Genomic DNA, 555,370 nt, shown 5'->3' with positions numbered 1-555,370 from the left:
GCGTATTTCATTAGAAAAATTGGTACCCGCCTGCGGGATTCGAACACCGGCGCATCGCTACATAAGAATGCACCGGACATCTTATCTTTTTGGCTACGACGACTTACAAAATTAATGTAGTCCCTAAGAATAGTGCAGTATTTTTAATCTATTCTATTAAATAAACCTACAGTGGTTTTTACGGATGTTCCGTTATAACTACTGAACCGTGCATCCGATTAACTTGAAACTTGGTATCCATGTAGAAAATACATGCACTTAATGGAGAGGCTAATATTTATATGAGTGTTGGACTCCCTATACCAGTTGCGGAGGCGTTAATGATGAAAATCTTTGTGGGGATGAGAAACAATAATGTTAATTTTAAATGTCCAGCGAAGCGGACGGGTACAACTAGTATATATATATATATATATTAAGCACGAAGCAGAGTGTTTTAATTAGCCCCTCACCTCCAGAAGTCGGTACCCTCAAAAATAACTGTCCAACACACCCTGTACATAAATTAGCATAACTTGCAATAAACACAGTCCACGTTCAAAACAAGCGGCGTCTCATTTTCTCGGCGGCATGTAATCCGAGCTTCACATACCGTTGTTAGGGCACGTTTATCAACATATGACGCGCTACGGATCCCGCGGCAAACACATTAAGCTCTTAGCTCTATTAAATACCGCGGCTTCTCTTCTAACTAAATTGGTAATAAGGTATATAGGCTTAGTTGACGACTTTTGTGACAGAACTAAGGTATGCGGTACCTATTCTGGTATTCACTTTGAGAAGGCGGCACGACATGTGAACCCTCTTGTCGTGGCTGCTGGAAACTACGTACCCGATCCTGTAGACCGAATGGTAAACAGTCGACGTCGCCCAAAAAACGTCATTTCGGATCCTCCCGATCCATTAACGGTGCTTTTAGGTACCTCAAGCACCGGTCACCGTCCTCGTCGAACCCGTCGCTTGCGACGAAGGACTCGACGAGCGAATTGACACACAGACACAGCCCACTGAGTTTCTCGCCGGATCTTCTCAGCGGGTCGCGTTTCCGATCCGGTGGTAGATTCTGCGAAGCATTGCTCTTGCTAGGGCCAGTGTTAGCAACATTCCGGTTTGTGCCCCGTGAGCTCACCTATCCGACCGCGCGTAGTTAGAACAGCCCCTTATGCTAACAGAGAATAGGTAGGGAAAAAAACAAAAAACTCAAGCCGTGTGGCACGTCACAAAAACTTCATGAAAAACAAATGAATATACGGAATCATGAATAATTCTAAATAGACTGACGTTGTCCTACGCAACAGAGATAATACACATAAATTAGTTATAGATAAGCAACTCAAGCACTCAACAAAAATGTTTGCGGGCGTCGGCCACTAGATGGCTTCGCTTCGATTAGTTTCTCATTGCTCCTATAGATGGCAGTAACATTTTACCTATCCTATATTTTATTTTTAATGAATGATTTTGTATCTTTTCAGAGAGCACAAATTGATAAAATTTAATCAATTTATCTATAACAAATAAAATCTTGCATGAATTATAATGTTTTGATTTTCTGTGTTTCATTGTACAATAATTAAATGCCTTAACTTTAATAGCATATAAGTTTAGGGGCATCCGCTACAAGATGTCGCTAGTTTCCATACAAAAAATATTTGTCTTAAGGTATTGCAGTTTCAGGGCCCTACTACTCAGTACGGACTTTTTTAAATAATACTCCTTAATAATTTTGTGATAAAATTATATTTATTAAAAAAAAACTCGTAAAATTTTCAGATAATTGTCTATAGGTACCTACCACACAAACGTCTGACATTATAAGATGAATTTATAATTATTTTACACATTAAAATACAATTATCTTATATGTATATTTTTAAGTACAATTATTAGGTTATACCTAGTACTTAATTACAATATGAAGTCATCTTTCACAGTATAAGCTAGCGCCCTCTGTGAATTCATATTATATTAACTTCACCAACCGTCCTAAATTAAAACTCAGCTCAACTTAAACATGAGGTTTAACAGAAGCTAGTAATAAAAAAATCGCATAGATGGCGCTGTTTTAAAAACTAATAAACGCTTTTCAATTTTAAAAATTCTTATTCTTGTTTTGTACTCCTCGGGCACAGCTAATGTAGGTGTGCTCCAATCACACATGCGCCGCAATTACTTATTGTAAGTGTAAAGAAAAAAAACATCAAAATAAAACAACATCTTCATTTTCTTACAAAAATTGTCATTTATTTACAATAATAATAATAATAATACTTTTACAAAACTATTTTTCTCATCATTTAGTCTCTACATACGAGTATTTAGAAGGACGCACACTCAGCTAATTATTACTAAGGCGTGATTCTTACAAAACAATATTGCAAATACACATAAGTTTACATATTTTAGAATTTCATTTTCACAACTTGAACACACGTTATATACAATTAAGGTGACCTACAATTTCAATTTTGAAAAAAATAACACGCAACACATTTTATTTGCAATAGAAAATTTTATTTGTTTGTTTTCTGAAAAGTGTTCGAATTGCCCGCCATGACGCGCGACGCTTACGCGTAAGCCGTAATGGCGTCGAAAAACAAAAGCGTTGTTTGGATTACACAATGTCTTCCACTCACTATTTTTTCTAATCATTGAATTTAAATAACGTTTATATGACTCCTATTCAAAGTTTATAGGTGTACAATAATAATAAAATACAACAATTTTGGTTGATATAATTTGTTAAGAGAACGATATAATTTGTTAATATTAACAGAAATATATATATACGTGTAAAGAATTATAAAAAAAAAGAACCGAAATTCGGTAAGAAAATTGTATAATTATGTGAGTTAGACGTATATTTTTGGGTTTTTTTCTCCATGATTTTACTTTAAAATTTCATGCGGGTCCATATTTCGATGAAAGGCGTTGTGTTATTAAAAAAATTGTCACACCGGAAGTTTCTAGATTTGCATGCAATTTTCTACGAATCTTTTGCTAATTTCCGAAGTGACTACTTCTAAATGAAGCCGCTTCAAGAGTCCATGCTAACTTACTAATCATTTAAAAAAAAAACTGACATTTAATCATTTGCAACACAAATTACATTAATATGCTGTATATTTATGATAAAAACAAAAAAATATGGCTTCCTAATTTTTATTTTTGATTTCGTTAACCGACCGGCTTTATTTGTGGTAAATTTTTTGATATTAAATTTAAATTACTGACTCGGATTCACTAGTTTTTTTTTCTTTCTAAACAGTAAAAAAACCTCAGAAGAATAGATATATGTGTTTTTGTAAGAAAATACATTATCGCCTTTTATAGTCCGGCCATTGTTTGAGTGTTTGTGACAAATGAGTGATCTGTCATGACATGCTCTGAAATTCATTTTTAATTTATATTAACATGTTGAGCGCCACATGAAAAATCGAGTATGTATTTTCATTCGGGCCATGAGAGTCACCCGTGAGCCTTTTAAATTATCTAAGCAAGACGTGAGATTCGCTAATCATTATCTTCCGTGTAAATTATCGCGTTTTATAAATTTTAGAATGAAAATCTCGAGTTGATAAAAAATACTGATTTTCCTGATATCAGCTTGGCCCGAATGGTATAGTACTGTGACGCCGGTAAGATCAACGCCATCTATTGTCGTATAGCAGAAACGAATATCAAAATCGCTAGTAAAATCGAGAACGCTCGCGAAATACAACGCCATCTATTATCAAATAACGGAAACAAATATTTACTCGACTGGTCAAGAATGTTCTCGATAATTCTAGGGATGTCGTATCGACTGTAAAAGCTTTGCAGATATGACACGAAGGCAGTTAGTAATTATTTCTACTCGAGGCGAAACAGCGAACGGATCACCTGAAGCGAAGCGGAAGAAGCGAATTACGTATTGTAAAGAGCTCTGTAAGTGCTCTAAGTGTTAAATAGAGTTTTAATGTGTACTTTGGTGGAAGTTTTATTTATCCCGAACCCCAGCGCGTAACAATACGCTGGACCACGGATAGGTCCAGAAGCATTCAGCATGTTAATTGTGTTAAATGTTTTTTTTACATTCGCTCATACATTACGAGTAGGGTTGCCACCTTTTTTTTGCAAATAATGTACATTGGTTATTATAGGTAGGAAAAAAAGTAGATGGTATTAAAATAAAGTACAATTTTGTTTTAAATTATTATTATGTTTAAATATGTACATAATATGTTTAATTATAATTGAATAAATTAAACTAGAAATTGTGACAATTAATGACAGTGACACTGTTGACAATTGAGGTTAAGTTGCGTTCAGAAATATTTATTATAAAAACGAATGCTTAGGCGACATCGATTGAGCAATCGATGTAAGTCGCTTAAGGAAAAAAAAATACATATAAATCTCTCAAAATCTCACAGAAACCAAATCATGCCGAATAAAGTATTTTCATATACTTTATTTTTCACATAAAGTATAGAGTACAATTACCTAAAATAACTTAAAATACTTTATTATAAAGTACGGGTGGCAACCCTGATTAATAGTCACATCAAGATAATCTTTATTTTTCATCGCCTTTGTTGGCCGGACTATAATTTCTTTATTCTTATAGTTCCTATAAACATTTCAATTGCATTGGGCAATCTGAATAAAAATCGAATATGATTTATTTATTTATTGCACAGATGGTTGGACGAGTTCACAGCCCACCTGGTGTTAGGTGGTTACCGGAGCCCATAGACATCTACAATGGCTGCCCCGCGCTTCAAAGCGAAACGAATTACTGCTTAGCATCAGAAATACGTAGGGTGCTGGTACCTACCCGTGCGGACTCATAAGACGTCCTAAAACTATGAATACCCACACTGAATTGTTAAATAATTTTAATAAGTTTCAATATTAATGTGGGAAACATTGTGTATTACTATTTTCGGATGCGATAAACCTTCAAACAATCAAGGCTTACCCTCAATTTTTTACAAAAAAAAACGCATTAACATCGACAGCGCAATGTATTTGATCGTAGTATCATACGCATTACATTGCGCGTTCAAAAATATTTCTCCAAAAAAAAAGAACCAATTTGATTCTCTATTTTAACGCTAAAGTCAATTTCTTTAAACAAAATATTATTATTTTTAAATTATTTATGTGTATATAGAACCTTAAATATATCTTAGAAATAAAATGTTATGTGCTAAATAATTAGTTTAATATATTTACAGTCTTAACGAATTTACCCGTTTGTTTTTGTGTATATTAAAATAATGAGAATGAAGCTATAATGTAGCATTTAAAACGAGTAGCATTTAGAACAAATTAAGTGAAGCGCGTAAAAGGAGGACAAAAAAAAAAAAAATTTTAAGGTTTTTTTTCTTCTGACCAATGCTGGTTACCTTGCGGGTTATGCCGTCGTCATCGGGCGACTAGGTGAGCTCACGGGGCTCTGACCTGAAGATGTGGTTAACACTAGCCCTAGCAAGAGCAGTGCTTTGCAGAATCTACCACCGGAAATCGCGACCCGATTACGATTCCGATGCCACTAAGCGATGTCTGTAAGATCGTCTAGGATCTAGCTTTTCCTCCCTATCTATTCGCTGGTAGCTTATGAGGCTATTACAGCTACTGACGGGTAGGTGAGCTCACAGACTCAACCTGAGAGAGTTTGGTGACACTGGCCCTAGCAAGAGCAGTGCTTTGCTGAATCAACTACCGGATCGGAAACGCGACTCACTGAAAAAAAACGGCGAGAAACTCAGTGGCTTATTTTTTAGTATCATTCGCGACTCTACAGTTCTCTCATTGTTCTTTATAAGGCATTTTTTTAATTCGATACCGTTTGAATGTTTAGGAATTTGGTCCCTGATTATTTTCAAATCAAACAAAACCCCCCTCCATTTGTTTTTATAAATAAATATATATATAAATTATATAATATTTCGTTTATTTTTATGTTTACGTTACATTATTTTTTATTGCTTAGTTGGGTGGACGAGCTCACGGCCTGCCCGGTGTTAAGTGGTTACCGGAGCCCATAGACGTTTACAACGTAAATGCCGCCACCCACCTTGAGATACCACCTTTTTACAATACAACGGCTGCCTCACCCTTCAAACCGAAACACATTACTGCTTCAATTGCATAAGTTGATAAAAAATTCTATGCAATAGCTTTACCGCGGCAGTCCCCGAGTGCCACATACTGTTTTTTTTTTCTATATTCATGTACGTATTCATATGAAATTAATTCAATTATTACGAACGTGGAAAATTTTGTTTTAATAATTTTAATTCAACCATTTATTATTTATATCTCACGTATTTCTTTAACAGGTGATATTCTTATATTATGTATAATGCATGAAAACAAAACAAAAAAAAAAGATTTTTGGGTGCTTCACTTTTATCCACCGAACGCTACGTTGCGTTATCCTCGTTAGTCGGCCGCTTAGTACATACACAATATCATTTTGCGAATAGATTCTCCATTATTAAAACTTCAAGAACGCATTAAATATAAAATATGTGATGTAAAAAACAACAAATTAATGATTTTGTTCAAAAAAATATTTTCCCAGCGAAAACTTTCAGAGATTTATAAGCTTTTTATTCATTCGAAGCTCACACAGGTTTGGGATGGTGACCGGGGCGACTTAGACGGTGACGTCATCGCTCCCGTCTCACCCCCCACAGATCAGTGTGCTTCGAGCGAGTTTTTTAACGTCCTCGATAGCGTAAAAGTTAACTCACTACATATTTGTATGAAGTTGGAACGTTTGCCTACGTTTGCCGCTCTAGGGGCGCTGTTCCAACTCCATACAAATTTGAGTTAACTTTTACGCTATCGATAACGTTAAAAAACACGTACTAAGCACACAGAAAGCATGTGCTTTACTACCGCATTCAGTACAGCGCCTCCGACGATGGTAAGCTCAAAAAAGCTCCTCGATATAAGCAAATTGGTCGTTATACAAATATTTCGATCTAGACATATTGAGGATTGAAAGGCACAGTTTAGTTTAGGCGGCATTTTTGCAATTTTACAACAGAAGAGCCAGCCAATTGAAGTTTAAAGTTAACAAAAAATAAATAATAGTTCAAAAAAAAACTAACAAAATACGCTTTCATAGAAAATCCAACTAAAAAATAGAAAATAAATTTGAATTAAAAATAGTATAAGGAAATATGATTTTATTGTAAAAAAAAGCGTGGGGTGCTTTTCAGGATATTATCAAGATAACCCTTCTACTCATATCTGTTCATAAAATATTTATAACTACTGCTAAACCATGCAGCCCACGCTTTTTTTAGTTGGATAATTTTCTATAAAAGCGTATTTTGTTCGTTTTTTTAAACTATTATTTATTTTTCATTTTTTTAGTTGAATTTCAATTTTTTCAATTTTTTTTTAATATTGAATTGTCATCGGTCCTTAATAAGTTTACCAAATGTCGAGTTAATCCTACGTTTTGAAGGGGGTCAAAATCATGTTCAAAGATTCCGTTACATACTAACATACATACGTCTGAAGCTAATAAAAACGTATTAAAATATATATCATAACAAAGAAAACTTCTTCAGCTATTTTCAAATGAAGTAAACTTAATTGAATTTCAATTAAAAACTTTGAACTATAGATGCTAATCACTACATAGTATAAAACAAAGTCGCTTTCTCTGTCCCTATATCTGTCTGTCCCTATGTATGCTTAAATCTTTAAAACTACGCAACGGATTTTGATGCGGCTTTTTTTAATAGATAGAGTGATTGAAGAGGAAGGTTTATATGTATAATAACATCCAATAAATAGTGGAGAAATCAATAATAAATTACAGTTTCCGAAGCGAAGCGAGGGCGGGTCGCTAGTACCAAATAAAACGGACCTTTAATTACAAAGATAAAAAATATCGCGTGTTAAGCAAAATGTCACTTAAACCAAATACTCTTTCATCTGTCGATATGATAGTACTACTCATTGCGCGTAGTATAATATAGCTATCTCGCTCGCACCTCAGCGTTTTAAACTACCCTACACGCTCTTTCAGGTACAATATCACACATCCTTTCAAACGAAATAACAGTAGAGTCAGAGTTTTGGGCGTGCCCCTCTGGCATTTGCTGTGGTCCATGGGCGACCGCGGATAAGGCATGCCGACATGCGATAGCGTCATACGATTCGATATTACCGCCAAAAAAATCGCCATGTTTGCTATTAAAACAAAACAAACACGGAATCCTAAGCCTTAAGCTACCAATCATTACGGTCGTATTTCGAACGACGCATCAAACATTGTTATTAATAATTACAGATTCTAATTAATTTTAAGACTTATCTATATATATATATTAATACTGGTTGTTTTGGTCATCCGTTTATACCAAGTATAATATGTTCTGGTCTTTTTTTTTATTGCTTAGATGGGTGGACGAGCTCACAGCCCACCTGCTGTTAAGTGGTTACCGGAGCCCATAGACATCTACAACGCAACTGCTGCCACCCACGTTGAGATATGAGTTCTTAGATCTCAGTATAGTTACAATGAGTTATATATAGTACATACGCTATGGACATGGTGCTAATTACAATATTACTGGTGGTAGGGCGTCTTGTGAGTCCGCACGGGTAGGTACCAACACCCTGCCTATTTCTGCCGTGAAGCAGTAACGCGTTTCGGTTTGAAGGGTGGGGCAGCCGTTGTAACTATACTGAGACCCTAGAACTCGTGTCTGGGTAGCGGCATTTATGTTGTAGATGTCTATGGGCTCCGGTAACTACTCAACACCAGGTGTGCTGTGAGCTTGTCCACATATATATGCAATAAAAAAATAAATTTTTTTTTGGATCAAGTTACATACTTCTTCACACTATATTATATTTAATTATTTTTCAGTGTAAATTTTTATATGTAAATAGATGCGAGAAGCATTCACTACTTATATACTGAAGCTAATATCTTTTTATAATAGCCAACAACTAGCATTGAGTGTACGTCTCGCCCGATCATAAGCGTTTCACTGAATACACATTTTACCCGTCACTAAACACTATTAAATGCAATTTTTAATGTGACATACAAAAATATTTACACTCTCTTTCTGATTATGATTCTTAACAGCGATTATTAGTGCAGAGTGAAGATAGAAAATACTGAGTAGGTTGAAAAAAAAAAAAAAAAAACTCAGTCCAAATCTATAGACGCATTCGCAACGTTGTTGTCAATTAACAATGTCAGTCAATTCTGATAAAACATATCGAGGGTTGAATCATTAAGCGACATTTTTGTAACACTATAGGAGAGCCGTTTAAAGATTAAAATTTGGAAAAAAAGATCATAAGAAAAAAAAATTTCTTCACCTATTTCAATGGAGTAAACTTAATTGAAGTTCAATTAAAAACGTCGGACTGTTGATGCTGATACCAAATAAAACGGACCTTTATGTCGCGTGTTAAATAAAATGTCGCTTGACTCGAAAAGCCTTTTTTTACATTCGACCCGATTTGGATCCGATCCCATTACGATTCCGATGCCACTAAGCGATGTCTGTAAGAACGTCTAGGATCTAGCTTTCCCCCCCTATCTATTCGCTGGTAGCTTCAGAGCCTTTTTTTTGTTGCTTTGATGGATAGACGAGCTCACAGCCCACCTTTTACTGGTGGTAGGACCTCTTGTGAGTCCGCACGGGTAGGTACCACCGCCCCGCCTATTTCTGCCGTGAAGCAGTAATGCGTTTCGGTTTGAAGGGTGGGGCAGCCGTTGTGACTATACTGAGACCTTAGAACTATATCTCAAGGTGTGTGGCGCGTTTACGTTGTAGATGTCTATGGGCTCCAGTGGCCACTTAGCACCAGGTGGGCTGTGAGCTCGTCCACACATCTAAGCCATAAAAAAAAAAAAAAAAAAAAAAAACCTGGTATTAAGTGGTTATTGGAGCCCATAGACATCTACAACGTAAATGCGAAACCCACCTTGAGACATAAGTTCTAAGGTCTCAGGTAAAGTTACAACGGCTGCCCCGCCCTTCAAACCGAAACGCATTACTGCTTCACGGCAGAAATAAGCAGGGTGGTGGCACCTACCCGCGCGGACTTACAAGAGGTCCTACCACCAGTAAAAGGCTATTCCAGTTACGCGCGGACGGGTAGGTGAGCTCACGGACTCAACCTGAGAGAGATTGCTAACACTGGCCCTAGCAAGAGCAGTGCTTGGCTGAATCTACCACCGGATCGGAATCGCGACCTACTGAGAAGATCCGACGAGAAACTCAGTGCGCTGTGTCTATGGGTGGATCTACCTCCTTTCAAATGCTGTCCACAGTCCTCTGCGAACTGTACAACATTGACAAACTATACGACCGTGTAGACGGTCCATATAAATAAAAACTTGCAATTAGAAACATTGAAATGTCCTAAGAACAATAATCCTTGGTATCGTTAAAAAAAAGAAACAAAAAAAAAACCTTAACACGAAACGCTATCATTAAAAATCATCTCTATTACAACGAACGACACCATAAATCGTCGCATCCCAAATTCACATCGCTGTACCCGTAACGATAAATCGTGCCGTTGATATACTGGTGGTAGGACCTCTTGTGAGTCCGCACGGGTAGGTACCACCACCCCGCCTATTTCTGCCGTGAAGCAGTAATGCGTTTCGGTTTGAAGGGTGGGGCAGCCGTTGTGACTATACTGAGACCTTAGAACTATATCTCAAGGTGTGTGGCGCATTTACGTTGTAGATGTCTATGGGCTCCAGTAACCACTTAACACCAGGTGGGCTGTGAGCTCGTCCACACATCTAAGCAATAAAAAAAAAAAAAAAAAAAGATTGTAAAGCGCATTACATTAATTCGTGCCGAATTCGATTTTAAAGGCACATTTTTTTCATTATTAAAACGTTTATAAAATATAATTTCATTATTGATACGTCACATCGGACTGCGCGTGAATCCAACGCGTCAGTACCAAAGACTGTCAGAAAAATGGAGGGTAGATACAAGAAGCACCATCTAAGTGTATTTAAAAGTGTCCGCTTAAATGGCCAATGAAGATGGCGCCACGGTAGCAAGTGGAGAGATTTTAAATACAGCGCTATAAACTATTAGAGTAGAATATTAAATTAATAAGGAAAGAAACACTTCCTGCGTAAATAGTAATCTCTATATTAATACGTGAAGCAAAAACTTTGTACCCCTTTTTACGAAAATTGCGCGGATGGAGGATTAGGAAATTTCCCACACTTATAGAGAATACAGAGAAGGAGTGCATAATGTTAATATTTTTTTTAAATTATGCATAAATATTACATTAAATCAATAAAAAAAAACATTACACACACACGCATATATACTCTTTTGTTTATAAGTCTGTGGTCTAATTGAGAATAGATTAATATTGTTTGTCTTTATTAATATTTGTCTATGGTGTAGTCTTGGCGAAATCTGTGATTATAGAAGTATAGTTAGTCTTTGACAATAGAACTTTAATAATATTCAAACTTATAATTTCAATTAATTATGGTCGAATTTCGCCTACTGTGCGACCACTAGTAAAAATAAATAGTTGATATTTTAAATAGAGCATATTTTTCAATTACACGAGTCACGAAAAATATTTAATTTTTTAATCCAGCATGCTTCACTCTGCTTAAAACTGCTATATTCATATCATTTCCACTTACTACACTAGCGCTATGTCGGTGAGTCTTCCAAAAACAACTAGCTGTTAACACACTGTTAAGCCGGTAAGAGTAACGCCATCTGTTGACAGATAGCGGAAACTACTACTAGAGATGCGTGGAATATTCTCGATAATTCTAGGGATGAGGTATCGACTATAAAAGCGTTGCAGGGATCACTCGAATAGTAAGCGGAACCACTCGAAGCGAAACAGCGAACGGATCACCTGAAGCGAAGCGGAACAAGCGATTTTTTTTTCTATTGCTTAGATGGATGGACGAGCTCACAGCGCACACCTGGCGTTAAGTGGTTACTGGAGCCCATGGACATCTACAACGTAAATGCGCCACTCACCTTGAGATATAAGTTCTAAGATCTCAGTATAGTTACAACACAGTAGAATTGAGAGTTTTAAAGTATTTGTTGAGTGTTTGTGAAGTTTTTAAGTGTTTTAAGTGTTGGATACTGTTTTTAAGTTGTACTTTGGTGAAATTTTATTTATCCCGAGCCCCAGCGCGTAACAATACGGACACTTCTTCAATTTGTCCCCTATATACAAGATGGCGCTCTTTACATCTACCCTCCATACTAATTATTATAATAATAAATAAATCATTATAACACACGCGTACGATTACAGAATCAATTGTTTGTTTTCTTTAAATTTTTTACACCCTTCAGAAATGATGTTTAGAATTTAAGTTCCTTAAGGGCTGGTCTACACGTGTTTAGTTGAAGTACCTATTTCTGCCGTGAAGCAGTAATGCGTTTCTATTTGAAGGGTGGGGCAGCCGTTGTAACTATACTTGAGACCTTAGAACTTATATCTCAAGGTGGGTGACGCATTTACGTTATAGATGTCTATGGGCTCCAGTAACCACTTAACACCAGGTGGGCTGTGAGCTCGTCCACACATCTAAGCAATAAAAAAATCAACAATTCGATGTTTTTAATTGAACTTCAATTAAGTTTACTACATTCAAATAGTTGAAGAAGTTTTCTTTGTTATGATATTTTTTCCTAATTTCAAACTTTAAATGGCTCTCCTGTAAAATTACAAAAATACACAAAATAGCCGTCGCGATATGTTGAAAATATAAAAAATCGATGCGAGCCGCGAATATCTCGGAGAATGTTTACTGGAGACCATGGACATCATGCCGAACGCCTTGAACTATCAGGTTGAAAGTTCCAATGCGATCCAGCAATTTTACCTTACAGACAATAAGGCACTGACGCTTCTTGATAAAAATAGGTGGGGGTTCTTAGTATACCACAAGGTCACTAATAGTTAATAAGCTAAAATAATTCCTTTTCGTTATTACTATATCTTACAAAAAAATGAATTTCCTAGTTTCTAAAGAAAAAATAATCTATAAAATCATCTAAGAAATTTAATACTAAAATCTTAACTTAACAAGTGTAGACCGGCCCGTAATATATTTTGATTCTGCATTTTCATTTTCCCGCCACAAATTGACATCTGTCAATTTTGACACACGTCACATAAAAAAAAAAAAAACTACAAATTCGTTAATATGCGATCCAATTGTGAATTAAATTATAATAATATTATTATTATTTTAATTATTCATAATTTTAAAACGTATCCATTAATTCATATAATTAATTATAAAAACTATCTCAAACGAGAAAGGGTTATTCTTTGATTTCATTACAAAATTCAGATGCCATTGATTTAATAAAAACTAATAATTCAAAAGTATATTTTATGTACAAAAAAAAAACGTATAAAATGATGCGTCTCTAAAATAAAATAATACTAATTTGATTTGTTACTTTAAATTTAAAAAAAAAAAAAAACTTACTGGCCTAATTATTTTTTTGTGTTGGCAGCATTGGTCATGTTTTAATAATACATATTATAATGTTGCCGGTCGTGTCAATTTATACTTAACTTTGACAAACACTGTATCTTCTTAACAACGTTTACAAGCCTCAATAGACTTCAGCGAGCAATACTGATAGGCCTTACAAAAAAAAAAACAAAAAAATTGCCAGCCTCGAAAAATTCCACTAAAATGTTGCCAGCTTAAAAACTAAAAATCCTACCGTACATCACAATGTTGCCAGTGCAATTAAAGCTGTCCTTCCTATTAGCTGTTCGGCGCGTTCTCGCCCCACGTACAGTACCAGTTGTAGTTGAACATCGCCGCGTACGGATGTTTCCGCTTCTTGTGCAGCCTCAACGACTCCTCGGAGGCGTACCAGTATTGAGGGTGGGTGTCGAATGGATACTTCGTGTTCTCCTTGACGTGAGGCTCGCCGGGATCCGCTGTGTGTGTAAGAGAGAAAGAAGATACAATGAGAGAGAGAGAGAGAGAGAGAGATATTTTTTTTTACTGATTATACTTAAGTATACTTAAATACTGGTGGTAGGACCTCTGGTGAGTCCGCGCGGATGGGTACCACCACCCTGCCTATTTCTGCCGTGAAGCAGTAATGCGTTTCGGTTTGAAGGGCGGGGCAGCCGTTGTAACTATACTGAGATCTTAGAACTTATATCTCAAGGTGGGTGGCGCATTTACGTTGTGGATGTCTATGGGCTCCAGTAACCACTTAACACCAGGTGGGTTGTGAGCTCGTCCACCCATCTAAGCAATAAAAAAAAAACCTAAATAGCTTGGAGTAAAAAAAATTGTTTTTTCCTATTTTTCATCAACATTTTGAGAACTGTCAAAACATTCTGTGGAATCGTTTGTTGGGACTTTTTGGCGGGAACGCGAGGAGTGAAGTTGTGTGATTTATTTTTTGTCTATTTAGTGTTTCTTCAGGTTTAAATGTGTAATAACGGTGGTTTATTAACTGTTTGCTGTACCTGTGAAAGTGCACAAATGTGGGAAAATCAAACAAAGCCGCTGAACGTAACTTTTCGGGATCCTCCAAAAAGTCCACTGAAAAAGTCTCAGTAAATGGCCACTATTTTACTGAGATTATAATTCATCGCCATATCATCTCATCTCATTTCATTTCACTTCATATTATCATTTTTCATAAATTTAAATTAAAATAAGACATGACCTAAAGGTCTTTGTTACCGGGTCACAAAAAAATCCTTAAAAAAAAAACTGTTTTTGCAGATCTCGGTGTAACCTTTCACCATTAGGCTAGACCCTAATCGTCGAGTTTCCGAACTCACCTGGCGGGAGGCAGTACATGCAAAATATCCTATGCTTCCTTCCGTGGTGCGTCTCCAGATGTTTCTTGTGCTGCTTCCGGCGGAGGGACACGTGCGGGCAGCACGGGCACGGCACGCACAGCGCGCGCGGGCAGGCGCCGTGCCGCGAGCCGCAGTGCGACACCAGGGTCGACGCCACGCGGTACCCCTGCAAGACAGACGCACGAGATGACCACCGGGGGTCAGGGGGGGCAGAGCAAGGGGTCCTCTTGGTGGTCCGACCGACGGGTCGTCTTTTTTTTTTCATACCTAAGCTGAGAGCTTTGAGAGACTATTTCAGCGTAACCTTAACTAGTAGGTGAGCTCACGGGGCTCAAATCAGAGTGTTGCTAACACTGACCCTAGCAAGAGCAGTGCTTCGCAGAATCTACTACCGGATCGGAATCGCGACCCACTGAGAAGATCCGGTAAGGGAAACTCAGTGGGCTGTACGGGTCGTCGAGGCACGGACGAGCTGACCACTACCATTTCCGACCGGGGGTCCAGGGGGGTCAAAACAGGGGGGTCCCCTTGGGGATCCGACCAACGGGTCGACTTTTTTTTCCCTTTTCCTAACTAAGCTGAGAGCCTTGAGAGGCTATTTCAGCGTAACCGTACGTTGTAATTGTCTATGGACTCCAGTGACCACTTAACATAAGGTGGGCTGTGAGCTCGTTCACCCTACTAAGCAATAAAAAAAATGCGGCAAAAGCAGCATCAGTTCTGATATTCACACTTTTTTGGTATTTGAAAATCTTAATATTTTTTTTAAAGTAGCTGAACCCTGTTTAAGTAGTTGTTGCCCGCGGTTATAGTCGTAACGCGGCTAACGCTGCGGGGCGGAGTTAGTCTCGTTCTCGGGATCCTCCGAAAAGTCCACTGAAAAGTCTCAGTACTAAATAACCACCATTTTACTGATATTATATTTCATCCCGTATCATCTTATCTCATTTAATTTCATTTCACTCCATATCATTTTGCATAAAAATTAGAATTTAAATTAAAATAACACTTGACCTAAAGATCTTAGTTACTAGGCCAGAAAATGTCTTAAAAAAAAATAATTACATGTGTGCAATTCACACGTGGTAGAAGTGAAACCTTCCAAAATTAAAATACAATTATCCTAAACGTCTTAAGTATATGTAAAATTTTGTCATTAGTAAATAATTGTAAGGTAGCGCCCTCTGTGAATTGATATTTTAATTTCACGTATAATCCTAAATTAAAATTCACTACAAGAGCTTTCATACACACGTTAGTATTAAAAAATCTCACAGATGGCGCTGTATTAAATAGTATGTATATTTCTGTCTCATTCTTTGCTGGCTTCTTCCTACACATTTTTGTATTTGTGTCTCTTACCTGTCGTTTTTTCCGTTGCATCCGGTTTGAAATCACAACGATTCTAAAGAAGTTTTCACTTCAAAAATTACAGCTTCAATAACTTGGGTCACATCGTTTACCTTAAAACAAAACTCGCATATGTAAGGAAAGTTCTTCCATTTAGGGTTCTTTTTCCTGCTGAACACCATCTTGTAGGGCTCGTCCGGAAACCAGTCTTGAGGGTCCAGGAGTAGTTCCACCAGTTCGACTCCTGAGGTATAAAAAATATACTTTTAGCGTTTCCGCCCGGTTTTTACTGGTGGCAGGACCTCTTGTGAGTCCGCGCGGGTAGGTACCAGCACCCTGCCTATTTCTGCCGTGAAGCAGTAATGCGTTTCGGTTTTAAGGGTGGCGTAGCCGTTGTAACTATACTGAGACCTTAGAACTCATATCTCAACGGGGGTGGCGGCGTTTACGTTGTAGATGTCTATGGGCTGGTGGGCTGTGAGCTCGTCCACCCATCTAAGCAACAAAAAAAAAGCGATGTCAATTTTTTTTTTATTACCACAAGGTACCACAACTAACAGTGGACGGTCACCGTCGTCTACGACTGGTTAATGCAAACAGAAAATATTGCCGAACTATGTGCTTACTTAGTGCGAGATTTTTAACGTTCTCGATAGCGTAAAAGTTAACTCAAATTTGTATGGAGTTGGAACAGCGCCCCTAGCGGCAAACGTAGGAAAGCTGTACCAAACTCTAAGCAAATCAAAGCTCCAAAATATACCCCTCGAAATTACACGGGTGGACGAGCTCACAGCCCACCTGGTGTTAGTGGTTACTGGAGCCCATAGACATCTACAACGTAAATGCGCCACCCACCTTGAGATATCAGTTCTAAGGTCTCAGTATAGTTACAACGGCTGCCCCACCCTTCAAACATAAACGCATTACTGCTTCACGGCAGAAATAGGCAGGGCGGTGGTACCTACCCGTGCGGACTCACAAGTGATCCACCAGTAATCTAGTACCAAGAACCAAGAGTAAGTCAATTGTACTTATCAGACTCAGGAGTTGACTGAACGATTTCAAATCCACCAACCTTCAGGTACCTTAACCGGCTCCGAGACGACTCTGACGGGCTCCTCCACAGGCGGAGGCGGAAGCGACAAACTTAACGTCGTATTGTTGGCTGCCAATAAACTTGTCAATATCACATTTTGAGCCTGAAATAAGAAATAGATTTTTTTAATGCCACTGTAAGCCAACAAGGAGGCTGGTCAAGGAAGAGTAAGCTAATGAGCATAACGGCCACCTGATGGTGAGTGGGACCCGTACAAATATTGTTCATAAGACATTACATTCATCGGCAAGATTTACTTTCAATTATGGAGGGTAGAGGTAAGGAGAACCGTCTCATATGGGAGAAGCTTGAATAAGTGTCCCATTTTCAGCACTAAATAACAGTTCAAAAATCCCCCAGAATGGCGCTAGCATAGGCACAGGGTATGATATGAATTGAGCAGTTGTTAACTGATTGAAGTATGCTGAGTTAGGAAATTTAATATATTTCATGACTAGAGTAGTTAGTGACAGTGTAATATACAAGACCTCACATGTTTACGTAGTCCAAACTAATTTCGTCAATATAACCTAAAATTATTGCTGTGGTAAAACGTGGAGACATCGATTGCATTTTCTTATCGGCTTTAAATAGAATACTTTTTCTGATTTTGTAGTGCTTACAGTTCTTTCGTTCGTCCTTTTTTATTTCTCTATCTTATTTTAAAACCTTTCAGCGCCTTTTTTAAAATTTACCCGGTTGCTACTGTAGCGCCATCTTTATTTAGCAGATTTTAACGGACACTTTCACACAGAGACGGTTCTCCTTGCCTCTACCCTCCATACTTTCAATATAAAACTTTTCTAAATTTTTTTCTATATAACGGCAACATTTGGTTCTATGTTTATATAAATTTTACACAATAAATAAATAGCAAGTGACTTCTTGTTCCATACACTGTCACATGCCCTCCTGGTGGATACATCAGGATCCCCTATATCATGAGAAAGACTGACAATACATACTTGTATACACTTTTTTAAGGGGTTTTTTGACGTGGCAACTAAGATCTTTAGGTCAAGTCTTATTTTAATTTGAATGAATAATGAAATTATGAATGAAATGAAGTGAGAGAAGATGATATGTGATGAAAATATAATCTCAGTAAAACGGTGGTCATTTACTGAGACTTTATCTGTGGACTTTTTGAAGGATCCCGAGAAGCTTCGTTCAGCGGCTTTGTTTCATTTTCCCACATTAGAGCACTTTCACAGTTATACTAAACAATTAATAAACCACCGTTATTATACATTTACAAGTGAAGTAACACTAAATAGACAAAATAAAACAAATCACACAACTTCACTCCTCGCGTTACTGCCGAAGAGTTTGTATACACTTAAATATATACATAACACATACATAGATAATAAACACCCAGACATAAGAGCAAACAAACATGTTCATCACCAAAATGTATGGCTAATGTGGGAATAGAACGAATTGTTCCCCCCTCCCCCGCCCCAAACATGGCCCCTAACTAATGCGAACCTTATTTTTAAAGACAATGAATCTTTTCTTCTTCGTCTCCACCTTATCCAACTAGGTGGGGTCGGCACAGCTAATTTTTCTCTTCCATTCTCTTCTATCAGCCGTCATCTCAACACTCACTCCTCTCTCTCTCATATCGTCATTCACACACTCCATCCATGTCTTCTTTGATCGACATCTTCTCCCTCTACCTTGCACTACCATTTCCATACATCTCCTAGTCACATGCATCTCCTCTCTACGCATCACATGTCCATACCAACGCTAACCGTCCGCTCTTTAATTTGTAATTACCGGGGTTACTTTCAGACTTCCTCTCATACTCATTGTCTTGTCCATTCTTGTCACTCCACACATCCATCTCAACATTCGCATCTCAGCCGCGTGCACGCCTCTCAATGACAATGACAGAGACAATGAATGACAGTTAACACTTCAAGGTGCTCTTTCAGTAATTTTGGTCTGAGAACATTGTTTTTTTTTTCTCCTACCTATGTTGATAGCCTTGAGAGGCTATTTCAGCTTCACCCTAACGTTTGTAGGTGAGCTCACGGGGCTCAAACCGGAGAGTTGCTAACACTGACCCTAGCAAGAGCAATGCTTCGCAGAATCTACCACCGGATCGGAAACGCGACCCACTGAGAAGATCCGGCGAGAAACTCAGTGGGCTGTGTCTGTGGGTTAATTCGCTCGTCGAGCCCTTCGTCGCAAGCGAGGGGTTCGACGAGGACGGTGACCGGTGCTTGTGGTGCCTAAAAGCACCGTTAATGGATCAGGAGGATCCGTAATGACGTGCTTTGGGCGACGTCGACGGTTTACCATTCGGTCTACTGGGTCGGGTATGTAGTTTCCAGCGGCCACGATGAGAGGGTTCTCATGTCGTGCCGCCTTCTCAAAATGGCGCAGAACATTGGTACGTGTGTATATGGAATGAGGGTCCTCGGTATGTTAATATGGACGAGCGACTCCGTCAATAGCAGCAGCAGTAATGCGGCAGTGAAGCAGTAATGCGTTTCGGCTTGAAGAGTGGGGTAGCCGTTGTAACTATACTGAGACCTTAGAACTGATATCTCAAGGTGGGTGGCGTATTTACGTTGTAGATGTCTATGGACTCCAGTGACCACTTAACACTAGGTGGGCTGTGAGCTCGTCCACAAATCTAGGTTATAATTTTTTTTTTTTTAAATCATAAAGAAGGGATACGATATTGGGGCTGTTGAAGAAAATGTGATTCCAGGGTACCCTCATCTAATCCACACTCAATTAAAAGAATATGTGTGCTCACCTGTAGCGCCCCATTGTTCAAGCTCTGCGAGAGGTCTACCTTCGGTTTCCTCTTGTAGCCCTTCGGAGGTCCCCTCTTCTTAGCCACCTCTCCGTTCTTCTTATACCTCACGATTTGACCGTTCTCACATTTAGGGCTTTGGGGGACCGGTGTGATGGTCAATTTTGCAGGCAGGGAGTATCTGTAAAAAATACACCACACATGTTATTGTAAGCAAAATACAATTTGCCTATTATTCATTCCTGAGTAGTACAACATAGTAGACAATGATCCCAGTCGGGACAGTGTCTTGGTAAAAGTAATTTCAAGAACTTTTCTACTTTTTTTTTGCGCATGGGTGCATACTATCATTTTTTGGACATGTCTACCGGCAAAGGAATGACTCCATAGAACGCCTTATCGTTCAGGGCAAAGTAGAAGGCACCAGATCGCGTGGAAGGCCGCCCATGCGATGGGCCAACCAAGTCAAGTGGGCAGTTGGCGGTTGTTTGCATGAGCGTACCAGACCCATCACAAACCGGGGGAAGTGGCGATTGCCCGTGAGGTGCCTAACATCTGCCCACAGCAATGATACTGAATGACGACCACGACCGCTGTGACAAGACTGATACAACAAAGAAGATAAGGTGTTGCTGATGGCTCTGGTGTCTTACAGTTATTGGGAAGCCATATGGACGGCGACACTTAAAGCTGTTTTGATAATGACTGTACCATAGTTTTTTATAGTTTGGGTGTATTTACATTTGTCTTGTAACAGTGTTGTTGCAGTATGCATGTGAAAAATATAGCTTTTTTTATTGCTTAAATGACTGGACGACTTGACGGTCTACCCGGTGTTAAGTGATTACCGGATTCCATAGATGTTAACAACGTAAAAGTATCCCAGTACAATGGTTGCCACTGCCTTCAAACGAATTACTGTTTCACAGCAGAAATAGTGAGTGCTGGTACTTAGCTGTGTGGATTCAGGCTGTTCAATGTGGAACATTCCCAAAACCAGTATAAAAACAGTAGCAACTTACCGACTATGTAAATTCTTGACTACATTATCGACCTGAACCGTTGTGTTCAGAGCCAGTGGGTTGGCCAGATTTAAAGGATTATTGACGAATATAGGTAACTGCGGTGCCGTTGGATATATCGATAGTGACTTTGAAGCGTTGTAGGCAGGTATCTGATACACTTTGAGGTTCAGAGATGGAGAATCATAGGTTTTCAGGCGTTTGGAGGCCGGTTCATCGTCGCTGGATTCCGAAGGGCCTTCCAGAGGATCTTGGTCCGATGAGAACGGATCTTTGTGATCTGACTCTTGGATGCAGAACATCTGCGGATGGTATTTAATAATAATGAGCTTTCTCTTCTCTGTTGGCTTAATCAGGAGATTGTTAGTGCTCTTGTCACACCCTGCCTACGAGCAGGCAAGCGATGTGTGATGAAAAACTTCGTTTTTTCTTCGTCTGGGTGTTTATTATGTATATATATGTATATATTTAAACATATACAAGTGTGTTTATTAGTATCTGGTACCCAAAACATACGGAACCTTAAATTGGGGCCCCATGACTGTGGGTGATTTGTTCCTAATTATTAATAAATGCGGTACCATATTGGCTTAGATAGAGACACATTCTTGTCTCCTTTGAGGTTAAATATTTATCAAGCGATAGCTTATACGATTTGGCTATTAATGGTTTCCCATTTTGTTGGTATAGTGGTATACTTAATATATAATCTATATATATCTTACTGGTGATAGGACCTCTTGTGAGTCCGCACAGGTATGTACCACCACCCTGCCTATTTCTGCCATGAAGCAGTAATGCGTTTCGGTTTGAAGAGTGGAGCAGCCGTTGCGACTATACTTGAGATCTTAGAACTTATATCTCAAGGTGGGTGGCGCACTTACGTTGTAGATATCTATGGGCTCCAGTAACCCCTTAACACCAGATGGGATGTGAGCTCAACCACCCATTTAAGCAATAAAAAAAAAGGTAAGTAATCAGTCTGTGGTGTAGAGAAAGAGCTGCTGCATTATTGAAAACAAATTGAAAGTTGAAAGCCCTAATTATTGGTGAATAAACAAACAATACTATTATGATATAGGATCCCCTGATCCAGATATATAAAAAAAATATATGGATACTCTGTAATTAGAAGGTTGTAAAGTGATAAATTAATTTTTTTAAAGAAATACAATCCAATCTCTTGATTATTTTCTAATTAAAACCCATCTAAAATCAATGAAGACAATATAATAGAGATAATATTCAAAATGGTTGTTTTTGTTTGTTGCTTAATGTTTCGTTAATTGAATATCTAGATTTTTAAAGAAAATTCGAGTCATTTATTTTAAAAACTGATCAATCGGATTGTAGTACCAAATTTAATTAGGTTCCCAGAAAATTAATTATTAGGCGAATGATTCATCATTACGGTACGTATTCATATTATTTTGAAATAATAACGGGTAATAAAATAAATGAAGGCGTTATGTTCCCAAATATAGGTACGAATTATAACTAAACAATAAACCCTTTGCAAGGAAAGCCGATAAAAAAAAAGCAAAACGAAAATTAACTCACCGTTTCTATTTTCAAATTAAAATCTTTCGTAATTCTTTAATGTACATTAAAATATAGATTATTTAAAGAAAACGTATTAAATAAAATTCATATTCAACTTCTGATATCAAAATGGCGTTATAATACATTTAACAACTAAACAATAGAAGCCGATCTCATGAAATAACTGCACATGCCACTAAAAACGTAGCGTACGTAGTAACACTAATTATGTTTGGAAAACATCATATTCTTGAATGAAAAACGTACCTTTCGCTTTAATTATGGTCGCACATGTGTTTAAATTGCCTCAATTTGTTTTAATAATGCTGTTTCGTTTTTGTTTTTTTCATTAAAATCGTATTAAAATTAAAAAGAAACATGAAATAAAAGGTTATGTACACTCGTTTAATAATAACAAGTTCACGAAAATAGTGTTTGGGATGAGTTGGAAACATAAGTTTGAGTGCGATTCAAAAATCGATTTTTTTATCGATTTCATTATTAAAATTCTGAATTCATTTTTAGTTTCACGACACTGTGTATAATCTGTTTTAACACATTTTAATGATAGTTTCATTTAAAACTTCTTATCAAATAATATTGTTGACAATTCACAATGGCAATAAAAAAAAAATTACAAGCTGTTTGACTGAAGATACTATATTTTACTTAAACAGGGCTGTCTTTTGTTGTTGAATTTATTGTTTCAAAAGTTTAAGAAATTTTATAAGCAGTACTAAATATTTGGTTCTCTGACGTTGTAACTAAAATACAGCTTTTATTGAGTAATTTTAATTACTTGGATATCGATTTAACTTTCATTCGTCATTTCGTTCATCTTTAATGGTTCCTTACTACTCACTTGGTGTCGTACCTACCTACTTAACCCTCATTCGAATTTCCATACTTCAAGTACAGAGAAAATAAAACTTTATGTCATTGCAAGAAAGTCTAAATTAATAAATACGGCTTTGCGTTGTTACTTTTCGGCATTCGAATTTACAAACGTCACTTTTCAACGATTTGACGAATGGTGAAATACGTTCCATTTTACGTACATATTTGATTTGACCCTTTTGTTATGTATTACATAATAATATCATTTCGAGTTATTACTATATTTATTAAGAGAAAAATCTCATTTTAGCATTGAGGTGGTGATATTTTGATTATTTCTGTCAACGTAACCTGATTTAGACGTCAGACGAGCAATTTAAAGTTGCTTTGAACACTTTAAGTACTATTATTGATGATCAACCAGGTCTAGTCTTGTAAAGAGTCCGTTCAGCGTTTTGTAAGAAGTAATCGACAATCTATTTCACCCTGCCACCATCCATACTAGGACCTTTACCTAGGACATTTACCTTTTGCTTCGAAGACTTAGAAAGTAAATTTTAAAAGCCGCGACTCACCTTTAGATATGAAATCCCGTTTTTAACGGAGTTTAAATATGTAACTAGTGATCCCGCAGTAGTCGAAATTCGACTATAATTCATTGAAATTGTAAGTTTGTATACTATTATGATTCTATTTTCAAAGACTTTTCGGTTCGAAGGGTGGGGTAGCCGTTGTAACTATACTGAGATCTTACAACTTATATCTCGAGGTGGGTGGCGCATTTACGATGTAGATGTCTATGGGCCCAGTAACCACTTAACACCAGGTGGGCTGTGAGCTCGTCCATCCATCTAAGCAATAAAAAAAAAAGACTATTATACTTCTATAATCACAAATTTCGCCAAGACTACACTATAGAAAAATATTAATAAAGACAAACAATATTTAATTTATTCTCAATTTGACCACAGACGTCAAGAACAAAAGTTTGACAATAAATAAATAGTATGCATGCGTGTGTGCGTCAAATACATGGTAATGTGTGTAATGTTTTTTGTATTGATTTAATGTATTTTTTAAGGGATAATTTAAAAACATATTAACTTTCTGCACTCCTTCTCTATATTCTCTATCATCATCATCATCATCATTTCAGCCTATCGCCGTCCACTGCTGAACATAGGCCTCTCCAATAGATTTCCAGTGCGACCGGTCCATTGCCACCTGCATCCAACGAGACCCAGCGCTTTTACTAGGTCGTCGATCCATCTAGTAGGTGGCCGTCCCACACTGCGCTTGCCAGTACGTGGTTGCCACTCCAGGATCTTTATAAGTTTTTTTTATCTCTATAAGTGTGGGAAATTTCATACTCCGCCGTCCGCGCAATTTTCGTAAAAAGGGATACAAAGTTTTCCTTCGCGTATTAATATATAGAGTAGTGACCACGATGAGGGTTACCGTGTCGAAGTAGCGTTCTGACGCTTCCTTTAGATACTTATGTATCGGTCCTAAATTTTGTTCGTCGTGAAGATCGAAGCGGTCCCAGTCTCAATTGTATACTATAACGGTCGTTCCACTCTGCAAATGTTAATTCTCGTTATCATTCTTCAATGATTCATTCTAAATAAGGTTTGAAAACTCATTGTTTGTTCGCGAAAGAAATAGGCTGAATGGTAGTAATTACCTGTGCGCATAATCTTACCGCGAAAATTTAAAATTGTTTTATCGCTTGTATGTAAGTAGGTAATCTTTGAAAGAATTCAATTATTGTTGGCAATTATTCTTGGCTTTTTTTATTGCTTAGGAGGGTGGACGAGTGCACAGCCCACCTGGTGTTAATTGGTTAGTGAAGCCCATAGACATCTACGACGTAAATGCGCCACCCACCTTGAGATATAAGTTCTAAGGTCTCAAGTATAGTTACAACGGCTGCCCCACCCTTCGTAACGCCATCTATCGCCGAATAGCCGAATATCAAAGGATCTAGTAACATCTAGAAATCTCGAGAAGTACAACGTCATCTATTGTCAGATAGCGGAAACACACATCGAAAATACTCGACTTGTGAGGAATGTTCTCGATAATTGTAGAGATGTCGTATCGACTATAAAAGCGTTGTAGAGATAACATGAAGGCAGTTAGTAATCGGTTCTACTTGAAGCGAAACAGCGAATAGATCACCTGAAGCGAAGCGGAAGAAGTGAATTACGAATTGTAAGGTGTTCTAAATGTTAAATAGAGTTTTAATTTGTGCTTCGTTGGAAGTTTTATTTATTCCGAACTCAGCGCGTAACAGTATTAAAAAAATAATACGAAAAACATATATATTTCATTTATTTTATTCAAAAATTTAACTTAACGTAACAGTAATGGTTAGTATCTTATAATTATTTACAAACGATGTCGTATATCTTATAATTAATTAATATGTTTATTAGCGATTTAATTTTTAGTAGGTACTTTGTAGAATAAGTTACTTAAGGCATTATAAATAAAGGCTATATTTGTTATTGCATAGCCGAGATGCGAGAGAGACGCTCCGTCCCTTTCACGCAACGGTGTTCGTGAGTTTGCATCGCACTCTTGCACTATGACGTCATTGTACACAAAACGCGCCCTCCGTTAAAATGAAGGTTCTGTTTTAAGAAGTCGTCATTTTGGCGGCTGCTGCGGCGGCGACTGCAGCTGCCTTCTTCTTGACGGCGAGGGCGGTCCGCTGCTTCGCTTGTATCTTCAGCTTTTGACTTTTGGAGAGCTTTCGTTTCTTGTTGGCTTCGTTGGCCGCTGAAAGATATAAGCCGCGATGTTAAGACGGTTTGTAGCTTTGGGTGTGATGACGCGCCTTGGGGCTCAAATCATGCTATAGTTATCTAGTAAAAAAATAAAATAATAGTTAAAGTAAAAAAAAATGCGTGGGGTGCATGTTATCAGTAGTTATAAATATTTTATGAACAGATATGTGGAAGGGTTATTTTGATAATATCCTGAAAAGCACCCCGCGCTTTTTTACATTAACATAATTTTTTCTTACACTATTTTTGATTCAAATTTATTAAAATTTATTTTGTATCTTTTTGTTGGATTTTCTATAAAAGCGTATTTTGGTAGTTTTTTTTGAAAGTTTTTCAATGTTTGCGGTCCTTAATAAGTATACCAAATTTCGAGTTATCCGACCTTTTGAAGGGGGTCAAAATCATCAAAAAGGTCAAAAGAATAACTCCAGTTGTTAGCGGATCTCTTGGCAATCGTTAAGACCTTGGCAGCGGCAAGTAATATCATAAACCTTCTTCTGGCGCGGCAGTGGGCCGAAATACGCCCCCAGTGATATTTCCACCATGGGTGGTGGTGGTTCCATAACTACGTAACTGAGACCTTTAGAACCCATATCTCATTTACGTTGTATATGTCTATGGGCTCCGGTAACCACCTAACAGCAGGTGGGCTGTGAGCTCGTCCACCCATCAAAGCAATAAAAAAAAAGACTTAAGATCCCTCGTGATCGTCATAGTCGTAGTCGTAGTCGTAGTCGTAGTCGTAGTCGTAGTCGTAGTCGTAGTCGTAGTCGTAGTCGTAGTCATCGTCATCGTCATCGTCTACGTCATCGTCATCGTCATCGTCATCGTCATCGTCATCGTCATCGTCATCGTCATCGTCATCGTCATCGTCATCGTCATCGTCATCATCATTAGCCCACAGTCGTCCACTGCTGGACATAGACCTTTCCCAATCCACACCACGGAGCCCGGATCTCGGCTCTCCTCATATCTTCCCTACCACCGTTCGAAGGTCATCGCACCACCAGTAAGATTCGCTTGCAGCAATATCTCCCTCAACTCACCGGCTGCCAGGACTTGTCTGCTTGATGCCGTGCGCGCTAAATCACCGAGGACATTCACCAGGGACGTGGCAAGCCTCGAGCAGTCTGTCCTAGAAGCTGTGTGAGCGCGGAGAGCCAGCGTAGCGAATCTGCGGAGCAAGGGTTTGGTAAAATTTCGTATACCAACCAAGCCATTGTAACTATACTGAGACCTTACTGGTGGTAGGACCTATTGTGAATCTGCATGGGTAGGTACCACCACCCTGCCTATTTCTGCCGTGAAGCAGTAATGCATTTCGGTTTGAGGGGTCAGGCAGCCGTTGTAACTATAATGAGACCTTAGAACTTATATCTCAAGGTGGGTAGCCGCATTTACGTTGTAGTTGTCTACGGGCTCCTGCACCTCTAATATATTGAAATTGTTTAATTTGAGAAAAGCTTAGGTTGTTAATTAAATTTTATGTGTATTAATATGATAATGTAAGGAAAATTGTAACGTAAATTTAAAAAGATATATAAATAGTTAAGAGCTACATACGTTTTTAATACCACTGCCGTATGCGTGAGAGAAAGGGACGCTAAACCGAAACGCATTACTGCTTCACGGCAGAAATAGGCAGGGTGGTGGTACGTACACGCGCGGACTCACAAGAGGTCCTACCGCCAGTAAAACGTTCTTTTCGAGGTCGGTGAAGAAGAGATTGAGAATGAGGTGGAACACATGAGATTGTCCACTGTTTACCTTCCAGCCAGGTCTTGCTGCTCATCGTCCAGGTCGCAGGCGGGCATCGTTGCATTCTTGCCCTTGGCGGCGGACATCTGTAACCAACGAGACTGTTCACAGATTATACGAACGGTTACGTGTGAGAGCGAGAGAGAAAGATAGATGGGTGACGATGCTTCTTGCTCTTGTGGTGGGAATTCGACAGACTTTTCCTGTACGCAAGCCTTAAATCCGAAATTACTGACTGGTGGTGGGAGGTCTTGTGAGTCCGCACGGGTACCATCGCCCTGCCTGCTTCTGCTGTGAAGCAGTAATGCGTTTCGAATCGAAGGGCCAGGCGGCTTAGAGAGAGAGAGAGAGGGACGGAGAGACAGAAGAGGAAGAGAGAGAGAGAGAGGGAGACGCAGAAACGAACTTACGACCCACCTAATGGCCAGTGGTCATCGTCGCTTATGAAGGCTTGCAATAACAGAGGCGGAACCAAGCCGCTGTCTACCGCAAATTTTTACTCTCTATTCATCTTACTTCTATATCTTCGTTATAAATCTCTACGTATTAAGTTTATTTCCGTTTTGATGTTCAAATATTCCTTTACACAGACATATCGATACGGAATCTATATATTAATAATACGTGAAGCAAAAACTTTGTACCCCTTTTTATGAAAATTGCGCGGACGGAGGTGTACGAAATTTCCCACACTTAGGTATAGAGAATATAGAGAAGGAGTGCAGAATGTTTTTTTTTTTAAATTATGTATAATAAAAACATTAAATTAATAAAAAAATTATTATACACACTACCGTTTATTTGACACTCACACTAGGAGTGGGTGATATAAATCGTATATAGATTCAATATCTATATATCGCAGCAATATCGTTGAATCCGATATCGCCCCGCACGAAATCTATATATCGATATCAGCCGATACACGATATTGCTCGATGTGATGCGCATCGCCATATCGGACCGATTCGTGAATCGAAATCTATATTTCGATATCAGCCGATACACGATATTGCTCGATGTGATGCGCATCGGCATATCGTACCGATTCGTTAATATCAGCAATATTCGTTTGGTTCGTATCGAATCGGCCAGAGTGAGTGAGCGCACGATAGGGATATCATGTGATGAATGAAACAGAAACAGGCATTATCCATACAATTGTAAACCTTATATTTAAGTCCATATGTCTGTAGATTATTCTTAGCGTATCACCAAGATACAATTAAGGAAAGAAGTTTCAACTTTCGACCCTAACTTGAATGCAGTATAGCCTATTTGCATCGTTTAATTTAATTTCACGCGCTTTGACCTTGAACTAGACTTTTTGGACAAGTGTTTATAAATACTTAAAAGTTTTTTGTGTTTGATTTTTAAAGTACAAATTTTTCTATTTTTAGTTGAATCCAAATAATTGAGTTTATTTCTTGTGTGTTGTATTAAACTTTTGAAATCTACACTCTTTTGGTATATTTTGTAATTTTAAATTAAGACACAAAATACTAAAAACTGAAAATAATGTAGCCAGTCCTAAGCCTGGTAAAAGCATGAAGGAAAGTTTTTTTGATATTTTTATTTTCATGTTCTTTTTATTACTTTAAGATCATATTATAAATTGATATCAGAAAACCAACCGTATAACGTTGACTTAAATCTATATCTACTACGATATTATATCAGCGTATCGTTTCAAATCTCAAATATCATGAATCGAGAAAATCTACTAGCATCCATCAATATATAGATTCAGAAAATATATAGATTCAATATCCGATATTGATCCTCGATATATAGATACGATTCGATACGCGGCAAAACCGATATTACCCACTCCTAACTCACACGCATATCTTTTTTGTTTATTGTCAAACTTTTATTATTTAAAGTCTGTGGTAAAATTGAGAATAGATAAGTATGTATTGTTTGTCTTTAATATTATTTGTCTATAGTGTAGTCTTGGCGAAATCTGTGAATAAATAAGTTTAAGTCTTTGAGAATAGAACCATAATAATGTTCAAATTTATAATTTCAATTAATTATAGTCGAATTTCGACTACTCCGGGACCACTAGTGAGTTATTAAAAGCGCATTAAAAGACGTGGGAGATTTAAAACAAAACAAGTGAAAATCGGTTGGTTTAGCTTCATGCCGGAAACACGTTTTTAGCATCAAAGGGAGAAGTGCCTTTTGTTTCTGTGGAAATAAATAGTTTCAAGGCTTTCTGTTCTCTTGCGAACGATAATGTTTTCGAAGTGTAGTGATTGTTGTGAAACAACATCCGGTCAAGAGAATTCTGGTGCAGAACGAAATGTAATAATAGCCCTATACGCAAGGGCGGATCCAGCTTTGGCGCCAGGAGGGGGTCACATAGTCGTGGGCAAGTTAAGAACTTATAATTTAATTTTGATAACAATAGATAATAAATAAATCATGATGTTCTTCAATTAGTCCAAGTTAGTTCAAGTCCTGGAATTAGCTCAGGGGGAGGGTCATGACCCCCATGACCCCCCCCCTGGATCCGCCGTTGCCTATACGTCGGTGATAGCGAAGGTTTTTGTAATCCTCTCATAACACAGTCAACGGGCAGGTAGAATTGTTTTTTTTTTATGATTGAAGGATTACTGATGGCCCGGAGGCCTTTCCAGTTTCACCAGGACGGGTGGGATTTGCTAACAGCTACCCGAGCGCTTCCGAAGGAGGCCTAACAACTCAAGAGCAGCTGCTTCGCGATTGAATCTACTACCGGGTCGGAATCGCGACCCGCTGAGAAGATCCGGCGAGAGACTCAGCGAGCTGATGCATGGGAGGTAGAATTGTACAATAGGTGGTCTTACCAGTCAGACAACCGTTTTATCTACAGAAATTCTGGAAAAGATGCATCAGGTATGCTGCGATGTACTATTAGCAATATCTAGAGTGGTCTATCATTTAGATATACTAGATACTATCTAGATATACTATGAAGTCGTGGCCTAAAGAATAAGACGTCTGGTGCATTCGTATGTAGCGATGCACCGATGTTCGAATCCCGCAGGCGGGTACCAATGTTTCTAATGAAATACGTACTCAACAAATGTTCACGATTGATTTTCAAAGTGAAGGAATAACATCGTATGGTAAAAATCAAACCCGCAAAATTATAATTTGCGTAATTACTGGTGGTAGGACCTCTTGGGAGTCCGTACGGGTAGGTACCACCCACCTGCTTATTTCTGCTGTGAAGCAGTAATGCGTTTCGGTTTGAAGGGTGGGGCAGCCGTTGTAAGTAAACTGAAACCTTAGAACTCATATCTCAAGGTGGGTGGCGCATTTACGTTGCAGATGTCTATAGGCTCCAGTAACACCAGGTGGGCCGGGAGCTCGTCCACCCACCTAATCAATAAAAATTAAATTTTAATTTAACATTTTATTTTATAAATTTAACATTTTTGTCTTTTTGTCTATTATAGACATAAGCCTCCTCCAAATGTCCATACCATAATCGATTGCTAATTAATAATAGCAGTATGCACTTGGAACTGTAATAAATAGTCAAATAGTTATGTGCTAGGTTTTTAAGCTACTAACATAGATTATAAGTAATACTTGCAAACAAAATGTTATAGTTTAATTATAGAAAAAATAAATATATAATTACGATTGATTAAAAAAGAAAGCAAAAGAATTACCTTGTAAGTCTGTGGACATATCCCAAATAGATACTTCTCGAGTGTTTGTTTGAGTTCGTCCGCGAATAATAATGCCGCACCGTCGGTCATCTGTAACAGAAATAATCTATTTAATTGTAAGTATATTAAGGAAGCGTCAAAACGCTACTCCGATAAAGCGGCGCGACACGAAAACCCTCTTATCGTGGCCGCCACTCATAACATAACCGACCGCGACGGGGCAACACAACGCCGCTGTCGCCGGGAACATTTCTTGTCGGATCCTCCGGATTCACTCTCGGTGCTTTGAGACTCTTCAAGCACCGGTCACCGTCCTTGTCGAACTCGACGTGCGAACTAGCTCATAGACACAGCCCACTGAGTTTCTCGCCGGATCTTCTCAGTGGGTCGTGTTTCCAATCCGGTGGTAGATTCAGCGAAGCACTGCTCTTGCTAGGGTCAGTGTTAGTAACTCTCTCAGGTTGAGCCCGTGAGCTCACCTACCTGTCCGCATGAAGTTGCAATAGCCCTCTTAAGCTACCAACGGTTAGGTAGAGAAAAAAGTGGGGGGGAGATTATGCACGACGTATCAGGTATGTTGATATAACACCCACTGAGTTTCTCGCCGGATCTCCTCTGTGGGTCGCGATTCCGAGCCGGTAGTAGATTCAGCGAAGCACTGCTCTTGCTAGGGCCAGTTTTAGCAAACTCTCTCAGATTGAGCCCGTGAGCTCGTCCTCAACCAGAATATCTCGTCGAAGCCACTGATATATAGAGACAGTCATTCGCGAAGCAGCTACTCTTGAGTAGTTATGTCTCCTTTGGAAGCGCTCGGGCAGCTGTTAGCAAATCCCACCCCTCCTGGCTGAGCCCTTGCTCGCCCACCTGCCCTGGTAAAACTGGAAAGGCCTCCGGGCCACCAGTAATCTCTCAAACATAAAAATAGAAAAACAAAAAAACAAAAAACACGCATAAAATATATTGGGTATTTGATGAAAACAATTTGAAATTTCTCTATGGATTGCGTAAATATTAATTCACAACACTACATCATAGTGATCTACAGTAAGATAATGCAATAACAGTTTTATATTATTTCAAGGTACACTTTGAATTTTGTTTGTGCAATTTCTAAAAAGATAATTCATCCTCAAATTGCTCATTGAAAGTGATTAATGTTACGGATTAGTATATATTTTTTCTAGCGTCTTAGTTATGACGATGTATGTGTTCATGGCAACATTATTATGATGAAAAGATATAAAAACTAAAATGTATTTCGAATTTGTTTAGCCCAATGATTTTCTCGCTGGATCTTCTCTGTGGGTCGCGTTTCCGATCCGGTGGTAGATTCTGCGATGCAGCGGCTCTTGCTAGGGTTTGTGTTAGCAACATCGTCAGGTTTGAGCCCCGTGAGCTCACCTACTAGTTAAGATTACCTGATATGGTCTTTCTAGACCATCAGCTCAGGTAGGAAAAAATAATGGCAGCCGGGGGACTGCCGCGGTAAAGCTATTGCATAGCATTTTTTATCAACTTATGCATTTATAATTAAACAATAATAATTTAATATTAAAACAATAATAAAATAAGACCATGCTTTATTTATAAACATGTAGCGTGCAACACTCGGTCGCACTCGGGCGTCATCGGATGCGATCGGAGTTCCCGAACGTGCAGGTGTCCCGTGACGTCATGCTACGAGATTCGCGCGACGCGCGCGTCGATTTAAGTTGATTGTAAAACGTATTATAATTTTAGTTTTATTTTGTGCCTTGTAGTGCCTAGCGACTTGTTTACTCTTTTTACTTTTTATAATAGAACATTGTACACATATTACATTATATATATTGTTTAATTGGTGTGTTTGACTTTTATGTGTTCGGAGCATAATATCCCGAGAATACGAATAACAAACCACAAACATTAACAAAAGCAAAACATTAACTGTCCCCTTCACACTCATAAGCTAGACCGCGCGAGAGAGAGATGGGCAGACTTTTCATGGTGCACATCCAGTGCGACGTCACGCCACGCGCTTATTCACAAACACTACACAAGCGCAACGTGTGAATGTGTTGAACGCGAGCTACATGGTAGGCAGTGGGGGTATTAGGTTTTATTTTCGTTACGGAATTTCTTGATTAGGTCTCCGCGCTCAAAGCCCGCGATAAAAGCTATGCATTAGCTTAAAAAAAAGAATTTGTTTATTGTATCATGAATAATTTCTTAGTGGTTGCGTTAAATAATGAAATCATGAAATTAGAAATTTTTATCGCGCGCTAGACGGAAAAAATTATTACGAAAAGTTGTCACGACACTTTTTGCTATAAATTCTTACGAAAAGTTGTCACGACACTTTTTGCTATAGTAAGCTATTGTAAACTGTGCGGCGTCGCATGTTTCTCTGTCTGTCTCTCTCTCTGTCTCTCTCTCTCTTTCTTCATACCTCGAATAGAACTTTAAATTAATATTTTTATAATTGGGAACTTCGTTCCTATCCGGTCCCACGACACCACACATCTTTTTTATATTTCTTAGACGGTTTTACTAGCTCATAGCCCGCTTCATCTTAAGTTGTTATCGGACCGCTTAAACATCAATAAGGTAAATACCACCACCCACCTTGAAACATGAGTTTTAAGTCCCAATTTTACAGTACAACGGCCGCCCCACCCTTCAAACTGGAAAGGATTGTTGCTTGACAACAGATATATGCAGAGTTGTGGTACCTACCCGTGCGGGCTTACAGTAAATTTTTGAAGGACCGCTCTTTTGCTTATGAATGTTGGAGCTAAAAACTATATACATAATAATCTATAATATATATCTATATATATAATACTATATAGTAAATTAAATGTCAATTAATAGACTTTTTAATCATTTACCTACAGAGTTTTGTATGAAAACCGCAATAAATGAGCTAGCAAAATGAACGATGTTATTGCAAGCCGGATATTCGATAGGCGGGTTCATAGATAATACACATAAATTAGTTATAGATAAACAACTCGAGCACTCAACAAAAATGTTTACGGGCTTCGGCCACTAGATGGCTTCGCTTCGATTAGTCTATCATTGCTCCTGTAGATGGCATTTATTTTTAATGAAGGATTTTGTAAATCTTCAGAAACCACAAATTGATAAAATTTAATCTATGTGTCTATAACAAATAAAGACTTGTATGATTTATTAAATTTTTTTTCTGTGTTTCGTTATACAATAATTAAATGCCTTAGATTTAACAAGGTATAAGTTTAGGGGCATCCGCTACAAGATGTCGCTAGTTTCCATACAAAAAAATATTTGCCTTAAAGTATCGCAGTTTTAGGGCTCTGGCTGGATTATCCGTAACAGAGGGGATCGATTGATTTTGACGTCGACGGACGCCGGTTAAACATCCCTTCTGGGATGCAGTTGCGAGGAGTAATTAGCTCTACACGAGACGCGTCATTTTCCTCCTCAGACTCAGCTGAGTTCTGACTCATCCGAAGCTAAGAGAACAGCGACATGCTCCCCCCTACCTCGCTCAAAACGTAGGCGGTTGTAATGCAAACACCGGCGATTTCCTTTTGACTAAAAAAAAAGTTAGCGTCGATGTTGCCAGCTGTGTTGCATAAATAAAAGCGTTGCATTTTTTTTTTAAATACACGTTTATCGTATCGCGTGTGCGTGCGTTGAAATGTCTATTTATATTTGCGTAAATACATAATTATTAAAGACTAGAGGTCCCGCAGTAGTTGAAATTCGACTATAATTAATTGAAATTATAAGTTTCAACATTATTATGGTGCTATTGTTACAGATTTTGCCAAGACTACACACAATAGACAAATACTCGTAATATTAAAGATAAACAATACTAACCTATTCTCAATTTGACTGCAGACTTTAAGCAATAACAACAGTTTGACAATAAACAAAGAGTATATGTGTGTGTGTCAAATCAATGGACGTGTGTGTAATGTTTTCTTTATTGATTTAATGTATCTTTTATGCATTATTTTAAAAAAAATATTAGCATTGTGCACTTCTTCTCTATATTCTCTATAAGTGTGGAAAATTTCATACTCCTCCGTCCGCGCAATTTTCATAAAAAGGGATACAAAGTTTTTGCTTCACGTATTAATATATAGATGATATTTTGATAAACGTTTTAATGTTCGGTGTTAAAAAGTTTTGTGTTGTGAGCGAGTCGAAACATGATGGCGGTAGGTATTCATTTAAACGAATTACGAAGATTGTATATGTAGGTTCTTCGGTGGTTACCCTAAAAGACTGCGGCGATTGATACATTATCATGGTGCGTAAACGGTGCCGGATTAAGCAAGCGCGGGGCCCGTAGCAAATTATTTCAAAGAGCCCTTGATCTAATATGGGTTCCTAAGTATAAAGTGGTAAAAAAACAAATCAATAGTCTATACGTTTATTTGCCATCTATACAGGGACGTCTTAAACTAGGATGGGGCCCTTGGGCACACAAGAATTTGAGGCCCTTTTTGAAAGTAAAAAAAGCGAATTATAATTAAAAAAAATTACTGAGTATGACCATTTATTATAGGTAATCAAATACAGTATGATATAATATGTCATTAATGATATTAGAATGCTGCTGGTTTTTTTGGTTACGATTTCGATAACGGTTTCTTTCGGGATTTCTGTTGAGCAAAATCTTCTAATATAGGCATAATATATGCCTTGTAAATACCTTCTGATTAGTGATTTGTGAAAAAAGTGTAATGTGCCCGAAAAAATGTTTTGAGAATAAACGTGTGAGAGAAATTGTCGGTCTTTCGGGGCCCCCTGAGGATGGGGGCCCTGGGCACGGGCCCCGTGTGCCCTTATGGTAAAGACGGTATTGCATCTATAGGTTACAATTTTGTGGGTATTTAGTAAATTACTATTGGCGCTGTTAGGCTCTGACAAGTACAAGTTCTTAATAAGTCACTCAAAAAATTAAGCTCGGGCAGAGATGAGTGGGTTTAAATATGCGGGGCCCCCGTTCGCGCGGGGCCCGTAGCAATTGCTACTCTTGCTACATGGTTAATCCGGCACTGTGCGTAACACAAATGATCTACGCCTTAAACATTTTAAAATGATATCGCTCGGCAACCGTCGCAGAATAATTAATATCATGTTCCTAAAAAAACTAATTTCCGGAAGCATAGATTGTAGCCACTTACTTCAGAAAATCAACTTTAGCGTTCCATACCACTCACTACCCACGCCGTCCTATTACTGAAATTTTCCATATTCCCGCAAGTAGAACAAACCTCCTTAGATATTCCCCTTTATCAAAGATTTGTAGTGAATATAACCAAATATGTGCATTAATTGACGGCATCGACATTTTTAACGACACGTGTCCTGGTTTCAAAAACCAACTAGTATCCAAGTTCCTTTGTTTATAATTGATGAGAGAATGTTAAGTAGTTAACTCTTGTTTTCATGTTATTTTCAAATATACTTTTTTTTGTCGTACTGTTAACATTTAAATTTAGCCTATTTTTCCGATGTTTGTAAAGTTGCTGTAACATGTCATAGTGTGTTATAAGAGATTGCTGTACATGCCTGTAACTGGCTTACATACCAGTACTTAATTTTATACATGTTAATTTTAAGCTTGAATGTTTTGTGTGTATTGCTGTTGGTGTGTCTAAATAAATAAATAAATGATGTTTTTAATCTAGGCTGTGTGTTCTCCATTTTACAATGTACAATGCTTTTTGTTAAAAAATGGCGGTAATCATGACCTCCTAGATTTCTTCGGTCGCGCATGCGTTGAGTTGCAATTTGAGTTGACTTTTACGCTATCGCAAACGTTAACACGTTGACTGCCGTGTAGATCTCAATGTTCTACGCGGCGCACAGAAGTAATTACGTCGATTTATCTCTTCCACCTTCTTTCTATGGCGCCGGAATATCTAGTAAGCTCAGGGAGAGACGAATCCGGAGATACTGAGAATGAATCTATTTCTAAGACTTGCAAAGACATTTAAATTTTTATTTATTTACGCGGAAGACTTCTTAGTGCCTCAATCGATAAATAAAAGACGTAAAAGGAATCCATCCGACGGAAAATATCAAATTGTTATTTTTATTTAATTCCGAGCATTTTCATATCTATCTACATTTTAAATCTTCTCTGGACTTCCACAAATAATTCAAGACCAAAATTAGCCAAATCTGTCCAGCCGTTCTCGGCTTTTAGCAAAACTGACGAACAGTAATTCATTTTTATATATATAGATTTCTCTCTTAAAGGTATAGTACAAATACAAATAGAAATTATTCTTTTAGTTTATGTTGTAAGCCTTTGAAAGAGCTGAACTAGTCTGTACTAGGTTCAAAGATCTGTATTACTGATCGCCAGGCTCCCTCCGTCTTGAGATAGATTAAGTTAGGTTAAGTCGTGAACAGATGCTGCGGACTAGTGCTGAGAGATCATTAGGTGTTATAAGACTATGTTATGTTATAAGATTAAAACACACATTAAAAACAAAGGAAGGAGAAGTTAGGCAATCGAGATGCATAATAACATTAACTTGTGGTCCCCCGGCAGTCGAAATTAGACTATGATTAATTGAAATTGTAAGTTTGTCCACTATTATGATTGTATTTTTAAAGACTATTTATTATACATACTTCTATAATCACATATTTCGCCAAGACTACACTATAGAAAAATATTAATTAATAAAGACAAACAATATTTAATCTATTCTCAATTTGACCACAGACGTCAAAGTTTGACAATAAATAAATAGTATGTGTGTAATGTTTTTTTATTGATTTAATGTATTTTTAAGGTATAATTTAAAAAAATATTAACATTCTCACTCATTCTCTATATTCTCTATAAGAAATTTCATACTCCTCCGTCTGCGCAATTTTCGTAAAAAGGGGTACAAAGTTTTTCCTTCGCGTATTAATATATAGATTAGAGAAATCGATATAATTCATTCAGTGCACCGCGTAGGACACCGGCCACCTACGTACAGTCAACGTGTTAAAAAACACGCACTATGCACACGAAATGTTTTTTACGCATCCTACCCATGGGGGCGGTTCTGCTTTTCCTCTGCTGATCCTGACGTCTGTGCGGACCGTCTTAAAGACGTGGTGCTCCAGGGGATGGAATTGTTTATTCCCTCCTCTGAAGTGCCCGTTGGGGGTCGCAGCAGACCCTGGTATAACAATGCCAGCAGGGATGCTGCACACCTCAAGCGGTCCGCATACGTGGCATGGGATAATGCCAGGAGACGTCAGGACCCTAACATCTCAGAGAAAAGGCGGAAATATAACGCCGCTTCCAGGTCCTACAAGAAGGTTATTGCCAAGGCGAAGTCGGAGCACGTTGCTAGAGTTGGCGAGCGACTAAAGAGCTATCCCTCTGGGAGCCGTGCTTTTTGGTCGCTTGCCAAAGCCGCAGAAGGAAACTTTTGCAGGTCTAGTCTCCCACCACTGCGAAAGTCCGATGACAGTCTGGCCCATAGTGCGAAAGAGAAGGCTGACCTTCTGGTCAAACTCTTCGCCTCGAACTCGACCGTGGACGACGGGGGTGCCACACCACCGAACATCCCCCGGTGTGATAGTTCCCTGCCGGAGATCTGCTTTACACAGTGTGCAGTCAGGCGGGAACTCCGACTCCTGGACGTCCATAAGTCGAGTGGGCCAGACGGCATCCCCGCAGTGGTTCTGAAAACGTGCGCCCCTGAGCTGACGCCTGCGCTAACGCGTCTGTATCGCCTCTCTTATTGCGCTAACAGGGTTCCGTCTTCATGGAAGACCGCCCACGTCCACCCTATCCCCAAGAAGGGTGACCGGTCGGACCCATCGAGCTATAGGCCTATCGCGATAACTTCCTTGCTTTCCAAGGTGATGGAGCGAATAATAAATATACAACTCCTGAAGTATCTTGAAGATCGCCAGCTGATCAGTGACCGACAGTACGGTTTCCGTCACGGTCGCTCAGCTGGCGATCTTCTCGTATACCTTACTCACAGGTGGGCTGAAGCCTTGGAGAGCAAGGGCGAGGCTCTGGCTGTGAGCCTTGATATCGCGAAGGCCTTCGACAGGGTCTGGCATAGGGCACTTCTGTCGAAGCTACCATCTTACGGAATCCCCGAGGGTCTCTGCAAGTGGATCGCTAGCTTTTTGGATGGGCGGAGCATCACGGTCGTTGTAGACGGTGACTGCTCTGATACCATGACCATTAACGCTGGCGTTCCACAAGGTTCGGTGCTCTCCCCCACGCTTTTCATCCTGTATATCAATGACATGCTGTCTATTGATGGCATGCATTGCTATGCGGATGACAGCACGGGGGATGCGCGATATATCGGCCATCAGAGTCTCTCTCGGAGCGCGGTGCAAGAGAGACGATCTAAACTTGTGTCTGAAGTGGAGAACTCTCTGGGGCGAGTCTCCGAATGGGGTGAATTGAACTTGGTTCAATTCAACCCGATAAAGACACAAGTTTGCGCGTTCACTGCGAAGAAGGACCCCTTTGTCATGGCGCCGCAATTCCAAGGAGTATCCCTGCAACCTTCCGAGAGTATTGGGATACTTGGGGTCGAGATTTCGAGCGATGTCCAGTTTCGGAGTCATCTGGAAGGCAAAGCCAAGTTGGCGTCCAAAATGCTGGGAGTCCTCAACAGAGCGAAGCGGTACTTCACGCCTGGACAAAGGCTTTTGCTTTATAAAGCACAAGTCCGGCCTCGCGTGGAGTACTGCTCCCATCTCTGGGCCGGGGCTCCCAAATACCAGCTTCTTCCATTTGACTCCATACAGAGGAGGGCCGTTCGGATTGTCGATAATCCCATTCTCACGGATCGTTTGGAGCCTCTGGGTCTGCGGAGGGACTTCGGTTCCCTCTGCATTTTGTACCGTATGTTCCATGGGGAGTGCTCTGAGGAATTGTTCGAGATGATACCGGCATCTCGTTTTTACCATCGCACCGCCCGCCACCGGAGTAGAGTTCATCCATACTACCTGGAGCCACTGCGGTCATCCACAGTGCGTTTCCAGAGGTCTTTTTTGCCACGTACCATCCGGCTATGGAATGAGCTCCCCTCCACGGTGTTTCCCGAGCGCTATGACATGTCCTTCTTCAAACGAGGCTTGTGGAGAGTATTAAACGGTAGGCAGCGGCTTGGCTCTGCCCCTGGCATTGCTGAAGTCCATGGGCGACGGTAACCACTCACCATCAGGTGGGCCGTATGCTCGTCTGCCTACAAGGGCAATAAAAAAAAAAAAAAAAAAAATGTCTCGAGCCCACTGAGTTACTCGCCGGATCTTCTCAGTGGGTCGCGTTTCCGATCCGGTGGTAGATTCTGCGAAGCACTGCTCTTGCTAGGGCCAGTATTAGCAACACTCCGGCTTGAGCCCCAAGAGCTCACCTACACGTTAGGGCGAAGCTGAAATAGCATCTCAAGCAACCTTTCGAAGTCTGCAAGAATTACATTCAAAGATTGCGTTTTACATACGAATCAACACACGCACACCGAGCTAACAAAAGTGTTCTAACAAAACGCCTTGCTTCTTGTAAAACAAAAAAATATATAAAAAAAACACAGCATCTGTCGAGTACATATCAAATGTGTAATCTTACAATAATAAATGTATTATAAAAAGTATTTTCGTAGCGCGTATAACGTTATAATAATATAATATTCATGAAGTTCAGTTAATATTGGAGTTGAGCCAATTACGCGGTCAACGCTGGAGAAGCGGGTTGCCAGATCGGAATCAAAATAAAACAGAACTATGTATATAAGTATTTATATATATACTAGCTGGCCCGGCAGAATTCGTAGTGCCTCAATCGATAAACAAAAGAACTAAACTTTTGTATAAAATAAACTTAAAACAAACAATAGGAAATAATTCAAGACCAAAATTAGCCAAATCGGTCCAGCCGTTCTCGAGTTTTAGCGAGACTAACGAACAGCAATTTATTGTTATATATATAGATATTTATAGCTTAGATAGGTGGATGAGTTTACGGCCTACCTCGTGTTAAGTGGTTACTAGAGCCCGTAGACATCACAAATGCCGCCACCCACCTTGAGATATGAGTTGTAAGGCATCAGTTTTAACAGTACAACGGCTGCTCCACCCTTCAAATCGAAACACATTACTGCTTCACGGCAGAAATAGGCAGGGTGGTGGTACCTACCCGTGCGGACTCTCAACACGTCCTACCAACAATGTCAATACATTTGATAGTACCATTATTTAACCATTACTTAATAAATAAAAAAATTTGCACAATTTTCTACTACTTAATAGCTTACTAAAACTACAAGGCACCCTGGTCGTTTTTTTTTTATTTTCTTTAACGTCAAAGTCATCTTCTGACTTCGTAAAAATAAAACAAAAAAATGTTATGTACATAATACGCAAAAAAAAAATGGTGAAAAAAAAAGACTTTTTGGCGGGAAGGCGAGGAGTGAAGTTGTGTGATTTGTTTTATTTTATCTATTTAGTGTTTACTCTTTAGGTTTAAATGTGTAATAACGGTGGTTTATTAACTGTTTAGTATCAGCTGTGAAAGTGCACAAATGTGGGAAAATGAAACAAAGTCGCTGGATGTAGCTTCTCGGAACCCTCTAAAAAATCCACTGAAAAATCTCAGTAAATGACCACCATTTTACTGAGATTATATTTCATCCCATATCATCTCATTTGATTTTATTTCATGCCATGTTTCATATCAATTAATTTCATTGCAATTAATTTCACTTCATATTAGCATTTTTCATATAAAAATTAAAATAAGACTTGACCTAAAATCTTAGTTACAAGATCATGAAATCTCTTAAAAAAAAAAAGTTTACTTAAAATTTAATATGACATCTGGCAACATTATCGTGACCGTGGCTTATCGATGTAACGCTTTTACCTGTTATAATATCCATTTAAAACATTATTTATAGTAACATCTCGAGTACATTTCGGAACACGTTTCATTCGGTTACAGAATTAGCGATGCGAAGGTTATAGAATATCAAGACCTATACTCCTCCTTCCATCGTGTCCCTCTGTGCTGAGGGTCGTGACCTACTCTGTAGACCACTACTGTAGACACAGTCCCCTGCAGCTCTGTACTGATCCCGAGCTCTTCTCGTACACAAACAGACACAGATCCGACCTACATCTAGCCGAGAGTCCTATACTACACTACTGTAGACACAGTCCTCTGCAGCTCTGTACTGATCCCGAGCTCTTCTCGTACACAAAATGACACAGATCCGACCTACATCTAGCCGAGAGTCCTATACTACACTACTGTAGACACAGTCCTCTGCAGCTCTGTACTGATCCCGAGCTCTTCTCGTACACAAACAGACACAGATCCGACCTACATCTAGCCGAGAGTCCTATACTACACTGCTATAGACACAGTCCCCTGCAGCTCTGTACTGATCCTGAGCTCTTCTCGTACACACACAGACACAGATCCGACCTACATCTAGCCGAGAGTCCTATACCACGCTACTGTAGACACAGTTCCCTGCAGCTCTGTACTGATCCCGAGCTCTTCTCGTACACAAACAGACACAGATCCGACCTACATCCAGCCGAGAGTCCTATACTACACTACTGTAGACACACACAGTCCTCTGCAGCTCTGTACTGATCCCGAGCTCTTCTCGTACACAAACAGACACAGATCCGACCTACATCTAGCCGAGAGTCCTATACTACACTACTGTAGACACAGTCCTCTGCAGCTCTGTACTGATCCCGAGCTCTTCTCGTACACAAAATGACACAGATCCGACCTACATCTAGCCGAGAGTCCTATACTACACTACTGTAGACACAGTCCCCTGCAGCTCTGTACTGATCCCGAGCTCTTCTCGTACACAAACAGACACAGATCCGACCTACATCTAGCCGAGAGTCCTATACTACACTACTGTAGACACAGTCCTCTGCAGCTCTGTACTGATCCCGAGCTCTTCTCGTACACAAAATGACACAGATCCGACCTACATCTAGCCGAGAGTCCTATACTACACTACTGTAGACACAGTCCTCTGCAGCTCTGTACTGATCCCGAGCTCTTCTCGTACACAAACAGACACAGATCCGACCTACATCTAGCCGAGAGTCCTATACTACACTGCTATAGACACAGTCCCCTGCAGCTCTGTACTGATCCCGAGCTCTTCTCGTACACACACAGACACAGATCCGACCTACATCTAGCCGAGAGTCCTATACCACGCTACTGTAGACACAGTTCCCTGCAGCTCTGTACTGATCCCGAGCTCTTCTCGTACACAAACAGACACAGATCCGACCTACATCCAGCCGAGAGTCCTATACTACACTACTGTAGACACACACAGTCCTCTGCAGCTCTGTACTGATCCCGAGCTCTTCTCGTACACAAACAGACACAGATCCGACCTACATCTAGCCTCTATTCCTATACTACACTACTGTAGACACAGTCCCCTGCAGCTCTGTACTGATCCCGAGCTCTTCTCGTACACAAACAGACACAGATCCGACCTACATCTAGGCGAGAGTCCAATACTACAATTTTATTGACAAGCAGAAACGGATCCGACCTAAATGCCTTTAGTCTCTTTCATCTGTGATCCTTTAGAGATCAAAGCTGCAGTTGACAAATTTTTACGATCAATAAACTAGCTCTTTTAACTCAGCACGTATATATTTTAGTTCAGTGCATCTTAATTTAGCGCGCAAACAAGATGGCCGCTGTAAATGTAAGCGTTGATACCTTGAATGGTTTGTTTATTGCAACACTTAAAGTTGCTCAATTTTGACGGTCATTTTGGCGGGAACCTGCAGAGTGATGGCGCTTTCGTATTGTCAATACAGTGATCATCGCCTAATCATGATACTAATATGATACTAGTAAATTTGTTTCACGCATAAATACGAAAAAAAAAAATACAACAAAAACGGTGCGCGTACAAATTGGTGCACGCGAATGAAGTGAAACTTCTTTTTCGATGTGTTAGTATTGTGGTTTTCTTCATTTTTCATCGTTAAATCTTAACATTTGTTTCTAATTAAAATTTGTTTATGAACTTTTAGCATCGTGTAATAAAAATCAAACCAGCAAAAAAAAAATTGCGTTATTACTGGCTCTAGCAATAGCAGTGCTTCGCAGAATCTACCACCGGATCGGAATCACGACCCACTGAGAAGAACCGGTGAGAAACTCAGTGGGCTGTGTCTATGGGTTAATTCACTCGTCGAGCCCTTGACGATGACCGGTGCTTGAGGTACCTAAAAGCACCGTTAATGGATCGGGATGATCGGTAATGACATGTTTAGGGCGACGTCGACTGTTTACCATTCGGTCCACAGGATCGGGTATGACATAAACCTTCCTTGAATCACTTTATCTACCTAATAAAAACTGCATTAAAATCCGTTGAATAGTGTCAAACATCTAAGCGAACAGACAAAGCAAGCGATTTCATTTTATACTATGTAACGTTAAAAAAGTTGTAGAACGTAACTTCTGTCCAATTACAATTGTGATATCCAATTACAAACAATATTAATTTTTTTTTTTTTTTTTTTCTTTATCTTGCAATCAGTCAGCTAGACTATGAGCAGATATGTTGAGAGCTGTTAGACGGTCAGAGCAAAATCTCCATCGAGACTGCTCCACTCTGTCAACCGTGTCTATCAAGACTTAGGATTTGTCGCCTTTTAAGCCTATTTATTAGGTCCGGTGTGGTTAGTTGCGTGGCAAGCTTATTAGGATGCATTTCTAGCCTTTTTCTGTATTTCATACTCCAGGTCTTGATTTCCTGTTTAACAGTCCTGATTTTGAGGTGTTCATGAATCTCCGATGTTTTTATAAACCACGGACAGTTCGATATTTGTTTCAGGATGTAATTTTGAACCCTCTGTATGATATTTATGTTAGAGTCACACGCCGAACCCCATAGTTGAATCCCGTATGTCCAAATTGGTTTCAAGAGCATTTCGTAGATGAGTAGCTTATTATCTACTGACAGCTTGGAATTTCTGCCAAGCAGCCAGTAGAGTCCTCTGTATTTCAGGTTGATTTCTTCTCTCTTCTTCTGTATGTGTTGTTTCCATACGAGTCTCCTATCAAGGTGTATTCCCAAGTATTTTACGCAGTGTTCTTGCGGGAGTTGTTGATTGCACAGAGTTACTGGCGGACAGTCTCCTCTACGGAGGGTGAAGGTTACATGAACGGATTTTGTCACACTAGTTTTTATTCTCCACTTTGAAAGCCAAGTTTCAATTTCTTGCAATCCAGTCTGTAGGAAGTCTGAAGCTTCGTTTGGGCTATTGCTACACGCCAGTACAGCGGTATCGTCTGCGAATGTTGCTAATGTAACATGTTCGCTTTGTGGTAAATCACATGTGTAAATGGTATACAAGACTGGACCCAGGACAGACCCCTGCGGTACACCAGCTTTGATTGAGTGAAATGGCGATGTACACTCTTCTTCTCTTATTTGAAATATTCTTTCTGTTAGATAAGATTTTATGATGGGGAAGAATGTACAGGGTAGAAGAGTTTTTACTTTATACAAGAGACCTTTGTGCCATACTCTATCAAACGCTTGCTGCACGTCTAGGAAGGCAGAGGAGCAGTACTCCTTTCTCTCTAGTGCCTTCCTTATCACAGAGCAGATTCTATGGACTTGTTCCACAGTGCCATGTTGCTGGCGAAAGCCAAACTGGTGGTCCAGGATTATGGCTCTTTGATGAATCTCCTCCAATAATCTGTGCAGCAGGATTGACTCAAAAAGTTTTGACGTTACGGTTAGTAGACTAATCGGCCTGTATGAGCTAAGTTCGTTCACTGGCTTCCCTACTTTAGGTATCATAATTACTTGTGAAACTCTCCACAGTGATGGAAAGTGTCCAGTTCTTAGTATGCCATTAAATAAGATGGTTAGAAAAACTATGGCTTTTTTGGGCAAGTTCCTTCAATACTTTTTTGTCTATTAAATCAAACCCGGGGGCTTTTTTGTCCTCCAATTTTGAGATTGTTGCCACGACTTCTTTCGGAGACAAACAAACAATATTAATTAAAAAAATTATGTTTTCAAACTGAATCTCTATTTTTAGAATTTTAAATTTACTTTAATATTATAGAATTTAATTTAGTATAGTTCTCTCGTAAATCCTTTTGCTTCTTATGTCTAAAACTAATCGGGTCAATGGCGTATGTACCTTTTTTGTTTAACTCAATGCTTTAGGCTGTTAAATTTTAATGACATTCCACTTGTTAGTCAAATGCTATTTCTAGGATCGTGAAACAAATGTTTTTTCTAAAATTAAACAGCGAATTTATTACAACAGAACACAAAGCTTGGTATTGTTTTGCGTTAAACAAACAATTATCGGTGGCGGCGATACGTTTTCGGTAGGTAATTCAAAGAGTGACGCGCGGCCATGTTTGTTTGTTTACGCGCCAACGTGTGAAACTTTAATTTAGTGAAACCGTAAATTTTAGCTTGTTTCTGTTTAACGGTGGTCAAAATATATTTTATTGGTGTTAGGGCGCTTTGTGCTCGGACGGGAAAAATTACTATCAGCGATATTTAAATGTCGGCTGCAATTTTTCTGTTGCGATTCCAATGAACGATGAATAAAACTGTGTGGCGTTTAAGAACGCACCTTTTTATGATGCGTAAGCCGGAACGCACGAGAGGTGGGAAAAAGAATATAGTCTGTAACACGGGACCTTTTTACCGTCGAAAATTTAAAACGTAAAATAATTTATAATGTGTTAAATAACTAATGTAATATAATTATTTAGAATTGTTTATGCCGCTACAACAATAAAATGTTTATTGTTTCAACTGTGGTATTAATTACATAAAACACGACTTTTCGGCGAAATAAAGAAGGGACTCTATATATAGGGAGCTCCCTCAACTGTTTTATTGATACAATACAGTTGAGAATTCGTCCTTAATAACCTGTTTTTATTAACTCGGTATGTATGTACGTTTGTTTGTATGTAAAGGAATCTTTTAACGTAATTATCATAGACTGCGAGACGTAGACAATTCACACGCGCGTCAAGAATCGATGACGATACAATAATTCTATAACTTCGCTCTAATATCGAAAAATCGAGTTTTTTAACTTTCTCAATAGGTAGCGTAAAGTTTAATTCAAATTTGTATGGAATTGGAATGTTTGCTTAGGTTTGCCGCTAGGGGCGCTGTTCCAACTCCATACAAAATTGAGTTAACTTTTACGCGATCGAGAACGTTAAAAAACTCGCACTAAGCACTCGGATCGTTTCTATCCGATGGTTTGCAAGCGAAGTAAATTGTCCCTTAGAAATAATGTGACGCTCTACAAAACTTGCATACGCCCCGTCATGATCTATGCAAGCGTAGTGTTCGCTCACGCGGCCCGCACTAACTTAAAACCCCTTCAATTATTCAATCCCGTTTTTGCAGGATAGCTGTCGGAGAGCCGTGGTGGACGACCTGGACCTAGAGCCCATTAGTATGTATCTACAGTCGGCATCAGTGCACCATTTCGAGAATACGGCCCGACACGAGAACCCGCTCATCGTGGCCGCCGGTAACTACATTCCCGATCCTGCGGACAGATTGGAAAGCAGTCGACGTCGCCCAAAACACGTCATTACGGATCCTCCCGATCCACTGACGGTGCTATTAGCGCTTTTAGCACCGGTCATCGTCCTCGTCGAACCCCTGGTTTTACCCCTGCACCATTCCCACCCCGCGGAACCCCATGGCTATGAAGATATTCACGATGGTTATGAATATATCCACGGTTAATTTTTTTTATAAAAATTGCATTATTTAGTCAAACTCGAAGGGAGTTTAAGTTTGAATCCGCCTTATCTCCGGCGCTGCGGGAAGAGCAGCCCTTCCACCCTTGCGTGCCGAAGCACGGTCACTCGTGCTCCGCTTCGCCGAAAATTGCGCGGACGGAGGTGTATGAAATTTCTCACATTTATAGAGAATATAGAGGTGGAGCTCACAATGCTATATTATTTTAAAATAATGCATAAAAGATACTTTAGATCAATAAAGAAAACATTACACACACTACCATGTATTTGACACAACACATACATTAAAATATACTCTTTCTTTACTGTCAATTGGAAAACTTTTGTTACTGTTTAAAATCTGTGGTCGAATTGAAAATAGATTAATATTGTTTATCTTTAAAATTATTTATCTATAGTGCAGTTTTGGCGAATACTGTGATTATATTATCGAAATATAATAATAGTGTTTGACAATAGAACCATAATAATGTTTAAACTTATAATTTCAATTGATTATAGTCGAATCTCGACTACTGCGCGGTCACTAGTCTACGGTAATATTTGAGTCGACTATTATCAAAGCCGGCAATGTGACTTTTGGACAATTATTGGTAAATCAGAAAAACGAATTATTGACTTTGTATTCAATTGGCAGTCACAAAACTCTTCTTAACGACATCTTAGATAAATAACAGGTTAAGTATTAACCTTTATTTAATGCAGGTTTTGAACCGTATTCTTTGAAGGAGACGATTATATTCAAATCAATCTGTATTGACATATCAATAACATTTTTTTGTCCGAATGCACAGATTGCCACCTTTGATAATAGACGACTCATTTACGTTATTACCAAATCTTCGAACATGTCACGATCGGCCGCGATGACTACGCTAACCCAGAGAAACTAAAAATATATCTACTTATTAATAAACATAAAAAAATATTGTACCCGTTTTAAATTCTAGAATTTTTTTTATCATCGCACAAGCGTCACCTTTTATTGTGGACTCCGAATTAGTGTTAGAATTTATTGTCGCGATATTTCCTGTGAGTTCGTTTTTTTTTTCTGCTTTGAAGTTTTGGCCAAGGCATATTGAGATGTGCGGGCTAGGTTATTTAAATTTTTGCGACTTATTTTGTGTTTTCGCAGTGTCTTCGTCTAGTGTAAGGGTAATTTGTTAGAAATAATGAAAAGTCTCGAAATATTTAAATTTGCTGTTGAAGAAACACGTCTTAATTATAAAGTTGTATTTATATTATGACTAACTGAGACAAAAAATGTTGAATATCAATCATGAAAATTGTGAGGTAAAATATAATATATTAAAAAAAAACTTTAAAAACATACCTTCCTCGGAGATTTGACTTCAGCGGAACTATCAAAGGTTTTATTGTCCGTTATCTTTGCACTGTCCTGATTTACAAATAATATCAAAAATACCAACACTGATATTCTAAAACCGAACTTCTTTTCCATTTTCGAAATAAAGAGAAAAAAAACACAACTTTAACTAAGAATTATTAAAAAAAAAAAAAAACATTCCCTAAAACGCGGGAAAAGAAAAATTAAAGATGGTGATTTAACTGTTTATAACGTTACTTTATTTTCTATTTGTCCAGCTGTGGCCAGTGCAACGTCGTCCACGCGACTGTTAGCAAGGAATAAGTTAAACTAGACTATTTTTAGCATAATCCATGGGGCGTAATATCGCGTGCGTCGCGTGGCTCCCACGGCCCGCCAATATTTTGTGTATTATCTATGGCCGCCAATGTCAACTCCATGGAGTTAATAAGTACCTAAGTAACTCTATGGTCAACTCATATATTATTATTTAAGTTATGTTCCGATATGTACTGTGGGCACTGTAAGATGTGACCTCATTTTAGTATTTTTATTTATTTATTTTTTATTGCTTAGATGAATGGACGAGCTCACGGCCCATCTGGTGTAAAGTGGTTACCGGAGCCCATAGACATCTACAACGTAAATGCCACCACAAAACAATTATACAATATATAACAAAAATTAGAAATTTAAGTTGACCAAAAAAAAACAAAAAAGAAAAGCAACACAATACGCACATATATACATCCACCTCTTATGCATATCAGAACTAAATCACCTTAAAAACATTCAAAAATAGCATTTCTATACGCTACGAGTGATAAACAAAAGATGTCAGCATTGAAGAACTTAGTATCATACAAATATTTTCGGACGCGAATGAATTTCGCGTGCAAATCGGAACGTAGCCTTAATGTATTATTTCTCTCTCTCTCTCTCTCTCTCTCTCTCTCTCCGATTCCGATGAAATAAGTACTTAACAAGTGTTTTTTTTTATGATTGAAAGATTACTGGTGGCCCGAAGGCCTTTTCATTTTCACCAGGACAGGTGGGTGAGCAAAGGCTCAGCCAGGAGGGGTGGGATTAGCTAACAACTGCCCGAGCGCCTCCGAAGGAGACCTAACAACTCAAGAGCAATTGTTTCGCGAATGAATCTACTACCGGATCGGAATCTTTTTTTTTTTTTTTTTTTTTTTATGATTGAAACATTACTGGTGGCCCGGAGGCCTTTCCAGCTTCACCAGGACAGGTGGGCGAGCAAAGGCTCAGCCAGGAGGGGGGGAATTTGCTAACAACTGCCCGAGCGCCTCCGAAGGAGACCTAACAACTCAAGAGCAATTGCTTCGCGAATGAATCTACTACCGGATCGGAATCGCGACCCACTGAGAAGATCCGGCGAGAAACTCAGCGGGCTGATGCATGGGTTAGGTTGCACGTCGACCTCTTTGTCGAGTTCGACGAGTACGGTTACCGGGGTTCCTCAGCCTGCTCCTAGTGTTAGAGCTGAAGGTATCTAATGCAAGAGTTATTGGATCTGATGGATCCGTAAGGACGTGTCTAGGGCGACGACGGTGACTTGCTCCTGCGTGATCAGGATTCGGGGAGTAATCAGCGGCGGCAACGATAAGGCGATTATCATGACGCATAGCCTTATCGAAGTAACGTTCCGACACTAACTTCATATGTTTGCGGATCGATTCGAGGCCCAGGTCGTCGTGAAGGTCGACGTTCCTCACGAACCACGGAGCCCCGACGGCTAACCTGCAAAAGCGGGATTGTAGGGATTGGAGGGTGTCTATGTGTGTGCGGGCCGCGTGAGCGAACACCACACTCGCGTAAGTCATGACGGGCCTTATGCAAGTTTTGTAAAGTGTCACCTTGTTCCGAAGGGACATTTTACTCCGCTTACAGATCATGGGATAGAGTCTACCGAGAATAAATGCGGCACGGTCACGGACTGTTTTTATATGCGGACGGAATGTCATGGGTGCATCCAGGGTTACTCCCAGGTACTTGACCTTCCTGGTCCAGGGTATAGGTTGGCCGAAGAGGGTGATCGGGGGTGTGATATTTCTCCTCCTAATGCGGGAGGAAATAAGCGGAGAGTTTCCCCTTTGAAATAACACTGCTGTGCTTTTCGCTGGGTTGATGTCTATGCGCCATTTTCGAAACCACTGTCCGAGGGTTAACGCTGCACTCTGGAGCTTACTCGCGATTAGGGACTTGTTTCTACTTGAGTAGTAAACGGTTGTGTCGTCAGCGAATAAGGCTAGCTGGGTCGGCGGCGACTGGGGAATATCATTGACAAATAAACTAAATAGGAGCGGAGAAAGAACGGAGCCTTGCGGGACTCCAGCCGTGAGTGGTCGCGGGGAGGAGCGGGTTCCCTCTACTCGATATCGAAAAGAGCGGTTAGACAAGAAGTCCCGTATGATGAGCACGAGACTATCCGGTACGCCCATGTTGAAAAGTTTGAAAATCAAACCGTTGTGCCAGACTTTGTCGAACGCTTTTGCGACGTCGAAGAAGAGGGCTCCCGTGTAGATCGGTTTTGGTCGGTTAAGTCCCACGAGAATGTGCTCCGTGAGGCGGTGCACCTGTTGTACGCATGAGTGATTTGCACGGAATCCGAATTGTTCATCGATGAGAATGCCCTTTGATGAGACGAAGTCTCTGAGGCGTTTGTAGAGCAGACGCTCATACAGTTTGCCTAGAGACATGAGGAGGCTAATCGGGCGGTAGCTCGTCGGATGATTTTTTGGTTTACCGGGTTTATGTATGCCGATAACGTCCGCTTCTTTCCACACCGCGGGAAAGATACAGTTAGCCATAGCGGCATTAAAAATAGATGCCAACATCACGATGAGTTGGACGGGTAAAAGTTTAATAACACGGTTAGATATACCGTCAGAACCGGGAGCTTTGCGAGGACGTAGGTCTTTGATCAAGTCTTTAACTTCCATCGGGGTGACGGGTTGTAACGCATCCAAGGGTGGCAAGGAGGCTCTGCGTTCTACCTCACTGTCTACTAATTCTACATGAACAGGGTCCACGGATTGAGTGCTGGGCGTGCACTGGGTTTGCAATGTATCGGCCAGCAGCTCTGCTTTTTCGTCATCATCGAACGCCGCGAGTCGGCCCGAGGGGCCTACGAGGGGGGGCATAGCTACTACCGTATCCGATTTGAGAGTACGAGCTAGGCGGTAGTAAGACCTTTGAGAGGGCGCGAGTCCTTCTAAGAAATCAGACCATCTGGCATCTCGGACTTCGGCGATGCGAGACTTTACGTCGCGTTGTAGGGCACGCATTCGAGTACGATTTTCCACGGTAGGATACCTATCGTAGGCGCGGATCGAGGCGTTCTTAGCTCTAAGGAGTTCCCTAATATCGTCGGGCAATTTGAAGCGGTGAAGGAAGTCCTCCGCTACAACTTGCTTCGATGACCTATCTAATGTCGAGGTGATGTGTGACGTTAAGATGTCTATGGCTTCAGCGGTATCCTGAGGAGACGGGGTAGAGTCCGGGCTAAACGGGAGCGATGGTGGATCAGATTCAGCCAGGCTAATGCCCAGCGTGTGCCAATCCACCACTGTCCTCGTGACGGGAACGGAATCGGGAGCGCGACCGAGCTTCAAAATGACGGGACGGTGGTCTGAATCTAACTCTGAAACTACTTCGATCGAGTGTAAGCGCAGAGTAACGTTTTTTAATAACGCTATGTCGAGTATATCCGGGCGATGCGCGATATTTAGCGGGTAGTGAGTCGGGGTTAGCGGAGCGATGATATCGAAGGCGAGATCATCGACTAACGCGTCGAGCCGCCTGCCATTAGGGGTTGTGGTATGTGAGTTCCACCTGATGTGTTTACAATTTAGGTCGCCCGCCAGAATGACAGAGCTTCCCATGCCAAGTAGCGCCTCGATATCACTGCTTAGAACGATCTTATCCGGTGGAAGATAAACGGACGCGATAACGATCGGCGCGTGACCCGTCAGTGAGATTCGGCACACTGATGCTTCGATGTTAGCGAGCGCGGGAGGATCGAGCGGGACGCAATGCAGGGCTCTTCTATAGTAAATGACGGTACCACCACCACGAGCAGTGAGCCTATCGTTCCTAACCATGTTATAGTTCGCGATTTTAGGGTCGCGACGCGCGGGCTTGAGTAGGGTCTCCTGCACTAAGAAAATGTCAATTTGATGGTCACGCAAAAAATCACAAACCTGATCACGTTGATTTGCGAGACCGTAAGCGTTAAAAAATCCTATCGTTACGGATAAGGGCTTTATTCTACTAATGTACGCCATTGATTACCGGCGGAGTGAGGGGAGGACGTACGTATTTAACGACGCGTATACGTCAGCGTATTCCTGCACAACAGCGATGAAGTGTTGTGCAGTGGAGGCGGCGCGAATGGCGTCACCCAAGGCGTTAACACGCTCAAAGTTGATCGACTGAAAAAAGTCGATCGCTAGAGCGAGATTATCGGACGCGGTCGGGGTGCTGATCGCGGGGGAGGGACGAATCGCGGGGGCGGGACGAATCGCGGAGGGAGGAGCTGCAGCCGTGTTCGTGTACGGCAACGGTTTAGCCCAGGCCGAGCCGCTGGGCACCGGCGCCGGCACGAAGGCAGGCTTAGCCTTCGGCACAGAGGGTGCTGAGACTTTGATGTCTGGGCGGGAAGCTCGGAGGCGGTTTTGGCGGGCGACGCGGCGATTTATTTTTGGAGCTCGGGGGCATCCACGGTAGTTCGCGGGGTGACCCTGTGTTCGGCACAGGACGCAGCTAGGTGGTTCGGTGGCGGTTTTCTGGTCGCGAGTACAGAGGGCCGTGGCGTGATCGCCCAAACACTTAACACATCGGGGGCGCGCGTGACAGTTACGGGAAGAGTGCCCGTACAGTTGGCAGTTATGGCACTGACTAGGAGTGCCTTTTTTATGGGGGACTTCGACGGCGATACCGGAGAGCTTACAGACGGTCCGTATGTTAAAAATGTGCTTACCCTCGGGGGTAGGCTGGAGGGCGACTAGAACCATATTGTATGGCTCCCTACCGCGGCCGGTGTGCATGCGGTGCACGGAATTTACTGGTAGGCCTTGTTCTATCAGATCAGCCTTGACGAGATCAGCATCTAGCTCCTTCGGGATTCCACGTATGACAACGCGGAGTTCGCGCTCCTCCTGGAGCGTATAAGTGTGGAAGCTTATACGCTCCTTTCGGAGGTAACTTGAGAGGGCCCTATGGTCGTCGGGTGACGTTACTTTTATTTGAATCCCGTTAGCGAGATTACGGGCGCTGACAAAATTAATATTTTTGGCCTTAAGGGCCAGGGAAACTCGGTCCCAAGCTGTCTTCTCTTGAAGGATTATCGGGGGAGGGGTCTGAGTTTTAGATTGTGCCACTGGACGCGGCGACGGTGTTGCACGGACAGCGGGAGCGACGGGGGTTGGAGGGCGGGGACGCGACGCGTTCGCGGCTTTGCTTACTTTAGCGGCCGCGGAAGCTCGGGCCTCCGCAGCGCGCTTTTTACCTTTTTGGACTACTGTGAATCCATCAGTCGTGGCGGCGGGGGAAGGGTCGACCTCCATGTCCGACTCTGAATCGGATGAGGAGGGCGCGGGCGACCTGCGGGTGGGTGTTTTAGCGGGCGCAGTGGACGACGCAGGCACGACGGAGGCCGTGGACGAACGCACGGAAGCAACGTAGGTCGCCGACGAACGCACGGTTGAGGCGGAAGCTGCAACGGTCGACGCAGAAGTTTTGGGCGCGAGTATCGGGGACACGGGATCGGCAGGCGTGATGGAGGCCGCGATGGACGACGCAGGAGCGACGGGAGCGACAGAGACCGCCGGCGAGTTCGCTGCGTGATGGGTCTTGAATTCTAAAAATTCTGCCGATAGCGTTGGGTACCTAAGGCGAAGAAATTCTGCAAACAGATCGACCGTGGACTCCATTATAATAGACGAGTGCCCAGGGGGGGCTGCCCCGGGACTTTAAAAACACACTCGCCTTACGGCGAGGCCCCAAAAATTGTAATAATCGCAATTAATTACGGCACACAGCCGTCCGCTTGCAAACGGGCCACTAAGTTACCGAACGAATTCCTGGAATTTAGGGGTCCGCCCGCTCACAGATGGCGATGCGACGCAATTAGCACAGGTAGTCACTTCCGAGAAAAACACTTGGACGCCAGATGTGCCCCGAACCGAGGTTGGGCAATCGAACGGTCGATGAGCACGTCAGCACGCGACGGGTGCCTGAATCGGAATGGATCGGAATCGCGACCCGCTGAGAAGATCCGGCGAGAAGCTCAGCGAGCTGATTCATGGGTTAGGTTGCACGGCGAACTCTTTGTCGAGTTCGACGAGTACGGTTACCGAGGTCCCTAAGCCTGCTCCTTGTGTTAGAGCTGAAGGCGTCTAATGCAAAGGTTATTGGATCTGATGGATCTGTAAGGACGTGAACAAATGTTCACGATTGACTTCCACGGTGAAGGAATAACATCGCAACAACACGCGAAATTTGTAATTAAAGGTCCGTTTTATTTGTATCGACATCATTATATTTTATTTGTATCAGCATCGACAGTTCGATTTTTTTTATTGAACTTCAATTAAGTTTACTCCATTCGAATAGCTGAGGAAGTTTGTTGTGTTATGATATTTTTTCAAAATTTTAAACTTTTACATAAATTATTTTAAACGCCAAAAATTTATTTGAAGAATTCTCTTTTCAGTTTAGATTTTAACACTTTAAGCTCTAAAGCGCATACCATAAGCTTTATAATATGCGCTTGATTTAAAAGAGACGGAAAGTGTACTTTGTCTCTTTCCAGACTAAAATTAATTTAAATTTTATAAAAAGATAGAATATGTACAAGTTTTTAAGTCGTTCGAAGTATGAAACACATTTAAAAAAATATTATAATTCGTTCGAAGTACTTTACTGGTGGTAGGACCTCTTGAGAGACCGCGCGGGTAGGTACTATCACCCTGCCTATTTCTGGCGTGAAGCAGTAATGCGTTTCGGTTTGAAGGGTGGGGCAGCCGTTATAACTATACTTGAGACCTTAGAACTTATATCTCAAGATATCTATGGGCTCCAGTAACCATTTAACACCAGGTGGGCTGTAAGCTCGTTCAACAATCTAAGCAATAAACGAAAAAATTATCTAAATAATAAACATCTTCAATGCGCCCATGAAATTTGACGACGATGTGTCACGCTCTCTTGCGTCAAACAGAGTAATATAACTTAAGAAAAAAAACTGAACATTTCTTAAAAATAGTATAAAGATGATTTTAAATACATATTTTACGACTCTATTGTTGAAACGATAGAGATTCAAGTGTAATTTAGCAGCGCAGGAATTTCAACTTTAAATCGTGAGGATTCAGCTCGAATTATCGTTTTTATAGCTACATTTAATGTGACATTGTAAGTCTGATGTAGTAAGTTCGGATTGGAACGTTGTTTTTTTTTTTAAATTTAATAAAAGACCTTTCTCACATACAGCCAGTAATAGTGTGTTTGTTTTTTTTTTTTTATTGCCCTTGTAGGCAGACGAGCATACGGCCCACCTGATGGTGAGTGGTTACCGTCGCCCATGGACTTCAGCAATGTCAGGGGCAGAGCCAATTTATAGAGATGCTTTTCTACATCTAATTATTAATAACCGGTTTCGACTAAGCGGTACTCACCGCAATAAAAGCATTTTAAATTCATATTTTACGACTGGATTGTTGAAACGATAGAGACGCAAGTGTAAGGGCCTGTGCACACCACGTTTTTTAAACTATCCTAACTATTTTTTATCCTACAGAGCAGTTTGTTGTCGTTTGTTTATTTATTTATTTTTATTGCTTAGATGGATGGACGTGCTCACAGCCCACCTGGTGTTAAGTGGTTGCTGGAGCCCATAGACATCTACAACGTAAATGCGCCACCCACCTTGAGATATAAGTTCTAAGATCTCAGTATAGTTACAACGGTTGCCCCGCCCTTCAAACCGAAACGCATTACTGCTTCACGGCAGAAATAGACAGGGTGGTGCTACCTACCCGCGCGGACTCACAAGAGGTCCTGCCACCAGTAAGAAGATTTTAAATAATTTTGCCATCTAAATAGGATTGATCATTCTAGTTGTACCTTTTGTTGCTGTACCCATTCGTTGATAGTCTAAGAGGCTATTCCAGTTTCGCGTGGACGGGTAGGTCAGCTCACGGTCTCAACCTGAGAGAGTTTGCTAACACTGGCCCTAGCAAGAGCAGTGCTTCGCTGAATCTACCACCGGAATCGATCATTGAGGAGATCCGCCGAAAGGTTCCGCGGGCCGATGCCTTAGGTTAGCTTGCATGTCGGATTCTTTGCCGAGTTCGACGAGTACGGTTACCGGGGTCGCGCACTTACTTAATGCAAATTTAAGACTTATATGGTTTTCTCGTAGATACCATTATTAAAACCGGACCAAATTGGGACCACACAGGAAGCTTCAGCTTTCTAATAAAAAAAAGAATCATCAAAATCGATTCACCCAGGCATAAAGCTATGAGGTAACAAGCATAAAAAAAAACATACAGTCGAATTGAAAACCTCCTCCTTTTTTGACGTTGTTTAAAAAATTTTTTTTTTATAGATTTTATGAACTGGTAACTGAGGCCTTTAAGTCATGTCTTATTTTAATTTATATTCATATTTTTATGAAAAAATGATATTATGGAGTGAAATGAAATGAAGATGATTAATTTGAGACATTAATCAACTGGGATGAAACAAATGAAATGAAATGAGATGATATGGAATGAAATATAATCTCAGTAAAATGGTGGTCATTTACTAAGATTTTTTCAGTGGACTTTTTGGAGGATCCCGAGAAGTTACGTCCAGCGGCTTTGTTACATTTTCCCACATTTGTACACTTTCACAGATATTAAACAGTTAATAAACCACCGTTATTACTCATTTAAACCTGAAGAAACACTAAATAGACACTAAATGACGACGCTTGCAGCTGAAAGTAAGTATTGTACTTTTTGACGAAGCATGTTGCTGATAATAACATGTACTTTTAGGCTAGGAATATTGTGTTCTTTTTTTTATAACAAATAAATTAATTATGAATAAATTAAAAAAAAAAAATATATATATAAAGACAAAATAAAACAAATCACACAACTTCACTCCTCGCGTTCCCGCCAAAAAGTCCGGTTAAAAATTAACTAATATTTCTGTTACAGATGACCTATTATTTGCGGACGAACTCAAACAAACACTCGAGAATTATCTTTTCGGGGATATGTCCACAGACTTACAAGGTAATTTTTTTTGCTTTCTTTTTTAATCAATCGTATTTATGTTTAAGATTTTTTCTAATTTTTTTTATCAGTAAATAAACCATAACATTTTCTTAGTAAGTATTACTTATAATCTATGTTAGTAACTTAAAAATCTATTAAAAACTAGCTGGCCCGGCAGACTTCGTAGTGCCTCATTCGATAAATAAAATACCTAAACTTTTGTATAAAATAAACTTCAAACAAACAAAAGGAATCCGACGGGGGATACATCATAATTAGCAGGACCTCTCGGCTTTCTGGTTTTATAAATAGGCAAATGAAAATATTCAAGCAACCTAGCTTAACTATTCTTATTTATAATACGATTGTACGAAGCATTTTAGAATATTGTTGTACAGTCTGGAGCCCTGGCTATCAAGTACATGCAAACAGGATAGAAAGAATCCAAAAACGGTTCCTTTATCATCTCGCTTTTAATGATAATAAGTATCACCAACTGAAATCATATAAGGAACGCCTTTCGTTCTATCCAGTCCAGTCGATCCAGTCATTAAGCACCCGACGTAAAGCAGCTGATATTGTGTTCCTTTACAAGCTTATACACAGCATAATAGACTCACCAGAAATACTTGAACGTATTCACTTAAGCGTACCGCGCTTGGGCAGCCGCTTATGTAATCGGAAAACTTTCCACCTACCAAAAATCAAAAGTAATCTTGGCCAGCACTCTCCTGTCTATCGTATGACTTCCCTGGCAAATAGTATACGTGATGAAATTGACATATTTGTTTGCCATGCTTCTCTAGCCTCACTTAAAATAAATTTAAGTTCCGTGATCCACACCGAGCTGTAGACCAACCACATTTATTTTTATTTCTATAGAACATTAATTTCCCTCTTTTAATTTTTTATTTTCATGGTTTTTTTTATTTATTTTTGTAAGTTTGTATATTATGCAGTTTTTTGTTTTCTTTGTCTTAATTTAATATTAGTTAACGATATTTTTATCGATATATTTATTAAGCACAAACGCTCTTAAGCAAGATGTGTTCACACCCAAAAGGGTGGATTCTATAATGTATTAATTTATGTAAATAAGTTCAATGTTTATGTGTGCAGTTTTCATCCAGTTGTGTGAAACAAATTAAAAAAAAAAAAAAAAAAAAATCAAAGGAATTGCTGCGTAGACCGAGCTTTATGACCTGGCGTAGAGTCTTGCTGGAAGGCCCATTCTTGATTATTGAACATGGTGTTGTTAAGGAGCTTCACTACCTTCTGAAGAATGGTATCTTGATACACTTGTGCCGATGTTTTGATACCTTTTTCACAAAAGTATGGCTCAGTCACTCCTTCATAGCTAATACCCCACCAAACCATCACTGAAGTCGGATAGTGCCCACGTTGCACTCTGTCGACTAACTGGGAAGCTTCCTTAGAGCTTTGAGCATAAATACGGTCATTTTGTTTGTTAAAATGTTGCTCAATTGTAAAAATTTTCTCATCCGTAAACATAATTTTTCTATGACCTCCCTTTGGTTTCGCTTCAGTAGTTGTTTCGATTTTAGCACCCTATTCTCTTTTAAATTGTCAGTTAAGAAATGACCGGTACGTCTCTTATAGGCTGCAAGTCCTAAGTCATCTTTTAAAATACGCGACATGGTTCTAGGTGCTATCTTCATCTCCCGAGATAAAATCTTTTGCTTTCGGGCAGGATTTCTTCGAATTCTTTCCCTTACTGCTTTGACCACCTTTTTCGTACGAACACTACGTGGACGGCCAGATCTTTTGCTGTCACAAACAGAGGAAGTCTCATTGCACCTATTAATAGCCCGGTACACAAACATTTTACTAATACCAAGCGTATGGAGAGTTTTAAAAATTGCATTTGGCTCCATACCTACTTTGTGTAATGCAATCACAGCGATTCGGTTCTCTTTATCACCCCACTCCATTTTAGTATCTTAAAATATTGTACAATGTATTGGCGCCAAAATGAGAAAACTCAATGAGCAATCATATAAAAATGACAGATTCCAAATTCAAATGTAATATTTTGTTTATTTTTAATTGTAACAGTATTTATGGCCAGACTAAGTATAGATAGAAGAAAACTATTTGATCAACAATAAAACACAAAAATTGAAAAACAATAATAGTTTTATTTTACCGTTCTCGAAATTGCCATTTAAAAAAAGATTTGGCATGTGTCTGTTATACACTGTGGTTGAGGAAAACTGCTTGTTTTGTTGAGAACTAAAACGTTGTCGATGCTTAACGACACCGCCGCCGCGATGTTTATCGAATCAGCATCTAAAACTATGTAACGATGTGTGCGCACCGGTTTTTGTATTGTGTTATTTTGTATTTTAAGTCCACATCGATTTTATTTATAGGCGGCTACGTTTGCCTTAGCATAAAAAAAAGATAATAGTTTTAAAAAAAAAAAAAAAAAAAACGCTTTTAGTAGAAAATCTAACGTGGGGTGCTTTTCAGGATATTAACAAAATAACCCTTTTACTCATATCTGTTCATAAAATATTGATAATTATTGATATATATCATGCACCCCACGTTTTTTTTTACAATAAAATATATTTTTTGTAAGCTATTTTTAATTCAAATTTATTAAAGCTTATTTTCTATTTTTTAGTTGGATTTAAATTTTTTCAATATAACTATTTTTAAATATTGAATTGTCATCGGTCCTTTGTAAGTATGCCAAATTTCGAGTTAATCCGACGCTTTGAAGGGGGTCAAAATCATGTTCAAAGATTCCGTTACATACTAACATACATACGTCTGAAGCTAATAAAAGCGGATTAAAAAGAGAATACAGATGGTTTTTTTTTATGGTTTTTTTGCCTCTGTCTGCCATGACCTAAGGAACTATTCTAATTACGCGCCGACGGGTATGTAAGCTCACAGGCTCAACCTGATAGTCTTAGCTAACACTGGCTCTAGCAAGAGCATTGCTTTGCTGAATCTACCATCAGATCAGAATCGCGACCTACTGAGAAGATCCGGCGAGGAACTCAGCGGGCTGTGTTAGTTAGTTCGCTCATCAAACTCTTCGTCATAATCGACGAGTCTGACGAGGATGGTAACCAGTGTTTGAGCTACCTAAAAACAGCGTTAGTGGATTGGTAGGATCCGAAATGACGTATTCATGGATTCAGGCTTTTATGCCTAAATTAAAAAAAAAAGGCTGTATGGTTCGTTACCGTTGTCTTTCCTGTTTAGAAAAAATTAAGCTATCAAATTCCTATAACCTCAATTTATTTTGACATTATTCGATTTTATGATTCAAAGGGGAATATTAATGAAGTCTCGTTTGCAAATCAATTAATCTGTTAACACAGATCCCACGTTAGAACTGGCGCTCGTCCAACTTCATAACGCGCTAGATAGGTACAGCTTAAGCTAATTCCGCGCGAAATGTAATTCCGTTCATTTTGATTTATTAATATGAGTCGTTGAGTTTGTTATTATTTCGAGATTTCTATTTCGAAAACTTTTCCTTAAGACATTTATACAGTAGCAAAAGCAATTTTTGCATATTAAAAGTATTTAATACAAAATACTAATAGTAGGTATTTATGTTACGGTAAAACAATGATATTTTATCTATATATTAATACGTGAAGCAAAAACTTTGTATCCCTTTTTACGAAAATTGCGCGGACGGAGGAGTATGAAATTTTCCACACTTATAGAGAATATAGAGAAGGAGTGCACAATGTTAATATTTTTTTAAAATAATGCATTAAAGATACATTAAATCAATGAAGAAAACGTTACACACACTACATACCATGTATTTGACGCACACACGCATGCATACTATTTATTGTCAAACTTTTGTTCTTGACGTCTGTTGTCAAATTGAGAATAGATTAAATATTGTTTGTCTTCATTGATATTTTTTTATAGTGTAGTCTTGGCGAAATTTGTGATTAAAGAAGTTTAATAGTCTTTGAAAATATGTACAATCATAATAGTGTACAAACTTACAATTTCAATTAATTATAGTCGAATTTCGACTACCGGGCGACCACTAGTATTTTTTGAAGTTATACTTCTTTAGGCGCGTTATGAAAAATGGATGAGAGTGAAATTTTACGATGCGCGCGCACCGTGACACAAAATTAACAGAAATGAAGTTGCCCACTAAATCGCTCATTACAATACGACCGACGTAACTTGGCGAATCAGAATATAGCCGCAGGTGAACTTTCGCGCATGTACACTTGTAAAAAAAAGTGATATTAGCCTTCATTTTTTAGTAATATAAATGACAAAATTATTATTTAATATAATTCATACTAAATATTATTAAATTATAATGTTAAATATTTATTATTAATTATTTAATATTTAAAAAAAAAGAAATAAATTTAATAAAAATGTATAACTTCTTACGCGCGTACATGACACGCACCCTTTTTTTATATTAATACGTGAAGTAAAAGCTTTGTTCCCTTTTTTTACGAAAATTTCGCGGACGGAGGAACATGAAATTTTCCACACTTATAGAGAATACAGAGGAGTGCAGAATGCATTTTTTTTATTATGCTTTTATGTATGTAACAAAATGGCCACGTAGCACAACTCGGGGATGGGAGATCGACATCTAAAGTAACTACATGGGACTGTCCACAGGGCAAGCGGCGCGTCGGTAGACAGTACACGCTTTGGCAGGACGACATTAGAAAAGTTGCTGGACCACACTGGATTTATGTCGCCAGAGACAAAACCAAATGGAAATCTTTGGAGGAGGCCTTTACCTGAGAGACCCCTCTCATATATAAGCATATAATATATTTATATACTAAAAAAAGAAAAGCAAAATGTAATTGCATGGAATAAAGGGCTTTTTAATTTTTATTTATTTATTACTAGTGACCCGCCCTCGCTTCGCTTCGGAAACTGTAATTTATTATTGATTTCTCCACTATTTAATGGATGAATGCTATTATACATATAAACCTTCCTCTTCAATCACTATCTATTAAAAAAACCGCATCAAAATCCGTTGCGTAGTTTTAAAGATTTAAGCTTACATAGGGATATAGGGACAGAGAAAGCGACTTTGTTTTATACTATGTAGTGATGTAACAAAATACATTAAATCAATAAGAAAAAACATTACGCACACTACCATCTATTTGACACACACTGTGATCATAGAAGTCTTGCCTTTGAAAATTGAACCTTAATACGTTGACTGACGTGTAGGTCACCGGTGACCTATGCGGCGCACTGAAGTAATCATGTCGATTTCTCTCTTCGATCTTTTACTAAGGCGCTATCTATACTTAAGAGTATTAATTATATAGGTACCACCACCCCGCCTATTTCTGCCGTGAAGCAGTAATGCGTTTCGGTTTGAAGGGCGGGGCAGCCGTTGTAACTATACTGAGACCTTAGAACTTATATCTCAAGGTGGGTGGCGCATTTACGTTGTAGATGTCTATGAGGTTTAGTAACCACTTAACACCAGGTCGGCTATGAGCTCGTCCACACACCTAAGCAATAAAAAAAAAAAAAACGTCGACGAAGGGCTCGACGAGTAAATTAACCCTCAGACACAGCCCACTGAGTTTCTCGCCGGATCTTCTCAGTGGGTCGCGTTTCCGATCCGGTGGTAGATTCTGCGAAGCACTGCCCTTTCTAGGGCTGATGTTAGCAAACTCTCTCAGTTTGAGCCCGTGAGCTGGCTTACACATTCGGTGAATCTAGTATGACCCCTCGAGGTCACTTGTATTCGAAATAAATAAGGAGCAATAAAACTCGGACTGACGTTTTAATGTGTGCGCTGCCAAAAAATCGATCTTGAATCACCAATAAATCCCGATGATGTGATTCGGTGAATTAACAACAGAGAAGAAGACAACAGACAGCGTCCAGACGCGCGTTCGTGTTGAGAAAACAACTCGAGAGCGTCTGACTAGCTTCACGAATGTGACTTATTACGTATCGACATAGCGATCGCGCCGGTCATCGTTCTGGTTCCGGCTCGATGACGACGAGTAAATTAACCCACAGACACAGCCCACTGAGTTTCTCGCCGGATCTTGTCAGCGGGTCGCGTTTCCGATCCGGTGGTAGATTCTGTGAAGCACGGCTCTGGCTAGGGTTCGTGTTAGCAACGTCGCGGCGTCGTCAGGTTTAAGCCCCGTGAGCTCACCTACTAGTTAAGGTTACGCTGAAATAGCCTCTTAAGGCTATCAGCTTAGGTTTACTTGTTGGCGCCGGGGATGGCTCAGTGGCTGTTACGTCATCGTTCGTATTCGATGGAACTTAGTTCATTGGAATAAAAGTCAATAAAACATTTCGGATAATAATAATATTTTTTTATTGTTTATATAGGTCATGCTTTTCTTCTTTATCGTTCCCCCATGTGACCCGGTCATCGTACTCGTCGAATCCGTCGCACGCGACGAAGGGCTCGGCGAGTAAATTAACCCACAGGTACAGCCCACTGAGTTTGTCGCCCGATATTCTCAGTGGATCGTGTTTCAGATCCGGTGGCAGATTCTGCGAAGCACTGCTCTTCCTAGGGTTTGTGTTAGCAGCGACGTCAGGTTTGAGCCCCGTGAGCTCACCTACTAGTTATTCTAGTACTATTTAGTTACTAGTTAGTTATGAATTTCAGCGTAACCTTATTTAACCTTAAATCAGCTTAGGTAGAAAAAAAACATGTGAATTTCCTCCGTAGTGGTCGACCACGGACGGCAAATTTGAATTAACTTTTACGCTATCGAGAACGTTAAAAAACTCGCACTAAGCACATTGATTGCGAGCGACTGACGTTTGTCACACTCACACCTACAATCAAAGGAATTATGTGTGTAAATCACCATAGTACGTTAGGCGAAATTGCTAAGCAGTTTCATAATTGAAGAATATCATCTAAAAATGTTAGGTACAACGTTGGCTGTGTGAATCTGACATCTGTTACACGTCAATAGTGCATCGGCGGCTGTCACATTAAAATCATTTGCACGACTCACAAGATGTCTGCGGGTAAAATGGCGCGTTGGTTTTTTAGCGGGAACGCGCCGCGCGTGTTCTGGTGAATTGTTTTTATGTTATCGAGCGAAGAAACAATATTTACTTTACGCGATATCTTTGCAAATTTACAGGAGAGCCATTTAAAGCTTAAATATTTGGAAAAAATGTCATATTACAAAAAAAAACTTCTTCAGCTATTTCAGTGGAGTTAAACATAATTCAATTTATTACTGGTGGTAGGACCTCTTGTGAGTCCGCGCGGGTAGGTACCACCACCCAACCTATTTCTGCCGTGAAGCAGTAATGCGTTTCGGTTTGAAGGGTGAGGTAGCCGTTGTAACTATACTTGAGACCTCATAACTTATATCTCAAGGTGGGTGGCGCATTTACGTTGTAGACGTCTACGAGCTCCGGTAACCACTTAACACCAGGTGGACTTTGAGTTCGTCCACCCATCTAAGAAATAAAAAAATTAAATAAGATAGTATGAATTACCTAAAATATAACGATAAGTGTCAAGTGAGTAGCAAAAAAATATGCCATGTCCTTTTCATAATTAATAATAAATTACAGCTTCGGGAGGCGAGTTTACGAGTTTTATATAATTTTCAAGGAAATATCGTTAGTACTGTTATGCGCTGGGGTTCGGAATAAGTAAAATTCCACCAAAGTACAATTAAAAACTGTATTCAACACTTAAAACACTTAAACACTACACATACACTTTAAAATTCTCAATTCGCTTGTTCCGCTTCGCTTCAGGCGATCCGTTCGCTGTTTCGCTTCGAGTAGTTCCGATTACTGACTGACTGCGTGTTTTTTTTTTTTTTTTCCTACCTAAGCTGATAGCCCTAGCGGCTATGTCAGCGTAACCCTAACTTTAGTAGGTGAGCTCACGGGGCTCAAACCTGACGATGTTGCTAACACGAACCCTAGCAAGAGCCGTGCTTCGCAGAATCTACCACCGGATCGGAAACGCGACCCACTGAGAAGGTCCGGCGAGAAACTCAGTGGGCTGTGTCTGAGAGTTAATTTACTCGTCGAGCCCTTCGTCGCAAGCGACGGGTTCGACGAGAACGGTGACCGGTGCTTGAAGTACCTAAAAGCACCGTTAGTGGATCGGGAGGATCCGAGATGACGTGTTTTGGGCGACGTCGACTGCTTTCCATTCTTTCCGCAGGATCGGGAATGTAGTTACCGGCGGCCACGATGAGAGGGTTCTCGTGTCGTGCCGCTTTATCGAAGTGGAGACTGCGTGCCGTCTCTGCAACGCTTTTATAGTCGAGACAAAATCCCTAGAATTATCGAGAATATTCCACCCAAGTCGACTATTGTGTTTCGGCTATCTAACAATAGATGGCGTTGTACTTCTCGAGCTTTATAGATTCTACTAGATCCTTCGATATTCGTTCGACTAATCGGCGATAGATTGCGTTACTCTTACCAACATAACAGTACTTAAATAAAGAAGAATAATGTTTGCTCAAATTCCCACTAATAGTGGTTGTCGTAAGTAGTACATTGAAATACATTATCTGCGCTATTCGTTCCATCGCGTTACCATACCTACCTCTCTCGTAAACACATATAAGTTTATTTACACGCAAATAGATTAACATTTCCGTTCGCTTTTTATAGGTTTTCTTTCAAAACAGTTTTAAACTTGTAGTTTCTAGTCGGCTTGTGTAAATAGTGCACAACCCAATAAAAAATATATAACGACTTTTTTTTTAAACAACATAAATAATTCTATATTCTTCTATTCATACACATACACAAAAACATATATTCTATTTTTTTTTGTTGGATTATCTATAAAAACGTGTTTGTTAGTTGTTTTTTTTAAACTATTATTTGTTTTTTAGTTTAAATAGCATTATGTGTCATAAATTATTCATTAATATGTACATTCACGCAAATACAACAGTTTCCAGTTTGCTATGTGAAAAAAAGAAGGCGCTCAAATGAATTTGTTGTCGTTGTTATTTAAATTAAATTTAGTTTAGTGAACGGGTCTGTTTCAAATATTGAATTGTCATCATTCTTTGATAGTTACGCCAAATTTCGGGTCGGAGCCATAGACCTTTAAAGTAGGGACACGACATATTGTTCTATACGTACAATTGCTTGTATAAATAGCACCCATAAATAAACATATATTTATCTCGTTCTTACTCAGCACTGTAACTCGCAGGAAAACAATATAACAGTATTTCAGTGCGTACATAAAATGAAACATGAATAAACACGTAAATGTATAATGTGGCCGAAAATCCGCCATGTTTAGCGCCCCAAATTTCATTGTCACGTCAGTTCAGCCGTCTGTTTTGGGTTGTAGACTTCGTCGCACGAAAGAAGTCTCGCAGACGCGGCGCTGCGAGCATGCGATGAAATGTTACCAGCGTTTGCTATTGAATTCCGAAAAATCCCCTAGTTAGAGGACGGAGTGCTAGTGGCAGATAGTAAATAAAATTGAACAATTCGCTATTTTATGTATACATAACAGAAAGAAAACACTGTAAATAAAATATAATTTTAATTATATTTTAACAACATAATTATGGTCACCGATCGGGTTTATTCCAGACATACAACAGTCACTACCTGAATCATAGTCCATATTACTTTCGTCATCCGACTCTGTTTCACTATCACTTGCTGTTGATATAATAATCCGGTCCATTTCTCCATCCATCAGTCCATCATTCCTAAAATATTCATCCTCCAAATTATCCACATTTTTGCACTGAACAAACTGGCACTTTGTTGGCACACTGTTGGCAAAGTGCTACTTTTCCTTCTTGTGTTATCCTCGAAACTGTTTTCTCAGACACATCTGGAATTTTTTTAATAGATATAAAACAAAATAGGCACTTCAGAATTTTCAATAGTGTTGATAAACTTTAATGAAATGTTTAAATCTTAAACAATAATAAAATACTTTAATCTAACAATAAGTACGAAACCATAAAAAAGTTCCAAATAAAATGGTAAAAATCACATAACTGGTATCCCCAACTAAGTACCTGTCATGACGGCTACTCTCTTACGAACATTGTTTATTGGTATCAAAACCCCCTGATTCTTCTGTTCTGCTTCACAAAACTCCTTCACCTTCAATATTATTTCTCGACCAGCACTTTTTACAACTTTAGGCATCGTAAATAATAGTTTAAATACGACAAATGAATAAAAAACGCAATGGAAACGAACACAACAACAACACTTGACAGCACCTGATACCGACAAACATGGCCGACCTGTCATATTAGTTCCATTTATCGCCGTGAGACTTCTTTCGTGAGACGAAGTCTACATTGTTTAATGACTTTGATATCGATTTAATATGATTGCTTATTTAATTTCTTATTTTATCATGCTACCCCGCTTAAAACATACAAAAATAATAATTAAAACATATTTTTTAGGATTTCAAGAAGGTCGATGCCCCAAAACTATTATCTATATAATAATATATTGAAACTCATTATGGAGCACACATTCGAAAAATCGGACACCATTTTTCGGTCGGAATCTATTGATCACTAATCATAAATACCTCTTAACAATGATTTTTTATACAACAGATATGTTATCTTCATAGTAACTGACTCTTCAAATCTGATCGCGCCATATATATCTACATACCTACCGATATAGTGCACACACATATTGACAAGTAGCATTAATGAAAAGTAAAAAAGATGGGATAAACGCGTGAGTAAAAAAGATAGCTATAATTGGAACGATTGCACTTGATAAATTATTATTGCATTTGTTTAGTCGCGACTAAAGACGAAACGTCCCAATTGGCCTGTTTTCGAGTCTTCACTTGACGTGCGCTTGAAACATAACTGCTTCTTTTTACATATAAAATATCATTGCCTCTTAGTAAAATAATATGTCATCAAAACATATTTAGACATTCTGTTTAGATATTTCGGGAAAAAGGTTACCGACAAAATCTCTCTTCGGAACTATTTAAATAAAATAGTTTTATTCCGTAACGAGTATAAAACTATTGTAAATTCGTTAAATTTGTAATAATTAAGTGATTTTAGAGAGGGAGTCACAAGGAATGACGTTTGTAATTAAATAAATGTTAATTCAAAATTATTGCGTAAATACTGGCGGTAAGACCTCTTGAGAATCCGCACGGGTAGTTACCACCGCCCTGCCTATTTCTGCCGTGAAGCAGTAATGCGTTTCGGTTTGAAGGGCGGGGAAGCCGTTGTAACTATACTTGAGACCTTAGAACTTATATCTCAAGGTGGGTGGCGGATTTACGTCGCACATGTCTATGGGCTCCAATAACCACTTAGATGGGCTTTATAATAATAATAGATACAATACACTGTAACATTAATAATAAAACAACCAAATATTTATTTTCACCTATATTTTCATTAAATAAATTGATAACAACGGAGTTTGCGATTTTGATTGAAATGTGGAAAAAAATATCGGCAGATTTCACTATTAACTTATAACTATTTTATCTTTTCACTTCTTAGCTGTTCCACTAGCCATTTCTTCCAATGCTTTTATTTCAACTGAAAAAATAAAATGAAAATGTTATTTTTCTGTTGGTAAAGGAATATTTTCCGATAGAAAGCAGAACTTACTTAGGAGTGACATATATTTGAGTCGACTATTATCAAAGCCGGCAATGTGACTTTTGGACAATTATTGGTAAATCAGAAAAACTAATTATTAACTTTGTATTCCATTGGCAGTCACAAAACTCTTCTGAACGACATCTTAGATAAATAACAGGTTAAGTATTAACCTTTATTTAATGCAGGTTTTGAACCGTATTGTTTGAAAGAGATGATTATATTCAAATCAATCTGTATTGACATATCAATAACATTTTTTTGTCCAAATGCACAGATTGCCACCTTTGATAATAGACGACTCATTTATTACGTGATATATCTATAAATTGATATATTAAGTTTGAAATAAAAAAAAAACAACATTTAATTGGATCACATTGTCTCTTCAGACATTAGCGTTCTATCCTATCTGTTAGTTATCTAATCTCAGCAATATTTGGCCACGACTAACACACAAAAATGAGGCATCGCGGTTCAGGCTAGTAGATATAAAACATTAATATTATTTTGTACAGGTAGGTACATACCTACATACCTACTTTACACATCTAAAAGCATAGTTTACAAAAGGAAACACTCGCTTGCACATGTTGTTTCACATCAAAAATATGTTTAAAAGTCAATGCTATAATAGACAGTCGTTTGTAATTACCCTGGCATTCTCAATGTCCATGGGCTTGAGTGACTACATTCCATTAGAACTTTCATAATCTACTACCATTATTAACAGAAGTGTATAAATAAAATTAATATCTTGAAGCTGGTTGCATGACACAAATTATGTATTTATAATGTTATACCAGATACCTGTGAGTTGACCACAATAAGTATCAGCTGTATTAGTGAAATGAAGCATTCATTACTAAACAATAATTTTTTTGTAAAGTCTGTTTATTTAAGATAAAAACTAGTTTAAGCTTTTGTGGCTATCTATATTATACACACTATTGAAGTTAATGGGTTCTTACAAACATTCGCAAATTCTGGTGAGTTCTCAATGATATTTGAGTGCTGATACAATCCCTATGATGAAGGGTAGACAATTTATAGCTCTTCATGAACTTATAAAATGCGAAGATCATCACATTTTAGACGTAAAGAATGTGTTCTGGATTCTGGACTAGGGTTGCTTCGGTGTTGGAACGATCACTACATCATGTTTTTTTTATCCTACCTAAGCTGAGAGCCTTCAGAAGCTATTTCAGCGTAACCCTTAACTAGTACGTGAGCTCACGGGGCTCAAACTTACGACATTGCTAACACGAACCCGAGCAAGAACCGTGCTTCGCAGAATCTACCACCGGATAGGAAACGCGACCCACTGAGAAGATCCGGCGAGAAACTCAGTAGGCTGTGTCTATGGGTTAATTTACTCGCCGAGCCCTTCGTCGCAAGCGACGGGTTCGGCGAGGACGGTGACCGGTGCTTTAGGTACCTAAAAGCACCGTAAGTGGATCGGGAGGATCCGAAATGACGTGTTTGGGGTGACGTCGACTGCTTTCCATTCTGTCAACAGAATCGGGAATACATCATGCTTTAGTACTTGACTCAAGAGTAAGTAACACAATTAAAGACAGCGATTGTTAAGATGACACACCGACTTATAGCCGGTAACCAACTTCACACCAGGAGACCCGGACTCGTCCTGGCGCCGAGAGTCAGTCGGAGCGCTCGACATACTAAACTTCCTTATGACTTTTCACATGGTGTTTTTCTTGGGAAAAATAGTAACGGTAGCTTCCCATTCCTTTCCGTCCCAGAACTTTTAAAAGGGGATTTAGTCCCGGGCGCCATTAAGCAGGCCGAAAGCAGGCAACATTGGAGGAAGCTGGTGCAAAAACTGGACCAAGGTGGCCACGACCCTCAGTAATGAGGAAACGACAAAGAAGATGAAGAAAAAGAAAGAAGATTGTTAAGATTCTGTATTCATCATAATTTGTTGTACTCACGCGCCGAGGCTCTTTCTTTCTCCTCCTTCAGCTTGGCATCGCGGATGACCTTCTCTTTGGCTTCAATCTCTCGTAGTTTCGCTTCTTTCTTTGATAGCCTGTTCTGGTGGAAGGCGCCGTATAGAACTCCTACGGTGAGGAAGGACCAACGTCCAAACTGAAATTGCATTTTTTTTTATTGCTTTGATGGGTGGACGAGCTCACAGCCCACCTGGTGTTAAGTGGTTACCGGAGCCCATAGAAATCTACGACGTAATGCGCCACCCACCTTGAGATATAAGTTCTAAGGTCTCAGTATAGTTACGACGGCTGCCCCGCCCTTCAAACCGAAACGCATTACTGCTTCACGGCAGAAATAGGCGGGGTGGTGGTACCTACCCGCGCGGACTCACAAGAGGTCCTACCACCAGTAAATGTGAGGGTATGTAATGTAATTTGTATAATGTGTGCATGTTATCATTATACAATCACTATGTATAGTGCATTCTGAATGGGGTAGACAGGACGAACATGTCTTGTAAAACATGAATTTATATGTTAATAATGGATTTTACTGTTACTATCGCGTGTTCATTTCACATTAAAACGCAAATGAAGCTTTTGTTTTAAGCATTTCATCTATTCACACCAGTTTTACGTTTAATTATACTAAACAAACTTGTTACATAATTCGTATTAATATTTTTGATTTTTATTATAACAATTCAATTACCTTGATTAGAGGCGATATACGCACAGGTGCTCCGTATGGTAAATCTGACATTTTGTTATAAAATTGCTGTACTGTAAAACAATTATTGTACGATACTTTTTGGAAAAATCCAATTCAGTATCCAGAAATGAGGTTATTTTAATGTTGCCAGGTGCTTGTTAAATCTTTCTATTTATTTTCGATTCGATATTATTTAAGGCTGATCTAGTTTAAAACAAATTGAACATTTCATACATTTGCTTGAAACAAATAACCGGTAACCAATAGTGCATGTTTTTCAACAACAGCGTTCTCCTTTTGCAGAAATGCATTTTTAATAAAACGTAGTCTTAAATTATCCACTTCGGAGTAATCCATATTAAATAACAAAAAACAAAATCTAATTTGTTTTCTTCGCAATTGGGCAGGCGTTCATATTTCATCGATTTATTTTGTAAAGTGTAAACCAATTTTAGTAACACAACAGTTTAACTACATCTACGTCTACTAACTACATCTGTAATTTTATTCTATTGTGCTAAAAAATCAGTTCACCAAATTATTTTCTTTATTTATTTTTCGTAAAATCTACCACCGACACAAAAATTGTTCAATAGCTTGGCAGCATTATCCTAATTTCAAAAGATTTTGACAGTTCTTGACATAACCTTTTGACATTTAAGTCCAAGGTTGCATTTTTTTTAGCTCTCTCTCACTCTGCCTAATTGTCTGTATCTATCTCGCTTTGCCATCAAACAAATTAACTCCCGGGACACATATGTACGGAACGCAGTCAAAATGTATCGTAGAAATTGACAAATGGCCGGCTGATATTACAATACGAAACGCAAATCAATCAGCGCAGTCAGTAATCTAATCAGTGTTGAAAATGGCGTTGTTATCGCCGTTCGTGTCGGTCGCGATATCAATACTTTACACGCCGTTTTTACTTTTAATATTGTGTGTGATATTCTTGGCTTCAATAGGTAAATCATTAGGTGTTCGGAGGCTCTATGTCAACATACTCCTGAAGCTGTTTGAGGTGCGTACTTACGAATCCCTTTATTAACTCTTCATAAAAAAAAAACATTACAGAAAAACATAATAACATAAACATCAACTCAAATAAATCCATTAGCCATGAAAAATTCGAGGAAATAATTAAAATCTGAATGTTTCATCAACATTTCTTGTCTTTATCTAAAATTGTAAAATTAACTTCTGAAACAAAGGAAATTATTTCTTTGTGTTTCCGTAATTATTCATCATAAGAATCTAACTGACTTACTTAAATGACAAAGAAAAACAATTCAAATTGTTCAATCATATTGAGTTTTAGACCTCATACCTCAAACTGTGTGGTGACATTCAACCTGTGCTTTGGTTAGCTCCGATAACCACTTAGCCCTATGATGGCCATGAGCTAGTTAATAAACCTCTACTGGATTAAAATAAAATGATATACGTCTTAGTAAACTTCAAAATCTCTATTAATATAGATAATTTATTGATATCATAACTGGATTTACTGGTGGTAGCACGTCTTGTGAGTCCGCACGGGTAGGTACCACTGCCCTGCCTATTTCTGCTGTGTAGCAGTAATGCATTTCAGTTTGAAGGGTGGGGCAGTCGTTGTACTGTAAAAATTGAGACCTTAGAACTCATGTTTTAGGGCAGGTGGTGGCATTTACGTTGTTAAGTTACGTCTATGGGCTCCAGTGACCACTTAACATCAGGTGGGCTGTGAGCTCGTCCAGTCCCATAAGCAACAATTTTTTTTTTATTATGAGTAGACAATACATGTACCATTTTCGAGATATCTGATTTGAATTCTTCAATTATCCGAATATACATACTACTTCCATACATTTGTCATTAAACTGTTATGCATTCCGGTTTGAAGGGTTCGTAGCTGTGTTTGCAACGCAATCGCGACCTGGACCTTTTATACATCAAGGCCGCGTTGTTATGTCTAAGTACTATGGAGCTAAATCAAATCAGGAAATGTAATAATGAATACAAAGTTCAAACTTCAATGTGTTTATGAGATCACGTTCATTATAAATAATGATTGGCAGATAGTCTCCCGTTTTTGTCTTCTTTATTCCATTCATGAAAAGTAAACGATTAAACTAAATATGGGAATTTAATTAGAATCAAAATAACATATTTTTTTTTTGTTATTGCTTGTTGGTGAATTATCTTTTAAGTGGTTATCAGAGCCTATAAAGATCAACAATGTAAATTCTGCTATCCAGCTCGATATAGAAGTTCTATGTCTCGGTTTTACAGTACAACCTCTGCCTCCACTCCTCAAACCAAAACACATTAGTGCTTCACGCCAGAAATAGGCAGGATGGTGCTACCTATCCGGGTGAGCACACAATATCATATACCATGGGGTAATCACGTTAATTATAATGTTTTTTTCTGAATTTTATTACACAACTAGCTGACCCGGCAGACTTCGTAGTGCCTCAATCGATAAATATAATATAATATAAGATAATCTTAAAACAAACAAAAGAAATCCGTCCAACGGGGGACACATCAAAGGAAAAACAAAATGGTTTTTTTTTATTTAATTCTTAGCATTTTCATATTTATCTACCCTTTAAACCTTCTCTGGACTTCCACAAATAATTCAAGACCAAAATTTGCCAAATCAGTTCAGCCGTTCTCGAGTTTTAGCGAGCGAGACTAACACCGGTCACTCACATGCGCACGAATACGCAAACCCGCAAGTGTAGGACGACATTTGCAAATGATTATGCAAAGTTTTCGCTGCATTCGTGGTTTTCCAAGCTGTGTCGGTTTTTTAACAGACATCAAAGCGCGCGAACCTCGAACCTTCTCGTGGTCTGCCACACATTCGCTTGCCCAGTTGCGCCGACGATTGCGAAGGTAACGGACGTATACTATACGCCATTTTCATAGTTCGTGACGTCTACTGTGTAGCGTATCTTCATCAAAAGAAATCCCATAAAAACAGCATGGCTGTTAAAGATGTCTGGGAAAGAATTAAAAACTCTTTTTCTCTTCAATGTTCTATTGACGAATTAAAAAGGAGGAGAAATTCGTGAGACATTCGTAAACAAGTGTAGGAGGAAGCGCAAACGGGTTCGCAAATTGAGTATGCGAACCCATTTGCACAGCCGCTAGGTTTGTGAATGAATGTTTGACGGCCCTTCACATGCGCGCAAATATTCGTACATTGTACAATGGCCGGCATAACGAACAGCAATTCATTTTTTTATATATCTTAGATCTATAGACTATAGATGTTATTCCTTCACTGAAAAAGTCATTGGTAAACATTTGCTAATTGCGTATTTCATTCGAAAAATTGGTAGCTGTCTGCGGGATTCGAACTTCGGCATAAGCGCGTCACTCGATAAAAGTACCCTAACTATTTTTTATTCTTTAGGTCACATTGACTTCTCATAACGTTCAAGTTTGTTTTTTAATTATATAATATATTTTTCTCAGTTCTCAGCTCAGTTCAACAACCTGCCAGACTATAACATACCGTTCTCTCTATCTCGATCCAAAGAATTTTAACTGTTAACAAATAAAAATAAAAATTGTCAGCCATTAGTACAATATTGACATGAAAGCTTTAAGAGATTGCTATGATAAAAATAAAAGAAAATGAGATGTTTTAACCTTCGCCTAATACTATCATTTGAATTAAAAAACATGTCAATCCGTTGTTTTGTTTCAGTAAGGACAAAAAAGCGAGCAAATAAACAAACACTTTCACATTTATAATAATATCAAACAAATAAAAAAGTATGGATGAATATGAATAGATAATTATGTCTGCAATAATTGAAATAAATGGTATTACTTAATTGTTTATCTGTGTCGATTTACAGATAACGTACCTATTATTATAATTTATAATCGAACATTAAAATTTGATAAGGATATTGTGTAGTCCGAGATCCGGTTCACTAGTTTTAGATAAACGGATTTGACATTTACACGAAACCGGATATCCCGATTGTGTTCGTCCGGAATTTGTAGGTCGGACGTGTGTAGACACGAGTAGCGCCATCTGTTATCAAATAGCAAAAAAACTGATATGAAAACAACTAGTATTAGCGGGAAAGTTCGAGAAGGGTTATATGAGTCGACTATTATCAAAGCCGGCAATGTGACTTTTGGACAATTATTGGTAAATCAGAAAAACGAATTATTGACTTTGTATTCCATTGGCAGTCATAAAACTCTTCTGAACGACATCTTAGATAAATAACAGGTTAAGTATTAACCTTTATTTAATGCAGGTTTTGAACCGTATTCTTTGAAGGAGACGATTATATTCAAATCAATCTGTATTGACATATCAATAACATTTTTTGTCCAAATGCACAGATTGCCACCTTTGATAATAGACGACTCATATCTTACTAGTGGCAGGACCTCTTGTGAGTCCGCGCGGGTAGGTACCACCACCCTGACTATTTCTGTCGTGAAGCAGTAATTGCGTTTCGGTTTGAAGGGTGGGGCAGACGTTGTAACTAAACTTGAGACCTTAGAACTTATATTTCAAGATGGGTGGCGCATCTACGTCGAATTTGTCTATGGGCTCCAGTAACCACCTAACACCAGATGGGCTGTGAGCTCGTCCACCCATCTAAGCAATACAAAGAAAGGTGAACACACAACGTACGGCTTATGAAAGATAACACGGATCAACGCCAAATTTGACTTTGATTGTAAAGCATCATCATCGTCATCATCATCATCAGCCTTTATCTGCCCACTGCTGGACATAGGCCTTCCCCAATGCCTTCCACATAATGCGGTCCTCCGCCTTCCGCATCCAACGACTTCCCGCCGTGCGCACTAAGTCGTCAGTCCGCCTGGTTGGAGGACGCCCCACGCTCCTTGTACCCATCCGTGGCCTCCATTCGAGGACTTTCTTCCCCCACCTGGCGTCGCTGGCTCGACAGATGTGACCGGCCCATTGTAAAGCATAAAATTTCGATATTCTAGATCGTAATTTGACGAAAAAAAAACACATGACATGAAACAGTTTGCTTTTGAACTTTAATAAATTGTCCACATATGAAACAAAATGCATCAGCATCGTATTTACACTTTCGTGACATTTTAAGTTTTTTCTGGGCATAAACAAAACACCTGATCGTTGTTTATGACTCGAGCGCCATCTAGTGGCACTGTGTAAACGTAAACACCCCGCTTTCATGGCGCGGCTTTTTTGAAAGTATTAAAATTAATTAAAATTTATAAAAAAAAAGTGCGTGCGTACAAAGTACACATGTCAGAAGTGAAACATTTTTGGCGAACTAATTTATAAGTCTTGCTTATATTTATACAAATCTAAAACTTTAGATTTCCGAGACTTAGAGGAAGGGAAAAAGGAAGATATGTTCCCGCCAAAAGTCTGTCAAATGTCAATCTCAAACCTCAGTGTTGACAGTCACATTATGTTTAGATTTCTAAATTGTAAATGACTAATATTTTGCCAATTGAATTGACTAATTTAATGTCATGCTATTTGATTAATGTTCCAAATTCTTTTTATTTCATTTCAATTCCTATTAACATTTTTCACAAAAAAATATATAAAATATTAGGCAGTATGGTATGATACATTTGCCTTTCCAGTTGGAAAAATACAACAACTACTACTACTGACATTTGACAAGTACTTAATTTCAATAGTAGTTTGATGTCACTTCCGTTGCATACCTGCGTGACGTTCTGTGAAAATTTTACCCTCATGCGCCTAAAGAAGTTTCACATCAAAAAATGTCAAATGAGTTTTATTACTATAACAATCACTTAAAAGCAAACTTTATACCAAAAAAAAGGTATTTTATTTTCGTTTTTGTGTACCGGAAAAGCCTAGTATGAACGTTAGGACAAAGAACGAGCTTACAGTCCACCTGGTGTTAAGTGGTTACCGGAGCCCATAGACATTCACAACGTAAATGCGCCACCCACCTTGAAATATAAGTTCTAAGGTCTCAAGTAAGTTACAACGGCTGCCCCACCCTTCAAACCGAAACGCATTACTGCTTCACGGCAGAAATAGGCAGGGTGGTGGTACCCACCCGCGCGGACTCACAAGAGGTCCTACCACCAGTAATGTTAATTGTATGTAATTAAATGTAATTGTGTAATGCTAAAAATTATCAGATTATTCACTCGTCACAAGAAGGTCGGGCACTTGTCTTCATGTCAATGAGGTCAACGAACTCTCATTGTGTTCAATTACGCTACTAAATTTTCTGTTTGTTCTAATTAATTTAATTCGATTTGTTTTTTGTTCGTGTCAAACGCGAGCTCAGCTTCCTCCAGCATTAGGAGTTAGGTACTCGCCAGCTGTGTCCGAGTGACGAGAATGATTCAAAAGGAACTTTGGTCGAAGAACTCGTGGCTCGAAAGTCGTCGTGGCCTATAGGATAAGACGTCCGGTGCATTCGTATGTAGCGATGCACCGGTGTTCGAATCCCGCAGGCGGGTACCAATTTTTCTAATGAAATACGCACTCAACAAATGTTCACGATTGACTTTCACGGTGAAGGAATAACATCGTGTAATAAAAATCAAAACCCGCAAAATTATTAATTTGCTTAATTACAGGTAGTTGAAAAAAAAAAACACTCTTTGAATGCGACAAAAGTTCGACGTGCACCCAATCTCTAGCCCATAGACCAGTGATTCTCAACCACTGTTCCGCGGCAATTTTGTGTGCCGCGAAATTTCAAAAGTGTGCCGCCAAATTTTGCCAATATATAATGATGTTAATATTATTAAATTATATCAAATATATATATTTTTTTAATTATTTGCTTGTAATTAATCCCTTTTTAAACGTTTAAATATTATTAAAGCATATATTAGTTTATTTCGTATATTTAATGGTTTTTTATAAACGTTTTATGCAGTGTCTTAGAAAGTAAATAGTTTAAATCTTTTTCTTTGTGTGCCGCCAAATTTTAAAATCGTTTAATGTGTGCCGCCAAATTTTAAAATCGTTAAATATGTGCCGCAACAAATAAAAGGTTGAGAATCACTGCCATAGACACAACCCCGCTGAGTTTCTCGCCGGATCCTCTCAGCGGGTCACGATTCCGATCCGGCGGTAGATTCAGCGCTGCTCTTACTAGGATCAGTGTTAGCAAATTCTGTCTTCTTGAGCCCGTGAGCTCACCTCTTGGATGACCTCTCAAAAGGCGAACCCTTCTACCGTCATAGTATACGAACTCTGCCAGAATTATGGGAAAAGTTGATGCCACTAATAGGCGTTTGTTAACAATAAAATTTTATATTCATTCGTAAAAAAAGCAGCGAAAACTTAGTTGCGAGATGCTTAAAAATCTATATATTAATACGTGAAGCAAAAACTTTGTATCCCTTTTTACGAAAATTGCGCGTACGGAGGAGTATGAAATTTTCCACACTTATAGAGAATATAGAGAAGAAGTGCACAATGCTAATATTTTTTTAAAATAATACATAAAAGATACATTAAATCAATAAAGAAAACATTACACACACTACATACCATGTATTTGACGCACACACGCATTCATACTATTTATTGTCAAACTTTTGTTCTTGACGTCTGTTGTCAAATTGAGAATAGATTAAATATTGTTTGTCTTTATTAATATTTTTCTATAGTGTAGTCTTCGCGAAATTTGTCTTTGAAAATAGAATCTTAGTAGTGTACAAACTTATAATTTCATTTAATTATAGTCGAATTTCGGCTACCGGGCTGCCACTAGTAAATAAAAAAAAAACACATCGTACTGTGATCATCGATAAAGAAGAAAGCAGATTAATGAAGCAAGATATTTAATTCTTTATCGAAGATTAATTTATCAACGGATCATAAACTGTGACTTATTTTGGTACGTGTTCGAATACCTGTTATGGGCTTGTGGAAAGCATTCAGAGAGGCCCATGGGCATCGCCACGATCGATTCGGCACAACATAAAATTAAAACTCGGGACGAATCCTGGGCACTACGATACGAGGACATGCTGCCCAGGACACACGGTCTCCCACAGAAGGACGAGAAGATAGCGGTGACAATGATGTGATTAAATAAGAGATCAAATAGAAAGAGACTAACCCACAGACACAGCGCACTGAGTTTCTCGCCGGATCTTCTCAGTGGGTCGCGTTTCCGATCCGGTGGTAGATTCTGCGAAGCACTGCTCTTGCTAGGGTTCGTGTTAGCAACGTCGTCAGGTTTGAGCCCCGTGATCTCACCTACTAGTTAGGGTTACACTGAAATAGCCTCTCAAGGCTGTCAGCTTAGGTAGGAAAAAAAAGAAAGATATGCTGATACTCTTACTGTCATTATTATGATACTAAACGAGCTTAGTTGATGAATATTTTTCCACTAAGTTTCTCGCCGGATCCTCTCAGTGGGTCGCGGTTCCGATCCGGCGGTAGAGCCAGTGCTCTTGCTAGAGCCAGTGTTGGCTAGTTCAGTCTGGTTGAACCCGTGAGCTCACCGGTCCGCGCGAAGTTTGAATAGCCCCTTAGGCTAACCACAATACCTCCTCCTCCTCGCGTCGTTTTCCTCATTACTGAGGGTCGTGACTCCACGCTGCATCCGTTTCCCTCCATCTGCGGCGATCCTTAGCTTCATGAAGGGCATTGTGGAAGTTGATGTTTAAAGAAGATAGTATTTGGTCCGACAATCTCGCGGGACTGCGTCCTCTGGGACGTTTGCCATCTACCTTTCCTGTCACCATCAGCTGTTCTAGATTGTGACCCTCTTTACGAGCAATATGTCTGGTGGTAGGACCTCTTGTGAATCCGCACGGGTAGGTGCCACCACCCCGCCTATTTCTGCCGTGAAGCAGTAATGCGTTTCGGTTTGAAGGGTGGGGTAGCCGTTGTAACTATACTGAGACCTTAGAACTTATATCTCAAGGTGGGTGGCGCATTTACATAGTAGATGTCTATGGGCTCCAGTAACCACTTAACACCAGGTGGGCTCTGAGCTCGTCCACCGATCTAAGCAATAAAAATAAAAATAAAAGAATTCCAGCACCCTACGAAGGCATATAACCACAATTAGGTAGAGAAAAATATATCCGTGGAACGTCTTATTATTTGTGTTCATATCGTGTTTTGATTTACGGCTACTTTCACGGTGTTAACCCGTGGTCAATAGATAAGCAGCGATTAGAATTTAATTCGCACACTTGTTTTTGTTTTGCGGCAATGAAACGACAGGACACGTGGGTTATCGCGTTGGGTCGATCGCGCCATACGCTGTTTGATAACGAATAGATCGCCAGGCTTATTTGGAACTGCCTGGATTTTTAGTGGTTTTTTTTAATTGCCCTTGTAGGCAGACGAGCATACGGCCCACCTGATGGTGAGTGGTTACCGTCGCCCATGGACTTCAGCGATGCCAGGGGCAAAGCAAAGCCACTGCCTACCGCTTAATACTCTCCACAAGCCTCGTTTGAAGAAGGACATGTCATAGCGCTCGGGAAACACCGTGGAGGGGTGCTCATTCCAAAGCCGGATGGTACGTGGCAAAAAAGACCTCTGGAATCGCACTGTGGATGACCGCAGTGGCTCCAGGTAGTATGGATGAACTCTACTCCGGTGGCGGGCGGTGCGATGGTAAAAACGAGATGCCGGTATCATCTCGAACAATTCCTCAGAGCACTCCCCATGGAACATACGGTACAAAATACAGAGGGAACCGAAGTCCCTCCGCAGACCCAGAGGTTCCAAAAATTGGTATTGCCTACTACGGGCGTGTTGAGCCTCTGGAACCTGTCACCGTTCACTTCGAACTTGTCGCTTGCGACGAAGGGCTCGACGAGTAAATTAACCCACAGACACAGCCCACTGAGTTTATCGTTGTTACATTAGTTTTTTTTTTAATTTTAGGTCTTGAGTTCTCGCTGGCTTTGTTATTATGTATATACAAAATGGACATATATATATTTATATAGATAACGAGGATTATCGTCCAATACTTTTAAATTTCAATGAAAATCACCCTTGTATATTTGATGCAAAGAGCTCAATTCTGAATCATGCACAAAGTCGTTCGACTTTCCTTATTAATGTGATAATATATAAGTGGGATATCGGTACTTTTTGGTTAATTCACACTGGCACACGAGTTTTATTTTTAAAAGAAGAAAATATAAATGACAGATATAAGTTTGACATAACGATGTTACGAAGATGTATGTAGTATTTTTTTGAAAGAATAAAAGATTTTGTTGTTAAACTAAATATCCACTAGATTTCGCCATACCATCCCACATCTTTTTGGGGGCTCGTCCGGGATGGACACCGTTCAGGATGTCGTTCGGTGATAAATTACAGTGGATTGACGAATTTCTACAGAGATAAGTTGAGTGCATTTTCGTTGTGCATCCAAGACTTCGAGACGTGTAAAAATAACGCTATTGATGAAGTTTTTTGTAACGTTATTTTATGCAAACTTATGAAGATTACTTAAGATTATTTACTGAAGATTGTTTAAGAAGAATACTTATTCTGAAAATTATAATAACGACTACGACGACTATTTTCGAGTTCAACGAGACGATTATTATTATTTTTTTGCATAAAAATCTATACACTATTTCTAAAGTAAAAAATGCCTCCTAAGAAGAATAATGATAATGACGAAAGAGAAGACGTTGAGGTGCATATCTCGTTTCGTGATTTGGAGCAGTCCATGACACCTTTCACCGGAGATGATACTTACCCGATTTCGGAGTTTTTTGATGAATTTGAAGATGTTGCTGATTTGATGAAGTGGACCAAAGTGGAAAGATTGATCTATGCAAAGAAACTTTTGGGTGGAACAGCAAAGTTATTTTTAAGATCTATTGGTAGAGTTAAAGACTATCCTACTTTGAAGGAAGCCCTTATTGAAGAATTTGGCCCTAAGGTTAATAGTGCTAAGATTCACAAGAAGCTTATTTCACGAAAGATAAAAAATGATGAAACTATACAACAATACTTTTTAGTTATGAAAGAAATAGCACTGCATGGAAGAGTAGATGATGCTGCTTTAATGGAATACGTCATAGATGGTATCAATGATCCTGAATCTAACAAAGCAATTTTATATGGAGCTACAGACTTGAAAGATTTTCGAAAGAAGCTAGACATCTACAGTGATTTTCGAAAGAAGCTGGACGATTACAGTGATATTCGGAAGAAAATGAGTACACAATCATATCACCAGGCAGTTCCGCGAGTAAATGCAGATGCAGGCACATCGCCATCAAGAAAACCGCATTTTAAAAGATGCTATAACTGTGGTGATTTAGACCATCAATCCTCCTGTTGTACAAAGGGCATTAAATGCTTTAAGTGTAATGAATTCGGTCACAAGGGAAACGAATGTAAGAATGAAGTTAAGAAGTCTTTAATTATTCAGAAGAAAAACGAAGAAGAAAAAATCCCTTACAAGAAAGTGTTATTGAATGGAACAGAGATGGTGGCTTTTATCGATACAGGTAGTGACGCGAACCTTATTATACAATCAGAATTTGAAAAAATTGAAAATAATATCCAAAATTATGACAATAATTCAGAAGTTCGTCTTACGGGCATTGCTAACAAAGAACTACTTATCAAAGGTGTTTTTACTACTCAGCTACAGATTGATAATGCTGTTACGGATATCAAATTTTACATTGTAGAAGATGATATAATACCTGTAAAGCTGATCATTGGCAACCCCATACTGCGTGAATTCGAAGTAAAGTTTACAAGAAATGGTATTTTAATGGAGAAGATTCCACTTTGTGCTATTGTTGTTGAGAAGGACGAGGTCAAAGAAGACTACAAGAAATTAAAAAAAGGAGATTACAAGAAGTTAGAGAAAGAAGATTACAAGAAGTTAGAAAAAGAAGACTGCAAGAAGTTGGATAAAGTACCTTGCCAGAATCATTTGACACAAAATAGAATACTGTACAAAGAGAAGAATGGAAGTAGTTTTATCGCTGTACCAAAGAAGATGGATAAAGAAATTAGAAGACAGAATTATAGGAGAGGTCGACTAAAAGTTGAAGATTGGGAATGGAGGAGGTCCGATACATACGACTAATCTTGCTAATTTTATCAAATTATGGATTGATTCGTCTGAGGCAGACGAATGGGTAGGAATGGCCGAGTGGGATATCGGTACTTTTTGGTTAATTCACACTGGCACACGAGTTTTATTTTTAAAAGAAGAAAATATAAATGACAGATATAAGTTTGACATAACGATGTTACGAAGATGTATGTAGTATTTTTTTGAAAGAATAAAAGATTTTGTTGTTAAACTAAATATCCACTAGATTTCGCCATACCATCCCACATATATGTATGTATACGTAAAAAATTCAGATAAAGAAATTAATTTTTATCGGTCACTACGTGAACAAGGTTAAGGCTTTATGCCAATCTTTCTCGGTCATTATCACGCAAGGACTTTGTTAAGACTTTGACTGCCGCGTAGGTCACCGGTGCCCTACGCCGGTGTCCGGAGTTGTAAGTTCTCAGTATGGTTATAACGACTGCCCCGCCCTTCGAACCGAAACGCGTTACTGCTTCACGGGAGAACTAGGCAGGGTGGTGGTACCTACCCGCGCGGACTCACAAGAGGTCCTACCACCAGTAATTACACAAATTAAAATTTGCGTGTTTTGATTTTTATTACACGACGTTATTCCTTCACCGTGGAAGTCAATCGTGAACGTTTGTTGAGTACGTATTTCATTAGAAAAATTGGTACCCGCCTGCGGGATTCGAGCACCGGTGCATCGCTACATACGAATGCACCGGACGTCTTATCCTTTAGGCCACGACGACTTCAAAAGAGATGTTTCAATGTTGCGCGCTACAATATCATTGTTGATCATTCTGTCCGCAGTATGGGCGTCAACACATCGAGGTCGCGAAGAAGGTCAGCAGGAGTGACAGCTCAGATGACGAGGACGCTATTCCCGCACCAGACGACAAACCACCGTCGGCTGTCGTCAAAGAAAATGGCGTTAACGGTAAGCTCATTAAGCTTATTGACTTTGAACTAGAGGTCCCGCAGTAATCGAATTTCGACTATAATTAATTGGAATTGTAAGTTTGTACACTATTATGATTGTATTTTATACTTCTATTATCACTAATTTCGCCAAGACTACACTATAAAAATATTAACAAAGACAAACAATATTTAATCTATTCTCAATTTGACAGCAGACGTCAAGAACAAAAGTTTGACAATAAATAGTATGCATGCGTGTGTGCGTCAAATACATGGTATGTAGTGTGTGTAATGTTTTCTTTATTGATTTAATGTGTCTTACATGCATTATTTAAAAAAAAAATATTAGCATTGTGCACTTCTTCTCTATATTCTCTATAAGTGTGGGAAATTTCATACTCCTCCGTCCGCGCAATTTTCGTAAAAAGGGATACAAAGTTTTTGCTTCACGTATTAATATATAGATGCTGATGAACATACAGTCGGATTAACGGCCCGCGGACATCTACAGTGACCGTGACACGGTGTTTTTTTTTCTATTTTTTTTATTACACTGGTGAGTGGACGAGCTCACGGCCCACCTCGAGTTAACGCTCTAATGGCTCTCCTGTAAAATTGTAAAAGTGACGCTTAGATTGCGGCTTACGCCCCTCGATATGCAATAGTGTTTTGATAATGTCGTTAACAAGATTCAGGCGTCTGTCAGATATCTTGTTTTTCTGTGAGGGATACCGCCACAGTATCTACTTATACGGGCTCACAATACTCAGAATGCTCTTGTCCATTCTCCGGTGATTCCACTAGTCGCTTACGACCCGCCGGAAAGAGATTGGGGGGGGGGGCTACTCTAGAACATAAAACAACCTAATCTCGTGTGTTAATAATGTGTATAAGCACGCAAGTATAAGCTTTACTGGTGGTAGGAGGTGAGTCCGCACGGGTAGGTACCACTACCCTGCCTATTTCTGCCGTGAAGCAGTAACGCGTTTCGGTTTGAAAGGCAGGGCAGCCGTTGTAATGTTAAAAACCTTGAAACCTTGAAACTTGCGTCTCAAGGTGGGCATCGGCATTTGTAGATGTCTATGGGCTCCGGTAACCACTTAACGAAACGTGGACCATCAGCTCGTCCGCCCATCTAAGCGATAAATAAAACATCTATCTATATATTAATACGTGAAGCAAAAACTTTGTATCCCTTTCTACGAAAATTGCGCGGACGGAGGAGTATGAAATTTTCCACACTTGTAGAGAATGTAGAGAAGGAGTGCACAATAATGGTAATATTTTTTTTAAATAATGCATAAAAGATACATTAAATCAATAAAGATATCGTTACACACACTGCCATGTACCTATTTGAGACACATACATATACTCTTTGTTTATTGTCAAACTTTTGTTATTGCTTAAGGTCTGTAGTCAAATTGAGAATAGGTTAGTATTGTTTATCTTTAATATTACGAGTATTTATCTATAGTGTGTAGTCTTGGCGAAATCTGTAACAATAGGACCATAATAATGTTGAAACTTATAATTTCAATTAATTATAGTCGAATTTCGACTACTGCGGGATCACTAGTATAAATAGTTTTGTATAATATCAGCAATCAATTCGTGCTACTCTTGTAGGTACGAAGAATACTGTGATAGAAAGAGCAGAAATATTAGGACCTTCGCCAGAGTTGAACTACAAGAGAAGCTCCAGCCAGGAGAGGATGCAGAATGGGCACAGAACGGAAACCGGGAGTAAAGAGGTGAGCCAATGTGATTGATATAAATTACATGATTGAATTTGAAATTTACAAAATTGGATATGTTGTTTATAAAATTGGATATGATGTTTATAAAATTGAATTAGATATTTACAGAATTGAATTTGGTATTTATAAAATTAAGTTTGATGCTTATAAAATTGAATTTTATATTTACAAAATTGAATTTGATGCTTAATAAATTGAATTTGATGCTTATAAAACTGAATTTGATGTTTATAAAATTGAATTTTATATTTACAGAATTGAATTTGATGCTTAATAAATTGAATTTGATGCTTATAAAACTGAATTTGATGTTTATAAAATTGAATTTTATATTTACAGAATTGAATTTGATGCTTAATAAATTGAATTTGATGCTTATAAAACTGAATTTGATGTTTATAAAATTGAATTTTATATTTACAGAATTGAATTTGATGCTTAATAAATTGAATTTGATGCTTATAAAACTGAATTTGATGTTTATAAAATTAAATGTGATATTTAAAAAAAATTAATTTCATATGTATAAAACTGAATTTTATGCTTATAAAATTGAATTTGATGATTATAAAATTGAATTTGATATTTACAAAATTTAATTTGAAGTTAAAAACCTTGTATACGCCGATTCAAGGTAATACAATGTAATTTAGTCTTCGACCTCACGTCTCAAGGTAGGCATCTATCTTGTCCATTGGGTCCTGAGACCCCAGAGTTTTGATTTCCCCTTAAATTTATCGATCTATTAGTCGTATTTATACAAATTGCAGACGAATCTGGATTTCCACCTGTCCCACTGCCTCGACTTGGTGAAGGCCGGCATGGAGTCCATAATCGAAGACCAGGTCACCTCGGTCTTCGAGGCGGAGGAACTCAGGAGTTGGAACTTGTTGACGAGAACCAACCGGTATGAGTAATGTTAATGATGTGTGATTGTGGATGTGAAGGTTTGAAGGTTTGCGTCATAGTACCGTCTGTAAGGTTTATGTCATCATATAGTTATTTACTAAGTGAATTTATTATTACTAGTGGTCCTTCACTAGTCGAAATTCGACTATAATTAATTGAAATTATAAGTTTGAACATTATTATGCTTTTATTATTAAAGACTTCTTCAAATTATACTTCTATAAGGACAGTTCTCGCCAAGACTTCTTCATTCAAGACGACATCCCCTTAGAATTATCGAGAACATTCTTCACAAGTCGAGTATTTTCGATGTGTTTCCACTATCTGGCAATAGATGGCGTTGTACTTCTCGAGCCTTTTAGGTGTTACCAGATCCTTTGATATTCGTTTCGGCTATACGGCGATAGATGGCGCTACTCTTGCCTTTGTAAATACTACTATTATATATATGTGTGTATGATATATGTATTTGTGAAGAAGAACTCTTATCTCAAGGTGGATGGCGGCATTTACGTTGTAGATGCCTATGGGCTCCTGTAGCCACTTAACACCATGTTAGGCCGTGCGCTCGTCCATCCATCCAAGCAATAAAAAAGAAAGAAAAAAAAAACACCAGTCAATGCGCTTAAAAATATATCGGATGTTTTTGCAGACAGTACGAGTTCCTGACTTGGAGACTCACGATCATCTGGATGATGGGTTTCGTCGTCAGATACATGTTTCTGCTCCCGTTGAGGATACTGATCTTCGTTTGCGGGGTGCGTATGCTTTATCGACGCCATAATACTGTAATAATATCGAGGGATGAAAGAAAGGCTAATTGGTTAAAGCAACATTTTTGCAAAGTCACAAGAGAGCTAATTAATTGACTGGATTCACTGGTGGTAGGACCTCTTGTGAGTCCGCGCGGGTAGGTACCACCGCCCTGCCTATTTCTGCCGTGAAGCAGTAATGCGTTTCGGTTTGAAGGGTGGGGGCAGCCGTTGTACAGCACATTTACATCAGATATGTCTATGGGCTGTGAGCTCGTCCACCCATATAAATAATAAATAAAAAATTCAAGTTAAATTAGAAACATCGGACTGTCGATGCTGATATCAAATAAAGCGGACCTTTAATTACAAAGATAAATGTTGCTTAAACCAAATAACCTTTCACCCTCCAATATAATATACCTTTTGGGTAGGGTCGACATAAAAACTGTTTTTTTTGAATAGGTGAATTTTTTTTTTGTCAAGCATTAATGCGTTCCAGTATTCTATATAAATGACATTACGACTTCATGTCTCAAAGTGTGCGGCGGAATTCAAGTTTTGAGGTAACCGCTTAACGCTAGATGGGTCTAGCAGGATCAAGTCCGATCTGGTTATTCAACAATTGTAGTGATGTTATTCAATGATAGTATAGTCAGGTTAAGCAATTATATTAATCAGGTTAGTCAATGATAGGGTTTAAGTTAGGTAATGATCGCAATCAATTGATTCAATGATAGTAATCCGATTAGGTAATTATATTAATCAGGCTAGTCAATTGTTGGGTTTAAATTAGGTAATGATCGGAATCAATTGATTCAATGATAGTTGTCAGTTAGGTTATTACATTAATCAGGTTAGTCAATGATTGGGTTTAAATTAGGTAAAGATCGGAATCAATTGATTTAATGATATTAGTAAGATTAGGTAATTATATTAATTAATTATTTACTGGTGGTAGGACCTCTTGTGAGTCCGCGCGGGTGGGTACCACCACCCTGCCTATTTCTGCCGTGAAGCAGTAATGCGTTTCGGTTTGAAGGGTGGGGCAGCCGTCGTTACTATACTTGAGACTTTAGAACTTGTATCTCAAGGTGGGTGGCGCATTTACGTTGTGGATGTCTATGGGCTCCAGTAACCACTTAACATCAGGTGGGCTGTGAGCTCGTCCACCCATCTAAGCAATAAAAAAAAAAAAAAAAAAAATAATCAGGTTAGTCAATGATTGGGTTTAAATTAGGTAATACCGGAGTCAATTGATTCAATGATAGTAGTCAGGTTAGGTAATTATATTAATCAGGTTAGTCAATGATGGGGTTTAAGTTAGATAATGATCGGAGTCAATTGATTGAATGATAGTAGCCAGATTAGGTAATCACATTAATCAGGTTAGTCAATGATTGGGTTTAAATTAGGTAATAATCGGAGTCAATTGATTCAATGATAGTAGTCAGATTAGGCAGTTATATTAATAAGGTTAGTCAATGATTGGGTTTAAATTAGGTAATGATCAGAGTCAATTCATTCAGGCAATGATTGCGGTCAGTTTATTAAATCGTTTTAATGATTGTGTAAGCGTGACGACAGGTATTCACAATGATAATCACAACGACGCTGGTCAGCACGCTACCGTCTGGTAGGGTGAGGCGTTACCTCGGCGCTGTCTCCTACAAAATCTCCATCCGCGTACTGATAAGGAGTCTGTCGTGCGTGATAACGTTCCACGACCAGCAGCACATGCCGAAATCGAACGGCTTCTGTGTCGCCAATCACACGAGCCCGATCGATGTGGCCATCGTCAGCGTGAACACGTGCTTCTCATTGGTAGGAGGATCCGTCTGGAGTTTTTATCTTATTGGTCTTATTTTAGAGGGTGGTTTCATGTCCGTGCACGCTTTTATGTTGTCGGTATGTTGAGGGGCGCTACCTTTGATCCCGTTCACACAGGGCTGTGTTCACACGGGGTGTTTCGACGAAGCGTTTACGCTCAGTACCTCACGCGTGATACGTGTGTGAGTTAATTCGTTTGTGCCACATGCGTTCATGAGGTTTTTAACTGGCGTCAAAAAAAAAAATTAAGTCGAGTAATGACAGAAGATAATAAAATTTCCTGTTGCAGTTAAAAATATTATTGGCAACACTTTCGTTTCGATGTAATCTTTGAGTCATTACCCGATTGGGATGCATGTTAAATGAATAATGAATTTACGAGGGAAATTTTAAACTGGCAAACAACTGTTTATTAACGGGCGATATATAATATAAGATATATTTCTCCCATTCGCACTTAATAGAGTTTTATAGGTGCGAATAGGACAGATGATCGACTAATAATAATAGTTGAGCGACGTAATAATTCGAACGTCGATAATTCGTTTGGGTCGCTAACGGGGCAAATTGGGCAGGTCTGGTGGTTGGTACTATGCACCGCTCTCGTTGGCTGCGTACCGGAAGGAAGCCTCAAGAAACGTCTCAATAGGACGGTGGCATTAATGTGCTTCAGCTTCCTGGCCAGGAGTATATCGGCGGTGATAACTTACCACGACGCGAGGCACAGGCCGGCCGAGGGCGGAATCTGCGTAGCGAATCACACTAGCCCCATAGACGCTCTGGTATTGATGTGTGATAACTGCTATTCACTGGTGAGTACCAACAGAACGTACTACACAAGGTGAGCCTCTGACCGTTCCCAGTCATTAGGCTAGCGGTGGATTAGAAAGTATTACTAACGCCATCTAGGAAGCGAGGCACGTCACTAACGTCGTTACTGTTGCCGACGACGCCATCTAGGAAGCGAGGTAGGTTACTAACTGCCAACAACGCCATCTAGTTTGTCTTTATTAAACCCGTCCGTACGATGTATGTGCGGCAGTGATCGAAGTGCTGGCGCCCTCTGCATTCAGAACGGTAAGGTATAAATGTATGGTTTAGTTTTTGAAGTGAAACTTCTTTAAGTGCATTGAGAGAAATTTAACTCACGACAGATTCGTTACGGCTAGAAAGAAAAGTTACAATTTTGGAGGAGCGAGAGTGAGATAATAGATAGAGCGTCTCGCGAACCACTGTGGGGAGAGCGAGCTAGGATGTTATTTAGCTTAGCGACATCTATTGGATTTCATATAAGCTAAATTTCAAGGTTAACAGTTTAAACAGTTTAGTTCCCTAAAATATTTACAGAAATACCGATCATTTTAAATATTATGAAAGTAATATCTTAAATTATCACTAAAAATATTATTAAGGACAACCGAAGGATTCGTTCGGTATTCATCGAATACCGGCATCAACTTTTTTCTATGTTTTATTTCTCGGGGTATGTTGAAGTTTCACTTCTCTCAGAGGTGCGTTGAAGTTTCACTTCTCTCAGAGGTACGTTGAAGTTTCACTTCTTCCACGCGCACAAAGTTGCACGCATAGTTTTTTTTTCTTTAATTTAATTTGAATAACTCAGTTGTCGGCGCCCGGTTTGCCTTCGTGATTTGTCCTACTAACCTGAACTGACAGTTCACGGGAAAACTAGTCCGATCTAACTAATATAGTATATATGTATATGTATGTAAATATCATTAACCCGCATTGTGTATGGCACGGCACGTATGTAAATAACAGACATTTTAACCTCTTCAATGACGAATTTTTAATGTACACAATAAATACATATTTTTTAATTAAATTTGTTCATTTTATATTGCGAAACAAATAAATGAGTCAATAAATAATTAAAAAACAAAATTATGCATAATATAACAAATGTCTTTGAAGAGGTTAATTAAAATATGACGATTAATATTAACATTTATGAATGTGATATGATGTTTTTTTGTTGCCAAGTGTATTAGCGAATTACATATATTCAAACGCATGTTCTGATATCTGTTTGTAAACGATGCGTATCGATGTATTTTGTGTAAAATAGTGAAATAAGATGTTATTTATTTGATTTTTAATCACATTATTGATTAAACTACACGAGGTATGTATAAATATTTATGTATATGACCTGTCGTAATATTGTTTAAATATACAATGCATGTCGTTTTGCCAAATACGTTTTTGATAATCGATCGAACACTGAATTCTCGAAAATTAGAGCCAAAAGGTCGTTTTTATTATGAAAAAAAATATGATTGGTTGTCTGTAAAGTTGGTTTACGGACGATAGCTCTGACGTCACGCTAGAAGAGAGATAAACGTGTCACAAGCCAACGCTTGGGACGATCGTGCCTCTCTATCGCTTGTTCCGCGCTCTCCCTCGCACGATCACGCTTAGGCGAAACGTGACACTTTTTAACCGACTTCAACAAGGAGGAGGTTCTCAATTCGACTGTATGTTTTTTTTTTAATGTTTGTCAGCTCATAACTTTTGACTGAGTGAATCGATTTTGATGATTCTTTTTTTATTAGAAAGCTGACGCTTCTCGTGTGGTCCCGTTTCAATTTAGCCCAGTTCTGATAATGTTATCCATGAGACAACCATTTAAGTCTTAAATTTGCATTAAGTACGTGCGCGACAAATAAATGAATAACTCAATAACACGCCAACCGATTTCGATGATTATTGTTTTTAGTGTATATTAATTTGTTTTGGAATATCTTTTTTTTTTCTATTTGCAGTCGGTTTTTGTTAAAGCATGTCTATTTACAATTATTCGTTCGCGCAGCCGGTGATCATCGATTCATGAGACGTTGTCACATCAAAAAAAAAGTCCTGTAATCTTATACTTATCTTTGGATGTTCTTATCTGTATAATCGTTTTAAATCAGGGGTTCCCAAACTTATTTTGTCGACTGCCCACTTTGAGGAGAATAAATTCATTTTTATCGCCCCCTATTTTTCATCTACTGAAAAACCACTATAGCAAGAGCTCAGTTAAGAGTAAGAGTTCTCCTAAATGACATTACAAATCGCCTCCCAAGCCTCTAGACAATGCCCTCATTATTTTTCTGGGTCTCTTACCGCCCCCCTTTAGGCCTGCAACGCCCACAAGGAGGCGTAATCGCCCACTTTGGGAAAGACTGGTTTAAATAAATAAAAGTTAACGCCGGAAATGGTCGTCGCTAAAATAAAATTTAAGTTACGTCACCTTCAGGTTTCGGTGACCACTTAACATCAACCATAACCGACAGTAACTGTACAACAATAAACATTACAATTGGATGATGACTTTTTGGTTTTAATTTTACGAGATATTCAGTTTCATGATGTGTACATACAAATAAGGGAGGTTCATAATTTTATTATTAATGTCTGTTTGTCTGTTTGCGTTTTAATTATGGGTAAACGTTTGTAAATATTTGGTATAGTTTTTTTTTTTAAGTCTATTTATTATTGAACGAAATAAATTCGATTCATTATCGATTTTTAACTGATTTCGCTTTTTATGATATAAAAATTTTTCTATGACCTCCCTGTGCGTACCGCTTCAGTAGTTGTTTCGATTTTACCACCCTATTCTCTTTTAAATTATCAGTTAAGAAATGACCAGCACGTCTCTTATAGGCTATTGAACGTGGTGTTGTTAAGGGGCTTCAATACCTTCTGAAGAATGGTATCTTGATACACTTTTGCCGATGTTTTGATACCTTTTTCACAAAAGTATGGCTCAGTCACTCCTTCATAGCTAATCCCCACCAAACCATCACTGAAGTCGGATAGTGCCCACGTTGCACTCTGTCGACTAATTGGGAAGCTTCCTTAGAGCTTTGAGCATAAATACGATCATTTTGTTTGTTAAAAATTGCTCAATTGTAAAAAAATTCTCATCCGTAAACATAATTTTTCTATGACCTCCATTTGCGTACCGCTTCAGTAGTTGTTTCGATTTTACCACCCTATTCTCTTTTAAATTATCAGTTAAGAAATGACCAGTACGTCTCTTATAGGCTGCAAGTCCTAAGTCATCTTTTAAAATACGCGACCTGGTTCTAGGTGCTATCTTCATCCCCCGAGATAAAATCTTTTGCTTTCGGACAGGTTTTCTCCGAATTATTTCCCTTACTGCTTTTATCACCTTTTTCGTACGACCACTACGTGGACGGCCAGATCTTTTTCTGTCACAAACAGAGGAGGTCTCATTGCACCTATTAATAGCCCGGTACACAAACATTTAACTAATATCAAGCGTATGGAGAGTTTTAAAAATTGCATTTGGCTCCATACGTACTTTTTGTAATGCAATCACAGCGATTCGGTTCTCTTTATCACCCCACTCCATTTTAATATCGCAAAATATTGTACAATGTGTTGGCGCCAAAATGAGAAAACTCAATGGGCAATCATATAAAAATGACAGATTCCAAATTCAAATGTAATATTTTGTTTATTTTTAATTGTAACAGTATTTACGGCCAGACTAAGTATATGTAAAGAAATGATGCAATGAGGAAAAATTGCGTTTTTTGTACAAATATTAAGAGAAAACAAAATGTAAAACTTTTATTTTCCACAAATTATTATTTTACACAGTATGATTGAATTAAGTCCTCTTTTTTTTTCTCAATGACAGAGTTCAATCAATCTATACAAATAAGAAAAAAATTTTTTTTTAAACTAAATTGTTTCAAAGGTTTTACATAAAAATTACATAAAAAAGGTTTTTCTTCACATATACATATTTGTGTGTAGATTGGACAGAGGCACGGAGGATTCCTCGGTCTCCTACAGAGGGCTCTCGCGAGGGCGTCCCCTCACATTTGGTTCGAGAGGTCGGAGGTTAAAGACAGGCACGCCGTCGCGAGGAGGTGAGTTTGAAATCGTAATGAGCAGTGTCCTAATGTTTGTGACGGGTTCGAACGGATTTCGACCATAATAACCATAGCTCAAGACTCTTTTTTGTTTTTATTGCTTAGGTGGATGGACGAGCTCACAGACTACCTGGTTTTAAGTGGTTATCGGAGCTTGTAGACATCTACAACGTAAATGCGCCACCCACCTTGAGATATAAGTTCTAACGTCTCAGTATAGTTACAACGGCTACCCCACCCTTCGAACCGAAACGCATTACTACTTCACAGCAGGGTGATATGGCAAAAACCTCCACCAGCTTAATCTTTGTCTGGGTGTTCAATATATCGACTTCAAAGAAAGCGGTATTGTCGTAACTTGAGAACCCCAACTTTACACCAGAACTTTTACTGGTGGTGTGAGTCCGCACGGGTAGGTACCACCACTCTGCCTATTTCTGCCGTGAAGCAGTAATGCGTTTCGGTTTGAAGGGTGGGGCAGCCGTTGTAACTACACTGAGACCTTAGAACTTATATCTCAAGGTGGGTAGCGCATTTACGTTGTAGATGTCTATGGGCTACTGTAACCACTTAACAACCAGGTGGGCTCTGAGCTCGTCCACCCAACTAAGCAATAAAAAAAAAGCCTGATCCAAATGATTTGTTTTGTTTTTTTGCTCTCAGACTAAAAGAACACATATCGGTTGCCGACAATCCTCCTATACTGATATTTCCCGAAGGCACCTGCATAAATAACACGTCGGTGATGCAGTTCAAGAAGGGCAGCTTCGAAGTCGGCGGCACTGTCTACCCAGTGGCAATCAAGTGAGTTCACCCTCAGACACAGCCCACTGAGTTTTTCGCCGGATCTTTTCAGTGGGTCGCGTTTCCGATCCGGTGGTAGATTCTGCGAAGCAGGGCTCTTGCTAGAGTTCGTGTTAGCAACGTCGTCAGGTTTGAGCCCCGCGAGCTCACCTACTAGTTAAGGCGACGCTGATATAGCCTCTCAGGGCTATCAGCTTAGGTAGGAAAAAAAATCAAGTGATTTGAGCTTAATTAGGTCTGCGAGCTTCACGTATGAGTCACTACAGTCGACCGTTCTCGAAGGATATCCGCTCCAAGCAATGGGCTTATACTAATATATACTACTAGCGACCCGCCCTCACTTCGCCTCGGAAACTGTAATTTATTATTGATTTCTCCACTATTTAACGGATGTTATTATACATATAAACCTTCCTCTTCAATCACTCTATCTATTAAAAAAAACCGCATCAAAATCCGTTGCGTAGTTTTAAAGATTTAAGCATACATAGGGACAGACAGATATAGGGGCAGAGAAAGCGACTTTGTTTTATACTATGTAGTGATTTTTAATACGCTTTCATTAGCTTCAGACGTATGTATGTTAGTATGTAACGAGATCTTTGAACATGATTATGACCCCCTTCAAAACGTCGGATTAACTCGAAATTTGGTATACTTATTATTAAGGACCGATGACAATTCAATAATAAAAAAAACAAAATTGAAAAAAATGAAATTCAACTAAAAAATGAAAAATTAATAATAGTTTTAAAAAACCAACAAAATACGCCTTTATAGAAAATCCAACTAAAAAATAGAAAATAAATGTGTAACGTCTCGTCAGCACGATTCAGGAATTGTTGAATTTACGTGCAGCGACATCTGTTGATAACAAACTAAATAGGAATAATTGTAAATCATCTTTTATAGTATGAGGTGGCGCCCTCTGTGAATTGATGAATGAACTTCACGTTTCATTTTTTTTCGTTTCATCGAGTTTGAAATCACATCACAACGATTCTAAAGAAGTTTCACTTCGAAAAACACATATTTATCAGTACCGGATAACTTCACACCGCGATTCCGCCCCTCCAGGTACGACCCTCGTTTCGGGGACGCATTCTGGAACAGCTCTCGTTACGGGATGCTCCACTACCTGCTGAACATGATGAGCTCGTGGGCGATAGTCTGCGACGTGTGGTACCTGCCGGCGATGTCCCGGCGCCCGGACGAGACCGCGGTCGACTTCGCGAACCGGGTCAAGTCGGTGATCGCCAGGCAGGGCGGCCTCATCGACCTGCAATGGTGAGTCTATTAGCCCCAACGCCAAACTGGAGTAGAGTTCATCCATACTACCTGGAGCCACTGCGGTCATCCACAGTGCGTTTCCAGAGGTCTTTTTTGCCACGTACCATCCGGCTATGGAATGAGCTCCCCTCCACGGTGTTTCCCGAACGCTATGACATGTCCTTTCCTCAAACGAGGCTTGTGGAGAGTATTAAGCAGTAGGCAGCGGCTAGCTCTGCTTCTGGCATTGCTGTAGTCCATGGGCGACGGTAACCACTTACCATCAGGTGGGCCGTACGCTCGTCTGCCTACAAAGGCAATAAAAAAAAATCGTTGGAACGATGCATCCTTTGAAACGTCATAACATAGCTATGGCGGGATTCTGCGAGACTGGTAACGCCATCTAGCGGACGAGGGTAATTATAACTAGATGAAATAAAGACAAAATAGGGACCTCTTGTGAGTCCGGACGGGTAGGTACCACCGGCTTGAAGGGCGGGGCAGCCGTTGTGACTATACTGAGACCTTAGAACTCATGTCTCAAGGTGGGTGGCTGCATTTACGTTGTAGATGTCTATGGGCTCCGGTACCCACTTAATATCAGGTGGGCCGTGAGCTCGTCCACCCATCTAAGCAATAAAAAAAAAATGTTTATTTATATATTTGGCCGTAGCTTATTAGTCTCATTAATGTTGATACATTTTTTTTTGGTATGTTCTTCTAGGGACGGACAGTTAAAGAGAACGAAAGCGAAGAAGGAGTGGAGGGAGCTCCAGCAAGAGGAGTTCAGTAAGAGGTTAAAAGTGGAATAGTGGATGTGGGGGGGGACGGTTGCGGTGTTGGGTCCCCCCGGGGATCGACATAGGGGATCCTTCGAATGAACTGTTCTCGTGCGGGCTTCGAGTGAAGGTGTTTTGATGTGCTGATCGTTTGGGGTGGGGCTCGTGTGCGCGGAGCCGTGGGTTCGAGTTTGGTTATAGCGCGTATCCGAATTCTGTAATGGCGACATAATTCGCACATACGGTGCTATGATACTATATATCGACGCTTGAAAGGCAAACGTGACTGAGCGACAATGCGTGAACTTTACAGTAGACTAATTTAAAGTTGAAATACCTGAAAAAAATTATATTTCAACGAATCTGAAGCTGTAGGATTGAAATGATTTTAATAGACCTAGAAATAAATTTTTTTTGCGCATCGAATACTGTTATTGCCTATCATTTATGTACAAAGCAGTTATTGTCGCTTAGTCACGTTTGCCTTTCAAGCGTCGATATATAATATACAGGGTGTTAGGAGATCGCTTCTGAAAACGAAGACAGATGATAGTACTAATGACACCTTTGATGATGGGATGAAAAAAATCGATGATGATTTAAAAAAAAACATCTTTAAAACGTTTTATTAGCATTATTTACGCTCCATCGCATTAGTACAGGTAAATAAAAACGATAGTTTCATAAAAAATACATTACTTTACTAATAAAAAAAAAGTGCGTGCGTACAAAGTACACATGTCAGAAGTGAAACTTTTTTGGCGAACTAATTTATAAGTCTTGCTTATATTTATACAAATCTAAAACTTTAGATTTCCGAGACTTAGAGGAAGGGAAAAAGGAAGATATGTTCCCGCCAAAAGTCTGTCAAATGTCAATCTCAAACATCAGTGTTGACATTATGTTTAGATTTCTAAATTGTAAATGACTAATATTTTGCCAATTGAATTGACTAATTTAATTTCATGCTATTTGATTAATGTTCCAAATTCTTTTCATTTCATTTCAATCCCTATTAACATTTTTCACAAAAAAATTATAAAATATTAGGCTGTATGGTATGATACATTTGCGTTTCCAGTTGGAAAAATACAACAACTACTACTACTGACATTTGACTAGTACTTAATTTCAATAGTAGCTTGATGTCACTTCCGTTGCATACCTGCGTGACGTTCTGTAAAAATTTTACCCTCATGCGCCTAAAGAAGTTTCACTTCAAAAATCAGCAATGAAACACAAAATTAAAAACAGCTGATCCTCGGGTCAACGAACGCCCGGACTCGCGCGATCACACAAATACTTATTTACAACATTTGTCTAAATAACTATCATTAGTACTACTAGTTTTTACTGGTGGTAGGACCTCTTGTGAGTCCGCGCGGGTAGGTACCACCGCCCTGCATATTTCTGCCGTGAAGCAGTAACGCGTTTCGGTTTGAAGGATGGGGTGGCTGTTGTAACTATACTGAGACCTTAGAACTCATATCTCAAGGTGGGTGGCGCATTTACGTTGTAGATGTCTATGGGCTGCGGTAACCGCTTAACACCAGGTGGGCTGTGAGTTCGTCCAAGCAATAAAATAAAAATCCTCTGTCCTCGTTTTTGGAAGCGGTCTCCCAATATATAACACTATATGGCATTATAATGTCTCTTATATAGTTTTTGTTAAAATTGAGCTAAGTTTGTATGAGAAAATAGGTTTTTTAATATGCAGTTAGTTATTAGTGAAATGTTTTTGCTTTTACTCATGAAGTTTAAAGTTGTAGTTTGATAATATAGTATTATCAATTTATTTCTTTAGTGGAGATGAATTTATATAATTGTAATTTAAGAATGTTGAATTTTCAAACGTGTTTACTCCTGAAAAATTACATAATTTGCATAAATGTTATAATAATAATAATTTCTTTATTTATCTATTTATCAGATAATAATTCATGAATGAATAGAAAATAAAAGAAAATAGGCAATTCGGTAGGCAGCGGCTTGGCTCTGCCCCAGGCATTGCTGAAGTCCATGGGCGACGATAACCACCGCCCTCAGGTGGGCCGTAAGCTTTTTTTTTTAATTTTTTTTTTTTAAAATAATAATTTTTTTTTTTTTGTTGCTTAGATGGGTGGACGAGCTCACAGCTCACCTGGTGTTAAGTGGTTACTGGAGTCCACAGACATCTACGACGCAAGGAAATGCGCGACCCACCTTGAGAGACAAGTTCTAAAGTCTCAGTATAGTTACAATACATATTTATAATTACTTTTTTTTAAATGCACCTTTTTTTGAAGTGAAACTTCTTTAAGCGCAATAAGGGTAAAATTTTACTCGTGACAGATTCGTTACGGCTAGAGAGAAAAGATACAATTTAGGACAAGCGAGAGTGAGAGAACAGACAGAGCGTCTCGCGAACCACTCGACCGTGGAGAGGGAGAGAGCGTGTTGGTTGTCTCTCTCATACGCATTCTGTTTACGGGCGTCGGCCACTAGAGGGCTCGTTATTAGCTTCCCATTGCTCTTGTAGATGACAGTGACATATTAGCTTATATTCTATTTGTAATGAAATATTTTTAAAAAAAGGTTTATTTTTCTAAATATAATTTAAAATAATTGGTGAAGAGGTCGTTTCTCTCATGCATAGCTTTCTCTATTACAAGAGAAATTTGATTCAAGGATGACAAATGAAGAAAACCACAATACACACTACATACCGCAAAAGAAGTTTAACTTCTTCCACGCGAACAATTTTTTATGATTTTTTTATTTGAAGGTAGTCAAAACATCTCGGTCATCGGCGGACACGAAAACTGTGGAGTGTTCGTTACGTTGAAAATTTATTCACGAGAATAAAATCGTAAAAGTTATTTTAATTAATTATTTATTTATTTATTAACGGTAATACGATTAAGTCGCTTTTGCTGTAGCTTACTTCACAAATGAATGGATGTCAATTTAAATACAACACATTTATTTATTTATTTATACTTTATGCACAAAACAAAACTTGTACACAGGCGGACTTAATGCCATGGGCATTCTCTTCCAGTAATACATATACCAGTAATTATTAATTAAATTCGTGAATCGCTATAGGCGAATAATGATGATGAATTAAATTCAAATTCTTTTGTAACACATCAAGTGATTTATAGTTTAAAAAGGTCAAATAAAAAAAGTGTTTTTGTTTTTAATAACACCGTATGACGTCATAAGTGGGTAAGCGTTAGTGAATTTATTATTATTATTATTATGCAGATAGTTGAACGAGCGCACGGCCCGCTTGTTGTTAAGTGTGTTACTGGAGTCCACTGACGTTCTAATGCGAATTTCGTCGCCTTTTTAACTGAAACGTGCGGAATAACTTACCGCCACTACTAAACGCGGATGGTCGATCGCAATAAATAATACTCAGAGAATGCTGCTGTCCATTCTCCGCTGGATCCCTTAGTCGCTTCCGACAACCCGGGTAGAGGGAAGGGGGGGTTATCTTAGGACGCCACACAGATAATACATTCCTCCTTCATCTTGGCCCCAAATGACGTCACGCTACGAGAATCCAGTCAAACGAAGAGTCCATCAATGTTTGGTTCGCGCGAGAAGTCACCGGTCCCCATTGATATTGTGATGATCAGTGATCAGGAACTAAGTTTGTTTTTTATATATATATGTGTATATGTAAAGAGAGCGTTGTGATTTATTTAATTTATTAATGAAAAACTGACGTGTTAGCTGCCATGTCTATGTGTCGTGGCCAGTGATAGGACGCGGGTAGTTTCGTTTTTGTAATAACCTTTTTGAATGGATGTTTGATGGTGTATAGTGGTATGGTAAAATATAGAGTGTCGACCTGACCGGTAGATCTCGTTATGTGGTCATTTCAACCCAGCGCCACCTGTTGGGTCCAGTATCAAATGTAAATCATACGACCGGAGTAAGCTTCAGGGTAGAAATAAAGAGTACTGACTCAGTGTATTAAAAAGTGTTTGCTGAATTTTTTTTATGACATGTCATAAATTTTTGCTATGACATGTCCTTCTTCAAACGAGGCTTGTGGAGAGTATTAAGCGGTAGGCAGCGGCTTGGCTCTGCCCCTGGCATTGCTGAAGTCCATGGGCGACGGCAACCACTCACCATCAGGTAGGCCGTATGCCCGTCTGCCTACAAAGGCAATAAAAAAAAAAAAAAAAAAAAAAAAAAAAAGAATGAGAGCCAATGAAGGTGGCGCCACTGTAGCAAGAGGAGAGATTTTAAAAACAGCGCCAACAACTATTAGGATATTGAATTAAGAAGGAAATAAATACTTACTACGTTTAAATAGTAATAGATATAAATAGTTGTGATTTTAAATACGGCATGTTTTTTTAACTACACAAGTTACAGAAGCTTTTTTTTAATACGCTTTTATTAGCTTCAGACGTATGTATGTATGCATGTATGTTTGTAACGGAATCTTTGAACATGATTTTGACCCCCTTCAAAACGTCGGACTAACTCGAAATTTGGTATACTTATTAAGGAGCGATGACAATTCAATATTTAAAAAATAAAAGAAAAAAGTTGAAATTCAATTAAAAAATTACAACAACAAAATACGCTTTTATAGAAAATGTAAATAAAAAATAGAAAATAAATTTTAATACATTTGAGTTAAAAATAGTGTAAGAAAAAAAAAAATTGTAAAAGAAGCGTGGGGTGCTTTTCAGGATATTATCAAAATAACTTCTACTCATATTTGTTCATAAAATATTTATCACTACTGATACCATGCACCCCACGCTTTTTTACAATAAAATTTTTTTTCTTACACTATTTTTATTTCTAATTTGTTTTCGATTTTTTAATTGGATTTTCTATAAAAGCATATTAAAAGCGTAGTTTTTTTAAACTAAACTGCTATATTTATATAATTTCCACTTACTACACTAGCGCTATGTCGGTGAGTCTTTCAACAATAGCTCGGTGGTTACAGAAGGACACTTTTTCAACTTGTCCCCTATACAAGATAGCGCTCCTGATTTCTCTCTAAAATTATTCCAGCCGTTTCTAATTGTCATCGAATACACGGACAGAAGAATTGTATATAAATAGATTAGAGACAATAATTTAATGATTTGAAGTCACGTCAACACTAGGCTGCCAGACATGACAGTTAACATGGCAATAAATAAAATTAATTTTGTTTTTTTTTTTATTTAATTATATTTTGTAATCTTGTAGACATAATCGGTGTAATAATAAATAGTATTATTAAATATTTTTACGAGTAATTTGTGGGTGTTTTATTGTTTTTTTTTATTTATTTATTAGTATTGACTCTTTCAAATACTTTTTTCTTGATTTGTCCAGTAGTGGATGTATGTGGGCTAATAGAATAGAATAAAATAGAACTCTGACTGCCACATATATTTCTTCATTGCATAGATGGGTGGACGAGCCCACGGCCCTCCTGGTGTTAAGTGGTCACCGGAGCCCATAGACATATACAACATAAATGCCGCCACCCACCTTGAGATACGAATTCTAAGGTCTTAGTTTTTACAGTACAACGGTTGCCCCACCCTTCAAACCGAAACGCATTACTGCTTCACGGCAGAAATAGGTGGGGCGGTGGTACCTACCCGTGCGGACTCGCAACACGTCCTACCATCAGGAAATCTATCTATGTATATTTTTAAACTTATTTAAGTATGTATATCAGTCACCGGCACAGGGACCCCTTAAATTGGGGCCATTGCGACATGACCTAGTGCGACTTGTTCCTTATTGTTACGCCGGTAAGAGTTGCGCCGTCTATCGCCGAATAGTCGAACGAATATCGAATGATCTAGTACCACTTAGAATACTAGAGAAGTACAACGCCATCTATTGTCAGATAGCGGAAACATAATACTCGACATGTGTGGAATATTCTCGATAATTCTAGGGATGTGGTATCGACTATAAAGCGTTGTAGAGATGGCACGCCGTCAGTGATCGGAACTACTCGAAGCGAAACAGCGAACGGATCACCTGAAGCGAAGCGGAACAAGCGAATTGAGAATTTTAGTGTTTGGGAAGTGTTTTGTGTTCTAAGTGCTAATAAAGTGTTAGTTTACACTTCGGTGGAATTTTATTTATCCCGAACCCCAGCGCGTAACATTATTATAATCGGAACGAAGTTCCTTATCGCGCGTTGTGAAAGGGAGCTACACGGAAAAAATTCTTACGAAAAGTTGTCACGACACTTTAGATCCGTCATTCTGACCAATCAACATGTAGGCGCTTATCGCGTGACATTGCTCGTATCCGATTGGTCCGCGTAATGAGTACAGATTCTCGAGATAGCGTTTCAACAATAGTAATTTAGTTCATAGTATTGTCTTTTTCTTCTTCATAATGCCGTAATTTATTATTATATCTTTAAAAAAAAATTACAATTCCTTCACTAATTAATCGAAAGGAACTTCGTTCCATCCGGGTGTCCCTTGACACCTCTGAAGTTTTTATTTTTTTTATTGCCCTTGTAGGCAGACGAGCGCACGGCCCACCTGATGGTGAGTGGCTACCGTCGCCCATGAACTTCAGCAATGCCAGAGACAGAGCCAAGCCGCTGCCTACCGCTTAATACTGTCCACAAGCCTCGTTTGAAGAAGGACATGTCATATGATACTTGACAATAAACTCTTCACTTCCGAATATTCCTTGCTGCTTTTCTTAGTTGTTGGAATTCATTGAGCGTTTGTGAGGTTCGCTCTCACATCTCACATCACCACACAAACTTAGGCCGCAGCATAAAAATTAAACACCAATCATCAAAAATGTCTTTATTTAACGTAAATTCGTTCGTTAATCGCATCTAAAATTACAAATATTCAACATTATTACGAATGTTTCAATTAAAATTCTTCATTTTCGAACGGGTGATGCTTGTGCCCGAGGGAACTGGAAAATAAAAAAAAATGAACTTGTATTGAAACGACTTGAGTCACGTAACGAAAAAGCATTACGGAAACGTTATCCGATTGAGCATATATAAAAATGTTTATGTCGTATGGCTATACTTGAGACCTTAGAACTTATATCTCGAGGTGGTTGGCGCATTTACGTCGTAGATGTCTATGGGCTCCGGTAACCATTTAACACCAGGCGGGCTGCGAGTTCGTCCACCCATCTAAGCATATAAAAGTCTATAGTCTTTCTATTTTTAGTCTATTATTAGTCTATAGTCGTCTAAGCTATAAAAAAAAAATGGCTATTAAAATTTATAAGCGTTTAACTGATATTTTTAGGGGTAAAAGGAATCGACATTTCAAAAATGATGTAAAATTTTTTTAGAGGAAATGTTATGATAATGAAGTGATGAAGTTATACCCTTTTTATGAAAATTGCGCGGACGGAAGAGCATGAAATATCACAAACTTATAGAGAATATAGAGAAGGAAGACACAAGACTAAATTTTTTTTTTAATTTTACTTAAAATTAAAAATTTAATTAAATATATAAATAAAATAAAATAAAAATAATAAATTAAATTTTACTTAAAATCTTGTACACTGGTGGTAGGACCTCTTGTGAGTCCGCACGGGTAGGTACCACCACCCCGCCTATTTCTGCCGTGAAGCAGTAATGCGTTTCGGTTTGAAGGGTGGGGTAGCCGCTGTAACTATACTGAGACTTTAGAACTTATATCTCAAGGTGGGTGGCGCATTTACATTGTAGATGTCTATGGGCTCCAGTAACCACTTAACACCAGGTGGGCTGTAATTTTTTTTATTGCTTAGATGGATGGACGAGCTCACAGCCCACCTGATGTTAAGTGGTTACTGGAGCCCATAGACATCTACAACGTAAATGCGCCACCCACCTTGAGATATAAGTTCTAAGGTCTCAGTATAGTCACAACGGCTACCCCGCCCTTCGAACCGAAACGCATTACTGCTTCACGGCAGAAATAGGCGGGGTGGTGGTACCTACCCGTGCGGACTCACAAGAGGTCCTACCACCAGTAATTACGCGAATTATAATTATGCGGGTTTGATTTTTATTACACGATGTTATTCCTTCACCGTGGAAGTCAATCGTGAACATTTGTCAAGTACGTATTTCATTAGAAAAATTGGTACCCGCCTGCGGGATTCGAACACCGGTGCATCGCTACATACGAATGCACCGGACGTCTTATCCTTTAGGCCGCGACGACATCAAAATATCTTAAAGTGGATAAGTAACCTCCAGTAACCACTAACACTAGGTGGGCTGTGAGTTCGTCCACCCATATAAGCTATAAAAAAAATGGCCATTAAAATTTATAACCGTTTACCTGATATTATCAAGGTTAAAATTCAACAAACGAGGAAGATTATTTTTTTGAGGAAATGCTAATATGAAGTTGTGAAGTTATGGTGAAACAAAAACTTTGTATCCCTTTTTACGAAAATTGCGCGGACGGAGGAGTATGAAAATTCCCACACTTATACAGAATATAGAGAAGGAGTGCTGATAGCTAATATTATTTTAAAAATTACGCTTAAAAAATACATTAAATAAATAAGTATAAAAAACATTAAACACGCTACGCTGTATTTGACAGGACACATATAAATCGAAAGATCGGTACTTATTGGCCAATTCATACTGGCACACTAATTTTAATTTAACATAAAAAAACGTAAAACACAGTCTTAAATTGACATAACGATGTGATGAATATTTTTTTTTTTGGAAAAATTAAAGTGTTTGTTGTTAAACTAAATATCCACTAGATTTCGCCGTACCATCCCACATATCTCTTTGTTTATTGTCAAGCTTTTGTTAATTGTTTAAAGTCTGTGATCAAATTGAAAATAGGTTAATATTAATATCTTTAATATTATTTGTCTATAGTTGTAGTATTGACGAAATCTGTGATTACAGAAGTATAATAAATAGTCTTTGACTATAGAATCATAATAATATTCAAACTTATAGTTTCAATTAATTATAGTCGAATCTCGACTATTGGGAGACCACTAGTTATTATTATTGCGCCTACCCGCGCGCACTAATCAAACCCCACTTACGCTGTCATGGGCACCAGCCGACCGCCGCAGTCGAACGAGTCGATGAGGGCGACGTCCTCCCGGGAGAGCTTGAAGTCGAGCACGTCAAAGTTGCTCGCGATCCGACTCCTCGTCACGGACTTCGGGATCACGATGTTCCCGCTGTCGATCTGGTATCTGTATTAAAAAAAAAATATTGACCTGAGTTATGTCGGCGTAACCTACAGGACCTCCATAAACAACGTCACATGAACCATCCATTGTTTTAGGAAACCATAAGCTCCATTACTAACACACCATTGTTTAGCTTAAGAGTATATATAAGCATTATTTGTAACAATAAAGTCAGTCTAGAACCATCCTCCGTGTCGTTCACATGCTTTTTAAAAACCCTCTCGCCCCTGCCCGCTCCCTGACTTGTGAGAACGTCTTATAATTCGATGGAGCCGGCTGCACGCACGAAAAAAAAGGGTGCGTGTACTTAGGTACGCGCGTAAGTAGTTATACTTTATTTTTATTAAATTTGTTTCTTTTTTTAATATTAAATAATTAATAACAAATATTTAACGTTCATAATTTAATAATATTAAGTATGAATTATATTAAATAATAATTTTGTCATTTATATTACTAAAAAATGAATGCTAATAACACTTTTTACGAGTGTAACACACACAATTTACAAGTGTACATGCGCGAAAGTTCACCCGCGGCTATATTCAGACTCGCCAAGTTACGTCGGTTGTATGGTAATGAGCGATTTAGTGAGCAACTTCATTCTGTTAGTTTTGTGTCACGGTGCGCGCGCATCGTATAATTGTCCCTCTCATCAATTTTTCATAACGCGCCTAAAGAAGTATAACTTCAAAAAACATGACTCGTGCGGCGTTACCTCGCTCTGAGGCGTTCCACGATCACGTGGCCAAACTGGCAATAAATTTCTCCAATTATTTGACGACAACAAAGACGCGATCATGGAACGCCCTAGTCAATTCGAGTCTAATTTGAACATTGAAAATGTCATGAGAGAAATTGAGGCGTCACGATCAATTCAATAGTGATTTCCATTTACCTCTTTCTCAATATCCATACAAAATATCTATCAAACAAATAAAATTAAAATTTTGCTTTTGAAAAATGAAACCATTCCATCAGTATTTTCTTATGACGTTGTCACGTTCAACTATCGTCAGTAAACTGAATTTTTTATTTATTTATTGCATAGATGGGTGGACGAGCTCACAGCCCCCCTGGTGTTAAATGGTTACCGGAGCCCATAGACGCCATCATCATTCTCCTGCCCTTCTCCCAGTCACCTGGGGTCGGCGCAACATGTTTTTTCCTTCCCTACTCCTCTATCATATACCATTTCTTCGCTCACTCCCCTCTTACACATATCGCCTTTCACGCAATCCATCCATTTCTTCTTAAGTCTACTTCTCCTTCTAAAGCCTTCCACATTCATAGTTCGATCTCTTTTATCAACCTCATTTTCATTTCGTCTCATCATATGTCCATGCCATCTCAAAGGCGCTCTCAACTTCTATGTCACAGGTGCCACTTTTAGACTTCCTCTAACATATTCGGAGCCCATGGACATCAACAACGTAAATGCCGCCGCCCACCTTGAGACGTGAGTTCTAAAGTCTCAGTATAGTTACAACGAAAAGAAGAAGAGAACAGAGAAGTCAAGGTTCATTATTAATGCGTGTCGACTGATGGATTCTTCTATTGGCACCTCTTCATCTCTTACCTGATGAGGACCTGGGCGACAGTCTTCCCGAGTCTGTCAGCGATGGCCTTCAGTTTGGGGTCCTCCATGAGCTGGGGGTCGTCGGGCTTGGCCCAGGGTCTGTCCGGCGAGCCGAGGGGAGAGTACGCTGTGATCTTCACGCCGCGAGCCTCACAGAACTCCTTGAGGCGTTTCTGGTTGAGGTAAGGATGACATTCCACCTGGAAATTCATATACGGATAAATCGTCTTCGATATTTTGTTCCTAGATTGTGTGACGCGGCGCGGATATCCTAAGGCAATGTTAATGCTGGTAGGAAGAATTCATGAGGTCTCGACCTCAAGCCTCAAAGTGGCGTCCGAGTAATGGTCTACGTCAGCTCCAGTAACCACTTTAACTCAAATGAGCCGTATGCTCGTCAATTTACGCAAAATAATACAAACAAAAGTACCAGTGTACTATGAAACATAAGGAGGTGTATGTATAACTTAGGATAGCTTTGTTCAGAAGTAAAACCATCCTTCATATATCTGCTAGGCACCAATCATGAGTTCGAATTGTATTTATTTTTTGAAGTGAAAACTTCTTTAGAATCGTTGTGATTTCAAACCGGATGCAACGGAAAAAACGACAGGTAAGAGACACAAATACAAAAATGTGTAGGATGAAGCCAGCAAAGAATGAGACAGAAATATACATACTATTTAATACAGCGCCATCTGTGAGATTTTTTAATACTAACGTGTTTATGAAAGCTCTTGTAGTGAATTTTAATTTAGGATTATACGTGAAATTAAAATATCAATTCACAGAGGGCGCTACCTTACTAATGACAAAATTTTACATATACTTAAGACGTTTAGGATAATTGTATTTTAATTTTGGAAGGTTTCACTTCTACCACGTGTGAATTGCAGACATTTTGTTTTTTTATTTCCTACCTAAGCTGATAGCCTTGAGAGGCTATTTCAGGTTCACCCTAACGTGTGTAGGTGAGCTCATGGGGCTCAAACCGGAAGTGTTGCTAACACTGGCCCTAGCTAGAGCCGTGCTTCGCAGAATCTACCACCGGATCGGAAACGCGACCCACTGAGAACATCCGGCGAGAAACTCAATGGGCTGTGTCTGAGGGTTAATTCGCTCGCCGAGCCCTTCGCCGCAAGCGACGGGTTCGACGAGGACGGTGACCGGGTCCTTGTGGTACCTAAAAGCACCGTTAATGGATCGGAAGGATCCGTAATAGGGTCACTTATATAACTGAAAATTCGACCTCATGTCTCAAGGTGGGTCTCGGAATTCATGTAGTAATTTCGCTGTAGCAAATTTCGTTGTAATTTTGATTTAAGGATGAAAAATTAAGAAAACAACTACTAATACTACAGACCGCAAAAGAAGTTTCACTTCTGTCACATACCAAGTTGCATACGTACCATTTATTTATTTTTTAAAATGAGCTCTAGCTCATTTAGTTTTAAATGATCACTACAGCTATAGGTGTTACGTGAATAGCGTCCTGAAACTATGCAGCCACTTAACACCAGATAGGCCATGAACTTGAACATGAAATAATAGAAACAAAAGTACCAGGATACTATGACATGTAAGGAAGTGTAACATAGGAACTTGAAACGAACCTCTTTGTACAAAAGACAGGTTTAATGAATTTTGGGTTGATTTTTCTGATGGCCCATCTGGTTTTAAGTGGTTAGCAAATGCACATACGCCACAACGTAGATGCCGTCACCGACTTATCACAGGATAGACCTTCAACTCATTCAAAAGTACCAGGGTACTATGACATGTAAGGAAGTCTATATATAACTTGAACGAACCTCTTGGTACAAGATAGGTTTAATGAATTTTGGGTTGATTTTTCTGATAGCCCATCTGGTTTTAAGTGGTTACCAAATGCAAATACGTAACAACGTGGATGCCGTCACCGACTTATCACAGGATAGACTTTCAACTCATTCAAAAGTACCAGAGTACTATGACATGTAAGGAAGTCTATATAGAAACTTGAACGAACCTCTTGGTACAAGATAGGTTTAATGAATTTTGGGTTGATTTTTCTGATAGCCCATCTGGTTTTAAGTGGTTACCAAATGCAAATACGTAACAACGTGGATGCCGTTATCGACTTAACACCGGATAGACCTTCTAACTCATCAACTTATGTAAAACAGTAAAATCAAAAGTACCAGGATCCTAGGACATGTAAAGAAGTGTATGATATATTATTAGCTTAAACGAAATTCTTTGTACAAAAGACAGGTTAAAGAATTTTGGGTTGATTTTTCTGATGGCCCATCTGGTTTTAAGTGGTTACCAAATGCACATACGCCACAACGTAGATGCCGTCACCGACTTATCACCGGATAGACCTTCAACTCATCGTCACCGACTTATCACCGGATAGACCTTCAACTCATTCAAAAGTACCAGGGTACTATGACATGCGAGGAAGTTTAATATAGGAACTAGAACGAACCTCTTTGTACAAGATAGGTTTAATGAATTTTGAGTTGATTTTGCTGATGGCCCACCTGATTTTAAGTGGTTACCAAACGCACATACGTCATAACGTAGATGCCGTCACCGACTTAACATCGGCTAGGCCTTCACCTCATCAACTTACGTAAAACAGTAAAATCAAAAGTACCAGGGTGCTATGAGTTACAAAGAAGTGTATTGACATTAACCAAGTGCCGCAGCGGTCTACCTGATTGACGACCGGCTTGACAGTCGCGTGCTGCAGCAACCTCTCCAGCTGCTTCGAGTTGAAGTTGGAGACTCCGATGCTCTTGACCAGACCCTCTTTGACGAGCGGCTCCATAGCCTTCCAGGTGTCCACGTAATCGACGTCCGAGAACTGGATTTTACCTGATTGGTCGGTCGGGAAGAGAGAGCCGTCTTCCTGCGGAGATTATTATGTGTCATTTGTCACTAATCTATCCCAAAACCCTAAAGTGTCAGACACTAAAACACTAATTATTTCCATGCAATTTTGTATTGTTTTTGACCGGAACGCACGCCACCGAAATAGGCAATTTTTTAATGATTAGATTGATTTGATCTCACCGCTCACTTAGTGTCAAGTGCTCACCGAAGCTCACAAAACCAAGTCTCCATCACTTTTAAAACTGCTAAAAACTTAAAACTGTGCGAACTTAGAACTCATGTCTCAAGCTGAGTGGCGGAATTTGCGTTGTAGATGTCTATGGGCTCCGGTAACCACTTAACACCAGTGAGCTCGTCCACCCATCTAAGCAATAGAAAAGAGCTGTGTGATGGCTTTCCTTTCATGAAATTGGCTACTGGTACCATTGTGGGCTCACAAAGCATGGATAGTGATCCTCGTCTTCTCATTCACCACTCCCTCACCTTGTAGGCCTGGGGCCAGTGTATCAGGTACAGATCCAAGTACTGAACGTTCAGATTGTCCAGGGTCTCCTGCAGGGCACCGCGCACCAAGTCCGGGCGATGAAACGTGTTCCACAGTTTCGAAGTTATGAACAGATCTTCCCTGAATCGAATAAGAACTTACATGAGCACTCGCGAACTATTATTATTAGATTTTTGAAGTGAAAACTTCTTTAGAATCGTTGTGATTTCAAACCGGATGCAACGGAAAAACGACAGGTAAGAGACACAAATACAAAAATGTGTAGGATGAATGAGACAGAAATATACATGCTATTTAATACAGCGCCATCTGTGAGATTTTTTAATACTAACGTGTGTATGAAAGATCTTGTAGTGAATTTTAATTTAGGATTATACGTGAAATTAAAATATCAATTCACAGAGGGCGCTACCTTACAATTATTTACTAATGACAAAATTTGTATTTTAATTTTGGAAGGTTTCACTTCTACCACGTGTGAATTGCACACATTTTGTTTTTTTATAGAGTAGTTTATATTATTTTAGTTTTAGTAGTTTAGTTTATTATTTTATAGATTAGATTAGTTTATTGATTAAAATTATACAGGCAGCGGCAGAATAGCAGCGATAGTTTCACCTATCACATAGCTGAGCCGCGGCCTTTTTATCTCCACTGTCAGTGTAATTAATGTATTTTAATATTGTTTAGATATAATTTTTTTTTAGGTGGTAGGACCTCTTGTGAGTCCGCACGGGTCCGCACCCTGCCTATTTCTACCGTGAAGCAGTAATGCGTTTCGGTTTGAAGGGTGGGACAGCCGTTGTAACTATACCGAGACTTTAGAACTTATAACTCAAGGTGGGTGGCGCATTTACGTTGTAGATGTCTATGGGCTCCAGTTACCACTTAACACCAGGTGGGCTGTGAGCTCGTCCACCCATATAAGCAATAAAAAAAAAATAACAGTGGAAGTCTGTGGCTGATGATGATGATGATGATGATGAAGGCTTCGATTGAATAAACAGTACCTCGTTACGACTCCTTCCTTAATTTTGCTGGTTATAGCTTCTCCGACTTCCTTCTCGTTTCCGTAAACATAGGCACAGTCGATGTGTCGGTAGCCAATGTCAATGGCATCCTTGACTGCCTGCGTCACCTCGCCTGGCTTCGACTGGAACGCAAGGCATTAGCAGAATGAAAACACCTTTGCCATAATTTATTGATTTATTTACTAGCTGACCCGGCAGACTTCGTAGTGCCTCAATCGATAAATAAAAGACCTAAACTTTTGTATAAAATAAACTTAAAACAAACAAAAGGAATCCGTCCGATACACATCAAAGAATTTTTTTTTGTTTAATTCCGAACATTTTCATATTTGAGTCGTCTATTATCAAAGGTGGCAATCTGTGCATTTGGACAAAAAAAAATTATTGATATGTCAATACAGATTGATTTGAATATAATCGTCTCCTTCAAAGAATACGGTTCAAAACCTGCATTAAATAAAGGTTAATAGTTAACCTGTTATTTATCTAAGATGTCGTTCCGAAGAGTTTTGTGACTGCCAATGGAATACAAAGTCAATAATTCGTTTTTCTGATTTACCAATCATTGTCCAAAAGTCAGATTGCCGGCTTTGATAATAGTCGACTCATTTGTCTAACTTTTAAACCTTCTCTGGACTTCCACGAATAATTCAAGACCAAAATTAGTCAAATCGGTCCAGCCGTTCTCGAGTTTTAGCGAGACTAACGAACAGTAATTCATTTATATATATATATATATAGATAGAAAATAGATTTATTACGCTTCATGTAAAATTTACATTGGCGGACTTGATGCCTAAGGCATTCTCGACCAGTCAACCAAAGGTAGTGCAGAGTAGATAATGTTAGGTGCAATGAAATTTATATTAAGTTACAAAAAGTATACACATACATACATACATACATACATATAATAGTCTATACAGTATTAAAAGACACAATTATTGCCATTAATGTTTCAATGAAACGACAAAGCGACACTAAAAGTGAGACAAACATACTATCGCAACCTTTAGAATTTAAGCGGATCAATCCAAAGTTCTTGGATTTGTTTGGAAATGGGGCCAAAAACGTAATTTAAGAATTGAAATTTTTCAGTTTTAATTTTAACTAGAGGTCCCGCAGTAGTCGAAATTCGACTATAATTAAGTGGAATTGTAAGTTTGTACACTATTATGATTGTATTTTATACCTCTATAATCACAAATTTCGCCAAGACTACACTATAAAAAATATTAACAAAGACAAACAATATTTAATCTATTCTCAATTTGACAACAGACGTCAAGAACAAAAGTTTGACAATAAATCGTATGCATGCGTGTGTGCGTCAAATACATTGTATGTAGTGTGTGTAATGTTTTCTTTATTGATTTAATGTATAGTATCTTTTATGCATTATTTTAAAAAAATATTAGCATTGTGCATTTCTTCTCTATACTCTATATAAGTGTGGAAAATTTCATACTCCTCCGTACGCGCAATTTTCGTAAAAAGGGATACAAAGTTTTTGCTTCTCATATTAATATATGGATATTTTAAGCCTCAAAGTGTCTAATTTAAACTTTAAGGTGCATGATTTAAAAGACACGGAAATTGATTTGAAAACTTTTCTAGACATTAATTCATAAGTCGTTCAAACGTTATTGAAGATTTGCAAAATTTTGCAATTGAATGATTTTAATACTTTAAGCCTTAAAGCTTAAGGTGCATGATTCAAAAGACACGCAAAATGTATTTGTTACTTTTCTAGACCAAAAGAGACTGTTTACTTTTTTCTTATTATAGAAATTAATTTATAAACCCTTAAAAATATAAAACCATTTTCTTAATTTTTTTGAGTTATGCCACTTCAATTCTAAAGGTGCGATATATGTTTAAATTTGCCTGCGAAAGATTGATAACAACAAACAAATCCTTTGTCTTATTTATTGCCTTTATGTAAATTTTAAGTAATTTATTTGATTTATTTTTGTTCACTATTAACGTATTAACTCATGTATCGTAATAATGTTGGAAATTTGTTTAGTATTTTTTTTTACCTACGGTAGGTACTTAAAGGTAGGCAGCGTATTAACTCTGCCCCTAACATTGCTGAAGTCCATGGGCGACGGTAACCGCTCACCATCAGGTGGGCCGTATGCTCGTCTGTCTACAAGAGCTATAAAAAAAACCTTGAAATTACTATAGGCGCGTATTTTACTGTTAGTTTCCCATTCACAGGTCACCGTCCTTATCAAACTCGCCGACTACAACGAAGAGTTTGAGGCGCTGGCTAGCTTATAGACACAGCCCACTGAGTTTCTCGCCGGATCTTCTCAGTGGGTCGCGTTTCCGATCCGGTGGTAGATTCTGCGAAGCACTGCTCTTGCTACGGTTCGTGTTAGCGACGTCGTCAGGTTTGAGCCCCGTGAGCTCACCTATTCGTTCTGTGAATTTAGTTAACCCCTCAAGATTACTAGAATAAGCAGGAAAAAAATAAAAACTCAATATATTGTCCTCTCTCTCTGGCATGATGTTCAAAGCGATCGCGAAACGCCAAGCAACTCAACATTAATCAACTGTATTTATTTATAAGACAATAAAAAAATATATGGTAATGCGTGTTTATACAATAATTGATAAATTTTAATTTGAGGTCAGTGACTATAGATAATTTTAAGTGATTTTTTTTTTAAATATATTTCCGGCTGAGTTGTTGTAGACCAGTGGTGGGCAAACGTTTTTAACGGCGGGCCACAAAGTTTAAGGAATTCTAGACGAGGGCTAGAATTATAGAAAAAATGCATTTTGTATGTATTAAACCTTTTTAATAAACAAAATACCTTTTACTTTTACGCCTTATTAGGCGTAAAAGTAAAAGGTTAGGTGTGTGACGTGAGGCGTGTAATAGATAGTTGAAAAGAATCGTCATGAACTTATTAAGATGAAGTTATTTGTTAAGGAAATTTATTAATATATTCCTCTTAATACTGTATAGTTTTATATGTATGTATGTATTTGTGTATGTATGTATGTATGTATATGTGATTGTGTATATATGTATGTATATACTTTTATTTTTTTGTGTTTGTAAATTAATATAAATTTCATTGCACCTACCACTATTCACTCTGCACTTCCTTTGGTTGACTGGTAGAGAATGCCTTAGGCATTAAGTCCGCCAATGTAAATTTTACATGAAGTGTAATAAATAAATAAATAAATAAACAAAGAATGCTTTTTTATTCCAATAAATAAACTAATACCTGTGACAGACTGCCGAGATAATTATAATGATGGCAAGTTAATTATGAGATAATGAAAGCTCAAAACACACCTGACGAGTTGGAGCTATCATTAAAAATTCGAAAATTTTCAATTATAATTATAAACGTCAGATTTTATTTTACGCGCCAAAATGCTGACTAGAACATTTAGGAGGGATGGAGTCTCGGCGGGCCGGATTAAATAATTCCGCGGGTCCTACTTTGCCCACCACTGTTGTAGACAATGCTGTGAGCCTCCACGAGTCAATATTCTCTGTGTCGGCAAAGCGGTATTGTGCTCTGACCCTCAGACACAGCCCACTGAGTTTCTCGCCGGATCTTATCAGTGGGTCGCGTTTCCGATCCGGTGGTAGATTCTGCAAAGCACGGCTCTTGCTAGGGTTCGTGTTAGCAGCGTCGTCAGGTTTCAGCCCCGTGAGCTCACCTACTAGTTAAGGTTACGCTGATATAGCCTCTCAAGGCTATCAGCCACTACAGCTAATAAAATAAGGTACTTCAACTTCATGTGTATGTAACCATTTAACATCAGATGAGCTCACCGTTTCATACAAGATTACTCTATTATGGGTTGCTAGAAAAAAAAAAAAATCAACAGTCTTTTGCATTTATATCAATCTGCATTCTGTTTATTCTTGATTTGAGAATGTCTCGGATGAGACAACTGTAACTATACTGATACCTTAGAACTCATATCTCAAGGTAGTGGTATTTACGTTGTAAATGTCTATGGGCTCTGGTAACCACTTAACATCAGGTGAGCCGTGAGCTCGTCCACCCATCTGTGAAATAAAAAAATAAAAAATCTTGATTGATTGTTTCTTTAAATTAAATATTCTAAATTTTGTGATTTTCAAGGAAAGTGTATCTTCAATAAATTTCCAAAAAACAATTTTTAATCTCAAACCTATTACAGATAATATCACAGATCAGTTTTTATTGTGTGAATGGCAAAAAAATTTAGAGGTAATGGACAAAGAGACGATCTTCCACCAAATGGGTGAAGTAATTGCTCGGTTAACCAACGGTCCACATGCTATTGTTTGGAATTTGTAGGCTTGCAAATTTATGCAAACTTATCTTGGAAATGACATTAGTAAGATTGAGGTGTATATCAGATATCTTCTGTTCTACGATAACTTCCATATCAATTTGATGGGCAATAAACTTAAATCTTATTTAACTAAAATGGCTCTTATCTATAGTCATATTTGGTTTGTTTGTGTTATCAGTTACTACATGAAATAGATAGTAAAATTTGTAAGATAGGTTTGTGCTGTCAACTTTGAAATCTCTATATGTCAATGAGCTTATTAAATATCAAAATAAATCCATAGGATGAAACCAGCTCAGTGGCATGTCAAATCTTTTATATGAAGTCGTGCCCTAAACGATAAGACGTCCGGTGCATTTGTGTTGAGCGATGCACCGGTGTTCGAATCCCGCAGGCGGGTACCAATTTTTCTAATGAAATACGTACTTAACAAATATTCACGATTGATTTCTATGGTGAAGGAACAACATTGTTCTACTAATGTAGGCGGCTGCTCACCTGTGCCCCTGACATTGTTGATGTCAATGACAGTAACTACTTACCATCAGGTGGATCATAAGCTCGTTTGTCAAGGCAAACACTTTTTTTTTTATGAAAACCAGGCATAGGTTTATGTCTACCACTCAAATTAAGAAGATAACGCTTTTAGGAGACTTTATGTAGCCTCCTTCTTCATCACCTAATTAACATCGTTCAATTATTCAGAGCTCATTATTAATTGGTCATTGCTTTCACAAGAAAGACTAGTGTGTATAATATAAGAGATGGAAAAAATGTTATAATAGTCGTCTCTATGATTTGTACCACTGTGTTATTGCTCCGAAGTGTGTTTTAATCACCGAACCGCATGTCTAAGGTGCATATTTTCAGTCTTTATTCGTGTAATTATAAAAACCGCTACATACATACCGCTTTCATTATTTTCCCAACATTACGACATACCTATTGACTTTTTTATATAAACTTTGAAAAGAATGCTTATAGGGTTAGTGACGTCGACGATAAAAGCTTAACATCGAGTGGGCCGTAAGCCGTTTTGCCTTCGTTGGGCAAAAGGTAAATAAATAAATAATTTACCTTCCAGGTTCCCAATCCTAATATCGGACATTTCAATTCGTTGTTGAATTCAACAAAAGGCACACTTGACATTTTCACAGTTTAAATTAGTTTAGTATTTCTAAAACTTAGATAACCGGCTACAAAAAAGATTCAATTGAAATTTTAATTTAAAAAACACAGAGTACCCACACACACAACAGAAAATGTTTTAATGTTGCCTGGCGTTATTAGAAAAAAGCCATACATTTGACGTAGAAATCTAACTTGTTAGTCGCTTGTTATATAATAACTGAAACATACTGTGGAAGAACGCATTGGTTCCAGTTGATAGAGTTTAGGCGATACTTAAACAGTCATTCAAATCAAATTCACAGTTAAATAGTCATCTTATCTATTGCAACTGTGAGCTCTTGTTCAAATCATAAGCTGCACAGTGTTAAAACTGCTGGATCTACGAACTTTCAAATCGATCGAAACTATCGTCTTCAACCACAAATCAATCTTCAGCTTAGATTCAGTAATACATCTAAGTTTGTGAAGTTTTATTTATTCTATCGCATTAGAAATATTTGAGATATAGATAATACTTTAAGAATTAATAAGTTAAAAATTATGGTAATAGTTAACTATTACCATAATTTTACTGATTTTGAAGAAAAAACGACCATTTAAAACAAATACATAAAAACGTTGATGCCATACATTTAAATAAAATAAAATGAATGAAAGTAATTAAATTCGGTTGCACCCAAAGAAATAAGATATCTAAAAAATAAAATAGATCACAATATAAAATATTAAAATTTAAAATACATTATAAAATTAAATTCGGAAATAAATGGATTTTTTTTTTAAACAGCACAAGTTTTTCTAATAAATATTCAAATTATACTAAATATTAATATATTATCCAAATAAGCAACGCCTTTTCAACAAATTCAGAAGAATCAAGGAACAAAATCGAGAAGTGATCAAAGTGGAAAAAGATTTAACATGGCAATACTCGTGTTATGTCAAACTGACAAAAAGAATTATAGATACGAACGTAGCGGTATCAACTTAGCTATCAACTAATCTTGATTTGTCAACATCTGATTGGCTAACGCAAGGCCAACAAAAGTGTAATGGAAACAGCCGCATAATACCTATTATTTATTAACGCTATTTTATTAAGTCGATACGTATGTACCTATGTTTGTTTGTACGTAACGGCATCTTTAAGCGTTGTTTTCACGGACTTCAAAGCGTTCGATTAACATAAAAGTTTGATCACGCATCAAGGACCGATGATGAAACAATCATTTTATAATTTTTCTCTAATATACCAACTAGTATCAGCGGGATAAAATTTATTGAACCGAATTGTTAGTTCAGTTGGCTATTTAAGCTTGTTTTTTTTAAGTTTTTGAAATATATTTATTTTTATTGACTAATTAGCGCAAAGGATAGACGGCACAAACGCGTGATAAGTCTCCCAAGCAGTAGGCGAACCACATCAAGCCTGTAGTGGGAGATTCTTTAAATGAGTGGAGCAGAGTAGCTTCGAGCAACTGGAGATGGTGGGGAAGAAGGGATCTTAAAATTCATCAAATCTGCCCCATTCAATAGTAAATTACATTAAAACAATTAATCATAACCATTCCGCCAAGAGCGCAACAACTAAGAATAAAGACGCTGTGGCTACGTAGAATAGCACCGCGCAATAATGTAGAGTGTATTAAAAATTAAGCTTGCAAAAAATATAATTAACGTGACTTTGTCAGCCTCTTGTCATTTGTCCCGCATGGGTAGGTACCACCGCCCTGCCTATTTTTGCCGTGAAACATTAATGCATTCCGGCTTAAAGATTGGGGCAGCCGTTACACTGTGAAACTGGAACCTAATACTCGTGTCTTAAAGTGTGTGGGAGAATTTACGTTGTTAACGTTTATGATCTACGATAATCACTTAACACCAGATAGACCATGCGCTCGTCTACCAATCTAGGTAATAAAATAAATAAATACTTTCTCTCACTTGAAACCAAAGCCAAAGTTGTAGCACCGACACGTGCGAGCTAGTAATTTGCCCTAATCTTAAATTTTGCGGGTCGGACAAGCCACTCATCCCGTCGGATATTTAGTGCCAGTGCACTACCACTATTAATTATTACACATATCTAGCATAATCTTTAAATGTTAATGAATAACACCTCAGGCATCTGTGACCAAAACTGTAATGTATTCTTTCGTCGGAAACAATTTAATTATAATAAAAAGGCGTGATTAAACCGGAAAAGTAATTTTAAAACTCTAAAACTCCAGAAAAGCGAAGAAAATACTTGCCATCCCACTACCATGCTATCCCATCATAGTGGAAGTCATTTGTGAACACATTTTTTTTTTATAACAACTAAGAGGCAAACGAGCAAGACGGGACATCTAGATACATCCTGAAAATATTGAAGCCTGCCAGATTTGCTCACCGAAATAGTAACATACCTAACTCTTTAAAGGAAATATATTTTCTACTTGAACTATTACATATATGATTTTATATTTCACAACTAAATAATACTCTATCAGCAACATGATCATAGTTGGTTCCTCTTGGCAGAGTACTTATATAGAGTATTTTTTATTATAGCCTTGAGCTCTGTTCACCATAATTCACGAACTGAGTCTTGGCTAATTATAATAATAATGCTATATTCGGTTAATTTAAAATATATACATATATATCTTACCTTCCACGTTCCTAATCCAAATACGGGAATAGTTTCTCCATTGTTGAACGTCACTACAGGAATTTTAGGCGCCATTTTACTAATTATTTTCGCGGCCGCCTGGGAGCTTCGGAGATCGTGAATGACCAAAAAAACACAGAAACGAGATAACGTTCATATCAAAAACTTTCAAGTATAGGATTTATTGATTAAAATATTTTATTGCTTGTACTTTTGACATCCGTTATCAAAGTTTACGTTTGGACGTCAATCAAGTATTAATGAAATTTTTTTTGTAAATTATTCGCCGCTCTAGTTCGTGTTTTAAAAATTTTGTTAGCGTCAATCAAGTAAACAATCTCTAATGTATCTAACCCATACAGATTTTTAACGTAATAATTTGAATTCAAATCATCCGCATTGAAATTTTATGGCGGTTTTAAAATCGGTAAGATATCCCATTACTACATTGATAGCACAAACTCACGCGTTCCATATTTAGTCCATATCTAATTTTCTGATGCTCACAAATACGTAAATTGTTTTAATGTAATTTGCGTGACTATATAGATACAGAGTTCTTAATCTATCTAGATGTGCTAGGATCGTTTTGTTATCTGTTTTTTTTGTTACTTATTCGCTGATAGCTTAAGCTATATCAGCTTTTCGCGGACGGATAGGTGAGCTCACGGGCTCAACCTGAGAGAAATTGCTTCTTTTTTTTCCCTACCTATGCTGATAGCCTTGAGAGGCTATTCAGTTTCACTCTAACAAGTAGGTGAGCTCACGGGGCTCAAATCAGAAATGTTGCTAACACTGGCCCTAGCAAGAGCTGTGCTTCGAAAAATCTACCACCGGATCGGAAACGCGACCCACTGAGAAGATCCAGCGAGAAACTCAGTGGGCTGTGTCTGTGGGTTAATTCGCTCGTCGAGCCCTTCGTCGCCATAGACCGGTTTGGCGAGGACGGTGACCGGTGCTTGTGGTACCTAAAAACACCGTTAATGGATCGGGAGGATCTATAATGACGTGATTAGAAATTGCTAACACTAGCCCTAGGAATAGCAGTGCTGCGCTGAATCTACCACCGGATCGGGATCGCGACCCGCTGAGGAGGTCCGGCGAGAAACTCAGCGAGCTTATTTTTTTATTTATTGTTAACATAGAAGTCGAAACACAATCATAATTTGCATCTGCGCTTGAACTAGCTGATAAAACCTATATCTCAAGCAGCAGTGCTCCTTGTACAAAGAATACAACAGCTTCACCTCAGATACACAAAAATATAAAAATATTAGACAAAAATTAAACTGAAATTCATGGATGGCATAAAAGCGACAATACGTGAGCTTGAAATATTACAATTAACAAAAAATATTGAAATGAGTGTATTAATGTACATTCTGTGAATCTATGTACTATTTTTTATTTATTGCCCGAGCAGGCAGACTAGGATACGGCCCACCTGATGGTAAGTGGTTACCGTCGTTCATGGACATCAGCAATGCAAGGGTAGAGCCAAGCCGCTGCCTACCGTTTAATACTCTCCACAAGCCTCGTTTGAAGAAGGACATGTAATATCTGTAACAGTTGTGATTTGATCTTACCTCCGGACTTGACGGTGTGCTGCGGTCGTTGCTGTTGGAGAGTGGACCAGGATTCGAATGGTGATAAGGCAATAAAAGTATAATAAAGAATTTAAAGTATTTTAATATTTTGTTTTCAAAACGATCGGTTGCGGATTTAAACCCCCTACCCCCTACTCCGAGCTAAACATCCGAAGGATCTCTGCCATCTTTTTTTTATTTTTATTTTTTTATTGCTTAGATGGATGGACGAGCTCACAGCCCACCTGATGTTAAGTGGTTACTGGAGCCCATAGACATCTACAACGTAAATGCGCCACCCATCTCGAGATATAAGTTCTAAGGGTTCAGTATAGTTACAACGGCTACCCTACCCTTCGAACCGAAACGCATTACTGCTTCACGGCGGAAATAGGCGGGGTGGTGGTACCTACCCGTGTGGGCTCCCAAGAGGTCCTACCACCAGTGATTACGCAAATTATAATTTTGCAGGTTTGATTTTTATTACACGATGTTATTCCTTCACCGTGGAAGTCAATCGTGAGCATTTGATAAGTATGTATTTCATTAGAAAAATTGGTACCCGCCTGCGGGATTCGAACACCGGTGCATCGCTACATACGAATGCACCGGACGTCTTATCATTTAGGCCACGACGACTTCTAAATACTATGTATTTAAATACTAGGGTTGTAACAGTACGATCTCCACCCGTGGTCAGAGTAGAGGGTATATCTATATCGTTCCCTCACTGCTGATGATCGCGACCACAACGTTCCCCCACAGTGTTTGGTCAAGGGTGGCATGGATTGCACGGTACAGACTACCACCTAGTGCTTCCCTTACTAGATCTGACCATCTGGCTTGTGTTCTGGCCACGGCGCGGTTGGCTTCTAGGATTCCGCAATTATGAGTCTCTCTAATTCATGTTTTTATTTATTTTATGATTGAAGGATTACTAGTGACCTGGAGGCCTTTTCAGTAACCACTTAACATCAGGTGGGCTGTGAGCTCGTCCATCCATCTAAGCAATAAAAAAAAAAAAATGAAGGCTATTTGGCTGATAGCCCTAACCAAGCAGCACGATCAGCATTCCCGAGCTCTCCTGTTCCGTCCGCCCCGCAAACGGACAGTCTTCTACAATCCCTCGACCTGAGCGGTCAAGTCTTCTCCTATCCTCCTAAATCAGTGCGCGTGACTGTCGTCGGACCTCCATTATTTCGTATTTCATTTTTTTAAATCTACGTAGCGAAACCCGCTATAACAGTACGTCGGGTAAGGGGGCTAAGGGAAGTCGTTTGATGGGTAGAATCTTCAAAACATCTTTGAGCCTGGAGTCTGCCCCCAACATTTGCAAACCGTCTTTACTGGTGGTAGGACCTCTTGTGAGTTCGCACGAGTAGGTACCACCACCCCGCCTATTTCTGCCATGAAGCAGTAATGCGTTTCGGTTTGAAGGGTTCTCAGGCAGGTTCTGACCTCTGAGGGGATGTTCGTCGGGTGTAAGAGTGCAGGGGAGTCGTTTAGTGGGTGGGCCCTAAAATTCTTGGGCCCGCGGTCTGCTCAAAACACCATGCAGATCGTTGAGTCTCACATTCCCCGCGCGCCCCTTTTGCGCGGGGACCTCGTAGGAGGTTCGGCCCTCTACCAGAAAAAGAAAAAAAAAGCAGCCGTTGTAACTATACTGAGACCTTAGAACTCATATCTCAAGGTGGGTGGTGCATTTACGTTGTAGATGTCTATGGGCTCCAGTAACCACTTAACACCAGGTGGGCTGTGAACTCGTCCACCCATCTAAGCAATAAGACAAATAGTATACTTTTACTTTCCTTTTTTATTTTTCCCTACCTAAGCTGATGGTCTTGAGAGACCATTTCAGCGTAGCCTTGACTAGTAGGTGAACTCACGGGGCACACCCTGACCTCGTTGATAACACTAGTCCTAGCAAGAGCAGTGCTTCGCAGAATCTACCACCAAATCGGAAACGCGACCCACTGAGAAGATCCGGCGAGAAACTCAGTGGACTGCGTCTTAGGGTTTTCGGGAATCGATAAATACTAGCGTCTATCGGTTATCGTGCGAATACTAGTATAGTAGATATTTAACAAAAAAAAACAACTGTACCAAAGAGAAATAATTTATTTATAAATTACACAAAAAGGAAACGATCTCTTAAAAACTAAATATAAGCATAATATTATTAAATATGGGAGCTTTTTCTAGACGAGAAATACAATGCCACACTGCTGTTTTTAATTACCGAATATATCTATATATATACTAGCTGACCCGGCAGGCTTCGCAGTGCCTCAATCGATAAATAAAAGACCTAAGCTTTTGTATAAAATAAACTTAAAACAAACAAAAGGAATCCGTCCGACGGGGGACACATCAAAAGAAAAACAAAATTGTTATTTTTATTTATTTCCGAGCATTTTCATATTTATCTACCTTTTAAACCTTCTCTGGACTTCCACAAATAATTCAAGACCAAAATTAGCCAAATCGGTACAGCCATTCTCGAGTTTTAGCGAGACTAACGAACAGCAATTCATTTTTATTTATACTTACTGTATAGTAACCGGCAAACTTCGTGAGCAAATGACCTTGACTGCGCAGAACCGAATTTTAGATCACTTTGGTGGTGAGGGTGAGGCGCGACGGCAGGGGAAATCGTATCGAGCGCGTTATTGGTAGATCAATCGAACCTTGCGTCCCGCACCGCGCCCTCATTCCGCTTGCTCCCAAAAGTACGCTTGCGTACAGTGAAAAGTCTATCGTTATTAATCGTTAAGTTATTTGTTATAATTGTTTGTTGACTTTGTTGCCATTGCTATTTGTTGAGTGTTTGTTGATTTTTTATAAAAAATACACTATGCCGCGACAAACTGGTGTAGTATTCAAAAGAAAGGGTAGAAAAATTGTGTACGACGTATATTGCTTCATTATAAAACAGGGGAAGAATGATATGGAAAAAGTAAAACAGACTTCGGAAGCAACAAAAACATCCGTGAGTACTGTTAGGTGCATTATTAACGAAGCTAAAGGCTCTGGCTTGCTTGCCGTGTTTCGGACTCCGGGTAAGAAAAGATTAGGGAAAAATAAATTTACCAGAATGGATAGTTTCGTTCAATCTGTAATAAAAAGTTGTAATCATAATAACTACATAACAAGCAGCGAAACTCCGTACCGTAGAAAGGCTTCGAAAAATTTAAAGAAGATATAAATTTTAATGGCTCGGTATGAAGTTTACGACGAATTATGAAAGAGCTAGGCTTCAGATGGAAAAAAAAAAACAGAAAATAATCGGAAGCTGGTAATTGAAAAAAGTTACATTCGATTACTACGAATCGAATATCTTCAAAAATAATTAATTATAGACAAAAAAGTAGACCGAACCGACCGAGTTGTAAACTACACCGATGATCTCTATGTCGACTCATCACGATGATAGCAACTCGGGTGATAAAAACAGTGATGATGATGGTCAAGATTATGATAACGAAAAAAATAATTACAAATACCAGCTTCGCTTCAACTGAACCAAGACCTGGCAACAGCTCTAGTTTTGACTTAATAGAAGGGATATCTATTTTACCCCAAGATTAAATTTTTAATCTTATAGTGAGGGGTAGATCTCAGGGGTATTTAAAACTATGGGTTAGTCACCAATATCGAATTTCGAATTTTAATCTTCCTTTATCACAAACAATTTTCAATTTTAAACAATAATTACATTTAGACGCGGGCGCACGCTATTCACACTCAAAACGGAAGCGCCCGGAACATAGATTATACACTGTTGAAAAGATCGACATAGATGCTAACTATGTATAGCGAGCGGGCATACGGCCGCGAGAGTGACGTACCGGTCGGTTTGCTACATACTCCCCCTCTAGTCCTGGAGGACGCCCTCGCTCCTGGACTAGCATCTCATTACTACTGGGCTGAGGGACAGGCGCAAGACCAACCATACCACCAGCTGCGGGAGAAAGACGTGGAGCTTCAGCACATGGTTCAGCATGCCGTGTCGTCATATGCCCTGGAACTCGAGAATCTGTTTTAACATTATTTGGGGGACGACCACGTTTCTTTTTAGGCATCACCGGCCGCGGAAGAGCATCACTCTGATTCTCACGGTATAGAGTGAGATCGTTCACATGATATTTCCCTAAAACTTCATCAGGTTTGTCAACATGCGCGACGTGGTAAGTAGTAGGGCTGACCTTTTTAACGATGCGATACGGACCATCGCGTTTTGGAACAAACTTAGAAGTAAGGCCATTAGCGCTCTTACTGAGGACATGTGATTTGATGAGAACCATGTCACCTTCGTTGAATGTTTCAATGGGCCGTCTCGAACGATCAGCATACCCTTTAGCTTTATCTTGAAGCGTCTCTACACGTTCGCGCACCGCTGAAAAGGAGTTAACAAATTTCCTGAGATAGGGAGTTATTTGGGGAACAAAGTTATCTTTGTCTAGAACAGCACGAAGGTCATGGGCGACTTCTGTGGGGGACCTCATCTCTCTGCCAAATGACAAGTAAGCAGGTGACATACCTGTGGTGCGACATTTAGCGTTATTAAGAGCGAATCGAATCACTGGTAACATGTTTGGCCAGGAAGTGTGGTCACATTCCACGAGTTGTGCTAATAAAGTCTTAAGATCTCTGTTTTTACGTTCGGCGGGGTTTGCTTCTGGGTGATAGAGAGGGATAAGGTTTTGCTTTATCCCCAGGATGGACATGCATTGACGCATGACTGCCGAAATAAATTGTACGCCATTATCAGAAACTAGTCGGCGTGGAAGACCGAACCTCATAAAATACTCCTCTATGAGGACATGTGCACACGCCTCAGCAGTAGCTTCCTTCAATGGGAAAAGTTCTGTCCACCTCGTAGCAGTATCTTCTATTAGCAAGATCCAACGCTCCCCCTGTTTTCCAGGTGGTAACGGGCCGAAAAGATCAACTGCCAAGACCTCGTTGCGCTGGTTCATCACCGGCGTCTGCAATAGACCTGGAGGCTTGGTATTAGCAGCCTTATAGCGTTGACAATGGATACATGCCTTTACATAGTCGGTTATGATTCTTCTCATTCCTGTGAAGTAGAACAGACGTGAGACTTGTTGGTAAGTCCGGTCAATTCCTGCATGTCCAGCGGTAGGGGCATCGTGAAGCTCTTTGAGAATGTCGGTCACTTGATGGGCAGGAATGACTAATTGAGGGGCCTCGGCATCAGAATCCGGATTAAATCGATATAAAACACCTTGTTCCATTAGAAATCCTCTTTCTGACCATCTTTTAGCAGCAAGTTCATCCACTCCTTCCAGTTCTGTGACGATCTTCTGTATTTCCGGATCAGTAAACTGGTCTTGACGTAACTGGGTAGGTGACTTGGTGGGCAGGTCGCAAATGACAGAACAGATGCCGCAGTTATTTTGTGTTTCGTTGGAACAGATCGGTCTACTTAACGTGTCAGCGACAACGTTAGCTTTTCCTGGGGTGTACTCGAATCTAATGTCAAATTCTTGGAGTTTAAGCGCCCAACGGACCAACCTACCAGCAGGAGACTTTAAAGAAAGCAACCAACGCAAGGGTTGGTGGTCACTGCCTATAATAATTGGTTGGCCGTCGAGGTATGGCCTGAAACGCTCCACGGCCCAGACTACAGCAAGCGCTTCCCGTTCTGTAGTAGAGTAGTTGCGCTCCGCTGCGGTGAGTAGGCGGCTAGCATACTCGATAGGCCTTTCGTCCTTGCCTTCCCCTTGAGCTAAAACTGCGCCAAGTGCATAGTTGCTCGCGTCGGTACGCAGTACTAAGGGTTGTTTAAAATTCGCTTGAACAAGTACGGGCGCCGTGGTCAGCAGACGCTTCAATTCTTTGAATGCCTGTGTTTGTTCAGGTCCCCAGCTCCATGTGTAATTCTTCTTGGTCAGTCGAGTAAGCGGTTCTGCTATCTTTGAAAAGTTTGGAATAAACTTCCTGAACCAAGAGCATGTTTGGAGAAAAGTTTTTAAATGTTTTAGGTTAGATGGTTCCAGCATATTAAGGACAGCACTGACCTTCTCAGGGTCAGGAGACACACCGTCTGGAGTGATGACGTGGCCCAGATAACGGACCCTTTCTTTGGCAAAAGTGCACTTCTCTCTGTTTACGTGAAGTTTAAATTCAGACAAACGTCCAAAAACAGCTTCCAGATCTTGTAGGTGTTGCTGGAATCCTTCTGAAATAATTAACAAATCGTCTAGATAAGCAAGTACTGTAACATCCTTCAAAGCTTCCACAGGAGCGTAGACGATCAATAAGCCTTTGGAAAGTCGCCGGCGCATTCTTCAAGCCGAACGGCATTCTTTTAAAACGGTAAGTGCCTAGGGGGCAGACAAAAGCTGTTTTGTCTCTGTCTGCTTCTCGGACCATAACTTGCCAATATGAAGAACGAAGGTCTATTGTGGTCATGTAACAATTCTTCTTCGTACTCTGGAGAAGATCATCAATGCGTGGGAGTGGGTAAGTATCCGATTTGGTTACTTCATTTAAGCGCCTGTAATCCACGCAGAATCTTACATTACCATTGGACTTCGGTATCATCAATGCAGGAGAGCACCAGGCGGATTCGCACTCTTCAATGATGTCATCTGCCAGCATCTTCTCTATTTCATTCTTCATCGTCTCCTTCTTGGAAGGGTTAAGGCGATAGGGCGGCACAGCTATCGGGGGGTGATCTCCGATGTCTATGCAATGTTCTATGAATGGTGTCGGACCTCCCCCTGCTGTAAAAATACTTTCATGCCGAATAAGGAACTCAGATAATGCTTGGCGCTCAGCTGATTGCAAGTGCATGCCTTCATCATCCCGAAGCATGTTAGCAGAAGCTATGCACACACCACGAGACATAGGTTCAAAAAGTAATTTATAATGCACCTTAGCATCAGTACATTCTCGCTCACGACTCGGTCGTGCGCGGACGTGCTTTCCGATCCGTGGCCCGCTTGCGAGCCGCGTCTCTGAACTCACAGTTGTGCTCGACAGTGTAGTGACCGTGAATACATCGTGCGTACAATTCGGTAGTGCGGACGTGCCGATCCGTTGGTCGCTTGCGATCTGCGTATCGAGGTCCATTTTTGTGCGCTAAAGTTTTGTAACCGCGAACCCACCCTTACCAACTGTCTTTTTCAAGGCAACCAATCGCTACGTTCAGCTTCCTGTGGCACTCACAGGCTAGCGATTTCCTAACCCTTCCCAAAAACAACAGTCTTTTTCAAGACTAGACCCCCGCTCGCGATTCTGCCTGCTGTAGCACTATACAGCCCGAGCGGGTTCCTTTCCTTTTCCCCGCCGATTGCCGTTTTCACGGCATAGGCATTCCCCCCCCCTGCTCCTTGCTGTCCTGCAGCACAGGGGGGTTACAAATCCTATCCTATCCGGGGCCTCGCCTTTCGGCGAGTTCAACAAAAGTCCCGGGGCCGCCCCCCCCGGGCAAGAAGACCGAAGCATGGAAGAACTCAGTGAGAGTGTTATTAGTGACAGTGATTTTGTCGGGTTCCTCCGGGAAAGGTACCCGACAATTAGGGCCGAGTATGTTAGGTATAGGGCCTCTCGTGGCAATCCCTCTCCCCCCGCGTCCGTCGCCGCGTTTCTCAACCGTGCCTCGGAGGCACGCCGCGCGCCCCCCGTCGCCGCGTCAAGTTCGAGCGCACGTTCCCACGATGCGGCTCACGTAGCGCCTAACGCTACCCCCACCCCCGCGCCCGCGTCGAATACGTCATCTCGCGCTTCGTCCGTCGCGACCTCGATTGTTTCGAGTTCAGGCTCCGATACCGAATCGGAGATGGATTTCGAATCCGCGTCAAGCCCTCAGCCTGGAACTTCGGATGGGTTCCAAACCGTAACGCGCGGTAAAAAGCGTACTCGCGCCGTGGAGTCCCGGAGCTCCACGACGAAGCAGACAAAATCCGCGACCGCCTCCCGCCCGCAGGTAGTCGTGACACCGGAGTCGGACTCCGCTCGCCGCGTAACCCCGCCGCCGCGTCCCAAGCCCGCGCCCGCTCCTAAAGCAGCTGCCCCGCCCCCGCTGATTCTCCAGGAAAAAACTGCGTGGAACCGCGTTTCCCAGGCCCTTCAGGCAAATAAAATTAATTATACCCATGCGCGTAACGTCGCGCATGGGATTCAGATAAAGGTCGCAACGCCGGGCGACCATAGGGCCCTCTCAGCATACCTCCGAAAGGAGAACATAGGTTTCCACACCTATGCTCTTCAGGAGGACCGCGAGCTCCGCGTAGTGATACGCGGAGTCCCTAAAGAACTCGACATCGACTACATAAAGGAGGATCTGACCGCTCAGGCCCTCCCGATAGTTAGTGTGCACCGGATGCACAGCGGGCGGGGCAAACAGCCCTATAATATGATACTCGTGGCGTTAGAACCCACCCCGGAGGCCAAAAAGAAGATCGCATGTCTCACGACAATTTGCGGCCTATCCGGGATCTCAATCGAAGCCCCCCACAAGCGTGGCACTCCCGGGCAGTGCTACAGATGTCAGCTTTACGGCCACTCGGCTCGTAATTGCCACGCGCGCCCCCGCTGCGTAAAGTGCCTCGGCGACCACGCCACACTAGATTGCTCGCGTGTTAGGGAAACCGCGACCGAACCCCCAAGCTGTGTCCTATGCCTTAAGCAAGGGCACCCCGCGAACTACCGTGGATGTCCTAGGGCTCCGCGCTAGCGTTCAACCCTCCCAGCTCCGCGAACCGTCGGCCCAAAGACTTCGGCACCCTCAGTGCCGAAACCTGCCTTCGTGCCGGCTGCAGTTCCCACGGTTTCAGCGTGGAAAAAGCCGCTGCCGTATACGAAGGCGGGAACGCAAACCGCACCCCCGCCCCCGCTCGCGACACGCCCCGCGCCTCAGCCCCTGCTCGCACCTCGCCCCGCGCCCGCGTTCCGTCCCCCGCAACCCTCTGCCGCCAACGACTTCGCGCTCGTGCGCGACTTCGTCACCGCGGTGAACTTCGACCGTCTGCGATCGTTCGCTGACGCTATCCGTAGGTCGACAACCCCCGAACAGCGGCTCGCGGCCGCGTTCGATCACATGGACGTTTACGAGTCCGTGTCGCGTACGTTATAAAATCTTTACCGGTAATCAATGGCGCAAAAAGGTAGAGAAAAACCGTATTCCCTTACGTTAGCATTCTACAATGCTAACGGACTCGCGCGGCAACGCGATCAAATTTTCGAATTCCTCCGCGACAATCTTATAGATATCTTGTTAGTGCAGGAGACCTGTCTGAAGCCCTCGCGTCGCGACCCGAAAGTCGCGAATTACGTCATGGTTAGGAATGACAGACTCACCGCCTCCAAAGGCGGGACTGCCATTTACTATAGGCGGGCCCTGCACGTTGTCCCTCTCGATACTCCCTCGCTCACACATATCGAGGCGTCAGTGTGCCGCATCTCGCTGACGGGACACCAGCCGATCGTCATCGCATCCGTTTATCTCCCCCCGGACAAGCCCCTTCTGAGCAGTGACATCGAGTCACTGTTCGGCATGGGAGACTCTGTCATCCTGGCAGGCGATTTAAATTGCCACCACACTAGGTGGAACTGCCATCGTACAAACGTTAACGGTAGGCGTCTCGACGCGTTTATAGACGACCTCACCTTTGAAATAGTCGGTCCCCCAACTCCAACATGTTATCCGTATAACATCGCGCTCCGTCCGAGCACTATAGACCTGGCATTGCTTAGGAACGTAACTCTGCGCTTGCGTTCCATCGAAGCAAGGTCAGAGCTCGACTCAGACCACCGACCTGTCGTTATGCAGCTCGGTCGCCCCCACAACCCAGTCACTGTTACGAGGACCATGGTGGATTGGAATAAGCTGGGCACGTGCCTAGCCGACACCGCTCCGCCAATCCTCCCTTACGGCCCGGATTCGAATCTATCCCCCGAGGACACCGTCGAATCCATAAACATCATTACCGATCACATATCTTCCGCGATCATTAGATCTTCAAAAGAAGTCGATGTGGAGGACAGCTTCCACCGCATCAGACTGTCCCCCGATCTTAGGAATCTCTTAAGAGTTAGGAACGCGGCAATCCGGGCCTACGATCGTCTTCCCACGCCTTCAAACCGGATTCAGATGCGTCGTCTACAACGCGAAGTCCACTCCCGCTTAAGCGACGCGCGTAACGATAATTGGCATAGTTATTTAGAACAACTCGCGCCCTCCCACCAAGCATACTGGCGACTAGCTAGGACTCTCAAATCCGAAACTACCGCTACTATGCCTCCCCTCGTACGCCCTTCAGGCCAACCACCGGCATTCGATGACGATGACAAGGCTGAGCTGCTGGCCGATGCACTGCAAGAGCAGTGCACCACCAGCACTCAACACGCGGACCCCGAACACACCGAGTTAGTCGACAGGGAGGTCGAGCGCAGAGCTTCCCTGCCGCCCTCGGACGCGTTACCCCCCATTACCACTGACGAAGTTAGAGACGCGATCCACAACCTACAACCTAGGAAGGCACCCGGCTCCGACGGCATCCACAACCGCGCGCTTAAACTCTTGCCAGTCCAACTGATAGCAATGTTGGCTACAATTTTAAATGCCGCTATGACGCACTGCATCTTTCCCGCGGTGTGGAAAGAAGCGGACGTTATCGGTATACATAAGCCGGGCAAACCGAGAAACGAAACTTCTAGTTACCGTCCGATTAGTCTCCTCTCGACGATAGGAAAAATTTACGAACGTCTCCTTAGAAAACGCCTCTGGGATTTTGTTACCGCGAACAAAATACTCATAGACGAACAGTTCGGATTCCGCTCAAAACACTCGTGCGTACAACAAGTGCACCGCCTCACGGAGCACATTCTGATAGGGCTAAATAGGCGTAAACAAATCCCGACCGGCGCCCTCTTCTTCGACATCGCGAAGGCGTTCGACAAAGTCTGGCACAACGGTTTAATTTACAAACTGTACAACATGGGAGTGCCAGACAGACTCGTGCTCATCATACGAGACTTCTTGTCGAACCGTTCGTTTCGATATCGAGTAGAGGGAACTCGTGCTCGTCCCCGTCAACTGACCGCCGGAGTCCCGCAAGGCTCCGCGCTCTCCCCGTTATTATTTAGTTTGTATATCAATGATATACCCCGGTCTCCGGAGACCCATCTAGCGCTCTTCGCCGATGACACGGCTATCTACTACTCGTGTAGGAAGATGTCGCTGCTTCATCGGCGACTCCAGATCGCAGTAGCCACCCTGGGACAGTGGTTCCGGAAGTGGCGAATAGACATCAACCCCACGAAAAGCGCAGCGGTGCTCTTCAAAAGGGGTCGCCCTCCGAACATCACTTCGAGCATCCCACTCCGTAGTAGGCGCGCAAACACCTCCGCCGTTAGTCCCATCACTCTCTTTGGCCAGCCCATTCCGTGGGTCTCGAAGGTCAAATATCTAGGCGTCACCCTCGACAGAGGGATGACATTCCGTCCCCATATAAAAACGGTACGCGACCGCGCCGCGTTTATTCTAGGACGACTCTATCCAATGCTTTGTAGTCGAAGCAAACTGTCCCTCCGTAATAAGGTAACTCTCTACAAAACTTGTATACGCCCCGTCATGACGTATGCAAGCGTAGTGTTCGCTCACGCAGCCCGCACCAACTTGAAATCCCTTCAGGTTATTCAATCACGATTCTGCAGGATAGCCGTCGGAGCGCCTTGGTTCCTTAGGAATGTGGATCTCCACGACGACCTGGAGCTCGACTCTTTTAGTAAGTATCTACAGTCGGCATCGCTGCGCCATTTTGAGAAGGCGGCACGACATGAGAACCCTCTCATCGTAGCCGCTGGAAATTACATACCCGACCCAGTAGACCGAATGGTAAACCGTCGACGTCGCCCAAAGCACGTCATTACGGATCCTCCTGATCCATTAACGGTGCTTTTAGGCACCACAAGCACCGGTCACCGTCCTCGTCGAACCCGTCGCTTGCGACGAAGGGCTCGACGAGCGAACTAACCCATAGACACAGCCCACTGAGTTTCTCGCCGGATCTTCTCAGTGGGTCGCGTTTCCGATCCGGTGGTAGATTCTGCGAAGCACTGCTCTTGCTAGGGTCAGTGTTAGCAACTCTCCGGTTGAGCCCCGCGAGCTCACCTACTAACGTTAGGGTGAAGCTGAAATAGCCTCTCAAGGCTATCAGCATAGGTAGGGAAAAAAAAAGCATCAGTACTAAAATACCATTCATGACGATGAAAATCAATAATAACTTTGGCAGCATTAATAAAATCAATACCCAGTAAAGTTTCATTATCATTAGAATCAGGGAAGATTATAAATGGAATATTAATCACTATGTGTTCTAACCTCACTGGTAATATGGTTGTCAATACATCCATATTCCGAACATGCCCATCAGCAAGTTTGACTCGCCTAGTGGAGGGAGTAAGAGGGTGACCCTTTTGTAGAAGGAGAGCATACAGCGTGTGACCAGCAATACAATGCTTAGCTGCTGTATCTATAAGTGCAGTACCCTGTTTACCGAGAACTTGAATTTTGAAAATAGGCCGTAAATGCAAATACCTATCATCACTCTCACGGTCGTACACGGACGCTACAACACTTCCCTCACATGTACAATAATTAAAATTCAAACAATTATCAATTTCCACACATTCGTTAATTTTTCCAAAATTACACTTACTGCCTTTTGTGTCACAGTCATGGTTAGTTGAAAATTTTAAATTATTACAATTTGGTTCAATTATTTGATTATAAGGTAAAATTGAATTCTTACATTTAGGTCTAATTCCCTGGTTAAAACAAATATTTAAATTTTTACACTTTGTCCGAACATCCTGATTATATAAAACATGAGAATCACAAAAGGTTGGCATCTCATTATTACTAGTGCAATTACAGTTAATATTCTTTGACACAGAATTATTACAGTCATGAAAATAAGATTTTCTGGAAGTAGGGCCTCTATTAATGGTAGCATAATTAATATTTGCATCCCGGTTACAAAAATTTTGACATTCAAAATTACTCAGAAAATTATTTTTGTCATGCTGCTTAACATCATACATTGCATTCTGAACAGGTAAATTAGAACTAATTGTGTTAGTATTATTAACATTACACTGAACACTGTAAAACGCATTATTGTCATTTTGCACACCCTCAGAAAAGTTAGATTGAGATTGCTCACCTCGGTTGTTTAACTTACGGCACTGTTCCCGTACATGTCCAAACCGTTTGCAGTAGGAGCACACTGGACGCTGTTTCTTCGTGGTCACGAATTGCTCTGCAGAACCTGGCACAGCAGCAGCAGGCGTGGCAACGGTAGGCTGGGCGACAGCGGCAGGCACAGCGGTGGCGGGCACGACGGCCGCGGCGGAGTTAGAAAAGCGCGCGCGCGGCGCCGGCGCACTCGCACGAGCGGCGCACGGTTCAGGCCGACTCGCAGCCGGGGCCGGCTGGGCACGGATCGAACGCACACCACTAGTGGACGACACTGGTCTCGATTGAGTCTCCTCTATCGAATCTTCTATATTCCGAGCATGGTTTAATAATGAATTGAAAGATGTGATTTCTTCACGGCGCAATCTTGTGCGTATTCTATTATGAAGCAACCCGTATATCATATCAAGTTGTACTTTTTCAGTAATATCATCCCGCGGTAGCTTTGCCATAAGCGCACGAATACGAGCAACAAACTTGTCTGTGTTTTCGTTATCCTGCGGGGAAGCAAATATTTCCAAATATATTCTATGTGGTGGAAGGCGGGTGCCATATGCATATATTAAATTTTCTTTGGCTTCGTTCCAAGTGGAGATGTGATGCTTTAATCCTAGCCACCACGTAGCTGCGTCAGCAGACAAAAGCATGGCTAGGCCTCGTATGATGTTAGCGTCAGATACTTGAACGCATTCTGTATAACTTTCAATTGCATCTATAAAGGCCTCAACAGATTCACCAGGTGCACCGCTGAAAGAAGCTCTGCAACGTGCCAAAGTACCATCTACGTTCACTGGGGGCATCGGCGGAGGTGCCGGAGTCGACGATCTTTGTTCCATCACGTACGACATAATGTTCTTAAATGTTTCGGCCTGCGAACGTTGCAGCGAGGCCATCAACGCTGAAACATCATCCAAGTTGAACGTAGAATTGTTGCTACGTGATTCGGCGTGGGGGCGATCATGGGGGCTATCATGCTCCTCGTGATTTTCGTTGGCATTTGCATCTGCAGCAGGAATAACGTCGTCTTCGCGACGTTGCTGGCGATCTTGATTTCTAGTTAAAGGCATTCTTTACAATTAAGCACCAACAGCATACAATAGTTAGCAAATTTTTCACAAAAGCGTGCGCGCCATTTTGTTAGTCCAAGCAAGAAAAAAATTAGGAAACGTTGGGCAGCCAGATATAGTGAGGGGTAGATCTCAGGGGTATTTAAAACTATGGGTTAGTCACCAATATCGAATTTCGAATTTTAATCTTCCTTTATCACAAACAATTTTCAATTTTAAACAATAATTACATTTAGACGCGGGCGCACGCTATTCACACTCAAAACGGAAGCGCCCGGAACATAGATTATACACTGTTGAAAAGATCGACATAGATGCTAACTATGTATAGCGAGCGGGCATACGGCCGCGAGAGTGACGTACCGGTCGGTTTGCTACAATCTATATTTTTTGTTGATGTTCTCATAAATATATAAATAAATACATATGTTGATTTTAATAATTTAATTGCATTATGACGCAGAGTAAATAATGTTTTTGCACGTGAGTGTACCATGCGCAAACTTACCCCCACTACGTCGACAAATGCTCAAGAAGTTTGCCGGCTATTATACGTGTGTATGTCACTGAGTTCCTAAACAGCTGGACCGATTTGATTGATTTTTTTTGTATGCGTTTGGCTGGCGCCCTAAATGGTTTAGATTCACAAATCAGTTCGGCAGATGGCGCTGCAGTCGGTATCTAGGTTATTTATCAGATACTACAACTAAACGGCTGGATCGACTTCAATTAATTTTTACAAGACAACGTCTGTCGGGTCCGCTAGTATTTAAATATAAAAAAAGACGTGTGGCACTCGGGGAGTGCCGCGGTAAAGCTATTGCATAGCATTTTTTATCAACTTATGCAATTATATACGCTATATTAATAAACATTAACAAAAGCAAAACATTAACTGTCCCCCTCACACTCATAAGCTAGACCGTGCGAGAGAGAGATCGGCAGAGTTTTCATGATGCGCATGCAGTGCGACGTCACGCCGCGCGCTTATTCACAAACACTACACAAGCGCAACGTGTGAACGTGTTGAACGCGAGCTACATGGTAGGCGGAGTGGGAGGCGTTAGGTTTTATTTTCGTTACGGAATTTCTTGATTCGGTCGCCGCGCTTAAAGCCCGAGATAAAAGCTATGCAATAGCTTAAAAACGTTTTATTTTTTATTTTTATTAAGTAAAACTGTGATCACACTGTTACAGAAACGACCGCAATCGTTTAGTCTGGCGATATATTACCACAACACACTGTCACATGTTTTTTTTTTTCATTTACCATGTCTTCAAATTTTCCAGTCGTTGTCAACATAATTAGTATGGAGGGTAGATGCAAGGAGCATCATCTTGTATAGGGGACAATTTGAAAAAGTGTCCTTCTGTAATCAGCGAGCTATTGTTGGAAGACTCACCGACATAGCGCTAGTGTAGTAAGTGGAAATTATATGAATATAGCAGTTTTAAGCAGAGTGAAGCGTTATGTACTGACAAAAAAAAACTTCTGACTTGTGTAATTAAATAAAATACAACATTTAAAATCGCAACTATTTATTTTTACTAGTGGTCGCACAGTAGTCGAAACTCGACAATAATTAATTTAAATTATTAGTTGGAACACTATTATGCTTCTATTGTCAAAGACTATAATAATTCTCTAATCACAGATTTCGCCAAGACTACACTTTAGTCAAATATCAATAAAGACAAACAATATTACGAGTAATCTATTCTCAATTAGATCACCGACTTTTTTATTGATTTAATCTATTTTGATTGCGTAATTTTAAAAAGATATTCGCATTCTGCACTCCTTCTCTATATTCTCTATAAGTGTAGGAAATTTCATACTCCTCCCGTCCGCGCAATTTTCGTAAAAAGGGGTACATAGTTTTTGCTTCACGTATTAATGTACAGGGTGTTACAAAACTACCCGTAAAGCTGAATATTTAAGAACCGTAGTAACGCTGTATAATAAACATACCACAAAAAAATTAAAATATATAGATTACTATTTACGCAGGAAGTGTTTCTTTGCTTCTGAATTTAATATCCTACTTTAATAGTTTATGGCGCTATTTTTAAAATCTCTTTACTTGCTACAGTGGCGCCATCTTCATTGGCTTCCTTTCAGCGGACACTTTTTAATAAATTTTGAGGGTGCTCCATACTTCTATCCTCCTTAATAATTAGCATATATATGTATGTATATTAATTTTTTTCGCCCCGTGAGAATCGGGTACTTTTGTCCCGTGTGCCAGGGACTAAAAGCGAACTTTTCAACCCGGTTGAAAAAATATATTGTATAAGCACACAATTCGCGGGCGTGAATTTCCTACTTCTTATTGGAATTTGGCAGTATTTCAATAAAACTCTAATCAGATTTCTTATAAAGGACACATTGAAAATATATTTGCTCTCAAGCCACATCAGAATACATTAGCACAGGTTGCAGAGATAACACACATCAATTTGAATAATCTGTATTAAAACGTTTACAAATACTTTTATGATCTACTATTTATATTTATTTATTCAACACTTTTCTCCCTCCGTGCGTAATATACTATTTCGGTAAGTAAAAACTTTTAGTGTAGCTCACATAAAGCATAGAGGTGCCCTCAATTTTTAATATTCAATTATAATTTCATTATAATTCTCTTCATAGCTACTGAATATGTATTTTGCGATTCCAACGGTCTGCTATAAACAAGACAAACTAATTATTATTTATAGGTGCCATTAATTATATGAAAGTGATCTTTAAAAGCATTTTTCTCGTGAAACACTAGTGATTTTTGCGTTTTAAATAACTTAATAGATATTTTTTTATTCCGCGTCAAACTAAACACTGAACGCCTTATACGTCATATGTGGGCAATTGTTATGCACGTAAGTTATTTAATTTGTTTGGCCCCAAATGACGTCACACGATGAGGTCACCCTCGAATGTTCGAAATAACAAGTCCCATCCAGCAAGATTCAACTTTGAGGGCACTTAAAAAACCATAATGCGTATTTTATTGTAACACTAGCGACCCGCCCTCGCTTCGCTTCGTAAACTGTAATTTATTATTAATTTCTCCACTATTTAATGGATGTTATTATACATATAAACCTTCCTCTTCAATCACTCTATACATTAAAAAAAACCGCATCAAAATCCGTTGCGTAGTTTTAAAGATTTAAGCATACATAGGGATATAGGGACAGAGATAGCGACTTTGTTTTATACTATGTAGTGAAACACTAAATTATTTATTGTATAGGTCTCTCAACCCACAGAATCCGATGTCATTGCAAGAAATTACGAACAGGAAAGAAGGTTAAATTCATCTAGAAACTTTAAGCTGAGCTTTCGTAGAGCTAGATTTAGATTAACTTTGATAGCCGCCGATAGCTGTGAATGAATTTAGCTTAGTTCATCAAACTCAAACGACTTCTACTAAGCCAATCATCTGCTGCCACGGAAACCATAAGCTGAAGGGAATTGTCGACAATAATATAATGTAACAATAGAAAACGCCAGATTAAAAAAAAGGTAAAAATAAATAAATAATATTTAACAAAAAAACTAACAATATACGCTTTTATAGAAAATCCAACTAAAAATAGAAAAACAAATTTTAATAAATTTGAATTAAAAATGGTGTAAGAGAAAATGATTTTATTGTAAAAAAGCGTGGGTCGCTTTTCAGGATATTATCAGAATAATCCTTCTACTCACATCTGTTCATAAAATATTTATAACTACTGATACCATGCACCCCGCGCTTTTTTTTCAACGAAACATTAAATTTTATTATTGACAGCTGAGTCCCGCGATGCTATCCGCGGTTATTGTAGTACCGCGGGTGAAGCCGCGGGGCGAAGCTAGTCTAAAAAAAGTAGCCAAAGTTACTCCTTATATCATCAGCTACCTATCAGTGAAAGTCTCGTCAAAATCGGTCCTGTCGTTCCAAAGATTAGCCGGAACAAACAGACAGACAGACAAAAATTGTAAAAAATGTTATTTTGGCGTATGTACCGTATATATATTCATATGCATGTAGTGAAAAGCGGTTATTTCAATATTACAAACAGACACTCCAATTTTATTTATATGTATCGATTGTCCAATAATGAGGACTCCCGATATGGGGAACTCTGCTTTGTCGAGACAATGTTTCGCCATGCAACGCATTAGCTTAGATTACTTTTCATTTTAAAAATAAATTGGAAAGTTAGGAAATTTCTGGAATTTGAAGAAAAAAAAAACATAAGATTCTTCTAGAATTAATGTTTAATGAAATATGTTGAGCGATTTATCGTTACGAGAAGATCCTTCAGCGCGTTTACGATTTAAGCAGCCATTCGCATCGAGAACGTACTAGATAACTAAGCGTGATCTAGAAACATCTCGGACATTATAGGGTAAGGTCGGTTGATTCGGATAACGTCCGAGCGAGATCAAGCGAACAGGAAAATTTGCTTCTAGAAACTTCCGTTGCATAATAAATAGAGCATTAATTTTTATAATATTTTAGATACATAGTTTATTATTATTTTTTAGCGTTTATTTGATGTTGAAACGCCGTTCACAAAACTTAAGAGCATTTCGGATGAGAATCTAGAGGTCTTTGTGGAACGTTCTAGAACGTCTTTCTGTGGACGGCCCTGTGGCCCTCCTCGTCATACTCTCTCTTGGAGACCCACATCTTGCGGAAAGTGTCCAGAGACGCGAGGATCGAGCCTCCGATCCACGTGGAGTACAGGCGCTCCTGGGGGGCCGAGATCTGGACAAGAGAATACCTTGTTGAATACTCCTGGTTCTGGATACGTTTTGTGTCGCTGCGGTCCATGGGCGAATTGTGAATGGGTCAGCGCATTATGGCACAAGGCCACGTTTGTAACTTACTGTTTGTGATGGAGCTTGTGATAGCTTCACGGTTGTAACAGGCAGGTAGTACCAATCCGTGCTTACTACACAATACTGCTTATTACAATCACGGGTAGGTACCGTGCTGCTTGTTACTGCCGCGAAGCCGTTGTTTCAGTTCGAAGAGTGCTACCGTTGAGACAGACAATTGAGACTTCTTTGCCTCAAGTTGGGTGGCATTGAGGTTGGGATGTCTATGACCTCCATTGACCACTTAACATCAAATGGGTCCTGATTTTGTCAATTTACGTAGAGCAATAGGAAGGTATGTACTAGGATACTATGACGTGCAAAGAGGTGCAGGAGGTATGAGTGAGAGCTTGTTTGTTAGCTACGTCAATCAATCTACGTAAAGTGTAGCAACAAAAGTACCAGGGCACTATGATATCAAAGAGGTGGTTTTATAACTTAGGATAACTCTGTTCCGAGGTGCAACCATTCTTCATCTATTCTGCTGGGAACCAGTCATGGCTTCAAATTGAAGTGAGGGTCACGTAAATAACTGAGACTTGGACCTCATGTCTCAAGGTGGGTCACGGAATTCATGTTGTAACGTCACTGACCTCAAGTAACCTAGTTAACATGAGGTAGACTTGGATATTGTCAATTACGTTAAATAATGGAAAGAAAAGTACCAGGCTACTATGACACGCAAAGAGGTTTATGTGTTAATGTAATAATACAATTTCGAAGCACAGCCTTATTCTGAGATTTGTGAGGTTTGGATTCCAACTTGAGAAATTGACCTCACGTCTGAAGATGGGTGACGGAAAGCATTCTAATTTCAATAACCTCAGGTAGGCCACTTAAGCATCACGTGGACCGTGCTATTATTATTAATGACGTAAAATATTAGGAAAAAAGTACCAGGGTACTATGGCATGCAAAGAAGTAGATATCGAGGGGTGAAAGGCTATTTGGCTTAAGTGACATTTCGCCTAATGCGCGACATTTATCTTTGTAACTAAAGGTCCCTTTTATTTGGTATCAGTATCAACAGTTCGATGTTTTTAATTGAACTTCAGTTAAGTTTACTCCAATAAAATAGCTAAAATAAGTTTTTTGTTATGATAAAATTATAATCAAATAGCTCTCCTGTAAAGTTGCAAAAATGTCACTCAAACCTCAAACCTGCACCCCTCGATATATAAATTAGACTTCGACGTCCAAACATCACATTTCCGCTGTGAGCCAGTCATGCACTCCGCTTTGAACGGTGCAACAGGTATATAAGTTTCAGACTTCGACCTCATGTCTCAAGGTGGGTCACGTAATTCGAGTTACGATTTTTGTAGGTTCCAAAAAACCACTTAACATCGACTGGCCGCTAATGTTGCCTTTTTACGAAAAACATATTAGAAAGAAAAGTACCAGGGTACTATGACATACAAAGAGGTGTATATGTACTTTAGTATACCTTTAGTATATTTGTTGTGAACCAGTCCAGGGTTCCTAATTAAAGAGTGGGGGGAAAAGGTACACAATAGAGAATTTGACGCTATGCATCAAGGTAGAAGTGGTATCCACCTCGTCAGCATTTCTGCCAAGCCAATGACCAAGTTTCCCAGACGACAACCCTCACTCACCCTGATCTTCATATCCTTAGGCGCTAGTCTCCGGATCTCGTGCAGGAGCCTGTCCCCGAACCCCCGGAACAGCGTGGAGCCCCCGCTGAGGACTATGTTCTGGTAGAGGACCTTCCTTAGGTCCATGTCCGACTTGTGGATTGAAAACATTAACACCTCGTGAAGACCTGGAACATATAGACATTCTATTTTAGTGGTTAAATATCATAAAGCCTTATTTCATCAGTTTTACCGGATGTTGGGCATTGGCAACATTGGGCAGTTGGACAGCATTGGGTAGGACTTTTTGGCGGGAACGCGAGGAGTGAAGTTGTGTGATTTGTTTTATTTTGTCTATTTAGTGTTACTTCAGGTTTAAATGTGTAATAGCGGTGGTTTATTAACTGTTTAGTATTTGTGAAGGTGCACAAATGTGGGAAAATGAAACAAAGCCGCTGGACGTAACTTCTCGGGATCCTCAAAAAAGTCCACTGAAAAATTCATAAAATCAAGAATATAAATTAAAATAAGACATGACTTAAGGGTCTTAGTTACATACAAGGTCATAAAATCCCTTTAAAAAAACAGCATTGGATAATTGGACATTGGCAGCATTGGCAGATCCCTATTGGTAGTAGTAGGGAGTGTTGGTGAGACCACACGGATAGGCAACACCATACAATCCATTTCTGCCGCGGAACAGTCTAGGGTTTCGATTTGAAGAATGGGACAGTCCAATGATAAAATTCGAAGTCAGGCCTCAACGTGGATTAAGGCATTATAGCTTTGTTGATGTTCATCGGCTCCGGCGACTACTTAAAATCAAGGTACACCCCAGCTCAGGGCCCAGATGTCTAGGCATTCCAGTAAATAACAGCTGATGCAAGAAAACCATACGTACCTTCGCACTCCTCACCGATCAGGTCCGGTCTGAAGAGCACTTCGGGAGCTCGGAACCGGGCCGGGCCAATCTGCGGGAGGGGGTACACAACTTCAGCACGCCATGGCGCAATTTCTGTCGTGCAACAGTCCTGAGCTCCAATTGTGAGGAACCAACAACATTTATACAATCAGCATTCTCCCAGTCACCTGGGGCCGACGTAACATGGTTTTTTCTTCCCTACTCCTCTATCATATTCCTCTACCATTTCTTCGCTCACTCCCCCCCTCTTACACCTACCATCTACCACCTCCATATTCATAGTTAATAGACAACCTTCATACAATAACAACTAGAATTTCAAGACTTCAAGATCGACGTTGGCATTCGCGTAGTGTAGTGATGTCTAGAGGCTCCATTAAAACATTAGGCATTTGAAAAAAAATCCTGTCTTAAAATGCTCACTAACACTCATAAAAGTTAAAGATAGTCCAAAAATAAATAAGCAGTGAGACGATCTTTGAAACTGAAGCATCAGCCCTCAATAAGTCTAACAATTCACCTCAAGTTGTGTTCCATCAGGGAGAACGTATTGGGCCCTTTCATTCTCCAAGGTCTCTTCCTTCAGAGGGTTCGGAGACAGGTAGCACGCCCGCTCCTTGATAGACTTGACGATCTCCAGCTCGGCGGACGTCCTGAGGTTCACTCCCTCTTTGCGGAGTAGAAGTCTGGGGATCCGATGCGATTTTATACAGAAAGTCTCCAACAGGAGAGATCAGAGTATACGGTGTGCAGCCATGAGGTGGAGGCTTCTAAACCATGAACTGCCATACTCCTACCTCCTGCGAGGTCCCCGCGTTTAGGAGGCGCGCTGGGTATGTGGGACTTAACGATCTGTAGATATTGGGATCAGACCGCGGGTCCAAGGGGTTTAGGGCTTTACCGCACTAAATGATTTCCCTGCTCTCTCACACGACGTCCCATCTCCGCCCGGGGTCAGAACCCAGTCAGAGTGGAGGGTTTGCCGCGGTCAACATTACAACCAGACACGCGGCGCCACCCCGAGGACGCCCGATCGACGGGTCGACAAAGCGATAGTCTAAAAGTTGTGTAACATTCCCCGACTTGTACTACCAATTTTTTGTTGGAAGTAACAATTTTGTACTTTCACATTTATTTACTGAATTTTATGCCAATTTATTTGTTAAATTTTGTAGAGATAATGATCTTACGTTTACTCACATAATAAAACCGTAACGTTTTTAAATTGGTAAGCATTTTATATCGAAAGAAAAATAAAAAAAAACACGTGTGGCACTCGGGGACTGCCGCGGTAAAGCTATTGCATAGCATTTTATGCTATTATCAACTTATGCTAATTATAATCAGACAATAATAATTTAATATTAAAACAATAATAACATAAGACCACGCTATATTTATAAACGTTAACAAAAGCAAAACATTAACTGTCCCCTTCACACTCAGAAGCTAAACCGCGCGAGAGAGAGACGGGCAGACTTTTCATGATACGCAAGCAGTGGTGTTAGGATTTATTTTCGTTACGGAATTTCTTGATTCGGTCGCCGCGCTCAAAGCCCGCAATAAAATCTATGCAATAGCTTAAAAAAATAGAGAGATAAGACTTTCTAAATAGTTTGGGTATGGGCTTTCAGGTATCGGTTCATTTTGGAAAAGAGGTTTATTGCACAAAATTGGTTGGGAATTCCTGAACCTAAGAATACACAAATCAAAAAACGTAACTACACAATTGATAATTTAATTACCATTCAACTATTAATGGAGGCCGGATGGTGGCTCTTTAGTCTTAGAAGCGTCACATACCTAAGGTACTTGGTGACGTCACGCCCGGCCACGTCGACTCTCATGATGCTGTGCGGCATCGCGAACCCCTCGTATATGGGGACGGCGTGCGTCACTCCATCGCCGGAGTCCAGTACAGCACCCGTGGTACGACCTGTTGCATACCTGAACGAAGAGACAAATGTGGTCATGAGAATCTGTACCTAAATTTCCTCAGTCCAAAGTTACCTCACCTAAAGTTAAGTGGTGGAAGACATTTTATTGCTATGATGGGTGGAGGAGCTCAAAGTCCACCTGGCGTTAAGTGGTAACGGGAGCCCATAGACATCTATAACGTAAATGCGCCACCCACCTTGAGATATAAGTTCTAAGATCTCAGTATAGTTACAACGGCTGCCCCACCCTTAACGCATTCCTGTTTCACGGCAGAATAGGCGGGGTGGTGGTACCTACCCGCACGGACTCACAAGAGATCCTACCACCAGTAATTACGTAAATTATAATTTTGCAGGTTTTGTTGCAATAATGTTATTCCTTTTCCTAGGAAGTCAATCGTGAACATTTGTCAGTACGTATTTCATTAGAAAAATTGGTACCCGCCTGCGGGATTCGAACACCGGTGCATCGCTACATACGAATGCACCGGACGTCTTATCCTTTAGGCCACGACGACTTCTACTAGCTACTACACCTACCTAGGCAAGCAAACTTTGACCAAAACACACAATTGTAGTATCTTGGTATAATCAAGATACTACAATACATCTGCCATTCTCCGATGAATCCCACTTGATATACTCTCCAATGGACACAAAGTTCTATAAGCTTTGGTGTTCCATGCATTTTTAAGTGGTTCTTGGCTCCTATTGTTTGACCATAAGCCAAACTTTACTCTAATGAATTAGTGTTACTAAGCTAGCTATTGCCGATTGCTTCCTAATAATCCTTACCCACATCTTATTACACTATTATTTATCGACATTGTCAAACCTTTAGACGCGAGATAAGCAAAACTACGAAATATTTGAAATTTGGTCGTTGCAAATGAAGGACACAGACTGCGGGAAGAAACGATAAGAAGCGGCAGTTCTGCGTTAAAGGAAGGATGCACAATACCTTTATGTAGTCCTTACTGCAGACTCGTACCACTTCGCGATGAGAAACACCAACGATTTCACTTATTTACTTATTTAACATAACAAAGACACGAAGCGCGCGCGCGGTTGTTCAGCCATATTTTTTCGTCTCGATGTCACCACACGATCTCGCTCGCACGCGTCCGTAGGTAAAGTGCCGGAGAGGGATGGGACAGGATTTGCAAAACCAAATTAAAAATGTTGCTATTTTTCGAAACCTAAAACTAACTAAGTTTTAAACCAGCGCAACCAAAACCAAAATCTGCTATGTGTACTTTTTGAGATTTTTACTTTTTGACCTTTTCGTATAGTTCACAGACCTATCTACCGTATAAAAAAATAATTGTTATATGTCTATAGCTTTAATATTTATCTATAGCTTTCGTTTGATAGCTATAGTTCTTAAAAATTCACCTTCATATAAAAATTTTATACGAAAATGTTTTTACTTGTTAATTCGAAATAGAATTTTTGCACATAGCAGATTTTGGTTTGACATTGACAATATTACTTATTACTTACTTACTCATTATATTTTCTTTAAGTCAATTTTAGCACAAAGCCTTTTCTGTATACTTTTATTTAATTTTTATCTATTGTTGTTGTTATTATCGATAATAGGAGATAGATATGTAAACTCACAAACTGAGAACGGCCTGCATTGAAAGAAATAATGCCGGTACATTGAATGTCTCAAAGAATATTTCGGCGGACTTTTCTCTATTCCTGCGAGGGTTCAGAGGTGCTTCTGTCAACAGCACTGGGTGTTCTTCTGAGAAAGTAGATAGCTGGTCCTGTAGAGAGATGGTGTATTGAATAATAATGACTATATTAAAAATTAAATTTAATAAAAAATCAATTATTTGATTAAAGTAAATAAAAATTTAAAAACCGCTCAGAAGTAAGCAAGTTTTTGAGTATTCAATTTAAGTACCAAGCAAAGAGGGTATTCAATTGAGCAATGGTTCATAAATTAATGTTGAAATAAAAAATGTATACTATTATATTACTATTATATTAAAATTAAATATTTTTCGAATTTATTTAATCAATAATTTTGTTTTTTTTATTGCTTAGATGGGTGGACGAGCGCACAGCCCACCTGGTGTTAAGTGGTTACTGGAGCCCATAGATATTTACAACGTAAATGCGCCACCCACCTTGAGACATAAGTTCGAAGGTCTCAGGTGTAGTTACAACGGCTACCCCACCCTTCAAGCCGAAACGCATTACTGCTTCAAAGCAGAAATAAGCAGGGTGGTGGTAGCTACCCGCGCGGACTCTCTAGAGGTCCTACCACCAGTAATCAGTCATCATCTATGTGACAAGCCACAAAATTAATACGGTACTTAACCTTACTTTAAGCCTTACTAGCATACCTTACTGTAAATATAATTCCAAATCTTTTCCATGTCGTTCCAGTCTGTAACTATTCCGTGTTCCATTGGGTATTTGATGCTGAGAAGGCCGCGATGCTCTTCTGCACGAGGACCAACGAAGATCTCGCCTTCTAGCGCTCCTGCCATCACTCTTGTGTGCTTCGGACGACCAATACTACAAAGTAGGATGCTCAATTTTTTTATTTGTTCATGGTAGCAGATTGCTTTCATATCACAAACACAATAGGTAGTATCTACTATCCGTGACCTCTTATAAATTTCTAATTGATTAAATAAAGGTTTTAATGTGAAAAATTAATTAGTTTGTAATAAATCTTTAGTGTCCACAAGCAAATCTACTATCAATCTATCTTAGTAAATTGAAAAATACCTTAAGCAGAAAATAATATGAATTATTTACAAAGTAGGATGCTCAATTTTTGTATCTGTTCATGGTAGCAGATTGCTTTCATATCACAAACACAATATGCAGTATTTTCCACTGTCCGTGACCTCTTATACATTTCTAATAGATTTTTTAATAAGGGTTTTAATGGAAAAATTAATTAGTTTGTAATAAATCTTTAGTGTCCACAAGAAAATCTACTATTAACCTATAGTTAATTGAAAAATATCTTAAGCAGAAATGTGCATGTTTTCTTCTCAATGCAGGCAATGTATGCATCCAAGTCATTGTGCAGTATGCAGTGAGGATGTATAACTTACTAGTTCGGGAAACGACATTTCGGTATCTGATCACCAGCGAAGCCCGCCTTTATTACGCCGGAGCCCTAGAACAACGGGAAATTATAATCATATGCAAAACATTGCTGAGCTCCACGCACGGAACAATGAGTCATAACTCAACAATTATGCATTAAAGACAATTCGTAATTAATTTGTAACGTTTTAATAGTCCTTTGTGCGTTTATATTTGTTTAAATTTATTAAATATCATTCGTAAATAATAAAAGAAAATTAATTTTAAAACACGGTTTTTTTTGGGTCATTATAATTCCAAATGTAACACATATTTACGTTGTCTATTACGACGGGCTGATTCACTATAACATCACTCAACTCCATTTTAATTATTATTTTATTTCCGTTCCGTAATAATTGGCTTTTTTACTAAAATCAATCTAAATCGCTACACATTGATGCAGGCATGAAACCATATTCCAGTAACACTATGTTAGAAAGAAGCTGCAGAAATATAATAGTATCTTCCGTCCTTGTTGTACTCCGACTTTTGAATGGTGAAAACTTTGAAGCCTTTAGACATCTCTCTTGATAATGCTAATGAAATAAATATGAACTTAAATTGAAACTGGAATATGAAAAATGACATAATTTGTGAAATTATTCAAAGGAATAATGTATTATTGTAGCCAAATATGCTTTTATTTTGATGATTGTATATTTGGTTGAGAAATATAAATTGGAGTGGAATGAGATGGATTGATTGTAGAAGTAATGTGAAAAGATGAAATAATAATAATAATGTTTTTATTGCAAGTAACCATGACTCATATAAATTGTTAATAAGACTTAGACCTATATTAGTAGTTATATTTACATCACAATGAATTACTGTCGTAACATCCCATGGGAGTTGGCACCACAGCGACCCATGTATACACAGTCCAGCCTGCTTGCGATCATGCTCAGGATACTGTTGGAGCTGGCCCTTACTCTGCTTACCAGAGATGCACACCTCTTACGCATGGTAGCGTAAAAACAATTTAAGTGCGCGTCTGCAAGCATCCCTGATGCGCTACAAAAGCGGGGCAGATGAAATGAGATAATCTCAGTAAAATGGTGGGAAATAACTGAGCCTATAATGTACTTTATGGAGAAAACTCGAGAAGCCCCCTACAATTTCTTTTACTTTAATTGCTTATTTTGTTTCATTTCCCTATTTTGGTGCACTTTCAGTATCTAATGATAAAAAGTTAATATGCTATGATAGGGTTTCTGTGGTATGATACCTTCGCCTTTCATAAATTACAAACATGAAACTATTTTACGTTTGACAGTTTGACAGCTGCCTAAACCATAGATAGCACACATAATACTTCTGCTGACTGAGCTTATGGTGGCTTATATAAAAAAAGAGTAAACATACTTAGATAAACTTATTTACAAATTGATTCGATTTAATTTTTTGTACATTGTATAAAAAATGAAACTAATTTCCACAATATTTTTTAATTTAATACTGATAAACGCTGCAATTAATACTGAAAATGGTTACTGTGTATCAAAGGACTCTTGTGCGGAAACAAAAAATACATCTTCCGACAAAAAATGGTTATTCTACGACGTTAATCCACCCGAAGGGTTTAATTTGCGACGAGACGTGTACATGAGATTCGCTATATTACTCTCCAACGAACAGAAACGAGGTAAACTGAAAGAGTTCGGATTAGTTCTACCGCCTTGGTATAAGCTGTACCATTGGAAAACCACAAAAAAGAGAGAACCAATTCCCTGGGGAAATTTTTTCGATATAGAAAGCTTAAAATCATTCGCGCCTGTCGTTGAGTTGTACGAGATATTCGAAAAATCTCTACAAAAGCAATTGATAATAGATACGATTTACGTGTTGCAAAACTACGACAATCCCTTCGAAAATGGCCTTTTCGAAGACAAATGGGAGGTACAGGAGGAATGTCCGTACGTGCCACAGTACTGGGGCTACGGAAACATAACGGCCAACGAGATAATCTGTGTTAAATTTCAAGGAAAAATTTCCATGCTACCGGAACTTTTTCAATTACACCGTAATGACAAATTCATAATGGTGGCCCACGGTGAAATACCTCTACACGATAATTATGGCGACCGAAAATACTGGAAATGCAGGAAAAGTATGAAATTCAATAAGAAACTAACAGAAATTGCTTTTAATTACATTAAAGAAAAATTAAATTGTGATACAGAGCTGTGCAAAAACTATTTAGGCGTGCACTGGAGGAGACAGGATTTTGCTAAATACAGGAGCAAAGACGTACCAACAACGTCTGGAACGGTCAAGCAAATCCAAAACATAATGCAAAACAAACTTCCTCATGTGCAAACAGTTTTCATAGCTACAGACGCATCGGCCAAAGAAAGAGAAATACTCCAGAATAATCTAGAAACTTTAGGTTATAACGTACATTATTATGTACCTAATATAGCTGAAGTTACCGAATTTGATGATGGTACTATTGCGATATTAGAACAAATAATTTGTTCACATGCTGCCTTCTTTGTGGGCACACATGAAAGTACCTTTACATTCCGAATACAAGAGGAAAGGGAGTTATTAGGGTTTCCTAGTGATACTACGTTCAATAGGCTGTGCCCCGACAAAGGCAATTGCGAAAAGCCATCCCGTTGGACTGTAGTGAATTAAATAATGTGATCAGGATTCATAGATGATAGTAAAACTTAAAAACTATGTTAGAGTAAACAAAGCTTCTACATAAATATATGTAAAAAAAATGAAATATGATTCTCACTATTATAGATACATTATATTTTAAATTCAGATAAGTTAAAAAAACAAAAATGTACAAGGCAAGAATGAGTACAGCTGGACTTTAAATTCTCTGAATATACTTGTAAATCAACCCTGACTACTGGTGACAAGGTATATAGTTAGTCCGTACAAGTATATACCACCATCCAGTTTAATTCTGTAGCCAAACAGTCATCTGGTCTATTTTGAAGTAGGATATTATCATAATACAATACAATAGAACTTTGATTTAATATTGTGACACTGACTTTTCGTTGTTAGGTCTTTAATTTTTATACATAACACTACACCGGGTAGGTTGTGAGCTCGTTCACCCATATAGGCAATAAAACAAGTATATTATGCAGTTTTGAATTCATTATTATAAATTAGAATAGAACAAAGACCTATGTTAGATTATTTAATGATGCATCAACCGTCACTTCTATAATGTATCGGTGCACAGTTCAATGGTGTACCGTTTCAAGGAATATCTCTAGATTCCATGTGGTGACTTGCTTGATAGATAACCCTGGAGGCAGTGTACTTTATATTCTGTTTCATAAAAATGTTACTTCAATTGTTTTTAAGACAGATGTAATGTTTGAGACGCTAAAAAATGTTTCATGTGATATTTATGTAATTAATACCAAAGATTAAATTATCAACTTTTTTATTAGTTTTATTTTCTGTTTTGCTATTGATAGTACTTATATACGAAGGTCGTCCACCATCTCCTATATACATCAGCAATTCCAGAAGCAAGATAACACTCTTGCTTATCCGTCGGACTCTTAATCAAACCTCTTTTAAATAATATACAGAAATTTCATAGCACTCTGAACGTGGGGCCCTAAAGAGTTTAGAAATGAGTTGATTTTTATAAACTTAATAGTGAAATAAATGTAATGTTCTACATATGCACATTTTATTTTAATTTAGGACCCAAGGTAAAACTGCTATATTGGCATGATAGTGTAGTTACGTTAGGTAAAATAGATCGTGTGGCGCCGCGTGTTGTAGTGTTGACCGCGGGAACCCCCCTACTCTGACCGGGTTTTGACCCCGGATGGAGATCGGACGTCGGGTGTAAGAGTGCAGGGGAGTTGTTTAGTGGGTGGGCACTAAAGTTCCTTGGGCCTGTCTGCTCTCAACACCTGCAGATCGTTGAGTCTCACCTACCCCGCGCGGCACCTAGGCGCGGGGACCTCATAGGAGGTACGGCCCTAGGCTCGAAAAAAAATAATGTAAAATACGATCTATTTTACTTTTTTTTTTTGGCGCAGGACCGATTAGAGTGCGGAGGCTTCAATCTCAGCGGTCCTTGCTGGAGGCGTAGTCTACTGAACCCGTCCGCCGGTCTTCGGACAGTGGAGGCGGTGCACCCAGTCCTCGCGAACTGGTTAAACGGCGACCGAAGGTTTCTCACCTTCCGCTTGACAAAAGTGCTCATCGGTCAGTGGTGTTCCGGCCGGTACCTGCACCGCGTCGCCCTGAGAGAACCAACGATGGAGTGCCTCTACTGTGGCTACAACAATCGAGCACACACGCACTGCCCCGCGTGGCTGGGGCAGTGCCGTATCCTCGTTTCGCAAATAAAACCAGACTTATCGCAGCAGACGATCATAGCTACGATACACGGCACCGGCGAGTCCTGAAAAGCGATGCTCGGCTTCTGCGAGTCCACTATCTCGCAGAAGGAAGCACCGGAACGACAGAGGAAGAGCTCTCCGCACCAGTTCGTTGCCGCCGAGCCAGGGCCTCGAGAAGGCAATTCGCCCGGCTCCGGCCCCGCTAGGAGGCAACCCCGTTCTTTCCGTGAAGGACTTCAGGGGTTAAGACCGCATGGTCTGCTACATGCACTCTTCTAGCGCGCCGCATGACAGCAATTCTACGGTTCTATGGAAGTGCTGCGGAAGATCAAGCGATTTACGGTGTATGGTCTTCCGACCCAGCAGGTTGGTTCAGGTCCAGCAGGGTGTGTCGGCGGCCTGCAGGACTGCCTTATCGAGACGACCGATGTAGAGTCGTCGACTAGCGCCTGGACGGTCCGTCGGTCGGACTCCCTACTTTTCAGTGTGGCAATTGGCTTCTGGCTGTACAGTTTGCTGTGGAGGCTATTTTTGAAAAAATATTATTTTTTTATAAAAAGTAGAAAACCGGAGCGGAATTAGGTGAACTTGGTTTATTTTAAATCGTAATAATTCAGGGTGAAATTAAATAGAATAGAATGAAATGAGACGAAATGAAAGAAATAATTTCTCAATAAAATGACACACTTATGCGCTTTTACAGATGTAAAACTTTTAATAAATTACCTTTATAATTTTATTAAACTTGAAGTTATGCAAAATTAACAACATTAAACTATTTACACAACTGTGACTATAATATATTATATTCCCGCCAAAAAGCTGCGAAATTCCTCTAACCTGACTGTCGTCGTAATGTAGGTAGGTCGGAAATTCTATGATCCAAAACTATCTTTTTAAATATTCGTTCTGCCGTTTTATAGCAATTAATTTATAATAACAAATACAAAAATGTATTTAATCTTTTAAAAATCGGTAAAATATTTTATTAGAAAATAAACGGACTATATAAAATAAGTTTCTGAACGAAAGTAAACATTGATTTTTTTGAATTTTCAAAATGATTTGTTTACATACATACAAAATCGAAAATCGGGTTTTTAATAAATTTTAATTGAGACATAACATAACTATTGTTTATTTCGACAACAAAGTACAAAATTATGTAATACTTATTACAATAGAACGCTTAAAGAGTCCAGATAATTCCAGAATAATGTATAAGCCAATAGATTTCACGAGCAACGGTAAGTTTTTTTATATAAAGATAACTTAAAAAATATTAAATTAAATTAGTGAGAATCATATTAATATTTCGTTTGTTGGGTTTGTCAGAATTTCTTAAGTTAAAAGGCATAACCTCTACTTTTTCCTTTTTATGAATACAATATGCAATTCGATTAAATATGTTCTCAATTTTCAATAACAATTCCATTATATTCCTAGAAGTATGTACCTGTAAAAGTTATTACACGATGAGTTGTTGAAATTAAAATAATGTTTTATATTCGAGCACTAATGATCAATGCAAAATTAAATTTTCAGATGTATTTGATGTTTGGGTAAGTTTTTAAATTAAAAAAAAACAAGTTAAGCCAAAGAACCAAAGACGTAATATCCACGTTTTTATATTTCTCAATATATAATGGTTATCATATCAGATCCTACTAAAATGAAATTTGATTATATTTATTTTGATTACAAACTAAAAAAATTTATTTTTTATTTTTCAAACACAAGTATTTTCATTTGCTATATTGTTTGTCCATGTTTCTGTTAATATTTACTCTTAATGTAAATTCTATCAATGAATCATAAATAACTAAAGTATTTAAAATTGATGATGACGTATGAGTTTGCAAGAAAATCTGTATAATGCAATTTGGTGTACTCCTCATTTATGGACATATCACCTTTTATCATAGTCAGCTTGGTCCACCAGATTTTAAGTAACTCTTTACTACTAAAGCTACTAGTACCATAAAAATGTTAACTGCTCGAATGAACGAGGTAAATCAAAGTAAATCGTTGAAGCTTTGAACTGAAAACAATAGAAGAAAATGCTGTGCGAACTTAGTCGGATATAATAAGTAATTATGAGTTTACTACGGCTTGCTACTACTCAAGGATTTCAGTTGCCATCTTCTACAGTGAGAATATTTTGTAGGTAATTTAGATTAAAAAAAAAAACTGAATTTGTTACACAAAAACATGAACCTGTCAAATAATAACAATAATAAACATTTTTTTCCGAGCATAAATTACAAAAATTAAAGCAACAAAAAATAAATATACATATAAATGGAAAAGATTACTACCGGCTGGGATATGCATAAGAGCAGCTACTCAATTACTAATGCAGTGCCGAGCGTCCGCCGGCAGCACCGGAGTGACATGCCTATCAACATCAGACCGAACGACCATTTATTGCAGTATATCAATAGTTTTCTTGCTTCAAATATCTATAATTATTGTATCAATGCTCAACGGAATAAAAAAAACTACTGATAAGCCTCCTATGACTTAGTAGATACATTCCGACAAGTTTGGGGTTGTGCATAACCAATAATCATATGAGAGAGACTAGAAGCCAGTACAAAAAGGAGGGTAATTTTTCTGAATGAAATATCTCAACTATGCCTGTATGTATTTTGTTTACCTATCTTTATATATCGTCCTTTCGCATTAAATGTGTACAATTTCCAAAAATATTCGAAATTGAGTTAATATGCGGAATCATTTGGCATCACCAGTATTTTTCTCATAAATACTGTCAAAAGAGCGTAGTTTAGTTATTTTTTATTTATTTTTAGTTTACCTATATTTAGACTACCATTAACAAAATTAATACATAATTTTATGTTACTTTAAAAGGCAGATAATGTAACTGTTAAAAAATAAATGTTGCAAAGATGATTAATATTAAAAATATCACATGTTAAACCTTTAAAACACTCTCCTGTAAAATTTGTAAGTTTTGAGATTTGAGATACAGTTGGCTATGACCTTCACGAGAGATGGAAAGTCATCGATCATGTGGCCAGGGGACAACCCTTTAAAATCTAAAAGAAGCTAAGTTTGTGAGGATAGCCCACGTCATTACGGATCCTCCCGATCCATTAACGGTGCTTTTAAGTACCACAAGCACCGTTCACCGTTCCCGTCGAACCCGTCGCTTGCAACGAAGGGCTCGACGAGTGAATTAACCCATAGACACTGCCCACTGAGTTTCTCACCGGATTTTCTCAGTGGGTTGGGTTTCCGATCCGGTGGTAGATTCTGCGAAGCACTGCTCTTGCTACACTCCCGGTTAAAGCCCCGTGAGCACACCTACACGTCAAGCAGAAGCTGAAGTAGCCTCTCAAGGCTGTCAGCATAGGTAGGAAAAAAAGATGATAGTTGTTAATTCAAAAACTATGAATACATTTCTTCGATCAATAATACTACTAGATTCGCGATTAGCGCTTCAAAAGCGGCCCGAAAAATAAGACCACAAATAAATTTGTGGTCTTATTTCAAATTAGTATGGTCCAATCATAGCCAACACTAAGACGTCAAAACGCTGCAATGCGCGTTCAAAAACTGAGTAAAAAACCACCGTAACACCAAGGTTTTGGAAGGAATATCTTTTTTTGGTAAATTTATATTATTAAGTGTTTTTCATAAAATAATAAACACAATTATATTGTAAATAAAACACAATTTACGAATATTGTAATTGTTTGGCCAATGTTTGCAACAAGGCACCAACTATTGTAACAAACATCACCTATTCTTGGACAGGGAATGCATAGAGTAGTTTTGTTATTTTATAATGTTATTTTTGTTTGTAGATTTCCTAGTAGCCCCTTGTCGCTGTGCACAATGGATATATATTGTCGCGAAAGAAAGAGGAGAAGAAATATAGAACTCTTATAAAAATTCTAGAATTGTTCAATGGTGGTGGCAAATCAATGCAAAAAAGTATTAAAAAAACTTTATATGTATGTGTAAATATTTTAAGCGTATATGCTGAAAAGGATTTGTTTTCTGGGGGAAACGAACACAGCCATAAAATAAGCCTAAATTAAACTGATTATAGAAAAATTCATTGATATAAGATTACATTATATTTGTAAAAAAGAAACCGCTCATATAAAAATGACTTCTAAAAGACAGCTTTATAACAAACTGAATCTGTTTAAAGTTAATTAAACCTACATTATTGTTTTAATTACTTCTGTATAAAGAATACGTGGAAAACATGTTTCGTGTTTCCTTTCATATTTTTTTTACTTTATTCAATTTTATTTTTTATCACCTATTTGTTGTAATAGCGGCAATGTAAAATATTATCTACTACTTTTTTGAATCGGTCAAAAATAGTTGCGACCATACAAAACAAACCTAAAACAAATATGTATATTCTGCAACTCTATGTCTTTCAATACTTACTGTGTTCTGAGCATTGAAATGTAATACCAAGAACTACATCTAGTTTCACAATACAATAAGCACGAAATTTTAAACAAATATTTTTAACCTTATAAATTAGGCTTTAAGTATCATTTTAGAATAAATATTTTTGTACTGATGACTTTTTATGTTCAAGTGACATTTTAAATTTATTCCATAATATTCTTTTTCTGACGAAAGGACCTAAATACATATATTTTGCAATGGTAATTAAACTTTATGTTTAAGTATTAAGGTTTATAATAAACTGAAGTCGTTAACATTATTAAACTTTTTTCTAAGAAATGAAGATGTTTTCGTGTCTGCAAACGTGGCCACGGGAGCGTCTTATTTTTGTTCCTGATCCGTAATCTAGTACTATTATTGATCGAAGATACATTTTGACGAAACTTCACAAATGTTTATTCCTGTCAAATGCCTGTTTAACAGGCTATAATGTAGTATGATAGTTGTTCGATAGATGGCGCGCGAATAGTTTTACCAAATCGATGTTTATCACACAATCGGTGATGGTTGGTGATGGATGCTGGACAGTGACTGGGTTATACTGGTGTCAGGATGAGCTTCCTTCGGTCGCTAAGTCCATTTCACTTGTATCTTGATTCTCCCACTAATCCCTATAAGCAGCAGGACATTGTGAGCGGGCGCATAAATGTACTACAACAGAGTTGAACCAGAACAACTTGGCGTTGCTGTGGAGCGGGAGCTAGGTGTCTTGGGCGTGACGTGGGAGGAGCTAGAACAGACTGCCCAAGACCGATGTAAATGGAAGGATTTGATTCGAGCCCTACACCCCAGCAGAGAGTAATAGGAAAGAATGATGATGATGAACAGAGTTCTTTTAGGCCAATTTTATCCAAAGTTGATCTAGGCAAAATCAGTTTTTATAATATTTTAATTAAATATAAAATTGGCCAACACATCCCTAAAAGTGAACAAAAGTAACAAATGCACAACCCTAATCACTGTTCCTAGTGCATACCTACTTATTTATGGCTATTACTATTATTAATGAATTATTTTAATTAAATATCATTATGAAACCCAATTATCGAAATCATTCACGATGTATGAGTATGAATGATCTAAGGAAAACCATAAATTGGGAAATATTGTTTTTTTCCAACACAAACTATTTTCGGTTATTCCCCGAAACTTTTGACCAAGGACGAAAGAATGAACGACGATCGAAAGGGACAGATAAATTCAAAAGTGGCGTGTTAGAAGAAGACGAAATGAGATAAGAAGTCTGTCAAAATTTTACTAGTGTTGTCAGATTATAAAATAGAATTTGCTATGATTATTTTTTGGATATTTGAAAGACAATAAAATATGTACGTAAACTCTCAGGTTAAAAGTAACACTAGTTTTAATATTTCAAACAGATCTTCATGTCCTTTCAAACGTCGTTACATGTGGGCATATCACGGAAATAGTTACGGGTAATAGGCATGATTTAGCTATTAGGGAAAGTCGTCAGCTTCTGAGTTTGGGTTATAAACATGAGACTATATTACGTGGAAAATTTTCGAGACCTATATCAATGGGTCAATTTATTTATTTATTAAATCTCTGCGACTGTCGTTAAGAAGATGTCGATATGTTTGTGCAATTTACTCCACTGAGCACTTAAACAGAAATAGTATCATCAATCAGATTTTTGTACCTAAAGTCAGTTTTAGCTGACAAACTACTCGTAATTTTTACCTCCATTTCACAACTCATGAGAGCGGTGTTCGCAAATAAAGACTTTAAAGTAGGGCTGCTGATTTATAACATGACATTGGGTAATTAAATATGAAAATGGTTTAGTGACTACTACATTGTGTTCATGGATTTTTTTTTATTGCCCCTGTAGGCAGACAAGCATACGGCCCACTTGATGGTGGGTGGTTACCGTCGCCCATGGACTTTAGCAATGCTAGGAATGCTTTTGACTAGGAACCTTGATCTCTTGTTCGTACAAGAGATATTCACATCTTTCTGACCGGTAGAAGCGGTAGTCGTTGGTGTTTAGTAATTCAGAACACCGAACCGTAATGAATATTACTTTTCAGACTTCGGTGTGCGATATAACGTCGACATCGGACTTTGTGAGTCCTCGAAGTAAGATGATCAAGCAGAAACGGAAACGCGAGTTTCCGTGTACAGGTGAGCTTAGGTTCATGTGAAGCTGTGTGAAACGAGTGATTTCCTAATACTATACCGATAAACGACTAACACAACATAATGGAGGCAAAACTCAGGGAGATTTTATTATTATTATTGTTCTTGTAAGCAGACAAGCATAGAGCCCAACTGATGTGAGCGGTTACCGTGGCTCGTACGAGCCGACCTTTCGTTTGAAGAAAGACTTGTCATAATTTGTGCTTTGTGAAGTAAATGTCTTTCGCTTATTTTTTGTGTGATGTGCTTTTTTTTTCACCTCATAGACTGCCTTTTCCGCACATAAGCCTCCCCTAAGGTTCGCTGCTATACCAGGTTCTACGCAGTCTGCATCCAGCGGATTCTCGCGACCTTTGGCAGGTTATCAGTCTGCCTCGTGGAAGGCCACCCAAGCGGCGCTTTTTCGATGTACCGTCGCTACTTAGAACTTCAGCGGTCATCTGTTATGGCAGTTGCCTTGATTTTACTGTGAAACTCCTCCTTGCTGATTCGATTTCACATTTCAACCTTAACGCCATAGAAATATGGCTAGTCTATTCTCCAAATCAGTTCGTACAATTGGGACTTTCTAGAAATAAATGTGAAGATTTTTTTATGTGTTTAGATATATTAATAAAACAAAATACTTTCCGGGAATTCCCCCAATAATGGTAAAAGATAGCTTTCATTTTTAATGATGTCATAGGCCTGGAATGTTACAAGAATAAAAATAAATTATACCAAATATTGCTTATAATTTTTTTTTTTTTTTTTTATTGCCCTTGTAGGCAGACGAGCATACGGCCCACCTGATGGTGAGTGGTTACCGTCGCCCATGGACTTCAGCAATGCCAGGGGCAGAGCCAAGCCGCTGCCTACAAATGTTTTGACAAAGAATTTTATTATTAAAACTATAATGTTTATATCCAAAACTATTTTCTGATAAAAACGCGCGGTACGGGTCGTTGTCTAGAAAGCCCTGCACTAGACTACGATGAATTAGAGAGTGAAATACATACATATATATTTATATACATTTAAATAAATACATATACATATTCCCGAGCGCTATCACATGTCCTTCTTCAAACGAGGCTTGTGGAGAGTACTTAAGGGTAGGCAGCGGCTTGACTCTGCCCCTGGCATAGCTGAAATCCATTTGCGACGATGACCACTCGCCATCAGGTGAGCCGTGCGTTCGTCTGCCTGCTAGGGCAATAAAAATTAATATTAAATAATTGTTAACACCATCGTCAGACATCATAGGGGCGAACAGGTGATCGAGTTAAGAAAAATATTGAGTACACAAAACACGTTTGTTGTCTTAGAACAATTTAGAAATCTTCTCTTGACGTTAGTAAACGAAAACGAATGACAGTTCATAGGACGGGGGCACCGTTCTTCAAGAAGGCTGGTTGGTAAGTGTGATGGCGTCTACGCGTCTCCATCGGCTAGGCTCTGTCGTAGCACAAAGTTAGCCAAGTCCGGACCACATCGCAATCGTGCTGTCACATCTCGCGAAATGGGCCACTTTTCGTTTTGCTACCGAACGAATGACCGTCTCCGACATGTAGGTATATAAACATAAAAAAATTAGACTAAAAGCAAACAAATTTGTTCATCGCACGAATGTTTGCCCGTCGTGGAGACCCAAGACTTGGTCTAGCAATCAGGGCCGCCAAATACTTTATGACCATACTTATTTACGTAGGAAAGTATAGTATTGTTACGCGCTTGGGTTCGGGATAAATAAAAATCTTACCGAAGTACAGATTAAAACTGTATTAACACTTAAAACACAACGAACACTTAAAAATTCTCAATTTATTTCTTCCGCTTCGCTTCAGTTGATCCGTTCCATGTTTGGCTTCGAATAGTTCCGATTACTAACTGTCTCCGGATCATTACTGCAACGCTTTTACAGTTGATACGAAATCCCCAAAATAATGGAGAACATTCCGCTCAAGTCGAGTATTTTAGATATGCGTTTTCCCCATTTGACAATAGATGGCGTTGTAGTTCTCAAGTGTTTTAGATTTAGTGGTTACCGGCGTAACAGTATCTCGCAGAGGTTTTGAATACCAGCACAGTCGCATCGTTGTGAATACTCCAGGCGACTTAATCATTGGGTCACAGATGCCTCAAAGAAGGAATTGAATTCGTAGATACGCTCATTAAAATATAGCTATGAACATATTCCTGCCGTTATAATTTTTTCAAAAATAAATTAATATGTCAATATCGGAGACATTAAGACTCCCCGTGCACTAAGCAGCCAGACGAATATATGGCGTTGTATGGGAGCCCGCGCACATAAGCAGTACGGAGCCCTTGGCTGCGGCAGCCAATACAACGCGCCTGTCGCACGGCAGCCAGAGCGAGTGTTGGCGAATGTTTGTGGCTGCTGTCAGTCCCCGCGCACTTGCTGTAGCAGCCAATGCATATTCATTTTGCTAAATGTTAGTTATATGACACAGCATGCTTGCACAATCTCTTGTATTAAAAAAAAACCGATATAGATAGATATAGATTATAGAATAAGCCTTTTGAATGCCGTTCTAGAAAAAGAGGATGAATCCAATGTCTTTTATTTGCTTTGCGTTTTTTACGAGATAAAGTCCAAATTGCTCGACGAAAATATCATATATTGGCGTCGATTAGCTGCTGTAACTGGCTGCTCAAATGTTCAACCTGGCTGCCTAGTGCGCAGGGAGCCTTAGATTCTCCGGTAACAAATTAAACATAGTTTGTAATTACAATTCTCAGAAATTCGTAAAAGATAAGACGCAAGGTCCATACAATGGGCGCTTTGTTTTCATAAAGACAACCCAAAACTAAAATAACGTCACAACAAACAATACTAACCGTTGTCCCAAGGCAGTGGACGTACTTGTTTCGTAGGCGACATTCCGAAAAGGCGATGTCTTTGTTGTTCCATTTAATGCCATACGTAATAAAAATGTTTTAGCAATGAACTAGAACGAGAATGCTACTTAAAAAGGTTTGTAAAATACGCATGTACATACAAGTAAGCATGAATGAGCTATTATTTTTTACTTATCGAATGAGTTCACATATAAACGAACGCTTGTTATGTAAGTTTTTGCGTATTTACTAGTGCTAGGACGTCTTGTGCGCCCGTGCAGGTAGGTACCACCGCTCTGCCAATTTCTGCCGTGCCAGTTATGCGGTTTGAAGGATGGGGCAGCCATTGTACTGTATAACTGAGACTTAATCATATCTCGAGGTGAGTGGCGGTAGTTACGTTGTTGCCTATGGACTCCGGTAATCATTTAACATCAGGAGGGCCGTGAACTCACCCACCTATCCAAGTGATAAAAAAATAAATAACTGGAAACGCACAAAATCACGCACGGTCACCCAGTCTCCAATTAGGATTCCCTGTGTTACGGGTACCAAAGACTGACATACACACTTCTATACGTTTAAATATAAACACTCATAGATAGTAAACATTTAGACAAAGAGCAACCTCAGCGCCACAGTCAAGGCCGCTAACTACTGCACCATTGCGTCAGTTAATAAAAAGTCGCTGCTTAGGATAAAAATAAACACTATGGTCCGGGACGTTATGTGTGACGTTTTGCGTCTGGACAGTAGAAGCTACGAATACGGTTATCGTGGTATGTTGGTTCTTTCCACTTTGAGACATGAGTTCCAAGTCTTAATTGTATTATATCCAATAGGTCTATCTCATTTCTTAGACCGGAATGTATAACTGCTTCGTGGCAGGATTTCTCGTCAATGTGACCGCATTAATAGGACTTCAGATAGTCATAGCAACTTATCATTGTATGTATTTGTAATAATAGGACATAGCATGAAAGGTTTTGCGTTATATTTCCCTCTGCCTAACACATTCGAAGACTTGCAAAATGAAAGGCGGGTAGTCAAGAAAAAAATAAAACGTCGAAAAAACAAAAAAAAAGAAGTAGTACATAGTAAAAAAGATTTTTTAATTCATGTGTTTGTTCCCCTTGCATAAAATTTGTTAATTTTAATGAAAATAATTCAAAATAATAGTTGATTAGTTAAATTAATATTATTGAAAAGTGCAAATATCCGTTTAATATTTTGAATTCGTTTTCGGAAAGTTTTTACAAATGTGCGAGCCCGGGGACATTACATTACATTGCGAAGGTATGTAATAATATAATTATTTAACATACAAAATACATTTATCATATAAAAACAATATCGATGATTGTGCCAGACATCCTAGTGCTCATCGTACGAGATTTCCTGTCGAACCGTTCATTTCGGTATCCCGCGACCTATGTCGGCCGAAGTCCCGCAAGACTGCGCTCTCTCCCCGCTACTATTTAGCCTGTTTATTAACGCTAAATCTCGATATACCAGTTAGCCCTTTTCAACCTACTACTCGATTAGGAAGATGTCGTTCAAGTAAACTCCAGATCGCGGCCACCAATTTACGATAATTGTTTCGGAAGTGGCGCATTGACATCAACCCCACGAAAAGCACAGCCGTGCTCTTCAAATGGGTTCCTCCCGACGCTACTGCTAGTATCTCGTCACCAATTAGGCGCGGTAACTCCATTTCCGCCATTAAAATCTTTGGTCAGTCCATACCGTGGGCTTCGAAGGCTAAGTACCTAGGCGTCATCTTCGACAGAGGGATGATATTCGGCCCTACATTAAGTCAGTACGCGACCGAACCGCGTTAATACTCAGTCGACTCTACGACGCTATAAATATATTTCATTATTTCCAAAATGAAATCGGATAAAACGCAATAGCGGTTTGGTTTAATCATTATTGTTCTCTTATCGTGTTGACAGCACGCGTTTTAATTGATATTTGCAAGTATGTACTTGGTTCGTGAAAGGTCTTGCAAGTAGCTTATTATCGAGCTATGTTAAATAATAGTCACGGCAAAGTAAGAATTTTTTTTATTGCATTTGTAGGCAGACAAGCATACGGCCCACCTGACGGTAAGTGGTCACCGTCGCTCATGGACGTCAGCGATGCCAGGGGCAGAGCCAAGCTGCTGCCTACCATAGTACTTGAGTGATGTCCTAACGCTCCTATAGGCTCCTAAGGCTATAACTTTGTATTGCCCTGTGTCCCATTTTATGCAAAGAATAATTACTATATAATAACATGCTTCTGTGTGCTTTTTGAGCAAACTTAAAAGTAAACTTCAATAAACGCACGCTTAAATAACACGTTTAATTTTAACAGTCTGGGAGTTGTATAGTAAGCATGTGATCGTTTTTTTTTTCCTGTACTGATATTCTTGAGAGGCTATTTCAGCTTTACCCTAGCGTGTAGTTCTCGGGGCTCAAACCGGAGGTGTTGCTAACACTGGCTCTAGCAGGAGCAGTGCTCCGTAGAATCTACCACCGGTGATCGTTTTCGAGCCACTGTCGTAGTAACAAAAGTCTTCATGTTACAGATGTGCAACCTGCAATCAAGAGGCCCGCGCCATCGATACGTGTCGGCTCCGGATTCAAATGGAACCTACAGGTATAGTTCATAGTGTTAGTCTAGTTCCATCTAGAAATAAACAACGGTCATCATTATTATCATCATCAGCCCACAGTCGTCCACTCCCAATCCACACCCCTTCGCGCGATCTTCGACTCGCCTTATCCAACTCTTGACGACCACCGTTCGGATCTCATCGCACCACCTATCCAGGGGGCGTCCCACGCTACGTTTTCCGTTGCGCGGTCTCTGTCACGTGTCCAAAATAACTGTGTGACATCATCGATAATTGTAGATTTTCAAAATCCGTCCATCAATTGTTGCAGAAGGCTACGAAGGAAGTAGTATATAAATTTAATTAAAGGCGCGGCTCAAGTCCACTCCATAATTTCACTTTGTTAAATTCTGTCTGATCAACAGGCGTTGGCGCATGCGGCCGACGCGGTGCAGTCTGGCGGAAAATCACCTGTCTCCGCCCTCAACGAGCTGGGCGTTCGCGTCACCTACACCGTGCTGAGCCAGGGCGGCCCAGCGCATTGTCCCAGCTTCACCGTGGCAGTCAATGTAAGTATAATAGTAAAAAGTGTATCTCAGCGAATTGTACAAGTCAATTAGATTGAATTATTAAGGTTAAATAATAACTACGAGCTAGAACTTAGAGGAATTAAGATGGGACCATGTCACGAATAAAAACATTGAAAGAAAAAATCTAAAAAAGATTTTTATTCGGTTAAAATTTTATGATGATGATGATGATGATGACGATGATAGGTTTGAAGTTGAATCAAATAGTTAATGTCAAAGACATTACCCTGTGTAACCTTGGTTTGACATCACATATGTTAATAAAGCCGTGTGTGTATAATACGAGTGAATACTTTTTTTAATTTATTATTTTTGTTTATAAAATTCTCACAGAAAATTGAAAATTCATAGAATTTTTAAAACGGTCGTGTTTACGCGAGTTTCACAATCAGTAACATGTGTACACAACAAAAAAATATATTCAAAAAGTCTATAAAGACTTACGATTGCGTGACCGATGAGTCTGTCGTAGGAAAAATCAAAATTGAAAATTAAAAAATTCCATTTAGAAAAAATAATTAAATCCAAAATCCCGCAATTTTTTTTCATTGACAACACTATATACTTTCTGACAGTTGCCTGTACGAATATTTTTGCGAATTGCGATTATTATTTTGCACAGTTCACAGAAATGGTTATTTCTAACCGAGAACGTATTCGGAGTGAGAAGTTGCGGTGAAAACAATTGAAAACTTTAAAAGTTTCATTAATTTAAAGTTCAATTTCACATATAAAACGTCACTTTTAAAAGTTCTTTTAGTTTGAAACTTTTTCAGAGTTATCCTTTTCGGACATAATATTTTGCTGTTTTTTTTTATTATTATTGTTTATTTCTTACGTATTTGAAAACTTACTTGTGTGTGTGGTGAACAGTGTAATGAACCTTTCATGAAATTCAAGTTTAATATCGATGAATAAAAATAAAAAAAACATTTTAGAAGTACGAAAATTGCCGAAAATTCGTTGCGCTTTTTTCGCAATAATCCTTGTGTGACTTATTCGGGTTGTATAATTCGCATTTGTAAAATTATTTGAATTCTGTGATTATAGTTTTAAATTGCGAGTTTTTAATGTTTACATCTACGATTTCCCTCTAAATTAAAAACAGCAGAGTGACCAATCTATGGTCTAAGATGAATTAACACTATTGTGGTAAAGTTGAGACTTCCACTCAGCACGGACTGGCCTAGTCACGGTCTCTTATATATCATAAGAGTATGAAGAGATTAGTATAGGGTTACTAATACAAAAGAAACCGTTGATAGCTAATGTTGATAGTTGTAAGGCAATTAATAGGTTCATTACCTTGTACTGTATGATACTTACAACACATCCTGAGTAACAACTTACCGCAAGGTTGGCTGTAAGCTCGCCCATGGGTGGACTAAGTCTTAAAAAATTTAGCACTCTCAATTAAAAACTGATTAATAGTGATTGATAAAGTGCTAAGGAGAGCTCATAGCAATCATACTGAAAAAGTTTTTAATGCATTTAACGAATTTGATTTAATCGACAACAGACAAAATGCCAAATAAAATGAAAAAGCTTACCAAGAAGAAAAATAAGAGAACAATAAGTAAGATCTGTAAGGATTTAAATAAAAAGAATCCAGTGATGATATTGAATGAAACGCCACACGGATTTCGATGCAAGGAAATAGGAACCTTCAGTACTCCCAATAAGACGGTCTTTGGAGTTGCTATGACTGTAAGTTTTTCAGAAATGCAAAACGATACTTCAATCGGTTGCCTTAATGATCACTGGCTTAAATATTTCTTATATGATTTATTATCGACTTTATTTTAAACAACTTTATAACAAAAAAAAAATGTTTAATCATCTAAATAAAAACACTTCAAGCAATAGAACTCGATTAAAAAAAAATTTTTTTTTCTCAGGTCGCCGATATGACCTTTGAAGGTTGGGGTCACAGTAAGCGTGAGGCACGCGCGTCCGCAGCCAGGGTTTGTCTCGCGGCTCTGCTCGCCCGAGCTGGCCACGTGCTGCCAGACCAGACCCGCGCCAAGGACTTCACTGTTGACGACACAACACCTTATCCCGGTAATGGAAGCTTACATATTTTTTTTCTTTTTATTTTATTATTGCTTAGGTGGATGGACGAGCACACAGCCCACCTGATGTGGGATGTTAAGTGGTTACCGGAGCGCCACCCATCTTGAGATAAGTTCTAAGGTCTCAGTATAGTTACAATGGATAGATTTTGTTGAACATGTTCACGGCTCAATTTGATCCGCATTGAGAATTTCAAGTCAACCTTCCTGAGGAGTTTTTACACGCTTTATATTCACTTGTATGTATGTTTGTAACTGACTCCTTTAGATGCGACTTTAACCCACTTTAAACGGCCAGATTTCATTCAAACCTTGTAGATTTATCGAGGACCAATGACAATACACTAATTTGATAAGTATATTACATTATTCAATTTGCAAAATAAGATTTTTGACAGTTTATATAATTTTTATCTATAGTCGATAAGGCAGGAATAGATGTTAAAGTACTTAATAGTTTTAAAAATACGCTTTTATAGATTATTTAACTAAAAAATGAAAAATAAATAAGAGTTTAAAAATCTAAAAAAATAGAAAATAAATTTTAATAAATTTAAATTGAAAATAGTGTAAAATATATTTTATTTAAAAAAAAACGTGGGGTGCTTTTTAAGATAATTCATTTTTAAATATGTAGATAGATTGTGTAGGTAATTTGTGATGGTTCTGTGTTTTTTTTTATTAATGCCGTTGTAGGCAGACGAGCATACAGCCGACGTGATGGTGAGCGGTTACCGTCGCCCATGGACTTCAGCAATGCCAGGGGTAGAGCCAAGCCGCTGCATACCAAAGCGTGACGCCAGATGACGTCACTCCTACCGTCACAACAGTGACGTAACTAACGAATCTCATTTCAGTCTCCGAATTCCAATGTCTCGAGAGCAAATCGAAGATTGAAGAGCAGACGAAGCAAAACGCTGTCACGGAAACAGGTGAGGGTCGCTGCTTGGTCACGAGAATCTAAGTCCACTTGCCAATTAAAGGGTATCTTACCCTAATGTCCCGGTTCTCTTTCTTACTTTTTTTTGTATTGCTTGGATGGGCAGACGAGCTCACAGCCCACCTGGTGTTAAGTGGTTACTGGAGCCTATAGACATCTACAACGTAGACGTGCCACCCACCTTGAAATATCAGTTCTAAGGTCTCACTATAGTTACAACGGCTGCCCCACCCTTCAAACCGAAACGCTTTACTGCTTCACAGCAGAAATAGGCGCGGTGATGGCACCTACCCGTGCGGACTCATAAGAGGTCCTACTACCAGTAATTACGAAAATTATATTGAAGAAAATATCCTCCTGGTCCTATCTTTCATCGGAGCCTATAGGCCGTCTTGTTCTCGACATTATTTTTTTTTGTTTTTTTTATTGCTTAGATTGGTGGACGACCTCACAGCCCACCCGGGCCTAAGTTGTTACTGGAGCCCACAGACATCTACAACGTAAATGCGCCACCAACTTTAAGACATAAGTTCTAAGGTCTCAGTTACGATCTTAATATTGAAATTCTCTGGTGAACCCCAGCCCAGAGTCAGATTGAGAGGAATCTGCCCACGTCGTCGCTGTTCGGCGCCACCGCCCCCACCCCGGCCTCCAAGAGCCCCATCAATGTCCTCTACGAGAACCACCCGGGGCTGCTGTTCATCTGTACCTATGGGGACGGAACACCCTTGGATTCTGCTCAGGGTAAGTCGAGTGATCGTGTAGCCAGCACCATGACCACCGTCGGCTATTTAGACGGTAATTTGTTTTTATTTACCGTGTAAGCAGCATACGGCCGACCTGATGATGGTTACTGTGGCCCATGGACATCAGCAAAGCCAGGGGTAGAGCCAAGCTACTCGTGTAGGCACATAAACATACGGCCCACCTGATGATGGTTACTGTGGCCCATGGACATCAGCAAAGACATGGACAGACCCAAGCCGCTGTCTACCGTTAGGTACACTCCACAAGCCTCGTTTGAAGAAGGTCATATCATGTCACGTTCCATGCGATGGCTGAAAATGTTCACGTAACCCCAAATGTATATCCTCTTATGGTGTTTCCTCGACAGTTCCGCTACAGCTGGCCCACAGCATGAGGTTCAAGGTTGTCTGCCAGATCAAGGAACAGAAGTTCGAGGGTTATGGTGAGTATGGGTCTTCGTTAGGGAGGCTAAACGGTGACGTCATCACCGAACTCGTCGCGGCGTGAGGTATTTTTGTTCATAAGAAAGAAAAATTATTAGCATTGTGCACTTCTTCTCTATATTCTCTATAAGTGTGGGAAATTTCATACTCCTCCGTCCGCGCAATTTTCGTGAAAAGGTGTACAAAGTTTTTGCGTCACGTATTAATGTACAGGGTGTTACAAAACTACCCGTTAAGTCGAATATTTAAGAACCGTAGTAGCGCTGTATAATAAACATACCCAAAAAAAAAAAAAAAAATATTTTCACTGACGTCTTCGACAAAGCGGCACGACACGAGAACCCTCTCATCGTGGCCGCCGGTAACTACATTCCCGATCCTGCGGACAGAATGGAAAGCAGTCGACGTCGCCCAAAACACGTCATCTCGGATCCTCCCGATCCACTAACGGTGCTTTTAGGTACTTCAAGCACCGGTCACCGTTCTCGTCGAACCCGTCGCTTGCGACGAAGGGCTCGACGAGTAAATTAACCCACAGACACAGCCCACTGAGTTTCTCGCCGGATCTTGTCAGTGGGTCGCGTTTCCGATCCGGTGGTAGATTCTGCGAAGCACTGCTCTTGCTAGGGTTCGTGTTAGCAACGTCATTAGGTTTGAGGCCCGTGAGCCCACCTACTAGTTAAGGTTACGCTGATATAGCCTCTCAAGGCTATCAGCTTAGGTAGGAAAAAAAAGGTGATTACGTTGCGAAGTCTGTTCTATGTATTTATATTTTTTGTCTTGCCACGATCGACCGGTCGATCGCGATTTACCGGTTGCCCACCCCTGATATAGAGCGTGTCAGTGGAGCTACTAACATGTCCAGGTTCGAGCAAGAAGCTGGCGAAGTTGGCGGCGGCCCGCAGCGCGCTGGCCGTGCTGGAGGAGGGCCGCGCCGACATCGCGGACAGCCTGCTGCCCTCCGGCTACCTCTCGCAGACCCTCGCCGACCACATAGCCAAGTTCAGTGCCACTCTAATACAGCTATTACCATTACTTTTATTTATTTTTACTGATGGTAGGACCTCTTGTGACTCCGCACGGGTAGGTACCACCGCCCCGTCTATTTCTGCCGTGAAGCAGTAATGCGTTTCGGTTTGTAGGGTGGGGCAGCCGTTGTAACTATACTGAGACCTTAGAATTTATATCTCAAGGTCGGTGGCGCATTTACGTTGTAGATGTCTATAGGCTCCAGTAACCACTTAACACCAGGTGGGCTGTGAGCTCGTCCACACATCTAAGCAATATATAAATAAAAACATTAACCAGTGTAAATTGGTCTCTTGGTCTCATAACGCGACTATGTACGCCAGGGCTCCTCTTTTTATCCATCCTCAGAAATCTTATACGACTGTTTGAACTATTACAGTCTCGTGAACAGCAAATTCAGTGAGATGATGAAGAATGACGTCATACATTCGAAGAGGAAGGTCCTGGCCGGGATCGTGATGACGACCGACAGCAAGGTGGACGGTGCCAAGGTGATGTAGTACACGAGCTTTTGTTTTTTTTTTTTTAATTTCTTCTTCTTTAGTTTTTGCCTCCGGTACGGTCTGTGCATTAGCCAATGTCAAGTAATAAGATTTTTATAATTAGTTTTTTTAATTATTTACAGTTAATGAATAATAATAAACGAAGGAACCTAATTGGGAATGAGATGAGATGAAATGAAATATAATCTCAGTTAATTGGTGTAATTTTTTTTCCCCACATTTGTGCACTTTCACAGATATACTAAACAGTTTTAATAAACCACCGTTATTACACATTTAAACCTGAAGAAACACTAAATAGACAAAATAAAAGAAATCACACAGCTTCACTCCTCGCGTTTTCGCCAAAAAGTCTTTTTTAATTTCATTGTGTTTGTTTGCTGGTCCCCCCGCGTGGTCCCCCATGGGGGGCGGGCTGTCGTCACTGACCCTCGAGTGCTGCAGGTGATAGCGGTGGCGACGGGCACCAAGTGCGTCTCCGGCGAGCACATGTCGGTGCGCGGCCGGGCCGTCAACGACTGCCACGCGGAGGTGGGTATCTCTTTCTCTTTCATATGATTGAAGGATTGCTGGTAGGCCTGGCTTCAGCGAAGCACTGCTCTTGCTAGGGCTAGTGTTGGCAACGTCGTCAGGTTAGAGCCCCGTGAGCTCAACTAATCGTTCTGCGAATCTAGCATAACCCCTCTAAGATTACTAGAATAAGTAGGAAAAAAAGTTGGTCTGGAGACCTTTCCAGTTTCATCAGACAGAAGGGGTGTGATTTGCTAATAGCTACCCAAGCGCCTCCGAAGGAGATCTAACAACTAAAAAGCAGCTGCAAATGAATCTACTATCGGATCGGAATCGCGATCCATTGAGAAGTTCCGGCGAGAAACTTATAGCTGTCAATTTATAACAGTGTCGCGTACTTAGCGCGCAATGGAACGACCTCGCGTCTTGAATATGGACTTACTGAGCGACATAGGTACTTGAGTACATTCGAATTTACATACTAAGGCAACTACGGTAAAAACATTATGAGGCCGTCAGTGCAAAAGTGGCCTATTTTTTTCTGCCTATTCGCTGGTAGCCTATGAGGCTATCCCAGCTTGTCGGATGGGTAGTTGAGCTCACGGACTCAACCTGAAAGAGTTTCCTAACACTAGCCCTAGCAAGAACAGTGCTTCGCTGAATCTACCATCAGATCAGAATCGCGACCCACTGAGAAGATCCGACGAGAAACTCAGTGGGCTGTGTCTGTGGGTTCATTAGGACTATGACCGATCTTTGTTCATTAATGGCTGTATGTTGTGAAGCATGGTTTCGGATTTGAGAAATCGACCTCATGTCGTGGACCATCCTTATTGTTATTACGTAAAATAATAGGAAGAAAAGTACCAGGGTATTATGATATCAAAGAGATATATTATTATAACTCTGCTTTGACGTACAGCTTTGATTATTAATTAATGGTTGTTTGTTCTGAAGTGTGGAAGCGGATTTGAGAAATCGACCTCATGTCTCAAGGTGGATTACGGAATTCATTTTTTAATTTCAATAATCTCAGGGACCCCACTTAACACCACGTGGATCGTGCTATTATTGTTCATTTATAGGAAGAAAAGTACCAGGGTATTATGATATCAAAGAGATATATTATTATAAATCTGCTCTGACGTACAGCTTTCTTTATTAATTAACGGCTGTATGTTCTGAAGTATGGTTTCAGATTTGAGAAATTGACCTCATGTCTCAAGGTGGATTACGGAAGTCATTTTGTAATTTCAATAATCTCAGGGATCCCACTTAACATCACATGGACCGTGCTATTCTTAAATAATAGCAAGAAAAGTACCAGGGTATTATGATAGCAAAGAGATTTATTAATAATTAATGGCGGTATGTTCTGAAGCATGGTTTCGGATTTGAGAAATCGACCTCATGTCTCAAGGTGGGTCAAACTTCACGAACCTCAGGAACCCCACTTAACACCACGTGGACCGTGCTATTATTATTGATTTATAGGAATAAAAGTACCAGGGTATTATGATATCAAAGAGATGTATTATTATAACTCTTCTCCGACGTTACAGCCTTCTTTATTAATTATATTCTGGAGTCGGATTTGAGAAATCGACCTCATGTCCTCAAGGTGGGTCACGGAATTCGCATCGATTTACTTACTACGCACTTACCATCGCATGTATAGGTGGCGGCCCGGCGCTGCCTCCAACGCCACCTGTACACCCAGCTGCTGCTTTACGCCTCACAAAAAGGTCGGTACGCTGGCGCCATCTGTCGACAAATACTTTCCAACTCAAACATGTTTCCTGTACAGATGTAGTGAGAAATTAATGACCTTCAGGAAAACTCGGATCTTTATCGAAATACGATGACACCTGAACTGTCAATTAGTGACATTTTCATATACATTAATATGGAACTTTATTGTTTAGTGTCAAATGTCAACATGAATAATGTCATTGGTACTGACACTATTTGAGAGAGCACACGATAAATATGAACTTTTCTGAAAAATTACGAGCAAAAATCTTTTCTCACTATATCTATAACTCATAAATACAGTAAAACCACCACCCCGCCTATTTCTGCCGTGAAGCAGTAATGCGTTTCGGCTTGAAGGGCGGAGCAGCCGTTGTAACTATACTGAGACCTTAGAACTTATATCTCAAGGTGGGTAGCGCAGTACGTTGCAGATGTCTATGGTCTCCAGTAACCACTTAACACCAGGTGGACTGTGAGCTCGTCCATCCATCTTCAAACCGAAACGCATTACAGTGGTGGTACCTATCCGTGCGAACTCGCAAGAGGTCCTACCACCAGTAAGTTTTACTTAAGGATGGGTAGTTATGAGACCACAGTACAAGACTCCAGTCTCAACTATAAGGGTACATATATAAATAAATAATTAGGAAAAAATCTCACCTGGTCACCTGATTCCAAATTAGGATCCCCTATATTAAGAGGACCGAAGACCCGACATATAACCCGTCAGAAATATCTGTGAAGTTGGCTCAATGACGTCATGCAGACCAGAGAGATTGCAAAAAAGATCAAGATGTTGGAAAAAAATACCAGATGTAAAATTATTATCTATTTTTAGTATCTATTTTTTTTAATACGCTTTTATTAGCTTTAGTCGTGTATTCTTTTTTTTTTTATTGCCCTTGTATGCAGACAAGCATACGGCCCACCTGACGGTGAGTGGTTACCGTCGCCCATGGACTTCAGCAATGCCAGGGGCAGAGCCAAGTCGCTGCCTACCGCTTAATACTCTCCACAAGTCTCGTTTGAAGAAGGACATGTCATAGCGTTAGGGAAACATCCTGGAGGGGAGCTCATTCCAAAGCCGGATGGTGCGTGGCAAAAAAGACTTCTGGAAACGCACTGTGGATGAACGCAGTGGCTCCAGGTGGTATGGATGAACTTTACTCCGGCGGCAGACGGTGCGATGGTAAAAACGAGATGCCGGTATCATCTCGAACAATTCCTCAGAGCACTCCCCACGGAACATACACAACATACATGTATGTTAGTATGTACCGGAATCTTTGAACATGATTTTGACCCCCTTCAAAACGTCGAATTAACTCGAAATTTGGCATACTTATTAAGGACCGATGACAATTCAATACTTAAAAAAAAATTTGAAAAAATTGAAATTCAACTAAAAAATTAAAAATCTATACTAATATTATAAAGAGGAAAGATTTGTTTGTTTGTTTGTTTCGAATAGGCTCCGAGACTACTGGACCGATTTGAAAAATTCTTTTTCCATTAGCAGCCGACATTGTCCCTGATGAACATAGGCTACTTTTTTTTATTTATTTTTTATTTTTATTTTTTGGTTTCATGTGCGTTTTAATGTTTCCGAAGCGAAGCGAGGGCGGGTCGCTAGTAAATAATAGTTTAAGAAAACTAAAAAAATACGTTTTTATAGAAAAAATCCAACTAAAAAACAAGAAACTAAATTTTAATAAAGGACAAACCCGAAATCCATACAAACTTGGGCCTGGCGTTACATTGCTAGAATTTGGGCATAAGTTACAATACCTAAGAAGGTTTCATGAGCCCAATTTTCAGGTCTCCCAGCAATGGCCAAATTGGTAAAATCAGACAATGTTTACATTTTAGGTTATGTTTATTGTTCGAGATATTTTAATAAAAACGATATTTTTGAGGCTGTTTCCTACTAAAGATGAGTAATTTTTTACGAAACCTGTTGCAGCAACAGGTTGCTTTAAAATAAAAATGGAACCTGTTACGAGAAATCGCGCGTTAGGTTGTTTACGAAAACGAACGAAAGCCAAAAATTAAAAACAACGTAATGCGAAACGCGCTGCGCACGAAATGATTTTTTTAAGGGATTTTATGACCTGGTAACTAAGACCTTTAGGTCAGTCTTATTTTAATTTTAATGAAAACTTTTTTATATGAAAAACTATATTTAACTGATAACTTTTTTATATAAAATATAAATCATTACGTGCTCCCATAATATTATCTCATCACATTTCATTTCATTTTATTTCATGCCTTTTTTATTTTTATTTTTTATTGCTTAGATACCCATCGACGAGCTCACAGCCCACCTGATGTTAAGTGGTTACTGGAGCTCATAGACATGTACGACGTAAATGCGCCACCCACCTTGAGATATAAGTTCTAAGGTCTCAGTATAGTTACAACGGCTGCCCCGCCCTTCAAACTGAAACGCATTACTGCTTTACGGCAAAATCCAAAAATCTTCAGTTGGCAACATTAAAGATAACATAACACGATTTGATACATTTGTGTTTTTCTATGGCATAGTCACATTAATATAAAAATGCAAAACTACCCTTTCATGCTATATTTAATGTTGTCGGTTGTAGATATTTTGAATTGCCGCCATTGTAAGTAGTTGTGTCACGATTCGATGGCCATACTCTATTTACATTGATTAAAATACCTATAAAAACAGTCATTTATCCTTAAGCAAAAGAGTATTAATTATTTTTTACACTTGATTTCCACTAAATCGATCCTATTTTATGGATGTTCTAATTCTAATCCGCACGTTTGTGGAGCTAGTTACGTATATTGAAATAAGTGTTGCAGATGTTTACAAAGATTGTTTAAAACAAAAAATTGAATTCAACTTATTTTCTACACTTGGCCATTGTCAATGAAGCTAAGATTTTAATAGGTTAATCAAGCAAAATAGACGAATTTTTTGGTACATATCCCATTCGTGTAACGCTTAGGCCCAAAATGGGGTTTCTCCTTTGAATTGAAAATAGTGTAAAATATATTTTATTTTAAAAAAAGCGTGGGGTGCTTTTTGAGATATTTGCGGTAGACAGCGGCCTGGCTCTGCCCCTGGCATTGCTGAGGTCCATGGGCGACGGTAACCACTCACCATCAGGTGGGCCGTATGCTCTCGTCTGCCTTCTACAAGGGCAATAAAAAAAAAACATTCATACAAGTGAAGCTAATATAAAGCGTGCAAAAAAGCGTGGTCCTACCACTAGTAAAAACCGCGTTGATCCGCCAGACCCCCGCAAGCCGATCCCCGAGGCGGACATTGAGCCCGCGGAGGGGGGCGGCTACCGACTCCGCCCCGACCGGCAGCTACACATGTACGTGAGCACCGCGCCCTGCGGGGACGGGCGGATATTCAGCCCGCACGAGCAGCTACAGCACGAGCCGGACCGACATCCCAACAGGTAAGGGGGTAGGGGGGAGAGGGGGCAGACTGTAATGTTTTACTTTGGGAGGTGTTAAAGGAAAACGTCTTCTTGTGTGTATTCCATGCTTAACGAACATCTTTATCCTAGTTTACAATTATGAAGAAGCCCATGTTTCCGGGTGGTCCGCCTTATTAGGGTGACATACGAGATTACACCTATTAATTATGTTATATACTACCTAAATGCTATGCTAATACTATATGTATGTGTACATACATGTATATGTATTTCACTGGATTGGTACACCGCTCGTAGTTCGTTTCCAAATGATCCTTGTCCACCTGATGGTTGTCTGGAAGAGATCGCTCTTAGCGATAAGACCGCCAATTGTACTTTTTTGTGTTTTATGTATCGCACTGTTTATTTGTTTTTTGGCGTATGATACAGAATACTCTCTCTCTCTCTCTCTCTCTTTCTATCTCTAATACTATGCTATGCTATAATTTATAAGTATACACACTTCAAGAGGTCCAAATACGGGGTCCAGAGATCAGCAACTCCGAGTACGCAAACACAATGGGGGGGGGGGGGCGGCGACTGTTGAATCTGTTTGCAGAAATTGTTATTGTACGAATCAGTGGGTAGATTTGTCTTTAACTAGTGGTCCCCCAGTAGTCCAAATTCGACTATAATTAATTGACATTATTATTTTTCCATACACTTTGCCAAGAGAGAGGGATAAAGGGAGAAGACGGTATGAGGAATGCGACTCAGGGAGAGGAGGCAGACGATCATACGGACAACCTGATGGTGAGTGATTACCGTCGCCCATGGACATCATCAATGTCAGGGGCAAAGCAAAGCCACTGCTTACCGTACTACTACCAAAATGAGTAAAACTTAACAATTTGAAATATTCGGAAAACAGCAGATTTTTACGAAGTTCGGACGGTATAATGTCGCTAAGCTCACGTAAGCACTAAAGGCTTTAAGCTCGTACTTATTGCGGCGCGGGCAGGTTGGCCCGGGGACAGCTCCGCACGAAGATAGAGTCGGGCGAGGGTACGATCCCGGTGAAGAACTGCAACAGCTTGCTGCAGACCTGGGACGGTGTTATGCAGGTGCGTGTCAAGAATTTTTTTTTAAATGTGAACATTTAACTAGATGTTTTTTTTTGATAACGCCATCTTGTTGTGTCTTTAAAGCGGTTAGTTGCCCTCGATTAAGGAAAATAGTATTATTATTCGCCAATAGATGCCGGGAAGAGTCATAAAGTTGATTATCGATAAAGTTGATTATTTAAAACACGAGTAAAACAATATTTTCTGAAAATAAATCGTAGCTAGATCGATTTATCGCCCCCGAAATCCCCTGTATACTAAATTTTATGAAAATCGTTGGAGCCGTTTCCGAGATTCAGATTATATTTATATTAATATACAAGAATTGTTCGCAAGGTATAATTTAATTATAATTAAATTATAATTTGCGTAATTACTGGTGGTAGGACCTCTTGTGAGTCCGCGTGGGTAGGTACCACCACCCTGCCTGTTTCTGCCGTGAAGCAGTAATGCGTTTCGGTCTGAAGGGCGGGGCAGCCGTTGTAACTATACTGAGACTTTAGAAATTATATCTCAAGGTAGGTGGCGACATTTGCGTTGTAGATGTCTATGGGCTTCGGTAACTACTTAAAACCAGGTGAGCCGTAAGCTCGTCCATTTACCTAAGCAATAAAAAAAAATCACATCTGCCAGCCTGAACCGCGCTGGTTTATTCTTTCTGTTATTTATTTATTTTAAATATTAACATATAATGCACTTGTGGCTTCTGATGTGTTATTGGAGTTTCTGGTAACCCCGCCTTCAGGTATCCTCGTGGTATAATCATAGCTCGACCCGGTACCGATTGGTGTGGCGTGGCACACTGATCGTCTTAACAGATCGCGACGGAGCAACACAACGCCCGAAACATGTCTTGTCGGATCCCCTGGATTCACTCTCGGTGCTTTTAGGACCCTCAAGCACCGGTCACCGTCCTCCGGAACGAAAGAATCCATAGACACAGCCCGCTGAGTTTCTCGCCGGATCTTCTCAGTGGGTCGCGTTTCCGATCCGGTGGTAGATTTTGCGAAGCACGGCTCTTGCTAGGGCCAGTGTTAGAAACTCTCTCAGGTTGAGCCCGTGAGCTCACCACCGTCCAAGCGTAGTTAGAATATCCTCTTAAGGCTTCGTCAAACAGAACGCGTAATTAGCGCGCGTCAGAGCGCTACGCTATGACGCCGAAATGTGATGTACTACTGTGGTAACATACCGTCTCACAGAGCGCCAGCGCTATAAGCGCTCTGTTTGACAGTATGTTACCATAGTAGTACAAGACATCTCGGCGTCATAGCGCGGCGTTAGTTTAGCGCTCTGACGCGCGCTAAGTACGCGTTCTGTTTGACGAAGGCTTTACGCTATAAGCGGATAGGTAGGTATCTAAGATGATTACGCTAACGCCCTATCTAAGGTATTTCTATCTAGGTATCTAAGATGATTCGTCTGTTTGTAGTGTTGACCGCGATAACCCCCCTACCTCAACCGGGTTCTGGCCTCGGAGGGGATCGGACGTCGGGTATAAGAGTGCAGGGGAGTCGTTTAGTGGGTGGGCCCTAAAATCCTTGGGCCCGCGGTCTGCTCTCAGCACCTGCAGATCGTAGAGTCTCATATACCCCGCGCGCCCCTTATGCGTGGGGACCTCGTTGGAGGTTCGGCCCCGGCCCGAAAAAAAAAGTTATCTAAGTTGATTACGCTAACCCTAACTAAACATATCTATGAAAAATAAAAATATTGTACTCATTTTAAGTTCTTGTTGTTTTTTTTATTAAGCACAGGTCTGTTTGTTTGTCAGGGCGAGCGCCTCCTGACGATGTCGTGTTCTGATAAAGTGGCCCGCTGGTGCGTCCTCGGCCTGCAGGGCTCGCTGATGTCCACGCTGCTGGCGCCCGTGTACCCGACCTCGATAGTGCTGGGCTCGCTGCTGCACCCGCACCACTTGTACAGGTCAGTCCGGCGCCGCGCGCTCTAGTGGCGGTCGACCCTTTTTTTTGAAGTGAAACTTTAGGATCGTTGTGATTTCAAACTTTAGGACCTGTTGTGAGTCCGCACGAGTGGGTACCACCGCCCTGTCTATTTCTACCGTGAAGCAGTAATGCGTTTCGGTTTGAAGGGCGTGGCAGCCGTTGTAACTATACCTGAGATATTAGAACTTATATCTCAAGGTGGGTGGTCACCAGTAAAAACAAGTTATGAACAAGTTTATTTGCTCTTTTACCGAGTGCTTAATCCTACTTCCTACTGCTAATATTATAAACGCGAAAGTTTTTAAGAATGTATCTTCTTGCTCTTTTTCTCCGCCTTATCCCACTAGGTGGGGTCGGCACAGCTAATTTTTCTCTTCCATTCTCTTCTATCAGCCGTCATCTCAACACTCACTCCTCTCTCTCTCATATCGTCATTCACACACTCCATCCATGTCTTCTTCGGTCGACCTCTTCCCCCTCTACCTTGCACTACCATTTCCATACATCTCCTTTTATACATCTCTCCATACATCTCTTTTTAAGAATGTATGTATGTATGTTTGTTAATCGTTCACGCAAAAATTACTTAATGGATTTTGATGAAACTTTACAATAATATAGCTTACTAATCAGAATAACACATAGGCTATAATTTATAAAGATATAGCGTGAATTACTCAAAATGTAACGATAAGTGTCACACCTATGTAATGTTTATCTTAAATAGTTGTATTTTATTTTGTTATTGCTTAGTTGGGTGGACGAACTCACAGCCCACCTGGTGTTAAGTGGTCACTGGAGCCCATAGACATCTACAGCGTAAATGCGCCACCCACCTTGAGATACAAGTTCTAAGGTCCCAGTATAGTTACAACGGCTGCCCCACCCTTCAAATCGAAACGCATTACTGCTTCACGGCATGGTGCTACCACCAGTAAAATAATTACGGGAGTCCATGGACATATCTATCTTGTGACGCGTGGCTACACCGTCTCGTTCTTCTGTTGCTATGTTCATATATTATTTATTGCTTAATTAATATGCTTACGTCTAAGTATTGCGTGAAGAACTGAAACACGATTTCCTTTTGAAATTTATAAATTTATTTATATATATGTAGTATATAATAATATATATATTACTGTATAGAGTATGGCGACTTCCGTTGCGTGGCCACATAATAGACGCCGCGGGCACTTGAACACACAGAAATACGAATAAATTTAATAATAAAGACTAAAATTACTATGGTGGAATATCAACCATATTGACGGGTCACAAGGGCTATTTGGCTTAAGCGATATTTTTGCAACTTTACAGGATGAGCGACTTGAGGATTTAAATTTAAAAAATATCTATACATATACAAAAAAATTGGAGTGTCTGTTTGTAATATTAAAATAACCGCGTTTTACTACATGCATATGAATATATTATATACGGTACATACACCAAAGTAACATTTTTTACAATTTTTGTGTCTGTCTGTTTGTTCCGGCTAATCTCTGGAACGGCTGGACCGATTTTGACGAGACTTTCACTGATAGGTAGCTGATGGAATAAGGAGTAACTTAGGCTTATTTTTTAAACCTTACGACGTTGCTAACGCTGGCCCTAGCAAGAGCCGTGTTTCGCAGATTCTACCACCGGATCGGAAACGCGACCCACTGAGAAGATCCGGCGAGAAACTCAGTGGGCTGTGTCTGTGGGTTAATTTACTCGTCGAGCCCTTCGTCGCAAGCGACGAGTTCGACGAGGACGGTAACCGGCAGCAGACGTTGTCGGCATTTCTCCAAACCCGCGTTTATTTTGGACCCAAATTGCGTAGCATATTTAAAGAAAATACCCCTCCCAATTTTCCAGAAGAGGAAAGATTTCGGTCGTACAATTGGAATATTTTTAAGTTTATATTTAATTAAGTTAAGCAATAACTTTTTTTGTACATAAAAAATTGAATTCAACAGTGTTGTCTTTGGTTTTCGCGGGCCATATACACAATAGAAATTATTTTAACAATTTATCTAATACTCGACATCAAAACTCAAGTCAAACAAATGGCCATACCTTAACATAATATATATTATAATATATTTAGTTATAGTTCTTGCAATGTACGACTACGCGCCGCCCTTAGTTGTGTGAGTGACCAATCTGTATACGCGTCAATGTAGGCGAGAGCACGTAAGGTCAGCAAACAAAAAATCGTTAATTCTTGCTATGGATTTTTATATTTTAAGTATTTTTTAATTTACTTATTAGGAGTTGTCAGAATCTATATATATAAAAATGAATTGCTGTTCGTTAGTCTCGCTAAAACTGGAGAACGGCTGGACCGATTTGGCTAAGTTTGGTCTTGAATTATTTGTGGAAGTCCAGAGAAGGTTTAAAAGGTAGATAAATATGAAAATACTCGGAATTAAATAAAAATTCCAATTTTGTTTTTCTTTTGATGTGTCCCCCGTCGGACGGATTCCTTTTGTTTGCTTTAAGTTTATTTTATACAAAAGTTTTGATCTTTTATTTATCGATTGAGGCACTACGAAGTCTGCCGGGTCAGCTAGTAAAAAATAAACAAGATCGTTAAAGTAACTACTAATTTACATTGCGTTTTCTTTAACTTTTAAGATTTGATATGCTGACCGTACTTCGTGAACAATAGCAACGTAGAAATAAATAAGCTCACGCGCGCTCGTATTTTGCAACAACTATTACCTAGTAGGTATCTGTGTGAAAGGAAAAAGATGAATGTAAATAAAATTCGTTCATATAGAAAATTTGACGGTAGCTAACAAAATACGACCACGAAAACAGCGGACTATCCGTAAAACTAGTTCCAATTAAACGCGTTCTCATCCGCTGCTGCTTACGGATAACCTATCCCCACCCAGACCGAAAAATTTCTTGAAGAATCCATTCAACGCTGAACCTTTGCTCGCCTCTATATTATATGAGAAAGGCGTGCCAAACAACGCTGGTTTCGCGCCTATATAACTATTCGTCTCCCGACTGAAATGGCTCAGTTCAGTGTGGCCATTCCGGATCATGGTGCTTATCTCTCTAGCCAACGAGACGACAGGCAACACGTTTCGGTGGTTCCTCAATAAAGCCAAAAGACTAAAAGCGTTAATATTCTCGTGTCTCTTGAACGAGGGTAGGAATCGTTTTTCTCTATGGATTATATTATCATTTACGTATCGATTCATTTTGTATACACCTCGAATAATAGCAATAGGATTGAGCTTCCTTAATGGTAATGCTGCTTGTTTATGGGTATGTTTGTTTCTCGAATCCTCAATATCGATTTTGTTTGGTGTTGTAACGATATTATCTGTCGATTCTTCATCGATTTCTGTATCTTTCGCTAAATGTTTATCTGCTTCTCTCTTGGATATTTTCAGAATAGTTCCTTTTCCAAACTTCATGTTATTTGGATTGACGTCTTTAGATTCGTGTACTGCGTTCATGTTCGTTTTACTGTGAGCGTAATCTTCGATTGATTGTGCTCTGCGATCTTCAGTGAGTAAATCGTAGGTCAGGAGTGCTGTGTTTGGTCGCGTGTCGGTTTGGGGACCATCACCTGTAAGCGAATAAGGGGCGGGTGTGAGGCAAGCCAAGTGCACAGTGAAACGTCATGCTAAAGCTCTGAACTTGACCCAATGAATTTGGGTTTTTTTGTAATAAAAGTTTATTGTGTGTGAAAAGTATTAGAGACTCTGCTAATTGTGCGTTTATCGGTTATCGTATTTCGAAAGTGCTTTGTAATGGATGCGTCTGGAACAGTCGAAATCGTGCACAGAATCTTGATAAATTTATGATTTCTTGCTTTGTTGCCTTTTGCATGCAAATAAACTTCATCAAGAATACATTTTTATATATAGAAGCATAATACTTGAGTTAACCGCGACCACGGAAACTGGTGAAGCCGCAGTAGTTTTAAACCTTTGAGCGCGAAACGTATGAACAATATATGGACTGTCTATAAATTTCGGAGCGTCGGAATATCGACTATTTGCGTAGTTCGATAACAGGTATTAGGAATCGACCTGTGCGGACGCGTCTTAGCGCGCGAACGTATAACGTTTTTATTAAGCTAATAACATTTATAAATCACAATTTAAAATTATTTTGCTTTGAATTTAGAATTGATGTTTCTATATTTTTAAGTTAGATTTTATTTATGATGAAAATAAAGTACATTTTAAAAGAATCCTTCAGCAAATTCTGCAAATAATGTGAAAATAAGCTCAGCACTAAAAGAGCTAGTGGGTCGTTTTCAAATTTGAGGCAAAAAGCAAGTTATTTGATTTAATTCTCATAAATTTAATGTTACCGTAATTATAAGTATAGTAAATTTGTTGTCATGACAATAGACATGTGGTCATATATAACTATACATTCGTAAACCCTGTTAAATTAGGAGTTATACATTAAAAACTACCCCAAATCTCATTCGTATCACTGGTTCGAAATTCTAATTCTAACTTGTTTGCTATTTTTCCAGTAATGCGTGTCGAAATTCGGCAATTTTTTTTTCAATCATTATAATTGGCTTTATCAAATGCGTAAAAGGAAAAAATATAAATGACTCAATTGTGATGAAGCATTTTTTATTCTGAACCTGCCTAAATAGAAAAAAATGGAAAATTAGAGAAAAATTTTAAATTCATGAAATCGTCACTTTTTTGGCCGCAAAATTGAAAACGTTCCTAATTATGATAGACATATATAGGAATCTTAGTTATTACATCTGACAGTGATAGTGCTCTGTGACAAACAATCGGTGATGTCCACATCTAGCAACAGAAAGCTATACTCGCGGATAAAGAAAGTACTGTCATGAATCAATCTCAAATATGATCCAATGTTGACCAAAATTCTGCTACATATTAACAAATTCCAAATCCGTTCCAACACTTGTGCAAGCATTTTTTTAAGTGCCTCTCATAATTCTAAACTGAGTGGTTCCAGATTGGAGTGCGTTCAGATCTCTTTGAAAACACCAATAGACGTTTTCTTGCACTAAGATGTGTTTTAAAAGGGTCCCAATGGAGAGAAAGAGAACCACGTATGACTAAGATATGCTTTAGAAGCGTCTCAAAAGTGCCAATAGTGCCCAAGACTTCCACGTGTGAATAAGATTTGCTTTACAAGAGTGCCAATAGTGCCAATAGTGCCCACAATTGCCACGTGTGATGTACTTTAGAAGGATCCCAATGCTGCCAATAGTTCCCAAGGCTGCCATGTGTGACTAAGATGTACTTAAGAAGGGTCCTAATGGTGCCAATAGTGCCCAAGATTGCCACGTCTGATTAAGATATACTTTAGAAGGGACCCTATGATTTTTTTAAGCAATAAAAAAAAACCCTATGATGCCAATAGTTCCCAAGGCTGTCAAGTGTGACTAAGATGTGCTTGAGAAGGGTTCCAATGGTGCCAATAGTACCCAAGGTTTCCACGTGTGAATAAGATGTGCTTTAGAAGAGTGCCAATAGTGCCCAAGATTGCCGTGCACGTGTGACTAAGATGTACTTTAGAAGGATCCCAATGCTGCCAATATTTCCCAAGGCTGCCAAGTGTGACTAAGACGTGCTTTAGATGTGTCCCACAGGTGCCAATAGTGCCCAAGATTGCCACGTGTGAATAAGATGTGATTTAGAAAGACCACAAAGCGCCAAAGCTTTAGATGATACGGACTTATCTCTTACTTCGTATCGACCCCGAATCCCATGTGTGTGGTTTTCTCGAATTCGCAACCACCACTGGAGTACCGCCTCCACGAGGTGCATTCGGTGGCGAGGAATGAACGCGGCCGGATTACAGATTCCGTGTAGAACTGATATGAACGCCAGTGGCTGCAGAAGACTGAATGGATATTGCCAATGGCGAAACGTTAGCTGGAAGGTGTCTGGTTGGGCGGTATCTTGTCTTTAAATATATATTTTTTGTATCTTAGTTGGTTGGACGAGCTCACAGCCCACCTGGTGTTAAGTGGTTACTGGAGCCTATAGACATCTACAACCTAAATGCACCACCCACCTTGAGATATAAGTTTTAAGGCCTCAGTATAGTTACAACGGCTGCGCCGCCCTTCAGACCGAAACGCATTACTGCTTCACGGCAGAAATAGGCAGGGCGGTACTTACCCGCGCGGACTCACAAGAGGTCCTACCACCAGTAATTACGCAAATTATATTTTTTTAATAATTCGTGGAAGTCAATCGTGAGCATCTAGGGTAGATGGAAAATGTGACGCTTAATTTGCTGTTAAGCTTTAGGAAGCTATACGTACACTTGTTCAGAAGTAGCTGCTGTGGTATGACGGCTTCCAGCTCGCATCCTGGCTGGGGACTGATGCCGCCGTTCGGGTAAAAGTCCACGTGACCGATCGGCGCCTTGTATCCTGTACAGAAAGGAGCTTTATAGGTCGACTAGCTATTGCCCGCGACTTGGTCCGCGTAGGATACCTAGTTACTTTGGCATAACGCTAAATTTTACCCGCCATTTCATTAACGTAGAAAGTGAAAATATTTTCGAACAATAGAACGTTGAGGAGCTATTTAAGGTAACAAAATCACGTTTTTAAAGCGACTTAAAAAAAAAGCCGATTTTGAAACATTCTTTATTGGTACTCCGCTGGTATTGGTGTTAGCGTGATGTTATATATTCCTCAATAACTGGGCTATCTAACACTGAAAGAAGCACGTTTCAGTTTTTAGGGTAAGGCAGCTCGTGTACTAGAAAAGTGATACTTGAAACTCGTGTCTTAACGTGACCGGTAATCTCCTTCACTTGTCCAAGCACAAAAAAGTATCCGGATCGCATTTGCGCATCTTATCTATAGAGGCAATAGTCTTGAAAGGAAGCTCTGGTTTCACTCACCAAAAATACCGGCGTCGGTGTGAATAACGTCAACGAATTCGGCGTCCGATGCGTCCAGACGCTGGTCTATCGGTAGGCCTTCGAATAACGGCAGCGCCGGATCTAGGCCCGTTATTCTGGCCACGCGACCTGGAATCATAAAACGTCATGTCCAGACTCGGGCCTCTGTTTTATTTCAAAGACCCTGGTCTTTAGAGTTTGGTGGTGGATCCCATATTGATACAACAGTTGGCGAAAGAGTCTCAGAAGCGTCTATCGTAAGGGAGGAAGGTCCACGGTACACGTCTTAGTATGCGGCACAGGACACTACCGTGTTTTGAAGGGTGGGGCAGCCGTTGTAACTATACTGAGCCCTTAGAACCCATATCTCAAGGTGGGTGGCGGCATTTACATTGTAGATGTCTATGGGCTCCAGTAACCACTTAACACCAGGTGGGCTGTGAGCTCTTCCACCCATCTAAGCAAAAAAAGCTAAGCTAATAATTTCGTCCAGTGCATATTTCTATATAGTGCAGGATAAATGGCGTTAGTGGTTCCCTAAATCGCGCTATAGTTATGCTACACACGTATACAAATAAATGTCTAAGCTTGGGGATTAAATAAAAGAGTTCAGAGGGTAGTTTTGTTACCTGATTTCAATGAGCTACCGGCGACACCGGCGCTCTGAGCCCCGAGGCTGTGCCCTATCAGATGGGTGCTGTTTAGATTCAGCCCCCTGGAATATTATTATACAAATTAGTAGGTATGTATATGAATCTCTCTAGCTGCGATGTGTTAACAGCAGGCAGCGGCTTGGCTCTGCTCCTGGCATTTCTGAAGTCCATGGGCAACGGTAACTACTCACCATCAGGCTGGCCGTATGCTTGTCTGCTTATAAGGCCAATAAATAAAAACTTCAGCAGTAACTGTAAGTTAAACGCTAGGCGAGCTAGTCAATCCATTGCTAAGGAAGAATCTATGATAAACCCAAAAGTATGGCTTCCTTGAGTGTTGTTTAAATGAGTTTAAGGGACTTAGCGACCTCCCTCGCGTGTTAGATATCTTTGTCCAATCCCAAATTCAGGGTTTTTTTTTTTTTTTTTTTTTTTTTTTTTTATTGCCTTTGTAGGCAGACGGGCATACGGCCCACCTGATGGTGAGTGGTTACCGTCGCCCATGGACTTCAACAATGCCAGGGGCAGAGCCAAGCCGCTGCCTACCGCTTAATACTCTCCATAAGCCTCGTTTGAAGAAGGACATGTCATAGCGCTCGGGAAACACCGTGGAGGGGAGCTCATTCCATAGCCGGATGGTACGTGGCAAAAAAGATCTCTGGAAACGCACTGTGGATGACCGCAGTGGCTCCAGGTAGTATGGATGAACTCTACTCCGGTGGCGGGCGGTGCGATGGTAAAAACGAGATGCTGGTATCATCTCGAACAATTCCTCAGAGCACTCCCCATGGAACATACGGTACAAAATACAGAGGGAACCGAAGTCCCTCCGTAGACCCAGAGGCTCCAAACGATCCGAGAGAATGGGATTATCGACAATCCGAACGGCCCTCCTCTGTATGGAGTCAAATGGAAGAAGCTGGTATTTGGGAGCCCCGGCCCAGAGATGGGAGCAGTACTCCATGCGAGGCCGGACTTGTGCTTTATAAAGCAAAAGTCTTTGTCCAGGCGTGAAGTACCGCTTCGCTCTGTTGAGGACTCCCAGCATTTTGGACGCCAACTTGGCTTTGCCTTCCAAATGACTCCGAAACTGTAAACCGGTAAACCGGTAAACGGTAAACCGAACTGCTTCTCACAGGACCATCCTTTTCCTCTTCGGAGCATGGAACTGACTCCGAGAACTGAGCAGCTTTTGTGGTTTAAGACGGTGTCAGTTACAGTAGGTCTAGAAAAGTTTCAAACCCCCCTCCCCCTCCAATATCAGCACGTATATGTACCTTCGCAGCCCCCATTCTAACAACAAGACTGGAATGTGTTTACCTGGTCACGAGGAAGTTAGGCTTAAGCCATGTCAGTTGCTGTAAGTCTAGAAAAGTTTCGCTCCCTCCCCAATCTATGATGTTGTATATGGGCCTTCGCATCTCCCATTTTAAGTTTACCTGGTCACGAGGAAGTCGATGAACTGCGCCGCGAAGCGTCCTATGTACCACGTGTTCTGGGCCGCCGTGACGTACCACGGTCCCGCTTCGAGATGATGAGCGTCTATCATGATGACGTTCGTGTCACCTCGCTGGACGTATGCTGCGGAAGTAAAGTGAAATGTGGAAATTTTTGCGTCACGTATAAAAACATGAAATGGCGTTTGAAGTTGCATCTGACTATAAAAAAAAATTAATAAAAAGCTGTCTGACTAGTTTGTCTGAAAAGTCTGTAGGTAATTGTTAAAATATGTGGTCAAAAGACGATATGATAAGGGAGACGTAAAAGCGATTTGTGTAAATGCGCTGACCACAGACGAGGAGTTTTATTGCGCATTCCTTAAAACACAAAAGACTTTGTGGACTTTCTAAAAACGAGTTTCGTTTCCCTGAACCTTACAGGATGATCGTGCTTGTGTAATCGACGGTCCTAATGTGGACAACCTGCCCTGATCTTCAATACCTACCACCAATGATCATTCAAATTGGCTCATTCACACTTTGGTCACGGCTACCACCCAGTTTTCTGAAGGAGGTATTCAGAACGATTTCTCCGGGATTTGAATTCCGGGTTAGATGCAACACTACGCCGGGCATCGTTTAGACCAAAGATGCGCAAACTTTTTTGACTACAACCCCATTTAGTTGAGAGAATAATTTTGGCGACATCTCAATAGGGAGGGAGTGAGCTGCTAAATCGACCGAAATATTAAAAAATGATGACCCCCAACAACTTTCTGGGGTCTCCCACAAGGGTCCCAACCCCTAGTTTTCGCGCCACTCTCAATTTATTGAAAACGCAGTCTTCGGGACCTTTGATTGCCTTCGCTTCATTGAGCGTAGTGTGTACGTGTAATCACAATAACGATTCAAATAATTAATCTCTCACAAATCACCTTCCCTGATCATGATGCCGCTACCGTCGTCGGGCTGCTCCATGAACGCGTGGAAGTAGAGAACCGTCTTATCGTTGAAGTCTATATTCGAAGCAAAGAGCTTCTCGTCATCACCGTAGACCAGCTCCTGGTAGACTGTCGGGTTATGCCTGAAAATGCACTTAGATAGTACTGTTTTTATTTATTGCTTTGTGGTAGTGTTAAGTGGTTACTGGAGCCCATAGACATATACAAGGTAATGCCACCCACTTTGAGATATAAGTTCTAAGGTCTCAGTAAGGTTACAACGGCTGCCCCACCCTTCAAACCGAAACGCATTACTGCTTCACGGCAGAAATAGGCAAGGTGGTGGTGGTATCTACCCGTGCGGGCTCAGAAGAGGTCCTACCATCAGTAATCACAAGAGGTCTTACTACCAGTAAACATTTACGGGCAGATCTGTGCGTCTGGCTGTACTGTTGACCGTGGAGTACCCTCATACCTTTGCCCAGATTCTATCTCGGGTGGGGATCGCGCGAGGACAGGGGGTCGTTTGGTGGGTGGGCCTTTAACAATCTCAATCATCGAGTCCTACATACCGCGAGCGTCCCCTAAGCGCGAAACCTCGTAGGAGGTACGGCCCAAAAAAATAGGCCTCTACAATCATATCCTCACCTAGTGTATAGCTGGAAACCAACATCATTGGTGTTCTTCACGAAGGGGCACTTTGACTTGTCGATGGGCGCTATTTGCAGCAAAGAGTTCTCGAACTGCACTCCTGGTGGTCCTGGACATCAAACGGGCATTGCTTAACAAGGACCCTTGGCTGTTATAAAAGAAAGATCCTTCGAATCCTTAAGGAATCCAATTGCTTTGACTTGTGTGTATAAAAAAGCGTGGGGTGCATGGTATCAATAGTTTTAAATATTTTATGAACATATATAAGTAGAAAGGTTATTTTGATAATATCCTGAAAAGCAAGCACCCCACGCTTTTTTTACAATAAAATCGTTTTTTCTTACTCTTATTTTGAATTCAAATTTATTCAAATTTATTTTCAATTTTTTAGTTGGTTTTTCTATAAAAGGGTCCTGTTTTGTTCTTTTTTATACTATTATTTATTTTTAAATGAACTTCAATTAAGTTTACTCCATTCAAACAGTTGAAGATTTTTTATTTTATCTTATGATATTTTCTCCAAATTTTAAAACGTATTCCTGTAAAGTTGCTAAAATGTTGCTTAATCCAAATAGTCTTTCAACCCTCTGTATATTTAAATTTATGTACGAATTAATTTGTTTATGCAATTTCCTCGATACTTAAGCTTAATAGAAACTTAAGTTTTAGAACCGGTGTCATTTTTGTCCATTAAGAAGCCATTGCGTAACTCTGGCTATCTATATCTTATATAAGTAGTTGGGTTGTTAATAAGTAGCTACCGCGCCGCGGAATCCAGTTCGATACCGGTAGAAGACAGTATCGTTGTTAAAGAAAGATAAGGTCTGCATACGATTTTGAGATGTGTAAAAAAATTATGTAAAATTGTGAAGAAGAAAGAAATCGGGCCCAGTGATTTCCTCGCGGGATCTTCTCAGTGGATTGCGATTCAGTTCCGGTGGTAGATTTAGCGAAGCACTGCCATTGCTAGGGCCAGTGTTAGCAAACTCAGGTTGAGTCCGTGAGCTCACCAACCCGTCCGGGCGTAGTTGAAATAAGCCAGCTACCAGAGAATAATTAGGGGAAAAAAATAATCGATTTTTACGGCACGCCCTTGTTCCTTCGCTTTGGAGCTATTTTTGTACTTACGATAATAACACAATGAATTTAAAAAAAAATCGTTTAAAAAAACTAACTAAATAAACACGCTTTTTTAGAAAATCCAAAAAAAAAAATGAAATAAAAATAGTGTAAGAAAAAATTATTTTATTGTAAAAAAAGCGTGGGGTGCATGGTATCAGTAGTTATAAATATTTCTTAGTTTTGTTAGTTTTTTAAACTATTATTTATTTTTTAGTTGAATTTCAATATTTTTTTTAATATTGATTTGTCATCGGTCCTTAATAAGTATACCAAATTTCGAGTTAATCCGTGGTTTTGAAGGGGTCAAAATCATGTTCAAAGATTCCGTTACATACTAACATACATACGTCTGAAGCTAATAAAAGCTTATTAAAAAAAAAAACTCCGCAGGATTCGAACACTGGCACCGTCGCGTAACCCGATACAAACTGGGCCGTCTTATCCTCCAGGCCACGACGCCCTTAAACTTTGAGATACGACTCTGAAATCTAAGCTGTCTTTTTATAAAGACGAAACGTTAATAAAACACAACTATGCCACTCAAGCATGCTCCTTATGTTATTACGTAAAGAGTGCAGAATTGATTAAAAAAAAAATGCACTAATTACTCGTGATTCGAAGCGTAACAGCTGCGCAATATTTGCATCGGTATTTTTATGTAAATCTGGTCTGTTATAGTCTTCAAAGATACCGGTGTACTGGAGCGATTCATTCTTTCATTTCCAGATTGATCTAGGAATGTAACAATATCTCCTTGAATTTATACTCCCCTGGTACTTTTTAAAAAAATAAAACTTATCGCGTAGGTAAGTTCTTCGATTTGTTTAATAAATTATGTATGTATATACTCTGGTGTACAACAAACAAATTCTTCAGCTTTATAATATTAGTATAGATTTAAAATTTATGTTTAAATGTTAAAATTATAAATACATATGTTTAATTAGTCAGTCTTGGGAGAGAGACTTGTACTATTGACCAATTGTGACCAATTTTTAATCTTCAGAATTTATGTAGGAATGTAACAATATCTCTTTGTATTTATGCGTCCCTAATATCGCGTTGGTAGTTTATAGTAGTAGTATGTACCTTTTTCAAAAAAGTTCAAAACATGAGTTTATCTGTTGGTCATGCTTGTTTGTACGCATTTTTTACACCTCTCGTCATCATCGACGAAAGAAGCGCTAATAGGGCCATTATTTTGCAATATATGTTTTGTTGTCTACATAAAGACCTGTGTACTGGAGCGATTCATTCTTTCATTTCGAAATTTCATGTAGGAATGTCACAATATCTCTTTGTATCTATGCTCCCCTGGTACTTTTTTACACGCTTTATATTAGCTTCACTTGTGTGTATGAGATGATTGTATGTTTGTAGCCGACTCCTTTAGACGCGATTTTGACCCACTTTAAACGGCCAGATTTCATTCAAACTTTGTAGATTTATCGAGGACAGATGACAATTCAATATAAAAAAAAAATGAAAAAAAAAATTATAAAAAAATATAAAAAAAATTGAAAATTGAACTAAAAAATGAAAAAAAAAATTTAGTTTAAAAAAACTAAAAAACACGCTTTATATACAATTCAACTAAAAAATAGAAAATATATTTTAATAAATTTAAATTGAAAATAGTGTAAAAAAAAATGTGTGCGTGTACTAGTGTACACACGTAAGAAGTGAAACTTGTTTATGGCCTTATTTTTCGAAAAATGATCTACATGCAACTTTCTAGAAATTGGTTAAATAAAGTTAAATTAGATAAAGTTTAAACAAAAGGATTTTATTATCATAGACATGAATACAAAAAAGTTAAATTAGATAAAGTTTAAACAAAAGGATTTTATTATCATAGACATGAATACAAAACAGATGGCGCGTAACGGAAAAAAGTGACGCGTAACCGAAAAATGTGACGGTAAATTTTTTTCCAACGCCGATAAGGAAGTTTCACTTCAAAAATATAAATTTAATTGTAAATAAAAACGTGGGGTGCATGGTGTTATTAGTTATAAATATTTTTCTTACAGATATGAGAATAGAAGAATTATTATTTCAATAATATCTTAAAAACCACCCCACGCTTTTTTAAATTTTATATAAAGCGCGTTTTTTAGTTTTTTAAACTATTATTTATTGTTTATTTAAAACTTATTATTCTGATAGTGGCAGGTAGTTCTTGTTAGATTTATTTTGGCAATATATATATGTATGTTTTGTATACATGTATCTATGTTTTGTAGTCTTCATAGAGATTCCTCGTATTCGTATACTGGAGCGATTCAAATTTCCATTTCCTTTGATCTAGGAATGTAACAATATCTCCTTGTATTTATGCTTTCCTGGTACTTTTTTTACGCGTTGGAAATTGATTAAGATTAATGGTAGAATAAAATTCCGGAACGAAAATAAAACCTAACACCCCTCACTCCGCCTGCCATGTAGCTCGCGTTCAACACATGCACACGTTGCGCTTGCGTAGTGTTTGTGAATAAGCGCGCGGCGTGACGTCACACTGCACGCGCATCATGAAAAGTCTGCCCATCTCTCTCTCTCGCGCGGTATACCTTATGAGTGTGAAGGGGACAGTTAATGTTTTGCTTTTATTAATGCTTAATACAGCGTGGTCTTGTTTTATTATTGTTTTAATATTAAATTATCATTGTCTAATTATGATTGCAAAAGTTGATAAAAAATGCTATGCAATAGCTTTACCGCGGCAGTTCCCGAGTGCCACACGTTTGTTTTATTATTTTTGTTTGATTTCTTTTGTGGTTCATGTTTTTTGCCATTTTGTTTAGCATTACATATTTTACTTATCTGATATTTACTAATTAATATATTCAATTAAGTAAAAAGTTAATTTAAGATTAAGAAAACATTGTATAAAGCTGTTTTACTGAGGGCTGTGATTCTGTAGACGGTACAGCGATGGTAGATTTATATTTTGTTAATGAAATGGCAATCATCCTCAGTATTGTTTGCATTTATATTCTATAATTTCAATCCTGTTCATATTTTATTATTACAGACATAACGTTTTCATGTCTCTTCGTATAATAAGCTATCCTGGTAGATTTATTTCTAAACAGATGTAAAATAAAAAAGGTTCTAAAAAATAACCAAAAATAATCTAAACCAATACTGACGGTTTGTATGTTTGTTAGTCAATACTTTTTGTCAAGATAAATTGATGTCACCCGGACAACGTCAGTAAGTATAAATAAAATCAACATGAGATTGAAATCCCCGTTAAAAGTAATTAAAATGTGGTCTTTGACTCGTGAAAACCGAAGTAAATAATAATACTTTTTAAAGTTACAAATCAAAAAGAAAATTAAAATAAAATAAAATATAATTTATGAAAAATAACTACTCACTTATGACGGATAAAAGACACGCCAAAGGAATTGCTGTCTGCATGATTTTTTTTTGTTTTACCGCGAAAAACTGAACGTATTGAAAAACAGAAACACAAAAAAAAACTATTACTAATTATTATATTTTAATTAAAATTCTCTGATTCAATCGTGTCTTCCGAAAACGAGTGTCGTGTATAGTAAACGAAGCGACAGTGCAATTTGTTACAAGATTTTCTTCGCTATGAAAATTATTAGATCGGCCCTCCGGTGAGAGCTATGCTATAGTTATCGGGTATAACAGCCCACGTCATCACGGATCCTCCCGAACGGTGCTTTTACGTACCTCAAGCACCGGTCAGCGTCCTCGTCGAACCCTTAAACTCGACGAAGGGCTCGACGAGTAAATTAACCCACAGACACAGCCCACTGAGTTTCTCGCCGGATCTTCTCAGTGGGTCGCGTTTCCGATCCGGTGGTAGATTCTGCGAAGCATGCTTCTTGCTAGGGCCAGTGTTAGCAACGTCGTCAGGTTAGAGCCCCGTGAGCTCACCTATTAGCTCGGTGTATCTAGAATAACCCCTCGAGGTTACTATAATAGGTAGGAAAAAACAAAAAGGGTGCGTGTACTTATGTATGCGCGTAAGAAGTTATACTTTATTTTTATTAAATTTATTTCTTTTTTTTTATTTAAATTTTAATCAATTTGAAAAAAAATCGATTAAACAACATCCTAAAACACGCATATTGGACATCCCTTTTCTTGACATCGTATAAATTCGATGATTCTCGGTACGGTTCGGAAAGTTCATCTGCGGCTATATTCAGACTCGCCAAGTTACGTCGGTCATATTGTAATGAGCGATTTAGTGGGCAACTTCATTCTGTTAATTTTGTATCACGGTGCGCGCGCATCGTAAAATTTCACTCTCATCAATTTTTCATAACGCGCCTAAATAAGTATAACTTCAAAAGTGAAACACCCGTAGCTCACTTACACGTCCGGGCTTATCTGGAATAGCCTCTTAGACTACCAACTACAAGCAAATAAGTAGGGAAAAAAGAGGTACATGTCGTGGGTCAGTGCTTAAGTCGTCGCGGCCTAAAGGATAAGACGTCCGGTGCATTCCTATCTAGCCATGCACCGGTGTTCGAATCCCGCAGGCGGGTACCAATTTTTCTAATGAAATACTTCACAAATGTTCACGATTGATTTCCACGGTGAAGGAATAACAATGTGTAATAAAAATCAAACCCGCAAAATTGAAATTTGCGTAATCATTGGTGGTAGAACGTCTTGTGAGTCCGCATGGGTAGCTATGACCGTCCTGCCTATTTCTGCCGTGAAGCAGTAATGTGTTTCGGTTTGAAGGGCGGGGTAGCCGTTGTACTGTTAAAAGTGAGACATAGAATTCATGTGTCAAGGTGCGTGGCGGCATTTACGCTGTAGATGTCTATGGGCTCCGGTAATTACTTAACACCAGGTGAGCCGTGAGCTCGTCCATCCATTTAAGCCAGGGGCTCCCAAACTTATTTTGTCTACTGCCCACTTTGGGAATAAATTATTTTTGACCATTTTTTCACATACCTAAAAACCACTAAAGTGAGAGTTTAGTCGGTGTCTAAGAGTATTCTTAGATGCAATTAGAAACCGCCCACCTTTAGGCCTGCAGCGCCCACAAGGGGGCGTTATCGTCCACTTTGAGAAAGGCTGATCTAAGCAATAAAATAAACAAAATGTGTGCAATTCACACGTAGTAGAAGTGAAACCTTCCAAAATTAAAATACAATTATCCTAAACGTCTTAAGTATATGTAAAATTTTGTCATTAGTAAATAATTGTAAGGTAGCGCCCTCTGTGAATTGATATTTTAATTTCACGTATAATCCTAAATTAAAATTCACTACAAGCTTTCATACACACGTTAGTTTTAAAAAATCTCACAGATGGCGCTGTATTAAATAGTATGTATATTTCTGTCTCATTCTTTGCTGGCTTCATCCTACACATTTTTGTATTTGTGTCTCTTACCTGTCGTTTTTTCCGTTGCATCCGGTTTGAAATCACAACGATTCTAAAGAAGTTTTCACTTCAAAAGTGTTGAGAGATAATTAGGTGTTATAATTTAAATAGGTCACTGCGTCTACCTATACGAGTATGTATGAATGATAAATAGGCCACTTCTATAGACGAAATTTTTTCAGTCACGAAATTTATAGCTTTAATGTTCGCGTAGCATTAGCTTGTAGTGTGTCAGAGCCCTTGCAGGTTACCTAAAACGGCTTTTACCGTCCCGACCGGTCCGTTGCGACACGAATAGTTATTGGATTATAAAACTGCAACTACATAGTCACAATCTATGGACGTGTTATGTAACGGCATCAATACATTAACTGGCTAACTAAGACTTTGTTTGAAGGATAAGACGGCCGGTGTATTAGTATCGAGCGATGCGACAGTGCCGAGGTTCGAATCCCGCAGACGATTTAGACGTTCACACAGACATTGCGCGCTCTATCTCACTCGCGTAGCCGATCGGCTCCGATTGCGCGCTTTCAGATCTCTTCCTGCCGGCCTATGTGAATTAGTTTACGGCTCCACTCCGGTCAATTCCAAACGTATGCAATCCGGTCTGTGTGAACGGACCCTTAGAATGATATAGAATACTCCAGAATGAATTAACAATAAAACACTTATGCGTGTTTTCTGTTATTTAATAAGAAAACAACTTTTAAATCCCTTAATCTCTTATTAAATTAATATTATAAACAATATTATTATACAATGCAGCTCTGAACTACTCTCTTTACTTGAATGATAGACAGATGAGAGATTTAGTCTAGGAAAAATATACTTCCTCTTCTTTGTCCCTTATACCTTATACCTATACCTCCCTTTGTACCTTATCCCGCTAGGTGGGGTCGGCACAGACAATTTTTCTATTCCATTCTCCTCTATCAGCCGTCATCTCAACACTCACTCCTCTCTCTCTCTCTCTCTCTCTCTCTCATATCATCATTCACACACTCCATCCATGTCTTCTTCAGTATCAAATACAGAAATAAAAAGAGATGTGCTATCTTTTAGCGATAAAGAAATCATATATATGTACAAGGTATCTTATATAGCAAGATATTTACATAAACCAATGACGCTCATAAGAACATTCTTCCTATAAATTTTTTTTATTGCTTACTTTATTTATTGTACACGACCCACCTGGTGTTAAGTGGTTACCGAACCCCATCGATATAAATAACGTAAATGCTGCCACCCACTTTTAGACATGCCTTCTCAGTTTTTACAGTACAACAACTGCCCCACCTTTCGAACTGCGTTACTGCTTCACGGCAGAAATATTAAGCGGTCATCAAGTCTACTAAGTAAATGCCGCCACCCACCTCGAGATATAAGTTCTAAGGTCTCAGTATAGTTACAACGGCTACCCCACCCTTCGAACCGAAACGCATTACTGCTTCACGGCAGAAATAGGCAGGGTGGTGGTACCCACCCGCGCGGACTCACAAGAGGTCCTAGCACCATTGATTACGCAAATTATAATTTTGGGGGTTTGGTTTTTATTACACGATGTTATTCTTTCACTGTGGAAGTCAATCGTGAACATTTGTTGAGTACGTATTTCATTAGAAAAATTGGTACCCGCCTGCGGGATTCGAAACCGGTGCATCGCTTCATACGAATGCACCGGACGTCTTATCCTTTAGACCACGACGACAAAGTCTACAAAGTAAATGCCGCCACCCACCTCGAGACTCGAGTTGTAAGGTCTCAGTCCAGTACAACAGCTGCCCCACCCTTCAAACCGCGTTGTTGCTTCACGGCAGAAATAGGCAGGGCGGCGGTACCTACCCTCGCGGACTCACAAGACGTTCTAACACCGGCACCCACGCGAATACGTATCGGTTCTCTTTACCAGAGCGATATGCGGGCGCATCGAAGCGTACATATCGTCGCTGCCGCCCCCTTACCATCTCCGGCGGCCCCTGCTGGCGAGAGCAGCAAGCACCGAAGCCAGGACGCCAACCAGAGCACCGTCGTTCAGCGTCTGCTGGGCGTGCACTAACACGGTAATCAAACTTTATTTTTTATTTTTTTTTTGCTTAGATCAGCGGTTGGGGAACCGGGGTAAATTACCCCGAATGGGGTAAAATGAAATTTTGGGGAGTAAAAATGAAACTTTTATGAGTAAAAAGTATATCATCATCATTATCCTGCCCTTCTCCCAGTTACCTGGGGTCGCCGCAACATGTTTTCTCCTTTCATACTCTTCTATCATATACCATTTCTTCGCTCACTCCCCTCTTACCCATATCGTCTTTCACGTAATCCATCCATTTCTTCTTAGGTCTACCTCTTCCTCTATATCCTTCCACATTCATAGTTAACATTTTCTTACCAACCTCATTTTCATTTCGTCTCATCACATGTCCATACCATCCCAAACGCGCACTTCTCAGCTTCTCTGTCACTGGTGCCACTTTCAGACTTCCTCTAACATATTCATTCCGTATTCTATCCATTCTCGTAAAAAGTATATATTGAAGTGAAACTTCTTTAGAATCGCTGTGATTTCAAACTCGATGAAACGAAATGAAACGAAACGAAAAAATAAGTCCACAGAGACACAACCACATAAATGTATAGGATTCAGCCGGCGAGAGAATGAGATAGAACACATTATTTGGAAACACAAAGTTCACGTGATTCAGAAAAGCGTTTTTTTTCCCGAAAATAATAATTTAAATTAAAAAAGCTTTTTTATGGGGCTATATATAAAATATAAACTAATTTTTTCGTCTAATAATACAAGAAAAATATCATATGAATTATAAAATAACAAGAAATTATCATTTACTTATTTTTTTTTTGTGGGGGACATTTTTTTCCTCAACTGTATATTACATATATTACTATTATTACCGTTATGTATTATTATATTACTAGGTATTACATCGATAAATTGAATGAATTATGTATAAATAAAAATTTTTGTTATTGTTTTCTTTTCAAAATTATCAGGGGGGGGGGGGTATAATATGAAAGGCTAAAAAAGCGATTTCGTGTTTTTTTGTTCTTCGCCATGGGGTAATATAAACTTACACAAAAATTGGGGTAATAATTAGAAAAGTTCCCCGACCGCTGGCTTAGATGATTGGACGAGCTGCCAGCCCACCTGGTGTGTGTGAAATGCCATATTTTATGCTGCGGCTTGACTTAGGCACTGGCATTGCCGACGGTCTTGAATAACTGTGATCGCTTACCATCAGGCGGGCCGTTTACAGAGAACGACAATAAATTGTAATTTTCGCTATTGTAGCTCAAATTTTAGGCCAGTTTTAGGATGTGTAATGAAGTTTGAGATTGAGGCATTTGATAGGACTTTTTTTTTATTGCTTAGATGGGTGGACGAGCTCACAGCCCACCTGGTGTTAAGTGGTGACCGGAGCCCATAGACATCTACAACGTAAATGCGCCACCCACCTTGAGATGTAAGTTCTAAGGTCTCAAATATAGTTACAACGGCTGTACCGCCCTTCAAACCGAAACGCATTACTGCTTCACGGCAGAAATAGGCAGGGCGAAGGTACCTACACGTGCGGACTCACAAGACGTGTTACCACCAGCCCAACACCGATACCAATACCAATTAATTTTGTGAACGTCTTCCAAAACTATAGGCCCCCGAAGTATTGAATGCCACAACCGGGAAGCTAGAGAATGGCCAGCCCTCACTACTGTGCAAACAGAGCATGTTCGCTAGATGGCAGTATTTGATCAAGAAACTACCCCCCTTACAGCAGGTGAGACGACCGCCCTCACGCCCTTATGATTAAGTCTAGGACTTAGTTCTCTTTTTGGCCCAAACATGTCATTACGGATCATTCCGATCCACTAACGTTGCTTTTAGGTACCTCAAGTACCGGTCATCGTCCTCGTCAAACCCGTAGCTTGCGACGAAGGGCTCGACGAGCGAATTAACCCATAGACACAGCCCACTGAGTTTCGCGCCGGATCTTCTCAGTGGGTCGCGTTTCCGATCCGGTGGTAGATTCTGCGAAGCACTGCTCTTGCTAGCATTAGTGTTAGCATGGTCTCCCGGTTTGAGCCCCACGAGCTCACCTACTAGTTCAGTGAATCTAGAATAACCCCTCGAGGTTACTAGAATAGGTATAAAAAAACTCTTTAGGTACCATAGCACCGCCCGCCACCGGAGTAGAGTTCATCTATAGTACCTGGTGCCACTGCGTTCATCCACAGTGCGCTTACAGACATCTTTGTTGCCGCGTACCATCCGGCTTTGGAATGAGCTCCCCTCCACGGTGTTCCCCGAGCACTTTGACATGTCTTTCTTCAAACGAGGCTTGTGGGCAGCGGCTTGGCTCTGCCCCTGGCATTGCTGAGGTCCATGGGCGACGGTAACCACTCATCATCAGTGGCCATCCATCAGAGTTTATCCGTTTTTGTTCAGCGTAGAAGTGCAAACGGCCTCACGGGACCACCTCGTGTTAAAGCTCTTACCGGACTCTTCCCACAATATGAAAGAAGTTGAGATATGAGAGGAGCTAGTCTCAATTGTATTGTATAACGTTTGTCCTCCCCCAACCCCTACCTTGCATCCCCTAGAGTTTCAATACTGCTTCGCGACAGAAGTACTTACCTACCCTTACGGCCTTACAAGATGCCTCACCATCAATAAACGCCAGTTGTCGATCGCAGTACGTTATATTAGTTAGGAGAATGCTTCTGTCCATAATCTTGTGAATCTCCTAGTCGCTTATGACGCCCCGGGAGGAGATAGGAGCTTGTTCTATGACATCACACAGCCAATATGACTCCTAAACTACCTATATTGTATTATGTACAAAATTTGATATGTTCCTTCGTTTTAATTGGTTAAGCTTGGTTAAACTACGAAATCCCTCATCCGATTCTGACTCCTCAACACGGCATTCGTTCACGGCGACAACGAAGACCATGGACCACTGGAAACGTCGGAGATAATAAGCGAAATTGAACCGTAAAATTGATAAGAATTAGGTCCAAAAATTATTGATGCACGTGTAATTTGGTGCACGTGAAAGAAGTGAAACTTCTTTTGTGGTATGTAGTATTAGTAGTGGTTTTCTTAATTTTTCATCCGTAAATCAAATTTCTCTTGTAACAGGGAATGTTGTGTACAAGAGAAATTACTTCTTCACCATTTATTTTAAATTGTATATAGAAAAATAAACCTTTTATTAAATCCGTCATTACAAATAAAATATAAGACGGTTAACATGTTACTGCCATCTACAGGAGCAATGGCAAACTAATAACGAGCCATCTAGTGGTCGACGCCCGCAAACAATGTGTAAGAGAGAGACGACCTAGCTCGCTCTCTCCCTCTCTCCACGGTCGAGTGGTTCGCGAGACGCTCCGTCTGTTCTCTCACTCTCGCTCCTCCTAAATTGTATCTTCTCTCTCTAGCCGTAACGAATATGTGGCGAGTTAAATTTTACCCACAATACGCCTAAAGAAGTTTCTCTTCGAAAAATGGTTTTCTTTTCAGTCACACCCGGACGGAACCAGCGTCTCATTGCCGAATCACTTGGATACTTTACTGTATAACGAAGCGAAACTACTCTCCCCAACGTATCAGGTAAATATATATATACTAAGCTGACCCGGCAGACTTCGTAGTGCCTCAATCGATAAATAAAATATCCTAAGCCTTTGTATAAAATAAACATAAAACAAACAAAAGGAATCCGTTCGTTATTTTTATTTAATTCTAAGGCATTTTCATATTTATCTACCTTTTAAACCTTCTCTGGATTTCCACGAATAATTCAAGACCAAAATTCGCCAAATCGGTCCAGCCGTTCTCGAGTTTTAGCGAACAGCAATTCAATTTTATATATATATAGATAGATATATCTCGAGGAGTGAAGGTTTGAAGTTTGAGCGACATTTTTGCTACTTTACAGGAGAGCCATTTAAGGTTTACAATTTGGAAAAAATATCATTAAAAAAAACTTCAACTATTTGAATGGAAAACTTAATTGAAGGTCAATTAGAAACATCGAACTGTCGATGCTGATACCAAATGAAAGGGACCTTTCATTACAAAGATAAATGTCGCTTATATAAAATAGCCATTGACTCCTCGATATATATCGTGATATATATGTATTTTTTTGCTTAGCTGGGTGGACGAGCTCACAGCCCATCTGGTATTAAGTGGATACCGGAGCCCATAGACATCTACTCTACAACGTAAATGGGTCACTCACCTTGAGATATAAGTTCTAAGGTCTCAGTATAGTTACAACGGCTGCCCCACCCTTCGAACCGAAACGCATTACTGCTTCACGGCAGAAATAAGCGGGGTGGTGGCACCTAATGTCTATTTGACGACGCGTTCACAAAGGATATTCGGTTGAATAAGTACATATTGGAATTATTTTTATCTTTTTATCTATCTTCTTACTTTTCCTTAATCCTTTAATCCTTTTTTGTAACTATACTGAGACCTTAGAACCCATATCTTAAATTGAGTGTCTGTGCTTACGTTGTAGATGCCTATGGGCTCCAGTAACCGCTTAAAACCAGGTGGGCTGTAAGCTCGTCCACCCATCTGAGCAATAAAAAAAATATGCAACTGAGCTTAGAATCCAAATTTATCCGTCCGTAGGTTGCGAAGGATCGGCTCTTCCAAGCCTTCGAAAAAGCGAAACTAGGTCGTTGGATTAAGAAGCCATTAGAACAGGACCAGTTCGTATGCGAACTCCTGAGCGCGGACCCAGCCGCTCTGTTCACTTAGACAGATCTAGTTCAAGGTCATAGCGCGACACGGTACGACGATACAGCCCGAGGTGATGATGGACAGGCTAATGACAGTGCTAAAACTGTAGGCGACGATAAACGCGAGAGAATCGAGGTGGAATCTGGTGTGGGCGTAACCGGTGACTTGTTAGACGGTCCGTTGATGTACGAAAAGCTAATACTCGCCGAGAAAGCTCGTCAGCTTAAATTAATGAGCATGATATTAAAAGCGAAAGATAAAAGTAAATTTCGTATTTTCAATGATAAACATTGCAATGATAATGATATAAAAATTAATGATAAAATCGATGGAGGCAAACGAAGTAAAGGATTACCAATGAAAAAAAATTGTCAAAAGTTTAAAAAGTCCATTAAAAACCAAAGAGGTAGCGTGTTTAAGAAAATTAGTAAAAATCGTCATTCTAAATTTAAAATAGACAATGAATCTACGAATAACATTAACGTCACAAATAACTATCGACAGGATAATAATAATAAAAATTGTAGTGCCAATTTAAAATTGAAAGTAAACCTCGGGAAATCCAAATGTGATAGATGGAAAGGATTGTTAATAAAGAGTAATAAAAAAGTGCTTAAAAAGGCTAAAATAAGTAATAAAGAGAATACATACAAAAACACAAAATCCGATGCTGCGTTAAAAAATGAAAATAAAAATTCTATAAATAAATCATTGAATACCAAAGCGAACCTTCAAAATTGTTCTATCGAAAAAGACAATTTCACTTCTGAACCGAAATGTGAAAATAAATTGATACAAAAGTTCAGTGATTCTGAAAATAATTCCATTACTAGTCATCCGAATGGATACGTTAAAAATGAAGGATTAACAAATAAAAAAGTAAACAAATTATTAATAAAAGTTAACACAGAAATTGTAATCGACAAAATATCCAATGATTCACACGAAAATAAATGCGACGTGTTAAACAAAATATTTGATGATGGAGTCAAACGTCCAGATGGGGACATTGAAATATTTGAAAGCAATCCGAAAAATAAGCCGAACGATGATAATAAAACCAATAATGATGTTAAGAACAAAAACACCACTGAAATTAATGATTCCATTATAAAAAATAAGCAGTGTAATGATAAAAATAATGAAATAAAAGTAAATAGTGATCAAATGAAAATTTCTAAAGTAAAAAAGAAAAAGAAAAATAAAGTCTGTAATGACAAAAGTAATGACATTAAAGTAAATAATGATGATCCGAATGTTTCTAAAGTTGAAAAGAATAACCAAAATAAGCCCTGTAATGACAAAAGTAATGATGTTGAAGTAAATAATGATTATCCGAATGTTCCTAAAATACAAAATAAAGTCTGTAATGACAAAAATAATGACATTAAAGTAAATAATGATCATCCGAATGTTTCTAAAATAAAAAATAAAAACAAATATAAAGTCTGTAATAACAAAAGTAATGATGTTGAAGTAAATAATGATTATCCGAATGTTCCTAAAATAGAAAATAAAGTCTGTAATGACAAAAATAATGACATTAAAGTAAATAATGATCATCCGAATGTTTCTAAAATAAAAAAGAAAAACAAATATAAAGTCTTTATTAACAAAAATAATGATATTAAAGTAAATAATGATCAACCGAAAGTTTCTAAAATAAAAAAGAAAAACAAATATAAAGTCTGTAATAACAAAAATAATGATATTAAAGCAAATAATGATCATGCGAATGTTTCTAAAATAGTAATGAAAAATAAAAATAAGCCCTGTAATGACAAAAATAATGTTAATAAATTAAATAATGATCAACCAAATGTTTCTACCGTAAATAATATAATTAAAATTGAAACGATACCATGCATAGTTCAAAATAATACCAATGAGAACTCCAGTACTCCAGATAACAAAAAGCACAATAATGATAACTTTATCAACGTTAATAATCGCTCGGAAAACCAAAGCGTCCTAAAAAACAGCTTTCTGCAAATGAAACTTTCCATATACAAAAATTTGAATAAAAATTAACGTTTTTTTTTTTTTTTGCAAATATCTTATCTCGTAAAGTCATTAGTACAACGACGCTTTTAAATGCTATAAAATTTAAGCACCTTTGGACGCATTGAGAACTCCGAATAATCATGACTTCGCATTGAAGTAGATCAAGCACGTTAGCCTATCCGATTCTCAGGGTTTTTATAAGTCGTTGCGTGAATGTTAGTCTAAAATTAACCTTTAAAAAAGTGATTCCCTTTTAACGTGGCTGTTATTCTAAAATTCCCTAGCTATAGTAGTATGTAATTACTGGTGGTACTGGACCTCTTGTGAGTCCGCGCGGGTAGGTACCACCACCCTGCCTATTTCTGCCGTGAAGCAGTAATGCGCTTCGGCTTGAAGGGCGGGGTAGCCGATGTAACTATATTGAGACCTTAGAACTTATATTTCATGGGTGGCGCATTTACGTTGTAGATGTCTATGGGCTCCAGTAACCACTTAACACCAGGTGGGCTGTGAGCTCGTCCTCCCATCTAAGCAATAAAAAAAGAAATAATAATAATTAGGATATGTTGATATTGGATTCATATGGCCATTACATTTTATAACCTGCTGATCCTATCCTTTATCTGATTTAAATTTTGTCTGATGCAAAATTCTTTTCCTTTGCTATTATTCCATTTCCTTACCTTCGTCTGTAGCAATAGGCACTGGGTGAAGCCACTTAATAAAAAAATATTTACGAAGAAATGAAAGGGGATTACTTTTTTAAACCGCGTCGCGCTATGGAAGTGAAGAGATCTTGATCAGTCTTAGGCGCAGAACGGATTTTTACGAACTTATGACAAGCGAAGGATGTTTTCATTACTGCTGTTCCGTTTCCAAGGGAATGTTAGCGGTCGTAAGGTGAAAAATATGTCAACTTGAAGCCTGACCTTACATATGAATATCGACGCTTGAAAGGCAAACGTGACTAAGCGACAATAACTGCTCTGTACATAAATGATAGGCAATAACCATATTCGATGTGCAAAAAAATATATATATTTCTAGGTCTATTAAAATCATTTCAATCCTACAGCTTCAGATTCGTTAAAATAGAATTTTTTTCAGGTATTTCAACTTTAAATTAGTCTACTGTAAAGTTCACGCATTGTCGCTTAGTCACAAGCCTTTCAAGCGTCGATATGCAATTTCGGAAAGGGCACATCTCTGAAAATGTAAAATGTTCAGGAAATGAAAAAAAAAATACTGATTATTTTCTAAAGCAAAGTGTAAAATTTAAAATATTAACTTTTGAGATATATTTTAGTGTTAATTAGCAATTGAAAATTACTGTAATTATTATAAAATGGGTGTAGGTAAGCCTCAAAACTACATGTAAATGAAAAAACGTATTTGACGAAATATGTGACATGTGCCCTTTTCGAAATTGCATATTCAATTTAGGCCGAGTGGGTAGGATTTTCACTAGAGATAAAACTGATATCCGATAACTATCCGGCCATGTTTTCACTATCGGATACCGGATAGTAAACCAGTATCCGTCCGGATTTCGGATATTAACATTTAAGAAAATCTCATGGTTATACAAAAGGCAAACAATACCACAATAGGTTATGGACAACTTTTATTTTTATAATCGCACGTCAAAAGTGATTGTTTTATTAATTAGTTTGGTTAATACTCAAAATTAACAAGTGGCAAATTTTGGTGAACGAATACCAAAGCGTCGTAGTACCGATTCGTCGCGATCTCCGCTCACGGGCGACACTCGAACGCGCATGATTTTTTCCGAAAGAGCCGAATATCCGGTAGCCGATTAATCTTGCCGAATATTTGGTATCCGGTATCCGGCCAAACCACTATCCGTTTCATCTCTAATTGTCTAATTTTTTTTCTAAAAAAAAAACACTGGTTACAACACACCCTTGATTGTACATATATAGCTCTGTGCCAATGTTGAGGACTTTTTTGCGGGAACGCGAGGAGTGAAGTTGTGTGATTTGTTTTATTTTGTCTATTTTGTGTTTCTTCATTTTTCAATGTGTAATAACGGTGGTTTATTAATCAGCTGTGAAAGTACACAAATATGGGAAAATAAAACAAAGCCGCCTGACGTAACTTCTCGGGATCCTCCAAAAAGTCCACTGAAAAAGTCTCAGTGAATGACCACCATTTTACTGAGATTATATTTCATCCCATATCATATCATCTCATTTCATTCCACCATCAATATAGTTGTGGGAATACTTAGTTCTCGGATAACGGAGATAGGTTATGATTTTTATGACGTCATCATTATTAAAGTGTGAGGGAGATAACAGGAGTCCCTCACTCGCTCACTCATCTCATTATCTCATTGCGCGCTGTATTTTTTGACTATTCAATTGTAGGGACATTGTTTTGTGTGCGAGCTTAGGGGGAGTAAAAGTTGTGCCTATTTTTGCCTGTAAGTACTAATATCTAATATAAAAAGACAGAGAGAATGTTATATGGCCGGTACATAACGTTTTTTTGTTACGTGACGGCTTTCCATCAGTCAACTACTAAGGGCGCGTTAAGGATCTTCCTAAAACAAACCTACGCCTATGATGGCTTCGTATAGTTGAAATATTTTTCCGTTTACGCAAAGATTTTCGTTGTGTATTATAATTAGCGACAAGTATTATTTTAAATGTTGGTTTTATATATGTAATATCATAATTTGTTTAGTCATTATCTGTAGTATCTGGGGTATCGAAAGTAGATCCGAAAATTCTTTCGGGAATCCTTAAAGCCTTCGTCAAACAGAACGCGTAGTTAGCGCGCGTCAGAGCGCTAAACTGACGCTGCGCTATGACGCCTAGATGTGTTGTACTACTATGGTAACATACCGTCAAACAGAGCCCCAGCGCTATAAGTACGCAGCGTTATTCGCGGCGTTAGGACGCTTTGACGTCAGGCGTTGTAATTTTTTACAAATTTTATTTTAGCGTCCGAGTGAATGTGTATTAAAATACTAGATAATGCCCGAAAAAATGATATACATAGTTAGAAAATACCCATGCTTATACAACAATGTCACATCTGAATCACTCGATTTCTTAATACTTTTAAATGTTCACACTGCTATCGAAAGGCACTATGATTTTGCGAATGCGTTCTAGTCAATTTGAAGAGCGCGACGTTAAGTACGCGGCGCTAAGTACGCGTTCTGTTTGACGAAGGCTTAAGTTGTGTTAATCGCATCATATACGATGATGCATTGCTTGGTGATTCCCGACGGATTTTGAAAGTAATAATAAATTTAAAAACGTTATTATTTTAAATATGTGACATTTTGTAGATGTCTGGATTAAAATTGAGATTGCTTAACTTTTTTTTTTGGTTGTTTTTATTGTTAATTTACGGCCATCGGCCACTAGACCTTAAAGTTAAAAATGAAGTGTTGCTAGATTAAGTGTAAGTCGACAATGTCTTTGAAAAACAATGAAGATTTATATTTTTATTTATTTTTATGAGGCATTCCGTGTTTGTTAAATGCATGTTTTTTAATAAATAATGGTGATTTTAATTATTGTATTAATTTGATAATTAAAGGATTTCGTTTTAAAGTACATTTTGTTTGTTTTTCGTGTATCTATATATTAATACGTGAAGCAAAAACTTTGTATCCCTTTTTACGAAAATTGCGCGGACGGAGGAGTATGAAATTTTCCACACTTATAGAGAATATAGAGAAGAAGTGCACAATGCTAATTATTTTTTTAAATAATGCATAAAAGATACATTAAATCAATAAAGAAAACGTTACACACACTACATGCCATGTATTTGACGCACACACGCATGCATACTATTTATTTATTGTCAAACTTTTGTTCTTGACGTCTGTTGTCAAATTGAGAATACATTAAATATTGTTTGTCTTTGTTAATATTTTTTATAGTGTAGCCTTGGCGAAATTTGTGATTGTAGAAGTCTATAATACAATCATAATAGTGTACAAACTTACAATTCCAATTAATTATAGTCGGATTTCGACTACTGCGGGACCTCTAGTATTCCTTAATGTCTAAGGAAACCTATCTCATAATTGAATATGCAATTTCGGAAAGGGCACATCTCTGAAAATGTAAAATGTTCAGGAATTGAAAAAAAAAACTGATTATTTTCTAAAGCAGTGTAAAATTTAAAATATTAACTTTTGAGATATATTTTAGTGTTAATTAGCAATTGAAAATTACTGTAATTATTATAAAATGGGTGTAGGTAAGCCTAAAAACTACATGTATATGAAAAAACGTATTTGACAAAATATGCGACATGTGCCCTTTTCGAAATTGCATATTCAATTGAACTTCAATTAAGTTTACGCCATACCCAATAGGTGAAGAAGTTTTTTTTATGATAATTTTTCCCCAAAATTTTCAACTTTAAATAGGTCTCCTGTATGTAAAGTTGCAAAAATGTCGCTCAAACCAAATAACCTTTCACACCCCGATGTACCTATTAAACAACATTGGGACGGTCTTATAGCTTTACTAAAGCTCACGTCTTAATGTAAAGTCATCTGGGTCCTTAGATATTGCAATCTGATTGCCGTCGCCCACCTCAAAGCCTGAGGACCCAAGTCTCATTTGTATTGCAAACCAGAGTGCATTACTGCTTTAAGCCCACTGAGTTTCTCGGCGGATCTTCTCAGTGGGTCGCGTTTCCGAGCCGGTAGTAGATTCTGCGAAGCACTGCTCTTGCTAGGGCTAGTGCTAGTAACTTCTTCAGGTTAGAGCCCCGTGAGCTCAACTACTTGCTCGGTGACGCTAGCAAAACCCTCTAAGGCTATAGTTTACGTAGAAAATAACCATTAGGAGTGCAGAAATGGGATGTTGGTAATGGTATCTTGAAAGGCTGCTGCCCATTCTCTGGAGAATCCCTTAGTCGCTTATGACAGAGATGAGAAGAGATGGGGAGTTTATTCAACACTAAATAACCTACATGACAGAAATAATCAGAGATAATAACATATTTTTTTCCTACCGGACGGGTAGGTGAGCTCACGGACTCAACCAGAGAGAGTTTGCTAACACAGGCCCTAGCAAGAGCAGTGCTTCGCTGAATCTCCCATCATATTGGAATCGACTCATTTAAATACGGAATCTTCATTATAGGACGCGCCGCGACATTTCCAATATGACATTTTTAATTATTTTTTTATTACTTAGATGGGTGGAAGAGCTCACAGCCCACCTGGTTAAAGGGTTAAAGGTTCACAGCACAGGTGGAAGTCAATCGTGAACATTAGTTGAGTACGTCTTTCATTAGAAAAATTGGTACCCGCCTGCGGGATTCGAACACCGGTGCATCGCTACATACGAATGCATCGGACGTCTTATCCTTGAGGCCAGGACGACTTCATGAGATAGGAAAATCTTTACATGAATACCAACATACACTCATCATTAAATATTCTGGTTTATCGATTAATGAGACAAGAAAATAATGCGAGGGTTTGATTAGTGGGGTAAAGTAATACAACATAGTATTGTTGGTATGTTTTATTGCGAGTCGCTGTGTGTATGAGGGCGGTGAGTCTGGTGTAGAGCGGACACCGGCGGCTGGATGGCTTGCAGACCTGGCGATGATCCACGCCGGCACCCTCCACAGACCCCACTCCTGCGTCTGAACACGGATTGCTAGAATTAAGTACTCGGATGGGCGAGCTCAATGTCCTACTGTTTCTGCCACCAATCTTGAGACGAGCTCTAAGACTGTCGCGGTAGGTGTGGTGGTACCAGTACCATTACTGGTGATAGAACGCCTTGTGAGTCCGCACGAATAGGTACCACCACCCTGCTGATTTGCGTAATGCGTTTCGGTTTGAAGGGTGGGGCAGCAGTTGTACAGTAAAAACGGAGACGTAGAACTTGGTCTCGAGGTAGGTGGCGGCATTTACGGCGTAGATGTCTATGGGCTCCGGTAACCACTTATTACCAGGTGGGCTGTGAACTCGTCCACTCGTCTAAGCTATAAATAAAACTAGTGCCTGCTCGCAAGACACTCTACCACAAGCAACAGACTGATTGATGGCAGTGGTATAGAATGGAATATAGAATTCCGGTCCAAGATCATCAGTTACAAGAGTTATTGCCGTGAAGAGGATAGATTGTGCTTTTGAGACTGCGACCTCATGTCTCAAGGGGGGAGTGGCAAACAATTACTCAAAATTATCCTTAACCTTTAGGTAAAACAGTAGCAATAGTACCAGGGTACTATGACACACATAGAGGTGTTATTTAGAATAATTGCAACGAAACTTCGATTTCCTATCTAAAGGATGGTGGCGGCTTTGACACCAGACGGGTCGTGAATTGGTTTAGTCAACTATAAAAATGGCACCTATTGCAATCAGGGTAAGGTCTGAAAATGTTTGAAGTGGTATAGTTATGCAAGTCCACTTACATATTATACATAAGAGCCAATATGAACTACAGTGTTCTGAAGAGTTTTTCGAAATACCCTCATCTTCAAGCTTTTAAACTCTCACCACTTTCATGTCTTGCCACGTACCACCCGGCTCTGGGATGAGCTCTCTTCTGTTTTTTTGTTGCTTCTATGGGTGGATGAACTCACAGTCCACCAGGTGTTAAGTGGTTACTGGAGTCCATAAACATTTATAACGTAAATGCGCCACCCACCTTGAGATATAAGTTCTAAGGTCTCAGTTACAACGGCTGCTCCACCCTTCAAACCATTACTGCTTCACGATAGAAATAGGCAGGGCGGTGGTACCTGCCCGTGCGGACTCACAAGAGGTCCTACCACCAGTTAATGACGAGGATCTGGGAGATATATGGGATCTGACGAGATTTCAGACAGCGACTTGTTTGCGCCACAACAGTAACTATATACCACCAGGATTATGCAATTGAAGTTTAAACACTAAAACGGTATAATAGAAATGGCTCGTGAAGACTGACCGGCCGATTGTAAGCTGACGATCCGGAGCCAAAGCACGGACATGAGGGTCCGCCGGGTTTCCACCAGGCTGCAAACAGTGGCGCTGCCGCTGCGCACCGCTGACATCCAGCGGGACTGCAGCGACAAAGTAGACCGGCTATCTGCTCAGACATCCCAACGTTGACTGATAAAATCACAGCCCACCTCTTTACGTATCATAGTATCCTAGTACTTTCTAGTGCTATTTTAGGTAAATTGCCCACGTTGGTCACCGGAGCCCATAGACAACAACGTAAGTGACGACAGCTTGAGACATAAGGTCGAAGTCTCAAATGAATAACTGCCCCCTTCAAATCGAAAAACTGTCTCACAGCAGACCTGCGAATAAATATTATTTATTCGTAGCAGCAGACATATGGAAGATGGCTGGTTGTACCGCGGAACAGAGTTACACATACATCTCTTCGTATTCATAGTACTCTGGTACTTTTCTGGATGTTATTTTACATGATTAAGAATAATAATAATACGGGTCCACGCGATGTTATGTGATTACTTGAGGTTGTCGACATTTATGCATACCATCGTCCACTTTGAGATATGAGGTCGATGTCTCAAATGTATAACTGTCTCTTCAATTCGGAAACCATGACTGTCTCACAGCAGACAAACGAAAGACGGTCGTGCCTCGGAACAGAGTTAACCTAAGTTACACATACACCTCTTTAAACTCATAGTACCCTGGTACTTTTCTGGATATTATTTTACGTGTTTAATAATCATATCACAAACCACGTGATGTTAACTGGTTACTTGAGGTTATCGACATTAATACCATCGTCCACCTTGAGATATGAGGTCGATGTCTCAAATGTATAACTGCCCTCTTCAATTTGAAAACCATGACTGTCTCACAGCAGACATATGAAAGATGGTTGTACCTCGGAACAGAGTTACACATACATCTCTTTGTATTCATTGTACCCTGGTACTTTTCTGGATATTATTTTACGTGATTACCAATAAAATCACAGTCCACGTGATGTTAAGTGGTTACTTGGGGTTGTCGACATTTAATACCATCGTCCACCTTGAGATATGAGGTCGATTGTCTCTTCTGCCGCGAAGCAGTCTTGTGGGCTCTAGTAGGGAGCACGCGTGCCAGAAAGTCCTTGCACACAAAACCCTGCAAGACATTTTCAGAGCAACATTACTTTGGCTGATCTCCAGGAGTTCGATGCTCCTGGCTGTTATTGGGGTCTTGATGTCCGCCAGCGGCGACCCTCGGTGTGGCACCGAATAAAACATGAACCCGGAGCTGCTGGTCCACAGGCCAGCACGTGCTGACAATTCTGAAAAATTATATACTAAATTACACACCTCCTTGTATGTCATAGTACCCTGGTACTTTTCTTCCTAATATTTTACATGATTAATAATATTATCATGGTCCACGCGATGTTAAGTGGGTTCCCTGAGCTTATTAAAAATACAAAATGAACCCACCTTGAGACATGAGGTCGATTTCTCAAATCGGACCCCATACTTCACAACGAACTTATGAGACTAACTAACCAACGAACTTTAAAGATGGCTGTACTTCGAAATTAATATTAAATTTACACCTAAACATATTTGCATTGACATGCAAAGGTTATTTTTAAATTTATTTTTTATTTTTTATATATATATTTATTACATACATTATATATTATTATGTACTATGACTAGTATCCTGGTACTTTTCTTCCCTTTATTTAACGAAATTGACAATATATTATTATAATAGTTTACTTGATGTGAAGTATTTACCTGAGGTCAGTGAAATTACAACATGCATTCTATGCCCCACCTTGAGACATGAGGTTGAATTATCAGTCATATAAGTGACCCTGACTTCAATTCGAACCTACGACTGGTTCCCAGCAGATATAATATGAAGGATGGTTGTACCTCTGAACAGAATTATCCTATGTTACACATACACCTCTTTGTATGTCATAGTGCCCTGGTACTTTTGTCGCTACATTTACATAGATTGACTGACGAAGCTAACAACAGCTCTCACCTCTTTGCACATCATAGTATCCTAGTACTTTCCTTCCTATAGTTTTACATGACAAAATCAGAGTCCATTTGATGTTAAGTGGTCACTGGAGGCTATAGACATCGCAACCTGAATACCACCCAACTTGAGCCACATGAAGTCGAAGGATAAAACGACTATCCTTTCGAAGAGGAACCATATAGCAATAAAATAATAAATTAGAATAACTTTTGTGATCATGAGTAGCTATAGACATATCTGTCTACCCTCTCTTTCTATTCGGTTTTTTAGTTACCATTGAAACTTGATAACTCGCCCCCTAAAAAAATGTGGTAACAAATTAAATTAGGTTTCTAAGTTTCCATTACAATCAAAAAACTTACCATCCAAAATTACAGCATCATCGTTATAGCGATTATCTTCATTCGCACCACCGGTCTTCGTATGCTCGCAGTCACTATATCCCGCGCCGTCTTCGAGAAAATCCCGTTTGGTATACGATTTCTCGCTACACATCTCGCTGCCCTCTCCCATATGCTTATCATTATCCTTCTCGCATAGGATCTCTATTGAATCTAGCTTCCCAACAAATCCTTCGCCCTCTTCCCGCCCATTATGATCATCACAATGATTGTATGTCTTAAATTCGATATTATTATTACTAGCACTATGTTTATTTTTGGCATTAATTAACTTTAAGTGTGCTTCATAAGCTGAAAAGACAACACGGGTTTAACTTTAGCCATTTTTTTCCCGTATAAAGTATTTTTTTTTTTAAATGGTAACTGTTTAAATAAATATTGATGAAGTCCATTAGCGACGGTTACCGCTGGCCGTCAGACACACCTGTTTGGCTAATTAATAAAAAAAAAATGTTAAGTAGCTATGTAGTAGTTAATAACGACCTAGCTCGCTTTGTCCTCTCCCTCACCACGGTCGAGTGGTGCGCCAGACGCTATATCTGTTCTCTCACTTTCGCTTGTCCTAAATTGTATCTTTTGTTGTTAATTAATTTTTGCTAGTTAATTTTTTTTTTCCTACCTATGCCTTGAGAGGCTATTTCAGCGTAACCTTAAGTAGCAGGTGAGCTAACGGGGCTCAAACCAGAGTGTTGCTAATACTGGCAAGGGCAGTGCTTCGCAGAATCTACCACCGGATCTGAAACGCGACCCACTGAAAAGATCCGGCGAGAAACTCAATGGGCTGTGTCTATGGGTTAATTTGTTCGTCGAGCCCTTCGTCGCAAGCGACGGGTTCAACGAGGACGGTGACCGGTGCTTGTGGTGCCTAAAAGCACCGTTAATGGATCGGGAGGATCCGTAATGACGTGTTTTGGGCGACGTCGGCTGTTTACCATTCGGTCTACAGGATCGGGTATGGTAAATTTTACTCTTAACGCGCCTAAAGAAATTTCACTTCAAAAACATTTACTTTATTACTAAAGCAAGGGGAAAGACAATTAACACAATGTCGCGTTAATTCTGATCACCTTACCATCACAGTATATCTGTTTTATAAACAGTCCCCCCTTGGAATGTCCGACCCACACGATGGGTCTCCGCCCGACCCCCAGCTCCAAAAGTTGGGTGGTCATTTGTTCGGCGCGCTCGTGTAGGCGCAGTCTGTAATGACATACACAAAAACGTTACCGAAGTCAATTATAATTGAATACGCATTATTATAAGTGGAAATGGATAGGTCATTTAATAAGAAGCAAAACAGAAAAATGGGCTAAATTAGTAACTGAATGGTACTCTCGAGATGGGAAAAGATTAAAAGGACGACCGTTCCAAAGGTGGGTAGACGACATTAAAGCCGTTGCAGACTCTACAAGGAAGAGGAAATGCCACGACCGGGACTCATGGACTCATGGCAGGATTTTGGGTGGAGGCAGAATGTGTACCTAAATATGAATATATCTTTATTATGGACTAGTGGTCCCATAGTAGTCGAAATTCGACAATAATTAATTGAAACCATAAGTTCGGTTCTATTGTCACAGACTATTTAGACTACTTCTATATTCACAGATTTCGCCAAGACTACACTATAGACAAATAATATTAAAGACAAACAATATTGATCTATTCTCAATTTGATCAGACTTTAACAATAAACAAAAGAATTTATATGCGTGTGTATTTTTTTATTGATTTAATTTATTTTTTATGCAATTAAAAAATATTAACATTCTACACTCCTTCTCCATATACTCTATAAGTGTGAGAAATTTCACACTCCTCCGTCCGCGCAATTTTCGTAAAAAACAAACGTTTTGCTTCACGCATTTAATATGTAGATAACTCAATGGCTAAACTGGTCGGATATTGAGACTCTCATTCTTCTTTTTATCATTCTTGGTCAAATGTAGGGGAAACGAATCAAAAGCAGGGAAGGGACCAATAAGATGGTCGGACCCCAAAAAAGGGGACATTTGGGGGGCAGCATCCAAAAGGCGGTCCACTTCGAAGGGGACGGATTTTTATCGAAACATATACGTACGGTCGCAATCTTAAAGCAATGAGGGACGAAACAAAATAATATGAATGATCTTTAAAATCACGGTTTCTTGATGATTTATAACGTAAATGCCGCCACCCACCTTGAGATATAAGTTGTAAGGTCTCAAGTACAGTTACAACGGCTGCCCCACCATTCAAACCGAAACTGCTTCATGACAGAAATAGGCAGGGCCATGGTACCTACCCACGCGGACTCACAAGTGGTTCTACCACCAGTAACAAATTATATGCTTACAGCCCTATTGGAATTCACCTCTTTATTTCTCGGATCCATAACGGCCGCCACAGATACGGATCGCTCGTGTAGTTAACCGATATGACTCTGGCCCCCGGGAAGTCGATCTTGATCCAGTCCCGGGGCCAACAATCGGAGTAGCAAGCGTCGCAGAGACACCCACAGCCCGCGTCGCACGGTCTACTGTCCCCGTAGCATTCGCATGCGTTACCCTGATTAGGCGGTTTAACGCATTCGCAATCGCTACGGTTAAAACGCGTCACGCACTCCCCGCAGTGACCCTTGAACAGGTCCTGAACGAATCTCGCTTGGGCGTCGTAATCCTCGACCCCCTCGGCCGGATCTGATTCGTCGTAAAACCGTTCCGTTATCAGAGCTTCCTCGTTAGGCAGAATCCTTCTAAAGCTCCCGTTAACGTTCTCAGCTGTTACGTTATCGGCGTTAGCGTTATTCATTTTAACATTGTCTGCATTATCGAGGGTTTTCGAAGTATGGTTTATCAGAGTCTTTAATTCCGGTTCGCTTTTGTATGTTGGTTTCCAATCGCCTTGACGCCAAGTGTTGCTTAAGGATCCTGTAACGGTAACGAAAAATGAAAAAGGATAGTGGAATTGAATAGCATTTTATATCATTTTCGAGATAATCTTGCCTATTACACAGTGTACCGAAAAACTGTTTATTTATTGCTTAAGTGAGATAGACATCTACAAAGTAAATGCCGCCCCCCACCTTGAGTTCTGAGTTGTAAAGGTCTTACTTTTGACACTACAACGGCTGCCCCACCTTTCAAACTAAAACGCATTACTGCTTCATGGCAGAAACAAGCAGGGCGGCGGTACCTACCCGTGCGGACTAACAAGACGTCATACCACCACTAATTATGCAGATTATAATTTAGCGGGTTTCGTTTTTATTACACGATGTTACTGCTTCATTGTGGAAGTTGTTCGGGGATATGAGTCAAGTCTGTCTGCGGGATTCGAACCCCAGCATAGTCGCATCGCTCGATACGAATGGACCGGCCGTCTTATCCTTTAGACCGCGAGGACTTAACCGACTCTGTGTCAGGACTTACCGTACAGCCCGTGGACGAAGATGACGTCGAGGGTAGGAGAAGGCGGCTCGTGCAGGACCACGCACTCAACGCGAGGCACGGGGTCCAGGTGGTCGGTCCCCGGCACCCTAAGCTTCGTTTTGACTGGTTTCGCTGTAAATTAAGATATGTCCTTATAAAACGGGTAGGTACCACCACCCCGCCTATTTCTGCAGTAATGCGTTTCGGTTTGAAGGGTGGGGCAGCCGTTGTAACTATACTGAGACCGTAGAACTTATGTCTCGAGTTGGGTGGCGCATTTACGTTGTAGATGTCTATGGGCTAACAGCAGATAACAACAGATTTTCGTCTTTCCCTGAGTCTACTAGATATTCCGGCGCCTTAAGAAGATCGAAGAGAGAAATCGACATGATTAGTTTAGGACGTCGCGTAGGGCACCGGTGACCTACATGTCAAAGGTATAAGTTAAGGCGTTCAAGTTAAGGGTTCGGCGAATGCTGTTGGAAAAGTTAGCGGAATCGTCATGAACTTATTAAGATTAAGTTATTTGTTAAGGAAATCTATTAATATTATATTCCTTTTAATACTGTACAAACTATTGTATGTATGTATGTGTATATGTATTTGTAACTTAATATATAATATAATTTCATTGTACCTACCATTATTTACTCTGCACTACCTTTGGTTGACTGGTAAAGAATGCCTTAGGCATTAAGTCCGCCAATGTAAATTTTACATGAAGTGTAATAAATAAATAGGTATGTCTTTTATTTATTTTATTGCCCTAGTAGGCAGACTAGCATACGGCCCACCTGCTGGTGAGTGGTTACCGTCGCCCATGGACTTCAGCAATGCCAGGGGCAGAGCCAAGCAGCTGCCTACCGCTTAGTGCGAAACACGTTGTGGCGGTTTTGTGACACGCTATTTGGAATCTTGCAGACCGCATTGAATTGGGTTAAGTCGGGCCCCCGCGCCGCCTTGTCGCGATGGGCGCGGGATAAGATAAACAAACCACTTGACCTAATTCTGCGTTATCGTAATTGCGAAACACTATGAAATGGTGAAAATTATCAAAGGATTACTAAATTGATTACAGGCCAAACCCTAGTTCAATGGTGGCTTTTTGATTTGAACCCGATCAAACAGAAGATCGCACACTAGGTCATCTCAAAGGTTTCTGGTAGAAGGACTGGTGGTAGCGTTTCTTGTGAGTCCGCACGGGTATGTACCACCGCCCTGCCTATTTCTGCCGTGACGCAGTGATGCGTTTCGGTTTGAAGGGTGGGGCAGCCGTTGTAACTATACTGAGACCTTAGAACTTATATCTCAAGGTAGGTGGTGGCATTTACGTTGTAGATGTCTGTGGGCACCGGTGACCACTTAACACCAGGTGGGCCGTGAGCTCGTCAACCCAATTAAGCTATATAATACATAAAAACTGAAAATGTCATCAAAATTCATATCAGGGTCTGTAGGGAAGTTCTAGCGTTTTTGGAGTTTTAGCGAGACTAACGAACAGCAATTCATTTTTATATATACTAGTGGCCCCGCAGTAGTCGAGATTCGACTATAATTAATTGCATTACCGATCCTGCGGACAGAATGGAAAGCAGTCGACGTCGCCCAAAACACGTCATCTCGGATCCTCCCGATCCACTAACGGTGCTTCTAGGTACTTCAAGCACCGGTCACCGTTCTCGTCGAACCCGTCGCTTGCGACGAAGGGCTCGACGAGTAAATTAACTCTCAGACACAGCCCACTGAGTTTCTCGCCGGATCTTCTCAGTGGGTCGCGTTTCCGATCCGGTGGTAGATTCTGCGAAGCACGGCTCTTGCTAGGGTTCGTGTTAGCATCGTCGTCAGGTTTGAGCCCCGTGAGCCCACCTACTAGTTAAGGTTGCGCTGAAATAGCCTCTAAGGCTATCAGCTTAGGTAGGAAAAAAAAAAAAATTAAAAAAATAAGTTTAAACATTATTATGGTTCTATTGTCAAAAACTATTATATTTCGATAATATAATCACAGTATTCGCCAAAACTGCACTGTAGATCAATAATATTAAAGACAAACAATATTAATCTTTTTTGTCAATTCGACCACAGACTTTAAACAATAACAAAAGTTTCCCAATTGACAGTAGGTAAACAAAGAATATTAGATAGATATTTTTATGTATGTGTCGTGTCAAATACATGGTAGTGTGTGTAATGTTTTCTTTATGGATTTAAAGTATCATTTATGCATATATTTTTTTTAAATATTTGCATTGTGCATTCCTTCTCTATATTCTCCACTAGCGGCCCGCTCCGGCTCCGCTCGGGTCTTTAACAAAAAATTCAACGATATTTGACGTTGTTTTTTTAAAATAAAAGAACACTTATTGCGGCATAACTATAATAGTTAGACATATGCTGTCGCGACACTTTTTGTAAATAATAATGTGTTCTACAAAGTCATTGTACGTTATTTTATTCTATTATCAATAGTTTTCGCAGGACACGCGATGTAAAGAATATTTTAGGTAATTTTTTTACACTTCGGGTTACATTACTGAAGTTTTGTAATAGGATCCCTAATTTTTTGTAAAAAAAACATTACAGCCTATGTCGGTCGGGAATAGTGTAGCTTCCAAACAGTGAAAGAATTTTTCAAATCGGTTCAGTAGTTTCTGAGCCTATTCTATACAAACAAACAAACATTTCCTCTTTATATTCATACTCCTCCGTCCGCGCAATTTTCTTAAAAAGGGGTACAAAGTTTTTGCTTCACGTATTAATATATAGATAGATATAAGCTATAAATGAAAAGGAAATACCTTTGATTTGCGGCAGTCTGACGGCGACTAATCGATGCAAGAAAACGGTGACCGTCCTCCATAAGCTCGAAGCGCACCACCGTCTGCAACAATATCTAGGCTGAATGGACTGCGGATGGAGTGGGGCGAAATCGTATGCAGTGGGGGAGTCAAGCGGGAGGAAGATGGATCGCACCCTTTGCCAAAATATCTACTTTACGACGACAAGGAGTGTAGAATTTTTTTACTGGTTGTAGGACCTCTTGTGAGTGATTCTGCGAAGCACGGCTCTTGCTAGGGCCAGTGTTAGCAGCGCTCCGGTTTGAGCCCCGTGAGTTCACCTACACGTCAAGGAGAAGCTGAAATAGCCTCTCAAGGGTATCTGCATAGGTAGGAAAAAAAAATGTCATTGTACTTGGTTACAGACGTCTTCGCAGTTTCCGTGGCAACGTTAATCTACCCTCATATAAATCGCTACAGTGTATGAACAGCCTTAAGTCGCGATCGAGATGCGTCGCGGCAAAAGAGCTGCGTTCCACCGCGTGGGGCTTCAAAACCTTGACATTTGAATCCAGTTAGTGAATCTACGTGTCAGCCGGCGTGCGCTTGAGGCGGAATAATTGACTGTTATCGCGAATCATTTCCGCGTCCGTTGGATTCCCGTCACCTTCAACAGATTTGGTTCATCGCGTAGGGGGCACGCCCACGCGTTGAATACGCGGGCCAAAATATAGGGCTCATTGATCAGACTGGTCATCCACAATTCGGCGGGTGTGGTCTGCCCAGAACCGGTCATTATGGCGAGCCTTGGGCGAGTGAGCCTATGTCCAGCAGTTACAGATTTTTAATGGTGCTAGGACCTGTTGTGAGTCCGCGCGGGTAGGTACCACTGCCTCGCCTATTTCTGCCGTAAAGCAGTAATGCGTTTCGGTTTGAAGGGCGGGGCAGCAATTGTAACTATACGGAGACCTTAGAACTTAATAAATTAATTAATAAACTTAATGCGCGTGCGAATCCGCGTAAGAGCAACTTGTAAAGACCGCGTATTTGCTTTTTGATGATTTTACAGGAGGAAGAAAAAACTTAATATCTCAGCCATTTCAATTGTTATTACCAACTGAACTTAACAGCTAGTTCTTTACACCTTTCTTTAATGGAAAATAACGTAAATTTAATCGTAGTTAGCCTAGATTTTGTGTAAAGTCACTTACGCGGTTTTGTTTTAACTAATTACAAAATAATTACACTTTTATTAAAGGTACGCGGTTTTTAAATGAAACAATTGATTAAAGGGTTGTATTTATTATTAGAAAAACCAAATCGGAAACAGTACAATCTAACAAAAATATTACGTATTTATTATCGAAAGCAGTTTACAAAAGGATATTTATTACCTATTCATAATTATTAGATCATTAATATTTAATCATTGATATTTAATCATTAATAGAGATCTTATTATAAGAGTTCAGACTTCCATTCCAGGTCTTATAGATTCACTAAATAAGGTAATCTTTAAGACCAAAGTCTTTAAAAAACATATATTCAGGTGTAATTACTTCAGACTTGGTACTTTTCTGGCCCCCTTTGTAATTACTTCGAACTTGGTACTTTTCTGGGATCCTTTGTTATTGTGGCGTGTTTTGAGGGTAAAATATTTCCCGATTTTTCAACTTCCTCTCAATCCCCGAGTGGACTGAATCTACTTCCATTTGCGAGTGACCTTTCTCCAAGTACTTCTGAGTTATTATTACGTTCCTAGCCATAGCCAAGTGCAACAGCGCATTTGATACAACATTATTTCTGTTTTGTGCTGTACAACCATCTCTAAATATAACATCCTTTCAATCATTATCCAGTAATTTAGTTACGTAGTCTACGAAAAAAGACGCGAAAGTAGTGGCTTTTAAGGCGGATGCTGTCCCATCGAACCGGTAACACGTGACTCAATTATTGCTAAGATTGTAACAAGAAAAGTTATGTACGGCGCGATTAGTTTCAAAATAAAGTGCACTGGCATTGAGGAAAGAACATAGTTTAATTGCCTGAAGGTCTGCTGTTAATGCATGTATGATTCCTTTTTGGGCTAATTCTTTGTCAAAATTCTTTTCCGCTTTAGCCAAGTCCTTTCGTTCAATATGTTTAGCATACTGTTCCTTTGATAAATTACCAATTTTGTGAGCACAGCACTGGTCACAAGCATCCTTTTTTGGTTGAAACAATCCAATATTTTCCTCAAGCAAAACGCTTTTAAATAAGTTTGGGGAAAAAATTTCTTCGCATTTTGTAAGAAAATTCACAACATTTTCTAATATAGTTTATTTACATTTAACTACAGTATGTAGGTACCATTTTGCTCGATAATTTTTTGCCATCTTTTAGGTAGGGACATAATCCCATTGCTATAGAAATTTTGGGGCTTCTGATCAAATACCGCGACAATTGGTTTTGGCAGTCCTCTCGTGATCTGAACCTGACACTGCCTAAAGAATTCTGAAGAGACCGACACAGGTAGAAATCTGAAAGTGCAAGGTCAGGACAATACGGCGGATGCATTAACACCTTCCAGCCAAGCTCTCTTAATTTTTGCTGATTGGCTAAAGATGTGTGATGAAAAACCACACTCCTTCTGTTGATTAATTCTGGCCGCTGTCTCTCAAATTCTTGTTTTAATCTCATCAGTTGTTCGCAGTAGATTTCAGAAGTGATGGTCCTGCCTGGTGGTAACGGCTCATAATGAATCCCTTCCAATCTCACCCCACACACAGCATCACCTTGTTGCGAGTTAACCTGGGTTTCGCCACAGTCTGTGAAGCCTGACCGGCCTTTGACCACGACCTTTTTCGCACGTTCTTGTCGTTGTATATTTAATAATTATATGTAATTTAAATATTCTAAGATAAGCACATTACAAACGGAAAATAATAGACATTTAAAACAAACTTACATGGTGGTTATTCACGGCAAAATAATTATTTTCGGCAGCACACACAAATTGCGTTACATTTTCCTCACGACCGTAGTAAATACGCGCAATTGCTTCCAACTTCATGCCTCCTACTGTTCTGCAGTATTGTTTTGATAGTAAAACTGGTGTTTTTCCTTGGATAATTCAAATCAGGTGAGGTCTAATATATGCCTATGAGAGTTTAGAAGCGACCAGCAAGATATTGGAATTTTGCGCGTTTTGCTGTTACGCGGTATTTACAAACTGCTCTTACGCGGTTTAGCATGCGCAGCGACGTTATATCTCAAGGTAACCACTTCAGTTCCGGTAACCACTTAACACCAGGTGGGCTGTGAGCTCGTCCACCTATCTAAGAACGAAAAAACTAAAAATAAAACGACAAAATATGTAAGAATGTATGGATGTTTGTTTGCTACTTACTATGCTTTCACGCAAAAACTACTGAATGGATTTTTATGAAACTTTACAATAGTATAGCTTACACATCGGAATAACACGTAGGCTATAGTTTATAAAGATACAGTGTGAATTACCCAAAATACAACGATAAGTATTATGTATGACTAATATTATAAAGAGGAAAGATTTGTTTGTTTGTTTCGAATAGGCTCCGAAACTACTAGACCGATTTGAAAAATTCTTTTTCCATTAGAAGCCGACATTGTCCCTGATGAACATAGGCTACTTTTTTTTTTTTTTATTTTTTTTTTTTGTTTCATTTGTGTTTTAATGTTTCCGAAGCGAAGCGAGGGCGGGTCGCTATGTATGATAAGAAGAGAAAAAATATGCCATTTCATTTTCTTAATCAACTAGCGACCCGCCCTGGCTTCGCTTCGGAAACTGTAATTTATTATTGATTTCTCCACTATTTAATGGATGTTACTATACATATAAACACAAAAGCACAAAAGAAATGTGTGCGTACTATAGCAAACATTCATGTACCAGACTCATGTAAGCCTTTCTTTCAAAAGTTAAAAATCATGACTTTTACATCTTTATATATTTATGAAGTAGCGATTTTTGTCAAAACGAACAAACATCTGTTTGCAAAACCGCAATCTGTTAGGTATACTTTAAAAATTTCTGCGCTACCTCATAGAACTGCCCTTTATGACAAGAGTTTTTTTAGTATGTCAACAAGAATATTTAATAAATCAAATCAAATCAAATCAAATCAAATCAAATCAAATCAAAAAATTTTTATTCAACATAAATGAAAGTACATACTTGTTGAACGTCAAAAGAACTACCGCCAATTCACAAGAACTAGCCTCCGTCCTGAGAAGAATTGGCAAGAAACTCAGCGGGCATGTCTTTTTTTTTACATATAAAATTATTATTTATTTATTTTTTAATATTATTATTTTTTTTACTAAACTACCTATAAAAATTTTGAAGACAGTAGATTCACAAGATTTTAAGCAAAAATTGCAAATATTTTTAATAGATAAGGTTTACTATAGTATGTCAGAATATTTAGACGATAACTTTAGATGATAAAGTAGAATAATTTAAGTTTTATTTTTTATTTTTATGTAGATTACACTTACACCTAATATTTGTACGCTTTACTAGCAGGACATAGTGATTGATACATTTATTAATATTAGCTTATTAATCTTTGTTAAACTATGACCACAAATAATAATAAAATAAATAAAAATAAATAAATAAAACCTTCCTCTTCAATCACTCTATCTATTAAAAAAAACCGCATCAAAATCCGTTGCGTAGTTTTAAAGATTTAAGCATACATAGGGACAGCCAGATATAGGGACAGAGAAAGCGACTTTGTTTTATATTATGTAGTGAAAATAAACTAGTTTCTGAAGCGAAGCGAAGGGGGGTCACTAGTATACACATGAATTTTATGGTGGTATGGTAATGGTGGTATGGTAATGGTATGGTAATGGTATTTACTGATGGTAGGACCTCTTGTGAGTCCACACGGGTAGGTACCACCACCCTGCCTATTTCTGCCGTGAAGCAGTAATGCGTTTCGGTTTGAAGGGTGGGGCAGCCGTTGTAACTATAATTGAGACCTTAGAACTTATATCTCAAGGTGGGTGGCGCATTTACGTTGTAGATGTCTATGGGCTCCAGTAACCACTTAACACCAGGTGGGCTGTGAGCTCGTCCACTCATCTAAGCAATAAAAATAAAAAAAAAGAATTCTTCAAACATAAATACATACATACATTTACATAAATCGACGCGTATAAATTTGGCACGTGCTAAATCTGACAATTATGACATAACACGTCCGCTAGTTCGTTGACCTCTGACAATGTTAAGGTCATGGCAAAAAGCCAATACAAGAAACGAAAATTTTAATTTGACGAATCATTTCTTCGCTGGACGGGACGTTATGTATTTTGTATTGCTCCAAAGTAGGATTACGGGCCATCTTTTTTATTGCTTAGATGGGTGGACGAGCTCACGGCCCACCTGATGCTAAGTGGTTACCGGAGCCTATGGACATCCACAACATAAATGCCGCCACCTACCTTGAGATGGCAGATACCTTGGTAGGCAGCGGCTTGGCTCTGCCCCTGGCATTGCTGAAGTCCATGGCCGACGGTAACCACTCACCATCAGATGGACCGTATGCTCGTCTGCCTACAAGGGCAATAAATAAAATAAAAAAATGAGTTCTTAGGTCTCCGTTTTTACAGTACAACGGCTGCCCCACGCTTCAAACTTGAGTTGGTCCACCCATCTAAGCAATAAAAAAAAGACTGCCATATGGCAACACTGTTGGTGGAGGCGATGGCAGTAGTGGGGACGAGGTTTATTAAAAAAAAAGGGTGCGTGTGCTTATGTACGCGCGTAAGAAGTTATAGTTATAACTTATTACTATTTTTTATTTAGATTTTAATCAATTTAAAAAAAAATCGATTAAACAACATCCTCAAACACGCATATTGGACATCCCTTTTTTGACATCGTATAAATTCGGTAATTCTCGGTACGGTTCGGAAAGTTCACCTGCGGCTATATTCAGACTCGCCAAGCTACGTCGGTCGTATTGTAATGAGCGATTTAGTGGGCAACTTCATTTCTGTGTTCATTTTGTGTCACGGTGCGCGCGCATCGTAAAATTTCACTCTCATCAATTTTTCATAACGCGCCTAAAGAATATAAGAGTATAACTTCAAAAAAACGGTGGTCTTTAAAAAAACCGGAGAAAAAAGCGATGTATTCTATAGTGAGCACATACCTAAAAGTCGTACAAGTACTTCAAAACAATACTCACAACACCGCAATGAAATACGGGTGCAGTCTGACGTTTCCGTGTCCGCCATTTTGTGGAAGTATTTCACGTGACGCCGCCATCTTGTTTAAGCCAAGCGTTGGTTATCTGCGAAAGAAGAGTCGAAATAGTTCGAGTTACATGTTGTCCAGGGGCTCCAAAACTAATTTATTCTATTGCTACTCTTTGGGAATAAATTACTTTTTAACGCCCCCATCTTTTCACCTACTTAAAAACCATTATATGAGCTCAGTAGTTAGGTAACTAGGTAAACAGTGTCCTTAGTGCGTTTTTTTTAACGTTCTCGATAGCGTAAAAGTTAACTTAAATTGGTATGGAGTTGGAATGTTTCGCTACGTTTGCCGCTAGGGGCGCTGTTCCAACTCCATACAAAATTGAGTTAACTATTAAATTATCGAAAACGTTACAAAACTAGCACTAAGCACACAGAGCGAAGTGTGGTAGTTTATGTTAAAATATCTCCTTCCTTAGAACTTTCTTCAGCTATTAGAAAGGGGGTAAACTTAATTTTAATTCAATTAAAAACATCGAACCGTCGATGCTGATACCAAATAAAACGAACCTTTAATCTATACTAATATTATAAAGCTGAAGAGTTTGTTTGTTTGAACGCGCTAATCTCAGGAACTACTGGGCCGATTTGAAAAATTATTTCAGTTTTAGATAGCCCATTTATTGAGGAAGGCTATAACATCACCAATACAAGCGGAGCACCAATAAAGAATGTTTCAAAATCGGCTTTTTTTTTTTAAGTCGGTTAAAAGCGTGATTTTGGTTATATAACTATAGGCTATACATATATCATTACGGTAAGACCAATACAAGTGGAGCACCAATAAAGAATGTTTCAAAATAGTGGTTTTTAAATAGCTCCTTATCATTCTATAATTCAAAAATATTTTCACTTTCTACGTAAGTGAAGTGGGAGGTAAAATTTAGCATTATGCCTAAATAAATATTCCACGCGGACGGAGTCGCAGGCAAAAGCTAGTTACAAAGATAAATGTCGCGTGCTAAGCGAAATGTCAATTAAACCAAATGGCCCTTCATCCCTCGATATAACAATAGGCTGACTAGCATACGGTTCACTTTTATTTATTTACTAGCGACCCGCCCTCGCTTCGCTTCGGAAACATTAAAACACACATGAAACCAAAAAACAAATTAAAAAAAAAAAAGTAGCCTATGTTCATCAGGGACAATGTCGGCTTCTAATGGAAAAAGAATTTTTCAAATCGTTCCAGTAGTTTCGGAGCCTATTCGAAACAAACAAACAAACAAATCTTTCCTCTTTATAATATTAGTATAGATTTATTTATTTTATTATTATTTGTGGTCATAGTTTAACAAAGATTAATAAGCTAATATTAATAAATGTATCACTATGACCTGCTAGTAAAGCGTACAAATATTAGGTGTAAGTATAATCTACATAAAAATAAAAAATAAAACTTAAATTATTCTACTTTATCATCTAAGGTTATCGTCTAAATATTCTGACATACTATAGTAAGCCTTATCTAATAAAAATATTTGCAATTTTTGCTTAAAATCTTGTGAATCTACTACTGTCTTCAAAATTTTTATAGGTAGTTTATTAAATATTCTTGATGACATACTAAAAAAACTCTTGTCATACTGTCAACTCTTGTCACTTGATCGGGAGTCGTAATTGTCTCTCATGCACGTGAGCTATACTGAGAGCTCTTCGTACCTTTGCATTAGACGCCTTCAGCTCTAACACTAGGAGCGGGCTTAGGGACCCCGGTAACCGTACTCGTCGAACTCGACAAAGAGACCTAACCCATGCATCAGCCCGATGAGTTTCTCACCGGATCTTATCAGCGGGTCGCGATTCCGATCCGGTAGTAGATTCATTCGCGTAGCAGCTGCTCTTGAGTTGTTAGACCTCCTTCGGAGGCACTCGGGCAGCTGTTAGCAAATCCCGCCCCTAATGGCTGAACCTTTGCTCGCCCACCTGTCCTGGTGAAACTGGAAAGGCTTCAGGGCCACCAGTAATCCTTCAATCTTAAAAAAAGCTCTTCACAAACCTATTTGGGAAAGATATACGACAAAGGGAAGATCTTCCACCGAGCCAGTGATGTTTGCTCGGTAGACTGACGGTCCGAACGTTGTTTTTTTTTTTCCTACCTAAGCTGGTAGCCTAGAGAGGCTATTCCAGCGGAGCCTTAACTAGTAGGTGAGCTCACGGGGCTCAAACCTGACGACGTTGCTAACACGAACCCTAGCAAGAGTCGTGCTTCGCAGAATCTACCACCGGATCGGAAACGCGACCCACTGAGAAGATCCGGCGAGAAACTCAGTGGGCTGTGTCTGAGAGTTAATTTACTCGTCGAGCCCTTCGTCGCAAGCGACGGGTTCGACGAGAACGGTGACCGGTGCTTGAAGTACCTAGAAGCACCGTTAGTGGATCGGGAGGATCCGAGATGACGTGTTTTGGGCGACGTCGACTGCTTTCCATTCTGTGCGCAGGATCGGGAATGTAGTTACCGGCGGCCACGATGAGAGGGTTCTCGTGTCGTGCCGCTTTATCGAAGTGGCCGAATGTTGTTGTTCGGAACTTGTATATGTAAGCTTGAGGGTAGACATTATCTTGTTGAACACCAAGTAAAACGATGTCACTTTTTGATTCCTGATTTAATCAACAATATGTTATCTTAACAATTCACTTTAACACTTGTCCAACTTTAACCAGTACGTACAACAGTTACTGAATCACACAACGTAACAAGGATATAGTAAGTGCACCAGGCAAGCGCAGTCCAACGAATGTTCATTTCAAGGCACGTTCCGCCTTTGAGTCACTTCTGTTGCAGCTGTTGTTTACGAGTGGAACGACACGGCCGGCGCGCCTGGCTTGTGTGAGTCACTCCTATTGCACGTGCTATATAACATAAATATCGTTAACACCGTCACGGCCATACTGACGTGCGCTCGTCCTCGTGCGCGCATTCTTATGGTATGTCTGTGAACAACAAACGTGTTCGTTCATCCTGACATTAACGGATGCAACTTAAAACGTGGTCTATGATATTAACAATCTAGTACGGTTCGGTTCGCATAATTCTTCAGAAAATCCTATACTGGCTATAAATAACCTTCAGACTGCTTACATACCTGGGCCAGTTCATTTAAAACTCTTCAGGTATGTAAGTATGTCCCTTTTAACTTAGACCGGAATTGTTATCCCTTCAGTTTTTCGAACTGGACCGGATAATGCTAGACCGAATCGCAATCCCTGTAGCTAATTGTTGTGGCTAATCTGGATGAAAATCCCTATAGCCAAGCCATTGGACCGGACAGACCCCTTCAATGACTTCACACTTTCTTTTTTTTTTTTCCTCTTTTTTTTTTTTTTGCTAGTCCGGATTAACATCTCTCTAGCCACATACAATTCTCTTTTTAATCTGCGTGTACGGTAGCGTTTGTTAAAACATTTCTTAAACCAGAACATTTATACGGAATTTCTTCAGAAATAGTGCGAGACCGACCATCGTTTTCTACATTTCCAACACCTGCACCTGAGGTGCCTGAGCTTACAGACATTGTATCACTACCCACAGACTATGTTTGCTGTATCGCTATTTGCGGACAAAAATGTCGCTTCTATTGTCAGTGATAGAGTCGTCATCATTAAGATCAGTTTCATGAACAAGATTAATTAACCCATCTGTGTACGCCGTCACGTCACTATAATTTTCAGAAATTTCTAGTAGGCCTGACGGGCCTCGAGGTATTTCACGTAAGTTTTCATGGGGAAATTTGTACACTCTATTAGAACTATTTACATGTCTCAATTTATACCTATCGTTTTCCAAAACTGCAGTAATGTTGAAGGGAACTTTACATTTTCGGTCAACTTACGAAAACAAAATCCCCAGCGGAAAAGAGTTTGACTTTAGCTTTGCCTCGACTAAACCAAGCTTCTGTTTGTGCCCTTTTTTTATGTTTTCGCCGGTCTTCGACCGTGCTAAATCAAGATCTAATCTAGAGGGATTATCACTCTGTTGAAACTTTAAGATATTTCAAGTGAACTACCCTGAACGGCAAACGTCTATTCTATTGGAGTAAACCCTGTTACTCGACAACGTGCACTATTAAGGGCGAGTTGAATATCCTCTAAGTGCTCTTGCCATCATGATTGGTCTAAGTTACTTTCAGATCAAAGAGTGACTTGTTCATGAAACCGCTTACCATTGAATAAATTACTATGACTTTGTTTTATAAGACTACATTCTGACCCTGAATGGAACATAAAGGGGAAGCCAAAACCACTTATCTGTAACACACTGAAGCTCTGGAACACACGTTGACGTCTCTGGTTGCACCTGCCACAGCACCTGGAGCTGTGTCGTTTTTCTTCTTGTAGCGCATGGAACACCCAGAAGCTACATGACTCGCATCACCGCACACGTAACAGCTGACTTGCAGGCGAGAGCCGGGCGCCCACGGATGAGGAGGTTGTTCAGGTTTTGCTCACAGTCTCCTACGAGGCGGCGCGCCCTAGCGCAAGTGCAGCCGGAGCGCGGGGGCTCCAATATCGGCAGTCCGTGCTGGAGGCGTGGTCTCGTCGTTTGGCGGACCCGTCGGCCGGCCTCCGTACCGTCGAGGCGATCTGCCCGGTTCTCGCGGACTGGGTGGGCCGCGACCGCGGAAGTATCACCTCCGGCTACCTGTGCAGACTCACAAGACATTTTACCACCATGCAAACTTCTTACCGCAACAAATCTTACCAGCCACCACGCAAACTACAATTTTACGGGTTCCACCTCTCCTACACGATGTTACTCCCACACTGAGGAAGCCAACCGCGAACACTTGTCAAGCACGCACAAGCACGCACTTCACCGGAAAAACCTGCATCCGCCAGCGGAACCCGAACACCGCCGCATCGCCAGACACGAAGGCACCGGACGTCTTATCTTACAGGTCACGACGACTTCAGATGTGTCAATTTTTCTTCCCCACGGAAACTTGCTTGCTTTCTTTCTTGTTTGCTTGCTTGCTGGAGCCCGAAGTCATCGAACGTGTAGTGTTATTGGTATTGAATCTAGTAGATTCTAAAATTTCAGCGACAATTCACAGTCTCATGTCCTGGTTTACTGTACTAGTGCCATGTAACTCTAGCAGTAATCATTGGCTTAAAAACGATTCGTATCGGAACTACCCACTCGTCATGACAGATCCATTATTGCGATCGAAGTTTCACTTGAGATTTGCACTTGCCTTAATTTCTTGCAATAGCTTGTTACGTGTTGTATTTCCGTTAGTAAATGCCATGTGATGAAGTAGACAGTCAAACTGGGCAACATGAGCCAGGACGTAAGATGTGACGATTTCTTCGTGGCTCAGATCTTCCATCGAGGTAACAGAGACGTTATTACACGACTTACGTATGCTGCATTCACGCTCTTGTGGCGTACCACTACTAGTATTCTGATCTGCATCATGTTTTTTTTGCTGTACTTCGAACATGTCCAAACACGTCACGCCAGTGAGAGTAGAGTCCTGATCTCACTTCTGATGTAAGCTTGAGGGTAGACATTATCTTGTTGAACACCAAGTAAAACGATGTCACTTTTTGATTCCTGATTTAATCAACAATATGTTATCTTAACAATTCACTTTAACACTTGTCCAACTTTAACCAGTACGTACAACAGTTACTGAATCACACAACGTAACAAGGATATAGTAAGTGCACCAGGCAAGCGCAGTCCAACGAATGTTCATTTCAAGGCACGTTCCGCCTTTGAGTCACTTCTGTTGCAGCTGTTGTTTACGAGTGGAACGACACGGCCGGCGCGCCTGGCTTGTGTGAGTCACTCCTATTGCACGTGCTATATAACATAAATATCGTTAACGCCGTCATATATATGTAACCTTATCTTGAAAATGTCGTAAGCGAGATTCAGGCATCTGTCAATTATATTGATTTGTATGATGGCTACCCGCCACACCTAGTTCGAAGGAGGATATATTCTCCCGACACGAGAACTTCAAAGAATTAGAGGATATTTCAACGAATCTTTGTAGGTACTATCCTAGTGCCTACGAAGTAATATACATGCTCGTATATTTAAAATAGGTTAAAATGTTTGTCTGATGTGCCATTGTTTTCAAATGAGTTTTATTTAGGGCGATTCTTAATGATCGTATTTAGACTTCATTTTGTGTATAGACGACGTAATTATAAGTAGACTCTTCTCTGTAGACACAGTCTACTGAGTTTTTCGCCGGATTTCTTCAGTGAGTCGCGATTCCGATCCGGTGGTAGATTCAGCGAGTCACGGCTCTTGTATACCCGATCCTGTAGACCGAATGGTAAACAGTCGACGTCGCCTTAAACGCGTCAAAGTTTTTTTTTTTTGGTATTTATTGATTAGATGTGTGGACGAGTTCACAGTCCACCTGGTGTTAAGTGGTTACTGGAGCCCATAGACATCTACAACGTAAATGCGCCACCCACCTTGAGATATAAAGTTCTAAGGTCACAAGTACAGTTACAACGGCTGCCCCGCCCTTCAAACCGAAACGCATTACTGCTTCACGGCTGAAATAGGCAGGGCGGTGGTACCTACCCGCGCGGACTCACAAGAGGTCCTACCACCAGTAATTACGCAAATTATAATTTTGCGGGTTTTGATTTTTATTACACGATGTTATTCATTCACCGTGGAAATCAATCGGGAACATTTGTTAAGTACGTATTTCATTAGAAAAATTTATACCCGCCTGCGGGATTGGAACATCGGTGCATCGCTACATACGAATGCACCGGACGTCTTATCCTTTAGGCCACGACGACTTCAAAGTTCCCGCCTAAAAAGTTTAGAAATTATATTTATTGTGTCGATGGACCAAAGTTAGTTTTTAATTAATCATTCTCAATTAAAAATAACAATTAATTACTGTCACTTGCGTCTTAAAATCGTCTAACATCAATCTGTATAAGTCACTCAACATTTAAGTACATTTATTTGTAACACTAACAAATTGTCATTGTTTTTTTTTTCAATTTCTTTTTACACTACTTAGTTCAGAATCTTCGTCACGACGCCGCGACGATTCTAATTTAAAAACAAAAGTTTGACATTCATAAACTGTTTTTTGTTTGAATTTCTTTAATGCCACACATGACGCGATGTATGAATCTTAAATATTCAAGATGTAACTGAATGTATAACATGAAAATCCATGTTAGTCATTCAACCAGGAAACGCCAAAATTAAGGCGAAAACAATCATGAAAACACTAACATTAGAAACTAAATTAGGTTTGTTAAATTCGAGTTTGTCTAAATAAATACTTAAAAACTGATACCTTGACATAGCGTTGAAGCAAAACCCGATATCACATTAACAACAGTCTGACCTTGTTGGTATAATCTGAACACATTATCTAATTCAATGTTGGTTTGATCAATTTAACTCACAAAATAACTTTTAAATTGATAATTCAAATTTAGATAATTTTTTTGCACAATTTTTTTATTTTAAAATAATTTAAATCAAGCGCGAATAAAAACCAAGCAACTCTGGCGCGGTTTTCCGCGCGACTACTATTTTTTTTACTAACAAGTTTGGTGCAAGCTTATTAAAACAATTGACAACGCCTCATCGCATAAAAAATAGAGTTGAAAATAGATTATATAGATGGCAAACGTTACTTTGTTTAAAGATACGTCACAACCATGTTATAATTCTGTTGCTAGAACTTTAAAATGTAGCAGATAGAGTCGAAATTCGCATGAATTATTTTAATTGCTTGCTAAACTACGTAATTGATACGAGCTCGACAAACTTACGGATGCGGTCGACAAAATTTATCTTCGCTTTGTTGATGTTGTGCGATATTGTTCGAGAGGCGTAAATTAATTTTGTCGTTTCGAATTGAATCATTGTTCACGATATTATTATATTAGACTCTCTGTATACTGTCTGTGACCGAAGCGCGTCGAATCCGGTAAACGATTAAAGAATTTGTACGCTAATAACCGTATTATTGACGTGACAACGTCTTTTAATTTGAAGATGATTGATTGATTGTTAAAGAACATCTGTGCAATAAAGTCAATGATTATCTAGACGATTGCACAAAGTGGGAATGAGTTGCTCGCTCCGGGCATTTCAATATTGCAGTAATTGTTACGTTATAATACACATTGTAAAAAATTCATATTTACAAAAAAAAACTAATATAAAAAATAAATATGTGGTGTCGTAGGACACCAGGTAGGAACGAAGTTCCTTCGGCTAATGTAGAATCGACACAAATTGCAAAAAAAATCGTGCTCAATTTTATGTAGGTTTTCTTGATTTTTCTCTTAAATTTTGCTGATTAGTTTTTATTTAAGTACAAGAAAGTATTTAGGAAATTCAGTATTTTAGGAAATAATAAATTACTTAAAATAGAAAGAGAATGGATGAGAGAACGAAAAGAAAGAGGGAGAAAGAGAAAGGTATTATACACTACTCGCTTGTGTATGCGACTGTCGCGCCTGCGCACGTCTCATTTAACGGTTTTATTCCACGCACTTTTTTCCACGGATTTTTTCTTACGGTTTTACTATTCCGGACGGCCACCGCTCAGGTTTCGGCCACCACGTGTGATTTTTAGACTTTTTACTCTCGTTGAAACGTGGTGGCTCGAGTATTGCCGCAGTGGCTGTCGCGGAACGGGTGCTGGGATTGGTTCGAGGAAAATAACGAAGTCTTCAAGTATGGCGTTCACACGGTCCTCGTGGCTTGACCGGCGCAGGGCGTAGGAGCGAGTCTCTTCTTGTTCGACGGCTCTCTCCTCTTCTTCTGGAGAGGTCTTGACTCGTCGGCTCGCTGTCTCGAACTGAATTTGCAGCGAGGTAGGCCCCCTATTTATGGTCGCCCACACGCACTCGGCCAGCGCTATTATGAGTCCGAGCACGGTGGGCGTCTATTGTTCTCTCGGCCGTCTCGCTCGCCTATTGTTTGCCTAGTCGCTCTATTAGTTGCCCGTATTGTGACTCGCTCCTGCGTTCCCACGCCAAATTAAAGACCACGAGGACCAATCTTTATTTTCAAACAAATATTTACAAATTACTTATTTCTATTTACATCGTTCTCTATTTATGTTAACCTATTTTTAACATATTATCTATTTACGGACATTTCCTTATTATAACTATTTATTCTTTAACTTATTTTAACATACTATTCATTTATCTGTTACGGACATTTCTATTATTTTACAGCCATTTTAACGTATATTTACTATGTTTTCTATCTATTTTTAAAACTATCTATGTCCGTCGCGAACATCCTCCCGCCGTGCAGCGTCGTTCACGTCGCTGCATCCTCCTTGGTGAGCGGCGGACATCGTGGGCAGCACGATGATCTTCTTTGCCGGGCGTCGCAGGATACCGCCGGCGGTGCGCACGTCGACCACTCGAGTGATGCCGTCGGCCCCCGGGTAAACCTCCTGGATGATCCCTCGTGGCCAGGTGTTCCGTGGGAGCGTTCCGTCTGCTATTATCACGACGTCGCCTATCTTCAGGGCAGGCCCGCGGCTGTGGGGCTCCCGCCGGTTCTGCAGGTCGGGCAGGTACTCCCGGAGCCAGCGACTCCAGAACACATCTGCCAGACGTTGTGCTGCGCGCCAGTGTGCGCGCCCTATGAGGTCGGCGTCGTCAAACTTGCCCGGCACGGGGACTCGCGCCGGGCCTCCTAGCAGGAAGTGGTTCGGTGTCAGAGGGTCGGGATCGTCGGCGCTCACCGATACATGGGTGAGAGGTCGGCTGTTCACTGTGAACTCTGCCTCCGCTAGCAGAGTGTGAAATATTTCGGGCGTCGGGTGCCTCGGCTGCTCCGTGGCCGAGAGCGCGGCCTTTACCGCCCGCACCATTCTCTCCCAGGCGCCGCCCATGAAAGGCGCGCCCGGTGGGATGAAGCGCCATTGGATAATTCTTAAGCTCGCTTCATGCTCAGTCGCCTTGTCCATAGCTTGGCGCAGCTCCTTGTCGGCACCCCGTAAATTGGTGCCGTTGTCGCTCCATATCTCCGTCGGGGCTCCCCGGCGCGCGATCATGCGCCGGAGTGCCATCACTGCTGAGTCCGTGCTGAGGCTTGCTGCCGGTTCTAAATGTATCGCACGCGTAGTGAGACATGTGAAGATGGCCACGTAGTGCTTCTGGGTGCTTCTGCCGGTGGTAACTTGGTAGGGCCCGAAGTAATCGAGGCCCACGTATGTGAATGGTCGCCGATGGTGTGCCAGTCTGCTTGGTGGGTGGTCGCCCGTGGCTGGACGCGGTGGTGTGTCCTTGCGGATACGACACGGAAGACAATTGTGGATTACGCTCCGTGTCACTGGGCGTAGGCGTAAAACCCAGTACGACTGTCGGCACTCGGCGATCGTAGCTTCGGTTCCGGCGTGGTGCATCTTTCTATGGATGAAGTCTATCATCAGTCTCGTTTCGCGTCGGGATCCGTCTAGCACGAGAGGCGAGGTGATGACGTCAGCTCCCTCTATGTTGCCGATGCGTCCGTTTATTCTCAATATCCCGTCCGTGTAAGTTACGGACAAGTTTCGCAGTCGGCTCGCTGGGGATACTTGTTTCCCTCGCTGGAGCGTCAAAATCTCTTCCTCGAAGGCTGCCCGCTGGCTCTGTCGCCAAATGAGCATCTCGGCGCGTCGAAGCGTGTCGGCGTCTATAGTCTTCCATTGAATGACTGCTTGCTCTGGCGTCCGCGGTGTGTTCAGCGGGGTCTTCGAAGTCGTCTTCTTTCTATTCTTCTCCCACGTCGGGTCCGAACGCGGGTTCCGCCTGGTCCTCTTGTGATAAGTGCGCTCGCGACTTCTGCGGCATAGGTCGACGAACTGCAGTATTCGCCCCGTTGCACGCAGGTACTTTTCCCATTTTGAAAAGCGTCTTGGGTCCGGGATCGCTTCGCCGAGGCTCTCTCTGCTCACGGCGAGCGTTGCGCACTTCTCTTCACCCGTCTCTTCTGCCCTTCTTGCAGTCCGTTGTACGGGCCAATCATCCGGATGCCGTCTTAGGTATTCCGGGCCTATGAACCAGCGGTGGTTTCTTTCAAAGCCGACGGGTAGCTCTCTAGTGGCGTCGTCGGCGACATTTTCCTTCGTGGGGACCCAGCGCCATTCCTCCACAGTGCTGTTCTCTTCTATGGTGGCGCTGTCGGTCCAGAACACTCTCGTGTCTGGCTTTCTATAGTGTTTTTCCATGACGGCCGCGGCCATGCGGCTGCTCATCACGGCGGCTTGTAGCTCGAGACGCAGTATCGATGTTAGCTTCACGGTTGCGACTCGGGCTTTGGCGAGGGAGGTCCTCATCTCCCCGTCGGGCGTCTCCACGCGCCAGTACAACGCGGCGTCGTGGGCGTACTTGTTGGTGTCCACTTACGTGTGGAGCTTCAGGTCGGCGGCGTCCGGGTACTGCAGTCGGTTCTTCACGCAGATGGCGGTTGCAGGTGAGCTTGTCGCGCCGAAGACGATGGACCTCATCCGGTATTCTATGGGGTCTCGTGAAGGGTCCTCCCTCCACAAGTACCGGAGCGCGTCGCGGTCCTCGCTTCGGACGCCTATCTGTATGAATATCTCCGCGATGTCCACGGCGACGGCGTGCTGCCTGAAGCGCATCTTCGCTCCGGGCAGCGACTGCAGCAGGTCCGGGTCGGTGAGCAGGAAGTCTTTTGGGCTTCTTCCTTCTATTTTTCGCATCGGCGTCGTGCACGATGCGAAGCTTCTCCTGCTTCATCGGGTGTGTTACGTCGAAGTGTGGCAAGTACCGGGTTCGCTTCTTCGTACCCGTCGACGGAGTTACTTCGGCGTATCCTTTCGCTACCAGTGCGTTCACTTGTTGCTTGTAGCGCTCTTTCAAGTTTGGATCCTTCTCCAGTTTCTTTTTTACGGACGTCAGGCGATTCAGCGCGGCTTCAAAATTGTCGGGCATCTTCAGGCCCTCCTCACGCCACAGCAGTGCGGTCTCGTAGCGGCCGTCGGGTCGCTGTTGAGTGGTCTCTCGCAGGATCTTCAGCGCGCGCTCGTCTGGGTCATTCTTCGGCGTCTTGGTGGCGACGGTGAGTCCCTCAATCGCGAAGCAGTGCTTGGGGGCTTTGTCCACGTTCGTGTCGACCGTCGTCGCGTGTCCCACGAAGTTGACGCGCTGTCTCTTGCCTCCCGGGCGTGCTCCGTGCACAACCCACCCGAGCGGAGTACGAGACGCCACTGGTTGATCGCGTCGTCCCGTCCGCATCTCCTCCGTCACCAGCAGGTGCCAGTTGTCTTGGCCGATCAGGATCTTCGGCGAGGCGTAGCTCGTTTTGAAGTGATGCCGGAGGTCGGTGAGGTGATGGCACGACGCGAGGACTTCGATGTTCAGTCGCTGTGGTGTTAATTTTAAGCCGTTGACTGTCCGTAGGTTCAGTTCTTGCGGTTCCCCCGCGCGTCCGCATAGCTTCAGCGGGACGCGTCGTGAGCGTGTTGCGTCTATCTTATTGTCTCCGATGGCAGTGATGAAGAGGGGTTCAATCGGTCCTTTGGCGCCCACTCGTCTCGCGAAGTCTTCGTCGATCAGCGAGATCGTTGACCCGTCGTCCAGCAGGGCCCATGTATCTGCTTCTCCCGCCGGTCCGATAACAGTAATTGGCGCCATCTTCAGGTAGGCTGTCGCACTTCTTGCGGCCCACGTCGAGGTGACCGCCTCTTCTTTTTCCTTCGGCTTCTGCCATGCTGGCTTCTTATGCAACAGCTCGTGGTGCGTGCGTTCACAGCTGTCGACGCCGCACTTCTTCTTTTTGCATACGTGTCCCCGGGACCGGAACCGTAGGCACCGGAAACACAAATTTTCACGCTTCGCCGTATCCCAGCGCTCGCTGACGGCTGCTCTCTTGAATTCGGGACAATCTTGTGGGATGTGCCCCGGCTTCTGACATGCTGCGCATTTCCTCTCTTCCTTCGCTTGCGTGGTGTGCGTCCTCTGAGGCGTGTTTAACATCTTCCGCCGACCGCTGGTGTTCTCCACTCTCGTCTCTGGCTCCGGCTGTGCGTATGGGCTGCACAGGTCCGCCTCGCGTTGCAGGAAGCGCGACAGCTTGACGAGGTCCAGTTCTCCCGCCGGTTGAGTCGCTGAGAATTCGAACCAGCGGTGGCGTAGTGTGGACGGCAGCTTCTCCGATGTGATGTTGGTGAGCTCCGGGTTGTACATATAATGTACGCGGTCGAGGGCCCTCAGAGCGGCGACGACGTTGTTCACCTTATTCGCGAATACGCAGATGTCCCTCGGTGTGTCCGTGCAGCGTGGCAGCGCGCGCAGTCGTTCCAGCTCCGTTGCGGCGATTGCTTCTGGACGTCCGAAGCGCGATTCTAGAGTCCGCATGATCTCGGCGGGCTCGGTGTAATGCAGCAACAAGTTTTCGACCGCTTCTCTTGCTCTTCCTCTCAACGTACGCCGAAGTCTCGCAGTATTCTCTGCGGCGCTGAAGCTGTCCGCTGATTCGGCGTAGGCGACCTTGAAGGAGAGCCATTCTTGGTGCGATCCACTGTACACTGGAAGCTCCCCGTAGTACCGATGCGATGGTCCGGGCCTGGCTTGGCGGGCGGCCGTCGCGATGGCAGCTGCTAGTTCGGCGATGTCGCTCTTCGGTGCGACAGGTGCGGCAATCGGTGCCGCGGCAGGGGCCGGTAGCTTCAGCTGTTCTATTGGTGCGGGAAGTTCCAGTTGCGGTTGCTCGATGGTGGCTGGTGATCCGTGTGTTGGCTGCATTACTCTTTCTTCGACTCCCTGTAGCGCGATCGATCGTTGCTGACTGAGCCATGTATCGATGCGCTGTGATTGCTCGTTCTCGTCCTCCGTGAGTGTTGTGCGCGCATCTTCCTTCTCTTCAACGAGCGCTTCGGCTTCTAATGTTGAGATGCGGGCGGCGGCGAGCTCTGCTTGGAGTCGGGCTTGTTCTTCTTTGGCGCGAAGATGCTCTTCCTTGAGGCGCGCCATAAGCAACAGCCGTTGTGACTGTTGACTCGACTTTCTTGAAGATCCTCGTACTGGTGGCGCCATCCCGTCGCGGAGTGTGGAGCCTTCTTCTGTCGTCGAGATTTTGGCAGCGGCGTCCGTGATGTGGGACCCGTGTACTATTTGATTGGCCGCGAGCGCTGACTCCTTCTTGTTCTGGCTCGCGGATACGACGCTCTCCGTTGCTGCGTCGCCTGAAGTTGTTGCCGGTGTCGCGGTGCTGGGAGGTCTGACCACTCGACGACAGACCCCGCTGTTCGGTCCCGTTGGCGACGCCGGCGAGTATTGCGTAGGCAATATTTGGCGGGAGGGGGGCATCGCTTGTGAGCCCCGCGGCACTCCCGGACACTTTTCCACTTGGGAGGAGGGTGCCGCCATCGGTGGCGGTCCCTGCGTCACTCCCGAACGCGGCGCGGTTGACTGGGAGGAGGTTGCCGCCATCGGTGGCGGTCCCTGCGTCACTCCCGAACGCGGCGCGGCCGACACAGCTCGTTGCTGTGCGTCTTGCGAAGTTGAGCCCGAGACAGCTTCATTGCCGGGCCGGTCAAGGCGTGACGACCTCATCTTCTCGGACCGTGTGAGCACCATTTCTTCAATCTTCAATCTTCAATTTTCTTCGATCTTCCTCAAATGAATCCGGCTCTCGAAGGACCAATATTCCGGACGGCCACCGCTCAGGTTTCGGCCACCACGTGTGATTTTTAGACTTCTTACTCTCGTTGAAACGTGGTGGCTCGAGTATTGCCGCAGTGGCTGTCGCGGAACGGGTGCTGGGATTGGTTCGAGGAAAATAACGAAGGCTTCAAGTATGGCGTTCACACGGTCCTCGTGGCTTGACCGGCGCAGGGCGTAGGAGCGAGTCTTTTCTTGTTCGGTTGGCGCTCTCCTCTTCTTCTGGAGAGGTCTTGACTCGTCGGCTCGCTGTCTCGAACTGAATTTGCAGTCGTGGGGTCGTCGCGTCCCCTTGCGGGGGCGCGGAGCGGGCCTCGGGGAAACCCCTCTGCCCGGACATGTAGCTCCCTGCCTAATAAGGCAGGGGTGATGCGCTGCTGGATGGAGTATCAGGCAGGCTTGAAGATGTGTGTGGGGTCGACTTCTTTCTTCGTCTCCTTCTTCACTCTTCTCTTCTCTTCTTTCTTCCTCTTCATTCTTCCCTTCTTCCGGGGGCGGCTGCTGCTCTCCTCCATATAATTTTTTTTTTTTTTTTTTTTTTTTTTTTTTTTTTTTTTTTTTTTTTTTTTTTTTTTTTTTTTATTTTTTTTTTTTTTTTACTTTTGTTTTTTTTTTTTTTTTTTGGTTTTACAATTTCATCTTAACCTAACTTAACCGAGAGTAAACCTAACTTAATCTAACTTACATCTAAGTGACGGCAGCGCGCCGTTCCTGCACTCCGTGGAGTGCCGGGACAGCGCGCGCCGTCACACCTAAACTAATCCTAATCTAACTTAACCTAACATAACCTAGCTAACCTAATATGGGGGAGAGAGCGAATCCGCACTCCACGCTACAGTCCTCTCCCCCTCTCCCCATCGTTATACAATATTGATGGGGGGGAGGATTGTAGCGGGTAAGAACACCCCATCCCAAAAGGGGGTGGGGGGTGGGGTCAAAGCCCCTCATGGAAATGAGGCTGCACCTACGGGGTGCAGCCGCGGTCCCCATACGGGGGACCCGCCAAACGGGCAAGAGGCGTGGGGCTAGAGGCTGATGAAACTCAGCTCCGAGAGGGGCGCTCATAGGTCCTCCCCGGCCTCACAGCCGGCGAGGAGCTTTATCTCCGAACGATCGTCGGGGGTACCAATAGCTCCCGCGGCAACGCCGTACCATCCGGTGGTCTGGCGTGCAGCGGGGCTATGTTGTGGAGATGCTCATGGGGCCCGTTTTCGGCTCGCTCGTACATATTACGGGCGAGCCTAGTCACAAACTCCACGAGCGACTCCACACCTAGGTCCCGGGCAATAACGTCATTTCTGACGTACTGCCCGGCCCCGACGATAATGCGGAGGGAAAGACTCTGCTGGGCCTGCAACCTAGATCGCTGGGACGGCGACAACAGGTGATACCAGGCCGCAGCAGCGTATGTGAGGCGGGAACGGACGTATGTCTTGTAAATGGCGAGTTTGGTCCTGGTCGGAAGCCCGGACGCAAACACCGGCCGCAACAAGAACCTGGCCGCGCGAGTCTGACCGATGACTCGGTTGACGTGCGCGACCATGCTCAAGGAGCGGTCGATGTCGCATCCGAGATACCGGACCGTGGTCCTGAACTCGACATTCACACCTCGGAGGCTGAGTTTCTTTGGGACGACTCTGATACGGACCGGACCGTAGAGTAAGGCCGCGGTCTTTCCCACATTGACCGCGACTCTCCAACGGTCCAGCCACTGGGGCAGTAAATCCAAAAGCCTCTGCATCCTCATAATGGCTGCAGAGGGGAACGGAGAGGACGAGAAGTAGGCCGAGTCGTCAGCGAACAAGGCCAACTTCACGTCCTCCTCCCACGCCCGAAGGTGACCCTCCAGGGTGGGGATGTCATTGGTGTAGAGGGCGTATAGGATAGGTGATAGGACACTACCCTGGGGAACCCCGGCCGTAATGGGACGCACGGAAGACCGTGCGCCCTCGACCGCGACAAAGAAGGTTCTGCCCTCCAGATACGACCCGAGCAGTCGCACGTGAGCGTGCGGTAGGCCCGCGTCCCGCAGCTTGTGGACCAGCCCCTCGTGCCACACACGGTCGAAGGCCTTCTCGATATCGAGGAGGACCGCGACCGTGTATTGGCCCGAGTTTCGCCGGTTCGCCAAGTGATGCAGGACACGGGTCAGTTGCAGAGTCGTCGAGTGGCCGCTTCTAAAGCCGAATTGCTCCGGCCTGAGGAGAATATACGGCGATATTCTCCTCAGGAGCAGCCGCTCGAACAACTTGCCCACGTGCGAGAGCAAGGTAATCGGTCGGTAACTGGAGGGCTTTCTCCTGTCCTTGCCGGGTTTGGGCAAGACGATGATCTTGCCCAGTTTCCAAGTTCCAGGGAAGTGTCCTACCCGGAGAATGGAATTAAACAATCGTGTCATTGCTGACACGATTGAGGGAGGGAGGTTTTGCAGGGCGAGGGGAGGAATACCGTCCTCGCCGGGGGCTTTGCGCCTCTTCATCAACTTGATGAGGAGGCGCACCTCGCCGGGAGTGACTAAGTCGTCATCTCCCAGCTCGACTCCCGGCGATTCCGGTTTGAGGAAGTGGATTACACCCTCTGACACCTCGCGATGGAATGCAGCCATCGAGGGTGCAGAGACATTCGGAGTGAACTGCCGCTCCAGCGAGTTGGCCAGAACTTCGGCACGAGCCAACGGTGTAAAACACCGTCTTCCCCCCTCGTCCTCCAAGGGGCAAGTGGGGGAAGGCTTGTTGGTGAGCCGGCGACAGATGCGGTGAAGGGGGGCCATCGTACGGTCGTCGGACGCGTCCAACAGTCCCCCCTCCCAGGAATCACCCCGGTAAGTCCGCATCTTAGTCGCCAGCTCCCCCTCAAGTCGGTTGAGCTCGCGCTTAATCCTGGGACACCTAGATGTCGCCCAGAGCCTCCTCAGTGCCCTCTTCCGACGAATTAACGTCTTGAGGTGCACCGGGAGTTCCGCTCTGGGCCCCCCGCTGGGTACCAGAGTCGTCACTTGGTCCAGGGCTCCCCTGATGGTGTCGACGAGACGGGAAGCCGCCGTGTCGACCTCATCAGGGGTAGACGGGTCTTGAAACAAGGATTGGTCGGCCAGCAGTCCCGTAAAGGACTGCCAGTCGACCCTAGGCCTGAGAGGGGATGTCGCGACCCGAGTGAGCCCCAAACCCACCGTGACCAAGATCGGTAGGTGAGGGGTGCTCAGGTCGTACAGTGCCTCTATCGCTAGAGGGCACCGTAGCCCCTTGTGAACACACACGTCCAATACGTCCGGTTGGTACCGGGCCAACGTTGGAACGTGGGTGGGTTCGTTGGGGCCGACCACGCAGTAGTCCCCCCTTTCGGCATCCTCGTACAATCGCCTTCCGGGCGGCGTGATGATTCGGGAGCCCCAAGCGACATGTTTCGCATTGAGGTCCCCGACCACCAAGGCCGGATGGCGATCATGGTTCAAGGCCCGTCTAATATCGTCCTCGACAAAATCAGGACCCGGGGGTCGATACGCGGCATAAATCCGCAATTCGGCCCCCGGTACGTGGACCCTCACCCCGACCGTTCTGGTAGAGGCGAAGGTCAGTAGCTCAAGCTCCTCGTGCACCACGTCCCTCCTGACGAGCGCCGCAGTGCCCCTGAACGGGCGCCCGCTGGAGGTCAGTTCGTCCCGTCGGTACACGAAGTAGTTGGGCATCCTAAAATCTTGTCGAGGTTTGAGCTTGGTCTCGCCCAGGAGGATAACCTGCGGGTCATACTCCTGGGCGAGTCGGATTAACTCCGACCTTCGGGACCCTATCCCGTCGGGGTTCCAATAGATGATGCGCAGCTCCTGGCTAGCCATTGAGCTGCGCAATCATCCGGTAGAACCCCGCGAGCAAGGCCCCGAAGGGACTGGCTCCCGAGGCGATCTCTCGGATTACTCCGGAGATCACCTCGGACAGTTTCTCCCACAGGGAGAGGAGCCAGGCAGCGAAGCCGGCAGGCTGCGTGTCCTGTCGGCCACTGCGCCGCTCTCTCTGCGGGCGGGGTGGTAATGGGGGCTGTGAGTCGCCCAGAGTGATGTTGACGTTCTGGGGCGGGTCGCTAGCTGTCGTCTCCATTGGGCATGGAGGTTCGGTAGCTGGCTCAACTTGGCCTTCTCTCAGGGCAGCTGCTTCTTCCATTGTTTTTTTTTTCTTTTCTTTGGCTTTTAATTTTTTTTTCTTATTTTTTTTTTGAGTTTTTGTTATTGTTTTTGTACTGGTTGGGGCAGCTTGTAGATTGAGTGCTGCTCTGGAACGAGGGGCAGGTCGCGGCTTTATAGCCTGTCGCTGCGGGTTTGCTTCTGCCATCAGGGTGGCCGCTGTTGGGTTGGCCTCCACAGTGGCAGGTTGCTCTATAACCGGAGGGAGAGTGGGGGGTTGAGAGGTCTTCCCCTTGCCCTTACCCTTCAGAGATGGGCGTGGACCGAGACGTGGAGCGGGGGTAGGGGCTTGACTGGCACGCGTCGCTGCTTGCGGTACGGGGGGAGGAATAGCGACCCCCATCATCCGCGCCCTCCTGCGGTAGACCACACACCGCTTGTCAGTAGCGGCGTGGCCCTTCCCGCAGTTGGCGCAGGTGAGGGGTCCCTCCCTTGGCCTCGGGCAGTCCGCCACGATGTGCTCGCCCGCACATCGCACACAGCGGACTGCTCGGTGGCAGTTGGTGGAGGCGTGTCCGAAGGCCTGGCAGCGATGGCACTGCGCCGGTCCTCGGTTCGGACGCCATCCCTCAACTGACACCCCCGGCAGGTACATCAGTTCTTCAACCGCGTACAAGCGGGCGAGGTCATCCTTCGAGAGGTGGTCCAAGGTTACATAAAAGACGCAACCTGGCCGCCCTCTCTTGGCCCGTATGCACCGCGCGTAGCGAGCCGGAAACCCTAGCTCCTTCAGGGAGTTTGTGATTTCCGCCGCGTCGGTATCGGCAGGCAGTCCACGAACAGCCACCCTCGCCGGGATCTCCTCCTCCAACGCGTAACAATACCATTTAATGGCATTGTCAGTGGAAGAGACCTCGGCGAGATAGGCCTGGACAACCCTATATTCCTCTCCCGACGCGGGCAGAAATCGGAACCCTGTTCCGTAAGGACGCACAGATGGGGCCCTCCCCAAGCGCTCCCTTAAGGCCGCCATATGGCGGGGCCAATTGGGAAGCGCCTCGACCATAATAGGGGGGTGACGGCGGGGGACCTCACTGGTACCAGACTTATCTGGAGCAGGGGGTTTACATTGTTTTTTGGTGGGAGCGTATTGCTTGGCTGCCATAGCAGCGTATGAAGTTGAAGGGGTCGGAGACTCGGGTGCACCGGTCGTAGGTTTGGAATGTTCGAGGTCCATGTACCTTGTTGATTCAAGGTTGCCCACTGTGCAGCTTGTAGTGGGGGCACCTCTGCGCGGGATTGTTGGAATGGGTGAGATTGGAGGAGAGGGAGACCGAGGAGGCGTACGCAGCTGCTTAGCTGCTGCAGCCACGGCCGTCTCGACACACATCCTCGGTCTGGGAATGGGCTTGCGAGTGGGGGGGGACTCCTTACTCGAGGAAGAAGAGGAGCGAGAAGAATGAGTTACATCGGACTCATATTCTGAGTCCGTTGTCTCGTAGGAAGTCTCCTCGCTGTCCTCATCCTCTTCGGCTTCATTTATTGATTTGGACGAGGGTCCAATTCGGGGTCGTTTGTCCTGGGCTTCGGAAATGCTTCGGTCGGACTCGGATCTGACCTTCTTTCGCGGCCGAGGGGGTCCAGAGCGATCCGTCAACGGGGGAGACGAAGTTTCCTCTGGACGAATCCTCGGAGTCCCCTGGGCCGCGACCGAAGGCCTGGGCCGGTCGTCCTTTCCGGAGTCCATTTCCGGGCCGGTGGGTTGGGAGCGATGGGCGAAAATTCCCGCCATCGCTTGGCGTCCCTTGCGGGACGGACCGGGCGTGCTGATAATGGGGGGAGATGTCCCCCCCGACATGATATTGGCTATCTAGTGGGCAGCAGCAGGGTCACCAGGCATCAGTGCCTTATTAAATTACAAATGAATTAGAAATATATAAAGATACAATCCCTTACGGGGGTTCAGACCGACTGAATAAATACTTATAAATAATATTATATATAAATATGGTTCCGGTCTATTGATGCTACTTATATAACTATTGGACTATATAAACTTGCTAATTTGGAAAGAATTAGAATAAAGTGAATAATAAAAGAAGTAAAAGAACTAACTACACAATACCATACAATAATACGATAACAGACAACGAACATACGTAGTCATGCATTGAGTCAGCGGGTTGTCTGCAGGCAGCCGCTGACCACGACTTCGACCGGGAGCCACGAACCTAACACCAGATCAGTGAGATCGATGTCAAGCCCGAGCCCACGGTCGCGCGATCAATACCGCTGCTCCCTACCGACTTACTCACCGAGTCAATGCGACCCAGAAACAAACAAACAAACAAAGAATAATTTGGAAATTACTGGTGTTAGTTAAATTAACATCAGCTTTTTCACGAACAAACAAGACGAACAGGCAGGTTAAATCGGTCACTAAAAATTTAATTTAATACTACTAACATAAAACGTAAAGGTAAGCTTACAATCTATGGGCAGTCGTCAGTCGGATTACGTAGCTAAATTAAGGTAAAAAATTTAAATGTATTGAAATCTAAAAATATTAAAGTGAAAGAGGGTAGAAATGGAGGAATTCTGTAATTTGGAAGAAGGAATGTGTGTTATTTAAATTTAAAATAAAACAACGATTCCTATTGGCTATAGATGTGACAAAACAAGTGATGCGATAAGGGATTGTTGTAAAGCTGAGAGCAGACTATTAATTTAAAATGAATTAATTTAATTGTTTTTTTTTTTTTTTTATTTATTTATTAATTTATCAAAACTAGGTTTAACTGAGACTAAGGGGGTGGAAACTATGGTGGTAACTATACTAACTAAAAACTATTATTTACACTAATCTAAACTAAACTAACTAAGGCACCTACACCCATGAACTCTAGCCTATACTGATCCGACTGCCAGTTCGGGTTTAGAATTCAGCCCTTCCTAGCCCCGAAGGGTAGGGGAGGACTGGGATCGGACACAGGTGGCCAGACTCAGCGGCGCTAACGTAACTCAATTTTATTCTCAGAATAAAGTGAGTACGCAGCTTAACAGGTATGAACGACACCTACCCGCAATTAACAAATGTTAAGAAATAAAGTGTCGTTCGACTTACCTGGTCCCGGGTCCCGAATTTGTTCTGTTCGGAGCGTTGACAGCGCGCCTACACAGAACTTCAAGAGTTTTGTACACTCGCGATGAGGAGAGTATCCAAGTCAGCACAGCCTTAGTTCACACGTCCGTCACTCGCACTGGTACCCCGGGGAATCTTCGAATTTGCAGCGAGGTAGGCCCCCTATTTATGGTCGCCCACACGCACTCGGCCAGCGCTATTATGAGTCCGAGCACGGTGGGCGTCTATTGTTCTCTCGGCCGTCTCGCTCGCCTATTGTTTGCCTAGTCGCTCTATTAGTTGCCCGTATTGTGACTCGCTCCTGCGTTCCCACGCCAAATTAAAGACCACGAGGACCAATCTTTATTTTCAAACAAATATTTACAAATTACTTATTTCTATTTACATCGTTCTCTATTTATGTTAACCTATTTTTAACATATTATCTATTTACGGACATTTCCTTATTATAACTATTTATTCTTTAACTTATTTTAACATACTATTCATTTATCTGTTACGGACATTTCTATTATTTTACAGCCATTTTAACGTATATTTACTATGTTTTCTATCTATTTTTAAAACTATCTATGTCCGTCGCGAACATTTACTATCACATTTTTTTCAGTTCGGTCGCGCAGCAAAATCCCTATCCCCTCCAAGCATGCCGTAAGTAACTTGGTTCCAAAAAAAAAAAATTAATATTAAAAAAAAAAGGACATGCCCGCTGAGTTTCTTGCCAATTCTTCTCAGGACGGAGGCTAGTTCTTGTGAATTGGCGGTAGTTCTTTTGACGTTCAACAAGAATGTACTTTCATTTATGTTGAATTTTTTTTTTATTTGATTTGATGGAGCTCGCTGCACGCACGAAAAAACATGACTCATGCGGCGTTACCTCGTTCTGAGGCGTTCCATTTAAGGCTTGAAGTGCAAGCGAGAGCGCGCAACGAGCGACAAAGAGGCACAATCGGCCTCCGCGTTCGGCAGCGTTCGACATCTGTCTCTCTCTTACTTGAGTGAGCGATGCAGCCGCGTGGACAGCTGCTATACAATAAAACATTTACATGTTTTCGTCAAGTATGAAGTTCAGTGAAAAGTGAATGTGGTGTCAATTGTCCATACAAAATATCTATCAAACAAATAAAATTAAAATTTTCTTTTGAAAAATGATACCATTCCATCAGTGTTTTCTTATGACGTTGTCACGTTCAACTATCGTCAGTAAACCGACTTTACAGACAACCGTTTTTTTTTATATGCAGTTTTTATTGACTGGAGTTAATTCGTGCTTCACCGGGAATATGAAGCCTAATCCCTGGACGAGTAATTGCCTGACTAACAACGCGGGAGCAACAACGTGGATGCGCCCACTACTCAATCGGGATCGCGAACCGCTGAGGCGCTATGGGCCAGGAGTAGCCAGTCGAGGTCCAGAGATGGCAAGGCAAAAAATATAAATACATATAACAGGCTGCATAACGTAAGGAGTAGATACTAATGTATGTTAATTTATTTAATAAAATAAAATATACTACTCATTTGTATGAGGTGTGCTTAGTGCGAGTTTTTTAACGTTCTCGATAGCGTAAAAGTTAACTCAGATTTGTATGGAGTTGGAACAGCGCCCCTAGCGGCAAACGTAGGCGAAAGTTGACGCTGATTTAATAAACATACTTAATTGTTATTTTAATGTATTTATTCGATTAATTTATATAGCTTATAAATGTAGCGTTTATTATACTTTTTTGCTTCCTTCACTTCCTTGACTGGTAGATAATGGCTTAGGCATAAAGCTCTCGGATGTGTATTAGTATGCACGAATAGATAAATGAAATTCTCGTTTTTATTAAGGCGATAACATCTTGTAAATCGATGATGAAGTGTTACGTTCCGCCTGAGCGTGCGAGGGAGAGCGCGGAACAAGCGATAGAGAGGCACGATCGTCCCAAGCGTTGGCTTGTGACACGTTTATCTATCTTCTCGCGTGACGTCGCGACGCGACTAGCAGTTCGAACAGTAAAACTATCGTCCGTAAACCGAATTTACAGACAACCTTTTTTTTTTCTGTAATCGTATATAATATAGCTTTATGTGTATTCTCCAACTAAAGTTTATCCGAACAGGATTTGTGTGTTATTGAAGTGTGTTAATGACTCCGTTAAAACATTTAAATTGGATTCTAAATACATCAGGCACTTACGGACTATTATATGTGAGTTTAAAATAAGTATATACATATGTACATATTGAGGGGTATAAGGCTGATTGTATACACGTCGTTAAGTTTCTGGAATATTAGTTTGAAAAATATACTTATATTTATCTATACTACATAATATTATAATGAGGAATGATTTAAGTGTTTGTTTGTATTTTTTTTTTTTTTTTATGATTGAAGGATTACTGGTGGCCCGGAGGCCTTTCCAGTTTCACCAGGACAGGTGGGCGAGCAAAGGCTCAGCCAGGAGGGGTGGGATTTGCTAACAGCTGCCCGAGCGCCTCCGAAGGAGACCTAACAACTCAAGAGTAGCTGCTTCGCGAATGAATCTACTACCGGATCGGAATCGCGACCCGCTGAGAAGATCCGGCGAGAAACTCAGCGAGCTGATTCATGGGTTAGGTTGCACGGCGAACTCTTTGTCGAGTTCGACGAGTACGGTTACCGAGGTCCCTAAGCCTGCTCCTAGAGCTGAAGACGTCTAGTGCAAAGGTTATTGGATCTGATGGATCCGTAAGGACGTGTCTAGGGCGTCGACGGTGACTGGCTCCTGCATGATCAGGATTCGGGGAGTAGTCAGCGGCGGCTACGATAAGGCGATTATCATGACGCATAGCCTTATCCAAGTATCGTTCCGACGCTGACTTCATGTATTTCCGAATTGATTCGAGGCCCAGGTCATCGTGTAGGTCAACGTTCCTCACGAACCACGGAGCCCCGACAGCTAACCTGCAAAAGCGGGATTGTAGGGATTGGTTGTTTGTATTGAATTGGTTCCGAAACTACTAAACTACTGAACCGATTTAAAAAATCTTTCACTGAACTGGCAAGCTACACTATCCCCGGGTGACATAGGCTATATTTATTGTATTTTCAAAAAAAATAGGGATCCTTACTGAAACTCCAATAATGTAACCCAATGTGTAAAAAAATTACCCAAAAATTCTTTACATCGCGTGCCATACTACCCAAGCGAAGCCGGGGCGGGCCACTAGTTATAAATATAAAGGGTTTTTTCAAAAGAGGCGTGTGATCTTTGACCGCTCATAGTGGCAATCTTGGTAAAGCAATAGGTGTCAAATTTGGCATAAACACATATTTAGTCGTGATTTTTCACCATAAATAATAATACACTTAATATTTAACCATGGAACGCTACAGGCTTCAACACCGCGTAGTAGTAGTTAAAAGTCCATTGTCAAAATCAGTGCCCTATTCGCCAAGCGTCCCGTGCATTGCATCCAATTTATTGCTGTCCATGGTTGTCCTGCAGAGTCCACAATCCGTCGTTTAACAAAAAGAAATTGAGACAACCGGGTCGTTGTTTTTTTTTCTCCCACCTATTCTAGTAACCTCGCGGGGTTATTCTAGATTCGCCGAGCTTGTAGGTGAGCTCACGGGGCTCATACCTGATGACGTTGCTAACACGAACCCTAGCAAGAGCCGTGCTTCGCAGAATCTACTACCGGATCGGAAACGCGACCCACTGAGAAGATCCGGCGAGAAACTCAGTGGGCTGTGTCTATGGGTTAATATACTCGTCGAGCCTTCGTCGCAAGCGACGAGTTCGGCGAGAACGATAACCAGTGCTTGAGGTACCTAGAAGCACCGTTAGTGGATCGGGAGGATCCGAAATGACGCGTTTGGGCGATGAAGCAGTACGTCAAAAAAACGCAAGATCGTCAGAGAATATTGTTGCCGTTAGGTACAGTCTGCGATAAAACCCCAGATAGTCCATTCCGCGTCGTGCCCAAGAGCTGGGTCTTTCTGCGACATTAACTTGGCGGACTCACCCGTTTTGCACTTTTTCTTCTGTGCTTAAGATATAATAATATATACTTTTCTTTCGGTATACATAATCAATGTCCTCACTTGATTCTGTGTTCACACAACATAACACTACCGCACGTAAGTAACCTGTTCAAACCTCCAACTAAACTCGCTCTCTGTGGAAATTGACTGTTAATTTCCAGTTTCTCATAGTCCGTTCAATTCGCTCAGCTGATTCATCTCTGTCGTTATTCGTTTGCAGTGGAAATCAACAGGCAAAACTCTTTGTGGGTGGGAATGCAAACCGCTGTTGTTCTGGGATACCCCGCTGGCCTCCAATCCTAACCTAACTTAACCCAGAGACACAGCCCACTGAGTTTCTCGCCGGATCTTCTCAGTTAGTCGCGATTCCGATGTGGTGATAGACTCGACGCAGCACTGCTCTTGCTAGGACCAGTGTTAGCAAATTTCTCTCAGGTTGAGCCCGTGAACTCACCTACCCGTCTGGGCGTAGCTGAAATAGCCCCTTAGGCTACAAGAAAATAGGTAGAGGAACAAACAAAATTAAATACATAGGTGTCATTATAGACATGTTACGTTTGTATCGGGCCTAAGTTTGAAACTCAGAAATCTGAACCACATGCAATAGTCAATGTTATTAAATAATTGCTCCATAAATTATCTTATAATCATCATTGTAGTTTAATAATGACGAATGAATTAAAATGTCTAACAGTGTTCAATCAGATTTTGTTTTCGAAATTATCTCGCTCATGACATTGCATCGTCCGCTACAAACTTCAGTGTGCTTAGTGCGAGTCTTTTAACGTTTTCGATCGCGTGAAAGTTAACTCAATTTTGTATGGAGTTAGAACAGCGCCCCTAGCGGCAAACCTAAGCAAAGGTAGCACACAGAGTTGATAGTTTCTAAAGATATTTTCATCGCGTACGCTGCTCTGGCTTAGTCCTTCAAAAAGAATCCCTTCAGAACGAAATAGATTATAGATGTTGCTTGATTGCCGATATGAGAATGAGCGTCGAAGGTAATATAAAAAAGGCGATACTAGTACGTTAGTTAAGAAAACGGTGTGCAATCACAATTCATTGCCATTGACAGGGCAAATCCCAGAAATCTCCAGTTACATTTAACGAAATTGCAAGATGACATTTTTATTTACGCAACAAATTGTTAGTTTTATTACAGAGTCATCGTCAACTATAAGACGTACTGTGTATATTAACGAGGTACTTACATTAAGCAATGTATATGTACCTACATAATATGTAAATACTTGATTTTGTAAAGTGACGTTGCCTGTGTACTAAAATTTGTGCTATTAAATTTATTTTATGAAAGAGTGTTAGGCCACTTTATTAACGCTCCAATATTCAAATATCTTCATTTTATTAAAATACTTTCATAAAAAACGTAAACTTGAGAGGTAATAATTCATTCAAATATTTTAATCAATTGTTTTTATGGCTCGTTCAATTTTGTAAAGGAACAAATAAAACGCAACAAAGTTTGACATTAATTCTGACATTTATTGAGTAATGTTGCAAGCAAAGCGTTCGTTTCACATTTTAAGCTAAATTCTGACGAGTGCAATAAAAATTCAAAATTGGATGATCACTATATTACTAAATTTCTAATTTAACTATTATTACTGATTAAAATGGAAATTTACATTGTTATTAGTGATTGTATGAAAACAATTATTAATGCTAAATTTGATAACAAATTTTGATTAGCATTGCCCGTAATTAGGAGTGGGTAATATCGGTTTTGCCGCATATCGAATCGTATCTATATATCGAGGATCAATATCGGATATTGAATCTATATATTTTCTGAATCTATATATTGATGGATGCTAGTAGATTTTCTCGATTCATGATATTTGAGATTTGAAACGATACGCTGATATAATATCGTAGTAGATATAGATTTAAGTCAACGTTATACGGTTGGTTTTCTGATATCAATTTATAATATGATTTTGAAGTAATAAAAAGAACATGAAAATAAAAATATCAAAAAAACTTTCCTTCATGCTTTTATCAGGCTTAGGACTGGCTACATTATTTTCAGTTTTAGTATTTTGTATCTTAATTTAAAATTACAACATATACCAAAAGAGTGTAGATTTCAAAAGTTTAATACAAACACAAGAAATAAACTCAATTATTTGGATTCTACTAAAAATAGAAAAATGTGTACTTTAAAAATCAAACACAAAAAACTTTTAAGTATTTATAAACACTTGTCCAAAAATTGTAGTTCAAGGTCAAAGCGCGTGAAATTAAATTCAACGATGCAAATAGGCTATACTGCATTCAAGTTAGGGTCGAAAATTGAAACTTCTTTCCTAAATTGTATCCTGCTGATACGCTAAGAATAATCTACAGACATATGGACTTAAATATAAGGTTTACAATTGTATGGATAATGCCTGTTTCTGTTTCATTCATCACATGATATCCCTATCGTGCGCTCACTCACTCTGGCCGATTCGATACGAACCAAACGAATATTGCTGATATTCACGAATCGGTACGATATGCCGATGCGCATCACATCGAGTAATATCGTGTATCGGCTGATATCGTTATATAGATTTCGATTCACGAATCGGTACGATATGCCGATGCGCATCACATCGAGCAATATCGTGTATCGGCCGATATCGATATATAGATTTCGTGCGGGGCGATATCGGATTCAACGATATTGCTGCGATATATAGATATTGAATCTAGATACGATTTATATCGCCCACTCCTACCCGTAATCAGCGATGACCACTAGAGATCTTCTGACATCCATATCTATATCTATTATTTGTTTGTGAATGTGGAAAACAGTAGCAGAGAACAAGTTCTTTTTTTCTTTTTTAGTCGCAGGTAGGGAGTTGAGTTTATGGACTACCCACGTGCTTAAGAAATCGAAAGGGCATTGCTAAGCCCCTGCATACCATTAAAGAGTATTTAACATGTAATTGATCAGAAATCTTTGTGGAGTTCAATCGGTTGGTGATACATATTGTAAGTGATGCTTAAAATCGTACTATGAACAGACTAGTTCTTGGTGGTAGGGATGTACTTCATGTTGTGAGGCGTGATCATAATTTTTTTATCAGGACTATCTCAAATGTTTAGTTAAAACAATTTTTTTTCTTAGATTAATATGCGAGGAGGTGGTCACGACCTTCAGTATTACGGAAACCGAAGCGAGGAGGAGGAGGAGGAGGTGGTCATATACTGCTATAATGAAATATAATAAAGATACAGTCTTTCTGTACCGAAATTATTCTCAAACCATTGGTCTGAATAAATACAAAAAAAATCATTTTATTATTGGAAGCTGTACATTAAAGCTCGCAACATTACCAATCTGACGGCCATGACAGCTCATTCATCATAGAGTGTAAAAAAATGTGAACATGTATTTTAATTAAATCGTTTAAAAAGTAAGAAAAATGAGCTTAAAAATGAGTTAAATCCGTTTTACGAACAGTCAACGAGACTATAAAGTTGTTATGCGTGTTAAAATTGCGTTCGATGGAAAAAAAAACATAAAATTACATGTTAAAAGAATCACTTGAATTTTTAATAGAGAAAAAAGGCAGTTTTTCGTGACAAGCGCTCGTCTCAGGTGGGTTTTTTTGTAACGTTTGTTATCGATTATTCGTCTGCGCTGGCTTTGACGCTACAATTCGTTCGTCGATCGTCGTAAAACACCTAAAAAACGAGATTAAAACATTTTGTTTACATTCAGAATTCGTAAAGTTTCGCCAGTCAAATTATATTATGCCATTTGTTAATTATCCAGAAAATTCAAGGTCGTTACTGATTTTAATGTGTTTACTTAAATTTATGATAAGTTGCCGTTAAATTGCGAGTAAAAAAAATTATAATGTGTTTGTAGTGTCTTTGTTGATATCATGAATGACGACGCCCAAAACACGTCATCTCGGACCCTCCTGATCCACTAACGGTGCTTTTAGGTACTTCAAGCACCGGTCACCGTTCTCGTCGAACCCGTCGCTTGCGACGAAGGGCTCGACGAGTAAATTAACTCTCAGACACAGCCCACTGAGTTTCTCGCCGGATCTTCTCAGTGGGTCGCGTTTCCGATCCGGTGGTAGATTCTGCGAAGCACGACTCTTGCTAGGGTTCGTGTTAGCAACATCGTCAGGTTTGAGCCCCGTGAGCTCACCTACTAAAGTTAAGGCTACGCTGAAATAGCCGCTAGGGCTATCAGCTTAGGTAGGAAAAAAAAAAAAAAAAAAAAAAAGAATGACGACTTGGTAGTTGTGCTTCATAAGTATTGCCAGAATGCAGGCTGATAGTTTGTTTTTCTCACCCAAAAACATGGTTTGTATAATTTAGCTCAAAGACTTATTACAGTAAAAAAAAAAAAAAAAACAATGTTTTCAAAAAGGACAGGTCAGAGGTCTATGTCCAGCCGGAGATTACACTTTGTTTATATTAATGAAATAATAATGAAAACAAACAATCAATAAAGCTTGTGTGCTTGAAAATCTTACTTGAAATGCTTGTGCTTAAAATTTTTCTAATGAAATACGTACTTAACAAATCGATGCCTCCAATGAACACTATGCTAACCCCAAATTCGTAAATTTACAGGAGGTGCGTTTAAATGAAAAAAGTTGATAATATCTTTATTATTGCAGATATATTTATGGTTTTTTTGTGTAACTAGCTGATTTACTCTTGTTTCAAACCCCATCAATAATGATTAATTGTAATACTTTTAACATAGTTAAGCGATTTGCGTGAAAAACGAAAACTTCAAAATTTTGAGTTAGAGTAGTGTTCATTGGAGGCATCGAAATGTTCACGATGGACTTAATAATGAATGATGAATAACATTGTGTAATAAAAATCAAACCCCCAAAATTTTAATTTGTGCAATTACTGGTGCTAGGACCTCTTGTAAGTCCGCACGGGTAGGTACCACCGCCCCGCCTATTTCTGCCGTGAAGCAGTAATGCGTTTCGGTTTGAAGGGTGGGGCAGCAGTTGTGACTATACTGAGACCTTAGAACTTATATCTCAAGGTGGGTGGTGGTGCATTTATGTTGTATATGTCTATGGACTCCAGTAACCACTTATCCACCACAGGTGGGCTATGAGCTCGTCCACCCATCTGAGCAATAAAAAAAAACTATTTTCACACTTTAAATATACATATTTTATTATCTTTATATTAATTTTGAGTCCTTCACGGTTGTACATTTGCTTTTTTATTTTTATAACTTTACAAGAAAGTCTAAAATCAGTTTTAATTATCTACAACTTGCAGCCACTAAACAAAATGTTAAAAAACAAGCTTTCGGTTATGCGCTATTTATACCTAGTCAGGTCATAAATTCTGTCACATGTTTAATGTAAAATAATTGAAACAAGTTTATTCATTATGTAACCATTCATATACCAAAATGAACTTAACAAAACATAGATTCTTATGACACTAAAGTTTATTCAAAATGACCTCCGTGATTTTGAATACAGGCCTTCAATCTGCGCGGCCAGTCGTCTATCGCAGCACGAACGAGGTCCATGTCAATATCGGCAGCTGCCTTAATCAAGGATGTCTTGAGTGACTCCAAATTGGGATGAGGCTTTGAGCACGCCTTTTCCTCCAAGTGTTGCCATATCTTGTAATCTACCGGATTCAAATCTGGACTGGAGGAGGGCCAGTCTTCGTGCCGGATGAAGTCGATTTCACGCGTCGCCAGCCAGTCTTGTGTGCTCTTCGCTCTATGAGCTGGCGCCGAATCTTGTTGGAATACCCAGTGCCTGTTATTGAACATGATATGAGAAACAGGTTCCACAAGGTTCGTCAGGGCTGTATTTTGATACACAACTGCATTCGTTTTTACACCTTACTCACAAAAATGTACCTCTGTTAAGCCCCAATAAGAAACTCCCAACCATACCATGAGCGAGGATGGAAAATGACCTCGTTGGACACGCGGAATACGGTTGCTCGCTTCTTCACTACTGTGTGCGTACACCTTATCATTTTGTTTGTTGTAGCTCTCTTCTACGGTAAAATTTTTTTCATCCGAAAAAAGAATTTCCCGATATTTTTTTCCCGCGTACCGCTTCAACAAAGCGCGGCATCTTTTCAGTCTCAGGTCCATTAGACGAGCATTCAAACGATGTCTTATTTTTCTTCGATATGCCCGAAGCCCTAAGTCTTCATTTAACACCCTTTTCACGGTGGTTCTGCTTAACCCCATCTGAAGGGCCAACAGTTTCTGCTTACGTTTGGGATTTCTTTGAATTCGCGCCTTCACAACTTTTATCACTGCTAGAGTCCTAACAGACCGAGGGCGACCACTTCTTGACCTGTCATCTACACTAGAGTCTTCATTGTATCGTTTGATGGTACGATAAACGAATCTTTTGGTTATATTAAAATTTTTCAGTATGTTAAAAATTTGAATTGGCGCGTAACCGCAACGATGCAACGCAATAACTGCAACACGGTCTTCTTTAAGCGTCCACTCCATGTTTAAAAATGAGTAAAATTCTAAAAGTATAGATTTTTATTTTCATGAACAATTCGAAATTCGAATTCAATAAACTTTTTTGTGGCCAGCATTCTAAAAGAAAAGTTTTTACTGTGTGACAATACTTATGACCTGACTAGGTATATTTATAGACTGCACGGGTAGTCATGTGTATCGCCCTTCTGGTGTTAAGCTGTTACTGTAGTTCAAAAACATCATCCCGAGGTTAAAGTTACTTTTCCACTCGCAAAACCTTGCAGGGAGGTATTGTTGATTTTTCAAATGTGTTTTTCAGAGTAAACAGAAATGAACGTTGTAACATTAGACATAGACCCACTGAGCAGCTACGAGTACCCTTACGATTATGAAAACATACCGGAGCCCTATCCATACGTGCAGGATGTCAAAAACGAATGCCACTACCAGTACGGGCAAAATTATCAACACACTCAGCAAAGTAATGTTGTTGAAGACAAACCACCCGAAGTTCCTGCAGAGAAGATTGCCGTTGAAAATAATGCTGAAGATACAGCGAAATCAGATGTCAAACAAGATTTAAAACCAGTCTTAGAAGACGAGCAGAAGCCTAAAGTCAAGAAAAGCAATTACTGGTCGATTAAAATCAAGGAGAAGAATTTTTCCTTCTACGGATGCGCCCTGTGCAACATTAGTTACTGCGAACTCCAAATGCTCGATCAGCATATGACGACGCACAAGGACAGGCTGACCAGCTACGATTTGAGAGTGAAAAATCAAATTAAACGGAAGAAAATTAAAAAAGAAAAGAAGATTAAGAAGAGGATCAAAATTGAGAAAACGGAAGACGGGATAGAGATTAAGCCAGAAGAGGGTTTTATTGGTGAGGAGAAGGCTTCAAATTATAACAACGACAAGGTTATGTCGGATAATGATAAACAAGATAATGATGAGCGTAAAGATAACAATGCTAACACAACAAAGAAGAGAGTAGGCAAGAAAGTGGAGTTATTGAAGAAGCAATGTACAGATGATTTACAGAAAATATATAAATGCTTCGCTTGTGGAAAACAATTCACTTTGAGTTACTATTTGAGGCTACATGTGCGTTCACATACAGGTTAATGTTTATTTTAATTAATTTTTACTTTTTTTTGTCTATACAAAATTTATAAGGTTTTAATCTCATGTTGAGACATGGCAGTGTATTCATTCTGGTAACCACTGAACTTGAGGAGGATTGTGTGGTCATCAATTAACAAAAACTACCAGGATACTATGATACGTAAAGAGGTATATTAAATTGAATGAAATTGTTTCAAATCTCATAAAGAAATTAAGAAAAGCAGACTACTTAGAAGTCGTTGTGACGTTAAGTCGTCGTGGCGTAAAGGTTAAGACGTCCTGTGCATTCGTATGTAGCGATGAACCGGTGTACGAATCCCGCAGGCGGGTACCAATTTTATCTAATGTAATACGTACTTAACAAATGTTCACGATTGACTTCCACGGTGAAGGAATAACGTCGTGTAATAAAAATGAAACCTGCAAAATTATAATTTGCGTAATTGCTGGTGGTAGGACTTCTTGTGAATCCGTACGAGTAGGTACCACCACCCTGCCTATTTCTGCCGTGAAGCAGTAATGCGATTATGTTTGAAAGGTGGGGTAACCGTTGTAACTATACTGAGTCCTTAGAACTTATATCTTAAGGTGGGTGGCGCATTTACATTGTAGATGTCTATGGGCTCCAGTAAACCCTTAACACCAGGTGGGCTGTGAGCTCGTCCATCCATCTAAGCAATAAAAAAAACTTAAGAATAAGTTGGCTGGTGTAAGCTTATCAAGTTATGGCCCAGTGTGTCTAGTCTACTCAGCAGGTATAGATTGTTGTAAGAAGATTTGTACTTGTGATAATGAAAGACCTCTACCATGGCAGAATAACTTTGTGTAATAAAAACTACACTTGGTAACACCATCCTGTGTAGTTACTGCTACGAACCAATCTTGTATTCTGGTTCAAATCGATTAATATTATTCCATCATGTTTCAAGGTCGGTGGGCGGCATTCACCTCGTGATGTCCACGGGCTCTGGACCGATGCCATTAAAATGTCAAGCTACCTTTAAATTTATAAAATTTCAGATGAAAAACCCTACACGTGTGCCGAGTGTGGGCAATCGTTCATAACGGCCAGCAAACTCGGCAGACACAATAAACGGATACACTTAGCCATCAGATACCAGTGCAGGATATGTTACAAGTTCTTTTCACAGTAAGTGTTTTAACTTCAAACTGCTTTAAAAAAGAATGGTGAAGGAACAGTACCTATCCGCCTAGTGTTGTTTGCTTTTTTATGGTTTATCCTTACAGTTAATTTATTATGTCTATTATTATGCCTATTCTATCTATTATTTCTATCTTTTATTCTATATCTAAAATGTGTGCAATTCACACGTGGTAGAAGTGAAACCTTCCAAAATTAAAATACAATTATCCTAAACGTCTCAAGTATATGTAAAATTTTGTCATTAGTAAATAATTGTAAGGTAGCGCCCTCTGTGAATTGATATTTTAATTTCACGTATAATCCTAAATTAAAATTCACTACAAGAGCTTTCATACACACGTTAGTATTAAAAAATCTCACAGATGGCGCTGTATTAAATAGTATGTATATTTCTGTCTCATTCTTTGCTGGCTTCATCCTACACATTTTTGTATTTGTGTCTCTTACCTGTCGTTTTTTCTTATAGAGAATATAGAGAAGAAGTGCACAATGCTAATATTTTTTTAAAATAATGCATAAAAGATACATTAAATCAATAAAGAAAACGTTACACACACTACATGTAGTGTATTTGACGCACACACGCATGCATACTATCTATTGTCAAACTTTTGTTCTTGACGTCTCTTGTCAAATTGATAATAGATTAAACATTGTTTGTCTTTGTTAATATTTGTTTATAGTGTAGTCTTGGCGAAATTTGTGATTATAGAAGTATAAAATACAATCATAATAGTGTACAAACTTACAATTCCAATTAATTATAGTCGAATTTCGACTACAGCGGGACCTCTAGTTGACTTAAAATGATAGATTGGGGAAAATTAATTACTGCCACACTTAAAGAGTACTTAGTTATACAAGATAGAAGTTATTTGTTTTGCTTAGTTAGTGGCTGTTACTTAATGAAATTATTTTATTTATAAAATTGTATGCACCATAACGTGCAAGCAAAAAATACACTGGAAAATCAATACAGCAATTGAATTCGTAATGTAAACATTAAACTGAAGAAGCCTGATGAGATGAAAAGAGAATTCAAATTACTAGATAAATGAAAGATTACAGAAAATTGGTGTGAAAAATCCAAAAATATTTTTTGTTTTTCTTTAAGTCTAAGGTCTTTCCATATAAAATTTAGATTTTCAAAGGGCAAAGCATAAAAATATCACTTTTCTAATATTCTAACTATTAAGTGAGTTTTTACTTATGTAGTAACTATTAATACTGGTTACCATTACTGGTGGTAGGGCCTCTTGTGAGTCCGCGCGGGTAGGTACCACCACACCGCCTATTTCTGCCGTGAAGCAGTAATGCGTTACGGTTTGAAGGGTGGGGCAGCTGTTGTAACTATACTGAGACCTTAGAACTCATATCTCAAGGTGCGTGGTGCATTTATGTTGTAGATGTCTAAGGGCTCCAGTAACCACTAATACCAGGTGGGCTGTGAGCTCGTCCACTCATCTAAGCAAAAAAAAAAAAGTGTGTGTGTCCGCTCCGACGCACGACTGGAGTTTACTGGATATAAAAAATTAAACGAAACAATACGAGAAATAGTTCTATATTACGACAACACGATACACTACAGATTATTAACAAATTAACGAGACACAAAACAAACGACTAACAAATATATGAAAATACAATAATGAGAGAAACGCGCGATCAGTACGAGGCTTTGTGGCGGACTGCCGGCGCAGCAGCCCGGCGCGCATTTCGTGTGACATGCGCAATCAGGCGCATAACGCATTTCGTGTGACATGCTAGTACGATTTTGGTCCCCATAATTTTCATACCCCGGGCCTATATATGTAAATCGATTCTAAAGGAGTAAACTCCAAAAAATATAATAATAATATCAATTTAATATATTTTCAGATTTGACCTATTGAAAAGGCATTTCGATAAGAAACATGCTGACGACAAACTCGAAGGAGAACCATATGGTGAGAAGATGTTGGTTTATTGATAACATGAGGTCCATAGACAGCATAGAATCCAGTCGATCAACCTTGACACTAGAGGTCGAAGTCAACCTCAGTTACAAACACCTCTTCATATGTCATAGTACCCTGGTACTTCAGTTGCGATACTTGAAGTACTTTGACAAATGAAGTTAGCTCCACTTCTTTGCATGTCATAGTATCCTAGTACTTTTCTATCGATTATTTTACCTTTATTGACAAGATCTCGGCCCGTTTGATCTTAAGTGATCTCCAGAGCCCCTAAACAATAGCGTGCCGTCGTCATCTACCATGGAGACATGAGTTCAAAGCCTAGTATTATATAACTATCCTCCCCTCTCTTCAAATGGGAACCCTGGACTGCTTCACAGCAGATATACGAAATGTGTTTGTTTATACCACGAAATAGAGTTATTCTAGTTACGGAAACACCTCTTCGTATGTCATAGTACCCTGGTACTTTAGTTGCGATACTTGAAGTACTTTGACTAATGAAGCTAGCTCCACTTCTTTGCATATCATAATATCCTAGTACTTTTCTATCGATTATTTTACGTTTATTGCCAAGATCTTGGCCCGTTTGATCTTAAGTGATCACTGATCTTGATCTCCAGAATCTATAAACAATAACATGCCGTTGTCACCTAGCGTGGACACATGAGATCGAAGCCCCAAATTGTAAAACTATGCCGCCCAAAATTGGAACGCTGAACTGGTTCACAGCAGTTATCCTCAGTTATCGTACTCATCCCCGATCCTGCGGACAGAATGGAAAGCAGTCGACGTCGCCCAAAACACGTCATCTCGGATCCTCCCGATCCACTGACGGTGCTTCTAGGTACTTCAAGCACCGGTGACCGTTCTCGTCAAACCCGTCGCTTGCGACGAAGGCTCGACGAGTAAATTAACTCTCAGACACAGCCCACTGAGTTTCTCGCCGGATCTTCTCAGTGGGTCGCGTTTCCGATCCGGTGGTAGATTCTGCGAAGCACGACTCTTGCTAGGGTTCGTGTTAGCAACGTCATCAGGTTTGAGCCCCGTGAGCTCACCTACGAAAGTTAGGGTTACGCTGATATAGCCTCTCAAGGCTCTCAGCTTAGGTAGGATAAAAAAAAAAAAAAAATTAGTTATAAGTCCACCTCTTCGTATGTCATAGTATCCTAGTACTTTTCTTCCTATTTATCTACGTAAATCGACTCAAGATCATGGCTTTTTTTATGTTAATTAGTCACCGGAGTCCATGGACTCCTACTATATAACAACCTGGATGCCACCACCCACCTTGAGACATGAGGTCATTTTGAAGATGGAAAGTTTTGCAACTCAATCCCAAAAGAGATCTCATAATTATAATTTCCAAGAATGTTTTCATGCACGTCTCTCGCTCACAGATTACAACGCCATCTTGCCGTATTTGAAAGAGTTAGAGGAAGAGTTGAAGGAGAAGTCAGAGAAAGAGAAGCAGCTCAAGACCGAGGAGACTTGGCCCGATCAGTGGCAGGCAGGCGACAAGAAACCTGACACTGACACTGTTGAAACTGATATGCTGAATGTGAATGTAAGTTACTTGGTTTGTTGAAGGTATTCTTATATGGTTCTTTTTTAATCTATCTGTATATTAATACGTGAAGCAAAAACTTTGTACCCCTTTTTACGAAAATTGCGCCGACGAAGGATTATGAAATTTCTCACACTTATAGAGAATATAGAGAAGGAGTGCACAATGTTAATATTTTTTTTAATTATTCATAAAAAACGTATTAAATCAATTAAAAAAAACATTACACACACTACCTTGTAATATATTAATACGTGAAGCAAAAACTTTGTGCACCATTTTACGAAAATTGAGCGGATGGAGGAGTATGAAATTTCTCACACTTATAGAGAATATCGAAAAGGAGTGCAGATTGTTAATATTTTTTAAAAATTATGCATAAATAATACATTAAAATCAATAAATAAAACATTACACACACGCATATATTATACTCTTTAGTTTACTGTTGGATTTCTGAGGTCATATTGAGAATAGATTAATATTTATAACTGTAGTCTTGGCGAAATCTGTGATTATAGAAGTACATTAGTCTTTAACAATAGAACCATAATAATGTTCAAACTTATAATTTAAATTAATTATAGTCGAATTTCGACTATGTACCGGAGGACCACAAGTTATTATTATTATTATTTAAATATGTGTCTTGTATCATTTTTTAGTGCAAAAAAAACAATTCTGTATTACTCTTAGTGTGAATTCAGATCCTCCAGATCCACTATCAACCCTTTGATGCATTCCAAGCTCTGGTCTTAACTAACCCATTAGACACAGTGAGTTTCTCGCCGGATCTTCTCAGTGGGTCGCGATTCTGATCTGATGGTAGACTCAACGAAGCAGTGCTTCTGCTAGGGCCAGTGTTAGCAAACTCTGTCTCATGTAGGCAGCGGCTTAGCTCTGCCCCTGGCATTGCTGAAGTCCATGGGCGACGGTAGCCACTCACCATCAGGTGGGCCGTACGCTCGTCTGCCTACAAAGGCAATTAAAAAAAAACTCAGGTTGAGCCCCGTGTCAATAGATGGCGTTAATTGTACTCCTAAAACACGCTATAAAGTTTCAGCGTATAAAAACCTTAAATAAGTTAAAATATTTGTCATGTGCATTACTTAGAAAGTTGATTTAACGATGTTTTTGTAAGCTCTCCTCTTCGTTGACACGCGAACTTTTGGAAGCTTTGAAAATTGACAAAAGAAAAAAAAAAACGTGTTAAAATAATGTTATGTGGTATTGTCAGCTTTTTACATACACTAGTGGTCCCGCAGTAGTCGAAATTCGACTATAATTAATTGGAATTGTAAGTTTGTACACTAGTATGATTGTATTTTATACTTCTATAATCACAAATTTCACCAAGACTACACTATAAAAAATATTAACAAAGACATACAATATTTAATCTATTCTCAATCTGACAACAGACGTCAAGAACAAAAGTTTGACAATAAATAGTATGCATGCGTGTGTGCGTCAGATACATGGTATGTAGTGTGTGTAATGTTTTCTTTATTGATTTAATGTATCTTTTATTCATTATTTAAAAAAAATATTAGCATTGTGCAGTTCTTCTCTATATTCTCTATAAGTGTGGAAAATTTCATACTCCTCCGTCCGCGCAATTTTCGTAAAAAGGGATACAAGGTTTTTGCTTCACGTATTAGTATATAGATACATACATACAGAACCTGTTGCTTATTTATAAATATATATACGTGTTTTATCATTTTAGGAGATAATAATAATAATAATATAGTTTTCAATCATTTACGTCTGAATCATGATTGTTTTTTTTTTTGTTTGCCCACGTAGGCTGACAAGCATACGGTCCACTCAATGTTGAGTGGTTACTATGACGTTAGCGATGCAAAAATATGTATGAAGGGAAGTCTACACGCCACTGCTACTTCAATGCTCTCTCCATTTTTTATTTTTTTTATTGCATTGATGAGTGGACGAGCTCCGAGCCCACCTGGTGTTAAGTGGTTACTGGAGCCCATAGACATCTACAACGTAAATGCGCCACACACCTTGAGATATAGTTCTAAGGTCTCAGTATAGTCACAAAGGCTGCCCCACCCTTCAAACCGAAACGCATTACTGCTTCACGGCAGAAATAGGCGGGGCGGTGGTACCTACCCGCGCGGACTCACAAGAGGTCCAGAGGTCAGCTTTCACCAAGGCTAGACTACAGAGATAGACGTATACAATATTAAAGACAAACAATATTAATCTATTCTCAATTAGATTATAGAAATATAACAATAAACAAATGATTTGTATGTGCGTGTGTGTGTAATGTTTTCTTTATTGATTTAATGTATTATTAATGCATAATTAAAAAAAAAAAATTAGCATCCGCACTTCTTCTCTATATTCTCTATAAGTGTTGGAAATTTCATACTCCTCCGTCCGCCCAATTTTCATAAAAAGGGGTACAAAGTTTTTGCTTCACGTATTAATATATAGATAATGTAACTATACTGAGATCTTAGAACTTATATCTCAAGGTGGGTGGCGCATTTACGTTGTAGATGTCCATGGGCTCCAGTAACCACTTAACACCAGGTGGGCTGTGAGCTCGTCCACACATCTAAGCAATAAAAAAAAAAGAAAAAAAATATATGTTCCAAAACAGATTTACCCTAAATATTGTAATAAGAAATCTGAAAACGGCTCAAGCGGCTTATCGCGTAGTCTTATAAACAAGTTTACAAGAACAAGAAATTTAATAAAAAGTATAGTTAAACCCAAGAAATAGTCTTTTCATTTAGACCCACACCTACATAAATGATAGGCAATAACCATAATATTCGATGCGCAAAAAATATATATATTTCTAGGTCTATTAAAATCATTTCAATCCCACAGCTACTAGCTAGATTCTGCTACAGCTAGATTCGTTAAAATAGATTTTTTTTCAGGTAATTCAACTTTAAATTAGTCTACTGTAAAGTTCACGCATTGTCGCTTAGTCACGTTTGCCTTTCAAGCGTCGATATAATTTCCGTTCGTCGTCAACAGATGGCACTAGTTGTACTCGTGAATCGCGCCAACGACTATGCACAAATAAATCTATATAATGTATAGATTGTAAATATACAAGTACTAGTTTACGAACGTAGGCTAGACGAGCTTATGACCCTTTTTTGGACTGCTTGCTTGTTCGGCATCGCGTGAACTTTGCTAAGCTGTGTAATGTGTATAGAGGTGAAAATTGTGATTCGTGTGATTGACTTATCCGCCGTTATAGTTTCGTATTAGACATGCGCAAAACATCACTTCTCATAGACTTGCGCAAAACATCACTTCCCAATGTAATGTGATATGACATCACTTTTACAGACAGGTGATATTACTCGAAAACATTACACATCACTCTTAACATTACTCGGTGCGTTCAATAGATAGTGTTCATACACATCACTTAGGTAATGATTCGGGTGTATAGATACAATGTATTCGTCGTCACAGTATTTATTGAACGCACCGAGTAAAGTTAAGAGTGATGTGTAATGTTTTCGAGTAATATCACCTGTCTGTAAAAGTGTAGTGTATTACAATACAAAGTATGAACTTTGTATTGTAATACACTGTTATATTACTTGATAGAGATTGACTTACTTAATAATATAATAATTTTATTTTTTACTTAATATAATTTATTGTGGGATGAACGGATTTCATATGGCGACTTAGACTGCAAATTGTGCTCGACAATAATGTTAATATACGAGAGCAGTAGACGCATTGTTTCGGCGCGGTCTCCTCAAAATGCATCCAAAGAGGACTGTACTTTCATTTAGACGCCATTCTTTCTTTCACTTATTAAACACGCATTAAAACAAATAATAAAACTATCTTCAAACAAGTGCTTAAGTAATTCAAACACAAAAATTAATATGAAATATTACTAAACAATTACGAGCGACTAGCGATTTTACAAAAGTTGCGAATAAAAAATTAAGTACCTAACTACTTGCGGGGAGCTACCGGCTGGCCGCATGAAAAATATAAACACAAAGACCTATATTAAAATTCAGACGTACCATAGGTATAAAAATGTACCTAGCGGCCAGGGCATACGGTTCAAAATCACTAGGAATAATTCCGTGTCGCTTGCTCATTTATTTTGGTCGATCGGTCTGTCTCACTCGCTCGGTTCCGTTCATGTATTAAGCAACATTACACGACAAAGAAAGAAACATGTCGGGTGATAGTGTGATGTTTGTTTCCTTCGCGTAATGTGTGATGTTGCATTACATCGTAGAGTAATATTACCGGAGTAATATCACTCGCATTACTTACACATGTCTAGTGTATTACAATACAAAGTATGAACTTTGCATTGTAATACACTGTTATATTACTTGACAGAGATTGACTTACTTAATAATATAATAATTTTATTTTTTACTTAATATAATTTATTGTGGGATGAACGGATTTCATATGGCGACTTAGACTGCAAATTGTGCTCGACAATAATGTTAATATACGAGAGCAGTAGACGCATTGTTTCGGCGCGGTCTCCTCAAAATGCATCCAAAGAGGACTGTACTTTCATTTAGACGCCATTCTTTCTTTCACTTATTAAACACGCATTAAAACAAATAATAAAACTATCTTCAAACAAGTGCTTAAGTAATTCAAACACAAAAATTAATATGAAATATTACTAAACAATTACGAGCGACTAGCGATTTTACAAAAGTTGCGAATAAAAAATTAAGTAACTACTTGCGGGGAGCTACCGGCTGGCCCATTAAAAATATAAACACAAAGACCTATATTAAAATTCAGACGTACCATAGGTATAAAAATGTACCTAGCGGCCAGGGCATACGGTTCAAAATCACTAGGAATAATTCCGTGTCGCTTGCTCATTTATTTTCCGTAGATCGGTCTGTCTCGCTCGCTCGGTTCCGTTCGTGTATCAAGCAACATTACACGACAAAGAAAGAAACATGTTGGGTGATAGCTTCGCTAGAAGTAATAGTGTTCTGTGGGTGATAGTGTGATGTTTGTTTCCTTCGCGTAATGTGTGATGTTGCATTACATCGTAGAGTAATATTACCGGAGTAATATCACTCGCATTACTTACACATGTCTAATACACATCACTTACTGTCATTACAGTAGTGTATTACAATACAAAGTATGAACTTTGTATTGTAATACACTGTTATATTACTTGACAGAGATTGACTTACTTAATAATATAATAATTTTATTTTTTACTTAATATAATTTATTGTGGGATGAACGGATTTCATATGGCGACTTAGACTGCAAATTGAGCTCGACAATAATGTTAATATACGAGAGCAGTAGATGCATTGTTTCGGCGCGATATCCTCAAAGTGCATCCAAGGAGGACTGTACTTTCATTTAGACGCCGTTATTTCTTTCACTTATTAAACACGCATTAAAACAAATAATAAAACTATCTTCAAACAAGTGCTTAAGTAATTCTAACACAAAAATTAATATGAAATATTACTAAACAATTACGAGCGACTAGCGATTTTACAAAAGTTGCGAATAAAAAATTAAGTAACTACTTGCGGAACTACCGGCTGGCCGCATGAAAAATATAAACACAAATACCTATATTAAAATTCAGACGTACCATAGGTATAAAAATGTACCTAGCGGCCAGGGCATACGGTTCAAAATCACTAGGAATAATTCCGTGTCGCTTGCTCATTTATTTTGCGTCGATCGGTCTGTCTCGCTCGCTCGGTTCCGTTCGTGTATTAAGCAACATTACACGACAAAGAAAGAAACATGTTGGGTGATAGTGTGATGTTTGTTTCCTTCGCGTAATGTGTGATGTTGCATTACATCGTAGAGTAATATTACCGGAGTAATATCACTCGCATTACTTACACATGTCTAATAGCGCGTTTAAGTTGAATTTTATTTCGTATGTTACTAGAGCAAAACTGTAGATAATACTCACCAACAAGAAGAAAAGAGAATTCTTTTGGATACATAAGAATAATTTATACTTTTAATTTCGTATGATGATAATATTTAACGCGTTGAATGCTTTGCGAGTTGCGACCCACCGGTGGGCCTAAGGTAGCTATCCATTAGGACAAAGAGAAATCAGGGAACCAGTAATTTTTATCAACTCGTTTTTTTTTTAGATGGATGGACGAGCTCCCAGCCCACCCGATGTTAAGTGGTTACTGGAGCCCATAGACATCTACAACGTAAATGCCGCCACCCACCTCGAGATATAAGTTGTAAGGTCTCAGTATAGTTTACAAAAGTTATAAAATGCTCGATCGCATTGATCATTTGCATGGAAGATAAAAATTAGCGACCTTTAACCGTCTAGTTTAGATATTTTAAAAGGCTCACGGGTGACCCTCATGACCCGAACGGGTCAGTAAGGCACAAGCTCACCCTGGCTTCAATGAAGATACTCGATTTTTCATTTGGCGTTCAACGCGTTAATTTACGAAATCAACTATCTTCAAGAGACTACAGTGTTCAAAAATTTTTATTTTTATTTGATTGCCTTTGTGGGGGAACCCGATGGTAAATGGGTCAGTAGTGCCAATGGGCCTATTGTCTACATGTCGCAGCGTTCTAGAATGAGCTCCCCTCCACGGTGTTTCCAAAGCGCTATGACTTATCCTTCTTCAAACGAGCCATGTGGAGAGTACTTAACGGTAGGTAGAAGACCTCCAAGTGAGATCTCTTTGAATTCATAATGTCCTAGTACTTTATCTAGACTAGTACACAGCTTGGCTCTGCCCCTGACATTGCTGGAGTCCATGGGCGACGGTAACCACTCACCATCAGGCGGGCCGCACGCTCGTCTGCTTACAAGGGCAATAAATAAAAAAGTTCACGTCAGAGCAAGACGGTACGTAGTCGGGAGGAGAGGTTAAAATGATATAACGGAATCTCAGACCGCATGGAGCAGAGAGATTTGGAGTTCTTCCCTAAACCTAGAGGGTCCACAAACTTCACAAGCTCCAAAAAAAACTGGAGGAAAAATGATCCTAAACTGTCTCGTTTGTAGGATTTAAAAAAATGCTTAGATAGTTGGATAAGCTCACGACCCACTTGCTGTTAAGTGGTTACCGGAGCCCATAGACTTCTACAACGTAAATGCCGCCCACCCACCTCAAGACGAGTTGTAAGGTCTTAGTTTTTACAGTACAACGGCTGCCCCACCCTTCAAACCGCATTACTGCTTCACGGCAGAAATAGGCAGGGTAGTGGTACCTACCCGCGCGGACTCTTAAGACGTCCTACCACAGTGATTACGCAAATTATAATTTTGCGGGTTTGATTTTTACACGATGTTATTCCTTCACCGTGAAAGTCAATCGTGAACATTTGTTGAGTACGTCTTTCATTAGAAAAATCGGTACCCGCCTGCGGGATTCGAACACCGGTGCATCGCTACATACGAATGCACCGGACGTCTTATCGTTTAGACCACTACGCCTTACTACCAGTAAGAATTTTTTGCGCAAAAATCATCTCATCGTCTTAATTGTAACTTGCGCGTTTTAGCCTCAAATGACGTCACACGTTGCGTTCTCGTTGGGAGCGAGATAGCACTAACATACTTTCCCTGCAGGTGCAGCAAGCAGACGTCAAGACACCCCTGGCTGGAGTGGTCTCACCACCGCGGACGGTAGTCGCCGACGTGCTGTACAGCGCGGTGAAACTGGAGAATGAAGATGACAACAATGATGACGTCACGGCCGATGACGTCACCGCCGATGACTTGAAAGATGATAGGTTAGTTCCGAGGAGAGACTGTAGTAAACTAAGCCAAGGAATTCTTAGTACGATTTTAGGAATGTTTGTTTAAGCCGCGCCAATAAGGAAACGAATCGAAAATGGCGTCTATGTACCTGCACTGACAGAAGGTAGGGTCAACAGATAAAAAAGAAAGAAATAGAAAGAAAATAGTTGTTTATTGTAAAAAAATATTCGGAAAGGCATTAAAGGAAGGCACTATATATCAATTCAGTATTACTTATATGTATTTATTTTATGTACTTCATAATATACATATGTACGTGTATGTATATGTTTATGTTATTTATGTGTGTAAAAGTAAATTGATTAGATTCTACCCACTTATATAAAGCTGTCTCCCTCTTTAAGAACGGTTAGCTGGTAGATAACTTAATTGTTGAGTTAAGCTCGCCATTTTATAACTTTTCGCAATTATTGTATTGCATAATTTTTTTTTATTGCTTATATGTGTGGACGAGCTCACAGCCCACCTGGTGTTAAGTGGTTACAACGGCTGCCCCGCCCTTCAAACCGAAACGCGTGGAATAGGCGGGGTGGTGGTACCTACCCGTGCGGACTCACAAGACGTCCTACCACCAATTACCACCAAATAACACGTAACAATTGAGACTCGATGTCTCAAGCCTCAAAGCTGGCGCCGTTTCGTTTCAGCAACTCCGACGAAGACTATTTCCCTTCAAACACTTGGGCGACCGTGTCTCCGGCCCGAAGTCCGCAGCCGGCCTCGAACCGGCGCGCGAGTGGCAAGCTGACCTGTCAGATCTGCAACAAGACCATCAGCTCCGTGACGTACATGAAGGTCCACCTGAGGACCCACTCCGGGGAGAGGCCCTTCAAGTGCTACATCTGCGACCGGGGATTCATAACCTCAAGCAAAATGCACAGACATGTCCTCACCCATAACGAAGGTGAGTGCTCAATATTTGAGCCGTCGTGAGCACCGATGCGTCCTTAGAGGTCGGGGACCAGCGGTACGTTTGAGTCGTCGACCTCATGTCTCAAAGGAAGTCGTCGTTTCGTTGTTTTAATTAAAGTCATACGACCCAAAGTACCAGGGCACTATGAAGTGTGAAGAGGTATTAAGACGAAGCGATTCAGTATCAATAGGAACTGTCGAACTTATATCGTTCTAATTGAGATGGATGGATCTGTATAAGCTCCGGGGTCCACTTAACATCGGGCGGGCTCGTCTGTCTGGTGATGAAGAAAATAAATTGAACAATATGTTTTTGTTGTTGTTGTAGAAAATGAAATACATAGTTTGGGAGACGGCGCTGACGCGACCGGACTTAAAGAGTGAGTATACGTTTTATTTATTTATTTATCGAATTAGATGAGCGGACGAGCCGACGGCCCATCCGCTGTTAAGTGCTCACCGGATCCGATGCTATCGAAGTTTGATATTAACTTATTTTTTAGTAACGTCAGAAATTCGCTTATTTTTTTTGTAAATATGTTATGTTCATTTTCAAATTTAGGCTACTATTGGATCTGGTATGTAAAATAAAATGGTGCTTATAGAATATTTCTCTTCGGTCTCAAAACCTCAAGACCTCAATACGCTGTTGGTTAGTTCCGTGCGAATTGAGACTTTAAAGTCGAAGTGTGATTTATTGAAAATTTGACGGTAAACAGCATAATGTTTAAATGTTATACCTAGTCAGGTCATAAATTCTGTCACATGTTTAATGTAAAATAATTGAAACAAGTTTATTCATTATGTAACCATTCATATACCAAAATGAACTTAACAAAACATAGATCCTTATGACACTAAAGTTTATTCAAAATGACCTCCGTGATTTTGAATACAGGCCTTCAATCTGCGCGGCCAGTCGTCTATCGCAGCACGAATGAGGTCCATCTCAATATCGGCGGCTGCCTTAATCAAGGATGTCTTGAGTGACTCCAAATTGGGATGAGGCTTTGAGCACGCCTTTTCCTCCAAGTGTTGCCATATCTTGTAATCTAACGGATTCAAATCTGGACTGGAGGAGGGCCAGTCTTCGTGCCGGATAAAGTCGATTTCACGCGCCGCCAGCCAGTCTTGTGTGCTCTTCGCTCTATGAGCTGGCGCCGAATCTTGTTGGAATACCCAGTGCCTGTTATTGAACATGGTATGAGCAACAGGTTCCACACAGGTATTTTGATACACAATTGCATTCGTTTTTACACCTTTCTCACAAAAATGTACCTCTGTTAAGCCCCAATAAGAAACTCCCAACCATACCATGAGCGAGGATGGAAAATGACCTCGTTGGACACGCGGAATACGGTTGCTCGCTTCTTCACTACTGTGTGCGTACACCTTATCATTTTGTTTGTTGTAGCTCTCTTCTACGGTAAAAAATTTTTCATCCGAAAAAAGAATTTCCCGATATTTTTTTCCCGCGTACCGCTTCAACAAAGCGCGGCATCTCTTCAGTCTCAGGTCCATTAGACGAGCATTCAAACGATGTCCTGTTTTTCTTCGATATGCCCGAAGCCCTAAGTCTTCATTTAACACCCTTTTCACCGTGGTTCTGCTTAACCCCATCTGAAGGGCCAACAGTTTCTGCTTACGTTTGGGATTTCTTTGAATTCGCGCCTTCACAGCTTTTATCACTGCTGGAGTCCTAACAGACCGAGGGCGACCACTTCTTGACCTGTCATCTACACTAGAGTCTTCATTGTATCGTTTGATGGTACGATAAACGAATCTTTTGGTTATATTCAAATGTTTCAGTATGTTAAAAATTTGAATTGGCGCGTAACCGCAACGATGCAACGCAATAACTGCAACACGGTCTTCTTTAAGCGTCCACTCCATATTTAAAAATGAGTAAAATTCTAAAAGTATACATTTTTATTTTCATGAACAATTCTAAATTCGAATTCAATAAACTTTTTTGTGGCCAGCATTCTAAAAGAAAAGTTTTTACTGTGTGACAATACTTATGACCTGACTAGGTAATGCGAAGCGTCGCTAAATAACAAAGCAAATTTCCATACCTCGAATTGTACTTTCTTCAAACAGAGAGAAGCCAAAGAAAAAGAGAGGCAGAATCAAAAAGAAAGAGAAGACAGACCTACCGAAGATCAAAGAGAAACACAAGAAGAGGCCGCACTCGTGTGAGTTCTGCAATAAAAGGTGAGTGGCTTTGAGGTTCCGACCTCATGCCTCAAACTAAAGGTCCACTCGATTGGACTCGTGTCCTTCAACTCCGGTGCCCGCTTAACATCAAATGGGACGTAACGCATCGTTAATTTACGGAAAATAATACAAACAAAAGTACCAGGCTACTATGATATGTTAGGAGGTGTATGCAATTTAAATCACTCATATTAAGTGGTTCAAAGACACCCACTTTGAGACAATAATAGGTGGAAATATTACCTACCACCAGCAAATATAAAGGTAGGTAAGATAGATTAGAGCTTCTTTGCCCACTTAATGCTAGACGAGTTGTAAGCTAATTTGCTTTTAACACAAAAGAGTGGAAATCAAAGTACCAGGACACTATGACTTGAGGAATTGAAAAATAAATTCCCACTTATTCCTTTTCACTCTGTTCCTTTAATTAAGTACATACATATGGGCTTTAATTAATATTCTACCATGCTCGATTAAAATCTACCATGAACTCCCCAAGGTTTTTGCATCTGGCAACACTGCAAGTTCACAAGAAATGCCACGAGGGAGAGACTTTAACGTACAAATGCGAGTACTGCCTCGAGGACCAGCCCGACGAGGAGGCGCTCCGGCTGCACGAGGCCACGCACGGCGGGGCAAAGCCCTACACGTGCACCCTGTGCGGGAAAAACTACAAGAGGAAAACGACAATGGTAAATTTTTTTGAACCACTCAAATCGGACACGTGCAAGAACTCAAGCAGCGATTAATAGTGTAACCAATAACAAAAATGCTACTAATGTTTTTTTATTGCTTAGATGGGTGGACGAGCTCAGAGTCCACCTGGTGTTAAGTGGTTACCGGAGCCCATAGACATCTAAAACGTAAATGCTCCACCCACCTTGAGATATATGTTCTAAGGTCTCAAGTTACAACGGCTGCTCCGCCCTTCAAACCGAAACGCATTACTGCTTCACGGCAGAAATAGAGCGGTGGTACATTAAGGAAGCCATTGTCGGTGGACGAGCGGTCCTCTCGAGAGGGACGCTTGTTGAGGCGGCTCGGTGGGCACAGGTCCACCACCGGCAGCACCACCGCGCCGACCAGCCAGCGCTGAGCTGCCCGGCGTGCCCCAAGCGGTTCCACTCGGAGCGCAAGTTACAGCGGCACGCCGCCCGGCACGGCGCCGCCCGCTCCTCCCTGCGCTACGAGTGTCCGGTGTGCGCGCACATGTTCCACACGCGGTACCACGCCCTCATGCACCTCAAAAGCCACCTCAAGGAAGGATTGTGAGTAAAAATTTTTTTTTGTTATTGGCAACCCTATTCTATGTGTTTATCTGTGTGTACCTTTTGGCGGGAAAGCGAGGAGTGAAGTTGTGTGATTTGTTTTATTTTTTATTTAGTGTTTCATTAAACTTAATAAAATAAAATAATTCACACAACTCTTGACATAATGATATAACTAAAGGATGAACTAGAATTTTTTTGTTTGTTGATAAATTGTGTTTTTTAGAAATTATATTTAAATACGAATTACATATTGATATTATATTATATTATTTGTTATTTTATTTCAATAAAAAAAAAAGTTTATGTTTAAGTTGATTATCGATAAAGTTGATTATTGAAAACACGAATAAAACAATCTTTTCTGAAAATAAATCGTAGCTAGATCGATTTATCGCCCCCGAAATCCCCTGTACACTAAATTTTATAAAAATCTTTGGAGTCGTTTCCGACATTTAGATTATATATATAATAATAATATATTTATATATTTAGGCAGCGGCTTGGCTTGCCCCTGGCATTGCTGAAGTCCATGGGCGACGGTAGCCACTCACCATCTGGTGGGCCGTATGCTCGTCTGCCTACAGAGGCAATAAAAAAAAAAAAAGAATTGCTCGTTTAAAGATATATAAGATTTAAAAACGACTCCCCCCCCATTCCTCGCTCCCCTCCAGGATCCAAGAGGAGAACCGGCCGGAGATCGTGGCGATGCTGCTGCAGAACGCGCGGCGCCTCCCGCAGGACCCCGGCGCCGTCCCCAGCGCCGCCGCGGACGACGAGCGCAGCCGCGTGTGCAACATATGCGGCGAGGTGTTCCAGCACTTTTACTATCTGGAGGAGCACCTCAAGAGCCACGGCTCGAGAATCGCCATCGAGGACCTGGACCGGCCCGAGGAGAAGCGCTACACGTGCACCGTGTGCCAGAAGAGCTTTAAGCTGCACTATTACCTAAAGCTGCACGGGTATACCCACTCGAAGGAGAAGCCGTACATCTGCCAGCAGTGCGGCAAGGGGTTCATCACGAAGGGCAAGCTGAAGCGGCACTTGGAGACCCACAGCGGCCTCAAGAAGTACCAGTGCCACATCTGCTATAAGTTCTTCACGAGGCCCAGCTATCTGAGGATACACGTGAGGACCATTCACGGCACGCAAGACTACAATTTCAAGATCGACAAAATCAACTCTTGGAGTCGCCCGGGCGGTCTGCCCCTCGCCAATTAGAGGTGGCATGACGTGGTTGTTGATTTTTGATTATCGAAGTGAAACTTCTTTTAAGGGCGCGTTTAGTAAGATTTAACTCGCGACTTCGTTACGGCTAGAGAGAGAAGATACAATTTAGGAGGAGCGAGAGTGAGAGAATAGACAGAGCGTCTCGCGAACCACTCGACCGTGGTGAGAGAGAGAGAGGTAGCTAAGTCGTCTGTCTCATACACATTCTGTTTACAGGCGTCGGCCACTAGATGGCTCGTTGGCAGTAACATGTTAACTATCTTATATTTTGTTTTTAATGACGGCTTAAAAAAAAGGTTTATTTTTCTATATATAATTTAAAATAAATGGTGAAGAGGTCGTTTCTCTTATACACAGCCTTCGCTATTACAAGAGAATTTTGATTTAAGGATGAAAAAAATGAAGAAAACCACAATACTGTACGCACCGCAAAAGAAGTTTCACTTCTAACACGTGCACCATTCTTTTAATACATTCATATTTGTTTAAATTAAATGTTCTAAAACGGGTAAGAGCTCTGGTAGCGGGTGGTTTTTTGTACGTATTTCCTTATTGTTTTTTGTTTACGGTATTTTTGCGGGTAGTCTGTTATTGTGAAAATACATTGACAAGTTTTTAAAGTGTCCAAATCGCCTGACTTGTGAAGGTAATAAATGCCTTTAATAACTTTAAATGTTTGTACGGTTCGAAGGGTCACACGAGAACATTGACCCCACGTCCGCAGCTGATTTTAAATTGCAATACATTGCGTGTTATGTGAAAGAATAAAAAATTAAACAGTTTCAATAACTACCTACATATATTTTCGTTTTCTCACATGTTGAATTATGTACTTACTTGAAGATTTTTTTCATTTGAGCGATTTTTTTTTTTTATTTTTTAGTTGGGTGGACGAGCTCACGGCTCACCTGGTGTTAAGTGGTTGTCCGAGCCCATGGAAATCTACACCGTAAATGCAGCCACCCCCACGCAGCAGGTGGGTGGCTGCAAACGCATTACTGCTTCACGGCAGAAATAGGCAGGGCGGTGGTACCTACCCGTGCGGACTTAAAATGTCTTACCACCAGTTTCATAGTCTTGATATGACAAATATAATGGTGCCATGAAGCATGGTGGGATTATTGGTGTCCTCACCATCATGCCTATTTCTGCCGTGAAGCAGTCTCGCGTTCCACTCCGAATGGTGGGGCAGCCACTATGGCATCGAGACCAGAACCTCATGTCTCAAAGCTGCTAATTCGTGTACGAGAAGAAAAACAAAAGTACCAGGGCACTATGAGTCGCAAGAGGTGTTTGTTTAACTCTTTATACAAGCTCTATACAAGGCTTGAGGCTGGTGACCACTTAATACCAGATGGGTGATAAGCTCGTCTCATTGATACGAAGAGACAAAAACTCATACACTTAAAGAGGTTCATCGATGATCACAATAGAGTATTGGTTTTTTAAGAGTACCAGGGACGCATAACTCGCAAGAGTTATGTCGGTAAAAAGACTAAAAACATCTAAAGAGAAGACATCTTCTAAATAAATACATGAGTGTTTTTGAAATTGTTTCTGGTGTTTTGACTTTAAATTCGCCATTAAAAATCTTATATCGAGGGGCGATAAGGTATTTTAAGGTTTGAGCGACATTTTTGCACAACTTTACTGGAAAGCCATTTAAAGTTTTAAACTTTGGAAAAAATATTTAAAACCAAAAAAACCTCTTCAGCTATTTCAATGGAGTAAACACAATTGAAGTTCAATCAAAAACATCGAACTGTTGATGCTGATACCAAATAAACCGGACCTTTAATTACAAAGATAAATGTCGCGTGGTAAGGGAAATGTCGCTTAAACAAATATATAAAACGCCCCTCGATACAAAACGCCCTTTTCAAATGCTGTCCACTGACCGCAGCTGTCGAAGGATTCTCACAATTTTTTCTATTTTTAAGTTACAGTTTGTAAAATAAGGTTGTTGTTAATTTTGTATTAAAAAAAAAAAACCTAAAGTTGAAATAAAAACGTGATCTTGAATCGGAGTGTCTTTTCTTCAATGACCCTTATCTATAACGGATTGGCAATTTTATCAACTAAAATAGACCGAATTGCCCATTGAGTTTCTCGCCAGATCTTCTCATTGGGTCGCGATTCTGATTCGCTGGTAGATTCAGCTAAGCAGCTAAGTTTTTGAAGTCGTCGTGGTCTAAAGGATAAGACGTCCGCTGCATTCGTATGTAGCGATGCACCGGTGTTCGAATCCCGCAGGCGGGTACCAAATTTTCTAATGAAATACATATTTAACAAATGTTCACTTCCACGGACGTGGAAGATTGACTTCCACGGTGAAGTAATAACAATCGTGTGATAAAAATCAAACCCGCAAAATTATAATTTGTGTAATTACTGGTGGTAGGACGTCTTGTGAGTCCGCGCGGGTAGGTACCTCCGCCCTGCCTATTTCTGCCGTGAAGCAGTAATGCCTTTATGTTTTGAAAGGTGGGGTAACCATTGTAACTATACTGAGACCTTAGAACTTATATCTCAAGGTGGGTGGCCCATTTACGTTGTAGATGTCTATGGCTCCAGTAACCACTTAACACCAGGTGGGCTGTGAGCTCGTTCACCCATCTAGAAATTTGTTTGTCATTCGTAAGAATTGTACCAGGAGCGCATTAATGCAAAGAGCGTTTCGAAATCAATTTTCGACATAGCTATTCTGTTTCAGGCACCAATCTTTTCGGCCCCCTCGGACACAAAATGGGTCGCTGGCTAACACAAGCACCGGTCACCGTCCTCGTCGAACCCGTCGCTTGCGACGAAGGGCTCAACGAGTAAATTAACCCATAGAGTTTCTCGCCGGATATTCTCAGGGGGTCGTGATTCTGACTTAATGGTAGATACTGCGAAGCACTGCTCTCACTCCCGGTTTGAGCCCCCTGAGCTCACCTACACGTCAAGGAGAAACTGAAATAGCCTCTCAAGGCTATCAGCATAGATAGGAAAAATAAAACAATATTGTTTAAAACGCGACGACTAACCTTCATTTCATGACCAGTTCGATTAACACTAATCATACCAACACTTACTGTTTCCCTTTTTCTACCATAGCGGGTAGTTAACGGTATATGATACTCAAAACAAAACAAAAAGAAATAATATAATACCAGTAGATTAATTGGTAAGAAAAAGTCATTAAGTCGAATGCGCAAAAGCTACAAGATGATACCAGGCCTATAAAATCAAAGGCAGCTAAATACAAGTCTGTCAAATATTCAGGTAAACTACAAAAATCGGCCCTAAACACGTCATTACGCATCCTCCCGATCCATCGAAGTACTGCTCTTTTATAAACACTCCCGGTTTGCAAAGCTGAAATATCTTTGTTTGGATAGCTACGATATTCTTTATTATAAAGCAGATTTATAAAAAATTAGAATGTTACTAATAATCTGAATTTGAAATGATAAAACTAGTACAGAGTAAAAATAAAAATTTTGAACTGAATTTTTTTGAGATTTAGCTGCATTTGTTATAACATGAAAACACTAAATCGTGTCCAACTAACTAAACAAGATAACGCCATTGTTAATCCATTTTACGACATTAAGGCGTTTAGTTGCCTTTGATTTTATAGGCCTCATACGTGCATTTTCAATGCAATAGTTCAAAATAGGTCATTTGATCCGTTATGGTATGTTTAGTGCTAATATAACAAAGTAAACGCTCTAATTATGTACCACAATTCATTCATTTCTTATAAACGAACAGAACCCGACAAATAACCTTAAAAATTTCATAACAATCCTTACAAACGCATACGGATATATCGCAGAGCTTATAAAACAATTCTACGATTCTCGTGTTAGATTCGCAGCAGACAATGAATTTGTAAACCTCCCGGAGATAATGTACTAATATTTCACAGCAGCGGCAGCAGTCTTTAGCGGTGTTCTCGGAGAGCGACAATAGAGAAAGGTTCCGATGTTTTCTTTTGCGTTTAGTCATGGAGCACGTTCCAAGCCCACTGACACGACTCCTGTCAAACTTTGACATTCTCATTGGACAATTCTCGAAGCACCCCGCCGCTGTCCGCGTTGTGGATAACTAAAACATTTGACTGAATTAGATTGATAAATTCTAAATTTTTTATTGCTTAGATCGGTGGACGAGCTCACAGCCCACCTGGTGTTATGTGGTTATTGAAACCCATAGACATCTACGACGTAAATGCGCAAACCACCTTGAGATACAAGTTCTAAGATCTCAGTATAGTTACAACGGCAGCCCCACCCTTCAAACCGAAACGCATTACTGCTTCACGGCAGAAATAGGCAGGGCGGTGGTACCTACCCGTGTGGACTCACAAGAGGTCCAACCACCAGTAAAATGGCCTATAATATTCATTATATCGAGAGGTGAAAAACTGTTTGGTTTAGGCGACATTTAGCATACGGCCCACCTGATAGTGAGTGGTTACCGTCGCCCATGGACTTCAGCAATGCCAGGGGTGGAGCCAAGCCACTGAATACCGTAAACTTCTTCAGTACTACGTCCATGGCGACGTGCCATACAGAGGCACCTGCTGTTTCTTTAACTCCATCCGTTTTTGTTTCCACCATTTTCATTTTTAAAGTATTTAAATCTAATCGTAATAATATATAATATTATTTTACGATATCATAATATGTACGTGTGTATGACCAGATTCGCACTACCCTCGACACCACAGTTCACGATGCTGCACACTCGACGGCAGATAGAGGCAAATGGCGTGGAATGATCCGGAATAAACTCTTATTGCGAGGAGGCGGTCACGTCCCTCATTATTAAGGAAACCGAAGCGAGAAGAAGAAAGAAGTGTGATTCATATATTAATTATGTGCATGACGTATTTGTCTCAACAAATGCGCCTACCACAGCTCTCTCTACACCACCCTTGGTCGACTGGTATTGAATGCTTTAGGCACTCTGCTTTTTTCCCCTATACGCTGATAGTCTAAGAGGCTATTCCGGCTACGGCTACCACCGGATCGGAAACGCGACCCACTGAGAAGATCCGGCGAGAAACTCAGTGGACTGTGTCTGTGGGCTAGTTCGCACTTGAGGATTATGGCGAATAATTCGACGAGGACGGTGACCGGTGCTTGAGGGTCCTAAAAGCACCGAGAGTGAATCCGGGGGATCCGACAAGACGTTTCGTTGCGGCGTTGCATTGCTCCGTCACGGTCGAATAAGCCATTCAGCCTTATCTTACATATAAAGAAAGATATAATATAAGACCCTGTCCTCATCGCGTTGCTTCTTCACGGCTGAGGGTCGTGACAATCATGTTTAAACAGGATTTTATTCCTGAAAGGATTATTATTTGTCTTTCCAGCGTTTCTGATCATTGGTCGCGTGAAGAGCCCTTGTGGAATGGGGTTTCTGGTGTGGTGATACAGATTCGATAAGACCCAAAAACATTTTGAATGGACTTTGGCGGTCTCGACACAAACCCGAGCCAAGAGTACACACCTTGCGCTCCGCCGCTAAACCGCCACACATCTCACTTGATTTTTCTATCAAAACACTCATGAAGAACGTTTTTCTCGACAAAAACACTACAAATTTATAACATCGTTGACGCACGTCAGTTCCGACAGCTGTCATTGTTGTTGTTTTCTTTAATTTCTTCTTATTCTATTTTTTTGATTTTTGAGTATAGGAATTGCTTCTTGGTACGCCATTGTTACCAGAGTCCAGTTTATACCAATCTTTAATTATTCTGATATTTCTGATGATTATCTCATATTCAGTTTTATGAAAAATGACTTTTTTTTAATGCTTAGATGGGTGGACGAGCTCACAGCCCCACCTGGTTACCGGAGCCCATAGACATTTACGACGTAAATGCGCCACCCACCTTGAGATATAGGTTCTAAGGTCTCAAGTATAGTTACAACGGCTGCCCCACCCTTCAAATCGAAACGTATTACTGCTTCACGGCAGAAATAGGCAGGGCGGTAGTACCTACCCGTGCGGACTCACAATAGGTCCTACCACCAGTAATTACGCAAATTATAATTTTGCGGGTTTGATTTTTATTACACGTTGTTTATTCCTTCACCGTGGAAGTCAATCGTGAACATTTGCTGAGTACGTATTTCATTAGAAAAGTTGATACCCGCCTGCGGGATTCGAACACCGGTGCATCGCTACATACGAATGCACCGGACGTCTTATCCTTTAGTCCACGACGACGATATGCAACGGAATGAGACGAAGTTGATTTACTTGGAGACTGTAATAAATTGAGATGAAACAACGTCTCAGTAAAATGGTGGTTATTTAGTGGGACTTCAGTGGAGCTTTCGGAAGCACCCGAGAAGCAACGTTTTTTTTATTTTCTTTTATTGCTCGTCTAGGCAGACATGCATACGGCCCACCTGATGGTGAGTGGTTACCGTCGCCCATGGACTTAAGCAATGCCAAGAGTAGAGCCAAGCTGTCTACTAGTCTAGATAAAGTACTAGGACATTATAAATTCAAAGAGGTCTCACTTGGAAGCCTTCGGCCTACCGTTGAATACTCTCCACAAGCCTCCAAAGCTGTCTACTAGTCTAGATAAAGTACTAGGACATTATGAATTCAAAGAGATTTCACCTGGAAGCCTTCTGCCTACCGTTAAGTACTCTCCACAAGCCTCGTTTGAAGAAGGACAAGTCATAGCGCTCGGGAAACACCGTGGAGGGGAGCGCATTCCAAAGCCGGATGGTACGTGTCAAGAAAGATCTCTGGAAACTCACTGTGGATGAACGCAGTGGCTCCAGGTAGTATGGATGAACTCTACTCCGGTGGCGGGCGGTGTGATGGTAAAAACGAGAAACGTTAAGTCCGGTAAGTCTGTTCCATTTCCCCCCACTGGTGCAAGTTCATAGATACAAAACTGTCAATAAGCCAACATTAACGGTATGATCCTGAAGAGACTTAACCATTCACACACATTTAACTTTTACTGGTGGTAGGACCTCTTGTGAGTCACCACCACCACCCTATTTCTGCCGTGAAGCAGTAATGAGTTTCGGTTTGAAGGGCGGGGCAGCCGTTGTAACTATACTGACCTTAGAACTCATACATCAAGGTGGGTGGCGCATTTACGTTGTAGATGTCTATGGGCTCCAGTAACCACTCAACACCAGGTGAGCTGTGAGCTCGTCCACTCAGCTAAGCAATCAAAAAAAAAAAAATAAGAAAAGGTTTGCAAAATAAAATAAATTTATACATTTTTCATAACCATTTTTATTTTTGTTTATTTTTACACTTAACCTATTTCTCCGACATCGCTTACAAAATACCGTCTCGACTCTCGTGATAATTAGAAAACAAACAAAAAAAAAGATTAATTTAAATAAATTACTAAAGACTAGATAATGACGTTCTTTATTTAAAAAAAAATGTACGATCAACACGAAACCCGAACCGAAAAGTCGTATGTTACATTTAATTTCGATCAACAATCAACCTTAAAACCTTTAACTTAATATCGTATTTCACTTGACCGTTACTTTAGAGATGTGTATTTATCGAATCGTTTCGCTCAGTTCAATGACACGGGAGGTTTGACATATTTTGAAACGACGCCATCTTGTGAAAAAATAAATTATTAACATTTTGATTTTATAGATTTACATTTTAACAAGAAACTAAATCAATATGTAATAAAATTGTTTTTAATTCGTTTTTACTTCTGCACGTACATAAAGCAATACGGTTCGCGAAGAATTTGATTGTTGATGATAATTTTCGAAATAAAACATAACAATTTCCCGCCCAAGCTTCGTGTTAATTCAAAACATTCATAAAATTTTATTTAAAACATTAGAAATGGAGTTAGATAATGGTAACCATGAGAAAACCATATATGTCTTAGATTTGCATTAGGTACGTGCGCGACAAACAGATGAATAACTAAATAACTCAATATCACGCCAACCGATTCCGATGATTATTGTTTTTAGTGTATATTAATTTATTTTGGAATATCTTTTTTTTTCTATTTGAAGTCGGTTTTTGTTAAAGCATGTCTATATACAATTATTGTTATTAAAAATCATAATTTTTTATAAATTCAAACGATTATCTTTGAAGTACGCGTCAAATCGAAGCGATGAAGAAATAAGTTCAAAACGAATTAACTCAATTAGTTGTGACATCTGTTTTAATCTACATTCAAAATTGATATGTACCTATAATATTTAGAATATAATTCGATGGTATTATGATGGTAGGATCTCACTAATCCGACGAACCCCGCTCAAGGCTCCCCCATCTCTCCCTCACCCCCCCCCCTCCCTAGTTCCAGGTCCACGCATCATTTTTTTAAGGGATTTTAGGACCTAGTAACTAAGACCTTTAGGTCAAGTCTTATTTATTTTTTTATGAAAACCATGATGTAGTGAAATTAAATGAAATGAGATGTGATAATATAATCTCAAAAAATTGGTGGTCATTTACTGAGACTTTTTCAGTGGACTTTTTGTAGGATCCCGAGAAGTTACGTCCAGTGGCTTTGTTTCATTTTCCCACATTTGTGCACTTTCACAGATTCTAAACAGTTAATAAACCACCGTTATTACGCATTTAAACCTAAAGAAACACTAAATAAACAAAATAAAACAAATCACACAACTTAACTCATCGCGTTCCCGCCAAAAAGTCCTTTTGAACTGTTATTTATAGCATACACTGGCTGGAAACTTTTTCAACTTTTCCCCCATATGAAATGATTCTCCTTGAAAATGTCAACTTGAGTAACACAGGACTCGTGAAAGATGAAAAGGATAATAATATAATATTTATTTTTTTGTAATAGAAAGTCTAGAGAGAAGACATGTGGAAAATTACAAGAAATAAAACAAAAGACAGAAAGAAAATGAGTTAAAAAATCTGACATCCGCTACTTTTTAATATTAAATCGGATCACTGAGAATCAACTAAGGTAACTAGTGTTGTGTGAATTGGAGAGAATGTGTCGTATCGATTTTACGTACGTTTTCAAAACAAAATCGATATCTCACCGATTTAGCAACGGCAACACAGAGCCGGTAGCTCGCGGTCTACCGCAGTGTCAACGCTAAGCCGGAGATCGACCGTGAAAATCGACAAGAGACATTAATAGGAACTGGTTTTTATGCTTAATCGGTAAAGGGGCTATAGTGGCGTAGCGGGGGGAGGGGCGTTGGGGGGCAGGGGCGTCAACATGCCCCAGCCGCCACTCACTAATGGACGTCAAAGGTCAGGCGCCGTGGGTGGAACACCAGGCAGAGGTCAGATCTGGTTGAGGACGCGGTTGGTGGTAGTCGATACTATACGGTCCATCCCACCCATGATCGAACACCGTGGAGGAAAGTCACACGTGGTCACTATCCTTAGCAGTGAGGGAACAATGAAGAAGCAGTAATATAGTAAAAGTTAATTCGTAAATAAAAAAAGAAGAGGGGGTGAGTTTAGATCGTGACGTCACTGACTGACCCGACGTCACACTTGAAGCACTAAAATCAAATCGCTCGGAAAAATTCGGTTCGCATTTAATAGAATATCCTCGAAACCGCGGCATCTTGTTCAGTCTAGCAACACCTAATTAATCCTCTAGCAACACCTAAGTCATATACAGACAGCCTCGCGTTTTAGTAAGTACGTATTAATTTTATTATTATTAGTTACTCTTTCGATTAAATTATTAAGAAATAATAATAAAAGTATTCGTCCATTTATTTTAAAGAGTCTTTATAAGTCAGTTTTAAATTTTTATTTTCTTTGCACATGGTCACACATTATCCGTCAAACTTTCCCGCCGACAAGACCAAAATCCGCCATCTTGCGTCAAACATTTTAAAAATTCAAATTAAATTACGCATATTAATATATTACTTAATAATTTTTATTTATACACATGTCAATTTAGAAGATATTAATTTAATTCAGGGCCGCGCTATTATTATTATTGTTGTTATTGGCAATGTCAATCGATTTCTAATAAACGTTAAACATATTTATGTTACGATTCCTAATTTCTTACTAGGGTCTAACTGGAATTCTCAACTCAATCTGACTCTCTGAATCAACTCACTCTAAGTTAATGCTCTCTGCTTGTCAATCTGACAGCTGTCACGCGTTGTCAAAAACGTTTCAGTCCAACTTCAAATCGATAAAGTCAACTTAGGGAATGTTTTATTCATAATCGCGATAGTGAAACGAATATCTATCATACGTTAGTATTGTGCGGCCGGTTTCAAAGATTTCCCGGTTAGTTCTCAGCGCGTACCTTCGTTTCTCTTGTACAGTACCCGGCGATAAATACCGCACTTCGGTCTTTAGTAAGAGAGGGTCGGTTTCGTAAAGCGTTATCTCTGTCGCACACTGCTCACGTGACGATTGGACTGCTAGTGTTTTGCGCGACAGAGACAGAGCTCTACGAAGCCGACATTAGCCGATTACGAAAAGTCGAGGTGCGGCATTTCTCGACAGGTACTGTATCGCTGATAAAGCCTCGGTCTCGTTGCGAGCGTCTCAACACATACGAAGAGACTAGGGACGATATCAACGAGCAACACTGTTCACATCCCTCCTAATGTCATATAACATAATTGTCTGATTGCAAAAATTAGTCCTTAAATCGATAATTCATAATGACTGATTACGTTTCGCCCTAAAATTATTAGTTGTTGTCCGTCGTAGGATAGTGGAAGTACGAAAACCTTTTCGAAACTGGAAAGTCACCGTCGAGTGACAGCTGTCAAACTGACGGCTATCAATTTGACAGCTGTCAAATTTAGTGTTCGAATCGAACGTATCGCCGCCATTATTCTCCCGTTACACTAAAACATTAAATCAAACTAACCCGACAACATCATCATATCACATCGCTCAATCATCATCTTAAATAACACTTACATAATAAATATATATTAATGAAGAGAAGGCTTATTGATATTAATTAATATTTACAGATCTGGGTTGTTTTTTTTGTTGATTTTGTTTTTGCTATTTTTTTAATTTTCGTTATTGGGACTTAAAAAAAATTTTTACCGTAACGCTATTTGGTATGAGCATTCGTGAAGGTTCGCGGCTTCGGCGGCTCTGGCGTGGTCTCGAGCTGTCCACGGACCGACAATCCAAAACGCCGCGACAACCGCACCGGGGGTTTCGACAACACCGCCATCTATCGAACGGGGGCGACGGACGCGCGATCACGACTTGTACGTGCGGATGACGTCTTTGATCTGCGCCCTGCACAGGGGGCATTGACCCCCGCCCTTCCCCCTCCACTGCTGCACCGCGCACCGATAACACATACACATGTGCCCGCACATGTACAGCACGCTATCTATTGGGTTCTCGTAGCATATAGAGCATTCGGCGCCCGTCGGACCCTCGCCGATGACGGAGTACACGGGCTGGTGCTGGCGGCTGGTCGAGGGCAGCCGTTCCACCAGCCTCAGAGGCTCCGGGTGGCCGTTCGGCATCTGGACCTGTTCGTTGGTGCTATTCTGGGTGGAGGAGCACTGAACCTCGTTCCGGGGACGGGACTGGAACTGCTGGGCGCAGGTGGACGGCTGAGCGAGGGGCTGGAGGCCGGTCAGACAGATCTGAGACGTCGCCTGGATCGGCTGGAAACGAGAGAACCCAAAATTTCAGTAGTAGAAAGAGACAGACACATAGATTCATAAGATTTAACGTGGGAGGAAATAAGATAGGAAGCATTATTTATATAGTGTTTTTTATTATTCGTGGTTCTGTTTCTGCTCTGCTTCGTACCTAATATTTGTACTTAATACATTCTGATTAAAACCTAAGTAATATATATGAATAACATGTAAAATACATAATTATCAAACTTTGTATCACTATGAGATCATTACTGAAACCTAAAATTATCATCTTCCCGAAATTTTACATTCATCTCGTTGTCTTGAAGCCAACATTATTGAAGGTTTCTCTTCTACCAGGTGTAAATTGCACACATTTATGTACATATTTTAATACCCAACTAATTTTCATTGGAACTATAATATCAAGTTACATGTGACTACCAATAGGTCCCTAAGTAAATAGAAATGACGTTTGCTTACCTCGATATAATGTGCGCTGGCCAGAGTGAGCCCCTGTTGGTTGACCTGGTGTCCCCCGGCTTGCGGGGGCAGGCTGACGACGAGCACCGCGCCCCCCGCGCTACCCGCCCCCGCCACCACCCTCAGCTGCGGGGGAGGGGTCTGCGCCACCGTCTGCGTACTCAGCATCCTGACTTTCTGTGTCGCGCCGTATACATCCACGAAAGCCCATAGCCTTAACGTATGGTCGACGTGCATCACCGTCACCGGATTCGAGCCGTTCCTGCTGACCCTCACCTCTCCGTCCAGGGTCAGCGTGACGGCCAGCTCGTCTCCTCTCCTGAGGCCGTTAGCTGCGTCCCTCCTCACGACCCAGTATTCCGGTCGATCTAACAACAACTCCGCATCGTCGGGCAAATCGCATGGCCTCAGAGTCCCAGGATCGCAGGACGTGAGTCCTATGGCCAGGCTGCCGGCGTACGCTGTCTCCGTGGCCAGGATCTGAACGACTATGGTCTGCCCCGGACGCATGGGTCGCGCCGTGAACACGTATCCCTGACAGAATTCGGCTTCGGTTCTAGCGGCGATACCCCTATCATTGACCACCTGAACGTTCCGGCCCTTCGTTCTGTGCAAGCTTAGCGGCGCCAGTGGATTCTGGTATCTGGGCGGAGGCAGGTCCTCTACGGTCATCGCTCTGACGCCGGACACCAGTCTGTCTTCGTCTGCGGGGCTGTGGTTCGACCGCCTCTGGCTCGGCACCCTGGGATCGGCGAACTGGACGGCTGTGCAGTTTCCGTAAACGTCCACCAGCGCCCACAGGGGACTCCTGGTGTCCACTCCGGAAAAGAACAGCCCCCGGTCTTCGCCGTTAACCCCAAAGTGCACATCGCCAGTTGAATTCACGTAATAGTGTAGCACGTTGTCCGTTTCGCAGAACCTTTCGCCTAAAGCTTTCGCCCAGTTGCCCGGTTTGTTTGTGAGGTCGGGACACGCGTATTTGGGCAGAGCGTGGGCCAGGGTCGCGGGATCGTGCGAGGTGAAGCCGAATCGGATCACCCCGCTCCAGCTGTTCGATATCTCTACGAAGCGAATGCACACCTGGAAACAAAACAAACGAAATCCTCTCAAGAAATGGTTATCAATGGTCAATGGGCATTTGGTCGTAAACCCCGATGCGAAGTTTCTCAGTCGTTGTCGAAGTGTACGCGAAGTTGAAATTAGCCGATTGTCTCTATACAAAAAAAGTCGATGTGCAGCATTTAACGCAGGGGACTGTACTAACTTTTATTAGCTGAACAATTGCTCACGGACATCGGCAATACCGAACACGTGGTCGAGTCGCTTCGTACGGCAGCATTAACGTTATTATATCTATGGACTCCGGTAACCACTTACCACCAGATGGGTCGTGAGCTCGTCCACCCATCTAAGCAAAATAAAACTTTCTGTCGCAAACGCGTTCTCATTAGATTGAGGTTTAGCCCTCGGGTCAAAGTCTGTGAAGGTACTCACGTTGCTAACGTCTCTGACCTTCTCTTACCTTCTCGTTAACTCTAACAGGCCTCGCGGAGAAGGCGACTCCCTTGCAGAAGGACTCCACCCGTCTCGCGGTGAGCCCGTCCCTAGACACCCTGATGTTCTCTCCGTGGACGCTGTGGAAGGTCAGCGGCGGGAGGTTGTTGGGAGCACCGCCCGTGCACGAGGTCCTGGGCGCTGGTGACAAATGACAAAAAAAAAATAAACTTTCTAGTTTAAATATATGCGGTAGGCAGCGGCTTGCCTCTGCCCCTGGCATTGCTGAAGTCCATGGGCGACGGTAACCAATCGCCATCAGGTGGGCCGTGTGCTCCTCTGCCTACAAGGGCAATAATTTTTTTTTTTTTGATATGTAAGGTGTAAATAATCGTTACTGGCATTGAACGGAGACGTTTGCCTAAAAAAAAACCTATGACATTATACTCCTGTCACTCTTCTGTCAATGTCACCCGTTCATATAATAAACTAAATATTTTATTTATTTATTTATTTATGTACACACAGAAAAGAAGACATAGTACAGAGTAATAGGAAAATTATGTACATTATTGTGTTGTATTATAATTTAATAGTGTATTTATTAAACACTTTCGGAAAACAATGTAAAGCATCGCATGATCAAATCATAACTATCTTCATGCTTTAATTTACAATTAGAAGTGTTTTGAGATTATCAATAAAAACCAAAACGGTTTTTTGTGTACGAACACAAGAGTATATTAAAAAAAAATTAAGCCAATTTATCTGTTTTAATAAAGCCAATGATGACGATCATTTAAGGACAAGCAAACGTCAAAGATATCTTATTAAAAACATCGGTAATTTAATGATTAACATTTTTCATGAGAACAATTGATTTTCTGTAATCAACTAGAATGTTACTGGAAAAATAACACTCCTTTTTTACGGGGAAACTACAACTCCGGTAGGAAGACGGCTGGCTTCTGCGATGACGTCTCATCTAGACCTCAAAGGCATAAAATCCTTGTTCGTATTTCGCGACTCCTCAAATAGTAATTAGGGATATTATTCAGGATATATCATTGACCGTTCCCGTCGAACACTTCTCCATATGTCATAGTACCCTGGTACTTCAGTTGCGGTACTTGAAGTACTTTGACTAATGAAGTTAGCTCCACTTCTTTGCATATCATAGTATCCTAGTACTTTTCTACCGATTATTTTACGTTTATTGACAAGATCTTGGCCCGTTTGATCTTAAGTGATCTTCAAAGCCTAGAATTATATAACTATCCTCTCCCTCTTCAAGTCGGAACCCTGGACTGCTTCACAGCAGATATACGAAATGTGGTTGTTTGTCACTTCGACAAAGGGTCACGACACGAGAACCCTCTCATCGTGGCCGCCGTTAACTACATTCCCGATCCTGCGGACAGAATGGAAAGCAGTCGACGTCGCCCAAAACACGTCATCTCGGATCCTCCCGATCCACTGACGGTGCTTCTAGGTACTTCAAGCACCGGTCACCGTTCTGGTCGAACCCGTCGCTTGCGACGAAGGGCTCGACGAATGAACTAACCCACAGAAAAAGTCCACTGAGTTTTTCGCCGGATCTTCTCAGGGGGTCGCGTTTCCGATCCGGTGGTAAATTCTGCGAAGCGCTGCTCTTGCTAGTAGTACCAGTGTTAGCAATACCTCCGGTTTGAGCCCGGTGAGCTCATCTACACGCTAGGGTAACGCTAATATAGCCTCTCAAGGCTATCAGCATATTATTATGTAGGAGAAAAATATCATGTATGTATGTATATACGTGAGCACACAATAGCTCCCCTCGCACACAAGACAACACCTGGCGAGCAGATGCATTGACGTCAGCTTGCGTTCGAGCGCTTATCAGAACTAGCCGCTTAGAAATATAAATCTTCGTTTATACATAATCAAATAAATGTGATCGAGTTTTAGTTATATATTCTCTTTTGATACGCCTTTATTAGCTTCAGACGTATGTATGTTAGTATGTAACGGAATCTTTGAACATGATTTTGACCCCCTTCAAAACGTCGGATTAACTCGAAATTTGGTATACTTGTTAAGGACCGATGATACAATGTAATATTTAAAAAAAATAAAAAAAATTGGAATTCAACTAAAATTGTAAAAAAAAAAAATTTTGTGTATGTACCGTGTACATATTCATATGCATGTAGTAAAAAGCGGTAATTTCAATATTACAAACAGACACTCCAATTTTATTAATATGTATCGACAGTATAAAGTCGATGTTTTGTATTGACAATCACTTTGTTGATGCAACTAAATAAATATCGTATTTACTAACTGCATTACTACTTTGCCCTTAACTTTATACTTAACCCACTTCGTAATAAGAGGTTTCCGGGGCCCGTGGACATCAACAACGGACCGCCAGACTCAGACACGAATTCTATGGTCTCAGTTTTTACAGTACAACGGCTGCCCCGGCCTTCCAACCGAAATGGATTACTACTACGCGGCGGAAACAGTCAGGGTGATGGTAGCTACTGCTGGTGACTACCAGATGATGCTGGTGGTGCTGATTCACAATCCTACCACCACCACCAAACTAATAATTAGGCAAAAAAAATTTTAATTTCGATATTAATTATTTATATTCGGAATTCCACTTCAAAGTACCAGGGCGACAGAATGTTAAGGAAGTCAACACGGTTTACTGGTGGTAGGACCTCTTGTGAGTCCGCGCGGGTAGGTACCACCACCCTGCCTATTTCTGCCCTGAAGCAGTAATGCGTTTCGGTTTGAAGGGTGAGGCAGCCGTTGTAACTATAGACTATAGACCTTAGAACTTATATCTCAAGGTGGATGGCGCATTTACGTTGTAACATGTCTACGGGCTCCAGTAACCACTTAGCACCTGATGGGCTGTGAGCTCGTTCACCCATGTAAGCAATAAAAAAAAATTATAATTATTTTCAAAATTCCCGTTCAAAGTACCAGGGCGACAGAACGTTAAGGAAGTCAACACGGTACATTTTACGAATGGCGCTTGAACGGAATTACTAGGGATGTTGAACGACTTCCCGTCTTCCGTCACGGGCGGAAGCGTGAGCACGTGCGCTCATTTGAACTCCCCCATTCGAACGACACGTTTCTGTACTTAACCACGAAATAACAAAACATTAGAACAACTAAACGTGCCGCGCGGTTTGATTCGCTTCGATACTAATTTTTTTTTTTTTCCTACCTAAGCTGATAGCCTTGAGAGGCTATTTCAGCGGAACCTGAAGCTATTTTTTGGTAGGCAGCGGCTTGGCTCTGCCCCTGGCATTGCTGAAGTCCATGGGCGACGGTAACCACTCACCATCAGGTGGACCGTATGCTCGTCTACCTACAAAGGCAATAAAAATAAATAAAAAAAAACCTTAACTAGTAGGTGAGCTCACGGGGCTCAAACATGACGACGTTGCTAACACTAGCCCTAGCAAGAGCCGTGCTTCGCAGAATCTACCACCGGATCGGAAACGCGACCCACTGAGAAGATCCGGCGAGAAAGTCAGTGGGCTGTGTCTGAGATAAAAATGTACTTTAGAAACACGCGTTGCGTTTCCCTCGGATATGTTGTAGGTCCTAGCCTTCTCTAATCTGTAATATAACTCTGTATGTACGTACGTCACGAACCAGGGAAGATACTGGCGTTTTTATCATAGCGGAAAAACCCGGTTACGACATTTACAATGACTAGTAGTCGCTCGGTGATCGAAATTCGACTATAATTAATTGAAATTATAAGTTTGAACATTATTATGGTTCTATTGTCGAAGACTATTATTATACTTCTATAATCACAGATTTCTCCAAGACTATACTATTGTCAAATAATATTAATCTATTCTCGATTTGACCACTACTTTAAGCAATAAACAAAAGAATATATGCGGCGTGTGTGTCAAATATATTATGTTAGTGTAAGTAATTTTTTTTTATTGATTTACCTACTACCAGATGTCCCGTAGTAGTCGAAATTCGACTTAATTAATTGGAATTGTAAGTTTGTACACTATTATGGTTGTATTTTATACTTCTATAATCACAAATTTCGCCAAGACTACACTATAAAAAATATTAACAAAGACAAACAATATTTAATCTATTCTCAATTTGACAACAGACGTCAAGAACAAATGTTTGACAATAAATAGTATGCATGCGTGTGTGCGTCAAATACAAGCCGGTATATAGTGTGTGTAATGTTTTCTTTATTGATTTAATGTAACTTTTATGCATTACTTTTAAAAAATATTAGCATTGTGCACTTCTTCTCTATATTCTCTATAAGTGTGGAAAATTTGATACTCCTCCGTCCGCGCAATTTTCGTAAAAAGGGATACAAAGTTTTTGCTACACGTATTAATATATAGATAATATGTCAATGTATAATGTATTTTTAATGCATAATATTTTTAAAAATATTGGCATCTGCACTCCTCTTAAGTGTGGAAGAATTGTTACCCATCAATCCGCGCAATTTTGTTAAAAAGAGATACAAAGTTTTTGCTTCAGGTATTATGTAATATATAGATTAAGATAGCTAGCTACCTATTAACTAATTTTTGAACTGTCATTATTGGTGTCCGATTACCGATTGAAATATAGATAAATAAATCGGTTTTCTTTTCTTTCTTTTTTTGTCAATTTACTTCCGATTTTGAAACGAGAACAATCGTAAAATCCGATCTGCACTTCCGCCGGAAATGACGCGCCCTCTCGTTACAGAAACGGGGGCCACCCTCGATTTAAGGAGACACCTGGCTCCGACGACCCCTGAATTTACCGAAATAAGTAGAACATATTGAGTTGTTTTTCTTTTCTTAATTAAACTTATCTTGAAATAGGTAAGTTATATTTAAAAAGTTGATAAGCCGTAGCCGTTTTTTTTATTGCTTAGATGGGTGTACGAGCTCACAGCCCACCTGGTGTTGAGTGGTTACTGGAGCCCATAGACATCTACAACATAAATGCGCCATCCACCTTGAGATATAAGTTCAAATTCTCAAGTATAGTTACAACGGCTGTCCCACCCTTCAAACCGAAACGCATTACTGCTTCACGGCAGAAATAGGAAAGAGGTCCTACCACCAGTAAATTATGCTTTAAAAATATCTCATATCTCAAGATGAATTTTATGGTTTAAGTTCTGATGTCCATGGGCTCCTACTAGACCCTCAGTGCTAGACGAAGCATTATTATATTATCACCTCTCAATCTAGATTTAAAAAAAATATCATCGCGGCAGTATTCATAGTAGCGTTATAGATAAGCAGCCCCGCTTAATAACAGATGGGTTGCAAGCCTGCCGGATTTCAGGAACAACCACATCCGATGACAAGTTACACAAAAACTGATAAGGGTACAGGCATATTGCACCGTTATTGATAAGCCAATGAAAAACGTTAACACAAAAGTACCAGGCAGTCATACATCGAAGGAGTTGTCCAAGTCCACAAAGAAAATAACCCGGCCAAATAAAAGAACATCGCATCATTAGCGGCGACGAGTACATGCAATGGACGAATGTGAAATGTCATGTTTTACGTCAGACTCTCTTCCTGGTGCTGACCCTAAGCTAAGTTTAGTGCCCGTGACGTCAATGTTGATCTAGTCTAGATTTAGAGTTACGTAACGACACGCGGTAAGCGAAACATCAAACAAATCGTCATTCGATTCGCTGTTATAATCGATTATTCTAGAATCCGAAAATAAAATTCCTGACGGCCTTCAAAACGTTTCGTCGCGTCTCGAATCCCCTAAAGCTTATGCGACCCTGGTAACTGAAGCGAGACGAACGCCCCAAATACCTATAAAACCACCCCCGCTTTTAATATACTATTTATTTACAATCCGCCCCTTATACATATTCTGTGATAATGCGTTGAATATCTCAAGGGGATTTCTCTAATAAAGAACCCATTGTTCGAATGCCAGGATTAAGTTCTTTGATATTATGTCGCCCTAGTATTTCGAACGAAATTTTCTTTTCATATCACACTTACTTTATTAACCGAATGTTGTTTGTTGTTGTTCATGGACATCAACAATGACACTGACACGACCGAAAACTCAAAAAGCTCCAAAAGCTCCAAAGCTCCAAAAAGTAACATGTTTGCAATTCACACGGGATAAAAGTGAAACTTTCAAAAATTTTAGCTTCAAGATATTGAGACGAAAATAAAATTTCGGAAGAGGACAATTGAAGACACAAGTGGATGAAGGGGATATGATACAATTTATTAATTTTGAGAAAACGGGCAAACGAGAAACTATTCTTACTTGTACCTTTTCTTCGTACACAACTCCCTTCATCACATGCAATTTCTAGAAATAGCCTTTAAATCCGGAGCTTTTAGATCTAATATGGTTTATAGGCACATAACACCTTCATAACAATATAAAAACTCTCAAAAACCTTAAAAATGGTACTTACCTGCTCATCCACTCATGTCTTCAATGGTAGGTTTTAGTAATTATCATAGTGATACTAAGTTTGATAATTACTTCAGAATGTAAATTAAGTACGAATATTAAGTACTAGCAGCCCGCTCCGGCTCCACTCGGGTCTCTAACAAAAATTTCAACGATATTTGACGTCGTTTTATTTTTTTAAATAAAAGAACACTTATTGCGGCATAACTATAATAGTTAGACATATGCTGTCGCGACACTTTTTGTAAATAATAATGTGTTCTACAAAGTCGTAGTACCTATATTATTTTATTCTATCGTCAATAGTTTTTGCAGGGCACGCGATGTAAAGAATATTTTAGGTCATTTTTTTATACCTCGGGTTACATTATTGGAGTTTTAGTAAGGATCCCTAATTATTTTCAAAAAAGATCATAGCCTATGTCACTCGGTAATAGTGTAGCTTCCAAACAGTGAAAGAATTTTTCAAATCGGTTCAGTAGTTTCGGAGCCTATTCAATACAAACAAACAAACAAATCTTTCCTCTTTATAATACTAGTATAGACTAGTATAGAAGTATAGATGAAGCAGAGTGCAAAGAGAACCACGAATATAAGAAACACCGTATAATGCTTTCTATCTCATTTTCTCCCACGCTAAATCTTATGAATCTATGTGTCTCTTTTTACTGTCGCTTTTTTGTTTCATCGGAATCACAACGATGCTAAAGAAGTTTTCATTGCATTTTTTTTTCTCCTACCTATGCTGATAGCCTTGAGAGGCTATATCAGCTTCTTCTTGACGTGTAGGTGAGCTCACGGGGCTCAAACCGGGTGCGTTGCTAACACTGGCCCTAGCAAGAGCAGTGCTTCGCAGAATCTACCACCGGATCGGAAACGCGACCCGCTGAGAAACTCAGTGGGCTGTGTCTGTAGGTGCTTCATTAATGTTTAATATTATCAACACTATATCAAACTTTATTTTTAGCTGTTGCATTTGTTTTCATAGGAGCATATGTTGAGACGTTAACATGCGCTTCTGGCTTTGTTTACTTCGCGTTGGAATGCGTTTGGGTTTCAGGTGACCCAAGCGATACGACGCTTGAGGTCGAAGCTATGACTATCCGAAACTAGTAAGAGTTACTCTCATACCAAACGCTTATATCGTCCCCTAAAAAAGCTATTTACTAGCCTGGAACAGGTCATAGCCGTGACGAGGAGTTCCACATCGCTGCCTAGAAACAGTAAGTACACGTACTGCTCGCGTCCTGCTCGCACGCTATACAATAACAATTAGGATCGATAAGGAGAGAAAAACCACTATTTGCGGTTAGCGTTCTAAGCAAAGGGGTGATTTTTTACATCGACACACACATTAGATAGGTATCATAGAATGGCGTTGGCAATCACTTATAAAGGTTCGACATTTGGACCGAAACATGTGATGTCCAAGGACTCTATTAATCACAAAGCACCAGATTTGTCGTGAGATCGTTCGCCTACTCAACTACTGCGATGAAATAAATAATAGTTCAAAAAAAAACTAACAAAATACGCTTTTATAGAAAATCCGACTAAAAAATAGAAAATAAATTTTAATACATTTAAATTAAAAATGGTGTAAGAAAAATGATTTTATTGTAAAAAAAAGCGTGGGGTGCTTTTCAGGATATTATCAAAATAACCCTTCTACTCATATCTGTTCATAAAATATTTATAACTACTGATACCATGCACCCCACGCTTTTCTATAAAAGCGTATTTTGTTAATTTTTTTAAATATTAATATTTATTTTTCATTTTTTAATTGAATTTTAATTTTTTCTAAATTTTTTTAAATATTGAATTGTCATCGGTCCTTAATAAGTATACCAAATTTCGAGTTAATCCGATGGTTTGAAGGGGGTCAAAATCATGTTCAAAGATTCCGTTACATACTAACTAACATACATACGTCTGAAGCTAATAAAATCTTATTAAAACGGCATCAATTCAAATAACGCATTAATACGACGACTAGCGAGTCTATCTAGAAACTTGTTGTTCAGGGTAATGGTCAATGGTAAAACTATGCCAAAGACAAAGCCCCATGCGCTGGACTGATCAGGTGAAAGACCTTACCCAAAACCCCACAAGTGCATGCGCCAAAACCTCAGTTCGCGAACTATGGAGAACATCTGTCAAGGCATCATAAACAAAGATTCCACATGACCACAACTGCTCTGCCAAGAATACCCGACTATGATGATGAAGATCCAGTTTGGAGGGTGGAGGCAGTTTTTGTACTATATAACTGAGATTGCGATCTTAGGTCTAGGGGCCTAATTGAATGAAAAAAATAACATCAGCTATTTTCGTTTTGAATAAATAGCATAGAAAAAAAAGCAATCACGCTCCGATAGCATTACGTTATAACGTATTTAATTAGAGACTTGAATATCCGTATAGATTAGGGGTGGGCAAATATTTTGATAGTCGGGCCACATTGCACGCCACAGAGTCCGGTTTTTTGGGTTCCTCATCAATTTCTTGCCTTTCTCAAAGCATCAAATGGCCCATGGCATTTCCCATACCGCGTTTGCCTTTACCATTCAAGAACCAGTCTGCTCCGACAATAGATAGAACCTTATGACCGCTAATATTAAGACTTTTTTTATTGCTTAGATTGGTGGCTGAGCTCACAGCCCACCTAGTGTTAAGTTATTACTGGAACCCATAGACATCTACAACGTAAATGCGCCACCCACCTTGAGACATAAGTTCTAAGGTCTCAGGTATAGTTACAACGGCTGCCTCGCCCTTCAAACCGAAACGCATTACTGCTTCACTGCAGTAATAGGCGGGGTGGTGATACCTACCCGCGCTGACTCTCACGAGGTCCTACCACCAGTAAACCAGTTTCTTGCCTTTCTCAAGGCATCAAATGGTCTATGGCATTTCCCATACCACGTTTACCACTCAATAAACCAGTCTGCTCCGGCAATAGATAGGACCTTATCACCGGTACTATTAAGACATTACGATCCAATGATTAGTATCGTCCAGTCAAGACAAAAACTTCGCACATTCAGGTATTTGTGTTCACGTTACGCAGTCAGCGAGCTATCTGGTAAAAAAACACATACTTTTACCAGAACATCCACTTATATTGAGAGCTGTAAGGGTGGCTTGAGGGTGGCGTTCTGAACCCCAAACATGCCCCTTGAGACGGCCGTTCAATTTACTCGTAATAAGCAGCGCAGATGGCGCGTCCGGGTTTGGTCGTTTGTTTGGAGACCAATTTTTTTTTTCGTTATTTTCCTACCCAGTACCTGGTTTAGCTTAAGAGGTTATTCCGAAGAGGTTAAGAAGCTGGATTAGCCTAAGAGGCTATTCCGGCTATTCCTCGTAAGAGTCTGAGAGCTTAAGAGGCTATTCTTAAGAGCTTAAGAGGCTATTCCTAATATCTTAAGAGTCTAAAAGCTTAAGAGGCTATTCCTAAGATCTTAAGAGTCTAAGAGCTTAAGAAGATATTCCTAAGAGCTTAAAATTCTAAGAGCTTATGAGGCTATTCCTAAGAGCTTAATTATTCTCCCCCCGCCAATCGAGCTGTGCTCACTAGCGATCACGGACGCTCACGGGCGCTCACGGACGATCACGACTGTCCGACACGCCGCGCCGGCAACGCAACCGAAACTTAATCCGTTAAATCGAAACGTGTCCAATTCGTAATTTTAATTCAATTATATTTGAAAGAAAAAAAAATGTAAGTATATAACTCTATCTATTCGGAGCGCGTAATTCGATTTTTCGCTTCATTCTTGATTCGGTCACGGAGACCGAGAGATCTGGAGGCTGTTGACCGACCTTCTAAGAAACATTCTTGGAATTGTAACATTTTTTATTCTTATGAGATCAAAAAAAAAAAAAACGTACCCACGGTACACCTGATGCTAACCTTTTTTTACTGGTGGTGGGACCTCTTAAGAGTCCGCGCGGGTGGGTACCACCACCGCCCTGCCTATTTCTGCCGTGAAGCAGTAATGCGTTTCGGTTTGAAGGGCGGGGCAGCCGTTGTAACTATACTTGAGACCTTAGAACTTATATCTCAAGGTGGGTGGCGCATTTACGTTGTAGATGTCTATGGGCTCCAGTAACCACTCACCATCAGGTGGGCCGTATGCTCGTCTGCCTACAAGGGCAATAAAAAAAAAACCATGTATTTGACGCACACACGCATGCATACCTACTATTTATTGTCAAACTTTTGTTCTTGACGTCTGTTGTCAAATTGAGAATAGATTAAATATTGTTTGTCTTTATTAATATTTTTTTATAGTGTAGTCTTGGCGAAATTTGTGATTATAGAAGTATAAAATACAATCATAATAGTGTACAAACTTACAATTCCAATTCATTATTATAGTCTTATAATTACGACCTTACAGCCAAAGACATAAAGCCTACATCGTTCACTCTTTAATTCTAGACGATTCTATGAAATGTCTCCCATTCACGTAATTCTTCACCGCTTCGCTTTTTAAAACTAGTTTAAAGAGGTTTTTCTTTTTTTCGTTCGAGCGTGACGTGAGACTGTTATGGAATTTTCGTATTTACTACACTCAGTTTTAAGGGCGATATTACCTTAAAATAATTAAATATTTTTAATGAGAACAATGTTTTTGGATATAAAAAAAAATACACGAAGTTAGAATTATATTAACCATTTTAATCTAAGTGCTCAGCTTATTTTCACATATTTATCTAAGGAATTTTTGAAAAAATTTGAGACCTTAGAAATTATATCTCAAGGTGAAGGGACTTATATCTCGCCCTAAGCACGTCAGTCAGGATCCTCCCGATCTACTAACGGTGCTTTTAGGTACCACAAGCACCGGTCATCGCTCTCGTCGAACCCGTCGCCTGCGACGAAGTAAATTAACCCTCAGACACAGCCCACTGAGTTTCTCGCCAGATCTTCTCAGTGGGTCGCGTTTCCGATCCGGTGGTAGACTCTGCGAAGCACTGCTCTTGCTAGGGCCAGGTTGGCGACACCTCCGGACACCTCCGGTTTGAGCCCCGTGAGCTCACCTACACGCTAGGGTAACGCTGATATAGTCTCTCAAGGCTATCAGCATAGGTAGGAAAGAAAAAAAAGGTGCATTGTTTAAATCAACTCGAAGACATTGTCATAACGTCGCGGGAGGGGTATTGGATAATGAAAACAAAAATAGACCGCGTCCCCCCGTAGACAAGGGATCCCCCTGGGTGTCGCCATCTGCCCCCAGTTTAACACCGACGGAATTAACTCTCGCGTACCCTCCTCGGAGACAAATGCGATCTTCCAAAATCGGAGACCGTATTTATAGCAAAATTGTGTGGGGTGACATATAATATTAATGTCTTTTTAAAGACTTTCTTTTACTAATAAAACCCAATAAATACAGCCCATTAGAGTTTCTCGTCGGATCTTCTCTGTGGGTCGCGATTTCGATCCGGTGGTAGATCCTTTTTTTTTTTATTGTTAGATGGGTGGACGAGCTCACAGCCCACCTGGTGTTAAGTGGTTACTGGAGCCCATAGACATTACAACGTAAATGCGCCACCCACCTTGAGATATAAGTTCTAAGGTCTCAAATATAGTTACAACGAAGCACTGCTCTTGTTAGGGCCAGTGTTAGCAACACTCTCTCAGGTTGAGTCCGTGAGCTCATCTACTCGCCCAGTGAATCAAGTGTGACCCCTCGAGGTCTCTAGAATAGGTATGAAAAAACAAACTTACTTTTTTTTTATTGCTTACATGGGTGGACGAGCATACAGCCCACCTGGTGTTGAGTGGTTACTGGAGCCCATAGACATCTACGACGTAAATGCGTCACTCACCTTGAGACATAAGTTCTAATGTCTCAAGTATAGTTACAACGAAGCACTGCTCTTGTTAGGGCCAGTGTTAGCAACACTCTCTCAGGTTGAGTCCGTGAGCTCACGTACTCGCCCAGTGAATCAAGTGTGACCCCTCTAGGTCTCTAGAATAGGTATGAAAAAACGAATTTACTTTTTTATTTATTGCTTAGATGGGTGGGCGATCTCACAGGCCACCTGGTGTTAAGTGGTTACTGGAGCCCATAGACATCTACGACGTAAATGCGCCACCCACCTTGAGATATAAGTTCTAAGCTCTCAAGTAAACCGTATTAATGGTTAACAGTGAAATTGTGTCAAAATACTAGGCGATAATACTAGATACGTCGTAAGATTAGGTTATCGCTGATCAGATATCGTTATCAAGTCCGCGCTGCTCGTAGATCGTGGGAAAACGGAATACTACTCTTAAGATGCGTAAAGCTGTAAAGAGTTGTTCATAAAAGCTTTAACGCCTCGATTTATGTGTCTGTGTGTCAAAGCTTCTTTAGTTCGGACGCTTTTTTAAAGCTAATAGAGCACGCAATGTATTTTGAAAGTGAAATACTTTGGAAAGTGTAATCGTGTTTTTGGAACATGTCAGTTTTTTTTTAAAGTAGACCATCTTCCTTTTCTAGAATCATTTTCGAATCACGTCTATCTGAAGACCTCATTTTAGGGCTCGGGAATGATCAGAGGCCTTATAGGTCTAAACTTGTCTGAACGACAGTGTAATCTTTGGCATCACGCCCTTAAAAAAAAAAAAACTTGCATAAGTAAACCCTTTGCCATAATAGAAAAAAAATAAGAACACACCTATTAATCTATGACCTGCATAATTAGACACTACTCTTGAAATCGGACGTCCTTTTCACACATATACACATCTCGCTTACGCATCGCGTTTAATAACAACACACGAATAGAACTAACTGCCTTTAAAGTCGTGTTTTTAAAAATGGAACACTGCTCTCGCCTGATATTACGAGTACCGTGTGACAGGATGTTGTTATATTTCATTATTGTAACGTTGGCGATGTTTTTGTTTTACTTTAATTGTCTATCTTTTAATGTTGGTAATTGTTGATCGTAATCAGTTTCGATCCGGTATTTTAAGTGATACGTTTTGAAGGCGTTTTCTTTTTTTAAATATTATGTTCTAAGTATATTTAATTTTATTATGTCGAAGGAATTGTTATACAAAACTTAGAACCTCCTTACAAAATCTATGGAATAAAAACGTACATAATAATTATGAGATGCTAAACTATTTATCATTCAAAAGTACATAATTGCCTTAAAAATTTAGTACTAAACGTAACATCATGACGGTTAATCATCGAGTTCAATTTCGGAAAGTAGCTCTTATGTCTAATGCTTTTAATGATCATAATCGACTTTCGTCGTTACGTTACCCTTTCTATGTGGCAACGGCCGAGTCTCACGGTCCGTGGGAACTTCACCTTTCCGATGTATCGATTACATTCGCATCTCGATACTAGGAGAGTAACGATTATGTCAGCCGGTGACACGTATCGATTTTGTGAATATCGATTATTTTTTTCATCAATTATTAAAATTACTTTTAATCTTCTAATATGTACGTGAAGCAAAGTCTTTGTAACGATTTTTAAGAAAATTGTTCAAGCGGAGGGTATGAAATTTCCCACACTTATAGAGAATATAGAGAAGGAGTGTAGAATGTCAATTTTTTTTAATTATGCATAAAAAATACATTACTTATGTAAATCAATGAAAATACATTATGTACACACACGCATACATACTCTTTTGTTTATTATTTAGTCTTTGGTCAAATTGAGAATAGATTATTATTGTTTGTCTTTATTAATATTTGTAAAATCTGTGATAATAGAAGTTGTCTTTGACAATAGAACCATAATAATGTTCAAACTTATGATTTCAATTAATTATAGTCGAATTTCCACTACAAGGGACTAGTTAAATAAATGTTTTGTAAGCAGACGAGCACGCGGCCCTTCTGATGGTAAGTCGTCATCGTCGCTCATGGATATCAGCAAGACCAGGAGCACAACACTCTAAAGAAAACAGTAACAAGTACCAGGCGCTCATAAAGGCAAGGAACGTTCAATCATATTTCGAACGCCCGTTCAAAATACATTGTTATTGGCGGAAGCGTTCTCGTAATGTGCCAAAAACAGGTGAAATTACTTATAATAAATTCAATAGAACCAATATCCCGGAAGCGAAACATCTTGCAAATGAACCAGAATACATTCACACAGCAAGCAGCGTACCTTTAGTATGCAAAGTATGAAAATTAAACCATTAGAATATGTACTTTATTCTTGATATCATTAAATCTATATTCCCGTAAATGTAATTTGGTTGACTTTCAAAAATACAATTTTAATTTTGGTATCGCTTTAAAGGAAAATGCGCTCTGTGCAACGTCGATAAGACTACGACAGTAAGTTCTCGGTTGCATTATAAGGTACCGTCGAGTTTGAATAATGAGTTTCGTGTTTGTAAAACGAAATGACGTTCTCTGTTGTATTTTGAATTTAGAATTCGTTCTCACGATGGCGTCCGCTAGTGATACAAATTTTTTTTTTCATTTTCCGCGGAACAATTCAAAATACTGATTTTTGACAAAATTAAATTAAAACTTACGTAGGAAACTTTTTTTTTGTATTGTTACTATTGTTACTATTTATTTCTTATCATTCACGAATGTTGCCAGGCTAAAAAATCATGACCTATAACGGTATAAGCGTTCAGAAATAACCGGGAAATAAGACTGGCAGTAAAAACACTCCCTTTACTATAAATAGGGTTGATAAGTTTAATGATTCTCAAACTTAATGACAATAAGAGTAAAGTGTCTTAAGTATAAAAAAAATCGATAATAATTTTTTCTCCATTTTTTTTTACTCTTTAAACACATGATCACTACTATCCCAAGACCAAGACGAGGTCACGGCCCACTGGTGTTAAGTGGTTACTGGAGCCAATAGACATCTACAACGTAAATGCGCCACCCACCTTGAGATATAAGTTCTAAGGTCTATGTATAGTTACAACGACTGCTCCGCCTTTCAAACCGAAACGCATTACTGCTTCACGGCTGCAATAGGCGGGGCGGTGGTACCTACCCGTGCGGACTCACAAGAGGTCCTACCACCAGTAAGCTTCATGTATTATTGCTTAAAAAAATAAAAATCACGTATTAATATATGAGATACCTTTCGCGTGTGCATTAATAATATATTTTACTCAAGTAAATCTGTGAATCACTCAACATCGAGTCAGGTCAATACGTCATCTGAGAAAAAAGAGCAAACTTTAAAAAGCAAATCTCCCTCAATCTTTTCACGTAATCTAATATAATAAAAAAAAACGAGACAATGTTAGTATTCTAAGCACGCCCGTCGGAAAGAGACGGGACGACTCCGATCCTGAGCATTAGAGAGGGACGGAAGATTTGCGGAATATTGTGTTAGACAGGCAGTTAGTTCCCATGGGCCGGTAATATATTTTTTTTTATGGTGTACCTAATTCCAGTGTTATTGACTTCGAAATTCGAATTGCTCTGTTCGAATTCGTTCCGGTTCCGAAATTTGAATTGAATTTAAAAATATAAGTATTGAGACAAAAAAAAAAACTAAATGTAATTTTTATCATCTAAAAACACTTTGGAAAGTTACATTAAATTTTTATTATTTTTTATTTTATTTTAGTACAACGTTTAGTACTTTCTGTCGGTGCGTGCGATGTTCTACAAAATCTGAAGCAAAGATTGCAAATTTTTTAATATAATGTAATCTGACCCAACCATAATTCGACGGGTGAAAGTCTATTTGGTTTAAGCGACATTTATCTTTGCAATTAAAGGTCCGTTTTATTCGGTATTTGTACGAACAGTTCCATGTTTTTAATTGAACTTCAATTAAGTTTACTCCATTCCAATAGCTAAAGAACTTTTATTTGTTATTATATTTTTTTCAAAACTTTAACCTTTAAATTTCTCCCCTATAAAATATCAAAAATCTCGCAATAATAGCCTATATCATTCCTCCGTTAAGAATAAATTCCCGCCAAAATGTTAGCATTAAAAACAATATCGAACGCAATGTATAGGAGCTACCAACACAATAAAAAAAAAAACATTAAAAAAAATCAAGTCAAGACAACGTGACGCGACGGTTAGCGACAGACATTAGTAGTACTAAATTCATAATTTTTCGAATTTGGAATTTCGAACGCATTCATACAAACGTATCTCTCTATAACGCTCGCTCCGTTTTCTCACGATCATTAGTGTTGAATTTTTATAGGGCTGCCTCCTATGTTCACTATTTGATTTATTTTAATTATTTTTCTCGATGGGCTGATGAGATCACAGCTCGACTGGTGATAAGTTATCACGGGAACATCGTTAGTTTTAAGATATGAGATCCACGTTTCGATAGTGTTTTCCTGTCGTTTAAGCCGAAAAAAATATGGGATATTCCCACACGAAAAACAAATGCATCATGTTTGATATAACAATTCGCTTATTATATACTAGCGGAGCCGGCAGACTTCGTAGTGCCTCAATCGATAAATAAAAGACCTAAATTTTGTATAAAATAAGCTTCAAACAAACAAAAGAAATCCGTTCGACGGGGGACACATAGAAAGAAAAACAAAATTGTTATTTTTATTTAATTCCGAGCATTTTCATATGTATCTACCTTTTAAACCTTCTCTGGAACTCCACAAATAATTCAAGACGGAAATTAGCCAAATCGGTCCAGCCGTTCTTATGTTTTAGCGAGACTAACGAACAACAATTCATTTTTATATATAAAGATTACGGAGACGTTCCTTACAAATGTACAGGGTACAACTAGAAATAGATTAGTAGTATACAAAATACTCATTCATTGAAACAAAAACACACAACAAAACTCAGATTGCATTGAAGTTAGCTGTTAGACCTATAATTATATCGACAGGTGATTTTCGCAACTTTACAGGAGAACCATTTACAAATTAAGAAATATCATAACAAAAAAAAACTTCTTCAACTATTCCAATTAATTGACTTAACAACATAATTAAAATTCAATTAAAAAACATCTAACTGTCGATGCTAATACCAAATAAGAAGCAACTTTAATTACAAAGATAAACGTCACGTGTTAGCGAAATATCGCTTAAACCAAACAGCCTTTCACTCCTCGATATATCGACATAATAATAAATAATACATAATAAATACATAATTTGTAAGTTTTGGAATTGGTGAATTTATAATTGTAAATAGACATGCTTCAACAAAAACTGACTTCAAATAAAATAAAGATATTCCAAAACAAATTAATATACACTAAAAACAATAATCATCGAAATCGGTTGGCGCGATATTGAGTTATTCATCTGTTTGTCGCGCATAGTTAATGCAAATTCAAGACTTATATGGTTTTCTTCTGGATACCATTATCAGAACTGGACTAATTGTAATGGGACCATACGGGAAGCGTCAGCTATCTAATAAAAAAAGAGAATCATCAAAATCGATTCACCCAGTCAAAAGTTATGAGGTAACAAACATAAAAAAAAACATACAGTCGAATTGAGAACCTCCTCCTTTTTTGAAGTCAGTTAAAGAGCAATACGTGTCCTTTTTTTATTTACCAAACAACAGAGAGCCAGTAAGTACGTTGTAAATACGCATTCTTAAATGAATACATACCTACCATTATTTATTTGTTTAATTATTAATTTTAAATGTGCAATGCGTGAAGTTTCCTCAGATTGTATGACTGTGTGACTGCGTATCTGAACATAAGCTTCGTGTAAGCAATACACATTTGGCATGTGAATATAATATTTTTAGCAACGGCTTAATAATTTGAATAAATAAAAAAATACAAAAGTGGGTTGGAACGATCGACACAGAATATTAAATCTAAGACAAGTGAACGCTGCGCGCGCTTCCAGCAAAAGTGATCCGAGGTGGCGTGATGTCCCCGCTGGTCGGTCGGTTGCCCCTCCAGATGACGAGTTGCCCCTCCAGATGACGTCACGAGTCCACGTGAGTGCTCGTCGTCAATGGCTCCGCCCATCGACTTTGACTTAAGAGGAAGTCGCCTCTAATACGGCCTCTCCTGACTGGTGGACGTCCACGTTCACCTCGATGTCATGACCGTCTTCAATCTCTGACGATGCAGGACTCACTGTGTGCACAGCGTTGCTATCGGGGTGTTCTATGATATCGTCATAGAAATAGATTGTTTGCATTACAATCATGATTTTGGTACCATGAACCATTAGTAAAAGTTAGTAGTTCTTGTGAGCATTTTACATCACATTTCAGTGTGTTCATGTATAGTAGGCTCTTGTTGAGTTACGTTAGATGTACTGACGACACGGCACTGTTACCATATCGGGTGTATAATATACTGTGAGAGTAAAGTCTGGTTGACATGGCCAAGTTAACATGTCAAGCTAATACACTCGTAACGTGAACTGCGTTACCACGTCACACCTTTACGTGAACTTTGTTACCACGTCATAACATATACGTGAACTATGTTACCACGTTACAACATCTACGTGAACTATGTTACCACGTAAATCTCTGCGTGAACTATGTTACCACGTTACAACATCTACGTGAACTATGTTACCACGTAAATCTCTGCGTGAACTATGTTACCACGTTACAACATCTACGTGAACTATGTTACCACGTTACAACATCTACGTGAACTATGTTACCACGTAAATCTCTGCGTGAACTATGTTACCACGTTACAACATCTACGTGAACTATGTTACCACGTAAATCTCTGGAAGCATGCAGTCAACCCCAAGAATGTTTGACATTACGCGTCACTGGTGACTCAACTAGTGCCTGAACCCTACGAGGACTCGGCCTAACCTGACCTCCACCAAAAATTAAATCAACTCGTGAATCTGTAGACTAGCGTTCGCGAGTCAACCAGAGGGCCCATTATGCCCCGTATCATTATTAAAGTTCCGAGTTTGTCAGTCAGACCTCTGACCATCTTAATACAGAGCAACGATCTCCTGGCGCACTCGACGTATGAGGCAAAGCAATCTGATGCTAATTGCATAGCATTATAAAGAATATTGGCATACTCTAACTTTCGCGGACACAACGGCTTAAAGTCTTTTACGAAGTTACCCCACGTCCGGTCACTAGACAATCACACGTGTAACCAAGTACACTCATCACTCTTAAGACAGCCCAAAACTCGTGACAAATACTCAGTGCCTTCCCAGTTAAGGATCTAGTCCATTCTACTTCCTTACACAATGTGTCTATGTATTGCACGGCAGGGTAAAACTTAGAAATAAAGTAACCATGAGCTCGATCTGAATTTACGAATCTAATGGATTCGGTTAACTTCCGTGCTGATGTGGTAGTTGCCTTTTTATTGTCACAACGCGTGGTGGAACTATTTTACATCTATTCTCAAACGCGGGTACAATCGACACGGCGATGGAACAACACGGCGTCCCGTTTGCATGATCACCGACCTGGACAGTCGGACTGTTGTCTGATTGACGTATTGATGGAGTGTGCCGACTAGTAACATTTTGAACCCTTCGAATGTTATTTCCACCCATCGAAACTGAGCATTCAATCTCCAACATGTTCTATCGCGTCAATAAAAATAGACCGTAAGGTCGGTTGTGATAAAGTCGTTGAGCTAGTTACTTGGTGATTTATTACATTTCATAAGAGGGTATCCGACAAAAAAAATCTACTTCGCACCAAGAATCGATATCATTAACGCTGGGGTCAAAATTAGAAATATAAAAATGGTTCGACCTTACTTTGGACAGTGCACTTAATGCTCCGATGATCCTGTCTGTAGCGTCGTACGCGCGGGACTCTGACGGCGGCAGTGATGTGATTCCCAACGCCACCACGGGTCCGGCGCCACCACCGTCCGCGGTCGAGGGACGTGCGTCTTCTATCTGCGACCCTAGCGGGCTCGACTCACGCGCAACGTTCACATTTGAGTTTTAAGCAATTAAACGCGCCAATATTATTCTCCAATATTGGTCTCGAACATTCGGCGAATGCGAGCGTCCTCCTACCCTGCTTCCAGTTACACGTATATCGGTCATTACGTTGTTAATTTAATGCAAATTTTAAAAATAAACTTTACGCCAGGATAACCCAAAAGCGGATAGGGCACAAGCCCTATCCCACTTCTGATTTTAGCAACGGCTTAATAATTTGAATAAATAAAAAAATACAAAAGTGGGTTGGAACGATCGACACAGAATATTAAATCTAAGACAAGTGAACGCTGCGCGCGCTTCCAGCAAAAGTGATCCGAGGTGGCGTGATGTCCCCGCTGGTCGGTCGGTTGCCCCTCCAGATGACGAGTTGCCCCTCCAGATGACGTCACGAGTCCACGTGAGTGCTCGTCGTCAATGGCTCCGCCCATCGACTTTGACTTAAGAGGAAGTCGCCTCTAATAATATAATAATTATTATAATGTAATTTGTGAGAGCACGACACAGCCCTGCCGCATTATTATACCTCTTCGGCTAGCTTCGGCTAAATTCGGTTAACCTCGGAACCAACACTGACGTTCGTTCATGTTGTGTTCGAATTACGAAATTTCGAAAATGCTACGCGAACGGACCGTTGTAGATTAAAGTTAGGTAACACCAAATATTACGCAAATTTGCAATTTGGCGCGTGTGTGCTGAAATAAAACTGTAGCAATTTTAATTTTTTTTTGTAAGTAGTTGCTATTTTTGAAGTGATAACGTTTTATAAATCCAATGAATACCGACGCCACGCACGAAAAAGTGTCACGTTCCGCCTGAGCCTACGAGTGCAGAATATGGAGGGTAGAGGTAAGGAGAACCGTCTCTGTGTGTGAAAAAGTGTCCGTTAAAATCTGCTAAATAAGGGCGGCGCTACAGTAGCAACCGGGTAAATTTAAAAAAGGCGCTAACAGTTATTAGAGAATAATATAGAGAAATAAAAAAAGACGAAAGAACTGTGAGCACTACAAAATCACAAAAAGTATTTTATTTAAAGCTGATAAGAAAATGCAATCGATGTCTCCACGTTTTACCACAGCAATAATTTTTGGTTATATTAACGAAATTAGTTTGGACTACGTAAACATGTGATGTCTTGTATATTACACTGTCATTAACTACTCTAGTCAGTAAATATATTCAATTTCCAAACTCAGCATACTTCAATCAGTTAACGACTGCTCAATTCCTATCATACCCTGTGCCTATGCTAGCGCCATTCTGGAGGATTTTTGAACTGTTATTTAGTGTTGAAAGTGGGACACTTTTTCAAGCCTCTCCCATATGAGACGGTTCTCCTTACCTCTACCCTCCATAGCGCGGAACAAGCGAGAGAGAGGCACGATGGATCCAAGCGTTAGCTTGTGACAAATTTATCTCTCTTCTCGCGTGACGTCAGAGCTAGCATTTCGAATAGTTCCGCTACTGATGGTTATCACGTAAAACTATCGTCCCTAAACCGACTTTACAGAGATCTAATGTATTTTTTAACGCGCATTTTGTTTCTTGTAGACATCATCAAAACGTAAATGTTCCCGTTGAGACGTGAGATCGGAGTGTTAACTGCTTAACGAAAGAAAGAGACAGGACGAGTATGTAATGTAACCAGTAACCACTTAACACTAGGTGGGCTGTGAGCTCGTCCACCAATCTAAGCAATAAAAAAAGAAAAAGATATCACACTTATAGAATTGAAGTGGCTTAACTAAAAATTAAAAAAAAATGTGTTTTAATACTTCGAACGACTTATAAAAGTGGTTTCTATCAGTTTATAAAATTAAATTTAAATGTTAGCTTAGAAAAGTACAAAGTACATTTTCCGTCTCTTTTTAAATCAAGCGTATATTTTAAGCCTTAAGGTGCGCGCTTTAAGGCTTAAAAGATTAAAATTACAATTTTTTCAATTACCTACATTTTTGGGGTTTACCAAAAAACGAGAATTTTGGATTACGCCAGTTCAATTCTAATGGTCTTTTTTTTTTTTTGCTTAGATGGGTGGACGAGCTCACAGCCCACCTGATGTTAAGTGGTTACCTGGGGCCCATGGACATCTACAACGTAATTGCGCCACCCACCTTGAGATATAAGTTCTAAGATCTCAGTATAGTTACAACGGCTGCTCCGCCCTTCAAACCGAAACGCATAACTGCTTCACGGCAGAAATAGGCGGGCTGGTGGTACCTACCCGCGCGGGCTCACAAGAAGTCCTACCACCAGTGTTTTGTAATGCTGAATACATACGGAGAACGAGCTCACGGTCCTATCTGGTGGTAAGCGATCAGAGCTCATGGACAGCAGGAAAGTAAATGCCGGCGCGGCGGCGTCCAATTCGAGATGTGTCCAAGTCTTCATTTTAGTATATCAGTCGCTCCCCCCCTACATTCTTAACTAAAATGGCAATATAATGTGCAATATAATGTCGAAGTTTCAACAAAATTGTTCTACGGTAGAATATAGAGTACGTTGAACTTGAAATTGCGTTAAAAAAAATTTTTACACAAAAATACATAATCAAAAGTACTTTACTTTATCTTGGATACACATGTCCTATACGCGTCTTGCTCTAACACGCTAGCCGAGCTATTGCTGTCCCTTGCGTGTGCGTTTGTAAAGAACAGCTGTTTGAAAACGGGATCTCATGTGAGCTTGTTCTTTGAAATGTTAGGGTTGTCAAAGAAACTTAATTTAATGTTTCGAAATTATTTATATACAGTTTATTTTTCAGCATTGTAGTTCGATCGTTGCAGAGAGCAGAGGCACTGATGTGAAAAAATACTCCTTTAATATAGAAACACGTGTATCTCACACGTTAAATGGGATTCACCAACGGTGCTTTTAGGTATGTCATGTATGGGCTCGACAAGCGAATTAACCCCTAGACACAGCCCACTGATTTTCTCGCGGGATTTTCTCAGTGGGTCGCATTTCCGATCCGGTGGTAGATTCTGCGAAGCACGGCTCTTGCTAGGGTCAGTGTTAGCAACGTCGTCAGGTTAGAGCCCCGTGAGCTCACCTACTCACTCTTTTAAACTGCTATAAGCCCCTAGGTAACCAGCATAGGTAGAAAAATGGGGTACAAATCCATCAGATTCAATGCGTGCAAGAACGTCCACCGTACCACCACCAGTAAAGTCGCGTAAATTTAAAAACACTAATTGGATCACAAAATCTATCTTAACTGATACGAATCGTTAAAAAACATTTCCGCAATTATAAACACGAGTATAATAAGCTATGATAAAACATTTACTGAACGAAAAACATAGTTCTATGTTTTTATAATAGTACTCTAGCTGACCCGGCAGACTTCGTAGTGCCTCAATCGATAAATAAAATACCTAAACTTTTGTATATAATAAAATTAAAACAAACCAAAGGAATCCGTCCGACGGGGAACACATCAAAGGGAAAACAAAATTGTTATTTTTATTTAATTCCGAGCATTTTCATATTTATCTACATTTTAAACCTTCTGGACTTTCACGAATAATTCAGGACCAAAATTAGGCAAATCGATCCAGCCGTTCTCGAGTTTTAGCGAGAGTAACGAACAGCAATTCATGTTTATTTACATATTATTATATATGTAGATAACGGATTTTGTAAATTTTCAGAAACCACAAATTGATAAAATTTAATCTATTTGCCTATAACACAAATACTTGTATGATTGATTATTTTATTATTTTCCGTATTTAGTTATATACAATAATTAACAACGTATAAGTTTAGAGGCATCCTCTACAAGATGTCACTAGTTTCCATAAAGAAAAAAAAAATATTTGTTTTAATAGTATCGCAGTTTCACGGGCCCTGCCGTAAACGTCAGTCGCCCGCTTAAGTCTAATAAGCTCGAAAGCTGGTTTGTGTCATGTGCTTACCCTACCCAAACGTAATATGCATTTAAATTTCACATTAAAAACTTCGTAGTACCATCCCTAAGCGTTCGTCACAATCAGCTGTTGCGTTCGACATTATACTGTTTTTTTTCTTTCTTTCGTCCCGAATGTCGAGCTGCGCCCAGCTGTTCCTATTGTTTCCTTTTTCTTCAAAGCCTTCTTGAACATTTGTTTCCCCATTGCGTTACTGCCAGGCTTTTCGCACGTACGCCTTACGTAAAATATTTTAAACTTAAAATTTCACTTATAAGTTCGACTAATCCGAACATTTTTACTTGTGGTAGGACCTCTTGTGAGTCCGCACGGGTAGGTACCACCGCCCTGCTTATTTCTGCCCTGAAGCAGCTGTGCGTTTCGGTTTGAAGGGCAGGGCAGCCGTTGTAACTATACTGAGACCTTAGAGCTTATATATCAAGGTGGGTGGCGCATTTACGTTGTAGTTGTCTATGGGCTCCAGTAACCACTTAACACCAGGTGGGCTGTGAGCTTGTCCACCTATCTAAGCAATACTCACGACAGACTCATTCGGCACGACCGTCCGTGAAGCAGTAATAATAGTAAACCAATAATTAATTAATTATGTATAATGACGGAACGCTAAAAACGATTTTTCGTCACGTTTTTTTTTATTAACCTCCAGGGTTGCCAGATTTTTTTTCATCCTTTATGGGGCAAATGCTTAAGTAGGCGTAAAAATATGAGAATTTAGTTTTTTACCCGGGACAAATGAGAAAACAAAATTATGTAGTGACATTCTTTATTTTGTTTGACATATCTCCGGGGAGCAAGTCAGTTTTAACATATTTTTATCGATTTGAACATATTTATAAAAATCAATACAATTATTATGCTCGTAATCGTATGGTTCGAATATGGGACAGAGTCAGTCCCATCCAGACATTTTAAACTAAGCCTAAAATACGGGACGTCTGGCAACCCTATAATGACCACTATGGCTGTCAAAGAACACAAGATATTACCTAAATGTATACCTGTGTGCATAATGCGACTTTTATACTCAAATAGCTTCTCTTCGTTTGCCGCTAGGGGCGCTGTTCCAACTGCATTCAAATTTGAGTTAACTTTTACGCGATCGAGAACGTTAAAAAAAACTCGCACTAAAGCACACTGAATCTCGCTGACGACATTTTCAAGATAATTTACGAATTTTTATAAAAGTTTATACAATCACATTGAGAGCGTCGGTCAACTAAGCATCTTTGACACCTCATGGAAGATCTTCTCATTAACATTTAACCCCCAAAGTCAATATTCTGCCCCACACAGCCAATTTATTATTTTTCATTACCAAAACCAAAAATGACGTGTAAAAAGTAATTACTTATTGTTCTCAACTAATTCTACCGGATGTGCGGAAACCGACCGGAAGTCGACACAATGAGGGCGAGTCGGTACAAGTTCTCGGCCATTTGCTCATTTAAAACAGATGTGGAACATCAGTGTCTTCGAATTTCGAATGTTTTTCCTAATATTTTTAAAAACAAAGAACGTTTTCGAATTTGCGTGACGTCACAGCGGGTGTTAAGTATTATGCTCCTAGCACATTCTGAGCTCCTGGTACAATAGAAACGGGTCGGTGCAGTCGTCATTGTTATTGACAGAGCCAGAGTCGGTCCAGACATGTGGCGTGGGTCTCGAAAGACCTTGGTAATTAATGGTCCCGAAAACGGACATATTGGAAGTAATCACAAACAGCAGTAATTGTACCCCGAGATCAAATATGTGAATTAAATCGCAAACAATTATTGTTAACTAATTACTTGTGTTTACGAGTTCACCTCTTCAAGCGAATGAGTACGGTGATGTCCGTGGACATATATCGAATCCATATCAAACTAAACTTAAACATTTCCCTGCACGCAATTTTTGGGTTAAAAAAAGACCTCCCGGTCACTGTTCTCCGAGTAAATTAACCCACAGACAGCCCACTGAGTTTCTCGCCGGATCTTCTCAGTGGGTCGCGTTTCCGATCCGGTGGTAGATTCTGCGAAACACTGCTCTAGCTAGGGCCAGTGTTAGCAATTTATTGCTTAGATGGGTGGACGAGCTCACAGCCCACCTGGTGTTAAGTGGTTACTGGAGCCCATAGACCTCTACGACGTAAATGCGCCATCCACCTTGAGATATAAGTTCTAAGTTCTAATACCTCCGGTTTGAGCCCCGTGAGATCACCTACACGTCAAGGAAAATCTGAAATAGCCTCTTAAGGCTAGGTAGAAAAAAAAAGCAGTAACTGTACCTACCCTGAGATCGCGGATATGAATTAAATAAAGTTAACTCGCACACAATTATTGTATAGATTGCACAACTTTTAAACTAATTACTTGGGTACTTACTTACGAGTTCACCTCTTAAAGCGAATGAGTGTGGTGATGTCCACAGACACATACCCAATCCTTATCAGATTGAACGTAAACATTTCCCTGCAGGCAATTTTTTGGTAAAAAAAAAAGAAATATCCAAACATATTCACCTAGTCCAACCGCCTTTATTGGTAGACTTCTATAGATACATTAATTATCATGAAGTAATACAAATAAAAGAATCCAAAATGGCTTCCAAAACAGCTGTTCAATATAACATTTTAGATGTCGCATTTATCAACGGCAGATGTCTTGAGATCTTCCTCGATTCTCATAGCAAGCGTAATTAAAGAAATAGCCGATATATTTGTATGAGGTTCATAATCCACCTGCTCTTCTAGGCAATAACTGTGAGTCCGAATCCCCACCTTTCAAAACGGAGCGCTTAATTAGCTCATTTAGCGTGCTTGCGAGTTTTTTAACGTTCTCGATAGCGTAAAAGTTAACTCAATTTTGTATGGAGTCGGAACGTTTGCCTACGTTAGCCGCTAGGGACGCTGTTTCAACTGCATACAATTATGAGTTAACTTTTACGTTATCGAGAACGTTAAAAACTCGCTTTTTTTTTTCTACCTAAGCTGGTAGCCTGGAACGGCTATTCCAGCATAACCGTAACTAGTAGGTGAGCTCACGGGGCTCAAACCTGACGACGATGCTAACACGAACCCTAGTAAGTCGTGCTTCGCAGAAACTACCACCGGATCGGAATCGCGACCTACTGAGAAGATCCGGCGAGAAACTCAGTGGGCTGTGTCCGAGAGTTAATTTACTCGTCGAGCCCTTCGTCGCAAGCGACGGGTTCGACGAGAACGGTGACCGGTGCTGGAAGTATCTAGAAGCACCGTTAGTGGATCGGGAGGATCCGAGATGCCGTGTTTTGGGCGACGTAGACTGCTTTCCATTCTGTCCAGAAACTCGCACTAAGCACACAGCCTACCTGGTGTTAAATTGTTACTGGAGACCATAGACATCTACAACGTAAACGCGCCACCCACCTTGATATATAAGTTCTAAGGTCTAAGTATAGTTACAACGGCTGCCCCAGCCTTCAAACCGAAACGCATTACTGCTTCACGGTAGAATTCCAACTTCTAATAATATTAAAAAAATGGTCCAACTTCTACTATTGTTAAAGAAAATTGACCTTACTACAACTACGACTAAAGTATGTTTTTATTTTGTCACGTACGGAACGTATCCCTTATAATACCATATATGTACACACACATATATCGAGGGGTGAAAGAAAGGCCATTTGTGTATTAAGCGACATTTTTGTAACTTTACAGAAGAACAATTTAAAGTTTAAAAGTTGGAGAGAAAAAAAAAGCTTAGTCTAAGTCAGTGATGTCCACGGACAGCTGAGGATTCACAACCTCAGAATAGGTACCTATTGTAATGTATTTTGGCGGTAATTTGTCAAAACAAAATTGTTCTAAATTATACATAACATACCTCCACGTATCTCATGTTATCCTGGTACTTTTACTCCTAATTACTTTTTTTTATTGTCCTTGTAGGCAGACGAGCTTACGGCCCACCTGATGGTGAGTGGTCACCGTCGCCCATGGACTACAGCAATGTCAGGGGCAGAGCTAAACTGCTGCCTACCATTAAGTACTCTCGACAAGCATCGTTTGAAGAAGGACATGTCATGGCGCTCGAGAAACACCGTGGAGGGGAGCTCATTCCAAAGTCGGATGGTGCGTAGCAGAAAAAATTATTAAACTGACAGATGAAACTATCTTGTTTAATATCTCCTCGCAGATCATGGTTTCCTGGTAACTTGTGACTATATTACTATTTTAGCCGGCGGCCCGATTGATGTTAAGTGGTTGCCGGACCGTTTTCTTTATTGCCCTTGCAGTCAGACGAGCATACGGCCCATCTGATGGTGAGTGATCACCGTCGCCCATGGACCTCAGCCAATGTTAGAAATCGGACAGACATCATCACGAATGTCAGACTCCCATCTCAAGATGTGCGCTACACTTTAAAATATGTTAACTAGCTACCGCTATTGTGGGAGAGTGCAATTACCACCAGTAAATTTGGTTCGTTTTACGTTACAATACTAAGAGATTGCTGTTGTCCATTCTCTGGTGAATCCTTTAATTTCTCTCAGGTTGAGCCCGACCGGGCGTAGCTGGAATAGCCTCTTAGACTACTAACGAATAAATAGACAAAGAATCCTACAGTCTTTTACCACGTCCCGGGGAGAGACGAGATGGTATTCGAGGATACCACGCCCTGGCTTCTATTAGATTACCCGCCAGATCTTCTCCGTGGGTCGCGATTCCGATCCGGTGGTAGATTAAGAGAAGCTCTGCCCTCGCTTGGGCCAGTGTTAGCAAATCCTCTTAGATTGGGCCCGTGAAGAACCTACATATACATAGGTTTAAGAAAACTATTAAAGAACGTCTGTGCAATAAAGCTTACTATAAAGTCAATGATTATCTAGAAGATTGCACAAAGTGGGAATGAGTTGCTCGCTCCGGGCATTTCAATATTGCAATAATTGTTATGTTATAATACTCATTGTAAAAAAAAATATAAAAAAAAAATCTAATACATATTTAAAAAAAAGACAATATGCCCGCTGAGTTTCTTGCCAGTTCTTCTCAGGACGGAGGCTAGTTTTTGTGAATTGGCGGTAGTTCTTTTTGACGTTTATCAAGTATGTATGTTGAATAATTTTTTTTTTATTTGATTTGATTGTGAGCTCACCTACCCGTCAAGGCGTAGCTGGAATAGCTTCTTAGACTATCAGGAAATAGGTCGGGAAAAAAGCTATTTCCTTCCTACCCCTTCCAAATCGAACAATTATTAAATGTTAAAACAATTAGTAAGCTGACCGACCATATCGTTAAAATACCTCCATAAAGAATTATAATTGCATCAAATGATTTCCCTAATGTGGGTGATTAAAATTAAATTAATGCATTGTTAATTTAATGGCCGTTAAATTTTCATTATAAATCTTTAAAGGTGATCTTTTGTTGTATGAACAAAGCAGAGATTATTAGCTTCTGAAGCCCACATGATCCAAGTTGATGGAATCACAATAACTTCAACGGCACGGGACAGACATCCCACGCATTTCGGCCACTAATCAATCGGTAGTTTCATCACACTTTATATTTCTATTAAACAGAGGGTAATTACTTAACCCACAGACACAGCCCACTGAGTTTCTCGTCGGATTTTCTCAGTGGGTCGCGTTTCCGATCCGGTAGTAGATTTAGCGACTGCTCTTGCTAGGGCTAGTGTTAGCAACGTCGTCAAGTTAGAGTCCCGTGAGCTCACCCACTCTAGCATGGCCCCTAGAAGTTACTAGAATAAGTAGGAAAAAACAAAAAAAAAAGGGTAGTTATATTACAATCGCTCACCTAAGCCTATTTTCTTTTTGATTTTCTTCAAAACTTTCATTTTCGATCCTTTTTTGTCTTTCACCGGGGTAGTCTCCGGCTCCGTCATGGCCATCGGAGGTAGGACCAAGGTCTGAGGGGGCATCTGTCCTGAAGACCTGGGGCAGGCCGGGCAGTGGCACACACCTCTGGCCTGCCGAACGCTAACACAACCACCAACGCCCATCATTTAAACGATTTAACTTGATATTTACGTGGGACAGTTTAATTCATCACTTTTTAACTTTTGATTATTTTATTATTATTATTTATTTACGCGGCGGCTGCGATCGCTCACGACGCGACACGACAACCAACTGACTACTACGAAGCGTAACGCTCGACTGACGCCGCGGGGACGTCGGGAAAGCTGCGCGCGCATACAAAACGTGCCCTTAGCGTTTGTCTCTTTCGCACGCACTATATTAAAGCGAGACGCAAGAGAGCAGTTGCGTTATTACAGTCGCTCCACACTTCACGCTTCAGGTGAGCCGTGAACTCTACTGTATATTTTTTTTTAATTTTTTTTTTAATATACTGCCATTACTTTTGGACAGTGTCTTCATGTATTGAATTAATTTTATTTCATTCAACAACAACAACGGCCCGGAGATCATTAGGAGATGCTTTTTTTTTATACAAGACTAAAGAAACTATTAACTATTGAGACCTTAGAACTTATATCTCAAGGTGGGTGGGGCATTTATGTCGTAGATGTCTATGTCCAGTAACCACTTAACACCAGTTAGGCTGTGAGCTCGTCCACCCATCCAAACAATAAAAAAAACCTCAAAACAGCACTAGTTAAATTTTTGATTCGCAGAATTTGAAGCAAACGAATCCACTGGACGCTTCGCGTTTTCGAAATACGAACGAAAAATAACGCCCTGCCGTTACATAATAATATACTATAAGAATTATATTTTGGTAGACAGCGGCTTGGCTTTGCTCGTGCTATTGCTGATGTCCCATTCCCGATCCTGCGGAAAGAATGGAAAGCAGTCGACGTCGCCCCAGACACGTCATTTCGGATCTTCCCGATCCACTAACGGTGCTTTTAGGTACCTCAAACGCCGGTCACCGTTTTCGTCGAACCCGTGGCTCGACGAGTAAATTAACCCACAGACACAGCCCACTGAGTTTCTCGCCGGATCTTCTCAGTGGGTCGCGTTTCCGATCCGGTGGTAGATTCTGCGAAGCGCGACTCTTGCTAGGGTTCGTGTTAGCAACGCCGTCAGGTTTAAGCCCCGTGAGCTCACCTACTAGTTAAGGTTCCGCTGAAGTAGCCTCTCAAGACTCTCAGCTTGGGTAGGAAAAAAAAAAGCTGATGTCCGTGAGCGACGGAAACCACTCACCATCAGGTGGGCCATTTGCTCGTCTGCAAAAACTACTCTGCAAGGTCAATAAAAAAAAATCATGTTCATTTACGCTCATTAAAAAAAACCCAAAGAGAATGTCGAATTTTGTATACATTAATTGTCCTGTAAGGTTAAGCTGATAATAACTCGTAGTTTATAGGTAAAAAAACAATGAGTGCCATTCTATTTTATTCATAAGCCGCTTCATCGCTTGTATACGGTAAAATTAGAAAAATAAAAAATAAAAAAAAAGTAACACTGTTCCGCCCCAAACGTACTCTATGTAGTTTAAGTCCAATTCAAAAAATGTCTAGACCTTAAGTAATCTGTTTTTTAAAAACATAGAATATCATCTTTAATTTAATGAGTTAAACAATTTAACACGTGACTCAATGTATTGTGTAATAATAGTAATAATAATAATAAAAAAAAACTATAAATTAATTCCGGAAAAAAACAAATAAAAATATATAAAGACAATCGAATAATAAAATTTAATTGATCAAACAAATAGTAAAAAAAATTATTAACCTATCGAAAAAAAGAAAAGAAAAAAATGAGGAGCCAACTTGTAAAAATAGATTTTGTTTAATTTTTTTTTAAAACCATATTAATCGAACGAATGAATTTTTTTTAAGGAACATTCAAGAACTTAAGTAATAATAAAAAAAAAGTGATTTTCTTGTGCGAAATTATTCATAGAGGTAAAATATAACATCTCTACATCTTTAAACTATCATTTAAACAAGATTTGCCACTTAAAATAGTGCAAGGAGATAATAATATGTCAACTTGTTTTTTTTTTTTCATCCGCGAGACAAAGGGATGTCGCGTTTCGTCTGGAGCTAATTTTAGTTTGTTTAAGGGGGGCTTTGTGATTGGGACACTCTTTGTCTGCCCCAAGGACATGTTTGGATGAAAGCACAAATCACCCTTATTTATTTTAATTTATAAAATGGGAACGCTTAAGACATGAATTTTAGGTCCCAGTTCTTTTTATTTTTATTTTTTTTATTGCTTTCATGGTTGGACGAGCTCACAAACTACCTGGTGTTAAGTAGTTACTGGATCCCATAGAAAACTACAACGTAAATGCCGCCACCCACCTTAAGATATGAGTTCTAAGTTCTTATTATAGTTACAACGGCTGCCCATTCGAACCGAAACGCATTACTGCTTCACGGCTGAAATAGACGGGGTGGTGGTACCTACCCGTGCGGACTCACAAGACTTCCTAACATCACTATACCAGTTCTGCAATACAACGGCTGCCCCACCCTTGGAACGGGAACGCATTTACTACCCAAGCGATTCCTGAGCCTTACCACCAGTAAATTACTAAGTAGTAGCCTGCTAACAACAGACTATGCACTACCGCGACAATGCTATCGTATGATACGTCAAGGGGCCACAACACTCGTATTCAAAATAAGGGTTTTTGAACTCAAAAACATGACCAGTTTCAGCGGATCCGCACTCCCTTTAATTCTGCCTACCTAACGAGGGTCTATCGATTTCGGATAGACGGCAGATGGCGAAAATTAAGAAAAAAAAAGAACACAGGCGCATTTCTTTAACGCAAGGTGCGCTCACACATCTGTTACGTTGGCAATACGTACGTACCTACCAGTTCTATTGGAGATATTTTACAAATTAATACTTTCTAATGTCGGCATAAAACAATGTAAAGCAAAAAAAAAATGCCGCGTCCAAAATTATCAACACATTTATTAATGTGGGGTATTTTTGAAATTCGCATTTTCTTTTCTAATGTTGGTACACTGTAGAAAATAAATATGAAATTGTGTGTTTGTAATAAGAATACCTAGACTTCCATTGGTTCGGAAATGTTTTTGAAATTTAATATTAGCGTTAAAATGTTGGTACACTCTAACAGAAAATATTCAATGCGGTGTTTAAAAATTACACTTCTATTGGTGGATATTTTGAAAAAAAAATTGTTTTGTTTTGTTATACTGTAAGAACATCTGAGTTAATTTAAAGTCGTGTTCATATTCCTACACTAATTATTATATTATCGTTACATATTAAATATTAGTTAGTATTTTTTTTTGCATGTCTTTATAAAATACAATAAAAAATCGTTTGACAACAATTTCACGTAATTTAAAAAGTTTTTAACTCTTGTTTAAATATTTACTTCTTCATTTTGGTGAATCCATTCGGATTTTAAATTTTCGAATACTAATATTTCTTCCAAATCGAATTCAAACCGAACAGAGGTTAATAGGACATGAACAACTTTTTTTTTTTTGCAAATCTCAATGTCGTCTTTTGAGATCCTAGATATACGAACTATATATGCCGAGAAGCAGTAATGCATTATAGTTTGGAATGTAGGGGAGCGATTTTACTACTAAAATGAAGACTTACACATCTCGAATTGGACGCCGGCATTTACTTTCCTGCTGTCCATGGGCTCTGGTCGCTTACCACCACATAGGGCCGTGAGCTCGTTCACCGTATGCATTCAGCATTACGTAACACTACTACACAGATACGTTCGAACTTAGCTAATTTAGAACAATTAATGTAATGACTAATTACTTAACTTGCGACCCAGTAAAGGTCAATTACATCCGACCGACAATGAACTCGAGATATTTAAGGCGTTGCATTACTGTACCGAGGGGGCGAAAGGCTGTTCGGAACAAGCGACATTTCGCTTTACAAGCGACATTTATCTTTGTAATTAAAGGTCCGTTTTATTTGGTACTAGGTTTAACAAAAATTTCAACGATATTTGACGTTGTTTTATTTTTTAAAATAAAAGAACACTTATTATTGCGGCACAACTATAATAGTTAGACATATGCTGTCGCAACACTTTTTGTAAATAATAATGCGTTCTATAAAGTCGTAGTACATTATTTTATTCTATCACTAGCGACCCGCCCTCGCTTCGCTTCGGAAACATTAAAACACACATGAAACAAAAAAAAAATTTAAAAAAAGTAGCCTATGTTCATCAGGGACAATGTCGGCTTCTAATGGAAAAAGAATTTTTCAAATCGGTCCAGTAGTTTCGGAGCCTATTCGAAACAAACAAACAAACAAATCTTTTAGGTAATTTTTTTACACCTTGGGTTACATTATTGGAGTTTTAGTAAGGATCCCTAATTTTTTTTTTTTCAAAAAAGATCATAGCCTACGTCCTTCGGTAATAGTGTGGCTTCCAAACAGTGAAAGAATTTTTCAAATCGGTTCAGTAGTTTCGGAGCCTATTCAATATAAACAAACAAAAAAAAATCTTTCCTCTTTATAATATTAATATAGAAGTATAGATCAGCATCAACAGTTCGATATTTTTAATTGAACTTCAATTAAGTTTACTACATTTGAATAGGTGAATATTTTTTTACACATTTTATACCTTTCAATGGCTCTCTCCTGTGTATATGGTTGCAAAAATGTCGCCAAAACCTTTTATCTCTTGACATCTATCTATCTCTATCTATATACCTAAATAAAAATGAATTGCTGTTCGTTAGTCTCGCTAAAACTCGAGAACGGCTGGACCATTTGGCTAATTTTGGTCTTGAATTATTTGTGGAAGTCCAGAGAAGGCTTAAAAGGTAAATAAATATGAAAATGCTCGGAATGAAATCAAAATAAAAATTTTGTTTTTCCTTTGATGTGTCCCCCGTCGGACGGATTCCTTTTGTTTGTTTTAAGTTTATTTTATACTAAACTTTAGGTCTTTTATTTATCGATTGAGGCACTACGAAGTCTGCCGGGTCAGCTAGTCGTGCAATAAAAATCGAACCCGCAAAATTATAAATTGCGTAATTACTGGAGGTAGGACGTCTTGTGAGTCCGCGCGAGTAGGTACACGTACGTAGGAGACAGCCGTTTTACTGCATTAACTTCGTTGATGTCCATCGGCTCTTATAACTACATATATAACGCCCGACGAGCCGTGAGCTAGTTCACGATAAAACAGAAAAAGTCAAAATTATCCGCTTTGTTATTCAAACAACGACGCTAGAAAGGTGTCATGGCGTTTTAATTCAAATAATGCTTCCATCTTGTGACAGATGCACGCGCGCATAAGACCGGAAGTCATGATCACGGCTGCTCTATTAGTGATATATTCGATGGCTTTTTTTTATAGGCCTTTTAGGCAACGGGTCGCTCGATTACGGCCACCAAGACTTACAAACAGCCAATGCCATCGAGTACTCTTTACGAAGTCTCACTCAGTTACGCTAGCATAGCCTCTCAAGGCTAACAGTTAGAGAGAAAAAAAAAACCGAAAACCATTCAAAGAAGGAGGTGTTATAATTCTCAAAGAATACCATTGGCGGACATTACCGGCTACTACCGCCCACTGACCCACTGATAACTCTACGTGGTACGTCAAATCGTATTACAATTACCGAATATTAAATAAAATCAATAATTAACATAATAATCGTAAAAATAACATACCATCATATCGGACCACCAGCTGTTCTCATAAAATAAAGAGAGGCTGCACGGGGAAGGTCGCGGGTTGAACGGAACGAAAAAAAAAAAAAAAGAGAATATAAGCTTCCAATTTTGAATTTCGCATCTGTCGTGTAGGCACGCGCCGTCGCGTGTCCCTCGACCAATCACGAAGCTAGACGCACAGCTGATATAGGGATGTGGGGACGTGTCGATAATATTAATGATTTGAGTTTTTTTTTAACTCCACGTTTATTATTGACTGAGCCCGCACTGGTAGTTCCCACCAATCTGCCTATTTCTACCGCGAATCTATAATGCGTTGCATTTTGTACAAATGAGACTCAAACCTCATTTCTTAGGGTGGCATTCACATAGTGACGTCTTTAGGCTCTCGTAACCACTTAACATCAGGTGGGCCGTGAGCTCGTCCACCCATATAAGCAATAAAAGGACGGCTTAGATTTACTCGCGAGTGCAGTCGCGTCGAGGACCAGCCCAGGCTTTCCCACCGGGAATCCGATACAGTACCTCTAGTCATTAGAATTACAATAGCTAATAGAGTTTAAGAGTGACAAGGTCGACAGTGCGACTTAAAAAATCGTTACTTTGCTCCTAATATACCCTGTGGGCGATTTCTTATTGTCTTTTGGGAATCACGAGTCGCGCTTATCCGTACCGTGAATATTAGTGTTAATAACATTATCGACTCTTACTCCAGCACTATTTAACTTTGAGTGCATTTAAGGCTTTAATTTTGAAATTCGAGCGCACTGGTAGCTGTTACCCACACACGCCATATTGCGAAGTTTTTTTTCTTCTTTTTTTTTTTAATAGCATTTGCGAAAAGGTCATCATTCCCGCTGCCTCTCGAGGCATTTACAATATGGCGGATTTCTTGAATAAAAAAAAACGTTAAAATAATTCTTGACTTTCTTTTAAATTACTTAGGAAATGTTTTTTTTAAGCGAATTAACTTAGTTAAGCTCACTGCGATAATTCAATGCGTTTTCACAACATAAAATCGTTGTCACATATCTGTCAGTGAATGCGTTAAGTATTATGTATTATAATATGGATTCTTTTCCAATCCTGAGCGGAGACGGAGCCTGCTTTGTTTGGCGACAATGAACTTTAATTAGTTACTGAGAGAGGTGAAAATTCAAAATTTTATTGCTTTTATGATTGTATAATGCAAAGGCAAATCGATTTTATTTTATTTTATTGATGCACAAAACAAATTACAATCATTACAGAACATGCTAAATCGTACAAGTAGTACCTAGATCTAATCTGGATTGCAATCTAAATAGTATTTGTGCACTCAGCAAATCTATATATTAATATGTGAAGCAAAAACTTTGCCCTTTTTACGAAAATTGCGCGGACGGAGGAGTATGAAATTTTCCACACTTATAGAGAATATAGAGAAGAAGTGCACAATGCTAATATTTTTTTTAAATAATGCATAAAAGATACATTAAATCAATAAAGAAAACATTACACACACTACATACCATGTATTTGACGCACACACGCATGCATACTATTTATTGTCAAACTTTTGTTCTTGACGTCTGTTGTCAAATTGAGAATAGATTAAATATTGTTTGCCTTTGTTAATATTTTTTATAGTGTAGTCTTGGCGAAATTTGTGATTATAGAAGTATAAAATACAATCATAATAGTGTACAAACTTACAATTCCAATTAATTATAGTCGAATTTCGACTACTGCGGGACCTTGAATGTACCAATGTACATAGCTTTGGCTATTGAAAACACAATTGAAATTACAAATATTGATAACTAGCTATTGTTAAATGTGGTAATTAAGTTAAAGAAATAGAAAATTCCCTATGTACGGCACGTCGCGGCGTCGCAACGAACTGCCCTATGGAGGTATGGCCTGGGGAGGGGTGACGTCGGCGTGTGGTCCCTTGGCATCACGACACGAGGACATGCCGCGCCGGACACACTGGATGTGGGAGAAGGACAAATATAGAAAGGAGTCGATTTTTTTCCCTACCTAAGCTGATAGCCTTGAGGGGCTATTTCAGCGTAACGTTGCTAACACTAACCCTAGCAAGAATCTACCAGTGGATCGGAAACGCGACCCACTGAGAAGATCCGGCGAGAAACTCAGTGGGCTGTGTCTGAGGGTTAATTTACTCGTCGAGCCCTTCGTCGCAAGCGACGGGTTCGACGAGAACGATGACCGGTGCTTGAGGTACCTAAAAAGCACCGTTAGTGGATCGGGAGGATCCGTAATGACGTTTTTGGGGCGACGTCGACTGCTTTCCATTCTGTCCGCAGGATCGGGAATGTAGTTACCGGCGGCCACGATGAGAGGGTTCTCGTGTCGTGCCGCTTTGTCGAAGGTAGAGTCGAGAAAATTGACGAATATTATTTTTAAGTGTAATTTATTTTTAAGTTTATTTATTGCGTGCTTATTAGTCAAATATACACGGTGGACTTTGGCAGATTGACCTCAAAGAGGGTGCTTATAGATAACACACATTGTTTCCGCTCCAAGCTGGACTTATTACTAATACTGGCTGTTACACGCGGTTTCCCCTGCGTTGTCGACATGTCATTGTTTTTGTGATGTTATGTGAATGTGTTGCGGGAATGTGTGATGTTATTTTGGGATTACAGGTAAGGTATAAACAAACAGACTTTCACATCAATCTATATACCTAGTGAGATCATAAATTCTGTCACATGTTTAATGTAAAATAATTGAAACAAGTTTATTCATTATGTAACCATTCATATACCAAAATGAACTTAACAAAACATAGATTCTTATGACACTAAAGTTTATTCAAAATGACCTCCGTGATTTTGAATACAGGCCTTCAATCTGCGCGGCCAGTCGTCTATCGCAGCACGAACGAGGTCCATGTCAATATCGGCGGCTGCCTTAATCAAGGATGTCTTGACTGACTCCAAATTGGGATGAGGCTTTGAGCAAGCCTTTTCCTCCGAGTGTTGCCATATCTTGTAATCTAACGGATTCAAATCTGGACTGGAGGAGGGCCAGTCTTCGTGCCGGATGAAGTCGATTTCACGCGCTGCCAGCCAGTCTTGTGTGCTCTTCAAATCAAATCAAATCAAATCAAATCAAATCAAATCAAAAAATTTTTATTCAACATAAATGAAAGTACATACTTGTTGAACGTCAAAAGAACTACCGCCAATTCACAAGAACTAGCCTCCGTCCTGAGAAGAATTGGCAAGAAACTCAGCGGGCATGTTTTTTTTTTTTTTTAATAAGCAATTATTATTTATTAATTTTTTAATATTACATTTTTTTTTAAATATGAGTTTTTTACAATGAGTATTATAACGTAACAATTACTACAATATTGAAATGCCCGGAGCGAGCAACTCATTCCCACTTTGTGCAATCTTCTAGATAATCATTGACTTTATAGTAAGCTTTATTGCACAGATGTTCTTTAACAGTTTTCTTAAACCTATGTATATGTAGGTTCTGAACATCTTGTGGGATTTTGTTGTACAGGCGCACAGACAAACACCCGAATGAATTTCTTATCTTATGTAACCTACTCATCGGCACAACAAGCTTGTGTTTGTTCCTAGTATTTCTATTATGTATGTCCGACTTTTTAGGAAACTCCTCAATATGTTTACGAACATACATCAAATTTTCAAAAATGTACTGGGATGGCATAGTGAGAACTTTAATTTCTTTAAATTTCTCCCTCAGGGATTCCCTTGAGTGCATGTTATAAATAGCGCGTATAGCTCTTTTCTGCAGAATAAATATCGTTTCTACATCGGCCGCATTGCCCCATAGCAAAATGCCATAGGACATGACACTGTGGAAGTAACTAAAGTAAACTAAACGAGCCGTGTCCGCGTTTGTTAACATTCTAATTTTTTTTACTGCGTATGCTGCAGAGCTGAGCTTACTCGCCAATTTATGAATATGAGGTCCCCATTGCAGTTTGGAGTCCACTGTTATACCAAGAAATACGGTTGACTCAACAAGCTCCAATGATTCCTCAGAAACAATTACATCACTATCCATTTGTCTCACATTTAAAGATGGTTTAATACATTTTAAAGTAAATTTAATACATTTAGTTTTCTTACTATTCAATAATAGGTTATTGATACGGAACCAATGAACCACACACGAAATCGCATCATTCACTTCGTCATAGACTTGTAATTGTCGTTTAATTTTAAATAATAAAGATGTATCATCTGCGAATAATACGACCTCGTGTCGGGACTCAATAAAACTAGGTAAATCGTTTATATATATTAGAAATAAAAAAGGACCCAAAATGGAACCCTGAGGTACACCCATTTTCAACAAGGTACCTGAAGATCTATTACCTTTCACATCTACTGTTTGTATCCGTCCTGATAAATAGGAAGTAATAAGTTCCAATGCACCATCCCTAATACCATAGTGATGTAGTTTCCTCACCAATGTTTCATGTTCAACACAGTCAAATGCTTTGGATAAGTCACAGAAAATTCCAAGACAATCATGTGATTCCTCCCAAGATTTAAAAATATTTTTGACTAGATAAGCACCTGCATCAGTTGTAGAGCGACCCCTGGTAAACCCGAATTGTTTATTATGAAGCAGGTTATTTGAATTAAAATGTTCTAAAAGTTGTGTCAAAATTATTTTTTCAAAGATTTTACTCAACGTAGGGAGTACTGAAATAGGTCTATAGTTAGAGGGGTCATCAGTACTACCAGATTTAAAAAGAGGAATCACTTTACTATGTTTCATTAAGTCAGGAAATACACCACACCTAATACAATCATTAAAAATACTAGCAAGATGAGGAGCAATAATGTCTATTACAGACTTCAAAACCTTTACTGATATTCCCCACAAGTCAGCTGTATTTTTTACATTAAGGCTATTAAAACTTTTTATAATATTGTTTGAATTAATTTTCCTAAATTTAAAAATTTCATTACATTTGTTGACATGTTTATGCAATAATATTTCAGCTGCTGTGGGGGATGAATTTAGAGAAGTGGTAGTTGAAACTGGAATGTCAGAGAAAAACTTTTCAAAAGCATTAGCCACATCTTCATGACTAGTTAGCAATTTATCATCTATTTTTAATGAGAATTCTTGGTGGCTATTTCTGACTTTTCCACTTTCTCTACCAATGATGTTCCAAGTCATCTTTATCTTGTCAGGGGCATTTTTTATTAAATCACTTAAATGTAAAGATTTTGCCGCTAAACAAACTTTTCTAAATACTTTTGAATAGTTCCTGACATATTGATGAAATGTTTCATCATCTTCGCTCTATGAGCTGGCGCGGAATCTTGTTGGAATACCCAGTGCCTGTTATTGAACATGGTATGAGAAACAGGTTCCACAAGGTTCGTCAGGACTGTATTTTGATACACAACTGCGTTCGTTTTTACACCTTTCTCACAAAAATGTACCTCTGTTAAGCCCCAATAAGAAACTCCCAACCATACCATGAGCGAGGATGGAAAATGACCTCGTTGGACACGCGGAATACGGTTGCTCGCTTCTTCACTACTGTGTGCGTACACCTTATCATTTTGTTTGTTGTAGCTCTCTTCTACGGTAAAAATTTTTTCATCTGAAAAAAGAATTTCCCGATATTTTTTTCCCGCGTACCGCTTCAACAAAGCGCGGCATCTCTTCAGTCTCAGGTCCATTAGACGAGCATTCAAACGATGTCCTGTTTTTCTTCGATATGCCCGAAGCCCTAAGTCTTCATTTAACACCCTTTTCACCGTGGTTCTGCTTAACCCCATCTGAAGGGCCAACAGTTTCTGCTTACGTTTGGAATTTCTTTGAATTCGCGCCTTCACAGCTTTTATCACTGCTGGAGTCCTAACAGACCGAGGGCGACCACTTCTTGACCTGTCATCTACACTAGAGTCTTCATTGTATCGTTTGATGGTACGATAAACGAATCTTTTGGTTATATTCAAATTTTTCAGTATGTTAAAAATTTGAATTGGCGCGTAACCGCAACGATGCAACGCAATAACTGCAACACGGTCTTCTTTAAGCGTCCACTCCATATTTAAAAATGAGTAAAATTCTAAAAGTATACATTTTTATTTTCATGAACAATTCGAAATTCGAATTTAATAATCTTTTTTGTGGCCAGCATTCTAATAGAAAAGTTTTTACTGTGTGACAATACTTATGACCTGACTAGGTATATAAAAATGAATTGCTGTTCGTTAGTCTCGCTAAAATTCGAGAACGGCTGGACCGATTTGGCTAATTTTGGTCTTGAATTATTTGTGGAAGTGCAGGGAAGGCTTAAAAGGTAGAAAAATGAATGAAAATGCTCGGAATTAAATAAAAATAACAATTTTGTCTTTCCTTTGATGTGTCCCCCGTCGGACGGATTCCTTTTGTTTGTTTTAAGTTAATTTAACACAGAAGTTTAGGTCTTTTATCTATCGATTGAGGCACTACGAAGTCTGCCGGGTCAGCTAGTTTATAATATTACTAAAGAAAAGTTTGGATATGAATTTAAAGGGATGTATAAACAGAAAAATACATATACAATAAATAAATATTAGGATTCTTCCATCAAAGTGGAGTTTTGACGCTGGGAGGCTGTTGCAGAGAATCTCCAGGAACCCTTTCAATTCCAATGGGAAGAGAAGACCTTGTGTATGAAATGTTTGATGACCATGATCTGATACCATAATGGTGTGAGAGAGATACGTAGTTACATCTAATTCACAAAGGTTTTTATTTTATTTTTTATTGCTTAGGTGGGTGGACGAGTTCACGGCCCACCTGGTGTTAAGTGGTTACCGGAGCCCATAGACATCTAAAACGTAAACGCCGCCACCTATCTTGAGATATGCGTTCTTAGATCTCAGTGTTTTTACAGTACAACGGCTGCCCTGCCCTTCAAACCGAAACGCATTACTGCTTCACGGCAGAGATAGGCAGGGTGGTGGTACCTACCCGTGCAAACTCACAAGACGTGCTACCACCACTAATCACCATTTATAATCGATTTTAATAAACTCGAACACTGAAATCGATTTTGTTAAAACTCACAACACTAATACTAGAGTATTTAATAACATAAGAATTCAAGAAACAGGTGCGCGCGCACTCATCTCATTTTGTTTCTAAATGTGATCGAGCAGGTGGATCGAGAAACGGTAAATGGTTATTTAATTTAATGTTCGTTCGTAACGTGATTCTGGCTTAACATCATGTATCCCGAGCGAACAGACAACTCAAAGAAACCATTAATTTCGTTCACACAATACCCGCAGGTACCAGGCTAACATAAATCTAAGGAGCGAATGTTTCTTACGTATAGTCGGATTTTTAATTAGACGAAGCTAGCTGACAGTAGCTAATGTCACTTTGTGAAATAATGTTGCTATATTTAAAGTAATAGTGATGCGTTCAGTTCTCGTTCAATCACATGAATGAACAATGAGTGTGAAGAATTAATCATTAATTTCAAACTATAAAAGAATATTATTTATATTTTACAATAAAATTGTATTAAAGTGCTCCAATATATGTTACTAGTAGTATGTAACTACAATCAGTTTTTTTATTTTCATTACATACCTATAATTGTTATATTTTATACATCTATAATTTCAACTATATGATGTATTGGAAATAGGACAGTCTTACAAGCTTCCTCGCAATGTTTTTCTTAATGTTTAAAACACTCGGTATTCAGTACAGGTAGATACTATAGAAACATAATATTTCGTCGAAAACTCGTTGGTATGTACAAAGCACGCCTAAAATACGAACCCCGTACCCGATATCGGCAATTCAGCACACCAACTATTCACTAGACAATCGAGGCAATTTCATTAATTCAGGAGTTTTTTCAATCGTTCACTTTGTCACAACACTATTTTTATTTCATCAAAACCTGACAACACAGTAAACGTCAGTTTACTTCGTCTAATAAAAAATCCGACTATAGCCGCAGAATTCAAAATATCGTTCGATGACACTTTTCATAGATCTACTGATTTGAATAGAAAGGCACACGAGACACCAGCTGATCGAAAGTAAGAAAAAAAAAAACTTTTTGCATAACCGATTTTTCAAAGAAGGAATTCTTTTGTGCAATTTCTGCAATAGCGAGCCGCTTGATTGACGAAAATAACCTTAAGAGTTGAGCACATGAATTCAATTTTCTATAACAAATAATTCACATTTTCAAAGTTATTTATTTGAAAATCGATCTCGCGCCTCGGTGTTAAGGTTCAAAATTACAAACCGTTTAAATTCTAAGATGCACGTGCGGGGTCCACGAAAAAAGCATGCAAACCAGCTGATCAAGTCAGCTGTTCGAAAAAAGAACCTTTTCAAACTTTATGATCGTTTTTATTTTACTCATTCATTGCCGACAATGGAACTAAGAATGTACTGCCTACGTTTATTACTTAAGATTTATAATATTAAAATTAATTTGAATGTATAAAAGCGAGAAATAAAAAAAAAAGTTTTAAAAATGAGTTATTTATCCAATAGCTTATAGGTTATAGGTATAGGTAGGAGAGAGAATCTATATATTAGTTTTGTACTCAATACCGTCTTTACCATAAGGGCACACGGGGCCCGTGCCCAGGGCCCCCATTCACAGGGGGCCCCGAAGGACCGACAATTTCTCTCACACAATTATTCTCAAATCATTTTTGTTGGGCACATTACTTTTTCACAAATCAGTAATCTTATCAGAATGTATTTACAAGGCATATACTACGCCTTTATATCAATGACTATTTCAACTGTACTAATTAATAATATTTCCAAACGCATCCTACTTAATTTACTAAGTACACCATCTAGCGGTTTCCGTTATCATGATCGTAGCCAAAAAACCAGCAGCATTCTAATATCATTAATGACATGTTATATCATACTGCATTTGATTACCTATAATAAATGGTCATACTCAATAAAAAAATGTTATTATAATTCGCTTTTTTTACTTTCCAAAAGGGCCTCAAATTCTTGTGTGCCCAAGGGCCCCAGTCTGATTTAAGACGTCCCTGTTTGTACTATCATTGAATTATAAACTTTCATTTATTTTTCTAGTGGGGTAATCTTGTGAGACTGGTTGCGGTAGGGCTGAAGATGTCGATGGCGAGCCTTTGGCGCGCACTGTGCGGTACCGTAGGTTTCGTGGAGTCGGAGTGGTGGAGCGATGGGGTTTAGTCGGTAGTCGGTTTTGCGGGACGAGTCCTGCGTGGTAGACGCCGCGCAGCGCCTCGCGTTCTTTTCTCAAGGCGTAGTCTCCCGGTAGGAAGTGGAAGAAGAGGAGGACTTTGGTCTCCTTCTTCTCCCTCTTCTTCTCTAGAGGCGCCGGAGTCTGACATAACCCGGTCTGTTACCCCTCTCGACCAGGTATCCGTAAATGGATTACACCGGCGTTAAAATAAAAAAAAAGATCTGAAGATGTACATACAGGATATTCCTTAGGACCCCAATGTTTTCGAGGATTATTTGAAGCGTTTCAAGCATGCTGGACCATGGTGGACTCAGTTACTACCTTTATCAGGTCAGTCTAGCGGGTTTGCCATCCAACAATCGATAGCCTCTTTGATAACAAAAGCTCTTTGTGCACACATCAACTCAACTAATCTGTTTTTAAGTTACAAACACCCAATATTGCCAGGGACCCTGCTCTGTTTTTTATCAGTAATGCATGGTTCATTCCTTAATTTTTTAATTTCCAAGCACGAAATTTGGTTATTTGAATATTTCAGCCTGCTAGCATTCTCTGATGCTAAATAATAGCATTTTAAAATAGGATATTACACATAATTATTTTATATATTTATAATTATTAATTTATACATTTTTGTTTATTAATACATTACCTGAAGAAGTAATGTTTTATCTGAATTACTTATCTATTCTTATTATGTATTTCATCAGTACCTTTTTAATATTTCAGACTCAGACCGCCAAGGCGATTCCGATGTCTATAGACTCGAGTGACATCAGCACTGGGTGTACCGTAAGTTTATTCCAAAGCAATAACAAAAAAGCGTTACACTAATTTCACCTGTTCTCTAATTCAATGTGATTATAGCTTAATCCATAGACACAGCCTACTGAGTTTCTCAACGGATCTTCTCAGTGGGTTGCATTTCCGATCCTGTGGTAGATTCTGCAAAGCACTGCTCTTGCTAGGGCCAATGTTAGCAACGTCGTCAGGTTAGAGCCCCGTAAACTCACCTACTCGCTCGGTTACGCTGACATAGCCTCACAAGACAACCAGGATAGGTAGAAAAAAAAATTGTTTCAGAAACAAATACACATTAGAACGAATCTGTCTATTTTAAGGCAACGATAAAAAAGAAAATACTCAGCCTGCTCAGGCTAGGCCATTTTTATATTTAGCTAAAAACGCAGCAACAGCACAAACTGTAACCTGAAATACTTTAGCAACACATTAAACCTATGTTTACATTTTCAAGTAAAACTTCCGGAACGAACAACTTCCGGTACAGTAAAAACGTGACTAGCATTAATTAGTGGATGAATTAGAACGTAATTATAAACTCACCAGGTATAGCGCTGCCGGATTGCCCCATATCACTATTTAGCACTTTTATGAATCACTCAAACAGTAGAATTTCTGTGTATATCACTTGCATAACTCGGTACGGACATGTTAACAATGCAACGCACTAATTGATTTGAACTATGACCTCTTTTAGTTTTTGTTTACTTTATTAAATTCAATTAAAAATTGTTGGTCGTGTAAGAAGGCACACGGTCGTAATAAATCTTCCATAACCTATATTATTCATGAAACGTGTTTGGATGGTTCCTGTATTTTAATTTAATATTCATTTTTTTATTTATTTATTACGTTACATACTAAACATGAAAGGTTTTTTTGTTTATAAATGATTTTTCATTTTTTAATTTTATTTACTATCGTGTCACGAATTTGACTTTGACATTTTTGACAGGTTAGTTCCGTTCCAATTGGATTTGGCTACAGTTAGCTTAATATGCTCGGATACAATAGAACCGCACAATATTTAATGAGAAAAAAAACCTCGGAGGACGTAATAAATTGACCATTATTGTTTTGCTAATGATATTGTTACAAGATGCTGCTAACTCAGCTGTAGATTTAGTATCGTCAGCTTCCACCATCCTCTTTAATTCGTTGTGCTTGACTTTAGTTACCGAGCGACTACAGAGTTCATTTTTAAAATCAAAATTTCCGCGTCGGAAGCGTTCAAACTAATAACGAGTAGTTCGTTCATTTGGAGTGTTCACTCGTGTTCATTTATGCGGCATTGTTACCACGACAGAACTTGTTTTCCCTGATTACGTATTTTTATCGTGTCCATATTGATGAAAAAGATACAAATATAGTGAGAACAAAACACTAATCAATAAATAAATGACTGAATTTGAAAATATGTATAACTTCATATTTTTAAAATAAAACCCATTCGAATTTATAATTTATTATCTTATATAAATTACGTTTGGAATGATCAGCATTGTTAAAAGCAATTTCATAGGTAAAAATCTATTTTAAATATATTTTTTATCAATTGCATTCTAATGAGCTACAATGCCTCTCATGAAACCCATTGCCATTATGAAAAAGTAGAAGATCCTTTTTTATTTAATCACTGGCAACAGTAACGAACAACGTCATGAAAAATGGCGTTATTTTGAAACTAAGCATCTCAAAAAGTGTATACATTAATTGAAAGGAATTGTTTAGAAAACAACAAATAAAATGCCCATAAACAAAATACATTATGATAAAAAGACATTACTACTAGAGAAACAGAGTTTACTTGATAATATCGTGTATTGTGAAACGAGAATTGCCGAGTTATTGACAAAAAAATGCACAAATTACATAGAAGATAGCGATAGGTAAGGTTTTAGTGGTCTAAACTCCATATCAACTTAGTGGAGTACAGTAAGGGAAATATGAGTATACTGCTACGGGGTATTTCGAGTGTCTAAGGTTAAGAGATTCCAGAAGTCAATCTGTTCCGTCAACGGCTCGCTGCGCGGACCGGGCGAAATAGACAAGACGGTGGTACTCAACCCCGAGGGCCCACGAGACGCTCTATCTCTAGTAAATAAATAAAACTTATATGATTTATTTAAAATTTGGACACATATGTGACAGAACCATCTGGCGCCAATACAGGAGTCGCTATGGGAATCAGATACTGTATACATTCATAAATACGTTTAAATATATAAATATGTATATATATAAAAAACCCAGACATAGAGCAAATAGATTCAACACACAAATGGGAATTGAACCCATGATCCTCAGGGCTACCATGGCAACTTAGTACTTCACTACCAAGCCATCAGTTGTATTTTTGTTTAACGCATTTTTTGATACTTCTATTTGCTATTATACAATAGATTTAACAGTAACCCAATGGGCTTGGCTTTGCCCCTGGCAATGCTGATGTTTGGCGTCCATGAGCAACAGTAACTAATCACCATCATATAGACCGTCTGCATACAGGGGCAATAATAATAAAAATATTTTAGTCTACACACCGATTTAATACAAAATTATGTGAATTTACAGCTCAGGCTCTGAAGATGGTTTCACATTGTCAATCGATCCAGGTCCAACTGTAAGCCAATTGAAACTTCTTCAGTCATCACTACAGACCTGTCTGCAGGCTACACAAGAACTAACTAATCTTCAAGTTCTGCAATCGGAAGTTAATGTGATGGTAACTGAGCCAGAATTGGAAGGGTGAGTTTGACGAATACATGTGTCTATGAGACTTTTGTTTCTAGTTGGGTGTATGATATTGCAGTGATACTAAGTCTGTATCAGGCCGCCATCATGTCTGTCACATCTTAGAAATCATAGTGCACTAGCAGATCCGGCCACACGTTGCTGTGACTAAGATTTTTGTTTCTATACAACACATGGCCGGCTATGCTAATACCAAAAATTAACAAAATAAGAACAATTGGATTTCACTGCATTGTGCTTACTATGAAATAAATTTAATTTATACTTTAGTCTCAGCAACATGTGGTGTTTATGCATTAAATTGTAGCTTATGTGAAACGTTTATATTTTTAACACAGCGCCATCTAGGAGATATCAATGTCAGACAGTATTACAATTTTATAAATTTTAATTTATGGCTCTATTATTAAAATCAATTTATTTATTATAAAAAAAAAAAAACACAATATTCCTAACCTAAAAGTACATGTTATTATCCGCAACATGCTTCGTCAGATTACAGAAATAAAGTTATCAGCAACATGCTTCGTCAAAAAGTACAATACTTACTTTCAGCTGCAAGCGTCGTCATAAGTAACATAATGGTCCACGCTAACAGCAATGCGCGCGTAGGCATTGGCTAGTCAAACATTGTCTTACAACATTGTATTACAATTGTCTGTAAAAACTGATTTAAGGCGCCATCTGTTTTAGACTTATGAAACTCCAATTAATAACAATAATCAGCATAAGAAATCGTTTTATTGTAAATTAATAAATATTGCGACCATTAATTGAAATGAAAAACCATCCTATGCCGTAAGTTGGAACAAAATACATATTTGAAAAGAAAAAAAATTGAAATCGGTTCAGTAGTTTAGGTGACTATCGCGGACAAACAATCTGACAAGTAATTTACATATATTAAGATTGTCGCTTTACAGCAGACTTGTGACGGTGGCACCAATACCCCACCACCAGCATGGATTCTATTATTATTATTAGCCAATGCTATTTCTCATTGTGTTATTGACAAACTCGGATTGAGACTGCTGTTTCTCAATTCTTATTAAAACCATTTTTTTTTGTAATATAACAGAGAGCCACCGGTTACTGAATCAGGTGCATGGCGTGAAGTGACAGCCGACTGTAGAATCGATCTAGTTCCGTTCTCGGTTCAGTTCTATATGCATCAACCAGTAAGTTCATATTTTAAATTTAACCTTTAATTTTTGTTTTTTTTATTGCTTAGATGGGTGGTGTTAAGTGGTTACTGGAGTCCATAGACATCTACAACGTAAATGCGCCACCCACCTTGAGATATAAGCTCTATGGTCTCAAGGATTGTTACAACGGGTTCCCCACCCTTCACATCGAAACGCATTACTGCTTCACGGCAGAACTAGGCAGGGTGGTGGTACCTACCCGCGCGGACTCAGAAGAGGTCCTACCACCAGTAAAAACTTAACCTACAGATAAAACACCCTGAGTTTTTTACCGGCCCTCCTCAGGGGGTTGTGATTCCGATCCAGTGTACGCACGATGAGGCTAGTATATTCCATCAATACTAATAGCATAGATAGAAGAAAAAAAACGATTAGATGTTTGAAATGTATAATAAATTATAATGTATAAAATTCTCATACAACAGTTTATTGGTAACGGTCATTTCAATGATCAAATTTTCAGGATCGTAAGTTCTCTGCGCCTTCGTATCGAAAGCTCTGTGTGATACTGGTGAAGGCGGCTCACGAAACCGAACTAGCCAAATCTGTGCTACCACATCTGACCAGACCCAGCGATGTTGTTGAGGTATTTTATCTTTGTTCTCAAGCTAAACTTGGGTTCTCTTATAGGTTGATATTCTTGTAGGTCACCGGTGACCTATGCGGCACACCGAAGTAATCTTCTTCTTCTTCTCCCATTGCTTCTCTCACATGATATGATTTAAGATTCTCTGTAGCAGAGTGCAGGCAGTTACGAAATAATATACTAACACACTTTTATATATTAGTATTAGTTACGTCGATTTTTTTGAATTTATTATCGAAATCACAGTTTTATTGTTATATTTTACTTCACGAAGTGACAGACATTTCTTCACTTATTCTTATGACACCTCTTGTCACTGCTTTCTATGTATATGTTTTCTTTTGATAAGGAGTTTCTATACTATTAACTCCAATATCACATTCATAGTTAACTAAAACATAAAAACTAAAAGATAATCTTGTTAGTTTGTAGGCAGCGGCTTGGCTCTGCCCTTGGCATTGCTGAAGTCCATGGGCGACGGTAACCACTCACCATCAGGTGGGCCGTACGCTCGTCTGCCTAACAAGGCAATAAAAAAAAAATTGTGAAAATTATTATCACACAAATGATTTTCTTTGGGACGACAATTCAAAATAAATGGTTTTATTAAATTATTTGTTCAATTATGTATGAGTGAATGGTAAATTATGTATTATCATAATATCTTGCACTGTACTAAAATTCGCATGTCAAATAATGACAAAGCATACACTCTGCCTTTAACTTCTGTGATAACTCATTTACCCTCATATTTATTTATTTTATTTTATTTTATTCGGAAGACAAACAAGTGAACTTAAACTATATAAAGTCTAAACTTACAACTAAACACCATTTAAATGTCTCCGCATTTAAATAACTACAAACGATTGGGGCGTCGCATCGCCTGGAATTAAATAATTAAAGTAAAACGTAAAACAAAAACAAAAATAACAACAATTTGAGAGAAAAAAAAAAACAGAATAACGTAGTAAATAGAAAATAATTAATTAAATATTTGCATTCAACCATCGACTGACCAATGTTCTCCTATATGCTTAGCGAAGAAATGATTTCTTTCTTTCAATAATCTCGAATGACTATTCCAGGTGTTGAAGAGTTATTCGGTGGCGTATAGATCGCGTCGGACGTCCCTGGCCAGACTCGCGGAGAAGTACGAGTCCTCTCTGTACATGGAGCCTGCGGTGAGTGGACCACACCCACGCACTTATATCTCAAGGTGGGTGGCGCATTTACGTTGTAGATGCCCATGGGCTCCAGTAACCACTTAACACCAGGAGGGCTGTGAGCTCGTCCGCCCATGTAAGCAATAAAAAAAAACTCATTCCTGGTATAATATGGCAGAGAGCCTTATAATAGAGTGTTTAGCTCCATTAGAATTGATTTGTTAGTTCTCATGGCAGTTAATTAATTATAATAACTTAAATCGTGTTTCAGGCCGAAGGTGGTTATCTGTTGAGATGCGCGAACCTTCTGGAAGTCCACTGGCGCCTGGAGAACAAGGTCTCAGCGGTGGCTCCTTTCTACCACAGAATGAAATTCGATCTAGAATATATGAGTATGTATGAACAAATCAACACATTTCTAACATTCATAATATCTACTATTTCTTTTTGAAATGAAACTTCTTTAGGCGCATGAGGGTAAAATTTTTACAGAACGTCACGCAGGTATGCAACGGAAGTGACATCAAACTACTATTGAAATTAAGTACTTGTCAAATGTCACTAGTAGTAGTTGTTGTATTTTTCCAACTGGAAAGGCAAATGTATCATACCACACAGCCTAATATTTTATAATTTTTTTGTGAAAAATGTTAATAGGAATTGAAATGAAATGAAAAGAATTTGGAACATTAATCAAATAGCATGACATTAAATTAGTCAATTCAATTGGCAAAATATTAGTCATTTACAATTTAGAAATCTAAACATAATGTGACTGTCAACACTGAGGTTTGAGATTGACATTCGACAGACTTTTGGCGGGAACATATCTTCCTTTTTCCCTTCCTCTAAGTCTCGGAAATCTAAAGTTTTAGATTTGTATAAATATAAGTAAGACTTATAAATTAGTTCGCCAAAAAAGTTTCACTTCTGACATGTGTACTTTGTACGCACACACTTTTTTTTTAATGCCTTTGTAGGCAAACGATCATACGGCCCACCTAATGGTGAGTGGTTACCGTCGCCCATGGACATCAGCAATACCAGGGGCAGAGCCAAGCCGCTGCCTACCGCAAATGACTGCGAGAAGGGCAAGAGAATGCCAATGAAGCTCAGCCCTAAATGACTTAAGGTCGTGTTTACTTTAATTATTCGTAATTCTTTCACACAGACGAGTCCTACGTTGCTAAAATATCGGAGGCCCACAAGCAGCTGTCCGACCCGGCGCTCTCCACCGACGAACGCACCCTCTTACTGTCAAAAATCATAACCGTATGCCTCGAGGTGAATGGACAGGAGACGGTGGAGCCAAGTCGCCTGGACACCAGACAGGACGCCCTCGACGGAGACCCAGCGCCAAACATCATGGCCCCACCCAAGGAGATACCGAGGAAACTGGCAAAAAAACCCTCAAAAAGCCTTAAAAGATCTCAGCCTGACACCGCCAATGTCAGTGCTAAAAAAGGTAAAAGCGCCCCCGATGATACCACGGAAAATCAATCGGACAACATAAATATTCACAATTTAGTTGATAATATAGATAGTAAGAAAAATAATTTTGAAGCGACCACAAAAAATGTCGTTACCAGTCAAAGTACTAATAAAGACAAAAGTTCTGGTAACACTGAACTTGAAAAAGCTCAAATGATAAAAAAGCCTATTGCTGAGAATGGAGGTCGTGGAAACAAGCAGAGTTCAAACTCAGAGGTTAACGTGAAGAGTGTAAAGAGCAGCGCAGCATCCAAAAAAATTCCCACACACAAGTCTCGGCTAGCGGAAAAGTCTAGTGTTGCCAGTGCTGAAATTAAATCTACCTCAAAAAATGTTGCCGCAATTAAAAGTAGAACCGAGAAATTAAACTTGAATGAAAACGATAAGAATGTTATGAATACTAATAATAAGAATAATGGTAATGAATTAATCGAAAAAGTAACAGAGAGAAATAAACATATCACACCCAATAAAAGGGAAAACGTAGCCAACATCAATGTAGATAACTCAAGAGATAAACAGAAAAACGATTTACAAAATAAAAAGATACAGAAAAAGATATTGATAAAGTCTCATAAGAATCCAAGCAGTAAAATTAAGGCTGGCAACAATAATGTCCTGAGTGCTGGCAACACAGACGCGGCTAAGAAATCCAAGATACCCCAGAAGGTTTCTTCCCCGGTCGTGGATAGTATTATCAAGAAGAACATGCTAAGAATAAGTCCGAGTAAGTTCTTAGTACCTTCATTTTTTTTTATTAACAATATCGAATGAATTCGTAGCCTAATAGACGATAAGTGCTCACACGTTGTAAACGTAATGTCTAAATGTAGATAGCGAAATTCACCAATTTCATATTGCTATAGCTACAGTAGACCAATAAAAATTAGTCGTACAATATAAAACAAAATATTAACCTAAATTGTTTTTGTAAATCACGACAATATCAGTCAATTACTACATTAGCTACAGCTGGAGGATGCAAAAAAAATCATGTTTATTTAAAAGTAAAAAAAATGGTGCACGTGCAACTTTGTGCACGTGATAGAAGTGAAATTTCTTTTGCGGTGTGTAGTATTGTGGTTTTCTTCATTTTTTACCCTTAAATCAAATTTCTCTTGTAATAGAGAATGCTTTGTATAAGAGAAACGACCTCTTCACCATTTATTTTAAATTATATCTAGAAAAACAAACCTTTTTTTTTAAATCCTTCATTAAAATAAAATATAAGTTAACATGTTACTGCCATCTACAGGAGCAATGAGGAACTAACAACGGGCCCTCTAGTGGCCGACGCCCGCAAACAGAATGTGCATGAAAGAAACGATCTAGCTCGCTCTGTCCTCTCCCTCTCTCCAAGGTCGAGTGGTTCGCGAGACGCTATATCTGTTCTCTCACTCTCGCTCGTCCTAAATTGTATCTTCTCTCTCTAGCCGTAACGAATCTGTCGCGAGTTAAATTTTACTCTCAACGCGCCTAAAGAAGTTTCACTAGAAAATTGCTATTTTCAAAAGCTGTACATTGATCTGAGATGAAGTTTCTTGGTCAGTTATATTTGGCCCCATAGTCCTGTCTCATATACAAAGCGAAGTCCTGACTGCTAATCATGTAGACCACTCGTGTGGTTCTGACAGGCGACGGCTGTCAGAATTGTTATTACTGGTGGTAGGATCTCTTGTGAGTCCGCGCGGGTAGGTACCAGCACCCTGCTTCTTTCTGCCGTGAAGCAGTAATGCGTTTCGGTCTGAAGGGCGGGGCAGCCGTTGTAACAATACTTGAGACCTTAGAACTCATATCTCAAGGTGCGTGGTGCATTTACGTTGTAGATGTCTACGGGCTCCAGTAACCACTTAACACCAGGTGGGCTGTGAGCTCGTTTAAACATCAGAATACTGAAAAGTACATACAAGCTGCTTCTATCTACTAGCCTTACGTACCAAGTATTTTATTGTTGTCGCCATTTTCAGGACGTCTGCCAGCCAACATTAAGAGCTCTTCGGAAACGAGTAATAAACAGAGATTGATTAAGACCTCAACGAGTATACCGCGTGAGTGGAGTTTGTATTTGTAGATATTGAATTTAAGTCGTCGTGGCCTAAAGGATAAGACGTCCGGTGAATTCGTATGTAGCGATGCACCGGTGTTCGAATCCCGCAGGCGGGTACCAATGTTTCTAATGAAATACGTACTTAACAAATGTTCACGATTGACTTCCACGATGAAAGAATAACATCGTGTAATAAAATCAAACCCGCCAAATTGTAATTTGCGTAGTTACTGGTGGCAGGACCTCTTGTGAGTCTGCACGGGTAGGTACCACCGCCCTGCCTATCTGAAGCGAAGCAGTAATGTCTTTGAGTTTGAAGGGTGAGGCAGCCCTTATACTGTAAAAACTGAAACCTTTGAACTTATGTCTCAAGGTGTGTGGCGGCATTTACATGGTATACGTCTATGGGCTCCGGTAACCACTTAACACCGGGTGGGCTGTGAGCTCGTTCATTCATCTAAGGAATAATAAAAAATGTGCCAATAAAAAAAAAAAAAGTAAGCGCCATCTTGTGTCAAGTAACACAGTAACGCCATCTAGCAGGCAGGAGGCGAACGACATAGAACCACTCTTCACTCACATCCTGTGTGTCCGACGCGATATGTCCTCGTATCGGCGGCTCTGTCCATGGTATTGCCGATGTCAATGGGCGATAGTAACTCAATATGAGGTTGTCCGCGTTAAAAAAAATTTTTTGTAAGCAATGTAGTAGTTAGTACCAAAAACAAATTACAAGGTACATATTGTTTCTCACATTGTGCAGTTTTAAAAAAATATTAGGAAATTTATTTTAATCTTAGTGGTTATGATCAAAAAATCCCCTTTCACTTACAAAAGAAGATTGTTAGGAAGGACACAAGTGTCAATGATTTTATAATTATGATTTGTATATGTCAGTGGCTCTCAACCTTTTTCGTGTCGCATTTCATTTTTTGTTATTTAAGAATGTCACAGCAATAAAAAGAATAAGTAAAATTTAAAAATTCATTACTCACCTTACTCAGCCATTTAAAAAATATTTTGATGCAATAATTTCTTTTAAATTCTCTTTTAATATATAGTATATATAGTATTTAAGTATCTAAATTTAAACATTAGTCGTGAAAAAAATTAAAAGTTTGGACACAAGCTGGGAATCACCGATCTCAACGAACAAGAAAATAATGTTAAATTTTTTAAGAAAAAAAAGCTTTATATATTTAAATTCATTTTTTCCACAGGATTATTGAAGCCAACGTCAAAGATTAAATAGAAGGAAATGAAAAAAAAAAGTTTGATGAAATTGTATTTTTTTTTTAAATAAAGTTTTTTTTGATTATTCATTATTTTTTAATTACTTTACCAACGGAATCTCGTACTTTCGTAATAATTGTATGTGTGTATAAGACTTATTGGCACCGCTATTCCCACATCATACTCAAAGCCTTTTAAATGCAAACATCAACTGTATGAAATACATATCTATATATATAAAAAGAATTGCTGGAGAACGGCTGGACCGATTTAATTAATTTTGGTCTTGAATTATTTGTGGAAGTCCAGAGAAGGTTTAAAAGGTAGATAAAAATGAAAATGCTCGGAATTAAATAAAAAAATAACAATTTTGTTTTTCTTTTGATGTGTCCCCCGTCGGACGGTTTCCTTTTGTTTGTTTTAAGTTTATTTTATTTTATTTATTGATCGACGCACTATGAAGTCTGCCGTGTCAGCTATATATGTGAGATGGCATAGTAGAATAAAGCTTCCTCAAGTGTTTCACAATTAGTTTTATTTCCCGTCTTAACCGCGGAACGTCTTACCTCTGACACTTATTTTGACAACCAACTGACAATGACATAGTAAATATACAGAATAAACTAAACTATTCCGACATATAATATATATGACGGAGAGGCTGATTCCATGGCGTTTTTAAAATGATGACGTCACGACGCTGACTATTCATTGTTGTCATTGCCTTTTATAATGACAGTAATTAAGACTCACTTTTCCAATGAATTCCATTTATTACGTCATGTCAAGTGTACAGCGACAACAACAGAGAGCTCCGCTCCGTTTGGCTGCTCGAGCCGGAATGCATAGATATTACACATAAAAATTAGTTATAGATAAGCAACTCGAAACATTCAACAAAAATGTTTACGGCCGTCGGCCACTAGATTGGGTTCGCTTCGATTAGTTTCTCATTGCTCCTGTAGATGGCAGTAGCAGACTACCTATCCTATATTTTATTTTTAATAAAGGATTTTGTGAATTTTCAGAAACCACAAATTCAACTACTGACGTTATCACGTAAAACTATCGTCCGTAGCCCGACTTTACAAATAATCCAATTAATTTTTTACTGCTAACCTGTGGTACGTAGTGTGAAGAAATTCGTTGAGTCCATGGACACACAGGTTAACGCCGCCACATATCTTGAGACACGAGGTCAATTTATCTGAACCAATCGGAGAACATGACATTTCGCTGCCGGAATAGCAGAATGGTGTTTGAGACTCTTGTGAGCTCACTAAGCCCCCTACCACCAGAACATATGCCATAATGATTTTAACCACATTTAGAAAATGTGTGTTCTGTGAACAATTAAAAAAAAGCAATGGAAGTTCAATAAAAGTCATTATAATTTAAAAAAAAATTGTATTCATAAATTGACATTATTACATCATTAATTATTTTATTACCATGTCAATATTAGGCCGCCAGTTATAATAATCACTTAATGGAATGAATACAAAAAAAAAACTTCCTTTCAAAATATTCTACCGCGTCATCATGTGCCATTAATTACGTCCGTTAACAAGAGATGGCGCTGCATTAAAATTATCTTAATACTAAAATATAGTTTGATAATGCTCTGTATTGAGTGAGAATTACGTTAGAAATATTATTATCCCGACTATTATTATTTGATGTCAGTGACGACGAAAACCGATACGCTCCAAGTTTTTTTAATGCTTTAAAATATTCTTTACACGACCATATGTTCAATTACTTATGTTTGGTAATAGGAGATGACGCTGTCTTAAAAAATATCGTAAAAATTCAAAAATATACTCTGATAATGCTCTGTACGGTAAAGTTGTTATTAATGTCCCGACAATTATTATTGTGACGACGAAGACCGATACGCTCCAAGTCTTGATAATATTTAATAATTAGGAAATTTTGAATATCATGTATACAAAACAGATATAATGAAACTTATGGTTTGTTTAAAACTATACTTGTGACGTTTTCCCTACTCACTTATTCTAGAGTTACTTAATTTTTAATCCGTCCAGCCATATTTTGCGAGGCATTCAGTAAAAAAAATTGTAATAATATATTAATAAAATAATACCAGTGCGTATTTACAAGTGTTAATAAAAAGTCAAAATACGCCATTTTGAAAAATGTGTCTGGACGTTTGAACTAATTTGAAGACTTACAAGTAATTATTACAACGACATCGTTCGTTGAAACGCAAAAAATAATAATATTATAATGTCAAAATAATACTTAAAACTATAAAATTATGTCAAAAAAATATGAAAAAAATTAAAAACATGAATGTTTTGTAAATTTAAAATGGCGCTAAAAACGGGTAGTTTTTGTGAGTTTCACCCATTCTGTAACAATAAACTTAAAGTTAGTTATAGTAGTAGAGATTGCGTATTATGTTTCATTCTATCTATGGAGGGTAGAGGTAAGGTATATCACTACATAGTACAACAAAGTCGCTTTCTCTGTCCCTATATCTGTCTGTCCCTATGTATATCTAAATCTTTAAAACTACGCAACGCATTTTGATGCGGTTTTTTTTAATAGATAGAGTGATTGAAGAGGAAGGTTTGTATGTATAATAACATCCATTAAATAGTGGAGAAATCAATAATAAATTACAGTTTCCGAAGCGAAGTGAGGGCGGGTCGCTAGTTAAGGTATATTTAAGTGTCCGCCGAAATGGAGCTTATCAAGGTGGCCATATTAGCAAGAGGAGAGATTTTAAACACAGCGCCATAAAATACTAGACTTCACTTCAACCCAGCACACTTAGCTCTGTTTAAAACTGCTATATTCATATCGTTTCCACTTCTTACATTACTGCTATTTCGGTGATCCTTGACACAGGCGGACACTTTCCAATTTGTCTCATAAACAGGATGGTACTCTTTAATTCTACCGTTTGAGTAGCCTCGAGGGGCTACCCTGGCTTCACTGTGACCGGTAGAAGAGCTCATGAGGTTCAGCCTGAGAGAGTTTGCTAACAACTTTCTCAGCAAAAGCAGTGCTTCGCAGAGTTATCACGGGTTCGGAATCGCGACTCAGTGAGAAGATCCGGCGAGAAACTCAGAATGGATTGGGTCTACGGGGGCGGTTGGAAGATTAGTAAGAAAAATGTTCAGCTATTGTGGCATTTGGCGTATAATAAACCTTTGATTTTTCGGGATGAACCTTTGCATTCGTCCATCCCGCCTAGCGAAAGGGCCAAAGATATTATTGAATATTTGTATAGCCTCCAGAAAAACGGGAAAATAGACATGTCCTTGAACCTAACTTTTTATATATCTGTGTAGTCAGTTAACAGTCAAACCAAATCTAAGGAATTAAAGGTAGCTCCAGTAGCTTTTAGCATTAGCCAAGAATCGCTGCAAGCTGTTCATTATTTTATGTCGAGCAGCTGGGTAACAAAATAGACACCTTTGCCTATTTGTCTATTTAACTTTTTGCCTATTTCCAACTCCTTCGATCAGGGTTAGAAATAGGCGATACATTGATGCATTCACAGACAGCCGTAGATGCCGATCTACTTGAGACACTTTGATATGTCTCAAGCTTCCTATGGACTCCTACAAATTTGCTTAAGTACCAGGAACGCATAAACGATAGGCTGTACCTATGACAAATAATTATGAAAAATAATATTATAATAATAGCTGTAGAAGCGAAACTGTCAGAAATATTCTGTCTCGTTCACTCGCGTCGCATACGTATCGTTTGTCTCTTTCTAGGGTCCAATTTCGAGCGTCGTTTCATTCGATTTTCAAATCATTTGAATCAGCACAGTTCGTATAGTACAGTCATATTTAACTCACCCAACGAATGTGAAGGTTCGCTTATTTTTGTTTAGGGCGTTCAATGCGTTTATATGTTCCGTGGTTAAGTCTACATTCAGCGCCTGAAGGTTGTCCCACAGGTGGGCTCCGGTGGAGGCTTTCACGATGGCGTTGTGACCGCATTGGATCTGGTATCTGTAATGGTAAATTTTATTATAGTTGTTAGTTATTGTTAGTCTAAGGAGCTTATTCAAACCGCGCTAAAATTAGTAGGTGCTCACGGGCTCAACCTGGGAGGAGTTGCTAACCCTGGCCTTAGTAAGAGCACTGCTTCGTAGAGTCTACCACTGGATCGGAAAGGGACCCACTAAGAAAATCCGGCGAGAAACTCAGTGGGCTGTGTCTATGGGTTAGTTCGCACATAGTTGAAGTAACATTTAAAATAAATAAATAAAACAGACAAAGTCGCGGATCAATACACGTAAGTATTTTTTTTAAACAATTAATATTTTGAGGTCTGGCAGCTGTTTCATCACCTTTGAGACGTCGACCTCAACTCTCAAGTTGAATTTGTTCTATTTTTTTCGGTTTTTAAGGTCCTCATTCGGTAGCCAGCAAGAATTGGAGCCCATGGACCCTGCCAAACTTTGGACAAACATTGGTAATCTGTGTTTCGTCTACCAGGAGCGCATGAGCAGTAAGGAGTTCTATCGAAACTAACTTGATGAGCAGCTGGGCGGGCGTGATCCCGAGGCCGGAAGCCATCACTTGTACCAGGGGATCATCGATGACGGAGAAGTTGTTGCTCTTGTATTCTGTCGGAGTCCCCTTCGACCCTAGTACGCTGAAGCAGCTCAGAATAATCTCCTTTTCCTCGCAGAACTTGTGGAGGCGCTGCTGAGTCAGGTACGGATGACACTCGACCTAAGTTCAGTATATATAATCAGTTCAGTATAAAGTAAGTTTATATTATATAGTACATAATAAAGTAAGTTTTTAACTTCAAATTCTGTTTTTTAAACATCACTTTCAATTTAGTAAGCATCAAATTGAATTTTATAAATATCGAATTATATTTTGTAAAAATCACATTCAATGTTATAAACATGAAATTAAATTTTATAAACGATCAAATGCAATTTCTATTCAAAGGTTAGTTTTTTTTTAATTTATTACCTACAAAAAACTAATAATAAAAAATAACAAGTTTTTAATTTAAAATTCATTTTTATAAACCTACCAGCTGACCCGGCAGACTTCGTAGTGCCTCAATCGATAAATAAAAGACCTAAACTTAATTAATTCCAATTTTCATATTTATGGGTCATACACAAATAGAGAACAAAAAAGTGCAGCAAAAAAAATATCTCAGAATCAGTGTGAAACAAATTATTTATTATTTAACTATTGATTATCAATCTTTTAATCACTGTAACCGAGATCAATGTGTCTTTTTTTGGCATAATCGCAATTTTTATATTTTTGCGGACCACAGAAGAGACGATTTAGTCTACAAGAGATGAAAAGCTGTGATGCAGCGTAAGCTAAAATATATGAAGACAACGTTATCAAACACATGTAGCCACTGATATAAACGAATACCGAAACGCAAATAAAATGTCAAAATAATCACATTAATTGGAATATAAAAAATAAAATAATAATGTCTACAGAAAGGAAAATCCCTTCGGTGGACTTATGAAACAAAACAAAATTTGGAATGATAATAATTTTACAGCCACGGTATATTACTCGTATATAATTCTTTAGATAGCTAATGAATTTTAATATGCAATGTAATGAAATTTAAGGACTTCGATTATTTCAAAATATTTCCAGAGAACTATCAGAATCGTCTGAATCAGCATGAACTAAAACGAAGCAAGATATGGACCAACCCACGACCCAAGGGTTGAACCCCCTGAACGAAATCAATAGAAATAAAAAACATGATTTCGTTTCCTCTATTTACATTGATTAGATTTTTATTTTTATTGCGAATATAAAATGTACTAAAAAGTTTGAGGCTCTAACTTAGAATATCAAATGTTGCCAAAATCAAACATCTTTCTAACTAACTTTAAAAAAGGAGTACGCCCTCGGTTCAACTATTTTTCTACTTACTACTTTCTCTACTTAGACCTACTAAGGTATGTTTCTTACACATTTTCTGTGGACACAGTCTTTTCGGTGGACATCGGGACCACAGGAAAGATGTCCACAGAAAAGATGTATTATAAAAACTCTTGCGTAAAGAAATTAACTTTGAGGTTAGAAATCAAACAACATGCTTTTCATTTACTTGTACTAAATGCTCACATAAAAACAATAAATATACATTTTTATAGATAATATTTACATGTCTATATTTGGAACAGGAAAGAACACTTGATCTTTTACGTTTATGTGTGTTTTGGAATAAAAAATATATTTTCACTCGCACTGGAATCGAAACAACAAAATATCAAACGCCGGAATGGCCACTATTTAGTGATGCCAACAGTTAAAAACATAAACTTAATGCGGTCGAATAAATTAAAATTTGATGTCGTTTTATCGCGTCCACAGAAAAGACTCCATTTCATGTAACCATAAGTTTATTGGATTTATTGTATACAGATAGTAACGATATTTTTTTTTTATTCTCAATATTATCATCTTTATTATATTGTTTGTGTTACAAGTAAATAATTTTAATATATAGGGTACTTTAACTATTTTTAAACATGGCTCAAACATTATACCTTCGTCTTGTAACAGTCCACAGGAAGAGATTTTTTGATGTTTAACGCCATCAAAATGTATTTATGAAATGTAATATTTTACAAGATACGATTAAAATGAGTAGTAATATAGTACCTTTACGATTTAAATACTTTCAAATATTCGCCAATTTGCTCTTTTAGATGATACATTGCTATAACACTTTTTTTACCTTTTTTGTGTATGACCCTTATCTACCTTTTAAACCTTCTCTGGACTTCGACAAATAATTCAAGACCAAAATTAGCCAAATCGGTCCAGTCGTTCTCGAGTTTTAGCGAGACTAACGCACAGCAATTCATTTTTATATATATAGATATTTTGATCTGACAGTTAAGATTATTTTGAAGGCATCTTAGGTACTATGCAACAATTTAATAGTTTAATACACCCCTTGGGAAGAAAAATAAGGAAAGCCCGACAAAGGCGGAAAGCGGAACTTTGTTTAGCGTAGCGTGACGAAAGTTGCCACTTTCCACGCGGAGGGGAAAAACAATTATTTCTTTGGGCAATTAATTAATTAGAGATAAGAGGCTTAGTTAGTCCCAGATGGAGTAGCTTCCGTCCCAGCCCCACACGTACCTGGTTAACGGCGGGCTTGACTTTGCCTTTGTCTAAAATCTTCTGGATCTGGGTCGAATTGAAGTTGCTGACCCCGATGTTCTTGGCCAAGCCTTTCGCTACGAGGTCTTCCATGCCGAACCAGGCGTCCATGTAGTCGAACTCAGAGTATTGGATCACTGATGATATCTTCGGTATAGAACTGTTGCCTTCCTGTACACGAATTTAGGTAGGTAATTTTTTTTCTTTATTGCTTAGATGATCGAACGAGTTCACAGCCTAGTGTTAAGTGGTTACTGGAGCCCATAGACATCTACAACGTAAATGCCGCCACTTACCTTGAGACATTAGTTCTAAGGTCTCACTTTTTTAACAGTACAACGGCCCCGCCCTTCTTACCGAAACGCATTACTGCTTCACGGCAGAAACAGGCAGGGTGGTGGTGGTACCTACCCGCGCGGACTCACAAGTAATTAATTCAGATGAAATCAAGTCTCAGTAAAATAGTGGTTATTTAGTGAGACTTCAGTGGAGTTTTCCGAGGAGAAGCCAGGTCTGGTAACTCTGTTCCATCTCCCCCCACTGGTGCTTATTCAGATACAAAACTGTCAATAAGCCAGCATTAACGTATGACTCTGAAGAGACTTAAAAATAACCATTCACGCGACTTCGTTTCCACCAAAAAGTCCGCCACCATATTTACCTTCAAAGACATTGGATTGTGGATGAGGAAGAGGTCGAAAAACTCCAAGCCCAGGTCTGCCAGTGAAATCCTGCAGGCCGTCTCCACCAGATCAGTGCGATGGAATGTACTCCACAATTTACCCATAATGAAGAGCTCGTCTCTGGTCAAGATATTTTTACCTTAATTTAGTATGATACTAAAGCGACTTGGCTCTGCCCCTGGCATTGCTGAAGTCCATGGGTGACGGTAACCACTCACCATCAGGTGGGCCGTACGCTAGTCTTCCTACAAGGGCAATAAAAAAAATTTAATTAGGAGTAAAAGTACCAGGATAACATGAGATACGTAGAGGTATGTTAAGTATAATTTAGAACAATTTTGGTTGGACAAATTACCGCCATAATACATTACAATGGGTACCTACTCCGAGGTGGTGAATCCTCAGTTGTCCGTGGACATGAATGACTTAGACTAAGCTTCTGTTTTTTTTTTCTCCAATGGTTCCAAACTAGGATCCTCTGTACCATGAAATATACTTGTATACGTTTAAATATGTATATATGTATGTAGATCTTGAAGAACAAATTTTGTGGGAATCGAACCCACGACTCTTGGTCTTGATTTGATAAAAACACAATTGGAGATTTTCTTCCACTTGTCACCCTGTCTTGGAGCTTTTTTTTTTTTTTTTATTGCTTAGATGGGTGGACGAGCTCACAGCCCACCTTGTGTTAAGTGGTTACTGGAGCCCATAGACATCTATAACGTAAATGCGCCACCCATCTTGAGATATAAGTTCTAAGGTCTCAGTATAGTTACAGCGGCTACCCCACCCTTCAAACCGAAACGCATTACTGCTTCACGGCAGAAATAGGCAGGGCGGTGGTACCTACCCGTGCGGACTCACAAGAGGTCCTACCACCAGTGATAAGCTTCCAAAGCGTTTCTCTACTCAAGATCATTACAGAGAATAACAACTCTGATATATCTTGGCTGCATCCCTGGTAATGTGGCTACATACGAGTTAAAGTGATCACTTACGATCAGATGAACCGTAACGTGGTCTGGCTTCGAAAGCACTAATGACACTAGGTTACACTAATCATCAGATGAGATTTAAACCAGTATTTGTTATGAGTGAAGTACCAGGCGCACATATATGTGAAGAGGTTTGATTTATGGATCAATCAAATTGATAATTTGTTGAGTTTATTTTTAATGTCACTATGGGAGTCCTGAGTGCTATGAGACAATGAGGTCAAATTTGAGACAATTTGAGAAAATTTGGCGCAACAGTCAGAGTCGCTAACCACTACATCACTGAGTCAGTCTCTCTACACGCATATTATTAAGAATGATCTAGAAGACTTGAATCACGAGAACTAATTAGAAAACTGCGAGATAACGCTTCGTTCGCATCACTGACTTTGTGGGTGAACGAGCTCGCGGCCCACGTGATGTTAAGTGGTTACCGAATCCCATAGACATCTACAAAATGCTGCCACCCACCTTGAGATATGAGTTCTTAGGTCCCAGCATAGTTACAGCGGCTACTCCACCCTTCAAACCGAAACGCATTACTGCTTCACGGCAGAAATAGGCAGGGCGTTGGTACCCACCCGCGCGGACTCACAAGACGTCCTACCAAAAGTAATTACGCAAATTATAATTTTGCGGGTTTGATTTTTTTTACGCGATGTTATTCCTTCATCGTGAAAGTCAATTGTGAACATTTGTTAAGTACGTATTTCATTAGAAAAATTGGTACCCGCCTGCGGGATTCGAACACCGGTGCATCGCTACATACCTCCTGACCTCCTGATCCTACATACCTCCTGACAACCCGATGCTCTGCATCGGGTTGTCAGGAGCTACCACATGCTGAAATTCAAAAACATAATGTGTCTACTCTTTCAGTACTAGAGTCTCAAAGCAATGATATTATGAAGGCAGCACCTATCTGTATACCTACTACTGCATCTTCACAAGTTTCTAGAGAAGACAAAATTAAAATTAAAATTTTTAGTGATGAGCTGGGGAAACAGATGGGTGTGGCATTACATGACCTTTGTTTTGGACAACATGTGATTAATTACTGTATGCCAGGTGCTAATCCAGCACAAATATTTGATAAGATTTTAAATACCACACATTGTCTAAACACTGTTATAATAATTATGTTAGGGAAGAGAGAAAACGTTAACCAAAAACAAATTTTGCATTATGTTGAACAAGTTAATATGTTAAATATTAAAAAACTTATTATGTTCACTTTTCCTTACTTGCAAGACTTACCGACAGAAAACAAAATTAGATTTAATATTAATAATGCAATTTATAATGCTTTTGATAATAATAACTGCACCTTGACATCAAAAAAATATGCATTTAAATTAATAGACATAAATAATATAATAAATTTTAGAAATTTAAGGACATCAAAAAATTACTTATTTAAATTAAGTAATAAAAATTTTAGACAAGTAGCAACATCGCTACAGTATTTTATACACAATTTCCTAGCTATAAATTTAGCTAAAAAAATACCTGCTTCTATTGAGCAGGAAAAAAATATGACATGTTTTAAGACTTTGGAATCTGCTTCCAATTTAAATTAATTAATAAGACAAAAGAGTCACACTCTTGCAATTACAAATCAATTAATACAACTAGATTATACCCATCAAAAGACGTTAACGTTTCAATTATTAACATATTCAATTTGGTGCATCAAAATTTACAAGGGATGATGGGTAAAGAGCTAGAAATTGAAATGTTTTTAAATATGCATAATATTAATATATTCTGTGTTACTGAGCACTGGTTTAGAAATTATGAATTATTGTTTAATTTTAATGATCACCAGTTGTCAAGTTCCTTCTGCAGAGAGAACGCTATTCGCGGTGGCTCACTGATTCTCGTTAGTAAATGTTTGAAATGTAAGGAACGAAAGGATGTAGTGGCCCTCTCTGTTGAGAGAATTATTGAAATTTCCTGTGTTGAGCTTGAGCACCTCATTGTTGTCTGCGTCTACAGACCTCCTGATGCGTTATATGATTCTTTTGAAAATATTTTGGAAAATGTATTGCTGAAACTTTCTGTTTCTAATAAACAAATTTTTGTATGTGGTGATTTTAATATTAATCTTTTAGAAAACACAAATACCACTATTAGATTCAGAACACTGTTAAAGTCATATAACCTCCCAAACTTATTTTTAGAGCCTACTAGGACAACGACCACATCGGCAACATGTTTAGATAACATATTTACAAATGTAACACCGATTAACAAAAAAATTATTAATCAGTTAACATCAGATCATAGTGGACAATTTGTGTCTTTTGAATCTAATATCAATTCTATAGATAAAAATACTCTTGTGATTGTTCCTATTAATAAAAAACGAATTGAGAAGTTTAGAAATAATATTAAGCAAGAACATTCAGAAATTATTTATAACCATAACCCAAATTTGTCATACCAGAATATGTTTGAGAGAATTAATTTGGTCTTTGCTGATGTATTTATTCCTAAAACTGTAACATTAAATAACAAAACAGTGTTCAGCGAGTGGGCCACCACCGGAGTGTACAAAAGTAGAAAAAAGTTATATGATCTGTACTCTGAAAAAGCCTATAATAATGATGAAACATTTCATCAATATGTCAGGAACTATTCAAAAGTATTTAGAAAAGTTTGTTTAGCGGCAAAATCTTTACATTTAAGTGATTTAATAAAAAATGCCCCTGACAAGATAAAGATGACTTGGAACATCATTGGTAGAGAAAGTGGAAAAGTCAGAAATAGCCACCAAGAATTCTCATTAAAAATAGATGATAAATTGGTAACTAGTCATAAAGATGTGGCTAATGCTTTTGAAAAGTTTTTCTCTGACATTCCAGTTTCAACTACCACTTCTCTAAATTCATCCCCCACAGCAGCTGAAATATTATTGCATAAACATGTCAACAAATGTAATGAAATTTTTAAATTTAAGGAAATTAATTCAAGCAATATAATAAAAAGTTTTAATAGCCTTAATGTAAAAAATACAGCTGACTTGTGGGGAATATCAGTAAAGGTTTTGAAGTCTGTAATAGACATTATTGCTCCTCATCTTGCTAGTATTTTTAATGATTGTATTAGGTGTGGTGTATTTCCTGACTTAATGAAACATAGTAAAGTGATTCCTCTTTTTAAATCTGGTAGTACTGATGACCCCTCTAACTATAGACCTATTTCAGTACTCCCTACGTTGAGTAAAATCTTTGAAAAAATAATTTTGACACAACTTTTAGAACATTTTAATTCAAATAACCTGCTTCATAATAAACAATTCGGGTTTACCAGGGGTCGCTCTACAACTGATGCAGGTGCTTATCTAGTCAAAAATATTTTTAAATCTTGGGAGGAATCACATGATTGTCTTGGAATTTTCTGTGACTTATCCAAAGCATTTGACTGTGTTGAACATGAAACATTGGTGAGGAAACTACATCACTATGGTATTAGGGATGGTGCATTGGAACTTATTACTTCCTATTTATCAGGACGGATACAAACAGTAGATGTGAAAGGTAATAGATCTTCAGGTACCTTGTTGAAAATGGGTGTACCTCAGGGTTCCATTTTGGGTCCTTTTTTATTTCTAATATATATAAACGATTTACCTAGTTTTATTGAATCCCGACACGAGGTCGTATTATTCGCAGATGATACATCTTTATTATTTAAAATTAAACGACAATTACAAGTCTATGACGAAGTGAATGATGCGATTTCGTGTGTGGTTCATTGGTTCCGTATCAATAACCTATTATTGAATAGTAAGAAAACTAAATGTATTAAATTTACTTTAAAATGTATTAAACCATCTTTAAATGTGAGACAAGTGGATAGTGATGTAATTGTTTCTGAGGAATCATTGGAGCTTGTTGAGTCAACCGTATTTCTTGGTATAACAGTGGACTCCAAACTGCAATGGGGACCTCATATTCATAAATTGGCGAGTAAGCTCAGTTCTGCAGCATACGCAGTAAAAAAAATTAGAATGTTAACAAAGGCGGACACGGCTCGTTTAGTTTACTTTAGTTACTTCCACAGTGTCATGTCCTATGGCATTTTGCTATGGGGCAATGCGGCCGATGTAGAAACGATATTTATTCTGCAGAAAAGAGCTATACGCGCTATTTATAACATGCACTCAAGGGAATCCCTGAGGGAGAAATTTAAAGAAATTAAAGTTCTCACTATGCCATCCCAGTACATTTTTGAAAATTTGATGTATGTTCGTAAACATATTGAGGAGTTTCCTAAAAAGTCGGACATACATAATAGAAATACTAGGAACAAACACAAGCTTGTTGTGCCGATGAGTAGGTTACATAAGATACGAAATTCATTCGGGTGTTTGTCTGTGCGCCTGTACAACAAAATCCCACAAGATGTTCAGAACCTACATATACATAGGTTTAAGAAAACTGTTAAAGAACATCTGTGCAATAAAGCTTACTATAAAGTCAATGATTATCTAGAAGATTGCACAAAGTGGGAATGAGTTGCTCGCTCCGGGCATTTCAATATTGTAGTAATTGTTACGTTATAATACTCATTGTAAAAAACTCATATTTAAAAAAAATAATGTAATATTAAAAAAATAATAAATAACAATTTATTAAAAAAAAAAAAAAAAAACATGCCCGCTGAGTTTCTTGCCAATTCTTCTCAGGACGGAGGCTAGTTCTTGTGAATTGGTGGTAGTTCTTTTGACGTTCAACAAGTATGTACTTTCATTTATGTTGAATAAAATTTTTTTGATTTGATTTGATTTGATTTGATACGAATGCACCGGACGTCTATCCTTTAGGCCCCGACGACTTCAAATATACTTCAAAGATGACTTACCGCCTCACGGTGCCGTCGTCAATCTTGTTCTTGATCGCTTTTCCTATGAGCTTTTCGTTGCCGTAAATATAAGCGGTATCTATAGCTCTGTAGCCCATATCAATAGCTGTCTCGACTATTTCCGTTGCTAACCGTGGAGGAAGCTAAAATTTTGCAAATCAAAACGGACTTATTTATTTAGTCGTCGCCTAGTGATCGCAATTCGAACATAATTAATTGAAGTTATTATATTACATACTTTGAACATTATTAGGTTCTGTTGTCGAAGACAAAGGTTCTACAGATAAATATTATAATAATAGACAAACAATATTAATCTATTCTCAATTAGACCGCAGACTTTAACAATGAACAAAAGATTAAATATATGTGTGTGAAGTTTTTTATTTATTGATTTAATGTATTTTTTTATGTGTAATTTAAAAAAAAATAGCATTCTGCACTCCTTCTCTATATTCTAACGGCCGTCTGGTGTAGTGGTAAGTGACATGGTCACTACACAAGGGGGTCGCGGGTTCGAATCCCGCCAAGGGAAGATATTTGTATGATAAATATAAATGTCTTTTCCAGGGTTATGGACGTATGTATATTAAATATATGTATGTGTATAATAAAAATCTTACATTTATATCCATTATCTGGTACTTGTAACACAAGTTCTTTACGAACTTATCACGGGACCAGTTAACGTGGCGTGATTGTTAGTAAATATTTATTATTATTATTAAAAAAATTCTCTATAAGTGGGAAATTTCATACTCCTCCGTCCGCGCAATTTTCGTAAAAATGGGTACAAGGTTTTGCTTCACGTATTAATATATAGATTGTCTTGATGGGTGCAATATCTGATGGTCTACGCGGTGTGAAGGTCAGCGCAGCTTACACCCGTCTCGAGGTATGCCGAATATTATGCCGACATATTATGCCGAATTTCCCACCTTCAAACATTGAATTCCTACCACCAGTATGGTTTATCCGAGAACCCTGCTGCCTATTCTCTGGTGAGTGACTTAGGCTAGTGATATTGAACCTCTTTCTCCTGACGATACACTAACGCACCTACCTACACACGAGATTATCCAACCCATTTTTTTTCTCTTAGGGCTCGACGAGTAAATTAACCCACAGATACAGCCCACTAAGTTTCTCGCCGGATCTTCTCAGTGGGTCGCGTTTCCGATCCAGTGGTAGATTCTATAGTGGTAGATAGCTGAAATAGCCTTTCAAGGCTATGGTGATAGCCTTGAAAGGCTATTTCAGCTTCTTGACGTGTAGGTGAGCTCAACCTGAGAGAGTGTTACTAACACCGGCCCTAGCAAGAGCAGTGCTTCGCAGAATCTACCACTGGATCGGAAACGCGACCCACTGAGAAGATCCGGCGAGAAACTTAGTGGGCTGTATCTGTGGGTTAATTTACTCGTCGAGCCCTTCGTCGCAAGCGACAGGTTCGACGAGAACGATGATCGATGAATTTACTGGTGGTAAGATCACTCTAGAGAAATACCCCTCCCATATCTGCCATGAAGCAATACATAAGGCGTTTCGGTTTTCCAAATCGACTGACGTTTTACTATACAATTTAGACTTGCACTTAAATCTCGAGAAGAGTCTCACGTTGCTGATGTCCATGGGCCCCGGTAACCACTTAACACTATATGGGACGTGAGCTCATTCATCTATCTATTATCTATCTGTTTATTTTATTCCGTTTTTTATTGTTTTTATAAGTGTTTTATTGTTCAATTGTACCAGGAATGCATAAAAAACAAGAGGACTTACCAAAGCCGTGCCCAAGGCTATGACCGGCATGAATGTCCCGTCGCGTAGTTTCAAAGTAGCCACTTCCTTCACGCTCCCTTTCAGCTTAGCTTCGTTCAGTTCTGCGACCCTGGTCTTATATTGTTCATCTGTGAGGTCTCTCGTGTCTCGTTTTTGTTTGCCGTTGTCCAAACGCCGACGCCCGCTTCCGGGAGACTCCTCCATCTTGACCGAAGTTATCTTCCTCTGGATGCGAGTGAACAAATAAGTTATTTCTCCCACGAAAATATATCTTCTTTGTCTCCACCTTATCCCACTAGGTGGGGTCGGGACAGCGATTTCTTCTATTCCATTCTTTTCTATCAGCCGTTATCTCAACGCTCACTCTTCTCTCTCTCTCATATCGTCATTTCACACAATCCATCCATGAATATATGACCGAAAATATATGATTTTCTATAAAAACCTATGATGGATTATTAGTTTTTTAAAGAAATACCTAATACCTAACAAAAAACGGCAAAACAAAAAATAAATAATAGTTTAAAAAACTTAAAAAAATACGCTTTTATAGAAAATCCAACTAAAAAACAAAATAAATTTGAATTAAAAATAGTGTAAGAAAAAATGATTTTATTGTAAAAAAAAGCGTAGGGTGCATGGTATCAAAAGTTATAAATATTTTATGAGTAGAAGGGTTATTTTGATAATCCTGAAAAGCACCCCACGCTTTTTACTGTGTATTTTTTTCGTTTTTTAAACTATTATTTTTCATTTTTTAGTTGAATTTCATCTGAATCGGTCGGTAACTTATCCGAGAAATAGGTGATCGGCGCGCCTGGTAGTTTCCCTTCTTGGTCTTGACGCAGACTCAGGAAAACAAAAAATCGCTAATCCTGATTATCCTAGTAAGGATAACGGATCAAACTGTTTAAAATATTGAATTGTCATCGGTCCTTAATAAGTATGCCAAATTTCGAGTTAATTCGACGTTTTGAAGGGGGTCAAAATCATTTTCCAAGATTCCGTTACAAACTATCATACGTATGAAGTTAATAAAAGCGCATTAAAATATAATCAACTATCTGTGCCCGTACGCTTCGCTGGGCATTTAAAATTAACATTATTATTTCTCACCCCCACAAAGGTTCTCATCATTAACGCCCCCGCAACTGGTGTAGGGAGTCCAACACTCATATAAATATTAGCCTATCCATTAAGTACATGTATTTTCTACATGGATACCAAGTTTCAAGTCGATCGGATGCATGGTTCAGTAGTTATAACGGAACATCCGTAAAAACTACTGTAGATTTATATATTATCTAGTATAGATTAATATATTAAGTACATCGTTTTATTGTCATTTAAATTAAATGCAGGGGTGAAAAGTTAACATTGCAGCGACATTTTTGTAACTTTATTTACTTCTTTATTTGGGAAACTAACAAAATAAACATATATCGTATAAAAAATAGCTAAAACAGAAAACCAAATAAGTTTCCACAGTCAAAATCGCATATAAGTATGTAGTAAGTGAACAGAGAAAAAAAAAAGAAATCTTTAAATTTAAGTTTACAGAAGAAAAATTAACACAATATGTACATCGACATGTACATCCACCTCTATTTTTATGTATATACATGAGTTTATATATTTTAAAACTTAATAATACAAATCGGACCTGATTCACCTTAAAAATATTCCAAAATAGCATTTTTTTAAAGGCTACAAGATATTAAACTAAAAATTAAAGGTATTAAAAAGTGTTTACAAAGGAGATCCCATTTAGAGTTTAAAAATTTTAGAAAATAATGTCAAATACTGCAAATTTCACGTTGAATACAGCTAAAAATACACAACATTTTTACTGGTAGCACGTCTTGGGAGTCCGCGCGGGTAGGTACCACCGCCCTGCCTATTTCTGCCGTGAAGCAGTAATGCGTTTCGGTTTGGAGTGCGGGGCAGCCGTTGTAACCATACCTTAGAACTTATATCTCAAGGTGAGTGGCGGCATTTACGTTGTATATGTCTATGGGCTCCGGTAACCACTTAACACCAGGTGGGCTGTGAGCTCGTCCACCCACCTAAGTAATAAATAAAAAATACTCACCTAGACCCTACCTTAGTCCGCGGATTACTGGATACTAAATTATGATGAACACGAAAAAAATAACGCCATAATAATATCTATTTTATCTGGATGTTTTGAAATATTCACATTTCTAGGGCAATGATATTGTTTTTTTTTAAAAAGCGATAAGATTATTATCGATTGACCAGAGCAGAATGCATATTTTGAAGTGATTTCGACATAATCTTATAGAAGATTATAGATTTGGTTAAGCAACTTTTTTCAACGTGGTGGGGTTTTATGTGAAGTACCACTGATTCTCTCGCAAAGCCAGACCTTCAGGTTTCTAGATTCATAGTAAATCTATACATATAAATAAAATTGGAGTGTCTGTTTGTAATATTGAAATAGCCTCTTTTCACTACATGCATAATATATACGGTACATACACCAAAATAACATTTTTTACAACTGTGTCTGTTTGTTCCGGCTAATCTTTGGAACGGCTGGACCGATTTTGAAGAGACTTTCATTAATAGGTAGCTGATGATATAAGGGGTAACTTAGGTTACTTTTTTTAGACTAGCTTCGCCCCGCGGCGTCACCCGCAGTTATTGTCGTACCGCGCGCAACATGGCGGGCTTCGCCTATCAATCAAAAAATTTAATGTTTCCGAAGCGAGTCGCTAGTTATAGTATAAAATTAGTGGATTGATCGACGGATCCGAGTGCTAAGTCCGAGTTTTGTTAACTTTCTCGATCGCGTAAGAGTTAACTCAAATTTGTATAAAAATATTTATTGCTTAGATGGGTGGACGAACTCACAGCCCACCTGGTGTTAAGTGGGTACTGGAGCCCATAGACATCTACAACGTAAATGCGCCACCCACCTTTAAGGTCTCAGTATAGTTACAACGGCTGCCCCACCCTTCAAACCGAAACGCATTACTGCTTCACGGCAGAAATAGGCAGGCCTGTGGTGCCTACCCGCGCGAACTCACAAGAGGTCCTACCACCAGTAATTACGCAAATTATAATTTTGCGGGTTTGATTTTTATTACACGATGCTATTCCTTCACCGCGAAAGTCAATCGTGAACATTTGTTGAGTACGTATTTCATTAGAAAAATTGTTACCCGCCTGCGGGATTCGAACACCGGTGCATCGCTACATACGAATGCACCGGACGTTTTATCCTTTAGGCCACGACGACTTCAAATTTCATTTTCGCTCAGCAGCTAGTTTATCGTTGACACGGTATCGCGAGCGACATTCGCGAATTACTTTTCACTTTACCACCATTTTGGTTAAATGAGGGTACATGTAAAAAATAATTGAAATGAGAGAAAATTCTCGAATTTTTAATTACGAAGTTCTTAGAACGAATTAAATTGGTGGTAGGGTATCTTTTGAGCTTGCTCGGGTAGGCACCACCGGTCTGCGTGTTTTTGCTACGAAGCTATAATATTGTTTAGAATTAAGAGAACGCGGCAACCGTCGAACTAAGAATTGAGATTCAGAACTCACGTCTCGAGGAGGGCATTTACGTTGCTGATGTCCATGGTCTTCTTTAGCCACTTAACAAGAGGCTAAAGAAGGCGAGGCGATTCACCCCCTTCAAACCGTGGGGCAGCCGTTGTAACTATATTGAGACCTTAGAAGTCATATCTCAGGGTGGGTGGCGCATTTACGTTGTAGATATCTATGGGCTCCAGTAACCACTTAACACCAGGTGGACTGTGAGCTCGTCCAACCATATAAGCAATAAAAAAAATAGATATTGAAAAGTTCGTATCGAATTAAAATGTTTCTAAAAGCTCGAATTAGAAAAAAATTGGCGGGTAGATATTATTATAATTCATTTAAGTACATACATAGAAATTAAATGATAATTCTACTTACGAACACAAAGAAGCACAATATGAACCAGATTATCTTCATTTTGTTTGTTCTTACTAAAGATTTCCAAAACAAAAATTAAAAAAATATCCAAAATCTTCGATTTTCTAAAACTAGGCGTCTTCTCTCGACGACGGCTCGGCGAGTAAAGGAACGAACTACTTCGGCAGTTTTCATTCGAGAAACTTAATTAAAAAAAAAATGTAAATTAAGCTTGGCTTACATAAGTGCTTTTGGTTTAGTACGATACAACAGACTAGTAGTATCTTACAAGGTTGTCACTATTGGTTGACAGTTGCGGGAATCAGGTGAATGCTAGCAGCGCCGGACCAGGCATTATGGCTAATCTTGGAGGAAGCTTATGTGTCTGCCTATTTCTGCCGTGAAGCAGTAATGCGTTTCGGTGTGAAGGGTGGGGCAGCCGTTGTAACTATACTTGAGATCTTAGAACTTGTATCTCAAGGTGGGTGGCGCATTTACGTTGTGGATGTCTATGGGCTCCAGTAACCACTTAACACCAGGTGGGCTGTAAGCTCGTCCACCCATCTAAGCAAAAAAAAAGGATGAGAAGCTATTGTTACGCCGGTAAGAGTAACGCCATCTATCGCCGAATAGTCGAACGAATATCGAAGGACCTAGAACGATCGAGAAGTGCAACGCCATCTATTGTCAGATAGCGAGAACTACTACTAGAGATGTGTGGATTATTCTGGATATTTCTAGGGATGAGGTATCGGCTATAAAAGCGTTGTAGAGATGGCACGCAGTCAGTCAGTAATCGGAACTACCCGAAGCGAAACAGCGAACGGATCACCTGAAGCGAAGCGGAACAAGCGAATTGAGAGTTTTAAAGTGTTTGTTGAGTGTTTAAGTGTTCTAAGTGTTGAATACAGTTTTAAGTTGTACTTTGGTGAAATTTTATTTATCCCGAACTCCAGTGCGTAAAACAGTTAGTAAACTCAACCGGTCACCTATTAAATAAGGTTACGCTAATATGGTCTCTAGACCATCAGCTTAGGTAAGAAAAAAAAGTAAACTCATATAATTCGACCTCATAATTCTCTTCAGAATGTTCTAGAAACCGACTTAGCCCTATCTTGCGAAAAATCCCATTACAGAAAATCTAACTGGAAAAATGAGACCAGAAATCCCAGAGGTCTTGTTAAGCGTTCAATAGGTATAGGACTCAACGATACAACGATACACCCAATAACCTTTGCATTAGACGCCTTCAGCTCTAACACTAGGAGCAGGCTTAGGGACTCCGGTAACCGTACTCGTAGAACTCGAAAAGAGTTCGGGCCACCAGTAAACCTTCAATCATAAAAAATACTCGAATACGATTTACGATCCTGCACATTGACTTTTAAAAAGAAATACTCGGCTAATTTAGGTTTCGTAGCGCACTATCTCTGTCTACAACCAAACACGCATTTAGTGATACTCATAGCGAAGTGAGGTCCTCAGGTAACTAACTATACCTGAGACCTTAGAACTTATGTCTCAAGGTAGGTGGCGCATTTACGTTGTAGATGTCTAAATTGTCTAACTATTTAGTATTAAAATTGTTTAACTTGAGAAAATTTTGAAAAAAAACTGAAATTTTATGACTAATAATATGATAATGTAAGGGAAATTGTAATATAATTCAAAAATATATATAAATAGTTAGGAGCTACATACGCTCTCAGTACCGCTGTCGTATGCGTGAGAGAAAGAGAAGCAAGACAGACCGGCGCCGTAACGCGTCACGTAACGAAGCGACTTACCTTTTCTTAAGAAGTTATCACTTCTAAAAAGATGAGAAATTTAATCGTAGGAAAACTAGACCCATACGAAGCGATTTTTTTTTTAAATACAATATAATGAAAAATTATTTAGCCCACAATGGAAGTTACGACACTTGCGCTTTCTACCATCGATAAACACAACATTTAAACCTTTTTGTGTGCATAAATAAATCTGCGACATGTAAACCGAACTTTATCTAAATAATTTTTTTTTAATTCCTACCGCCATTTTAATAATGTGTCGATCAGTTGATATAGCGATTGAAAGGTTTTTTTGTTTGTTGCAATATGAAATGCGACGTTATTTCTGTTGAATAAAGAAATTATTTACTTGATTTGATCAGGAAATTTAAGGATTATAGCGTTTTGAAATGAGTGTTTTTTAATACGCTTTTATTAGCTTCAGACGTATGTTAGTATGTAACGGAATCTATGAACATGATTTTGAGCCCCTTCAAAACGTCGGATTAACTTGAAATTTGGTATACTTACTAAGGACTGATGACAATTTAATATTTAAAAAAATATGAAAATACTGAAATTCAACTAAAAATGAAAAATAAATAATAGTTTAAAAAAACTACCAAAATACGCTTTTATAGCGTATATGCTTTTATAATAAAAAGCATGGTGTAACGCTTCTTTACAATAAAATCTTTTTTTCTTACACTATTTTTAATTCAAATTTATTAATATTGCTTAGATGGATGGACGAGCTCACAGCCCACCTGATGTTAAGTGGTTACTGGAGCCCATAGACATCTACAACGTAAATGCGCCAACCACCTTGAGATATAAGTTCTAAGGTCTCAGTATAGTTACAACGGCTACCCCACCCTTTGAACCGAAACGCATTTCTGCTTCACGGCAGAAATAGGCGGGGTGGTGGTACCTACCCGTGCGGACTCCCAAGAGGTCCTACCACCAGTGATTACGCAAATTATGCATTTTTTTTTTAATCACAACTAATATAATGGCACATTTGCCACCATTAGCCACTGCTGATTCACTCATAAATCAAAACAGAATCAATACTTAGAGGTATAATTGTTATGGTTTTTCCCGTCATGAACGAACGAGCTCGCGGCCCATCTGATTTTAAGTGGCCAGAGACACAGGGACACTTACTAAATTCTCAGCTCGCTTGCTTTACGAGTGATTGCTCGTTTCGCGAAATTAGTGTCGCATTTTTAGACGTTGCACCACTTACGATCAGATGGACCGCGGTCGAGTGCGCTAGAACTCACTTCGAACAAGGCGATTCTCTCCGACACTGAAAGTTTTCCCGCCAAATCTTTGACGCCGCCATCCCGTTTGACGTTTTCAAATCTGTCAACTGATTTCATTCGGCTTAAAAAACTATTATTCGCTTTACCGACAGTTTGAGAATCGGCGAGCGACTTCGAGCGTTTCTCCACGTCGACGATTCTATGCCTTACGCTACAAAGATTAGGCTCATTTTTGTCTGAACTAAAAACGCTTTCATCGTTGTATTTAGTGACGTTCAAATTATTATTTAAACTGTGGTAATTCCTTCCGGCGTCATTTTCGAATTTGATGTAATTTTCGTCTTTATTTCTAACGTGACTGGGTTTATATTCAAATGATTTGTTCGTCCATAATTCTTTTTCAAAAATCGGCGTTCGAATATCTGTTCTAATTTTAACGTCCTTGTTGTTTGAAACATAAGGTTTGTTTTCATTTGTAGTCTTTTTAACGTCGAATCTGTTTATCATTTCTTCTGTGCTCGGTCTGTCGAAGATTCTAGGCGATTTGGGTTCCTTAATTATTCTATTTTCAACATTATTTTGTTGGATTCTAAGACTATTATCGAACGATTCACTTATTCGATTCGTTGAGAATTCAAACTTGCTTCCAGTGAATCTTATTTCAATATCATTGGGTACGGGAGTATCGGTTTTAAGTTTCGGTGAATTAAGATTATTTTCGTGTGAAGTGGTCCTAGAAAATTTACTCATACTTTTTGTTCTCCAATCAATAGTTTCATTTGAATATCGAATCTCTGCAGTCGAGTTTTGGTCGAAATTCCTGTGAACAGGTGTTAATATTTCTTTCGAAATGTTATTCTGTTCGGTCACAGCGGTTTTTGAAATTTCATCTCTATTGACGCCGTCGAATGATTTTCCAATTACGTTTGGTGACGGTAAAATTACCGGCGCATCAACTAACATGGGACTATCGCTGTTATTCAATATGGCATTAAAGTCCATTTTCCAAATAGGACTAGTGGCTCTTTCGACTTTTGTCTCCGTTACTTTTATATAGTCAACGTCAGCGCGTTTTGTTTCAATTTTCTTTATAGTTTCAAGGGAAGCATTGTGTAAAGTTTTATTTGTGGATACGACATTGCCCTTTATTTCTGAGACGTTAACGTTTATTTTTTCTTGCACTGGTTTCAGGACTTCGTCCACGATTTTCGGAGTGTGCACGTGCACTTTTTCTATTGAATTGTAAATTTCAATTTTAGGTGGACGATTCTTTCTCTTTGGACTCAGGTCATTGACATCTTGACGCTGTTGAAAAATATCGGTATTAATAAGGTTATTTATTTCTTGTAATGAAATAATATCGATTTGTTTACATTTGTTTAGGTTTTAATTACAATTATTTCCTTCAGTTTCAAGTAATGTTTGTACTAATATAATCAGACCAGCGTTGTTCGCTTTGCATAGAAAATTAACAATAGCAATAAAATTAGCAAAAATAAAAATCTAACATTGATATTTAATTATAGAAAGAAACAAGAGATATAATTTTATATATCGCTTATTCTGTCTTTCATGCACTAAAGACTGATAGTGGATATTCATTATGGTGGAATATTAGAACAAGACCCATGAGTTCATTCAACAAGGCAATTAGTATATTATTATAACCTAACTTTACTGTTATTTCGACCTCATAGACCTCAAGTCTCAAAGCCAGCAATCACGCTTTCCAGTCTATGGGTTTTCGTAGCTTCTAAATAGGGTTGAATTGGTATTAAAATTAATTTGTTTACCTCAAACAATGCTATCTTGGATAATATACTTTTCTTCTTAGGGACTTCGCAGTTTTGTTCTGAAATCTTTCTTTCGGTGCCACCCTCCGAGTCAAGCTTGGCCAACCTAGCCACTTTTCCTTTTACCACTCCGAATTCACCTTTTACTTCTAATTCTCTGTTAGAGAGGTCGGATTTATCTTTTATATCTTTTTTGTCTATTTGGTATTTAGCTGGACTTATTGTGTCATCTTTAGCATTTCCTTTTACCACTTCGAATTCACCTTTCACATCTAATTCTCTGTTAGAGATCTCGTATTTATCTTTTATATCTTGTTTACCTATTTCGTATTTATCGGCTGGATTTATTGTGTCATCTTTAGCATTTCCTTTAACCACTTCGAATTCACCTTTTCCGTCTAGTTCTCTGTTAGAGATGTCGGATTTATCTTTTGTATCTTTTTTGTCTATTTTGTATTTAGCGGCTGGATTTATTGTGTCATCCTTAACGTTTCCGTAAGTTTGTTTTGTCGCTACAGTTAGACTTTCTACTTCTGTTTGTTCGTATGCGTTTTTATTGTCTTCAGTGTCGATTGGTTTTTGATTAAGATGTTTATTATCATCGTCAATTCGATTGTAGTGATTCAAATCTTCTACACTCCTTCCATTGTTGTTTAGTTCGGTAAAATGATTTTCTGTATTTATATTAAATTTACGTGTGGTTGCTTCTAAACTTTTTGTATCTTTTCGTAATCCAGTCTCGTGTAGATTTGCAGGTTTAGTTACATTGGAATTTTGGATAGCGTCTTCAGATTTTCTGCCATTACTGATAATCATGTCGCTTGGTGCGTCTGGTACATCTTGATTAGTGTCAGTCTCGTTGAAATTCGATATTTTATCTGCACTGTGTTCATGACTGTTTTGTTTCACAACTGCATCTTCAGTGTACTTTGATGCTTGGGAAATATCTTGAGGAATTTTGGCTTCTATGACAGCATTAGCCTGTAACTTTCTATCGTCTTCGGCTGTTACGTTATTGTTAATATTTGCTGTATCAGCAGTGGCAGAGGTAAATTCGTCTGACTGTCTCATTTTAAGGTCTTCTATTTTTAAATTTGTTGTTATTTTAGTGTATTTAATAGAGTTTTCGTTATTAGGAGTTTTTTCGATAGCTTCACTAATCGATATACTTCGTTTACTATCAGAGCCAAGTTCTATTGAGTATGTGGTTTGCTTTAGATCACGTATTGCATCAACACTAAGGGTCCTTACGTATTTAGTGTTCCCGAGATTTTCATTGTCATCCTGGACACGCGTTGCTAATTCTTTCAATTTAGGATTGCGTATTTTAATCCTTTCGTTATTGATTTTAGGTAGATTTTCGCTTGTACGATGCGTGAGGCGTCGCGGAAACTTTGGGATCCTGATTGGTTGGATTCTGTTTTCGTCGTAATCATGAACGATCTCCTCAAATTTGCTTTCTAGATTCTCGGGATCTTCGATTCTAACGTCTAGTATGTTAGTGTCAATTTCGCTTGCACTATTCGCTATCTCTTCGTATATCTTTTCGAATTCATCGTCCGGCTCTGAGTCTGTCAGCTTCCTCGTTTCGCGTTTCACAACAACCGGCTTCGCAGTCAATGCCGGTGTTCCACCGAACCTGCTTCGCTTCACGGTCGAGGATTTCGCTACTGGTATGAGACTCTGAAAAAATATAGCAACGGTACATTCGCTGCGTGCGCTAATTGTTCTTCGGGACTGTTGGTGAAGTAATGTGACGGCAGCCATGAGAGAACATAAGACATTTGACTGATGATTCAATCTCGCTAAGGATATTTTCAAGATAAGTTTGCTTAAATACAAGTTTCGAACGATTTGGAACGTCGGTCTACTGAGCAATTTCACGGGCTAAATGGAAGGTCTTCTTTTTGTGGTAGTCCTCCCCAAACTGGTGACGTGACTGAACACGTAGTCTTCTGATTTGGAGTCAGAAAGCCCCATAAATGTGTCCTTGATTCTGCCACGCACCCACAAGATAAATTCTTAGTTGACTGTGGAAAGGATTTGTTTATAATCCATTTTGGTTGATTAGAGTGAGTCCTTTTGCTTGACAATAAAATATTGCGCCCCAAAGACTTGTCTTGTGAGCTTTAGATCAGCATTGAGGCATGAGGTCGATGGAACGCGTGATTGCATTGCGGCCGCAATACTTGGGGAAGGTATAGCGATGACAAAGTTCATATTGATGTTACCCACCTCCAATTTCGGCTTCTCCTGCTGTTGCCTATTCCTTCTCCTTTCAGCAGCGAGTCTCTCTGCTGCTTGCCTGAATTTTAATTTAGGTATTCTGGTTTTTGGACGCGTATCTTCCGTGGTCTCTTTTCCTGGAATAAAATTTTCTTGTGAGCTGCGGAAAGACCGTCATTCTCCGACCTGAAGGTGGCATCCACTTTATATTAGGGATTCGGTAATATTTAGGTAGTCTGCAGGCCGATTAGCGTCAGTCAAAGAGTAGTTATGACTTAAAAATACTAGGAGCACAGAAACCGCTAAGAGGTTACCTTGATTCGTTTCGGCGGATAACGTGACTGTTGTTTTTGTGGTCTTAATTCCTTCGACCGTTTCACTGATCTCCTGGTAAGACGTCCTCGTGACTGTGTAGCCGCCATTTTGAATTTCCTAAAACAATATTTCGATTTAGTGCGTGCGGCGTATGTGTTAAAGTGTCAAGTTAACTTCAAAAACTGTCTGTCACAATAACTTTGTCAATGCATACAGTTATTTTAGTGCAGTAAGGTAAATTATGTACTATGTATTTATTTAGTATTCGTTTTTTGAATAAACATTTCATTTTGAGCAATGAGAAAAGAAAAACCAAAAAAATAATTAACAATTAAATTCTCATAAATAAATTAATTGCAATTTCGGTAATTAGTCTTTTTTTTATTTATAAATTTAATTGCAATAAAAGTTTCTTCTGTAATTTGAAATTGACAAAATCCAAAAGTTCAATTATTCGTTCAATGTACTAGGACTACATAATTGCAAGAAGGCGCGTGATTCGCGGCACGGGAATAAAATAACACCATACAAATTTTGTTACAATTTAATATTTATATTCAAATTTCTGTACACTCGTGATCACAGTTTTGCCGGGCGCCGTGTCCTTCTTGAACAAATGCTGGTATTTAACTGAAATGTCTTCTGTTACAGTGACCTTTTGCAACTTCAGATCGCCTTTCGAGAACATTGCCTCCTTCTTAGTGACCGTAATGACCGGGGACAGAGTGAAGCGGTCGGTCGACGCGGTCCCATTACTTACGGCCTCTAGTTGCGTGCTTGTCGAACTGGTTGTGGCGCCATCTACCTCTCTAAGTTCCTGCGTTCCTGGTACTATCGCATGTACGTTATCGGGATCATGATAGTCATGTTGTACTTTTAATGTCGGCGAGGATAGCTTATCATCATCCATGTCGTGCCTGTTCAATAAAAAATAATTAAAAATCAATAATTAAAACACATTATTTACTAATGAAGTTTTTTTTGAAGTGAAAACTTCTTTAGAATCGTTGTGATTTCAAACCGGATGCAACGGAAAAAACGACAGGTAAGAGACACAAATACAAAAATGTGTAGGATGAAGCCAGCAAAGAATGAGACAGAAATATACATACTATTTAATACAGCGCCATCTGTGAGATTTTTTAATACTAACGTGTGTATGAAAGCTCTTGTAGTGAATTTTTATTTAGGATTATACGTGAAATTAAAATATCAATTCACAGAGGGCGCTACCTTACAATTATTTACTAATGACAAAATTTTACATATACTTAAGACGTTTAGGATAATTGTATTTTAATTTTGGAAGGTTTCACTTCTACCACCTGTGAATTGCACACATGTATTTTTTTTTAATGACATATATCCATTACAATGAAATAAGTTTCGTCATAATTTTTTGTTGGAACTGGCATCGCGGATTTGTTCCGATTTTCAGAACTTATCTCTATTCTAATCTGATAACGAAAATATCGAACATTAATGGCGTATTATATCACACGATTGTTACGATGAACAAGACGTTCAATAAATTTAAAAATAAAATAATCTATTACGTACATAGTTATGTAGTTTAGAAACTATTAATATCATGTTTTTGTTTATCCCGTCAATACTTGTCAGGATATTAGAGCGAAGTTTACAAAGTTATTGTGTCGTCTAGCTGAATTGTCTCAAAGTTAGTGAGAATTAATTAACAAACACAAGCTTATAAAAGTGTTTTAATAAATTCAACCTAATATAGGTTATTAAATGACTACAACTTTAATATCATTAAAACGGTTCAACGTAACGACTTATTAAAAAAAAACCCAGTAATTAGCACTTTTTTGAATTGTGTTAATTAAAAAAAAACGCAAAGCTAGTCCGTTCAGTATCCCGTTGCCAAATAAAAAAAAAAACAACGTTAAGCAAATTATGGCGGCTGTCGAAATATTAATTCAAAAATGGAATAAATAAAGGAAGAAATAAATATAACTTTATAAAGACAACCTACTTGTTATCGTCTCCTGGTACAAGAAACTTCAACAGGCGACTGTGTTCCATGTGATAAATAATTTATTTTATCATTATATATTTTATTATATTGATAACATTCGAGATAAAAGAATTAATAACATGTGTGAATTGCGATGGATTTCCTTTCGTTCATTTTTTTCTTTCTGAAACAACATTCCTTAGCTGAGAAAATACCTATTACTAATTACTGGTGGTAGGATCTCTTGTGAGTACTGGTGGTAGGACCTCTTGTGAGTCCACGCGGGTAGGTACCACCGCCCCGCCTATTTCTGCCGTGAAGCAGTAAAGCGTTTCGGTTTGAAGGGCGGGGCGGCCGTTGTAACTATACTGAGACCTCAGAACTTATATGTCAAGGTGGGTGGCGCATTTACGTTGTAGATGTGTATGGGCTCCAGTAACCACTTAACACCTGGTGGGCTGTGTGCTCGTCCGCCCTTCTAAGCAATGAAAAAAAATATATCGAGAAATGAAAAGATATTTGGTACAAGTGATATCGCACTCAGAATTTAAACGGACAAAATTTTACAGTCTTGTTTTGATTTAATCTTTCACACAAAATCACCACAAAATTTTTTACATACTTACAAATGTCGTCGAATATTTAATGAAGAATTTGAATATATCAATCACTAAATATATATAATTTTCACTCTTAATTAAGTAACAGCGAAACTGAAAACACGTCAAACTTGACTCATTGGATTTATCTTTCAGATAATACATAATAATTATTGATTTTCCCTGATAAATAACGGGACGGGGTAATGCAGAATGTAGCAATGATTATCATGACTTTTTGCGATCAGTAAATCAGATGATTCTTATCTATTAGTTGGTTATTTGAGAGGATCAAGGCAGCGGCTTGGCTATGCTCCTGGCATTGCTGTCGTCCATGAGCGACGGTGACCACTTACCATCAGGTGGGCCGTATGCTCGTCTGCCTACAAAGGCAATAAAAAAAAAAGATCGGAAAAATCTGTCTTTTGGGTTTTATTGTTTTTTTTTTGACGTGACAACGTCTTATAATTCGATGGAGCCGGCTGCACGCACGAAAAAACATGACTTATGCGGCGTTACCTCGCTCTGAGGCGTTCCTTTTAAGGCTTGAAGTGCAAGCTAGAGCGCGCAACGAGCGACAAAGAGGCACGATCGGCCTCCGCGTTCGGCAGCGTTCGACATCTGTCTCTCCTAGTTGAGTGAGCGATGCATCCGCGTGGACAGCTGCTATACAATAATACATTTACATGTTTTCGTCAAGTATGAAGTTCAGTGAAAAGTGAATGTGGTGCCAATTCTTTATAGCAACGATAATATAATTGCGATAATTGAAAAATGAAACCATTCCATGAGTATTTTCTTATGACGTTGTCACGTTCAACTATCGTCAGTAAACGGACTTTACAGACAACCATTTTTTTTTCTTTGATTATAATGGTATAAAATAAAATCTTCTGAATCGATGCGCGCGATTTTTGGTGCTGGTACCATCATGGAACATTTCTGGAGAATATCAGTTACGTCATTTGTCGTCAAATTGCAAAAACCCAACAAATTGTTGTCGTAAGTCATAGTCGTAACGATTATCTATATAATATTAATACGTGAAGGAAAAACTTTGTATCCCTTTTTACGAAAATTGCGCGGACGGAGGAGTATGAAATTTTCCACACTTATAGAGAATATAGATGGAGTGCAGAATGTTAATATTTTTTTTTAATTATGCCTAAAAAATACATTAATTCATTAAAAAAAAAAACATTACCCACACTACCATGTATTTGACGCACACACGCATGCATACTATTTGTTTATTGTCAAACTTTTCTTTGCAGTCTGTCAAATTTGAGAATAGATTAAATATTGTTTTCTCTTCATTAATATTTGTCTAAAGTGTAGTTTTGACGAAATCTGTGATTAAAGAAGTATTTAATAGTCTTTGACAATAGAATCATAATAGTGTACAAACTTATAATTTCCATTAGTTTTGGCGAATTTCGACTACCAGGAGACTACTAGTAAAAGATTGATATAGACCACATGATGTTTCTATTCGCAAATTCCATTAGCGAAGCGTCAGACGTAAAAATTTTACAGTTTCACCATTATCATTGTCATGATATTGTTACAGATACTTTAACTGGTGGTAGGACCTCTTGTGAGTCCGTGCGGGTGGGTACCGACGTCCTGCCTATTTCTGCCGTGAAGCAGTAATGTGTTTGAAGGGTGGGGCATTATTTTATTTTCTAAGTTAGATGGCTGGATGAGCTCACAGGCCACCTATTGTTAAGTGGTTACTGGAGCCCATAGACATCTAGAACGTAAATGCGCCACCCACCTTGAGATATAAGTTCTAAGATCTCAGTATAGTTACAACGGCTGCCCCATTCTTCACACCGAAAGGCATTACTGCTTCACGGCAGAAATAGGCAGGGTGGTGGTACCTACCCGTGCGGACTCACAAGAGGTCCTACCACCAGTTAAAGTATCTGTAACAATATCTGTTACAATATCATGACAATGATAATGATGAAACCGTAAAATTTTTAGTGCCACTGTGTCAGGAATTTCCTTTATACTTCGAATTTGCTCTATCTTACATAAACCCATTCGATTATCGTCGATAAGATATTTCGTTCAAAAATGCAGTGACATGTTTCATGACGATGTTTTTGGCTTACATTTTTTTTAAATTAAGTAAATCAACTCAGTTCACGGCTCATTTGGTTTTAAGTGGTGACCGAAGACATCACAACGCCCTCCTGGCTGAGCCTTTGCTCGTCCACCTGTCCTCCTGGTGAAACTGGAAAGGCCTCCGGGCCACCAGTAATCTTTCAATCATAAAAAAAAAACTTCGCAACGAGAGCGTCTCTGCTTGTCTTGGTTCGAGATTAAAGTCTGAATTGGGGAATAAGCTAAACTATCCGAAGATGGCGGGGCGGTTGCTCACTCAAAATCCATTCTCAAGTTATTAATCAATACAACAATATAATTGGGGTAGATAAACTTTCATGCTTATAATGAAAACTGACCTGAAGAAGACTCCATTTCGACAAAGCGGCACGACACGAGAACCCCTCTCATCGTGGCCGCCGGTAACTACATTCCCGATCCTGCGGACAGAATGGAAAGCAGTCGACGTCGCCCAAAACACGTCATATCGGATCCTCCCATCCATTAAGGCTTTTAGGTACCTCAAGCACAGGTCATCGTTCTCGTCGAACCCGTCGCTTGCGACGAAGGGCTCGACGAGTAATTAACCCATAGACACAGCCCACTGAGTTTCTCGCCGGATCTACTCAGTGGGTCGCGTTTCGCGCGCGCGTGGTAGATTCTGCGAAGCGCGGTTCTTGCTAGGGTTCGTGTTAGCAACATCGTCAGATTTGAGTCCCGTGAGCTTACCTACTAGCCCGGCGAAGCTGACATGGTTTCTCATGGGTTTTTTTTCTACCTAAGCTGATCTAAGACCATCAGCTTAGGTAGAAAAAAAAAGAAGACAGCATGAGATATCATCAAGTTAGTCAAAGCTAATAAAAAAAATTATTGCTAAAATGGGTGGACGATTTCAAGGTCCACCTAGTGCTAAGCGGTCACCGGAGACCATAGACTTTAACAACCTAAGTGTCGCCACTTATGGTGGCGGTACCTACCCGCGCGGACTCATGAGACGTCCTATCAGCAGTATATAACGCTTTATTATGGATAACACAAAGACTACTAAAAGGGTCATGAGAAGCTTCAGAGATTAATTAAATAAAAGATCATAGCACACATGAATAAAAACACATTCAGAACCTCCTCCTTTTTTGAAGTCAGTTAAATTTAGGGTTGGCTCTTTGGCTTAATTACCCTTGAAAATTGGTCTGGAATATAAACAATAGCAGTAGATGACTAGGCAATCGCCTTTGTTGTTTATTTCTGCAACTTGATTGATTTGGTTGGACATTACAATCAGATTTGGGGTTGAGTGTCACGTTTGGACCTCATGACCTCATGTGGGTCAGGGAGGTGGGGGTTCAGGAGATCAAGAAGGTCATCAGGCTTATGACTGGTCGACCTAAGCACGCAATAAAAACTGTTAGTACAATAAAAAAGTACCAGGATATGATGAGCTGCTCAAGACGAACAGGACGCCTTGTAAAGTCATCGAAGCACTGCTCTTGCTAGGGCCAGTGTCAGCAAACTCTCTCAAGTTAAGGCCGTAAGCTCACCTACCATTAGCTGGAATAACCCTTTTAACTGGGCCTTTACCTACCTTTTACTGGTGGTAGGATTTCTTTTGAGTCCGCACAGTTAAGAACCATCAACCCAACTATTTCAGCTGCCAAGCAGTAATGCGTTTCGGTTTGAAGGTTTTAAACTAAGACCTTAGAACTTATATCTCAAGGTCGGTGGCGCATTTACGTTGTAGATGTCTATGGGCTTCAGTAACCACTTAACACCAGGAGGGCCGTGAGCTCGCTCATCCATCTCAGCAATAAAAAATAAATAAATAAATAAAAAAGTACCAGGGTATGATGAGCCGCTAGGAGGTGTCAGAAGTCGTCGTGGCCTAATGGATAAGACGTCCGGTGCATTCGTATGTAGCGATGCACCGGTGTTCGAATCCCGCTGGCGGGTACCAATTTTTCCAATGAAATACGTACTCAACAAATTTAATGTTCATGATTGACTTCCACGGTGAAGGAATAACATCGTGTAGTAAAAATGAGACCCGCAAAATTATAATTTGCGTAATTACTGGTGGTAGGACCTCTTGTGAGTCCGCGCGGGTGGGTACCACCACCTTGCCTATTTCTGCCGTGAAGCAGTAATGCGTTTCGGTTTCAAGGGCGTTGCCGTTGTAACTACACTGAGACCTTAGAACTCATATCTGAAGCTAGGTGGCGGCATTTACGTTATAGATGTCTATGGGCTTCGGTAACCACTTAACACCAGGAGGGCCGTGATCTAGTCCATCCGTCTAAGCAATTCTTCTTCTCAGTCGCATGCACTCTTCTTATAAATAAATAATAATAATCAAAGCAATAAAAAATAGATAATTAAATAAAAAAGTACCAGGGTATGATGAGTCGCTAGGAGGTGTCAAGACGACCAGGACGCCTTGTAGGTTGAGCGAAGCACTGCTCTTGCTAGGGCCAGTGTTAGCAATTCTCTTAGGTTGAGTCCGTGAGCTCACCTACCCGTCCAGGCGTAGCTAAAATACAGCCTCTTAGACTACCAGCGCATAAGTAGGGGAATACAATACAATATTAAAATCATCGGTGGCGCAATTCAAAATATCTTTTCTCCTATGAAAACCGGAGTCGAACTTAAACCTTATATCTTTAGTAAATAAAACTTTCTCGTGTTCCCTACGAAAGCTTTAAGCTGTTAAGGACTTTGTAACCAGATACGGATGACATAAGGCAGTGATTGATTTTGATTTAAAACTTATAAATTATGTTTTACGGATAGTCAGATCTTTACGAGTCTAGTATTAGTGAGCACCAGTGAACTATATCATGTTTCAACTAGCGTTAAATGGCTATCGGAGTCCATGGACATAGGCAGCGTGAATACCGCCATTCACTTGTATTTAATAAGGATTGTCCAATTTTTCAACCTGTAATCTCTCATTTATTTTCGTTATCAATGTTTTCATGCGTAAAAACCATAATTTAATATACAATTTCATTTGGTCTAATGAAAAAAAATAGTTCAAAAAAACTAACAAAATACGCTTTTATAGAAAATCCAACTATAAATAAGAAAATAAATTTTAATAAATTTCAATTAAAAATAGTGTAAGAAAAATGATTTTATTGGAAAAAAGCGTGGGGTGCTTTTCAGGATATTATCAAAATAACCCTTCTACTCATATCTGTTCATAAAATATTTATAACTACTGATACCATGCACCCCACGCTTTTTTTTCTTACACTATTTTTAACTCAAATTTATTAATTTTTTTTTTCTATTTTTAATTGGATTTTCTTTAAAAGCGTATTTTTTATTTATTTTTTAAACTATTACTTATATTTAATTTTTTGGTTGAATTTGAATTTTTTTTTTCAGTATATTTTTTTAATATTGATTTCTCATCGGTTCTTAATAAGTACACCAAATTTCGAGTTAATCCGACGTTTTGAAGGGGGTCAAAATCATGTTCAAAGTTTCCATTACAAACATACGTCTGAAGCTAATAAAAGCGTATTAAAATCTTCATTATTGTTCGGCGAACCATTGTGTTTACGGCCTTATAACTAAGTTCTCATGGGCGAGACAATGTGGGAATTAAGTTTTGTTTGTAATTCAGTCGTTTTCCGACGTTCACGAGGAGAAATCCTGAATGATATCTCGCTGGGATAATGTAGAATTCTTGAAGTTCACACGTCGCGAAAATTTACTAAGAGATACGTGAAGTTGTATTTTTATCGCTTAAAACAGTTTTTTTGTAAGTTTGTGTCTAAGTTGTTGTTAAGTGGCATTTTTTTTTTATTGCTTAAAATGCCGCCACCCAACTTGAGATATAAGTTCTTAGGTCTCAGTATAGTTAAAACGGCTGCCCCGCCCTTCAAACTGAAACGCATTACTGCTTCATGGCAGAAATAGGCAGGGTGGTGGTACCTACCCGTGCGGACTCACAAGAGGTCCTACCAACAGTAGCGTTTTCTCCGAAGGCTGCTTTCAAACTTCAATTAAGATTTTCGTGAGCTCTAAAGGGTAGAACTGGCCAAAACTGAGTGGAGGCTGTATCCTATAGTGACCGACTTGAGATAAATACCATCTGAATCTATAGGTCACCAAATATCGCCAAATCCTGTCCTGTTTTCTTCTTCAAATACATTTATTTGTAGCTCCTCAATATGATGATTAGTGGTTGGAAGGACTTTGTGACGTCATGCCGGAAGTCGAGGAAACTGGTGGCTCTGATCGTGGCCATCGCGTTACTGCTGGACAACATGCTCTTGACGACGGTTGGTAAGCGAGCTCTGTTCTAGTTATGCGGTCCTAGTACTTGATTTGTAATTTATATCATTTATATTTTAATTTTATGTAGGAAAAACATTAAGTCGGAAAATGTGATTATTAATAGATTTATATATTACTAGCTGACCCGGCAGACTTCGTAGTGCCTCAATCGATAAATAAAAGACCTAAACTTTTGTTTAAGATAAACTTAAAACAAACAAAAGGAATCCCTCCGATGGGGGACACATCAAAGGAAAAACAAAATTGTTATTTTTATTTAATTCCGAATATTTTTATATTTATCTAACCTTTTAAACCTTCTCTGGACTTCAACAAATAATTCAAGACCAAAATTAGCCAAATCGGTCAAGCCGTTTTCATGTTATGTCGTGACAACGGAAAACGGGTTTCATTTTTATATATATAGATTTGGATTGTCTTGGAATTTCTGAAATGATAACTTCATATGGGAAAGTAAGCCGTATGTTACGTGACGCGTTACGGCGCCGGTCTGTCTTGCGTCTCTTTCTCTCACGCATACGGCAGCGGTACTAAGAACGTATTTAATTCCTAACTATTTATATATCTTTTTCAAGTTAGGTTATAACTTTCTTTGCATTATAAATACTTTGTACACATATATATAAAATTTAAGTAATAAACTAGGCTTTTCTCAATTTAAGCAATTTCAATATTAAATAGTTCGACTTAAATTAGTTTGAGTTATCACTTCTGTCGGGCGTCCCGAGAAGCACTGGTTCTTTTGAAGTGAAAACTTCTTTAGAATCGTTGTGATTTCAAACCGGATGCAACGGAAAAAACGACAGGTAAGAGACACAAATACAAAAATGTGTAGGATGAAGCCAGCAAAGAATGATACAGAAATATACATACTATTTAATACAGCGCCATCTGTGAGATTTTTTAATACTAACGTGTGTATGAAAGCTCTTGTAGTGAATTTTAATTTAGGATTATACGTGAAATTAAAATATCAATTCACAGAGGGCGCTACCTTACAATTATTTACTAATGACAAAATTTTACATATACTTAAGACGTTTAGTATAATTGTATTTTAATTTTGGAAGGTTTCACTTCTACCACGTGTGAATTGCACACATTTTGTTTTATTGCGAAGGTGTAAAATATCTATTATCTACAACTAATTTTCTTTGTAAGCTTAATGCTACTTTGTAAGGTTATACATAATTTTCTCGCAAAAGTACCAGGACCACATAGCTAAGAAGGAGACGGCGATTATTAAATTTGTTGTCGCCAACAACGCATTTTCATACCACAAGCTCATTAAATTACATAAAAAATTAGCTTCAGTGTTGCTATTATTAAAATAAAATTATTATTATAAAATGGATATTTTACACCTTCGTAATAAATAAAAAAAACTATTGCTTCTCGGGACGCTCGACAGAAGTGATAAATAATTTAATTAATATAATTTAATTTAATAATACTATAAAATGGTATTTATATCATTTAATTAGTTTGCAACTTAACATAATAATACGTTGCATACATACAGACGGACACAAAGTAGATTTGTTGAGAAACAAAAAGCAAATCTCACAAACAAATTACCAGGAATACATGAAACTAAAGATTTGATTTTTATTAATGATACAGTGCCTATCATTCCGGAGTTCTTGTACGACATAGAACATCCCGGATCTCCGTTGTCGGTTTCGCTGGATGACGTCACGACTACAACGCCGAGTCCCAGCCCCCACTGCCCCTGTCTGGAAAAGAACGAATTTAAAATTTCCGAGAACAACACGAACAGTGAGTTTTGTTCTTGCTTATGAATCATGACGGCCTGGTACATGAAATTTTAAAATCTTTTAACTAGACCAATTTTTGAGTGGCTTATTTTTTGTTTGAGGTTTTTGAGGTTCTTTGAGGTCAACGGCTATTTATTGGTGGTAGGACCTCTTGTGAGTCCGCACGGGTCGGTACCACCACCCTGCCTATTTCTGCCGTGAAGCAGTAATTGCGTTTCGGTTTGAAGGCTGGGGCAGCCGTTGTAACTAACTATCCTGAGACCTTAAAACGTTATATCCCAAGGTGGGTGGCGCATTTGCGTTGTAAATGTTTATGGGCTCCAGCAACCACTTAACACCAGGTGGGCTGTGAGCTCATCCAACCATCTAAGCAATAAAAAAAAATACACAGTTTAAATATTTTACTTTTTCCAAATTTTGTTATGCATTAGTATCCGGTCGTATTGTGGGTCTGCACGGGTAGATACCAGTATCGTGCACATCTGGGCCACGAAGCAGACAGTTCTTGCCGTCAGGGAGACAGAATAGTTAACTGTTATCGTCCTCATCAAACTCGTCGATTACGACGAAGGACTCGGCGAGTGAATTAACCCACAGACGCAGCCTATTGAGTTTCTCGCCGGATCTTCTCAGTGGGTCGCGATTCCGATCCGTCGATAGATTCAGCTAAGCACTGCTCTTACTAGGTCCAGGTGTTAACAACACTCCCTCAGGTTGAGACCGTGAGCGTAGCTGGAATAGCCAACTTAAAATTCCTACGAAATAACCGCGTCGTTAACAGACTTTTTTAAGTTTCTGACGTAACATTTTTATAACATTTCATGATATTATTGATTGGAATATTTTTGGAGGGAAATTGCGCGTCTATTGTAATTGTAAAATGTAGGTAATTAACGCGATATTTTTTTATTAGTTATTTTAACTTAAACACATTTAGAACACCAAATTCATAAATACGTTTTAAAAATTTTATTATAGCTCAGATACATTTGAAGTGTGTATATTTTTTATTATATGTAATTAAAAATATTAAAAACATTTTGTGAAAATGTAGTTTTCATTACATAATCTTTTTATTTGATTTAAATTTAATTTACTCATACAAACTGTTAGATTTAACATATGAGACGTAACTGTTTCATTACCCCGGGTACAAACATTTGAGTCTTTCATGTCTCAAGGTGACCTCATGATGTCTATGGGCCATGGGAGTCACTTACCCTCAAGTTGCGACGCGAGCTTATCCGTAAAAGCGATACAAATGTTAAACTAATACCCACATGTTTCGTGAAACTACCAGGATAGCATAAGTAATTAAGAGCCTATTCTTTGTTCAGTCAACCTCACAATGGCACGGGAGTTGCGTCACAACGATCTGGTCCGCGAGTCCTTCCCCGTTGGGGTCATGTTCGCCAGTAAAGCAGTGGTCCAACTATTGACAAACATATTTATTGGCCCGTTGACTCACAGGTATGCATTTTTTTTATTGCTTAGATGGGTGGACGAGCTCACAGCCCACCTGGTGTTAAGTGGTTACTCGAGCCATAGACATCTACAACGTAAATGCGCCACCCACCTTGAGATATAAGTTCTAAGGTCTCAGTATAACGGCTGCCCCGCCCTTCAAACCGAAACGCATTACTGCTTCACGGCAGAAATAGGCAGGGTGGTGGTACCCACCCGCGCGGACTCACAAGACGTCCTACCAGTAATTACGAAAATTATAATTTTGTGGGTTTTATTTTTATCACACGATGTTATTCCTTCACCGTGGAAGTCAATCGTGAATGTTTGTCAAGTTCCTTTTTTCATTAGAAAGATTGGTACCCGCCTGCGGGATTCGAACACCGGTGCATTGCTACATACCAATGCACAGGACGTCTTATCCTTTAGGCCACGACGACTTCAGCATATAAAAAGCAGATAAAAATAACCTGAATAATGCATTTTATACATGGTCCAATAGATAAGGCATCCAGTTTCATAACGAGCGATTAAGTATACCCAGGTTCAAATCTCTCGACCGGGTCAATATTTTTTTAAATACGTTTTTACCTACACTTGTTCGCGAACAACTTCCATTTAGATATACAACAGCCATGATAAAATATAAACGAAATTTCGACAGCTTTCACTTTGTGTGGTCCATGGACTCCCTTGAACACTAAACAGCGAAATGTCTTTGATTCGTTCACTCAAACAAAAGAGAAAACTATATTAGTATTAATTAAGAAAAATAATATCTTCTAGTAAAATTATAATAGGTTGGGGGAAAGCCTTTTTTTTTTTTTGCTTATATGGGTGGACGAGCTCACAGGCCACCTGGTGTTAAGTGGTTACTGGAACCCATAGACATCCACAACGTAAATGTGCCACCCAAAATTTCGCATTGTATGAACTTGTAATAAAATCTTTTTGGCTATACTATTTAATTTTGTATCTGGCTGGTTTTGGTATCATTAAAAGTTTAAATAAGATAATTCCGAATTCAAATTAGGAAAATATGTGGATTTTTATTTATTTATTTTTCGTACTGTCAAGATGAGAGAATCTAATGAAGAAATTCGATACATTTTAAAATTTTACTACAAAAAAAGTAAAAATGTTGTGAATTTTCTTAAAAAATGCGGAGAAACTTTTTCCTCGACCTATTTACATACAAATATAATATATATGTTTAATATAATGTTTGTTTGTCTAGAATCGGTTACGGAGTGCCAATGTTCATTGGATTCGTGATTCTGTTCATATCAACTATAAGTAAGTACTTGAGTTTGTCTAAGCGTTACCTAATCCGGCGTCTAGGGGACGGCGGGATGGATGTAATGTGCTCTGCGTAAACCCTGTCCCGCCGTCTCAATAGCTCCGACTGGGCTCCCGCCCGGTCCGGGGTAGGGCGCCGGCTGTGAGGGGCTGGAGTTTTTAGTGAGGTTCGACTCCCACATACCCCACCTGCCGTGCGGGTGGGGATCCGGTGATTTTCTCCTGTGCAAAAAAAAAGCGTTACCTAAAATCTAATATTTTATGCTTATATACTTTGCTTTTTACATTTTTTTAACACACTTTTATGAGCTTAGTATGTTTGTATGTGAGGGCATCTTTGAACGTAATTCTCGTCAACCTTAAGACGTCCTATCAACTAGACAATTCGTGCAAGCCTCAAGGACCAATGACGACCCAATAATTCCACAACTTCAGATTGAACAAAAACATGCTAAAAGTTTTTAAGCTGCATTTGTGTGGGGTGCTTTTCACGATATTATCAAAATAACCCTTCTACTCATATCTGTTCATAAAATATTTATAACTACTGATACCATGCACCCCACCCTTTTTTTATTACAATAAAATCATTTTTTCTTATACTATTTTTCATTCAAAAATATTAAAATTTATTTTCTATTTTTTAGTTGGATTTTCTATGAAAGTGTATTATTATATAGTAAGTACATAATATAGTAAGTATATTATTAGTTTTTTTAAACTATTATTTATTTTTCATTTTTTAGTTGAATTTCAATATTTTCTATATTTTTTTTAATATTGAATTGTCATAGGCGGATGAAAGGCGATTGCATGCAGCAGAGATGCGAATGTTGCGATGGATGTGTGGAGAATGGATAGAATACGGAATGAATATGTTAGAGGAAGTCTGAAAGTGGCACCTGTGACAGAGAAGCTGAGGAGTGCGCGTTTGGGATGGTATGGACATGTGATGAGACGAAATGAAAATGAGGTTGGTAAGAGAGTGTTAACTATGAATGTGGAATGATATAGAGGAAGAGGTAGACCTAAGAAGAAATGGATAGATTGTGTGAAAGACGATATGGTTACCCATAGGAGGGGAGTGAGCGAAGAAATGGTATATGATAGAAGAGTATGAAAGGAGAAAACATGTTGCGCCTACCCCAGGTGACTAGGAGAAGGGCAGGATAATGATGATGATTGAATTGTCATCGGTCCTAAGTATACCAAATTTCGAGTTAATCCGACGTTTTGAAGGGGGTTAAAATACGTCTGAAGCTAATAAAAGCGTATATTAAAAAGAGAAAGAGAATGTATGCTCCTATCTCTCTCTCTGCCCTACACGAAACATAACTCTTTCTGTTTCTATTTTCACTAACTTATATCTCCCTCTCAATTTCCATTCGCCTCGCCCGATCACACCTTTCGTAACGCTCTTGTCATGCATCCACCAGCTTGCTATCCAAGTCAAACGTGCGTCGATAATCCCATTCTCACGGATCGTTTGGAACTTCTGGGTCTGCGGAGGCACTTCGGTTCCCTCTGTGTTTTGTACCGTATGTTCCATGAGGAGTGCTTTGAGGAATTGTTTGAGATGATCCCCTCATCTCCTTTTTATCATTGTACCTCCCGCCATCGGAGCAGAGTTCATCCATATCATCTGGAATCGCCGCGTTCACCCACAGTGCGTTTCCAGAGATCTTGCCACGTACCATCCGGCTTAGGAATGAGCTCCCTCCACGGTGTTTCCCGAGCGCTATGACATGTCCTTCCTTAAAAGAGGCTTGTGGAGAAAATTAAGCGGTAGGCAGCGGCTTGGCTCTGCCCATGGCATTGCTGAAGTCCATGGGCGACGGAACCACTCGCCATCAGGTGGGCCGTATACTCGTCTGCCTTCAAGAGAAAAAAAAAAGCGTAAAGAAGTTTTACTTTAAAATTTTGTTTGTTTTTCAGTATTCGCCTTCGGTCATTCATATGGAGTGCTATTCATGGCTCGTGCGCTCCAAGGCGTGGGTTCGTCCTGTTCCTCTGTATCCGGGATGGGAATGCTCGCCGAACGATATCCAGACGACAAGGTAACGTTATACCCGCCACTGCAATCACTTGTTTCCACTAATCCTTCAAAACGATGCCTGTCTGATCTATATATTTATTGATACGTGAAGCAAAAACTTGGTACACACCCCTTATTACGAAAATTGCGCGGACGGAGGAGTATGAAATTTCCCACACTTACAGTGAATATAGAGAAGGAGTGCTGAATGTTAATAATTTTTTTTAATTAAAGATAAAAATTCATTAATTCTTCTCTGGCAACATTTACTGCCGTCGCTTCCTTAAAAAGATTTTTTGGCGGGAACGCGAGGAGTGAAGTTGTGTGATTTGTTTTATTTTATCTATTTAGTGTTTGTTCAGGTTTAAATGTGTAATAACGGTGGTTTGTTATCTGTGAAAGTTCACATATGTGGGAAAATGAAACAAACCAACAAGTCCACTGAAATAATCTCAGTAATTAAACACCATTTTACTGAGATTATATTTCATCCCAAATATTCTCATCTCATTTCATCCCAGCTGATTAATGTCTCAAATTACCTAATCATCTTAATTTCATTTCACTCCATAATATCATTTTTCTTAAAAATAAGATTAAGATCTAAAATAAGACTTGAACTAAATGTCTTAGTTACCAGGTCATAAAATCCCTTAAAAAAAACTCTCTTGGAGATTTTGGCGGGAGCACGACGCCTGGAGCTGTGTCATTTGTTTTTTATTGTTAATTTATCGTCTCTTCAGGGTCACATGTTAATGTTGGCTTATTGACCGTTTAGTAATAGCGTTAAAGCGCTCAAGTGTTTTGAGATGGGACAAAGTCGTCGACCTGGCTTGTCAGGTTCCTCCGAAAACTCCACTGAAGTCTCAGTAAGAAATAACCACCATTTTACTGAGACTATATTTCATCTCATCCCATCTTGGTTTATTTAATTTCATCCCAATTGATTAAAGATCAAATTCATTAACTCCGTTTCATTTCGTTCCATAATTATGATTTTTCATTTAATATAGTTTAAAGATCAGGCAACAATGGCGTCGCAAGAACAAAATTGCCATACTAAAAAAAAAAAAACTTATTGGAATGAATGAACGTGATATTATTATAACAAAAGAGCCAATTCGGTTAAACTGTTGTCAGATAGATTTGATTTTTTTCCCCTATCTAAGCGGATATCAATACGCGAAGGCCGACATCTACCTTCAGACAGGAAGTCTAAATCTCAGCATACAACGGTTTTTTTTTCCTTCCTATGCTGAGAGCTTTGAGAGGCTATTTCAGCGTAACCTTAACTAGTAGGTGAGCTCACGGGGCTCAAACCTGAAGACGTTGCTAACACAAACCCTAGCAAGAGCCGTGTTCGCAGAATCTACCACTGGATCGGAAATGCGACCCACTGAGAAGATCCGGCGAGAAACTCAGTGGGATGTGTTTTTTTGGAGTTTACTCCTTTAGAATCGATTTACATATATAGGCCCGGGGTATGAAAATTATGGGGACCAAAATCGTACTAGCATGTCACACGAAATGCGTTATGCGCCTGATTGCGCATGTCACACGAAATGCGTTATCGCAGGTGACGCCGGGCTGCTGCGCCGGCAGTCCGCCACAAAGCCTCGTACTGATCGCGCGTTTCTCTCATTATTGTATTTTCATATATTTGTTAGTCGTTTGTTTTGTGTCTCGTTAATTTGTTAATAATCTGTAGTGTATCGTGTTGTCGTAATATAGAACTATTTCTCGTATTGTTTCGTTTAATTTTTTATATCCAGTAAACTCCAGTCGTGCGTCGGAGCGGACACACACACTTTTTTTATTGTATAGATAGGTGGACGAGCTCACAGCCCACCTGGTACAACGTAAACGCGCCACCCACCTTGAGATATAAGTTCCAAGGTCTCAAGTATGCTGCCCCACTCTTCAAACCGAAACGCATTACTGCTTCACGGCAGTGTCTGAGGGTTACCCATCCTTCGAACGGTAATGCTTCGTGGTAAAAATAGATAAGATGGTGGCACGTGCGGGCCCCCAAGACACCAACTAAACTAAAATATAAGTACATATTAAAATACATTGTACAATATTACAATAAGTACATATTAGCTTGATGACATAGGAATATATCAAAATAATTTTAATTGACTTCGCACCGTGCCATCATCTAACATGCGCGTCGAGGACCGTTAACGATATAATTTTTAACTTTGGTTATACGAATATCCTTGATGAGGATAATGTATTATTATATTATTTAAATGTTTTAGATTACATAAATATTAGTTCTTTTATCTAAAATGGCTCTGGATTATTTATTAAATAATTATTTTATTATCAATGGAATTTAGTTATCTAATTACCAAGTAGCTCGAGCGAAGGTACCAGGATCGCATAAGACTGTAAGAGCTTTCACTGGCTGTTCGATAAGGATTTGTGACGTAGCGAGAACCGTCGCGTTTTATCGATAAATTCCGTGACTCACCTTCGACTATCATCAATAAAATTTTATCTGCAGATTAAAAAATATTTGTATGTAATTATGTATATTAAATACATACAGCTCATTATTGTAATGGAAATATTATTTTTGCCTTCGTAGAAAGAGGGAGTTCGGCCTAGAGTCGGATGGTATGAAGCAAAAATGTTTCTCCGTCCGTTCCGACAAATTTCTGATGCGCACTTCTGTGGACCTCGGATTTGTTCGTCTTCTGAAGTTTTTTCTATGTCGCATAATGAAAGAAAGTGTTACCCCATGTACTAGGACACCATGATTGCAAAGAAGTTGTTTTGTATGCGATAACAATGTTATTATTACCTAGTAACGCTAAAACGAATACTTTTATATCATACGACCCATACACATCGCTGTCACGTCGTTATAGATAATATGTTTTATCACAAATAAACTATAATAATAGATAAAATAATAGTTAACGGTAGACAGCGGCTTGGCTCTGCCCCTGGCATTGCTGACGTCCATGAGCGACGGTAACCACTCACCATCAGGTGGGCCGTATGCTCGTCTGCCTATACGGCAATAAAAAAAAAAATTATAAGGATTTTTTTAGGAGAAATTTTTGAATTCACCGAATATCATGAGTAATAAATACAAAATATACTCGCGGTGATGTGGGAATGTGTAGTGTCGGTGAATTCATTCAGACTCTACCACAAAATCTGAAATGTCGGAAATGTTAATGAGATTATTAAACGCGCAAGATTAAACTGTTTTTTTTTTTATATTCACGACTGTCGAAAACCCATGGAAATAGTTAGTATTTGTTGTCTAGAATAACACCACTCCATCGCTAATGACTGTGTCAGTTAAATTATAAATAAATACACATCGACATATAATTAATAATTAGATTATTAAGAAAACAAATCTAATTAATAAATAAGTTTTAAAATTTCGCTCCCAAAACAGTAGATATTTGACGAAATCACTAGGACTTTATGAGTTGACAAGAATTAGATGAGCGCCTTCTTATTTTTAACACAGTTTTGATTTTAGAATTTACACGCTTGTGACTCCGCCCCTTTGTAATCCAATGAAACCTTCTTGAAGGTGTAGGGATTTAAAAAAAAGAATCAACAAAGAACATAATTTTGAATTTGGAACCTACACGCGCCCCATTCGCGTTCCCGTTTCTCTACGCTCAACACGCAAAATATTAATACCAAAATTAATCTTGTTTTTTCATTTTCGTAATACCAGATCTGTCTTTAATGTTGTTAAGTGCTCGTCTCCCGCCCCAAAAAACATTGAGGAATGCATCGAGGTGAGACAGGAGTATTGTATTCTTTGATTGAGGCTGTGTTTTCCGATTATAATCTCCACCGCCTGCGCCTAAGTTGAAGCGTTTTTGACGCCACACCTAGTAGGCTTGTTGAAAAAATATCGATACATCGAAATATCGATATTATTTTATAAATGTATCGATATTTTTGAGCGATATTTTATACTTCTATACATCGATGTGTCGATATAAAATTCCAAGTATCGAGAAGCTATGAAAATCGATATTTTTTTCAGACCAACAAACATTTATATGTTCCAGGGATATTTTTTTATGAAATTTTATGATATTTGATGAAAATTCATGAAATTTCATGAAACTTCCTGAAATTTTATGAAATTATACTATTGACATTTTATAAAATTTCATAGTTTCTTAAAATGTCATTAAAAATTATGTCTATTGATTATCACGTATATTCTCTGTCAAAACATACCGATATATCCATATTTTTAATAAAAATATCAATATCGATATTTTTAATAAAAATATCAATATCGATATTTTTAATAAAAATATCAATATCGATATTTTTAATAAAAAAATCAATATCGATATTTTTTAATAAACATATCAATATCGATATTGATTTTTTCAAAAAATATCGATACGATATATATCGATATTTTATTGCATTTCGGACATCCCTAACACCTAGAATAAGAGATCTTCTCTTGCAGGAGCGCGGGAACGCGATGGCTTTCGCCCTTGGCGGGCTGGCGTTCGGCGTGCTAATCGGCCCACCCTTCGGCGGATTCATGTACCAGTTCTTCGGGAAGACGGCGCCATTTCTCTTACTCGCACTACTCGCTCTATTAGATGGAGGTACTGTGTGCTTAGTGCGAGTTATTTAACGATCTCGATAGCGTTTTTTTTTTTTTTCCTACCTAAGCTGATAGCCTTGAGAGGCTATTTCAGCGTAACTGTGGCTAGTAGGTGAGCTCACGGGGCTCAAACCTGACGACGATGCTAACACGAACCCTAGCAAGAGCCGTGCTTCGCAGAATCTACCACCGGATCGGAAGCGCGACCCACTGAGAAGATCCGGCGAGAAACTCAGTGGGCTGTGTCTGGGAGTTAATTTACTCGTCGAGCCCTTCGTCGCAACCGACGGGTTCGACGAGAACGGTGACCGGTGCTTGAAGTACCTAAAAGCACCGTTAGTGGATCGGGAGGATCCGAGATGACGTGTTTTGGGCGACGTCGACTGCTTTCCATTCTGTCCGCAGGATCGGGAATGTAGTTACCGGCGGCCACGATGAGAGGGTTCTCGTGTCGTGCTGCTTTATCGAAGTGGCTCGATAGCGTAAAAGTTAGCTCATATTTGTATGGAATGGGATCGTTTGCGTACGTTTGCCGCTAGGGGCGCTGTTCCGACTGCATACAAAATTGGGTTAACTTTTACGCTATCGAGAACGTTAAAAAACTCGCATTGAGCACACTGACCACAAAAATATACAAAGCTTTCGAACTAAGCTTTACGAACAGCTTAGAAATATAAACATTAGCAGATGATGTATGAACAAATCGTATAGACTTGTTAAAATATCTGCGAACAACCTCTCGCGTATTTATGTGCTCCTGGTACTTAAAAGAAAGTCTTCGAAGGGTTTTCTTCTTTTTTTTCTTGTTTTTTAAGAGCCCGTCTAGTGTTAAGTGATCATCGGAGCCCATGGACATCACCAACTGAATGCCGTTACTCGTTTTGAGACATGAGGTCTAAATCTCAATTGTATAGTATAATTTCTATAAGCCGGAACGCATAGATATGCAGGCAGGTCTACTAGTTTTTTTTATTGCTTAGATGGGTGGACGAGCTCACAGCCCACCTGGCGTTAAGTGGTTACCGGAGCCCATAGACATCTACGTAAATGCCGCCACCCACCTCGAGATATGAGTTGTAAAGGTCTCAATTTTAACAGTACAACTGCTGCCCCACTCTTCAAATCGAATCTCATTACTGCTTCACGGCAGAAATAGGCGGGGCGGTGGTACCTACCCGTGCGGACTCATAAGACGTCCTATCACCATTAAAAGCTGTAATCATTAAGCAGCTGAGGTTCAGCGGGTGCCTGAAAGCTTTGTTGACCACCAACCATCAGCTAGGCCATATACAAGTCTTCTTTGAAGGCAAGTACAAGGTATTTGAGACCAGCGCTTAGCTCAGGCTTTCATTCTCATTCCAGGTCTTCAACTGATGGTTCTTCAACCAGGATTCACGAGGACAGAGAATGCAGCACCGTCTCTGAAGCAGCTTCTAACTGATAAATACATTCTGATTGCAGCTGGTATATCTCTTCGGTAGACTAAATAGCCCTGGGCGTTCCTAGTTCCAAAGGTGGATTTGGGTGGTGGAGGGTCAAGGGGAACCAGCCTGTTGCTTTATGAACGCGCGTTTAATCATATCATCTTATCTCATTTCATTTAATATCATCCCAGTTCATTAATGTCTCAAATTAATCATTTTCATTTAATTTAATTTCATTTCATTTCACTCCATATAACCTTTAATTTTTCATAAAAATAAGAATAGAAATTAAAATAAGATATGACCTAGAGGTCTTAGTTACCAGGTCATAAAATTCCTTAAAAAAGATGGCATCTTCCAAGCCAGTAAAATTTATTAACAAAAAAAAAAGAAGATAGCCTCTCAATTTATGGCCAGGTTTTTAAAGAAAATTGACAATTCGTTCAGATTATATAATCTCTATTGCACGTAAGTTGACAGAAATAAAAATGGCGCCAAAAATAATTTAGTTTTCTGTGAACAACGCCTTCAGTAGAGAAGGTTGTAAAACCAATTACTCATGGAGACAATAGATTCGGGTTTTTTTTTTAAGTAAAATTTAACTCGCGACAGATTCGTTACGGCTAGAGAGAAAAGATACAATTTAGGACGAGCGAGAGTGAGAGAATAGATAGAGCGTCTCGCGAACCACTCGACCATGGAGAGAGGGAGATGACAAAGCGAGCTAGGTCGTTGCTCTTATACACAGCATTCCCTATTAAAAGAGAAATTTGATTTAAGGGTGAAAAATTAAGAAAACCACAAATTTTTTTTTCATTTAAACCTTATTAATTCTTTTAGGAGCCATCACCTTTGCAAACCTCGGTATAGCGATGCTAGAGTCAAGTCTACCGATCTGGATGGCGGACACAATGCAAGCCCAGCGGTGGGAGCAGGGCGTGGCCTTCCTGCCCGCCAGCATCAGCTATTTAATAGGTGATTTTGAAGTGATAACTTCATAAGGGAGGGTAAACCGATTCGTTACGTGACGCGTTACGGCGCCGGACTGTCTTGCTTCTCTTTCTCTCACGCATACGGCACGTATTGAATTTTAAGCACGTATTGAATTCCTAACTATTTATATATCTTTGGCAATTATGTTACAATTTTCCTTATATTATCATATTAATATACATAAAATTTAAGTAATAACCTAAGCTTTTCTCAAATTAAACAATTTTAATATTAAATAGTTCAACTTAGATTAGTTTAAGTTATCACATATGTCGGGCCTCCCGATACGCACATTATTTTAAAAACTAGTAATTACATTTTTTAATATTACGTTTGGGATTTATTTGACTATAAATTTCACCTCACAGGTACCTTTAAGAAATTTCTTTCCAAAATATCTTTGTTATTACAAAGAGAAAAAGAGAGAGATGGAAGACAGAAAGAGACAGAAGAAAGAAAAAAGTTTCATATAATTCTATTAAGGAGCAGTGTCAACTTTTAATTGTCTCAATTCGTTTTATTACTAGGTACCAATATATTCGGACCCCTCGGGCACGCCATGGGTCGTTGGAAAGCGGCTTGCACCGGTTTGATTGGAATCGGAGTTTGTTTGATGTTGGTGAGCGCCATTTTGATATACACAATAATAATAACTAGAGGTCAGGCAGTAGTCGAAATTCGACTATAACTATTGGAATTGTAAGTTTGTACACTATTATGATTGTATTTTATACTCCTATAATCACAAATTTCACCAAGACTACACTATAAAAAATATTAACAAAGACAAACAATATTTAATCTATTCTCAATTGGACAACAGACGTCAAGAACAAAAGTTTGACAATAAATAGTATGCATGCGTGTGTGCGTCAAATACATGGTATGTAGTGTGTGTAATGTTTTCTTTATTGATTTAATGTATCTTTTATGCATTATTTTAAAAAAATATTAGCATTGTGCATTTCTTCTCTATATTCTCTATAAGTGTGGAAAATTTCATACTCCTCCGTCCGCGCAATTTTCGTAAAAAGGGATACAATGGTTTTGCTTCACGTATTAATATATAGATAATAATAATAATTTAATATTTAAGAAGTTTACTGTCAAGCGACGTTTAATACTTACAGCGTTTACATATAAGCATTTTTCTGAACGCATTAAATTTATCGATTGACTACCAAATAGTTTCGTAATGACGTCAGAGCTCTGACCGTTTATGAGAGCCTAGTACATGCCTTCTCAGACTCTAAAGACATAAAAAAACTCTTTCCAATCATGAAACCTTGGTACGTGTGATCTCTAATTCTAAATTTTACATCCTTACAACGATGAATCTCTTAGAAATGATGCGATCCTAGTACATGCTGTAAGTTTTAAGGATTGTTTTTGTTGTTTTTCCATATTAAAAAAAAAAACACTTGTGGCACTCGGGGACTGCCGCGGTAAAGCTACATATCGCATGCCATTTTTTATCAACTTATGCAATTAATTATAATTAGACAATAATAATTTAATACCTATTAAAACAATAATAAAAGCAAAACATTAACTGTCCCCTTCACACTCATAAGCTAGACCGCGCGAGAGAGAGATGGGCAGACTTTTCATGATGCACATTCAGTGCGACGTCACGCCGCGCGCTTATTCACACACACTACACAAGCGCAACGTGTGAATGTGTTGAAACGTGGTAGGCGGTGTGGGGTGTTAGGTTTTATTTTCGTTACGGAATTTCTTGATTCGATCCCCGCGCTCAAAGTTCGCGATAAAAGCTATGCAATAGCTTAAAAAACAGAGAGAAAATCCCCAGAACCCTCATAAGTAAATAAGACGGTACTTCTGCTGCGAGATATTTGTCTAAATTTATTTAGAAATAGACATTATATATACTAGGTAAACAAAATACATACAAATATAGTTGAGGTGTTTCATTCAGAAAAAAATATCTCCTTTTTGTAATTAATAGCTTTTAGTCTCATTTAACACGATTTCGCAAAACACGCACTTTGTAGGACCGTAACTACCGTGTTTTATGTAAGAGCTACGTGCAATAGAATTTACTTCCACGCGCTCATGTTACCCTGGTACATCAGATCCCGATGGCTAGCAAGTTGGAGCACCTGATCATCCCCAACGCTGGTCTCGGCTTCGCCATCGGTATGGTGGACTCGTCCATGATGCCGGAACTGGGTTTCCTTGTGGACATCCGCCACGCTGCCGTCTATGGATCGGTTTACGCCATCGGAGACACAGCCTTCTGCTTGGGATACGCTGTCGGTAAAAAATCTAATCTGTTCTCTAAACAAATAAATATATAATAATAATAATAATAAACCAACGATATAATAAATCGAGATGAACTTTTAAAGTTTATTTTAAAATTAAATAGTTGGTTTAAAGATTAAATTTCGGTATTTAAAAAAAAATTTTTTCCGGTTCCGGTTGCTTAATGGTGAACACGTATCGAGTGATTGTCTTATAAAATAATTACAAAACAGTGCAATTAAGTGACATACGAGTACAAACAAGTGTTTATTTCACCTGAACATTCACAAGAAGTTCAAATATATAGAAGTAGTAGCGCGAAATCAGTTTCTTCGTCGTCAAATTTGATCGAAGTGTGCACAACTAAACAAGGAAGATCATCAACAAGTAAATTAGATCAGCCATATTTATTACAATAGTGCCAACCTATACACCGAATCATAGACTAAGAAGAATAGCCGAATGACAGCGAAATATTCAATAGTGTGGCAAGCATTAAAATTATAAATTCTATCATTTGCTGTTACCATTTGCACAAACCCAAATTACCCTAGAAAATGGATAAAAATATGGAAATATTATGGTCAAAATTAGAAGATAAGCTAAATCAACAAACTCTAATAATAACTAATACAGTCACAATAAATGTTACGGAGGTGTTAAATGAAAAATTGGAATCGCTTACTGAAGAAAATAAAAACCTCAAATTAAAAATTTCTGAATTAGAACAAAAGCTACAGTATTTGGATAAAGATAAACGAAAGAATAATTTAGTCTTTTTCGGTGTCGAAGAAAATGGAAAAAGAGAAATAGATCTTGTAGAATACATAAAGAAGATTATCGTAGAAGCAGGCACCCCTCTGGACTGTCAAGAAGTAAGTAATATTTATAGAATCGGTGCGTCATCCACTAAAAGCCGCCCGATAATAGTGACCTTTACGACTACATGGAAAAAGAATCTTATACTAAAAAACAAACCTAACCTTCCACAAGGCATCTACGTGAAAGAAGATTATTCAAAAAGCGTCCTTGAAACGAGGAAACAACTACAACCGAAAGTAGAAGAAGAGCGTAAAAAGGGAAACATCGCATATTTGAAGCACGACAAATTGGTAGTAAAGAAACCATACGAGGTCGGCCGAGAAAAAAGGAAAAGAGATCAGTCTGGTTCACCAAATTGGTCATCACAAAAGAAGTCGAACACAAACAAAATTCCAGGAAGAAACCCGTCTAATACCGGTTCAAAAGAAATAATCAAACCTAACATTTTAAATTATATAGCACGAGGAAGGTCATCTTCTTTATCTGAGATCCCAAAAAACCAGGAACTAACATAGGCACCCGGAACCAAACAAAAAGAAAAATAAGCTCCTTATATAAATCAACATTGAAGATAAACCCCCCAAGCCGGCTAGTCACCGTGGGGGAAGATGACTACTACCCTCCAAATAATCTGCCCAACTCAACACAAAAACTATTCAAAGAATCCCGCCATCGGACTAGCACCTTACACATCGTTACATATAATACACTTTCACTACGATCAGAAGAAAAATTGACAGAACTTGTGTTCGCATTAGATAATATAAACTGGTCTATCGTTGGTTTAAGTGAAGTGAGACGTATAGGAGAAAACATAGAAGACTTCGGTGAATTTACTTTTTACCACAACGGTTACACACCGGGCCAATACGGTGTAGGTTTCTTAGTGAAAAAAGAATTAAAAGAATGTATAGATGAATTCATAGGCATATCAGAGCGAATCATTTTATTAAATTTAAAGTTACCACCTTTAGACGAGATGTGGTCCATAGTGCAAATCTACTCCCCGACAGAGCAAGCGACCAGCACAGAAATCGACTCTTTCTATTTGCAGCTAACAGAAACAATAAAAACTTATTCATGCAGCAACCTCATAGTGATGGGAGACTTTAATGCGCGAACAGGATACAGAGTAGAGGGTGAAGATATAGTGCTGGGGCCATACAGTACAGGAAAAAGGACACGAAACGGCGAGAAATTGATTCATTTAGCATACGAGAATAATCTGAAAATATTGAACAGCTATTATAAAAATCGACCAAGGAATAGGTGGACGTGGACATCTCCAGACGGTCGTTACAAAAATGAGATAGATTACATTCTCTCGAATCGAAGTACAGCTTTTCAAGATTGTCGAGTTATAAATAATTTAAACTTTAACAGTAACCATAGACCTGTCAGAGCCAAGCTAAAACTAAACACCTCTAAGAAAAGACCTTTTAAAGCAAATCTAACAAACAAAACCACAAGCCTGAATGTCAGTGGACTTAAAGAAAAGCTAATAAACTTCATAGAAAACACAAAAGACCTACACATACAAGACACATACAACAAACTGCAAGAAATTATAAATGAAAAGGCCCCAGGAAAAGCTTCGGATACTAGAAAGAATAAAATATCATGGTTATCAGACAAAACAAAGCAGCTACTAGAAGATCGAGCTAACCTTTTCTCAACATCTAATAAAACAAAAGATATAAGAAAGAAAATAACAGTAATTAGCAAACAAATAAACATCAATATGAGGAAAGAAAGACAAAAATTTAGGTTAGAAAAACTAGAAAAATGTATCCAGAAAACAGGCGGAGTAAGGAAAGCATTAAAAGAACTATCAGGAAAGCGAGACTGGATACCCAACATGAAAGACAGAAACGATAGAAACACGACCAGAAGATCAGAAATAATTACAACAGCAACAGACTTCTTTAAAAAATTATACTCAAGCCAAATCACTACACCAAAAATAGATTTATCTGGACAGGAAGAAGTACCACTAATAATGATGGCAGAGGTACAAAAAGCGATATCAACACAAAAGAAAGATAAAGCTTCTGGTTCTGATGGCATCACTAACGAATTCCTTATGGAAAACAAAGACACCATGGCACCGATATTAGTACACATATTCAATGAAATCCTAAAGAGCGAGCATATTCCGCATCAGTGGAGTACGTCGACAATAATATTACTACACAAGAAAGGGAACAAAAATGACATCAACAACTACAGGCCAATCAGCCTGATGTCTAATATTTATAAAGTTTTTGCTAAAGTGATCCTAGGTCGAATAAGTAAAAAGCTCGATGAAAACCAGCCTAGAGAACAAGCGGGATTCCGGAGTGGGTATTCAACATTAGACCACATACACGTAGTCAAGCAACTTTTCGAGAAAGGCAAGGAATTTAATGTGAGCTTTTACTGCTGTTTCGTGGATTATTGCAAAGCTTTTGATTCGCTTGAACATCAAATGATTTGGCAAGCTCTTAAGATCCAGGGAATTGAAAATAAATATATCAGAATCATAAGCAATGTATACAACAGTAGCACAGCTAAAATAAAAACAGAAAGAGAAGGTGAAGAAATAAAAATTCAAAGAGGAGTCCGCCAAGGAGATCCTTTGTCACCGAAGTTGTTTACTGCGGTTCTGGAGAACGTTTTTCGTCAACTAAACTGGGAAACAAGAGGGCTATCAATAGATGGAGACAACTTAACCCAATTAAGATTTGCAGATGATATATTAATCTTTTCACCAACAAAAAATGAACTTCAAGCAATGCTTGGAGAATTAGTCGAGGAAAGTCGGAAGGTAGGACTGATTATGAACACTCAGAAGACTAAAGCTATGACTAACGATATAAAATACCCCATAACTATTAACAGCAACACTATTGAATATGTTGATGAATACGTTTACTTAGGCCAAATAATATCGCCGTCAGACCTCACTTCAAAAGAAATAGAAAGACGAATAGCCAATGCATGGAAAAGGTACTGGAATCTAAAAGAAGTGATGAAAAACAATGAAACAAGCATGACCATTAAAAGGAAACTCTTCAACACCTGCATCCTCCCTGTCCTTACATACGGATGTCAAACATGGGCCCTAACAAAGGCACATGCTCGAAAATTAGAAGTTTGTCAAAACGCTATAGAGAGGAGCATGACGGGGAAAAGATTATCAGACAAAATAAGAACATCAACAATTAAAAAACAAACTCAATTAAAGGATGTCTCAGTTACAATAAGGAAACTTAAATGGAAGTGGACGGGGCATACTATAAGAGGACAGGAGAAATGGTGTAAAACTATAATGTACTGGTATCCGAGAGACAGAAAAAGAAACCGAGGTAGACCATTTAGGAGATGGGTGGACGACATTAAGGCAGTTGCGGGAAGCACATGGACCAGAACAGCTGAAAATAGAAGCTTATGGAGGCAGTTGGAGGAGGCCTATGTCTATAATAGACAAACAGACAATAACTAATAATAACATAGGTAAAAAAAAAAAAAAGCTTCCAAATTTTTTTTTTAACTAATATTAATACCACTACTTACTTAAAACATAGTAAAAAAAAAAAATTATTGTATATGTAAAAAAAAAAAAAATGTAATTGTCTGAATAAAGGCTTTATTATTATTATTATTTAAAAAAAATCTGTAAAAAAGAAATCTCCTAGGAAAAGAAGTTCTTTTTTTTATTGCTTAGATGGGTGAACGAGCTCACAGCTCACCTGGTGTTAAGTGGGTTATTGGAGCCCATAGACATCTACAACGTAAATGCGCCACCCATCTTGAGACATAAGTTCTAAGGCTGCCCTACCCTTCAAACCGAAACGCATTAATGCTTCACGGCAGAACTAGGCAGGGTGGTGGTACCTACCCGCGCGGACTCACAAGAGGTCCTACCACCAGTTTAAACACCATTTTAGAACATACGCATGCACATTCATAGACATTTTATTTCATTATAGCGTTTTAGCATTAGATTAAATTAAAAATCTAAAAAACTAAATTAAAAAAACCTTTCAATATTAAAAACAAATTAATTTATTTACACATTGTTAAAAAAAAAAAGGCTAATTAGAAACGATAACTGTACCAGGGTACAATAACGCTAGAAGTACTAATATTTCGGCAAAAATTCGAATTACACTTATTTGAGGAACGATGTTCTAAAATTAAATACAAATTTGATTCGTGGAACGAACAGGTCCTGCGTTCTCTGGGCTCCTGGTAAACGCGATCGGCTTAGAATGGATGCTGGTCATCATTGCACTGACGACCTTTGCTTATGCTCCTCTCTTGATGATGCTAAGGTCTCCTCCGAGGAATGAAGACAATACGGTAATAATGATTCACTAGTTTTTTAAAAACCTTTCCTTAATTTAGTAAGTGCAATCTTAACGTCTGGCTGCTTCGCGGCCGAAATAGGAAATATTGTGGTGCCTATCTGTGCTGGATTACAGAATTCACATGATTTTCATATTTAAACTTAAAACAAATATAATTTTCAGATATTATAAAACTTTATTTCCTAGTTATTTGTAGGTTTAAAACTAGCCTTTGCGCTCAACTTCGCTCGACTATTAGAACCAAAAAATCTCGGTGATGATGTAAAATATATTTTATTGTAAAAAAAGCGTGTATATTGTAAATAAGCTTTATAATATTAGTATAGATAATACTTATCGTTATATTTTGGGTACTTCACACTATATCTTTATAAATTATAACCTATGCGTTATTCTGATTTACAAGCTATATTATTGTCAAATCAAATCAAATCAAATCAAAAAAATCCATTGAGTAGTTTTTGCGTGAAAGAGTAACAAACATACCTCCATACATTCTTATAAACTCTGCTGATAGCCTTGAGAGGCTATTTTAGCGTTACACTAACGTGTGAGCTCACGGGACTCAAATCGGAGGTGTTGCTAACACTGGCCTTAGCAAGAGCAGTGCTTCGCAGAATCTACCACCGGATCGGAAACGCGACCCACTGAGAAGATCCGGCGTGAAACTCAGTGGGCTGTGTCTGAGGGCTAATTTACTCGTCGAGCCCTTCGTCGCAAGCAACGGGTTCGACGAGGACGGTGACCGGTGCTTGAGGTACCTAAAAGCACCGTTAATGGATCGGGAGGATCCGTAATGACGTGTATAGGGCGATGTCGACTGTAGCCTTCAGAACATGGATTAATAATGGTATACATATTTCAGAGTCTACTGACCGATTCCCGGGACACACACATACGCTACCTGACCTACAAAAGCCATGACAATGAATAGATTAATTACCAACACTCTAATACGGTCCGAAGCAAATTGGAATAGATTAATAAAAAATTGTATAAGATTTATTTGTATAAAAATGTTCAAATACATCCTCCATGTTAATGTGAATTGTAGATTAAATAGGCTAATTGCTTAATGTATATTGTGGACGACATTATTTCCTTATTGTTATAAATTAGATCAGCTCTCATCGTAATTATAAGGAACTTTGTATACAAACTCAGCACATTATTTGTCTTGTTTGATCGTGCACAGATGGCTTATGTTGCAAGCCAATTTTTTTACTTATTATTATACTTATTGCGGCTATCTTTTTCGCTTGCACTGAATAAGGGGTGCCAAAAAAAAATTAAGAACAAAACTAGCAAAAATAAATCATATATCCAAAATAAAGGGTTTCATTTCTATTGCACTCCGAAGCACTATCTCTAGCTAAGGCCAGTGTTATTCAAACTCTCGAGCTGAGCCCCGCGAGCTCGTCCCCCCCAGTGAAGCTATAGCCCCTCGCGGCTATTGGCAGATATTTACGCAAAAAAGCAAGTTCATCTCTCTCCTTGAAACACAAAGGATAGATAAGGACGAATTATCTTCGAAAGCTGCACTTAATACTGGTGGTAGGACCTCTTGTGAGTCCGCACGGGTAGGTACCACCACCCCGCCTATTTCTGCCGTGAAGCAGTAATGCGTTTCGGTTTGAAGGGCGGGGCAGCCGTTATAACTATATTGAGACCTTAGAACTTGTATCTCAAGGTGGGTGGCGCATTTACTTTGTAGATGTCTATGGGTCCAGTAACCACTTAGCACCAGGTGGGCTGTGAGCTCGTCCACCCACCTAAGCAATAAAAAAATATTAAAATCAGCACAGATGATGTTGAAGATGATTGACATGCGAAAAGGTATGGTACCACACGGTAGGTTAATTGGGGGGCGCCATTGAAATCTATGTGATCTGGTAAACACTTAAGACTGGGTAGGCCGTGAATAGGTTCACCTGTCTCCATTATGTAATATTATGCATTAGATCAACGATCTAGAAGAAAAAGAAATAAATAAAAAATTGCAACAATAATATTTTTTTTTTATTTTTTTTATTCCTCCACCCCGAAAGTCAATTATGAGCATTTGCTTAGTATGTATTTCATTAGACAAACCGGTACCCGTCTGCGGGCTCGCCTCTGAGCTCGATCCTCCAGCTGACAAGAGCTAGATGAGAGAAGCAGCTGATTTACCAGCTCGTAATCTACCTTGTCTAGGGGGGAGCCAAATTTTTCTCCATTGTAAGGGCCGTAGTCGAAAAAAGGTTGAGTACCACTGACATGATCCACCTGATGTTGAGCAGTTCAGTGAAGGTAAGCCGCCACAAGCCAAATAAAACGCGACAATTCAGTTCATATACCCATGGTTTAATCGATTTGAAACATACATCTCCAATTCAACTTTGTTAATTTCAAAGCGGCCATTAAAACTTTGATGATATACATTTTTATTTTAAATTACGGTTAAATGATTTTCATAACTCTGGACATGCTTAAAACTGACTTAATAATTTTGATATTTATCGATAACGATACGCGGTAGGATTGATACAAGAACGAACTGAGATGGGAATTGAAATATTGGCTTACAATTGCTAAGCCATTACTGGCTGTAAATGATTCTAATCTTTCGAATTTAACTATTAATGCCGACATGTTTGTGTAACAATAAAATATGTGATATATGACATTATGCAATAGATTAACAATTTATAAAAACAATAAAATAAAAAAACAAATTTACAATTATGTAACAATAAACATTTTTTATACAAACCACTAACATTTAAATTGTTTAAATAAACTAGAATAAATACACATTAACATACAATGCATTCATGGATAACAATTAAAATATTAGAACTGTTAATAATTTGTCTATTAAATATAAATATGTATACAGAAAAATTAATTGTATACAGCTTAAATAATAAATTATAATACACGTTTATTTTCATATATTTCAGTGAGGTTCGCATAAATAATATTTCTGGTGGGTTTAAAAATAAAATTCGGATAGTGGAAATGGAATAGGAATCCTTAATCCCTGACCGGGATTCTGAACGGTATTAACTTGGTTTCATTCGTGATTCTAGCATAACACAGGAGAAACTTACATTTAAATTAAATTTTATAGTATGTATTGATAATTAGAGTGTCTTAGGGACAAAGTATTTTTATGATATATAGATTTTATGTTTTTTTTTTAATTTATAATATCATAAAATTGTTGATTAAGTTTTTAGGTATAGTCCGGCTAGTCATCGGGTTCCGCGGTGTTTATAAAAAACGAAATAGCAGGATACAGATTGGTTTCCTGAGGGGGTAGAGGCCGCGCGGCGCGCTACCAGCACTCTAGCGCGCTGCCGAGGAGTAAATAGAGCAACCGGTTGATGGTGTATCGCGTCCCGACCCGGCAGGCTGGTTCTGGTCCAGCGGGGTATTCCGGGGCATCAGCGGCACCGTCTGGGCGGCCTGACGGGCTGCCGTACCGAGACGGCCGACGTTTCAGAGCCTTCGATTCGCCTCGAAGGCTCCGTCGGCTGGGCGTCCTTGGGGTGAGCCGCACCGTCTGGTTGTAGCGTTGACCGCGGTAACCCCCCTACCTTATCTGAGTTCTGACCTCGGAGGGGATCGGACGTCGGGTGTAAGAGTGCAGGGGAGTCGTTTAGTGGGTGGGCCCTAAAATCCTTGGGGCCGTGGTCTGCTCACAACACCATGCAGATCGTTGAGTCTCACATACCCCGCGCGCCCCTTATGCGTGGGGACCTCGTAGGAGGTTCGGCCCCCGGCCCGGAAAAAAGAAAAGGATACAGATTTGATAACTCCAAACATACTATGCAGTTGTGGAAATAACGACGCAGAGAAGATCTTATATGGAGTGGCTGAAATTGCTCGTTAGACTTCATAATGTTGGTTGGAACTTTTATATAATATGCAAGTAACGACGATATAAGATACACGATACTAAACTCTTGTACTGCTCTTAAAACCTGAAGGTAGTATGCGGGAAGAGACCTGCCCGTGCAAGTTCACAGCGCAAACATCGGTAAACTCCTTTTTTTAAAATCAAATTAGCGTGTTTATTATACAATGATATTCCCATATCGCGGAACCCATTTGACAAAATTAACCACCCGATATATTAGTGTCTCTAATGTTCACAGCTACTCACACGGTAACCGTACTCGTCGAACTCGGCAAAGAGTTCGACCTGCAATCTAACCCATGAATCAGCTCGCTGAGTTTCTCGCCGGATCTTCTCAGCGGGTCGCGATTCCGATCCGCTAGTAGATTCATTCTCGAAGCAGCTACTCATGAGTTGTTAGGTCTCCTTTGGAGGCGCTCGGGTAGCTGTTAGCAAGTCCCACCCCTCCTGGCTGAGCCTTTGCTCGCCCACCTGTCCTGGTAAAACTGGAAAGGCCTCCGGGCCACCAGTAATCTCTCAAACATAAAAAAAAAACAACATGCCACAGTTTTTACAATAGGCCACGTTTTATATCTAATGTCTAAATTGATTACATTAAAATCTACGTTATAAGTTTATTAAATTTGATTATAGAGAAACGTAATTTTGTTTGAGGAGGGTTCTGGTGCAGTGGAATTATCAGCGCTTCATGACAATTCTCTATCAAGATAAAGTATCTAGCTGACAGTTTCCCGCCTATTAGGCAGTAATTAATTTGAATTTAAATCCTGTTTTTGATCAAGATACATGTTTACTTTTACTTGTAAACTTCAAAATTGGGAATATCAGCGTTTCTTGACAATTCTCTATCTAGATAAAGTATCTAGCTGACAGTTTCCCGTCTATTAGGCTGTAACTAATTTGATTTTAAATCCTGTTTTTGATCAAGATACATGTTTACTTTTACTTGTAAACTTCAAAATTGGGAATATCAGCGTTTCTTGACAATTCTCTATCTAGATAAAGTATCTAGCTGACAGTTTCCCGTCTATTAGGCTGTAACTAATTTAATTTTAAATCCTGTTTTTGATCAAGATACATGTTTACTTTTACTTGTAAACTTCAAAATTGGGAATATCAGCGTTTCTTGACAATTCTCTATCTAGATAAAGTATCTAGCTGACAGTTTCCCGTCTATTGGGCGGTAATTAATTTGATTTTTAATCCTGTTTTTGATGAAGATACATGCATAATTATACTTCTAAACATGTTTAAGGTGAGTTTCAATGCGACTTTTTGTGCAGCCATACACGAAAAGCCTATCTAGTACGGATATGCGATGCGAAATAATAATAATAACAAAAAAATTGGCAGCCATAGGGATTACCGATAGAAGTGAAAACTTATAAACTTAGAATGTTAGTATGAAATTTACATTTTTTCTATTTTTCATACTTAATATTGATATTAGTATATTTTGGTACTGCAAAGTGATTCTACAATTAAACAATTAAGATAATGATCAAACAATCAAACACTACATATTTGAACAATGTGATACTTTGTACTATATCCATTCAATTTTACTCGCAAAGATATACACGGCATTAATGCGTCACTTCTATAGCTACAGATATACTGCTAGCACGCACGTCGGTGACCCGAATACACAAGATTTCACGCATCGAAGAAGCTGCTAACGCGCACAGCACAGGTGTATGCGATGTCTTACACGTAACATTAGCACGTCGGCAACGCAAACCCATGAGAATTATCCCTTATCAAAGAGTGTTCAACTAAAGAAATTTTCACTTCAAAAATACTCTCGAAATTATGTGACGACAATGGGGCGTGTAAACGACTTGTTTTGCCAATTGTCCACGCATCGAACGCGTGGACAACAGCGGCGGGAGACGCGGCGGACGGGGGGACGCATCAGCTGATCGCGATCGCCGACAGACTCGATCAACAGCGGACGTTTCGACCGCTCATAAGAATTTATGTTAATCTCCAATATATTATATATTAATTATTATAAAGCGAGTTGTATTATTGGAGTTTTATTAACACCAATAATAAGGGGGTATTAAGATTTAAGTGAGAGATTAATAGTTTCGGTTTAAATGGTGGGGCAGCCGTTGTAATGTAAAATGGCTTGTTTCACTATTGTATAATATCGGTACTTGTAATTGTATAGGCAGTTAGTTTGAGATTATTATTATTATTTTTATTGCATAGATGGGTGGACGAGCTCATAGCCAATCTGGTGTTAAGTGGTGACCAGAGCCCATAGATACCTACAACGTAAATGCCGCCACCCACCTTGAGATATGAGTTCTAAGGTCTCAGTATAGTTATAACGGCTGCCGCACCCTTCAAAACGAAACGCATTACTGCTTCACGCCAGAAATAGGTAGGGCGGTGGTACCTACCCGCGCGGACTCACAAGAGGTCCTACCACCTGTAATTACGCAAATTACGTATGTGCTACATAATAACAATAATAAAAACAACATCACATATCCGCACAACACAAGAAACATGTTTAAAAATACGTATACGTTATAAATATACTGTCTACATTGGTTACATTTAAAACTACGGTATAAGTTTGCTTAAATTTGGTTATAAACCAACGCAATTTTATTTGCGTAGTATATAGAGATTCAGGTTTTATAAGGTTTAGTTTTAAACCAATTTCCTTATGAGACAGCACTTTGGCTTTCAGAGAAGCTTCGAACCGAAATACCATAAAGAAAATGGTATACTGGTCGGTGTGTCTCTGGCATTGCCAATGTCAAAGAGTGACGGCAACTTGCCATCAAGTAAGCCCTAATAAGATAGAAGAGTAACAGTTGTCCTGAAAATACATTAAATAGAAGATATTTAATGCGTCTATACAGTAGATAGATATTTAACGATTATTTATTGGTATATGTAATTAATAATAATATGTCTACATTGATTATTTAAATGGTCTACAATAATTATGAGTAAATATTTTGTCTACATTATTATTGCTGAAAAATACTCATATATTTTTATTATATTAATTATATCACAATTAGTACTGTTTTGTGAAAATCGTGATCTTGTATGTTCGTGTATTAGCTCCAACTTCAGTTAGTTATATTATCAGTTATATGTATCTCAACGCATATACTACAGAGAAGATAAGTAAACCAAGATTTTAATTAACCTGCTAATTTATAAACCGCTGTAGTTAGGATATTTTAATTTAATTCTTGTTTTAATGTATTTATTGTTAACAACAATAAACATTGGCTGGGTATTTTCCCGGGAATGATTTAAACACCAATTTCAATACTAATATTACCTAAGTGAAAAGATAAACAAAGTTTAGACTGACAAATTAATATTCTATTTAATTTTTATTTTATTTAGGATAATGAAGAAGAAAGTTCTCGGTGATAGGAAAATCATTTCCCGGGAAACATAAGTAGGAACCCCAAAACCTGGACTATTGAATTTCTGTTAAATATTATTTTCATTTTATTGTCGTAAATTGTAAAATCCTAAATACGCTGACTAATCATTTTTGGCACTTTTCAAGATTCAGATTTCATTGTCTTTAGAGTTTGTAGAACTAAAAAAAATCGGATAAATCAGTTTTTATGACGCGTTAGTCTAAAACAGAATTTGTTAACGCTTGCAAACATCGTAGATGCTCAAGAATTACAATTATTACAGTAATTATACATTTTTAAATACTACACGTGTTATATAGATATATATATACAGAATAAAAACATAGCGACATAGCATTTTATTTACAATGTCTCCTATAAGCTCGGGATTATTTTGTTTGTTCCAAAACAATATTTACTACTTTATTGGTCCAATACCGTCAGCGATGATGAATGATACGAAATATTTGTTTAAGAGAAAGCTATTGAACTGTTGGTCTCGGAAACTCATCAATCCTTGATTAACCCGCTTATAGACTTAAATGTCTACCTGACAACAAAAGCCATGCCTGTTTCAAGGCAGACATAGAATCATCGGTAGCTAACAAATCATAAAAAACGACTGCTTTTAATATTCTCGAGAAATCAGGGTGTTTTTTTATTGCCCTTGTAGGCAGACGAGCATACGGCCCACCTGATGGTGAGTGGTTACCGTCGCCCATGGACTTCAGCAATGCCAGCGGCAGAGCCAAGCTGTCTACTGGTCTAGATAAAGTACTAGGACATTATGAATTCAAAGAGATGTCACTTGGAAGCCTTCTGCCTACCATTGAGTATACTCTCCACAAGCCTCGTTTGAAGAAGGACATGTCATGGCACTTGGGAAACACCGTGGAGGGGAGCTCATTCCAAAGTCGGATGGTTGAAACTTGGAATGCCATATTTGCATTCCATTAACACGGATACAGGCGTCTTATGACTAAGCCGAGAACGTCTATTGAATGCACACGAATATAGACACTGAAAAACACAATCATATATTATTGTGTAGATCAGTGATTCTCAACCACAGTTCCGCGGCACTTTTGTGTGCCGCCAAATTTTAAAAGTGTGCCGCCAAATTTTGCGAATATATAATAATGTTAATATTATTAAATTATATCATTTTAAAAGAAAAATATTTTAAACATGAATATATAATAATATTTAAATCCACAAAAAAATATTATTGTATATTTTAGTTTATTTCGTATATTAAAATTTTTTGATAAACTATTTATGCAGTGTGTTGTAGCAAATAAATAATTTTTATCTTTTTTTTTTGTGTGCCGCCAAATTTTTAAATCGTTAAATATGTGCCGCAACAAAAAAAGGTTGAGAATCACTGGTGTAGATACTTCGTTTTTTTGTATGCTTTTTTTTCCCGGAACTCTTAATTTTATCTTTATTTCTATTTTTTTAGTTTCATTTGTAATATGTAATTTTGTTTTCAGTAGCCAATTTATAAGCGCGCTTGCCACGTATATTAATACAGACTCATTGAGTGCATATATCATTTTAATTGAAATCCAGATAAGATATAAGTAATATGGTAATAGGTTTACGATTTAGTTAATACTAGCTGAGTCCTGCGATGCTACTCGCGGTTTTGTCGCACCACGAGTGACGCCGCGGAGCGAAAATAGTCTATATCATTAGCTACCTATCAGTGAAAGTCTCGTCAAAATCGGTCTAGCCGTTCTAGAGATTAGCCGGAACAAACAGACAGACAGACAGACAAAAATTGTAAAAAATGTTATTTTTGTTAGTTTGGTGTATATAATTCAAATGCAAGTAGTAAAAAGCGGTTTTTTTTTCAATATCACAAACAGACATTCCAATTTTATTTATAAATGTATAGATGTGATGTACTGTAATGATTGTGATTTGTTTTGTGCATAAATAATTCAAAAAAATAAGAAGAATTAGAGTCTAAGCTTGAACCTTATTTGTTTAACGGTAGACAGCGGCTTGGGTCTGCCTTTGTCGTTGCTGATGTCCAATTATTAAAAATAAGACAATCTTGCGATATTCGTCTCCGAAAGATTATCGTGTGCAACCGCATTAAGTAATTACAAAATTAAAGCAATTGTGATGATATTTCGTTAATTAAGGAATAACGTTAATTAAGTTTTTAAAATCATTACGAATCTACCAGAGACCAACGGTTCTCGTGTGCATCAAGAGATATATGTCTTCTGAATAAGATTGAACATAATTGTGATAAAAGTCGATGAAGACAATTAAAACTGTTATTGTTCCGTAATAATTCTGGCATTAAACAATAATAATGTTTATTATAACTCTTATTAACAACTATAGTTTGTATTCGTTTCTTTAGTAGGCAAAAACTATTTAATTATCAAATTAAAAACGTGTACTTATAACTTAAACTTATTATATTCCTATAAGTCAACGAGAAAACGTGATAAAAATTAATCTTTACTAAATCTCTTAATGCACATATTATTTGGCAAACGTAATGCATGCACTATATACAATATAAATAAGTTGTATACGTTACACAAAATTATTGTCTACAATATTGTATACATATTTTTTAAAATATATTGTCAAAGTCACATTCGCAAAATATAGCGTATACAATTTCGATTTATAAGCTTCTGGGTACATCTAGAATTTTCGGCATTTTATTTTGTCTATAAAATAATGAATTGCATTTTCAATTCACCATTGAAATTTGGTAAATATGAATGAAGAACTATAAGGTATGTACTGATTTTGCTTTAACAGTATTACATGGATATGAATTTAACAAAAACACATATATCTACAAATGTACGTACGTACATGACGTTTAAGAATACGACAAACATTGTGTCTACATATGACATTGTAAATATGTATACATTTTATTTACACGAATTCACCCTGAATATAACGGGTATTTATTGTTTATTCACAAAAATCTGTGACGTAGCATCCAAAAATTTACACATTGTGTCTTTACTATAGCTAAGCAGATGCTTAGAATCAATTTTGGATAAGTTTAAAAAACGCTATCAGCTTTCTGTCGTGCTAAAATAAAAATAAAATGTCCGATAACTTTTCATCGGATACTGAAGTTAATCATGTTGTATATTTTTAATCACGCATTATTTGGGCAGAAACCTCCTTCTCCGTGCGTCGTGTTTCTCAGTACTAACGTAAACTTTACGGGGCACTTTTGTTAGGACTATGTAGGAATGGAGGACCATTCCATCCAGTCCCCTGCGCAGAGGATAGCGACATTGATGCTGGATTCCAAGGTCGTCTTAATTTGACCGGACCAGCGCATGGGACTACAGGAACAGTGATGTAACAACAAAACATCCATATATTTATATGTCTTCTATCTACCTGTCTTTCAGACCATACACATCCGCTGCTAGACATAACTCATCCTCAAGCCCCGCCACCAGTCCATATATATGACATACGAGAATTATTTTCGTATGACCATTTACAGTGGTTTTTACGGATGTTCCGTTATAACTACTGAACCGTGCATCCGATTGACTTGAAACTTGGTATCCATGTAGAAATTACATGTACTTAATGGATAGGCTAATATTTATATGAGTGTTGGACTCCCTAACAATAATGACAATAAATAGTAATGTTAATTTTAAATGCCCAGCGAAGCGGGAGAGTATGCCTAGTTATAGTATATTATTGGATTGTAATATTTGTAGTAAGTGTTAAGAGTGTCTCCGGGCGATTCCTCTCAGAGGTGGAGCTGGATTCAGAGTCGATAGTTAAGCGACGATAGCAAAGGCATATCGGAATTATTAGCTCGTCCACCCACCTAAGCAATAAAGAAAATAAAATAAAAATGTCATTCACACGACAGAATCACCAGCAATTTGGGCAATACTTGAGTTTTTTAAATGTATCCAAAATCACATCACACATTTGCTTTCGAAGCCACGTCAGTTATTGTTATACGAAGATTATTTGATACAAGCTAAATACAGTTTCTATTAAAATACATTTCTAAATGTTTTTTTTTTAATTTCTAATTGTTTGTAAATTGGTCGATAGGAAAACTGAATAAAAATGACAAAAACACATTTTAATCTAACTAAACACAAGTTGTCAGTGATAAATATATTAAAACTGTATCCGAAATATATGATTAAAATATAAATAAAACGAAATACGTGTGATTAAATTTTAAATACATAACTTGATTTTTTTATTAAAATATTTCGGATTCGATTTTGGTTATGTTAAAGTAAATAGCTACAGTTTTGTAATTAGTTAAAAAAATCTTTTTGTCATTTCGTTTGGAAGAAGTTTTAGGTAAATATTATATCATTGAAAGCACTACAATAACATTCAATAAATAGAATGCGTATAATATGTGTATACATTTAATAAATATAGATAGCAATAATATATTATTTTGATTAAAAATTTGTTGGTAACATGTCTATAATATATTATATAGACAAACACTAATATGATATTCGGGCAATATGTATACAGTTTAAATATGTATTATTGTAATTCTATTAATACAATGTATACGCTCCTAAGACGTCTAAAATTCGTTTACAAGCAAACCCCGTTGCGTGATCATTTAATGTTAATATTAAGTCAGTGAGTTCAAAAATTTATGAATTTCGCCTCGGCGATTCGCTCCCAAGTTATAGTATCTCTAACCGCTGATTGACTCCAGGTCTTCAGGTATCTGGTCTTGGCTAGTGGAATCCTTACTCCTCGTTCTGATAGTTCACGTAACGCACTGAGGATTTCTCACCCATAATGAGGCTCTGAAATTACGAATGCTATTAATCAATAATGATCTTATAACAATTGTTTTTGTCATTACGAGCTGTTGTATCCTTTTGTTGTACTTTTAATGGGCTGAACAAATAGCAAATATTATATTCTTACATCATTCCACTAATTTGCTTATACAAGCTGTATAGAGTAATGTTACGCCGGTAAGAGTAACGCCATCTATTGTCAGATAGCGGAAACATAATACTAGAGATGTGTGGAATATTCTCGATAATTTTAGGGATGTGGTATCTGCTATAAAAGCGTTGTAGGGATGGCACGCATTTAGTTAGTAATAGGAACTACTCGAAGCGAAACAGCGAACGGATTACCTGAAGCGAAGCGGAAGACGTGAATTGAGAGTTTAAAGGTGTTTGTTGAGTGTTTTAAGTGTTCTAAGTGTTTAATATAGTGTTAACTTGTAATTCGTTAGAATTTTTTGTTTATTCCGAACCCCAGCGCGTAACAGTAATATAAAAACCGCGCTATTCTGCGATAGATGGCGTTACTCTTACCGGCGTAACAAGGTATATTCAAAAACGGACTTTTGTGACGCCTATCGGGTCTCATACCGTAAACAAGTCCGATCTTGTCTCTAAAAGACCTCATACGCACCGGCTAAAAACCCCTCACATAGTCCCGCAGTCAACGTGTTAATTAGCTATAGTCCACCGGAGTTTATATGGCGAAAATCTACGTGAGATCACTGCTGGAGATGAAGATGGATGATGATGGTATTTTAATCACCTGTTTCTCGTCGCGGGCTGGGGGAGAACGCAACAACAGCAGGAACGGGGCGTAGGCGAAGTTCAGGATGGCGATGATGACCAGCATCCACTCGAAGCCGATGCTATTTACCAGGGCGCCAGAGAACGCGGGACCTAATTGAAAGAGGCGTTAGATTAGAAAATGCAATGTCTCAACTTATTCTTTTTATTCCCCCTGTGAGGTGATGATGGTGAGTGGTTACTGTTGCCCATGGACGTCAGCAATGCCAGCAGCAGAGCCAATCCACTGCCTACCGTAATTCACACTATATCTTTATAAACTATAGCCTATGTGCTATTCTGATGTGCAAGCTTTAATAGTAAAGTTTCCTCAAAATCCATTGAGTAGTTTTTGCGTCAAAGAATAACAAATATACATCCATAAATTCTTACAAATTTTTGCGTTTATAATATTAGTAGGATAAGATAGTAGGATACACAAACGGTCTGAATATTTAAAATATTATAGAAGGAGTAAATTCTTCTTGAATACTCATTTGTATACGCTTACCGACAGCGTATCCCAAGCAGAAGGCCGTGTCTCCGATGGCGTAAACTGATCCATAGACGGCTGCGTGGCGGATGTCGACCAGGAAACCCAGTTCCGGCATCATGGACGAGTCCACCATGCCGATGGCGAAGCCGAGACCAGCGTTGGGGATGATCAGGTGCTCCAACTTGCGAGCCATCGGGATCTGATGTACCAGGGTAACATAAGCGCGTGGAAGTAAATTCTATTGCACGTAACTCACATAAAACACGGTAGTTACGGTCCTACAAAGTCCCGTGTTTTGTGAAACCGTGTTATATGAGACTATTATTCGTCTATTATTTTTGTAACTATTAATCATAAAAAATAAGCAGTAAATTTTCCGTCATTCCATGTATTGTGTGCTCGTAGTGCCTAATGTAATTTTCTAAATAATTTTAATTACAAAAAAAACGTGAGCCGTCACGGGACGCCTGGCAGAAGTGAAACATCGACATTATTTTCTAAAAGTAATATGCAGAAAAGAACAGATTGTGATAGGAACTAAATATGTCATAATGATAAAATAAAATATTACGAAAAAATAATTTGTTTTCAAGTAAAACCCAGGTTATGTGTACTTTTTTTTTTTTTTTTTTATGATTGAAAGTTTACTGGTGGCCCGAAGGCCTTTCCAGTTTCACCAGGACAGGTGGGCGAGCAAAGGCTCAGCCAAGAGGGGTGGGATTTGCTAACAACTGCCCGAGCGCCTCCGAAGGAGACCTAACAACTCAAGAGCAATTGTTTCGCGAATGAATCTACTACCGGATCGGAATCGCGACCCGCTGAGAAGATCCGGCGAGAAACTCAGCGGGCTGATGCATGGGTTAGGTTGCACGTCGACCTCTTTGTCGAGTTCGACGAGTACGGTTACCGGGGTCCCTAAGCCTGCCCCTAGTATTAGAGCTGAAGGCATCTAATGCAAAGGTTATTGGATCTGATGGATCCGTAAGGACGTGTCTAGGGCGTCGACGGTGACTGGCTCCTGCATGATCAGGATTCGGGGAGTAGTCAGCGGCGGCAACGATAAGGCGATTATCATGACGCATAGCCTTATCGAAGTATCGTTCCGACGCTGACTTCATGTATTTCCGAATTGATTCGAGGCCCAGGTCGTCGTGTAGGTCAACGTTCCTCACGAACCACGGAGCCCCGACAGCTAACCTGCAAAAGCGGGATTGTAGGGATTGGAGGGTGTCTATGTGTGTGCGGGCCGCGTGAGCGAACACCACACTCGCGTAAGTCATGACGGGCCTTATGCAAGTTTTGTAAAGTGTCACCTTGTTCCGAAGGGACATTTTACTCCGCTTACAGATCATGGGGTAGAGTCTACCGAGAATAAACGCGGCACGGTCACGGACTGATTTTATATGCGGGCGGAATGTCATCGATGCATCCAGGGTAACGCCCAGGTACTTGACCTTCCTGGCCCAGGGTATGGGTTGTCTAAAGAGAGTAATCGGGGGTGTGAGATTCCTCCTCCTAATCCGGGAGGAAATCCGTGTGGAGCTTCCCCTCTGAAATAGCACCGCAGTACTTTTCGCTGGGTTGATGTCTATGCGCCATTTTCGGAACCACTGTCCTAGGGCTAGGGCTGCGCTCTGAAGCTTCTTCGCGATTAGGGACTTATTTCTACTAGAATAGTAAACAGTCGTGTCGTCGGCGAATAAAGCTAAATGGGTCGGCGGCGACCGGGGAATATCGTTGACGAATAAGCTAAATAGGAGGGGTGAGAGGACAGAGCCTTGCGGGACTCCAGCTGTGAGAGGTCGTGGGGAGGAGCGGGTTCCCTCGACTCGATATCGAAAAGAGCGGTTCGACAAGAAGTCCCGTATGATGAGCACGAGACTATCCGGCACGCCCATGTTGAATAGTTTGAAAATCAAACCATTGTGCCAGACTTTGTCGAACGCTTTTTTTCTTTACTGGTGGTAGGACCTCTTGTGAGTCCGCACGGGTAGGTACCACCACCCTGCCTATTTCTGCCGTGAAGCAGTAATGCGTTTCGGTTTGAAGGGTGGGGCAGCCGTTGTAACTATAATTGAGACCTTAGAACTTATATCTCAAGGTGGGTGGCGCATTTACGTTGTAGATGTCTATGGGCTCCAGTAACCACTTAACACCAGGTGGGCTGTGAGCTCGTCCACTCATCTAAGCAATAAAAAAAAAAAAAAAAAAAAAAACGCTTTTGCGACGTCGAAGAAGAGAGCTCCCGTGTATAACGGTTTTGGTCGATTAAGCCCCACAAGAATGTGCTCCGTGAGGCGGTGCACCTGTTGAACGCATGAGTGATTTGTACGGAATCCGAATTGTTCATCGATAAGAATGCCCTTGGATGAGACGAAGTCTCTGAGGCGTTTGTAGAGCAGACGCTCATACAGTTTGCCTAGAGACATGAGGAGGCTAATCGGGCGGTAGCTCGTCGGATGATTTTTTGGTTTACCGGGTTTATGTATGCCGATAACGTCCGCTTCTTTCCACACCGCGGGAAAGATACAGTTCGCCATAGCGGCATTGAAAATAGATGCCAACATCACGATGAGTTGGACGGGTAGAAGTTTAATAACGCGGTTGGATATACCGTCGGAACCGGGAGCCTTGCGAGGACGTAGGTCTTTGATCAAGTCTTTAACTTCCATCGGGGTGACGGGTGGTAACGCATCAGAGGGTGGCAAGGAGGCTCTGCGTTCTACCTCACTGTCTACTAATTCTACATGAACAGGGTCCACGGATTGAGTGCTGGGCGTGCACTGGGTTTGCAATGTATCGGCCAGCAGCTCTGCTTTTTCGTCATCATCGAACGCCGCGAGTCGGCCTGAGGGGCCTACGAGGGGGGGCATAGTTACTACCGTATCCGATTTGAGAGTACGAGCTAAGCGGTAGTAAGACCTTTGGGAGGGCGCGAGTCCTTCTAAGAAATCAGACCATCTGGCATCTCGGACTTCGGCGATGCGAGACTTTACGTCGCGTTGTAGGGCACGCATTCGAATACGATTTTCCGCGGTAGGATACCTGTCGTAGGCGCGTATCGAGGCGTTCTTAGCTCTAAGGAGTTCCCTAATATCGTCGGACAATTTGAAGCGGTGAAGGAAGTCCTCCGCTACAACTTGTTTCGATGACCTATCTAATGTCGAGGTGATGTGTGACGTTAAGATGTCTATGGCTTCAGCGGTATCCTGAGGAGACGGGATAGAGTCCGGGTTAAACGGGAGCGATGGTGGATCAGATTCAGCCAGGCTGATGCCCAGCGTGTGCCAATCCACCACAGTCCTCGTGACGGGAACGGAATCGGGAGCGCGACCGAGCTTCATAACGACGGGACGGTGGTCTGAATCTAACTCTGAAACTACTTCGATCGAGTGTAAGCGCAGAGTTACGTTTTTTAATAACGCTATGTCGAGTGTATCCGGGCGATGCGCGATATTTAGCGGGTAGTGAGTCGGGGTTAGCGGAGCGACGATATCGAAGGCGAGATCATCGACTAACGCGTCAAGCCGCCTGCCATTCGGGGTTGTGGTGTGTGAGTTCCACCTGATGTGTTTACAATTTAGGTCGCCCGCCAGAATGACAGAGCTCCCCATACCGAGCAGCGCCTCGATATCACTGCTTAGAACGATCTTATCCGGTGGAAGATAAACGGACGCGATAACGATCGGCGCGTGTCCCGTCAGTGAGATTCGGCACACTGATGCTTCGATATTAGCGAGCGCGGGAGGATCGAGCGGGACGCAATGCAGGGCTCTTCTATAGTAAATGACGGTACCACCACCACGGGCAGAGAGCCTGTCGTTCCTGACCATGTTATAGTTCGCGATTTTAGGGTCACGGCGCGCGGGCTTAAGTAGGGTCTCCTGCACTAAAAAGATATCAATTTGGTGGTCACGCAAAAAGTCAGAAACCTGATCACGTTGATTTGCGAGACCGTAAGCGTTAAAAAATCCTATCGTTACGGATAGGGGCTTTATTCTACTTATATACGCCATTGATTACCGGCGGAGTGAGGGGAGGACGTACGTATTTAATGACGCGTATACGTCGGCGTATTCCTGCACAACGGCGATAAAGTGTTGTGCAGTGGAGGCAGCGCGAATGGCGTCGCCCAAAGCGTTAACGCGCTCAAAGTTGATCGACTGAAAGAAGTCGATCGCTAAAGCGAGATTGTCGGACGCGGTCGGAAGGCAAGTCGCGGGAGAGGGACGAGTCGCGGGGGCGGGACGAATCGCGGAGGAGGGAGTTGTAGCCGTGTTCGTGTACGGCAGCGGTTTTGCCCAGGCCGAGACACTGGGCACCGCCGCCGGAACGAACGCTGGCTTAGCCTGCGACGCAGAGGGTGCCGAGGCTTTGATGTCTGGGCCGGAAGCTCGGAGGCGGTTTTGGCGGGCGACGCGGCGATTTATTTTAGGGGCTCGGGGGCAACCACGGTAATTCGCGGGGTGACCCTGTGTTCGACACAGGACGCAGCTAGGCGGTTCCGTCGCGGTTTTTTGGTCGCGAGCGCAGAGGGCCGTGGCGTGATCGCCCAAACACTTAACACATCGGGGGCGCGCGTGACAGTTACGGGAAGAGTGCCCGTACAATTGACAGTTATGGCACTGGCTAGGAGTGCCTTTTTTATGGGGGGCTTCGACAGCGATACCAGAGAGCCTACAGACGGTCTGTGTGTTAAAGATTTTCTTACCCTCAGGGGTAGGCTGGAGAGCGACTAGAACCATATTATATGGCTCCCTACCGCGACCGGTGTGCATACGGTGCACAGAATTCACTGGCAGGCCTTGTTCTAACAGGTCGGCTTTTACGAGCTCTACATCTAACTCTTTAGGGATTCCGCGTATTACAACGCGGAGTTCGCGCTCCTCCTGGAGCGTATACGTATGGAAACTTATACGCTCCTTACGGAGGTAAGAAGAGAGGGCCCTATGGTCGTCGGGTGTTTGAACCTTAATTTGAATGCCGTTCGCGAGGTTACGGGCATTCGTGAAATTTATATTTTTGGCCTTAAGGGCCAGGCAAACTCGATCCCAAGCTGCCTTCTCCTGAAGGATAACCGGGGGAGGGGTCTGGGTTTTATTTTGTGCCACCGGACGCGGCGACGGAGTGGCACGGGCTGGGGGCGCAACGGGAGTCTGAGGGCGGGGGCGCGACGCGTTCACGGCTTTGCTAATTTTAGCGGCCGCGGGAGCTCGAGACTCCGCGGCACGCTTCTTACCCTTCTGTACCAGGGTGAATCCATCCGTCGATGAGGCGGGGGCGAGGTCGACCTCCATGTCCGAGTCAGAGTCGGAGCACGAGGAGGCGGGTGCAGGCGACCTACGAGCAAGTGTAGGTGTTTTAGAGGGCGCGACGGAGGCCGCGGATGATCGCTCAGCTGAAACGATGGTCACGGCGGACGACGCAGCAGCTTTTCTCGCCAGTATAGGCGACACGGGAGCGGCAGGCACGACAGAGGCTGCGGTGCTCAATGCAGAAGCTCTGCACGCAGGTACAGGCGACGCAGGAGCAGCGAGCGCGGCGGAGTCCTCGAGAGGGCTCGCAGTGTGATTGGCCTTGAAGGCCAAAAACTCCGAGGCGAGCTGTGGGTGGCGAAGTCGGAGGAATTCCGCGAATACAGCGTCCATGATCGCTGAGTACCCAGGTGGGGCGGCCCCGGGTCTTGAAAACACTCGCCTTGCGGCGAGGCCCCAACTTCTCGGACCTGAGCGGTTCTATTGAACACAGGTGGCAATGCGGCGCGATTACTATAGGACAAAGAAAAAGCACAACAAAACAGAAATTACGAAAAGAAACAAAACAAATAAATACTTGCAGGAAACCACTTTGTCGGCAGATGTACCACGAACACAGAAACAACAAAAGGAAACAAAACAAATAAAAACTTCCAGAAAGAGCACTTAGTCGGCAGATGTACCACAAACACAGGCCGCGCGAACAATGGCCGGGCTAACAAAAGCCGGGCGAACAAAGACCGGGCGATCGAGTGGACGATGAGCACGTCCGCACGTGACGGGTGCCTCTATCGGAATGTTATGTGTACTGTAGTAAACAACACTGTATACACTACGGAGTACACACTATAGGTATCCGAGCTCAGTGTAGCGAAAGAGATGGTTTAACGCCGGATCGAGTGGGAGAGAATCGCACAGTCAATGCGTCGCCACGCCAGAAATCGTTTTTACGTGCGGCTATAAATGTTTCACATCAAAATCTCATTTTCGTGTTGTAGAATTACCGTGTTATAAGAGAGTTTTGTTTTTCTTTACGTGTTAGAGTGGAATCGTTCAAAAAAATACCGTGTATAGGAAGGTTACTCTTATTAGCTACTATTTTGTCTAAATATGTGCTCAAACATGGTTTACTCTTGACCTCCACTGGTACCACCTAGCTATTTCTATGACGTAGCATTTATGTGTTTAGGCTTACATATATTGGATGGGACAGATGTAGAATGCAATGTAGATTTTTTTATTATTCAATGTAGGTGACATTCGCCATTGTCTATGGATTTCTTTAATCAGGTAACTTTTGCTTCAGCATTAACATAACGCCAAATAGGACGTCGGCTTGTTTTTACGTAAAATAAAATTAAATATTTAAAAAAAAAGTACTAGGACCTGATGAGTTCGTGAAGGTATCAAATGAGCTCCCATATATTTTACCAGTTTATCGTCATTGTATTGAACTGGTATTTCAAATTTCGAGTTAGAGGAAGATTTCGTAATTAAATTAAGTTTTTTTTTAAATCAACTCACAAAGATGAGGCAGAGTCCAATGATGACGAGTCCGGAGCAGGCGGCCAGCCAGCGACCCATTTTGTGTCCGAGGGGGCCGAAAAGATTGGTGCCTGAAACAGAATAGCTATGTCGAAAATTGATTTCGAAACGCTCTTTGCATTTATGCGCTCCTGGTACTATTTCTTACGAATGACAAACAAATTTCTAGATGGGTGAACGAGCTCACAGCCCACCTGGTGTTAAGTGGTCACTGGAGCCCATAGACATCTACAACGTAAATGCGCCACCCACCTTGAGATATAAGTTCTATAGTTACAACGACTGTCCCACACTTCAAACCGAATCTCATTATTGCTTCACAGCAGAAATAGGCAGGGTGGTGTTACCTACCCGCACGGTCTCACAAGAGGTCCTACCACCAGTAAAATTTGTTCACGTACCTATCAGATAGCAGATGCTGGCGGGAAGGAAAGCGACTCCCTGCTGCCACCTCCTGGCTTCCATGGTGTCCGCCATCCAAATCGGCAGGCTCGGCTCCAGCATGGCTATGCCAACATTTGCGAAAGTAATGGCTCCTGTTGGGTAAAAAAAACTTCAAATCCAATGTCCTTTTTAAATTTTTTGGCCACAATGGCGTCGCATGAAGGCAATTTCCATATTTGAAAAATGAAGAATAATGAATTTTATTTATTTATTTATTTATTACACTTCGTATAAAATTTACATTGGCGGACTTAATTGCCTAAGGCATTCTCTACCAGTCAACCAAAGTTAGTGCAGAGTGAATAGTGGTAGGTGCAATGAAATTTATTTTAATTTACAAATATATACACAAAAAAAGTATATAAATAAGTTATAAGTTATAAGTTATAAATATTTACTAACAATCACGCCACGTCAACTGTTCCCGTGATAAGTTCGTAAAGAACTTGTGTTACAGGTACCAGATAACGGAAATAAATGTAAGATTTTTATTATACACATACATATATGTGGGAATATTTAGGTGTAACCATTGGCCACACCGACCTGACAGATGACAGATGGTGCATGAAGTATAAGTGACAGATTGATTAAGACGAAATAAGAAAAGACGTGTATTTTTGTGAACTGATGATTAAATAAAATTTAACAAATTCGCTAATTTCATTGTGCACCGCGATCCCACAAAACTTTGGGGGCTCGTCCGGGATCGAAATAGACATCAAGATCGGTGATCAGTGTACAAAAGTTGCGAACAAAGACTACGCACACGGGAAAAAGTGAGGGTATTTTCACATTTCAAATTTCACGTGAAGACGTTTACAAAGAATTCTATTGATAGTAAAATGCCTCGGAAGGGTGCTAAAGAAGACGAAGAATGCTTTGCTGAACCTGCTCCACAAATTTCCTTCTGCGAATTAGAAAAATCTATGACTGCATTTTCTGGTGACGATGCATACGGCGTGGATACCTTTATAAAGGATTTTGAAGATATCGCTAATCTCATGCAATGGACGGGCATTGAAAAACTGATCTACGCAAAAAGGCTTTTGAAGGGGACAGCAAAATTGTTCCTGAGATCTTTGACTAGTACGACTACATGGGAACTCTTGAAAACGGGATTAAAAGAGGAATTTGGACTACATCTGAACAGCGCAGCCATTCACAAGACCATATCAAATAGGAAGATGAAACCAGGTGAAACCTACCAACAATATTTTTTGCAACTCAAAGAACTAGCAGTACTCGGAAATATTGAAGATGACGCCCTAATGGAATACATCATTGATGGCATCCCTGACAATGAAATGAATAAAACTATACTATATGGGGCTTCCAACATTAAAGAATTTAGGAAAAAACTTGATTTATATGCTGAAATAAAGAAGAAATGTCGAACGTCAAACAAAGCTTATAATCAATCAACAACATCCAAGCCTACAACATCTGGATGGAAGAAACCATTACCTAAGAAGAGATGTTTCAACTGCGGAGACCTAGATCATGAATCTTCAGGCTGCTCTAAAGGAATAAAGTGCTTCCGTTGTAATGACTTTGGTCATAAGTCAACTGACTGTCCCAAAAATATAAAGAAGACTCTAGAAATAAAATGTAACAAGGAGAATGATAGCCAAGCACCCTACAAAGAAGTTTTGATCAATAATGTTATGGTAAAATCACTTATTGACACTGGCAGTGATGTGAACCTAATGAATGAATCTACATTTACTCAAATACATGGCGACACTTGTAACTACCATCCTGATTTAGTACAAAGCCTGACAGGCATTGGTGACTGTGAGGTACATACAAGAGGCTCATGTACTCCAAGAATTGAGATTGATGGTTGCCAATGTGAAGCAACGTTCTATATAATCGAAGATGACAAAATACCAGTTGATGTAATAATAGGGAACCCAATATTACAGGACATAGAACTCAGTTTTAAGTCTGGTGTTATTTCTGCTAAAAGAATTTTACAACTCACAATGTTAGAGGATCAGGCTGAGGAACCAATGATTATAGGAAATTTCAAATATAAAGATCAGATTGAGAAAATACTGACAGAATATGACCCTGGAAAATGTTGTAAATAATCCAAAGTTGAATTAAAGTTATTACTTACTGATGAAACCCCAGTGTACCAGAATCCACGACGCCTATCCCCTTTAGAACTAGAAATTGTAGATAAACAAATTAAGGAATGGCTAAAGGATGGTATAATTAAACCAAGTAATTCAGACTTTGCAAGTCCAATAGTACTGGCAAAAAAGAAGAATAAAGGATATCGACTGTGTGTCGACTATCGAAAACTAAACAAAAAGATAATTAAAGAGAGATTTCCTCTTCCACTCATAGAAGACCAGATAGACAGGTTGAAAGACGCTACAATGTTTACAACATTGGACCTGAAAAATGGATTTTTTCATGTTAATGTTTGCAAGGAGAGCCAGAAGTATACATCGTTTGTGACTCCTCGTGCCCAATTCGAATTTCAAAAAATGCCTTTTGGTCTCTCCGTTGGACCCTCTGTGTTCCAGAGATTTGTTAATGATGTGTTTCAGGACCTGATCTTGGATGGTGTGGTGTTGACCTATTTAGATGATTTGATCCTGCCATTTAAACTTCCTAAAGAAGGTATTGAGAAGTTACAAAAAGTTTTATACAGAGCTGAAGAATATGGACTAACTTTCAACTGGAGTAAATGTCAATTTATGCAGAAGAAAATTAACTATTTGGGTTATATCATTGAGGATGGTAAAATCAGTCCATCAAAAGAGAAAGTGACTGCTGTTGCTCGTTTTCCAACCCCACACAATATTAAGACTTTACAATCATTTCTTGGACTTACAGGATATTTCAGAAAATTTATCAAAAATTATTCTCTTATAGCAAGACCGTTAACCAACCTTTTGAAAAAAGGTGTTATTTTCAATTACGACGAAGAATGTGAGAAGGCAGTTGAGACCCTCAGAACTATTCTGTGTCAATCACCAGTTTTGCAGATCTACAATCAAGACTTAGAAACCGAACTCCACACTGATGCAAGTGCTGACGGCTATGGAGCTGTATTATTACAAAGAAACCTGAAAGATAATAAGATGCATCCAGTCTACTACATGAGCAGGAAGACTTCACCTGCAGAAAAGAAGTATCATAGTTACTATTTAGAAGTTTTAGCTGTTGTTGAAGCTATCAAGAAATTCAGAGTTTACCTGCTTGGAATCCATTTCAAAATAATCACTGACTGCTCTGCTCTGACAACAACTCTAAAGAAAAAAGACTTACCTCCAAGAGTAGCACGCTGGGCTCTGTTGCTTGAAGAATATAATTACACTATTGAACATAGACCTGGAATAAGAATGAAGCATGCTGACGCTCTCAGTAGACAACCTGTAGAAAACATCTTTATACTTACCGACACAACCGCCCGCCTCCGTAGAGCACAAGATGATGACCTAAAAATAAAACTGATTAAAAAGGTCTTAGAAAAAGAACATTATGATGACTTTATGATTGAAGCTGGAATATTATGGAAAATAAAAGATGGAAAAAAATTAATGGTGGTACCTAAGAAAATGCAAAATGAAATTATTAGAAAAAATCATGACAAGGGACATTTTGGATTAATTAAAACAGAAGAATTGATTTCCAGAAACTATTACTTTGAAAACATGAAAGATAAGATCAAATCAGTATTAGAAAACTGCTTAGAGTGTATTTTAATTTCACATAAAAAGGGAAAATCCGAAGGTTTTCTGCATGCCATAGACAAAGGAGACATACCACTATCTACTTACCATATTGACCATTTGGGACCGTTGACATCAACAAATAAGAATTACAAGTATATACTCACAGTTGTAGATGGATTCACAAAATTTACATGGATTTACCCAACAAAGACTTTGTCCACTGATGAAGTTATTGACAAACTGAAGATTCAACAACAGACTTTTGGTTCACCACAGAGGATTATTAGTGACAGAAGTACCTCCTTTACATCCAACACTTTTAAAGAATTTTGTGAAACTGAAGGAATCTTACATCACATTATTACTACTGGCCAACCTAGAGGTAATGGTCAGGTTGAGAGAGTCCATCAGATAATAATTGATGCTCTAAGTAAATTATCAGCAGATGATCCCACCAAGTGGTACAAACACATCAGTAATATCCAGAGATGCTTAAATGGTTCATTTCAAAGAAGCATTAAGATGTCACCCTTTGAATTACTGACAGGAGTCAAAATTAATAATAAAAATGAAGCTATCTACAATTTAATTAATGAAGAGAATCTTAAATTTTTCTGTGATGAAAGAGAAGACTTGAGGAAGAAAGCAAGGGAGAACATACAAAAAATTCAAGATGAGAATAGAAGAAATTTTAACCGAAGACGAAGGAAACCCAGAGAATATGAAGTAGGAAATCTTGTTGCTATCAAGAGGACACAATTTGTGCAAGGCTACAAACTGCATCCAAGATACTTAGGACCTTATGAAGTCGTGAAAAAGAAGAGGAACGACCGTTATGATCTCCAGAGGATTGGTCAAGGTGAAGGACCCCATCACACCAGTAGCTCCGCGGATATGATGAAACCTTGGGTCGCTGATGCTGTCGAGTATGAGTCATCTGGGACAGACGACTGAGCAGGACGGCCGTGTGGGAATATTTAGGTGTAACCATTGGCCACACCGACCTGACAGATGACAGATGGTGCATGAAGTATAAGTGACAGATTGATTAAGACGAAATAAGAAAAGACGTGTATTTTTGTGAACTGATGATTAAATAAAATTTAACAAATTCGCTAATTTCATTGTGCACCGCGATCCCACATATATTTAATATACATCCATAACCCTGGAAAATATATTTATATTTATCATACAAATATCTTCCCTTGGCGGGATTCGAACCCGCGACCCCCTAGTGTAGTGATCATGTCACTTACCACTACACCAGACGGACGTTACATACATATATACACAATCACATATACATACATACATAAATACACAAATACATGCATATAATAGTTTATACAGTATTAAAAAGAATATATTAATAAATTTCCTAAAGAAATAACTTCATCTTAATAAGTACATATTCTTCACATTTAGCTTTATGCACAAAAATACAGTGACGGACTTAATGCTTGAGGCATTCTCTACCAGTCAACAATGGAGTAGAAAGTCCTGTGGTAGCTACAAATATTTATTATTTATTCGTACTAATTCGTAGTGTGGTAGGTGCATTTTATCTGAGAAATAAGAAAAAATATAATAATTGATTTAAATATAATTATACAAACACACTTTGAATACTTTGAAAATAATTGACTTAAATGTGTAGTCTCCCAATAAAAATATAAGTTAATCAACTATTATTGATTGGTTTCTGTCCGAAATTATTTTAATCATTTCCTAATTTTGTTGTTATTTCGATAAATCTTCGTGAAAATAACGTCTTTTTTGGTTTGGTCGTTTGAGAATTCACAAGTCTGCTTTTTTTTGCTACCTATTGGAAGCCTACAGGACTATTCCAGCTACTCACGGATAGGTGAGCTCACGGGTTCTCTAATCTGGGAGGAGTCGCTAACACTGGCCCTAGCGAGAGCAGTGCTTCGCTAAATCTACCACCGGATCGAAATCGCGACCCGCTGACAATATCCGGCGAGGAACGCAGTGGATTGAAGTCTACGTCGGCATTTCACTGACTTACCAGCCGCAATCAATATGTATGGATCGGTCACAAGTTGCTTCAGAGAAGGGGGCTCCGTCTCTTGCCTCACGACACCCGGCTGAAGTATCATCAGCTGCAGTACTGGAATCGAAGACCAGGAGGGCGTAAGGTGTTGAAAAAAAGTTATATAGGTTCTTCAAAAGGCATATTATATCCCAAGTGAAGCTTACATCCATCGCCGAGAGCCAAGGCGGAGAGCATCAGGAAAGGGGCAGTCTTCCCCACGAACTCATACATCAATCCGCCGAACGGAGGGCCGATGAGTACGCCCAAAGCGAGACCGCCGAGTGCGATGCCCATAGCGTTGCCGCGTTCCTATTGGAATACTTCCTCGTCATTATGCGAACCTGGTACTTTTTGAGTTGCAATCGAAAATTGTTACTATAAAAATCGAGACTTTTTAAACTCTTTGTTGTGGTCTATGGGCTCGGGTAACTTAACGTCAGATGGCTTATAAGTTTGTCTGCCTATTTAGATTAAAATAAATCTAGCCTCAAATATTGCAATAGCAACTTGCATTAAAGAAAAAACTGAATAAAATAGAAATCTGAATGTTATCGGATTTAGCGATAGGCTAATGTTATCGGATGTTTTACTGGTGGTAGGTAGGACGTCTTGTGAGTCCGCGCGGATACTTACCACCACCCCGCCTATTTCTGCCGTGAAGCAGTAATGCGTTTCGGTTTGCAGGGTGGGATAGCCGTTGTAATTATACTGAGATCTTAGAACTTATATCTCAAGGTGGATGGCGCATTTACGTCGTAGATGGGCTCCAGTAACCACTTAACACCAGGTGGGCTGTGGGCTCGTCCATCTAAGCCTATCTAAGTAATAAAAAAAGTCCATAAGCTATAGTGATGATCGCTTTGTAGTCCGCGTGCTCGTTTGGTACAAACAATATACCACCAGTTTTCTTGGCGATACGACCAAGCTGCTTATATCTGGCAAATTCAAAGTTCTAAGAAGAGAGGAATGGAGTGTACCTTATCATCAGGATATCTTTCGGCGAGCATACCCATTCCTGACACGGAGGAACACGAGGATCCTATGCCTTGCAGCGCACGAGCTACGAAGAGTACTCCGTATGAGCGACCAAAGGCGAATACTGGAAGAGGAAGTTAAGCATTGGTCCTTTGTCAAGTTTGGCAACGAAACCATTTTTGGACTGCGGCTCTTTCCCTCCCTATTTGCTGGTAGCCTAAGGGCTATTTCAATTACGCCCGGTCGGTGAGAGAGATTGCTAATACTAGCCCTAGCAAGAGCAGTGCTTCGCTGAATTTACTACCGGTTCAGAATCGCGATCTACTGAGAATATCCAGTGAGGAACTCTGTGGGCTGTGTCTATCAGAGCTAACATCTTCCTACAGCGATCTTTGAGTTATCTCCGAGAAATCATCATGAAGGAGCGAAATTATGTCAATTGCATTTATTGTTGATTTAGTGTCTCTTCAGAATCACACGTTAATGTTGGCTTATTGACCGCTAAGTGTCTGTTTTACTGGTGGTAGGACGTCTTGTAAGTCCGCGCGGGTAGGCACCCCCACCCAGCCTATTTCTGCGGTGAAGCAGTAATGCGTTTCGGTTTGAAGGGCGGAGCAGCCGCTGTAACTATACTGGGACCTTTGAACTTATATCTCGAGGTGGGTGGCGCATTTACGTTGTAGACGTCTGTGTGCTCCAGTAACCACTTAACACTAGGCTGTGAGCGCGTTCAATCATCTAAGCAATAAAAAAAAAGAATACATACTTAGTGTAGACAGGAACATTAGTACGAAGCCCGTGAACATAGGAACGCTGTAGCCGATTCTGAAATAAAAAGGGGCTTAAGTCGGTATGGTCTAGAAGATAGGACGGCTGGTCTATCCGTAATTGGGGACGCGCTTGTGCTGGGGTTCGAATCTCGCCACAGACACATTGTTCTAAAGACGTGTCCATCTTCAAGCTGTCTTTGCGAAGAGGCCTCTGCGATTTGGCTGTGCTCCTAGCATTTCTGACGTTCATGAAAGTGCTTACTTACCTCTAAACCAGTGTTTCCCAACCTTTTTTATGCTATGCCCCACTGTAACATTTCTAAATTTTTTATGAACCCCTTACATAGCTTTTAACATCAAAAAAATGATTTTTTCACTTATGAAACTAAATGATAGGTTTTAGGAAGAAATCATTATGAAATTGTTATCAAAACATAGTAAGTAACATTTTAAAATAATAAGAAACTGAAATTCAAATTCAAAATAATTTTAATACAGTCGCCGTGGCCTAAAGGATAAAACGTCCGGTGCATTCGTATCTAGCGATGAACCGGTGTTGGAATCCCGCAGGCGGGTACCAATTTTTCTAATGAAATACGTACTCAACAAATGTTCACAATTGATTTCCACGGTGAAGAAATAACATCGTGTAATAAAAATCAAACCCGCAAAATTAGAATTTACGTAATCACTGGTGGTAGGACGTCTTGTGAGTTCGCCATCGGTATCATCATCCTGCCTATTTCTGCCGTGAAGCACTAATGCGCTTCGGTTTGAAGGGCGGGGCAGCCGTTGTAACTATACTTGAGACCTTAGAACTTATATCTCAAGGTATGTGGCGCATTTACGTTGTAGATGTCTATGGGGCTTCAGTAACCATTTAACACCAGGTGAGATCGTCCACCCATTTAAGCAATATTTTTTTATTTTATTTTATTTCACTCTCCCCTAACCCTACTCACTTGTGAGTAAGCGGTCCCACAAATGGATTGGCGAGTAGTTGTACCATCGCTTTGCTGGCGAACATTACTCCGACGGCGACTGTCTCGTGGATGAGCTCCTGATGACGGAATTCCTTCTCCGCGGTAATGTTGACTGGAAATCAGGATTTAATCTTTAAAAAGAAACCTCAAAAGTAGTGTTAAAACTGATAATAGCGAACTTGGGTGAACTTAGGAAGCCAGTAGCTTTAAATGGCTCTCCTGTAAAGTTGCAAAAATATCGCTTAAACCAGCCTTTCCCAAAGTGGGCGATAACGCCCCCTTATGGGCGCTGCAGGCCTAAAGGGGGGCGGTGAGAAATCCAGAAAAAAAATGGGAGCGTTGTGTAGAGGCTTGGGGGGCAATTTGCAATTTCATCTAGGAGGACTCTTAGACACCGACTGAGCTCTCGCTATAGCTCGCTTTTAGGTACGTGAAAAAAAAGGGGCACTAAAAAATAATTTATTCTCAAAGTGGGCACTAGACAAAATAAGTTTGAGAACCCTTGGCTTAAACGAATTTCAACACTCGAATATAGACATATGTTATACAGATTTTAATAGAGTTTTAACTACGGCTTTAGAGGAAGAGGTAGACCTAAGAAGAAATGGATGGATTGCGTGAAAGACGATATCTATACGAAAGGAGTGAGCGAAGAAATGGTATATGATAGAGGAGTATGGAAGGAGAAAACATGTTGCGCCGACCCCAGGTGACTGGGAGAAGGGCAGGAGAATTATGAATGATGGTACCGGTGGTAGGATGTTTTGTGAGTCCGTACCCTGCCTATTTCTGCCGTGAAGCAGTAATGTATTCCCGTTCGAAGGGTGGGGCAGCCGTTGTACTGTTAAAACTGAGACCTTAGAACTCATCTCCCAAGTTGAGCGTTGGTTATTTATGTTATAAATGTCTATGGGCTCCGGCTCCCATTTAACCCCAAGTGGTCCATAAAAAGCAATAAAAAAGGGGCTATAATTTAATCTTATTGTTCCTTGAAGCGTGTGCGAATTTTCTAGTTAATCGGATGGCGCGAAGTCGGAGAGGATTACGTTCAAAGATTCCATCACATGTATGGACGGTACTACAAAATTTTATTTTGGATGCGAACCAGTTTTACGTTCTGTCTAGGTTAGGTTTTACCAGAATAGTCTATGAGCCTGGTGGTAGGACCTCTTGTGAGTCCGCACGGGTAGGTACCACCGCTATTTCTGCCGTGAAGCAGTAATGCGTTTCGGTTTGAAGGGTGAGGCAGCCGTTGTAACTATACTGAGACCTTAGAACTCATATCTCAAGGTGGGTGGCGGCATTTACGTTGTAAGTGTCTATGGGTTCCGGTACCACTTAACACCAGGTGGGCTGTGGGCTCGTCTGTCTACCCATCGAAGCAATAATAAAAAAAAGCCTTCTTCCCAAACAGAATGTCAATGGCTATCGGACCCTATATTAGGGTTCCCTATGTTATTGGTACCAGAGACTGACATACATACTTACTTATATACGTTTCAATATAAACATATATAGATGATACACACTCAGACAAAGAGCAAACAAATCTGTTCATCACACGAATGTTTGTCCAATGCGGGAATCAGACCCACGACCCTTGGCCTCAAAGTCATATCAAAGTAGAGATTCCATGACTTACTGTGGGTTACATTCTCGACGGTGACGGTTTCGTTCTTCTCCAGACACGGGCAGTAGGGGGTGGGGGGAGGCGGCGTGGTCGTGACCTCATCCAGGGAGAGCGACAGCGGAGCGTCCGGGTGCCGGATGTCGTACAGGAATTCCGGGATGATCGGCACTGATTTGAGAAACTTTGAAATTAGAAGTCCTGAGATCTATGCTCTCCTGGTAACAAGAATTGGTTTTCTCTTTTAAAGTTCTTTCTTCGCAGAAATCGGCAGATAACTGGTGGTAGGACCTCTTGTGAGTTTACTGGTGGTAGGACCTCTTGTGAGTTTACTGATGGTAGGTACCACTACCGTGCTTATTTCTGCCGTGAAGCAGTAATGCGTTTCGGTTTGAAGGGTGGGGCAGCCATTATAACTATACTTGTTAACTATTGTAACTATACACGAGTTAAGCTCGCCATTTTTATATCTTATCGCAATTACTGTATTTTATTAACTGTGTGTAAAAATAAAGAATACTTGAGATCTTAGAACTTATATCTCAAGGTGGGTGGCGCATTTGCGTCGTAGATGTCTATGGGCTCCAATAACCACTTAACACCAGGTGGGCTGTGAGCTCGACCACCCTAATAAGCAATAAATAAATAAAATGGATGACTCTTCAATGACTACCCTTCGTTTACCCCCAGTCCCAAGTGGTGGAATTTAAGGACTTGATGTTTATTGAAGGTCTTGAGGATTGTTGAAGGCATAAGGTTGAAATTCCTGTGCAACCTGAGAGAGTTTGCAAAGACTGGCCCTAGCAAGAGCAGTGCTTCGTTGAATCTACAACCGGATCGGAATCGCGACCCGCTGAGTATAGCAGATACACCCGGCGTCGCCCGGGTCAAGTCTCTTACCATAACAAAATAACGTATATATTATTCCCCGTGTGTGTGAAATTTCACGGATCCGGCGAGAAAGTCATTGCGTTCCGTCTATAGGTTAGGACCAGTCCGGAATCGAGTCGATCGTACCAGGAATTAACATAAAAAATAATATTTAACAGAATATGTCTAACATAGACCATTGCTATGATGTTGCTTCGCTTAAAGAACCCCCTTGTTCTTTTAAAATTTGGAATATTTAAAACTAGCAAATCTCGCTTATAAAATTACTTATCAAATAAATTTTATTTGTTTGTCATTTTTGAAGCGAAACTTCTTTAGGCGCGTTTAGAGTAAAATTAAACTCGCGACAGATTCGTTACGGCTAGAGAGAAAAGATACAATTTAGAACGAGCAAGAGTGAGAGAATAGACAGAGCGTCTCGCGAACCACTCGACCGTGGAGAGAGGGAGATGACAAAGCGAGCTAGGACCTTTCTTTTATACACAGCATTCCCTATTACAAGAGAAATATGATTTAAGAATAAGAAATGAAGAAAATCACAATACTACACACCGCAAAAGAAGTTTCACTTCTTCCAGGTGCACCATTTTTTTACCCGCTTTATATTAGCTTCACTTGTGTGTATGTTTGTATGTTTGTATCTGACTCCTTTAGACGCGATTTTGACCCACTTTAAACGGCCATACTTTGTAGGTTTATCGAGGCCCGATGAAAACTCAACATTTAAAAAAATATTGAAATTCAGCTAAAAAATGAAAAATAAATAATAGTTTAAAAAAACTAAAAAAAGCGTGGGGTAAATGGTGTTATTAGTTATAAATATTTTTCTGACAGATATGAGTAGAAGAATTATTATTACAATAATATCTTAAAAAGCACCCCACGCTTTTCTTACAATAAAATATAATATTAATTTTTTTAAACTTTTTTCAATTTAAATTTATTAAAATTTATTTTCTATCTTTTAAGTTGAATTTTATATAAAGCGTGTTTTTTTAGTTTTTTTTTAACTATTATTTATTCTTTTCTTCTTAACATTAAACGCCTTTTATATAGACTCCGCGAACAAAATAAGGCGTTATCTCCTAAGCTAGGGACAAACGTAGTAAAAAGGTATTCCAGTTTGACTTTATCTTTCCAGTTCAAAGAATTTATGCGGGCGGGAGTCACCTCCCAAATGATTACGTAGCGAAATTTTAAATAATTCGTAAATTTATATAAAAACTAGTGGTCCCCCAGTAGTTAATATTCAGCTATATTGAATTGAAATTATAAGTTTTAAAATTATTATGGTTACATTGTCAAAGACAAATTATACTTCTATAATCACATATTTCGCTAAGACTACACTGTAGACAAATAATAATATTAAAGACAAACAGTATTAATTTATTCTCAATTTGACCACAGACTGTAACAATAACAAAAGTTTGACAATAAACAAAGAGTATATATGTGTGTGTAATGTTTTTTTTATTGATTTAATGCATTTTTTATGCATAATTAAAAAAAAATAACATTCAGCACACCTCTATATTCTCTATAAGTGTGGGAAATTTCATACTCCTCCGTCCGCGCAATTTTCGTAAAAAAGGGTACAAAGTTTTTGCTTCACGTATTAATATATGGATAATTATTGAACCAATCAATTCTAACTTATTTTTATTTTATTTTATTTACGAAAACTATTAATTGGTGGTTGGAAATCAGTCGTAACACAAATTTTCACAGTAGATCTAATCTCCACATATTTTTGTCGAGTTTTGGGAATATGATGGAAATGTAGGATCTTTAAAAGCGATCTATGAGAAAAATAAGGAACCTCTGGTCTAAATGATCAGGCCGCAAATGAAGTAGATTTTCTAATATGAACTACGCGACATTTTCTTCAGTTTTCGCGTAATACAGAAATAATTAGAGCCATTTTTACCCCCCATAATTGTAAAAGCTCTTTAGAAACAATATCGAGGGATGAACGGCGAACATTTCCTTTAGCACGCGACATTTATCTTTGTAATTAAAGATCCGTTTTATTTGGTATTACTATTAACAGTTCCATGTTTTTAATGGAACTTAAAGGAATATTGAACATTATATGGCTCTTCTGTAAATTTGCAATAATGTTGCTTTAATTAAATAGCATTACAGCTCTGAATATAAAATGTCTGAAACGTGTTTTTAAACCATAAAATTATTTAAGTATGTACGTATTATTATGTATTATGAATTACGTAATTAGTCGAAGGAAGAGCATTGAGTAAGTGCGTGGAAGTCTAAGTGTACGGGACATCGCCGACAAGATGCAGGAGAGTAGGCTGAGATGGTATGGTCACGTGAAAAGGAAGCCGCCTGACTACGTTGGAAATTTGGCGCTACTGCTCGACCTCCCCGGTCGGAGACCTAGAGGTAGACCCAAGACAAGGTGGAGGGACGTAGTGCTGAAGGACAAGAGAGAATGCAATGTTGCTGACGAGGATGTCGAAGACAGAGCGAAGTGGAGGACTACAGTCAGGAAAGCTGACCCCACCACCGTGTGGGATAAATAGCTGGGAAGAGAGAGAGAGAGAGAGAAGAGCATTGAGGCCTCGACCTCACAAAGTATTGAGCTGATGCAGCAGGGTCGTGGAATTCAAATCATAAAACTTCAACAATGGATTGGGACGTAAAACTACACATACGCGTTTTACAACGCTTCCAGATGTACTAGCCATTAAAAGCTCTGCGATTTTATGGCGTCCTGGTACTTCAATGTCGTATATACATGAAAACTAACCGTCGTTTTGATGGTAAGTGGGTACCAATATAATAAGATCGTCGTTCTGCCATACTTAGATTGGAAGACGTCTTTTTCAACGGTAAATGTTTGAAGGATCCTCAATACTGCCATGATGAAGGAACAGTATTAAGGCTTCGACCTCACAAAGTATTGAGCTGATGCGGCAGGGTCATTGAATTCGAATCATAAAACTTCAACAATGATTGGCGACGTAAAACTATACTTTCACGTTTTACAAGCCATTCCAAGCCAAGTACTAGCCATTAAAAGCTCTGCGATTTTATGGCGTCCTGGTACTCATAGTCGTATATACGTGAAAACTTACCATCGTTTTGATGGTAAGTGGATACCGTCCAGTATTTTAAGGTCGTCGTTCTTCCAATTTTAGATTGGAAGACGTCTTTTTCAATGATAAATGTTTGAAGGATCGTCAATATTGACATGATGAAGAAACAGCATTAAGGCTTCGACCTCACAAAGTATTGAGCTGATGCAGCACAGTCGTGGAATTCGAATCATAAAACTTCAACAATAGATTGGCGACGTAAAACTATTCATTCACGTTTTACAACCCTTCCAGATGTACTAGCCGTTCAAAGCTCTTCGATTTTATGGCGTCCTGGTACTTCAATGTCGTAGATAGATAAAAACTTACAATCGTTTTGATGGTAAGTGGATACCGTCCAGTATTTTAAGGTCGTCGTTCTTCCAAGTTTAGATTGGAAGACGTCTTTTTCAATGAGTAATGTTTGAAGGATCGTCAATATTGACATGATGAAAAAACAGCATTAAGGCTTCGACCTCACAAAGTATTGAGCTGATGCAGCACGGTCGTGAAATTCAAATCATAAAACTTCAACAATGGATTGGGACGTAAAACTACACATTTGCGTTTTACAACGCTGCCAGTGATGTACTAGCCATTCCAAGCTATTCGATTTTATGTCGTCCTGGTACTCAAAATTGTAGATAGATGAAAACTTACCGTCGTTTTGATGGTAAGTGGGTACCATCTACTAAAATTGCTGTTTTTCCAAATTTAGATTGGAAGACATCTTTTTCAATGGTAAATGTCTGAAGGATCGTCAATACTCTCAATACTGCCATGATGAAGAAACAGCATTAAGGCTTCGACTTCACAATGTTTTTGAGCTGACGCACCTCCTCCGTGCATTGTGTTCCTCATTACTGATGGTGGTGACCTTGACGGAGCACTTTTGTTAGGACTATGTTCCTACATTCCTCTCTGTCCTCCGCGCAGTAGATTGCGCGAAGGACAGCGACATTGATGCTGGAGTCCAAAGTCATCTTAATCTTATCGGATCCGCACATGGAACAACGCTACCTAGGCCTCTTTCCTTCCACTTTGCCGGTGATGAGTAGTCTTTCGAGATTATCACCCTTTCTTCTCGCAAAGTGAACGAAAAACTCGAAAATCCTACGTAGGCGAAGAGTCTTGTGGAGACGCATAGTTCTTCCGGGATTGATGCGTTGGTCCGATGTGCCGTCGTGGAATTTGAATCGTAAAACCCGAACAATGGATTAGCGACGTAAAACTACACATTCGCGTTTTACAACGCTGCCAGATGTACTAGCCATTCGAAGCTCTGCGATTTTATGTCGTCCTGGTACTCAAAATCGTAGATAGATGAAAACTTATCATCGTTTAAGCTCTTCGAATTTATGTCGTCCTGGTACGTCAATGTCGTATATACATGAAAGCTAACCGTCGGTTTTGATGGTAAGTGGATACCGTTCAGTATTTTAAGATCGTCGTTCTTCCAATTTTAGATTGGAAGACGTCTTTTTCAACAGTAAATGTTTCAGACATATCAAGTCGAACTTAATAATTTCAGAACTTACTAGAAATTCTGGGTTAATTAATAAAATATATTCTAGTTTTATATTAAAATTAGAACCATATTGCAATTGATTTTACCTTGTTAAGCAGACGTGTCACACGATGATAAGTGGTGAAGGGAGTCCATAGACAAACAGAACATCGATGCGGATGGTACAGTCTTTTTTGTAATAAAGTATTTATATGCTAGACTATGCTAGGCCATCTCCAGTGAATCCTCTGATAGAAAAGACTGTTGAACACACGGCTCATCCAGCATTAAGAGGTTACCGGAATCCACAATCAAAAAATTTTCCCCGCCTTCAACAACAATCATTAGCGATTTTTGAAGTACAACAAAAAAATCAATTACGTGAAAGAAAAATTCTCGCTAAATAACAAGCGCCAAAAACTCCGCTATAGCGGCCACTTACCATCGATTGGGTCTGCGCCCGACATTCGATTTAATTGAAGTACTCTCGGGCAATTATCGAGAGCCATAGCGCTTTTAAAAAAAGATTGGTAGCTGACAGAGACATGGAGATTCTGAATATTACTCATTTTACCAACAAGCGCTTGGGATTCTTCAAATATAATGTTCGATCGTGTAATTAAAAATATTTATTTGAGAATATATTATTATTTCGCTCAGTTTCCGATACAGCTTCAACTCCAAGCTAGTTCTCTGGTAATAAGGTCCTTCGTGGACTCCATTAAAATCACTAAACACATAATTAACACAAATATCATACACTAGCGACCCGCCCTCGCTTCGCTTCGGAAACTGTAATTTATTATTGATTTCTCCACTATTTAATGGATGTTATTATACATATAAACCTTCCTCTGCAATCACTCTATCTATTAAAAAAAAGCGCATCAAAATCCGTTGCGTAGTTTTAAAGATTTAAGCATACATAGGGACAAACAGATATAGGGACAGAGAAAGCGACTTTGTTTTATATTATGAGATATATATCTATATCTGGGAGATGGAGCTTATTGAGTTTGAGCAACATTTTTGCAACTTTACGGGAGAACCATTTAAAGCTTAAAAAATTAAATAAATATCATAACAAAAAAACTGCTTGTGCTATTTCAATGGCGTAAACATAATTGAAGTTCAATTACTGTTTACTATTCTTTACTGGTGGTAGGACCTCTTGTGAGTCCGCGCGTGTAGAAAATTTCGGAAATTTATCTATTTACATTTTATTGCTTAGATAGGTGGACGAGCTCACAGTCCACCTGGTGTTAAGTGGTTACTGGAGCCCTTAGACATATACAACGTAAATGCGCCACCCACCTTGAGATATAAGTTCTAAGGTCTCAAGTATAATTACAGCGGCTGCCCCACCCTTTAAACCGAAACGCATTACTGCTTCACGGCAGAAATAGGCAGGGCGGTGGTACCTACCCGCGCGGACTCACAAGAGGTCCTACCACCAGTAAAAACTTCAACTTATTACTAAAATTCAAAGCTTTACTTTATTTCGAACTAAAAGCTGCCTGAAGCCGTGCGATGTAGCTTCGAAACTTAGTTATAATAAAGCTGCAGTATATACGTAAGCTCCGGTAAATACGATTAGAAGCGCGCGAGCCGCTGTGACGAGAGCTTTTGATTCGGAGTGGCTCAGGGTTGGGGTAATAGTCGATAAATTTCTATCGATATTCTGTGTATATTTCTGATAATTTCTGTGTCGCAATTTATATGTATTACTATTAAAAGTTCACTGTTAATAGTGCAGTATCTTAAACGTAACTCGGAGCGTCTGTGGTCTGATGAGTAAAACGCCCTATATACTCGCATCAACTTATAATAGTATAGCAATTTAAGGCTAGTAATATCATCTCAGGATCATATATAACGGAGTGAGCTGATGTTTTTAAAGTGATGACTATTCGTTGTTGTCATTGACTTTCATAGTGACAGTTATTAAGACTCACTTTTCTAATGAATTCCATTTACTGAATTCCAAGCGTACAACAATAATAAAAGAGAGCTCCGCTCCGGTCGGCTGCTCGAGCCGGAATGTTTCGTGCGACAGTAGTCACTCATATTTATAGTATGAAAGTGGGAGTAGCTTAGTCGTGAATTCTCTTGAATATCGACTTAAACAATTGCTGACACGCGTTACAATTGTAATAATTAACCAACAAGATCAACATTAAAGAAACAGTGAACTTTAACTAATCTTAGGTAGGAAATAGTAACGTTGCGCCAACATATATCTATATATTAATACGTGAAGCAAAAACTTTGTATCCCTTTTTACGAAAATTGCGCGGACGGAGGAGTATGAAATTCCCATACTTATAGAGAATATAAAGGAGTGCAGAATGCTAATATTTTTTTAAATTATGCCTAAAATATATATTAAATCAATAAAAAAAAATCATTACACTCACTACCATGTATTTGACGCACACACGCGTGCATACTATTTATTGTCAAACTTTTGTTTTTGGCGTCTGTTGTCAAATTGAGAATAGATTAAATATTGTTTGTCTTTATTAATATTTTTCTATAGTGTAGTCTTGGCGAAATTTGTGATTATAGAAGTTTAATAATCTTTGAAAATTAAATCTTAATAGTGTAAAAAATTATAATTTCAATTAATTATAGTCGAATTTCGACTACCGGGCGACCGATAGTTATGCTAAATACGCATTCTAAAATTATTTACATTATGTTAATGAGTTACCTTTTTAGTCTGTCGGGAACTTCACGGCAGAAATAGGCAATGTAGTGGTTGATGCTCCCACCACCAGTGAAGCGATATTATTTCGATAAAAAGCTAAAATATCGATACACCGTACGCCCAACACTAGCAACGCAGGGCGGCGCCTTTGATGAGGCGACTAAGTGAATTTCACTTTGATCTCGCCGACGGGGGAAATTGCCCCGGCACTCCGATCCAAGTACTCATATATTACGTCTAAAGCGCTGTACAGTGGGCGAAAATTGTATAATTTTAACCGTTTTAAAATTGTATCTAAAGTATTAGCTGTGTTATTACGAAGTTACAGACGAAAAACCGTTTTGATATTTGAAAATCTTTCTGGTGGTAGGACGTCTTGTGAGTCCGCACGGGTAGGTACCACCGCCCTGCCTATTTCTGTAGTGAAGCAGTAATGCGTTTCAATTTGAAGGGCAGATCAGCCGTGGTAACTATGCGTGAGAGCTTAGAACTCATGTCTCGAGGTGGGTGGCGGCATTTACGTTGTAGATGTCTATGGGCTCCGGTAACCACTTAATATCAGATGGGCCGTGAGCTCGTCCACCTATCTAAGCAATAAAAAAAATATTAAAAAAGAAAAAAGATGTCTAATGTGGCAAATAGAATAAGTGTTATTTTATTTAAAAAATTAAAACAACGACAAATAACGTTAGCATGGAAGCTCTGACTTTTTTTTTTTTTTATTGCCTTTGTAGGCAGACGGGCATACGGCCCACCTGATGGTGAGTGGTTACCGTCGCCCATGGACTTCAGCAATGCCAGGGGCAGAGCCAAGCCGCTGCCTACCGCTTAATACTCTCCACAAGCCTCGTTTGAAGAAGGACATGTCATAGCGCTCGGGAAACACCGCGCGGAGGGGAGCTCATTCCAAAGCCGGATGGTACGTGGCAAAAAAGATCTCTGGAAGCGCACTGTGGATGACCGCAGTGGCTCCAGGTAGTGTGGATGAACTCTACTCCGGTGGCGGGCGGTGCGATGGTAAAAACGAGATGCTGGTATCAATGGCTTAATAAATTCAATGGCTTTTGTTTTGTATCTATGAGTTTTTTTTAAGAAATAACGAAATATTCAAACAAAAACAATTAAAAATGGATAGTTATTAAAATAAAAATAATAATATTCAAATTTTCTTTTTTTTAGTAACCTGTTGCAATTAGAAGGTTTGATGTGTGTGTATTAGAATTTATTATTTTGAAATTTTTATTAAATACCCGAGAGAAATCGGGGCGGGACGCAAGCATCAAATAAAACGGACCTTTAATTACAAAAATAAATGTCGCATGATAAGCGAACTGTCGCTGTAAAACAAACAGCCTCTCGATATTATTATCTTTCTTAGATTTTTCTGTTTAACAATATTTTTATTCGATGACTTCACGATTCCTATTCCACCCCGTCGGTCGGGTCGTTACAAGTGGAAAAATCGAAGGACGTCTAATGAATTGTAAATGAAGCACTCCAAGTGATTGCGGGCGCCATCTTGTTACTTGCAAGCGGCCATAACAAAATGGCCGACCGACGTATAAATTCACATATAAATTATTATTTTTATAACGGTTTCTTGTTGTATCCGCGTCTTTTAGAAACAAAACTACTTAAAAGCTAAGTAAATTAGAACAAAATACTACTATCGGCGTAAATGTGAGAAGTAACGACAACTCTAAAGTAAATGTACCCGCAAAATTATAATTTGCGTAATTACTGGTGGTAGGACGTCTTGTGAGTCCGCGCGGGTAGGTACCAGCGCCCTGCCTATTTTTGCCGTGTAGCAGTTATGCCGTTGTAATTATACTAAGACCTTAGAACTCATATCTGCATTTGTGGGTGGCGGCATTTAAGTTGTAGATGTCTATGGGCTCCGGTAACCACTTATCACCTGGCGAGCCGTGAGCTCGTCCAGTCGTCTAAGCAACAAAAAATGTAACAAAAATCAGCAACAATAATATCAACAATATTACATAGATGACTACAAGAAATTGGTTTTAATTGAGACGTGCCTCTTTAATTATTAATTTTGTACGTTATTTTTTTTAAACTCAATTTCTTTATGCCAATAATTATCGAATCTATACTAATATATAAATCTACAGTGGCTTTTACGGATGTTCCGTTATAACTACTGAACCATGCATCCGATTGACTTGAAAATTGGTATCCATGTAGAAAATACATGTACTTAATGGATATGACTTTCACGATGAAGATATAACGTCGTTTCATTACGGGTGGGGGGATCTTGACTCCGCACTGGTAGGTACAACCACCCTGCCTGTTTCTGCCGTGAAGCAGTAATGCGGTTTGAAGGCTGAAAAACTGAGATTAGATACGTACTCAACAAAAATGTTCACGATTGATTTTCACGGTGAAGGAATAACATCGTGTCATAAAAATGAAACCCGCAAAATTATAATTTGCGTAATTACTGGTGGTAGGACCTCTTGTGAGTCCCCGCGGGTAGGTACCACCACCCTGCCTATTTCGGCCGTGAAGCAGTAATGCGTTTCGGCTTGAAGGGCGGGTTGCCATTGTAACTATACTGAGACCTTAGAACTTGTATCTCAAGGTGGGTGGCGTATTAACGTTGTGGATCTCTATGGGCTCCAGTAACCACTTAACAGCATGTGGGCTGTTAGCTCGTCCACCCATCTAAGCAATAAAATTAAATAAATAAAAAGATTCCGACCTCACGTCACGACATCTAAGAGGCAGCGATTCTTCGCTTTATCTCTATAACTTGTAACTCACCGACTGTGGTCAGCAGCATATTGTCCAGGAGCAGAGCTATCGCCACTATGATCAGCACCAGCTTCCTGGACTCCCTGCACGCTGCTATCTTGGCACGCCACCTGCTACTGAAGCCGTCCGACGCGACACCCATGATGAATGATTGATCTATAACAGACCAAGCGATTTAATTGGATTTTTTTTACTGCCAAACCAGGTGCTTGGCTACCGTCACCAATGGAAGTCAGCGGTGCCAGGGGTTGGGTCTAGTCGCTGTCTACCGTTGAGTTAGGAGATACCTGGAGGGGAAGACCTAATTCCAGAGCCAAATGGTATATGGCTTTAAAACGCTCTGTCAATGAACTATGATATTGCTACGCCGGTAAGTGTAACGCTGTCTATCGCCAAATAGTCGAACGAATATCGAAGGACCTAGAACGCTCCAGAAGTACAACGCCATCTATTGTCAGATAGCGGAAACTACTACTAGAGATGTGTGGAATATTCTCGACTATTCTAGGGATGTTGTAATTATTACAATAGCAACCGACTTCTTTAAAAATTTATACTCAAGCCAAATCACTACACCAAAAATAGATTTATCTGGACAGGAAGAAGTACCACTAATAATGCTGGCAGAGGTACAAAAAGCGATATCAACACAAAAGAAAGATAAAGCTTCTGGTTCTGATGGTATCATCAACGAATTTCTTATGGAAAACAAAGACACCATTGCACCGATATTAGTACACATATTCAATGAAATCCTAAAGAGCGAGCATTTTTACGAAAATTGCGCGGAGATGTATGAAATTTCCGTCCATTGAAATATTACAATTTAAGGACCAAATATTGCATTTCTTAGAGGACGCAATTCTATTTTTGGGGCATGTGTGTCAATAGAAGCTTAACCTCAAGTTTGTAGGGTCGTCACCCTTGTCCCCCGGCCGCCATTCCGGAAAAAGGGGTGGAAACACTTTTATCTCAATATCTCGGAAACTATGCGACTCACAAAAAATTTGTAAAGTCATAATTTGTAGCAAATTGTTTTGCCTACAAACATGTTTATATAACTTTTTGCCCGAAATTAAAAATTAAAGAAGTTATAAGCAAAAAAGTGAGAATTTGTTAATAAAAATTTTCTTTTTTGCTCTATAACTTTTTTTTTATACATTTTACAAAAAAATTACCTCAGACCAATCTTGTAGATGATCTTTTGAGGAAATTTTTTCCCTATATTATTTCAGCGCTCCAACTCTGACCGGGTTCGTCAATGCTCATGAGAATCCGGTCGAAATGAAATGCTTAACTTATTTTTGTGTTTTTTTGATGTGAAACATCTATAGCCGCACTTAAAACCGATTTCTGGTGTGGCGACACATGCCGTGGCGACGCGTCGCCACGCTATATGATGGCATGATACAGTCTATATGCAGTAGTGTCCTCCAACCAGGTGGACTGACGACTTAGTGCGCACGGCGGGAAGTCGTTGGATGCGGAAGGCGGAGGACCGCATTATGTGGAAGGCATTGGGGAAGGCCTATGTCCAGCAGTGGGCAGATAAAGGCTGATGATGATGATGATGATGCAGTAGTGTGTACGGTGTGGCGACGCGTCGCCATGCGCGATCGACTGTGCGATTCTCTCCCACTCGATCCGGCGTTAAGCCATCTCTCTCGCTACACTGAGCTCGGATACCTATAGTGTATACTCCGTAGTGTATTGTATACAGTGTTGTTTACTACAGTACACATAACCTGTGTTTTACTTGAAAACAAATTATAAATAGGCGGGGAAATGATGTCCATGAGCTGCGCCAACCACTTAATCCGCGTAAGCCAAAAAAAAAGTAGTAATCACCAATAACTTAAAAGGCAATATCAGTCTGATTAATAACCGATATTTATAATGACAGCGTCCATCGTTATAATCGTTTAAATAATACGTAAACGAAAACCGGTGCCAGCCCAACCGGAACCGGCGCCATATTGCGCGCTCGGGTCGTTAGCGTCTCATTTCCGTTACGTCCGGCCATCTTGTTCCGTCGCTCGATTCATAATCACATCTTTTGTTTGGTTTTAAGTCGGATAATTACGGCGTTTAATTTTATTTTGTTATTGTGTCGATTAATTGATTTTTCGGGTTATCTTTCATTAAATAAAGTCATCTTATTGCAAAGGCAACCAACGCATTGGAAGGTGAAGAAATAAAGAATATTCTAGAATATAAAGAAGAATACTTACTAGTGGCAGGACGTCTTATGAGTCCGCACGGGTAGGTACTACCACTCCGCCTATTTCTGCCGTGAAGCAGTAATGCGTTTCGGTTTGAAGGGTCGGGCAGCTGTTGTAACTATAGTTGATACCTTAGAACTTATATCTCAAGGTGGGTGGCGCATTTATGTTGTAGATGTCTATGGGCTCCAGTAACCACTTAGCACCAGGTGGGCTGTGAGCTCGTCCACCCATCTAAGCAATAAAAAATAAATAAAAAGTGTGATGTCGTGGGACACCGGATAGGAACGAAGTTCCTTATTATAAAAATATTATTTATAAGTTCTATTCGAGATATAAAGAAAATAAAACTGGAGATTTCGCAAACCCCCCGGGGTAATTCGGTAACGTGCGAACTTATTGTGGTACACTTCATTCACGGTTGTTTGCATAAGAGTTAGTGTATTGCGCAAACGAGCGCTCCGAGATCGTGGTCAATGAATGATAAAAAAATATGTAATTATTTGTACGTTATTACAAAGTTTGCCAAAATATATGTAATCCCTATTTACCCAGAAATTGCGGTTAATGGGGACGAAATAAGTGTTAATAGAGAACTTTGCTAGGGTTGCCACTGCTTGGTTTTAATTAATTTATTTATTTACTTGCTACAACAAAGTGATCATCAATAAATGATCATGAAGTGAACACCACGACAATGCAATAATATCTGCTTGGCCGTACTCACTAGATGCCCTACCATTAGTAGACCTTAACCCGCAGCCCACTGAGTTTCTCGCCGGATCTTCTCAGTGGGTCGCGTTTCCGATCCGGTGGTAGATTGTGCGAAGCACGGTTCTCGCTAGGGCCAGTGTTAGCAACACTCCTGGTTTGAGCCCCGTAAGCTCACCTACTAGCTCGGTGAATCTAGAATAACCCCTCGAGTTTACTAGAATAGATAGGAAAAAAAATGTAGTAGATAAAGACTTAATATGTATGTCATAGTTTTTTTTTATTGCTTAGATGGATGGACGAGCTCACAGCCCACCTGGTGTTAAGTGGTTACTGGAGCCCATCTACAACGTAAATGCGCCACCCGTCTTGAGATATAAGTTCTAAGGTCTCAGTATAGCTACAACGGCTACCCCACCCTTCGAACCGAAACGCATTACTGCTTCACGGCGGAATAGTTACATTATTCAGTCTGACTGACCCGGTGGTGCAGTGGTTAGCGGCCTAGACTCTTGCGCGGAGGGTAATGGGTTCGATCCCGCATCGGGCAAAGCGTTGTATGATAAAAAAGTTTGTTTGATCTTGTCTAGGCGTTTATTATCTATATATGTGTATATTTAAACGTATTATATACCAGCGACCCGCCCTCGCTTCGCTTCGGAAACATTAAATTTTATTATTGATAGCTGAGTCCCACGATGTTATGTCCCGTCGTACCGCGGGTGAGGCCGCGGGGCGAAGCTAGTCTAAAAAAGTAAAGCCTTAGTTACTCCTTATATCATTAGCTACTTATCAGTGAAAGTCCCGTCAAAATCGGTCCAGCCGTCCCAGAGATTAGCCGGAACAAACAGACAGACAGACAAGATTGTAAATTTTTTTATTTTGGTGTATGTACCGTATATAATATAAAAAGCGGTTATTTCAATATTACAAACAGACACTCCAATTTTATTTATATTTATAGATTATAGATAAGCATGTTTATGGATCTCTGGTAGCTATAAGACAGGGATTTCTAAATTATGTCGTTAATTATTTACGTATTTAGCTTTAAAGCCAAACTTTCTGTGCTAAGAGACTAGTTAATGACAATGCCAAAGTTCTCCCTCTGGTCGTCGATTTAAAACGAAGCGTATAAAAAGATGAAAAGATTGTAAAAGGATAAGCGTCTTTAGCCAATTTCCCTGTGGACCTTTTGACGTTCTTAATAAACCAAATCGATAATTATTTCGAACCGTAATCTATACTAATATTATAAAGAGGAAGATTTGTTTGTTTGTATTGTATAGGCTCCGAAACTACTGAACCGATTTGAAAAGTTATTTCACTGTTCGGAAGCTACACTGTTCCCGAGTGACATAGGCTATATTCTTTTTTTTGAAGTTATACTTCTTTAGGCGCGTTATGAAAAATTGATGAGAGTGAAATTTAACGATGCGCGCGCACCGTGACACAAAATTAACAGAATGAAGTTGCCCACTAAATCGCTCATTACATTACGACCGACGTAACTTGACGAGTCTGAATATAGCCGCGGGTGAACTTTCCGAACCGTACCGAGAATTACCGAATTTATACGATGTCAAGAAAAGGGATGTCCAATATGCGTGTTTCAGGATGTTGTTTAATCGATTTTTTTTCAAATTGATTAAAATTTAAATAAAAAAAAGAAATAATTTTAATAAAAATAAAGTATAACTTCTTACGCGCGTACATTAGCACACGCACACTTTTTTTTTTTACAAAAACTCCAATAATGTAACTCAAGGTGTAAAAAAATTACTTAAAATATTCATTATTACATCGCGTGCGCTGCGAAAACTATTGATGATAGAATAAAATAATGTACTACGACTTTGTAGAAAGCATTATTATTTACAAAAAGTGTCGCGACAACATATGTCTAACTATTATAGTTATGCCGCAATAAGTGTTCTTTTATTTAAAAAAATAAAACAACGTCAAATATCGTTGAAATTTTTGTTAAAGACCCGAGCGGAGCCGGAGCGGGCCTCTAGTTTAAGATAAATTCGATTTGTGTAATAAGAGGATTTTCTAGATAAAATTAAACGGGCTTCAATAAAAATGAGAAGGTGGTGTGGTAGTAATAAGCGACCCTGATTGTTGCGCTAAAGTTGACGGTTCGATTCTCTCATCGGGCGAACATTCGTGTGATGTACAGATGTGTTTGCTCATTGTCTGGGTGTTTATTATTACAGATCTTTTTTATTTTTTTTGATTGCTTAGATGGGTGGACGAGCTCACAGTCCACCTGATATTAAGTGGTTACTGGAGCCCATAGACATCTAGAATGTAAATGCGCCACCCACCTTGAGATATAAGTTCTAAGGTCTCAAGTATAATTACAACGGCTACCCCACCCTTCAAACGCATTACTGCGTCACGGCAGAAATAGGCAGGGTGGTGGTACCTACCCGTGCGGACTCACAAGAGGTCCTACCACCAGTAATTACGCAAATTATAATTTTGCGGGTTTGATTTTTATTACACGATCTTATTCCTTCACCGTGGAAGTGAATCGTGAATCGCTAAGTACGTATTTCATTAGAAAATTTGGTACCCGCCTGCGGGATTCGAACACCGTTGCATCGCTACATACGAATGCACCGGACGTCTTATCCTTTAGGCCACGACAACTTCTAAGACGGACTATGACAGCTTTTTGCAACTTTAGTAATCGAAAAAAAGGAAGATCTTCCATCGGACTGGAGAAACTGCTCCGTAGGCCGACGACGGTGCAAATGTTGTTAACGCACTGCAGGCCTCTGTCAATTATATTCGGTTCTATGATAGATACAGCTAAAGAAACGCCTAAAGCTGACATTCGGCAAGGACCGGTCTTGTCTCTCACGCATACCAGTGACACACTGTTCTTCGATAGTATACACGATATGCAGAGGATCACACCGAGAAACCGGCACGACAGGGCACCCTCTCATCGTGGCGCCGTTAGCTACATTCCCGGTCCTACAGACCGAATTGTAAACAGTCGACGTCGCCCTAAACACGTCATTTCGGATCCTCCCGATCCACAAACGGTGCTTTTAGGTACCTCAAGCACCGGTCATCGTTCTCGTCGAACCCGTCGCTTACGACGAAGGGCTCGACGAGTAAATTAACGCACAGACACAGCCCACTGAGTTACTCGCCGGATCTTCTCAGTGAGTCGCGTTTCTGATGAGGTGGTAGATTCTGCGAAACACTGCTCTTGCTAGGGCCAGTGTTAGCAACGACGTCAGATTTGAGCCCCGTGAGCTCGCCTACTAGTTAACGTTACGCTAAAATGGTCTCTCAAAACCATCAGCTTAGATAGAAAAAAAAAGAGGATCACAAGGGGCATGCTTAACACCTCCACTGCGGAACTGGCCCATACCGTCTGGCTCTCTCCCATGTACAGGCCGATTATTTAAGGCGTTTATAAGAGTCCGACCCCGACTACTGTTTACCATAAGCTGTATACAGTATGTTTTCGCAAAGTTATAACGGTTTAGTCTACCCTAACGCTGGTGGGTTGAGTAAGACCCGCCACACACTACTGGAAATATCGTTGAGGGCACTTTATGACCAGCCGCCGCACCAAATTAAGGCTTACGATTTGTATTTGCCGCAGCCAAGATGCTAGCATACGTGTCATCAGAATTTCGAGAATCGCATCTCAAATGGATGACTCTCTAAGGCGGATCACTTAATGATTTGAATTAAATTTGCTTCGAATCAACCCTTTGAAGATGGGCTGGGCGTTCATTGCGAAGGGCTCCTGTATCGTAGTTCCCTAATTTCAAGGAATATCCTTCAAAATTCCAAGACAATTTGATTCTCGGAGCGACCTCAATACCGGACCATTAAGATAAAGCTAGGTGGACCCCTAAAACGCTGGTAGCCCTCATCAGGATCTATTCACGGCTCGGCAAAGGTATTTTTATACGAAGTGCAGATCCGCCATTTGACTCTACAGAGGGTCGTATCGATTGCCGATAATCTCACGGGTGATATGGAACCTTTTGTTGGCTTTGTACCGTGTGTTCCATGGGGAGTGCTCCGAGGAATTCTGTGAGATGGTCCCGTCATTTTGTTTTTACTATCGCCCTATCCCCCACATTGCTTTGCTCCGTGTTACAACCCTACTATCTAGAACCACGTCTAAGAACAGTGCGTTTCCAGAGACCTTCATGCACCGTCCTGCTTTGGTATGAACTCTGCGATGTCTCCTTAGTCCTTTGACTTCAAACGAGGCTTGAGAGCTTCCAGTAGTAGCCAATGCGTTGGGTTTGCCCTTAACAATGCTGATGTCTATGGACAACGATGATCTTTTATCAGGACGAATTACGTGTGTGCATTTGTCTTGGAATAAACTGGCAGTACATCCCGTCTGGGGATGGATGTTCGCAATCGTGTAGCTGAACTCCACAATGCATTTAGTAAGCTAATGTACCTACGCAGTCGAAACATGGACCTCATGTCTCAAGTGACCTCATAACGCAAGTATTTTTTTTTGCTTAGGTGGTTGGACGAGCTCACAGCCCACCTGGTGTTAAGTGGTTACTGGAGCCCATAGACATCTACAACGTACATGCGCCATCCATCTTGAGATATAAGTTCTAAGGTCTCAGTATAGTTACAACGGCTGCCCCACCCTTCAAACCGAAACGCATTACTGCTTCACGGCAGCAATAGGCCGGGTGGTGGTACCTACCCGTGCGGACTCACAAGAGGTCCTACCACCAGTAAAAACGTAAGTAGGTATAACGGATCGAAACCCTGTTTATCAAAAGTAAAAGTTAATAAATCGAAACATACTCACGTTTTAAATGTGTTTGGACGCGAGTTCTTGATAATTCATTGCTCTCAGTGGATTTTTAGTTTGCGCTCTCGTGTGTTCGACACGCGTCCGCCTCCCGCCGTAGCCACCGAGCAACTGACTTACTCTCGACGGGGACTTCTTAAAAAAATCAGGATCTGACATCTATAGTCCGATGCGTGTACACAGTAAAGTGTATTCAGTGACACAATAATATTTTTATATATCTTTTATTTATGTATTTTTTATACAGTAAGCAAACGTGCGTACGGCTGACCTGATGGTAACTGTCACTCATAGCAAGAGTTATAGCCCAAAAAAAGTCCACTACAAAAATAATCGCAGGAGATGCGAACAAACTTCTTAAATTTCCTTTTGAATTTCTCTGTGTATTAAGCTTAGTAGGCCACGGCTTGGCTCTGCTCCTGGCATTGCTGAAGTCCATGGGCGACGGTAACCACTTACCATCAGGTGGGCCGTACGCTCGTCTGCCTACAAAGGCAATAAAAAACAAAAAGCTGTAATATTTTCTTCGGGTTTCGCAGATATCCACAATATATGTATTTAAATGCGCGTTCGCTACTTCGACAACTGTGAAGTATTCTCGGAGCCTCTGTAATAATATAACAACAATTAATTACTGGTGGTAGGACCTCTTGTGAGTCCGCACGGGTAGGTACAACCGCCCCGCCTATTTATGCCGTGAAGCAGTAATGCGTTTGGGTTTGAAGGGTGAGACAGCCGTTGTACTATAAAAACTGAGCTTTAAAACTCCTGTCTCGAGGTGGGTTATGGGCTCTATAGGAGTCTATGGGCTCCGGTTACCATCACCACGAGCGAATTGAAACCCATGCTAGTAATAAAAAATACTGGTTGTCTGTAAAGTCGGTTTACGGACGATAGTTTTACGTGATAACGTCAGTAGTGTAACTTTTCGAAATGCTAACTCTGACGTCACGCGAGAAGAGAGATAAATGTGTCACAAGCCAACGCCTGGGCTGATCGTGCCTCTCTATCGCTTGTAGCGCGTTCTCGCTTGCACGATCAGGCTCGGGCGGAACGCGACACTCTTTTGTGCGTGCATTCGGTCTTTATCAATTTATATAACATTATTACGTTAACAATGAAATACAAAATAAGGTATTTTGATAAAGCTGAAGACGGTGAAGGATTTTCTTCGGCCTCTTTGATGCTCATCAGTCTTCACGTGGTCCCAGTAGGAGCTGGCTGGACAGGATTTACTGCGACGAGAATGAGACGTGGGCGAAAAAGCCTAAAAAAGTTCGCTTGAAGTCAACATTTAACAAGATTGAATACTAATCCTACTGTTGCTTTTGTACTGTGGTTTCAAAGCCATTCGTCTGTCTCGCTCGATCGCTTTATTTTTCAGTTAATTCAGAGCGAGACAGATAACAAAGCCAACATTCATTCTATACGTGTAGCGCTTATAAATACCATCTTAAAATGACCTCTATATTAATACCAGTTTATTCATGGAAATTTTCGTGACATGACCAGCCTCCTCCTTACGATTATAAGTATGGACCGACTTTTGGTGTGAGTTAACGAGTTCACAGCTCGTCTGATGTTAAGTGGTAACCTGAACCCGTGGAGAAGAGAGGGCGAGCCAAAACATTATTGTAAATATGTACTTTTTATTCCAACAAAAAAATTCGTTAAGCTCCTAATAAATGTTAATGTCCAGGAACTCTAGTAGTCAGGTTATTGTGAGGTGAACTAGAATCCGCACGATTCTCTAGTCTTGTCAGAGGCTGTATGTGTCTAGATAAATTGGACTATGAAATCCAATCTAAAATCGTAGTCAATTCAATATTAACTCTATAATTCAAAAGACAAAGTCTATTTTCCTTAAACCTTTATATGTCATGGAAATATAGCTTTATTTTCGAATGGCATAAGATAGAAAATTCTATACACCGTATTTGAAAGCTACAGGTTTCTTATAAAGTTCCGTGCGAGCTTTAGCATCTGAAAAGATATTGGCGTAAACATTTCATAAAATATTTTCTTCTAAAAACTAAAAAAAAGAATATTTTTTCAAATTTTATTTTAATTACAAAAGATAAGTATAATAATGATTGCTTAAAATAAAATAAAAACTAAGTCGTGATCTAGAATAGAACTTGAGTCTAGAATTTTAGACCGTCACCACGAAGCCATTGGAGGATTTTATCTAACGCAATAAATAAATGAGATAAAAAAATGTAATAAAGATATAAAGTGTTGGCGTACATCCTTTTCCTTTCAAGCTTCGAAGCGCAATCCTTAATAACCATTGTCGTCTCTTTCGCACCAATACTAAAACGTGTATGTCTGTCTCTTTCTCTACTTGTAGATATACGCCCACCCTTTTATGATGGCCTAGTAACTTGCTTTGACTTCACTTGTTTCTTTTTCTATTTTTAATTGATAAGTTGGCTAGTTTTGTCCTATTTGACTCTAAGTTTAAGATGTCATGTAACGTGGGAATATGTTTATTCTTCTGCTGACGTCATTTGTGCCTAAGATGTCTTCAAGAAAACTTCCACATGCTATGCTGCTTAGACTAGTTTTTTTTGCTTATCAGTGGATGAGCTCACAGCCCATGTACAAAGTGTCTGCTTGTTTGACTGTTTTCTAATCTCAATTGTGTTTTGGTGTGCAATAAAGTATGTTCTCTCTCTCTCTCTTTCTTTCTCTCTCTCCTCTTTTTCTCTCTCCCATCTAGTTTTAAGTGTCCGGGGTCTACCAGCGCGTCTTGTTGGTTATGAGATATAGATACTCAAAGTATGGCTACTATTATTGAAGTGAAAACTTCTTTAGAATCGTTGTGATTGCAAACCGGATGCAACGGAAAAAACGACAGGTAAGAGACACAAATACAAAAATGTGTAGGATGAAGCCAGCAAAGAATGAGACAAAAATATACATACTATTTAATACAGCGCCATCTGTGAGATTTTTTAATACTAACGTGTGTATGAAAGCTCTTGTAGTGAATTTTAATTTAGGATTATACGTGAAATTAAAATATCAATTCACAGAGGGCGCTACCTTACAATTATTTACTAATGACAAAATTTTACATATACTTAAGACGTTTAGGATAATTGTATTTTAATTTTGGAAGGTTTCACTTCTACCACGTGTGAATTGCACACATGTATTTTTTTTTTTCTCAAGAGCGCTCAAGCAAGCTATGAAAAGAACTTCGCCTGGAACTTCTCTTAGGACCTAAATAGAGGGTGATTCTACAGAGAACTGAAGGTTCTATGAGATTCGGCGAGCAGTAAAAAGTAATGCGCTGGACATATTGTCGCTGGAGCAGTTGGGTTCTTGGGTGGAGACCACGCTCATGCGATTGGACCCTCCAATCCTCCACCCACGGTGGAAAGGTAGCCGATGATGATAAGGAGAACCGAAGATCTGTCTCAATGGCGTGGATTGCGAGAGGTCTATATCCAGCAGTGTACTGATGATGGTAAAACTTTTCTCCGATTTTCACAACATACAACACTCGAATATGGACATATCTATAGTTGTAATTGTCCACGAATAACAATCAAAATGTTACCAATGGTAGGGCGTCCTACGAGTCCGCACGGGTAGGTACCACAACCCTGCTTATTTCCACCAATAAGCACTAATGCGTTCCAGTTTGAAGGATGGGGCAGCCGTTGTGCTGTAAAAACTGAGACCTTGAACTTTTGTCTCAAGATTTGAGGCTGCATTTGCGTTTTCGATGTCTATGGGCTCCGGTAACCACATAACACTAGTTGCGCAATAAGCTCGTCTACACATTCGAGCAATAAAGAATGGTGCGCGTGCAACTTGAAGCACGTGAAAGAAATGAAACTTCTTTTGCGGTGTGCAGTATTTTGGTTTTCTTCATTTTTCATTCCTAAATCAAATTTCTCTATGAGAGATTAGCTCGCTCTCTTCCTCTCTCCATGGTCGAGTGGTTCGCGAGACGCTCTATCTATTCTCTCACTCTCGCTTGTCCTAAATTGTATCTTTTCTCTCTAGCCGTAACGAATCTGTCACGAGTTAAATTTTACTCTTACTACTTACAAAAAAACGTCCTATTGAAAAAAGTAGTATGAATGTTTTCTTCTAGTATTATTTATAGTATATTACAAGCTATGTCAACTGTCTTCCAGCCTATTTTATATAAAAGAAATATCCCTCTTGATGGGTGTTTAATAGCATTGACGAATTCGACACACAAACTTTTGTCTCTTTTTTTTTTTGTATATACAGATCTTTTATCTCGTTTTCTCGCAAAAGACGTTTTTCCGCCTCGCCGATTCCGTTTGGGTTTTACCGACTTCTCGCTACACATTACGTCGCGCTACCTTCGAATTAATTGCCTGGTTACTTATGCGTTCCTGGTACTTCACGATTTGAGCGTTTTAATTTCATCAGATTGGTAGACGAGCGCACGGCCCTAGAGATGTTAAGTGATCACTTGAACCCACAGATAGCGAGCTGTAGCTGTACGGCACGCGTCGTGATGTCCATGGACTTGGATAACCACTTACCGCCAGTTCTTTCACCGATCTAAGCTATAAATTTTATACGCTTTCTTTTTTTTTTTTTTTTTTATTGCCCTTGTAAGCAGACGAGCATACAGCCCACCTGATGGTGAGTGGTTACCGTCGCCCATGGACATCAGCAATGCCAGGGGCAGAGCCAAGCCGCTATCTACCGTTAAGTACTCTCCGCAAAACTCGTTTGAAGAAGGACATGTCATTAAGTATCATTATTGTATTCATAAAACTGATAATAATTACGTTTTTTTTTATTGCTCAGATGGACGAGCTCACAGCCCACCTGGTGTTTAGTGGTTACTGGAGCCCATAGACATCTACAACGTAAATGTTACAACGGCTGCCCCACCCTTCAAGCCGAAACGCATTACTGCTTCACGGCTGCAATGGGCAGGGCGATAGTACTTACCCGTGCGGACTCACAAGAGGTCCTACCACCAGTAATAATTTTACTTCACTATAGTAAATAAAAACGATAAGACAAATATAAAGATATTTTTTTATATCGTAGTCAAAGTTTTAGACTAAGTCAACAAAGTTGATTGTGTAGTCCATTAGGTTCTGAACGCGCGTGCTCCTACTCCTGGCGGCGTCTCTCTCATCTTTGAGGCTTGTAACTTTATTGACGACACTCCTCCATTTGCGTCTGTCTTGGGGAGAGCGTCATGTGCTTCAATGATCAGCGTCAAAGCTGATCAGACCGTAGAGCGACCTTTTAGTCGTCTTCCATTGGTCTCTCCAGTAGCCATCAGCTGCTCAAGGCTACGATCGACTTCTCAGACGATGTGACCTAAAAAGCCCAGGATTCTTCGAAGGAAACGTCCTCTTTTTTTCTTATTGCTTACATAGGTGGACGAGCTCACAGCCCACCTGGTGTTAAGTGGTCACTGGAGCCCATAGACATCTACAACGTAAACGCGCCACCCACCTTGAGATATAAGTTCTAAGGTCTCAAGTATAGTTACAACGGCTACCCCACCCTTCAAGCCGAAACGCATTACTGCTTCCCGGCTGCGATAGGCAGGGCGGTGGTACCTAGCTGTGCGGACTCACAAGAGGTCCTACCACCAGTAAAACATACATTACTTACATAGAAAACAAGTTTATAAAGCCAAATCGTCTTCTCGCATTAAAACTGTATTATCTCAAAACTTACTAATTTTACAGGAGAGTGTTTTGAAGGTTTAACATGTAATATTTTTTTTAATATTAATCATCTTTGCAACATTTATTTTTTATTTTTTACCAGTTACATTATCTGTCTTTTAAAGTAAGATAAAATTATGTATTAATTTTGTTAATAGTAGTCAAATAATAGGTAAACTAAAAAAAAAAACTAAAAGTAAACTACGTTCTTTTGACAGTATTTATAAGAAAAATACTGGTGATACCAAATGATTCCGCATATTAACTCAATTTCGAATATTTTTAGAAATTGTACACTTTTAATGCGAATAGGCGTAAATGATTTTGGTGTAACGAAATGAGTCTACGACGAGCTACGCCGTAGATCGTCTACAAAGCTACGGGTGCGTCTACGGAGCCTTTATAAAATCGATGAATAAGGTAATGAATGTATAATTTAGTATTCTTTTTATTGTCCTTGTCGGCAGAACAGCATATTACCCGTCTGATGGTAAGTGATTACCGTCGCTCATGGACATCAGCAATTTCAGAAGAAAAAAAAACAAAAAGAAAACCTAACGAAAAAGAGTATTTCTTATTCATTCGTTTTGATAACATAATTGATCACTTACGCTCGCCCGTTCGAACCTTCAACCTTTACTTTTACTGGGTACAGTCGCTGAGCAAAATAATTCGAAAGTCAAACATTAAGTTGACATTTGAGCCCATCGGTCCGTGAGCTGTCAATGAGTACAATCGCGAACACAAATGCTAACGGTAATAAAATTATTTTAACACGCTTTTCTTTTAGTTGGTATATCGGCGCAACATAACTATTTAGTTAACTAAGATTAGTTAAAGTTAACTGCTTCCTTAATGTTGACATTGTTGGTAAACTATTACAAGTCCTACGCGTGTAAGCAATTCTTTAAGACGGAGGGTAAGCTACCCTCACCGTTCTACTATAAATACGAGTAACTAGTGTGGCACAATTGCCCACTGATATTATCGCCGGATCCATAGATAATACACATAAATTAGTTTTTATTTATTTATTGCTTAGATGGTTGGACGAGCTCACAGCCCACCTAAGGAGTAAAGTGGTTACTGGAGCCCATAGACATCTACAACGTAAATGCGCCACCCATCTTGAGATATAAGTTCTAAGATCTCAGTATAGTTACAGTTAGTTCTAGATAAGTAACTCAAGCACTCAACAAAAATGTTTAGGGGCGTCGGCCAATAGATGGCTTCGCTTCGATCAGTTTCTCAATGCTCCTGTAGATAGCAGTAACATATTTCCTATCCTATATTTTATTTTTAATGAAGGATTTTGTAAATTTTCTACAACAAATAAAGACTTGTATGCTTTATTAATTTTTTATTTTCTTTTTAGTTATACAATAATTAAAGGCATTAACTTTAACAGCATATAAGCCATGGGCATGCGCTACAAGATGTCGCTAGTTTCCATAAAAAAAAATATTTGTCTTAAAGTATGACAATTTCAGGGCTCTGGCCGGATCTTCTCAGTGGGTCGCGTTTCCGATCCGGTGGTAGATTCTGCGAAGCACTGCTCTTGTTAGGGTTAGTGTTAGCAACGTCGTCAGGTTTTAGCCCCGTGAGCTCACCTACTCGCTTGGTTACGCTGACATACCAACCAACCAACCAACCACCCAACTTAGGCAGGGAAAAACAACACCCAAATCGCACAATAAATTCCGGCTCGAGCAGTCTAACGGAGCGGAGCTCTCCGTTGTTGTCGCTGAACACTTGACATTCAATAAATGGAATTCAAGAAGAGTGAGTCTTATTTACTGTCACTATCAGAAGCAATAACAGCAACAAATAGAATGATGTTAGAATACTTGACAATTATTTGCGATTGACTTCCACGGTGCCTGCCTATTTCTGCCGTGAAGCAGTAATGCGTTTCGATTTGAAGGGTGGAGCAGCCGTTGTACTGTTAAAAGTGAGACCTTAGAACTCATGTCCCGAGGTCGGTGGCAGCATTTACGTTGTAGACGTCTATGGACTCCGGTTACCATTTAATATTAGGCGTACTAATCCGAACGTGCTTGTAAGACTACCAACAAATAAGTACTTGTATAAGCCCACACGGGTTAGTATTTAATGCCTATTTCTACCACAATTTATTAGAAGGGTAGTATAGCCGCTACTTCAGTGTAAATTTGATGATTGAACATGGAATTATCTTTATTAATCATCAAGGAATTGGTCTGAGCATTTAAACAAAAAATAATATTTAAATCACTTGTATCGGTGAATGTACCGAGGGCTGCGGTAGTGATTAGCGCGGCGCTCTGAGTGCGGAGCTGTGTAGCTCCCACCGAAACGGCACATAGCCATCCGTGGACACGACATACGTACTAAAAGTTTTGTTTTTATATACTCGCAAACAGTCTATACTATACTATTTATACAAATATACTTAGTCTGGCCATATATACTGTTACAATTAAAGAAAATATTACATTCGAATTTGGAATCTGTCATTTTTATATGATTGCTCATTGAGTTTTCTCATTTTGGCGCCAATACATTGTACAATATTTTGCGATATTAAAATGGAGTGGGTTGATAAAGAGAACCGAATCGCTGTGATTGCATTACACAAAGTAGGTATGGAGCCAAATGCAATTTTTTAAACTCTCCATATGCTTGGTATTAGTAAAATGTTTGTGTACCGGGCTATTAACAGGTGCAATGAGACCTCCTCTGTTTGTGACAGAAAAAAATCTGGCCGTCCATGTACTCGTAGTGTTCGTACGAAAAAAGCAGTAAGGGAAAGAATTCGAAAAAATCCTGTCCGAAAGCAAAAGATTTTAAATTGTTTTATATTTGTGTATTAAACTAAAACACTGTAAAAGTAATAAATGTTATTTGCAATAGATTTTTTTTTATTTTTAATTGTAACAGTAGCTATGGCCAGACTAAGTATAAATCTACAGTGGTTTTTACGGATGTTCCGTTATAACTACTGAACCATGCATCCGATTGACTTGAAACTTGGTATCCATGTAGAAAATACATGTACTTAATGGATAGCCTAATTTTGATAAGATTATATAGATTATATAGATAAGATTATATGAGTGTTGGACTCCCTTGGTATATATTTTATTTATTGTATGTATATATTTTCTATAATAATGTATTATCTATAGTGCACCGCAACATACCTGCAATATTTTTATATTTTCCAGAATTTCTGTAAATTAAACGGTTGTCTCGGAAGAGATCGCTTTTAGCGATAAGACCGCCTATTGTGCAAATGTATCGTGATTGTTTTTTGAATGTAAATTGTGTTCTGGTGTGCAATAAAGTGTATTCTCTCTCTCTCTCTCTCTCTCTCCCTACATCAGTTGCGGTGGCGTTAATGATGAGAATCTTTGTGGGGGTGAGAAATAATAATGTTAATTTTAAATGCCCAGCGAAGCGGACGAGTACAGCTAGTAATAAATAATGAGACTGATTCGAGCTATCTTCTTTCCAAAATTTCATTTAAATGTAGTCGTATTTCCGCGCGTTCTAAACAGACCTTCCACATGTCCACGGCTCGAACGAAATATGCTTCTAACTCTTTTGTCCGCAGATCTTGTAGGTTGTATGTATGATACTAAGTTCTCTAATGCTGACATCTTTTGCTTGTCACTTGTAGCGTATAGAAATGCTATTTTGGAATATTTATAAGGTGATTTAGTCCGATGAGTACAGTCAAACGGGGTGAATGGATACGGAATTGAACTTTGAGTTCATTTATCACTAGTAATGGCTGAAAATATTATATTGATATTGGTATCAATATTTGAGTCGCATCCTGAAGATTCTTAAAGACTTTACACGGAACCATGTAAAGCATCCAGTTTTAAAATTTTCTTCAAATTATAGGCCTTCCCTATTTAAACACGAAATGGGGCTATCAGGTACGATAATTGGAATTATAGGGAAAAACTGCTAAGGCTGTCACAATTATGAAGGACTGATTTGGAGATTTTATATTTTTGTGCAATATCTATTAACGATTGATTAGTACTGTTGTACTCATTTAGTGCCTGTTCTATGACTAGCTCATCATATCTTTCATAATTTTTTTTCTTGGTTTGGTTTTTATGTTCGCGGTATTATTGGAAGTTGGGAATCTGAAAGAAATTGCTATTCTATTTTGATATATTTTACGTACTTAATTTTATATTGTAAGCTGATGTACGTAATAATATGTGCGTATTGTGTTGCTTTTGTTTTTTTGTGTGTGTTTATATTGTACTGTTGGTTTCCCAAATATATAAATAAATGACACAACGCCAACACAACGCTAACGCCAGCGCGTAAAACTATTTTACATAGGTATATGTAAAATAGTATATGTAAAATAGTGTTACGTATACATATAGGTATATGTATGTCCGACAGAAGTGATAACTTAAACTAATCTAAGTTGAACTATTTAATATGGAAATTGTTTAACTTGAGAAAAGCTCAGGTTATATATTAATGTCTGCAAAATTGCAGCATAAACTAAAAAAGATATATAAATAGTTAGGAGTTACACAAGTTCCCAGTACCGCTGGCGTATGCGTGAGAGAAAGAGAAGCAAGACAGTCCGGCGCCGTAACGCGTCACGTAACGAAACGATTTAGACTCCTATAAGAAGTTATCACTTTAAAAAAAAAAAAAAGGATATCATCTCCAACGCATTCGCTGTCCGTTTCACAGTCCCCGAAGCACTTTAAGTGTTAGAAAGAGATGTCAGTGGACATCTACGATGCGTGAAAGAGACGTAGAACGCTGTAGATTATAATTCATTTATTGAAGCTTAAGTCCGCGCTAGTTTCGTTGGAGGTTAGACAGTAATGTATACTTTGAATTCTAAGGAAAAACGATTTATGGAATGAAAAACAACTTGTAAGGAGATTAAGGAAATTAATTGGACTATTTTCTGTCACTTTAATTGTATTTAAGTAATTGTTTTATGTATGTATATATAAATAATATATGTATTTTTATATTAGATTTTTTTTAAAGCTTTGTTTAACAGTCATTCTTTAATACCTTTTATATTGTATACTATTCCCCTCTTATACATCGTATTTTTCTCTGAAAAGGGTTTGCTGGAAGAAAACTCATGAGTTAAGCTCGCCTTTGTATATAGTACCGAACCTCCTACGAGGTCCCCGCGCAAAAGGGGGCGCGCGGGGTATGTGAGACTCTACGATCTGCATGGTGTTGTGAGCAGACCGCGGGCCCAAGGATTTTAGGGCCCACCCACTAAACGACTCTCCTGCACTCTTTGACCTGACGTTCGATCCCCTCCGAGGTCAGAACCCGAATGAGGTAGGGGGGTTACCGCGGTCAACACTACAACCAGACGGCGCGGCTCACCCCAAGGACGCCCAGCCGACGGAGCCTTCGAGGCGAATCGAAGGCTCTGAAACGTCGGCTGTCTCGGTACGGCAGCCCGTCGGGCCGCCCATACGGTGCCGCTGATGTCCCGGAATACCCCGCTGGACCAGAACCAGCCTGCCGGGTCGGGACGCGATACACCGTCGACCGGTTGCTCTATTACTCCACGGCAGCGCGCTAGAGTGCTGGTAGCGCGCCGCGCGGCCTCTACCCCCTCAGGTCACCCCTTGACCTTCACCGGGGGGAGTTCGCCTCTTACAGGGACCGAAGTCGGGCAAAAGCCCTTCTGCGGCCCCCGGCTCGGCAGCGACGGATAGGTGCGGAGAGGGATGAGCTCTCCCTCTCTCGTTCCGCTGCCTCCTTCTGCGAGATGGTGTACTCGCAGAAGTCGAGTATCGCGTTCCAGGACTCATCGCTGCCGAGCATCGTAACCACGACAGTCGGCAGCGACAAGTCCGGTCCTATTTGCGAGACAAGGACACGGCGTTGCTCCACCCATGCGGGGCAATGTGCGAGCGTATGCTCGACCGTGTCCTCGTCGCAGTCACAGTGGTGACACTCCATCGTCAGTTCCCTCTGGGCGACGCGATGCAGGTACCGGCCGAAACACCCATGGCCGGTAAGCATTTGCGTCAACCGGAAGGTGAGACGCCCTTGGTCACGGTTCGCCCATTCCGCGAGGACCGGGCGCACCGACTCGACGGTCCGGAGACCGGCCGACGGGTCCGCCAAGCGGCGAGACCACGCCTCCAACACAGACCGCCGAGATTGGAGCCTCCGCGCTCTAATTGCTCCTTCTCCGGGACGTGGGAACTACGTCGCGAAGGTCACAACGCCACGCATAATCGGCGGCGAGCGCCTCCGCCTCCAGGTCCCAGGGAGGCGTCCCGGCGAGAACGCACGCCGCCTCGAAGGAGACGGTGCGGTATCCACGAATCGCCCTGACTGCGATTGCACGCTGCGGGCGTCGCAGCGCCACGACGTTTCTGCGAGTCAAGGCGCGGCACCACACGGGGGCTCCGTATAATGCAATAGACCGCACCTCCCCCACGTAGAGGCGGCGCACCACCGTGTCAGGCCCTCCGACGTTTGGCAAGAGCCGACTCAGCGATCCAGCCGTCGCCATCAGTCGGGGGCCCAACTTCTCGAATTGAGCGCGGAAGCTCCAACGACCGTCCAATTCGAGACCGAGGTACCGTAACCCAGTCACCCCGACCTCGACGCGGACGCCTCCAATCATCATGTGTCCCGGGTGGCGGCTCTCTCCCAGCCCTGTGAAACAGCAGGGCCTGATGTGTAGCTATAACCTGCCTGTTTCCACCTCGAAGCAGCTGAGATTATTGGATAAAATTTTATTGATTTTAGGCTGTATGCTCTGTTCTTATTTATAGTGTAACACCAGATGGCGCTACTTTTGTACATCCTTCCTTCTTGCCATCTTGTATGCGGTGGCCGTGTGGGAATAATTAGGTGTAACCATTGGCCACACCGACCTGACAGATGACAGATGGTGCATGAAATATAAGTGACAGATTGATTAAGACGAAATAAGAAAAGACGTATATTTTTGTGAACTGATGATTAAATAAAATTTAACAAATTCGCTAATTTCATTGTGCACCGCGATCCCACAAAACTTGTGTAAGCGTGTGTGATTCAATTAATATAATTAAAAAATTTGAGAGGTGTCAAGGGACACCCGGATGGAACGAAGTTCCTTTCGATTAATTAGTGAAGGAATTGTATTTTTTTTTTTTAAGTTATAATAATAAATTACGGCATTATGAAGAAGAAAAAAACAATACTGTGAACTAAATTACGATTGTTGAAACGCTATCTCGAGAAACTGTACTCATTACGCGGACCAATCGGATACGAGCAATGTCACGCGATAAGCGCCTACACGTTGATTGGTCAGAATGACGGATCTAAAAAGTATCGTGACAACTTTTCGTAAGAATTTTTTCCGTCTAGCCCCCTTTCACAACGCGCGATAAGGAACTTCGTTCCAAAACGTATAGTTCAAAGAATTCTTGTTTATCAACAAAATCTCAATAGAGATAACCATTATGCATACAACACAAGAATCTCGCTTACGACATTATCAAGATAAGCGTACACATCGAGGGGTCAAAGGTTATTCGGTTTAAAGGCCATTTTTGACTTTATTGGTGGTAGGACCACTTGTGAGTCCGCACGGGTAGGTACCACCGCCCTGTCTATTTCTGCCGTGAAGCAGTAATGCGTTTCGGTTTGAAGGGTGGGGCAGCCGTTGTAACTATACTTGAGACTCACAAGAGGCCCTACCACCAGTTGACAGACACTTATTGCGACATAACAACAATAGTTAGACATATGCTGTCGTGACACTTTTTGCAATTAATAATGTGTTCTACAAAGTCAATAGTTTTCGTAGGGCACGCGATGTAAAGAATATTTTAGGTAATTTCTACACCTTGGGTTACATTATTGAAGTTTTAGGAAGGATCCCTAATTTTTTTCAAAAAAGATTTATAGCCTATATCACTCGGGAATAGTGTAGCTTCCAAACAGTGAAATAATTTTTCAAATGGGTTCAGTAGTTTCGGAGCCTATTCAATACAAACAAACAAACAAATCTTTCCTCTTCATAATATTAGTATAGACAAATCTTTATTAGCTTAGATTAATCACGCCGCTGTCGCCTAGCAACGGTGAGAGAATCGATTAGTATGAACGGGTCATCAGTGTGGTACTTCGAAATCCAGCCCTGTTTCTTGAAGACTTTGAAGGCTGATACGACACGTGAGATGGAGAACGCTTTTACGTGTTCTAAACTATAAAACGGGGACTTAGAAATTATGAATCAAAATGAATGACGGCATTTGCGTTGATGTCCACAGGCTCCGTCGCAAATTCAACATACAACACCAGATGCGCAGTGCTAGTACAACCTAACCCATGCATCAGCCCGCTGAGTTTTTTGCCGCATCTTCTCAGCGGGTCGCGTTTCCGATCCGGTAGTAGATTCATTCGCGAAGCAGCTGCTCTTCTGACAAAAAAGAAATCTTCAGCTATTTATTTGAATGGCGTAAACATAACTGAAGTTCATTTAAAAACATCGAACTGTTGATGCTAATACCGTCAGTGTAAGAGAGTGTTAACTATGAGTGTAGAAGGATATAGAGGAAGAGGTAGACCTAAGAAGAAATTGATGGATTGCGTGAAAGACGATAATATGTGTAAGAGGGGAGTGAGCGAAGAAATGGTATAGGTATGATAGAGGAGTATGGAAGGAGAAAACATTTTTTTTTTTTATTGCTTAGATGGGTGGACGAGCTCACAGCCCACCTGCTGTTAAGTGGTTACTGGAGCCCATAGATATTTACAACGTAAATGCGCCACCCAGCTTGAGATATTAAGGTCTCCCCACCCTTTAAGCCGAAACTCATTACTGCTTCACGGCAGAAATTGGCGGAGTGGTGGTACATAACCGCGCGGACTCACATGAGGTCCTACCACCAGTAATGTTCATGCATGATGCGCCGATCCCAGGTGACTGGGAGAAGGGCAGGAGAATGATGATAATGATGCTGATACCAAACAAAACGGACCTTTAATTACAAAGATAAATGTCGCGTGCTAAGCGAGATGTCTCTTAAGCCAAATGACACGTCGATATGTAATTTCTGTTCAATTAAAATATACTACTAGATTACGTTCATGTATTATTATTAGATTGTAGATAAATTCCTTGGTATAATGAAATATCCCAGACCTCTGTTCAGCGCGCAATTTATTTCTTCAGCAGTCTAGGAGATGTTGACTTCTTAATTTACGGTATGTTTTTAGTCGGGTGACGGTTTTGGCTGTGTGTGGGCTTAGGATACCACTAAATCTCTTCTGGTATTAAGCGATATCTATGTAGAATAGGGATCGCAGCGCATAAAATAAAACTTCAACTGTTCCAAAATCTTCTGTTCTAATAATAATTAACAATTAACACTTTTATTACGTCTTGCTCATTTTTAAACCGTCTTCGCCATCTTCCATTTCTCTGTCATTCTGTCTGTCATTCTCTTTTCCCTTTCTTACCGTTTTCTCCGTCCCACTCACTTTTCATACGTTCCGTTCTTACCAATCCTACATATATATGCGCCATCGACTGAGCTATGTGTTCTAAGGTCTCAGTATAGTTACAACGGCTGCCCCACCCTTCAAACCGAAACGCATTTCTGCTTCACGGCAGAAATAGGCAGGGTGGTGGTCCCTATCCGTGCGGACTCATTATATACCTAGTCAGGTCATAAGTTCTGTCACATGTTTAATGTAAAATAATTGAAACAAGTTTATTCATTATGTAACCATTCATATACCAAAATGAACTTAACAACACCTAGATTCTTATGACACTAAAGTTTATTCAAAATGACCTCCGTGATTTTGAATACAGGCCTTCAATCTGCGCGGCCAGTCGTCTATCGCAGCACGAACGAGGTCCATGTCAATATCGGCGGCTGCCTTAATCAAGGATGTCTTGAGTGACTCCAAATTGGGATTAGGCTTTGAGCACACCTTTTCCTCCAAGTGTTGCCATATCTTGTAATCTAACGGATTCAAATCTGGACTGGAGGAGGGCCAGTCTTCCTGCCGGATGAAGTCGATTTCACGCGCCGCTAGCCAGTCTTGTGTGCTCTTCGCTCTATGAGCTGGCGCCGAATCTTGTTGGAATACCCAGTGCCTATTATTGAACATGGTATGAGAAACAGGCTCCACAAGGTTCGTCAGGACTGTATTTTGATACACAACTGCATTCGTTTTTACATCTTTCTCACAAAAATGTACCTCTGTTAAGCCCCAATAAGAAACTCCCAACCATACCATGAGCGAGGATGGAAAATGACCTCGTTGGACACGTGGAATACGGTTGCTCGCTTCTTCACTACTGTGTGCGTACACCTTATCATTTTGTTTGTTGTAGCTCTCTTCTACGGTAAAAATTTTTTCATCCGAAAAAAGAATTTCCCGATATTTTTTTCCCACGTACCGCTTTAACAAAGCGCGGCATCTCTTCAGTCTCCGGTCCATTAGACGAGCATTCAAACGATGTCCTGTTTTTCTTCGATATGCCCGAAGCCCTGAGTCTTCATTTAACACCCTTTTCACCGTGGTTCTGCTTAACCCCATCTGAAGGGCCAACAGTTTCTGCTTACGTTTGGGATTTCTTTGAATTCGCGCCTTCACAGCTTTTATCACTGCTGGAGTCCTAACAGACCGAGGGCGACCACTTCTTGACCTGTCATCTACACTAGAGTCTTCATTGTATCGTTTGATGGTACGATTAACGAATCTTTTGGTTATATTCAAATTTTTCAGTATGTAAAAAATTTGAATTGGCGCGTAACCGCAAGGATGCAACGCAATAACTGCAACACAGTCTTCTTTAAGCGTCCACTCCACATTTAAAAATGAGTAAAATTCTAAAAGTATACATTTTTATTTTCATGAACAATTCGAAATTCGAATTCAATAAACTTTTTTGTGGCCAGCATTCTAAAAGAAAAGTTTTTACTGTGTGACAATACTTATGACCTGACTAGTTATATATGTATATATAGACGGACACAAAGTAGATTTGTTGTGAAAAAAGTAAGTCTCACTAACAAAGCACCAGGAATACATGAAACTAAAGATTTGATTTTTATTAATGATACAGTGCCTATCATTCCGGAGTTCTTGTACGACATCGAAAATCATCGAAATTCATAAATTATAATGTTGCGGGTTTGATTTTTATTACACGATGTTATTCTTTCACCGTGGAAGTCAATCGTAAACATTTGTTGAGCACGAATTTCATTACAAAAATTAGTACCCGCCTGCGGGATTCGAACACCGGTGCATCGCTACATACGAATGCACCGGACGTCTTATCCGTTAGGCCACGACGACTTTCAAAGGTATATTATATATTATATGCAAGCTTATCCTGAAAATATCATAAGTGAGATTCAGGCTAATGTCAAATATCTTGTGTTCTATGATAACTACGGTGCGCTTATTTAATGAATTAATACGTGAAGCAAAAACTTTGTATCCCTTTTTACGAAAATTGCGCGGACGGAGGAGTATGAAATTTTCCACACTTTTAGAGAATATAAAGAAGAAGTGCACAATGCTAATATTTTTTTTAATAGTGCATAAAAGATACATTAAATCAATAAAGAAAACACTACATACCATGTATTTGACGCACACACGCATGCATACTATTTATTGTCAAACTTTTGTTCTTGACGTCTGTTGTCAAATTGAGAATAGATTAAATATTGTTTGTCTTTGTTAATATTTTTATAATGTAGTCTTCTAGAAGTATAAAATACAATAATAATAGTGTACAAACTTACAATTCCAATTAATTATAGTCGAATTTCGACTACTGCGGGACCACTAGTTTAATGAATTCGGAGTGCATTCATAGCGTTCTTCTTTTGTTTTGTTGAAGTCGATATTTTCGTTATTTGGTTAAAATTTTCTATTCTAAATTTTCTGTTGCCGCAGTAAATGATCGGGTGTAATGCTAACTAAACCACCGATTCAGTAAAAATAAATAATAGTTTAAAAAAAAATAAAAAAAAATACGCTTTTATAGAAAATCCAACTAAAAAATAGAAAACAAAATATAATAAATTTGAATTAAAAATGGTGTAAGAAAAAATGATTTTATTGTAAAAAAAGCGTAGGGTGCAAGGTATCAGTAGTTATAAATATTTTACGAACAGATATGAGTAGAAGGGTTATTTTGATAATATCCTGAAAAGCACCCCACGCTTTAATATTTTATTTTATTTTTAACGCTATTTTTAATTTAAATTTATTAAAAATTTATTTTCTATTTTTTAGTTAGATTTTCTATAGAAGCGTATTTTTTTAGTTTTTTTAAACTATTATTTATTTTTCATTTTTTAGTTGAATTTCAATTTTTTTTTTTTTGTAAATATGAAATTTTCGTCGGTCCTTAATAATTATACCAAATTTTTAGTTAATCCGACCATGAAACTGACCGGGTCAGAACCATGTTCAAAAATTCCGTTACATACTAACATACATACGTCTGAAGCTAATAAAAGCGTATTCAAAACAGAATTTTTTTGTAATTTAGCAAAACTCATAATCATCACAGTCTCTTGGACTACATCGAAGACCATTATACGGCGCGCGATATCATTGTTAAAGAAATTTGACCCTTGCATTTATAGAAATGTGATTATATCAAGCTGTAATGCGTCTTAATGTCGGGGCATAGAGGAGAAGATCGCTTGAACTCGCTCTGTGGATATCAATATTTGTTTTTGTTATAGGACTTTCGCTTTTATCTCGATAGCAATAGAGAACCGATTCCTTTGTGTCTCATGTTTGGTTATATCTTTGTGTAGTGTGACCAAAAGTTTGTACTGTTTGGAACTGGTGGACACTGGTGGATCAGCTCACCAATTATTATTATTTTTTTATTGCTTAGATGGGTGGACGAGCTCACACAGCCCACCTGGTGTTAAGTGGTTACTGGAGTCCATAGACATCTACAACGTACCACTAATACTGCGCCACCCACCTTGAGATTTAAGTTGTAAGGTCTTAGTTTTGACAGTACAGCGCCTGCCCCACTCTTCGAACCGAAACGCATTACTGCTTCACGGCAGAAATAGGCAGAGCGGTGGTACCTACCCGTACGGACTTACTTGACATCCTACCACCAGTAATAATGACTGCATAATTACTAATATATATATAATTATATTTATATTTATATTTATTATATTTATATTTATTTTTTTAGGAGGGCATTGAAAATTACCACTGCTCTATCTATGCGTCGATACAATGAGTGCATATTTTGATTGATACAACTAAAAAATAAAAATCATGACTTTAATATTCTGTAGATTAAATGGCAAATTCTTAAAGAGCTAAACAAATATTTATATGAAGATCAATGTTCGTCCCCTATGCGTCAATGGGAATCGAACTCACGATCATTGATTGACCCAGCAGCTATGGTCGTTAACCACTGCACAACCGGGTCGATCAGTCGACTATTGGACAAAATGGATTTCGATAACATCCCAAATTATTCTTTAAAGTTTGAGTGTTTCTAGTCTTTTCTTTCTAGAAAAATCTCGAAGATTCTAAAGTTAATACATGAAGCGAATCTAAGCCCTGAGGCGTCTGCCATTAAAGTCGAATTTCGAACCCAATTCAAGATATTTTCGTAAAGATCTATTTAGTATCTATAAAATATATTAATACGGAGGAGTATGAAATTTCCCACACTTATAGGGAATATAGAGAAGGAGTGCAGAATACTAATATTTTCTTTAAATTATGCATGAAAAATACATTAAATCAATTAAAAAAAACATTACACACACTACCATGTATTTGATACACAAACAAAAAACGCATTTATATACTCATTTGTTTATTGTTTAAAGTCTGTGTTCAAATTGAGAATAAAATAAAAATAAATAAAAATAAATATTTATTATCAATCACGCCACGTTAACTGGTCCCGTGCTAAGTTCGTAAAGAACTTGTGTTACAGGTACCAGATAACGGAAATAAATGTAAGATTTTTATTATACACATACATATATTTAACATACATCCATAACTCTGGAAAAGACATTTATATTTATCATACAAATATCTTCCCTTGGCGGGATTCGAACCCGAATAGATTAATATTGTTTGTCTTTAATATAATTTCTCTATATTTGTGTATTGTCTTGACGAAATCTGTAATTAAAGAAGTCATTGACAATAGAAGCATAATAATGTTCAAACTTATATTTTCAATTAATTATAGTCGAATTTCGACTATTAGGCTACTGCTAGTTTTAATAAATCCTAGTTTATCTGACCTAAAATTATGGTCGCCCTGCATTTAGCGATACCGGTATTCCATACCCGTCAGTTATTTAATAAGGCGTCGATCCAGAGACGCTTCGGCACGCACGTTTCGTGGCCCGACATCATTATATTACTACGTGCCATTTCTGATGTCCTGGTACTCGATCTATTTATTTTTAACGATCAATGTCTCAAAACTAATGAATGGTCTTTTTGATTATAAGTGTCCCCAAATGGCTCTTCTAGTTTATTTAGCGTAGATATAAAAAAGACAAGCTCACAGCCCGCTTGATGTTAAGCGGCTATCGGAGTAGCGAGGCTTATACCACATAAGACCCGTTGCTAACCTATCAGATGGGGCGTCAGTGAACTTTCATTTAATATTATCAAATAAGCGACTTTTTTTTCGCTTAGATGCATGGACTAGTTCACAGCCCACCCGGTGTTAAGTGGTTACTGGAGCCCATAGACATTTACAACGTAAATGCGCCACCCACCTTCAAATATATATTCTAAGATCTCAGTATAGTTACAGCGGCTGCCCCACCCTTCAAACCGAAACGCATTACTGTTTCACGGCAGAAATAGGCCGGGTGGTGGTATGTAGTATGTACCTACCCGTGCGGACTCACAAGAGGTCCTACCACCAGTAAAAGACAAGTAACCTAGGCGCGGGGACCTTGTAAGAGGTTCGGCCCCCGGTCTGGAAAATGAACCTTTATACATACATATAAACAACACAACCACTTAACAAAACTCGGTAGGCAGCGCCTTGGCTCTGCCCCTGGCGTTGCTGAAGTCCATGGGCGACGGTAACCACTCACCATCAGGTGGGCCGTATGCTCGTCTGCCTACAAGGGTAATAAAAAAAAACCGACTGCGATCTGATTCTCCGAAGGGCGACAAACGAAATATCCAATTCAAATACATTTCTACCTGTCTTCCTAATCCTAATACCTAGTTCCTCAGTAAGCTCACAGATGGACACCACAGACATGAGAGAGAGCATATCAGCTGTACTTCGCAATCCACGAACCAAATCCGACAATTAGGCTTTACACAATAACACTTTACTGGAGGTAGGACCTCTTGTGAGTCCGCGCGGGTGGGTACCACCACCCTGCCTATTTCTGCCGTGAAGCAGTAATGCGTTTCGGTTGTAACTATACTCGAGACATTAGAACTTATATGTCAAGGTGGGTGGCGCAGTTACGTTGTGTATGTCTATGGGCTCCAGTAACCACTTAGCACCAGGTGGGCTGTGAGCTCGTCCAACTATCTAAGCAATAAAAAAAAAATTTAAAAAATTAGGCATTCAATCGATATATATCATTCCGATCGCAAACCAAGACGTTCACAAACCAATTAGGATCATACCATTTTTTTTCGATGGAGTTCATTCATTTATCGTAGGAGACGTATAAAATTGAATGTGTCCGCCACAGGCGAGGGTTATACGGCTGATGAATACGATGGTTAATCGATTCACAAGCTTTCACAGACTAGAAATAGATAAGACGGTACTAAAAAAGCTCGGGATCAGTAAAGAAATGTTCACGATTGACTTCCACGGTGAAGGAATAACATCGTGTAATAAAAATCGAACTCACAAAATTATAATTTGCGTAATTACTTGCGGTAGGACTTCTTGTGAGTCCGCACCGGTAGGTACCACCGCCCTGCCCATTTCTGCCGTGAAGCAGTAATGCGTTTCGGTTTCAAGGTTGGGGTAACCGTTGTAACTAGACCTTAGAACTTATATCTCAAGGTGGGTGGTGCATTTACATTGTATATGTCTATGGGCTCCAGTAACCACTTAACACCAGGTGGACTGTGAGCATTTAAGCAATAAAAAAATTATAATAAAATAAAGCTGAGGGTGGTGTGTCTACAGTAGTGTAGTATAGGACTCTCGGCTAGGTGTAGGTCGGATCTGCGTCTGTTTGTGTACGAGAAGAGCTCGGGATCAGTACAGAGCTGCAGAGGACTGTGTCTACAGTAGTGTAGTATAGGACTCTCGGCTAGATTTCTGTTCTTTGGTCTCTTTTTTTATTGCTTAGATGGGTGGATAAGCTCACAGCCCACCTGTTGTTAACATGAGACATGAGGTTTAAGTTCTCAATTTTTAGTACACCGACTGCCCCACCCTTCAAACCGAAACGCATTACTGCTTCACGGTAGAAATAGGCAGGGCGGTGGTACCTACCCGTGCGGACTCACAAGACGTCCTACCACCAGTAAAGTTTATATACACATCTGCGAGTATTTTAGTCTGTGACGATTACACCAACACTAAAGAGTAGGGAGCATTCATATTCATCTGGCTTCGTCACGCTAACATTAATCTTGCATTCATTCCATTAAATCTCTGTTATCCTTAACATTATTGTGACGAACATAGTGGAAAATACGTAGGATTCCACAAAGACTGGAAAGAAATGATTCATCAGGGTAAACTCTGATATGAAATATATTGTTACGCCGGTAAGAGTAACGCCATCTATCGCCGAATAGTGGAACGAATATCGAAGGACTTAAAACTTTAGAGAAGTACAGCGCCATATATTGTCAGATAGCGGAAACTACTACTAGAGATGTGTGGAATATTCTCGATAATTCTATGGATGAGGTATCGGCTATAAAAGCGTTGCAGAGATGGTACGCAGTCAATCAGTAATCGGTTCTACTCGAAGCGAAACAGCGAACGGATCACCTGAAGCGAAGCGGAAGAAACGAATTGAGTGTTTTAAATTGTTTATGAAGTGTTCTAAGTGCTGAATACAGTTTTAAGTTGTACTTTGGTGGAATTTTATTTATCCCGTACCCCAGCGCGTAACAATATTAACTGCTTGTAAAAAGATTTTAGCAAAAATGAACAATAATTTTGGCCTTAGATAACCTCCTCTCCCTATTCCCGGGCATCGTAGGCGATTAAGAGACAAAGCGGAGAATGGACAACAGCATTCATCTTATTCATTTTCTCCACCTAATCACACTAGGTGGGGTCGGTACAGGGAATTTTTCTCTTCCATTCTCTTCTATCAGCCGTCAACTCAACACACTCCTCTCTCTCTCTCATATCGTCATTCACACACTCCATCCACGTGTTCTACGGTCAACCTTTTTTTTTACTGGTGGTAGGACCTCTTGTGAGTCCGTACGGGTAGGTACCACCACCCTGCCTGTTTCTGCCGTGAAGCAGTAATGGGTTTGAAGGCTGGTTAAGATATTGTACTAGAAAACTATGACTTAGAACTCATGTCTCAAGGTAGACGGTGTATTTACGCTATTAATAGCTATGAACTCCAGTAACCACTTAAGGTCAAATGGATCTTAAACTCTTCCTAATGCGCAAGTAATTTTTGTACAAAAAAATCTGTCAAAGAGTAGGTAATGTTATTCGATGTAGATGGACATTCCAAATGTTATACTTTGAAATCCTCAAGTCATTACGGATCCTCCCGATCCACTAACGGTGCTTTTAGGTACCTCAAGCACCGGTCAACGTTCTCGTCGAACCCGTCGCTTGCGACGAAGGGCTCGACGAGTAAATTAACCCACAGACACAGCCCACCGAGTTCCTCGCCGGATCTTCTCAGCGGGTCGCGTTTCCGATCCGGTGGTAGATTCTGCGAAGCACGGCTCTTGATAGGGTTAATGTTAGCAACGTCGTCAGGTTAGAGCCCCGTAAGACTAATTCTGCGAATTTACTAAGTATAACTTTTCAAGGTTACTAGAATAGGTAGGGGGAAATCGAAATTTACCTTAAAAAAAAAGCATAGCGCAATTCAGACCATAGTCGAGAAACTTCTATTCCATGTTAGGCTATGCGCTACGACAACGTGTTTATCTATACTAATATTATAAAGAGGAAAGATTTGTTTGTTTGTTTGTTTGTTTCGAATAGGCTCCGAAACTACTGGACCGATTTGAAAAATTCTTTTTCCATTAGAAGCCGACATTGTTCGTGATGAACATAGGCTACTTTTTTTAATTTTTTTTTTTTTTTGGTTTCATGTGTATTTTAATGTTTCCGAAGCGAAGTAAGGGCGGGTCGCTAGTTACAAAAATAAATACGATATTAACTTTAAAATATTTTATTAAACAATCCTAATACGAACAATTAGAAGCTTAAATTAATTTACAAAACTTTATATTATGTATTTTGGTGGTCCTTCGCGTCCATTAACTCATCCTTTGAAGGCGAATGCGTAGCCCTCACCGAAGCTGTGGGGACCTCTCTGCTCGACCTCGTTATCTCGATACTAAAAAAATAATCTATACTAATATTATAAAGTTTTTTTTATTGCTTAGATGGATGGACGAGCTCACAGTCCACCTGGTGTTAAGTGATTACTGGAGCCCCTAGGCATCTACAACGTAAATGCGGCCACTCACCTTGAGATATAAATTCTAAGGTCTCAAGTATAGTTACAACGGCTGCCCCACCCTTCAAACCGAAACGCATTACTGTTTTACGGCAGAAATAGGCAGGGTGGTGGTATCTACCCGCGCGGATTCACAAGAGGTCCTATCACTAGTAGTTGCCTCGACCCCACGTGATTGGGAGAAGGGCAGGAGAATGATGACAGTTTTGTGAGGTAACCAGGCTGGCTAATAAATCTACTCCGTTACCTGACCGTCGTCTTCGTTCAGATCCTGCGGCCGCCAATTCTGGGCGAGGTACTGACCGCCTCCAGGTCGCTGAGAGCCTTCGTAACCCTGAATTTGAAGTCATACGACACACATTTGCTTGATTACAACACATGAGATATCGTTACGATGGAAAATAAATTCAATGACAGCTCTCTGCGCTTATGCTCGCCTGGTACTTCGAAACGCTATGTTTTAGTCAAATTGTAGCAGTGGCATTTGTCAATAACAATTGTCAGTCTGGGTAAACGAGTTTGAGGGCCATTTGATGGTAACTGCCACCATTAATATAAATTCCTTCCATGTGAAAAGCAATTTGGTTTAAGCGACATTTTTGCAATTTTACAGGAGAGTGAGTCGTTTAAAGTAATTTTGGGGAAAAATATAATAACAAAATAAACTTCTTCAGCTGTTACAATTGGGTAAACATAATTGAAGTTCAATTAGAAACATCGAACTGTTGATGCTGATACTGAATAATGGACCATTAATTACAAAGATAAATGTCGCGTGTTAAGCCAAAAGTCGCTTAAACCAAATAGGTTTTCACCACTACTACTGGTAACCTCAACATCCTTTTCAATTTTAAGTCAAAGCATTAAAATGGTTATGTCTTAAATAAAGTTGAGACTTATCTATTAATACGGTTTACAACAATCCGAACGTGTTTTCAGAGATTAGTTCGTAGGAAAAATTGTATCTATCTATCTATCTCTTAGGTTTGTGGCGTTTCCTTTTAGATTTCGCCAATGTCAAGTGTATATAAAATATACTCTGCTTTCTATAGCGGGCTTCGTGAACGAGCAAGGTCATGTAATTATTTGTTGAATTAGCAAGTGACATTGATAAAATGAAAGGTGTGCTATGTCATAAGTCAGTTTTGTTTTTTTGAAGCAACGACTTAACTTTCTTTATGTCACTGACAATAACAGCACTTTGAAAATTTTCAATTAATTATAAAAAAAAAGAGGACAGTGATAAATTATGAAAAATTTAAATTAGTTCCGTATAAATTGATGATTTTTGTTTTCAATCAATGATCGTTGGCCCGTATAAACTTTGCTTTTCTTTACCTATCTTATTAGTTTTCATTTAACAGAACATAATTGAACAGTATTTGACAACGCAATAAAACTCTTGCAACAATGGCGTCGAAAAAAAAAGACAATTGCCATACTTAAAAAAATGGGAAGAAACCGTACTCTGCGTAAAGATTTGAATAAGGCGACAATTCTATTAAAGTGCTCTTGGTACGTTATACTCTCCTGGTAGGTTTGTAAGCGATTGTGCCGAGTTTGATCTCGGAAGCAGCTTACCTGATCCTGTCTCCAGCTGTTCTGGGGCTCAGGTCTCTGCTGATTGTACTGCTGCTGCAGCTGGTACTGCTCGCGTTGTTGAGCATATGCTTGCTGGTAATAGTTGTCTAGAAGAATAATAGGATACATATTTTATATTCTTTACTGATTTTTTATTTACGTTGTCTTCCTCGGTCTCCCTCATCAATAAATCAGAGATTGATAAGTCATTAATTACTAATTTTTTTCTATTACTTATGTACACAATTTTTTTACTTAGTATTGTTATGCCGGTATGAACAATGCCATCTGTCGTCAAATAGCAGAAACCTATATCAAAATAGCCAATACCGTCAGGAACGTTCGAGAAGTTTAACGCCATCTATTGTCAAATAGCGAAAACGGATTTCAAAATAGCTAGTACTATCGGAAATGCTCTCGGTATTTGTAGACATGTTATGTCGCCTATTAAAACGTAGAGACGTTAAATTATTTGGTAATCAGTTCTTTTACTCGAAGCGAGACTGTGAATGGATCACCTGAAGCGAATCGGAATAGTCATTATATCATAATTTATCTATGATACTTGCCAAAATAATGACTATTTACTAACTATATCTATCGATAGCTAATTACTTTGGTAAAATTATTCATTTCTTTTATTTATTTCTTTTTTTGTTATCTAAGCTGAAGCCTTGAGAGACTATTTTAGCGTAACCTTAACTAGTAGGTGAGCTCGCGGGGCTCAAACATGACGACGTTGCTAACATTGGCCCTAGCAAGAGCCGTGCTTCGCAGAATCTACCACCAGATCGGAAACGCGACCCACTGAGAAGATCAAACTCAGTGGGCTGTGTCTGTGGGTTAATTTACTCGTCGAGCCCTTCGTCGCAAGCGAAGGGTTCGACGAGAACGATAACCGGTTCTTATGGTACCTAAAAGCACCGTTAGTGGATCGGGAGGATCCGAAATGACGTGCTTGGGGCGACGTCGACTGCTTTCCATTCTGTCCGCAGGATCGGGAATGTATTAATTTCAATTACCCGGAGTGTGAGGAGCTACTGGCTCTGGACTCTTCGGGAGATGACTGCCCTCCAGGATCTAATAAAGACAACAATGAACAAATTTTTTGATTATTTTCACAAATCCTATTTATCGTCGCTTGATTATTTATTGAAAAAGCATCTAGTGCGAATCCAAAGGAATTCTTGATATATTAAGAAAAATGAGTACCAAGCGAAGACCATATTGTGTCTATCGATTTTAAATAGTTTTCAACGCAATCATATAAAAAATCAAAAGATGCAAATGACATCCTAAAGTAGGTAGTTCAAAAAAATTCCAGACTCTCGCTTGTACATATTCTGTCATGTGAACGCTTCCACCGCGCGGTGACGCGTCGTACCGCGCGATCATATGAACTTAGCCTTATATTTAGAGGTATTTACTGATTTATTTCTTTTACTTCGTTCAGTGTGAAACGAAAGCTAATAGTGCAGAAATATTTTTAAAGAAAAATAATAATATATACTGATAATCTATATACGTAAAGCAAAAACTTTGTATCCCTTTTTACGAAAATTGCGCGGACGGAGGAGTATGAAAATTCCCACACTTATAGAGAATATAGAGAAGGAGTGTAGAATGAAAAAGAACAATGCCAGGGGTAGAGAAGAGACCCATGCTGTCTACATACTAGTTTAGATAAATTACTAAATAAAGTACTAGGACATAATGAATTCAAAGAGATCTCACTTGGAAGCCTTCCTTGCCGGCTCTGTACTTCAGTTTCACCACTTGTCCATTGGGGTCCTTGTACTGATAGGCCCCGACTCTGGAGCCGTCCGGTTCTATGACCTCTCCGGCCGCCAAGCCGTTGTCTGAAGCGTATTCGAACCGGAAACTGCCCTCTGCGAATAAAAAGAAGATTTAAGCTATTGCATAGCTTTTATCGCGGGCTTTGAGCGCGGCGACCGAATCAAGAAGTTCCGTAACGCAAATTAAACCTAACACCCCCTCACTCCGCCTACCATGTAGCTCGCGTTCAACACATTCACACGTTGCGCTTGTGTAGTGTTTGTGAATAAGCGCGGGACGTGACGTCATAATGCATGCGCATCATGAAAAGTCTGCTCATCTCTCTCTCTCGCGCGGTCTAGCTCATGAGTGTGAAGGGGACAGTTAATGTTTTGCCTTTGTTAATGTTTATAAATATAGCGCGGTCTTACATATTTTATTTTTGTTTTAATATTAAATTATTATTGCCTAATTATAATTGCATAAGTTGATAACAAATGATATGCAATAGCTTTAACACGGCACTCCCCGAGTGCGACACGTATTTTTTTTACGAGCTCTCAGCCCACCTGGTATTAAGTGGTTACCAAACCTCATAGACATCTACGACGTAAATGCGCCACCCACCTTGAGATATAAGTTCTAAGGTCTCAGTATAGTTACAACGGCTGCCCTACCCTTCAGACTGAAGGGTAGGGCAGCCGTTGTAACTATACTGTATACGTTGTAACTATACTTCTGCTTCACGGCAGAATTAGGTAGGCACCTCCGTGCGCGGACTCTCAAGAGGTCTTACCACCAGTAGGATTTCTATTTATCCCGAACCCCAGCCCGTAATAATATTATGGGTTCTCTTGCCTGAAGTAAGTGCTTGCTTGTGGTGCAATATTGCTGCCTGTTTCTCCTTCGATGGATAAGGCGCTTTCCAGGGTTCTGGCTTTGGTAAAATTGGTGCAGGTACGGATGCGACGGTGTTGTGATCTATGAGACATAAAAATAGTTTAACAAGGTGATTCAGTCCTGATGTTCCCACGTCTGCGCCATTACAATTGAGCGCTTATGACATATCCTTCTTCAAACGAGGCTGGTGGAGAGTATTAAGCGGTAGGCAGCGGCTTCAAAATGAGATCTCTGTGATTCATAATGTCCTAGTACTTTATCTAGACTAGTAGGCAGCTTGGCAACGCCCCTGGCATTGCTGAAGTCCATGGGCACTCACCATCAGGTGGGCCGTATGCTCGTCTGCCTACAAGGGCAATAAAAAAATAAAAAAATAATTGGGAGTATTGTAAAAGACGGAAAATATCAAAGTTACATTGAAAAGGACAATGTTTTTTTTTAAAGAGAATATAATAGGCAGTCGAGATTACGGCTCATTAGAATTGGTGGGACGAGCTCAGGATCTACCTGGTGGCCAAAGGAACCCATAGACATCAACAACTGATACGTCGCCACTGATCTTGAAACATGAGTTCTAAATCTCAGTTTTTGCAGTACAACAACTGCCCCAACCCTTCAAACCGCATTACTGCTTCACGACAGAAATAGGCAGGGTAGTGGTACCTACCCGTGCGGCCTCACAAGACGTCCTACCACCAGTAATGTGGGCAGAAATGGGCAAAATGACTTTGGTGGAACTCTGGGCAGTTAAAGGCGTTGGAGTGTATGTACTAGGACGTTAGAAACTAGAGAATGTAGAAAAATAGGTGAAGATATATAAGAAACACAAAAACTTTGACGAACATTTTTAAATCGGCTTCCACAAAATAAATTGAGAATTGAGAACCTCCCCCTATTTGGAAATCGCTTGAAAATTAGGGGGAAAATTATCTTATAGACGTAACCATATTGAAAGAATTTAGATTGAACTTTGATAGGTTCCTTCTACTAAACTTCGATGGGACGTGTTAAGGAATCTTGATTCCTCAATATTCTTACCAGAGGGCCCAGGCCTCCACGCCTGCATGTAGCTACCCTGAGGAGTAACATCTTCTGTGGGAGTAAACAGGCTTTTCTGGTAGCGGTCAAGCTAGAAAGGCGGAAAAAATCATTTATTACTATTACATGAGGCGCTTTTGTTTGCAATTTTGAGGTGACTTTAAGCCCTTGGGACGTACGTGAAAAGATTTTGAGACATAAATCCTTTTGTTGCCTCTAATTATTTTTTATCCATTATTAATTTTAGAGAGAGTAAGAGAAACAAATATACTTCATTGCACACCAAAACGTAACATTAAAAAAAACAGTCAATTAGTACAATAGGCGGTCTTATCGCTAAAAGCGATCTCTTCCAGGAAACCGTATTTTAATTTAATTTTTAATATTAATTAATCTTTACATAATTTTAAAGTAAAAAAATGAAATTAATTTTGTAGAGCGTTTTTAAATTTTAGTACTAGGACGGAATGAATTCATAGAGTAACGGGATTCGGTCAAAAATCCTCACGTTGCGGATTCAAAAAATAACATTTCTTATAAAAGCCAATTTGATCATTTTAAAAACACTAAATTATTAATGAAATGTATCTACAACACTAAAATGTAGCCAGCTGCCATTGACAGATTTCTAATTTACACTTTCTAAATTAGATAAAAGATATAAATTACTTAGTTAAATATCTCTGAAACACCCATTATAATTACTTGAATAGATTAGATAGTTAATAAAATACGTAATGCCGAGTTTACATTACGAAATTAGTGTCATGCATGTTGAGCTCAGTTTCACGAAAGTAGTTTCGATATATGCGAAAGTAATTTCGTCAAAAAATTAGTGTCGCGAAATCCACAGTATCGCAGTAACCATGGCGCCATCACCATCAAAGCTAAATTATATGCTATATGCTATATTCAATGTAGCTAAAGAAATGCTTATATACCTATAAACTTAAAAAAAAGACTATCAAGAAAAAAAAGGTTGGTAGATTCGAGGATGGTCAACAAGAAGGCATTTAGGTGCAATGAAGTTAGTCTCTGAATTAGCAGATAAAGATCCTGAGAGTTATAAAAACTATTATCGAATGAGTGAATATAATTTTGCTTTTTTACTGTAGGTGTTTCGGGTCCCAGAGACACCGTTGTCGCTGATATTCATTAATAAGATCTATATTTTTATCTGTACTCCATCGTTGGTTTGCCATTTTCAACGTTTGAAGCGCGTCCGAACTAACAATACACACGTCCGCACAGCGCAGGCCCTTTCGCGACATTAGTTTCACGTCGCGTTTACACTATGAAATTAGTTGCATGACATTAATTTCACCAAAAAATCGCGCAGGGCACGAAACTAATTTCCAGGCATGAAAGTAATGCATGCATTACGAAAGTATTAAATTACACGTGAAACTGTTGGTAAAACTAATGTCACGAAATTAGTTTCATGCCACTAATTTCGTAATGTCAATTAGGTAGGCTTAAAAGCCGGCGATAAATATTACGTGTGGGAAAGAGACGGAGACGGAAGACAATTTCGGTTTCGTAGAGCGCTGTCTCTGTCGCACACTGACTACGGGACCTTTTCTAATAGTCGCTGTCGAGAGTGCAATAGAGACAACGCTCTACGAAGTCGAAATCAGTCGATCGTCTCTTTCTAAATTCGTTTTGCAACATTTATCGCCATGCAAGTATTTTTGTTTTCAAACTCATTTTACGAGTTAATATGAGGCGTCAGATCTTACTCGATTTGAAATGGTTGCCCAAGGACGATGCGCCGGCCGGAAAAGCGCGGGCCCGCCGACCTGTCACACACCACTTACCTTGTTATGCGTTCCTGGTACTTTGAGAACAGACTATAAACATTTGTTTGAAAAAACCGATGTCCGTGCTGCCCGTGGACATCGGCAAAGTTTATTTTTATTTATTAAGACAAATTCTAGCTATATATGTATTTTTTTATTTTTATTTTATTGCTTAGATGGGTGAACGAGCTCACAGGCCACCTGGTGTTAAGTGGTTACTGGAGCCCAGACACCTTGAGATATAAGTTCTAAGGACTTTTGAAGTCGTCGTGGCCTAAGGGATAAGACGTCCGGTGCATTCATGTTGAGCGATGCACTCGGTGTTCGAATCTCAGGCGGGTACCAAATTTTCTAATGAAATACGTACTCAACAAATGTTCACGATTGATTTCCACGGTGATTGATTTCCACATCGTGTAATAAAAATCAAACCCGCAAAAATTATAATTTGCGTAATTACTGGTGGTAGGACCTTGTGAGTCCGCGCGGGTGGGTACCACCGCCCTGCCTATTTCTGCCGTGAAGCAGTAATGCGTTTCGGTTTGAAGGGTGGGGCAGCCGTTGTAAAATGTAAAAAAAATGTATGTATGATGACAAATTATTGTTTTCCTACCTAATGGCTGGTAGCCTTAAGGACTATCCTAGTTGCTCATGATCGGTAGGTGAGCTCACGAGCTCAACCTAGGAGGACTTGCTAATACTGACCCTAGCAAGAGCAGTGCTTCGATGAGTCTACCACCACGGAATCGCGACAAACTGAGAAGATCCAGCGAGAAACTCAGTGGATTCTGTCTATGGGTCAATTCACTTGTCGAGCAAAAGTCGGTGCTTGAAGAGTCTAAAAGCACCGGAACCCGAGGATCTGACAAGACATGGTTGGGGTGACGACGGCTCTAGGTTGCGCCATCACCAGGACCAGAGAAAGAAAGAGAGAGAGAGAGAGAGAGATGTAGTCAGCACACAACATTGCATTAATGGTGTACCAATTATTATAATAACGTAGGTCTATTTCTGCCGTGAAGCAGTAATGCGTTTCGGTTTGAAGGGTCCAACAGCCGTTCTACTGTTAAAAATGGGATTTAGAAGTCATGCCTCAACATGGGTGGCATTACCGTTGTCGATGTCCGTGGGCTCCGGTGCTCAAACACCAATTGTAGCAATAAAAAAGTTTAACTTTTTCATTTTAGATGTACAAATTGAAATACCCGGTATCCGCGGAACAAATAATAGGACTAAGTTACCACTATGTGGTCATCATTCCCGATCCTGCGGACAGAATGGAAAGCAGTCGACGTCGCCCAAAACACGTCATCTCGGATCCTCCCGATCCACTAACAGTGCTTTTAGGTACTTCAAGCACCGGTCACCGTTCTCGTCGAACCCGTCGCTTGCGACGAAGGGCTCGACGAGTAAATTAACTCTCAGACACAGCCCACTGAGTTTCTCGCCGGATCTTCTCAGTGGGTCGCGTTTCCGATCCGGTGGTAGATTCTGCGAAGCACAGCTCTTGCTAGGGTTCGTGTTAGCAACGTCATCAGGTTTGAGCCCCGTGAGCTCACCTACAAACGTTAGGGTTACGCTGGAATAGCCTCTCAAGGCTACCAGCTTAGGTAGGAAAAAAAAAAAAAAAATGTGGTCAGCCTTGAAGAAACAGCCTCTTTTCTCTTCCCAGGTCTTCATGAGCGACTAAGGGATTCACCAGAGAATAGGCGGCAGAGTTCTCAGAGCATTTAATGGCCACCACCCAACCCACCACATAACACTCACGCATTCCGACTTGAAGACCGGTACAAACAGTAGAAGCCATGTTTTGACCTCGTGTGTGTCAAATGGACCAGCCAAAACTGGATCTCTAGTTCTACTCACATTTTGCTTGAAAGTCTGAGGCTCATAGAAGTCCGCCTGGGCCGCTACGGTCGTTACGAACAGACACCAAAAGCATATTAACTGTAACATAACAAAACAGTCTTCGTGAAAATAAAGTAAAAGAGTATCGTCAATGGAGCCAAATTGATTGCACATTATTATGGATAACTCAAAGACTATGCGACTAAGAATTAAACGTGCAACTTAACCTACGTTTTTTTTAATACTTAGATGGGTGGACGAGCTCACAGACCACCTGGAGTTAAGTGGTTACTGGAATCGATAGACATCTACGACGTAAATGCGCCACCCACTACGAGATATAAGTTGTAATAAGGTCTCAAGTATAGTTACAACGGCTGCTCCGCCCTTCAAACCGAAACGCAATACTGCATCACGGTAGAAATAGGCAGGGTGGTGGTACCTACCCGCGCGGACTCACAAGAGGTCCTACCACCAGTAATATCCCAGTAACAACATACAGCCCACTGAGTTTCTCGGCGGATCTCCTTAGCGGGTCGCAATTCCGATCCGGTGGCAGATTCAGCGAAGCACAGCTCTTGCTAGGGCCAGTGTTAGCAAACTCTCACACTGAACTCTTCTCCCATCCACGCAAAAGCCAGAATAGCGCCTGAATATTAACCTTTAAGATCTCTACATGAAGTTACTTCTCTAACCACTTTACACTTAACCAATAAATAAAGTACACAACTTGATTCTTTCCACATCTATCCGTCAACTTAAGTTATCGTCCGGAAGCCACGTCTTCCAAATCAGTGTAAACTTACCCTCATTTTTTCGGTGTTACGGTTAACAAATCGTCTAGTAATGCGGCGATAGTCTGTCGCACAACATATATAAGGTTGGGCAAAGATTATTGGAGCAAATAAAAACTGGTTTGAGAATGTTTTTTCTTTACGAGAACAGTGTATAAAATCGGGCAGTCAGTACATTTTGCATGCGTTTATTATTAGTTATTATTATTTATCCATTAGCGTTTATTAGTTCGAAGATTCTAGAAGAGTTTAATATAATTATGTCCTCTTTAATCCATGTATTTGATTCGAATGAAAATTCTGTGAAAAAACCTTTCGTGAAATATCACGTCAATAGCAAGTCGAATATAAGATTTTAATTATATATATTTTATATACCTCGTTGATACCGGTCGCAATTTTAGAGCGAAGATATAGAATTATTGTGTCGTCATCAGGCCTTGACACGTGTGCGTTTGTACTGAGATTAAATTTAATTTTTAAATGTTCAAATATGGCGGAATTAATTGGTAATGCAACCTACGTTTGAATCTTGTAAGATTATCTTAATATTGTTCGAAATTAAACTTCTTTTTTTTATTGCTTAGATGGGTGGACGAGCTCACAGCCCACCTGCTGTTAAGTGGTTACTGGAGCCCATAGACATCTACGACGTAAATGCGCCACCCACCTTGAGATATAAGTTCTAAAGGTCTCAGTATAGTTACAACGGCTGTCCCACCCTTCAAACCGAAACGCATTACCGCTTCACGGCAGAAATAGGCAGGGTGGTGGTACCTATCCGCGCGGCCTCACAAGAGGTCCTACCACCAGTAATTACGCAAATTATAATTTTGCAGGTTTGATTTTTATTACACGATGTTATTCCTTCACCGTGGAAGTCAGTCGTGAACATTTGTTGAGTACGTATTTCATTAGAAAAATTGGTACCCGCCTGAGATTCGAACACCGGTGCATCGCTCAACACGAATGCACCGGACGTCTTATCGCTTAGGCCACCACGACTTAAACTTACTTCTGTGTAAAGTTGTGAGGAAAAGGGGTGATGATCTTGCAAAACTACTCATCACCGGCAATTGGAAGGAAAGAGGCCTAGGGCGCGTAGTCCCATGCGCTGATCCAATCAAATTAAGACGACATTGGACTCCAGCATTAATGTCGCTATCCACTGCTCAGAGGACAGGAAAGAATGAAGTCCTTTCATAGTCCACATAGTCCAAGCAAGTGCTCCGTAAAGGTCACGACCCTGAGCACTGAGGATGCAAGGAGGAGGAGAAAATGACGGCGGGAAAACAAAACAATCATTTTACTTATCCTATTGCTATTAGACAAAAGTAGTAATATTATTGTATCGTCACCATTCCTTGACGCGTGTGCGAATTGTCTAGTTGATCGGACGTCGAAATAATGGATCGCTCGAGAAGTGTAACGCCATCTATTATCAAATAGCAGAAACACATATAGAAACGACTCGCCCTATCCTGAATGTTCTCGATAACTGTATACTTGTCGTGTCGATTATAAAAGCGTTGCGGAGATGACATGAAAGTTCTGCCCACTGAGTTTCTCGCCGGATCTTCTCAGTGGGTCGCGCTTTCGGTCCGGTGGTAGATTCGGCGAAACACTGCTCTTGCTAGAGCCAGTGTTAGCAACACTCCCAGCTTGAGCCCCGTGAACTCACCTATACGATAGCGTGAAGCTGAAATAGCCTCTCAAGGCTATCAGCATAAGTAGGAAAAAGGAAAAAAAAGCATGAAGGCAGTTCGTAATCGGTTCTACTCGAAGCGAAACAGCAATCTGATCACCTGAAGCGAAGCAGAAGAAGCGAATTGCGAATTGTAAAGTGTTCTAAGTGCTTAATAGAGTTTTAATTTGTACTTCGGTGAGTGTTTTATTTATCACGAGCCCCAGCGGTTGGCCCCAGCGTGGGTCGACACAGCGAATTTTTCTATTCCATTCTCTTCTATCAGCCGTCATACCAACACTCACTCCTCTCTCTCTCTCTCATATCGTCATTCACACACTCCATCCATGTCTTCTTCGGTCGACCTCTTCCCCCTCTACCTTGCACTACCATTTCCATACATCTCCTAGTCACATGCATCTCTTCTCTACGCATCACATGTCCATACCACGCTAACCGTCCGCTCTTTAGTTTGTTATTAACCGGGGCTACTTTCACACTTCCTCTGATATACTAAGTAAGTAGTACGTTCATTACCACCAAATAATACAATATATTATTTAATATAAATAAAATAAAATAATTACGTAAATAAAAGTACACTTTTATCTTTTACACATCATGTACATTTTGAGAATGACGTTCCAACATGAAAATAAAGACCTAACATTGATGTACCGAGTGTTATTTGCACTGTAACCTGATTGAGATCTTCGATTTGTTGTTTTGAGTTGTACAGCAATAATGCATTACAATGCACTTTATATACGAAATTCTGTTATGTTTTCACGTCAAGAGCACGCAACCGATTGTGACGCAATTCGGTATTGAAATAGTTTGAGCCATGGTAAGGAATATGGATGTCATCCAACGGCGGATCCAGGGGGGGGGGTCATGGGGTCATGGGGTCATGAGCTGGTTCTAGGACTTAGGTGAACCACTAATTGAACATAATGATTTTATTTATATATTTTGTCACTATACAGATTTTATGTAACTACATACCTTCAATATTTAATTAATTTAATAACTTTGTATGATGGCAAGCGTTTGGGAACGAGCGCATCGAAAATTTGACTATGTGACCCCCTCCTGGCGCCAAAGCTGAATCCGCCCTTGATTTCATCCCACTGCAGAGCTCGGGGTTCCGCCCCCGTCATGATAAGCGTCTTTATGTGGCTGGGAATTTTGAAAACCCGATCACAAGTTGCGCAATAGCAAACTACATTGGCAGTATTTAAATGACCAGTGGCTAAAAAATATCTATAAAAAAATATCTAGTAGCGATTGCATACCAGTATGCTTAGCTTTTTTTATTGCATGGGTAGACGAGCTCACAGCTCACCTGTTTTTAAGTGGTTACTGGAGTCAATAGACATCTACAACGTAAATGCCCAACCCGCCTTGAGATATAAGTTCTAAGGTTTCAGTATAGTTACAACGGCTGCCCCGCCCTTCAAACCGAAACGCATTACATACTACTTCACGGCAGAAATAGGCGAGGTGATGGTACTTACCCGCGCGGACTCACAAGACGTCCTACCACGAGTAATTTCATTTTTATTACACGATGTTATTCCTTCACCGTGGAAGTCAATCGTGAACAATTGTCGAGTACGTATTTCATTAGAAAAATTGGTACCCGCCAGGGATTCGAACACCGGTGTCCTATCCTTTAAGCCACGACGACTTTTAAAACTTGCTCTTGCTACGGCTTAAGTTAGAAAAGTCTCTCAGATGACGGCCTATGAGCTCGTGTGTCCCAGTCGACACCACGGTCACGAGTTCATTACACGTCATTACGGATCCTCCCGATCCACTAACGGTGCTTTTAGGTACCACAAGCATCGGCCATCGTACCGGTCGCTTGCGACGAAGGGCTCGGCGAGTAAATTAACCCACCAGACACAGCCCACTGAGTTTCTCGCCGGATCTTCTCAGTGGGTCGCGTTTCCGATCCGGTGGTAGATTCTGCGAAGCACAGCTCTTGCTAGGGTTCGTGTTAGCAACGTCATCAGCTTTGAGCCCCGTGAGCACACCTACTCGCCCGGTTACGCCGATATGTTCCCTCTAGACCAGCCTTTCCCAAAGTGGGCGATAACGCCCCCTTGTGGGCGCTGCAGGCCAAAAGGGGGGCGGTAAGAGACCCAGAAAAAAAATGGGGGGCACCGTGTAGAAGTTTAGGGGCGATATGTATTTTTTTCTAAGAGGACTCTTAGATACCGACTGAGCTCTCGCTATAGTGGTCTTAAAGTAGATGATAAAATGGGGACGCTAAAAAATAATTTATTCTCAAAGTGGGCAGTAAATAAAATAAGTTTGGGAATCCCTGCTCTAGACCATCAGCTTAGGTAGGAAAAAGAGTTCATTGAACCGTGTTTACTCAGAATAGCATTATAATAGTTTAGTAATGTTGCGTGTGAGTAGGTACGTAGCGAGGTTAATGAAGTCGCATTTGTTCACGCAATCCACTGTCTAGTCTACATAATGAATTTCAACACAATACTAATACTAAGAATTGTGTTATAAAAACTTAATTCAATTAAATACATATATGCATTTTTATTGGATTTCAGTGGACCTCTTCGATTTTTGTGACATACCCGCTATTTGTATAGGGGAGTAGACCCTTATGATGGCGGCCTAGGTTTCCCGTATTTTTATTTTTGTTGTTTAGATGGGTGAACGAGCTCACAGCCCACCTGGTGTTAAGCGGTTACTGTAGCCTATAGACAACTATAACGTAAATGGCGCCACCCACCTTGAGATATAAGTTCTACGGTAGTATAGTTACAACGGCTGCCCCACCCTTCAAACCAAAAAGCATTACTGCTTCACGGCTGCAATAGGCAGGGCGGTGGTCCCTACCCGTGTGGACTCACAAGACGTCCTACCAGTCGAAAAACCCAACCTATTCACTGGTGGCCTAAGGGGCTATTCCAGCTGCGCCCGGACTGGTAGGTGAGCTCACGGGCTCAACCTGAGAGAGTTTGCTAACACTAGCCCTAGCAAGAGCAGTGCTTCGCAGAATCAACTACTGGAGGGACCTCTGTTCTTTATACCGTATGTTCCATTTTAACGTTCAGTTTTCTTCTAGCGAGTTTTTTAACGTTCTCGATAGCGTAAAAGTTAACTCAAGTTTGTATGAAGTTTGAACGTTTGCCTACGTTTGCCGCTAGGGGCGATGTTCCAACTTCATACATATTTCAGTTATCTTTTACGCTTTCATACATACACTAGCAGCCCGCTCCGGTTCCGCTCGGGTCTTTAACAAAAATTTCAACGATATTTGACGTTGTTTTATTTTTTTAAATAAAAGAACAAATTGTAGTTAGACGTATGCTGTCGCGACACTTTTTGTAAATAATAATGTGTTCTACAAAGTCGTAGTACATTATTTTTTTCTATCATCAATAGTTTTTGCAGGGCACGTGATGTAAAGAATACTACTTTCGGTAATTTTTTAATTTTTTACCGCGCGGGTAAGTACCACCGCCCTGCTTATTTTTGCCGTGAAGCAGTAATGCGTTTCGGTTTGAAGGGTGGGGCGGCCGTTGTAACTATATTGAGATCTTAGAACTTATATCTCAAGATGGGTGGCGCATTTACGTTGCAGATGTCCATGGGTTTCAGTAACCACATAACACCAGGTGGGCTGTGAGCTCGTCCACCCATCTAAGCAATAAAAAAAACACCTTGGCTTACATTATTGGAGTTTTAGGAAGGATCCCTAATTTTTTCAAAAAAAGATTATAGCCTATGCCACTCGGGAATAGTGTAGCTTCCAAACAGTGAAAGAATTTTTCAAATCGGTTCAGTAGTTTCAGAGCCTATTCAATACAAACAAACAAACAAATTTTTCCTCTTTATAATATTACTAGCGACCCGCCCTCGCTGCGCTTCGGAAACATTAAAACACACATGAAACAAACAAAAAAAAATTTTTTTTTTAAAAAGTAGCCTATGTTCATCAGGGACAATGTCGGCTTCTAATGGAAAAAGAATTTTTCAAATCGGTCCAGTAGCTTCGGAGCCTATTCGAAACAAACAAACAAACAAATCTTTCCTCTTTATAATATTATTAGTATTAGTATAGATTATAGATGTATAAATGATGTATGTATGTATATCAGCATCTAGATCTCCACATGTGATTTTAGTCAGGGACAGTCGACCATACGACTTACTTTTACCATTACTCTCACATAATAGGACTACGTTCATCCACATTGCGTCTCCAGAGACCTTGTTTCCAAGAACCTTCCCGCTCTGGCATGATCCCTCACCACGGTGTTTCCAGAGCACTACCACATGATTAGATGGAAGACCTTACTGAAACCCCACTTAACGAGTGTGTGCGCCGGGCCTCGGTTCGCAAACTGTGGAAAACATCTGTTAAGGCTTTAATGAGCAAGAATTCCACATGACCACGACTGCTCTGCCAAGAGCAACCGATTATGATGATGATGACCACATGACCTTCAGATTTGGCGAGATTCCTCAGACGGGTGCTTGGCATTGTCCTGGCGTCATGAATTAGGGTAACTAACCATCAAACCACCTGCACACTAATGCAATAAATAAAATAGAAATAAATAAACACCAATTATTTTATTGAACAAAAACCAAATCTGTTTCTCGACACTAGTGTACTTTTTTTTTAATTCTGAAATCGATTTCCATTTCCTGTGTTTTAGGATCGAATTGAAATTTGAGAGCGCGCCTCTAGTGTCGAGTCTTCAAGTCAATCATGATGTAATCTTCTTCTACTTCTTCACATGAGGTAATCAGAGACCCAGGGCGACATGCCATCCGTATATTTGACTGGCGGTAAGTCGTATGGCACGATAAGCCGGTTCGGGGCGTTTTGTTCTAGACAGAAGTAATCTTCGTTGGTCTGTGCAAAAAAAGGCATTTCTGGTGTAAATTGGCATAAACAGGCAGAGCAAACAACATATTGAATCTAATACGTAAGTACTAGGATAACATAAAGATAAAGAAGTCTTGCAAAGTTTGATGTGTAAATTTAAGCTAAAAAAGATTTCTTTATTGCCTTTGTTGGAAGACGAGTGAAAGTCCCACCTGACACTGAATGATAACCGTGGCTCATGAAAGTCAGAAATTGTAAGCGCAATATGTCAATGTGTAAATGTCACTTTAATCACATACCATGTCTATACCAAATATTTTATTAAAATTGTAAAAACAAGTGTAAATAAATAATTATTACATTTGTGATAGTCGAAGCAACAAATTGGACCACATTTCGACCTCTTATCTCAAGGATGGAGACAACAATAAATCTATGGACACCGATGACCACTTAACATCAAAATGGGCTTTAATATCCCACCACACAATAAAACATATAACCAGGAGACCATAGCAACGAAGAGGTATACATACATACATACACATACGTATAAAAACGAAACATGTTCAAAGAAATGTACCAGGAAAACATAACGATGAAGAAGTATGCACTTCAACTCCCACAACGAACTTTATAATAAGAACAATACGTCAGCATCGTAGGTCATTGATTGAGACGAAATTCAATCTACGGACTCCGATGACCACTTAACATCAAAATGGACTTTAAAATCCGACTACGAAATAAAACATGCAATCAGGAGAGCACAGCATCGCAGAGGTATGCGTAAAGAAAAGTTAATATTCCAAAAATGTACCAGGAGAACATAACAATGAAGAAGTATGTCTAAACTCACAATGAACTTTGGCAGGAACAGCACGCCGGCTTCGTAACTCATTATCCTGAGCGCTCCGTTTCCTTTGTTCGTCGAGCCCCAGGCCGCCTTGCTGACGTTCCCCGACGTGAGCAGGTAGTACGCTGCCTTCCTGCCGTCCTTCGACACCCGGGTGTAGGACTTTATGTGGGGCATCGCCCGGTTTCGATTCGTGGACGCAGCTCGCCATTGACTGCAAATGGTCCCACACGGTTACCGGTGTCAATATTCACTGTCAACATTTTGTTTGAGTGCATCAACCGGAGAAAAGGCCTGCAATGTGTCTTAATTATACGAGAAAGGCTATAAGAGAAAGAGGGAAAGAAAATGTGTGCTTGCACCCCTCTCTCTCTCTCTTTCTATATTCACTAACTTATATTTCCCTCTCAACTTCCGTTCGCCTCGCCCAATCACACTTTTCGTAACGCTATCGTCACGCATCCACCAGCTTAGTCCCCAAGTCAAGCATACGTAAAGAAGTTTTACTTCAAAATCTATTAAGTTCGTTCCGCGCCAACAAACATGTAGAATTAGGATCGTGACGGGTAAATAAGACTTTGATGCACAGGTTTAGCTTTTCATACAGTTTACTGAATCATCTACGCCATCTTGTTTCCTACTTCCGTCCCTTTCTAACATCTCCTCTCACTCACACCTTAAAACTCCCATTCCACACGTCCTGCCATAAGAGGCATAAGATCCAATCTTACCGATCCTACAATCGCCGCAATAAAGTAACTTAACGTGCCGAGCCAAAATTAAGAAGAAGAAGAAGTAACTTAACGAATAATGACCACTCATCAACAGGTGAGTCGTATGCTCGTTCGTCTCCCTAGAAAAGCAAAACACTAACTCTTTATAATTAAATTAATTAATTAAAAGAAGTTTTATAATTTTATCAAGTTATTTTCGATTAATTATAGATTGTGGTACTAGGGGGGCATGAATTATGAGAAGGTTAATAATGATATGCTCACTATAAAAAGCTATTTAGCCAAGGTTGTTTCGAATGCGCTTCGGCTGCGTAAGGCAAGCAACCGCCTCCTAACAAATCGTCGTGAGATTGTTTGACGTTTTCTGTAAACATAAAACAATATTTAGCATAACAATTACTCGATACATATCCATATCGATTCCTATGAAAACGATTATCTTACCTAAAGATGGATAAATCAGTTTCAAAGTAGGCGGAGACGACAACATCTGCGATTGGTTCTTGATTTTCGTGAAGTTGTGAAGGAAATCTCCGGTCAACCAGAGCTGCAAGCAAAACATTACTTTCTTAGAATTATGAAGCCCTGGTACTTTGATGTTACAAATATATACAAAGCAACAAACACATTATTATTAATTAATTGACATACCTAAATTATCTGGATTACCTTTGCCACAATAGTGGCCAATGACACTCTTAGTGTTACTACTTCGCAAAAATTTCAATGTTTTCGAACATTACTTTAAAAGTCGAATTTACTTAATAACAAAAATAAAAGTCGAATTCAAACAGAACACGGAAAACTCTTTGATTTCATGTGATCCTGGTATCTCGGTACCTTGGTACCTCGCCCAAATTTCCCTGCATCTCTCGTCTTCCACTACCCACCTTCGGATCCTTGCCGTAACTACCCAGGCTGCTGGCCTGTGCCACCAGGGGCCACTGGAGCTGTTCCTCGGGTGGTATACAGCAGTGCTGCCGCAGTAATGAGCCCACACGGGTCATGCCCCAGTCCATGTCAAAATGAGATCCAGGAGCCGATGCTACTAAGAAAACACTGAAATTTTGAATGTTTCGTAGGTATATGAACGGACCACGATGACCACTTTGAATCTGACAGACCATGTCACCATAAGGATATTAGATTTTAAAGAAAAGAAAAAATCAAGTGGTATTTTCAAACAGAAACTAATAAAAGTTCTAAATATGTTAATTTTTAAACACTATTTTTATTATGAACGTCATTCGCGAATATCTTATTTTCTGTAACCACGTATGACGTCACGTGAAAGTTTACATGGAACAAAAACATTTTATTTCTGGTCACACTTATTTAATCCTTTGAGCGCGAATCGTCGGAATACCGACTTTTTGCGCAGTTTGATTAAAGGTATCGATCGACCTTAAAAAGGTAGGTAATAACATGATTGTTTTTTAATCGAAATAATTATTGTTTTATAAGGTACATTTTATTTCAAAAATCTTTTATCAATATCTACAAAATATGAAAAAAACAGCTCAGCACTAAAAGGGTTAAAATCGATTTTTCAGTACTTTTATTTTTCAAGATTTCAATCATTCCAATATACACTTACTTAATATGACTGAAATCCGATCTCTTCACTCTTTCAACGTAGTAGGTGAGATAAGGCATATGATAGTGATTCAAATAGCGTAACAGAGACTTTTTGAACATCGTAGGAGACTCTCCATCATGAGGCATCGCTTCCGGCGGCAACTCTGGGCATTTTGGACTGAACCATAGACTAAAAAAACAGTATTGTTAAATCAGGATCGAAATAAATACTCTTTTAGGTTAGTATTTTATTTGTATACATTAAATTGTCATCGGAACATGTTGACTTGACCTAAAGGTCTTAGTTACCAGGTCATAAGATCCCTTAAAAAAAAAGGAGTCCGTTGATGTCATGGCCGCCGCGACCTTGAGACATGAGGTTCAAGTGTCAATATCTTACACTATAGTTTAATGTAACTATACTGTGATCTTAGAACTTACATCTCAAGGTGGGTGGCGCATTTACGTTGTAGATGTCTATGGGCTCCAGTAACCACTTAACACCAAGTGAGTTGTGAGCTCGTCGACTAATCTAAGCAATAAAAAAAAACAATACGCCACCAGCAATTGCTGCTGCCCATTCACTAATGAATCCCTTGGTCTTAACGAATACTAAGCAGTGAATAAGCCACCGTAAGTTACATGTACAGAAATATTACACTGGCAAAATAGCCCGATTCCCGCGATGCAATTTCTGTCATGTTAAGCCAAACGTCAAATATGTTTTTGGCGGGAAAACGAGGAACGAAGTTGTGCGATTTCTTTTCTGGTTCCAACGTCAATGGTGGACAACAGTCTCTAGAGGTGACTTTTCGATTTCTTCCAAAAAACTTCCCATCATATTACTGAGACAACATTTCATTCCATCAGATTACGATTTCAAGTAAGCCAAATTCGCATAATTCCACACAATTTTTCATATAACAGTATACGTAATTTACATAATAATTATGGAGTGTGGCGGGTAGCCATCACACAACATAAGATATTTGACAGATGCCTGAATCTCGCTTACGACATTTTCAAGATAAGCTTACATATGAGTCGACTATTATCAAAGCCGGCAATGTGACTTTTGGACAATTATTGGTAAATCAGAAAAACGAATTATTGACTTTGTATTCCATTGGCAGTCACAAAACTCTTCTGAACGACATCTTAGATAAATAACAGGTTAAGTATTAACCTTTATTTAATGCAGGTTTTGAACCGTATTCTTTGAAGGAGACGATTATATTCAAATCAATCTGTATTGACATATCAATAATTTTTTTTTGTCCAAATGCGCAGATTGCCACCTTTGATAATAGACGACTCATATACAAGTTCCGAACAACAACATTCGGACCGTCGGTCTACCGAGCAAAGATCACCCGCTCGGTGGAAGATCTTCCCTTTATCGGTTAAGTATCCCCATACGGAGGGTAGAAATAAGGAGCACCAGCTCAGTGTACTAAATAGTGTCCGCTGAAACGGAGCGAGTGAAGATGGCGCCACTGTAGCAAGTGGAAAGATTCAAAAACAGCGCCATAGACTATTAGAGTAGGATACTAAATTAAGAAGGAAAGAAACGATTCCTATGTAAATGGTCATCTATATATTATTACGTGAAGCAAAAACTTTGTACCCCTTTTTACGAAAATTGCGCGAACGGAGGAGTATGAAATTTCCCATACTTATAGGAAACATAGAGAAGAAGTGCAGAATGCAATTTTTTCTTTTTATTATGCATAAAAAATACATTAAATCAATAAAGAAAACATTACACACACTTCCATGTATTTGACACAACACATACGTACTCTTTGTGTATTGTCAATTGTGAAACTTTTGTTATTGTTTAAAGTCTGTGGTCAATTTGAGAATAGATTAATATTTTTTGTCTTTAATATTATTTGTCGATATTGTAGTTCTGGTGAAATCTGTATTTTATAGAATATATTAGGTAATATCTGTATTATTATGTTTGACAATAGAACCATAATAATGTTTAAACTTTTAACTTCAATTAACTATAGTCGAATTTCGACTACTGCGGGGACCACTAGTCAAAATAGATATTTGATATTTTAAATACAGCATATTTTTAACTACACAATGCACGAAAAATAATAAATGTTTTCAACCTAGCACACTTCACTCCGTTTAAAACTGCTATATTCATATCATTTCCACTTGCTACACTAGCGCCATTTCGGTGAGCCCTCCAACAATAACTCGCTGTTCACTGGTGACCACTTTATCAAATTTCCTCCTATACAAGACTGTACTCCTTTCCTCTACCCTCCATAATAATAATTGATTATTATTATTTTTATTAATTTTCCCAATCATAATGAACTTGGGAAGGCAAAGGGAATTTAGCTCATACATCCTTGTCTATTCTGTAAAATAATAATAATTGAGTTTTTATAAACTCTGGTAACAATGGCAGCGTAAAAATCCAGTTGCCATACTGAAAAAAAAAAACTATAATAGAATTCTGAGGCAGACTCACCCTTGCGTTCGGTTCTCCCAGTCATCAATATACAGATTGGCTGTCGATACTACAACGCGAAGTGACCCATCTTCGTAACACAAGATCATCATTTTACTGAAAAAACCCAAACGACTTTATTTCAATTTATTTGGAGCAAATCATCTTTGTCTCTCTCTCTCTCTAACTCTGTCTATCTCTTTCACTATAATATTTACATTAGGGATACAAAAAGTAAAAAAAAAATTTGAGTCATTGACCTCATGTCTCAAAGTCGTGTCGTCAATGTCAATGGTTACCACTTACCACCAGACGGGACCCTAGATCTTTTCTGCCAGTCTATGAACCGCAAAAAACTTACTTGTTTATATTTGTTATGTACCAGGAATACATAAATCGCTAAGAGGTGACTTATTTCTTTTGAATGAGGAATATTAGAAATAAATTATAGGTTACTATCGTACAGGAAAGACATTTTTTTCCAGCCCTGAAAATAGATCTTGGAATTCAATTGCAGCGTCATCTACCGGATCCAATTCTAGATCTAAATGCTAATGTTAAGATCCACTCAAGCTCGATCGAAATTCAACCATATTCACTGACACCTAAAATTCTAAATCTATATATTAATACGTGAAGCAAAAACTTTGTATCCCTTTTTACGAAAATTGTGCGGACGGAGGAGTATGAAAATTTCCACGCTTATAGTTGATATAGAGAAGGAGTGCAGAATGCTATTTTTTTTTAAATTATGCATAATAAATACATTAAATCAACAGAAAAAACATTGCACATAATATGTTTGACACACACACGCATTTATACTCTTTTGTTTATTTTTACAGTCTGTTATTTGGGAATAATTAAATTGGGAATAGATTTATATTGTTTGTCTTTTTTATTATGTCTTTTTTTTTAAACTGTAATAATGTGTTAATAATAATATGTAATAATAATTTAAATGTATTATTTGTCTATAGCGTAGCCGTGGCGAAATCTGTGTTTGTAGAACAATGATTATAGAAATGTGACAATAGAATTATAATACATATTGCTAAAACTTATAATTTAAATTAATTATGGTCGAAGATCTTTTCCAGGGTTATGGATGTATATTAAAATATTAAATATATGTATGTGTATAATAAAAATCTTACATTTATTTCCGTTAACTGGTACCTGTAACACAAGTTCTTTACGAACTTAGCACGGGACCAGTTAACGTGGCGTGATTGATAATAAATATTTAGTAGTGGTCCCGCAGTAGTCGAAATTCGACTATAATTAATTGGAAATGTAAGTTTGTATACTATTATGATTGTATTTTCAATGCCAAGACTACACTATAGAAAAATATGAATAAAGACAAACAATATTTAATCTATTCTCAATTTGACCACAGACGTCAAGAACAAAGTTTGACAATAAATGTAATGCATGCGTGTGTGCGTCAAATACATGGTAGTGTGTGTAAAGTTTTCTTTATTGATTTAATGTATCTTTTATGCACTATTTAAAAAAATATTAGCATTGTGCACTTCTTCTCTATATTCTCTATAAGTGTGGAAAATTTCATTCTCCTCCGTCCGCGCAATTTTCGTAAAAAGGGATACAAAGTTTTTGCTTCACGTATTAATAAATATTTATTATATTTATTTATTTATTATTATATACTAGTATGTATAGTTAAAGGATGTTTAAAATAATTTACAAATCTTACGTGTGATGTTTACCGAACGGAGTCGCCATCGGCACCAGGTGAGCGTCAACGTGTGGCTTCTTCTGGCTGATCGTCCTTAAATCCTGAGAATCCTCACCGTACAATATCGTTAGCTTCTTCTCGCTAAAAAATTCAGAGACAGATCTGAAGACCTTAGAGTATCGAAGGTCTTTTTTTTAATGCCCTTGTAGGCAGACGAGCATACGGCCCACCTGATGGTGAGTGGTTACCGTCGCCCATGGACTTCAGCGATGCAAGGGGCAGAGCCAAACTGTCTACTAGTCTAGATAAAGTACTAGGACATTATGAATTCAAAGAGATCTCACCTGGAAGCCTTCTGCCTACCGTTAAGTACTCTCCACAAGCCTCCAAGCCGTCTACTAGTCCAGATAAAAGTACTAGGACATTATGAATTCAAAGAGATCTCACTTTGAAGCCTTCTTCTGCCTACCGTTAAGTACTACTCTCCACAAGTGCACGGTCCGTCTGAATTCTTTATCTACTTAAGGCTCCATCTGACGGTAAGTGGTCACAGTAAGTCATAGACGTCAGCAATACCAGGGACATAGCCAAGATGCGGTCTACCGAGTAATCTCCGCAAACCTCGTTTGGAAGACATGTTATAACACCCGGAAAACTGTCAAACATATCTAAAAACGCGCTGTGGATGCATTCAGTGATTCCATATAGTAATGATCCTTGCTTATTAACTATAATAATATTTTTAGTATTGTTACGACGGTAAGAGTAACGCCATCTATCGCCGAATAATCGAACGAATATCGAAGGGCCTAGGAGCGCCTAGAACGATCGATAAGTACAACGCCATCTATTGTCAGATAGCGGAAACTACTAATAGAGATGTGTGGAATATTCTCGATAATTCTAGGGATGAGGTATCGTGATGAGGGAGGGTTGGGTGTTTAAAGTGTTTGTTGAGTGTTTTAAGCGTTGAATACAGTTTTTAAATGTACTTTGGTGAAATTTTATTTATACCGAACCCTAAGCGCGTAACAGTATACTTTAAACAAATCTACCTGTAACCAGCGAAGTAGTACTGAGCCAAGAGCCATCCAAGTTCGACCATAAAATTGATTTGCAACGAACACTTCAACTCGCCTAAGCTTCTATCTAAAATTTCTGCGGAAAAACAAAGTGTTTACATATTATAGAGAAGTGAAATACGAATTGATTTAAGAGACACTTTTGAAACTTTAGAGCTATTTAAAGATTAAACGCTTGTGGCACTCGGGGAGACTGCCGCGGTAAAGCTATTGCATAGTATTTTTTATCAACTTATGCAATTATAATTAGACAATAATAATTTATTCCTAAAACAATAAGGTTTTCTTTTCTTATTATAATTTCTTAAAACAATAACAAGGTTTATAAATATTATTATCTTATTAAAATAAGACCACGCTATATTTATAAACCTTAACAAAAGCAAAACATTAACTGTCCCCTTCACACTCGCGCGCGAAAGAGAGATGGGCAGACTTTTCATGATGCGCATGCAGTGCGACGTCACGCCGCGCGCTTGTTCACAAACACTACACAAGCGCAACGTGTGTATGTGTTGAACGCGAGCTAATTACATGGTAGGCGGAGTGGGGGTGTTAGCTTTTATTTTCGTTACGGAATTTCTTAATTCGATCGCCGCGCTCAAAACCCGCGATAAAAGCTATGCAATAACTTAAAAACTTTCTTCAGCTATTTCAATAGAGTTAATTTAATTGAAGTTCAACTAAAAATATGGATCTGTCGATGCTAATATTATATAAAACGGACCTTTAATTACAAAGATAAATGTCGCGTGCTAAGTGAAATGTCGCTTAAACAAAAACAGCTTTTCGCCCCTCGATATGAAAATCCAAATTAGCACAAAAACCAGCCCACAAGTGACCACTGCTGGACATAGCCCTCTCCCGATTTAGACCAAGATCAATTACTTGAAGAACATCGATTTTTTGAGACTCGCGCCACCTACCGTCCATTTACGATACCATGACGGCACCTGACGACTATACCAAGTTCTATCAGAATCGGATGAGTGGCGTAGTAACTAGTAGTAGTAGTAGTAGTTTTACTGGTGGTAGGACCACTTGTGAGTCCGCGCGGGTAGGTACCACCACCCTGCCTATTTCTGCCGTGAAGCAGTAATGCGTTTCGGTTTGAAGGGTGGGGCAGCCGTTGTAACTATACTAAGACCTTAGAACTTATATCTCAAGGTGGGTGGCGCATTTACGTCATAGATGTCTATGGGCTCCAGTAACCACTTAACACCAGGTGGGCTTTGAGCTCGTCCACCCATCTAAGCCATAAAAAAAACTCGTACAGGAGAAACAAACAAACGTACATACATACATACACAAACCCAATATTGCCCAGTGTGTCGTTACACAATACCTACAATTGATAATTGGACCTCATGCTTCAATGTATGTGGTATTTACGTGGTGATGTCTATGGGCTACAACGACCACTTAACACCAAATGGGCTTTATCTCGTTCGAGAGGCTATAAAAAATAATGCACAAACAAACAAACGCTTCAGTTTTAACTATAAATAAAACTAATTTCTGTATTCATTGTACCAGGATCGCATAACACCGTAGGAGGTCACTCACCTTGGAATGTTATAGAGAACGGCTGCGAATGAGTTTCCTTTGCCGCCGTGATTGTTGTGTAAAAAATATAAAAGGGCGCACTGGCTTCGTGCTTTGCAGCCATTCGCCCTTTAGGTCTTACAACGTTCAAATAATCTTCTACACGTCGAGTCGGAGGTATTATGGGACGATAATCTGAGTCTGAAAATAGAATTACAGTTTGAAAAAAAAAAAATTATACAAGAGAGGGCTTTTTGGCGGGAACGCGAGAAGTGAAGTTGTGTGATTTGTTTAATTTTGTCTATTTAGTGTTTCTTCAGATTTAAATGTGTAATAACGGTGATTTATTATCTGTTTAATAACTGTGAAAGTGCACAAATGTGGGAAAATGAAACAAAGCCGCTGAACGTAACTTCTCTGGATCCTCCAAAGAGTCCATTGAAAAAGTCTCAGTAAATGACCACCATTTTACTGAGATTATATTTCATCCCATATCATCTCATCTCATTTCATAATATCATTTTTCATATAAAAAATATATAAAAGATTAAGCTGTATGGTATGATACCTTTGCCTTTCCAATTGGAAAAATAAAACTACTACTATTTATAGAAGGGAGAATTTTGGGGGAAGAGCGATAATTCAGTGTATTTATCAAACAACACTAGTAAATTCCCCCCATATCACTAGGACTTCCATCTCGTCTAGTTTCATTTCACTTAATTTCATCTCAATTTATTACAGTTTCAAATGATTCAACTTCATTTCATTAGCTCAATTATTCACGTAATAGATAGAAACTGGCAACAATAACAGCATAACAAAAAAATTGCCATATTGAAAAAAACCTAAAGATTTACTAGGCTGCACTAAAAGTATCGGGAATGGAATATTTCCCCTGTTCCTGTCATATTAAAATCTTTTTAATTGAAAACTCCTTGGTTTTAAAAATCGAATACCATTTATTTATTTAAAAAAAGATTCTCGGTCTTGTCACGAGGTTTTGTCAAACTTGTTTAGTCGTTGAGAAAATGAAATTGACTCGAGAAAATTCAAGAGCGATGATTTATTATGAATTTCGAAGTGGTTTAACACAAAAACAGTGTGTTGACCGGATGATTTCTGCATTTGGTGATGAAGCCCCATCCAAAACCACAATTTATCGCTGGTTTGCTGAGTTTCAACGTGGACGTGTCAAGCTCAGTGATGATCCCCGTCAAGGTCATCCAAAAACTGCAGTCACCCAAGAAAACGTTGATGCTGTGCGTAAGCTGATTGAGGAAGATCGACATGTGACATACCGCGAAATTCAGGCAACTTTAGACATTGGCGTGAGTCAAATACAAATAATCTTGCATGAAAAATTAGGTGTAAAAAAGTTGTTTTCCCCATGGATACCGCATTCGCTCTGTGAAGAGCAAAAACCGGCTCGCGTTACTTGGTGCGTCAGAACTCTCGAAAGATTCCACGCAGGATCCTCAAATGCTGTATACAACATTGTATCAGGTGACGAATCCTGGATATACGCGTACGAACCCGAAACAAAAAACCAGTCACGAGTTTGGGTGTTCGAAAATGAGTTAAAGCCAACAAAAATTGTTTGTTCACGGAGTGTTGCAAAAAAAATGGTGGCCACGTTTGTCTCCAAAACCGGCCATGTTACGACTATTCCTCTTGAGGGACAAAGAACGGTTAATGCAGAATGGTATGCTAGCATTTGTTTGCCACAGGTCGTTTCTGAACTCCGTAAAGAGAACTGCAACCGCCGCATCATCCTCCATCACGACAATGCGAGTTCTCACACCGCGCACAGAACAAAAGAGTTTTTAGAGCAAGAAAACAGAATAGAAAACAGATAAAGAATAAATTGCGTGGACAGAGATTTTCATCACCTGAAGAAGCTGTGGACGCCTACAAAACGGCCATTTTGGAGACCCCAACTTCCGAATGGAATGGTTGCTTCAATGATTGGTTCCATCGTATGGAAAAATGTGTCAAATTTCGCGGAGAATACTTCGAAAAGCAATAAATACATTTTTAAATAGTAATGTTGTGTCACTTCGTTAGTTCCCGAAATTTTCAGTGCCGCCCTCGTACTTCTTGAGGCCAATTTATATAGTGTAGGTTTACACTGTACACACCTTTTTAGAATTCAGAGTGATAGAACAATTTAAAGAGAATTTAAAAGAGAACCTATTTTTCTATACGTACTTAGCAAATGTTCACGATTGACTTCCGCGGTGAAGGAATAACATCGTGTAGTAAAAATCAAACCCGCAAAATTATAATTTGCGTAATTACTGGTGGTAGGACCTCTTGTGAGTCCGCACTGATAGGTAACACCCCCTGCCTATTTCTGCCGTGAAGCAGTAATGCGTTTCGGTTTGAAGGGTGGGGCAAACGTTGTAACCATACTGTGACTTTAGAACTTATATCTCAAGGTGGGTGGCACATTTACGTTGTAGATGTCTATGGGCTCCAGTAATCACTTAACAGGTGGGCTGTGAGCTCGTCCAACTATCTAAGCAAAAAAAATTGAAAAATAAATAAATTCAACAGCTTTTATAACTACGGTTAAAGTATCTTCAAAAAATTATCTGATTAAATAAAACTCACTAGTGGATTTCTCTTTAACAACTCCCCCTCTATCAACAGGTGTCTTAATTTTGGCTTCATTATTTGAAAACATTGTTTTTGTATTTTCAGGTTTGTCCGGTACTTTTTGATGACTAGCAGAACTTGCCTCCGGTTCCACATTTTTCCCTACTCGTCTGTCGCTGTCTCTTTCTTGTTTGTTTTCAATTTGTTTTGGGCTATAATGATTAAACTTTTTTTAAAACCTACCTAAGGGTTACTGATGGTCTTGGGAGACCATTTCAGCGTAACCAGGAGAGTAGGTGAGCTCGCGGGGCTCAAACCGGACGACGTTGCTAATACGAACCCTAGCAGTGCTTCACAGAATCTACCACCGGTTCGGAAACGCGACCCATTGAACAGATCCGGCGAGAAACTCAGTGGGCTGTGTCTGTGGGTTAGTTTACTCGCTGAGCCCTTCGTCGCAAACGACGGGTTCGACGAGAACGATTACCCGGTGCTTGAGGTACCTAAAAGCACCGTTAGTGGATCGGGAGGATCCGTAATGAGGCGTTTTGGGCGACGTCGACTGTTTACCATTCAGTCCGCAGGATCGGGAATGTAGTTACCGGCGGCCACGATGTGACGGTTCTCGTATCGTGCCGATTTCGCGAAATGACGATTATACAATAACTTGTCTTTACAGTACTGCTATTTATTTAACTAAGATGTGTAAAAGTTAACAGTTATAACTCCAATGCTTATAAACAATTGTTTAATAGGGTATTCAGGAGAATTCGGGAAATAGCTACATCCACTGTTCTACTATGAGTACGAGTTACTATTATTGCACAAAACTGAGCTGACCTCTTTATTGGCACCAGTCGCGCCGTCATAATATATAATACAGTGAATACTTAATAATTCAAGTAATTTTTTTTATATTTCTTAATATTTATATGTATTAAGTTAGAGGGTACATATTCAGTGAACTAAGTTTGACTAAGTTGAGACCAAGAAATGAGGCTGCATCAAACAAACCCTATTCGCAACCTTCAACAGGTCATCAATCCGTCTTGTGAGAGCCTAACCCACATTACGTATTCCATTATGTGACCACCACTTCAGAACTTTAAAACAAAAACACATCTAAAGCATGCCTCAAATAACTAAAGCAATGGTGTAATTATCTAGTCTAGTCCTCAGACTATTAAAATTTAAATGAAGACTTAGTTTTACACTAGGCATGAAAAACTTTAGTAATATAAATAAAATCATAAATGTGGAGAATATTTTTCAATTTACTTGTTTTGTACATTGTTCCGAGGAGCATAGAATCCCTTTTCGATTATAAGATCTAGCTGTTCAGTGATCAATTTCTTCTGGAGATTGTATTTATCTGGGATAGGGTAATCTCCACCACTGGCATGGTTATCCAATATAGATTCCACTGTGGAAAATAATGCAATTATATCAGTTGAGTGCATTGTAAATCAGTTGAATTTTTATGTTTTGTTTCTAACAGGTTTTATGGTTTAATGTGGTAATCTACAGTGGTGAAAACTGTAAATGAAATGTTGGAAATTGTAAACGAAAAATTAATGTCAACCTTAACCTTTAAGTTACAATTTAGATTTAAGTTTGTCTTTAATTTTTCGTAGTTACAATTTACAAAAGTTACAGTTTATCTATTTACAAGTAGTTACAATTATTTTGTATCATTGGGAGAGGTAGGCAGCGACTTGGCTGTGCCCCTGGCAATGATCTATGATCAACGGTGACCACTTACCATCAAGTGGGCAGTATGCTCAGCTATCTACAAAGACAATAAAAAAAGGAGAACCGAAGATTATTATTTTGTCTTGTTAATTTGTTTTTCTGTTGTTTAACCAAAGAGTTATTGAAACACGGAAACTTTTTAACAGATTTGGCTAATTGCTTTTCCAGTTAAGACTTCAAACTCTGATAAAAGTTAAAAATACTGCAAATTTTTACTAAGGCAAGATTTTTCTGAGTTCTATTCAAAAATAAAAACTACATTTTTCACATACATCCAAGAAAATTTTTAAACTTTTTACTTACAATGCGGATGACTAAATTCACGGAAATGTACAGGATTCATTCTGTAGCATTTTTCGCCATAATCACAAACCTTTTTTACTCTTTTTGTCTCATTTTCTGAAATAGCATGACAATTTTTATTTTGTTTAACGTTGTATAAAATTTATTATTTTGTTCGTTAACTCAGATACACTTGAATTGTTACAGGTACCTTGCATAGTTCCTCGTCGCTTTAGGGAAGGGTTCATACTTAAATAAATCACTTAAAAAGTCTACCTAGCTATCATAAAATAAAGTTAGAAAGTTGTTGAATCTTTGGAAATATTTCAAAACACTATATAGTGAACTGTCTTGTTGTGTCATTTTTCCAGTAGTTCTATTTTCCAAACAAAAAGACCAAGGACTCATATTATACAGCCTAACGTTTTGAATTTTATGTTTTATGAAAAATGAAATGAAGTTGATTAATTTGAGACTTCAATTAATATGAAATTAAATGAAACAAGATGATATGGGATGAAATATAGTCTCAGTCAAAAGAATATGTAGTTTTTACTGAAACTTTTTGGAGGATGCTGACAACTGTACACTTTCACAGACACTTAACAGTTAACAAACCCCCGTTTTGAGTTTTTTAATTTTTTTTTATTGCTTCGATGGGCGGACTAGCTCACAGCCCACCCGGTGTTAAGTGGTTACTGGAGCCCATAGACATCTACAACGTAAATCGCCACCCACCTTGATATATAAGTTCTAAGGTCTCAGTATAGTTACGAGTGCCCCACACTTCAAACCGAAACGCATTACTGCTTCACGGCAGAAATAGACAGAGTGGTGGTACCTATCAGCGCGGACTCACAAGAGCTCCTACCACCAGTAAAAAAGTCTCAAGTTTCTCAAGTCATTTGTTTCAAGTTTGAAGTAGATTTAGTGAAAGCTATTAACATTAAATCCTGGAGATATTCTTCAGTCAGTCGAAAAAGAAATTTATTCTTAATGAAGTTCATCTTTGAAAATGGTGCTTCACAAATATATCGACCGGTGGAATACCTACCACCAGATGTTTAAGCCTGAAGAAACACTAAAGTGACAAAATAAAACAATTCACACAACTTTACTTGTCGGATTCCTGCCAGTCTCATTTTTTAAGATATTTGGGACAGCATCTTTTATGCCGTGTTAACCAGACCTTTAATCCAAAACATCTTGTGACAGCTGTCATCAAGTTTGGGCACAAGTAGGTAGGCATCCACACTCGTGTAGTCACGTCATTTCGGATCCTCCCGATCCACTAACGGTGCTTTTAGGTACCCCAAGCACTGGCCATCGATCTCGTCGAGCCCGTCGAGTAAATTAACCCACAGACACAGCCCAGTGAGTTTCTCGCCGGATCTTCGTAGTGGGTTGCATTTCCGATCCGGTGGCAGATTCCGGGAAGCACTGCTCTTGCTAGGGCCAGTGTTAGCAACATCGTCAGGTTTGAGAACCGTGAGCTCACCTACTAGTTAAGGTTACGCTGATATGGTCTCTCTAGAGTCTAGACCATCAGCTTAGGTAGGAAAAAACCCATGTACAGTTGTACAGAGCATCTATCATTATATCAATAAAATTTTATTACAATTGTAGTATTGATAGAGGCATAATGATAATGAAAGTTACAGTATTCAAACAATAATTTTAATAAAGCCTTTATATTTCAATAACATTTATTTACGCTAATTTTGACTGTGTAGAGCCGGCGTGGCAGCTCGCAACGAATTCTCCAAGTTCTTCAACGCTGGTGTCACGGAAGACCCTAGATCTTCAACTACGCTGGACAGGTATACTTTAGAAAAAAAAACAGTTTTTAATTTTAGAACTCCTTTGTACTATGACAGCCTGGTACTAGCGTTGTCGAAAACGGGAAAGTTTTACTGGTTTTTTTCCTTTAAATTCTATTTTTTATGATTCACAGCTGCAGTGCAAATCGCCCATGGACATCAACAATACCAAAACTCAAGTTGACAGCATCGTCCATGGACATCAACGAAAATACCAAAACTCAAATTCTTAGATCTTACAACTCATATAAGGCGGGTGACGGCATTTACGTGGTTGATTGATATCTATGGGTTCCGGTAACCACTTAACACCAGATGGGCCGTGAGCTCATCCACCCATCTAAGCAATACAAACAAAAGGAAGTTTAAAAAAGTTGTCCAAAATCACCGTTACATACAAAAATACAAATAAACCTAATTGCTTAAAAAAAAAATTTGCTCACCAATATCAGTGAGACATCTCTTCGTTCCTAACGCATCCATATTTTTTATATTCATAATCTTATCTGCATACGTTTCGCACGTGTGGTTGCACACCTAGAGAAAAGAAATAAACAAATTTAACTCTACCCAATTCATGTTATCCTGGTACTTTTTTCCCCTACCTATTCGCTGGTAGACTATAATAAGGCTATTCCAGATACGCCCAGGGTAGATGAGCTCACGGGCTCAACTTGGGAGAGCTTGCTAACACTATAACACACTGGTGGTAGGACCTCTTGTGAGTCCGCACGGGTAGGTACCACCACCCTGCCTATTTCTGCCATGAAGCAGTAATGAGTTTCGGTTTGAAGGGTGGGGCAGCCGTTGTAACTATACTGAGACCTTAGAACTTGTCTCAAGGTGGGTGGCGCATTTGCGTTGTAAATGTCTATAGGTTCCAGTAAACACTTAACACCAGGTAGACCGTGAGCTAGTCCACCAATCTAAGAAATAAAAAGCAGTAAAAAAAAACAAAATGTGTGCAATTCACACGTGGTAGAAGTGAAACCTTCCAAAATTAAAATACAATTATCCTAAACGTCTTAAGTATATGTAAAATTTTGTCATTAGTAAATAATTGTAAGGTAGCGCCCTCTGTGAATTGGTATTATAATTTCGCGTATAATCCTAAATAAAAATTCACTACAAGAGCTTTCATACACACGTTAGTATTAAAAAATCTCACAGATGGCGCTGTATTAAATAGTATGTATATTTCTGTCTCATTCTTTGCTGGCTTCATCCTACACATTTTTGTATTTGTGTCTCTTACCTGTCGTTTTTTCCGTTGCATCCGGTTTGAAATCACAACGATTCTAAAGAAGTTTTCACTTCAAAAGTTATATATCCCGCGTAATGTATGAAAAAATAAATTTGACAACGCGTGATGCCAATGACCTCGGGACATCACAGAATACACATTAATATAGACAAAATATCAAACAACAACCATTTCTATTTAGCTTGGTACATTAACCACTTTTCCTTCGAAAATTTGGGTTCGTCTACAGAGATCATTGTTGTCACGTATTAGCTCTAAAATGAACTACCCTCCAACATATTCTGAGCTTTAAGACAGGCCTTCGAAACGTGGTCTGAAGATTCCTAAATGACCGTAATCAATATTCAGAACTTGTGAAAGCATATCGAGGGGTGAACGGCTGTTTGGTTTAAGCGACATTTAATCTTTGTAATTAAAGGTCCGTTTTATTTGTTATTAGCATCGACAGTTTGATGTTTTTAATTGAACTTTAATTAAGTTTACTCCATTTAAATAGCCGTAGGTTTTTATTCATATTTTATCTAAATTTCAAATACTTTAAATGACTCTCATGTAAAGTTATAAAAATGTAGCTAGTATTTCTCTCCTCAATATGCGATAGGTACTTACATCGGTCAAGAACTGCCAGGGCGCTTGTTTCTCGGACAAATGCAATTCGAGATGTTGCGGCAAAGTCATCAGGTACTGTCCGATCTGAAATAACAATTTACTGGTAATTTTACTGAATTTAACAAGACCAAAGTTTAGAAAAAAAATTATATAAATCTTCTTGCATTGCCGTTCGATTCTGGGATGCCTATTTGTTTGTACTAGAGGTCCCGCAGTAGTCGAAATTCGACTAAAATTAATTGGAATTGTAAGTTTGTACACTATTATGATTGTATTTTATACTTCTATAATTACAAATTTCGCCACTATAAAAAATATTAATAAAGACAAACAATATTTAATCTATTCTCAATTTGACAACAGTCGTCAAGAACAAAAGTTTGACAATAAATAGTATGTATGCGTGTGTGCGTCAAATAAACGGTATGTAGTGTGTGTAATGTTTTTTTTATTGATTTAATGTATCTTTTATGCATTATCTTAAAAAAATATTAGCATTGTGCACTTCTTCTCTATACTCTCTATAAGTGTGGAAAATTTCATACTCCTCCGTCCGCGCAGTTTTCGTAAAAAGGGATTTTTTTTTTTTTTTGGTCAGGAGGAAATCGCCGGACTTCCGCCCTCCACTGGGGACGGCGGGCGGAGCATGTCGGAGTCGAACCGACTAAAACCTCCTGTCGCTCAACAACCAACGTCCAAACCTCACATGAGACAGAACTCATGAAAAGGCAAAGGGGGGAAAGTGAAGTGTTTAGTGCGGAGCACATCTCTCCCATCACCCTCCCCCTCGGGACGCCGGACTGGCGGTCGTCGGCGCCACGACCACCAGCCCTCTCGGTCGGCAGGCTATCCGGAGCCCGCCTAGATGGCGCCGGTTAGAGTGAGCTATCCTACGGAATACCCCGCTGGGTCAGAACCAGCGTGGGTCGAGGATAGCCGGCCTTCCATCACCCGGATGCTCTTGCGTAAAACGCGTGCAGAGCAGCTTGCACGACGTCTTCTTAGGTCCCCCTCGCCGGTCCCCAGACCGACATATGAGGGGGACCCGAAACACTTAGAGGGCCAGGGCTTGGGCGAAATCCGCCTCCCTGGCCCCCGCTCGACGGCGGCGGGCTTGCGCGTCTCTAACGCGCCCCGCCGCCTCCTTCTGCGAGATGGTGCACTCGCAGAAGTCGAGCATCGCCTTCCACGACTCGTCGTCGCCGAGCATCGATGCCACAACACTCGGCAACGACAAGTCGTTTCCTATTTTTGCGACGAGGACACGGCGCCACCCCTCCCATGCGGGGCAGGCGACGAGCGTATGCTCTGCCGTGTCCAAGTCGCAATCACAATGGTGGCACTCTGCCGTCGGCTCGGCTCTGATCCGGTGCAGGAACTCACCGAAGCAACCATGCCCAGTGAGAACCTGCGTGAGCCGGAAAGTGAAGCGTCCTCTGTCACGATTCACCCAATCCACAAGGACTGGGCGAATCGCCTCGACGGTCCTACGACCAGCCGAAGGATCGGCCAGCCGCCTGGACCATGATTCCAGCACGGACCGCCGAGATTGGGCCCTCCGCGCTCTGACCACACTGGGGCTGGGACGCGCCACGCCCCGGGCACGAAGGTCAGCCCGCCACTGATAGTCAGCGGCGAGCGCCTCCGCTTCCAGAACCCAAGGCGGCGTCCCAGCCAGTACACACGCCGCCTCGAAGGAGATGGTGCGATAACCACGAATGACCCTGACCGCGATGGTGCGTTGCGGCTTTTGCAGCAGCCTCGCCACCCCCACGGCCAGGGACTGGCCCCACACGGGCGCCACGTAAAAAGGGATACAAAGTTTTTGCTTCACGTATTAATATATACCTAGTCAGGTCATAAGTATTGTCACACAGTAAAAACTTTTCTTTTAGAATGCTGGCCACAAAAAAGTTTATTGAATTCGAATTTCGAATTGTTCATGAAAATAAAAATGTATACTTTTAGAATTTTACTCATTTTTAAATATGGAGTGGACGCTTAAAGAAGACCGTGTTGCAGTTATTGCGCTGCATCGTTGCGGTTACGCGCCAATTCAAATTTTTAACATACTGAAAATTTTGAATATAACCAAAAGATTCGTTTATCGTACCATCAAACGATACAATGAAGACTCTAGTGTAGATGACAGGTCAAGAAGTGGTCGCCCTCGGTCTGTTAGGACTCCAGCAGTGATAAAAGCTGTGAAGGCGCGAATTCAAAGAAATCCCAAACGTAAGCAGAAACTGTTGGCCCTTCAGATGGGGTTAAGCAGAACCACGGTGAAAAGGTGTTAAATGAAGACTTAGGGCTTCGAGCATATCGAAGAAAAACAGGACATCGTTTGAATGCTCGTCTAATGGACCTGAGACTGAAGAGATGCCACGCTTTGTTGAAGCGGTACGCGGGAAAAAAATATCGGGATTTTTTTTTTTCGGATCGAAAAATTTTTACCGTAGAAGAGAGCTACAACAAACAAAATGATAAGCTGTACGCATACAGTAGTGAAGAAGCGAGCAACCGTATTCCGCGTGTCCAACGAGGTCATTTTCCATCCTCGCTCATGGTATGGTTGGGAGTTTCTTATTGGGGCTTAACAGAGGTACATTTTTGTGAGAAAGGTGTAAAAACGAATGCAGTTGTGTATCAAAATACAGTCCTGACGAACCTTGTGGAACCTGTTTCTCATACCATGTTCAATAACAGGCACTGGGTATTCCAACAAGATTCGGCGCCAGCTCATAGAGCGAAGAGCACACAAGACTGGCTGGCGGCGCGTGAAATCGACTTCATCCGGCACGAAGACTGGCCCTCCTCCAGTCCAGATTTGAATCCGTTAGATTACAAGATATGGCAACACTTGGAGGAAAAGGCGTGCTCAAAGCCTCATCCCAATTTGGAGTCACTCAAGACATCCTTGATTAAGGCAGCCGCCGATATTGACATGGACCTCGTTCGTGCTGCGATAGACGACTGGCCGCGCAGATTGAAGGCTGTATTCAAAATCACGGAGGTCATTTTGAATAAACTTTAGTGTCATAAGAATCTATGTTTTGTTAAGTTCATTTTGGTATATGAATGGTTACATAATGAATAAACTTGTTTCAATTATTTTACATTAAACTTGTGACAGAATTTATGACCTGACTAGGTAGATAGGTATATAAGTTGTTTTGTGTAATTATTTGTTTTTTTTTTCGCTTTTCCTAGTATTAGAGCTGAAGGCGTCTGTCTAATGCAAGGGTTATTGGATCTGATGGGTCCGTTTTTTTTTCCTACCTAATCTGATAACTAGTAGGTGAGCTCACGGGGCTCAAACCGGAGTGATGCTCACACTGGCCCTAGCAAGAGCAGTGCTTCGCAGAATCTACCACCGGATCGGAAACGCGACCCACTGAGAAGTTCCGGCGAGAAACTCAGTGGACTGTGTCTGTGGGTTAATTTACTCGTCGAGCCCTTCGTCGCAAGCGACGGGTTCGACGAGGACGATGACCGGTGCTTGTGGTACCTAAAAGCACTGTTAATGGATCGGGAGGATCCGTAAGGACGTGTCTAGGACAAATATCTTCTATTCCAGCTACAAGATTTTCACCAGTGACTCTCGCGGGTCCTATAAATCCTTTGAATTAGGATGACTTTTTTAAACAGAAATCTCACCTCGGTGATGTATTCTTGGGGCGAAATCGCGAAGTCTGGGAGGTCGGTGGATAACGCATCATTGTTACTCCACACGGCCAGTTGCGATATCTTATCTGTCGAACCATACTCCCGAGTTCAAATCCAAACGAAAACCGCTCTGATTATGGTAGTTTTTATATATATTTTTATTGCTTAGAAGGTATTAAGGGGTTATCAGAGCCCATAGACATCTACAACGTAAATGCTGCCAACCACCTTGCGATATGAGTTCTAAGCTCTTACTTTTAACAGTACAACGGCTGCCCCACCCTTCAAACCGAAACGCATTACTGTTTCACGGCAGAAATAGGCAGGGTGGTGGTACCTACCCGTGCGGACTCACACGACGTGCTACCGCCAGTAAAAACGATTGATTTCGACGGTGAAGGAGGAAGATGTCTACGTTAACTTTATAGATGTCTATGGGCTCCAGTAACCACTTAACACCAGGTGGACTGAGAGCTCGTCCACCAATCAACGCAAAAAAAAAAATTGAGAAAAACTTAGGTTATTACTTAAACTTTATGTATATTAATATGATAATGTAAGGAAAATTGTAACATAAATTCAAACAGATACATAAATAGTTAGGAGCTACACACGTACTCAGTACCGCTGCCGTATACGTGAGAGAAAGAGACGCAAGACAGACAGGCGCCGTAACGCGTCACGTAACGAAACGGTTTACCCTCCCTTTTTTTTTTTAATTTTTATTGCTTAGATGAGTGGACGAGCCCACAGCCCTCCTGGTGTTAAGTGGTTACTGGAGCTCATAGACATCTACAACGTAAATGCGCCACCCACCTTGAGATATAAGTTCTAAGGTCTTAATATAGTTACATTTATGAAGTTATTACTTCAAAAATTTGTCATAACAGTGTGATGTGACACTTACCGAGTTGCAATTCGACCGGGTGCCGCAGTATAGACTTGGCGAGAGAGCGTAAGTGTTCCCTCGAGCGTCGTAGGGCGGCCGTCGACCCTGGAGGCTCTGATCTGATGGCCGACAGACGTTGCCTCGTTTCCGAATCGAGCAATAGAGTCGGTAAATCGACTAGGGGATGACTCTCCTTTTGCTCTGTCAATAAATAGATCACAGATAGTGGAGAGGATCGTTTGGAACCTCTGGATCTGCGGAGGGACTTCGCTTCTCTCTGCATTTTGTACCGTATGTTCAATGGGGAGTGCTCTGAGGAATTGTTTGAGATGATTCTATCATCTTGCACCGTCTGCCACCGGAGTAGAGTTTATCCATACTACCCGGTGCCACTGCGATCATCCACAGTGCGCTTCCAGAGGTCTTTCTTGCCACGTACCATCCGGCTTTGGAATGAGCTCCCTCCACGGTGTTTCTCGAGCGCTATGACATGTCCTTCTTCAAACGAGGCTTGCGGATAGTACTTGACGGTAGGCAGAAGACTTCCAAGTAAGATCTCTTTGAATTTATAATGTCCTAGTACTTTTACCTAGACTAGTAGACAGCTTGGAGGCTTGCGGAGAGTACTTAACGGTAGGCAGAAGGCTTCCAAGTGAGATCTCTTTGAATTTATAATGTCCTAGTACTTTTATCTAAACTAGTAGACAGCTTGGAGGCTTGTGGAGAGTACTTAACGGTAGGCAGAAGGCTTCCAAGTGAGATCTCTTTGAATTCATAATGTCCTAGTACTTTATCTAGACTAGTAGACAGCTTGGCTTATTACCCTGGCATTGCTGAAGTCCATGGGCGACGGTAACCACTCACCATCAGGTGGACCGTATCCTCGTCCGCCTACAAGGGCAATGAAAAAAAAGGGGGTTTGGTTGACGGGTGAGTACTCAGTCTATTTATACCGCGTCTTCAAGGGAGTATTAGAATACCAGGTTTTGACCTCAAGTGTCCAAGGTCAGTGCCAACATTGACGTAATTATGTCCGGGGAATCAGGTGCCCACTTAAAGGCAGGTAGAGTGAGTGACACATAAAAAACTCGATTCTTAGATTTTATCGATCGAAGAAGTGTCAGTAAGTGTGTAAAAGATTATTATTTCCCCTCTGATCCTAATAGTATCACATAAAAGAAACAAACAAACAAACAAACACCCATATCGACTGGTGAAAGACTGTTGTATCTATCATCATTATCAATCAAGCCGTTAATATAATCGACCTCACACCTCAAGAAGGTCCACGGTAATCGCGTTCTCAAGGTTTCTGCCTCATGGACCAATAGGTGCTTCACGGCAGAAATAGGCAGGTTGGTGGTACCTGCCTGTGCAGACTCACAAGAGGTCCTACCACCTCAAGTTCCACTTACCTTCTTCGACTTCCGACTTCTGCCTCTCAGCCAGAGTATCCAGTACAGTGGCGGTGGCTGTTTCGAGAACTAGGGACGCGGGGAATGTGTTCGAGAGAACTCCGGTGGAGACACCAGCAGTCACCGATGATAGGAACTCACTCTCTATTCGACGGCTGTGAGAGGAGATCCTGTTGGATATGGCGCTGACGAAGGCCTATGATGGGGACAATAATAATAATAATAAATAAATATGTTTTGAAAATTTATTTATTAAAATACATTTCCAGTACAAAATAGTACTAGGACCACATAAGCGCTGGGAAGTTCGAAATAATTCACTTACATGTATGGGAATAATAAAACATAATAATTCGCTGCATATATGTACATACTTAAATGTACCTATATACATATATTTTAGTATATGTTATTATTAAATTCAAACATTCACGTTATACCACAATTGAGACAGCCTCAAGCCTCAAAACCGGTCAGGAAGAACGTGACTTGTTGTTTAAACTAAACAAAACTACCAGGGTAACATAAGTCGTAAGAAGTTCACTGACCTCGACGGCGGGCATATAGAAAGGGTAGATTGCAATGCCGCCGATCTTCTTGGCCCCGTTGTAGGAAGACGAAAGCCATCCGTCGCATCTATCAGCTACTTGAAGTATGGCTCTGGAATGTTCTAGTAAATCCTCCTAGAACCCAACAATTACCAATATAATATTGAAGGCGCTTTCACGTCGATGCTTTGTTAAAAACCGACCAGGGGCGTGTCAGAAAACAGTCACGGGTTCCGTAGTTAAGACAAAACATAAAAATCGATTTTTATCAAGACCAAAATTAATTTAAAACCGTCGATAGACCGACTCTCTATTAATGCGTATAAAATGCGAATCGTCGGAATACCGACTATTTGCGCAGTTTTATTATAGGCATCGATCTGTATAGACGTGTCTGAGTGTGCGCACTTATAAAGTTTTTAATAAGTGAATAATCATTAAAAATTATTTTGCTTAGGCTTTACCATTGATTTTTTTAAGTTATAAAGTACAGTTTTTTCAGAAATCCTTTAGCAATTAATAGCAAACTTTTTATCTTTTTCAAATAATAATGAATTATAATAAATAGAACATTTTTCATAATAATACGATAAATTTATAAAATCTGGCAAGAACGGCATCGCAAGAATACAATTGCCATGATAAAAAAAGACATATAGAATTACACAATTTCAAGATATACACTAAATGCAGTCGATTTTTTCAACATTAAAAATTATTGCTTACGGAACCCTAAAATTCGAAAATAGAAACCCACCTCGTTATCGAGTCTGGAATCATTAAGGTTGGCCAACAATAACTGGGTTTGTAATTCTGCATATTTAGGCAAGGAGTCCCTCAGGGGTGCGTACGCCGCTCTGCCCAATTCCCGCACCGTCGCCGGCAGTATTGACTCTGAAATACGTTCCTTGCGTTTATGCGCGCCTGGTACTTTGATGTCACTTATACGGATATTTAAGCGCCATTGAACATCGGCAATTGTGGCGAAGCTTTGGGCAAGCTGTGTCATGAGACCATGAGTCTATGAGCACAAAGAAGAAGGAGATTGAGGACATCAGCAAGGCTCAGATGGCTAATTTGAGCATGTGTTGTGAGTTTAGCGGTTTACTCCCATAACCTTCACAGAATTTCTCGCCGGATCTCTTCAGGGGGTCGCGATCCGAATCCTTTTTTTGTCTTCCTACCTAGTATGCTGATAACCTTGAGATGATATATCAGGGTGTAGGTGAACTCTCGGGGTTCAAGCCGGAGTGATGCTAACACTGGTCCTAGCAAGAGCAGCAAAAAAAGCAAGCTCAACTCTCTTTCAAATACAAAGTAGAGAAAAGGAGGAAATTATCTGAGCTGAATTATGGCGCCCAAATGATGTTAACTGATGAAATTAATGGGAACTTAATTCTTTGCCATCCGAAAATGTTGGGTACCACATGATGGATTAGTTGAGAGCGGCAATAGCCTCGTGATAGCAACATGCCTATTTCCGCCGCCATGTAGAAAGCCCCAATGGAAGCGATGCACTGATGCTGTCGACACTTGGACCTCATGTCATCATGAGACATCGCAACATTCTCATTATTTCCTATACACATATCCTGGAACTCATCTAATAATGAGAATTATATTTATTCCAATTTATTCCAAGAGTGAATAGATTGGCGTCATTTTTAATGACACGTTGTGTACTAAAAAATAAATCGTATAATAAAAATGAAACCCCCAAAATTATAATTTGCGTAATTACTGGTGGTAAGACCTCTTGTGAGTCCGCACGGGTAGGAACTACCACCCTCCCTATGTCTGTCGTGAAGCAGTAATGCGTTTCGGTTTGAAGTGTGGGGCAGCTGTTGTAACTATACTGAGACCTTAGAACTTATCTCAAGGTGGGTGGCGCATTTACGTTGTAGATGTCTATGGACTCCAGTAACCACTTAACACCAGGTGGGCTGTGAGCTCGTCCACAAAACTAAGCAATAAAAAAAAACACTATTCCTACCTTTATTTTGTTTGGGGGCTTCCATTATTCCCTTCATAAAATTCACAAATTCATTAATATCTTGCCTCAGGTCGGTCAGTAGGATGACACCCTCCTCCGGGTTCGAACACAGCTTCAGACTGGCCGAGACTATCTGCAAGCAAAGCTTTGTCTTTATGGGCTCCTGGTACTTCAAGTAAATTAACGTTGTTATATTAATGTATTAATATATTAATGGAAGAGAGGCCGCCCCAGAACAACTTGGCGTCGCTCGGTGGAGCAGGAGCTAGGGGTCTTGGGCATGACGTGGGAGGAGCTAGAACAGACTGCCGAAGACCGATATAAATGGAAAAAATTGATTCGAGCCCTACACCCCAGCAGAGGGTAATAGGAAAGCATGATGATGATGATGATATTAATGTAGTACGGTCTATATAAAAAAACGTCTATAAAATACCATAGACGTTTTTGAAGTGAAACTTCTTTAGAATCGTTGTGATTTCAAACTCGATGAAACGAAAAAATAAGTCCATAGAGACAAACACATAAATGTATAGGATTCAGTCGGCGAGAGAATGAGATAGAACATATTAGACGTTCTCAGTGTAGTGTTTTTTCAATACAGCGCCATCTATGAGATTTTTAAATACTAACGTGTGTATGAAACCTGTCGTAGTGAGTTTTAATTTTTTAATTTAGGATTATACGTGAAGTTAAAATATCAATTCACAGAGGGCGCTACCTCATACTAAAGATGATTTACAATTATTTACTAATGACAAAATTTTACATATACTTTTTATTTAGGATAATTGCATTTTATTTTTGAAGGTTTCACTTCTACCAAGTGTGAGTTACACACATGTTTTTTTTTCCACAGTCAGTCCACAGATACCCACTGCTGAACTTAGGCCTCCCTTAAGGTTCGCCAGAATGACCAGTCTAGCAGCATCTAGTGAATTCCCGCGACCTTAAAGCAGGTCCTCGGTCGGAGGCATCACCACCTGCGCCTTTCTATGCGTGGTCGAAACTCGTGAAATTTTCAGCCCCAACGACCATCTGTTCTACGACCAATATGCCCATGGACATAAGTGATGTAAACTGAAGACAACTTCAACATGGAATTCAACCATGGAGTTTGTGGAAAAATAATTAACTTTCTGTTTTTTGTATGCAGACAAAGCTAGACTGTAGGTAGCAACTAGATATTGTTATGCCTGTATGAATAACGCCATCTGTTGCCATATAGCAGTAACTGATAACAAAGCAACTAGTAGGAAGCGTTCGAAAAGTGTTATTACGGTGCGAGTAACGCCATCTGTTGCTAAATAGCGAAAGCAGATAACGAAACGATAAGGACCGTCGGAAATGTTCTGGAAAATTGTAGACATGTGTCGACCAACGCGAAGGTAGTTAGTAATCAGATAATAATTAAATTGAGTTTTAATCAATATTTCGATCACAGTTATTATTATATTATTATATCCCGAACCTAAGCGCGTAACAATAATAAAGAGCCTACAATTGAACCAAATCTTACCTTAGCAGGCGACGGATCCAAAGAGAGAAGCAGGTCTGTGTACAATCTAATAAGTTCTGCTAAGGGTGTTTCCGATTTCAACACATTGGTCAGCCAGTCTACCTGAAAACATTAGGCAGTACGATTTAAAATACCTTGTTCTTTTTTTATAGTAAAAACTACATAGAACCTCTGAATTGAATTTATTTGAATTTGGAATTATTAGTATTTTTGTTTGAAACTAATTTCCTTCAATTTATGCGGTCCTAGTACTATTGTGTCAAGTTTAAATAATTAAAAAAATCAAAATTATGTTTTTATTTATTTTTTCACTATAGGCAGACGAGCACACGGCCCATTTGATGGTGAGTGGTCACCGTCGCTCATGGATGTACGTCAATTTTTCAGTCTCCTGACGAAGACGATTGTGTGTTTCTTATACTTACAGAACTTTACCATTTTGAAACGCTTTCACTTATTGGAAGAACTTATTCATAAGAAGAAGGGTATTCATTCCTGACCATCTCATCAGGCCAACCTGGTGTTAAGTGATCTCCGTCACACATAAGTGATTTATAAGTCCCAGATTTTACAGCACAACAGTTGCTTCGCTTTACAAGCCGAAACGCATTACTGCTTCACGGCAGAAATAGGCGGGGCGGTATTACCTCTACTCGTGCGGACCCACAAGACGTCCTACCACTGTAGTTTTTTTTAAAAGGGATTTTATGACTTGGTAACTAAGACCTTTAAGTCATGACTTATTTTAGTTTTTATTCTTATTTTTATGAAAAACTAGCCGTACTCGCCCGCTTCGCTGAGCATTTAACATTAACATTATTATTTATTGGTCATTATTATTAGGGAGTTCAACACTCATATAAATATTGGCCTATCCATTAAGTACATGTATTTTCTACATGGATACCAAGTTTCAAGTCAATCGGATGCATGGTTCAGTAGTTATAACGGAACATCCGTAAAAACCACTGTAGATCTATATATTAGTATAGATGAGATTATGGAGTGAAATGACATGAAATCAAGATGATTAATTTGAGACATTAATCATCTGTGATGAAAAGGAAAAGAGATTATATTGGATGAAAAATAATATCAATAAAGGGGTGGTCATTTACTGGAGATTTTTTCTGTGGACTTTTTCGAGGATCCCGAGAAGCTATGTCCAGCGGCTTCGTTTTTATTTTCCCGCATTTGCGCACTTTCACAGTTATTAAACAGTTAATAAACCACACCGTTATTACACATTTAATCCCGAAGAGACACTAAATAGACAGAATAAAACTGTGTAGAGCGTGGACTGTAATTTGTACTGGTCGCTTCAATAATTAGATATATTCAGAGAGAAGGGTATTTAAATTTTATTTTAATGTAGTTACAACACGTGCACGTACGACCTGAATTTTTGCTTGACTTACAATGACTGTGTTGGCACAATTATTGTTTTGTTTCAGAATTCAAAAAACAGTCATACAAACTTCATGTTTAGAATTGCTCCAAACAAAAACAAATCACACAGCTTCACTCCTCGCGTTCCCGCCAAAAAGTCCCTATATGAAGTGTCTTGTTGTCATTTTTCTAGTAGTCATAGTTCATTAGTGCTAACATAACGATATATAAAAGCACCTGTTTATTAGCCTCTCCGGTCAGCAGTCTACTCAGGGCTGGCACGGTGTGCGCGTCAAGCCTCCTCCAGGACGACGCCATCCTGGCGGCGGCAGCCCTACGCCAACACCGGCACACGGACACCGTACGCGACATCCCGCAGAACAGCTTCACGTATATCGCTGCGCGGTCTTTGTGGCAAACGAAAATTGGAACATTTCACTTCCTCGCGTTTATCGTATCCTGGTATTTTTTGTTATTTGATCACTTGTTAAAATAAACGTAACGGGGCTTAATAGGTTTTTTTTATTGGTTAGATGGGGTGGACGAGGTCACAGCCCACCTGGTGTTAAGTGGTTACCGGAGCCCATGGACATCTACAACGTAAATGCGCCACCCACCTTGAGATATAAGTTCTAAGATCTCAGTATAGTTACAATTGCTACCCCACCCTTCAGACCGAAACATATTACTGCTTCACGGCAGAAAAAGCGGCGGTGGTACCTACCCGTGCGGACTCACAAGAGGTCCTACCACCAGACCTTCTAACAGAAACCTTCGAGATGACCTAGCGCGCGATTTTCTGTTTGGTTGGGTTAAGTGGAAGTCAATCGTGAACAATTGTTGAGTATTTCAATAGAAAAATTCGTACCCCCGCCTGGGATTTGAAACATCGTTGCATCGCTCAACACGAATGCACCGGACGTCTTATCCTTTAGGCCGCGACGACGATAACGTAAGACGCATATTAGTCGACTATGTTATCTTGACACTAAAGGTACCTAGTTAATATTATTATGAATATTATTTTAACCTTTTCAGTGCTGAGCTTAATTTCACATAAAATATTTTGCAGAAATTGCTAAAAGATTTTTAAAAAACAGTACCAAAAACTAAAATCTTATAGTAAATTCCCAGCAAAATAATTTGAAAGTGCAATTTCGAAATTATAATTTCCAAACTAGGTGAAATCACAGCGCAGACCGTCGATAAATCGACTCTCTATTAATGCGTATAAAGTGCGGAGCGTCGAAATACCGACTATTGCGCAGTTGTGTCATAGCGCACGCACGTATAGGTAACGTTTTTAATAAGTGAATATTTACATAATATTTGTAAGTAATTTTTTTTTTTTTTATAAGTATAGTTTAGAAATTTAGAATTTCGAAATACAAACTTGCACTTTAAAAATGTTAATTTATAGCCTAAGCTTTTATAGTTACTATTGGCGAATCATTTACCTGCATCCATTTGCGTGATGGCCTCAATTAAAGGCGGACTTATGGAAGCTTCTAGTCTATTGTATAGCGTTTCTAATTGCATCTTCTTGCTGTCGTAATCTGGCGCGTCACTGAGGACCTGAAAACATTGAGTATACAGCCCACTGAGTTTCTCGCCGGACCTTCTCAGCGGGTCGCGATTGCGATCCGGTGATAGATTCAGTGAAGCCAAGGTTTACAAAGGTTGAGTCCGTGAGCTCACCTACCCACCCGTCCGGGCGTTGCTGCAATAGCCTCTTGGGCAATTTTCTCCCTATGGGCTATTCCAACTAACATACGCAAAAATAATTTTATTGCAAAAAAAGCGTGCGGTGCATGGTATCAGTAGTTATAAATATTTTATGAACAGATATGAGTAGAAGGGTTATTCTGATAATATCCTGACAAGCAACCCATGCTTTTTTACAATACAATCATTTTTTAATTCTTTATTAAAATTTATTTTCTATTTTTTAGTTGGATTTTCTATAAGAGCGTATTTTTTTTAGTTTTTTTAAACTATATTTTTTTTTCCATTTTTTATGTGAAATAAATTTTTTCCTTAATAAGTCTGCCAAATTTTGAGTTAATTCGACGTTTTGAAGGGGTTCTAAACCATGTTCAACGATTCCGTTACATACTAACATACAGGGTGGCCCATAAGTCCTTTGATATGAAAAAAAAATTATTAAAATAAAACTAATTACATTATGAATTAAATTTTTATTTACATAAAAAGCTTAAAAAACGGGAATTATTTTTTGAAAATAACATCTAAATGTAATCCGTTGCGATCACGGCACTCTTGCAAACGACGTCTAAAATTGTCGATGACTGCGCGGCACGTCACTGCTGAAATGCTTGTCATTTCTCTGCGGATGTTTTCTTTTAGGGCCTCAATTGACCGCGGGTTTGTGTCGTATACTTTAGTCTTAAGGTAGCCCCACAAAAAAAAATCCATCGGGGTCAGATCTGGACTACGTGGAGGCCAGGAAATGTCTCCTCTCTTAGAGATAACTTTGCCAGGAAAAAGTTGACGGATAACGGGCATAGCAGTGTTAGAGGTGTGAGAAGTGGCCCCATCCTGTTGAAACCACGTCCTGGCATTAAAGCCTGAAAAGTTTTGCAATTCTGGTATGAAAAACTCTTCGATCATAGCCACATATCGCTCCGACGTAACAGTAACTGCGCGCCCTCTGCCATCCTCAAAGAAGTAAGGCCCTAGGATACCATGGGCTGACATAGCGGCCCAAACAGTCACTTTCGGACTATGTAAGGGCTTCTGATGCTTAAGTTTTGGATTGATGGGGCTCCAATAGCGGCAATTTTGTTTACTAACATGCCCGTTAAGATGGAAATGAGCCTCGTCAGAGAACATTATGTTATTGAAGGAAGTAAACCGATTCAACATTTCATTCGCATAATTTTGTCTTTGAATACCGTCAGTTTCCTTTAATTCTTGAACCAACTGAATTTTGTAAGGGTGCATATGTAAATCTTTCTTCAAAATCCGTTGTAACGATGTCCTGGATACGTTTAATGCTCTGGCGCGCTTACGAGTTGACTGTGTCGGATTTTCGCGAATAGACTGTGTCACTGTGTCTATGTTTTGTTCCGTACGTGACGTCCTTGGGCGACCCAACCGCGGTTTATCTAACGTCGAACCGGTCTCCTCGAACTTAGCAACCCAGTTCTTAATCGTTTGAAGAGTTGGAGTGTCGTCAAAGTTGTGTAAACCTTTGTGTTCTCGAAATTTACGCCGCGCAACGGTTGCCAAATTGTCGTTTTTATAAAACTCGCGCACACAAAACGCACGGTCCGCTCCGGTAAAACGCTCCATCGCGACTAAATTCCCAGAAACCGAAGTTACTCCCCCCGCTTCCCCTGCACCGCTCACGCGCGCCCTGTTCGTTTTATTCAAATTTTACTTTTCAAAGGACTTATGGGCCACCCTGTACATACGTCTGAAGCTAATAAAAGCGTATTAAAAAAGAGATAATTCCTCTAAGACATTAAGCGAATCTATAACAAACTTGTCTGGACAGATTTTCTGGATGCCATAAATTGTCCTTCTTGAACTGAGGTTTGATTGGAATGATGAGTAAGCAAACGTCATTGTGAATGTTCAAAAGTGACTGTGCTCTCTCACCATCAGCGGGGAGGGTCTTTCTCTGCCCTCGAAGACAACAAAGAAAAAAAAAGAAAAAAACAGCTCTATATAAAAGTCAACTAAAAAATAGAAAATAAATTTAAATAAATTTAAATTGACAATAGTGTAAAAAATGTATTTTTTATTGTAAAAAAGCGTGGGGTGCATGGTGTTATTACTTATAAATATTTTTCTGACAGATATGAGTAGAAGAATTATTATTTCAATAATATTTTAAAAAGCACCACACGCTTTTGTTAAAATAACATAATATATATATTATATATATTTTTTACACTATTTCAATTTAAATTTATTAAATTTTATTTTCAATTTTTTAGTTGAATTTCATATGAAGCGTGTTTTTTAGTTTTTTAAACTATTATATATTTTTAATTTTTTAGTTAAATTTTCTATACAAACGTATTTTTAAAACTATTAAGTACTTTAACATCAATTCCTGCCTTATCGACTATAGGTTAAAAATTATATAAATTGGCAAATATCTTATTTTGCAAATTGAATAATGGAATTATCTTATCAAATTAGTGTATTGTCATCGGTCCTCGATAAATCTACAAAGTTTCAATGAAATCTGGCCGTTTAAAGTGGGTCAAAATGGCGTCTAAAGGAGTCAGTTACAAACCGACTCTACTGGCAGTTATATGCTGGTGGTAGGACCTCTTGTGAGTCCGCGCGGGTAGGTACCACCGCCCTGCCTATTTCTGTCGTGAAGCAGTAATGCGTTTCGGTTTGAAGGGCGGGGCCGCCGTTGTAACTATACTGAGACCTTAGAACTTATATCTCAAGGTAGGTGGCGCATTTACGTAGATGTCCATGGGCTCCAGTAACCACTTAACACCAGATGGGTTGTGAGGTCGTCCACCCATCTAAGCAACAAAAAAAAAACATACAAACAAGTGAAGCTAATATAAAGCGTATAAAAATCTACTTTCCTATGTACCAACCTCGAGACTGGCAGTCATCGCAACCACAAGTTCTGAGAGCTCATCCAGCTTATCCTTCTGCGTTGGTACACCCGATTCCAGTACATCTTCCAGTTTCGTTGCCAGAGCAGCCCATTTGTCGGCTTCGCGAAGAGCCGAGGCTGCATTCTAAAATTCAAAAACCCTCTCCCGGTTATGTTGCCTTGGTAGGTGTGACAAAAAACCTATTTAGCATCATATATAGTTTTATATAGCTATATAGTTTTATTTACTACTAAAATATTTAAAGATTTTCAGATACATAATCTGTATATCTATGTATTACGTGATACGTGAAGGACTTTTTTGGTGGGAATGCGAGGAGTGAAATTTTGTGATTTGTTTTATTTTGTCTATTTAGTGTTTCTTCGGGTTTAAATGTGTAATAACGGTGGGTTATTAACTATTTAATATCTGTGAAAGTGTACAAATATGGGAAAATGAAACAAAGCCGCTGGACGTAACTTCTCGGGATCCTCCAAAAAGTCCCTTGAAAATATCTCAGTAAATGACCACGATTTTACTGAGATTATATTTCATCCCATATCATTTCATTTAATGTCATCCCAGTTGATTAATGTCTCAAATTAATCATCTTCATTTCATTTCATTTCACTCCATTATAATTTTTCATAAAAATAAGAATATCGATTAAAAATAAGACATGTCTTGAAAGGTTTTAGTTACCAGATCATAAAATCCCTTAAAAAACGTGAAGCAAAAACTTTCTACCCCTTTTTAGGAAAATTGCGCAAATGGAGTAGTATGCAATATCCCACACTTATAGAGGAGTGCAGAAAGCTAATATGGAAATTTTTATATGAATAGTCCCTTTACAAAATTTACTTGCACTTATTTCACTATATGAAGCCCTAGTATCAAATATTTAAAAAAAATCCTACCTCCAACCGACTTTTAAGTTGATCAATCCTTTGAAGGCTCTCGATAGAATGACCAGTCTCCTCCTCGACTTCTTGAACCTTCTGCTCTAAAGCCAGGACTTTCTCGTGAAGAAGTGCTCCCTCCATCTGTAGTGCTAATGCATCTTGAAGCACATGAGGTATCGATGTTACCACCTAAAATTTTAGTTTTGTATTTTTAAAAGTAACTAAACATTATTAAAAGATTTCAGCCATCTGCAAACATGACTATTGTAAATTATTATTATTAATATTAATGTTGGAAATAATAAAATAACAGTAAAAAAGTCTGGATTAAGTCATAACAAAGGAATTTCAAAATGTTTCATTATCAATGGCCACAATTCAATACTTTTTTTATTTTATTCACGCATGTTCACTGTTAGCCTACGGGGCTATTCCGGCTATGAGCAGACAACTCGTTCATTTCACCAGACCTAGAATTGAAGAAGAACACGAAAATACTCTACTGTTTCCGATCTTATTTAATCTTAACTATGCTTTGATGTTGCTGATCAAATGTGACGTATGCATATTGCTATTTTATTATCTCTAATACTATTTCAAATATTTTGCAGTTTTCATGGTCACCGAAGACTTAAAAATTAATCCATAAAAGCAGTTTTACATCAACAATTTTAAATAGAAAATAAATCACTATATTTCTATCTTTTTTTTTTGTAATCATGAACTTAATGTGCTGTTATTTCATTTCCACTTCAAATTTGAATTGTAATTTTTATTTTAAGTTAAATTCAAATAATGCAAATGGAAGAATTTGATTCCAGACCTACACTCCAGAGGAAAGAAAGAAGAATAAATAGTAAGTATGTACCTGTGTTGTAGTTTCGTCTAATGAGTTTGTCAACTGCTTCATATACAATTGAAGTCTTTGGACCGTGTTGGTGACAAAAATCTGAGAATAACACATATTCTTAGGATTATGATACCCTGGTACTTTAAATTATTACTACAGTGTGCAATGAAAACCTTAACTTTAAAAAATATGTGTTGCCATGGATATTTTATTTACTGTTGTAAGCCATGCATGTAGCCCACCTGATAGTGAGTGGCTACCGTAGCTAATAGACATCAGTGATGCCAAAGGCAAAGCCAAGCAGCCTATCTACTAAGATAAGTCAGATACGATTATCTTACTGTATCATTTTGTTTACAAAAATTCGATATTCAAAATGGTAATTTTGTTGTTAAATCTAATGTTATTCTCATTTTTGTTTGCCTTAGTCTTTAAGCAAAAGCTTATATCCGTTAATGAGCTGAAGATTAACCATTAAAATAACAAAAAGAGCTTAGAAGACTCATTTACGGCTTAAAGTTACGACTGAGGTACCTAATAAGCAAGATCAGGAATAATCGACATTAGATCACTAAATAATTTAGTAACGTGATAACAGGTGGGCCGTTGAATAAATACTTTACCTCTTTCTCTTGGTTCCCGCTATTGCTCCAAACTCTATTTATCCATTTCTTTGGGTCGAAATCATCCTCGGCGAATGTTTTTAATTCCTGTAACGTATAGTGGTTAAGCAAATATTGAACGAATGAAATAATTTATTTATTAACTTTGATTATATACAAACCATCGTTTATTTGTGATCGCAGATTAATATATTGTTATGTTATTATTTTTAAACAATAAAGTTTGAAATACGTGGGTACATAGGGGTAGGTACTGTAGGTGTAGTAATTTTGGCATTTGAATCTATCAAAAAATAAAATTGACAAAGGGAATGTGATCCATACCGCTAAGTATTTTAGGAGAGGCGAAAACCACAATAGTTAACTGGAAAGTAAAAACTACAAAAAACAATAAAAACAGTCCGATACTCGCGTTTTTGCAAAAAATTGTAAACATAATATGTTCTTTAATAAACAAGAAAAAATTGGTTTCAGGAAATTCGATTGGTATGAAAGATACAAAACTTCGTTAAATGTCTCCCGGGCCTGAGCGTAATCTGTTACGCAGACGACACGTTGGTCGTGGCCCGGGGAGGGAGTTTTGCTGAGTCTGCCCGTCTTGCTACCGCTGTGGTGGCGCATGTCGTCGGCAAAATCAGGAGATTGGGCCTCGACGTGGTGCTCAGTAAATCCGAGGCCATGTGGTTCCACAGGACCCGGAGAGTGCCACCTGTCGATGCCCAAATCATGATGGAGGCGTCCGTATCGGGGTCGGGGTGCAGTTGAAGTACCTCGGCCTCATCCTGGACAGTCGTTGGATGGAAGTGCTCACTTTCAGAACCTGGTCCCTCGTTTGTTGGGGGTGGCTGGCGCGTTAAGCTGGCTTCTGTCTCTATACGGGGAGGGGGGTGCGATCAATGGGCCTATACGAGGCACCTGTGTGGGGCCAGTCCATGGCCGCGGGGGTGGCGAAGATGCTGCAACGGCTGCAACGCACCATCGCGGTCAGGGTCATCCGTGGTTATCGCACCATCTCCTTTGAGGCGGCATGTGTACTGGCTGGGATGCCGCCTGGGGTTCTGGAAGCGGAGGCGCTCGCTGCTGACTATTAGTGGCGGGCTGACCTTCGTGCCCGGGGGTGGCGCGTCCCAGCCCCAGTGTGGTCACAGCGCGGAGGGCCCAATCTCGGCGGTCCGTGCTGGAGTCATGGTCCAGACGGCTGGCTGATCCTTCGGCCGGTCGTAGGACCGTCGAGGCGATTCGCTCGGTCCTTGTGAATTGGGTGAATCGTGACAGAGGACGCCTCACTTTCCGGCTCACGCAGGTGCTTACTGGGCATGGTTGCTTCGATGAGTTTCTGCACCGGATCGGAGCCGAGCCGACGGCAGAGTGCCACCATTGTGGTTGCGACTTGGACACGGCGGAGCACACGCTCGTTGCCTGCCCCGCATGGGAGGGGTGGTGCCGTGTCCTCGTCGCAAAAATAGGAAACGACTTGTCGTTGCCGAGTGTTGTGGCATCGACGCTCGGCGACAACGAGTCGTAGAAGGCGATGCTCGACTTCTGCGAGTGCACCATCTCGCAGGAGGAGGCGGCGGGGCGCGTGAAAGACGCACAATCCCGCCGCAGTCGAGCGGGGGCCAGGGACGCGGATCTTGCCCAAGCCTTGGCCCTCTTAAGTGTTTCGAGTCCCCCTCACATGTCGGTCTGGGGACCGGCGAGGGGGCCTAAGAAGACGACGTGCAAGCTGCTCTGCACGCGTTTTACGCAAGAGCATCTGGGTGATGGAAGGCCGGCTATCCTCGATCCACGCTGGTTCTGGTCCAGCGGGGTATTCCGTAGGATAGCTCACTCTAACCGGCGCCATCTAGGCGGGCTTCGGATAGCCTGCCGACTGAGAGGGCCGGTGGTCGTGGCGCCGACGACCGCCGATCCGGCGTCCCGAGGGGGAGGGTGATGGGAGAAATGTGCTCCGCACTGAGCGCTTCACTTGCCTCTTCATGAGTTCTGTCTCATGCGAGGTTTGGACGTTGGTTGTTGAGCGACAGGAGGTTTTAGTCAGTTCGACTCTGACATGCCCCGCCCTCCATCCAAAGTAAAAAAAAAAAGTGCACTTTCCAAATTGCGGAATGACCGTGAATTGAGTATTTGATAGAATGAGTGAACCGTAACTTTTATTTTCTTATTGGGATCTGTATTGTAGGTAGGACAACGACGTCAATATTCTCAACGCTGCGTGTATCGTGTGGACGTACGCTATATCTTTGCTTCGAACTAAAATGTAAAGCAGCAGTATTATGACGTAAACAGATGCTAAATTACGCAAAAAAAATCGTCGGCACTAGTGGTCTGCATGTTTAAAACATCATAGCTAAATATCTAAAATAAATTACAACATACGTATCTATGAAACGTATTGTTATTTGAACCATAGATAATATAAATAAATAGACATACACATAATATAAATAATTAAACATGTCTAACAAAAAATCGAATTGAAAATATTATGAATAATTTGTTAGTTTTAGTTTTTAATTGTTACCAATTATTTTTAATGTTATGAAGCAAATTATATTGATTTTACTCAATTTAATCTAATAATTAATTGTTATGTTTAAGAGTTTTTAAGGTTAGTATGCGTAATTTTTATTTTTTCTGTCATTTGAACACATTCATTCTAAATTCGAATTACCCATTGACATTCTTAATTTTATACGTTAAACATTATTCAAATTAACTCATAAATTCGATCGACACATCTTAAATTATTAAATAACTAGTCGTTAAGATTTCAATATAACTATTTGAAAATATCATTTATTATTTAGGTTAAAATTAAGGTGGTCAATTTAGCTATTAATAACAAGTTAGTAAATTATTGAACATGTATTTGTAATTTTCTTGGGTGAATCACACAGTGCAAATTTTATCAAAATGAAGAAACGGAGGAAACAAACCACCAGCGACAGTGAGGATGAGCTGCCTCTAACTAAACTCTGTTCAGATGCGAACTCATACAAGAGCTTAACGAGGAATAGTATTGAAGTTTGTGAATTCTGTGACAAAGTGTTTAAAAATAGGTAAGATACATTGGATACAAAGATACACACCAATCAATCAAATAGCAATAAATTTTTAGATAATTTTAAATTGTTAAAATAGTAAGAAATTTTTTTAAGTTGAAATTGAGTACATCTTTAGCCATTTTTGACTTTAGTGATATTAAGCTGCGAATACTTTATGTGAATAAATTTCTAGTCAAAAAACAGACCAAAACTCTTTCTTTAAGTAACACAATTCTAATTGCAACAGTGACCTCATATCTCAGAGTTTGATTGGTTTGTGGACAATGCTCGGTAAAGCAGATGTGTTGCAGTTGCATTATTAGTGCATGTATTATTGAAAAATTAAGTAAATTATCTGTGTCATTATCAACAGCGAAATCACACTCCAAAATGAGAAAGTTTTTTTTATTTCCCTTGTAGGCATATGGCCCACCTGACGGGGAATGGTTACTGTCGCCCATGGACTTCAGCAATGCTAGGGTCAGAGCCAAGTCGCTGCCTATCATTAAGTACTCTCCACAAGTACTCTAACAATCTTTATGATTTAAACCATTTAGTGAAGGCATATTGAAATTATATTTTAGTTTTGATTTGGTAGAGTCATTGTCATTGTCATATTAATGTGCTCTAATGGCCAAGATAAAAAGGATAGTGCTATTGTTTTAAATGTAAACAGCCTTTAGTAGTTCTTGCAGGCAAACAAGTTTAATAGTTTTTGTAATTACACCTTTGAGCTGTAGATAAGTCTCAAGATGGCTGGTGACATCATAAAGCTGTCATAGCTATAGGCTCCGATAACCCCTGAACCATAGGGGGCATAGGGGAACGATAGGGCCACAAGCTCGTTTGCGAAGTGATAAAAAAAGCTTGGTATTAGTAAAATTGGAACCTCTGGGTCTGCGGAGGGACTTCGGTTCCCTCTGTATTTTGTACCGTATGGTTCATGAGGAGTGCTCTGAGTAACTGTTTGAGATGATACCATCATCTCGTTTTTACCATCGCATCATCCGCCACCGGAGTAGAGTTCATCCATACTACCTGAAGTCACTGCGTTCATCCACAGAGCGTTTCCAGAGATCTTTTGTGCCACGTACCATCCGGCTATGGAATTAGCTCCCCTCCACAGTGTTTCCCGAGCGCTATGACATGTCCTTCTTCAAACAGGGCTTGTGAAGAGTACTTAACGGTAGGCAGCAGCTTGACCCTGCCCCTGGCATTTCTGAAGTCCATGGGCGACGGTAACCACTCACCATCAGGTGGACCGTATGCTCGTCTGCCAACAAGTGTAATAAAAAAAAAACGATCACACTGTTTACTTGATAAAAATAAACATGAAGAATTGCATTTTTCAGATACAAAAGCATAATCCATACCATGACGCACATCACAATACCGCTAATAAAGGACTCTTTAAAGCAATGTCTGAGCTGTAAATTATATTTTCCATCACAAGATGATCTGAAATGTCACGTGGCGAAGAAACATATCAAAATTGACTATACTAGTTTTAATGGTGGAAAAACGCCACTCCCACAATCTCAGGCAATGAGGTTAGAGAGTAATGTTAAATTGGAACCATTTTGTTTTGACAATAAGGTACGTTTTCGTTTGCTGGTAATGATTCGAACTTTGGCACTTTGTTTTGCCGTTTCAGTGACATATATTTTTGTATGTTTCATTTTACAGGAATCAAACGGTGACGTAAAACTCAAGAACTTAAAGCTGTTTAAAGATTTTAGCTCGTATAACTCCTTTGATCAATATAATAATGCTGTCATTAATAATACAAGAAGGAATATAAAGAGTAGAATACTTTTTGAGGTTGGTATTTCTGTTAGTGCCTTGAGTTTTCAGGAGCAGTCTCTCCAGCTTATTAGGACAGTGTTATTGGAACAGCTGGCATAATAGGGTCTTGCAACTTACATTTCAGGAGTGGCATCCATGTTGTTTTGTCTATAGCAGCCTTTCCCAAAGTGGTCCATAATGCCCCCTTGTAGGCCTGATAGGGGACGGTAACATACCCAGAAAAAAATGGTGTTTTGTAGAGGCTTCGGAGGCGATTTTTAATTTCGTTTAGGATTCTTAGACACCAACTGAGCTCCCCTTATATTGCCTTATATACACATAGTTGGAACGGTTTTCTGTATGGCATATATTTTATAGGGTTGCGTCAATTAATGACTAATTGAAAAATAAAGAGTCAATAAATTAAGAATACTTAGGAAATGCCCCAAAAATCACAGCAAAAAGATATTGGTTTTTGGTATTCTTTTAGTATTACGATTCTGGTTTGAGTCCTCTGCAAACAAAACATATGTTAGGGAACTTCTTTCCAAAAATTGAGAGACTTCTGGAATCCTATAAAGAACCAAAAATAGTTTGCTGTCACCCCTTTCATGATCAGGCATTCATGTCTCCATTGGTATTATTAAGCAAGCTCGTATAAACCCGAGAGATGAGCCCTTCATTTTTTTTTTTTTTTACCATCATCCCACTCGACACTGGAGCAGGATTTAGCGATAGTACCTGGAAACATTCTGCTCATATGTAATTGATTCGGGAGAGATATTCCACAGATGCTCTCTAGGGTTGTTTCTTGAGTGTAATAGAATGAGCTTCAAATGAGTTTATTTATTTATTGCTTATATGAGGGGATGAGCTCACCGCCCACCTGGTGTTAAGTGATTACTGCAGCGCATAGACATCTACAACGTAAATGCGCCACCCACCTTGAGATATAAGTAATAAGGTCTCAGTATAGTTACAACGGCTGCCCCCACCCTTTCAAACCGAAACGCATTACTGCTTCACGGCAGAAATAGGCAGGGTGGTGGTACCTACCTGCGCGGACTCACAAGAGGTCCTACCACCAGTAATTACGCAAATTATAATTTTGCGGGTTTGATTTTTATTACACGATGTTATTCTAGAGTCCTAAGGATAGGAAACAGCTCAGCAGCATCCCTGACATTACTCATTAACAATATCATCATTGTTGTACTATCATGCACTCGCCAAATAATTTAATCAAATTACTTTCAGGATGAAGAAATACTATCCTCGCTAGACTCAAATTACCAGGAGAACATAATATGCAAGGAGGACTTGAAAAGTAATCCTAGTACGCTTACAAGTGTACATTATGATGAACTAATTGAATTTGGCAGATTTGACTGTAAATTTTGTAATAAAATATTCTATAGTAGGTAAGTGTGATATAATTAAGATTGCTTATATGATTCAATTAACATTTATTCTATTGAATTAAAAATGGTATTTTGAATAATTTACTTCATTGTTATGAACACCAAAGTTGGTTTTTACCATTTAAAATTTTATTTGTATCTCTTATTCTATGTTAACATACTCTATGTTAAAAAGATATTGTTTTTAAAGCATTTGTTGAATTGTAATGTAAGTAATATGGTACATATATCGTTTGCAATTAAATTATGGTTTTCTATGATTTTTCGATATATTTTATAACAATAATCAAGTGGATTAGCTTATATTACTGAATCATAACCCATTTTTTAGAAATATATCAAAATCGCGACTATTTTGTACAGTTACTGCCTTGTTTCAAACTGGACTGACTGCTTCCCAGTAGAATTAGACTGGATGATGGGAGCTACTTGTACTTACAATACTGTATGCTATTTGTGACTAACATATACAAAAGTTAAACCATATTATCTCATTGCAGATATGATAAAATCCTCCACGACACAAGTCACATCTCTCTCAGTCTCGAGCCCATGAATAAGCTACACAAGTGTCTGATCTGTGAGAGATATATCACAACGACCATGAGGAAGCACATACTCGAGAAACACCAGACCACATTGAAAGCTAGACATGTAAAGAGTGTCGGCAAAAAGTGCTACATCTGCCACTTAGTGTATTATAATAAAGAAAGGCACAGAATGACGTCACACCATAAGTACCACCTCTCTCTGTCCCTGTCTAAAAAGCACAACCAAGCTGTGAAGAAGAGAATAATCATGAAGAATGAAATTACAACGATGAAACTGTGTGAATTGTGTTATGTGAGAGGGAGAAGCAAGTCTAGTGTTTTAAAAAATATATCGGAGTTGAACAAACAGTGTTGTGATAAGTGCAAGGAGGTTTTCTTTGAGGGAAAGCTGGTTAGGGTGCGCGTTGTGAAGTCTTGTTTGGAGGGAGCGGCCAGGACTAATAGGGAACACTGCAAATCGAACCAAGATCGCTTGAAGAATATACAGAATAGATTGAAAATAAAGAGTTATGTGAAATGAGCGGGACGTTTTATTTCTTATTTTTAATACGCTTTTATTAGCTTCAGACGTATGTATGTTTGTAACGGAATGTTTGAACATGGTTTTGACCCCCTTCAAAACGTTGGATTAACTCGATATTTGGGATACTTATTAAGGAACAATGACAATACAATATTTAAACAAAATAAAAAAAAAATCAAATAAGAAATGAAAAATAAATAAAAAACTAACAAAATATGCTTTTATAAAAAATCCAACTAAAAAATAGAAAATAAATTTTAATGAATTTCAATTAAAAATAGTGTAAGAAAAAATGATTTTATTGTAAAAAGTGTGGGGTGCTTTTCAGGATATTATCAAAATAACCCTTCTACTCATATCTGTTCATAAAATATTTATAACTACTGATACCATGCACCCCAGGCTATTTTTTTACAATAAAATCATTTTTTCTTACATTATTTTTAATTCCAATTCATAACATTTTATTTTCTATTATTTAGTTGATTTTCTATATAAGCGTATTTTGTTAGTTTTTTAAACTATTATTTATTGTTTTATTGGTGTAGAGCAGGGATCACCAATTAATTTCACTAGGAATCTGTTTTAAGAAATGAACTGACCATAGCGGTCCGCTAATAATTTTATAGAAAACTAGCTGACCCGGCAAACGTTGTGTTGCCTTAAATAAGATTTCTAGGGAAATTCTAGTCTAATATATAAAATTCTCAAAAACCTCATTCAACCACATAATATAGTAAGCGGCACGTAAGTTGGCAAGGTTTTGGTGTAGTGGGGGTAATGTCGCGCATAGTGTACATTGCAACCAAAAAATGGTCACTTTTATTGCCCGCATATGAGTCGACTATTATCAAAGCCGGCAATGTGACTTTTGGAAAATTATTTCAAATCAGAAAAACGAATTATTGACTTTGTATTCCATTGGCAGTCACAAAACTCTTCTGAACGACATCTTAGATAAATAACAGGTTAAGTGTAAACCTATATTTAATGCAGGTTTTGAACCGTATTCTTTGAAGGAGACGATTATATTCAAATCAATCTGTATTGACATATCAATAACATTTTTTTGTTCAAATGCACAGATTGCCACCTTTGATAATAGACGACTCATATATGTTAATTTTATTTTATTAAATTTTTTATTTGCCATAATTTATTTGTAAGCCTGTGTGTTTAGAAGAAAGTTAAAGAAAAGAGAGGAATTCGTGAAGTGTGTCAGGTGTTATAAATAAAATACAATTAAAAGTTTAAAAGTTTATTTAAAAAAATATACTTAATATTAAAAATTATGTGTCGCCGTCGTCACTATCATTTTCTAATAGTGCTACCCCTTGGATTCAATTTATGGTAGCACCTGAGCTGGTGGAAGGAGTTGGCTCCTCATCGTCGACATAACGAAGAGTCGCTGTCGTCACTGGCGTAAATAATAAAACGCTCAGTGACTGAATCGATTATAATTATGGTCATTGGTATTTGGTCCTACCATTACAAACAAATTTAAAACAAAAATGAAAATGTGGTGTCGTGGGACACCAGGTAGGAACGAAGTTCCTTCGGCTAATGTAGAATCGACACAATTTGCAAAAAAAAAAATCGTGCTCAATTTTATGTTGGTTTTCTTGATTTTTCTCTTAAATTTTGCTGATTAGTTTTTATTTAAGTATAGGAAAGTATTTAGGAAATTCAGTATTTTAGGAAATAATAAATTACGTAAAATAGAAAGGAATGGATGAGAGAACGAAAAGAAAGAGGGAGAAAGAGAAAGGTATTATACACTACTCGCTTGTGTATGCGACTGTCGCGCCTGCGCACGTCTCATTTAACGGTTTTATTCCACGCACTTTTTTCCATTGATTTTTTCCACGGATTTTTTCTTACGGTTTTTCTATCACATTTTTTTCAGTTCGGTCGCGCAGCAAAATCCCTATCCCCTCCAAGCCTGCCGTAAGGAACTTCGTTCTAATAACACTCGTAACAAAAACTAAATTTAAAACAATAATAACAACTCGTAACAAAAACTCAATATAAACAAAGGGTTCCTACAACTTTAGTAGGCGCATGTGTAACCGTGAGCGAACGGAACGTGGACGCGGTGCGGGAGGGGAGGGTCGACTGACTCACCAATCGCGCGCTCGGAACGGTGCTACGTCTTTCCCCGCGTCCCGATTGACAACCAAAGAGACCTAAAAAACGACTTCTACGCATCTAGCGACTCTTGCCAAGTTACGTGCCGGGGACTATACTTCATACCTCATTATAACCAAAAAATAATAATCAAAAATATATGTTTGGGGTGGACAACCCTTATCACTTAGGGATATGAAATATAGATAGTAGCCGATTCTCAGACCTACTGAACATGATTGATACACAAATAAAACCAAAAAAACATGGCTGGCAAGCTACGATTGATACACAAATAAAACCAAAGAAACATGACTGAAAAATGTATAGTGAGTAAGACAGGAGACCGGCTTCGTCCTCATCCCTACTACGTGATGTTTGCTGGATGAGTGGTGACATCTGACGGGGATATCTGATCGATTGATAGTTGATCAGTAGTCGACCGGCGAGGGCAGGAGATCAAATTGAATTTAAAAAAAAAAAAACAAAATTAAAGGAACTTGAAATTATAAACTCTGAATAAGAATTTATCGTACTACAATTATAATATTTGATTGGCATCTTGCAACCTTATTGCGGATCTGCGGAATATTTTTTTTTTTATTTTAAGTCATGACAAAATAAAAAATAAAATCTTGCCAAAAAATTTAAAATTTATAATTAACAAATAAAAAATAGGGGTTGATCGTAGAGGGGTGAAAATTTAGGGTTGTATGTATTTTTGTATGTTGTATCATAAAAAAAATAGAAATTAAAAATTTTGTCTAAAAAATAAATAAAAAAATTTAGGGGTGGACTACCCCTAACATTTAGGGGAATGAAAAATAGATGTTGGCCGATTCTCATAGATACCGGATAAGCACAAAAAATTTCATCAAAATCGGTCAAGCCGTTTCGGAGGAGTATGGCAACGAAAACTGTGACACGAGAATTTTATATATTAGAAAATGTTTTGTTAAACAAATGTAATTGACGTAATAACAAAGGTATTTTTTTGCATATCAATTAGGAAAAATAACCTTCTTTGCTGCAAACTGTAATTTTTTTTGATTGCTTAGATGGGTGGACGAGCTCACAGCCCACCTGGTGTTAAGTGGTTAGTGGAGCCCATAGACATCTACAACGTGAATGCGCCACCCACCTCGAGATATAAGTTCTAAGGTATTAGAATAGTTACAACGGCTACCCCACCCTTCAAATCGAAACGCATTACTGTTTCACGGCAGAAATAGGCAGCGTGGTAGTACCGTGTGGACTCACAAGACGTCCTACCACCAGTAAAAAAGTCTCAAGTTTCTCAAGTCAGTTGTCTCAAGTTTGAAGGGAAATTAGTGCAAGCTATTGACATTAAATCCTGGAGATATTCTTCAGTCAGTCGAGACAGAAATTTAGTCTTAATGAAGTTCATCTTTGAAAATGGTGCTTCACAAATATTATATCTGGTAAGGGCTATTTGGTTTAAGCGACATTTTAGCAACTTTACAGGAGAGCCTTTTTTTTCCCCTACCTATGCTGATAGCCTTGAGAGGCTATTTCAGCTTCGCTCTAACGTTTGTAGGTGAGCTCGCGGGGCTCAACCGGAGAGTTGCTAACACTGACCCTAATAAGAGCAGTGCTTCGCAGAATCTACCACCGTCGTGGCCTAAAGGATAAGACGTCCGGTTCATCCGTATGTAGCGATGCACCGGTGTTCGAATCCCGTAGGCGGGTACCAATTATTCTAATGAAATACGTACTCAATAAATGCTCACGATTGACTTCCACGGTGAAGGAATAACATCGTGTAATAAAAATCAAATCCTCATAATTATAATTTGCGTAATTACTGGTGGTAGGACCTCTTGTGAGTCCGCACGGGTAGGTACCACCACCCTACCTATTTCTGCCGTGAAGCAGTAATGCGTTTCGGTTTGAAGGGTGGGGCAGCCGTTGTAACTATACTAAGACCTTAGAACTTATATCTCAAGGTGGGTGGCGCATTTACGTTGTAGATGTCTATGTGCTCCAGTAACCACTTAACACCAGGTGGGCTGTGAGCTCTTTCACCCATCTAAGCAATAAAAAAAATGCCCGAGAGTACAGTGTCTTTGAGGAGTTTGTTGGCTCGCATACACCTACCTGTCTTCTTCAAGAAGGGATTTTTTTAAATTACCACTACGCGCTATTAGACATGTCTAGAATGAGTGAGTGCATATTTTGATAGATACAAATAAAAAAAATTACTATAACTTTTTGTATATTAAAGGGCAATTTGATTATTTGAGGCCGTCAGCGCAAAAGTGGCCTAACCGTAAAATTTTTCAAATTCGTGTTTTTAGATATTTCAACTTATTTAAAACATAATAAATTTAGATGCAAAACCGGTCTGTCCCTAGTTTCGCCAATCTTTTTTTTTTCCTACCTGTTCTAGTAACCTCGAGGGGTTATACTAGATTCGCAGAGAAAGTAGGTGAGCTCACGGGGCTCAAACCTGACGACGTTGCCAACACGAACCCTAGCAAGAGCCGTGCTTCGCAGAATCTACCACCGGATCGGAAACGCGACCCACTGAGAAGATCCGGCGAGAAACTCAGTGGGCTGTGTCTGTGGGTTAATTCGCTCGCCGAGCCCTTCGTCGCGAGCGACGGGTTCGACGAGAACGATGACCGGTGCTTGTGGTACCTAAAAGCACCGTTAGTGGATCAGGTGCATCCGAAATGACGTGTTTACGGCGACATCGTCTGTTTACCATTCGGTCGGGAATGTGTCCCATAGATTACAGATGGTTTTGTAAACATTTTTTTTGCCTACGAAGCAGTTTAGAAGTAAATTCAAACCTCATTATCTCCATGTTAACCGCGGTAAGGCCACTTTTGCGCTGACGGCTTCATTTCGTAAGGAAATACCTATTATTAATTGAATCCAAATCTTAGATGTCAATAATTAAGGTCTGATTTCGATAACCGCGTCTAGAAAATATTTGATACTTCGAATGTGGCTTAACATAAAATTATAATTACTCTAGTACGGTGAGATTAATTAATTTACGTTCGCATTAAAGTGTCTCCGTCTAGAAGAAGCTCTTGCCTAAAATAGACGTACGCACTTGGCTGACCAAAGAACAACGGTGGCGTGGAGTCGAAATGTATTGTTTTGTTTTTTGACGTGATAACGTCTTAAAAATCGAAGAGTACCGGCTGCACGCACGAAAAAGTGTCACGTTCCGCCTGATCTTGCAAGCGAGAGGTCGGAATAAGCGATAGAGAGGCACGACCGGCCCAAGCGTTGGCTTGTGACACATTTATCTCTCTTCTCGCGTGACGTCAGAGCTAGCAGTTCCAATAGTTCTGCTACTGACGTTATCACGTAAACCTATCGTCCGTAAACCGGCTTTACAAACAACCAATCATTATTTTGTATAATAAAATACGAGAGACGGTGGGATATCGTGAACGACCTCAAATCCGCTACCCCCGATGCCTCAGAACGACCCCAAGTACGAACTCGACAGGTGTGTAGAGTGCAAGAATCGAAAATTTGATAATCGCGCGTTCGGGCCTCATTGGGCGGAATCGGAATTATCTTGCACACGTCGCTAAACAATCATCATCTTAGTCCTCGTCGAACTCTGATTAACGACGAAGAGTTCTAAGAGCAAACTAACCCATAGTCAGAACCCACTGAGTTTCTCGCCGGATCTTCTCGCGATTCCGACGCGGCGGTAGATTCAGCGAAGCACTACTCTTGCTAGGGCTAGTTTTAACCAATTCTCTCTGGTTGAGCCCGTGAGCTCACCTACACGGTCGTAGCTGGCATAGCCCTTTAGCAAAAAAGTCCTTATACTTAAAGTTGCCAATTTGAGAATGACGTTCTGAGGAATTGTTTGAGATGATACCTTCATCTCGTTTTTACCATCGCACCGCCCGCCACCGGACTAGAATTCATCCATACTACCTGGAGCTACAGCGTTCATCCACAGTGCGTTTCCAGAGATCTTTTTTGCCACGTACCATCCGGCTTTGGGACGAGTTCCCCTCCACGGTGTTTCTCGAGCGCTATGACATGTCCTTCTTCAAACGAGGCTTGTGGAGAGTACTTAACGGTAGGCAGCGGCTTGGCTCTGCCCCTGGCATCGCTGAAGTCCATGGGCGACAGTAACCACTCACAATCAGGTGGGCCGCATGCTCTTATGCCTACAAGGGCAATAAAAAAAGCGTGTTCTAATGAAACTAAAAACATGTGGCCACTCCATGCGTCTTCTGTCTTGCATTCGAAAATCGAACAAAACGTGAACAGTCTGTAACCGACTTCAAACAAAACTAACGTCTTTAACCGACGAACAAAACAAAAGCTAAAGTGCAGTGAAATGTGTTATTTGTAAATAAAGCAAAAATTTCAAGATTGGCGCGAACTAATAAAAAAAAACCCGTGTCTCGTGAGTTGAGTGTTGCCAATTTTGAATTATTTCAACGGTTTCTTGATTTATAAAGTACAACTCTATTTACCTAATTGAATTCGCCAAGAATCGTATTTTAATAAATATAAAAATTAAATTCCAGTGCGTTAAGTGTTTTTCAAATTTTTACCTTTTCAATTGTAATTGAATCAAACAAATAGGTTAAAAAATAATTACTTGCGAAAATTTATAACTCAATACACATCCTAACATTTCTGTGTTCCTGGTACTTCAAATGCAATAATTCTTTAAAATTAACCAAAAAATGACGTAATTTAATTTTTTATTGTTATTTATTTATTATTATTAACTTTAATACCTAATTTGAACGTATTTTTCTTTAATTTAATTTTAATACATATAAAGTTTGGACCTTTTCGACTTTAAAAAAATCTAAGGAAAAAAAATACCTAAACATTTTATTATTGATTGAACAAACAAAAAAAAAGATAATTGTCTCTGTTAATTGATTGATGGTCAAACCAGGAAGCAGGCGAACGAAAGCCAATCGCGATCCTCAAAAATCTAGGCCGATAAAAATAAAATTGTATGTTGTACTTACATAATCTTGGCTACAATGCAGTCCCAAATGTCACACGGTGATCACTGTGCCAGATAAATCCAAGACAAACAAATTAATTCATCAAATCTAACATTAGGGATTAGGGATCCGAAGGTTTACAGCATTACTTATATATTTTTCTTTTTTGGTTAAATTTTCTATAAAAACGTATTTTTAAAACTATTAAGTACTTTTACATCAATTCCTGTCTTATCGACTATAGGTTAAAAATTATATAAATTGGCAAAAATCTTATTTTGCAAATTGAATAATGAAATAATCTTATCAAATTAGTGTATTGTCATCGGTCCTCGAGAAATCTACAAAGTTTGAATTAAATCTGGCCGTTTAAAGTGGGTCAAACTCGCGTCTAAAGGAGTCAGTTACAAACTCAGTCTACTGGCAGTTACATACTGGTGGTAGGACCTCTTGTGAGTCCGCGCGGGTAGGTACCACCGCCCTGCCTATTTCTGCCGTGAAGCAGTAATGCGTTTCGGTTTGAAGGGTGGGGCAGCCGTTGTAACTATACTGAGACCTTAGAACTTGTATTATCTCAAGGCGTGTGGCGCATTTGCGTTGTAGATGTCTATGGGTTCCAGTAACCACTTAACACCAGGTGGGCTGTGAGCTCGTCCACACATCTAGGAAATAAAAAAAACGGAGGTTTCGGGAACAAGTTTAACCTGGTCACGAAGTATTGAGACTAACTCTAATAGACTAATTTAAAAAAGGTTTTTTTTTAAAATACATTAACGCCATCTGTGGTACGATGATGGAACTATGGCGGGATTTTTTCTGGAATAACGACAAGGGCAGTACATACCAAGTTCCATTTTTTTTTCCTATCTATGCTGATAGCCTTGAGAGGGTATTTCAGCTTCTCCTTGACGTGTAGGTGAGCTCACGGGGCTCAAACCGGAATGTTGCTAACACTGGCCCTAGCAAGAGCCGTGCTTCGCAGAATCTACCACCGGTTCGGAAACGCGACCCACTGAGAAGATCCGGAAGATCCGAAACTCAGTGGGTTGTGTCAATGGGGAGTTCCATCACAAGAGAATTAACGATTTGGAAAGTACAAAAGTTAAACGTAGGACAAAGATTTATTTTTGTTTATAAAATAGCTTTTCGATCGCATTTGTGGACTGGACTTTCTTTATTTGCTCAATATAAGTCATATCGAGGGATTTAAGTGACATTTCGCCTTAATACGCGACATTTATCTTACGCCATTTATCCGACACTATATAGAAATATGTACAAGACAAAAAAAATTTTTTTTATTAAATGGTTATGTGGTTACTGGTTACTGGAGCCCATAGACATCTACAACGTAAATGTCGCCACCCACCTTGAGATATAAGTTCTAAGGTCTCAAGTATAGTTACAACGGCTGCCCCACCCTTCAAGCCGAAACGCTGTTTCACGGCAGAAATAGGCGGGGCGGAGGTACCTATCCGTGCGGACTCACAAGAGGTCCTACCACCAGTAAGGAAAGGTGCGTTTCGTTTGGTATTATCATCAAACAGTTGTTTTAATTGAACTTCAATTATATTTACTCCATTGAAATAACTGAAGAAGTTTCTTGTCATGATATTATTTCCATATTTCCAAGCTTAAGGTTTAACGTTACAAAAATATCGCTTTTACTAAATACCCTTTTGACCCTTCGATATAATAATATGATAAATACAATATATCTGAGTTTAAATTAAAAGTGTCAGACTAACTGAAACTTCAGATCAATCAGATTAGGATAAAAAAGGATGCAAATTCTTAACTTCAAAATTAGCTTGCTGCAATTTATGGGAGCCTGGTAACTGGTAAAATATATTTAGTAGTATATTTTTTTTGTTTTGCCCACGGACATCAGGAATGCTGTCTGCCTCGATATCAATGTTTGATTATGAAGATATATCTATACTAATATTATAAAGAGGAAAGATTTGTTAGTTTGTTTGTATTTAATCGGCTCCAAAACTACTGAACCGATTTGAAAAATTATTTCACTGTTTGGAAGCTACACTATTCCCGAGTGGCATAGGCTATAATCTTTTTTGAAAAAATTAGGAATCTTTACTAAAACTCCAATAATATAACCCAGGATATAAAAAAAAATCCTAAAATATTCTTTACATCGCGTGCCCTGCGAAAACTATTGATGATAGTAGAATAAAATAATATAAGTACTATGACTTTGTGGAACACATTATTATTTACAAAAAGTGTCGCGACAGCATATCTCTAACTATTATAGTTATGCAGCAATAAGTGTTCTTTTATTTTAAAAAATAAAACAACGTCAAATATCGTTGAAATTTTTGTTAAAGAACCGAGCGGAGCCGGAGCCGGCTGCTAGTATAATATATAATGATAGAACACCACTATAGTTCAGCCATTTTGTCCAAAATATCTACGAATTAAATACTAAAATCTTCCTCGAAAACCTTATTAAAATCAGAGAAGCAGGTATTAATACATCTCTGCTATAGTAAATAGAGATGTAAATAAATAATATATTCTGGATTCTTCTAATGTTAAACATTATTTGTGTTCGTTTGTCCTTGTCTTAAAATTAATGTCCATCAGAGAATGCCGTATTGACCGGCGTAATTACCAATGGTATATTTAAGTCGGAGTTATTGATACTTTTTTGTTGGTGAGTAAGATAACTGTCACATATAATTTTGAGGTTATCTACCGTTTGTACAATGAAATAGCCGTGCAATCATTCTTAGCATATTTGAATCTGCTGATCTTTTAATATAAACGAATAATCTGCAAAGGGAATTCGGAATTTCTTTTAAATTTCAAGATGTATCTTTGCACGATCCGTATATAATACAACATTAACATGACCTACATTAAAATTATTGGCAGGTTTTGAACTAATGAAACGCCTAATAGATATTTCATCGTCGCAACAAATTGTAGTGACGTGTATAATTTGGCTGTGTTATCTGTCTAATGGATTGTACAGCTTTGGTGAAAGATTGAAAAGGTTTTCTATTACGGACACTATTAAACATCTTTATTTTGTTATATCTACCTACTTTAGTATTTACGGGTCATTATTAGTTTTCGTTCATTTTGATGTGAAACATCTATAGGCGCACGTAAAAACCGATTTCTGGCGTGGGGACGCATGGACGTCGCCACGCTATATGATGGTATATATATACAGTCTATATGCAGTAGTGTGTACGGTGTGGCGACGCATCGCCATGCGCAATCGACTGTGCGATTCTCTCCCACTCGATCCGGCGTTAAGCCATCTGCTTCGCTACACTGAGCTCGGATACCTATAGTGTATACTCCGTAGTGTAGTTTACTACAGTACACATAACCTGTGTTTTACTTGAAATCGAATAATTTTTTCGTAATATTTTATTTTATCATTATGACATATTTAGTTCCTATCACAATCTGTTCTTTTCTGCATATTACTTTTACAAAATAATGTCGATATTTCACATCTGCCAGGCGTCCCGTGACGGCTCACATTCTTTTTTATTTTTACGTGACACACAAAGTGAGTTTCAAAAAGTTTTATGGATTATTACAATTTATTAAAATTCACGCTTTTCGGGAAATAGCATGAAAGGGTTAGCTGAAGCATAGCACATACTATTGTCTGTTTAAAGTAGATTTGTAATCCTACAGGGAACACAATTCTTTTATTAATGAAATAATTAAAAATGACGTCGCTAGATCATCGCGTGTAATTTCAACTTCATCTCATTTCGCTCTATTTATCATAAAACAGAATATTTTTATAATAAATACCTAATTAATGTCACAAGAACACTATTGCCATAATGAAAGCAAGTATGAAGAATAGAATCCCAAGTGTTGGATAATTGTAACTCGTATACAATTGAATAATGAAAGCTATGAAGGATAGGATGCCAAGTGTTGGACTCGTGTGACTCATGCAAGTCTCTTTATCCCGGGAAAATGTTTTTTATAATTTTATAAAACCTGCTTCATTATTTCTTAATTACACATTACATATTTTTTTTTATTTTTTTTTCCTGCCTATGCTGATAGCCTTGAGAGGCTATTTCAGCTTCGCCCTAACGTTTGTAGGTGAGCTCGCGGGGCTCAACCGGAGAGTTGCTAACACTGACCCTAGCAAGAGCAGTGCTTCGCAGAATCTATCACCGGATCGGAAACGCGACCCACTGAGAAGATCCGGCGAGAAACTCAGTGGACTGTGTCTATGGGTTAGTTCACTCGTCGAGCCCTTCGTCGCAAGCGACGGGTTCGACGAGGACGGTTTATTTATTCTTAGCTAACTATGAATACTTATATCACACCGTTATTCAAATAAAAAAATCTAGAATAGTTTGGTAGCACGTTTATGCATATGAAATAGGTTCATGTTTCTGTCACAAGACAGTAAATATCGGCCTCAAGTCTCAAGGGTTGCGGAGGCATAGACATTATGACGTCTATGAACATAACCATCTATCATCACATTAACTGGGGTTTTGAGCCAGTCCGTCAATTGAAATCAGTAAAAAAAAAAAAACGAAGTACCAGGACCTAATGAAAGTGAAGAGGTCAAACATTTTTAAAAGTTACATTTCGTTAGCGGACCTATGAAATTGACGAGTTTTTTGGACATTCTGTGTCGTTTTGATAATGAGCGCGCGTTCGGAGTCGGAGAGTTCTACTGACGAAGAGTTAGATTCTGGCATCGCTGACGACCGGAAGGAGGTCGACTGCATGGAGCTGTCACAGTTCTTCGGATACTGGTGAGCTTTTTATTTTAAAAAAAACTAGTAATATGAGTGTGCGGTGATTACTAAAAGCCACATCCGCCTTATAGGTACATCCATGTTTCTGTAGACGAAATCAATCGTTCTTGGGGTAGTGCAGTGCACGGTAGGTTCATTTCAAACAATTTACCTCCTAACACTTATGCTTCCTTGGTACATTTCTACGGTATTCTAGTATATTATTTTGAAATATTAATAAATAAATAAAAGTCGTTGTGTACGTATGTTTGTGTGCTCTGTAGTCTCAACAAAGATCTCAAAGGCTGACCCGGTGGTGCAGTTATTAGCGGCCCCTAGTTTTACGCAGAGGGTCGTGGGTTCGATCCCCGCATCGAGCAAACGTTCGCGTGATGAACAGTTCTGTTTGCTGTTCGTCTGGGTGTTTATTATCTATACATATACGTATATATTTAAATGTATATGTATATTCAAAACTTATTTAAGTATCTCTGGACTGGTGCCCTTAACACACGGAATCCTAATTTAGGGCCCGATGACCTTGCGTGAATTCTTCTTAGTTACTAAAAAACGTATTTTAAAAAACCAGGGCTCTTGAGTTATCA

At 39.5% G+C, this 555,370-nt stretch overlaps 22 protein-coding genes and 3 non-coding genes across 58 annotated transcripts; 10 read left to right on the top strand and 15 right to left on the bottom strand.

The window, feature by feature from the left end:
- Positions 1-13,305: 13,305 nt before the first annotated feature.
- Positions 13,306-23,067, bottom strand: LOC101741104 (uncharacterized). Of its 2 annotated transcripts, none has more exons than XM_038020088.2 (7): positions 22,910-23,067; positions 21,101-21,402; positions 20,079-20,259; positions 17,282-17,405; positions 16,320-16,450; positions 14,836-15,022; positions 13,306-13,971 (listed from the first exon to the last, which is right to left on the bottom strand). In XM_038020088.2, exons 2-7 carry the CDS (start codon positions 21,400-21,402, stop codon positions 13,793-13,795), a joined length of 1,104 nt encoding a protein of 367 aa, XP_037876016.1. In that variant the 5' UTR covers positions 22,910-23,067; the 3' UTR covers positions 13,306-13,792. The 2 variants fall into 2 exon arrangements, with proteins under 2 accessions (XP_037876016.1, XP_037876017.1); XM_038020089.2 differs by lacking the exon at positions 22,910-23,067 and adding an exon at positions 22,661-22,842.
- Positions 23,068-25,802: 2,735 nt separating this feature from the next.
- Positions 25,803-50,690, bottom strand: LOC101741244 (uncharacterized). Of its 2 annotated transcripts, none has more exons than XM_038019796.2 (5): positions 49,835-50,690; positions 31,698-31,787; positions 28,039-28,115; positions 27,318-27,445; positions 25,803-26,263 (listed from the first exon to the last, which is right to left on the bottom strand). In XM_038019796.2, the coding sequence occupies exons 1-5, from the start codon at positions 49,961-49,963 to the stop codon at positions 26,121-26,123; spliced, it is 567 nt and encodes a 188-aa protein (XP_037875724.1). In that variant the 5' UTR covers positions 49,964-50,690; the 3' UTR covers positions 25,803-26,120. The 2 variants fall into 2 exon arrangements, with proteins under 2 accessions (XP_037875724.1, XP_037875723.1); XM_038019795.2 differs by having other exon boundaries at positions 28,039-28,130; positions 49,835-50,652.
- LOC119630422 (uncharacterized) lies at positions 29,538-64,009 on the top strand. 10 transcript variants are annotated; one of them, XR_009976583.1, is made up of 7 exons: positions 29,541-29,941; positions 30,646-30,912; positions 48,137-48,263; positions 58,278-58,383; positions 58,467-58,847; positions 59,068-59,145; positions 63,787-64,009. XR_009976583.1 is itself a non-coding variant. In XM_038019799.2 (5 exons), the coding sequence occupies exons 2-5, from the start codon at positions 30,904-30,906 to the stop codon at positions 63,804-63,806; spliced, it is 234 nt and encodes a 77-aa protein (XP_037875727.1). In that variant the 5' UTR covers positions 29,538-29,941; positions 30,646-30,903; the 3' UTR covers positions 63,807-64,009. The 10 variants fall into 10 exon arrangements, 1 of the variants encoding a protein (XP_037875727.1); XR_009976584.1 differs by lacking the exon at positions 58,278-58,383 and having other exon boundaries at positions 29,540-29,941; positions 58,682-58,847; XR_009976582.1 differs by having other exon boundaries at positions 30,675-30,912; positions 58,278-58,847.
- A 6,514-nt stretch (positions 64,010-70,523) lies between these two features.
- LOC778517 (H+ transporting ATP synthase subunit e) lies at positions 70,524-73,522 on the bottom strand (the record flags this gene model as incomplete). The annotated part of the gene is given in 3 exon segments (NM_001098342.1): positions 70,524-70,694; positions 72,710-72,866; positions 73,422-73,522. Coding segments are annotated over 3 exon segments (258 nt in total). The 3' UTR covers positions 70,524-70,644.
- A 767-nt stretch (positions 73,523-74,289) lies between these two features.
- Positions 74,290-104,696, top strand: LOC101736437 (glycerol-3-phosphate acyltransferase 3). Of its 4 annotated transcripts, XM_012689543.4 has the most exons (11): positions 74,290-74,442; positions 86,309-86,435; positions 88,049-88,173; positions 88,950-89,086; positions 89,741-89,846; positions 91,428-91,664; positions 92,246-92,482; positions 96,465-96,580; positions 97,247-97,387; positions 98,465-98,674; positions 99,381-104,696. In XM_012689543.4, exons 1-11 carry the CDS (start codon positions 74,290-74,292, stop codon positions 99,466-99,468), a joined length of 1,677 nt encoding a protein of 558 aa, XP_012544997.2. In that variant the 3' UTR covers positions 99,469-104,696. The 4 variants fall into 4 exon arrangements, with proteins under 4 accessions (XP_012544997.2, XP_021202970.1, XP_021202971.1 ...); XM_021347295.3 differs by lacking the exon at positions 91,428-91,664; XM_021347296.3 differs by lacking the exon at positions 92,246-92,482.
- A 1,521-nt stretch (positions 104,697-106,217) lies between these two features.
- On the bottom strand, positions 106,218-123,022 carry LOC101736565 (aldo-keto reductase family 1 member B1). 3 transcript variants are annotated; one of them, XM_062675921.1, is made up of 8 exons: positions 120,629-121,018; positions 120,014-120,284; positions 114,596-114,738; positions 113,564-113,705; positions 112,902-113,096; positions 110,201-110,400; positions 108,469-108,624; positions 106,218-106,350 (listed from the first exon to the last, which is right to left on the bottom strand). In XM_062675921.1, exons 2-8 carry the CDS (start codon positions 120,083-120,085, stop codon positions 106,305-106,307), a joined length of 954 nt encoding a protein of 317 aa, XP_062531905.1. In that variant the 5' UTR covers positions 120,086-120,284; positions 120,629-121,018; the 3' UTR covers positions 106,218-106,304. The 3 variants fall into 3 exon arrangements, with proteins under 3 accessions (XP_062531905.1, XP_004925118.1, XP_004925119.1); XM_004925061.3 differs by lacking the exons at positions 120,014-120,284; positions 120,629-121,018 and adding an exon at positions 122,721-123,022; XM_004925062.3 differs by lacking the exon at positions 120,629-121,018 and having other exon boundaries at positions 120,014-120,286.
- Positions 123,023-142,858: 19,836 nt separating this feature from the next.
- LOC732868 (ARP1 actin-related protein 1-like protein A) lies at positions 142,859-151,479 on the bottom strand. The gene is given in 9 exon segments (NM_001046871.1): positions 142,859-143,367; positions 145,097-145,263; positions 145,977-146,046; positions 146,518-146,683; positions 147,801-147,944; positions 149,558-149,709; positions 150,295-150,469; positions 151,021-151,085; positions 151,333-151,479. Coding segments are annotated over 9 exon segments (1,131 nt in total). The 5' UTR covers positions 151,381-151,479; the 3' UTR covers positions 142,859-143,223.
- A 1,000-nt stretch (positions 151,480-152,479) lies between these two features.
- On the top strand, positions 152,480-153,697 carry pofut2 (protein O-fucosyltransferase 2). Its single transcript, NM_001098273.1, has one exon. It carries the CDS (start codon positions 152,480-152,482, stop codon positions 153,695-153,697), a length of 1,218 nt encoding a protein of 405 aa, NP_001091743.1.
- Positions 153,698-156,339: 2,642 nt separating this feature from the next.
- LOC100101209 (double-stranded RNA-specific editase 1) lies at positions 156,340-211,966 on the top strand. Of its 5 annotated transcripts, XM_012689524.4 has the most exons (20): positions 156,340-156,641; positions 156,940-156,956; positions 161,907-162,000; positions 167,432-167,502; positions 167,884-168,027; positions 169,947-170,109; positions 170,978-171,052; positions 171,643-171,804; positions 172,175-172,249; positions 173,116-173,251; positions 173,659-173,770; positions 174,227-174,313; positions 175,971-176,037; positions 179,319-179,490; positions 180,473-180,575; positions 182,344-182,495; positions 201,501-201,651; positions 203,263-203,385; positions 205,134-205,223; positions 206,259-211,966. In XM_012689524.4, exons 1-20 carry the CDS (start codon positions 156,611-156,613, stop codon positions 206,385-206,387), a joined length of 2,154 nt encoding a protein of 717 aa, XP_012544978.2. In that variant the 5' UTR covers positions 156,340-156,610; the 3' UTR covers positions 206,388-211,966. The 5 variants fall into 5 exon arrangements, with proteins under 5 accessions (XP_012544978.2, XP_037875828.1, XP_037875829.1 ...); XM_038019900.2 differs by lacking the exons at positions 156,340-156,641; positions 156,940-156,956; positions 161,907-162,000 and adding an exon at positions 165,929-166,155; XM_012689526.4 differs by lacking the exons at positions 156,340-156,641; positions 156,940-156,956; positions 161,907-162,000; positions 167,432-167,502; positions 167,884-168,027 and adding exons at positions 168,629-168,922; positions 169,568-169,755.
- LOC101741520 (uncharacterized) lies at positions 165,888-381,427 on the bottom strand. Of its 6 annotated transcripts, XM_062675915.1 has the most exons (15): positions 381,290-381,416; positions 380,682-380,847; positions 379,446-379,602; positions 378,685-378,802; positions 378,380-378,507; positions 376,145-377,827; positions 374,370-375,656; positions 367,382-367,606; positions 365,603-365,745; positions 359,714-359,855; positions 359,032-359,223; positions 356,408-356,610; positions 355,726-355,881; positions 354,192-354,258; positions 165,888-165,897 (listed from the first exon to the last, which is right to left on the bottom strand). In XM_062675915.1, exons 2-14 carry the CDS (start codon positions 380,729-380,731, stop codon positions 354,213-354,215), a joined length of 4,530 nt encoding a protein of 1,509 aa, XP_062531899.1. In that variant the 5' UTR covers positions 380,732-380,847; positions 381,290-381,416; the 3' UTR covers positions 165,888-165,897; positions 354,192-354,212. The 6 variants fall into 6 exon arrangements, 5 of the variants coding, with proteins under 5 accessions (XP_062531899.1, XP_062531897.1, XP_037876061.1 ...); XM_062675913.1 differs by lacking the exon at positions 165,888-165,897 and having other exon boundaries at positions 353,283-354,258; positions 381,290-381,427; XM_038020133.2 differs by lacking the exon at positions 165,888-165,897 and having other exon boundaries at positions 353,283-354,258; positions 380,682-380,843; positions 381,290-381,418.
- LOC101736798 (pancreatic lipase-related protein 2) lies at positions 182,857-198,112 on the bottom strand. 2 transcript variants are annotated; one of them, XM_038019903.2, is made up of 9 exons: positions 197,584-198,112; positions 193,076-193,187; positions 192,422-192,570; positions 191,487-191,628; positions 190,024-190,109; positions 189,395-189,523; positions 188,805-188,915; positions 188,221-188,377; positions 185,953-186,092 (listed from the first exon to the last, which is right to left on the bottom strand). In XM_038019903.2, the coding sequence occupies exons 1-9, from the start codon at positions 197,624-197,626 to the stop codon at positions 186,089-186,091; spliced, it is 933 nt and encodes a 310-aa protein (XP_037875831.1). In that variant the 5' UTR covers positions 197,627-198,112; the 3' UTR covers positions 185,953-186,088. The 2 variants fall into 2 exon arrangements, with proteins under 2 accessions (XP_037875830.1, XP_037875831.1); XM_038019902.2 differs by lacking the exon at positions 188,221-188,377 and having other exon boundaries at positions 182,857-186,092.
- LOC101739028 (uncharacterized) lies at positions 213,808-238,195 on the bottom strand. Of its 2 annotated transcripts, XM_062675919.1 has the most exons (10): positions 238,033-238,195; positions 230,187-230,291; positions 223,981-224,063; positions 221,186-221,317; positions 220,129-220,684; positions 218,848-218,975; positions 217,737-218,066; positions 216,521-216,658; positions 215,327-215,467; positions 213,808-214,028 (listed from the first exon to the last, which is right to left on the bottom strand). In XM_062675919.1, the coding sequence occupies exons 2-10, from the start codon at positions 230,264-230,266 to the stop codon at positions 213,823-213,825; spliced, it is 1,794 nt and encodes a 597-aa protein (XP_062531903.1). In that variant the 5' UTR covers positions 230,267-230,291; positions 238,033-238,195; the 3' UTR covers positions 213,808-213,822. The 2 variants fall into 2 exon arrangements, with proteins under 2 accessions (XP_062531903.1, XP_037875615.1); XM_038019687.2 differs by lacking the exons at positions 230,187-230,291; positions 238,033-238,195 and adding an exon at positions 237,549-237,793.
- LOC119630396 (uncharacterized) lies at positions 239,422-241,550 on the bottom strand. The gene is made up of 4 exons (XM_062675551.1): positions 241,350-241,550; positions 240,810-241,076; positions 239,809-240,518; positions 239,422-239,425 (listed from the first exon to the last, which is right to left on the bottom strand). The coding sequence occupies exons 1-4, from the start codon at positions 241,548-241,550 to the stop codon at positions 239,422-239,424; spliced, it is 1,182 nt and encodes a 393-aa protein (XP_062531535.1).
- Positions 251,769-283,904, top strand: LOC101738888 (zinc finger protein Xfin). 2 transcript variants are annotated; one of them, XM_004927628.5, is made up of 16 exons: positions 251,769-252,308; positions 252,766-252,806; positions 253,400-253,636; positions 259,024-259,170; positions 259,307-259,780; positions 262,965-263,765; positions 264,791-264,920; positions 266,814-266,881; positions 268,291-268,457; positions 276,064-276,227; positions 276,903-277,159; positions 277,496-277,547; positions 279,268-279,381; positions 279,884-280,076; positions 280,438-280,652; positions 281,327-283,904. In XM_004927628.5, exons 6-16 carry the CDS (start codon positions 262,976-262,978, stop codon positions 281,871-281,873), a joined length of 2,697 nt encoding a protein of 898 aa, XP_004927685.1. In that variant the 5' UTR covers positions 251,769-252,308; positions 252,766-252,806; positions 253,400-253,636; positions 259,024-259,170; positions 259,307-259,780; positions 262,965-262,975; the 3' UTR covers positions 281,874-283,904. The 2 variants fall into 2 exon arrangements, with proteins under 2 accessions (XP_004927685.1, XP_021204638.1); XM_021348963.3 differs by lacking the exons at positions 251,769-252,308; positions 252,766-252,806; positions 253,400-253,636; positions 259,024-259,170; positions 259,307-259,780 and adding an exon at positions 254,079-254,349.
- Mir2804-4 (microRNA mir-2804-4) lies at positions 272,770-272,828 on the top strand (the record flags this gene model as incomplete). The annotated part of the gene is given in 1 exon segment (NR_107454.1): positions 272,770-272,828. It is a non-coding gene; the product is annotated as a microRNA mir-2804-4 (primary transcript).
- On the bottom strand, positions 289,125-342,362 carry LOC101738743 (protein neuralized). 2 transcript variants are annotated; one of them, XM_038020136.2, is made up of 4 exons: positions 341,942-342,362; positions 295,503-295,675; positions 293,981-295,060; positions 289,125-293,518 (listed from the first exon to the last, which is right to left on the bottom strand). In XM_038020136.2, the coding sequence occupies exons 1-4, from the start codon at positions 341,967-341,969 to the stop codon at positions 293,099-293,101; spliced, it is 1,701 nt and encodes a 566-aa protein (XP_037876064.1). In that variant the 5' UTR covers positions 341,970-342,362; the 3' UTR covers positions 289,125-293,098. The 2 variants fall into 2 exon arrangements, with proteins under 2 accessions (XP_037876064.1, XP_037876063.1); XM_038020135.2 differs by lacking the exon at positions 341,942-342,362 and adding an exon at positions 325,535-325,911.
- LOC101736968 (probable serine/threonine-protein kinase tsuA) lies at positions 338,723-351,965 on the top strand. Of its 2 annotated transcripts, XM_004925065.5 has the most exons (10): positions 338,723-339,431; positions 341,327-341,389; positions 343,973-344,146; positions 345,231-345,330; positions 345,821-345,943; positions 347,032-347,127; positions 347,381-347,501; positions 348,281-349,327; positions 350,568-350,648; positions 351,868-351,965. In XM_004925065.5, the coding sequence occupies exons 3-10, from the start codon at positions 344,121-344,123 to the stop codon at positions 351,897-351,899; spliced, it is 1,626 nt and encodes a 541-aa protein (XP_004925122.1). In that variant the 5' UTR covers positions 338,723-339,431; positions 341,327-341,389; positions 343,973-344,120; the 3' UTR covers positions 351,900-351,965. The 2 variants fall into 2 exon arrangements, with proteins under 2 accessions (XP_004925122.1, XP_004925121.1); XM_004925064.5 differs by lacking the exons at positions 338,723-339,431; positions 341,327-341,389 and adding an exon at positions 343,031-343,287.
- A 5,441-nt stretch (positions 381,428-386,868) lies between the features above and the next one.
- LOC101741802 (synaptic vesicular amine transporter) lies at positions 386,869-410,065 on the top strand. 2 transcript variants are annotated; one of them, XM_038020007.2, is made up of 13 exons: positions 386,869-387,137; positions 387,541-387,664; positions 389,300-389,455; positions 390,792-390,924; positions 392,156-392,214; positions 394,153-394,274; positions 398,730-398,874; positions 400,236-400,337; positions 401,138-401,272; positions 401,818-401,909; positions 403,387-403,570; positions 408,591-408,724; positions 409,598-410,065. In XM_038020007.2, the coding sequence occupies exons 2-13, from the start codon at positions 387,550-387,552 to the stop codon at positions 409,664-409,666; spliced, it is 1,446 nt and encodes a 481-aa protein (XP_037875935.1). In that variant the 5' UTR covers positions 386,869-387,137; positions 387,541-387,549; the 3' UTR covers positions 409,667-410,065. The 2 variants fall into 2 exon arrangements, with proteins under 2 accessions (XP_037875935.1, XP_062531896.1); XM_062675912.1 differs by lacking the exon at positions 386,869-387,137 and having other exon boundaries at positions 387,380-387,664.
- A 989-nt stretch (positions 410,066-411,054) lies between these two features.
- Positions 411,055-458,361, bottom strand: LOC101741951 (synaptic vesicular amine transporter). Its single transcript, XM_038019939.2, has 13 exons — positions 458,223-458,361; positions 450,477-450,623; positions 439,499-439,654; positions 437,836-437,968; positions 436,870-436,928; positions 436,106-436,227; positions 435,293-435,437; positions 435,102-435,203; positions 429,335-429,469; positions 428,913-429,004; positions 422,149-422,332; positions 421,618-421,751; positions 411,055-420,860 (listed from the first exon to the last, which is right to left on the bottom strand). Exons 2-13 carry the CDS (start codon positions 450,607-450,609, stop codon positions 420,801-420,803), a joined length of 1,455 nt encoding a protein of 484 aa, XP_037875867.1. The 5' UTR covers positions 450,610-450,623; positions 458,223-458,361; the 3' UTR covers positions 411,055-420,800.
- A 24,036-nt stretch (positions 458,362-482,397) lies between these two features.
- On the bottom strand, positions 482,398-491,636 carry CPR48 (cuticular protein RR-1 motif 48; the record flags this gene model as incomplete). Its single annotated transcript, NM_001173237.1, is given in 8 exon segments — positions 482,398-482,472; positions 482,843-482,929; positions 484,177-484,283; positions 485,199-485,256; positions 485,911-486,065; positions 486,778-486,933; positions 487,891-487,981; positions 491,457-491,636. Coding segments are annotated over 8 exon segments (909 nt in total), but the record flags the coding sequence as incomplete, so codon positions are not given.
- Positions 491,637-498,611: 6,975 nt separating this feature from the next.
- On the bottom strand, positions 498,612-513,865 carry LOC101737342 (probable tyrosyl-DNA phosphodiesterase). Its single transcript, XM_004925068.3, has 14 exons — positions 513,705-513,865; positions 513,515-513,610; positions 512,738-512,882; positions 511,475-511,671; positions 508,880-509,059; positions 507,287-507,389; positions 506,250-506,372; positions 504,551-504,646; positions 502,073-502,243; positions 501,366-501,534; positions 500,920-501,022; positions 500,740-500,839; positions 499,745-499,955; positions 498,612-498,912 (listed from the first exon to the last, which is right to left on the bottom strand). The coding sequence occupies exons 1-14, from the start codon at positions 513,739-513,741 to the stop codon at positions 498,790-498,792; spliced, it is 1,854 nt and encodes a 617-aa protein (XP_004925125.1). The 5' UTR covers positions 513,742-513,865; the 3' UTR covers positions 498,612-498,789.
- Positions 513,866-515,156: 1,291 nt separating this feature from the next.
- Positions 515,157-535,850, bottom strand: LOC101737578 (conserved oligomeric Golgi complex subunit 7). 2 transcript variants are annotated; one of them, XM_038019752.2, is made up of 17 exons: positions 535,737-535,850; positions 535,576-535,662; positions 534,971-535,051; positions 534,118-534,291; positions 533,198-533,344; positions 530,063-530,180; positions 528,843-529,012; positions 527,217-527,318; positions 525,698-525,830; positions 524,462-524,598; positions 523,705-523,839; positions 523,157-523,352; positions 521,760-521,942; positions 520,844-520,938; positions 517,187-517,270; positions 515,757-515,850; positions 515,157-515,318 (listed from the first exon to the last, which is right to left on the bottom strand). In XM_038019752.2, the coding sequence occupies exons 1-17, from the start codon at positions 535,737-535,739 to the stop codon at positions 515,209-515,211; spliced, it is 2,049 nt and encodes a 682-aa protein (XP_037875680.1). In that variant the 5' UTR covers positions 535,740-535,850; the 3' UTR covers positions 515,157-515,208. The 2 variants fall into 2 exon arrangements, with proteins under 2 accessions (XP_037875680.1, XP_062531865.1); XM_062675881.1 differs by lacking the exons at positions 515,157-515,318; positions 520,844-520,938 and having other exon boundaries at positions 515,751-515,850.
- On the top strand, positions 519,463-519,550 carry Mir2780d (microRNA mir-2780d). The gene has a single exon (NR_107453.1). It is a non-coding gene; the product is annotated as a microRNA mir-2780d (primary transcript).
- Mir3269 (microRNA mir-3269) lies at positions 526,832-526,960 on the bottom strand. The gene has a single exon (NR_107554.1). It is a non-coding gene; the product is annotated as a microRNA mir-3269 (primary transcript).
- Positions 535,851-537,671: 1,821 nt separating the features above from the next.
- Positions 537,672-542,900, top strand: LOC101737719 (uncharacterized). Of its 2 annotated transcripts, none has more exons than XM_004925070.5 (6): positions 537,672-538,186; positions 538,476-538,637; positions 539,975-540,218; positions 540,309-540,443; positions 541,665-541,828; positions 542,329-542,900. In XM_004925070.5, the coding sequence occupies exons 2-6, from the start codon at positions 538,492-538,494 to the stop codon at positions 542,897-542,899; spliced, it is 1,260 nt and encodes a 419-aa protein (XP_004925127.1). In that variant the 5' UTR covers positions 537,672-538,186; positions 538,476-538,491; the 3' UTR covers position 542,900. The 2 variants fall into 2 exon arrangements, with proteins under 2 accessions (XP_004925127.1, XP_021202975.1); XM_021347300.3 differs by lacking the exon at positions 537,672-538,186 and adding an exon at positions 538,261-538,397.
- The last annotated feature ends 12,470 nt before the right edge of the window (positions 542,901-555,370 follow it).

Source organism: Bombyx mori, chromosome 24 (assembly GCF_030269925.1).
Source record: "Bombyx mori chromosome 24, ASM3026992v2".
In the NCBI taxonomy this organism is placed as follows: domain Eukaryota; kingdom Metazoa; phylum Arthropoda; class Insecta; order Lepidoptera; family Bombycidae; genus Bombyx; species Bombyx mori.
Note: the sequence above shows the minus strand (reverse complement) of the source record. Positions and strands in the feature narration are given on the sequence as shown.

Coding starts and splice junctions, on each gene's coding strand:
- LOC101741104 (XM_038020088.2), bottom strand. CDS start 21,402: ATGTTCTGCATCCAAGAGTCAGATCACAAAGATCCGTTCTCATCGGAC. Junction 20,260..21,100: donor GTCAAGAATTTACATAGTCG/GTAAGTTGCTAC, acceptor TATTTTTTACAG/ATACTCCCTGCCTGCAAAAT. Junction 16,451..17,281: donor GCCGGTTAAGGTACCTGAAG/GTTGGTGGATTT, acceptor TTTATACCTCAG/GAGTCGAACTGGTGGAACTA.
- LOC119630422 (XM_038019799.2), top strand. Junction 48,264..59,067: donor CCCGCTCATCGTGGCCGCCG/GTAACTACATTC, acceptor TTTCTGTTACAG/ATGACCTATTATTTGCGGAC. Junction 59,146..63,786: donor TATGTCCACAGACTTACAAG/GTAATTTTTTTT, acceptor GACTGTCCACAG/GGCAAGCGGCGCGTCGGTAG.
- LOC101741244 (XM_038019795.2), bottom strand. CDS start 49,963: ATGGAAAAGAAGTTCGGTTTTAGAATATCAGTGTTGGTATTTTTGATA. Junction 31,788..49,834: donor AAGTCAAATCTCCGAGGAAG/GTATGTTTTTAA, acceptor TTTCTGTTACAG/ATGACCGACGGTGCGGCATT. Junction 26,264..27,317: donor CAGACAAGTCCTGGCAGCCG/GTGAGTTGAGGG, acceptor TATATCTTTCAG/CGGCCAACGAAGCCAACAAG.
- LOC101736437 (XM_012689543.4), top strand. CDS start 74,290: ATGGCGTTGTTATCGCCGTTCGTGTCGGTCGCGATATCAATACTTTAC. Junction 89,087..89,740: donor TTGTTGACGAGAACCAACCG/GTATGAGTAATG, acceptor ATGTTTTTGCAG/ACAGTACGAGTTCCTGACTT. Junction 98,675..99,380: donor GGCCTCATCGACCTGCAATG/GTGAGTCTATTA, acceptor ATGTTCTTCTAG/GGACGGACAGTTAAAGAGAA.
- LOC101736565 (XM_004925061.3), bottom strand. CDS start 122,795: ATGGCGCCTAAAATTCCTGTAGTGACGTTCAACAATGGAGAAACTATT. Junction 108,625..110,200: donor GTCGCCCAGGTCCTCATCAG/GTAAGAGATGAA, acceptor TTTTTAATACAG/ATACCAGATCGACAGCGGGA. Junction 106,351..108,468: donor CGGCTGGTGCCCATGACAGC/GTAAGTGGGGTT, acceptor TTTATTTTCCAG/TTCCCTCGGGCACAAGCATC.
- pofut2 (NM_001098273.1), top strand. CDS start 152,480: ATGAAACTAATTTCCACAATATTTTTTAATTTAATACTGATAAACGCT.
- LOC100101209 (XM_012689524.4), top strand. CDS start 156,611: ATGTATAAGCCAATAGATTTCACGAGCAACG. Junction 162,001..167,431: donor ACGCGAGTTTCCGTGTACAG/GTGAGCTTAGGT, acceptor TTCATGTTACAG/ATGTGCAACCTGCAATCAAG. Junction 167,503..167,883: donor GATTCAAATGGAACCTACAG/GTATAGTTCATA, acceptor TCTGATCAACAG/GCGTTGGCGCATGCGGCCGA.
- LOC101736798 (XM_038019902.2), bottom strand. CDS start 197,626: ATGCAGACAGCAATTCCTTTGGCGTGTCTTTTATCCGTCATAA. Junction 192,571..193,075: donor GGTTTCCAGCTATACACTAG/GTGAGGATATGA, acceptor GTGCATTTTCAG/GCATAACCCGACAGTCTACC. Junction 191,629..192,421: donor CGGCATCATGATCAGGGAAG/GTGATTTGTGAG, acceptor TTACTTCCGCAG/CATACGTCCAGCGAGGTGAC.
- LOC101739028 (XM_062675919.1), bottom strand. CDS start 230,266: ATGGCGGCGTCACGTGAAATACTTCCACAAAATGGCGGACACGGAAAC. Junction 220,685..221,185: donor CTTCGTCCACGGGCTGTACG/GTAAGTCCTGAC, acceptor TTACCGTTACAG/GATCCTTAAGCAACACTTGG. Junction 214,029..215,326: donor CGTCAGCTTACAATCGGCCG/GTCAGTCTTCAC, acceptor ATCCGTGTTCAG/ACGCAGGAGTGGGGTCTGTG.
- LOC119630396 (XM_062675551.1), bottom strand. CDS start 241,550: ATGAGGACCTCCCTCGCCAAAGCCCGAGTCGCAACCGTGAAGCTAACA. Junction 241,077..241,349: donor CTGTGGAGGAATGGCGCTGG/GTCCCCACGAAG, acceptor CGAATACTGCAG/TTCGTCGACCTATGCCGCAG. Junction 240,519..240,809: donor CGCTCCAGCGAGGGAAACAA/GTATCCCCAGCG, acceptor CGTATCCGCAAG/GACACACCACCGCGTCCAGC.
- LOC101738888 (XM_004927628.5), top strand. CDS start 262,976: ATGAACGTTGTAACATTAGACATAGACCCACTGAGCAGCTACGAGTAC. Junction 268,458..276,063: donor CTGATATGCTGAATGTGAAT/GTAAGTTACTTG, acceptor CTTTCCCTGCAG/GTGCAGCAAGCAGACGTCAA. Junction 280,653..281,326: donor AGCCACCTCAAGGAAGGATT/GTGAGTAAAAAT, acceptor GCTCCCCTCCAG/GATCCAAGAGGAGAACCGGC.
- LOC101738743 (XM_038020135.2), bottom strand. CDS start 325,742: ATGATGGGCGTTGGTGGTTGTGTTAGCGTTCGGCAGGCCAGAGGTGTG. Junction 295,061..295,502: donor CTGTTAGAGTTAACGAGAAG/GTAAGAGAAGGT, acceptor TTTTGTTTCCAG/GTGTGCATTCGCTTCGTAGA. Junction 293,519..293,980: donor CCAGCGCACATTATATCGAG/GTAAGCAAACGT, acceptor TCTCGTTTCCAG/CCGATCCAGGCGACGTCTCA.
- LOC101736968 (XM_004925064.5), top strand. CDS start 343,145: ATGCCCATAAACAAAATACATTATGATAAAAAGACATTACTACTAGAG. Junction 343,288..343,972: donor TACATAGAAGATAGCGATAG/GTAAGGTTTTAG, acceptor GTGAATTTACAG/CTCAGGCTCTGAAGATGGTT. Junction 347,128..347,380: donor CTCTGTACATGGAGCCTGCG/GTGAGTGGACCA, acceptor ATCGTGTTTCAG/GCCGAAGGTGGTTATCTGTT.
- LOC101741520 (XM_062675913.1), bottom strand. CDS start 380,731: ATGGAACACAGTCGCCTGTTGAAGTTTCTTGTACCAGGAGACGATAAC. Junction 365,746..367,381: donor TAGCCTTGGGCACGGCTTTG/GTAAGTCCTCTT, acceptor GCAAAATTTTAG/CTTCCTCCACGGTTAGCAAC. Junction 359,224..359,713: donor ACAATCCAATGTCTTTGAAG/GTAAATATGGTG, acceptor ATTCGTGTACAG/GAAGGCAACAGTTCTATACC.
- LOC101741802 (XM_038020007.2), top strand. CDS start 387,550: ATGATGATTAGTGGTTGGAAGGACTTTGTGACGTCATGCCGGAAGTCG. Junction 389,456..390,791: donor TTCCGAGAACAACACGAACA/GTGAGTTTTGTT, acceptor TTCTTTGTTCAG/TCAACCTCACAATGGCACGG. Junction 394,275..398,729: donor AACGATATCCAGACGACAAG/GTAACGTTATAC, acceptor CTTCTCTTGCAG/GAGCGCGGGAACGCGATGGC.
- LOC101741951 (XM_038019939.2), bottom strand. CDS start 450,609: ATGGGTGTCGCGTCGGACGGCTTCAGTAGCAGGTGGCGTGCCAAGATA. Junction 429,005..429,334: donor CAGCATCTGCTATCTGATAG/GTACGTGAACAA, acceptor ATTCTGTTTCAG/GCACCAATCTTTTCGGCCCC. Junction 421,752..422,148: donor CTGCTTGGGATACGCTGTCG/GTAAGCGTATAC, acceptor TCTTTCAATTAG/GTCCCGCGTTCTCTGGCGCC.
- LOC101737342 (XM_004925068.3), bottom strand. CDS start 513,741: ATGAACCCTTCCCTAAAGCGACGAGGAACTATGCAAG. Junction 500,840..500,919: donor ACTGATTTATCCATCTTTAG/GTAAGATAATCG, acceptor TTATGTTTACAG/AAAACGTCAAACAATCTCAC. Junction 499,956..500,739: donor TGGCTAAATAGCTTTTTATA/GTGAGCATATCA, acceptor GACCATTTGCAG/TCAATGGCGAGCTGCGTCCA.
- LOC101737578 (XM_038019752.2), bottom strand. Junction 530,181..533,197: donor CGATGACTGCCAGTCTCGAG/GTTGGTACATAG, acceptor CAATGTTTTCAG/GTCCTCAGTGACGCGCCAGA. Junction 517,271..520,843: donor CCCAAGAATACATCACCGAG/GTGAGATTTCTG, acceptor TTGTTATTTCAG/ATCGGACAGTACCTGATGAC.
- LOC101737719 (XM_004925070.5), top strand. CDS start 538,492: ATGAAGAAACGGAGGAAACAAACCACCAGCGACAGTGAGGATGAGCTG. Junction 538,638..539,974: donor GACAAAGTGTTTAAAAATAG/GTAAGATACATT, acceptor TGCATTTTTCAG/ATACAAAAGCATAATCCATA. Junction 540,444..541,664: donor AGAGTAGAATACTTTTTGAG/GTTGGTATTTCT, acceptor AATTACTTTCAG/GATGAAGAAATACTATCCTC.